General features: G+C 38.6%; 2 protein-coding genes and 1 pseudogene across 7 annotated transcripts; all 3 read right to left on the bottom strand.

The window, feature by feature from the left end:
- Positions 1-130,446: 130,446 nt before the first annotated feature.
- LOC121453452 (nucleolar protein 4) lies at positions 130,447-480,652 on the bottom strand. 6 transcript variants are annotated; one of them, XM_041660248.1, is made up of 11 exons: positions 480,052-480,652; positions 384,523-384,672; positions 383,559-383,621; positions 354,645-354,756; positions 353,616-353,728; positions 340,460-340,592; positions 256,439-256,722; positions 210,761-210,940; positions 191,992-192,105; positions 158,385-158,565; positions 130,447-132,441 (listed from the first exon to the last, which is right to left on the bottom strand). In XM_041660248.1, the coding sequence occupies exons 1-11, from the start codon at positions 480,313-480,315 to the stop codon at positions 132,248-132,250; spliced, it is 1,788 nt and encodes a 595-aa protein (XP_041516182.1). In that variant the 5' UTR covers positions 480,316-480,652; the 3' UTR covers positions 130,447-132,247. The 6 variants fall into 6 exon arrangements, with proteins under 6 accessions (XP_041516182.1, XP_041516177.1, XP_041516179.1 ...); XM_041660243.1 differs by lacking the exon at positions 383,559-383,621 and adding an exon at positions 209,842-210,033 and having other exon boundaries at positions 480,052-480,651; XM_041660245.1 differs by lacking the exons at positions 383,559-383,621; positions 480,052-480,652 and adding exons at positions 209,842-210,033; positions 478,876-478,987.
- LOC121453455 lies at positions 434,707-435,247 on the bottom strand (annotated as a pseudogene).
- On the bottom strand, positions 462,306-463,132 carry LOC121453454 (TLC domain-containing protein 4-like). Its single transcript, XM_041660249.1, has one exon. The coding sequence runs from the start codon at positions 463,122-463,124 to the stop codon at positions 462,333-462,335; it is 792 nt and encodes a 263-aa protein (XP_041516183.1). The 5' UTR covers positions 463,125-463,132; the 3' UTR covers positions 462,306-462,332.
- Positions 480,653-495,581: the final 14,929 nt, after the last annotated feature.

Below are 495,581 nucleotides of genomic sequence, written 5' to 3'. Positions count from 1 at the left end.
GCTATTCCAGCGTCAGATACTGTCCACACCAGCAGATTCTGAACTACAGCATCAGTACCTGACACCTGTTAAAGAAACCCAAGTCTACGAAGCCTTTGCACTCTGAACGAGAGGGACAGTTGAGGCTGAGAGGATGCTGGGCTCATTGTCAGTTGCACCTTTGTTGAATACTGCCTGCCAATTGCTTCCTGGGAATAAAGAAAAGTGTCCTTCTGTATGTTTGGATTTTTCACATAGCAAGTTTGGCAATTCAAATGTTGATAGTGCATGGATTCTGTCGCCCAGGTCCAAAGAGCATAACTTTTCTAGAATCTTCCTCTTTTCTGCCCCAGTTCAAACCCTCAATGTTCTCATATTGTTTATTTTCCTGAGACATTATCTTTGGAATGAGTACAGTAATGAAATTCAGAAGCAAAATGTCGGCTAGGTGTTTCATAGGAATGCATTTCACGTTTATAGAAAAGCCAGCATATTCGAATTAGGCGAGCAGCTTCCCAGCTTCCTGATTCTACATGTTTCTGCGTGTGTGCAACTCGACAATGCTACTTACTATGCTGTTATGGTGATGTAATGTGCAAACTTCACATGTGTGTTTTCCTGATCATTGGACACAATTAGTCCCCTATCAGGAACAGAACTTGCACATGTAACATGTATTTATTTTTAATCACAAAGGATGTATTTCTCAAAATAGCACTTTTGGAGCAGGGGAGGGAAGGAGACTGCCATGCCCTAATCCCTCCTTGTGATATGCATATGCCTGAGGTGTATAAAACATTTAGCTAGTGAATGGGCATGTTAATAAAAGCATTCTGATGCAAATTCATTTTCAAAATGAAAATATTGTTCCTTCCCCAAAGTGAGAATGCAAAATACAGTGATCAGAGCACCATGGTTATGTAGAATATTTCCCTGTGAAGGCCTAGTGGTAAGAAACAAACTTGAAAAACCTATGAGGCTGAGCCAGGTTGCTAGAAAGACTTCATGGCAGGATCTGTTTTCTGGGGTGAGCTGGAGAGGCATTGATGACTTCTGGACCTTGGATATTCTTACTCAGTTCCAAATAAGCATAGAGAAATCAGCCGGTGCCCGTGGTGCTTCCTAATGTAGTCAAAAATATTGTCCTTTAAAGTACATGATGCTGCAAGCGATACCTTTACAAACACTCGCACAATTTCAAAAGAAGGACTTGCTGTGGCCAGTCTCCCTGCTCCTCTGGGTGGGATGTGATGAAGGCTAGGTGGGAGATGCTGAAGCCGAGCTTCACTGCTGCCTGGTCCTAGACTAGTGTGGAAGCCCAGCATCCTAATAGCTGCCTGGGGTTACCTTCCCCATCGAATACACAGAGCTCAGACTCAAGGTTCATCTGTGTTCCCCATGAGCAATGTGAAGAGTCCTGGGACAGAACTCATCAACTGTCAGGGGCCTATGTAGCCAAAACATCACTGTAAGAATTGTGTCGCCTCCTGTCCTCATGTTTGTCACTGTAAAGCAAACAAAAGGCATTTTTACTATAATTTAAAGGAGCTGCTTTTTTTAATAGCATACACTATTTAGCTTCGAACTATATTTTGTAGTCACAGAATATTCTAGACTGTAGAGGGACTTGGTTGTGTTTGTGCTGTCCACGAATGTTCCAGAAAAGTGCTTTACCTGGTTCCCCCCACTCCCCGACTCTGCTGTACTCCCTCCTTGCTTCGCAGAAATCCGATCTCGTTCATGTTTTCAATACCATTTTTTAATGTGTTTATGTGTACTGTTCTTTCTTTGGGTCAGTATTCTAAATGTTTACATCTGCTTCACGTTAGCAGTGTAATGCCTCTTTTTTGTTCAAAGGCGGAATTTTCTCCTCTACTAAAACAGCAAAATGTGAAGTCAACCCGAACACAGCATGCATGGTACACACAGACTGGGGGCCCGGGCCCTGATTGTACACAGACATTTCCTATCAGCATACAGAAGAGTGAAACCCTCCTTCAGTCCTCTACCAAAGAATATATTATTCCCACAGGAAAAACTCAGAAAGGTGTGTAAAACCCTCAGGAGGAGGAGCAGTTAATCTATGAGACTGCTACAATTGAATAATGTTATGCTTGCTTTGACACCTAACTCAATGTGACTGGCTGTGACAAGCATTAAGAAGGTCCTAGGCAGTGTTTTCTTTAGAATTCAGGGATCATGCATTCTTTAATGGTGCTGTTTTTTTTTGTTTTTATTTCTTCTTTTCTACAAAGAATAAAAAGTGTTGCCTACAAAAGTAACTGCTCATGATAATGTAAGTTAAATGGAACGTCTGTCTCTCTATGTTTTTATGTTTTTCCTTTTCTCCAAGTAAGACTTTGGTTTCAGTATCAAAATATTCTGGAGAAAAAAATAAAGAAATGAAAACATGAAATCTTTGTCATTTTAATTTATTAATGTCATGAGATTTGAACATTTCATTCAGGAAAATATAAAGAAAAAGCATATACCATTAAATTATCTCTTATTTTTGGTGTGAGGAACGTGTGATTGTAAGCATTGGTAACACTAAAAACTAAAATTTATGGTGCTGGCTATACGTATAATGCTTCATATTAATTTATATCAAAAGTATTCATGTAAAATAAATTGTTACTGCTAGAATAATTTTATATTACAAAACGAAAATAATCTTTTAAAGAGAATCGTCCTGGCTAGTATTTTGCACTAGCTGAGCTACTGTAGCTGTAGTTACTTGTATACAGTGTTATGAACCATTAGGACAAATATTGGCCCAGTCATGTTTATCTAGGTTAAGGAAATACGCACATCTTTCTGATACGATGAATCAGAAACCATTAAACATAATTGGCTCTTAACGCAGCTGTGCATTGTGCACATGGAAACATTGTCTTTGACCACCAGATGGCGAAAGAGGATGTTTGCTTTCAGAGCCTGGGTCTAAACTACACTATCCTTTTTTCATTAACTGTTTACCAGTTAGCAACATAGTTCATTTTATTTACACTCACAGGCTTGTGTACATGCTTATGTTGCTTTATTCCACAGACCTAATCTAGTCCAAAATCCACTATATCGAATTAAGCAAACTATGGGGCTGGAAGATAGCTCAGCAGTAAGAGTTCTTACTCTTGTAGAGGACTACCACCTTCACCTCTCAGTACCAGCTCGGGTGACTAACAAACACTTGTACTTCAAATTTCAGCATATCCAATATGTTGTTCTTCTGGTCTCCAAGGGTGTACCTGCGTGTGAGCCCCCCCCCACACACACACAATTTATTAGAAAGAAATTGAACAGCATCATTTCATTTCTTAGGTTGATATTTATTTACAATGATTTGAATGCTTTATGTTTTCATTTATTCATTCTCATGCAATGTATATGGATTCAGAGTTTTGCATAAAAAGATTCCTTTTATTCTCATTATTCATAGGACCTGTCTTGAGTAACTTTCTTTGGATGTAAATTAGTTATTTGTGTCTGGATTTCACACTCCCTTAGTTCTAACCTGCCTGTCTTGCTCTAATCACAAGTAATTAAGACTCTTAGAAACATACTCTCAGGGCTAGAGAAGCTTCTCAGTGTCTTGGAATAAGCCTTGCTCTGCAGAGGACCCTGACTGATTACCAGGGCAAACAACAGCTTAAAACCATGTATACTTAGAACCAGGGGCTCTGACACCCTCTATGCTACCTGGAGGTACTGCACTCGTGTGGTATACAGACATGCATGCATGCCAAACTAGAAATATATTAATAAATGTATTATTAAAAATAATTTAGAAATAAAACAATAAATTCATATTGAACAAAATAATTTAGAAACAAAAATAAATTAGAAGCAACCTCATTAGGGAAGTGACTAACAACATTTTGTGAGCTTTCTACTCTGTAAGACAACTGGGTAGAAATCCTAGTAGAATATTTCTCAGTCCGTAAAAGTAAATGCAGCCTTTTTGCTCTAGATCACTTAGACCTGAGATATCCACTGCTGAGCACGAAGTTATCCAGAGTGATAAGAAAAATGAAATGTTGGGCTCATCAAATGTCATAGCTAATACAGAAATTCAAGTGAGCAATGACTGTTAGTCCCATAAAACACTTCGATCTGAGTCATGGAGTTCAATGCCATTGGTGCTCACTGGTCTGACCCATGGGTAGGTACTCTTGCCACTTTACTTCCAATAAAGTTTTGTAGCTCTATTAAGTGATACCCATCATAGTGCCTGTTCATAAGGATATCTGATGGTAAAAGTAGGAATTGATCAATCCTAGGAGGTTCTCAATAAACCAAAGGATGTCTCTGACAGCAAACCTGTGGGATTGGCTGGGATTTGTGTAGATGAAGCTGCTCTCTGCATCCACACTTCTCAGTGAGGAAGGCTTATGCAATGTGCATTGAGTGCCTTCAAGGGAAGTTGATTTCCCTGGTACGATTTTAAGCAGAAATTATCATTTCCAATCTCACATCACAGATCTCCCTCACACACAACACACATGTGAGAGAGGTACATTTGTGTGTGGTATGTATGTGTGCATATGATTTTTTCCTCATGCATGTGGTCGTATATGTATGCATGAATACATGTGTGTACATGTGCACGCAGATACCCAAATGTTTACATAGGTGCTGAGGAATAGATTCAGGTCCTCGCTTGCAGAGTGAGCATGCGACTTGCTGAGCCAACTCCTCTGCCCTCACAGTCTTTTGAAGGAAATTATTTCTGGGTGGTTCAAAGTAAGCTTCCCCCATACATAATGGAATATCTGAGAATTCCTCTTTGGGCTTTTTCTAAGTAGATTTGTGGACACTCCTCATAAGGATGAGAATAATGGCCACTTTCAAAGAACATCACAGACACATGAAAGTTACACACAGTTTTTATTGTTCATCTTTATCACAAGCTTCTAGGTTGAAAATAGACTTCACTTCTGATCCAGCTATGCATCTCCAATCCCACATCACAGTCTCACTTCAGGAAAGCAGGTGTGCTGACTTCCCATTCTTCAATAATCAATGAACATGTGGATTCAGAGGTATGCAGGAGCAAGGCTCTATTAAGACTCGGCTTAATTAACTGTTTGCTATCCATTTCTCCTTCCAGACCTAAGAAAGCAGAGTTACTTCAGTAATGAGGAAGCAGGAATGTCTGAGTGTCCTCACCACACAGAACTTGCAATGACCGTGTGTTTCCAACTAGGCAGATGTTCTACATATTGTAATGTAAAATCCTGCCTATCATTTCAAATCTCAAAATAATTTGAAAGGCCTGGGGAGAGGCCCCAAGATAGCTTCTAGGGGAAGCTACTAAGATATTTCATACCCTTTCTTCCTTTACACTGTAGACTCCAGCATTTTTCTGTTTGTTTTCAGTGTTACATATTTTCTTATAAAATCTTTATCAAAAGATAAAGTTACAAGAAATCAGTTGATATCTTGAAATAGTCAACATTTTAAAAGAAACTTGGAAATTTTTCTTCAAATTAGAGGGCTATTTGCATGATAGGCCCTCTTATGGCACACCAGGGAAACATCAGGAAGACAGCAAGGGGTCCAGTGTAGAGTAGAGGCTCAGTCCCTAAAGCTCTTGCCTTGCAAATCTGAAGATCTCAGATCCCCAGAAGTCTTGCTTTTAAAGGGCCAACATGGGAATGCCCTTGTAACCCCAGTGCTGCCAAGGCAGAGAGAGATCTCTGGATGCTCACTGACCAGCTAATCGAACATACTTGGTAAATTCTGGGCTAGTGAGATACCCAGCTTCCAGCTTCTCTTTGCGTGCCTCCCTCTCTCCTTCACCCATCCTCATCTCCTCCCCCTTCTTTTTCCTTCTCATATGTCTTTTATTGATCTCTCGGTGGAGGATAGATGCTTTTGTGCAAACTTTTCTTTACAAAAGCTTCACTTCAAAAGAACCTGGACTGATCAAGACTCTGGTTCTCCAGGCAACTGAGTGAAAATGGAAGCAGGAAACATGGTCCCCCAGGAATAGCACAGCAATTCGTCATCCAGTGCCTAATGGTCATTGCTGAAAACTTACATACGGGAAACATTTTATGGATATGATTGTATATACATATGTATATGTATATACATATATATGTGTGTGTATACAAATATACATATGGGTGCAATAACAATTGATTTTTTAAAAGAAACTAAATTTGATAAAAGAAGCTATGACTGAAGTAGAGCAAGGGGGTATATGGGAGGGCTTGGGGAGAACAAAGGGAACAGAGAACTATTGTAATTTAAATACAATCTCAAATATAAAAAGAATCCTGTTCTCCACTTTTCTTTGTATCAATTTTTACAGTTTTAACAGCATACATACTCTACCAAACACAGTAATTTCTGAGGATTTTTTTTACAGTGCAGACTTCATTTTATTTTTTTCGGGGGGGAATAATTTTAATGCCCTTACAAATAAAATTATAGAAACCCAAACTTCAGGCTAATCTGAAAGCAAACTATGTAGAACTTTTATGTTTTACATTAAGAAGAGCATCAGAGTTGCCGGCACTCGGTGTGCCCTGACTAGGCACCACGGAAGCACTCTGTGTGTGTGGCTGCATTAGCGCAGCAGCCTTGTGGGAAAAGATGCTCTGTGTGATATTGCTTCAAATGAATGAACTAAAGACACAAATTAAATTGCTAAAGCTACTTGAAATCCATACCTTTAGTGAGCAGTGCTAAATAAGTATTACCTTTCGGTGGAAATATTGAGAACAGACAATTCATTTTAAATTTCAAGAGAGTGGCATTGGAATGTTCTTCTGAATTACTCTGCTGGCTCCGACCCTGGTATGTACAGAATATAGGAATATCTCATCACAGACTGAAATTTAGAAGGCTTTGCAAGTTCAGGGCCAGAGGGAGAAAGAACACTTTACCTCCAAGGTAGGTCCTTGCTCCTTGTGTTCTTTCTTTCTTTATTTATTTCTCCCTTCCTTCCTTCCTTCCTTCCTGCCTTCTTTCCTTTCTTTCTTTTTCTTATTATTTTAAAAAAAAGAAGTGGTGGATGTTAGAACGGGCCAATTTATAGCCTTAGATTTTTCCAGGTAGAGATGGTTGGTCAACCTGCTAACTTTCTCTCATAGTCACTGTGCTGCTCCAGCACAGCCTAGGCTAGTTTGCCCAGTGTAGCAGGCAGCAAAGAGCTGGACCAGTTCTCCTGTTCTCAGGTGCTCAGATCCAGCCCACTAGCACTCACACCACCAGGTGCTGACGCTCTATTGTTTTGCCCAGACAAGATGTAAGGCCCTCTCTCCTGACTACTAAAGAGGGTATGGGGAAGGGGGCAGTCAGCTTTCCTGCCCTCATATGCTCAGGGCTAGCTTACCTGCTAGCTCACTCCAGACAACAGGGTCAGCTCTAGTGTGCTGTCCAGGTGGGGTGCAGGGCCTGCTCTCCTGTGTGCTGCAACTATTGAGGAGCAGGCCTTGCCTTCTTACCCCCAGAACCCTGGATCAGCTCTCTTGGCTGCTGCAGATAGAAATGAGGGGAGGGGGAAGGCAACTTTCTCTCACCCATGCCACCACATGACAGATGGAAGTTGGGGTCAGCTCTGCAACCATCATGCTCCGAGGCTGATTTACCTGTGTCCCTGACAATGGGTTGAGCTCTTGTGTAGTACCCAGATGGGGTTCAGAGCTCACTCTCATGTGTGCAACAGCTGGGGAGTGGCAGGACCACTTTCATGACCCTGGGATCAGACCTCTCACCTGATGCAGGTGACAGTGCATGAGCTGGGGGAGATCCTTCTCTCACCCATGCAGCCACATGGCAGGGGAGTGGCAGCTCTCCTGCTCTCATGCCCTCAGAGTTGGCTCACCTGCATCTATCACCTGTGTGCTGCCCTGGCGAGTTGCACACCCACGGTGAGGGGTGGAGCCATCTTTTCCAAGTTCATGGTGGGGGCTGGGAGTCAGCTCTCCCCTGAGAGCCTGGGTCAGCTCTTCTGCCACACTATCTAGTAGTATCCAGTGAAGGGCCAGGCCATCTATCCCAAGGTCAATGAAGGGAGGGGCTAGCTTAGCCCAGCCTACAGATTTCCACATGTATGGTTCCTAAGACCCCCTATGCTAATACCAACCATGGACATCATCACAGACCCCAACTGAATACAGACCCATACCTTGTCCTCAGCAGCCGGTTGGACACAGACATCACCATGGCCCTGGTATTAACACAGGCCATGCAGATCAGTAAGACTCTGGTGGCTATATGGTCCTCAGACCCCAACATGGTCCCAAGTGGCTGATTACAGCCTGGGCATCCTCAGAGCTTTTAATAGTAACTGGAGCCATGAACATCCCTCCAGACCCAAGCTGCTGCTGGGCCATGCACCGAGACATGGCCTTAGGCAATGAACTGGGACTGGATGTCTCCCCAGGTGGCAGAATAGGTCATCCAGATCAATATGACCCCTGCAGCAGCATGGCCCTTGGACATGGAGGTGGTCTCAGGAGACTGGCCAGGCACCCATCATCTGCGTGGCCCTCAATGGTAACAGGAGCCATGGACATCAACTCAGATCCTGGATGCTATAGGACCAAAGACACAAAAATGACCCTCAGTGGCAGCCCTGGCCAAGATGACAGCATGGCCCCAGGGTGAGAGTACAGGTCAGTCTGAACAGCATGGCCCTGACAACAGCACGGTCCTCAGATGCCCAGTTGGCCATGGGCTGTGGCCCAGACCCTGGGTATCCATGTGGTCTTTGGTGGCCTCATGGGCCACAGACATCAATACTGACTCCAGGTGTGATAGGACTTTGGACACAGGCATGATCCTAGGCAGTAGCCTGGGGTCTGAAGTCACCATGGTCCCGGGTAGAAGTGTAGACCACCCGGATTGGCATGGCTCCCCATGGCAGTGTGGACTTTTAATACCAACATGGCCCCACGTGGAAGCTCAGACAGGATGACCTTCAATGGTATCAGGAGCCACAGACATCAACGCAGACCCTGGCTACAGCAGGGTCAAAGACCCAGACATGACCCTTGGCAGCAGCCATGGCCTGGATGACATTGTGACCCCAGATGACAGTGCTGGCAACTCAAATCAGCATGGGCCCAGTGGTGCCTCAGCCCCTGGACACCAGTATGGTCACAGGCTGTGTCTTAGGCCCCAGGCATCTGTATGACCTTTGGTGGCCACATGGGCCACTGGATATCAGCATAGACCCTTTCTGTGGCAGGACCATAGACCCAGACATGATCCTCAACAGCATTCCAGGCCCAGATGTCACCATGGCCCCAGGTGTCAGAACAGGCCTTCTAAATTGGCATGGTCCCCCACAGCAGTGTGGCCCTCAAATACCATCATGGCCTGAAGTGGCAGCCCAAAATACAGGCCTCTGCACTGTCTTCATTGATGACAGAAACCACAGACTTCAACCCTGTGCTCCTCAGCTGCTTCAGGGCCTAGAAGCAAAACTTGACTCCTGGCAATACCTCAGACCTGGGCTTCACCCTGAACTCAGGTGACAAGCAGGTCATTCACATCAGCTGGTTCCTCACTACCCTCATCTCTTCTGCTCTGCCTCTCCTCTCAGCTAATTACCAGTTCTCTCTCTCTCTCTCTCTCTCTCTCTCTCTCTCTCCCATTTCCCCACCCTGTACTGGCTCAACACAGTGGTCCCATAATGCCTAATGGGTTCCTAATTGAGTCTCAGCTGGCACTTGGTTGAGTCCTGCCCACCCCAGCCACAAGGCATGGCAAGGAGTTGCTGCTGTTCATCTCTTCTGTACCCAAGGCCTAGAAACCACAGCCTTGCTATGATAGTGATGACTGCCCAGCCCCAAAGGCTCATGATAGTTGTACCCTCCCCCGCCCCAGACCATGCGGTGTGTGAGGGAACCATCTGTGCACTCTGCTGCTCAGGCCTGCGAAACACACCGTTCAGGTCCTGGATAGTTGACAATTTAAAATTTTAAATTTTTTTACTTATATTCTTCTTCTCCAAGTCCTTCCAGATCGTCTTCTCCTCCTAAGCCATCTAACTTCAAGTTCTTTCTCAAAAAAAAAGAAGAAAGAAAGAAAGAAAGAAAGAGGGAGGAAGGGAGGGAAGGAGGGAGGGGGGAGGGAGGGAGGGAGGGAGGGAGGGGAAGGGAAAGGGAGGGAAGGAGGGAGGGGGGAGGGAGGGAGGGAGGGGGGAGGGAGGGAGGGAGGGGAAGGGAGGGAAGGAGGGAGGGGGGAGGGAGGGAGGGAGGGGGGAGGGAGGGAGGGAGGGAGGGGAAGGGAGGGAAGGAGGGAGGGGGGAGGGAGGGAGGGAGGGAGGGGAAGGGAAAGGGAGGGGAGGGGAAGGGAGGGAAGGAGGGAGGGGGGAGGGAGGGAGGGAGGGAGGGGGGAGGGAGGGAGGGAGGGGAGGGGAAGGGAGGGGAGGGGAAGGGAGGGGAGGGGAAGGGAGGGGAGGGGAAGGGAGGGGAGGGGAAGGGAGGGGAGGGGAAGGGAGGGAAGGGGAGAAAAAGTACAGCAAAACTCCCAAAAGCAAGAAAACAAAATAAAAACAACACACACAGGTTTACCAAAACAACAACAACAAACAAACAAAAAACAAAACAAAAATTTATAGCTAAATAAAAGCACACACCAAACACTGTGGAGTCCATCTTGGGCACTCCTGAACATGCCACCTGCCCTGGGGTGGTTGATGTACCCAGTGCTATTCCCCTGAAGAAAACAGATTTCCCCCTCCCAGCAGATAGAATTGACAGTTCAGTTGCTAACGTTTACTGGGATGACTAGGTTTTCTTTCTTTCATTCATTTATTAATTTTTTTAAAAATAACAAAATATAACATAATAAAATAAAACAAAGGCTAACATAGAGATTAGACAGGACAAACCAACCAAAGGAAAAGAGCCCAAGAGAAGGCACAAGTATCAGAGACCCACTTTTCCACTCACTCGGGAATCCCACAAGAACATCAGACTGGAAGCCAGAGAACCTGGTGCAGACCCATGCAGGCCCTATGTGTGCTGCCTCAGTCTCTGAGTTCCTATGAGCTGTAATCATGTTAATCTACAGGGCCTTGTTTCTTGGTGTCTTCCATGCCCTCTGGCCCTTATCTTCTTTTAACCTCTTTTTTTCTAGGGTTCCCTACCCACTTGGGAGAGGAGTTTGATGAGAACATCCCATTAAGTCTAAGTGTTACAAAGTCTCTCACTCTGCATAATACCTCACTGTGGGTCTCTGTATTTGTTCCCATCTGGTGCAGGAAGAAGCTTTTCTGATAATGGCTGAAACGATGCTCTGATTGTTAGAAATCATTTGCCACTACATCTTTTTTCTGCTTTTAAATCAAGATTGTTTGGTCTTACCCTAGGTCCCTGGATAGATCCGTAGACCCGTAGTCTCAAGTTCTTGGTTACTCAAGCAATGTTGGGTATGGGTTCCATCTCATAGAGGGCACTATAAAGGCAAATCAGACATCGGGTGGTTATTCCCACAGCTTTGGTTCTCCTTTGCCCTAGCATATCATGCAGACAGGATATATTGTAGGTCAAAGTTTTTGTGGCTAGGGTGGTGCTTAGTTTTCTCTTTGGTATCTCTCAGGGTGCCTTTCTGTACAAAAAAACACTAAAGCAGAGGGCTTGAGGCTCTGTGTAGGCTTCAAAGTGACTTCTCCATGTCCAGTGGGTTGTGTGTTTTATCTTTAGCAACCAGCTCTTGCCATGAGTTTGTGGAGAGCAACCTATTGTCTTGGCAACAGCTGGATTGTTTGAGAACTCCTATGGGGCACCTTTGGCCAACAACTCGATTAGATATAACCAAATCCTGGAACTAGAAGGATTGTTTGGTGATAAGAGATGGCCAGATGGGATTCTGTCTCCCTATTATTTAGCAATTTCATTTAGATCACCTTTATATATGTATTTAATTAAGAAGTTTCAATATTATGCTTCAAATTCCCCTTAATTTTAGCAGTCTTTTCAGTATCTATTTCCTCCTACAGCCCCCTCTCCCACCTTCTTACCTTTTTATCCTGGCATTCCAGGCTCCCCTCTCCCCAGTCCATCTGCAATTTTCTATTCTGTTTCCCTTTTCTAATGAGATATATCTATTTCCTCTGGTCTCTTACTCTATACCTATCCTCTGTGGTTCTATGATTGTAACTTGGATTAACAGCTAATGTGCACACATAAGCAAATACAAACCATATTTGTCTTTTTGGGTTTGGGATACCTCTCTCACACATAATTCTCCTCGTTCCATCTATTTACCTGCATATTTCATGATGTCATTCTTTAGTAATGACTGGGTGTTTTATTTAGGGTTTCTATTGCTGTGAAAAGACAATTTCATCTTTGTTGGCTATAACATACTGTTTTCTCTCGGACTGGCTCTACTCCCTGTTAGCAGTGTTCTGTGGCAGGTATCCCAGAGCTCTGACAGCTCCAACATTTTGAGGTCTCCAAGGGAATCCAGGCTTCACCTTCACAGCTTCACACACTGGGCTCTCTAGGTGTCCATACAGGGAAACCCAGACACACACTCAGCAGCTTTCTTTAGCAGCAGGGGGAGACTACATAGCCCCTTTTATCTCTCCTTGATGCTAACGCCAGAAGCACTTGACCAACGCTGCCAAGTTCTGCTGCTTTCTGGGGCTGGGACATGCACTCCTCATCCAATTACATGTTCATCTGCTTTCTGTTTTTGATATTTTCCTTCATTGCCTAAGCCTGGCGGTCTGGAACTCAGAGATCCACTTACCCATCTTCTGAATGCTGGGAATTAAAAGAGTGGACCACAACTCCTGGACCTAAACTGTTCCTTAATTCCTCTTCACAGTTTGGAAGCTTAGCTGGGTGGGGTCTTGCTCTGAGGTCATCACTCCCTTTATTGCACTTAGCACCAGGCTTTTCTTTAATCTGTTTACCATTTTGTATTTTTCCTTGCTCAGCTTGTCCCTTTTCATTATAGATCTGCATAAGACTGGCCACTAATAACAACATAAAACAATCAATGCTAGGTTGTTTAGAAATCTCTTCTGTCAAAGCTGTTAATCCATAACTGTTTAATTTAGCCATAGGCAGATTTTTTTCGGGGCAAGTACAGAAAGCAGCCATATTTCTTTGCCAAAATATCAGAACAGTCTCTAGTCCACATATTAAAATTCTTCTCCTCTGAAACCTGAAATCTCTTGAGTCCTGCACCTACATTTCCAATCAGCCTTAGCACACTATGAACAAATCAACCATATTCATAGTAGGATGTCCCTCCCATTAAGTTCCACTTAAAAAATTCAACTGCTTTTCTAACTCAAAATTCCAACTTCCACATTCCCCCAAACAAAACCATGGTCTGGCCTATCACAACAATAGCGTCATTCCTGCCTGGTACCAACTTCAGTTTTAGTTAGGATTTTGATTGCTATAAAGAGACATTGTGACCACTGCAACTCTTATAAAGAGTTGGGAATTAAATTTAATTGAATGGTTTACAATTCAGAGCTTTGGTCCGTTGGCATCATGGAAGGAAGCATGGTGGCATGTAGGCAGACATGGTGCTAGAGAGGTAGCTGAGAGTTCTACATCTAAATCTGCAAGCAACAGAAGATACAGTGAGCCACTAGCCCTGACTTGAGCTTCTGAAATCTCAAAGCCCACACCCCTAACACACTTCCTCAAACAAGGCCATACCTACACCAAAAGAGCCATGATTCCTAATAGTGCCACTCTCTATAAGCCGTTGGGAAACATTTTTGTTTAAACAACTACACTGTGTAATACTCCCATTGTATAAAAGAACCACATTTTGTTTACCCATTTTCTGTTGAGGGATATCTAGGTTGTTTTCAGTTTCTGGCTATTATGAATAAGGTCACAATGAACATGGTTAAACAGGTGTCCTTGTAGTAGGACCGAGCATCTTTGGGTATGCCCCCAAGAGTGGTATAGCTAGGTCTTGAGGAAGATCTGTTCCTTTCTTTCTGAGAAACTACCACGTTGGGTTCTTTAGTTACTGTACATACAAGTTTTGCATTCCCACCAACAATGAAGGAGTGCTATACTTGCTCCAAATCTTTGCAAAGGTGAGCTGTGCCAGGAGATTTTTAGATTCAACATTTTCTTTCACAGATGTATTCCTTTTTTTCTATCATGTCCTCAACTCCTGAGATTATTTCTTCTATTTCTTGTATTCTGTTAGTGAAGCCTGCCAAAGTGGTTTCTGCTTGAGCTCATAAAGTTTTTATTTTCAGAATCCCTTCAGTGTGGGTTTCTTTCCTGATACTCTTTCCACTTTCAGGTCTTGAATGATTTCAACCTTTCTCTTCCACCATTTTTGTTTTCATAGTTTTTTCCCAAGGGCTCCATTCTTTTCCTCTTTAAAGACCTCTATTATAATCATAAATGTTGGTTTCAATTTTTTCTTGTGCTTCAGCTATGTTGGAATATTCAGGACCCCTGTGGTAGAGTTACTGAGCTTTACTGGAGGCGAACTATCCTGACTGTTTTGGTTGTGTTTTTATGCCGGTTTCTAGGAGCATCAGGAATTAAAAAGATTTTAATTTTGGTTGCTGATATATGGTCTTATATTCATTGAGAGTGTGTTGTTCCTGGATTTCTGTTTCCTCAATGGTTCTTAGGAAGGTGTGGTGTCTGTATGTTGCCTGGGAGGAAAATTTCCTATAGTCCTGATAGGTATGGGCACTGGAGGCTCCACGTAAAATGTGGTTTTGAGCATTGGCACCTGACACTTAGGATTGGACGTGGCTGAGGAGTGGTTGAGGGGCTTCACAAGAGGAAGGAAATCAGGTGTTTCACCAGAATCTCCTTAGTCACCTGGGGATAGGGGAGCAATGAGTGGAGTCTACAGCAGAAGGTCAGTTACAGAGCTGGGGACTGGACTTGGAGGCATGGAGGGATAGATGAGCCCTCTCAGGTTTTTAAGTGGATTTAGTTCATCACATTGGAGCACCACTCTGAAGTAATAAGAGTGGCGGGCTGTGTCACGCCACCCAGCCGCCCGCATGGCTAGTTTTACTGGAAATAATTACATGGAAACTGTATTCTTTTAAACACTGCCTGGCCCATTAGTTCCAGCCTCTTATTGGCTAGCTCTTACATATTGATCTAACCCATTTCTAATAATCTGTGTAGCCCACGAGGTGGCTTACCAGGAAAGATCTTAACCTGCATCTGTCTGGGGTGGAAGAATCATGGCAACTCACTGACTCAGCTTTCTTTCTCTCAGCATTCTGTTCTGTTTACTCCACCCACCTAAGGGTTGGCCTCTCAAATGGGCCTAGGCAGTTTCTGTATTAATTAACCAATGAAAGCAACAGATTAGAAAGAAATCACTCCCACATCACTGCTGGCTTCCCTGGTTTTAGTGCCTTGCACATTCCCAGGGAGTGCCCACTTCTGCTAAGGGATGGGGCAAAGCAATGGGTTACACTGAAGATGAGAGAACGATGGATGGAAGAAAGGTGGCAGTGGATGTTCTGTTGGAGACTAAGTGATCAGATTTGGAGAAGCAGGAGAATATCTGCAGTCAACCAACCTGTTTTCCTGCCTGAAGTAGTGTGTGTTTGCAGGTAGTCAACTGTACTTTATTTTTAAAAACAAAATTATGAAATGGTGACTGACATTCTTTGTACCAAGTGTAAAGGATTATTTAAATTGCTGCAGGATCCCCAGTGGCTGCAACAGACAGTCGGTCATGAGGCCACACCACAGGTCCCTGAGCAGGGGCAGGAAGTGGGCAGGGGGTCCCAAGAGCAGCCAGTCCCAGGCAGGGATGGCACACAAGACCACGAGGAGAGACAGACAGATGTGCACGCTACGAGACGACACCAGCCTCCGAAGGCAGCTGGTCCTGGGCAGGGAGACACGCGGCAGTGGGAGAGAGACAGAGACATGGATAGGCATGCCATGAAAAGTGAGGTTTGATATTTATTTAGTGGATTATGGAGGGGGAAAGGAGAAGGAGAGAAGAACAGAGAGGGAGAGAGAGAGAGAGAGAGAGAGAGAGAGAGAGAGAGAGAGAGAAGAGAGAGAGAGAAAAGGGAGAGAGAAAGGGAGAGACAGAAGCTGCCTCTTCAAGAGGGAGATGGAAAAGGAAGAGAACTCAGGCTGCAAGCAGAAAGAAAGATCTGCCTGCCTCTGCAGAGGGGAGAGGGAGTGGGCATGGCTTGTCTCTTAAAGGGACAGAACAGATCATTACATTCCCATCTCTTTTTTATAATAAAAATGTGGGAGGTTAGGCACCACAGGTTAAAGGAATTGGGGCGACAGGTTCTCAAGACTGGTTCCTGCTTATTTTTGGGCATCATCTTTGGGGGGGATCTGAGAAGGCTGGGTGTTGGTCACATCTTTGCATAGTTGGTCTGTTTGTTCCTGTCTGGTTATTGTGGTATGAAAATGTATGGTGTCTCTTACACCTGTTTAAGGCATTGGCAGAACAGAGGACAAAGTTAAAGGAAAGAATTTTTAGGACCAAGGAATTGAGGGTGCTGTATCTGACCTGTTTAAGGTGGATCCTTCAATTTGGCTTCTTGGAACTCACAAGAATTTTGGGGGGTTTGTGAAAGAAGAAATTTTAGATGTATACATTGTATAAACAGTAGTATACTTATGTCATAATGACTGTGACAGATATTTTTGCACAATGAAAAGTATTTTTAAGACTATGGAAGGCAGTGTGAGAGAGAAATTTGATAACTTGTATTTGTTCTCACACCTTTATAACTTGCAGGTCTTATATTTGTAACTTATTGAAATTTGTTTGATGAGGTTGTCCTTTTAAACTGACAAAACCTCTCATTTGTCAAACTGCTTCAGAGATCATTGAGAAAGATGAAATTTTACCTGAGTTATTGATTTAAAAACAACAGGGAACTTACTGGATGGCACCTAGAGCTACTCCTCGGGGTCCCGAAGGTCGTATTTGCCTTGTGCTGTTTAGCACAGGGCTTGACAGGCTCCAGAAAATCCTGTGGGCTAAGATATCTGTAGGAAGACAAGCCTACCTTGACCTGAGCAGTGATTCTGTCTATGTCTGGGGATCTTCAGTTTAAATGAAAGGCAGCTTTTCCCAGTGGTCAGCACTTGGAAGTTGAAGCGAATTGTGGATAGACATTGTTCTGTGCCCATTTGTCTTCTGTCTTCTTTTGGAGGAAGTAGAGTGCTGGTAGGAGCCTAGCTGTCTCTTTTTGTAATGAAAAGTTTTTTTTAATAATTAAATATTTAAATGTTATATTCCTTAGATCTCTGAGCAGTTGAGGGCTGTTTATCAGGTGTAACTGCATTATAGAGTCTGCCTGGAGAGCCAATTTTGAGCTTGACTATACTGACTCCTAACAGGTAAGATTTACACTCATATAAAGACAAACAGAAGAAAAACTGCTTGCAATCGAAGGTTGACAGCAGAACTGACATTAGTAGAGAACATCTTAATATATTTTAAATGAGGGTTGGATTAAATACAAAGTATCTCTGTAAGATACTTAAAAGTACTCTCTTTAAGATACTTAAAAGTACATACCAGTTTAAAACATGGGATTTATTGCTTTTGTAGTCTGAAATGAGATGCAATGAACAGACAATTATAACATTTAACAGTAAACATAGTTGCATTTAAGTTACATGTATGAGCATACACACAGAGTGAACAGGAATTGGGTGAAGTGGATGTACTTGGTGGGACCTGACCTGGCTATTAGTTAAGATGGTGGTAAGGTCACCTGACCTCAGTAAAAATGACAGCAGTCACATGTTGTATGGAAAAGCTGTAGGGAATTTAAGGTTAGTGGTAAGAGAGACCTAGAGGCATGATCTGCTCTGTTGCTGAGCAGCCATGCCACAAGCCACAGCAGGGAGCAAAAGGCTGGAATTGAAATAAGCTGCCTTATGGATCCGACCAATTTTGTTGGCAGCAGTAGCAGTGGAACGGACAGTTTGAGGAAACTCCTTCCATTTGCCTATGCGCTGACAGCAGTTAGAAAGCTCCCATAAAAGTAGAGCCAGCAAGACACTGGCAGAGTGAGGGTAGGAGCTGAAGAAGTAGGGTACTAAGGCCTGTGGTTTTAGGGTCTCTAAAAGGCATCCATCCCAAGGGGGACAGACATGGATGGCTTGCTACCCATAGCTGAAACTGTGAAAACTGCAAAAACAGCAACAGCACAAGGCCTATATCGAGATGTCTCCCCCATAAGCAGGGTGTAAATAAGTACAAACACCACAAGACCCATGAGAAAGTGTTCTCTGCCCCTGGGTAGAGTGCTGCAGCCTGACTGGATTTAGTCAGGTTGATTTGGAAGCCAGAGAAGCCAGAGGCTGCTCTGAGCGGCATTTTACAGTGGAGGGAAAAAAAAGAAAGAATATCTGAGGGACCCTGGGCCCCCAGTCAAGTGCACCACACAGAGTGTGGTGTGCTAGCATAGGAGGACTGAACCTGAGTCAGTACAGTCACAATTTTAACTAAGGGAAGCAATCCACAGATGAATGTCAGTGAAAGGCTCAACCATCCATGGTTGGGGGCTATCCCCCCCGTTTCTAGGAACACCAGAATATTGCCAGGGGCTCACCTATCAATTCCTTGAGTTCAAAGAAATGGTTAAACTGACCAGAATGGGGGAAACTCACCAATTGAAGCCTGTGTTGTGTGGAGAAATCGCTCTCAGGCATATAGAACACATGGTTGTTGCGGAAAAAAATACCTGGTTCCAGATCCCGATCCTGGGAGAGGGGCTCAGTGCAGGAGAGCCTCCCCAATATCAAAGCACCAGTGTAATGGATTAAATTAAAAAATGCTGCAGGATCTCAGTGGCTATAGGAGGCAGCAGGCCATGAAACCATGCCACAGGTCTCCAAGTGGCAGAAGGCAGTGGGTCATGTGGCAGTAGGCAGTGGGCAGGGGTTCCCAAGAGCAGCCAGTCCCTGGAAGGGATGGCACACGAGACCACAAGGATAGACAGACAGATGGGCACACCACGAGACCATGCTGCAGGTCTCAAAAAGTGACTTGTCCGGGACAGGGAGAAATATGCTTAAGCTATTGGCCAAACAGTATTGCAAATAATATAGTTTCAGTGTGATTATTTCGAGTCTGAGTGGCTGGAACAAACGAACAGCCTCTGTTTACAGATTGGTCCCCAACGTGGGGCTAGCTAAATCCACATAAAACCTGAGAGAGCTTAGAAAGGAATTCTAGACAAAACAGCAGGCAAGAGACAGAGACATAATAGGCACACCATGAAGAGTGAGGTTTGATATTTATTTAGTGAGTCATGGAGGGATAAAGGAGAATGAGAGAAGAGCAGAGAAACAGAAGAGGGGAGAAGGGAGAGACAGAAGCTGCCTCTTCAAGAGTGAGATGGAAAAGGAAGAGATTCAGACTGCAAGCAGGAAGGAAGATCTGCCTGCCTCAGTGGATGGGGTAGGGAGTGGCTTGTCTCTTAAAGGGACAGAACAGATCATTATACCAAGTGTTGGGAAGTACATATTTATCATACTTGTCCCTACAAATGTGATGTAAAACAGTGTTTTTAAACATTTTTTTTAACAAAGACTTAGGGACTGACAGAACATTCCACAGTGCTGTGGGGCTCAAAGGCTTTTCAGGGACCAAAGCCCAGTTTTTTACTTGCTCCCAGTCTCCATGGGTACTATACAGGTTCTGGCAGTTTCTATGGATTCTAAGTAAATCTAAAAGTCTGTAATCATAAAAGCTCAACATGTTAGTGAGGTGATAATAAAATTATTTTAATTTTATTTTATAAATAATGTGTATCCAGTGAGCTTTAGAAAAAGAAGAAAGCAAATGTGTGAGTCCTTTTCAGCTTACCCTTGAAGGGCATGAGCCCCACAGCTGATGGGTTGGATGGGCGGTCCCATGAATATTGGTGATGTATTCTCTGTCAGCTTCCAAACCACAACCCTTGATCATTGATCATACAGCAATCTTCCCTTAAGGGTTAAGAGCTTTGCATAGACCAGAGCTCTTTCCATAAATGTTTTTCCATAAATATATAAAATTTTTCTATGAAATTAGAGTTGTAATTGAGCATTTGAGTACCTATTTAGCATGAGGAAGGCCCTGAGTTCAATCCCTAGCACCACAAATTTATTATACCTATTATTTTAATATACTGCTATAATATTAAATTACTATAATTTTATAGCAATATATTATTATGTGATGTGTTATTATGTGAATTATGTTTTATTATTGAAATGTAATAATATAGAAGGAGAAAAAGAAGAATTGACTTTGTAAACATTAACTATAATAAAATGATGTTCATGGCAGATCTTTGAGTTCAAGGCCAGCCTGATCTATAGAGTGAGTTCAGGACAGCCATGGGTACAGAGTAAGCTTGTACTGAGAAAAGAAAGAAAGAAAGAAAGAAAGAAAGAAAGAGAAAGAAAGAAAGAAATTCTGATAAGAACTGAAATGTTCACCACTGGGGTTGCCTACCATGGTGCTCCCAGAGACAAATGGATACGAAGAGTCCTGATCAATTTATGAACCAATTCCCCAGTGAGTTCAGAGTATGACAGCATTATTTTAAACTGTTGAAAGATAGGAGGTATAGTGGTATATTATGTGTGTTTTTATAAATAAATCTTGCCTGAAGACCAGAGGCAAAGCTAAACCAGTAGAAGTCAGGCAGTGGTGGCACATACCTTTAATCCCAGGATTTGGGAGACAGAAATGGATGGGTCTCTATGAGTTCAAGACTACCCTGGGCTACACAGATCAATGCAGAAACAACTTCAGACGGTAGTGACACACACCTTTAATCCCAGTTTTAGGGAGTCATAGATTTTAATCTCAGCACTAGAGGAGATATAAATTTAGAGAAGAGAGATACTTAGCCTGCTTAGTCTGCAGCTGCCCAGCCTTGGTATAGGTAAGACTTCTCTAGTGGATGACTGCCTTGCTTTTCTGGTTTATGGGTTGAACCCTAATTTCTCTCTCTGGAGGAGGTCTGGGCTACTTTGTGGGAATGAGTCACTGAGGGTGTGTCCTTTGTACTGTATTTTGCCTTGCCCCCTTCCTGTGTTCCCTGTTTCTCTGCTTCCCACCCACCAAGGTTGATGGCCTCCACCAGTTACCACTGCCATGATGTCTTCCCAAGCACTAAGTAGTCACAATCTAAACTCACTGATGCTGTGAGATAACCAAATCTTCTCTTGGGGCTTTCTCTCTGGTGCTCTGTTAATGGAGATAAAGACAACTACTATAAAGAACCTGCTTTGAAGTTACAATTTAATTTCCAGGTTCAAAGCAAAAGTAGCAATATAGGCCAGACGCACAGAGGCGCAGCTGCGGTGGCGCCAGACGCGGCTGAGCAGCGGCCAGACCCAAGCAGCTGGGACAGGCGTGCAATAAGGAGAGCAGATCGCCCTACTACAATTGAATCAAAGAGGTAGGCCTTTGGTTGGCCAGGTCACTGGCACAAGGGGAGCCTGGTCCTGTCCTGAAGATCCTTCGGAGGGGTGAGAGGGTTCTTGGCCTGCAGCAGGAACCACAAAAGAGAGTGAGGGCATTTTGTAAGCAGAGCCCTTGGCCAGCAGGGAAACCTGATCCGGTTTCTAAAGGATCCATTGGATAGGATCAATAGGAGGAGATGGGCAGGCGCCAAGGCAAGAACTCACCCAATAATCCGAAAAACAACATGAAAACATCAGAACCCAATGATCTTACAACAGAAGTATTTGAACAACCTAACACAGAAGAAGTGGAAAAAATCGACTTTATGAAGATAATAGAGTCCCTTAAACAACATGTAAAAAATGCCCTTATAGAAATGGATGAGAAGTATAACAAAAAGTTTGAAGAAATGAGTAAATACGTACATGATACCCTGGGAAACCAAGAAAAAACCATCAAACAGGTAATGGAAACAGTTCAAGAATTGAAAACTGAAATGAAGGCAAAGAAGAAAATACAAACTGAGGACCAGCTGGATATGGAAAATCTAGGCCAACGAGCAGAGTCTACAGAAACAAGCATAATCAATAGAATACAAGAGCTAGAAGAAAGACTCTCAGATGCTGAGGACACCATAGAGAAAATAAACGAACAGATCAAAGAAAACAGCAAAGCCAACAAATTCTCAACACAAAACATCCAGGAACTATGGGACACAATAAAAAAACCAAACCTAAGAATAATAGGAATAGAAGAAGGAGAAGAGTCACAGCTCAAAGGCTCAGAAAATATTTTCAACAAAATTATGGAAGAAAACTTTCCCAACTTAAAGAAAGATATTCATTTAAATATTCAAGAAGCATACAGAACACCAAACAGACTGGATCAAAGAAAAACATCTCCTCGCCATATAATAATCAAAACACAAAATATACAGGTTAAAGACAGAATATTAAGAGCTGCAAAAGAAAAAGGGCAAGTAACTTATAAAGGTAAACCGATCAGACTTACACCTGACTTCTCGATGGAAACTATGAAAGCCAGAAGGTCCTGGGTAGAGGTTCTGCAGAAGCTAAGAGACCATGGATGCAAACCCAAACTACTATACCCAGCTAAGCTATCGTTCACTATCAACGGAGAAAACAAGACATTCCAGGATAAGAACAAATTTAAACAATACGTAGCCACAAATCCAGCCCTACAGAAAGTAATAGAAGGAAAATCGCAACCCAAGGAATCCAACACTGCCAACACTGCCTACAATAACCCAGGCATCTAATGACCCTTCACGAGCACATCTCAAAGAAAGGAGACACACAATCTCTACTACCAAAAGCAATAAGAATAACCGGAGTAAAAAACCACTGGTCATTAATATCACTTAATATTAATGGGCTCAATTCACCTATAAAAAGGCACAGGCTAAAAGATTGGATACGAAAACAGGATCCAACATTCTGCTGTTTGCAAGAAACACATCTCAACCACAAAGACAGGCACTTACTCAGAGTAAAGGGTTGGGAAAAGGTGTTTCAAGCAAATGGTCCTAAGAAAAAAGCAGGTGTGGCCATACTAATTTCTAACAAAACTGACTTCAAACTAAAATCAATCAGAAGAGACCGAGACGGTCACTTTATACTCATAACAGGAACAATTCATCAGGAGGACGTCTCAATCCTGAATATATACGCCCCCAATATAAAAGCACCTACCTATGTAAAAGAAATATTACTAGAACTCAAGGCAGACATCAAACCACACACACTAGTAGTAGGAGACTTCAACACACCTCTCTCTCCAAGGGACAGGTAAATCAGACAGAAACCTAATAGAGAATTAAGAGAATTATTGGAGGTAATGAAGCAAATGGACTTAACAGACATCTATAGAACATTCCACCCAAATAGGAAAGAATATACCTTCTTCTCTGCAGCTCATGGAACCTTCTCAAAAATTGACCACATACTCGGAAACAAAGGAAACCTCCACAGATACAAAAAAATATCAGTGTCCACCTGTGTCTTATCAGATCATCACGGATTAAAGTTAGAAGGCAACAACCACGCTGCCCCCAAAAAACCGAAAAACTCATGGAAACTGAACAGTCAACTACTGAACCACACCTGGGTCAAGGAAGAAATCAAGAAAGAAATTAATTCTTCCTTGAATTTAATGAAAATAAAGGGACAACATACTCAAACCTATGGGACACAATGAAAGCAGTGCTAAGAGGAAAGTTCATAGCACTAAGTGCCCACTTAAAGAAAACGGAGAATGCATACATTGGGGACTTAAAAACACACCTGAAAGCTCTAGAAAAAAAAGAAGCAGACGCGCCCAGGAGAAGTAGAAGACTGGAAATAATAAAACTGAGGGCTGAAATCAACAAAATAGAAACACAGAAAACAGTCCAAAGAATCAATGAAACAAAAAGCTGGTTCTTGGAGAAAATCAACAAGATCGACAAACCCCTATCCAAACTAATTAAACGACAGAGAGAGAACACGCAAATAAATAAGATCAGAAATGAAAAGGGGGACATAACCACAGACACAGAGGAAATTCAGAGAATCATTAGATCTTACTACAAAAGCCTGTATGCCACAAAACTGGAAAATACAAAAGAAATGGACATTTTTTTAAATAAGTTTCATATACCAAAGCTAAACCAAGACCTGGTGAATGATCTAAATAGACCGGTTTCTCTCGAAGAAATAGAAATGGTTATCAAAAATCTCCCTTCGAAAAAAAGCCCAGGACCAGATGGTTTCAATGCAGAATTCTACCAGAACTTCCAAGAAGAATTAATACCTATACTCCTTAAGGTATTTCACAATATAGAATCAGAAGAGTCATTGCCAAATTCCTTTTATGAAGCTACAGTTACCCTGATACCAAAACCACAAAAAGACCCAACCAAGAAAGAGAATTACAGACCGATCTCACTCATGAACATCGACGCAAAAATCTTCAATAAAATACTGGCAAACCGAATCCAAGAACACATAAGAAAAATTATCCATTATGATCAAGTAGGCTTCATCCCAGAGATGCAGGGCTGGTTCAACATACGCAAATCTATCAATGTAATCCACCATATAAATAAACTGAAAGAAAAAAACCATATGATCATTTCACTAGATGCGGAAAAAGCATTCGACAAAATTCAACACCCCTTTATGATAAAGGTCTTGGAGAGAATAGGGTTACAAGGGTCCTACCTAAATATAATAAAAGCTATTTACAGCAAGCCAACAGCTAACATTAAATTAAACGGAGAAAAACTCAAAGCCATCCCACTAAAATCAGGAACACGACAAGGATGTCCACTCTCGCCATACCTCTTCAATATAGTGCTTGAAATTCTAGCAATAGCAATAAGACAACATAAGGAGATCAAGGGGATTCGTATTGGAAAGGAAGAAGTTAAGCTTTCGTTATTTGCAGATGATATGATAGTGTACATAAGCGACCCCAAAAATTCTACCAAAGAACTCCTACAGCTGATAAACAGCTTTAGTAACGTGGCAGGATACAAGATCAACTCCAAAAAATCAGTTGCCTTCCTATACACCAAGGATAAGGAAGCAGAGAGGGAAATCAGAGAAGCATCACCTTTCACGATAGCCACAAATAGCATAAAATACCTTGGGGTAACCCTGACCAAGGAAGTGAAAGATCTACTTGACAAGAACTATAAGTCTTTGAAGAAAGAAATTGAAGAAGACACCAGAAAATGGAAAGACCTCCCTTGCTCTTGGATTGGGAGGACCAACATAGTAAAAATGGCAATTCTACCAAAAGCAATCTATAGATTCAATGCAATCCCCATCAAAATCCCATCAAAATTCTTCACAGATCTGGAGAAGACAATAATCAACTTTATATGGAAAAACAAAAAACCCAGGATAGCCAAAACAATCTTATACAATAAAGGTTTGTCTGGAGGCATTACCATCCCTGACTTCAAACTCTATTACAGAGCTACAGTATTGAAAACAGCTTGGTATTGGCATAAAAACAGAGAAGTCGACCAATGGAATCGAATAGAAGACCCTGACATTAACCCACAAACCTATGAACACCTGATCTTCGATAAAGGAGCTAAAAGTATACAATGGAAAAAAGAGAGCATCTTCAACAAATGGTGCTGGCAAAACTGGATGTCAATCTGTAGAAGAATGAAAATAGATCCATATCTATCACCATGCACAAAACTCAAATCCAAATGGATTAAAGACCTCAATATCAGTCCGAACACACTGAACCTGATAGAAGAGAAAGTGGGAAGTACTCTTCAGCACATGGGCACAGGAGACCACTTCCTATGTATAACCCCAGCAGCACAGACACTAAGGGCATCATTGAATAAATGGGACTTCCTGAGGCTGAGAAGCTTCTGTAAAGCAAAGGAAACTGTCACTAAGACAAAAAGACAACCCACTGACTGGGAGAAGATCTTCACCAACCCTGCAACTGACAAAGGTTTGATCTCCAAAATATATAAAGAACTCAAGAAACTAGACCGTAAAAGGCTAATCAACCCAATTATAAAATGGGGCACTGATCTGAACAGAGAATTCTCAACAGAAGAACTTCAAATGGCCAAAAGACACTTAAGGTCATGCTCAACTTCCTTAGCAATCAGGGAAATGCAAATCAAGACAACTTTAAGATACCACCTTACACCTGTCAGAATGGCTAAAATAAAAAACACCAATGATAGCCTTTGCTGGAGAGGTTGTGGAGAAAGGGTACACTCACCCATTGCTGGTGGGAATGCAAACTTGTGCAACCACTCTGGAAAGCAGTGTTTCGGTTTCTCAGGAAATTCGGGATCAACCTACCCCTGGATCCAGCAATACCACTCTTGGGAATATAACCAAGAGAGGCCCTATCATACAACAAAAGTATATGCTCAACTATGTTCATGGCAGCATTGTTTGTAATAGCCAGAACCTGGAAACAACCTAGATGCCCTTCAACGGAAGAATGGATGAAGAAAGTATGGAATATATACATATTAGAGTATTACTCAGCAGTAAAAAACAAGGACTTCTTGAATTTTGCATACAAATGGATGGAAATAGAAAACACTATCCTGAGTGAGGTAAGCCAGACCCAAAAAGAGGAACATGGGATGTACTCACTCATATTTGGTTTCTAGCCATAAATAAAGGACATTGAGCCTATAATTCATGTTCCTAGAGAAGCTAAATAAGGTGAATCCAAAGACAAACACATAGGCATCCTCAGGAATATTAACCTTCATCAGGCGATGAAAGGAGACAGAGACAGAGACCCACACGGGAGCACCGGACAGAAATCTCAAGGTCCAAATCAGGAGCAGAAGGAGACGGAGCACGAGCAAGGAACTCAGGACCACGAGGGGTGCACCCACACACTAAGACAATGGGGATGTTCTATTGGGATCTCACCAAGGCCAGCTGGCCTAGGTCTGAAAAAGCATGGGATAAATCCGGACTAGCTGAACATAGTGGACAATGAGGAATACTGAGAATTCAAGAACAATTGCAGTGGGTTTTTGATCCTACTGCACGTACTGGCTTTGCGGGAGCCTAGGCAGTTTGAATGCTCACCTTACGAGACCTGGATAGAGGTGGGCAGTCCTTGGGCTTCCCACAGGTCAGGGAACCCTGATTGCTCTTCTAGCAGATGAGGGGGGGGGACTTGATCGGGGGAGGGGGAGGGAAATGGGAAGCGGTTGTGGGGATGAGGCAGAAATCCTTAATAAATAAATAAATTAAAAAAATAAAAATAAAAAAAAATAAAAAAAAAGAGTAAAAAAAAAGTAGCAATATAGTATAAGCAAGAAAAACATCTGCAGTATCTAATTTGGGGAGTTATTCTCTTTTCGTTAAAAAATGGAAAAATAGAAAGAGAGAAACCCATTGTGTGCAGAGAATGGTTTTGTCATCTCTTTCAATCCATCTGGAGCGAACAGCACAGATGGCCAAGCGTGCTTCAGGACTGGGGTTTCATGCCATGCATGATGCAGCACCAGAGAAGGTAAATCAGCACCTGCTCATTTTATTTTGTGTTCACTATTGTGCTTGCAGGCAGCAGTGTGCATTAGCTCTCTTTTGTTGCAAGACCCCGAGAAGAAAATTAATGTTATTTTCTAAATAAAGATGTTCTTTTTCTATAATTTTCCATTCAAATTAACAAGGTGGTGCTAATAAAACCTAAAAACAAGCAAAAAAAACATTATAGGCTTAATTAAATGTGATGCATTTTGACTTAGAAATCTCTGTGGCCAAGACTTAGTAAATATTTTTTGAAATACTTATCAAACTGAGATATCAGAAAGGAAAAAGAGGACTGGGTAAGTGATTGTTCTTAGCAAGGTTCTGTATTAACATACTGTCAGAGGGCTGATGCTGTTCACCTCACATCTGCGAGGATTGATGTTTAAAATATATTTCAAGATAAAGATTTATTCTAGTTTCCTGATTTGAAATTGGCTTGCATAAATATTGCCATTAGTGTGCAATAATTCTAACAATGGACACTCTGATTTCCTTGCCTGTAGTTAGTTCAACAAATAGATTTCTGCTAATCTGATGAGGTTTGTATGGGAAGCCTCTCTGGAATGTGCATAATAGAGACCTCTGTTTTCTCTGTGATCATCCCCTGAGTCACATCTTATTGTTTTAGAGATCTACCATTTATTTACAGTGACCCTTGAATTTCAGTGGACAGAAAGAACCTAGGAATAGTCCTGGAATCTCATCTAATTTGACTCAGCTGTGACAAAGTCAGCCTTACTGCACACAGTAAATACTGATATCAAAAATGCCATGGATATTGCAATGAACCATAAAAACCCCGAGTTTCTACATTACTAAAGAAGATGAGGAAACCAATGAGTGTTTTATTAAATTCATAATATAGGTACTGTTTATGATAATGTTCTTGTGTGGAAGGATGCTTAAAAGAAATCCCACACTAGCTCAGAATAGAGAAATAAATGGTTATTCATTTAGGGGTAAACTCACAAATCAGAATCCTCTGCTTGAATGGAGAACAGAAACCAAATCCAGTAACCAGAAAGAGCAGCTGGAAAAGAGGCCGATGCCAACTCTACATCAGCATATATAGTGTAAGAGGCCACGCTCCAGTGGGTGGGAAACCACTAGTTGTAAGACTTCCTACAGCACCTCCCCCTTTTGTTTAAATAAGAGAGTTCTAAGCCTAATACAAAATTATATACAATAAAAACAAATATATTCAACAATTATCCTATTTTAACTAGTTTAATTATTGTATAATAAATAACTTGGCCAAGTCATGAGAGAAAAGTAACTACAACTTTCTAGTCTTCAACCCCACTGAAGATTCAAGAAGGGAAATAATATTACTTGAGTAAGCAAGAAGCTCAATCAAGCAACTTCCAAAATATGCAACAAATGATAGAGACAACAGACTACCTGGGCAATCACTCAAAGTCTCATTTGCAACATTGAAGCAGCAAACTTTTGCTAAGGGCTAGAATAACTGACAGACCATTTTCAAAGGGAGGAAATTTTTTCAACACTGTCTTACCTTGTCTTGGCAAGATTTGACAATCCGGATTCTCCATTTCTGGATACTAATATCTTGTCTGTGGTTGAGGCATGGGCATTTCTTTGCCCAAAGGCCAGTTTTACCAAGAAGAAAACAAACTCTAAGTGGAGTGTTATCAATGCTCAATATTCTCTCAGGAATAGATCAATGCTGCCAGGAGCAATCGTGTCTCATTTCAACAGAACCCTAAATTATTAAAATGTCATTTTCTGCAGCTCTTTGAAGTAGTTGAGGATTACCTATCTATGCAGAATATAATCTCAATGTATCTAAAAAACCTGATTAGCCTAACTATAAGTATGAAAAACATAGATGACTATTGATCTATAATTCTTAATACCTAATTATATATATAACTTAAAGACTAAAACCTCATATTAGAATATTATACAATAAACAACTGTGAAACAAATGAGAACAATGACCTCAAAATCTAAACAATGTATAAGTGTCTTGATCAGAGGTAGAAATGTACATTGCAATATGATAAATATAAATCAATATATAAAAGTGTTTTAAGTAGAGGTATAAGCATGCATGCATACAATATTCAATATAATTTAACTTTGTATCAATATACAAGAATCTATACTAATGTAATTGCCTATAAATAATAACTCACAAGTATCCACTCTATTACTCACTATTATTATTAATGTGAGTAATCTCATACTAATCTATTATCCCATCCAATTTTTTCCTTTTTTTCCCCAAAGATATCCCTAAGCCTATAAAATTCTCCCCAACCCCCAATCCTATAGCAATTATAATCAACCCCTAAATGATGTCCCTAACGCTGAGGACAAACTTTGTTGGGAAAGGGGACGTTGTCTTCTATAATTACTTTCAGCTGACATGGGGGCGATGTTCTTTCTATGGGATCCTGTGAAAGCAAAATGATGGTTAAGTTCCAAGAATAATGTCTGGTATGATTACAAATAGACACTGAACATTTGATGGAGGTCTGGCCAGAATGTTGTAAAAACAGTGCACCATTTCAGCTATCCAAGTTGGAACCATCATGAGCAGCTAGTACCCAAATCAGATCTTATAGTAGCACTATCAGCATCATGACATCATATCAACCAAGTAGAGTTGTTGTTGTTGTGGGTCTTCATCTATTCTTGAAAACTTCAAAGATTGCTGCAGGAAAATTCATTGTTCATTATGAAAAACTTAAACATTATTTATATAGACATATACAGACATATATATTCAATGAAAGATATGATATATGAAGAAAAGTAAATTTTTTTCTAAATTTTATTTTCTTTCTGTCCCATATCATATGGCTCTTGACATGAGACAAAAACTCTGAAATTTTCTTTTAAAAACATGCTTGGATTTAGAGAAGGACAGAGCCATTGTCCAACTCCAAAATCAGCTCTATATATTCATATATATATATATATATATATATATATATATATATATAATGTTTAACACCTGTACTTACAATTCATATTCATTTTTCTTGATGATCCTTATTGGATAAGTATTTTTCCTTCTTTCAGCATCCAAACATTCAGGGTCTCTTGAATTGTTGAGGATGATTATTGTCCTGCAGAGACAAGAACAGAACCCTGCCCCAACCCTATATGCTTTCCTTACCACCTATGTGATTGTCATCATTGTGGCTGAGCTGTCATTTCTCTTTTTCAAGAGGTTTCTTCTTTTCAAACTGAATCTTTATTAATTTTGATGGTATCCATAGTTTTTCTTCTCCCGTGGAAACAAGAGCAAAACCTCTTCCCCAATGTAGCTCCTGGCTTCTATTGTGAGGTCAGCACCTCCTTGAAATAAACCGGTTGGTTTAATTCAGAAGACTTTTTTATTATCCAATGTCTCACTGCTGCTCTTGTCCCTTTCTCATTAGTGTTAAGAAAATTCAAATTTAATCAAGTATTATGCAATCTATTTCTGGGGGCATTTTCCACCTCTTTCTGTTTGTTTAACATATCTTTTATAGTTCGATTTGAACTTTCTATAACTGCTTGACCTGTAGGATTGTGTGGTATACCTGTGATATGTTTAATATTATAATAAGCAAAAAAAACTGTTTCATTTTCCTAGAGACATAAGCTGGACCATTATCTGTCTTTATTTGTGTAGGTATAACCATGATGGCCATAGCTTCTAATAAATATGCAATTACTGAATCAGCCTTTTCTGAGCTTAAAGCAGTTGTCCACAGAAAACTTGAATACGTGTCAATGGTGTGTTGTACATCTTTTAATTTTCCAAATTCTGCAAAGTGGAACACATCCATCTGCCAGATTTCATTCTTTTGAGTACCCTTTGGGTTAGTGCCTGCAAGTAGCAGTGTTTGTTTATAAAAAGAGCAAGTAGGGCATCTCTTTATAATCTCCTTAGCTTGTCGCCATGTAATAGAAAACTCTTTCTTTAAACCTTTGCTACTGACATTCTGTTTTTATGAAATTCTGAAGCCTGCAACATGCTTTCAATCAATAATTGATCAATTTCTGCATTACCTTGTGCTAAAGGACCTGGCAGACCAGTATGGGATTGGATGTGTGTTATGTATATAGGACAAGGCTTATTCCTGGGTATACCTTGAAACTGGATTAATAATGAAATCAATTATGTATCATCTGGTATACATTCAGCAGTTTCAATATGCAAAATAACTCTTTCTGCAATCAGTAACTATATTAAGAGGTTCTTTAAAATCCCTTAGCACCAGGAGAATAGCATATAATTCTGCCTTCTGGACAGAATTATAAGGGCTTTGTTCCACCTTCAGTAACTATATTAAGAGGTTCTTTAAAATCCCTTAGCACCATGAGAATAGCATATAATTCTGCCTTCTGGACAGAATTATAAGGACTTTGTTCCACCTTACTTAATTCTTCTGATTTGTATCCTGCCTTCACTGCTTTGTTTGCACCAGCATAAAAGGTACGGGATTCAATTATTGTAGCATTACATACAATTCAGAGAACTTCTCTTATAAGGTTAAGCCTATCACTTTGGGATATGTGCTATTAATTTCTCTCAAAAATTAGCACAAGCTCTTTGCCATGGTTCATTGTCTTCTCATAACTTTTTTATTTCATCAGTAGTGAAAGGCACTATAATCTCTGCTGGGTCTATACGTGCTAATTGACGAAGTCTCAATTTAGCCTTTTATAATTAATTAAGAGACTTTTTTCTTAAAAGTTTTTAATTTTTTTACTTGGTTTATTTGGTAAAAAGATCCATTCTAAGATAATATCATTCCTCTGCATTAATATTTCTGAAGGAGAAATTCTAGAAGTCAATATGATTAGAATACAAATGAGATTTGGATTTACCCTGTCCAGATGTGCCTCCTGTAATTTTCTCTCAACAATTGTCAATTCCCTTTCTGTTTCAACTGTTAATTCTCTGGAACTATTCAAATAATTATCACCATCTTTGGTTTTGTTTAAATGAATTATTAGATCATGTGTTATCACAACAGCTAGTCATAGACTGGAAATGTATCCTAACAATCTTTGAAAATCATTAAGAATCTGCAACCAGTCTCTCCTAATTTGTACCTTTTGTGTCCTATTTTCTGCAAGCCTATTTTATAACTTAGGTAATTGACAGAATCTTCTCTCTGTGTTTTTTTCAGGAGCAATTTGTAATTCCCATTTTGGCAAAACTTTCTTTACTTCCTCAAACATTCATTCTGAAGTATTCATGTTTGAATCAGATAGCAAAATGTCATCCATGTAATGGACTTAGAAAATTTTTTATGTATCATTTCCAATGGCTGACTTACAAAGTATTGACACAATGTGCGTCTATTGAGCATTCCCTGTGGGAGGATAGTCCATTGACATCTCCTAGTAGGCTGAGAATTATTATAAATAGGCACTGTGAAGGCAAATTTTTCTCTATCCTTTTCTTGTAAAGGTATAGTGAAGAAACAGTCTTTCAAATCAATAAGTATAAGAGGCCATCCTTTTGGTAAAAGAGATTAGAGAGGGATTCCAGATTGTAGAGGGCTCATAGGTTGACAGCTATTCGATCTGTCACCATTTTCTGATGGAGGAAGGTCATTGGTTAAATAAAAAGAAACTGCTTGGCTCTCATTGGTTAGAGATAGGTGGGAGGAGTAAACAGAACAGAACGCTGGGAGGAAAAGGAAGTGAGCTCAGACTCCACAGCTCTCCTCTCGGGAGCAGACGCCTCAGAGAGATGCCATGCTCTGCTCTCCTGGGCAGATGCGATTCAGCTCCGACCCAGGATGGACCTAGAATCTTCCCGGTAAGACCGGTGCTCACAGATTATTAGAGATGGGTTGATCGGGATATCAGAATTAGCCAGTAAGGGCTAGAGCTAAAGGGCCAAGCAGTGTTTAAATGAATACAGTTTGTGTGTTGTTATTTCGGGTAAAGCTAGCCGTGCGGGCAGCTGGGGTGCTGGGGACGCAGCCCCACCGCCCATATTTCAACAATTTTCCAATTACCAGATTTCTTTTTTACAACAAATACAGGAGAATTCCAAGTGCTGGTTGATTCTTCAATATAGTGTACATCTAGTTGCTCTTGTACTAGCTGTTCTAAAGCCTGAAACTTATCTTCAGCTAGAGGCCCCTGATTAACCTCTATTGGTTTCTCAATTAATCATTTTAAAGGTAGGACTGTTGGCACCTCTAAAGGTTTGCTAATTGCTTTATGTTCTTGTAAGGCCTGAATGGCTGGTGACATTTGTGTATGGTATCTTATAATATCCTTCCCAGAATTATGAGTTCCTGGGACTGCAGGAATATTAATCTGGGTATTCCATTGCTGTCATAGGTCATGGGCCTATAAATTTACTGCAATATTAGCTACATATGGCCTCCGATTCCCTCTTTGACCTTCTAGCCCAATACAATCAACCTATCTTGTTCTTTGTTTAACTTGAGATATGGTTCCAATTCCTAGTAATTGAACAGTGGCAGATCATACCTGCCAAGGGATGATCGCATATCCAGAAAACAGGTGCCACCAGGATAGGACAGACAAACTGGGGCCGAGTACAGATATGTGGAGATAAGGCTGCGGCAGAGTAGGCTGTGGAGAGAGAGGCAGGTGTGTGGCACAGGAGCCTACATACGATCCTGTGAGTGCATTACAGAACTTGGTACAGTCTCCTGAGAGTCTGGTTGCTGTGGAAGAAAGCTCCAAGTGACAAAAGTAAGCAGAGAAAGGTATCTGGAAGAATTTTTCTTGAAGCAGGAAATATAAGACTGTTTTCCAGTCACTTTCTTCTGTACTGCATTTTGTAGAATGTTTGGGTGCCATTCTGTTAGTATAGGCTGCTCATTTGTTCCTGGCCAATCAGATCTGAAACAGTCACAAAGAAATCTGTGTTAATTGTAATACTGTTTAACCAATAGCTTAAGCGTATTTCTAACTGGCTCTTACATATAATTCAACCCATCTCTATTAAGCTGTATATCACCAGGTGGTTGTGGCCTACCAGCAAGGTTCTCTGTCTGTCTCCTCTGGCAGCAGCTACATGGTGTCTCCCTGAATTCTTCTTTCATCCTCTATCTGCTTGAAATTCCTGCCTTGCTCTCTTCTGCTAAGCCACTGTTCAAAACAGTTTTTTCCATCAACCAATAAAAGCAACACATATATAGAAGGACCTCCCACACCAGATATCTTTAGCTGTAAAAAATTATGAGCTGCTTTATCACAATTGGGACCACACTGTTTCTGTGTCTGAAATCATTTATATAAATGAACTGTATAAGTATCCTCTACTCTTAATTAACGTTAAGATTGCAATCAAATCACCAAATGTACCTGTTGTTTTCAGTTGACATCTCCCTTAAATATCAATTGAAAATATAATAAGTTTTTGTAAAATTTTACTCATTATGAGGAGCTACTAAAAACAAAACAAGCAAAAAGAGTGGTGGAGGGGAACAGATCAAAACTGAAGGACACGTTTTTCCCAGCAGATGCATAAGATGCAGCAAAGAAACATAAATAGTGTGAGACAAGCCAGTGCAAAACTCCACAGTCTCAAGGTCCCTCAATTCTAGAAACAGTATACCCTAAAAAAGCTGAAAGCAGATGAAGATTGCAGACACTACCTTTAAAGGATCAATGACCACGTAGTGTATTCAGAAGAGCAGGTGGAGGAAGGAAGGAAATCAATTTAGTATCTAATAGAGGAAGTTGCATAGTGGATGATTTCAGTGATTTGGAACAGAAATATTAAAATGTTAAGGAAAAATTCAATAAGGAAATTGAAAAAGAACAAAACAGAAATGCTAGAAATGAGAGTCAATCAAATAAATCAAAACCACAGTAGCAATCATCATCAACGGACAAGTTCAATCAGAAGAATAAAATTCAGGTTGGAGAATAAGGCCCATAATGATATTTTCATGTGTATATAGAAAAAAAACAAATATCAGCAAACATGCTCCAAACTTACAACTTTGTAGTACTTCAAGATCAAATCTTATTTTAAAAATACATAACAGCATAGAAAAGCTAGTCATTAAAATTATAGTAGAAAAAAATTCCAAACCTGAAGAAAGAAGTAGACATCCAAATCCAAGAAGAATTTAGAAGAAAACAGTGTTATTTTGACATACAAACTGGAAGAAAATCAGTAAAATCATAAAACTACAGACCAATATGTTGAGATGTAAAATTTCTCAACAAAATACTTACAAATGCTTTTCTGAGGTCACAGAAACCTCATTAAAAAGTTGTTTTCATCCAAACATGAGAGGTAGTTTCAACATACAGTAAAAAATAAATGTAATACAACATATAGTTAGAATTTAGGACAGAAATCATATGGTCATCTCAGGAGGTGCAAAACCTATATATGACAAAGTTTTAAATGCCCTCTTGATTAAAGTCCAGAAAAATTAAGACTTTTATAGTCAACATACTAATGAATGAAAAAATGAGAACACTTACTTCCAAACCAGCTTTAGAGGCTGAAGTGTGCCTTCTACCTCCACTTTTGTTCAGTGTAGTCGTTGAAATTGTGTCCAAAGCAATAAAACAAAAGAAGGAAATAGGAAGGATTCCAAATGTAAAAAGGAGAAATCAGTTTATCCATGTATGAACATGACATAATCCTATACATAATAGAATCCAAAGATTCTACCAGGAAACTCTTAGATTTGTAATTTCAGTGTAATACCAGGACACAACATCAGCACACAGTTTTCAGTGGCTTGCCTGTGTACAAATGGCATGTGCCTGCAAAATAAAGAAAGAAATAAGAAAAAATCTGTTTATAAAAGTTTCAAAAAACAAAATATTTTGAAATAAATGTAACTGAGTCAGTAAGGAAACTCTACAAATTTTAAAACACTAAAGAAATTGAAGCTGTGACAGACAATGGAGATAACATTCATTCTTGAGGCTCTACATAATCAATATTGTGAAAATGGCTCAATTACCAAAAGTAATGTAGTGAATTTTGCCTTAGTTCCGAAAATCTGATGCCCTTTTCTGACTCGGAAAGCACTTGCATGTGTAGAGAGGCCATCTACACATTCTGGTACACACACACACACACACATATACATATAATAAAACAAATGAATCTTTTAAAAGAAAAGAAAAACGTGGCACACACACATACACAGTGAATTTTGTTTGGTTGTCAAACAAAATGAGACCATGCTATCTATGTTCAGGGAATTTAGAACTCAAGAGCATCATATTAAGCAAAATCATTCAGAGTCAGAAAAATACATCCCTCATCTATTCATTGATACATAAATGCATATCAAAAACTTTAATATCTATTAAATGATGTATTTGACACAATTAATGTAAAATTAATAAGTAATATGTACAACATATTAAAATCTAACTGTGTCAACATAATACTTTACTATATATTAAATTAAAATTTAATATAAATATTAAATGACCCCATACATATATATGGGCAAGATTCCAAGGGGTCATGGAACTGGGAAGAGTATCATGAGAAGGGAAAGTATTTTAAGGTGAAATTATTAGAAAATAAAGAACAAAGAACGTCTGTGTCTTGAAAGCAGAAGGAGGGATTAAGGGAAAGAAGTGGACCAACAAGTTGAAAGGTGAGTTGGAGGGGACTGGAGAAAAGGAACAATGATATGAAAGTGTATATAAAATGCTAAGTTAAAACACCAATTTCAAAATTTAGAAATGAATTATTCATAAATGCTAGCATCTCTTTGACATAACCCTGGCTTCAAGATACATCATCATCGAATAAAATAAGCTGAGATAATGTGAATATACACATTTTCCTACATTCGTGCATTCCTTCTTATTATGACTGCTGAGTTCCTCTAACTACATAAAATTATTCAGCATAATATTGGCTTTGAAACTTCATTGCATTGCAATAGCCCAGGCAGCTTGTTAAGATTCAGAATCCTAGACCACAGGGTGTGACATAGAACCACTCTTAGTGATTCTAAGCAGAATGTGGCCACCAGAAAGGTCCAAAATCACTCTAACGTAGACATATAAATCTGCCAGTTATCATTGGAGCACTAAACATCACCAGTTACCTGCCCTTCAAAATCAATGCTTTTCTGTAAGTCAATATTTGAAAAACTGACAAATATTTAGCAAAAGGGAATTAGTTATTTAAATTTATTTAGCTGCATGAGGATATAATTTGTAATATATTAATGCAAAAACAAGTTATGTAAGAGTAACCTTAATCATTACACAGTGAACATGACAATATCTAATGAAGAAAATGATTATTGATATTTAAAACTAAATTTATATACGTTAAATAATTTTACCCTGTTCTCTCTGAATTTTCCAGTATTTACTCTCTAAATATGCATGAATTTTGTGAACAAAATATAAAATAATTGAAATCTTTAAAAGCTAGGAATTAATGTTTGTTCAACTCTTCAGTCATTTCAAGAGGTATTAACATTTATACTGTATTCACAGAAGATTGAGTTGTATAGTTTATTGTTTCTAATGCTTGTTTTTTCTCAAACCTGAGTATCCTGTTTACATCATAGCAATAAATCCCATGACCACTATCTATCAAAGAATACTTTGATGGCAATAAGACTGTCATTTGATGTGCTAAGCAAACAAAGACTGAGGCAGTAAAAATTATACTCGTGCAATGTATTTATCAAATTTCTGCTGCCACCCAGTGGCAGCTCCCTCTGTTTTACAGACTGTTCATTCAGCTAAATGACAAACTGCTGCTCCTGGGAAGCTGCACTCGAAGGCAGAAACGGGCTGCAAAGGCTGAGGTTCTGTGGGTCTCAAATGACCCGTCAAAACTCGCTCTTAAGCGATCCTAAGCAGGAAGATTCTGCTAAGAGGATTACAGACATCTGGGTTCTTTCCTATGTAGATATGCAAATTTACCACTTTATATATGGAGACTGAACACCACCTCCAGCTAACCAAGAGGACTGGCTTGGAAGCCCAAGTGTAACTGTGGGATATATTGATTCTGAAGGAAGAAAGTGAGCTTGGGGTGCACCTAGAGAGGACAGCAAAGGATAAGATGGGTTTCCCATGTCCATATTGTCCTTTTTACATCATTCTTTGGATCAAGTAGCCACTTGACTTATAAATTTTTATTTCTTTGATTACAAAGTTTTTAATCAGATTTTAGCTTTGGAAGAAAGAGTGTAACTCTCAGAGGAAGTGGAGAGAGTCTCCGTTGTTTCTCTCTTGTGGAATCAGCTACATTCAAAATTAGAGGAAGTAAATGTTTAATTCCCCTCTACTGACATATTCAGAGATGTGTGATTTTTATGGTGTTAAATTAAGAAGGCATAAACCACCCTAGTTTATGTTCATCCTTATTTATGTTTGCTTATGAATTATGATTTTGGATTGTATTAAATCAAGTAATCAAGATTTCATTTTGTAGTTCTAGATCGGTAACACTTCATTCAGATTTACTTATGGCACTACTAATTTTGTGTAAACAGATCAGGAGATGTGTTGAGCAACAGGAGTATTGGCTTCTCTGTCTTGTAAGGATTTGCTAATCCTTGCATGCAAGGGGCTTCCTCATTCCTTTATATCTGTTCCCTTTATCCCCTTTACTTTTATTCAGGGAATTATCATCATTAAAGAAAAAGCTTGGAGAATGGCTTGAGGGTGAGAATAAAAACACAACAATTGCCTAGATATTGCTAACACAGTGTTTCATATTTTTATCTCGAATTCAGTACCAGACAGATGTTTTGAAAGTAGAGAGAGAAAATAATTGCAAACAAACTATTTTCAACTCTACTAACATCCACTTGAAATTGATCCAATACTGCTAAGTGCTTTATTTATATTATGATACAGGTTTTAGACATTTTTTATTTAATTTTGTAAGTAAACAAATTCAGGTGTCATCTCATTATGCCTTGTTCTAAGTTTTACATTCAATAATTGCATATCTTTTAAAGAAGATTTATTTATTTTTATTTTATGTGTATAAATGTTTTGCGATCATGTGCATATGGTTCCTATAGGGCCCAAAGAGGACATCATATCCCGCTGAATGAGGAGTTACAGATGGTTTCGAGCTGCAACATGGGAGCTGAGAACTGAGTGCAGATCCTCTTCTAGAGAAGCAAATACTCTTAACTACTGAGCTGTGTCTCCAATCTCAGTAACTCTATATCTTACACTATAATTAACCATCTTGGTCTGAATCAGACTTTCTATAGCGTGCTGAGGTTCACTTTGGGGGATCCTAAGTTCCGGCCATCAGAAACAGAACATGAGGAATGGGACTCAAGAAACTATGTGCGTTATAGGCAGCTCCAGTGGTTCGGACACACATGGTGTAGAGAATAAGAGAATGTGCGTATCATGGCCGCCCCTCATCCTAATGTGACTTAAGTCTCAGCCACCGACAATCTGGAGAACAGGAGGTTGGGAAGCTGCTTTGTGAGCACCTATGGACAGGCAAGCTTGCACAGAGGGTAGAAGGTGTGTGGTGCGGTGTCTGGTGTGTGGGAAGGGATGTGCCCTGGGTCTCTGGAAACCCATAGGTGTAGTTCAGGTCGCAGGTTCTCATACAGGTCGTTGATTGATGTTTCCCCTTCTCTTACCTTTTAACTCATTGCCAGCTCCCAGGTTCTTTCTTTTCCATTTTACCTTTTCAGTCTATTCAGATCCTCTCCACAGGAGCTGTTGGAGTAAGGGGATAAAAGCAAGGTTTTGGTGAATTAAAATCAACCTATGAATGTTAATGTACTTAATAATTATTTTCTGTTAGGATTTTTACTAAGAGCATCTGACTTAAAAAGAAAATGTTTCCTACTGGTTAAAAGTGAAGCTTTTGGGCTTTAATTTATTTTCCATTTTGTTACTTTCCCTTAATCTGAGTCAACTAGGGAAGTTATGCTTTTTTATTTTTTGCTTATTGTAGATGGCGGGAATGTATATTTCTTCAGCCAAAGCCTCATCATGGAACCAGTTTTCTTTATTAAACATTGTTAGTTTATTTAATTCCATACAGTGGAGTCACATGCTACATGTTTGTGTGGAATTAGCATTATCACATTTGACTTGGTTAATATGTTCTTTCCCTTTAGACACATTTCTTAGTTTTTAGCTAATTGCTAAAGGCTCCTGGTTTTACAACACTTTTGGCCCCAAGTATTTTAACTAATTTATAATTCAGCAATACTCAGCTTTTCTTCCTCTATTTTTCTTGTGTTTTGAAATGAAAACAGATGCTTAGTGTGGAAAAGTTCACGCCTTTAGTCTCCACACTCGGGAGGCAGAGGCAGGCGGATCTCTGTGAGGTCGATCGAGACCAGCCTGGTTCACATTGTAAGTATCAGGTCAGCCCAGGCCAAGTCTGAATGCTAGCCTCAGTGTCCCCTTCAGGGTTCAGAAGACTCACAGCAAGTGTGGGACTTAGATCTGAGGGTGACAAGGAACTCTCCACTGCTTACTTCTCTGCGTCAGTTTCTTTGTTCTTCTGCTGTTCCCTCATTCTGGAAAATTTCCAGTGTTTATACACACACAAAACAATGGCAAGTCTCGGAACTTGGACGTCCCTTTATCTTTGAAGGTCCCAAATGTGACTGACATGAAAGCCTCCTTTCCTGACTATATGCCCTGCCAAATGGAAGATAGTTGCAGGGAGATGGTGACCCAATATACCAGTACAAGGGAAAGAATTTGCCCACTAATACATACTCTGCTGAATCTTGCACCAAGGAGGAGTGCATATGGCTTAACAAGAGATCCACTGTGGGAATTAGTCAATATACAAAAGGTGGTGGGCCCAGCGCCTTGTGAACTGGGTTTATCTCCATCAGAATGCATTCATCCTGGTGAGTCAGCTTTCAGCCTCATCAGCTGAAATCTCCCTGTATGATTCCTGTGGACCACAGCATATATGTTCATGCCTTTAATCTCCACACTTGGGAAGCAAAGACAGGCAGATCTCTGTGAGGTTCTTCAAGGCCAGCCTGGTCCACATTGCAAGTATCAGGTAAGCCTAGAGCTATACAGTGAACCTGTATCTCACACAGAAGACAAAAAAAAAAAGAAAAGAAGAAAGGAAGGAAGGAAGGAAGGAAGGAGAGAAGGGAGGAAGGAAAAGGGAGAGGGAGGCTGGAAGGGAGGAGGCTCTTAGGAATACAGTTTTTGAAAGAGTACTTTGAGATACTAGATAATGATCTGCCACACTGTTAAAGATGGGCTATTTTAAATGAACTAGTCTCATCCTCCTTATCTCTGCATTAAGAATTAACAGTGGCCATAATAAATTAGAGCACTTAGGTGGTAATTAAGTTTTTTGTCCACATCTACCAGAATGCTCTGGACAAAGGTCATAAAAGACAAACCAATAGTTATTTTGATGTGGGTAATTGAATCTGGTTTTTATTTCATCCTTCTATATAATTTTTCTGAGCTACTGAGAAGAGATTTGGCTCATCTCCCCATTTATACAGAAATATTTACGCTATGTTCATACTGCTTGTGCTCATCTCACAGCTGTGTAGAATCCTGTGATTGGGGTCTAAATGTGTCAGAGAGTCTGAAATTTGTTATTTCAGGTGCTTAAATGAGTGTGCCACGAGTGTCCAGTAGCTTGCATGGAATTCAGAGTTTTACATTGTGTTCAACTTCCTGCAGCACAGAGAGGACATGGTCAGCCTCCTACAGTACAGAGATGCTTAGCCTCCTACAGTATAGAGTGGACATGCTCTGCCTTCTACAGCACAGATGGACATGGTCAGCCTCCAATAGCACAGAGAAGACATGGTCAGCCTCCTACAGTACATAGTGGACATGGTCAGTCTCCTATAGCACAGAGTGAGCATCGTTTGCCTCCCATAGCACAGAGAAGACATGGTCAGCCTCCTACAGTACATAGTGGACATGGTCAGTCTCCTATAGAACAGAGTGGATATGGTCAGCCTCCTATAGCACAGATGGACATGCCAGCCTCCTACAGTACATAGTGGACATGGTCAGCCTCCTACAGTACATAGTGGACATGGTCAGCCTCCTATAGAACAGAGTGGACATGGTCAGCCTCCTATAGCACAGAGTGGACATGGTCTGCCTCCTACAGCACAGAGCGGACATGGTCAGCCTCCTACAGTACATAGTGGACATGGTCAGTCTCCTATAGCACAGAGTGGACATGGTCAGCTTCCTATAGCACCGAGAGGACCAACATTCTGGTACCTGGGATTTGAGCTTTACTACTCCCTGTGTGACTCTTATTTCTGTATGTATGTGGACAGTTTACATACACTGTACAAGGTACTGAAGTGCAGTGAAAGTGAGTATCTATGTTCAAGCTGGGGAGAGCTAGCTAGAGGGGAATTCAAATATTAAATTTAGTCAAATATGATGTAGTATCTTGAAGCTAGTTCTAATGTGACACCTTTTATAATAATAACCTTCATATTTTATAGTTTTACAACTAAAGCTATCTCCTTTTATTGCTAAAGATACTGTTACACACACTATGCATTCTGTGTAGAAAAATAAGAATGAAAGATGAGCATGTTGGTGAACAGATGGAATGATGGAATGCTATCTCACCCCTCAGAGGCAGCCATATCAAGTGCGCTGGTGTGGGGAATATTTGCTCAGGCACAAAGGGCCTAGGGACTAACAGGCCCTTGCTGGCCTGAACCGGAACTAAATCAGCTATCTGAGCATGCAGTATGTAACTTCTCCAAATTTAGCCAATCTAGGTCTGCCAAGGGAGCCGCCAGCAACAGCTGACATGCCATGAGACAAGACAACCTGAACCAGTCTCTAGCCTTCATGAGAGACCATGATGCCAATGCTGCTGTTTCTTCCCCTTCCCCAGACAGGTGGTGGGGGGGGGGTGTAAGGCTTTCTTCTTCCTAAAATAAACTGATATTGCTACACCCAGCCTGTCTTCCGAAGTCCCAGGCATTGATCTTGTGCCTGCTTGCCCCCTCCCCCAAGAGGAAGTTCAGTGAGACAAAGCACAGATCAAGGCAACATACTGGAGGAGAAATTTCCTGATATTTCACATGATTGTATATTTAAAACAAACAAGTGCATATTAAACTTTAAATTAAGGAAATAGTCAAAAGATCTCTCACACACCTGGTACTGTTCCCTGTCACTAGCATCCATTATGACTGAGGTATTTGTTGTAATTAGTAAAGTAGCACAGGCCCACTAGTAACTAAGACCCTAGTGTGCTCAGATATGTCTAACATGATCTACTGTTCTTTTCTGTTCCAGGAACCTACATAGGTCACGCTTTTCCTGTGGTTTCCTGGGGTCCCTTGTTGACTCCTGTTGATTTTGCAGCTTTCGCAGTTCTCCTGGGTTTTGATGACTGTCATGATTTTGAGGAGTATCTTTGTTATTCATCAGCATAAATTACGGCTGGAGTTTGTGTGATGTCTCTTTGATGACTAGGTGGTGATATAGGAAGGAAGAGGAGAGCTGAAGTACCATTCTCATGTAGTGACATTTCACTTGTATTTTAATAATAAAGCTTGTCTGAAGATCAGAGAGTAAAGCAACTGCAATGATCAGCCTTACAGACCAGGCAGTGGTGACACACACCTTTATTCGCAGTAGCCACACTGGTTTGCCACAGAACCGGGCAGTAGTGGTGCAGGCCGTTAATCCCAGCACTAGAGAGGAGTATAAGATGGGAGGAGACAGGTTTCAGACTCAGTCTCATTCTGATTGCTGAAGGCAGGATCACCATTTTGGGACAGAGGTAGAGATAAGTGCCTGGGCTGGCTGCATTGTTTTCTGGCCTTCAGGTTGAACCCTAATATCTGTCTCTGAGTTTTGATTAATCATGCTACATTCTCATCCTATCTGCTATGATGTTATTAACACTGACATTATCCTTCTTGAAGTTGTATTTGTAAAATTTTTCTGCTAAAATCTTACTCCATAATTTCCCTCCCTTCCCACCTCGCACTCCCTATGGATATTGTCATAGTGTGCAACAGAGGTTGACTGCCCTCTTCAGTATATAAGAAATACATGAGTCAACTCCCCTCTACCATGTGTAATAAACGCATGGGACTAACTCCCCTCTACAGTGTGCAAGTGATACATGGGTTAACTCCCCTCTACAGTGTGAATCAAAGTCATGGGGTTAATATGCCTCTCCCTTATTTTCCCAGGCTCCTCTAACAAAATTCCAAAGACAGTGGTTTCCACAAGCAGGATTTCTTTTCACATTTGTATAAACCAGAAATATAAAAGTAAAGGATAATTGATGTGGGAGTGTCATATCAATCTGTTGCTTTCGTTGGTTAATTAATAAAGAAACTTCTTGGCCTGACAGGTTAGAACATAGGTGGGTGGAGTAAACAGAACAGAATGCTGGGAGGAAGAGGAAGTGAGCTCAGACTCCATAGCTCTCCTCTCTGAGGTAGATGCAATGAGGCTCCGACCCAAGATGGACTAGAATTCTAGTAGGCTAGAATCTCCCTGGTAAGTCATCACCTCGTGGTGCTACACACATTAATAGAAATGGGCCAAGCAGTGTTTATATGAATACAATTTGTATGTTCTTATTTTGGGGCATAAGCTAGCCAGGCGGACGGGAGCCAGGTGGCAAGAACACAGCCTGCAGCTCCTTTCAACAAATAATCTCTAAAAATCTCTAAATTTTTTAAATTATATTTTGGTGTATCTTTCAGTTTCCAGTGGATCCAGATATTTCTTGGCTTCTGGTTTCTGCTGCTGTCTCCACTGGGCCTTCTTCTCTCTGTCACATCCTCTACTTAGAAGTACACTTGGTGACTAGCACCCAGCTCCCCAAACCCACAGCACACTCTCCCAGTCCATACCTGCAGCAGAAACCCCTGTTGTACACGGGCAATGCTGGCAACAGATCCCCAGGTAAACTCCCCTCTCTTGGACCACCAACATTCCATTAGAACTCGCCCCGTCTAATCCCAACAGCCCCTCCTCTTCTCATCATTCTATCCTACCCACATGCTTGGTGGAAGCCCGTGCTGCATCAGAGGCCACACCAGCACCCAGAACCCCAGAGGTTCCCTGGCTAGACCAGAAGCCACTCTGGGTGCCAGATCTCTAGGCTCCAATTTGAGGGAAATTCCATGCTTACCCAGAGGCTATTCCAGCAAGAAGACCAGAGAAGAAACAGAAACCAAGGAAAAAACACCCATCCAACAAAGACAAACTCAGAAATCAGTGCCTAGACCTATTATCACTCTCGAACCCGGATGCCTAAATGCCAGCATAAGAGCACAATCAACAACAGCCAGGGCAGTATGTCACCACCAGAGCACAGCCACCCTACTACAGAAATCCCTGAATATTCCAACACAGCTGGAGTGCAAACAAAAGACTTTAAAATCAACTTTATAAAGATGATAGAAGCACTTAGAGAGGAAATGAATAAATTCCTTGAAGAAATCCAGGAAAACACAGTCAAACAAACAAGTAGAAGAAATGAATAGACCCCTTAAAGAAAGTCAAGGAAAAAAAAGCAGTTGAAGAAAGGAATAAAACTGTTCAAAACCTGAAAATGGAAATAAAAGCAACAAAGAAAACACAAAATAAAGGAATTCCGGAAATCGAAAATCTAGGTAAGTAAATAGGAGCTACAGATAAGTATTACCAACAGAATACAAGAGATGGAAGAGAGAATCTCAGGCATTGAAGATGGAATAAATAAATACAATGGTCAAATGAAATGTTAAATCAAAAAAGTATCCCTGACATAAAACATCCAGGAAATTTGGGACATAATGAAAAGGCAAAAGAAGAATAATAGAAATGCAAAAATAAAATAATTCCAACTCAAAAGTCCAGAAAATATCTTTAATAAAATCATAGAAGAAAATTTTCCTAAACTAAAGAAGGAGATACCTATAAAGGTATAAGAAGTTTTTAGAATATCAAATAGTTTGGACCAGAAAAGAAAGTTCCCATGCCACATAATAATCAAAACACTATGCATATAGAATTAAGAAAGAATACTGAAAGCTCTAAAGAAATAAGACCAAGTAACATATGAAGGCAGAACTAACAGAACTAATGACACATGACTTCTCAATGGAGACTCTAAAACCCAGAAGGTCCTAGACAGATGTCCTGCATTCTTTAAGAGAACACATGCCAGTCCAGACTATTATACCCAGCAAAGATTTAGGTCACCATAGATGGACAAAACAATATATTCCATGATAAAATCAAATTTAAACAATATCTGTGCACAATTCCAGCCTTATACAGGTACTAGAAGGAAAATTCCAACAAAAAGAGGTGAATTACCCCCACAAAAATACAGAAAATAAATAATCTCACACTAGCAAACCCCTAAAAATGGAACACACACACACACACACACACACACCGCCACCACTAACAACAACAACAAAAACCAGGAATTTGCAATCATTGGTCATTGTTATCTCTCAATATCAATAGACCCAATTACCCAATAAAAAGACACAGTCTGAACAGAATGAATGTGAAAACAGGATCCATCCTTCTACTGCATACAAGAAACACACGACAACATCAAAGATAAATATTACCTCATAGTAAAAAATTGGAAAAATCTTCTACACAAATGGACCTAAGAAACAGACTGGTATAGCCATTTTAATATCTAACAAAATGACCTCAAACCAAAGTTAACCAAAAGAGACAGGGAAGGAAACTTCATACTCATCAAAGAAAAAATTAACCAAGATAATTTTCAATCCTTAATATCTATGCTCTAAACCCAAGGGCATCCATGTTTATAAGGGAAACACTTATAAATCTTAAATCATATATTGACCCTTGAATATTGATAGGGGGAGACATCAATATCCTGGTCTCACAAATGGAGAGATCATCCAGACAAAAACTAAGAAATAATGGAGCTAACAGGCATTGTCACTCAAATGGTCCTAACAGATATCTACAGAGCATTTCACCCAAACACAAAAGAATATACTTTCATCTCAGCACCTCATGGAACATTCTCCAAAACTGACTTCATACTCAGTCCAATCAAGTCTCAGGTGATACAAGACAATTGAAATAACCCTGAACCAGGCTTTTTATTTTGAGCAACGAGCTCCCAAATCATGACACAGAGATTTATTATTAGTTTTGAATGCTTGATCTAGCTTAAGCATGTTTCTGGCTAGCTCTTTTAACTTAAATTAGCATGTTTCTTTTTATCTACCTTTTGCTTTGGAACTTATTACCACTCTTACTTGTGTATATCTTACTTTTGCTGCTTCTCTATGTCTGGCTGGCATTTGCCTGACTTCTTGCCCTGGGTGTCTCCCTTATTCTCCTCCCCGCTTTCTAGTTCCTTTTCTCTTCTCCCAAGCCTAAGTTTCTCTTCCTATTTATTCTCTTTGTCCAACAGCCCCACCTTTCCCTCTCCTGCCTAGCTATTGGCCATTCATCTTTTTATTAGATTAACTAGGTGCTGCAGGCAGGCAAGGTGAAACAGATGCAACATATCTTTACATAATTAAACACACATCCTCATATCATTAAACAAATTCAGCATAAACAAAAGCAACACACTTTTACACAGTTAAAGTAATTTGCAACAAAAACAAATGTCTTTACCTAGTTAAAACAATATTCCACAACATAACCCCCTGCATCCTATCAGGCCACCGTGGATAAAGCTAGATTTCAACAGCAATAGAAACAATGGAAAGTCTACAAACTCATGGAAATCGAACCACTCTCTACTGAATGAATACTGTGTTAATGAAGAAATAGAAAGAAATTAAAGACTTCCTAGAATTCATTGATAATGAATCCAAAACCTACCCAAACTTATGGAACACAATGAAAGCAGTGCTAAGAAAAAAAGTTTATATCCTTCAAGAAGAAATTGTTGAGATCCCATACTAGCAACTCAACAGCACACCTTTTATCTCTAGAACAAAAAGAACACACCCGAAAGGAATAGTTGGCAAGAAATAATCAAACTGAGGGCTGAAATCAATGAACTAGAAACAAGGAGAACAATAAAAAGAATAAATGAAACAAAGAATTGGTTCTTTGAGAACATTAACAAGATAGACAAAATCTGTTCCAAACTAAAAAAAAAGACACACAGAAAGAATATTCAAATGAACAAATCATAAATGAAAAGGGAGATATAACAACAGACACCAAGAAATCAGAAGAATCATTATATAATATTTTAAAGACCTATACTCCACAAATTACAACACTAAAACAAATGAATAGTTTTCTGGATACATACCACTTACCAAAATTAAATCAAGATCAGATAAACAACTTAAATAGACCCATAACTCTCCAAAGGAAATAAAAGCAGTCCTTCAAAATTTCCCAAACAAAAAAAGCCTAGTACCAGATGGTTTTAGCACAGAATCATACCAGACTTTCAAAGAAGAGTTAATGCCAATTCTCATCAAATTATCCCACAACATAGAAATAGAAGGAACACTGCCACATTCATTTTATCAGGCTGCAGTTACTCCAATACTCAAACCACAAAAAGAATCTACAATAAAAAAATTACAGACCAATTTCTCTCATGAACATGGATGCAAAAATAAAATGCTGGTAAATCAAGTCTCAGAACACATCAAAAAGATTGTCCATCATGATCAAGTACCTTCATTCCAGAGATACAGAAATGGTTCAACATATGAAAATTTATCAATATAACCCACCATATAAACAAACTTAAAAAAAGAAAACACACATGAGCATTTCATTAGAGGCTGAAAAGCCTTTGACAAAATCCAACCTCCCTTCATGATAAAAGTCTTGGAGAGATCAGAGATAAAAGGGGCATACCTAAACATAATAAAGTAAATTTACAAGAAGCCAGCATAAGATTAACTGGAAAGAAATTCAAAACAATTCTACTAAAACCAAGAACAAGACAAGACTGTCCACTCTCTCCGTATGTATTCAATGCAGTATTTGAAATCCTAACTAGAACAATAAGACAGCCAAAAAAGATCAAAGGGATGCAAATTAAAAAGGAAGAAGTAAAAGGAAAAGGAAAAAGAAAAGGAAAAGAAGCATATGATATGATACTATACACAATCAACCCCAAAAATCCTACCAGAAAAGTCCTAGAACTGATTAAAAAACACAAAAATTAAACAAAAAACCCTTCAGCAAAGTGGCTATATAAAAGATTAGCTCAAAAAAAAAAATCAGTACCCTTCCTATATGTAAAGGACAAATGGACTGAGAAAGAAAATGAAAATATAACACCTTTCACAATGGCTCCAAACAATAATAAAAAAAAATCTTAAGGTAACTCTAACTAAACAAGTGAAAGACCTCTATGAGAATAACTTTAAGTTTTTGAAGAAAGATATTGAAGAAGATATCAGAAGATAGAAGGATCTTCCATGATCATGGATTGGGTAGGATTAACATAGTGAAAATAGCCATATTATCAAAAGCAATCTACAGATTCAATGACATCCCCATCAAAATTCCAAAACAATTCTTTACAAATTTTGAAAGAACAATATTTAACTTCATATGGAAAAACCAAAAAGAAAAATAGCCCCTGATAGGTAAAACAATCCTGGACAATAAATAGACTTTTGGAAGTATCACCATCTCTGATTTCAATCTGTCCTGCAGAACGATAGCAATAAAATCCACATGGTATTGGCATAAAAACAGCCTGGTTGATCCATAGAATCTAAGACTCAGACATATAACAACATAACTATGTACACCTGAATTTTGATAAAGAAGTCAGAAATACACAATGAAAAAAAAATAAAACATCAATGTGGTCCACCGGACTGAGCTCCCAAGGTCCAAATGAGGAGCAGAGGGAGGGAGAACATGGGCAAGGAAGTCAGGACAGCAAGGGGTGCACCCACCCACTGTGACAGTGGGGCTGATCTATTGGGAGCTCACCAAGGCCAGCTGGACTGTAACTGAAAAAGCATGGGATAAAACCGGACTCTCTGAACATGGAGGACAATGAAGGCTGATGAGAAGCCAAGGACAATGGCACTAGGTTTCCATCCTACTGCATGAACTGGCTTTGTGGGAGCCTAGCCTGTTTGGATGCTCACCTTCCTGGACCTGGATAGAAGTGGGAGGACCTTGGACTTCCCACAGGGCAGGGAACCCTGACTGCTCTTTGGACTGGAGTGGGAGGGGGAAAGAAGTGGGGGGAGGGGGAGAGGAGTGGGGGGAGGGGGAGAGGAGTGGGAGGGAAATGGGAGGCGGGGAGGAGGCAGAATTTTTTTTCAACAAAAAAAATAAAACATCTTCAACAAATGGTGCTAGTCTAATTGGATGAAGGTATGTGGAAGAATGAAGAGAGATTCATATCTATCACCCTACATAAAACTCAAGTCCAAGTGGATCAAAGACATCAACAAAAAGATCAGATATATTGAACTTGATAGAATAAAAAGTCAGGAATAGCCTTGAATGCAATGTCACAGGAGACGACTTCATGAACAGAACACTAATAGTGTAGGCACGAAGACTAACAATTAATAAGTGGAAACTCCTGAAACTGAAAAGCAAAAGTAAGGCAAAGGACACATCAAAGGGACAAAATGGAAGCCTACAAAAATGAAAGATTTTCACTAAACCCACATCTAACAAAAGCCTAATATCTAAAATATATAAAGAATTCAAGAAACTAAAGATCTGAAAACGAAATAGTCTAATTAAATAATGGGGTACAGATCTAAACAAGAAATTCTCTACAAGGGGATCTCAGATGACTTATTTGAGATATAGAACATAAAGAAATGTTCAACATCCTTAGCCATCAGGGGAATGCAACCCCAAATGACTTTGAGATTCCATATTATACCTGTCAGAAAGTCCAAAAACACAAGTGACAGCACATGCTGCTGAGGATAGGGAAAAAGGAAAGCACTCCATTATTGCTGTGGGAGTGCAAACTGTACAACCACGTTGGAAAGCAATATAGAGATTCCTTAGAAAACTGGGAATCAATCTACCTCAAGACCCCCCCAAATCAGGTATATCCTGGGCATATACCCAAAGGATGCTCCATCATACCAACAGGACACTTGCTCAACTATGTTCATAGCAACCTTTTCCATAATAGCCAGAAACTGGAAACAACCTAAATGTCCCTCAATCAAAGAATGGACAAAGAAAATGTGATACATTTATACAATGGAATATTACTAAGCTGTTTAAAATATCATGCAACTTGCATACAAATGGATGAAATTAGAAAAAAATCATCTTGAGTGAGGCAACCCAGAACCACAAAGACAAACATGGTATGTACTCACTCATAAGTGGCTTTAGACATAAAGTAAAGGATAACCATGCTGCAATTCACAGACCCAGAGAGGTTCAGTAACAAAGACGGTCCAAGGGTATACACCTGTGTCTCCCTGGAAAGGCAACATAGAACAGTCTTGAAGGTGGAGTGGGGACAGGTAGGGATGAGAACAGTATGGAGTTGATGAAGGTAATAGAGGGAAGAGTGCAGGGAGATTACTGAAATTGGGAATTGTTTTCGAAAAAGGTGGAAACCTAATGCAATGGAACCTCCCTGAAATCCACAAAGGTGACTCTAGTGAAGATCCTAATGTGGATATTACACCTAGAAAGTTTTTTTTTCAAAATAAAACACATTAGGAGATTCTGGAAGAGACATAGTTTGACATAGCCAGCATTCAGCTCTGTGCAGCTTCCTTAGAACAGTTCCTACATAAATAATATCTAGAAATACTTTTCTTTTTCTCTTTCAAATATTCATTAGCTTAAATATTTATTTGTATCACCATGAGCTTATTGATTAGAGTAAACAAACACATATACACAAATATATACATACATAGGTAGTATGTATATATACATACATATAAATGTATATACAAATATATGTATGTGTAGTTTTCCCATAGGCTCATATGTTTGCACACTTCTTTAGCTAGTGCTGCTTTTTCCCCAAGGTTACAGCACTTTAAGATCCTTGTTGGAGGAAGTGCATCAGCCTCCTGCTTCTGCCTCTATGTTTTCCCTGATCATTGTAATATTTTCCCATTGTGATGTGCTAAGTCCCTTTCTGTAACTGGAAGACTAGAGGTATCATTTCTCCCCTAAATTGGTTTTTGATAAGGTATTCTGAAACCACCATGGAAAGCCACAACAACAGAAAAGAAATACACACACACACACACACACACACACACACATACACACACACACACACAGACACACATGTTAAGGGGGGAAGGCAGAGAAAGGAAGGGGCCGAGGAAAGAGGGAGGTAGGGAGAAAGAGGTTATAATTACCTCTAGGTGCTTTCAGCTAAAAGATCAAGAAACGCTCATGGACATATTCGGTCATGTGCATAAATTCTATGTAAATACCTATATATGCATATATGTGCATATATAAGTATATGTGTATATATGTATATTATATATGTGTGTATATATTGCTTTGACGGTTTTATTGTATTTTGATCATATTCACCCTCTCCCAGCTCTTCTAGATTCTCCTTCATTTCTGTAGGGATCAACCTACTCTCCTCCCGCTACGTAACTACGGTCTAACTCCACAGTTGAGAGCTAGCTCTCACCATCTACATCAGCTGTCTAATTTTTCAGCTCCATTTTACATACAGCATAGCAGCGGAAGTGTTAACCCTCCTCATTCCGGGGAATGCTTAGTCAGCTGGAATCTGCAGCACAGGTGAAGCTTTGAAGGCATTTAGTTCAGCATTTCATCCACTTTCCAGATGGTTTAAGTCAGCATATAATCCCCACCCTGAGGTTACTGCACAGATGTGCGCCTGGTCAGATCTCTTAAATGTTCTTCTTATTTAATTGCTACATTTTTCTAAAAAAAAAAAATAAAACAAAAACTAGGACAAAGTAAAAAAAAAACTCTTAACATCAATTTTTATTATCAATTTCTACAGGTTTTGACAAATGAAGATCATGAAGTACCTGTTAGTAGAGTGTCATGAAAAATAATTTCATTGCCCTACATATTATGATTTATCTATTAAATTATTTCTCCTTCCCCCAATTTTTTAGAAATTACAGCTTTTTGCTGACTCCATATTTTTTTTTAGTTTTTATTTTGTTTTGATCTTTATTTTTGTGTTTGAAAGTACAGCCTGATATGTAGCTCATGACTCATAATCAGTAGATAGAATAGGTCAGACTAGCCACAAATTGTTTTCTTATTTCATTACTGTCCCAAGTACTGGAGATTATGAGCATACCCCTAACCTGGCTCCAGCCATATGTCTTTCTGAGACTTCTATGGACTCAGAATCATGTAGTATGCATTCTTCCCAGAATTCTTCGCTCTGCAAAGCAAGATGCAATACCATCCTCTTATTTTCCTGCAGTTATACTCTCTTTTTAAACATTTTTTTTGATAATATGCCTTTGATCTGATGTATGAAAGCTGAAGGACATTAGTTACAAAGTTTTTATGTAAGTAAGCATTAAAGTGAGTTGGATACATGCCATAAGTTGTAATTGCTATACTGAATAAGACTGTGTCTGCCCTTATTAGAAACTGCCAAACTGTCTTCCAAAATGGCTTGTGTGCTTGGGTTTCCATCCACAAAGATGAGAAGGCCTGTATCCTTGTCTCCTCATTAACATTGCCATTGTCATCCATCTAAAGTTGGCCATCTATGTGTAGTGGTACCTTATTGCTGTCTTAATTTTCAGCTCTTGAAAAGGCAGTTGATGTTGGTTCTTCTGTTTCTTTGCCATCTGACTCTGTGAGTTTTCTGGAGATCTTTGTTCTAGTTTTGCACAACTGTTTTCCTATTGTTGGAGCTAAGAGTGGATTTTAGGCTTGGGATAATTTTATCAGTAACGTGCTTTCTCGGCAAGTCTGAGGACTTGCGTTCAGACCCCAGAATACAGAGAAACACCAGTAGCATCGAGGATTGCAACGGCCAGATTCCATCAGGCACAGTCCTTTGACTTGTGAACAGTGATTAAGACAGAAATTCACAACTGGTCAGTGCAGAGAATAAATGAACGTGGAGTACTTAGTCACAAATGGGACATCTGTATCACATATTTGGCATCCAGGGCTTAGAGCCCATCTCAGGAGAGGGAGTGGAAAGATTGTAAGAGGCAGCCAGATTTCTAGCATAGAGAAAAGAGATATTCATGAGTCCCTGACAATTGTGCAGCCCATCAGGGAATACTTCCTCTGGTGGGCTGACAACTGAGTTATATAAGCTGTATGTCATGACCCACAGTAGCTCATGACAATGGCTCCTGACTAGCCTCCGCCCTTAGCTGAGGAACTATTGACAGCTGATGGTTGCTGAGAGATGGAGAGGCAGTTTTATTTACAAGTGTGGCCCCTCGTGGGTCAGCGATGCTCTAGTGTTTGGCCCGACATCCACGAGTACCAGGGTGGCACCACCGGGACTCTCACTGGTTTATGTGGTGGGGAGAGGTGAGGGGAAGGGCATGAAGCCGAAAGGGGAGAGGTGGAGGAGAGGGAGTTCTATACGTGCTGAACACGTTGTACACAGGCATGACATTCTCGAATTTTTTAAGATGTTATTTAAAGAGATTATCTTTTTCAAAATTAAGATAAACAAATGTAAAGCCAACCAACAAAAATGAAAACCTGGTGATGTAGGTGTTGCTTTCATTGGTTAATTAATAAAGAAACTGCCTTGGCCCTGATAGGACAGAAAATTAGTTAGGTGGAGTAGACAGAACAGAATGCTGGGAGAAAAAAGCCCAGTCAGTCAGTTGCCATGATTCTCCCACTCCAGACACAGACGCAGGTTAAGATCTTCCCTGGTAAGCCACCTCGTGGTGCTACACAAAATATTAAAAATAGGTTAGATCAATATGTAAGAACTAGCCAATTAGAGACTGGAACTAATGGGCCAGGCAGTGTTTAAAAGAATACAGTTTCCGTGTAATTATTTCAGGGCATAAGCTAGCCATGCGGGAGCTGGGGTGGCCAAAATGCAGCCCACTGCTAAACACAACAACCTGGATATAGTGGTGTTTGCTTGTAGACCTAGCCTGAGGGGCAGAGACAAGCAGATCCTTGGAGCTTGCTGGCCACACAATCTACGGTAATCAGAAAGTTCCAGGCCAGGGAATAAACCCATTTAACAAAACATGGATGGTGGATGGTACCTAACAAAAATGCTCAAGGTTTGTGTCTAGCACGCGCGCACACACACACACACACACACACACACACACACACTTGCATGTATACATACAAAAGAGCTGGTTTTGTATTTTGGAAACATACAATTTATACATTTTCATCTTGTATGGATTTTTCTCCAAAACTTTTGCTCGTATTTTACAGCTCTCATTGTATATTTTTGCAGAGTACAAATTTGCTCATAGTTGCGTTTGACTTGTTTTTCATTTCATGGATAGTGTTATTGCTGATGTTTCTGGAGCCTCTGGATTCACTTCTAGGTAAGCTTGGTAAAATTCTGTAATTTTAGCACTTTCAATTTTTATGCTAAGGTATTTCATCGATTATGAGTTAACTTTTATGAGAGACAAAGGTCTGTGTCTAGTTTGCTTCTCATACACTCAATCGCTCTAACACCCTTTGTCAGGGGATCATTCCCCATCGACGCGCTTCAGTAAGCTGTCAAAGGTCAGTTGATTTTATTGTGTGGGTCTATTTTTGTACTTCCTACTTTGTTCTATTGGTCAAAATGTCTATTCTCTTTCTAATACCATACTGTCTTTATTATTAATTTTACAAAATGCCTTCAGGTCAGATAATGCGTGTTTTGTGTTTCTGCTCTTCACCAGTGCTATATTGGCTCTGCTGGGTCATCCAAGTCTCCATATAAACTTTCAATAAGTTTGTCAATACCTACAAATCAGTATTTTGGGATCTTGATTGGATTTGAATTGAACCTATACACCAAGCTGGCAAGAACTGACAAAAATATTAAATGTCCAGTCCATGAACATGGAACATATCTCCACTTACATCTGTTTAGATATTTTTAAAACTGAGTTGTGGGATTTTGTGGCTAAATATCCTGCTCGTATTTTGTTAGACCGACATTGTACTTTTAGTTCTAAATTCCAATTGCTCGTTGGCGGTGTGTAGGTAGGCAGCTGCCTTGTATAATAACCTGGCATGGTGGTTTGAATAGAAAATTCCCCAGTGGGCTCATATATTTAGACTCTTAGTTCTCAGGTAATGATGCAGTTTTTGAATGTTATGAACACTTTGGTATGCAGAGTCTTGAGAAGGAAATATGTCTCTGATGCAAGCTTAGAAGTTTCATAGATTGCTTCTATGTCCTGTCCCCTACCCACCCCCTCCTTTCTGTGTGTGGAGAAAATGTTATTTCTCTGCTGACTACCAACTGGGCTCTTGCTCCTGACGCCATGCCTTCTTTGACGCTATGAGCTGTGTCCCTCTGTAGCTACTGTAAGTGGTAATAACTGTTTCTTCCCTAAGTTGCTTTCGGTCATGGTATTTTATCATACCAATTGGAAAGTATGATTTTAGTTGTGGATTACCTGGAGAAGCTGGGTTAACTTGAAAAAACCCTTTTCTTCTTAGTGTGTTAAAAAATTTTATCACAAATGAGCACTAGATTTTTGTCAAATTTTTCCTGTGCCAATTTATATGATTGTATGCTATTTTCTTTTATTCTTATGAAATGGACTACCATAATTATTATTGGATGCTAAATCAATTTTTTAACATAGACTAAATTTTACTTGTTTAACAAGCAAGACTCTTTATTCTCCTGTTGGGTTATAGTTGCTAACTCCTCACTTTGGAATTTGGTACCTACAGCAATGAAAAATATCAGTTTCTATTTTGCTTTGTTATAAAGTCTTTGTGTTTGGCATTGGGTAAAGCCACTCTTAGAGAACTAGGTAGGAAGAAAGTCCACAGATTGCACATTTAGAAAGATAATGTAGATACTAGAAAACATATCTTTTTGTTTTAATTATTGGTAGAATTAACCATCTTTTAAGTAAAAGTGTGAGTGAGCGTTTTGGATGAATGTGGCTTAGTTCAACTGAACTGAAATTTTTCCTACAGTTCTACTTATCAATGCCTTGAAAACTTCCTAATCCTGCTGTGTTTTTAAAAATACATTAATTCTTTTTTTTATGTACCTGAATGTTTCGCTGGTATGTATGTGTTGTACCCACGATGGCCAGAAGAGGGCGCCAGATCCCCAGGAATGAGAGCTACATATGGTTGCAAGGCACAATGTGGTACCCACGGAGGCCAGAAGAAGTCGCCAGATCCCCAGGAATGGGAGTTACAGATGGTTGCCAGGCACAGTATGGGTTCTGGGAACTGATTACAGGTTGTCTCAAGAGCAGCACGTACTCTTAACCACGGTGCTGTCTCTCCAGCCCCCTATTCCCACTGTTCAGTCTCCCAAGGAACTACCTAAATGTCATGGGTGCTTCAACTAGAACATTATTTTGTTAAATCCTAGTTGGCATGACTAAGGAGCCCTGTAGGTCAACAGTCTATATAACTAATGAATAAACTGTTTTACTTAAGTAGGCTTGAGATCTTGTATTATAATGTGCTTAACCATTTTTGAGACTGCATATCCTCCTGCTCTCTTTCTTAGCTTTTATAATACTCAGGTATCTGGAATTTGACATGGCTGGAAGGCAAAGAAATGGCTCACACTGGCTCCCGTGTTTGAACACTTGGTCTCAAGGTAGAGACGCTGTGCTGAGAGGTTGTGGAGCCGTAATCAGGGAGGGCTTAGCCAGAGGAAGGTTATGTGGGCTTAGGCCCTGAGGGTCAAATAGTCGCCCTGCTCCACACCTGGACATCACAGACTGTCGTGGACCCGGGCACCTCAGCCACCCCAGTCACCACACCTTCCCAGCTGCCATCCAAACTACAGCTGCGCCCCTTGACTGCTTCTGCTAGGTATTTTGTCGCAGTAACAGAAAGACAACTAATTCCAAGATTCTAAACAGAAAGCCAACTCCGTCTAAGATAACCCCCTGGGAAAGTCTTCCGGTCTTTTGTGGACAGGAACCTTTATTATTGACAATGTGCAGAGACTCCAGGCAGTGGAGGCACACACCTTTAATCCCAGTACTCGGGAAGAAGAAGCAGGCAAATCTCTGAGAGTTTGAGGCCAGCCTGGTCTACGCAGTGATTTCTAGGGCAGCGGGAGCCACACAGAGAAATCCTGTTTTTTTTTTTTTTGTTTGTTTTTGTTTTTTGAGAAATCCTGTTTTGAAAAATAATAATAAAAAAATAATGTATAGAGACCATTTTAAAATTTTCCCTTTTTGATATACACAGGAGATGAATTTTCCTTGGCTGCTTACTCTGAGAGTCTGCTCCATAGTAAGGACGAAGCTCAATGGTGTGCACTTATGAATATGTGTGCGGTAGCATATACCGGGCTGAGGGTGTGAGCCCCAGCACTGAGAAATAAGTAAATACGTAAATAAAGAAAGAATGAATGAAAGAATAGATTCATTTGTGTAAAACTTATGAATGTGTGCATTCCCCCAAGACTGAGCCTTCTGGGAATTTCTCATGTGCACACTCACCCAACACTCAGCACCCAGGCTGGCTAAAATTGTCATTTCCGTATTCCCACCAGCTCTGGTGCCTGTGAATATCCCTAACTGCTCAATGGGAAAACTCTCTCTGGTTTCAGTGTCTTTAGAACTTTACCTCAAAGGAATCAATCGTGACAACCTTGTGTCCCCACCAACCTCTAAACTTCATTTCTTTATCTCAGGAACTTCTTTGGACCAAGCATGATGGACTGTTCTTGCTGGCCCCTTTTTGCCATGGTTTTACCTGACTGTGCTTTCTTCTCTCCAGTATTTCATTTACCTTTTATAGAGGTTATGATGACAAAGAGTTGGCAGATATGACTGAATTTTGGGAATAAAATGTCTAAGTTTAATATATTTAATGGTTCTCATAATCTGAAGTTTGTGCATTAGTACTCATCTCATGGTTCTTTCAAGATTTGGAAACTATTTGTAAATCATTTGAAAAATCTTATTCATTATATAAAAGCAAATTTTATTATTATTTTGCTCTCACTATTATAGTGGAAGCACAAATTGATAGTATCATACTTTTTTTTGACCTGAGATTCTCTTGCCTCAGCCTCCTTAGTAGTTAGGAGTATAGGTATGTACTAGCATATATAACTTTAAAAAGAAATGGGAGGGGGGCAAATGTTTATCAAAGAAGCTAGAATCTCAATTGTAAGTTGGCTAATTTGATTTTTTAAAAAAAGGAGGGTGATAAATATTAGAGAATCGTTTCGGCATTATTTTAATCTATGCCTAACTAGAAGGCTTTTTGTTTTCTCTCCAAACATTACTTAAGACAACCCAAAATACTATTGGGTAAAGAAGCTGAAGACCCAACAGGAAACTCCCAAAACAATAGATGAAGACACAGTGACGACAGAGGCACAGAGACTCATCATGCAGGTCAGACACTGGTAAGTTGTGTTTTAGGTATCAGACAAGGTGGCTTAGATAATAGCACTTGCCACCAAGCCTAATGACCTGTCCTATGACAGACATGTTCCACACTGCACAAACCAGGTAAGTAATGGAAAAACAAAAAAGTCTTAGAAAAAAGCCGTATAGACTCTGTTTCTTTCTTTCTTTCTTTCTTTATTTATTTTTGGTGGGGCAGGGTCTATTTTAGCTTATACTTCCAGGTAATGGCCCTTTACTGAGAGAAGTCAGGGCAGGCAGGAACTCACACAGGGTGGGATCCTGGAGGCAGGCGCCGTCACAGTGAATATGAAAGAGCGCTGGTTATTGGCTGGATCCTCATGGCTTGCTCAGCCTGCTTCCTTATATAAACCAACCCAGGGATGTCAGCACCCACAATGGACTACGCCACCCCCTATTAATTGCTAATTAAGAAAATACAACCAGATCTTACAGATGCATCTCAACTGAGAAAGTTGAGATTCCTTTCAGGTAACTCTAGCTTGTGTCAAGTTGACCTAAAACTAATCAGCCCAGCTGACCCTGCCAACTTGACTCACAAACACATCAGTCAGTTTAGAACCTTTCCTTTTCCATTTATCCCCAAGATGACTTGCTAATATCAATAGCACAATAAAACACATAACTTAAAAAGTTAATCAATCTTTACAAACAAATCCCCACATATTGTTTCTTGATTGATTTGAACTTGTCTAAGCATATAAAGCGAGGATAAATATCCTAAGAAGAGGAGAGGGGAATCTACGTGAACATGGCACAGACAGGAACTGCCAGGCAGTCGACAGCTGCAGAAGCATAAAGCAGAAGCAGGTGGCAGAAGGACTAGATGAACCAGGATCCCAACACAGGAACAATGTGAGCCCTTGCCCTCAGCAACACTGAACATTCGAGGTATTTTGGCAGCAATGCCTTATGTTTTGTAGAGAATATCTTGATGTCACAATCTAGAACAAAGAAAGTCAGGCAAGAAATATACAATAGGCAGAATAACCTTCAAGGAGATGATGGCAAATCTCTTGGAGACCTAATCTAACTGCAGATATGATGTAGACAGGGTCAAGAGAGGTCTGTGTACATACATAAATATATTTGGAGGGGTGTTCTCTCTCTCTCTCTCTCTCTCTCTCTCTCTCTCTCTCTCTCTCTTTCTCTCTCTCCGTGTGTGTGTGTGTGTGTGTGTGTGCGCGCGCGCGTGGTTAGGCAAAAAGAAATGAGATTAGGATAACCCTGAATTTTCAATGTTATGCTTATAACAACACCAATACCTAAAAGCATCACACAAAGGAGACAACTACCATGGGGGAATGGTGTGAAATTTTGTTTGAATCATTGAGTTTGGCATGTCCATGGGAGATCTAAATCAGAACCATAGGCAACAAATGAACAAATGATTCTGAAAGTTTGGGAAAATATGAGAGCTGAAGATAAATATTGCAATGCCATTGGCTTATCAATGATTCAGACCATTGAAACTCATGAGAGTGTACCTGGGCAGTATATCACATGAGCAAACTGAGGGGTGAGGACGGAATTCTGGGAAACCTGTATGTTAGTCAAGTAGAATGGATGAATGTGAGCAAAGGTGAAAGAGAAGGAATGGCCCAAGAAGGAAAGTCAGATGACATGTCCCAGCAGGCAATAGTATCTAAAGGTATTGCTTAGGATGCAAGGGTACCTATAGGTCTGAAGTTGTGCATCTCAGAATTGCAGTTTGTCATTCATGAGAAAATAAAGTTCTTCAGTTCAACAGTTTTTGACAGGACTGGATCCACAAACAATTGAGGTGCAGCTAACAAAGCCAGGGGCTGAACAGTACACATATGTAGAAGACTGGGAAGTTGGAAGCAAGGACAGTTAGGGGGACCTTGAGTGGTTTTGTGCTGATGGTTTTCATTTGGAATAGTGATTTTCATCATGCTTTCAGATTGAGTGTTTTTTTAACCAGGGTGGAGATAATGTTGAGGACACAGGAAAATGAACACAAACAGGGGAGGTGGATGGAGAGGAGGGAAGAACCAAAGACAAAGGTGATAGCCAGAGAGCAGGGACACTTGTTGCTGCCGGGTCTGTATGATAGGGACTGAAGTTAGGGGCCGCATTATGGACAGAACACCAGGCAGGACTGAATGAGCCAGTTTTCCCTTTTGGGCAGAACCTGGGCAGCTGAGAGTAAAGCAGAGGGTGCTGAGCTGAGGTGAAACACTCATAAATCTTGCTGGGTACAGATTGCCTATTAAACTACGTAATTAGCACCACTACTGAATCGATGCTTCATTGCTCTGAGGCTTTGTGTTCTCCTAGATAGCCAGAATTAAAGCCTTTTATCTGCATTATCAGGCAGAAATAGAACAAGCAGTCACATATTGACTTTCCTTCTGATTAGCAGGCCATAGCCCTTTAAAAGGAGAAAGAAGCACACCCCTGTGTTAGAGAACTCTGCAAATTGTGACTCGGGCTATCTGGAGCCATCTGTTTACTCCTTGGGTTCTGCAGGAGGCAGGGTGATGTGCGACCACCTGTGCTTCTGACTGAGAAACACCCATCCTTCTCATCTGAAAACTGAATGCCTCAAATGATTTCATATCTCCGAGGGCTAATGCTTACATTTACAGACTCTGGTTAACAAATCTATGGGTGTGGTGTGTGACAGACACCAGCATCCCAGTGTAATTGTGGGTGACAATTGTAATGAGACACTACAGTCCATTTTCTCCCTTTTTTCTCTCTCTGTCTCTAACTGTTCCTCCCTCGCTTGCTCCCTACCTCTTCCTTCTCTTTGCTGATTGATTGGTTAAATAAATAAATGAGCAGTTGAATTAAAGAAGTTCTACATCACTTAGTATTCTGTAACTTAAAATAAAATTTACATATGAAACCAAGTGCAATATACAATGATTATACAACAATAAAATAAGAATGAAAGAGAAAATGCAAAGGAATAAAGGAAGTCCTAATGAGAACCACAGAAACTGATTTGTTTATGGAAATTTCTCGACAGAGGTCTTCAGTAACCTGATAATCTCACAATGCCTTAGGCAATCGAGTGTAGTGCTATCATTTTCTCTTGTTCAATATGCTATATCAGAAAGGATATCAATATAGCTATTAAAAGTTAATCCTACCTATTTCATTTCTTCTAAAATTGTATAAATAAAAAGTATAATATGAAGAAGTGAAACAGCTGGTCTATAAGAGTATCACTAGGTAATATGATTATATGTTTTCCTTTTGAATTTTGTGATTGGTTTCACAAGTATGGGTGATCACCAAACTCACAGACTTCACGACTTAGAGGTGATGGAGCTAACTGCTTTGTTGGAGAAGTCCCACAGACACTGTAAGCAGGACTCCGAAAGGAAACATTGCAATCTAGCTTCATGACAACTGCTGCACCTGGAGTCTCAGGCAATTAGGTTAAAGAGGGGAGTTGGAGCAGAGAGGGAGTCCTTCCTGTGACAATAGGAAGTGCTGAGCCCTACTTAGAGGGAACAGATTAACTCAAGTGTGATTCTGCATTTCCACGGTTACAGATGGTTTACCTGTTTAATCACTATGTACAGACAATATCAGTCAGTAATAGTGTGGTCAGTCTTGGGGGCGTAGCTACTGTGTTTCTGAACACAGAATGAGACAGTGGGGGCGGGAGGAGGGTATCATGGCATTTGCCTGTGTGTAGATTTGCATTTGATGGAAGTGACAGACTGGGTTTCAGTATTCTTTCTTCTTACTAAAGAATCTTGGTAGAGGGTTGCCTTTGTGTCTTAGCGACAGTGTCCTTTGCTTTACAGAAGCTTCTCAGTCTCAGGAGGTCCCATTTATTCAATGAGGTCCTTAATGTCTGTGCTGCTGGGGTTGTATGTAAGAAGTGGTCTCCTGTGCCCATGTGTTGTAGAGTACTTCCCACTTTCTCTTCTATCAGGTTTAGTGTGTTCAGACTGATATTGAGGTCTTTAATCCATTTGGACTTGAGTTTTGTGCATGGTGATATATCTTCACCAACCCCGCAACTGACAAAGGTCTGATCTCCAAAATATATAAACAACTCAAGAAACTAGACTGTAAAAGGCTAACCAACCCAATTATAAAATGGGGCATTGAGCTGAACAGAGAATTCTCAACAGAAGAACTTCAAATGGCCAAAAGACACTTAAGGTCATGCTCAACTTCCTTAGCAATCAGGGAAATGCAAATCAAGACAACTTTAAGATACCATCTTACACCTGTCAGAATGGCGAAAATCAAAAACACCAATGATAGCCTTTGCTGGAGAGGTTGTGGAGAAAGGGGTACACTCATCCATTGCTGGTGGGAATGCAAACTTGTGCAACCACTTTGGAAAGCAGTGTGGCAGTTTATCAGGAAATTCGGGATCAACTTACCCCTGGACCCCGCAATACCACTCTTGGGAATATACCCAAGAGAGGCCTTATCATACAACAAAAGTATATGCTCTACTATGTTCATAGCAGCATTGTTTGTCATAGCCAGAACCTGGAAACAACCTAGATGCCCTTCAATGGAAGAATGGATGAAGAAAGTATGGAATATATACATATTAGAGTATTACTCAGCAGTAAGAAACAAGGACTTCTTGAATTTTGCATACAAATGGATGGAAATAGAAAACACTATCCTGAGTGAGGTAAGCCAGACACAAAAAGAGGAACATGGGATGTACTCACTCATATTTGGTTTCTAGCCATAAACCAAGGACATTGAGCCTATAATTAGTGATCCTAGAGAAGCTAAATAAGGAGAACCCAAAGAAAAACATATAGGCATCCTCCTGAATATTAACCTTCAGTAAGCGATGAAAGGAGACAGAGACAGAGACCCACATTGGAGCACAGGACTGAATTCTCAAGGTCCAAATCAGGAGCAGGAGAGAGCACGAGCAAGGGACTCAGAACCATGAGGGGTGCACCCACACACTGAGACAATGGGGATGTTCTACTGGGAACTCACCAAGACCAGCTGGCCTGGGTCTGGAAAAGCCTGGGATAAAACCGGACTCTCTGAACATAGCGGACAATGAGGACTACTGAGAACTCAAGAACAATGGCACTGGGTTTCTGATCCTACTGCACGTACTGGCTTTGTGGGAGCCTAGGCAGTTTGGATGCTCAACTTACTAGACCTGGATGGAGGTGGGGGGTTCCTTGGACTTCCCACAGGACAGGGAACCCTGATTGCTTTTCGGGCTGAGGGGGGGGGACTTAATTAGGGGAGGGGGAGGGAAATGGGAGGCGGTGGCTGGGAAGAGACAGAAATCTTTAATAAATAAATAAATTTTTTAAAAAAAAAGAAAAAAAAAGAAAAAAAAAAGAAATTGCCTTCCTTTAGTTAAAAATAAAATCTGTGTTGGAGCAGCAAAAACACACACACACACACACAAAAGAAGAATAAAATAGCCTTCTGCAAAAAAAAAAAAAGAATCTTGGTAGACCTTTCACCTCCCCCACTTTGTGTGGGAGGGGGAGGTGTTAGTGCTGGGGGTGTGGGTATATTCTTACGTGAGTTCTTACATGTGCACATCTGTGTGCACATCATATGTGTGCAGTGCCTTAGCCTATGCTTGGTTGACATCACAGATGTCTTCCTTTATCACCCTCTACCTTGTTTTCTGAGACAGGTTTCTCACTGACCCTTGAGCTCTCTGGTTTCAGGGACCTGATAAGCTCAGGCATCCTCCTGTCTCCATATCCCCAAACTGGGGTTATAGCTGTGTGTCGCAGTACCTGGCTGTTCCTATGGGTTGTCAAAATCTAAACTCTGGCGCTTATACCTGCACACCATGCATTTTACCCACAGAGCCATCTTCCCAGCCACTGCTAGCTTCTTTCTTTTCTTTCCAGTGTTCTGGCTCAGCTCTGTGATCCCTTCAACTGCTTATCAGTCAGAATGGGCTGAGACCAGCAGGAGGGAACTTGCAACTTTGTCCTTGCTCAGAGGTCCCCACTCCATTCAGGCCTGGCATATGCATTTGAAAACCAGGCATTTCCATAGGAGACCGAACTGACTAATCTAATGTGACTTCTTTACTTAAGAGGGGCTTGCTTGTGAGTTACTTGGTCTCCTGAACATCTGTGTTAATGTTGTGTAGTATTGGAAGGTTCTAATGCCAGCCAACCCATTCCCTCGTCAGTATGTCTCTATGCAAACAGTTGTAGCAATAAATGTTTGAACAGATGTGGTTCTGCCAGAAAATGATTCTGGATGTAGAGACAATGTGTTGGAGGATGAGCACAGGATAGAAGTGGTTTGATTTTAGCGTTCTCTACCTTGATCGAATCATTCAATATGCAACAGAGATAGTCCTCATTGTTTAGTGTTTGATATCTGCACAGAAAAAAGTGTGCACAGAATGACATCATTTACTTAGTCACTTACCAAAAAGTTGAATAATACGCTTCTGAACCTACTGTTCATAATGTATTTGACTTATGTCAGCTATGCTTATTCTATGTGGTCCTGTTCATGATTAAATAATGATAATATCATATTTTAGCCATACTTTCTTCTTGTTGAGGTTCACCACTTTAGAAAAGAGTTCATTAAGCTAGAACTCATCTATTTTATATTTAATTATACTCACATTTTGGAGGGCATAGAAACAGTAACTGACAAGCCTGTGTGAATGACCCCAAGGTGGAAGACACAAAAGCTAAGCCCTTTGATGTAGTCGGTGTTAAGTTGGGAGCTTAACCCCCAGTCCCCAGGCCTGAGAGTCGTATTAGTCTGAACTCCCAATCCCAGCATGCCAGGTCCCGACTCCCTTTTAGAACTTGCCCAGTTGCCTGTACAGCTATTAAACCTATACTTCTTTCCTTTTTAAAATTTTATTAACCTTATTATAAAAATGCCACAGAAATGAATAAAAATCTCACACACAAAATTAACCAGACCCAAAGTCTATATAACTTAATGAACTTCTATACAGTGAGAATTGGCATTCAGAATGAAATCTGTAGACTACTCATTAGATTGTACACTTTTAGCATTAAATATGTTTAATTTACTTGCATGACTACTAAAACCAAAGAATAATCCACAACAGAATTAGAACTAGAAAAACAACTTTATAGACCCTTCCATAGCTTCTATCTATTACCAGCATTCAGCCCTCCCTTGTCCCTGAATGGTCAGCCTTTCCTGTTCTCTTTTCTTATACTGTAACCACATGTACATTTGTTTATATAGATACACATATACTATTTGCTAGATTTTTCATTCGAGATACTCTAAGATATTTCATGCCTTAAAACTCATTCTTTTAAAATGTTTAAAGATATGATTATAAAATCTTTACTGTACCAAAAAGGGAAGCAAACTAAATGTCTACCAGTGCAGGACGGTTGGTAAAAATAAAATCTGCCCATGGAACAATATTCTCCAGAACAACAACAAAGAATGAGTCCATGTATTTCATTTGGAAAACACTGAAAAGTGATACGGGCTATTTTACTCTGTTTTTAAAATAAAAATACAGGCATAATATGACCATGCTTATAAATGTAGCAAATTTCCAATGCTAAACTATCTTTAATTATATCTGTAAAATATAAATAGTGACTATCTTCATCATTTGAAGTTAAAAATCATTTTTCCTAAAATGATTAAAATATCTAAAAAAGAGGAATGGATTATGATTGTTGTAGTCTGTTTTGCTCTGAATAAACTTGGAGGAATCTTATTATCTTTCCTATCACAAAATCATTTGTCCCTGCTGGGTAAAGACACTGTTTGAGTCATATCTTTAGCTGTTTGCACTGAAACAAGAAACCACCAGGTAACAACTCAACAACAACAGCAAAACTGGCTCACATTGTTTCAAGTTAACAAATAGTTGTGAAAAGAAAGAGCCTTAAAAGACAGGTCAAGACAGATGAGTCTCCTGCTTGAGTGAGAGACAGCTGATGTTTTCATACTTGATAATGAACACTGAGGGTGGTGGCAGGAAAAATTCCAGTAGAGGGTCTTACCCAGTAGAGGCTAGGACCTTTGCCTTGACCAAGGAGAAAGCAGTCACATTGCAAATGGCCCAGGCACCCTGGGTTTGACTTTACAGAGGCCTCCAAAGATGGCTCTGTCAGCTAATTCCCTGACAGGAGGATCTGATGAGAAAGAACTGGAAAAGAGGTTGGAGAATAGGAATGCAGAGCCCTCACCCATAGCTACCTCCTTGTAACCTGCATTCCTCCAGTCCTGTGGCCTCATGTCTCCTTATACCTGCAGCTTTGATGTCTGCAGTCTTGTGATCTGGTCACAGGATCTGAATGTTGGAAGAAGACTCACTCGACTTCTAACTTGGAAATCATCAAGTAAAAAAATCTTATCATATCAGTTCAGCTTTCGATGAGCATAGATATAGTGGTTCTGGGGCAGGAGAAGTGGGTCTTTAGAGAAGAGAGACCTCACATAAACTCATGATGTTCTAACTTCAAGGTTTTCACAGAGGAGTGAAAGTCACAGTGGCCATGCTACCTTGAACCCCTGGCTGAAATCACCCTAACTTATCTTAGCTACCAAACACTGACATGGTGTTCTTTTGTGTTTATTTTTTTCAAATAGTGTTTTTGACATGTTCTTTGTATTTTTGTGTGCACATGTAAGTGTTTGGGAGACTAGAGACCAAACTCAGTAGATATAGTTCAGGGCATTCATTTTGGTGCTTATGAGTTGGGGCTTGTGTGGCCTGAGGTTCACCAATTAAGTCAGGTCTATGAGCCACTGAGTCTCAGAAACCCTGTCCGCAACAGGAGGATGGAAAACACTTGACACCTCTCCTAGCTTTGTGGCAGGTGCTGGAGCTCAAATTCAGGTCTTTGTGCTTATATGGAAAGCATGCTAGTAACTCAGCCATCTTCCTAGATCATGAAACATTTTATATGTTTCAAAAAGGAAGAAAATACTAGACACACACACACACATTTTGTCAATACAGTATTCAAAACATAACTAAAATATTAAAGGACACTCGAAACAGCAAAATAACTTACAGTTAAGGCCATAAATTTGTGTTAAAATGCAAACACACAGATGTTAGAGATGGGAAATATTAAATAAAAAAATTTAAAACAGTCACAGTGAAACATGAAATACGGATATATACATAATAATGCTAGATACAATAGCATAGAGACCTACAGAAAAGTAAGAATGTGGTAGGTAAAGAGGTGGAGAATTTTAGAAAATTATTTGAAGGATTTAAAAGAACCTAATGGAGTCCAAGGCCAAAAATAGGATTTTTGTAATAGCACTTCCAGGACAAGAAGAATGTTCAATATTCATCATGGACATTGAAAAGGGGTCATTGTCAGTCAGGCCAATAGGAATCAAAGAGAGTGAAACTTAAAGGTGAGAACATAGTTTTCACAGATAATAGGCATCACTTTACCATTAATTTAAGTGGGTCATCAAAGAAGAGAAGAAAGAAATAAAAAAGAAGAACATTTGAAAAAAAAACCCTTTGATTAAAATGTCCAGCTTTGATTTCAAGAGAAAGGTGCAATGGATGTTTTCAGTCAGGGTTCTCTAGTGGAACTGAACTGATAAAATAAATAAATATGTATATTAGTGATTTCCACCGTTAGATCTGCTCAGGAAGTCAGTAGCTGAGAGCATAAGGGTGGCTCTCGGCTGTCCCAGTGTGGTACGGGAGGCCTGGAGAACTCCTCTGTTGGTCTTCAGTGTATGCTGGAAACCTAGAGCTCACTCCCAGTATCAGCAAAAGAATCCAGCCATGGTAACAGCAGGAATAAGCATGGCAGTGAGATTGAAGGAAGGGAAGCTTCAAGGACATGCTTCTTTCTTCCATTTTTATCTGGAACTCCCCAGAAGGATGCTGCTCACCTCTTCTTACCACTTCACAAAGAAAATCCCTCTTAGGATTGCCCAGGTGTTTGTTTTTGAGTTGACTCTAGATCCAGTCAAGTTGACAACTGATACTAAATCAGGGCTTCTCAACATGTGGGTCTCGACCCCTTTAGCAAACCTTTATTTCTAAAAATATTTACATTTCACAACAGTTATGAAATTACAGTTATGAAGTAGCAATGCAGATAATTTTTTGGTTGGAGGATCACCACATGAGGAACCTTATCGAAGGACTGTGGCATTAGGAAGGTTGAGAAACACTGTATTAAGTCTCTGTATGTATTCAGAATAAACACAAAGAAAAGCATTGGTAGGTACATTTTCTTTATACTTCTGTAAAGCAATGTAGAGATGAATCTTAAAAATATCCAGATGAAAAAAATCACCAATGTGTGTATAAGAATAAGAATGAGATTTGATTTCTTACCAAGAGCAACGAATGCCAGGAGATGATGTAATGGCATTGTTAAAGTGTCAACAGTTATGAGAAAATCTCTATACTTACAGAAGGACTATTTCTGGGGATATGGGTAAAGTTAGAAACAAGCTCTATACAGATCAGACGGACTTTTCTGTTGGATATGGGTAAAGTTAGAAGTTCTATATATATATATATATATATCAGACGGATTGTTTCTGTTGGATAGGGATAAAGTTAGAAACAAAGAGTTTGGATCTGCTTGTGAGCCCACTTTTCTCCATAAATAAAACATTGACAAAAGGCCCAAGGAAATGTCTGTCCTGCTACTTGACATGCTGAAGCAAACAGGATCTCTGTTAAAGGGGTATGATATTCACAAGCATGTTTCTTTTCATTCTTAATGATGGAACAGAAGTTTTATAATGGGTTATGTGTGGGTAGGGAGTTGCGGCCAGTGCTGACACCCTGGGACATACAGCTGGGGAATGGCACAGATGTTGACTGGTCTCTAGGAAGATGGACTCTCCTGGATCCAGACTTACATTTTAAACATAGAGAGGAGCCCTGAAAAGGCCTCTTCTATGGCACTGGGATGGTAGAAGATGCCTATGAATAGAACATAGTGATGCCTGAGGAAGATGCTGCCATCCCTGAACACATGACTTAACCTGGCCATTTAAATTTCTTCAGTGTTTTGACATAAATTTCAGGGTCAATTTTTTGGTACCTATTTTCATTTTGAAATAGACTCTCCCATAGCTCAGCTAGTCTCAAACTTACTTAGCAAAGGCTGTCCTTGAACTTCTGATCCTTTTGCCTTTACCTTGTGACCTTTTGTCTGCTAAAATTATCACCACACTAGCCTGATGTTTATATATAGGTGTGTGTGTGTGTGTGTGTGTGTGTGTGTGTGTGTGTGTACGTGTGCGCGCGCGCACGCGCGTGTAAACATGAGTTTCTCTCAGAGGCCAGAGGTTTTAGGTCTTCTAGGAGATAGAGTTTTAGAATGTTGTTGGCTACTCCTTAAAGGTGCTGGGAACCAAAGTTTGGTGAAAAACAAGTGTTCTCATCCATGGAGTCATCTCTCCATCTCTAGACTCAGAAGTCTGAAAAGTATTACATTCAATCTGTAGGAGGACTTGCTGAGAAAGTGTTGGAGGAACAAGTCAAATATGATATCTTTTACTCAATATGTCTTCCTTGAAAGTTTGTGTAGGTGTTTGGTATTTTTAAACTTTGTACTTGATGGATTTTAATTTCTATATTGCTATAATGTAGAGACCCAGTGGACTTTTTTTACTTAGTTTAGTTTAGTTTTTAGTTTTTGCTTTCCCTCCCTCTACTCCTTCCAGTTCTACTCCCTTTCTGTGCCTTATTAGGAAACAAACTTCTATGATAATACAATATGTTAAAACAAAAACTAACACACGTGAACTGTACAAAAATAATAGAAGTAAAAGAGCCCAAGAGAAGGAAAAAGAAACAAAGACCCACTTATTTGTATGCACAGGAAACCCACATAAAGTACTAAACTGGAAACAGTCACACGTCTGCAGAGAACCTGAAGCAACCCATGCGAGTGCTGTGCTTGTTGCCCCCGTCTCTGTGAGCTCATAGCATCTCTACTCATTTGATTTAGAAAGCCTTGCTTCTTTGATGTCATCCATCCACTATGGCTTTTACACTCTTTCTGCTTCCTCTTTCCAAGGGGCTCCCTGAGCCTTGCGAGGCTGGGTGTTCTAAGGTCTTCCACTCTCTGCTTGATGCCTGGCTGTGGGTCTTTGTATTTGTTACCTGCAGGAGGATGCTTCCTTGAAGCTTTTACTTGGTTTCCATACTAACCTTTAAATTCTCTTTAATCTTAGGACATTTCCTCATTGTTCCCTCTCTAACTTGATCCTTCCATATTGTCTTGACCCACCTCTTTCATTCATAACTATTTATTCTATTTCCCTTTTCTAGGGAGACCTATCTGTCCTTTGAACTAGTTCCTTACTCTGTACCCAAGATTTATGCTTCTACTGATTATCGCTTAATTTTCATTGACTTAGCAGTAAGTATTCACATATAAGCAAATATATAATTGCCTTTCTGAGTCTGGAATATCTCACTCATGATGATTTATTTCTACTTACATTCATTTATCTTTGAATTTCATGAATTCATTTTTAATGGCTGAATAATACTTTATTGTGTAAATGTACTGCATTTTCTTTATCCATTCTTCTGTCCAGAGTCATCTAGGATGTTTCCAGTTAGTGGCTATTATGAATAGAGCCACAATGGAATGGTTGAGCATATTTCTTTTTAGTAGGATGAAGCGTCCTTTGGGTATATGATATGCTTCTCAGTCATTTGAGTTTTCTTTATTGAAAATTATGTTTTGTTCTGTATTCCATTTTTAACTGGATTGTTTTCTGGATATCTATTTCTAGCATTCTTTATATATTTTGGGTATTAGATCTCTACCACATATGTAATAGAGAAAAATCACTTTTCATTATGTAGGCTGCTGCTTTGCCCAAATGATGGTATCTTTTGCATAAGCTTTTCGACTTCATGAGATTCCATTTATTACCTGTTGATTTTAGTGCCGCCCTTTCAGGAAGTCTTTTCCTAAGCCAATGAATACAAGGCTATTCCCCACTTTACCTTTTATCAATTTTACTGTTTCTGGTCTTGTGTTGAGGTCTTTGATCAATTTGGAATTTAGTTTTGTGCAGGATGATAGCTTTGGATCTATTTGCATTCTTCTACATACCGCCAATCAGTTTGGCCAGCACCATTTGTTGAGATGCTACCTTTTCTCCAATGTGTATTTCTGACTTCTTTGAAAGAAATCAGGTGTCTGGGTCTTTAATTCCACTGATTAACATATTTGTTTTGTGTCAATACCATGTGTGTTTTAATTAACGTAGATTTGTAGTAAAATTTGAAATCAGGAATGGTGATACCTCTAGAATTTCTTTTATTATACAGTATTGTTTTAGTTATCCGTTTTTTTTTTTTTTGCGGTTGTTAACATGTGAAGTTAAGAACTATTCTTTCAAGATCTGTGAAGAATTAGATTGAAATTTTGATGGGGATTGCTTGAATCTGTAGATTGATTTTGATAGGATGACCATTTTTACTGTGTTAATCCTACAGATAATAAGCATGGGAGATCTTCTGTTCTGATACTTTCTTCACTTTCTGTTTTCAAGCACTTAAAATTTTTTATCACACAAAACTCTCATTTGCTTAGTTAGAGTTACCCCCAAATATTTAGTGTTTGAGACTACTTTCACAGTCTGTTTGTCATTTACATCTATTAGAAATACTGAATTTTAAGTTAATTTTATATTAGTCTACTTTGCTGAAAGTATTATTATCATGGTGAAATTTTTAGGGTCACTTATTTATATATCGTATCATCTTCAAACAATGATGCTCTGACTTCCTCATTTCCAATTTGTATCCCCTTCATCTCCTTGAGTTGTCTTATTGCTCTAGTTAAGATTTCAAATAATATATTTAATAAGGATAGCAGGAAAAAACAACTTTGTCATGTTCTTGATTTTAGTGGAATTGTTTTGAATTTCTCTCCATTTAATTTGATGTTGACTGTGAACTTTCTGTAACCTGACTTTATTATGCTTAGGTTTGTCCCTTGTATCCCAATCTCTCCAAGATTTTTTTCCTGAACTGGTGTTGAATTTTATCAGAGGCCTTTTCTTCATCAGATGAAATGACCATGTGTTTGTTTGTTTTTTTCTTTCAGTTTATACAGAGCTGGAACTGAGACTGTAGTATTGGACTTGGAGAAATAGAGAAAGAGGTGAAGATTTGCTTCCCTGGTCAGAGTTGTGCCAGTGGATTTTGTATACTGATATTTTAACCTACAACTTTACTAAACTCACTTATTAGTGCAAAGGATGTTCTATAGTTCCCACTGGGAATCCATTGCTTTGGAGGTGGCTGGTGGCATCTTTTTGAATTAAACTTTCTTCTTCAGATGGTGTTGATCACAGGACATTGGAAAGCCAGAGATGCTCTCAGAACCAGGGCAGAAAAGCACATTGCAACAGTAATAAAATACTCTGTGTGACCATGGCTGCATCACCATCTACTGACCAAACTACACCATTCTTGCTGTTGATCAGAAGTCCTTTCCTTAGGAAGGGCCCTGGAGAATGTAGCTGTCAAAGACAGTGAGGCCTGACTTACTCCACTGCTTTGTTTTTCAGTTTCCCTGTGTTCTCTTCTCTAAATATTGATATTCCCATATAGACGTGTGGAAACTTAATATTTCCATTTAACAAGATTAAGTTACGTTGTTGAGAGTCATCCTTTAGTCCACACGTCTTGTTAACTGTTTTCAAGTGGCAGTCACTTCCAATGATAATGTCTAATAACCACATTATCATCAAGATAAGAGTGGCATGTTTTCTGAATGTCAGAATACCCAGAATTCTGTGGGTTCCACATTCACATGTCACTTATCAACTGCTGAAAATGACAGCTGGCCCAGTCATGTCAATAACTAAGCGTCAAGTGGCGAGGGGCATGTTGTTTCACTAGTGTGTGTGTGTGTGTGTACAGTTATGATTGAAGTCACTGATATGTTAATCCAAAATAGTTCATACCATTCTCCAACATTCTCCTGATCTCTTCACAAGTTGTTCTCAATTTACATATGGGATACTAAGTAGTATGTTTCACTACACAGGATTCACATGTAGTGGGTAACATCACTTCTGCTTATTTTGGATTTTATTTATATCACAAAAATCTACCATCCTTTCCACAATGCAATATTGCCTCTGGAATCCCTTCTTACATCTTCTTTTTCAGTTAATAAACTTACTCTTTAACTAAAACTATGCTGATATGTTGTAATTTTAGATACTAATAATTTCATCAGAAGGCAAAAACAGCAACTATATATAAAACCAATTATCTGTTGTATTCTGCAAGAATTTACAAAAGCCTAATATTATTTACTGCACCATGAGAACTGTATTAGCACTTTAAAGGAATTTTATTTATTTATTTATATATTTATTTATTTATTTATTAGCTGAGTGTGTATGCCGTCATTGCCATTGTGCATCTGTAGAGGTCAAAGAACAATTTGTTGGTGTTGGCTCTCTCCTTCAACAATGAAAGGCCCAGAGATAAAACTCAGGTTGTCAGCCTTGGAAGCAAATGTCTTTATTTTCTGAGCCTTCTTGCCAGCCTAGCTCTTTCCAATAGAATGGGCCACCCTATGCATCATAGATTCTAGAATAGGAGAGTCATTCTGATGCAGGCAGATTCAGAGATTGGTCATATAAACATGCAGTGTAGCTTAGACAAATTTCAAAGTTCACTTTTGTTGCATATTTTCTAAGTATATGTAAGTACAAGTTTATAATGGAGCATCTATACTAACTCGATTAACAATTTGAGGTTATTGCATCAAGTTATTGCTGTTATTAGCACTTGACTATGTTGGCATTTGGAGTACCTAAGAATCCATTTTAATTGCAAAAGCTACCAACTGTCTAAAGTCTGAAATGCTTCCCTTTTGCTTGAACACAGTAATTCTCATCAGTTCATGAGTTTCTTTCTGAGGATTTATGGGGTTGTGGCGAAGGGCCATTCCTCATGGGAACAAGAACTTCTCTTCCAATAAGGATCTGTGAGCTTGTGTGTTGACTTGGTTCTAGAAACCAGGTAAAAAACAGATTTCACTGCAATAAATAATGCTGTATTCGGGGCTTTGAAGATGGCTCAGTTGGTCAAGTTCTTGCTGTACAAGCATGAGAACGTGAGTTCAGATCCTCTACATCACTGTTGACTGGGGTGCCACATGACTGTAACCCCAGTGCTGGGAAAGAGGATATAAGAGAATCCTTGGAATTTGGTGGCTAGCCAGTCTAGCTCAATTAGCAAATTCCAGTAAATAAAGATATCATGTCTCTTTAAAAAATGTGGAAAGCAATTGTAGGCATATCTCTCCAGGTCTCCTTCAGGGAATTTAATAACAATAACTTGATGTAACAATTTCAAATTGTTAATCAGGTTAGCCTCCATGCTTTCCTTTAAACATTTATACTTACGTATATACAGAAGAATACAACAAAAGTCACAGTACATAAAACAGGATCAAATACTTAAAATTTATAAGCTTCAGGGGCTCTTTAATCTTGATATATAATGCATTACTTGAGAATTTAGACATCTACTTTCCTTTGTAATGTTGCTGCAGGCATTAAAAACATGGTAAGGGGATAGGTCAAAATGATATTTTCATGTTTTGGGTTATTTAAGTCTCAGTTATGTTTATTTAATGGGTAACACACTAAGCATCTCAGAAATCTTTCTATACATCAGGTGTTTAAAACCCTTGTTAAACCTTTCATTTCTGGACTTGAGCATGGATCTTTGCTCCACCAATTATATGATTTTCCTATTTTAGTGCATTCTGAAGTTCTTCCTGTGAAGAAAACTAAACCCAGCCCATGCCTCTATGAAAGCCAGTCTCTTTGTCAAAAGGGTTTGTCTTAGTTAGGGTTTCTATGGTTGTCAACAGGTACCAAGACCGTGCAACACTTATAAGAAAAGCATTTAATTGGGTTGGTTGCTTACCATTTCAGAGGTTCAGTTCATTATCATCATGGTGGAAAGCATGGTGGTGTGTAGGCAGACATGGTGCTGAAGGAGTAGCTGAGAAGCCAGGCAGTGGTGTCACACGCCTTTAATTCCAGCACTCAGGGCGGTAGAGGCAGGCAGATCTCTGTGAGTTCGAGACCAGCCTGGTCTAGAGAGTGGGTTCCAGGACAGCCTGAGATACAGAGAGAAAGCTGAGAATCCTACATCTTGTAGGCAACTAGAAGTCAAATAAGACACTGGGTGGTATCCAGAGCCTAGGACACCTCCAAGCCAGCCCCACAGTGACACACTTACACACCTCCTAATAGTGCCAGTCCCTATGGAGATTAATCACAGTCTAATGACCACAGGTGCAGTACACTTTTTTTATATGACCAAACTGAGAAAAAAAATCTCTCCACTCACTCGATGCCACAGTTCAAGAATTTTTTTTTTGATAAAAGTGATAAGCCAATCAGCACTAGTATGCAGTGACATTACCCTCCTCATAGAGGAGATTAACATGGTAAAACTGCTGTTTTTGTGCTTTATAGCACTGCATATTTGTAATCTTGACTAGAACCAGTTTTGTTTTTAGAAATTCGACATTGTGAATGTAATAAGCCCCTATAAGATTATGAATAAATCTGTGATCTGTGAGTATAATATTACATAAAAGGAAGAACTTCCAGAGGTATCACCATCCCTGGTTTCATGATGTACTACAAAACTATAGTACTAAAAACCACATGGTATGGAATAAAAACAGACAGTTGATCAATGGAACCAAATTTCATATTCAGATATAAATCAGCATAACAATGTACTCCTAAATATAGAAGCCAGAAATAAACAGTGGAAAAAAAGGAAGCATCTTCAAAAAATGGTGCTGGTCTTCCTGGATGCCAGCATGTAGAAGAATGCAAATAGACCCATATCTATCACTCTATGCAAAACCCAATCTAAGTGGATCAAAGACCTCCACATAAAACCAGATACACTTAACCCAACAGAAGAGAAAGTGGGGAATAACCTGAATGCATTGACACAGGAGACAACGACCTGAACAGAACACCAAGAGTACAAACACTAAGACCAACAATTAATAAATGGGACCTCCTGAAACTGAAAGACTTCCATAAGGCAAAGGACTCAGTCAAAGGACAAATCATCAGACTACAAATGGAAAAAAAAATCTTCACCAACCCCACATCTGACAGAGGACTGATTTAGAAAATATATAAACAACTCAAGAAAGTAGATGTGAACAAACCAAATAATCCAATTGAAAAAAATGCAGTGCAGATCTGAATAGATAATTCTCAACAGAGAAATCTCAAATGGCCAAGAAACACCTAAAGAAATGTTCAACATCCTTAACCGCCAGGAAAATGCAAATCAAAATGCTTCGGAGAGTCCACCTTACACCTGTCAGAATGGCTAAGATTAAAAACATAAGGACACCATGGGAAAATATACGACCTCAACTGATCTGGGCTCATGGGGGCTCACAGAGACTAAATTGCCAACCAGAGAGAACTTGTGTGGGACTGATCTCAGCTCTCAGCTCATGTGCTGCTGTTGTTTGGCTTGGTTTTGTTGTGGGACTCCTGGCAGAGGGAGCAGCATCTGTCTCTGACTCTTTTGCCTGATCATTCTCTCAAGGCTCAGTTTACACCGTTTTACATTTTTCTTGTTAACAGGATACTTTTGATAAAGCAAAGACCTTAACATTGAAAATTTCTTAGTTAACAACCAGTTCCAAAGAGGGTTGTTTGGGGGAGAAAGCTGCAGGCTGATAGCTCAGTTAGTATCCAATACCTTTGGAGACTTGCTGAATTAGTCCCTGTATGTTTTCCTTCCCTGTCCCTAAGACGTCATAGGCATGCATGCTTTTTCCCCTAAAACGCAGGCCTGCTTCTAGGAACATATAGAAACTTGTAAGATGTGGTCCGGGAAAGATTCTCCATTGCGCCTGGATTCTCCATTTTTCTATTGTTACTCAAAACCTGAGCTAAGCTTCTCGTGGGCCTCTTGCTAGGAATCTCAGCTCAGTGGACACACTTGTGTGGAGAATGCTGGACTATTCTTATTCTGTGGAAGGCTGAGTTAAATGTGATATCATTTCCACCTGGTTTCTCATTGTGAGCTTGATGGTCCTCTTTGCAGTAAGGAGAAAATGGAACAAACATCCAAAACAATGACTTTATAATTAAAATTTAAAATCCTATATTTCTGTTGCAGTTTTTTATAATCTTGTTATTTGCGGAAGACAAAAGTTTGAGTCTGCTCTACTTTGGACCTTCAAAAAGGTGTTGCCAACTCAGAAGAAGTCATTACGTTAAAAAAGCCAAGAGGAGAAAAGAGGAGAAGCTTAAAAGCAGTAACCGATGAGGGAGGGGGACTTGATCGGGGGAGGGGGAGGGAAATGGGAGGCGGTGGAGGGGAGGAGGCAGAAATCTTTAATAAATAAATTAATTAATTTAAAAAAAGCAGTAACCATGAGACAAATTAATTATACATATTTTTAATGAAGAGACTTGAACTCAATCCTGTCAGGAGGCAACAATGGGGCCGACATCCCATATGTGAGGCAGAGAATCAATACTGTCAGGCAGCTGCTAATCTCCCAGGCAATTTATATTAGGAAAGGCTCAATTACCTGGATTTACCTGCTTGGTCAACATTATGGTCAAGATTTTGTTCCAGCAGGTGCAGAAACCTGTTGTTTACTTAGCAATGTTGGTGGTCACAGCTGCTGCCGGGCCTGTTTCAAAGCAATTAAAGAGCAAGGGGTTTATTTGCAGGTTACCAGGTGCTGACTGTCCTGCATGCAGCGATGGGGGTGGGGACATCTCATGAAAACATCTGCCAGGCTTCAGCGAAGGCTGTGCTAACTGGCTACTATGTACATAGCCTTTAGTCTTCGGTAGATTTAGCTGACAGGGCAGGAAGTACAGCTATGCCCACCCAACCCCCACCACCAAGGGCTTCCCAGCCAGGACATATAAAACATTTCTGTTTGCCCCTGCTGAGAAACCAATTTCAGTTTTCATGAGGATATTTATGACTTGATATTTATCAGCTGAGTTTGAAGACCATTTTAAAAATACCCCAAATATATGAGCTGTTGTCTAGAGATAAGATATACTATTCTATACTATTCTTTTTTTATTTTATTTTGCAACTTTTAAACGATTGAATTTAAAAAAAAATTTCTGTATGTGTATACCCACTTGAGTTCATCCTTGCCACATATGAATGATCTCATGAATGAGCATGAGATCACCTGGAACTGGAGTTATAGGCTGTGAGCCATCTGATGGCTTTGTCCTGATAAACTCGCCAATTGGAATATTACAAGTTAAAAAATGTAGTTAGTGGAACTAACCTACCAGACTTTATAGCCTAACCTACCATCGCCATCGCGTGCTGAGAATCATTACCTTAACTGATGGGTCGGGCTTGCACCCCATTCAGGCTGTCCATGTTTGTTTTGTTTTATTTATTTATTTATTTATTTATTTATTTTTTCTGAATTCATACTGCATTCACCGTCACAATGTCAAAGGACACAAGTCAAACCATTACATTTTCATCATTATGTAACCCAGGCTGGCCTTGAACTAGTGGCCCCCTTGCCTCTTAACCCTTGCTCTGACATCCACCAATCTGTCTCCTCTTCCATTTTTATTTAATTTAATTTATTTATTTATTTACTTTTCCATTCAAAAATTTACACTTCCTCCCCTCCTCCCATTCTCTTCCTGCTCCCCCACTCACCCTCCTCTCTCCCCCTCCCTCCTTAAGAGAGGGCAGGGAACTCTGCCCTGTGGGAAGTCCAAGGCCCTCCCCTCTACATCCAGATTTAGGAAACTTTGCATCCAAATAGACTAGGGTCCCAGAAAGCCAGTACTTGCAGTAGAAACAAGTCCCAGTACCTTTATCAATGGCTTCTCAGTCAGTCTCCATTGTCAGCCACATTCAGAGAGTCCGGTTTGATTGCCTGCTCATTCAGTTCCAGTCCAGCTGGATTTGGTGAGCTCCCATTAGAACAGGCACACTGTCTCAGAATCCAGCGAACATACAACAGGAAGACTTGAACATCTTCTTCCATTTTGTGACTGTATCTGTGACCTGAGATCTTCGGTGCATTTCGCACAAGTGGAGGGAAGCTTCTATGTAATAAATAAGAATCTCCATGTAATAAATACGAATCTCAGTGTCTTCAAAAAAATCAGTCCACAGCTTTTCTCTTTGGTGAACCATGCAGATGAACAGGGAAGACATGTGAACATCCTTTCAAAGCATGCTTGATAAGTCTTAGCTACTATCATAAAAAGTTTTCCCACTAATTACAGGCTTGTTGGAAGACAAGCAGTCTATAAAGGGGTCTAATGACGGAACTACAGAGCGCTGCCTCTTGCCTTATGAGTGCACTGTTCAGACCACCACCAGTGTTCTGCCTATAGATAGGGGAACCTCACAGAGCTGATGATTTTATATATCTCCAGTTTATACCTAAATGCTCCCCTTTCTTCATCTACCCCCTCTAGTAAGTTTAAAACCCTACACAGACTAAAATGACTGGTACAAACATTTGGTCGGCTAGCTCTAAAGCACTGGCATTTTAGGGGGAAATAATAAATGCTATGTGGTGGTCTTCTTTGTCTTCAGGCCCCACTGGCCATCAGTCCACGAAGACAAAGGGTCAGAAGTGATGATAGGGATCCTTCTATGGCTTGCGAACATGATGGAGACAGCCCTCCAGGGGACAGACTTCGGTGAATCAGCTCAACTTTCTTTTATATATAGGAAGTATATAGGAATGGGAGCCTGGGAAAAACCAAATTTCCATTAAGGGGTAGGCTCCTGGCACAGTCTTAGTTGCAATACGTGCAGAAGGGGAGCCTTCTAGCAGGAATCTCTGCTAAGGATCTAGCTAAAGATAAATCAGGCGTCTTGCTTAGAGACAGTTTCCAGACAAGGTTAGTCCTTCAGGTCCAGGAGCATTCTCCAGATAAGGGCATGGTGTTGGAAGTTTCGCTATGGAGGGAGTCTCCATCTTGGTGAGCTTTGGAAAAAATCTGCCAGGTCATGATAGAATGCCACCTCTAACCAGCCAGCAAGGCCTTCCAAGAATGCTGGCCAAAGGTAAATAACCTGCTTCTGAAATGTGAAGGGCAGTGGAGACAAGGGGCCTATGGGAAGCAAAACACCCCTAATGTACATGTACAAGCGTCATGCCGGCACCAGTGAAACCGAGCCATAAGGTGTCAGGAGCCAATTTCCTCCTAAAATCATTGCAGGAAAAATCACCCTGGGGAGTCTGCAGAGAACCCCACACCCTTAATTGTGTTAGGAATAGTTCTATTGACAGAGCCTACCCCACACCCAAATTGGCTGTTAATGAGAGCTATCTGTTAGCGGAACCCACCCCACATTCCAAACTATCTAGGGATCTAGGTGTGTCAACTCGCGACTTCCTGACCTACAGTGACCTGACCGAAGACAACCTCCTGCCTACGTGACCAACTCGGACCATGTGACCAACGTGAACCACGCGGCAAGAGCCCAGGCCCCTGTGCCCACCCCCCAACTCTTTACCCTATAAAAGTTGTACCCCGTCTCTAATAAACTGAGGCTTTGACAAGAATTCTCGCTTAGCCTCATTCCGCTTTCCTAGCCCATATCTTCCAGGTAGTGCCTCTCCGTGACCCTGGAATAACTGACTGCCAGGTGGGTTACTAACCCTAGACTGAGTAGCCCACCAAGGCAATCAACAATAAGGAACTGCTGTCAATGTTCCGTGGAATAGCTATGCATCTCAGATAGCAGTGAGTAAAATCCCAAATCAAGCACTTGCGAACTCAGCCAGTGTTCCTTGCCTCTGCTCGCTCATCCACGAAATGGAGACAATGTCAACTCCTAACAGAAGTATTATAAGAATTAAAACGCAAGAATGGGGAATGAAAACACCCATGATAGCACTACTCACAAATCACATCCTGCAAGGAATCTGTTTTCTTCCTTGTAGCGCCTGCCCTACGGGATGGTATGCGAGCCAGGTACTAGGCTGGAAATTTAAAAACATACACACAGAGACAGAGACACAGGTACACGGGTCATCCTTGATACAAGAATGCCAACTTTATTGTGCTCCAGGGAAGCTTATATGTATAGGGATCCTTAACTGAAACCATGCCCCAGCTCTTAAAAACCACTCTAAAACCCACCAGAATTCACTCTCCTGCCATCAGAAACTCATGAGGGTCTCGTTCTCAGAGCAGCTGCAGGCACAGGAAAACAAGTTACTTACTCTGTTCACTCCAGCAGGCAAAGAAAGTCAAAGGGCCAGGGGTCTGCAGCCTCCAACAGTTCCTTTGGTTGATTTTGAACCTAACTGGGGTTTTTCCAGGCTGCAAAGTCCAGGATAAGAGCCCTCTTGCTGCGTGAGTCACTGGAGTGGAAATGTCACTCACTACCATGGCATGTTGGAGCCCATTCAGCATATGATACATTTCTTTCTGTGGGAAAGATGTTGGCCTTCACTGTCTTGTGTGCTCTCTTCATCTTTCAGATAAATAGTTCATACCCCATGAATTTACTGTTCAGAGATCTCATCAAGCCACGGACTTCCCATTTGCTTGGCCACACACTCTCATTAATGTTCACCAGTATAACTTAGGTAGCATTTAAATACTGGCACTAAACAATCCGGAGGTTATTGTGCTTGACACAAACTGAGCAGCCGTTTCCAAGGTTCTCCTAAGAACCCAGCTTGTCTGTCAAACGTTCTTGCACCCCATGGGGAGAAGCCGATTTCCTTAATCACAAAAAATGCCAGGTGGGAAGTATGTGCTTTATATGAAACAGAGCAGACCTTTGTCCCTGCTGGGCACAGAAGGAGAAGGATGAAAGGCTGTGGGGGGAAAAGCAGGTCAAATTCACCAAGAAAAAAGTTTTCTCCTGTGATAGTATAAAGTACCACACGGTTATGAAGTGGAAATCAGACAGAGCTGACTTAATGAAAAAGTAAGGTTGTGTTTTTATAGGAAACAATAGAATAGAAATAAGAGCCATTTTCATTTTATAAAGAACTTTTATACAATATATTTTGATCATATTCTTTCCTCTCTCTCTTTTCCTCGCTATCAACACAGAAAACAAAAATCAAAACAAAAACCATCACCAAACAACAAAAAATGAAAATCAAAACAAATTAAAAATAACCAATAGGAGAAAATAAGTAAATAAAAATAAAAAGCAAAACAAAATAGTGCCCCCCCCCCGCCCCCAGACACATACACTCCCAGAGTCTATTCTGTGTTGGCCAACTACTTCTGAGCATGAGGCCAGGCCTGGAGTATGACAGGCCCAGAGGCCCACAGAAACACGTAAGAAGGTGTCACAAGGTAAATTGACAGTGAACTATTTGGAGAATGAAAACATAACAAAGAAAATACAAAACATGCATTCCAAAGAGAAAGGTAAACATTTAGAAAATTGCCAGGATGCTACTTATAAATACTAGAGAAGGAATAAAGGGCAAGTATTCTTTTCACTGTAGATTCAAGATAGCCAATGACTAGGTTTGGCATATGTGTTTCTGATGTTGACCTTATAGCTGAGTGTTTTTTTTTTGTTGTTGTTGTTCTTTTGTTTTCCTTGTGGTTTTGCTGGTACCTGTGGTACATTTACAGAGAGATCCTGGTTGTGCTAGGAACTGCTGTAGATGGCACAGGAGGATGCTCTGATTAAAATAGTCTACACGGTGGCCTGGAGAAATGGCTCTGTAGTAACGAGCACTTGTTGCTCACTCATGAGCAACATCAGCATTACGTAGGCCACAAACACCTATAACCCCAGTCCAAGGGATTTGACAGTTTTTCCAGGTCCCTATGGACACATGCACACATGTGCCACATGCGCACACATACAAATATGTGGCAAGCACGCATGCACAAGCATGCACATACACACAATAAAAGTAAAATAGCAAATGACCTTGGAATTACATTGAACCTTCCTTGACTTTGTACTTCACTTACTCTGAGCCTAGGATCACCACATAAATATGATTACTTTAACCTTCCATCTTTAGACTGAAATGTCAAGGAATTGTCAAATAACACGTTTTCCTCCAAAGTTGAAAAATATTTATGTGACCTGTAGTTTATTTTAGTTTTAACAACCCTAGATCAAAGTCCTTTACAAATATATATATATATATATATATATATATATATATATATATATATAGTCAGTCAAGTCTATTTCAACCATGGAAAGAATCCTCTACCCTTCTAAGCAAATCCAAAATGTAAAGAAGATGCCCTTAGAAAAGAAGTGATTGCTGGGAGGTCCATTATGTGTGTGCCTTGATGAATTTATTTATGTATCTTTGAATTTATGTTGGGAGATGTGTTTTTGAGTCTTTTGAGAAGTCTATGTTTTTTTCCTAATGCTATGATTTTTTTATAATTATTTTTAAGATTTATTTATTTATCATGTATACAATGTTCTGCCTGCATGTGTCCCTGCAGCCCAGAAGTTGGAACCAGATCTTATTACAGGTGGTTGTTAGCCACCATGTGGTTGCTGGGAATTGAACTCAGGATCTCTGGAAGAACAATCAGTGCTCTTAATCTCTGAGCCATCTCTCCATCCCCATGTTATGATTTTTTTGAAAATTCTGTGGGACCCCTGGCAGCAGCAGACAGCAGAAATGCTGTAGGTCCCCAAATGGTGGTAGCAGGCCATGTGGCAGCAGGTGGCAGGCCCTGGGTGCAGCCAGTCCCAGGCAGAGATGGCTTCCAGTCCCTGAGCAGTGGCTGGGCCCAGGCAGGGAGACACATGGTGGGCAGGCTGGTCCCAGCTAGACCAGCAATGTGAGCAGGTGGCAGGTAGGAGGCACATAGACAGACACATTGTACAGAATAGAATTGGATATTTATTACTTAGAGGAGAGAGGTGAGGGAGAAGGAGAAGAGGACAGAGAGAGAGAAAGGGGGGAGGAGAAGTGGGGAGAGAGGCAGAAGCAAAGCTGCCTCTCTGAGAGGAAGATGGAAAAGAGAGCGAGCTCAGGCCAGAAGCTGAAGATCAGCCTGCCTCAGCAGATGGGAGAGGGAGTGGAAATGGCTTGTACAAACTATCATAACACGTAACTCTTGTAATTTCCTAAAATGATCTTTAAAACCAAAATTCTTTATATTTTTAATTTTTATTTTGATAGCGAAATTTGAAAATTTCTAGGGAATTCTCATGGATCCTTCAGTTTCCCCAAATGTTAGTATCTTTAGTAATAATATAACATTAATATAAAAACTAAATATATCACTGACTAAACTACAGTTTTAATTTGTACTTACCAGCTTCTTCAGGAATATTGTCTATCTTTTCCAGTCTTCCACCGAGAAAAACTAACTAGAAAAATCAATTCATTTTCCAGCTGGGAAAACTATTATTAAATGTTAGTTTGTGGGGAGAATGATCCACGATAGTTGTGCTCTCAGTTTTGAATACCTGAGTTTGCCAAGTAGAGTGCGGAGGGTGGGAGTAAAGGACAGAAGCGCCAGTAACAGAAGCAATGGAGCATCAGAGGTCACAAGCTGCCCCCTCTGTCCTCCAAAGACAAGCAAGTAATCATGCCTCACAGGCTTCTCAAGGCACCCTTTAAGGTGGATAAACATGGTTTAGGTTTGCTTTGCAAGGTGTTCTCTCTCTAGCAATTCCCTTCTTTTCCGTTGCCAAATACAAGATATTTCACCCCTGGGCTATTTTGTGGTTTCTTCCCCCTTCTCACAGATCCACTAGCATCTTCGAATCTCTAAAACAAACAAACTTGAGTTGGAGTTGATGAGGGGACAACCCTCATTTCTAGAGCTAGCTTCCTGTGAATTAAATAGCACATTAGAATTTACTAAAACAACATTATAACAGATATACTTATTAAACATATTAATTTCCTCTGATCTGGGACAGATCCTCTACTTTTTCCTGGTGATTGCTTGTTTTTTGAACATAGGCAAGGATAAGTAAGGCATATTTTTAGTAGCATTGACTTCAATTTGAGTTTATCTGATAAATTCTAGGCATCAGACCAAGGTTGTGCAGTTTTAGCAGGAATCCATTGAAATGATTGACTTTCGGCAGTGCTTCATCCCTTGACAGCTTGTGAGATTGACATGTCTTTCCAATAATGATACTACCTTGACTAAATCAAAGGCATCTCTCATGTTTCTCACATCCCAGTTTGTTAATATGCAAATACCCTTTTCTTTCCTCAGGCTGTTATACTATCAACCCATCTTGTTTCTTTGCCAGTTAGGATCCATGGCCTGGGTATTAGAAGATGGCAATGCAGTAGAACACTTCTGTGTCTACTAGTGATCACTAAAACAAAGTTTAATTTCTGTTTCCATGAGTTCGTGCTCTGCTAGTATAGACTTTAACTTCAGAAGCAAGGCTGCTTCCACTGAAACATGACTTCATGGAATCAGAAAAGAAGAATTGCACTTGGGTGTTCAAGATTCCTTGCTCCTCTCACTGGGATGGAGTGATAGTGCTGGCTCAGGTAACTGGTCCATCACCAAGGTGAAGTTGGTCAAATACTTTACAATGGAGGTAATGAAGGGGGTGTTTGGAAGACAAGGGATCTCCGAGGGCATTGATTATTTTTGGCATGCAATGGAAAACAACCCAGGCCAATCCAAGGAAAGGAAGAAAGGAAAATTAGTGGCACAATCCTTTCAGGGATAAAAATGTCCCTCTCCCCACAAGGTGAAGAACCACAACCATCTAAGATACTTGATAAAGGCAAAAAAATCACACAATAAGAAGTGAAAGAAGGTGGTCATACCAGCTGCTAGCCTACGAGTAGGATCATCACAATCTTGAATACCTCTTCCATATCTGCTGTGAATAGATGTTTGTTCTGGTGTGGGTGAATATGCCTAGATAGATACATACAGAGAAAACGCACTTTCTTTCTTCTCTTATTCTCTATGCATGCAACATCAAACATATTGACTTCAGAAAATACTTAAGTTTTGTTCATTGCATGTGATAATATTTAAGTTACAGGATATGAAGAAGAGCAACTATCTCCCAAGGATACACTTTCTCTCCTGGAAAGAGCTAGTACACTCCCTGTTAAACAAAGACAGTTGTATTATGGTAGGAGAAACTATAACTTTGCTATTGGTTAATTATAGGACTAATCATGGTTTACAGAGATATTGTTTGTATTCCAGTTTGTTGTTTTTTTTTTTATTATCTAACACAATTTAGAGTTATCTGGGAAGAGAACCCTCAACTGAGGATAACACTCCATCAGATTGCCTGTAGGCAAGTCTGTAGGATATTTTCTTGATTAATGATTAGTGTGGGAGGATTCAGCTCATTAGTTGTAGGGCCAATTCTGAGCAGGTGCTCCTGGGTGGTATAAGGAAATAGAACTAGCAAGCCATGGGAAGCAATCCAATAACTCACATTCCTCCATGGCCTCTGCTTCAGTTCCTGACCCCAGGCTCCTCCTTGAATTTCTGCCCAAACTTGCATCAGTAATGAACTGTGATATGGAAGTGTAAGTCCAAAACCCCATTCCTCTCCAAGTTGTTATTGATCATGATATTTTATTATAGAAATACAAATCTTAGCTAAGACAATATGGATGTCAAGTTCCCACCTGTAATGAATGACTGTGTGTGCCAACTTGATTTGGTTGCCCCAAGGCTACCGGATAGCTGAGAAACATTTTTTTTCTTTGATACATCTATGATACTGTTTCTAGGTGAGATTGACACTTAAGTCCATAGACATAGAGAAGCAGATGGTGTTTCTCACTGTGGTGGCATCGTCATCCAATCTGTTGAGTGCCTGAATAGAACAGAATTGGATACTGGACTCAGTCAAGACAGCTCACTTATCGTGCCTGTGGACTGGAACCTGTATTTTTGGCTTTTCTGGTTTTTAGGACTCTGTACTTGGAAGCACTGCTCTCCTGGGTATATGTAGGAAAGGTTTCATTTCTCTGGGGAACCATAACTGATACTTGAGCCCTACCTTCACCTTACCTAAGGCCAGGTGCCTTCGGATCCTTCCAGTAAGTATGTGCATGCTACATCATCTGAGGACAGATTTGCTGAGTGTTCTGAGTCAAAAATAGAGAGTACTTGGACATCTGAGACCACGATGATTTCTGTCCCCCATCAAGGCTACAGAAAAGGCTCAAGACCCAATAAAGGACAGGCTGTAAAAGGAAGATAAGTGAAAACACTGACGGAACCATTTCCACCTCAAGTCTCTTACCAAGCAAGGTTGTAATGTTTTTATCCATTCCTTACCTTCTTTTCATTTCTTTTCTTTTCAACATCTGGCCATTTATTTGCTATTAAGATTTTTATTTATCATTCATGTTAGACTAGATTCTTAGGGGCTCTTGAGAATAGCCTATGTCTCTTGGCAGTTGGTTCCTGGCAGTTTTCTTTGGCTTCCTCCATTCTCTTGGCCAAAAGTTTAGCTTATTCTGCAGTCTTCCACTTGGCTTTTGTGTGTTGTTTCTTCAGATCAGTACATCCGTGATTGTCCTGAAGGGCACATGGAATAGCAGCAGGATGCTGATTCCTGTTTCTGGGCTTCTCACCATTTTTGCTTAGGACAACCTATTAGAGGGCTTTGCCTTCTTTAGAGAGAAGGAACAGTTTGCAGATTCTGCTAGTTTCTTTGGGCTCCAACCACCGAGGAACAATAGCATCTGTCATTCCAGGAATATCCTTCTTTTTTTCTCTTTTATAACACTAATCAAGTTGAGAACATTTAGATTGTCAGGTTGGCATCCACAACACATCTCTGAACAGACTTGTGTTTTCTCTCTCCAGTTTTCCTTGGTCTATATCAAGCATTCCTCTTACTTAACAGTATACAGACTCCATCAAGGGAAAAGAAACCTTGCTTGTTGGGAAATTCTTGTTTGTCCAGACCATATAACCCTCCCTTGCTTCACTCAAAGCATCAACAGAACTTTGGCTGTGCACTTCTTAGCAAGAACAAAGCTTGTGTCCATTGTCCACTTCAGTAAATTTCAGACAGTCAGTGAACTGGAAGGAGGTATTCAGCTTCATGTTAAGACAGCCAACTGCCTAGGAGGGTCCATAAAAAAAAGAGCCTGCCTTCTTTGCTATAAAGAAAGATATATCAAGGTGCTCAGTGGGTCATGAACAAAAACAAATTTCGAGCATTGAAAGATTTATCATTCAAATAACTGGTTATGTTTCCGAAGTGATGAGCAAATGACGTGATTGAAATACTGTAAGAATAGGTTCTGATGAACAGTAAGTCATTTATCCTTCTTAAATGTTAATCAATGCTAAGAATACATTCAGTCTGGCAACAACAGCTCAGCTTGAAAATACGTAAATTTCAACCTATTCTCTTTGGTTTGTGTCAGAATGCTATTTTTCTTAGCAGTCTACTTCCCAATCACCACTGGAGATAAGAAAAAGGCTGATACTTTTTTGTAAGAAGGAATGAATGGAATTGATGTGTACAAGATCAAGAAAATACATGCTCACTTTTGTGTGTGTGTGTGTGCATTTTCAATACATCCCAACAGCTAATTCCTCTCCCTCTATGCTTCCTAGTGCCACCATCATCGCTCTCCCCCAAATTGATTCCTCCTATTTCTCTTCAGAAAAGAGCACCCTTCCAAGGGATATCCAGTGAACATGGCACAACAAGGTCAGATAAGACTAGGCACAAACCCTCAAATCAGGGCTATATAAGGCACCTAGTAGAAAGAAAAGGTTCTTAAGAGTAGATGAAAGGGTAGAGACATCTCCACTCCCACTATGAGGAGTCCCACAAAAACATCAGGCTAACAACCATACATATATGCAGAGAACTTAATGCAGACCCATATAGACTCTGTGATTGTTGCTTCAGTCTCCATGCGTCCCTATGAGCACTGATTAGCTGTAAAAGGAGTGGCAGGCCACTTCCCGCTGCCCGGGAGGGCTCCCTGCCACTGGCTAGCTTTACCCAAAATAATTACACAGAAACTGTATTCTTTTAAACACTGCTTGGCCCGTTAGCTCTAGCCTCTTACTGGATAACTCTCACATCTTGATTTAACCCATATTTAGGAATCTGTTTAGCACCACAAGGTGGTGGCTTACGAGGAAGGATCTTAGCCTACATCCATCTCAAGTCGGAGAATCATGGCGACTGCCTTATTGCCTTCCTCCCAGCATTCTGTTCTGTCTACTCCACCCACCTAATTTTATGTCCTATCAAAGGGCCAACGCAGTTTCTTTATTAACCAATGAAAGTAACACAGACACATGACCCTCCTCCATCACTTAGTTGATTCCGTGGACTGTATTCTCCTGGTGTCCTAGACCACTCTGGCTCCTATAATTCTTCCTTCCCCTCTTCTCTTAGAGGTTCCCCAAATTCCAAGTGGAGGGACCCAATGGAGATCTCCAATTTGGGCTGTCTTTCCACGTAATGTTTAGCTGTGGGCCTGCATTTGCTTCCATCAGCTTCTGGCTGAAACCTCTTTGATGACAATTGGGCTAGGCCCTGATCTATGATTATGCAAGGATATCTTTAGGAATTATTTTATTGATATATATCAACATATTCTATCATTGGTCTCAGGGATATCCAGCCTCCAGTTCCTGGTCATCCTGGCAGTGAGGGCATGGACTCCCTTTCATGGCATGAGCCTCAAATTAAACCACTCATTTGTTGTTTCTCCCCACAGGTTCTCCATTGCCCAAGCACATCTTGCAGGTGGGATAGACCATAGGTAGAAGGTTTTGTGGCTGGGTTGGTGTCCCTGAAAATTTTGCCTTGTTTACAGGGGTTCCAAATCCAGTTCAGGTTACAAATCTTCCATTACTTTCATTACTCTGGTCATCCTTTTAGAATGTGGGAGTTTCTACTACACTAGGTTTCCACAACAGTACCACCACCCATGTCATTCAATGTCAGTTCTCTCCAATACTCTCTCCCTCCATCCCTATCCCCCGATCTGTTCCTATTTTCACCTACTCCTAGAATGTAATCTATTTCACCTTCCCAAGGAGATTCATGCTTCCCTTAGAGTTTTCCTTGCTAGTTAGTCTTTCTGGGTATGTGGATTGTAGCATGATTATCACTTTCTTTACAGTTGATATCCATTTACAAGTGAGTATATACCATGACTGTCTTTCTCAATCTGGGTTACCTCACTCAGGATGAGTTTTTTTTTCTAGTCACATTTATTTGTCTGCAAACATCATGCCATTTTTAAAACAGCAGAGTAATATTTTGTTGAGAAAATGTATAACATCATCTTTATCTATTCTTCAGTTGAGGGATGTGTAGGATGCTTGAAGTTTCTGGCTATTGAGAATAAAGCAACTATGAATTCCACTGAGCAAGTGTGCTTGTGGTAGGATGGAGCAGCTTGGGTATATGTCTGAGAGTGGCCTACCTGGGTTTTGAGGTAGAGTGATTTCCACTTTCTTGAGGAACTGTGGTATTGATTTCCATAGTGTGTGTACAAGTTTGCACTTACACCAGTAATGGAGGGATGTTCCCCTTGCTTCACATCCTCACCAGCATGAGCTATCTCTTGGATTATTGATCTTAACCATTCTGACAGCTGTAAGATGGACTGTCAAAGTAGTTTTGATTTGTATTTTCCTGATGGCTAAGGACTTTGAACATTTCTTTAAGTGTTTTTCAGTTGAGTTTCCTCTCTTTAGAACTCTGCTTAGATCTGTACCCTAATTTTTAATTGGATTATTTGGTTTATTGACATCTAATTTCTTGAGTTCTTCATATATTTGAGATATTAGCCCTTTGTAGGTTGTGGAGTTGGTGAAATCTTTTCCTATTCTGTAGGAATATCATTTTGTCCTATTGCTGCTATATTTTTCATTAAAGAAGCTTTTCACTTTCATGAGGTCCCATTCGTTAATTGTTGATCATGCTGCCTGTGTTATTAGTGTTCTGTTCAGAAAGCTGTCTCCTGTTCCAAAGTATTCAAGGCTATTCCCCACTTTTGCTTCTATCAGGGTCAGGATATCAGGTTTCATGTTGAGAACTTCCATTCACTTAGACTTGAGTTTTGTGCAGTGTGATAAATATGAATCTATTTTAATTCTTCTATATGCAGATATTTACTTAGATCAGCATCATTTGTTGAAGATTCTTTCCTCTTTTTCTGCCAGTGTGTATTTCTGACTTTTTTTTTGGTAAAAACCAAGGTGTCCATATGGTTTGAATTTAATGCCATTGATCAATGTGTCCGTTTTTATGCCAATATCATGCAGTCTTTATTACTATAGCTCTGTAATAAAGCTTGAAATTAGGAATGGTGATACCTCCACATGTTTATTTATTATTCAGGATTATATCAGCTATCCTGGGATTTTTCGTATTGTTGTTGATTTAATATAAAGTTTAGTATTGTCTTTTTAAGGACTGTAAAGAATTGTGTTGGAATTTTGATATGAATTGCATTGAATCAGTAGATTGCTTTTGGTAAGATAGCCATTTTTACTATTTTGATACTACTGATCCTTGCGCATGGGAAATCTTGCTCTGCTTCTGGTATCTTCTTCAAATTTTTCTTCAAACACTTAAAGTTTTTTTTTTTCTTATAAGTCTTTTGTTTGTTTAATTGGAGTTACCCCAAGATATTTTATATTATTTATGGCTATTGTGAAGGGTGTAGTTTCCCTGATTTTTTTCTCAGTCTGTTTTTCAATAGGAGAGCTACAGATTTTTTTTTTTTTTTTTTTTTTGCTAACCTTGTATTCAGCTACTTTGCTGAAGGTGTTTGTCAGCTGTAGGAGTTCCCAGGCAGAATTTTTTTTGTGGTTGTTTACATATACTATCATATCTGCAAATAGCTAGGAAACTTGACTTCTTCCTTTCCAATTGGCTCCCCTTTTATTTTCTTCAATTGTCTAATTGTTCTAGCTAGAAATTAAAAAAAAATAGGTATGAAGAGAACGGACAACCTTGTCTTGTTCTTAATTTTAGTGGAATTGCCTTATGCATCTTTCCTTTAAGTTGATGTTGTTTATGGGCTCTGTGTAACCTGCATTTATTATGTTAAGTAATGCCCATGTATACTTAATCTCTCAAGGCTTTTATCATGAAGGAGTGTTAGATTTTGTCAAAGCCTTTTTCTGCATCCAGTGAGATGACAATTGGTCTGTTCTTTTTCCATTTTGTTTATGTGGTGGATTATATTGATTAATTTTTTTATACTGAACCTTCTCTGCATCCCTGGAATGAAATCTACTTGGTCATGATGAAAAAACCTTTGCGTTGTGTTCTTGGATTTATTTTGCCAGTATTCTATTGAGTATTTTTTAAATCTATATTAATAAGGGGAATTGGTCTTTAATTCTCTTTCTTTGTTGAATTTTTGTGTGGTTTAGGTATCAGCATGACTATGGCCTCATAAAATGAATTTGAAAATGTTTCTTATGTTTCTACAGAGATCTGTGGAATAATTTAGGAGAATTGGCTCTTCTTTGCAAGTCTGGTATAATTTTATGCTAAAACCATCTCACCTTGGACTTTTTGATTGGGAGACTTTTAATGATTGCTTCTGTTTCCTTGGAAGTTACAGGTCTATTTAAGTTGTTTATCTGATCTTGACTTAACTTTGGTAATTGGTATGTATCAGAAAATTATTCATTTCTATTAATCCACAAAGTCATATGTCAAAATATAGATTAGTACAAATGGTTTAATTTAAGTTAATTTAAGTTGTAAGAGCTAGTTAATAAAAAGCCAAATAAATAATAGGCTAAATATTGTGTAATTATTTTTTGTGATTATTTGGAACTGGGCTGTCGAGACCCCCCCAATAAAGGTTCTGCCTCCATTTGCAGTGGTGACCTGATTGGATGAATGGGGGGTGGATATTTCAATTTTATTTTATCTGTTATCCTGTGCTTTGAGACTGAGTATGTGATCAGTTTTCAAGAAAGTTCCATGAGGTGCTGAAATGATATATCATTTGTGTTTGGTTAAAATGTTCAGTAGATATCTAATAGACCTAGGGTTTGGTTTTTTTTTTTTTTTTTTTTTTCTTCTGCTAGCTCCCGTACTTCTCTGTTTTAGTTGTGGTTGGATGACCTGTCTGTTAGTGAAATTAGGGATTAGGGTATTTAGGGTATTAAAGTTTCCCATTATCAATTTGTGATTTAAGTTTCAGTAATGTTTCTTTTACAAACGTGGATGCCTTCTCATTTGGGCATAGATTTTAAGAACCGAAACACCAGCTTGTCTTGGTGGACTTTTCCTTTGAGAAGTAAGAAGTGTCCTTTCCTATCTCTTTTGATTAGTTTTGGTTTGAAACCTATTTTATTATATCTTAGAATGACTACACAAGCTTGCTTCATAGGTCCATTTGCTTGGAAAATCTTTTTCAAACCTGTTACTTTGAGGTAATGTCTGTATTTGATGTTAAGGTATGTTTCGTGTATGCAGGAGAAGGTTGGGTTCTATTTTCACCTTTATTTTGTTAGCCTGTGCCCTTCTATTGAGGATTTGAGTCCATTGATATGGAGTGGACAGCCACTCTGTGGGTCAAACCTCCTATCATATCCTTGAGGAAGCAGGAATAGGCTTGACTTCTCTGACCTTTGGTCAAGGTGGAATGGATCCATTTCTGTGGAGTCCTACATGCCAGTCAAGTCTACCATATGCAGCAAAATCTTTAAGCACCATAGATGTAGATAAAAGATATTTCAGTGTAAAATTAAATTTAAAGAATATTTATCTATAAATCCAGTACTCCATGAAAACACAAGAAATAATCACAGACCACCAAAATCAAAAGAAGGGAAACACACTCACACCACACATACACCACCACCACCACCACAACCACTACCACCAGAACATAGCAACACTATCAGCTCTACCACAAGTACCACTAAAATATCCAGAATCTATAATCACTGGTCATTTATATCTATCAATATCTCTAGTCTCGATATCACTCGCCCAAAAGGATACAAACTACAGAATGGGTATGAAAATAGGATCCATGTTTTTACTGCATCCATGAAATATACTTCAACATCAAAGATAGACATTACCTTCGGGTAAAGGGTTGGAAAAATGTATTCCAAGCAAATGTACCTAAAAAACAAGCTGGTATAACAATTTTAATATCTAGGAAAATAGACTTCACTCAAAAAACTAATCAGAAGAGATAGGAAAGGGTACTCATCAAAGGAAAGAAACCCCACCAAGAAGATATTTCAATTCATAACATTTTGCCTTAAAACAAAAAGGCACCCACATTTTTAAAAGAAATACAACTACAGTTTAAATCACATATTGACCCTAACTCACTGATAGCAGGAGACTTCAAAGCCCCACTGTCACCAAAATACAGGTCATCCAGTAAAATATTAAAGAGATAAATAATAGAGCTAACAAAAATTATACACCAAGTGTACCTAACAGATTTCTACAGAACATTAAACACAAAAGAATATGCCTTCTTCTCAGCACTCCATGGAACTTTAACCAAGAACTGACCACATACTCAGAGACAAAACAAATCTCAACAGATTCAAAAAAATTGAAGTATCTCTCAGACCACCACAGATTAAAGCTGTGTATTAACAGAAACAGAAATAAAAGAAAGATTATAAACTCATGGAAATGGAGGAACTCTCTACTAAATGAAAAAGGGGTCAAGATAGGGATTCAGAAAGAAATTAACAACTTTCTAGAATTGAATGAAAATTAATGTACATTGTACATAAACTCATGGGTCACAATGGGAAGAGTTCTAAAAGGCAAGATGGTAGGATTAAGTCCCTACACAAAGTAATTAAGGGGAGTCTCAAAATAGCAATTTCACAGCACAGATTATGGCAACACAAACCCAACACACATGAATACACATGAAATCTCTAGAACATAAGGAAGAAATCACACACAGAAGGAGCAGACAATAATTGAAGAAGATATCAGAAGATGGGAAGATCTCCCATTCTCATGCATAGGTAGGGTTAACAGTAAAAAATGACCATCCTGCCAAAAGCAATCTACAGATATAATGCAATCCCTAACAGCAAATCAATAAAAATTTTGCAGATCTTGAAAAGGCAAGTTTCAACTTCATATGTAAATACAAAAACTCCAGGATAGCAAAAACAAATTTGAACAGCAAAAGATTTGCAGGAAATATCACCATTTCTGATCTCAAGTTATACATTACTATATAAAATACAGTACTAACATAATAAAATATGTTGATCAATGGAATTGAATTGAAGACAGAGACATAAATCCATACAGCTGATTTTTGATAAAGAAGCAAGAAGTTCACATTGGAAAAAGACAGGTGGTGCTGGTCAAACTGGATGGTTACATGTAGAAAGCAAATAGACCCATACCTGTAGTGAGCCGGACAGGATCGCCATTACAAGATGGCGCCGACATCCTGTCTTGTTGGTTATAAACAACTCCATATTTGGCTATGGCTTTGAGAGCTGCGCGTCCCTGCTTCCTGCATGCCCGGTGGATGAGGTTCCTTGAGCCTATCCCGATGCGGTCTGGTGTCAGCTGTTGGTGGCAGCCAATCACAGGGCGACCCGTGTGCCAATTCCCTATTTAAGCAGCTGCCTAAGTGCCCTTGGTCCCTTCGCTTCCTGCTGCCTCTCCCCATTGCTCCCTGCCCCTTCGCTCCCTGTCCCTCGTTTTCCCGCCCTCTCGTTCCCTGCTCCCCATCAATCAAGGGCACTCCAGTAAAAGCGTGTTCCGAGTGGAATCCTGATGTGGTGGTCGTTCTTCATCGCCGGTCGAGAAGTCCGCCACACATACCTATCACCACACACAAAACTCATCTCCAAGTGAATTAAAGCCCTCACTTTAAAATAGATACACTGAACTTGATAGAAGACTGCTAGATAGCCTTGAACTCATTGGCAAAGGAGGCAACTTTCTGAACAGAAAACCAGCAATGCAGACACTAAGATCAACAATTAACAAGTGGGGCTTTATAAAACTGAAAAGCTTCTGTAAGGCCAAGGGCACCATTATTTTAGGCAAAGCTATCAGCCCAAAGAATGGGTCAAGATTTTATCAACTACACATCCAATAGAAGGCTATTATCCAAAATGCATATAGACCTCAAGAAACTACATGTAAAAAACCAACCAAACAAACAAAAAAATCAATAAATGATCCAATTAAAAAATTAGGTATGCTCTAAACAGAATTCTCAGTAGAGGAAGCTCAAATGAATAAGAAATATTTAGAGACATCTTTAACATCCTTAGTTATCAGGGAAATGCAACTCAGAACTACGTTGAGTGTGTACCTTACATCTGACAGAATGGCTAAGATCAATTACACAGTGACAGCTCATGCTGGTGGGGATGTGGAGAAAGGCAAAAACTCCTCCAATGCTGGTAGAAGTACAATTTCTAGTCAGTATAGAAATTACTATGGTGGTTCCTTTGAAATTTGGGAATTGATCTACCTCAAGACCCAGCTATACCTCTCTTAGACATACATCCAGAGGATGTTCTTTCTTACCACAAGGACACTTGCATAATTATCTTCATAGCACCTTTATTCATAATAGCCAGAAATTGAAAGCAATCTAAGTGTTCTTCAATAGAAAACGGACAAAAATGTTGGTACATTTATGCAATAGAATATTACTCAGCTCTTTGAAAAAAATATCATGAAATTTGCAAGAAAATAAATGGAAGTAAAAAAAAATCATCCTCTATGAGGTAAATCAGACCCAAAAAGATAAAGATGGTATTTTCTTATATTTAGATATTAGTTTAAATAAATGATAACCAAGCTATAATTTATATACCCAGAGAGCATAGCCATTTAAAAAAAAAGATTACATTGGATACATGAATCTCCCTGAGTGAGGGAAATAGAATAGATTTTACAGTTGGGACAGAGTGGAGTTAGGAGATAAAAATATGAATATTAGGAAGGAGAAGGGAGAGTGAATTAAGGAATGGAATGAAGGAAGAGACAAAAGTTTAGGACATTGAGGGGTGGTATGGATACCTAATGCAGTGGAAAGGATCAATGACATGACTCCAAATGACATTCTGCTATACCCATAGATTGGTGCTTTATTCAGTCACCATCAGAGGTTTCCTAGACATTACACACACACACACACACACACACACACACACACACACACACAGTGAGAAAGGGAGGGAGGAGAGAGAAAAAGAGAGAGAGAGAGACCTTGAAACATACACCTCTAAATGAGATATTTTATCAAATCCCTCTCCGAAGAGCTTAGGGAACCCCGAGGAATAGGAAGCAAAAGGAAAGGTGTGGGAGTAGCAGGTATTGGGGACACCAGGTGAACAAGGCCATCTGAATCTACTAAGCATGGACATATGAATTCACAGAGCCTGAAACGACATGCATAGGGCCTCCAGGGGTTTCCACCAGTTTCCCTGTGTATATATTATAGCTATTACCTTAGTATTTTTTGTGGGGGGACTCCTGACTGTGAGAACAAGCAGGTCTTTCAATCTTTTGCCTACTCTGGGGGACATATTTCCTCCTGTTGAATTGTATTGTTTAACTTTGACACAATGGTTTTTGCTCCATCTTATTATATTTTAATCTGTCATGCTTGGTTGTTATCTCCTAGAAGCCTGTTCTTTTCTAATGAAATTCATAAAAGGAATGGGTCAGGATGCGAAAGGAGGTAGAGAGGAACTGGGAGGAGTGATGTGGGATGTCTTTCTGTATATGTGTTGCTTTTATTGGTTGGTGAATATAGCTGTTTTGGACAACTGCTTAGCAGAGTAAAGTCAGATGGGAAATCTGAACAGAGATATAGAGAGAGAGTAGGCAGAGTCAGGGAGATGCCACGTAGCTGCTGAAGGAGAAAGATGCAGGAACCTTATTGGTAGGCCACAGCCTTGTAGTGATACACAGATTAATAGAAATGGGTTAATTTAAGATGTAAGAGCTAAACCGGGTGGTGGTGGCACATGCCTTTAATCCCAGCACTCGGGAGGCAGAGACAGGCAGATCTCTGTGAGTTCGAGGCCAGCCTAGTCTACAAGAGCTAGTTCCAGGAGAGGAACCAAAAGCTACGGAGAAACCCTGTCTCGGAAAATCAAAAAAAAAAAAAAAAAGATGTAAAAGTTAGTTAGGAATATGTCTAAGCTATTGGCCAAACAGTGCTGTAATTAATATAATTTCTGTGTGATTATTTGGGTCTGGGTGGCCTCAAAAAGAAAGTACAGCCTCCTTTTACAAAATGGTGCCCAATGTTCGGCAATGTACATCCACATAAAGCCTAAGAAATCTTTAAAAAAAAAAAAAAAACAGTTTCCAGACTCATAAAAATGGGAGCCAAATGCAACTTATTGGTAGCAGCCTTTTCTTGCAGACAGGCTGTTTGCTGGCTGTAGGTAGAGGCATAGCTCTTTTAAGAAAGAGCTTCCTGGTTCATACTGGCAGTATGGCTCTGGCTCTTTCAAGCTATATCCATTAACAAATAAAAGCAACACAACTACATAAGGACATCCCACAAAAGAGGAGTAGGAGGAGAGGAAACTGTATTTAGATTATATTGTATGAGAAAATAATCTATATTCAATAAATGGGGGGAAAAGAAATTGCATCCAAAGAAAATGAATACAAGGTGATTCAAAGAAAAAAGAAAAGAAAAAATGGGAAGAAAAAAAAAGTAGCTCAAGGCCTGGGGAGACAGCATAGCAAGTAAAAGGTAGTTGTTATTCGAGCATGAGGACATGAGCTCAAATCCTAGCAAACCATTTAAAAAGTCAGCCATAGTTGTACATACATGTTACCCCAGAACTCGGGGGCAGTCAGAGACAGAATTTTGGGGGCTTTCTAGCTGACAGCCTACTTCAAAGTTCAGTGAGAGACTCTGTTTCATGGAGAAATAAAATAGAGAATGATATAGAGCAGGAGGGTGGGAGCATATAGACTCTCTCTCACACACACATATACCTCTCTCTCTCTCTCTCTCTCTCTCTCTCTCTCTCTCTCTCACACACACACACACACACACACACACACTAAAACATAGGAATGTATATAAAACGATGACAAAGCCTAAGTGACTTTATTTCTCCCTTAGTGTGGTTCAAAGACAACAAGGCAAACAAAGTGTATAAGATCATCAGGGATAAATGCCATTTGGTTCATTCTGAGGGAAAGGGGTAATTCCAATACTATTTCCTAACTGAACACTTAAAATTGTATTGATTCATTTATTTTTATAACTCTGTTCTGTTTCCAAGAGTTTAAAGTTATTTGCAAAGGATTAGCTGGTTTAGAATGATACCCATCCCCCCCCCCCAAAAAAAATGGAGAAAATAGTCAATGAAAAGCAAATTGTTTCTTCGGAAGCATCACCTCAGCTCCCTTGGCATCCCTTTATACAAAAAGTCTGGAATATTTAGCTGGAGGCTTCACTCCAGCTCTTGGCATAAGCTCTCTCCCCTAGGAGTTGCCTCAGTCCAAACTCCACCTCTGAGAAAACCCGCCAAACAGTGACTCCTCTCCAGGGAGGGTCAAGACCACTCCAACAGGCTATTTAAACTACCTGCAGAGAATGAACACGTGGTCCCCAGTTTACCCGTGGTCTCCCCTTCTCTCTCTTCCTCTCTCCATGTTTTTCCAGGGCCACCTGGGAGTACTGTCATCTTTTAAACATGGGCATCTTTTAATTTGGTTTGATTGGGATTTATTTGCATCAGCAGAGAGGTTTGTTGGCTGTGAAAGAAAATACTTAACATAAATGAAACAGGGCAAGCAAGAATTGAAATGAGGTGAATTGATGCTGGCATTGGTGAGGGCCTCTAGGGCGGAGCATAAAGTGACGCCTGTTGAAAATGCAAATAAGGAAATATCTCTGTGTTCACGGATTACAGGAGTCTTTAACTCATGTTTTATATTATTTATAGACACAGATGTGAGTTTAAGGTCAGCCTGGGCTACATTAGATGTTGTCTTAAAACAACAAAAAAGTCCTTTCTGTCAGCATGACTATCCTATGTTATGAGCACATTCATTAACATGTGGATCATGTCTGTTTTTTTTTCTGTCAAAGATCTTTATTAATTATAGATTATAGATTAATTGATCAACAATTAACACTTGATCAATGCTTCCCAAAAAACATCCCGGTTCTGTCAAGTCCTGAGGATTTTGTGGTTAGAACCTCTAACTAATTTGATGCTAAGGGTTGATGCAGGCTTTGTACATGCTAAACATGCTCTCCTCTGAGCTGCATCCCCAGCTCCTGCCTTCCTTTTGAAATTCGAAGCACTTCCTAGAGACTAATTGGAGAACTGTAGAAATAATCACCATGCTGCCTCCCAAGCATTCCCTTCCCAGCAATTAAACATCCACAAAACCACAGAGACATCATGTCCAGGTGCTAAACACAACATTTGTTCCTTTTTTTTTTTTTTGCTTTAAAGCTTAAGTATTGAGGTCACTAGTCTATTTTAAGATTTATTCCCATTTTTCCCCCACAGAGAATTGTAAACATCTTTGGGAAACAGGTGGACTTCTTCTGAACAACTAGCCCTCTGTAATTGTTAGATCACTATGTCAGAAACAAAAATGAAGAATGTGTTTGGTTTGTGTTTCCACAATGTGAGAACTCACTGTATAGCAAATCTTCTTGCCTATGCAAAAGAATTTCAGTTTCCCTTGACATCTGGCATTGGCAAACACAAGTTCCTTCATTCGTATTTTACTTATTAATATCACCTCTCTGACCGCACATCACACAGTAATTTCATCTCTCTATGTATGCAGAGGTTACAGAAGGACTGCAAAGAGTTGAAGAGACCACACTACAGTGTTCAAGAAATTCAACGATGTTCTACTGCAGGTATCAACAACAGGTTCATAGAGATGTAAATATAGTCATAGTGATATGAGATTTATATAAGGAAGCCTGTTGGAGAGATGCTGGAGACCTGCCACCACAGAACCACTTCACAGGGTCCCAGGTTAGAACTGAGAGTAAGCATTGAGTTGAGCTGCAGAGGCAAGGTATAGGAACATGGAAACCATAATGGTGAGGTACAGAAACAGGCCCAGCAGACTAACAGGAGGATGGAGAATGGCAATTAGAGTTAGCAACATCCACAGTGGGGACGGTGCTGAGTTGGAGCTGCTGGGAAAGTCAGGAGTTCTCTGTCTATCTCTTGGTGCACATACAAACTGATAAAGTGACAAACTAATAGGAATGTTATCTAAATAGTTTCAGATGTGCTCCTTTTTGTGAAGTCAAGTTGCAGATGTTGCCACCTTCTTCAGGCCTGCTTGAAATGTTCTCTGGCCTAGTTTTTTCTGATATGATTTTAATACATAGATGTGCCCATATGATCCCAGCCTACTTTGTGACATTTATAGTTTGGCACCAATTTTACTTTTAGGAGTAATCGTCAACCTGTTTCTCATGGGTGGTGATTCATAGGATGTGTTATCCTCCTTCCAACAAGTTTGAACATAATTAATATGAAATCTGTTCTTCCTGTGGAAGGCAGAGCAGGAAGACAAACAAACACAAGAGTCCCACTGTTTTTCATCATAAGAAGAGGCGCTGACAGTACAGAGTGCCTGCTCTCAACAATCCCCAATTCCCTGTTGTTGCTAGAACGGCACTGGGAAATTAGGTTTCAATTTATTCCAGACTGAAGGCCAGTAGGCTACCAATGTCATCTCCCTTAAATGGAAATTCTCCAGACTCAGACTCTCAGTTACTGGGATTACAGAAAAGATGGCTACTACTGACTTCGCCCCCACTGCCCTCTTTTGGCGCGTGGCATCGCCCAGCCCAGCCTATCTGGGCGCTGGGTCCGAGTACCCGGGGCTCCCGGGCAGGCAGCAGTTCCTTTGTTTCTGTGGCCTTCCTGCACCAAGCGGGGTAGGTGCTTTGTTTGCGAGCTGCCCAACCAGCACGGAGGCCTGATCTTTCCGCGCCAGGAGACCCAGCATTGGGAGAGCCAACATTGGGGAGAGACAGCGTTTGGTAGGCAAGGAGACCTGATCCGGTAAAAGAAGATCCATAGGGAGCATTTGGAAGAAGAGATGGGCCGACGTCAAGGCAAGAATTCGCCCAACAAGCTGAAAAGCAACATGAAGCTACCAGAAACAAGCAACCTCACAACGGGAGGACAAGAACCCCTTAATCAAGAGGAAGGAGAAAAGATTGACTTCATGAAAGTGATTGACACCCTTAAACAGCATGTAAAAAACGCCCTTATAGAAATGGATGAGAAATATAACAGAAAGTTTGAAGAATTGAATAAATCAGTGAATGATACCCTAGAAAACCAAGGAAAAACAATCAAACAGATAATGGAAACAGTTCAAGACCTGAAAACTGAAATGGAGGCAAAGAAGAAAACACAAACAGAGGGCCGGCTGGACATGGAAAATCTAGGTAAACGAATAGAGACTACAGAAACAAGCATAACCAGCAGAATACAAGAGATAGAAGAAAGACTCTCGGATTCTGAAGATACCATAGAGAAAATAAACACACTGATCAAAGAAAACAGCAAGTCCAACAAACTCTCATCACAAAACATTCAGGAAATATGGGACACAATAAAAAGACCAAACCTAAGAATAATAGGAGTAGAAGAAGGAGAAGAAGGGCAGCTCAATGGTCCAGAAAAATATATTTAATAAAATTATAGAAGAAAACTTTCCCAACCTAAAGAAAGATTTTCCTATGAAGGTGCAAGAGGCATACAGAACACCGAATAGGCTGGATCAAAAAAAAAAACATCCCCTCGCCATATAATTATCAAAACACAAAGCATACAGAATAAGGAAAGAATATTAAGAGCTGCAAAGGAAAAAGGCCAAATTACTTATAAAGGTAAACCTATCAGACTTACACCTGACTTCTCCATGGAAACCATGAAAGCCAGAAGGTCCTGGATAGATGTACTGCAGAAACTGAGAGTCCATGGGTGCAAGCCCAGATTACTATACCCAGCCAAGCTTTCATTCACTATAAATGGAGAAAATAAAATTTTCCAGGATAAAAACAAATTTAAACAATACGCAGCCACAAATCCAGCCTTACAGAAAGTAATTGAAGGAAAATCACTAACCAAGGAGTCCAACAATGACCACAATAACTCAGACATCTAGAGACCCTTCACCAACACAAAACAAAGAAGGGAAACACACAAACTCTACGACTAAAAAAAAATGACCGGAGTTAACAACCACTGGTCATTAATATCACTTAATGTCAATGGACTCAACTCACCTATAAAAAGGCACAGGCTAAGAGATTGGATAAGAAAACAGGATCCAACATTCTGCTGTTTACAAGAAACACACCTCAACCACAAAGACAGGCACCTACTCAGAGTAAAGGGCTGGGAAAAGGCCTATCAAGCAAATGGACCTAAGAAACAGGCAGGTGTGGCCATACTAATCTCTATCAAAGTAGACTTTATACTTAAATCAATCAGAAGAGATGGAGAGGGGCATTTTATACTCATAACAGGAACAGTTCATCAGGATGAAGTCTCAATCCTGAACATCTATGCCCCTAATATAAAAGCACCCACGTACATAAAAGAAACATTGCTGAAATTCAAGGCAGCCATCAAACCGCACACACTAATAGTAGGAGACTTCAACACTCCTCTCTCACCAATGGACAGGTCAATCAGACAGAAACCTAACAGAGAAATAAGAGAATTAATGGAGGTAATGAATCAAATGGACTTAACAGACATCTATAGAATATTCCATCCAAATAGGAAAGAATATACCTTCTTCTCTGCATCTCATGGAACCTTCTCGAAAATCGACCACATAGTCGGTAACAAAGCAAACATCCACAGTTACAAAAAAATATTAGGAACCACCTGTGTCTTATCAGATCACCATGGATTAAAGTTAGAATTCAACAATAATGCTACCCCCAGAAACCATACAAAGTCATGGAAACTGAACAGTCAACTATTGAACCATACCTGGATTAAGGAAGAAATAAAGAAAGAAATTAAAGTCTTCCTGGAATTCAATGAAAATAAAGAAACAACATACTCAAACTTATGGGACACTATGAAAGCAGTCCTAAGAGGAAAGTTCATAGCACTAAGTGCCCAGTTAAAGAAACCAGAGAAAGCTCACATTGGAGACTTAACAGCCCACTTGAAAGCTCTAGAAAAAAAAGAAGCAGACTCACCTAGGAGGAGTAGAAGACTGGAAATAATCAAAATGAGGGCTGAAATCAACAAAATAGAAACACAGAAAACAATACAAAAAATCAATGAAACAAAAAGCTGGTTCCTGGAGAAAATCAACAAGATTGACAAACCACTATCCAAGCTAATCAAACGGCAGAGAGAGAATTTGCAAATTAATAAGATCAGAAATGAAAAGGGGGACATAACCACAGACACAGAGGAAATTCAGAGAATCATTAGATCTTACTACAAAAGCCTATATGCCACAAAATTGGAAAATGTAAAGGAAATGGATACTTTTTTAGATAAATATCATATACCAAAGTTAAATCAGGACCTGGTGAACAATCTAAATAGACCTGTTAGTCGCGAAGAATTAGAAGAGGTTATCAAAAATCTCCCTACCAAAAAAAGCCCAGGACCAGATGGTTTCAATGCGGAATTCTACCAGATCTTCCAAGAAGATCTAATACCTATACTCCTTAATGTATTCCACAAGATAGAAACAGAAGGGTCATTACCAAACTCCTTTTATGAAGCCACAATTACTCTGATACCAAAACCACTCAAAGACTCAACCAGGAAATAGAACTACAGGCCAATCTCACTCATGAATATTGACGCAAAAATCCTCAACAAAATACTGGCAAATCGAATCCAAGAACACATCCGAAAAATTATCCATTATGATCAAGTAGGCTTCATTCCTGAGATGCAGGGCTGGTTCAACATACGAAATCTATCAATGTAATCCAGCATATAAATAAACTGAAAGAAAAAAACCATATGATCATTTCATTAGATGCTGAAAAAGCATTTGACAAAATTCAACATCCATTTATGTTAAAAGTGTTGGAGAGATTAGGGATACAAGGGTCATACCTAAATATAATAAAAGCTATATACAGCAAGCCGACAGCTAACATCAAATTAAACGGAGAGAAACTCAAAGCCATCCCACTTAACTCAGGAACACGACAAGGCTGTCCACTCTCGGCATACCTCTTCAATATAGTGCTTGAAGTTCTAGCAATAGCAATAAGACAACATAATGGAATCAAGGGGATTCGAATTGGAAAGGAAGAAGTTAAACTTTCGTTATTTGCAGATGATATGATAGTGTACATAAGCGACCCCAAAAACTCCACTAAAGAACTTTTACAGCTGATAAACAGCTTTAGTAATGTGGCAGGATACAAGATCAACTCCAAAAAATCAGTCGCCCTCTTATACACAAAGGATATGGAAGCAGAGAGGGAAATCAGAGAAGCTTCACCATTCACAATAGCCAAAAACAGCATAAAATATCTTGGGGTAAATCTAACCAAGGAAGTGAAAGATCTATTTGACAAGAACTTTAAGGCATTGAAGAAAGAAATTGAAGAGGATACCAAAAAATGGATGGACCTCCCTTGCTCTTGAATTGGGAGGATCAACATAGTAAAAATGGCAATTCTACCAAAGGCAATTTATAGATTCAATGCAATCCCCATCAAGATCCCATCAAAATTCTTCACAGATCTGGAGAGGACAATAATCAACTTTATATGGAAAAACAAAAAACCCAGGATAGCCAAAACAATCCTATACAATAAAGGATCTTCTGGAGGCCTTACCATCCCTGACTTCAAACTCTATTACAGAGCTACAGTAATGAAAACAGTGTGGTACTGGCATAAAAACAGAGAAGTCGACCAATGGAATCGTATAGAAGACCCGGATTTTATCCCACAAACCTATGAACACCTCATTTTTGATAAAGGAGCTAAAAGTATACAATGGAAGAAAGAAAGCATCTTCAACAAATGGTGCTGGCACAACTGGATGTCATCCTGTAGAAGAATGAAAATAGACCCTTATCTATCACCGTGCACAAAACTCAAGTCCAAATGGATTAAAGACCTCAATATCAGCCCGAACACCCTGAACCTGATAGAAGAGAAAGTGGGAAGTACCCTAGAGGAGATGGGCACAGGAGATCACTTCCTATGTATAACCCCAGAAGCACAAACATTAAGGGCAACATTGAATAAATGGGACCTACTTAAACTGAGAAGCTTCTGTAAAGCAAAGGACATAGTCACTAAGACACAAAGGCAACCTACTGACTGGGAGAAGATCTTCACCAACCCCACAACAGACAAAGGTCTGATCTCCAAAATATATAAAGAACTCAAGAAACTAGACTTTAAAATGCTAATTAACCCAATTAAAAAATGGGGCACTGAACTGAACAGAGAATTCTCAGCAGAGGAAGTTCAAATGGCCAAAAGACACTTAAAGTCGTGCTCAACTTCCTTAGCAATCAGGGAAATGCAAATCAAAACAACTTTGAGATATCATCTTACACCTGTCAGAATGGCTAAAGTCAAAAACACCAAGGATAACCTTTGCTGGAGAGGCTGTGGAGGAAGGGGTACCCTCATCCATTGCTGGTGGGAATGCAATCTTGTGCAACCACTGTGGAAGTCAGTGTTTCGGTTTCTCAGGAAATTCGGGATCAACTTACCCCTGGACCCAGCAATACCACTCCTGGTAATATACCCAAGAGATGCTCTATCATATGACAAAAGCATTTGTTCAACTATGTTCATAGCAGTATTATTTGTAATAGCCAGAACCTGGAAACAACCTAGATGCCCTTCAATGGAAGAATGGATGAAGAAAGTATGGAATATATACACGCTAGAGTACTATGCTGCGGTAAAAAACAATGACTTCTCGAATTTTGCATGCAAATGGATGGAAATAGAAAACACTATCCTGAGTGAGGTGTCCCAGACCCAAAAAGATGAACATGGGATGTACTCACTTATAATTGGTTTCTAGCCATAAATAAGGGCCACGGAGTCTACAATAGGTGAACCTAAAGAAGCTAGTAGGAAGGTGAACCCAAGGAAAAACATATAGTTATCCTCTTGGCTAAGGGAAGTAGACCAAATTGCCGGGGAGAAAATTAGGATCTTGGGGGTGGGGTGGGATGGGGGTAAGGGGAGATGGGGAGAGAAAAGGTAGAAGGGAAGGAGGGGGGACCTGGGAAACGGGAGAATTGGGATAAAGGAAAGGTGGATAGGGGAGCACGGAACCACAATTCTTAGTTAAGGGAACCACTTTAGTGTGAGCAAGAGATTTGACCCTAGAGGGGCTCCCAAGTGCCCAAGATGAGGTTCCCAGTTAGTTCCTTGGGCAGCTGAGGATTGGGAACCTGAAATGACCCTATCCTAGAGCAATACTGACGAATATCTTGCATATCATCATAGAACCTTCTTCTGGTGATGGATAGAGATAGAGACAGAGACCCACACATGAGCACTGGACTGAACTCCCAAGGTCCCAATGAGGAGCAGAAGGAGGGAGAACATGAGCAAAGATGTCGGGACCACGAGGCGTGCACCCACCCACTGAGACAGTGGAGCTGATCTACTGGGAGCTCACCAAGGCCAGCTGGACTGTGACCGAAAAAGCATGGGGATAAAACCGGACTCTCTGAACATGGCGAACAATGAGGGCTGATGAGACGCCAAGGACAATGGCAGGGGGTTTTGATCCTACTTAATGTGCTGGCTTTGTGGAAGCCTAGCCAGTTTGGATGTTCACCTTCCTAGATATGGACGGAGGGGGGAGGACCTAGGACTTACCACAGGGCAGGGAACCCAGACTGCTCTGTGGACTGGAGAGGGAGGGGGAGAGGAGTGGGGGGAGAGGGAGAAGGGTGGGAGGAGGGGGAGGGAAATGGGAGGCTGGGAGGAGGTGGAAACTTGTTTTTTGTTTATGTTTTTTTTTTCTTCTTTTCTTAATAAAAAAAAATTATAAAAAAAAAGATGGCTACTACTACATTCTCAACCCATGAATGTGCTTCAGAGCAAGGGATCACATGATCAATTTGGTGTTTTCAAATATAGTTTTATTAAGTAGTTAAAACCAACGGATTATAAAGTAGTATTATATGGAAAAGGAGGAGTTTTTTTTTTTGCTCTTTTGTTTTATTTTTAATTTAAATTGCTCCTGCACTGAAGAGCTAAGACCATATTCCACTGTGTGGTTTCCCAAAGCAAAGAAGCCAAATTTAAGAGCACATGACAGCAGAATATCAAGTAACTTATTTTGGAGTCGTTTGCCAAACAGGCTGAGCTCAGGTTAGCCTATTTGATTGATAACTTGAATCTTGCCCATTTCCTTGAAATGTATTAATAAAAAAGATGTCAAAGTAATTATAATAACTAAATTGAAGGAGACAGCAGAAACAGGAGTCTGGGATGGGTTTTTGAGGGTAAAGAAGCGAGCACTGAACTCTCCATCTCTGACACCAGGTGATATAGAAGCAATCTGAGTTGCATGTGTCATAAAGAAAAGTAGAAGGGAGATTGTCTAGAGGAAGAAAGGGACAGACTGGGGTGGAGAGAGGGGAGGAAAGGGAAGTGGCAGGCAATTGGATGGGAGAATATGTTCAGTGTACAATACTGATTTCTACAATTTTTCAAGTTAAAAAATTAGAATATTTAGATTTAGAGGACTATCTGAAAAAGACTAATTTTACTTGAAAAGTACCAAATAAGAGAAATATTATTAAATTTGTATTATAACCTCCAAAGGGGTGTGTATGTGTGTGTGTGTGTGAGAGAGAGAGAGAGAGAGAGAGAGAGAGAGAGAGAGAGAGACTTATAATAGGGTTTTACAAAGAAACAGAACTGGTAGAATGAGCATATATCTGTATATCTATCGATCAATCAATCAATCAATCTATCATCTATCTATATCTATCATTATCATAATTCATCTACCTATCTATATCTATATCTATCACACACACACACACACACACACACACACACACACACACGTGGATTTATTAGAAAAGTTTCCATGAAATGGACTGGCCATCTAAATCCTGGAGAGGTCATTGACTTGGTAGACCCTCACTCCCCAATGTTGGATGCCTGAGGAGTCCTAACCTAGTGCTAAAGGCTGGAGACTTCCTGGAGAGTTTCTGGTCTTTAGTCCACACTGGAAAGTCAAAGAAGCCAGGATGGCATTGTTGATAATTGGGTGGATGCACTTGCATGCCAGGAGCAAAGACAGGCAGGCAAAAACAGACCTGCTTTATGTACAGACCTATCTTGGAAGGTGCTGCCCATTCTAGTGGACTTCGTCATTCCAGAACCCACTTAGTGGTGTGTCTCTTAGTTGATTCCAGATCTAACAAAATTGACAAGCAAGAGTCTTTTTTATCTGACTTTATGTAAAATGTGGTCATTTTGTTTATTATAGATATTTACATTAGCGTTGATTCTTTGAACTGTTGGATTCATTGTTTTTGTGATTACTAAATTTAAAAAGCCTCATCTGTTTACTATGTGGCAATTTTATGGGTCTTATTTTAAGATGTACTTTATGTGTGACCTTCTTTTACTTCCATATCTGCCCTGTGAGGTAGGTAGTACTGACATCAACATTTGTAAATGAAGGAACTGAAGCAAATGTGGGAACATAGCTTGTTCAGGCTGTCACACTGAGCCAAAACCTAAACACAGGCAACCTGCGTCTGGAGTATACATTTCTAAACATACGACTTCTTTTTTGGCTTCAGTAAGAGCTACTAATAGAGAAAGATTCCCTTGTGTCCCCACCCCCCAAAAAATGTTTACAAGGTAGAATAATGCAACTGAAAAATAAAAATAATCTCATGTTAAAGAAACCATATGTCCTTTACAAGGTAAAATCCTGTAAACTGTGTCTGCCTGGGATTTAGAGGCGTCTGAGATTTATAGGGTTATGGATTGAAGGCACAAAAAATACCTCTCCTCGACTGTCTTACCAGGTTAGACGTTTCAAGCAGGACTATGAAAGAGCTTTCAGAAGTCGGCACACAGCTGCTCATTCAGCATACGCCGTGCCCATTCTCAACAGAATCCCATAACTTCAACATGTGCAGTGTCCGCTCTTAACAGAATCCCCTAAGATTATAAAGGTAAAAGTGGAAAGCCTATGTAAACTTGAGAAGTTTCATTTTGATTGGACAGGTAATTAGGGCAGCCAAAAGGAAGCTTTTGATTGCTGCACTTGAATATTTTGATAATTGAACCTTGGTCCTCAGCCTCAGAAGGAGGAAGTGGCAAAATAAGGGAATGGACCTGGGTGATTAGCTTTAGGAATGTAATATAATTTTTTTTTCATTTATTTTATTTTTTATCAAGACAGAGGGAATGAGGGAAGGGCAGGGCCTTCCAGAGCCATGTTTGCCATGCTTGGGCAGGCTAGCGTCTTTTCAATGTTTTCACATTATAGCTGGGGTTTACTGCATGAGTTAAGAACTAAGATAAATTAAGTCAAAATAAATTAAAATAAAATTAAAAGCACTACTTCTAACTTTCACTAGTTTAATTTTCAGAGGGGCAGTTTAACCTCTACAGTAGCATTATTTGAGAGCATATCAGGTCCTGGGAATTTAGAGAGTTAATTATTTTAAACACACACTTTAAAAACAGATTAACAGGGAAGTAAGATGGCATGGGGTGTGTGGGGGGAGGTGAGTGACACCAACTCTGATGCCCTGTGTTTACTCCCAGGGTCTGAATGGTTAGAGGGGAGGAGGACCCCACCTTTAAAAGCTGTGTTCTGACCTGTGTGTGTGTGTGTGTGTGTGTGTGTGTGTGCTCATGTGTCTGTGTGTCTGTGTTTAAGTAGATAAATGTAAAAAAAAATGTTTTAAAGAAGCTCAAGAGAGAAAGGATTACTCGCTCTGCAGACACCCTTTGCTGGACTACCGCCCTCACTTCCCGTGGACGTCATTTTACAGTCATTTTCCTGGTTGTAATTTATTTCCTAAGCCGAAATGAAAAGGGCGATGGGAAGCAGGTAGAGGAAGAAATTTGCTCTATGAAATAAAAATACTGTTTCAGATTTTAACTAAGGTAATTTTGTTCACCACTGCATGTCATTAGTTCTCTCCACCAGTAGGGGGCAGGATGTAGCAATCCATGAACACTTGGAAGGGACTATTGAGAAACTGTTCATTTGGTGTTGGTGGTAATTACAACCTTTTTGGTTGCACCTCCTTCCCCAGGCCTTGCAGGGCGTCATTCCATCTAAGCCCTCCAAAGAGAGACTGAAAATTTGCAAAACAGTATATTTTAAAAAACGAACAGCTTTGATTCCGGATTGCAAAGTTCAGGAAGGAATTTTTTCCGCTATTGGTAAACGAGCAAAGGCATTTTTGCTGCATGCCTTTTCCATATCAGGATGTTATGCTTTAAGACAAAAAGATACAAACGTGTCTTAGTTACGGTTTCTATTGTTGGGGAGAACCCGAGGAGGAGAGGGTGTATTTGGCTCATACTGCCACACCAAAGTCCATCTCCCCAGGGAAGTCAGGGCAGAAACTCAAGTCGGGAGGCAGGAGCTGATGCAGAGGCTGTGGAGAGGAGCCGCTTACAGAGTCTCCTTCTCCATGGCTTGCTTGGCCTGCTTTGGTCACCTCGGGGAACTAGGCCCAGCCTAATCAATCGCTACTTAGAGAAGGCACTACAGACTTGCTGACAGGCACATTTTAGGGAGCTGTTTCCTCGACAGAGAGTCCCTGCTCCCAAAAAGCTCTAGCTTGTGTGAGTTAACACAAAAGTAGCTAGCGGAGTAGAATAGTTTGACGAGTGCAGCTTTCCTCTGGGCTACTGAAGTAAGCTGAGCAAAAACTCTGTCTGCAAGGAGCTTCCCTCCTAGAAGGAGAAGAGGGAAATTCACCTTTCACGTTATTTCAGACAGCTAAAATTGCTGGAGGAGGGGTGAAGAGTGAAGGGCTACCGATCTGGTAAGACAATCATTTCAAGCCTAAGATCATCCCTAAGTTACACACAAGTTTCTTTTACACATTTTTTTAGACCCACAATTTGACCTTGAGAACTATTCTTGTTATGAATGTGACGGGATGACTCTGTCCCTAGAACAGCTCATAGAAGACACGGTCTCAGAAAACAAGACAAAACCCAAAGCCGTATTTGACTTCTGGTAGCTAAACTGCCTAGTGATCGATCTGTTAATTCCTCCACCTATGACTTTTTTTTGTCAACCTCAATATTCTGGCAGGAACAATTTCACAGTCATTGAGAACCTCAGAAAGGACAGCTGAGAATACAGTGACTGTCCTGGAACTATATCAAATGCCCATGACCTTTTGATCAACATCATTTCCAGCTGGCAGAGCACCCGTGGAGCATAGCAGTGTGCTGGTATGACTGCTGCATCCAAAAGAAACACTTCCAGAGAGAACTGACAAAGGGACAACCTACCTCGAATGTGGAGAGCACATCCTGCATGGTGGCACCTGGGTAGAATGGAAGGAGAGAAAGGAGAAGCCCACGGTGCACATGCTCTCTTCACTTCTGCCCACCACAAAGTAGGCAGCCTCTGCCACAAGCTCTTGCTACCATCCAGCCTGATATTCTGTCTCATTGGAGGCAAAGACTAATGGATGTCAGACCCAGGAGTCAAAATCAAAAATTCCCTCCAGAAGTTTGTGCCAGGGATCTTGTCACAGCAAGCAAAACTGTCGGACTAACAAAATGAGCTTCCAAACTGGAAGTTGACAGACATCTTTTGCAAAAGGCCTGGAAGTAAAAATACCTAGCTTCATGATTAATGGGAGAAAATAAATTAAAAAGGAGGACATGACTGCTCCTGGGTATGGTGGAACAGAAGGTTTATCATAGATATGAAAAAGCATAGTCAGAGACATCTGGAAGGGTCTAGAATGAACATGACCCTGATCTGGGATATAGGGGTGGAGGGGTGGAGGGGAGGAGTGGAGGGGAGAGGTGAGAGGGGATAGCCAGGAGTCAAGAGGCCAGGATGGTAACAGGGTAAAAGAAAGAAAGAGCAAAAGAAATGAAGGAAGGAAAGATGGAAAAACAGACAGAGAAGTAGAGAGAAAGTGGGGGGGGAGGGAGGGAGGGAGGGAGGAAGGAAGGAAGGAAGGAAGGAAGAAAAGATTGGCATAGCCAAAATGGCTGGATTATATGGAGGGAAAAGAACTTGGGGGAAGGGCAGCCCAGATTCTGGTCAGGAGAAGTTTAGGGCAGGGGATGCGGTAAACCAGTCACGTCTAGTAACAGGTAGGGAATGAGAGATACCAGGAGAACCTGGAGGTCAGGTCCAATTGATGTATTAAATAGGCACCTCCTCCATTACTTAGCCTGTTAGTCCACGATTTGAGACCTAACCCCTGCTACACACCTGAAACAACTACTCAAGTTTGATTGTTTCTGAGTGAAACAGCCACCAAACACATACAAAGAGCACAGCTGTGTGCTTATAAAACTTTATTTACTAAAATGCTGTTCATGATACATTTGATCTGCTGACATCAATTTGACGATTTCTATTCTAGAATCAGTAGGAACAGCTCTGCTGTGTTAATAGAAGCTTCGGGAACTAAAGTCTACAACAACTAGACCATCATCAACTGCTGCTGTCAATGCAGTGAATGACTTTTACTGTTCTGCCAGAAAGCACCCAACTATTGGCCTGTGGGGGGACACTGCCAAGCCACGTGGCTGTTTCTCATTGTAAACCAGAGACTTGGGACCATCCTTTTTCACAGCCAAACTTTATGGGATAGCATGAAGCCTGTGGAGTGAGATGGGTCATATAGAAATTCTTTATGACTCAGCTTGCTGAAAATGTTTCTCCATCCCAGGTTCTCAGCTACCACGTTCCTTTCCGTCAGACATGGTCATTTGTGTTCCATCTTTTCCTTTGCTCTGGTCTAGGTTAAAAGCACTCAAATTATTGAGTTGCATGACAAAATCATCTGAGCGAGTTCACCAGCACACTCTGTCATAGTGACCTAACTACATATTCATGTCCACTTAGCCACTCACCCTTGCTCCTGCCCTTTCCAGATTCGGAAGCTGGAATGACAATGCCCAGAAACTACCATCAACACTCCTTCAACATACCAAAGGAAGGGAAAAGAGGATGTCCTGTATGTACACTATGAGATTTTATTCAACCATAACAAAGAATGAAATTGTGTTATTTGTAGGAAAATATATGGAACTGGCGATCATGACTGATTAGGACAATAAGGCAGGCTCAGAAAGATCAATCTCACATTTTCTCTCATAAGAAGAACTGGGATTGTATGTAGGAGCCAGCTATGATAAGCTAAATATGAACAAATCACCCAAAGGAAGTTCTTTACTTCCAACCATTCTCACCTGCCAGTGTAGGACTCAGCCATCCATAAATTTAATAGAGGCCTGAGCCTCAGTAGTTTACCCTGAGGCAATACCCGGTTGCAGGAAGAACCATAAACTGAGATTACCTGAGCACCACCCAAGAACAGACCATCTAAAGGAAATGCCTAACATTCCAACCGCTGTAGATAGGATCACCTGCCAGTACATAATCACCAGGACACCCCTAGACAAATGTCAGGCAATCAGGGTCTTGAACCTCAGAAACTCCTCACCCCCATCTTTACTACTATAAAAACCCAACTCTGACGGAGCTCAGGGCTCTCTGCTTATTCCAATATGTTGAACATGCAGAGAGACCAAGTTCACAAACTTGCATAAAATAAAGGCCCTTTTGCTTTTACATACGGGACTCGGTCTCCTTGTTGGCTTTTGGGGACTTTGTAAATTTGGGCATAACATTATACATGTACATGTATATATAAATATAAATACTTGATTGTGGTGTGCTGAAAAGGGAGGGCTATTTCAGGATAGGGTAGGGATTATCCGTAAGAAAGGGAGGGGGAACAGGAAAGAGTATGACCAAGTGAAAATATCATTATGGGGTCTTAACTCTAGTCCATAAATACAAGCAGATAAGAAGCTTGTAAAATGTGTTGTGTTGTATCTGGGAGACATGGATGAGTATAAAGGTTTGACCTGGGCTCCTTTCTCTGAAAGGGCAGCAAAGAGATTGACATCTGTCTTTAGTTGTCTCTGTGGTCAAGTTGGCCACTGTGGAGATACTTTCCATCACCTTAACTGGTCAGCTGGCTACCTGGGGAAGCACACAGGTGGTGTCAGAGCTAAGGGAAGAGGCCAGACTCACAGGCAGCTCCTGGAGGGAGGGGTTGTCTCACATCAGGAGCCCCTAGAGGTTCGCTTTGTGCCTGCTGTGACTGAAGATGCAGCTTTTCTCCTGTCTGGTGAAGCAGGAATGTGCGATCAGTCACAGGAAGACGTGGAAATATCCTCACATTGAAATTTTTTGTTTTTATTCTGCTCCTTGTGTCTAACATCCAAAGTAGAAAATAAAATTTGAAAGTACTCAAAACTCATTCAGCTCACATTTCTTGAGAAACACAGCAGTACTGTTAGGGATCCGAGGCAGAAAAGCAAAACCATGTCTGCAGAACCCGCAGCACAACTTTCAGAGTTAGACAAAACAGACTAGGAGCCTGGCATAGATGTGTGTTTACATTGAGCTGGTTTTATTTTCTGATCAGAAACTGAGGCTTGGTTCACTGGTGCAGGAATATACAGAACTAAGGTCAGCCAACTTTACAGAAAGCATTGCTGAAAAAGCTAATTTTTCTTTTTGTGTTAAATCTCAAGTGTTAAATAAAGATAGCATTATCTTCTTTTTATTACCAGAAAGATGTAAAAACCGAGACCTTACTGTCATTCCCAAATCCACGAAGTCCCCCAAAAGCCAACAAGGAGACCGAGTCCCATATATAAAAGCAAAAGAGCCTTTATTTTATGCAAGTTTGCAAACTTGGTCTCTCTGAATGTCCAACGTATTGGAATAAATGGAGAGCCCCGAGATCAGTCAAAGTTGGGTTTTTATAGTAGTAAAGTGGGGGTGAGGGGCTTCTTAGGTTCAGGACCCCTGATTGTCTGACATTTATCTAGGGGTGTCCTGGTGAGTGTGTGCTGGCAGGTGGTCCTATCTACAGTGGTTGGAATATTAGGCATTTCTTTTCCTTTAGATGGTCTGTTTTTGGGTGGTGCTCAGGTAATCTCAGTTTGTGGTTCTTCCTGCAAGCAGGTGTTGCTTTCAGGGTAGACTACTGAGACTCAGGCCTCTATTAAATTTATTGATGTCTGAGTTCTACTCTGGCAAGTGAGAATGGTTGGAAGTAAAGAACTTTGTTTGGGTGATCTGTTCATAGTTAGCTTATCATGGCTGGCTCCTACACTTACCACGGAGGGTGTGAGAGATGCTCAGGAATGCTGACAGGTTATCACACTGCTCCTGCCTCGGTTTCCTCATATGTAATGTCAGGGTAGTAGCAACACGTGGACCTTTGTTCCCAAGACAGGACCAAAAACTAGCAAATAAAAAGGCCTTCGGGTCCCAGAACTTCATACGGGTTAGGTACCGGCAATATTTCTCTATAAATAGGCCAGACTAGGGGCTGATCAAGCAAAGGACTAGAAAGGACATGCAGGCAATTCCATGGCAACGCAGGGAGGGTGAAGGACACAAGGCCGAAAATGGTGCCTGCTGTGATCAGGAAGGATGTGGCTCAGTACTTTTCTGGAAAGTTCTTAATACCGAAAATAGAACTAAATACATCGGACACAAATGGGAATGGAGATTTTAAAACATATATTTTTCAAATATCACTTTTACCCAGTTGTTAAATGTTTGCAAAGTGAGCAAATGAGTTAAAAAAAATAAATCTGGATCAAGGTTTAAATGTTTTACAGTTCTTTTTTTTTGGGGGGGGGGGGTGTTCATGGAGTTCCAGTGGGAATCTCTTGTAAGTAAACTTGAGTCTATCTAGGATGGTCCTTTAATACGATCTCATGTTGCTGGGTCTGGTCTGGAGCTCTCTACATAGCTGAAAGTGAACTTGGACTTTTGATCTTCCTGTTCCTATTACCTGAGTTCTAGGGTTAAAGCTATAAACTATTGTGCCCAGTTAATTTGGTTCTGGGGCTCCCCAGGAGGGCTCTAAGCACACTGGGCCCCTGTATACCCTCTGAGCCTTATCCCCCACTGTGAACGTCATTTTGCTGCTTAGAAGGACAGGACAGCCCAGCATCTCCCCCCACAAATCTGGAGCAAACTCTTGTGTTCTTAACCTTCACTTGGTTATTTATGTCTGGGAGGAACTGTTATTTTCGAAAATTAAAATGACTGAGAGATTCGAGTGGAAATGCAGAAGAATAGCTTTCTGGGCTCTACATTTTGTTCTGGGCAAAATTGGAGCCTCCATTTTTCACATGGCCGGCCATGATTCTGTTTGGGGAAGCTCTTACTCTCATTTTACACATGGTCAAACGGATCTAGGCCAGTGGCTGTGAGCACAGGGCCCGGTGCCAGCATTCTCCCCCATGTGTTCCACATCCTCCCCAAGCACACATTAGTTCCCACTTTATCTAAATCTCCTACCTCTGATCTCAGAGCACCAGGGCTTCCGCAGGTTGGAGGCGTTTAATACATTCTGGTTGAACAACTTTTTTAATGAATTTTTAGTATGAAAAGAGAAAAAAAAACTAACCCTCAAATCTACAGGCAAAGGAAGGAGGGAAACCACACGATAGTCTGCTTTGGATGCCTTCTCTTTGCTCATATGCCAGAGGCGTGGTACTGCAATCAGTTCAGAAGCAGAGAATATGCTGTATCACAAAGAAACAGCTAATGGAAAATCAGTGTGAAATATCAGGGCAACCCAGAAAGACAAAACACAGACATTCTCCCTCATCTGCGCATCCTAGTCTATAGTGTCTTTAGGTTTATACACAAGTCTGTGCAAGTGTGGAGGAAGAAGACCAAGACAAGGCAGTGGCAGGCAGAAAGGATGCACTGGGAATGAAGAAGTAAAAAAGACCAGGGTGTGCGCAGAGGCCACAAGTGAGATGGTGTAGCAGGGATGTGGGGGAGGTCGTGTGTGTGTGTGTGTGTGTGTGTGTGTGTGTGTATGAAGCGTCACTAAAATATGCTTGGTTTGAAGATGTTACATGATATCTAACACCTTATATACTTACCTCATAACAAAAATTTTTAAAAATTCATAAAGAGGTATTATGACAGTTGATTGGTATTAAGTTTTCTCTGCACAGAAAAAAATAAGGTGAAGTAATATATTTGATAAATTTCTTGTTTCAGCCATTTCACAATATACACATTTATCAAAGCATTGCCTTGTACAATGTAAATATACAATCTCAACTGGTTATTTTAAGTTGATTTACAAAAAAAAACCCAAAATTTTTATAAGAAAGAAAACATAGGGCTTAGGTTTCAAAGAGCCTATTTCTTATCTTGATTGAAACAATTAATAGTGCTCAGACTTGTGAGCCTGAGTCTCATAAAACATCTAAAATAACTCTGTGTTTGGTATGCATAGCTTAAGTAGATGCAAGAGGGTGACGCTGCTTCTAACCACAGAGCTCTCAAAATTGTCCATTAAAACTTGCCTTTCTTTAAACATGAATATGATGAGCTGCGCTTACTTGCTATGTATACCAACATGTCCTCAGCCCCTTGTAGCCTGCTTGATATTCAGGAAGGTCTGCGAAGGTGCTTGGCAGGGCGGTACAGGGGGAGATGAAAGAGAGTCATATCGGCTTTCCAAGACAAGCTGGGCTCTGCTTCCCCAGCATCCATTACTGCCTGTGTGTTTAGGATGCCTTGAAAATGTCAGCAGAGCTGGCCTTCTCTGTCCCCACACCAGTCAGTGTTAAGATTAATGAGAAGATGCTGCTGCAGGCTAGCAGGACAGGCCCCCGAGCCTGCTGCCCTCATCGACAGCCTTCCCTTTAGAAGTGGCTAAGTCCCTGTCTTACAACGGTCTTGCCCACTTCCAGCTGTTCCTCTTTTCCTTATGGATTTCAGACTCATCCAGCATGGACAAGGGATCTGAGAGACACCCCGTCCCCTCCTCCATGGTTGAGCTTCTCTGCCACCCCCACTTCTGGGTTCTGAGATGAAGGGTGAGTTACTAAGAGCCCTTGGCCTGAGGGCTCTGCAGCAGCAAACCCACCTAGTTGCTGTGAGTATAGACAGAAAAGATTCTCTTCCTAAAATTGGCTTTGGAAAAAAAAAAAAGGACACACCAATTAAATTCAGAGGGGAGAAATTTATTTGAGAAAGAAATCCTATATGTGCCTGGTTTTGAAAGCACCAGCCAGGAGGATGACTTGTTAGTCCAAAGAGCTTATGTAAAAATCATAATTTGACCTTTGCTGTTTGCAATATCTATAGGCCAGCTGCATACTAATGAGTGGAAGGAGAATAATTGCTCAAGGTTGGGTACCAAAGTACAGTCAAATTCCTGCTGGTCTAAGATTCAGCGCTGCTCTGCTCCCTGCACGGAGCACTGTATTCAATTCCTGTCCCGTTGCTGTGATAAAACCCTGGACAGTCAACTTCTGAGGGGGCCATTTATTCTGTCTCACGGTCCATCTTGGCTGCAAGTCTTGGTGGGAAGAGCTTGAGACAGCTAGTCACATATCTCCAAAGTCAGGAATCAGAGGAAGATGAATGCTGAGCTCGGCTTACCATACTCCAAAAGTCCAACCTGGGGAATGGTGCTGCACACAGTTAAAGCAGGTCTTGCTATCTAGGTAATCCCAATCATGAATGCCCCCAAAGGCTGATCTGCTTCTGATAACTCCACAGGCGTGTTCAGAGGCTTTTCTCATATGTAATTTAGATCCTGTCAAATTGTTGATTTAACCCTTATAGATTCATAGACCATATGCGGCACACACACCTCACACTCCATTCCTACATCTTGTGACAGAAGCACAGAGTGCGTGAGGATGCTCCACTTGACGACTAAATAGTACAAACCAGGAACACACATTATAAGGTTACAGGCTCAAGGCCAAGCAAGCGGCTCACCCTTGCAGAGTCTGGAGGAGAAACTACTGAGTCCGTGTTTGCACTTCATTTCTTCGTGTTTTGCTGGAGAGCAGAAAGTGGGGACTTGGGGCTGTTCCCACTGAGATACGTGGGCTGTGGCTGCTTTCTTGTAAGATTAACATCTAACAGTGAACAGAGCTGGAGACCTCATTCTACTGAGTGAGAAATGCAGTTCTTATGTAGGGGTAAACAATTTGTTTTCAGACTTATCAATATCCAACTCTCTAGCAAGAGTCCTAGAAACTTTATTTTCCGTAGTTGTTTGAAGACAGTCTCACTATATAGCACAGGTTGCCTTCAAACTTGTGAACCTCCTGCCTCGGTCTTGTCAGTGCAAACTACAATGAGATAACTTAGCATTTTAACAAGAATGACATCCATAAAACAAAAGTTGGTGATGGTGTGCAGGAGAGGGTCCTGTATGCTGTTGGTGGGATGCAGATTTATGCACCCTCTATGAAACAGTTAAGAAGTTCCTTTAAAAAAATTAAAATAGAATAATCTTATAACCCATCTATCTTACTATTGAGTACATATTCAAATAAAGTTAAATGAGCACACGAAGGATATACCTGCACATCATATTTATTACAGTACTGCTCATAATAGTTAAAATGCAATTGGTCTGGGTCCCAGATAGCAAGCTGGTGGTGTGTGCATGCAATGAGGTATTATTCCATGTTAATGAAATCCTATTAGTTGTAGGAAAATGGATGGCACTGGGGAATGTGAATTTAATTAAAATAGACCAGTTACAGAAATAAAAGTGCCGTATATTCTCTCTAGCATGCAAAAACTGAAAGAGGTTTACATGACTATGAACTATTAGCAGCAGTTGGCAAGAGTGTAGGGTGGATATACTCTATAGGTATTTGATCAGGTGTGCTGTATGCAACTACAGAAGCATCACCTTGAACTCTGTTCTTATGCACGTGTAATAAACGTCAATCTCAGGTTTATGAAAAAGCAGCAGATCATGCGCATGATGGTCAGTGGTTGCAGGTGAGTCCTCCTTGTAGAAGGAGAGAGGGGGGCCACTCAATGCTTAGCGAAGTCTGCGTTTAATATTGGAGAAATTTTGCCTTGGCTGTCATGATCTGCCTGAGTCTTTAGCCGTCCTGTGCACTGGAGAATGCAGAAGATGGCAAGATGTGACTTCAGCCATCCTGTGCACTGGAGAATGCAGAAGATTGTAAGACCTGACTTCAGCTGTCCTGTGCACTGGAGAACACAGAAGATAGCAAATCTCGACTTCAGCTATTCTGTGCACTGGAGACACAGAAGATGGTAAGACCTGACTTCAGCTGTCCTGTGCACTGGAGAACGCAAAGGATGGCAAGATGTGACTTCAGCTGTCCTGTGCACTGCAGAACACAGAAGAAGGTAAGACCTGACTTCAGCTATCCTGTGCACTGAAGAACGCAGAAGATGGCAAGTCCTGAGAAGGGGTTCTTTCTGGATCATCACAGCAAGGGTGATGTGTAAATTTTTGAATGGTGGTGTGTAAGTTATCTCAGGCAACTCATCTGTCCTTTTATTCTTCCTTTCTCAAAACAAGGAAATTGGTAGTGGGATTTTGTTGTTTTGGTTTGCTTTAGAGATTTCTTTTGTCTTGACTTACTTTCCTAGAATCTATTTCTAAAGCATAAGTTATTCTCTTACTCTTCTTGGCTCTCAGAAAAAATTTTAATTTTATGTGTGTGAGTGTATGTCTGTATTAGTTTATAAGCTTCACAGACACAGAGGCCAGAAGGTGGTATTGGATCCCCAGGAACTGGAAATAACAGTTGGTTGAAAGTGGCCCGATATGGATGCTGGGAACTGAACTCAGGTCCTCCGAAAGGGCAGTACAGGCTCTTAACCACTGAGCCATCTCTCTAGGCCCAGCTCTTACTTATCAATGGCACATAGGTGTCTGAATGTCAGAAAGAAGAAAGCCTGCCTTTGTAGTGTGCTGCCTATTCAAAGCCCACTAATCTTTCTCTCCTCCTTGGCACTTACTTCTGGTGATGGAAAGGTCGTCCCAGGATTCAGCTAATCGTCTGCTCTGATGCATCATGCAAGCAGACCACAGGGAGCCAAGTTGCTTTCACCACTTGATTACTTTAAATATATCTGTGATCTACAGACACACTCTGGCTTCTGAGGTCATTTCAAGTCTTGGCTCTAGCTGGCATCTTACTTGTCTCTGGGAATCTCTTTGCAGTCTTTAGCGCTGTAACAACTGCTGGGGTTGAGATACAGATGGTACCACTCCACACTTTCTCTGCCCTTCTCCTGCTGCTCTCTCCTGTAATTGGAGCATCCTGAATAGATACATCTTCCTGGCTTCTCTTGTCCTTTCAAATGACACTTGAAATGGTTGCCAGGTATTCTGAACAGGTATTCTATCTTTGTGATCCCATTCTCTTCTGCCCCCATCCCAGAGCTTCAAGATCCAACTTTACCCTGGCTGGGGCCTCCCTCATCTGCCATTGCCTGTGAAATTGGTGCACTGAGTTTTGTATCAATATTACCTCTATTTCTCTCTTCTAGTAGACGCTGACTCTTTGGACAGGAACATTAATTTTTCTATATTAGAATTCAATATCCACAATATAGAAAGTGAACAGAATATGCAGTAAACAGATTAAAACGCAAATGAGTTAAGTGGCTCACATAGTTCTTGTGATTGGCTTCATGGTAGACTTCTGAATAGCCTATATCAGAGGAACTAAGATAAACTCCGTGGCGTGTACACCTGTCAGGGCTGGCTGCCGCTGCAGGAGTGCAATGAATAAGGACAAGGAATTTCTCTTGATTGCTTGGCCTATCCACCACAGTGCAAAAAATAGTATAAGAATTCAAAATTTTTCAGGAATAAAACTTTTGTGAATCCCATTCTTTAAGCAATAACATGTATTCTCAACATTCTATACTTTATATTCTTTCTTATAAAAATAGGAAGATCATTATTAATCTTGATATCATCTTTCTGCTGATAGCGGAAAATAATAAATTAGAAGAAGAGCAATTTTTATAGAAAGGTCAGACACAACAAATCCAGAGAGGAAGTGGAAGCAACAAATTTAAGTGTTTTATACACCAGTGACTGTTATAAATTCTGTAGATGGATTATGGCCAAAGTACTAGCTCTAATCTGATCAAATGTCAAATATAATTTAATTGTTCAAAGTCAATTGAACACCACTGATACTTATAATTAGAAGTCCTGCAGATGAAGTTGTATTGCTAACAGGATTTATATGTGCTTTAGAATCGCATGTAACCCACTGACCAATGAGTTAAGACCCATGTGTAAGTGCCAGAGAATTGCCTGGGCAGAAAGAGCTTCTAAGAAATCAGTGTGAAGGATTATATCAAATGTTCCGGTTTAATTTCCACTGAAATGTTTATCTGTAGTGTTTGCCACATTTGTTTGTTGTGTCTATCTGGAATGACAAATTCTAGAATAATTTCCTTAATGAGCTCTACAAGACAACACTCTATACAAAAGAGAAAGAGTATGGGCTGTAGCTGGTGACAGTTTGTAAAGGTATACCACTGAATTATATCTTTCCTGCAACTAAGGAATGAATACAATGAGAGGGTCCTGAGACATATTTAACAGCAAAAAGTAAATTAAATCAAAATGCTACGGAGGTAGAAAGATGGGGTGTAGTAATAGGGGCGGCGGGGCTGCGTCCCCAGCACCCTGGCTGCCTGCTCAGCTAGCTTATGCCCCGAAATAATTACACGGACACTGTATTCTTTTAATTACTGCTTGGCCCATTTCTATCTAGACTAATTCTCACATATTAATTTAGCCCATTTCTAATCATCTGTGTGTAGCACCCCAAGGTGCACTTACCGGGGAGATTCTAGCCTAGTCCATCCTGGGTCGGAGCTTCATCCCGGGAGCGGGGCATGTCGTCTCTCTCTGAGGCGTCTGCTCCCGAGAGAGCTGTGGAGTCTCTGAGCTCACTTCCTCTTCCTCCCAGCGTTCTGTTCTGTTTACTCCTCCCACCTATCCTCTAACCAATAAAATGGGCCAGGGCAGTTCCTTTATTAGCCAATGACCTTCCTCCATCAATGGGGCCTCTATAGAAGCCCACATCCTAATGAGAGCTCATAGACATTTTATTCCATGTCAAATGATGGAATTAATTTGTATGTTGAATTAAGATTGCTAACTATCTGACCTTGATATAGAAAGAGTATCTCGTGTTGCCCAGGTGTACATGGTATACCCAGAAGAATCTATAAATGTTTTAGAAAAAGGAGTAAAGGTCAGAAGTTGAAGTTCTGACCTGCTGTGGTTCTGGTATTAAGTATGAAGACAGGTTCAATCAAAAGCATGCAGGTGGCCTATAAAACTTGGACCAGAGAGCTGAGGTTGTACCTTAGGTAGTAGAAGGTTTGCCACGCATGCAGGGAACACCTTAGGTTCAAGGAAAACAGAGGACAAAATATTCAGGGTCATTCTCAGTTATGTAGTGAGTTTGAGGGTTGCCTGGTCCACACAAGACTCTGTCTCATGGCGGGAAGAAAAGGATCAAAAAGTTAAAAAAAAATCAGTTCTCCTCAACCTTCCCCTTCTTCCCTCCTTTTCTCCTTCACCCCTTCTTTTTCCCCCAACCCCCATGCTCCCAATTTTGTCAGGTGATTTTGTCTGTTTCCAGTTTCCATGTGGTTCCATAAATGTTTTTTCTTTGGGTTCACCTTATTACTTAGCTTATCTAGGATCATGAACTATATGCTCAATGTCCTTTGTTTATAGCTAGTATCCACTTATGAGTGAGTACATACCATATTCATCTTTTTGGGTCTGGGTTACCTCACTCAGGATAGCGTTTTCTAATTCTATCCATTTACATTCAAAATTCAAGATGTCATTTTTTTCCACCGCTGAATAGTACTTTAATGTGTAAATGTGCCACATTTTCTTTATCCATTCTTTGGTTGGAGGAAGGACAGAGATGAGAGCAAGGAAAGAGATATCTTGGTTGAGGGAGTCATTATAGGGTTAGCAGAAACCTGGCTCTGGAGAAATTCCTAGGAACCCACAAGGATGACCCCAGCTAAAACCCTAAGCAATAAAGGAGAGGGGGCCCAATCTTGACTTGCCCTGTAGTCAGACTGATGGATATTTTAAATATTTATGCTGGATATTATTTAAATATTAATACTGGATAGAGCCTTCATCCAACAACTGATGGAAACAGAGGCAGAGACCCACATCAGAACACTTGACCGAGCTCCCAAAGTCCAGTTGAAGTGTAAGAGAAATGAGAGTATGAGCAAAGAGGTCAAGACCATGATGTGTTCACCCACTGAAATAGTCTATCTGAGCTAATGGGAGCTAACCAACTCCAGTTGGACTGGGAAGGAACAAGCATAGGACCAAAGTAGTCTCTCTGAATGTGATTGACAGTTGAATGGCTGGGGCAGACTGAGGGGCACCAGGATTTATCCCTACTGTCTGTATTGGCTTTTTGGGACTCTATTCTCTTTGGATGGATACCTTGCTCATCATAGATACAGTAGGGAGGGTCTTGGACCTTCCACAGGGCAGTGTGCCTTATCTTGAGGATTGAATTGGGGTGGGGTGGGAGGATGTGTGGAGGGATTGGGAGGAGGGGAGGGAGTGGGAATTTGGATTGGTATTTTTTTTAAGACATCTAATGAATTTAAAAAGAAAAAAAAAACAGAAGCTGGAGTGGGAAGGAAGTGAAGTCTCTCGTGTTCTCTGGAGAGGAGAGACCCAAATTTTAAGGAGAGCTGGTGTCAATATGGTGACATTCCATAGATTAGCCAGTGCTTTCTAGCAAATTTGACCTTCCACAAATGTTGAAAAGATAGACAATATGTTACTGCCTGCCCTGCCTACCTGCTTTATATTCAGGTGTTCTTGATATAAACTAAACTTAAAACACTGGCCATACAAAGTTAGAAAATATTTTGAGAAATATTCATCTTTAGATGATATCTGTATCTATGGTAACAGGATTCATAACAAGGCTCCCTTTTGTGGGCTCATATAGATGGTTCCTTTGAATCATATTTTGTAAGATTCAACATTCAAATTAGGGCCATTGTAGTAGTACACATCTGTCTTCTCTGCACTCAGGAGGAAGATACCTAGATGAAGGTGAAATTCTGCTGTAAACACAAACAAACAAAGAAAAATGAAAAAAAAAGCCCACTTATTTTGGAAATTCACCCTGACATGTTACATGTATTTGATTGCCATCAGTGGTCAATTTTTCTTTTTAATGTTTTTCTGTTTGTTTGCTTGCTTTTAGTTTTATGTGCATAGGTGTTTTGTGTCACTGTATGTCTGGTATTAGGTGCATGCTTGGTGCCTACAGAAGTTAAAAGTGGCCACCAGATCCCCTTGAACTGGAGAAACAGATGGTTATTAGCTGCAATGTGAATGCTGGGAATAGAACCCATGTCGTCTGGAAGAACAAGAAACTAGGGTTCTTAATGTTTGAGTCATTTCTCCCTCTATCAGTGGTAGGCTTTGCTGCAGCTTTTTGTTTCTAGAGGTTATCACTTAAGGAAAATTCAACAATCATAGAAGCGTTCCATCAAATCGTTTAACAGGTAACTGTAATTCATCTATAAGAATAAAGCTATTAATATTTAATATGGGCACCTGGTTCTAAGGCACAGTGCAAAATGGAATTATTTAGTACTTGGCAGCAGCAGGGAAATAGCACAGCCACTTATAGTGAGAGTCACCTTCAGAAGTGACCGGGTCAAATGCTGGCTTCAGTTCTAGGGTTGCCCTCTTGGCAAGATGTGCCATTTTTAGGCTACTATATAAAATGGGGATGGACTGTGCACATCTCCAAGTGTTGTGGGATGTTTTGATCATGTTCTGACAAATAAGACTTGTTTGGACTCAGAAGGCAGTGATTAGAAGGCTAATCACTAGCCGACCAAAATTAACCCAGTGGTTTTGGAGGACTGAGGCGAGATAGGACAGGAAGTAGTAAGGCAGGGGTGGGGGTGGTGGGATGAAATCTTGGCCCCTTTGGAGGACTGGGGCGAGATAGGACAGGAAGTAGTAAGGCAGGGGTGGGGGTGGTGGGATGGAATCTTGGCCCCTTTGGAGGAAGGAATGGAGCAAGTAGGAGAGGACTGAATTTTTATCAACAAGTAATAATTAGACTAACGCTTCACCCAAGGTCACTGTGGAATGAGATAATAATTATAATAATGAGGAATAAGCACAGGGAATGAGATGGTTTTCTTTGTGTGGGAACCCACTGCATGCTGGCCATCTCTCGGTCTGATGCTTGCTCTATCCATGTCGATGCATGAGCTACATAATTCAAGAAGTTTCAGTGAACGTTCATGTTTGTATGCTTGCTGCAGTTATTTCAAGATGTGCTTTCTCATCAAGAGTATTTAAGCAATACAGTGTGTGTGTGTGTGTGTGTGTGTGTGTGTGTGTGTACACAACACACATGTGGAGGTCAAAGGATCTCCACAAATTCTCTCCTTCCACTCTATGTGCTCTGGGGACCAAACTCAGTTCCTCTGGTGTGGCGGCAGGTACCCTTATCTGTTAAATCTTTTCACCTGCCCAAATAGAGGCCAGGCTGCCTCACAGGTGTAAGTCAAAGGCAAAAAAGAAAGGAGACTGTTATTTCATTTCCGCCTCCTTAAAGAAATGAGGGGATCATGGTGTCCTATTTGTGCAGACACATGCAGAAGACACTAAGGGTTTGAGTTCTTTCCGAGCAGCCGTGGAAATGATAATGGCAGGTAAGTCAGACAGAGACAAGTGTGACTGCCTGGAGATCAGCATTGTATTTGCCAAATTCAATTTATACCAAATTCTATCCTGAGTACCGGTTTCTGACTGATGTCATAGGTCAACAATGGATGTCTTCCTCATTTCTCTACACTTTATTGAGGCAGAATCTCTCACTAAACCAGGAAATCACTGATTGGCTAGACTGTCTGGCTGGTGTTCCCAGCAGTAGGATTACCAACATTTGTTGCCCTACCTGGTTTTGTATGTGGGGGAGAGAGATGTGAACTCATGTCTTGATGCTTTTAGAACATTTTCCATTATGCACGGAGCCACCCCCTCATCCCTGGAGCACTTAGCCATCAGGAAGGCTTACAAGAGTTAGATCATACTTGAAAAACTAAAGACTAACGTGAACAAATTCATCTTTCGAGTAGATTTCTAGACTCGTTTGTAGTAGCCTCACCCTCCTGGTTCACTTCACTTCTCCAAATGAAGTTTTTAGTGGTCTGAGTGTGCCAGCTTTGGGATATTCAGGGAAAGAACATTTGAATATTGTCTTTTTCAAATGTAGGCACAAGACTACATTTCATATTTTAAACAGAAATTGCCAAAAATGAAGTACTAAAATTTATAAGCAGCCAGAACAGCCCAGTACCTGCCTGCCACGTACGGAGCCCTTGGGTTCACCCTTAGCACCTCAGAACAGCTCAGGGTTAGAGTACTCACCTGCCATGCCCAGAGCTCTGGGGTTCACCCTTAGCACCACAAAAAATAAAATGGAGTTTACAAGATTTCAAAATCATTGTTTTAACACAGAGTTCTGTTTATTAAACCAAACAAAAACAGAGAAAATTATACCAGCCCTCATTTTTTAAAATTTTCATTAAATAAGCAAACTCTAAATTCACACCTTTAAAAGATGTTTGTGCATCTATGTATTTCCAAAATACTCATATTTCAATAAGATTTTCACATTATATTCACCAACAGTATCACAAAATTTCTTTTTTTGTTGTTTTTTTGTTTTGTTTTGTTTACGTAACTGTAAGGAACAATAATTCTAGAAACACTAGAAGAAAAAAAGCATAGCAATGTCCACAGTTACAAGAAAAAGTGCACATTACCCGGTCACAATCACAGTCAGTACTTGGAAAACTATATGTAACAAGTAGGAAAGGAACACCACTGATGCCTTCAACCCATTGTCAAAAACCAAAGGACACAGATTTTACATAAAATAAGGCAAATTCAAGAATGCACAAGGAATTCATAATTCAACCAAAGCTAAACAACAGAAAGGAAAATAGTACAAGCATGAACTAAAAGTACTTCTCCTTAAATATTTTAAAAATGGGCTTGCTTCAGTGCACAGAAACCACCACTCAGTGTGTGTCTAACACTAGAAACGGAGAAAAAAGGGCAGAGCTTGGGGGGCCAGGGAGTGGGGTTGGGGGCAGTTCATTGTAAGGTACAGCTCTGTCTGCTGGGGCCTCTCAATTTTAGCACACACACACACACAAAAAAAACCCCTAAATTATACAGATCGTATCAGGAGATATAACAGCCTTTTCTGGAAACTATTTCCAAAAGAAATGAAAAGTAAACACGAGAGTGCAAATTTAGGATTGTCACCTGCAACCTCAAAACATTCAGTCATCTTCATCCAGTCGCTGCTCTGGAGGGTGACTTGTGAGAGCAGCGCTACCTGGGTGAGCAGCGCCCCCAGGGGAGAGCATCTCTAAGGAAAGCGCCATGTGCCCGCTTTCGCTTTGTTTTATAACGTTTAGAAAATTCTGGGATGAAAACTGCCGTGGTAAGCTGCCATGTCGCGTGGGTGTTTGGAGACTGGCGTTAAGTACAGAATGTAGGCATCTCTTGGAAATAGTTCCTGACAAGACGGCTTACAGAACGTAGGCAAAGGGTTTTTTTTTTTCTTCCCATCATTGAGTGTTGTTTTTCTTTTATATATATCTAGAAAGAATTTGGAAAGAGTAGAAGGCAAAAGGGATGTGGGAAGGGTACTTACAGTAGTTTCTCAAAAAACAGTTTTCTTTTAGGACCTATGAAAAAGTTACCAAAGTAAAAATGACCATTTTTGAATGAAAAACAAGTATTCTTTTTATAAAAATTACATTTTTCTTTTAAAATACAAGATCCTTTTCATTGCTGTCATATCCTGTAGCAACAAGAAATTTGGCTTTTTTTCCCCAGATTCTTCAGCTTCCGGTCCAATAAGTCAGTAGAAAACTCCACTAATATCTCAGCTGGATCTTGAACTATTTTTTATATATACCACAAGCTTCTTCGTTTTTATCCTTGAATTAAGAATATGCAGCCTTTTTTAAAAAAATTGCTTATGATATTTATGTTGACACACTTAAACAGAAAGCAAGTGGCTGGGCACATTTAAGCATCTCGAGTACTTCGAGGTCCAAGTTCCTCTGAAGCTTCTTAACACACCAGTGTACGGGCCAAGGACTACGAGGCAGGATGGAAGTGTTTCTCTTCAGAGATTGTGCTGCAAGACCAGGAGCATCTCTGCTTGGAAATCAAGTGTCATTAGTGGGAACTGCAAACTTAGAACTCGGTGGGTATGGACCTCGTTTGCTTCAGTTCTGTTGTAAAATGAGATTTTCCAGTTCATCTGCAGAGCGCAATAAAAATGCAGCCGATTCTCGGTACCCTGCGACAAGCTGTCTCACAGCGTTGATTTCTGTTGGACTCAGCTGAGGTCTGGAGTTTGAACTGCTGGAGGATCCTGAGCCAGCCGCCAGCTGCCGCTTCATGCTGAGATCCGTGGGTCCTAGACAAAAAGAATCACAAAGTAAGACAGGAATCGTGTTTATTCCAACATCTCACATATGAACACCCATCAAATTACGATTGAATTTATTCATGAATGCTGTCATGAGAAACTCATGGTCTCTATAATCAAATGCATCTGCTCCCTGCAAGACTAAAGAGTAGTATGATGCGATGTGGGTGTCTGAGGATTTTTTTTTTTCAGGTATCTTGGGCAGCATCCAGCTATCACTTCTTGTTACAGCTAAGACTCCAGCCCTTTGAACATGAGCTCTTGGCAGGATTCAATTTTCAGTCTGTCTCCCGCATGTTGCAGGCGCTTCAGTGTACCAGCACTGCAATGATGAATTGCAAATATTTTTATTTGCTGCATTTATTAACAATGATAACTCCCATCAGTTCATATTTTTAATGACTTCCTGGATAATTTTAAGCTTATTTTTTTATACATTAGAATTCATTCTTTGAGAATCTCACACGTTTATAAGATATATTTTCATCTTGTCCAGTTACCACTTCTGCCCATTCAACTCCATCCACATCTCCTTCAAAGACTTCTTCCCAACCTTATTTCCTCTTTTTAGAAAGTCCTCCTAGTCCAATTAGTACTGCCTGTCAGGAGGAGCTTGGGTGTTAGACCATCCCCTGAAGCATGGACCACCCACGCAGTCCCTGTACCCCAAGTTACCAGGAGCGTCTCAGTAACCGGCAAGGCTATATGCGTCCTTTCCTTATTGATGCTGACGTGTTGACTAACTTGCTAGTGGCAGGTCTTGTTTAAATGATTTTCCACTTGGCACAATCAAGAATGATCTGTGAAGAGGGTCTCAGTGAGGGATTGTCTAGGTTAGGATGGCCTGTGGGTGGGTATATATGTGGAGTTTGATTGCTTTAATTGCATTTTCAATCAATTTAATTTGGACCTATCCAAAGTGGGTGTCAGCACTTCGTGGAACGAGCCCTGGACTGTGTAAGAGTGGAAGAAGAGAGAGGAGTGTAGGCACACATGTGGTTGACTCCTTCACCCAGCCCGGCTCCTTGACTGTGGACATGACTATATGCTTCAAATCCCTACTGCCTTGAGCTTCCAGCCATGATGAACAGTAATTAGAAACTGTGATTCCAAGTAAACCCCTTCTCCTTTAAGGGACCCTGACAGCATTTTACCTCAGCAGCTTGCTAAGAAACTGTACAACCTCTTAAGAAATGTAGTCACTGAGGGCCGAGGGACTTTAGTTCAGTGTGTAGAGTGGACAAGCTCAAGCTGCATATTAAGGACTTGGTTTAACCTTTTCTTTCTTTTTAAAGGAGTTGGTCTAGATGTTTCTTTCTCACATCAAGGTAATGTTATCTACTAGGTGGATTAGTTTTATAATAGGTTAGAATAAACTTTTCCTTGAAATGGAGCGAGAAAGTAGTTCTTACAACAACCTGCAGAGGAACTAGATGTTTTATGTTATTAAACTGCGTCTCTATTTTCACAAAATACAGTCAGATGTTTCTAGTATTCCCTTATACCTTTAAACCAAGTCTGGCAGTTCTGGTTTTGTGCAAAATTTAGTAACTTATTCTAAAATTGAATACAAAGTTATTTAAAATCTTGAGTTCAGAAATTAGCATTATGAAGACACTTCATATGAAAATTTCATGTCTGCCTTTATAATTCAGCAAGTATTTATTAAAATTCATAAAGTTTGGAGAGAATGTCTAAATTTAGTAGTAATTGAATAAAGTATTGCTAAGCGTATCACAACATGACTCTGCAACATGAAAGTATTTTAGCAGACCCTAAATATGCAGAAGTGTTTAAAAAGGTGGGCATTTCTTTTGTGATTTAAGACAAGTATTACAATTTTCTTGCAAGTGCTTCTTGAGGCATGAGGGAGACAGGTCAAGACCCAGTCTCTCTTCCATGGATCCTCGAAGGACGTAGAGGTCTCCTGAGAGGGAAACAGCTTCCCTTGAAATTTAATTAGAGCAGACAGTAAGATCTTTCCAAAGAACTCTTGACATCCACGAGAAACACACTTCTACTTCGGTCATGGCCTTTCCAAGCTTTGATTTTTCAGGAAGGATTTATCTTCCATTTGGTCTGCTATTTACAAAATCATGTTATCGACATGACAAACGGAGAGAGTGTGGCTTGTCACATTTGTGGAAAGGAGTCGCTGAACCTGTGCTCAAACAAACAGTTAACAGTATCTCTGCAAAGTTCTCTGTGCATTCCCTTTTATTGATAGGCTTCTTTTTCTTTTTATATTTAATTTTTTTACTCATTTTATATATGAACCATAGTTTCTCCTCCCTCCCCTCCTCCTCACACCTCCTCCCATCCCACCCTTGTCTACTCTTCAGAAAGGGTAAAGCCTCCTATGGGGAATCAACAAAGTCTGGCACATCAAGTTGAGGGAACCAAGCTCCCCCTTGCCCCCTCCCCCATCAAGGCTGAGCAAGGTGTCCCATCATATGGAATTGGTTTTAAAAAGCCAGCTCACGTGCTAGGTACAGATCCTGGTCCCCCTGTCAGGGACCCCACAAACAGACCAGGCTACAATACTGTCTCCCACAAGCTCGTTCAGTCCCATGTAGTATCCCCTGTTGAGAGTCCATGATCTCCCACAAGTTGGAGTCAACTGTCTCTGTGGATTTCCCTGTCACATGATATTGGCTCATACAATCCCTCCTCCATCTCTTTGACTGAACTCCCGTAGCTTGGCCTGGTGCTTGGATGAGGTTCTCTGTATCTGCTTCTATCAGTTACTGGATAAAAGTTCTATGATGCCAGGTAGGGTAGTCACCAATCTGATTACAGGGGAAGGTCAGTCAGTTCAGGCCCCCTCTCCACTATTGCTAGGGTTCTTAGCTGGGGTCATCCTTGTGGATTCCTGAGAATTTCCCAGCATCATGCTTCTCCATAGCTCTGTAATGACTCCCTCTATCAAGATATCTTGTTCATATCTCTCCCATCCCATTTCTCCTACAACTTTACCATCCCATTCCCTCATGTTCTCATCCCTCACCCCTTCCCCTTTACCACTTCCCAACCCACCTGGCCCCCAATTTGCCCAGAAGATCTCATCTATTTCCCCTTCCCAGGTTGATCCATGTGTGTTGGGGGCTGCTGTCTGGAAAACTACGTAACTACTTCCCATACAAAATATGGCTTGAGAGCCTGGCTGCCATACCATATAGAAATATGGGCCAACCCATGTATCCCTCATAGGGTCCTCTTTGTTACCTAGCTCTTCTGGAGCTGTGGATTGTGGTCTGAATGACCATTAACTTCTGATCCTCCTGCCTCCACTTCCCAAGTGCTGGGATTACAAGCATGAACCACAAGGTCCCATTTGCCTTAAAATTCTAAACATCTTAACTTAGTGAAGACTTAATTTCTTCCATATTTATTAACACACACAATTGAGATAACTTTGTAGTCTTTGCAAGCTCATCAGCAACCCCTCTCCAAACTATAAGAAACCTTTCTGCTAAGTGTTTGTTATTCAAATTTTTAATTTCATAGGGATAAGAAGAAAAAAAATACATGTAATAGATATTTATTTAGTGATCACTCACACAGCCCTCATCCAATGTCGCTATCAATCTTTGATTTTGTCTCAAAGATTCAAAGCTATATTGAACTGATTCACCTTAACTCAAAACACAACTATTGCATAATTAAAATGTAAGTCCACTATAAATAATAGTTGAAATATGAAGATGTAGAAATTAATGAAGTCTAGGAAGTTACATTTGAAGACAAAATCACTGAGAACATAATTATCAGATAAGTCATGCCAGCAAAGAGGAAAGACAATGAGCAAGAAGACACTTAAACAGAAAATGGTCTCAGTAACACAGCTAAGGCAAATACAAAACTCCAAAAGGCCATGTTTATATAAGTATCCTGTGTTGATCAAAATGATGTGGACTTGGTTTTTTTTAATGATAATTCTGAAACGTTGAATCAAAAGTTAAAGATATGTCATGTTAACCTAGACCAAAATTAGAGCCATGATTCATTTTTAAGGCATGAGGTATATTTAAGTTATAAATAAATGACCATTTATTATTTTTAAAGTTTGAATGAAATTATACAATCATAATTATTCATTTTTATTTCTAAAATTAATCTATCAGTTGACTGTTTATGGTACATTTTTGTTTCTTGTGTTAAGATGCTTCATTTTGTTGTAGTGTTTTAGTTTCTTTTTAACTCAGATAATGTTGCTTTCAAGGACACTTTTTAAAAATGTTTTTTTAACAATGAGAACTACATTTTTGAAGACTGCGGTAACTCTTTTAAATTGTTAAAAATTATAGTGAGATGGTTGAAGAGGTTGTTCTTGCAGAGGACCTAGATTCAATTCCCAGCACCCATATCGTATCTCCGACCTTTTGTAACTCCAGTTACAGATGATCCAATGCCTTCTTCTGGCTCAGAGATATCAGGCCTGCATGTGGTGTATCATGCCTGTAGGCTAAACACCCATACATAAATAAAGTTAATCTAATATATATTCATATATGCATGGCTGGAATATGACTTGGTCAGTAAAATGTTTTCCATATGAGCATTAGAACTTGACTTCAGATTCTTAACACACACCACAAAAATCTGAGAGAGTGGACACCTGAAATCCCAATGCTAAGGAGATATAAACAGGGGCTTACTGGTCAACCAGCGTCACCTACTTAGTGAGGTCCAAGCCAGTCCCAATGGAAAGGTGGATGCATTTGAAGAACAGCACTTGTACTGGCTGGTTTTATGTCAGCTTGACACAAGCTAGAATCATCAGAGAGGAGGTGATCTCAACTGAGAAAATACCTCCATAAGATCCAGTTGTAAAGCATTTTCTTGATTGGTGATCAGTGGGAGAAGACCCAGCCCATTGTGGGTGGTGCCACCCCTGGGCTGGTGGTCCTGGCTTGGTAAGAAAGCAGGCTGAGCAAGCCATGATGAGCAAACCAGTAAGCAGCACTCCTCCATGGCTTCTGTATTAGTTCTTGGCTCCAGGCTCTTGTCCTACTCGAGTTCCTGTCCTGACTTGCTTTGATGATGTGTGATATGGAAGCATAAGCTGAACAAACTCCTTTCTCCCTGAACTGCTTTGGTCATATTGTTTCATCCCAGCAATAGGAACCCTCACTAAGGCAACACCAGAGCTGGTCTTCTGTCACACACACACATACCATTCTCACACATTCCATACAAGCATACTTCCATAACACTACACAGATTCTATTTCTGATATAATTTCACAGAATAAAGATGGTTTAATCTGCGAGAATTAAGTTTAAGCATGGCAGGGTTTCAGTGATAATTGGAAGAGTAGGATGTTTCCCAGCATGCTCTTACTATTATCTTAATAAATAGGTGTATGTTATCTGTTGCAATACGCTTTAAAAGTCTGTCCAAATAGCCCTCTGTGCCTCTCGTATCTTACTTAACTGATCCCACTTCAGACTGTACTGAGTTAATTCTTTCTCAGCTTTGAAACTGATCTTGGCAATAGCTAATCCATGTGTTATGGACACCAGTTCTTTAGTTCCTCATTTCCCTGAATACACATGGGATAAACAACAGTAACATAGCAGAAACATCCTAAGGCCTCAAAAGGCAAGGAAGCTATTTTCAGCCAGTGACTAGGGAGTTTTAAGCGACCACTGAAATTGTCAGGATCACATGTTCCACATCCCATCAGAGTAATTCATTCCATATCTCAGTAGTTTCCAAGGTTTCTTTGTTATGGACATTCACTATTGCAGTCAAACACAACCATCCAGGGGAAGTGAAGGGGCTTTGTTGGCTAGCAAGCTGTTTGGATGCTAACTTTGTCTTCAAACTAAGTTTCATTTCTCTTTTGAGTGTAGCAGATGTTCAATAGAAGTATTCACTGATGATAATTTAGTACCTTTTTGTCAAAAGGTAAAATAAATTAACCAAAAAAAAATCAATATTCTAGCTACATTGAGTAACATATAAAGCATCTGCTGTGGTGTTGGCTTAACTCACACAACTCATAAATGACCCTTCCTTCACCCGATAACTGAATATTTATCAATTGTAAACAGTATCTGAACTACCAAACTAAATAAACTAAACCAGATTCAACAGCCAATAAGTTTCATCTATATTCACAACTCGAGGAGCACCAGAATTTGCCTGTTGGGGGTATCCTTTCTGATGGGATCACTTTGACATCATAAAAATCTTGATACTTTCCATTCCCCCATCCCCCATGTTGTATTTGCTCACTTAAAACTTAGCTTATCCAGTCCTATTGTTTTTGATAAAATTATTTGTAAAACCACTGGGGTCTGATCCCTTGAGTAGGAAATTTTGTATTTGCAATACCAATTGTACTTGGTATATTCAGATTCATCTTGGAGTCCTATTTCTCTTAAAGTTAATCTTTGTAAGAGAGGCTCTTTCACTGAATGGCAGAGAAACACTCTTGTAGCCTTTCATTGCTCTTTTATTATTTTTCTATGCTCTTCTTTCTTGGTTTGTCTTCACAGGTAACTTCAAAGCCTTCTAAATGTTCAGCTTTTGGGATTGTTGGTCTTTTTATTCCTTGTTTCTTATTTAAAGTAATATTCAGACTTCTTTTCTTCTTTTCAGCATTTTCTTTGTTTCTAACTTGGGCCAAATGATTATACAAATAAATGATAAAGAGATGAGAATGCTGGTTACCTTGACCTGAATATTATATACAGCATGCTCTGTGTTTTACAAATATGTACAATTACACTATGTTAATTAAAAAAATTGGCCAGCAAGATGGCTCAGTTAGTGATTTAGTTAAAATTACTATCGCTGTGAAGAAACACTATGACCAAAGCTACTTGGGGAGGTGGGTTCTTTGGTTTAGGCTTCTGCTTCACAATCATCATTAAAGGAAGTCAGGACAGGAAATCCAACAGGGCCTGAATCTGACGATGGAATCTGGAAGCAGGAACCAAGGAGGGCTTCTTGCTAGCTTACTCCCCATGGCTCATTTAAGGGATGACCCAACATACAATGGGCTGACACCTCCCCCATTAGTCACTATTGATGAAAATATCCTGCAGGCTTATCTGCATCCTGATTTTATGGAAGCATTTTCTCAATTGAGATTGCCTCCTACTAATGACTCTAGCTTGGGTCAAGTTGATGTAAAACTAGCTGGTCTAATTGATCCCTTGTCTACTTGACATACACAAACATATCACTGTTAAATTACAAATTTTGTAATATCCATGATTATACATTACTATTGAAATTACAATATGAAACAGTGTATGAAGATGCTTGTTATAAAACTTAAAACTTGAGTTTAAGTCCTAAGACCTACAAGGTAGAAGAGAATCAAGTCCAACAAGTTGTTCTCTGACCTACACACACACATACACACAAAACACACACATGCACACACACAATGTAACAAACTTAAGAAAGCAAATAAAATAACTCTAAAATAATTAATCAATATTTTATTGTTTAAAGTGGGGGTAAAATACTAGCCCAGGTCCACTGGTAAGTTTTTATCCACTAATTATCAATACTTCTGAATGCAATGGCTACCAGCATACTAAATATTCCATAATGGTTATTGTTTACTTAAGTTGCCAATATTTGAATGACTATGCATTATTAGAAAGTTAGAGGTACGTTTCTTCATGTAACCATTAAATTTTAATTTATTTTTAACTTGTTTTTCCTTTCTATCTATTGTTTTGTATTTTATACTTTTTGGTCATGATCTTGGGTATCATTTCTTCTTTGTTATTTTGTTAAGTTTTCATCTAATAATTTATAGGTATATTCCTGGGACACATGGAATAAAAGAATTATTACTTTATGATTAACTATTTCTCTTCAGTATTACAAACTGAGTCATTAATGCCCCAATGTGTGGCCTAATCTGAGAGATCAACATTTATAGTTTTCAATAAATTTCAATATAGGATTCAAAATATCCGCTACTATAGAAGAGATCTGCGATCAAAGTATATAGGAGACCAGGATTTACCAATAAACACTGCCTGAACTTGGTGTTCAGGCTTGGTAGGAAAGCAATTAGCAGGTTGATGAGAAAGTGCCGTGGCTATACTTCACCTTTCTTTTCATTAATGTCTTAAACATCTCATGACTGTCGTGTGTGTCTTGTCTACTGTATCTTCTTAAGAAGCCAATCACAGTGTCCTTTGCTTTACAGAAGCTTCTCAGTCTCAGGAGGGCCCATTTATTCAATGAGGCCCTTAGTGTCTGTGCTGCTGGGGTTATACGTAGGAAGTGGTCTCCTGTGCCCATGTGTTGTAGAGTACTTCCCACTTTTTCTATCAGGTTCAGTGTGTTCGAACTGATATTGAGGTCTTTAATCCATTTGGACTTGAGTATTTTGCATGGTGATAGATATGGATCTATTTTCATTCTTCTACAGATTGACATCCAGTTTTGCCAGCACAATTTGTTGAAGATGCTCTCTTTTTTCCATTGTATACTTTTAGCTCCCTTATCGAAAATCAGGTGTTCATAGGTTTGTGGGTTAAAGTCAGGGTCTTCTATTCGATTCCATTGGTCGACTTCTCTGTTTTTATGCCAATACCAAGCTGTTTTCAATAGTGTAGCTCTGTAATAGAGTTTGAAGTCAGAGATGGTAATGCCTCCAGACGATCCTTTATTGTATAAGATTGTTTTGGCTATCCTGGGTTTTTTGTTTTTCCATATAAAGTTGATTATTGTCTTCTCCAGATCTGTGAAGAATTTTGATGGGATTTTGATGGGGATTGCATTGAATCTATAGATTGCTATTGGTAGAATTGCCATTTTTACTATGTTGATCCTCCCAATCCAAGAGCAAGGGAGATCCTTCCATTTTCTGGTGTCCTCTTCAATTTCTTTCTTCAAAGACTTAAAGTTCTTGTCAAATAGATCTTTCACTTCCTTGGTCAGAGTTACCCCAAGATATTTTATGCTATTTGTGGCTATTGTGAAAGGTGATGCTTCTCTGATTTCCCTCTCCGTTTCCTTATCCTTAGTGTATAGGAAGGCAACTGATTTTTTGGAGTTGATCTTGTATCCTGCCACATTACCAAAGGTGTTTATCAGCTGTAGGAGTTCTTTGGTAGAGTTTTTGGGGTCGTTTATGTATACTGTCATATCATCTGCAAATAACAAAAGCTTAACTTCTTCCTTTCCAATACGAATCCCCTTGATCCCCTTATGTTGTCTTATTGCTATTGCAAAGTTATTTCATAATTTGTAGTGTCAAAAGCCTATTCTTTGGTAACCTGGTAACCCATATTGAATAAGTAAAGAAGGGAAACATGAAGATTTAAGGAAGATTTAAATTGTAGAAACTCAGAAGAGGTGTTGATTACACTTAATTGGATTGACAGAGACTATTTTTAGTAAGCCTTTACTTACTTTCAGTATATACATACAGATACAACTTTTCTTTCCATTATTTGTATGACTATGATTTTTAAAATATTTATTTTATGCATGTATATGTGTGTGCCTATATGCAATTACATACATCACATATGTGCAGAATTCTGGGGTGATCAAAGCATAAGATCCCCTGGAACTGGATTTGCAGGCGGTTGTGAGTCACCTGATCTGGGTGCTGGGAACGAAACCTAGGTCCACTGCAAGAATGGTAAGCTCTCTCCACCCCTGAGACATCTCTCCATCCCCAAGACAATGATATTTATGGTTCTCAGTAAGACTTGATGTTTTTCCACACTTAGTGAGCAAGATTTGATTAGGAAATTATCAGAGAGTATACCTCAGTGGGACTTGTGCTTCTTCTGCAGTCTAAGACTTATTACAAGTAGTATCTGTCAATCCAGTTAATTGTAGTCAAAGACTCTTCTGACTGAGCTTCCATCACTTACATTCCTTATGTTATCAGATTTCCCATTCTACTTATTAACTATGGGGTAATCACCACCAGGTTATCAAAGTATAGGCTTTTATACCACCAATTATGAAGCAAGTTTTTGATTGACTTCTTAAGAAGATACAGAAGGCAAAACACACACCACAGTCATGAGAAGTTTACAACATTACTGACAAGAAATGTGAAGTATAGCCTCAGTACTTTGTCATCAACCAACTAATCACTTTCCTACCAAACATCAAATTTAGACAGTGTTTTTGATAGATCTAGGTCTTCTACATACTATGATCATAGATCTCCTCTATAGTAGAGAATATTTTGAATTTTGTATATTTAATGTTAATGGAAACTGTAAATACGTATCTCAACATGCTAAAAACTGATGATGATTATCTTAAAATAAACATAAATATTTTATAATGTAAATCTCCTGAACCAGCCTTGACAAAGATTCTATGCTTTTGAACTAGAGGTGTTGGCACAAACCTGTAATCTGGGCAATCTGGAGCTTGAGGTAGGAGGGTTACAAAATGAAAGGCCAATTTGAGCTACATAGTGAGACCTTGTTACTACGTGTTCTTATGTTATACTATATATTAAATTATATATTTAATATATTCAGTATTTACTATATTTACTGGTTTTAAGAATAAATGAGAATGAAACCCAGGTCTTCTGAAAAAGTAGTAAGTATCTTAACTGACATGTCAATATTTTCCTCCATTGTCTTGGTCCATTTGTACTTCATTTTAGTTTGTATCTAAACTCAGTTTAAGACATTTACCTATAGACTGAACCACAATTAATAAATCTACTAAATCTACAATGCAACCTAAGGTTCAGATAACATTGCGGAAGAGTGGCAGAGACTTTATAAAAGCCGTAGCACCAGGATGCTGTTTGTTAGATTGTGTTTCTAGAAATAAGAGGGAACTTGAAGCTGCAAACTCTCCACAATATGGTCACCTACACAAGATCGAGTGTCAATACTAGCTGATGCACCCATATAGATGGGGACAGTTTCACGGGGTCCCATGACCAGTGGTTTGGAGAAAGGTAGATTTGAATTTCCCCAAGGACAAGACCCTTGCCTGATAGGTTGCCCTATTTTAAACAATTAGCCTTGAACAGAGATGTGCATATGAGCAATGCTAAATGGCCTTAGTAGGTTGTATGTACATGTGTGTTGGTGCATGTCAGCACATTACAGTAATATTAAAGAAGAGCTCATGGATTTGAGAGTGAGTGGGAAAGGACACATGAACTAAGTAGGGGAGCAGGAGAGGTGGGAACAATGTAAATACAGTACTCACTTAATATTCTCAAAATCTTTAAGTTAAAAATTTAAATTTAAATAAAATTCAGTTAAAATATAAATAAGACTTCTGTGCATGAATATATGGGAAGCAAAACTGGACTGGTGTGGTTTAGATAAAAAGAGAGGAGAGGAAGTTGGGAGGGGTGAGGATGTAGGGGGTAGATCTAGGAGAGACTGGGGGAAGGATGGATTCAATAAGATGAAAACACATTTTATAAAATTACCAAAATCTTAATAAAATAAGGAATTAAGTATGTTAATAAAATGGAAGTTCTACCTGTGTTATAGCACTGACAAACTATGTAACAAGACCCAACTGATGAATCTGGACCTAGAATGTAATTAAACTCAAAACACAGAATACTATTTAATATGCATACAAAGATGAACAGACAGCATTAAAGTCAGCAAATGTAGACATAGGTTTGAGTTCTTCTATATAAGTTTCTCTGCTGTGTGAGGTTGATCAAATTATTCACATTCTCTGAGATTCGCCAGTAAATTATTAACAAATACTGTTTCCTTTGTTTGCTAGACTAATAAAGCAGGAAAATAGAATTAAATTATTTGTATTAAACGACCTAATAAGTAAAGTTATATTTGTGTGTGTGTGTGTGTGTGTGTGTGTGTGTGTGTGTCTCAGACAGGCAACAACCTTGCATGCTATTCCTCATAAGCTGTCCATCCTGTTGTTTGAGACAGTCTCTTTTCGGCCTTGGACTTGTTTAGACAAGACTGGTTGGCCTTTAAGCCCTTGGGATCCTCTTCTTCCACCACCCCAATTCTTAGATTAAAATTGTGTGCCACTACATCTACATTATGTTAAATGTGTGTTCTGAGAATTGGATTCAGATTCACATTCTTGCATCACAAACACATTACCAACATAGCCATTTTCAAGCTATATTAACATTATTAAAGTTTAAGGATTTATTTAAGTTGGCATGACTCTGTGTGTTATTTCTATTAATACATACTAGTTATAAACATACATCTGCGTATGTGCACATGCCTGCTGGTGTGCTTCTATGTGTGCATTTATAGAGAATAAAGCATTGATTGCGACATGCAGTTTGGAGACTCAGAAATCTCAAGATCTGCAGCCAGCAGTCTGCATCCTCAGCAAAGCCAGTACGAAGCAGAGTTGGTGATGTATTCTAGCTACAGACATGCAGGTGCAGGCCCCGTGAGAGCTAAGGCATCATTCAGTCTGAGAAAGCTCCTGCACTGTAGTTCAGTCAGTCTCGGGCAGCAGAAAGTCCCTCTTTTCGACCATTTGCTTCTTTTTGAGTGACGTCTTCAACTGGTTGAAATATTCTCACCTAATTAACAGTGAAATGTCTGGACACCCTATGGCCAATTCAAGTTGAAAAAAAAATACATTAATAACTGAATTTAAAAGTTTATTAAAGAGTTCTCCTCTGAAGGGCTGGTGATCACAGTTACCATTAAAGTTTTGAGATACTTATCTAATGTGTTATACACATAAGATGTGAAAGGAGTATCTTTCTGTATGCATACTGGCAATATGAATAACTAAGTTTCTGTATACTAAACACACACATTTATCCCATAGTGATTAGACTTGATAACTCTACAGTGCCTTAAAAAACTTAGGAAAACTAAAACCATCATAGAATCACTGAAAAATAATGAGGTAAAAAACTTGCTAATTATGGAGGATATACTTCCTTTAGAATTGAAATTATTAATAATTGACAATCAAATTGATAATAATTACATTAAAATTTTAGAGTAATATTAAAAGTTCAACATAGTTTGGTCATTAATATACTGGAAAATATTTTTAGTAAAAATTTCTCAAGATATGGTAGAGTTTTATATTTGAATCACTGGTTGATTTTGTTGTTTAATTTTTAATTGTTCATACATTCATGTGTCTGTGTTTGGGTGTGCCCACATAAGAGCAGGTTCTTGTGGAGGTCAGAAGAGGTGTGATTCTCTGCCACTGGAGTTACAGATAATTGTGAGCCCCCTGATGTTGATACAGACTGGGTACCAGTCCTCTATGAGAACAATATGCTCTCTTAGGGAATGAAACATCCATCCATCCCTCATTGGCTGTTATAAAGCACAAAATTACATGCAGTTTTTTTCTTTTATTATTTTTTCCAATATTCACATCGCTATCAATAATGTGTAGTTACATATCATATGACACATCATTTTCATTCAAGTGATTTAAATTTTTGTCAAAATGCACCATAAGGAGGTGACAGCTTTGTAGGTCATTTTATATAGTATAACATATCCATAGGATTCCATAATTTTTATATTCATTATACATACATACATACGTACACACATATGTGTGTATATATACAATATACATACATACACACATACATGTATATATATAATATATATGACCATGTAACCTGAAATTTTTCACTGTGACCCCTCTATTTCTACAACCTTCATGAATCAGTCTATATTTTACCTTTTGCCAAGGAAGACTTAGAAAGTATTAGCAAATCATATTTTAAGCTGATGCTTAACTGGTGCGTAGGATGTGTATCCACGGTCACCGTAACTCTGGTTGCCTTGGAAGTGGAGGTGAAACAGGGTACTACTTCTAGAACATTTTTTGTTGTTGCTTTCAAATTAAAATGATTTCAAGATTAGAAGAAGAAAACAGACATGAACTTTGTGAAAGGGAAAATCTTAGGCACCTAGTGCACAGACTATCATTTGGTGAGTCATCGAACTGAAACGAGGGTCAGCAAGCCTTGCTTTCCTGCACACTCAGAGATAACATTCATGTTCTGCCTACAATTATCAAAATCTGTGAAAGAAGCAGGACTCGTGCAGAATAGGGGGTTTATGCTGAAGAGGCTTCTCATTGTGTGTGTGTTTGTGCTGGAGGCTTGTGTGGAGGTCAGAGGACAACAGTGGGTGTGGGCGCAGCCATCTATCTCGTTTGAAACAGGGTCTCTTGTTCATGCTGTCTCCCAGGGTAGCTGTCCCATCAACATCTTGGGGTTACCCTCTCTCCATATAGCTGTAGGAGTGCTGGGATTTTGGATGCACTACACACTTCGCTATCTCCCAGCCCTGAGTAGCTTTTTAGCTGATTTGTCAATATGGCACAAAAGTAAAGAATAAAGATTTAAGACACGTAAAAACTTAAGTAGAGGTTTTTGGAGCTAGAGTGTGTTTACTTGCCTTCTTTCCTTGATTACTTATCAAATATTCACTTCCCTTTAGCAAGCATCAAGAGAATTGAAAGGGAAGCAGAACTGTTTTTATAAACCTATACAAAGACTTTCCCTGCAAATGACCGAGGACTGAGTTTATAGATGCCCATTAAGGTTAATGCCCTTTCCCAAGTTTTAAGCCTTTGTTATTAAATAGCTTAGAAAGCCAATTAATATTTCATAAGGAATAGAATAATCATGGGCACAGATGATAGTAGGTCAGAGCACTGGAAGAGATGTAGGTCACAGAGGAGGAAACTTATAAAAATAATTCTGCTTTGAAAATAAATATATTCTTTTGAACAAACTGTGTTCACGAATATGATTTTTGGAACAAGCATTTTATAGTATAAAACCATCCTTGTAATCATTTTATATAGTATAATGTAGTCAAAGGATTCCATAAATTTTACATTCATACACACATTTCATATATATATTTGTCATATATATATATATGACATACACTATATATGACAAATAGGACAACACAGAGTAATATATACTGCTAGACATTTTTTAAAGTTTCATTTATTTTATTTTATGTGTATGTATGTTTTGCCTGTTTGTATGCATGTGCAAGTCTGGTGCCCATGGAGGTCAGAAGAGAGCATTGGATCTCCTGGACCTGGGATTACAGACAGCAAATGAGCCATCATGTGTGTGCTAGTACTGGAACCTGAAACCTCTACAAAAGCAACAAGCATTCTTCATCACTGTGCCATCTCTCCAGCTTACTGCACACTTAGTTTTGTGATCAGTTCTGAGTTTGAGCGAGTGGCCCACACAGGCATGAAAGCCAACTTCCTGGAGTACAGCTGTGTGTCTCCACAAGTTCCTGCCCCTCTGCATAGATGGAAGGAGAGCCTCCAGGACAGACATATACATGCCACTCAAAACCAATGTCATTTAAAATTACCATGTGCCTTGAAGTAACCAAAAAGAATATTAGCATTGTAATTGAAAGTTTTAACATGAGGGCAAAGGTAAGGCAAGTAGTTCTCAGCCATTTTGGGGCGATTTAAACAGACGGAGATCTCTAGTGGAGAAAGTAGGTGGCCTGCTGCCTTACTGGGAGGTCCACCAGTATCCAAGCTCAAAGTGGAGCACAATTCATATACCTCCCTATAGAAGATAGTGGTACAGACTCCCTAGAACAGTGAAGCAAGCTGAACTCCTCCCCCATCCAGAAGCTTTTTCCAGAAGCCAGAAGCTAGAGGGAGAGGTGAAATGGAACTGGTTTGTACAAACAGATCCCCAGAGGATGTGTCAACATTCAAAGGGTACTGTGCAAGGAAGACAGCCCACACCACGTTTAATGATCTCGTATCTCCTGAAGTGGCTATGTGCAGTTTATTAGCAGGCTCAAGAAAGCAGCCCCAGAGTGCTCAGGGAGGCTTCTTACATCCGTCTCCTGCAACGCACAGCAAGGGATTCTCAAGAGGACATTTGGAGCACATACAAATCCATTTTCCTCTGCAGGAGTAAAGATCGGGCTTTGCAGAAAGAGCCCTGGGAAGAGCCTGCTCGCTGTTGAACTTTAAACCCAATTACACAGGCTGGATTGTCAGGGAAAGCCCAGGTCACTCACTTCTCTTTCAAAGCCTGTCTGAGGTCTCTGACCTACAGGAACCCAGGGAAAGCCCCGTGGTTATCAGGAAGTTGCTTCGTGGACTCTGCAGATAATTCATTTTATTTCATTGATTTTCTAACAAATTACTAGCATCATGTTTTGTCATTAAAATTTATATTAAGCATCATCTTTCCAAATCTCTAGGTGTTGAAACACAAAACTGTCTAAATAATTCACGGTCTCAGTTGACTTCTAGGTGATTGTTTTGATCCACATGGGAAAGCTGGAGAGAGAATGGGATGAAGTGCCAAGAGTGTGGTTTGGTTTCAAATACTGAGTTTGGACTTGCATCTAATCTGTTCTGCCACAGCTGAATTTTCCTAATATTTGTTCTGTTTTGAGTTTTCTAATTTTGAAGTAACTCAAGTTTATGCCAAAATGTTTTTAAACACCTATGTTCCATTAGGAATTAGCTCCACTCAAAGTTTCTAATTTAGTAGGAATTAGCTTTACACAGAACTCCCAGATGCAAGAAAGCTGTTTAAAGGGCAGGCAACTTGAGCTAGAACCACAGATTTCTTTTTAAATCTGTGTATGGAGTAACTACATTTGCATGTGTGTGCGTGCGTGCGTGTATGTGCAGGTGTATATGCACATGTTTGTGCATACTTGTGTATGTCAGGCTCACTTCTGGTGTTTTTCCTTCAACTGATCTCTGTATTTTTTGAGACAAGATCTTTAAATAATCAAAAAGTTCATGGACTGGTCTAGAATGGTTGGCCAGCAAGTTTCACGGACCCTCCTGTCTCTGCGCTCTTCCGCCAGTGCTAGGGTTCCAGGCATTGATACCGGGTTCTGGAGATCTGATCTCACATTCTTGAGCTCGTAACAGCAGGCATCTTCCCCACTGAGCCATCTCCCTGGTTCCAAAACTGTAGCTTTCTAAGAATCACCCCTGAAGTTTCTTTGTCAGACAAACTTACTTATTTCATTGAGAAAAGAATGTTACACGAGGAATCAAATCTATACGATCTGCTGTAATCAATAGAGAACACTGTTTCCACAGCAACTCAGCCACCCAGTACCAACTTAAGCATGCGAAACAGCAGGGCTGATAGAAACGCCTATGGCGGTGGCACCGCCCTTGCCCACAGCTTCTCATCAGTTCTGGCTACTGAATAGCTGAAAGGGAGCCAAATATTGGGGAGATCTGAATTCTGAACTCTATTCCATCTAGTGCATTTCAGTTTAATAATCACCTATGGCAAGTGACTGTCATACTGGATTCCACAGGTCTAGATAAAATTATATTTGAAGGAAAGAAAAGACAATGTGGATAGAACGAGTACTTTGGATCAGGAAAATGCCCTGATTAAGTAGTCAAAGGGATGCATTTTAGCAGTGATTCTCAACCTGTGGGTTGTAACCCCATTAGCAAACCTCTATCTCCAAAAATATTTACATAAGATTTATTATTATTATTATTATTATTCAAGACAGGGTTTCTCTGTAGCTTTGGAGCCAGTCTTGGAACTAGCTCTTGTAGACCAGGCTGGCCTTGAACTCTCATAGATTCACCTGCCTTTGCGCTCCCAAATGCTGGGATTAAAGGAGTGTCCCACCACTGGCCCGCTGCATTAGATTTATAACAGTAGCAAAATTATGACATAGCAATAAAAATAAAGTGATTTTATGGTTGGGGTCACCACAACATAAGGAAGTGTATTAAAGGTTTGAAACATTGGGAAGGCTGAGAATCAACCACTGTACTAGAGACATGAGCTTACTAACTGTAGACAGTTGACTGGGGAGGATGCGTACACCCGTGTATTGGTGCTTGGGAGACAGAACGATCAAGAAAGATCAGTGCCTGCAGGCTGTTTCGATACAGACTATCTCAAAGAACCAAAACAAAAAAATAGTATAAAAATGGGGTGCTGAAGAGGTGGCTCAGTAGTTAAGAGCACTAGCTACTTTTCCAAGGGACCATGATTTGGTCCCCATTGGTGACTCAGAACCATCTTTAACTCTAGTCTCAGACAATCCACTTCTGACCACCATTGGCACCAGATACACTTGTGGTATACAGATACACATGCAGACCAAACATCCATATATACAATAAATAAATAAAGTTTATGTGTGTGTGTACTTGTGTGAGTGCATGTGTATGTACACATGTGTGTATAAATACAAGTGCAACAAGTTGAATCAGTTAGTGGAAAAATTCTAATATAATGTATTGGTTTTGTTTGTGTATATATGTATGCAGATATGTTTCAACAAGTATCTTCATGCATCAGAGGCAAGAGGTTAACCTTAATTATCTTTCTTTGTCATTCTTTACCTACTTCTTTGAGACAGTCTCTCATTGAACTTGGAGCTCACTGTTTCTGACTAGCTAACTCCAGGAATTCTGTTGTCTCTGCTTCCCTAGTGTTGAGAATACAGGTATTCTGGCTTTTTGCATGCATGTTGGGTCTTCTAACTTAGATCTCATGTTTACTCACCAAATCGCCTCCCCTGCTTTAAAATATAAAACAAAATTTTGCTCTGCTTTGAAAACTCGTTGCATTTTAACAAGAAGTCCACAGAGTTAGAGTAACTGCAGGCTCCCAACTACATGGATTCTAATTTGATCACATAAGTCACCTTTTCCCCATAATATGTTATCTTGAACATCTTTCCATATGTAAAGAACCTGCCAGTGTCCTGAAGAGAGGATTATGCAGCTTCTGTGAATAAGTAGCAACACTACTCTGTAAAATTGTTATCTATAGAACTTTTGTGACAGATTCCATGTGATTCTCACACAGCAGGGCATCCAGCTGATATGTGGCAAGAGGTGAAGGCCCCTCCCTGTGTGTCAGCGTTGCTTCCTCTCATGTGACTGTCAAGCCATTACAATTTATTAAGAGTAGAAGATAAAGCCACGTGAGCACTTCCCAAGCCCCTGGATGGATAGAGCAATCAATTTTCTTAAATTATAGGCTTAAAAGCCAAGTATATTTTAAGGTAGAATTGATGCATTTCAAAATATTGCTGTGAAATATTTGAAATGAAACGTTTCTCTTCCTTCAATGTTGTACTCTTCCTGGTATTAAGAAAAAGAGGCCTATCATTAAGAAGATAACTTCAGAGCAGGTAGTATGGCTCACTTAGCAAAATGCTTGCCTTATAGCATGGAGGTTCTGACCTAGATTCCCCAGAACTCACCTGGGAAACACCAAGTGTGGTCAAGTGCATATGTAATCCCAGATCTTCAATATCCTATACAGCTAAATTCCTGGGGTTTACTGATCACCAAGCTCAGCTTATTTGCTACTTGTTGAGTTGTAGACCAGTGTGAGCACTCGGATTCAAATAAAAGCTGGATAGAGTCAGTGGTTGTTTGAATGAGATGTCCACATATTCTTGGGCATTTGAATTCTTCATACTCAGATGGTGGCACTATTGTGTAGGTTTAGTTGGCATAGTCTTGGTGCAAGCAATATGTTACTGGGGACAATTTGGTGTTTCAAAAGCTATGCACCATTCACTGTTTCCTGCTTGTAGATGGAAGATGTTCCTTATCAGTTCTGCTATCATGTCTGTCTGTCTGCCATGCTTCCCCATCTCAATGTCAAAAAACTCTTATCCCCCTGGAACCACAAGATCAAACAAAACCTTTTTTTTATCAGTTGCCTCTGTCATGGTGTTTTATCACAAGAACTGAAAAATAATACTGAACTTAAAGTATGTCACCCTAGACTGTTCTGAGTTCTTCATGTGAACATGCTCATCGGCAGACATGCACACATGCACTAACGCATACCAACACACATAAAACAGACACACACACACACGAAAAGAACAAGAAAAATATCCGCATCTTCTATCACTCCAGTGCTTAACTTGAATTAGTCAAGATGTCCAAGGAGGCACAATGTTTCACTGGGAAAATGTTTTTACATGGGCATCCGTGATTTGTGTATCCATTTAGTATTCATTGAGCCCAAATATGAGCTGACACTGATCATAAGGAAGTTAGGAACAAGCCATCTTCTGTGTCTCCAAACTAAGCTTATTCTCTATGAAAAACATTTATAACAAATCGGTGAAGACACAGGAAATCTTCATGGTGCATATGGGAACATGCAAGAGGAGAACTCAACTGGGAAGTGATGGGGAAATACCACAAGGCGTTTCGAGAAACCAAAAGGATGACATGAGTCAGGTGCAGGGGATGTTACAGGTACCCAAGATCAGCTCAGCTCCAAGACAGGCAGTGTCCTATGGAACACATAGGGAGGAAGAAGTCATTTTTCCTTTATTAGCTTAAGGTCTTTTGGGATAGCTAGACTATTCTGTCTGGTTAAAAGTTAGATATAAAATCTGTAGCTCAGAAAGAAGGATGAGGATGCAGACATTTACAGAAGAAAAGGTAGCCACTAATGAGTTTTACCTTGAGCAGTGTGCAGAACAAAACACTTCCAGAGACAAAGGGAGGAAGAGGGAAGGGAAATTGCATCATGAACAAAATGAGTAAAAAAAACATATAAAAATAGCAAATGCTTGAGAGGCAGGAAATAGAGAAGGCTGAGGACACAAGGTGATGAGAATGTTCTGTCCTAGGTATCAAGACCATGGATGTTTCAAAATTATAATCATCAAGGTATTCAAACATGTCCATAAAATCCAGAAAATTATAGGATGAAATCATCTTACATTTGACAGTTGGTGCAGTCAGTGAGAACTTATCAACTACCTATCAACTGCTACAACATGGTAGGGAGAGCTTGCTTTAGTGGGCTGAAGGAAAACTGTAAGCGACCTGTGAAAGGGGTAGGTGAATGGAACGGCTCCTTTGACTATTTCCCCCAAGAACACCTATGATAACTGAGGGGTTAAGTGGTTAGACTTAAAAGCTCCACATAAGAAATGAGGCTTCAGGCTCATATGACTACTGTGATAACCTCTAGGTACACCTATGACCAAGCCGTACCTGCCCTAGACTTAGTGACAGGCATTGGTCAAAAAGACCCTTAAAGTAGAAATCCCATCTATTCATGTCACAACAAAACAAGGAGGCTGATTGATGCAGGGATTCAGGCAGACTATGAATAACCATACACATGTTATTACGGCTCATTATTACCACAACTTGGTCTTGTTAGATTTTGGTCTGTATATCAGCCTGCTTTATATCAGAGTTAAAGAATAGATTGGAAAGACTACTCCCCATGGAGTGGGTTGAGAGGAAACAGCCAAAAGAAAATGATGCCTTTTGCACATAATTGAGACTTAAGGGGTCCAATGGGTAAGTGTGGCGAGCTGCAATTGCCTTCTGTGGATAGTGTGATGTGATCTTCCTGACAGAATGTCCCATGTCAATGGAAAGGATAATGACAGGATGACTGGCTGCTTCTTGCTCCTTTCATTTGGTTAATTTGAATACACTCTTTGTACAAATTATAGTTGCTGTCAATTTGATAATACTCCAATTTGAAAATTTGGATTGTTGGGTGCAGGCGCTTGCCAGCTCTAAACAAATGGTGGGCTGGCTAGCAGAAGATTTGAAGGGCACTCTGGCAATGGTCACAGAAATATTCTTCTCTTGCTAGGAAGTCGCCAATGTAGGCCAGATTTCCAAATTGCTATTATATTAAAAATGAAACAGGAGTTTATAAACCTCTACTAAGACCACTGTAGAACAACACGTGGATGAATCAACTGAAATCTTCCTCTTTTCTGGTTTGCTTTCTTCTTACTCGTTATTTTGTTTTTTGCTGGTTTCTGTGCTGGATCAAACGCAGGGAATCATGTGTAGTAAGCACATGCTCTACCGCAGCCTTGCAGCTCCAGCCTTTGTTTTTGCATTATATAAACCATTGTTCCCTAGCATCCAAAATACATAAATTATTGTCTTTGTACCTCTTTGTCTGGGACTTCAAAACTCTATTTAATAATATTAGTCCAATCAAGCCAATGATTAGGTACTGACTTTACTCAAAGGAACGTAATCATGGACAAGACGAAGGCTCTGTTTTCACAGAGTACACATTTTTTAGGGACAAATGTAACAAAAGTGTTCAATGAGTTAAGCAGTAGAGTAAGATAGAATTAAAAATGTTTTGACATTTCAAAATGACAATGCCTGCCTTAAAATATAATGGTTTCATTATTTCTATTGCAAGGGCTATTTCCACAGATTTTGGAAGAGGGAACTGGGTCACCAGGAGCTGAAATGACAGGTGGGTGGGAGCTGCCTGATGTGGGTGTTGGGAATTGAAACTGGGTCTTCTGTAACTCAGAATAGTTATATTCACAGAATTTATGGGGCAAGTCCCAAGATAAATGAAATTGTGTATCCAGTCAACTTAACAGTCTCTCTGCATTTGAAATAAAACTGAACAAAACCAAGACAGGAGTAAACAATACTAGTGTTAAAGGAATTCTAGATTCTTGGAGAATGAAAACCTATTTTGAGTCCCTTTCTATTACAGTTATTCATTCCCCTGGATCCCACCATCAATGGGTGCCAAAGTCCTTCTACACTTGAGCGATTTTCTTTTGTGTCAGTGTAAACAGGGCATTCCTATGTTTTAGCTGTTAAGTTGAACTAAAACTCAGTCCAAAGCCACAGCTCAAAGAGAGTTATCTAATTTGCAAAGTGTTACAAACCATAGTAGGTTAACTGTGGCAGAATATTAGTTACATTAATTTTTAGTTACATTAATGTTACATTAATTTATAATGTGGAATATTTGTTTAATGAAGTAAAGGTGTGCTGCATTCTTTTATGTTACTTTGTTTAACTCTATAAAGCTATGTTACTTTGCTTGCCTAAAACACTTGGTTGGTCAAATAAAGAGCTGAATGGCCAATAGCTAGGCAGGAAAGGGATAAATCAGAAGAAAGGATACACAGAAAGAAATCTAGACTCAGGAGCAAAAAGAAATGAGAAAAGGAGGAGAGGAAGACACTCTGGGCCAGTCACACAGCCAGCCGTGGAGTAAAAAGAAAAGAAAGGCAAAAATCCCAGAGACAAAATGTAGTTAAAGAGAAACAGGATAATTTAAGTTAGAAAACTGGCTGTAAATGAGCCCAGCTAAGGCCAGGCATTCATAAGGAAGTCATTATTTGGGAACTGGATGCCAGGCCCTCAAAGAGTGAAAAATAAAACAAAACCAAACTACAATCAACCAGTAGGTTAATCTCATGATGTGCTTTCTCAACAGCACACAGGCAGTCTTCAGGGCTTGGAAATTATTTTTTGTGGTTTTCTTAAGTCTTCTTAAGTGTCCTTTATCTCATCATACAAAAGTTAAGGAATGTATGAGCCAAACTGTCCCATAGCTACATGATTTTATCATAAGCTAGCCCCCTAATTGCCTATGCCTGCCTCTTATTTCATAGCCTTCAAGAAGCTCAGATGGGGGAAGCTATACCACATGAAAATGGAGGTGTAAGACACTGGTGGCAAAGAAGAAAGAGAAATGAAGGGCTCTTCCCAAGCCACTCTGCTCCAGACCTCATGAGGTCTGCCTTCACGCAGATACCACAGGCCAATGGGAATATTGTTATTAAAAAGTCAGAGAGATCCTGATAGGGAGAGGTTGCTGTCAAGGGATCAATTGAAGGATTTTATGGGGAAGGAGAAGAGACAAGTATCAAACAAAGTTCTCAATATAATATTGTCATATCTGCACTCAAACTATCATTTTGTGAAAGCTGCATTCCTACCACTTATGCAGCTGCATGCTTGGCTTCTTATCTAGAATTCTGATATGGCATTTGAACATCAATAATCACTGAGGGATAGACACCAAGGTGATTGTGTGTGTGTGTGTGTGTGTGTGTGTGTGTGTGTGTGTGCATGCACACACGTTCACTGTGTGATATATATATATATCAGGAGAAATTCAAGAGTTTTCTGAGGGTATACAACTACACCTAGGAGTTCTAATTCATAGACTTAAAGGGTGAGCAACAATTCACGTTAGAGAGGAAGCATCAGGTGAAAGAAACTCAGGAGGCTTGTTCTGAGGCAGGAGAGTGAAACAATGCTATTTCTTCCAACAACAGTTAAAAAAAACACACATAGGAAAATTCACTGGTTACATCATCTGTCCAGACTTGACTCTACTTTTGTTTTATTTTCTTTGTTTTTATTTGAAAGACAATGTGTTCTCTTTTGAGAATCAGATGAAATGTAAGAAAAACTTTACTGTTACAATTCTAAGGTAAAGTTCAACTACCTGACTGGCCTTGTCTCAAAACAGCAACAACAGCTACAGCAACAACATCCTTCTGAAATCCTGTGAGGTTTCCTTCTTGGTCTTTGTACACAATACAGTTCTCCCATGAGGATCTCTCTGTATTTTTAATAACAGCCTCTTAATTCAGACAAATATCATAATATAGGACAGAACTTGTGAAGTCTGGGAGCACAGTGGGCTGCTTCTCTGTCATCCATGTCTTGAGGTTCTTAATTAACTAATAGCAAGAGGCTTCATATTTTCCCTTTGTATTGTCCCATAACACAATTTAGCCATTTATGGAGCATAGATAAATGATTCTTGTTGTGTAGGAATAAAATCATCTCAGTTTATTTTAGTTTCACATGTCATTACATACTGAAGTTTTGTTTGGTTCACTTCTTTTTATTTCATTACTACTACCAAGGGATTCCAAGTTAGCATTTTCTTTTGCAGATATTATAGAAATAACTAGAATTTGGTGACATTAACTTTCAAACAAGGAACATCAATAGAGACCAAGAACAATGTTGTGAATAATAAAAGCAGAGATATCAAGCCATCGACAAGGTCACACCTCAAAGCAAAGCATTTGCACCCACAGAAAAAAATAACTCTCAGCCTTGATCAGAGGATCCTGTCCTTGCAGTGAACAATGGGGAACAAAGAGAACCATGACTGCAAGGATGCAAAGAAGAAGGCACAACTAAGGACTCAGCTCAAAACATGACTTCCTACTCCCTGCTATGGCTTAGGGGGCATTGTGATGGGGGTGCACAGCCTGAGAACCGGAAGAAGGATTGGGCGAATGCTAACCATCATTGTACAAACTGTTTTAATAGTTGCACGATATTAAACTAAGCACATTATGGTTTTAATTTTAAAGAATGTATCAATGACTTATTCACCTTTTCTAGTACAAATAACTGATAACTTTCCAGTTTGGAACATCTCCACTCAACATCATGTGGCTGGGGCGGGCAAGACTCAACTAAACTTAGCCCAGGCTTTCTAGATCTGGCCTGCAAAAAGACTCCAGAAACTTTTCTGCACCAACCAGAAGCCCACTGCCAGAGGTTATTAGGAAATCAAGAATTACTTATTTCTATATCAAATATTTTCATCTCTGATTCATTGAGAGATGCTGTGACACACAGATGCAAGGAATTCTGAAAGCATGAGCAAACAGGAGCTGGCTCGAGGCATCGCTCACTGGTGAGAGATCGTCATTGTTCCTAATCTACAGCTGAGGAGGCATGGTGGCTTTTGCTTGTTGTTTTAGTCCATGTGTTTTTAGTAAAATCGTGCACATTCCATAAAGTTCCAAATGCTTTAAATTCTCTTAAATCACAAGGCTCTATGAACTACTGAATCATTCTTGACAAACTGTACCTTATAACACCAGAGGCAGAGGGAATCGCTACTTGTGAAAAACTGCTCTTATTCTACTTGAATTTTTTGTCAATATCAAACAGCAATCATTCAACTGAACAATCCTGCTGCTGCTTACAGAAGCTGTAACAATATAGAGAGGTATCTAGGTAGAGAGACGAATGTTGTGTTTTCAAATAGCCTTGTTTTCACTGTCACTGACTAGTCCTGTCACTGACTAGTCCTTATAACAGTCTAACCATTTTCTTCTTTCAGGTTTAGAAAATAAACCAGCCCCAAAAGAACGTGCAAAATGCAATCTGCTGTGAAGACTCACCACTACTAGAAGTGTCATTCAGGTTTAGCAGTCCTCCTCCTAGCCCTCGGTAACTATGGTAACTGTAGGTCCCATTGCCATTGATGTACAATACCTCCTGTGAGCCTGGAACACTAGATGTTGAGTAGGTGGCCTGGGCTGCCTCAGGCTTGCACTGTTTGTCAGCAGGAGTAGCTTCATCCTGTAATAAAACAGCATTCCATCACTGTGACGTTTCTGTGATACTTCACCCTGCACACACTCAATTCCAGACACACAGTTGCACTAAGTAAGAAAAGTCCATACAGTGAACATTAAGTTCATGTGCATATTTTTCACCTTTGATAAACATTAATAGTAATAATAATAATGATAAAGAGCCAGGCAACAATGTGGACAGGCTATAGACAGAAAACCTGACAGTTTCCAAATAAATTAAAAATGATGGAGAATGCTTCAAGCAACAAGCACTAAGAGGGTAGAAGTCGCCTAAAGAACCACTGGCAAGTGATTGGCCAGAGAAAACAAGGGACACACACACAGTGGAATCCTATTCACCCTTGAAAAAAGGAATCCCTCACAATACTATAAACTGATGAGGCCCAGGGCCAGTTCTTAAGTGAACGAGTGGGCTGTGATAGAGTAGATGCTGCATGGGAGATGACTGAGAAGTCAAAGGCACAGATGGGTGAGGGACAATGGTGGTACCCAAGTCTGCCTGGAGTCAGGCTGGGGGAACAGGGTTTCATTGTATGGAGAAGTAGGAGCATGGACCTGGGATCTATGCTTAACATTTCTCTCCTGATACTGGGGAAGTGACTGGGAGAGAGGGTGGCTTTTAATTAATAGTAAACAACTTGAAGCCACACGCAGGACTCAAAATTCACAGAAAGATTACAGTGGAAGATTATACATATTCAACAAAATCTGATCATTTGTTTTGCTTGCTCACTTCCTCTCCTCTTCCTTCCTTACATTTTTTCCTTATTTCCTTCTCTGATTCTTCCTTTTCTCTTATTCCATTTTTATTTTATGGTTGAAAAACATCAATTTTTATTTAGTACTACCTCTGCACTAGGCCTGTTGAGTGAGTACCACCTCTACACTAGGCCTGTTGCTACCATTACAGGAGCCTGACAAAGATCTAAGTAAACACCCAGGTCCTTTAGTTTTTCGTTCTTATGTCTGCATACACATTCACCAATGTCCATGAAACTACCTTTATCCCATTGAAAATGTTGTAAGGGAATAAGAAATTAACTTTGTAATAAATGGTATATTTTAAATAACCAAATATATTGATTTTCTCTTTATGAGTTTATAAAACCTAAAATATATTCAATATGAATAGTTTAATTTCACTTGCCTTATCATCATCATCATCATCATCATTATTATTATTTGATTTTTTTCGAGACAGGGTTTTTTCTGTATACCCTTGGCTTTCCTGGAACTCACTCTGTAGATTAGGCTGGCCTCAAATTCACAGAGATTCTCCTGCCTCTCCTTCCCAAGTAGAGGGATTCAAGGCATGCACCACCACCTCCTGGCTCCGCATGTATTATTTATATTTCTTTTGATGTATTCTTCTCTTCACTCTTCCATATCAGGAATGATCTTCAGTGATCAAGACAAGGTCTTCACCACCAAGCTATATCCCTAGACTTCTTTCATTTTCAACAAGGAATATTTCTATCAATTGATTTCTATTAAATATTAGGAGTGGATTTTTCATAATCAGGAGTGTTTTGCATGGCTTTAAATTGGAGTAAAGTAGACCTTGAGTAGATCATATAACTGTCAGATCTTTTCCAGGTGCTACAAAAGGGAAATGAGGAATAACATTGTTCTCTATCTGAGCTATATTATATTGGTTGCTCGTCTTTCCTAGGATGAAACTTGGCATGATTCTGTTCCTGTGCAGGGCAATGGACTCAGCTCAAATGAATCCGTTCCACTCAGCCATAGGTAAGGGCTACATGATCTACAACTTTTATCTTTATTTACAATAACATTATAAGAGAGAATTGAAACTTTATGACTTCCCAATCTAAATGGTACTGTAATACTATTGACTGACTTTCAAAGTAAAAAATAATAGAGAAGAAATGGAAAAATATTATACAACATGAATTTTGAATTTTTACTGTTATCTATTTACTAAGTATGACTATTTTTAAAAATAATAAAATGATTCTCTGAAATTTTTCTAATGAAAACATGGATGATCTAAATTGGTATACAATTAGAATGTTGGGGTGCAACTTCAAAGTTTGCCATTTGAACTACAGAACCCATGAGAGGGTGTATTACCTTAGAATAGCATTTTTTGGAAGAAACTGTCAAGTCAAGAAAAGAGCAAGGCCAACAGCTCTGCTCTCCTGACTCTCCAGCTGGTAGTTGTAGTTTAATAATTTTAATGTTTACTAATGGAAAATCACCCAGAGAAGGTAGGTTTCAGACTCTGGCTGTCTGTAGAAAAGAATATGGGATCATGAGCCTCACCTCTGATAACTGAGAGTTTTAAATAAACCCAGGCAATTGTCTAATAACAGTGATGTTGTGAACAAGCCTCATCAATGAATCAATGTTAGGAGCATATAAGCAGTTGTCATTGGGCAAACTGGGTTTGCAGAGGGATTGAAATCATTAAGATCTTGGTGTATCTCATATTTGATTCATCAGTCCTTCTGTCTTTCCTGTGAAATGGTTTCCTGTGTAGGTGTGCTAGCATCTCTTTATGGGCATAGGACTATCTATACGCAATCTCAAATAAAAAAAAAAAAACTCCTTGAAATTCAAAACTGAGTGGCTGAGTGATGCTAACATTTTTTTTTATTTTGTGAGTGGGGACTTTGATCATTTTACATTTTTAAAAATCATTTAAGAATTTAAACATTCAATCAGTATTCTATGCAAATATTAAAAAATATCAAATACTATAAGGTCTGATACACTGGTCTAAAGAAGTTCAGACCATATATCCTCCACCTGTTCACAGTGATTCTTCCATACTAACATAAATGTGGCATATATGTCCCGAGCTTGAGCTTATTAAAGCTCACCAGAGGATCAATAGATGGATCTAAGATGTTTGCATGCTGAAGAAGTTGGTTGTTGAATTCCCAAGGATCATGGTCACCCTTCCCTGGCTATTCTTTTGTTATATGGTTCAGGATGTAAATGGCTTTATTTTGCCTTGTTTTCTCACTCCTTGTGACTCAGGCAATCCTATCATATGCCCAAAACAACATATGCACTTGAGTGCAAGCCATCCTGTCCATGTGTGAGGTAAATAATCTTATACTACCTTTGGGATTTTGTTATAAAAATGAAAATCAAGTAATACAGTCACATTAATTTTCATGCATACATCTATTTTCTCTAAAAGTATTATATTTTTAAACTGGTCTCTATGGAATTTGACTAGTGTTTAGGGAAACCATCTGAGAGTCTCCGTGAGGTTATGAGTTGTAGGATAATAGCATGGGCTATACCACATCCTTTCTTGGTAGCCTGATTAACAGCTTTATTTCACTCTGAACTCACCAAGTGACTGCATCAAAGCGTTATGGAAATGACTGCTCTAATATATTCCTTCTGCAAAGACTTATCTATTGAAGTCTCAAAGACGCTAGGATGTTCTCTGTTTTTGGGGTACCTGTGAAGGTGAGCCTCAGTTCTACCACTCATGTGGTGTAAATAATCTGGGCTTCTAGTTTTAGGGAATGTGACTGCTCTCCTGAGACAGGAAGATTCACTCACCAGAGAGGCTCTTGTTTTGTAAAAGAAGAGACATTATTTTCACACTGTTTCCTTATGCCTTCTTTGTAAGATAGAATTAATTTGTATTATTAAGTGTACTATTTTAAAATTTTGACTCTTTCTTTATTAACTGTTGTTCCAAACTGCTATAGCTGTACTGTGAAGGCATAAAATTAATTCCATTAATAAGCAAAGCCAACTTTCTAGGGATTATTTGCATTCAAACAAAGATTTGCATTGTTAGTGTTTTGGCAATCCACTAGACCTAGAGAAATAAAACATACAAATCTGCCAATAAAATATGTTCTGCAGTGTCTTTTGGACGAAAGTTTAATGAGAGTTAATTCATGTTTTTGTCTTGAGAAATAATCATTTTCAAAGAGAGAATATTTTAGTGACATTAAAGGTACATAGATGCCCTGGAGTCATGTTTTATCTTTGTCATGATCTTCAAATAATTAATATTTTAATAGTGAGTGCTCAGCACTTCCATAACTACCAGTACAGCCAGAGTGCCTATGAAGGCTGTTTTCAAAAGAGGGCCAAATTAACATGCTACAAAGGTGCATATCTACACAGTGAAATACATTTAGTTAATCTACAAGAAAAATGATTAACCCTCTTTTTTGTTAGAAATATTTCAAAACGTGTAATACATAAAAATAAGGAACAACAATTAAATGACCACAAGCAATGATCAAGACAATTCATACCCCCCTCTCCTCTCCTCTCCTCTCCTCTCCTCTCCTCTCCTCTCCTCTCCTCTCCTCTCCTCTCTTCTCTCTTTTTCACAAACACATATTTTGATTACAAATATTCAATGGAAAAAGAAGTATTTTCATTTACCTTTACCGTTAGACTCTGGCACCATCTGTTTATATCTCCCTCCTACCTTCAAGTTGAATATACATTTACATTTCATGTGCAAAATGGACTTATAAGTGGATGGGCGTTTACTTTTCCAAGGAGGGCAAGATTGGGGTGGGCTGGAGAAGGGACTTAACTATCAGCTGTCAGGCCGTGACACGTCCTTTGAACTTCTCCGTTCCACCCAGAAACTGGTCAGAGTCTTATTGAGGTATGCAGTTGTTTTAGGGTTCCTTGATGGACCACACAGACAGAGTCCTAATACCCTCAGACACATAAGGACATTTTTACTTATTACCTTCCACAGACAAATTCTCTCTTTAACTGAAAGTTAATTGATTCCTTCTAAGGGTCCAACAACAGGTTTTTCTTCTTTCTTTCTTTCTTTCTTTCTTTCTTTTTCCTTCCTTCCTTCCTTTCTTCCTTAAATAAATAAATGTGGCCTTGAAAAGGTAACATTAGATTAACTTCCTCTTTCAAGACTTCCAGAATTTTTTATTTAATTTAATGTATTTACCAAGTGTTCTTTAATTTGATGACAACTTTGTCTATAAAGACAAGCAGAATACACCAATTAGATTAGGGGTGGAGTCAGTATAAGTCACACCCCATCTATGTTTCCTTGTCACTGTTTTTATATATATCACCATGGAATTTGCAAAACTCTTCTCCTAGAACACGGAACCATATTTTTAGAACATCATGGGGTGTGTAAAGAGGAAGGCATTATTGATTCACCTTTTGTAAACAAAGAACCTTGAATTAAGCCACATATGATGTTTTTGCTACAGAGCAGTAAACTCGCAGGCATAATGCAGGCTTCACTTTTCCCCCATTTTCTATAAGCTGATTGCAGATTTCTAGTGTCCCTATATGTTCTTTGCAGTTTGCATGACAGAACATTTTTACTTAAAATACATAATTTAAATTCCTCCCTGGCTTCATGTCCAAGCCACTGGAAATACTTCTCCCTTCTAAAAGCTTCTCTCTCACAGTTGAGGGCACTCCAGAACTGTGTACATTGCAGAGTTTCCAGTGAGGTTAAGAGAGAACCAGAGCGCTACTGAAAATGTTCTGCACTGCTAATGACTAAACATGTAATAATGGAGGATGATGGGAGGCCTTTGATGACATCAACTAAGTTCAACCTTACAAACTCACCTGGCTCAAACAGGCCAATACTCCGAAATTGATGGCTTGCAAGCACTTAGAGGGATTCCATATTCTTTTCTTTAGGGCTTTAAATGGTTAAGATGCCAAGACTTCAAAATTCTCCCCACGCAACACAGACAGACACTATTGAAAGCCACATTTGGATGAACTTCATATCGTGTGATGATAAGAATTGATTATATGCAATTCTTTTTCTTTTATGTTTTTTTGTTTTGTTTTGTTTTGTTTTTTTGAGACAAGGTTGCTCTGTAACTTTGGTGCCTGTCCTGGAACTAGCTCTATAGACCAGCCTGGCCTCGAACTCACAAAGATCCGCTTGCCTCTGCTTCCCGAGTGCTGGGATTAAAGGTGTGTGTCACCACCGCCAGGCTGATTATATTTATTTCTGATCTAAGAAACCAAACTCTTTGGAGGATAGCAACATCCAGAGATTCACCAAACCTTTTGAGTTTTTTTTCTGATATTTTTTTCTATAGAGTTATTTAAACACACCTACATACATGATTTCATGAGCAATAACATATCCTGATATAAGTAGAAACTATTAACACTGCTTTAAGAAAATGGAGGTAGCATGATGGTCAGAGGGCGTATGAGGATTGGGGAGAAAAGAAACAAGGAACTGCCAATCAAAGAGTGAAACATTTCAAGTAGGAGGAGTCAGTTTTGAGATATGGCTCATATCAGGGTTTTGAGAGTCAGTATATTTTATATTTAAAGTAATTAAATTTCAATCATCTCATCATAATAAATGGTACCATTTAAGTGCTGGGATTAAAGATGTGTACCAACACCTCCCAGCTCAAAGAAATTTTAATTCTACTTCCTTAATATCTAAGGATGCCAAGCACTTTTAAAATTGTTTATCAGCCATTGTATTTCTATTTTTCTGAAAATTATTGGCCAATATGTTGAAAGGTATTTTTATATTTTAATCTTTTTTCAGTTCCTTACATATTTTAGATATTAACCTCCATAAACATAGAAAAGAAAGTACTAAAGTCAGAACACTGGGGAGCGGTCAAGGACATGGGGGGAAGGGAGGAGGATGTATCCCCAAAGTAAACATTCATGAAAATACCACATGGAAATCTATTACTTTATATACTTATTAAAATTATATGCTGTGTAGATCATGTAGTTAAGAATTTATTCTGCTTCTTATATATATGATGGGTCTGTATAAAATACACAAAACAACTTAAGAACTAAAAGTCCAAAATAATAACAATGTTTTGTGAATTGTGTGTTTGTATGTGTGTATGTGTAAAACAAAAATTTAAGACTCATTGGCTTCAAAAATACAAAATAAATATTTTAGCACAAACCTCAACCAAATTATAGTTGATGGCTGTCTCTCAGGAAGAAACTGGCAGAGTGCACAGTTGCCAAAAGGTAAGTCTCCTGCGTGCACATGAAGTTGAATTGCTAGCAGTTTCCAACACATATGTTACATTTTGCTCCTTAGTGACTGATCAAGTTTCTGCACTTAAATAAATAAATCTTGCTATGTAGGTCAGTTCTTGCTATATTGGCCAAAGTAAAGATTTTAAAGATAATTCCTTTGAGATTGAGAAAAATAGACTGCAAGTCATTTTAGCTGGTAGTTTTTTTTTGTGTCAAATGCAGAATTTCTTATCACAGAAATCTTTTGGTAACAGTGGGTATTTTTAACATTAATCCTCACTACATTTTAGGGAGAAGAGGTGATTTATCCTAGTAATACAGTAGGTTTTTTTTTCTTTATTAGAATGTACATTGTGAAAGCCTCAAAATATCGACAAAGCCATCATTTTATCTGAAGCTGGACTCTACTGATTGAAAACTACCTTTTGAACCAGGGAGATGGCTTACGAGGTAATGGTGGCTCCCAGACATGACTTATTTATGGCAGCACTCACTTAGTGTGACTCTGAGAATTCTTACTACTGACAAGAAAAACTCATTCAGTGGACAGATATGTGAAAAATGCAAAACCCAGAGATGACAGACAATGTTAATCTTTTCATTTCTTTTTCCTGAACAGGTAGGAAATCCTGACTAACGATGTTATTTGAGCTCTGATGCTGTGAAGTAATCTTTGGTAGTTTCAAAATTAGAGACAGGTGTGCCAGCATGGCTGAGTAAGCAGAACGGAACACAATCCCTCCTAATGTCACTCTACAGAATGGATCTTTTCACAGCTACCTTTGATGAACATGAGGTTCACACAATAAACATACTCCCGTGGGGAATGTGTATCTTGAAAGGACTGTGTAACTGAGATCTTAATTTCCACACATTGGAAAAAAGCTTATAGATTATTGTAATTCAAACTGGGTGTAAAAATCACCCACCCATTTTTGGCACTTCAAATACGTTAATTACGAAGCAGTCAAAGTAAGGTAATTAGAAAACCATCAATACAGTAAAGCCTGAATTACTGAGGGATAATGATTTTTATACTAATGTGAAATTCGATTTTAAAAGGAACATGTATGAGGACTCACACGATGGTCAAAAAATAAATAATCTGGTGATGAATTTAAAGCCCACTGTTTAAGCCTGAGTGTGTGTTAGGTGGACATTCAGACCTGAGCTCTTGGCTAACGTTCCTACTTTAATAAGTATTGTTTCCTCTGTTTATGTGAAACATCTGACTTAGCACATTGGTTATGAATGTAGGATGTTATGGTTTTAATGTTATAGTTAGAAGATAAACGTTACTGGTACTACATTGCTTTATATGTAAGATGCACAGTTAATAGTTTTATTTCCATTTGCAACAAACCCATTTGTCAACAATGGTCATTTATAGGAATTCTTTGTTATATTTAACATATATATATATATATATATATAACATGAAATAAATAAATCTTGAATTTAGTAAGCAGCAGTTCTCTCCATGCCCCCTTGAGATTTGGATCATATACTCTACGTCTTCTGGAATAATGAGCAACTCTCTTCCTTCCATTTTGTTTTTCTAGAAGTCTCCAATCTCTATAATGCCCTTGCCAAGTTGTATCTCTGCTTTTGTCAGTATCCACTGATTTTCAGCAAGGATCTCTAAGCCTAAGTCCGTGAGGGAGACCTTTGCTCAGGCCTACATTTTGAACTACCTGCAGGATATGGCTACATTCCGACCCCATGAATATCTGACCAGACAGTATGTCTAGGTTCCCCTTGTCTTTTCACTTTCCCATTCCCAGGCATAACTTATTCTGCTCTCTGAACTCTATTGCTTGACCACTGATACGTTCAGTTCTATCTGGTAGTCTGTTTTAGAGACCCATGTCCTATCCAATAGCATCTTTTAAGGATCTCCTATCTAGAATTAAGAGTATTTTTTTATGATATAACTTAATTTGCAACTGAAAACTTTAAGTAATGTTCTGTGAATGCCTTCCAGTTACTAGACTAAGCACTTAATTACATGCTGTGTGCCTATCAATCAGCAAGTAAAACAGACCGGCTCCCTACCTTCAGAAGACCTGTGTGAATATGGGGGAAGAAATGAAATATGTTGAGCACAGAAATTATTTCCAACAGAGAGAACATCTAATAATAAAATAAAATTGGATAAAGTGTCAAAGCAATTGAAAATGCGTGTCCAAGAGGGAATTTATTTCTAAGAATTGTACATGAATCAAAAAAACTAAAACACAATGATAAAAAAGATTAGTTTGAAGTCATAAAAGATCACTTCCATGTACATCAGTTTGTCTTCACATGTACATCAGTGTGTCTTCACATGTGTCTATGTTCACATACATGTACACACGTGTCCTCATTGGCCCAAACTACACAGAAATATATTCTACAGTAGATAGAAGACCTCCATATACAAAGACCTTTGAATATATTTTTGGTATAATTGGTTCATATAAGGATAGAATTTCAATTTAGGTTTTTTTTGTAACAATGTTTTCTGATACAATTATTTTTACCTTGCTCTTAAGTAATTTGTCCCATCCAGACAAACTCTCTGCTTTTGATTTCTGGGCACATAATCACTATGAACCTGTTCAGCTCCATATACTTGCTGACATTGGTGTCATTCACCACAAAGAGTGGAGAGGTCAGAGGTGCTCGTGCCCGAAATAGCATTCACTGCTGTCTTCTCTTGACATGCCACAGGCTGGCAGGGGCTTGTGTCTGAGATAGCATTTACTGCTTTCCTCTCTTGACATACCACAACAGGCTGGCAGATGCTGTGCTTCTGCATTGACTAGTTTGGATTCTGTCTGACAGACCCTCCCAAAGCCTCCTTTCTGTCACACTGATGCTTTCTTTTTAACTCTGCCAGCTTCACTTGCCTCTACCTGTAGAAATTTGGGCGGCAGGGCTGCTTCCCCAACACCCCAGCCGCCTGCTCGGCTAGCTTATGCCCGAAATAACAACACACAAACTGTATTCGTTTAATCTCTGCTTGGCCCATTTCTATCTAGGCTAATTCTCACATATTAATTTAGCCCATTTCTAATCATCTGTGTGTAGCACCCCAAGATGCGCTTACCGGGGAGATTCTAGCCTAGTTCATCCTGGGTCAGAGCTTCATAGCGTGCCTCTGCCCAGGAGCCAGGAGCATGGTGTCTCTCTCAAGCGTCTGCTCCCGAGAGGAGAGCTGTCGAGATTCTGAGCTCACTTCCTCTTCCTCCCAGTATCCTGTTCTGTTTTCTCCTCCCACCTATCTTCTAACCAATAAAATGGGCCAAGGCAGTTCCTTTATTAGCCAATGACCTTCCTCCATCATCTACCTGACCCTATAACTTACCCACACCTATGCACTTAGCCCCTTGCAAAGCATGCCTCAGTGATTCGTTTGGGAGATGTATTTCTGTCTTTTAAGGTTTTAGAATACCAGTGGTTTTGTTTTTGTTTTTGTTTTCTGAGTGTCAAGGCAGCCAGCAAGCAATATAGTCATGTTTATTCTAAGCTTGTGGTCCTTAGATATCATTTTTTTGTGTGTAGGAGTGTTGTTTGTGCTGTGAAGTATTATGAAAGCCTCCTAAATTCTAGTGCAAGTATAATCCCTGCAGCTTACAAATCACAAACTCAGAGAACCTAGATAACAGGGAGCACCCTAAGAGAGACATACATCATAAATGTAATCTACACGGGAAGTAGTAAAAGACAAGATCTCCTGAGTAAATTGGGAGCATGGGACCATGGGAGAGGGTAGAAGGGAAGGGGAGAGAAAGAAAGGGGAGCAGAGAAAAAAATATAGCTCAACAAAAACAATAAAAAACTCAAAGATTGCATTGTATATCACAATGATAATGTAAGTTACTGAAGTTTACAAACTGACATTCATTTCTAAATAAATGTATTTGTTTTACATCCTGACTACAGTTTTCTCATCCTTCCTCCCCTTCCAGGCTCTCCTCCCCACACCTCTTCTCTGCCCCATACCCCATTCACTACTTTTCCTTTTCTATTCATAAAGGGGCAGTCCTCCATGGATATCAACACAACATGGCATATTGGGTTACAGTAAGACTAAGAACCTCCCTTTGTAATAACAATAAGCAAGGTGACTCAATATGAGGAAGAGTGTCCCAAAAGCCAATGAAAAGGTCAGAGACAGTTCTTGCTTCCTCCTATTGTTATGAGTCCCTCATAGGAGCTCACAGAGACTAAACCAACAACAAAAGAGCCTGCACTGACCTCAGCCCTCAGCAAAAATGTGATGAACTGACACTAACGCTGGCTATCAGGGATAAACAACAGCCACTTATGGCAAAGCCACCGCACATTCTCTGTAGGAGAACCTTGCAAAGATGGAGCACAGTGACTTTCTAGACACAGACCAAAGTACTGGGCATAGCACCACACCACTATTTGGAAGACTCCCATCTAATGGGATGGAAAAGCCAAAGATTAAAGACTTGATCGATGCCATGGAAAGGTGAATCTTTGGAATGCAAATGGCAGGTCTGATCTATAAATGCCTTGGTGTGTGGATTAACAAGACAGTGAGATCAATTAGGAGAGCACTGAGTAGTTGGTGGTATTTAAACGCAACATTGAAACAAAGAAGAGAAAACAAAGTGACAAATTTGAGAGGAAGAGTGACCATTTTATCAAGGTATAATATTTTTAAGATAAAATTTAAGGTTCCACTCATTCAGTCATTTTCATAGTGTTGCAATTAAACCTAGAGTTTTGCACACACTAGAGTGGTTTAGGCAACCACTCCAGACTGAGCTACATCACCAGCTCCCCATCTTTAAAGTTTTATTAAATTTGGAGAAAGGATCTAAGTATGTTTCCCAAGCTGTTCTTTAATTAACCCTGCAACTAACTTTGCAGCCTTGGCAGGGCCTGAATTTGTTATCCTCCTGAATCACCTTTCTGAGTAGCTGTATCACTGACACACTGCAGTGTTTCAGAATATGTGTTTGACTATGCAAAGATGTGTTACATTTGTTTAATTATGTTAATATGTGTTGCTGTTTTTATCTTTCCTGCCTAGGGCACCTGATTGGCCTAATTAAAAAAAAACTGAATAGCCAATATCAAGGGAGGAGGTACAGGTGAGACTTCCAGGCAGGGAGAGTAAGTTGGACAAGGAATTTATCCTCTAGGAAGAAAGAAAAGGACACAATAGGGAGATGCCAGGGGCCAGTCAGACAGATATGGAGGAAGCAGGAAAGTAAAATATACAAAATATAAGAAAGGTAAGAAGTCCAGAGGTAAAAGGCAGATGAATTACAAAAAGTTAAATTAAGTTAAAAAAGGAGACAAGTCTAAGCTAAGTTTGAGCACGCATAGTTAAAACAAGTCTCTTTGTCTTTATCTGGGAGCTGTTCATGGTCCAAAGAAAATGCCAGCTACAGATGGTGCCCAACATGAGGTCTAAATTTTCACATAAGTCCTTAGAAAGCTGAGAAAAACAAGCAAACAAAAACAATTGCAGCTTCTTTAAGAGGCACTCCTGTGCAGCAAAGCACTGGAGCAGCTGGCAGCACACTAACTAGAAACAGCAACCTAAATAGAATACCTGCCACAGTGTGGGCACCAAACTCTTAGACATGGTGCAGATGAATGCAGCCCTTGATTAAACAAAGCTCACAGTTGAATATGTCTCTCAGATAGGCCTGCTGTGCTTAAGGGTCAGTTGTCACAGAGCTGAGGAGGGGATGGAGCCAACAGCCAGAATACCACTGCTGATGGCTTAGCGGCTACTTAACAGTTTAAGGATTAGTTCATGTGGTTAGAGAACCCTACAAGTACACAGTAATATCAGTCCAGACCAACAAACCAAACCAAAGCAAAACAAAATAACTTTAAACATGTAACAATGTGTATAGGTGCTTAAGAAAGAAAGAAAATTGGTATAGACAGTCACAGTAAAAATATAAAAATAAGTAAAGTCTTTAAAGAAAGACTAAAGTAATATAAACATAAGCCACATAAAGATGGAAAATACACAGGGAATCTGGATCATGTGTAGTGTTTTATTGATTTTAAATTTTTTGAATGCTGATGAGAAAATGTTACTAAGACACATAGGATTGTAAGATGAATTGCTGAATTAAACCAGCCTAGTTTCTTAGGAATATATTAACTTTAATATGGATTCAGAAAATATATTGTGTTTGGGAAGACATAATGCTTTTGTTTTCACAGGAAATGAAAGGCTATGGATTCCTTCAAAATTTACAGAGATTAGATTTGATTGGGGGAGAACCCCTGAAAATCTTGGCTACAGACATATAAAAATAAACCTAGAAAATGACAAAATGGTTTATGTATATTCTGATTCATCAACAAAAAACAGCTCTGAGGATGGATGACACAAAATAAATCTTGTTGGTTACAGAGTTCTCATAACTAATTATTATATGCCCTACTTATGTCACAGATAGAGGTTTGGTTATACAGTACAAACAAACTTATAAAGTTGGCAGAAGACTTTTATCTGCACAAATATTAAAAAAAGATCACCTTTGGCTGACTTGTATACAATGCATAGTCCATATTTGTGTTAATAAAGATATGTATCATATTTTTGAAAGTTTGTGTGTTTATAGAGCAAGGAGACCAGGCACCAATAAAAATGGGTAGTTTAGGTGATGCAACCTTTCAGAGTGCCTCTGGTGCAGTTTCCTCAGAGTTCTGCATTCAGAACAACTCCAAGTCTGCTACCTGAGATGGTCCAGCCTCACAAACTATTCTAATCAGGACTTCAGATAAGTTTTACATTACAGAGATGGCAAAACAAAAGCTATATCTAGTTTTCTTAGGACTTGAACATTATCTCAATTTTTTCAGGGTCTCCTGTCACCCCTAGACAAGAAGAGCAGTTAAGAGAACACAATACCTACATTCCTAAGAGGTGGTGCAGATAAGTTTTGGTCATTAAGTGGATTGTTGATATTCATCATCATTTAGTGGGGAAATAATAATATATGATAAAAAGTCAACTATTCATCTCAAATATTTTTCATTGGTATAGATTTTTGTATATTGATAGAAATTCAAGGTTATTTTTGTTGTAGCATATGTGTTTCTACTATGGTTTAAGGTATTGTATCTATGAATCTAATTTAGAACTGTAATATAAAGTTGTAGTCCTTGAAAGCTATTATTACAAACTGTTCAGGATAATTAAAATGTGGGTTATTAGTTAGTGATCTATAACAATCAAACTTGTAGTCATGTCAGGTTATGTTTTTAAGGTCATACAGGAATATATGGGTAATCTTCATATGCTTCAGAGACCTATACGATATGGCATTTAAGATGTTTAATATCTAAGGTTTTTCATAGCACTGCTCTTGGCAGCACCAATCTACTTCATAAAAGGATTATGGGTATCAAAGAACCTCCATGTGGAGTTTACTTTCACTGTGGCAAAGCTAGTCATTTTGTCATGAAACTGTACTTGCCTTGAATGCTGACAATATGCTGGACAAACTGGACAAGCAGGACACAAAGAAAAAAGACTGTTGAACTTTGCCAAGGCAAGGTAGAACAGTCCTTCAAAATTCCCACTTCACAGAAAAGTCTGTCAGATATTCTAGGCCTGTAGGCCATAGATGGATGCTCCAACATTGCCTAGGAACTTTGTGTGACTTTCCAGGCAATCAGATATCTTTGTCATTTCTATAGTTTTGGGAGTTGCTTTGCTCTGCACTTCCTGTTCACTCAGGTAATATTATACCCTTCTTGGTTCTCTGGTAGAATTGAAGATGAGACAATTATAGTGTTCCCTACTCCCAAATTCTAAAAAGAAATTTACATAAGATATGCAAATTTTATAAGGTTGAGAAGTGTAAATTGTTTATCTGAGAAAATGTTTTCAGGTCTAAAAATGTAATTTTGGGTTGGTAATACAAGTTAGAAAGTCAATTAGGCACACAACTGTGGACTCATCAAGATAGGATAGATACTGGAGTGTTTTCTCTGAATTTGCCAAATGCAAATGGACTGGATATTCTAAAGATGATTTTTACTTAGTAGCTGTTTTATTATATATAGTCTTACTATGTTAATGCTAAGATTTTTATTTAGACAAAAAGCAGGAAATGTGAAATATTTGTTTAGCTTTGCAAGGATGTGTTGCATTTGTTTAACTATGTAAAGATCAGTTGTATTTGTTTAAGTATATAAAGATGCATTGCTGTTATATAAAGATACCTTGCCTGCCTAAGGTACCTGATTGGTATAATAAAAGCTGAATGGCCAATAGCATTGGCTGAGGTATAGGGGAGACTGCCTGGCAGAGCTATTGAGTAGGAGGAGGAATTTAGTCTCCGGGAAAGAATAAAAAGAAGATGACAGAGAGATGCCAGGGGCCAGTCACCCAGACACAGAGGAAGCAGGAAAGTAGGACATAAGAATGAAAGAAAGGGAAAAAGTACAGAGGCAAAATGTAGATGAACAGAAACAGGTTATATTAAGTTAAAAGTGTGGGACAAGTCTAAGCTAAGATCGAGCATTTATAATTAGTAATATGTCTCCATGTCTTTATTTAGGAGCTGGTTGTTGGCCCAAAGAAAATGTCAACTACAGTGCAGCTGCATAGGATAAATTTAACAGGGCCAAAGCTCTAACTTTACACTAAGTTAAAGGTGCTCCATGTTTCAAAAAGTAAGGAACTTTCACATCACTGAAAAATACACTTATAACTGAATACAAAGTATACTATAGAATATATTGAACACATACTATGTGCAAGACACCATGACAACAGATGAAGAAAACAACACAGGTGGAATATCTGCTTCTAGTGAGCTTGCATGTTAGCATGGTATACAGGTAATATACACAGATAATTATAAGTAAGTGAGAGTTTAAAAAAAAAGCCAGGACATGCATAGAGGAGAGGACTTAAAGATAGATGAAAATATACATCCAGCATAGGTCATACTCACAAAACTGCAGTGCCTGGAGGGAGAGAAGTGCTCTCAGACAGTGCTTATCAAGACCTGACTGCATCAGGAACTGCTCTGACCTGCTCACTGACTCAATCCTTACAACCCTCTGAATTAGACATCACTAAGCTATGGCTTTGTGGAAGGCAAAAAGGCACGAGTGACTTGTCGTTCTGTGAGTTCAGGATCTAAGATCCAGACATGGAGTTCCTGCTCCCAATGGAGAGGCTCAGCCACAGCGTCTTCTTGTTCGATACTACAAGCATAAGAAGAACCAGTCTTTCCACCCGAGAAACACCAAGGCCATGAGAAAAAGAGAAAGCAAGCAATGATATGTTTTCATTCACTCTGTTTTGTTCCACTATGTGCTTGATAGAGTTCCAGAGTCATGACCAAAAGCTGTCAAAAGTTCTCTGCTCTTAAACACTGGATTCAGTGAGGACTAAAGATGGCCACTGAAAGGTAAATAACTAAAGTGTTCATTTTATATGATAGTGAATGATAGCATTATACATGACAAACAGGGCTAACTCTAAGGTACAGAATGTTGAAGACAAGGCTACGGAATTTAAAGGTGGACAGAAGCAGTCTATGAGGATACTTGGAGGAAGCACAGCTTAGAGTAAGCAGCAGAGAAACCAAAATTGTCAACCACAGAGGCCTATTTTCTTCAATGGGAGGAAATGAATGACTCCTCTTCACCTGGAATGCTGGAGTGAGGTGGTCAAACAACCACTGTGTTCTTTGCTGTTCTATTAGGAGCCAGGCTTCACCTGAATCCCCCAATATCCTGAGCATTGTTTAGGCCCTAATCCTGAACTTGGTCTCTCAGTAAATAGAGCACATCCATATGAAAGAGGTCCCACTGTCCATCAATACAATCTATCCTTGTGCTTATTCTCTAGGTTGCTCTGTTTGCCAGCCAATAGAATTCATTCTTATTGTAAGGTCACAGGTCCACATAACCTGCCCTGAAGTTTTGTTACTATAATTGTCATATGGAGACTTCCTCCCTTAAAGCTCTACTATGTTTAAATGTGTAAGAAAAGTAAACCATGACATCAGTCCTTGGAGGGCATGACCCGGTGCCTGCAAAGATGGCACTGTCCCATGTTTCATTCTTCACCTCTCCCTGATCGGCTTGTTGGAGTTCCTGATAGAAGCAGGGATTTGTAGATGGGAGAGTAGTGCTTAAGAAGAGGAAACAGATCCAGAGAGAACCATGACTCCCATGTCAAGAAACAGTATGGAAAGAAGAGACAGTCACAGACTGCCTTGACTGATGTCTTGATATCTGCACTGAATATGCCATCCAGGAGGGAGTATGGACAAGCCGTTGGTGGAGCGTGTGAACAGTAGGGGTACCCTCTCTACGGGGATGTCAAAGAGTTCATCTTTGACGAGAAAATGGCAAGTACTACCTTAAATGGATGCATGTTAATGTACAGAGGAGAAGATGAACTGCTTTGTGTCATGAACAGGGACAGGGTTTGGTGAAAGAATGGATAACACAGGGACCGAGAGTCTGGTTTAGTTAAAGACACTGTGGTGCTTTCAAAGAAAATGACCCCCAAAGGAAGTGGCGCTATTAGGAGGTTTGGACTTGTTGGAGTAGGCATGACCTTATTGGAGCATGTGTCTCACTGCTGGGGGTGGATTTGAGGTCTTCTATGCTCAAGCTCTGCCCAATGTCACAGTTAAAGTCCTATTTCCTGAAGATCAAGATGTAGCACTCTCAGCTCCTTCTCCAGCACCATGTCTGCCTGCATGCCATCATGTCCTCCCATGATTATAATGGACTGAACCTATGAAACTGTAAGTCACACCAATTAAGTGTTTTTCCTTTTTAAGAGTTGCCATGGTCATGGTGTCTCTTCGAAGGAATAGAACGAAGACAGACATCTACACAAAAGATGCTGGGATCCAGCAGGGCTCTAATGTGAAAGTAACAAGCTCTCACGGCTGAAGAAAATAGCTCTCCCAGGAGTGTGCCCTGGGGGAGGTGCTCTGCTTGTGCGCACACACCCTTGCTTTGCTCACATAAGTTAAGTGAGATGAAAAAGTAAAGGAAAACAGAAAAAAAGACTTTCTCAAGTTTAGAGAAAACAGACTTGCATGACTTGAGTGGCCTTTTCCCATTGCTCAACATAGAGTTGTAGTAATTGGTATAACAGATCTGATTGATCCCAAAGCCACACTCTCGCTGAAGATTACCACCTTACCACACTTGCAACTCTCCTGAGCTGTCAGGATGCAGTGGGGCCACTTCAGCTGTCTGAGATAGACTGTGGGTGGGACAGACCATAAATTTTCCAAATTCTTTGAATCCTATACTCTGCTTTGCTGATTATTGGAAGTTTATTTGGCATCTGCTTCACATTCCAGGTTCTGGAACAAATCCTCACTGAAGAGACTTTCGTACAAACCCCTTCTGTTTCCCTTCAAACCATCATCTCCTCCCATTCACACTCTTCCTTCCCACGGATGATGGGGCACTCAGGGAACTCAGAACTCAGCTCTAGCCCTAACTTCATTCGTGTCCCAAAGCGATGCCTTCCCAGAATCTTCGTTAAATTATATTGGGAATGACAAGCAGGATACATATTCAAACTCGGTGTTCAAGGCTGTCCTTCCTCCATCATGGGCAGTTGCTCATTACTGAAACACCTTTAACCAGGTCTTCTACTCTGGCAGAGACTGCCAGGAACACTGTTATGCATAATTAAGATAGGTTAAAGAAAATACTTATCTAAAGTAGACCTTATACACTAGTGTGCCTCAAATTTAAGCTAACTTTGTGACTACAAAATTAGGACACAAAGTATAAACAGAGCAATGGGACTGGGAGGTGACTTATTTGTAGCATTCATGTCTTGTATTGAGTTCAATCCCAGCATGATAGACACAGAAATCAAAACAAAATAATTAAAATTAGGGGGGGGGAAGAAGTAAAAAAAGATGGATATTTCCACTGTTTTTTTGTTGTTGTTGTTGTTATTTGTTTGTTTTGAGACATGGTTTCTCTGTTGTTTTGGAGCCTGTCCTGGGACTAGCTCTTGTAGACCAGGCTGGCCTCGAACTCAGATACGCCTACCTCTGCCTCCCAAGTACTGAAATTAAAGTTGTGTACCATCACTGCCCAGCTTTATTTCTACACCTTTAATAGGGTTTATTTTAATATAAAACAATATACTAGTGGAATTAAAAATTTAAATTTAAAAGCAGCCCCTTTTATGTTTCTTTTGTAAATAAAATAGCATAAATTGAATTAAGATTGGTTTAGGCATTCTTAGGATTACATGTATCTAGTTTTAGGTATACCTTTCATCCAATGTCTACAGAAAAAAATTTAAATTGTTCTTTTTTGTGGTTGAACTTTTAAAGTTTACTAACTGCTTTGAATGATAGCTTGAAGTTCAAATATTGCCCAAATGTTAAGGATGGGAAGATTTTATTTTACTGTAAAAAAATGGCATTTAAAACAAAATTAAAGTGCAGAATAATGAGCTGTACAAATCATATCTTTAAATTCAGCGTTGTCTTCACTTCAGAATTTGCCTTTGTTGAGATTTGTTGTTTGTTGCAACCCAGATATTTTGCTGCAGTTTTCGTTTTCCTTTTTATTCACTTTTGCTCCCAATCCCAAAAGGCGATTTATATTTTTAATTCCTCCAAGGCCAAATTATGCAAATAAGATGCAACTTCCCTTCTTCACCCTTGCATTTTGTGAACCATCTGCAAAAGGGAACTGCAGTGCACTTAGGAGTATGGACATTGCAGTGAGCTGCTGGTAAACACTCCAGTGCTTCTCAGGAGCCTGATCCGAGCAGGGTGCAAGGTTGGGCCCAGCTCCACACCTCCCTTTTTTTTTGTCCCAGGAGATTTAAGTGGTTAAAAGGCACTAGGGTATCTGCTATTCAAGATGCTATTGAATATGGCTTTAATGGTCTCTGCAGAAGTCTTGTAATAGTGTTAAGTTGCTGTGTAGACAATGTATACATTATATACAGCCAGAAAAACAAAGCAAGCATCTTGAAATGTAGCGGAAACTAATGGAAAACTAGGAGCCTTCTATAAAGCCTTCATCCTTCAGCCCTCTGTATCAAAGTCTGTGTTTCTCTAACCTGGTTATGGTGTGTGTCTGTCAGTTCCTTTGTGTGGAAGCCTGAGACTGTCTTCAGGCGTTTGTCTCAGTTGTTTCCTACCTTATTCATGGAGACATGCTCTGTCATTGAACTCAGAACTCACTGGTATGTCTAGTCTGACACTAGCCTCTGCTTTCTTAGCCCTGGAATTTCAGGGGCACCACACCCACTCTACTAGCTGTTCCCTGGATTCTTATTATCCCAGCCTTGGGCATAGCACTTGCCTGGCCAGGGCGTTACCAACAGATCCTAATCCTTGCTAATTTTTTAAAAAAAATTCCTATTTAAAAATTTCATACAGGATTATAACGTGTTTTGATAGAATCCCATTCCCCAACCCCAACATATCCACCCACCAATTTTATCCCGAATTTCATGGGGTTTTGTCTGTTTGTTTGTTTTTTAATACACCAAATGTTCTTGTGCTGCCGATTTGTGAGCCTTCTAATAGAACGTAGTTCCACCAACCGCTCTCCCAGAAGCCAGAAGCTATCAAATAAAAGCTGAGGCCAGGTACAGGCTATGTTCCTTTGAGGTCTCATTGGCTCCTGCCCCAGATGATACAGGCTATTGTCATTGCTCTTGATTACTCTCAGAATTGTACAGTAAGATCCTGTCACTGAAGACACCACACACTTGGGTCTTAGGACACCGAGAAATCAGCCTGGTACTGTTCCTACCTGCTGCATTTAAAGAGCAGTTTTGTGTGTGTCCCTTGAGACACACTTTTTAACCTGATTACCAGTGGCAGTGTAATGGGGTGCATGCACATTGGTTATACTCAATAAAGAAGAAGATCCCCCAATACCCAATGTGGCTTTAAGGGCTGTGAATTTGTTGCCACACCCAATGTTCCTTTTATGTTCTGTTTATGCTTTTCACTTTAAATGAGTTGTCTTGAGTGTGTTCTTGATTTCTATCACTTCTTTTTATTTTGAAAGAAAAGTTCATTTTTTTTGTGTGTGGGAGGACAGAAAAGGGAAGAGATATTAGACTCTTACTAGTAACATTTAAACAGTTTGTTTGAAGCACAAATGATTGCAATGACCATTCCTTTAGTCTTCACATATAAAAACTTAAAGATAATTTGCTAGTATTTTCCCTCTTGAACAGAGTTAGAAGGGATTCTATGTTTTGCATGAATCATTTCACATTAGGTATAACTTATGGACATAAACCACCTTAAGAACGTCAATAAGACCTTTCCTTTCTGTGTGCCTAATACATTTACATATATGTGAATATTTTGTACATAACTTTATGTAGTTAGCTTTGTATATAGTTTTCAGATACAGAATACACATATGTACATAAATATATATATGTACATATAATTCTGAAAGAACAAAGTAAATAAAAATGGTGTATAGACACAAGATATATTATTTTGTAGGAAGGTCTTATCTAGTTTCAAGAATGAAAATACTTTTAGCAGCTTTGTTTAAAAATGTTTTCTCTCCAATGTCTACTAGTGGTATACATGCTGCTAGTCCTTCAAGGACACAAAATCATCATTGCTTTTAAAGGGGGCACTTTCATGGAATGTGTATTTGAAGCATTTGATCAGAACTAAAGAAAAAAGATGGCTGCGATGAGGCTTCATCTCTATCCCTGTATATTGATGCTCTAATGTGCTGCATTGGGTATAGAACATGCTCCATGGCCTGCGCTTATATCAAACTGCTATATTCAGCCCGCTGCTATGACAACTATCAAGGGGCAAATGTCAGGTCAGCTCCCTGCATCTACGCCTCCCCATAATTGCTTTGTCAGAAACCTAATATCTGGCTTATTTCTCTAGCAGAGCAGTGAAAAGCAACAGGGGCCAAAAACTAAATGCTGAGGGATTCTTAGTCTACTCCGTGCTCATACCCTTGCTTCCACAATACTGTGTTTGTATTTTTCCTTATTTGTTGCTAAATTGATGTTCACTAGGCTGTGTCCTGGCATTTGAAACTGCAGCATCAATATGGATAACTGACTGGCTGCATGGTACCATTCTTGGGCTTGGGCAATGTTGATGTTTGTGCAAAGTCTCTTTTAAGACTGACTATTTGTTATGCCACATCTAGCCAACATATAATTATTATTAAATGCCTATCCTCATTCTAATATGAAACTGGGCTTCTTTGGGTCTCAGAATGATAAGTAGGCAAGGCTGTTTAATCCCAGAGAATGATAAAAATCAGAGTCAAACACTATTCCGAGATACCTGGAAGCCATTACGGTGTAGCGGGACATGTGTCAAGTTCTAAAATACATTGTGTTCAGCGTTATATAGTGAGGTGAATTCAGTGTGCGTACCAGTGCCTCATGGGGGGGGGGTACATCTTCAACAGATACACCATGAGGTGAATATATAATAAAGGCCAGGTGTGGGGCAGGGTTGTGAACGGCTGGAAAGAAAGTAGATCTGCTGATGGAAGAGTTAGTTAAGCTCATATTCAAACTCCCTCAACCCATCAATGTCACTCAGAAAGACAGAAACCAGGCACAGCCAAGAGACACTTCTATTTTACCTCTGCAACTCTGAGTTGTAAGAAACAATAGCAATACATATTACCTGTGTCTGATAAACCTAAATACAGGAATATACGTGCAAATGAACTTGAACTCTCAATTAAGTATGATGCTGTCTAATGCTCTGACTTTTCATGGGTATGGTTGGTTGGTTTGCTGGTTGATTTTGTTTTGTTTTTGTTTTAACGTTAATTGAAAACAATACTGAAAGGTAAAGACAGTAGAACTGAAGTCTGGACCCGGGCATATGAAATGTTTGACAGATGCGGCCACTAGAATATGAATAATCACTAAGTGCTATTTCACTATAAGTATAGAAAGGAACTTGCATTTTAGAAACTGACTCGAGGTGAAAGTTAAGAAAATTCACAGACAATAGGACAGTCTTAAGGATAACTTGAAAGCCTCATTGGACTTTGCAAACTGGCTTCATAGGCAGTAATTAATGGAATAATGATGCAATTGAATTAAACTAATGTGGCCTTTAGAGTTCTGCACTCATAGTAACATTCAAATTCTTGCATGCTGAGAGCTGAAATTCATGAAGCTTTCTCTATTTTTTGGAACATTACTCCCAAATCAGAAGGGGCATGAATCTTCTGCACTGGATATGTCTTTTTTTATCCTATTAAATGAAAACTATCTTTCCAGTAACATAAGCAAAAGCAATGAATGAATCTCTGACAAGGTAGGAAAAAGGGAAAGAAGAGAGGAATGAAGACAAAAAAAAAGAGAGGGTAAAGGAAGCAAAATCTAAGCTAAAAACTAACACTTTTTACAAATGTTATTTTCATAAAAATAAGTTGGTTTTAATCTATATATTATACATTTATGTTTAATGTTGTTGTTATAATTATGTTTTGTTAATGACTGAAGCATGTGTCATGATCCCTATGTGTGCCAATAGTATGCGTGATGGTGTGTGTGTGTGTGTGTGTGTGTGTGTGTGTACACAGGCCTTTGTGCCCATGGAATGTGTGATGTGTGTATATAAATGAGCACAGGTATGCATTGCCATGCTGCCTATGTGTGGCCATGGTACGTGTGATGTGTGTGTGTGTGTGAGAGAGAGAATGAGCACAGCTGTGCATGAGCCATGATGCCTGTGTGTGTCCATTGTATGTTTAATGTGTGTGTGTGTGTGTGTGTGTGTGTATGTGTATGGACAGACATGCAAATGCCATGCTGTCTTTGTGAAAGTCAGAGGACTATTTCAGGAAGCTGTGTTTTCCTTCCACTGTGCTGAGGCAGGTGCCTGGCTGCTGGGCTTCATACTCCACGTGGGCTGGCCCCTCTACCATTCAACTCCCCTTAGATGTTGTGGGATTACAGGTGTGGGCTATCATGTTCAGAGTTTTCACATGGATTCTGGGGATCACACTCAGACTGCTAAGGTTTGCAGAGCAAATGTCTCTTAAAAAAAAAAACCATAAACCTCCAAAGCCCAAAGAGCTCCTCTTTCTGGGAACATGTTAGCAACCTCTGAGTTGCATGCCCATATAGAGACTCACAGGACATCTTGAAACTCCCACCTCCTCCTATTTGATTTCTAAGGGCTTTGATCAGGTTACCTTACTCTTCTGCCTTCTCTATATGTCAGCTGAAGACAGTCTTTCTGTCCTCTTTTTTCCTATTCTCTCTTCAAATAACTAATTGGCCAAAAGAATGATGTTTTTACAGAGAAGTTTCATGTCTGGTTACTTGAATTACATGAGGATTTTCTTTTCTTGAACATATGAAGTTTTTGCTCACATTGAGATATTTTATACTTAGGTTTAACTGTAGCTCATTTTCATCTTTGACTTTCTGGTCTCTATCCAGAAATCAGAACTATCATATCTATTAAATGATGCTTAGATTTTTCATTAAGGAGTTAGAAAACACAAACGTTAGAGACAAAGAAGTATGTCAGTCCCTGCCATGTTTTTGCAGGTGCCAGAAGGACCCACCTCATTTTCTTAAATAAAAGAGCCCAGAAATTTTACAATAGGAACGGAAAATTACTCGGGAGCTGGTTGATCTACAAAAGAAATCTGACGCCTGGCCTTTTCTTCCTGCTGATGTTGCCGGTAACAATAGCAGAAAACTTCCCACAGAACCCTAACACCCTGAGCAGTGGTTTTCCACAAGTCTCCCTCCCGGAGTTTGAGTGAGGGATAATGCTGGTGCCACGCAGAAGTGTAGGAGTCACTGTGATGACTAAGGCAAGTCATTTTTTCCCCTCATAATTATTGCTGACAAGGTAGAGGGCATTGAGGGGACCATAAAGATGAGCTTCCTGATGCTGGGAACTTCAGAAGCTTATTAATGGACTAGTAAAAAGAAAAACAAAACTGCTGTACGAAGACCGTCAGCCTCCCACACCATAATGAGAAGGAGTCCATGTGAAGACCACCAACTAAAACAGACGCCTGCTTGGTACACTCTTTAGAAGATGGTGTGTTCGGTTACCTCGTCTGCAGCCCCTGAGCCTACTGCAGATGCTCCAATGGTACACAGCTGAACTAGTAACCACGAGACAACAGTACATAGAAAGACTGACAAGGAATATAATTGTTAAGTAGGACTACTCTTCAGCTCCTTTAAAGTCCAAGCAATGTCCATTCAAGTCTCAATATAAGACTGACTTCCTGTAAACTCTGTATTTCCTGAGTCTGCTAGAGTCCTTGTATATACTTCATATGTGGTGTCAAGAATAACAAAATCTCTTTCTTTGGAAAATAATATCCAATTTTCTGAGCTTTGATATCCCTTAACTTCATAACAGATGTGTGACTTCAGTACAGTTTTCCCAATATATGCAATATGGATCCTTTTCAATTACTAATGGCTCGTAAAGTATATAAATTAAGGGGAAATGATAGAACAAGGAATGGGCAAATTACAAGATAAAAATGAATTCATTTGTTGCAAACCAGATACACCAGACTCATCATTTCTCGGCAAAGCCTAAAAATAGCCGTTTTAAAACAGCATGAAAAAACCACCTTGTTCACGGAGAACGAGTCAGCTGTATGTTTTCCTGGCTTTGACAGCAAAAGCATATCAATATGCTATGCTGAATTCTGTGTCTGAATTCAACCTACCTATTCATCCTGTAGGCACCATCTACCACCTTGCAATTGATAACATCATAAGCTAAAGACAAGCCTAAAAATTAAAAGTGCAATCTTCTATTTAAATATGTGAATATTTTACATGAGTTCGGGACAAAAAGCAATAAAGTAGGCAAGTGATGGAGAAATCAAATCATCACAGAGTGGGATTTCTGTTCAGATTCCCAAAGGGTTCAGAAAGGTCACACACAATAAGCCAAGCTGCTGAGCTTCCCATTGTCCTACCTGCCCAAGAGAGAATCAGTTCATCCTACTTGTGCCTCACACTACTGTCTACAGACAGAACTATAGGGCTACATTATCCCTGAGACACATATAGATTGGTGTGTGTGAGAAAAAAGTGAATGAAATAACTTATTTATTTAAGTTAAATTTATGTAAGAAGAAAATGAGTGAAATAATGACATACTCCAAACAGAAATAAATTTACCTTCACTTCTTGAAAATGATAAAAATCATCTAATTAATTTAGTAAGACTGTAATAACTACTTTTTGATATAAAATATCTTTAAGATAGAAAGGCAATTTTGAATGTAACTATATGAACATATATTATTTGATATATTCTGAATTACCTGAGCTAGGTTGTGATAATAAATAAATGGCATTTCAATATTACTTGTGTTTATTGTGTCTATTTATCAGTGACAGACATGATCTCTATGATTATTTTGTTGCAATTGAACTTCCATAATTATTTTAGGCATATATACCAAATTGTAATTAAAATATAGCCACATCCTGGCAAAACACATCATAAGAGGCACCTCCACACTGCGAGAAACTCAGCTTCCCCAAGGTTTTATGGATGGCATCTTATTACACACCTGCTTGTGAAACTCTCCAGACATGCAAAGTCTTCTCCGTCAGCACTTCTCTCTGGCAAGCCCTTGGTGTGTGCGTTATTTTGCAGAGCACAGCAGAATCCTGCCATCCAGCTCCATGTCCTACCATTTCTTTCCAAAAATATCAAGTTGAGGTCAGAGAAATGCCTCAGTTGATGGAGTGCTTGACGCACAAGCATCTAGACCTCACTTTGATCCCTAGCATCAGTGTAAAAGCCAACTGTAGTAGCACATACCTGCATTTCTAGTGCTGGAGAGGCAGAGACAAGTGGACCCCCAGGGCTTGCTAGTCAGCCAGTCTAGCCAAGTGATGAGCTCCAGGCTCAGAGAGAGACCCTGCCTCAAAAAATAGGACGGAGAGAGTTGAGGAAGGAACCCTATGTTAGCCCCTTACCTCCACACACATGCATGTGTATTGTATATACACGTGGCACAAGTGAACACACACACACACACCCTGAGCTTCTTTTATGGAGACTATTGTTTTAGGTATCAAATGGCATCTATTGTTTGGAAATGCTCTTCATGTCAAGAATACATCTGGAAGGTTTACTGCTGTCAATATCTCCTCTTCTTAAGATCTAGCTGAAACAGTCCCTCCTCTTGAGACCCTTCCAAGTACCCAGAAAGACTTCACAGGACTCTACCTCAGTGTCTCCAACAGTCCATCTACACAGTGTACCATCTGCACCTCACCAATCTTCAATAGAACGAGAGTCTCTTAATGAAAAATGATGCCTTATATAGTTTCAATGTGAGAGTTGCAATGACAGCTTAATAGTTTTCCAGAATTAAAAATCCAATATAATAAAGCAGTTAACAAGGTCAGGAAAAGCTATGTTAATGGCTTCTTGGGAAACTTTTCCTCCTTTCTATATTGGCTAAACTTGCCTATCAGAAAATAATGCAAATTTACCAAATAAATTATTTTAGGATGAATTTAGAAAGAATTTTCATCAACCAATCCTTACTAAGTCAGATAATTTAATATTTACAGAAAGAGTAGTTCAAATAAATAGAAAAACCAGAAAGTTTTAAAAACTTCCCGTACAAAAGTTCTCAATTGTGGACACCAGCTGAACTCACTGATATTTGAGTCTAGCCATTATCAGGCTAACCCTACAGAATATTAGCGATGCAGTTAGTCTGTTTACACAATGGAAACAGCATTGCAGTCAAATATTTTTCTCTGCAAAATTTTCTCTGTTTGTCTATCAAACTGTAAGAGGTGGGAGGAAATGGGGGAAGAAGAGAGAGGGGAAAATGTGTTTGGGATGTAAAATGAATAAAAAATTTTAATTAATAAAAATTGTAAGAAGCAAGTGTGCTATAAAATGGGGAATAGAATTTTTAGTAAACATTTCCTTATTAATTTTTCAAATTGTCAAAATTCATGCTGTATGACTGAAAAATACCTTAAAAATTTTAAGTCAGTATTAACATCAAGCACAAGATGGCTATCTTAAAGAGTGAGTGTCTTCCCAAACAAGTCTAATACACTGGGAAACTTTTACAGTGTCTCTAAATATTGGTTTATCCAGGTTTATAAAATATGACAATTTCCTTGGCCATATGTCTAAGATGTCTCAGACAATGCTGTATCCTTTTATGTGTCTGCTATTAATATCCTTATTAATGAGGACATCATTGTCTGGCAACATATACTGTAACATATAGAGCCCAAAATTATCATAAAATATAAAACAAAGAATATTTTACAGTTACCATCAATGGGGCTTTGTTTTCCTTATTTAATATATTTTATCCTATACATAGAGGAGCAATGTTGAAACATATTAAATGATTTGAAAACATAAATCTTTCTCCAAAATATTGGCAGTAAGAAAGGAAAATGCTAGGAGCATACTTAAGATCCAGGAATAGTGACAAAGAGATAGGCACTGGCAAACTTAGAAAATAGGTTTCAAGTCATATCTCAGTTACTACAACAGTTTGTAGTTAAATAATAAAATTTACTGAAAATATAGCTTTCAATTCAATGTGTGGTCAAGCTTATCGTCTTAAGGAATTAAAACTGTAGACATGATGAAGAGGCTTCTTAGCTCAAAATCTGTTCCACGAGGCTAGTGACTCAGTGGGTAGAACATTTTCCTGGAAACATGAGCACCTGATTCCCAGAACCCATACAAAATCAGAGAAAGCCGAGAGCTTTTGCATCTGTACTACCAGAACTCCCAAATCAGAATAAGGGGGAGGAGACAAGAACCTCTCCCAAGTCCCATGGGACTCCTAACCTGGCATATGTGAAGGTGGATAACAAAGAGAAGTTATTCTCGAGCAAGGTAGAAGGTGAAGTTGTCCTCTGATCTCCACGCATGTGTCTTGACACAGACATAAATGCACATACATACTCATAGGCACACCATGTATACACACGGGGGTGGGGATTTTAAAAAGACAAAATTGTCTCAGTCAGTGTTTTTGATAGTTTTCAAATGTATCAAAGACAAAATAAAATGTATAAAGATTCTCTTCATGTACAGCTACAGTTTTAGTGTTTGCATCCATAATGGCATGTCTTCTACTAACAGGTCCACTCACTAGCGCCCTAGCGGAGCAAGGGAGAAATCATGAAGAAATGTAGACTTCAGTAAATGCATCATGGTTATGTTAAAAAAAAATACAATAAGGAACTGTGGACTTTATAGATATTTCTAAGCCTTGAGCCCATAAATTCAAGCAGGATATCTGACAATAATTTGTTTTAACTTAGGAGAATATCAGCATTTTATTATTCTCTTCCCTCACTTTTGATTAGATCAAAGTAATTAAGCAACAGGCCAGTCCCACCGACTGGGTTCTTGAATCGAATGACAGGTGCTACATCCCTTTCATGCATCCTTTCCCCACTTTTCTCAGTAACTGCACAAAGGGGTATCCCCCGGTGCTCACCACTTTCTCCTTCAAGGACAGGAGACTCGAGAATGCTTTGGGGTGGGGGGTAGCCCCCGACCGTTTGGTTTTAGGTGAACTCTTCTTTAGAACTATCAATGAATGCAATTCGAAGAATGGAAGCTATAAATTAAAAAAAAAACATCATTTCCAAACTCTTAATATTAATCAGTGATCAAGCATGTGGACAAAATGTGTGATACTCCTCAAAAAATCACAAAAATTTGACATAAACAAGAAATAAGCAGCCAGCTAGGATCTGGTGTCACTCTGTCCCTTTTTGCCCCAGTTTATCTTCTTAAATGCATTATAACCTAGATAACATCTAAGCGTATTTCTGGTGGGACTTGTCTATAACCCAAAATATCACCAAACAATTGGGGCCAGCCTGGGCTACAGAGTGAGACTTTGTTTTAAAGGAAAAAAAAATCGAAAAGCAAAACAGACAAACAACCAAAACCCTAAACTACAGCAGAAACTCAGAATGATAAAGAATGGAGAACAAGCAAGAGAGACATAGGAAACTCTTGTTCCAAATTTTCACTGTCAGAGATGAAAAAGTGAAGTCTGACATTGCTCGTGTATTTTTTTTCCAGTACCCAAACGAGGGAGGATTTCTTTTTAATCATGAACAAATTCCATATTTTCGTATGCAAGACAGAAACCCTGCATATATCCTGGTGTGCATAGTGATTCCCTTCAGTTCCATGAACTCTGATGTCTGATGAAGCTCTCAGTTCTGACCTTGCCACTGGCTGGCTTCAGTCCTGTGCTGCATAGATTTTATGAAATGGACATTTGAAAGAAAGAATTTAGCACATCCATAACATCTTTCATGTTCATCGATCAAACAGCTCCATAAAATCCAATTAACTCATCAAACATCATAAACGATGAAGAACATACATAATTAGAGCTCACTATGTGGCCAGCCAGTGGCAACGAAGGGTCAGGGTGAGGCTTAACACAAAAACAGAATTTGACCTTTCAGGTTTTGAAATTTTATGCTTTTACTTCAGTCAGCTGCTGATGAAAAACCTCTAAACCATGGGCAAATTCTAAGCATTGTGAGCCTGGTTACAGGTACATGAAGAAAGCATGGTTTCAATGCCAAGAGCCCATAATTAGACAAAGATTTGGATCCAACATCGGAGTGATGCTGTCAACAGAAAGGAGGGAAAAGAATGATGCCATAGAAGTCTTCGTGTGGCATCTCAGATGAGACCTACAGAACTTGTCATAAGAATAAATGGTTTAAAATTTGTGAAATGCTAATTCTATGTGTTGTCCTAGGATTCAGGGCATGTAACCAGGCTCTGGCCCTTTCTTGGGTTACCTGCATTATTTTAGGGTCACAATGACTTCAATGTGCCCTCTGAGAGCTGAGACACATAGCTGACTGCTTTCATGCAGTTTCACCTCACATCAGTCTTCATACTGTCTAGACCTGCACTTTATGTTTATGTGAATATTACTACTAGTTTAATAGGGTTTTGTATTTGTATAGTGTCTAAATGATTTACAAAAAAACTATAAAATACAATTTATTCATTCAGTTTCATGTTGGTATGTATATGAAGCAGGATATCAGAGGACGCCTTGGAAATCGTTTCCTAGTGCTAACTACTTTCCTCTTGACACAGTCTCTCACTGGTATGGAACTCACCAGGTAGGACAGACTGTGTGGCGAGAGAGTACCAGGGTCCTTTCTATCTTGCCTCTCCAGCTTTGTAGCTACCAGTACCTGCCACTATGCCCAGGGTTTTCCTGTTGCTTTGTTTGTAGGTTATAGGGATTGAAACGAGGTACTAATGCATAAAAGGCAAGTGCTTACTGTCTGAGCCATCTTCTCAACTCATAAGATGTAATTTAATACATTGGTTTCTTACTTATTACATGCATCTTAAGACTTGTAAACCTATTTAGGCAAGAATTACATCCATCTTGAGACTACTAAATGTATATATTTCTATTTCAAAGTAGTCAACTTTTCATTATACAATCACCATGTTCTAGCAAACAAAGAAAAATAGAATTGAAAATCTGAGAGCAGAGTCAAGGGGTCACTGGTACCTGCCCATCCCAGTCTAAGGAACAGTAGCAGGCAATCTCATCCCTAAATATTGCTGGTAGTTTTTCTTTAATTGGTGGGTGCTCTAAGAAAACAAGCACTAGTCTTATGTAATGACCTTTAACAGTGACAGCACAAATGTTAACAGTAAATGACTAGCGAGGTGAGTGTGGCATTTCTACCGCTCGAGATAATCAAGCATATGGTGCATAGACACTTAGCTATATAAAGACTTACCAAACCATCACAACAACTCTGAGTTCAGTATATGTCTTTATCTCTTTTACAGCTTACTACAGAGTGCAAATATATTCCAGAGTCAGTAGGTGCTGCGTGTCACTGTCCGTCAAGCAGGAAAGTCCTTTTAATTCTAGAATTTGAACATTTTAGTTTTTAGAATTAAGATCTTTTTCTCAAATGGACTTAGTCTGACAAGAGATTATTACATCAGACATTAAACTATTGGTGGTTATCTCTAGCTTCACTGCTACTGAGATAACGAAAAAGGACCTAGATAGGAGAACCTTCTAGGTCGACCTCATTGCTGCTTATTTTGCTACCAGAAAAAATGCTTAGGATGTATCATGAGTCCTCTTTTTTTAAGGTGCTTGTGTCAACTCTTGAGAATTAGGACTGTTGCAAATATTTTTTCTCATGAGGAGACTGAAGCACACAGATATGACCTAGCTGGCTGTCAATCAGTTATTGGGAGATATGAGAAGCAAAGTGAGTTTGGTTATTCTACAAATACACAAGCTAACCAGATGGCAATGTGTATAGTACTGTAGCCTACCTTATGATAAATTTCACCAATATAAAGATGATAAATCATCCAAACTGAAGAGTTGGGCATACAAATATATACTGATATCACCATTAATAATTCCAAAATTGGCATTTTCAAATAGTTTTTATCGAACATTGATACTACATTTTGTTTAGCCATAGGCTTCATTTTTTGCAATTTTGGACTATAAATACATAATATTTTATAATAATCAGTACATAAAATAATGCCATTCTGAAACATCTAAAAGATATTCTAATCTTGAAATAGAAGGCTCTTTTTGCATGCTTGAGAAAAACTATTGAACTAGCAATTTACTCTACAATCATCTCAGCTGCAGTAAGTGTGAAGGCCCCACTGTATAAAATTTAAAAAGTCAGAATAAAGCAAGCCTTTGTAGGTAGCTTATAATGTAACACAGTATAATTTAGATAATTTACTGTGGATAATTAAGAAAGGATGACAGTAGAGGAAGAGAAGTCTATTGTGTGGATAGGAAGGAAAGACAGAAAAATACAGAACTAAAAGAGCTACGAAGAAAAGCGCTGGTGAACAGTGTACCAAATATGCACCCATTGCATATTTGGTACACACTTCAAGCCTCAAGAATAGAATTCTCAGATATTTAATTAAGAAGAGTAAATTTAGGACATGGATATCCATTAGATTAGGTCCCCATTTAAGATTTTCTAATCTTTCAGAAATTATCTGTACTTCGATTATCATCAGCACAATCTATTGTCATTGGTAGTATAGTAACCCCCCCCCCCCAGCAGTGTAGAAGTATATGACAGTACAGACCAGACAGCACTGAAGGTAGGTTCATTTTCATTACAAATGAACATATTTGAGTCACGGTGATAAACGGCAAGGTAAATTTGAATAATATGATAACCAATCAGCCAGAACCTCTTAGTCAGTCATTAAATTGGTACAGGAAGCTTAATTCAGTTTTGCTATTGCCCTCTTTCCACCACAGATTTTTTGGTTTGGTATGAATGGATCAGCAGAGCATTGCATTTTTCCAATCCGAGTCTGCACTCCTCCACACTCCTCAGTACCTGGGCTTTATCCAGACGCATCCTCTTGGCAGCATTTCTACTCTCGCTTTCACAGGCTGAAGCCAAGATACTCTCTGCAACTGCTGAAGTAAGGTGGGAAGGGATAGGTCGAGACTAAAAAAGAAGAGAGAAAGAATATGAAAAATTATTAACAGTATCATTAACAGACCACATGTCAGAAGAGCTCAGAAGACCACCAACATGGGCAGGAGAATCTATTGCAGTAGAGGAAATGAAAATCGTAAAGATGGAAAATGAGAGCTAGTTAGAGGTTAGAGCTACAGCTGCTACACAGACACGCCATTCATTCCTGTGCCTCCGTGGCCACAAGTACTTATCCGGAATCATTGCCTTGGAGTATGAACAGGCAATGGCAAGACTGCTGACCATAGTTTGCAAATAAACATGCCCATTTAATCCTTTTATGAACATGACAATGCACAAAAATTGACAGAACAAAAACAGCCAACAGCGCTGTCACAAAACAAAGAAACAACAACAAAAACCTGACACCACACCATGCCAAAGAATCTGATTTTTTTAAAAAAAAGTGTGCGCACATGAGTGTGTGTGTGTGTGTGTGTGTGTGTGTGTGTGTGTGAGCATCATGTACATGGAGGCCACAGGATCACCTCAGATACTGGTCTTCATCTTCCACCTTGATTGAGAAGTTCTGTTATTATCACTGTGTTTTCCAGGCTAGCTGGTCCAGGAGCTTCCATGGTTATCTCCTGTCTATACCTCCCATCTCCTTATCAGAAAAATGTAATCATGGGTGTTTGTTACCACGCCCTGCCCGTAAGCCAAACAATTGTAATGGGGATAGCCAAACAATTGTAATGGGAATAGTGCAAATGCTTACTGAGGTTCTATTTTATGAAGAATATATATGGTTAAAACACCTAGAACATTTCCTACCTTACTTAAATACAAGATAACACAGCCAGCCACACAATGATTTCTGTCTACCCAAGGTTTTTTTTTTGTGTGAGATTATTTCCTGTATGTTTAAATCCATGTTTTCCCTTATTTTTTAAATATGAGTTTATAGTAATAATTTTATAGGCACATGTTGGAAATATATCTTCTACATAGGCTACACAGAAATTAATTAATAGCCTAACTAAGCTAATTATAAAATGTGGGCAACTCTGCAGATCATTTATTATAATCATTAAAAAGTTTTCTATTCTTCTTTCACATAATTATATGCAAAAGCATCTAAGTGAAAGATGAAATGCTTAATGATATAGCACATTTTTAATTAAGATAAGCAAATGATAGATTAAAAAACCACATGAAAATTAAGTCACAGAGATAATAATAAAATATTGGGAAATTGAAAAAATACGTATCCTGGAAGCCGAGCATGCATTTCAGCATGACTCTTCAGGGATTTCAAAGCCTCAGCACAAAATTTATATGACTACTTACTTATTTTTGGATTAAAAATATCATTGTGTATGTTGAAGCCCACGTGTGTGAGTGCCAGGAAGCACATGGAAGTCAGAAGATAACTTCCAGAAGCGGATTTTCTTATGCATTGTGGATCCAGGGATTTGAACTCAAGTCACTGGACTTGAGTATAAGTTTTTAACTACAGAACAATCTTGCTAGCCTCACATGGGTATTATTGGTTAGAAATCTCTCATATGGTTCAGACCTTTTTCACTTTGTCTACAAACGTGAACATGCCTCTATTGTATAGGTTCCATTTTATTGACTTTTCCATGTAAAATGTGCTTTAGAAAATTGAGACACAAAGCTCACATCTGAAATAGTACTCTAGAACAGCTATAGAGTCCACCGTGTTTTAACATATAGAGGAAGAAATTTCTGCGGTATTGAAATAGAACAGCTCTTATGCTGTATGACCTAGAAGGGAACTTTTGGGGTTTTTTTTTCAGCTACTTCCTTGCTGTTCCCACTTCCAGATCATACTCGCTGGGTCAGAAGGAGTGGTGGCCCCAGGGTTTCTCTTCTGATCCTTCCTGTGTGCTGTCTGGAATGTTGGCTAGACATCTGACAATAAAGAACCATAAGGTTCAAAAAGTCACTTTTCTAAAATACAGAGACGAGAGAGATCCTGAAACAGTAGGAGGCAATGATAGATGTGTTTCTGAGGAAAATTATGCCAGGCTTTTGCTTCGAGAACAGAGAGGGTCAAATGAGGCAAACCGAGACGAAAAGTTCATTACAAAACTTGTATTGTTTCATTTCACTGTCTACTTCAAGTATGGCAAACAAAATGTAGCACAGTGTCAAATATACATTGAACAATAAAATCAGTCTCCCATCAAATTATGACCACTGCCTGGCAAAACAATAGAATCTAGACCGTATGAAAACCTCATGCGTTTTGCTTCCTGCAGAATTTCCTTTGAGGTAAAGTTATAGTAGAGGGTGGAAGAAAGTGCATTCTATAATGAAAAAAAAAATAAATTATTTGGCTTGTAGCTGGTGTTATTCAATTGGGGGTTATGAGTTCACAAAGGTCTATCTGCATTATTAGACTTTTATCTGGTCCCAGGAATGGAACTGATAAACTCAGTTACATACCAGCAATCCTCCTTTTCTTAATCCAATTAGTAGCAATCACACAGGGTACAGGCTTACATACCTCTGTTCCTTGTCATCTTTAAAGTTCTCTTTGTTGGGTATCTTTATTCCAAATTGGATATAAAAAGTTACAAAATTCAGTAATTTGATTGAATTTTACTAATGAGCATTCAAGTTTCTTAAATATGAGTTATGTTTTATTTCTTGTAAAAGTTTGTTGAACAAGAACAGAAAGTACAAGAAATATTTTTATTTGAAATTATTCCATAGAAATTCTTTCTGTTCTTTAATTTAAAAGAAATTCAAAGAACTAAGCCTGAGCTGTAGCTTTCACTCTGAGAGTAAAAGCTGTATTTCATAAGAACTTACATCATGTTCTTTTGAGAAAGTCATGGGGATTGAGGGCCTTTCCCACATGTATGACTGGTCTGGTCAGGCACAAGGAAAGAGTTCTACCTGAGTGGAACAAGTTGTTCTTTTAAGGTTACCTGACAACTAAAAGTCTCAGACTTGGGGAGAAAATTAACTTCAAAATAAAAGCAATCATACTCTCTTCTAATGAGTGGAGATAGAAGCAGACCTACAGACACAAAATTGATCACAAACAAAAGATAGATTTTTTTTTATCTGCTCTACTTATGTGACAGCCATAGATGGCCTTTGGGACAAAGTCACAGGCATAGTTTGTTTTCCTCAGAAGTCCGAAGAAACTGGAAGCCAGATAGATCAATTTGCCCTAGGACAAACACCTACTTTTAAAAGTTAGGCTTCCTGGATTTCAGTTCACCATTCTTTCTTTCACATTGTATTGCAATTAGCACTTCTAAATAATTAATGGTTAATGAAATAAAAACCTTATCTGCAAACTGACGTGCTAATTCAAAAATAAGCAGATAGAAGTCAGACTAAATTTATACTATAATCCAAATTTATTCAAGATCGTTGGACAGAAGAGAAAAGTGAATTAGCAATTTGCAATGTGAGATGTTTTTTAAGATCCTCAAGTCTCAAATGTATAATCTATGTGTGTTTCTAAGCAGAATCCTATGTCATGTGAATATAATTTTGAGATTACTCTCAATAATAATTCCTACTGGGAACTTGGGATTAACATAACTTAATACAAAAAGCTTAGATTCATCGTCTAACTTTCAAGTCTTCAAGAAAATGTATTTACATTATTCATTCTTTAGAGAAAGCCAAACCAAAGCTTGGAGAGAATGCATGACTTGTCCATCTCCATTAATCACACAGATTCCCTGGGATTCAAACATGTATGATGGCAAATTGTAAATACTTTATAGTAAAGAATTATTTTCACCTGATAATTCTGGTGAGCAAATACAAACTGGAAGATACATCATTGCAGCTAACCTCATTCTGTTGCTGAACAAGGAATACATTTGGACTTCTCTAGCATCTTTATTTTGGGGTGATTTAAATCCTTTGCTTACACTTCTCCACTAATTCCTGAAGGCTACGTTCTGCCACAATCTAAAGTCACAAATTTTTAGTGTTACTGTATCCAGAGGGCCACTCAATTACTTCACATGAACCAAGCAGTTGGGCTTCATTTCATGGCTGCAGTGAAGGCTTAGGAGGCTCCTCACGAACTAATAAGCCATAGAGGCCTTTGATTCTAACATTGTTGAGACCATAGTAAAGGTCTGTATCCACTACATCGCTCAGGGATACCTCACCTAATGACAATATAGCTAAGGTAAAAACCATTGGCTTGATTTTTTCTTGATGATTTGCCTTTTATTTATTTCCCAGCTCAGTTATTCATATCAAGAAGGTGAGAAGAAAATAAATCTAATATTCTGTGGTATTACGTGAGGGCACAATGGTACCCTGAGTCCTCTCCTCCCTTCTGTCGTCAAACTTAACAGCTGAGGACAGATTCCAGTATTTCTTCTCTAGTGGTAATGTAACTTTAGAATATGCTAAGGGCTTTATTCATATTCTAACAATGGCAAAGATTAGGTTTCCCTCCCTTATTCCTAACACTGGTTATAAGTACAAATGTTTTCATGTGGTAAATGAGTCACGACCAAAGTGCAAAGACTCTAAGGAAGAATTTGTAGAAAACAGCACCTCTCCTGGTGACTGTGATTTTAGTAGACATACTATGTGGTGCATGTATCTTAAAGGAATATTCCTGGCATTGATTAAAATGTAGACAAATGTAGCTGGGCAGTGGTGGCTCACGCCTTTAACCCCAGCACTCAGGAGGCAGGTGGATCTCTGTGAGTTTGAGGCCAGCCTGGTCTACAAAAGCCAGTTCCAGGACAGGCTCTAAAGCTACAGAGAAACTCTGTCTTGAAAGACCAAAAAAAGAAAGAAAGAAAGAAAGAAAGAGAAAAAGAAGAAAAAAATTGAGACAAGACAAATGCTTCTGTGTGTGTTTGTGTGTGTGTGATTTATACCTACACCAGAAATTTGCTATTTCTCCCCCTCCATGTGAGCTAAACTCTTAGTAATTATCTCTTCATAATTAACAGTCATTCTCCACTGGATCCCGAGCTGAACTTTTCTCTGCACTGATCCTCCAGTCATAATTATCTGGGTTCAAATCAGTGGGGTTGTGTCACCCAACAGATGGCTAAATGGTCACATGGAGCTTTGGAGTTAAAAAAGTCACATTTTAATTGGAACTTAAGATGTGATTTCTGTTGGCACCATGGAGATGTATCTTCCTTTTCAGAACCAGGGGAAATGTAGCAACAAATGGTGCCAAGTTTTAGCTTTAGAAATACATATTAAACAACCTTAAGATGCACTGGTGTTTGGGTATACATTTAAGATACTGTAGAATTACACAAAAGTTTCAAAAACTCAATAATATAAATCTACTTATGGGATAATATCAGAGTGCTCTGCAAACTCTACTTCTTAAATGTACCTCAGTAAAGTATTAGACACATGGAGAAGCAGCTATGACATCCACCGAGGTTGTGAATAGAATGTGCTCCCAAGACACTTAGAAAACATGATTCAGTGATGAAAATTTAGGTAGCATCTGTGAATTAAGAGTTTTCCCTTCTCTTCTGGTTACTTAAAGAAAATCATTATTAAGGAACATGCTATTTATTTGATGTGAACACACTCTGTTTCCCCAAATGGTATATCAATGCAAAAAGGCATAATCATAAAGGCTGCATAAAAATTTAAGCTCCTAAAAGGCCCACTTTATTTGATGGGTTCTATGGTTCATAGACACTAGTATTATAGAGATAGGTTATTGACTGTATTGGACTGACCCAGGTATCATCCTTTGTTTATTTGCTTCTTTTGTTTTTTGTTTTGTCTTGTTTTTTAAGACAGGATTTCTCTGTGTATCCTTGGCTGTCCAGGAACTCAATCTGCAGATTATGCTGGCCCCGAACTCACAGAGATTTGCCTGTCTCTACCCCTGAGTGTTGGGATTAAACTTGTGAGCCACAACAGCCAAGCTAATACTACCTTCTTTTATTCAACAAATATGTTTAATGAGTGTAATTTAGAGTCAAAAAACTCTAAACTTCAGAGAGAAACATATACAACTTTAATGCTTATAACTTCTAGCTTGTACTGGTACAGCGTCTAACACATAGGTTTTAAAACATCAGTAATAGATTTATACTTTGTTTTCAGGAATTCTGAAGTATTTTTCAAAACATTGTAATAAACATATGACAAAGAGAATATTTAATGTTATTCCCAATTTCTGTGAATGTTTTGAAAGGCTAACATAGTTGTATTTACACAGTTTTCCCAGGGTGCACAGACTCTGAGTGCCATGCAATAAGCAGAGTTGCATTCCGCCATGGTCTCTGGGCTGTGTCATTTGAAACCTTAACTACAGGTAACCTGAGATTTTAAACCAAGACTTGGGAATGTGGTGAAAATCTACTTTGGCTGTCCTTAGTAGTGTCTTTAATATAGTTTTGATAAAAATGACAAGCAACAAAGCTGTACTGATTTCATCTGGCCTCCTGAGAATTGGCCAGGAAGTTATGGAAGTTCATGGATTGGTTCCCAGAATCTGGCCCAAGAGGTCAGCATTTGACTCAAATAGGTGAGGTGACTCAATGTTTTTCCGGGGGACCTGAAACTTGCAGTTAGAGGATTTCTTTTAGGCTGCAAGTTTTCAGAAGTCCTGAGCACATTTCCAGCAGATAGAAAGGAACGATCTGACAGATAAACTACTACAGAGAAACACAGCTAAGAATGGAAGGAAATCAAACATCAGCTGTGGCCAAGGGGTTTATGGGGGAAGAACTGGCATCATTATCTTGAGAAAATTACCTTGATTAATTTTAAAGGAACTGAAAACTATAGTTTAAACAAAAGTATAATGTAAAATAATTGGCATTTTGGCTTTTAATGTAAGTTTACTTTATATTGTTCATTCTGGATACATCAAAACAGTGCCTTACTATAGTGGATGCTGGCCTTGAGTTTACAATAATCCCTCTCCATGGCCCCTCAGTGCTGAGATGACTGATATGAACCACCACATATACTTCAAGCAAGAGCTTTCATTTATGAACTAATGATTCATATGTCTTGACCTTGATTTTTGAATATTATTGGTCATGAACAATGTTGTTTCATAAATAAATTGGAAATTAATGTCTTGCAGCTTCACTCATAGTAGCAGCATTTGACTAATGCCAACAGATATTAGAATTGGCCAATATGCAAGATAATGAAAATACCATGTTATCAATTCTAATCGGTTCGCCCTTCACTTTTAATCTCCACTAGGAACGTCACCTACATCTGCAAATATTTGGTTATATATTATTACACGTAACAACACAGACTTGTACATCATGGCACCTTTTCCCATCACCACTAACTACAGATTGATTCTCTTCAAAGACGGTCACTACTGTAACTACTAATTCACAATATTTACCACTTACATAAAAAAAAAAATCAATGTGCTGAAAGTCAAAGAGGAGTTAAAAATAAGTATCAGGTAAACGTCTTTAGAGGAAAAATTTAATTTTTAAATGTATGAATCTTGACATTTAGTTAGCAACAGGTTTTAGAAATTAACTCCCAAGACACTGAAGCATTGTCACACAGTAAAAGCCACTTAACTCTCACTTCCTTTCCATCACAAAGTAACAGGCTATTTAATATCTTTTCATTCATTCGCTCCTTCACTCAACAAGTTTATTCCAGATGAATGCAGTCTGTTAGCTGTCAGGAGCAAGCACTAGCACTCTGGAAGATGGTGGGGATGGCACAGATACACAAGTTCAAAAGCACAGTAGTCAGAAACTGCAGGAGCTGAGACTATATATTGGTAACGACAATAAGACAAAACTAGAGAAGATGCACAGAAAGTGAAATCTGCACGTAGAAGAAAGAGACTGGAGATTACTCTTAGAAAGGTGATTTAGCAGATGAGCACACATCTGGTCCAGTCCTATTAATTCATAAGGTAGAGACACCTAGTGGATTTATAAAAGCGGGATTTAACCTGAGGTCTAAGACATGATTTCACTCTCTCACGTGCCAGGCAGGAACTTTGGCACCTATTATTTCAAGCAATATTGGTCTTCGTCTTTATGATAAGTATTATCATTTCATTTTATCCAGTGAGGAAGCTGAGGTTCAAGGAAGAAAGACCCACAATTTGCCAAAACGTAGAATGCAAATTCACTGGAAATAAAATCAGGGTCCTCCATTAATTACTTGTCATCAGTGCTGCTAATCGCCCATTGTTTCCGGGTATATTTTTCTCCTTGCTCTGACCTTTCTTTTTGAGAAGAAATTTTAGTATTTTTATGAAGCTGGTTGCTTTTTCTATTATTTTCCTTTACTCACAATTAATGTGGAGTTTACTCAATATTAATTTGTAAGTTAAATGGAGTTTTGCTTAAAAAAAAAGAGCAAAGACTAAACTGTGGAGCATATTTTTCCTAGTAGTTTACTAAGTAGTTTACTTTACGAGCCTTTCTGACATTATGTGGGCAAGTCTTCAGTGTGATCAGTATGATGGTCTTTCTCTTCCAAATAGTTCTTTCTTCCTAGTAAATGTAAAGATTTCTTGGTGCTGCTCTTGTGTAATTGTGTTAGTATTAGGTACAAAGTTGATTTATTTGTTGGTTAGGTATGAAGCTGACTTCTTCCCTCCCCACCCAGAGGCTTCATGGTTTGATCAATTCAGAAAATTTGTCATCATGGTCCCTAAAATATTGCCCCCCCCTTTTTTTCTAATTTCTCCTTAGGATTGCTAAATAGATCTTCCTTTATTATGGCCAGGTTCTTTTCCCTCCATGTCTACCTTCTTACAAGAAGGTAATTTTCTTATTTATAGATTCTGGTTATCCCTTCTCTCCTTGACTAACATTTATATTCTATTTGACCCACCTAGTAGGGGATTAAATTCAAAGCATAAAATGCCTGGCAATTTTACTTCCAGAAGACAGAATGGAGGCTTCTTCCCCTTATTTGAAGTAGCAGCTATTTTGTGGGGAAGGTCTTCAGTTCACACACAGTTCTCAGTGTACTTTCCTGCCTGATTGTTCTGAGTTGGATGATCGCTCAGCCTCCAGTCCCAATTTTTTCTGTTCATGTTCTCTGACTCTATATTCCAGGCTGCTATCCTATTCCAGTAAATGTGTATAACTGTGGCTGTATGCTTCCTAGCTCTTTTACAAGTTTAGATATTGACTTGTGTTGCGGGAGGTCCTTCCGCTCCTCCAATTAACCAATGACCTTCCTCCAACAGACTTGTTTTTATTTTGTGGTAGATATTTTTCAATTCATATTTCATTCAGTATTTATGTCTATAATGGGAAGATGAGGGGTATAGGTAGGAGTTATTCTATAATACTTAACTTCATGTTTAAACTAAGTGATTTTATGATGAGCTATTGTGACAAATATATTTGAATTAAATAATAATTATGGTATATCTGTTAATATAATATATTATATATTATGTATATATAATATATTGCCATATAATTATTATTTAATTCAAACACATATAGAAAATAATGGGCAGAGGTTAACCATAATCCTTGAGAAAATCCACAGAACAAGAGACTAAATAATAAGGAAAGCAACAGTAATTCTCTATGATAGACTGTGGTATGAAAAAAAAACTTGACGGTGTTAGAAGAAAAAGTAAATAATTATGTGACTGTCAGTCAAACATTTACATAGATTATCACACATAATGGCCCAACGGAACGGCCATTTCATTTAGAAAACTGAGTCTCTGAAATATATTATGATCCAATTAGAGGAACTGAACTAACACAGGAATTAAACTCAGATCTCCTGGCTTCAAAAGGTTATGTTTAAGATCCGAGTTTTTTTTTTTTTACTATGTTTTAAGATGGTGAAGCTGCATACTTTGGAAGCCAAAATTGAGGAAGGTACTCTATGAGCAAAGATCCTGGGGTCATAGAGTGGGCCTCCTTAGTGCTGAGTTCCTAGAAGCAGTCAGAGGTAGGAGAAAAAGCCAGTTTCACCAGCAGCATTGATTCGCAAGTGAATCTGAAAGTGTCTATAGAGACGTCAAGAGAAATAGGTTCAGGGGTGTCAAATGTTTCCGTAGTGTATTTTCTAACTATCTACATACCCACTTTTCTTCGCATTCATTGCTTGTACTCTAGATTTTGATTTATTTTGTTTTAGTTTTGAGACAGGGTCAGTCATCTGATGGATAACAGGGTGCCCGTGAACTCTCTAAATATCAAGGAGAGCAGCCTTGAACACCTAAGCCTCCTGCTCCCACCTAGAGTGCAGAATTTACAGTTGTGCGCCACCACACCAGACTTTACTTTTTAAAACAATCAATTATTTTACTTTTATAGCTTTGAATTTTATTTTTCTTAAAAAAGACATGAAGCTGTAAAAATCTCCAGGCATCTATAACATTAATTCTGCTCCATTTAAGGAGAGTGAATACACAGACTTGTGTAAAGTACAAGCAAGGAGGCAATCTAGAATACTGTGCAGTAAGGTAGGCACAAGACATGAAGGACTGACATCGGACACTACTGTGTTTATTTGGAAATTTACCACAGAAAGAATAAACAGTATTCGGTGACCAATGGCATCTCATTCTGAATTTTTAGGCAGGGATGAAAATGACAATGGCAATGTTATCCAACATAAACCAACTAGAAAGTGGCAGGTAGCATTTTGGTAGATAAAGTAGCCATGGAGAAAATGTGTGATGAAAAGTAAGGATGCCAGTGTGCCAGCACACTAACTGATCAACATTTGAATGAAATTCCAAACCTCTACTAAGACTGTTGCTCTACTGTAGAATAGAGTACCGTGCACTGAGAAAAACTTGCAATTGTGGTTAGGGTGTCATAGAGTCCATGACCAAGTATGCATTAAAATGCCATTCCCCAAAGATAACATAGGTAAATGGGGAAGCAGGGGAGCAATAGATAAAGAGCTAGGCATTGATGTATGGAATACAACAGTGGGATTTGGTGCAAAGGAGTCGCATGTCCTTTCTAAGAATCAATCCAGTAGTAGGGAAGTAAGAGCCAGAGTCCAATTGCTATGAAAATGGTTGACGAATGCTGTAATCTGTGAGGTAGTGTGTTCTGAGGAAACTGAAGTGGTATCTATGGACAGAAGTCCTCATTTTCAGTGAAACAAACAGAGCATGTAACAGGAGGACATGGTTGATAAGCAATGTTCTGAGGAGGTGGATGAGGAGGGGAATAGGTGTGGAATGATGATTTATTCAGAGGAAATAAGGCTGAACCCTAATTCTGTAAAAAACAGTGGAACGCACAGGAAACTTTAGATAATTCCATGGTGTGTGTTTGTGTACCAGTGTGTGCACATGCCGGAGGCACCGCCCACTTTCTCTTAAGACAGGATTTCTCACAGCAGCAAGTCTGCAAAGTAAGTGGATTGCTTGATAAGTGAACCCTGGGGGCATGCACGTTGGTTTCCCCAGAGTTGGGATTATAAGCACATAGCACTGAGCCAGCAGTTTTTTCATATATTCTGGATTTAACACAGGCCGTTATGCTTGTGAAGCAGGAACTCAGCCAAGTCAGCCATCTCTTTTCCCAGTCTCAAGTGTTAATACTTCCTATGTAGGTTGTTCAAGGAAAGTTTAAGATTTAATATATGTACAATAATAAAGGCTTCGTTGACAGAAACCAAACCGTTGGAGTTGAACATGTAAGAAATCAGTGACATCAGAGGGAAGATATCAGAATTACTCTGGAGCACATCATAGTTTGCCATCAAATTCACTGTTGTGAGTGAACTACTCAGATCAAGTGAAAACAGCCCACCGTGTACTCTGTTCTATGACTGCAATAGTAGGAGCTGACAACTACAGAGAGGGAAAGGGCATAGAAAACAGTCGGAAAATTCAAACCACATGTGTTCACTAATTAGCATCTATTAAGGAATTGGTCACAAATTATATACATATGTGAATATGTGTGTTCATGTAACTAGAAAAATAATGTCAATAGTTAAAAGTATAAAGATGCGACAGAGATGTTGCTAAGAACCAGTGTGCTGGGTAAACGATATTGTTGATAGAATTTTGAGTTTAAGAATCACTTTAAGATATTTTAATTAATTAATTGTGTGTGGGGGGAAGAGAGAGACAGAGGGAGAGTGTGAGAACGAGACTGAGCGAGCAGATGCACACTGTAGAAGGTACAGGTTAAAGTCAGAGGGCGGTTTCCAGGGGTCAGTTCTCGCCTACCTTTAAGGCACAGGTTATTTGGCTCTTGTATCTGCTGTGCAGCACACACTGAACCAGTTAGACCAAGAGCTTCCATTGATTCTCCTGTCTTTGTCTAGCTTTTGGTATGTTGAAATTAGATGTGCATCCCATATCTAGATTTTTATATGAGTTCTAGGGATCAAATTCATGTCATCAGACTTGTGAGACTAGGCCTTTTCTCGCTCAACCATATCCCCAGTCTTTTGATACATGTTTGTCAACCGTGCTTGAGAGTGAAGAGGAGATACCACTGTAGCCTGTGATACGTCATCAGGGAGTGAAAGCAAGGTCTTTGCTTTGTGTGGCCTGTACCAAGAACAAGAAAAGCATAGAAACCACTACTTAAAACCCAGATTTTCTTTAACACTAAAGGATCGCTTTCTGCTAGTTTCAGAGTTCCACAGTTTCCTTGCCCCTTTAAAAATTGCTGCCTAACGCTCCCCCTAAAACAAGTATGCTAACTAAGATGGAAGTATGTACAGAGACACAGACACAGGACTGCTGAGACTTTGACGACATCTAGCTCAGACTTCCTGACAGAGGTCCAAAAATGAAGACACTACGCTAATAGCCCTGATGGTGAGGACTAAGGCAAGACTCTGCTTCTTCATAAGTGCTTCTGCCTGCATCAAACTCTAAGAGAATCTTTTGAAATGAAGTATTTTAGAATGCGTATGTAGTAATTATGTGGATTGCATCATCAGCAAAATTTTATATAAAAAAATACTTGAATAAGGCTTATTTCCACAAGCAAAGAAACTCTCATTAAACAATCAGGAATGTGATTTTTTTAAAGGAGATGAGGTCATTGAATTCAGCTGTCTATGTTACTTGGACTATATCAGTAAGGACACAATTGAGGATAGAAGAGGTTATTGCATTAAAAGCCACTTTTACTGTATTTCTACTAAACATTTTCATGTGAGCTTTACAGAAACACTTATATGTCTACACAACAAAGGTCTCCGTGCAAATATAGGAAACAAAAAGGAGAACTAGTTAGTACAAGAGGAATGTTGGTAGGCATCAATCCTGTCTTATTATAGACTTGCTCTTGTCAGTTTCTAGTATAGCTATTATTGAATTTAAGATCACAGCCCTTTGGAGAAACTGATTCATTTCCTGGAATGACTAACTCCTGTTCTTGAGAACAGTTGCTGAAGTAACTTAAGGGTCAAAGCCACACAGTAGAAATCAATAACAATTTAACACACAATATTTTTCGAAGGTTCAATTTAGTGGCTGCTTAACTCACTGAGTTTTTACAGTCTGAGAATACTGACTGGACAGTGGATCAAAATTATTAGGTTTATTTTTCATTAAACAAGCTCTATTTCTATTTCTATTTCTATTTCTATTTCTATTTCTATTCTATTCTATTCTATTCTATTCTATTCTATTCTATTCTATCTATTTTTAATGCTTAAGATGCCAGGGTTTGAGTTTGGTGATAAGGACTTGGTGGAAATTTGTGGCCAGAAAATTTTGCAGTGATTCTAATTCATGTGTTAGAAACATTATGCAGAGAAAAAAAAAAGAAACATTATGCAGAACACAACACAATGTTCTTTTTTTCTACTAAATCAATCAAAATTTACTAGGTCTGGATAATTCTAAGAAAATAAAAACTCATACATGCATATATATATATGTGTGTGTAGTTATGTACATATATTCTAATGTTTGTTTAATGTGTTTAATGAAGCTTATTAAAAGTGTTTCAGTCTTCTAAAATCCACATTTACACCCAGAGGTTAATAATGTCCTTGGCCAGAGACACTTCCTTCTGCACCAAATGACAGTTAATGTATAGACTCATAGTTGGTGAAAGTACTGAGAATAAATAACCGTTGAGTATTCAGCCCTAAATGGAACATCGATATCACCCTCTCCGTTGTTCTAAGCGCATTGTAGAAGAGGTGGCTGAAAGCATTGAAGGGACAGAGGATGGGAAAGAGTTCTGTGAAAGACGTCTTCAGGACATGACTGTTGAAGTCAGAGCATCAGTGGTTACAGGCACAAGACCTATACAAGATTGGGTCCATCAACATTCCATCATGGACAGGGAAGAGGCTAACTAGGCTATGCCCCTCATTGAGGACCTACAGTCACATCACACTTGCTGTGACAGGGACAGTCACATTCTTCAATGGTGTAGTCACTGGTAAGTTGCCCTTGCTTAAGTACATAATTGCTTAACATCTATATTCATGCAGGTAACTCTAATTAAATTCAGTGGACAACAAAAAATGACATGAATATTAAACAGGAATAGATTTTGTATAGACAGAGGCAGAAAAGGAGAGTGAACATTAAGATCCTCAATTATTTGTGTTGTGATAAAGCACAAAGTAGGAATCTCAGTTTGGATTTCATAAAGTCAACAAGAAACCCATAATCCAGAGGTTTTGGGTTTCTCTGTACTTATGTGGTCTTCTGGTCCCAGGGACCCCAAGTAAATCAAGAACTAAGCCTATTGATTGGTACCCAATCTCCTTCAAATATGCCTACACTTTATAGTAACCTTTACATGTATTTAAAAACGAGTTGATTTCCTCATTGACTTGATACATCTTATAGAACAAGGTGCACATAAAAATATACTTTTTTTGAAAATGACTAAGTTTCTTCTTTTTTGTTTTAATATTTTGAATTTTAAAATCCTGAAAGTCATCTTACATAACATTTGAAAGAGTTAAGACTGCATATTTTCGTTTGTTTTAAATGCTCTGCATTAGCCACACCTCCTCTCTTTTTTCTTTTTTTCTTTTCCCCTCTTTTTCTTTCACTATTTTTTCTTTTTTCTCTCTTTTTCTTGTAAGATGACTTTGAAAAAGAATGAAATTCTATTCAAATCCCTTATTCATAGTAAGGAAACAGGCACAGAAAGAAAAGAAACATTCAAGAGTGCCTATATAAGAGTGTGCTTCTCATTTCCGAGGAGGCGTTCCTTACTAGGGAGAATTTAGTAACAGAAAGGACAGTAATGGCTTAAGTTGCCCAGTCCATTTTCATCTACATCATTGATGTAGTTACAGCAGATCCTGCAATTCGCATTTGAGCACTTCGTGTCAGACAAGGGGTCATCTCAGTGAATCATGATCAGGAAATGGTAGACTTTCCTTAGCAACAACAAGCCGAATGTGGCACATTTCTCCCTGCTACCTTTGAAGTTCTATTTATATGAGACATGCTGAATAAACAAAAGCTGAATAGATGGAAAATATTAAAGGTTAAATATTTCTCGGTAGTGTGTTTAAGTTTAGTATGTAAAACTTATATTTTGTATTAATTAAATTTTTTCTTTCATACACAGCAGAAATTTCTACTAAATTTCTACTAATAGACACCTGTGTTAAACAAATACATGTAATCAATAAAATAACAATATTTTATATGATGCAATGTCTACAATAGATCTTAGAAAAATAAAGAATGATTAATGTAATAGTATATACCAAGAAAAAAGAATTTTACCAAAGGATAGAATCTCTAAATCTCATTGAAAGATAAGTAGTGTCAGAAACTTGTAAAAATAACATTTATAAATGCTATTTTTATGTTTTCATTTTTATTAAAAGGAGAATATATGTGTAGTATAAGCTAAACTATACTTAGCTACCAATGGGAATTTTATTTGTGAGCCTAGGCTGTGGAGGCTGAGCCAACTCTCCTTTTCAACAACTGGGTTTTTGTACCAACTGTTAAGTAGCTTAAATCCAGTATCAAAGTAAACTCTGTGATGTGAGATCACTTTGTTCCTTATCAGTCTTTGTTACGTGTAACATAATATTAGATAATCTATAACAGGGAAACTAGTTCATGTTCTTCAAGTGAGTTTCTTGTTCTCTCTTGCACTCTGCTACCTATATTATCTAAATCTGGACACTTGGCACTACCATTTTGCTTATTAAATGACTCGTGTACTGCAAACTTTCAATTTAACGTAAAAATCTTTTTTTTTGTTTTTTCGAGACAGGGTTTCTCTGTGGTTTTTGGAGCCTATCCTGGAACTAGCTCTGTAGACCAGGCTGGTCTCGAACGCACAAAGATCCGCCTGCCTCTGCCTCCCGAGTGCTGGGATTAAAGGCGTGCGCCACCACTGCTCGGCTTAACGTAAAAATCTTAAGAACCACATTTGTATTTGAAAGGCTCTAAAACTTCTGAATAAAAACATCATAAGAAACTTTTCTTGGATGATAAATCAATAAGATATGATAATGTTTTCTTGTTTCAGATTCTTTGAAGACTTACTTTGTGCCAGAAATGACTTGCAAGGATTTCTAGGAAACACTGTCTGTACTAGCAGATGGGAATGTTCCCAGAACCAGGCACTGGAATGATTGTGGTCTGAAGAGGGGGAACCTAGCACAGGCAGGAAAGACAACTTACCCAAAGCAGACAGTTGGAAGTAGTGGATGCAGAATCCCTAAATAGATGCTCAGCATGGTTCTCCAGTACAGGAGAGAGCATCTCTGCTTTGGAGAGCAATATGAAAATTGACAATAGATGGGCTTGCCTTTACTGTCTTTTATTTCATAAGAATTTACCTCCATGAAATTCCAAATATAAAGCCTTACATTGAAACCTATCTCTTCTTTAGCAACTTCAACCCATCACACTGAAACATCCAGAAGGCCAGATCACAAATACTAGTGATCTAAAGTTTTGTTTAGTCTTTTCAGGTATGAGGAGAGAAAACAAAATGATCAAAGTTTTTAAAATACTTTTAAGGCAGGAGTTATGGTGCAGCGACAGAGCATTTGCTTGCTTTGTAGTGTGCTGAGCCCTAGGCTGGAGCTTCAGTAACTGTTGAAAGAAATAAAGCAGCTAACATTTGAGAATGCACACGCACATACTTTGAAATGTGGCAAACATCAAGCATACAATGTCAATGTTCATTGGATTTGTATAGATAAAAACACAGTGGAAATTCACAATATTTTGTTCACTAGTTTCTACCCCAAAGTAAACAATGTCAGGCAAACTCATCTCCTACCGGCACAACGGAACAGGGTGGTGTACAGCCTCATTTATCACTTGAGGCTATGATACCTAGGGCAACAAGCATTTAGTTTGACACCTGAGGACTTTCATTTCCAAAGCTCGTCATTCGTTAGACAGCACATGCGTTCATTTCTTTACATTCCAAAGACAGGCGTTCTCACATGCCTACAGCAACAAGTGCACCTTCAGTTGAAGTCTCCTTAACCTCACATGCACTTGAGTAGTAACAGAAAGGAAACAAACACAGATGACATGTGACAATTGGCTTCTCCCTGATTTTCTCTCGTATTATCCTTATTTTCTATGAAATGTTTTCACATGGTTCTGTGAGCACTGGTCTCCCAAGAGAGTCCTTTTCATATAAACAAAGGGGATAAATGCTTGGGGAGGATGAAAAGGAAAGTGGGAATAAACGCAAGCAAATGAAAACCCCTTTGACCTGACATTATGGAAAAATAAACATAAAGACACTAAGATGGAAACAAAATAGTGCCATGGTTTACATGTGGGGTTTGGATGGAATCTAGGGCTGTGTTCAGTTTATAACTCACCATCTCAAAACCACTTCTTTTCATCCGCCTGCAGGACTTGAGGTAAGTACGGATACGTTTTCTGGCACGCTCTTGATACTCAGGGAATTGTCGCCTGCATGAGTCAATGATAGCCTGGATCTTTTCTTTGGGCTGCTTAGAGATTGGGACCATTCGGTCCAAGTTTTCATCTACAAACAGCCTGACAAACATCTGTTGGCAAGAGGGAGACAGAGGAGAAGGGTTTGGAGGGCTGCTCTCTTCTGTTACTAGCTTCCTGTCTTGATTACCGAGAGGAAAATTATTCTTTTTCTGGTTTATGCACTGGAGAATTTTGCAAATGGAAAGCCAGAAATTTTAAGCAAACACTCTTTTAAAGATTTTCTAAATGGCTGAATTAAGTATATAAATATATATAAAGAGAGAGAAAGAGAGAAGGATAGGGAGGTAGAGGAAGGCAGACAGACAAACAGACAGAAAAAAATGAAAAAAATATCAGGAAATAACAGTAGAACCAGGACATCTGAGCACCCATTACATCTGCTTTTAATGATAAATGGGACTGAGACATCGCCACACTGCACAGTGGACTCATCTCTGAGAATCAACAGTTGACTCTTTTGTCATGCACAATTAAGAAAACAAAGGAAATAACTGAGGACAAACAGGCATAACCATCTGAGGACTAGGTTGAGCCCCCTTTGACCTAGGCGGACCTGCATACTCATACAGCATAATTCCAGTTCTCAGCACCCATTTGGCTTTCGAATTCTAAACAAAACACAGCAATTCTGGTGTCTGCTCGTCAAAGAGTGTTTCACGTGCTTTAAAAATCCTTCTGAAAATTAAAGAAAGATGGTTCTCGAATAGTCACATTGACCAACAAGCAACGACATGAAGGTGAAGTGGTCAGAACAGCCACACAATGTGGGGGACTCACATTGAACGCTTTCAGCCTCTCGGCTTCTACACCGTCTGTCTCGGTCACCTTCTCAGCATCCTCGTGTTCATCATGCTCATCTTCATCTTCGTCTCCCCTGTTGAGTGACAGGTCCTCTGCACCCCGGTCCACACTCTCATTCTTGCCAGAGTCGTAGCTGGAGTAGCTGTGTGCTGGAGACTGAAGAGAGGATGACAACGGCACTTTTCAGTCCTCTGCCTGTATCACCGCTTTATGCTTTTGTTTACATTCCAATAGTTATATGAAAATCATGTTTATGACTTGGTAGCACTAGGTCTATGGCATTTTAAATTTTTGATCGAAGTTAATTCAAATCGATTTAAGAATTCATTTTCTCCATTACACCGCTAACATTTCAAGTGTCTATAGCTGCTGCACCAAACACTTCCACCTTTCCGGAAAAGTCTATTGAACTTAGTGCTTCAAGAGTAATTACTCTTTCTACTCAATATTTATATTAATAAAAGGAACAATCTGTAATTAATATGCAATGGAGATATTGAGTCATATTTCTGAAAGTAGATATGAACTCAGTGTGCAGCCAATATGCTGTAACAATTTTCTTTGAACACATTGGAAACTGTAGAATAAGAAGATTTAGTTAAATTGTCCAGCAAAGATTTTAAAAATATTACTGAGAATAGGGGGATTAATTTATGATACTTTAAAAATAGATTTGTAGGTTATCTATGATGTATCTTAAAATATCATCTTATTTCCATACAGTAAAAATTCATGAAGCTTCCACCTAGCTGATAAGTTTCTTGCATCTACACCTTAGCATCTATTAAGGACAGAGGAAAGTTAAAACCACATGATTTAGCGTATGCTCTGCACATTTCAGCATAATTAAAAACCTGAAAAATTAGATATTTTATAATTCATCATTATATATTACAGTTGATAAACTCTGTAGAGTCCTGTGTATCATCAGTTCAAGATCCCATGCATATGTGTGTAAATATGACCATTCTACATCAAGTAAATGGGTTTAGATTATTTGTAATTTGGAGATACTTAATTTTTATATAATCTCATATGTTTTCTTAGGATCTAGTGAATAATTTGAGAGTTAATGTGGGAGAACAGACCTGAAGGGAAATCTTTGTAGATGGTGATAAAGAGTGTAACTGAACACTAAGTAGCTAAACAACAGAGGGTTAGATGGCCCCACTGATACCAGCAGTTACTAAAGGCTATCCAGATGCTAAGCAGAGATGCAGGAGAATTTAAAGATGACCATTCTGTAACTGGTTTTTATTATTGACACGAAAATTTCCAGAGCTATCAAATACCATGAAACAAATAATGAACATCTTGAATACATGACAAAGAAAAGAATTGGTGTTTATAATTAGCCTCCTGGTTGCCGCTGTATTTACATCTATCCCACGAGGAGCTTTCATTATCCCAATTCTTCAGACAAAGGAACAGCTTCCCAAAAGCTAAACAAACATGTCACATCAAGACAACTGTAAATGCTTATTTGTACACAGCTCTACTTGAAGCCAAGAGCTGGAGAGAAAGTTTACAGTTCAATACATTCTCCCCCATCTCTTCTCCTCTCTTCCTCTTTCTGAAGGAATAACAGAAAATACTTTTTGCTTTATGTATGGTACAAGTTAATATTAAGCAAGCAAGCAAGCAAACAAAAGAGTTTGTTCAGAAACCCTCTTCCACCTAAAGAAACAATGCATTATTTCTATCTCCTTGTACAGTAATTGTCTGTAATTTAGAAATCCTTAAAAGAAGCATTACCTGTTATGCAGCTTCCATATAGAGTGTAATTAAGTGATTAAATAGTTTATTATTGCTGTACCCACTTCTTTAGTTGAATAAAGAAAAGAGATGGCAGTATCATTACTCAAAAACAATTAGGTTTTCGTTCCTAAAGCAGAGGTATTGAAGGGAATTGTAACAAGGCTATTTTTCAACTTAATGGATAATCATATTTCAGAGTAAAGTACATTTTAAGAATAAAATACATCCAAGAAAATAAATAGTTAATGAACAAAATTTTGAAATAACATGAGAGCAATAGAATAAGAAAGAACTTTTGCTTCACTTGCCAAATACTATGTGAATAATCTCTTTCCACAATTAACCTTTATCAAGAGTTCACTAAACAATTATTTAATGAGCTTTGATTTTGTGTCAGGCATCATTCTAAGCCATATGCATATAACATAATTGAATCCTGTATAAACTGATGAAGTAGTTTTCTCAGTGTTACATAACTAAAAATGAAGTTAGGATTTGAACCCAAGTAGTATCTCTGAGAATTGACTATCTTAACGATAGGTTTTTAAAAAAATTCCCCCCTTCTTACTATGAAATGACCACTTATTGCTACATTGCATATGAGAGTCAGCTCATGAAGCACTGTGTTTCAGTGTCAACTTCTAATGAGAATACCTCTTAGATGTGACAGGAAGCTCACTATATCTTTTAAAACCTATTGATAAATTTGGTTTAAGATATCAAAGTGAACATACCTTTAGAAAATCTGAGAGACAATATGTGTGTGTGTGTGTGTGTGTGTGTGTGTGTGTGTGTGTTGTGTGGGATGGAGGCGTTAAATGTTCCACATTCAAATGATGCATGGGACTTCACATTCTGCTCTAGTAGTCTGTGTGATTGAATTTCACAGGAGAACTAGCATTAACACTAGTTAATATGATATTATAAATGGCTTAATTTGGGCTCGTAAAATGGTTTGGCAGGTGACAGTGTATGCTAACAACCCTGAAAACCTGAGTTTGAGTCCCAATTACTACATGCTGTTAGACTAGAACAAGCTTCAAGTTGTCTTCTGACCTCCATAAGCACACTGTACCCCAAACATACACATACATACATTCATGCACACATACACATACTCACATAATATACAAATAATAAAGATAAGTTTTCTCTTTTCTTTTTATTTATTTATTTATTTATTCTAATTTTATTGTTGAATTTTTTAATTCATTTTACATACCACAGTTTCCCCTCCCTCTTCTCTTTCTGTTCCCTCTTGTCTGCCTCCCTTCACTCCCCCTCCCCATCTACTCCTCCTCTATCTCCATTTAGAAAGGACCACGCCTTCCATGGGTGTAAGTACAGTTGAGGAAGGACCAAACTACTCCCCTTAGCCAAAGTTTGGTGAGGTTACCTAGCATGGGTAACAGGTTCCCAAAAGACAGCTAAGTACAGCAGAGACAGGTCATGATCTCACTGTTAGGAGCTTCACAGAAAGACCAAACTACACAATTGTTGCATATGCAGAGGGCCTAGGTCAGTCCCACGAAGGCTCCCTGTTGATCCAGAGTCCATAAACTCCCATGAGTTCAGGTCACCTATCTCTGTGGGTTCCTCTGTCATGACCTTAATGCCCCTGACTCATACAATCTCTTCATGTTTTCTTCTGCATGATTACCAGAGCTCTGCCCAGTGCTTGGCTGTGAATCTCTGTATCTCCTTCCATCAGTTACTAGGTAAGATTTTTCTGATTGATGGCAATCTGATTACAGTAGATGGCTAATTCAAGCACCCTCACCACTATTGCTAGGAGTCTTAGCTGGGGTTATCTTTGTGCATTCCTAGAAGTTTTCTTTGTACCAGGTTTCTCCTTAATCCCAAAATGCCCCCCATCAAGATGTCTCTTTCATTACTCTACCCTCAGTCCCATTCTCAAGCCCCCAACTCACCTTCCACACCCAGCCTGCCAAACCCAATTCCTCATTTTCCCATCCCCTCCATTTCACCCCATCAAGTTTACTCAGGAGATCTCTTCTATTTCCTCTTCCCACTGAAATTCATGCATCCCTCTTTGGGCCCTCCTTGTTATCCAGCCTCTCTGAGGTTGCAGATTATAGGACATCAAAATATCAAATAATACATTTAAATAAACAGATACAGCTCTAAACAGAGACTTCTCAACAGAAGAATCACAAATGGCCGAAATACACTTAAATGATTGTCCAGCATCTTTAGCCATCATAGCAATTCAAATCAAAATGACTCTGAGATACCATCTTACACATGTTAGAATGACTAGATCAAAAATACTAGTGACAGTTTATATTGGAAAGGATGTGGAGTAAGGGAAATACTTCTCTCCTTCTGGTAGTAGTGCAAACTTGTATAGCCACTTTGGGAATCAGTATGGTGGTTTCTCATACAACTGGAAATCAATCTTCTTCAAGACCCAGCTATACCAATCTTGGGCATATACCCAAAGGATGCTCAACCATGCCACAAGGACACTTGCTCAACTATGTTTATAGCAGTATTATTCATAATTACCGGGACTGGGAAACAACCTAGATGCCCCTCATCTGAATAATGGATAAATAAAATGTGATACATTTTCATAATGGAGAATTACTCAGCTCTAAAAAACAATGACATCATGAAATTTATAGACAAATGGATGGAACTAATAAAAAAAATCATTCTGAGTGAGATAACCCAGACCCAGAAAGACAAACATGGTATGTACTTACTCATAAGTGAATATTAGGATTAAAATAAATTTCTTAAAACTAAATCTATAAAAATGATTGAATGCATAAAGATAATAATAAGAATAGTACATAATTCCCATATGTTTGAAGGGTAATTTCATTTATCAACTGGGTAATAAGGTGGTTGAATATTCAATTAAACATGATACATAGGTGTGCCTCTCGAGAGGTTTATTTTTGAGAATAGCATTTGAACTGGTGGACTTGATAACCTAAATTGTCCTCTCCAGAATAGGTAGGCATCATCCAATGTGTTAAAGGGACACAATAGAGAAACAGGGAGAGAAACAAAAAAAAATTCTACCCGCTGTGTCCGACTGCATGAGAGGAGGCAAAGTGAGATTCACTCTATAGGCTTTCCAAGTTATCTGACCATTAAACTCACATTGAAAACTACAAATGGCTTCCTTAACTGCTTGGTTTTCAGATGAAAAAATATGAAACCTCTTGTTTCCCATAATTCACTGACTCACATACTTATGTATCCATTTATCATCCCTGATCTCTCTCACTCATTTCTCTATCATATCTATCCTTCTATCTCTTTGTCTGTCTATCTATCTATCTATCTATCTATCTATCTATCTATCTATCTATCATCTATTCCCTTTCTGTTTCCCCAATTTTATTGAATTTTTTTCTTTCGAGAACTGCAATACAATATGTTATCCATGTTATTAGTGTTTCAGTTTTGGCTCAGGAAATTGTAGAAAGAAGTAGAAAAGTAATTAAGTCTAGGACATTTAGATATCTCTGGTAGGGTATATCTCATTACAGGAGAGAATGCTTGATTCTAAAATTAGAATGAGTTGCAAAAACAAAGAGACATATGTAAATGAGTAATCAGGGCAACTTCACAAACATATCCTACTGTCTGAGACTGCCACAGTCTCAGGTATCAGTTTCTCATTCTGATACCTTTGCCTTTCAGCAAGAGCTTCTATTCCAAAGGATGAAACTACTAACTAACACTTCATGACAAAATATCCCTTTCAAAGGCATGCATTTTCAACTTAGTCTTTACAGGAAGTGAGTTTTTTTTTTTTTTTAGCCTGGCAGTAAGAAGAATACCATGAAGTTGTGTGGCTCAGACAAAGTCTTTGTAAGATTCCTGCATCAAGTTTCAACTGTTTTTCCAATTAAGCCCTATACCCTTCTACTATGAAACATCACACATACCCCCAACCAATTAAACCACTTTTATATCTTGCTTAAACTTGAGTTTTATTAACTTAAGTCTAGAGTGGTACAGAGATCAGTCAGTGCAAGGGCAGCTTAACAGTATAGATTTCACACATGATGTTTCAATACATAGGTGGATCCTGCTAAGCATATAATAACATCATAGGAGACTGGAATAACTGTCCTCAAATCTGTTAGAAGGGTAACATCCATCTGAATGACCTCTACAATAGGGGATCATAAAGAGTCAATGATCCTCTAATTTCTTGTTCATGATGACCTATGCATGAGGTAGTGCAAAGATTAGACTAAAATATAACTGTGCCCACAGCAGAGACACACTTAAGCAAAATTACTGGCTATAATAGAGGAGGTAAGTTTTAATAATTGCTATTTTTTGCAGTTTGAATTATTAGCAAGGTGAGGTTGCCTGAAGTAATAAAAGAGACATTCAATAACTTTGCAAGATTTCCCTTTAAATGTATAAAACATGGCATATTTTAGGTTGCACTATGCAATATTTGAAAAATGTTGTAACCTATTTGCCTGAATCAGGTAATTCAGCTTTTCTACACACAATGTAAGGCAGGAAGTCTTAACTGTCTGCTATACACACTTGGAATGGGGAAGGAATTATATCACTAGTCAGACCAAATAAAGGACGCCCAACCTTTCATATCTGAGAACACACTAAGTTTAAAACTTAATGAAATACATAGTCTGGTGGCAACAAATGAATCTCAGAGAGCTCAGAATTCTATTTATGGAACTTCTCTTTGTCTTTGAGGAGGACCTATTAACTATAGCTAATCAGATTAAATTCACTGTGTCCAGAGATCTCATATTCAGTTGACTTTAGTGTTTAAAGTGTGAACTCTGACAAAGCCCCCTGAACATCTTAATTCTCACTTTCCATCAGACTAGATCAAGACAGACACAATTCCTTCTATCTTCTCTCCTTCACAGCACCTAAGATATGTTCTCATATTGGATCCCAATCTGCCAGGTACTTCTCTTTCTCCCACAGAACTATTCTGTGTTGGACGATGAGGACATGAATGAACTGGACTGACCTCACAAACTGATGCTGTAAAAATCACCATATGTCCCCAAAGAACTCAAAATGTGATAGCCATTTGATTCAGAAATTTGCTTTGCCACTATAGGAATTTTATATGATCATTGCCTTGGAAAACTTAATTTCAATAACTATGTTACTATTTCAGAGATAAATAAAGTCTAAATGAAAGCATAAAAATAAAATATATATTAAGAACTACAATTCAAGAACAAAAGGCCTACCTGGTTTTCTCAAAGCAAAGGTGTTAGTTTAAGGGATAGGACAAAGCCTTATCCTTAGGTGAAATCTATTACTTTTTCCAGAGTATCTAGCTATACTACCTGAAGGCTTTCTGAGCACATATTTTAATTTTTCCTTGGCAAGAAATTCTGTTCTCATACTACCACGAGGTTTGGACTTCGAAACATCCCCATTGTGGTGTTGGAGTTTGTTCTGTTTGCATCCTCCTACAGTCTAGAACAACTAGGACAATGCCATGGTGTTGGTGTGAGACACAACTTGATCTGAATTTTCTGACGTGTACAACCAAAGCAAATACAGAAAAAATGGTTATGTAAAGAAGAATATGAGAATTAAGTGCCAGACACCTCTAATTTCCAGGATTATGATGTGCATAACTCTGACAGAGCACTGATCATGATGCAAGTTGACAATGAGACTGTCCTAGCTGGCATTCTGTTGCTGTGAAAAACACCGGGACTAAAACAGTTTGAGAAGAAATGTTTGTTTGGGCTAGAGGTTAAAGTCCATCACTGAGGGAAGCCAAGAAAGGAGGCTCGAGGCAGGAATAGGAGGCAGGAACTGAAGTATAGGCCATGCAGGGCTCCCCTTACTTGCTTGCTCAGCCTACTTTCTTATGCAGCACAGGCCCACCTGCCTTAGAACAGCACTGCCCAAAGTGGGCCCCAAATGTGAGTAACAAACAAGAAAACAATCCAGCATCACAGACATTCCTAAGGTTTAATCTGATGGAGGCAACATTTTAGTTAACATTCTCTCTTCCAATGTAAAGCACAAAGAACAAATAAGGAACATGCTAAACCAGTGAGTAATTGCTTGCTTTTACTTTTGATTTGTACAGATAAGCTCATTTTTTTCAATATCTTTTAAAGATTATCATTACTGATCTAAAAGTTACATATTTATTACACAATGTTCTTGGACTCTCAGACTCTCTGAAAGTTACTTAAACATCACTGAAAGATATGCACCTTTGAATATGACACATAATAAGACACAAGACACCACTCAAGAAACTATGTTACCTAAGCAACTAACGATTTCACCGAGTAGACAAACAGCCTCAATTGAGAAACAATGGTTTACTAATTGTGCCTGTTGGACTAGCTGTACCAACATCTCTTGGAAAACTGTTGAGAAGAGCAAAGCGTCAGCTTCTATCCCAGTAAATGACTGAGTCATACAAGATACAAATGAACCTCGCAGTGTGTTTAAACATGACCGTTGTAGGAATGTGATGTGCAGGCCAGTTCCAGGAACATTTGCCTGCTTTCCATGTAGGAAATATGGCTGCTGATGGAATAAGTGAATGGAAACAAGAAAAAGCACAAAGAAATACAAGATAAGAGAAGGTGGTGTGTAGCATAATTAGCTTGTTCTAAAACAAATGAGAGATGATAGTGAATAAAATTGAACAGACCGTAGAGCAAATAAAGTCTGAGGCTCACTTAAATTCAATCAAGAAACATTTAACGGGGGTGAGTTTCTGGCCCCGCGGCGCCAGCCTGCGACAGGGAGCTCAGAGGTTCCTTGGCGATCCCAAAGAAGCTAAGTAAGAAGGTGAACCAAAGGAAAAACATATAGTTGTCCTCTTGGCTATGGGAAGCAGACAAAATTGCCGGGGAGAAAATTGGGATCTTGGGGGTGGGGTGGGATGGGGCTAAGGGGAGATGGGGAGAGAAAAGGGAGAAGGGGAGGATGGGGGGAACTTGGGGAAAAAGGAGGATTGGGATAAAGGAAGGTTGGATAGGGGAGCACGGAAGCACAATTCTTAGTTAAGGGAGCCACCTTAGGGTTGGCAAGAGACTTGAACCTAGAGTGGCTCCCAGGTGCCCAAGCCGAGGTCCCCAGTTAGTTCCTTGGGCAGCTGAGGATAGGGAACCTGAAATGACCCTATCCTATAGCAATACTGACGAATATCTTGCATATCATCATTGAACCTTTTTCTGGTGATGGATGGAGGTAGAGACAGAGACCCACACTGGAGCACTGGACTGAGCTCCCAACGTCCCAATGAGGAGCAGAAGGAGGGAGAACATGAGCAAAGAAGTCGGGACCACGAGGGGTGCACCCGCCCACTGAGACAGTGGAGCTGATCTATTGGGAGCTCACCAAGGCTAGCTGGACTGTGACTGAAAAAGCATGGGATAAAACTGGACTCTCTGAGCATGGCAAACAATGAGGGCTGATGAGAAGCCAAGGACAATGGCACGGGGTTTTGATCCTACTTCATGTTCTGGCTTTGTGGGAGCCTAGCCAGTTTGGATGTTCACCTTCCTAGATATGGACGGAGAGGGGAGTACCTAGGACTTACCACAGGGCAGGGAACCCTGACTGCTCTTTGGACTGGAGAGGGAGGGGGAGAGGAGTGGTGGGAGGGGGAGAAAGGTGGGAGGAGGGGGAGGGAAATGGGAGGCTGGAAGGAGGTGGAAACTTATTTGTTTTTTTTTTTCTCCTTTTCTCAATAAAAAAAAGTAAAAAAAAAGAGAAACATTTAACATTTTTTAAAAAGAAAAATGAGAGTATTTTACTAGATCAGAACCAAATTATTAGTTTTGGTGGCTGTAAAACCTTAATATTTGCATATAAAAACTGTCATGAAGAAAATTTTTGTATTGTTGGAAGTTCAGGTTGAAGTATTAAGGAGTGAAATGAAATGGGCACCTGTGTTTTGGTTTTACAATCCCGGAGTAATCATAGGAAAAAATGAAGTAAACCAATATGGAGTGTCATAATCATGTTTTTGTTGTTGTTGTTTTGGGGGGACATTAGCAACTCCTTGTATGATTCTCTTCATTTAACAACATTTTATAAATACATTTTTATTTAATGAATTGATTGTTATTTGTTGAGATATTAATCTTGACATTCATTTATTCAACAACATTTGTGAGGAGTGGTTGTGTTTCTAATTTCGCAGTATTGAATGGCTGTGAGTTTTAGGTTGTGAGAAAGTTGTACGGTTTAGAGAGGGAGACTTTGAAATGCTAGATTCTAAATGAATGCTTGATTTAGATTACAAAAAACACAACCCATTACAGCATTTAAAAAGCTTATAAGTGAAATTAACATTCAAAATTCATCTGGAAATTTATAAAGTCAGCAGCTTCCTGCACATGCTCTCATATTGCTTTTCTCTTTCCACATGACTTAGCTCTGTGCTCTTTGCTCCTTCAAAGAACAATGGATTTTTAAGATAGTCAATGGAGAAATAGAAGATGATTCAGTCTCAGTCCTGCACGCTGAAAATGTCCTTCACTGTCAATTATTTTGAAATTTTTACTGTTTTAGAATAATTCTTGATAGACCATGTAAGCACCATTGAGTTGTCACCAGCTTAGGGAATTTTTTCACGTCGGAGCCATTAAATATCCAGAATTCAATGCTTTCATTAAAGTGACTTATGAATTTTATCACTTTTTGATATCTATTTTATGATCAATTCAAAATACAATTTAAATCTTCTTGCAGTGTGGTGATACAATCCATTCTTCATTAATTATTCTATTTCTTATCAATAAGGAAATATTGTCCTATTTGGTCTGTAGCCTCTATATCAAGAAGCTTTTATATAAGAATGGTGCTTCTTGATTTCAGTTTTTATATTATTATTGATTTTAAGCACACCATTAGTATTTTCATGTCTTCAATCCTATATCGTACAAAGAAATTTAACACATTGAAAGTCTTCATGTTTTCTGAATCAGAAATCTGTATTATTTCATCTTACAGAGGATTCAATGGAATTTCAAACAACAAACATACAGATATATAGGGTTTATCTTGCTCAAAACATTAAAAATTGCATAGAAGTTTTCAAATTAACTGGTCAATTGCTGATAACAATTTGACAATTCTCCTTATTTTTTCCATGCTTGAAAAAATAATTATTGCATCAAAACAGTGATGAGCCTCTGCAAGTAATACTCCACCAAGATTTTGGAAACAAAATCACTTGCCCTTTTAAAAAAAAAAATAAGACAGACTGAAAAGAAAAAAAAAAAACAAGACAGACTGGATGAATGAAGTTAGTTCTTCCTGCATAGAGAGAAAGCACAATACTTATCAAAATAAAAACGACATAACTCCTGACACTTACATATGGTCCAGTGACCAAATGTATAGTATTTTCTTTGTTGTTGGTTTTATTTCCTCCTGTTCTCTGCTTTATTGTTATTCCTGATCTCATAATCTTCTTTAGGTTATCTTCCCCATCTGTATTCTCATGGTGGTTGCAATCGCTTCACTTACTTTCTTAATTTCTCCACTGAAATTCAAGTCTTAAGATTGAAAATCTGAAGCTTATTCCAGTTTATACTTTCTGGCTTGGGTTTATGAAATCTACTTCTTTCCCTAACTGTGTGAGTAGAATGACGGATAATTCTGAAAAATATATGCAATTAATTTAAAATTGAGAACTATATTTTATAATCACTTCTGAGTTATTTTGAACTACTTGTTGTACCCTTATATCCTATACAAAGTTACTAATAAATCTACATAAACACTCCTTGTTTGGAAAATGTATATCTATGAGTCATATCATTGAATCAATGACAGTTTTTGTATGTAATTTGTTCTGGAGTTGCCAGGGGTTAAAAGGGAAGCCTCTCTACTTGATGCAGTAGTCTAGCACAAAGTGAGATAGAGAAAATTAATAGCTAGATGTCATAGCTGCTTTTAGACCAGTTATATATTTATGTAATACAAACACAGACATTAAGAAAAAGTCTGCTTTGACGGGTTTCAAAAAAGAGAAAAGAAACAAAAAGGAAAAGAGGAGAGAAAGAAAGAAAATGTAAAAGTGACAAAACATAAATGTTTCCCTAAGTCCAGGTGTTGAAGAATTGGCCTCTAATGTAAGTAGAGACTTTTCTTCCATTTCCTGGCCCCAGACCAGAATAATTACACAAAAACTATATTAATTACAACAGTGTTCGGCCAATGGCTTAGGTGTATTTCTAGCTAGCTCTCACATCTTAAATTAACCAGTTTCTATCATTTTATAATTTATACTAGGCTCATGGTTTTTTATGTCTTGCTTCTTGGGTGACTACATGGTGTCTGTCTGACCCTGCCTTCTTTCGTCCTCTGTCTCTGCTTGGATTTCCAGCCTTGCTATATTCTGCCCCGCCATAGGTCAAATTAGCTTCTTTATTAACCAGTGGCAATAAACCATATTCACAGTATACAGAGGGGAATCCCATATTACCATATTAATCTTTAAGTAATCTTTAGGGTGCTGGAATCTTTAAGTAATAGAGCTTTGTGGGAGGAAGTTGGTGATAAAAGTCATGCTATTGAAGAGGATGTGGAGACTGCATGCACAGCCCTTCCCTTCCTGTGCTGTGCTAAGGAATTATCTTTTCCACACTACACAATTATTGTTGTGATGCACGCCATGAAATCTCTACAATCGGGATCCTAGATTTTCTTTTAGTCAATTTATTTTACAACAGCAGTAATATGCCCAATAGTAAAAATAATCTTCTCATTTTCCATATATGCTGATTTGGAGAATGCTCTATATTAAACCATGACTGCAAGAAAGTCAATCTCTGTGCTCCTATCTACATTCCCTAAAAATCACGGAACCCGGAAGAGTAGCACTGGGTCACAGTAGAAGCTGTGAAGGTAAGCACCGTGCTTGCTCAGCGATGAGGATTACCCTGGAAAGTCCTCCTGTGCAGGCATGGTTAACAGAAGCCAAAATGTACACCCAAAAATTGAGGCACCTTTTCTTCCTGGCTACACAGTCTTACAATGGTCCATTATAAGGAAAGAACATGATTGCATAAAAATAAAAGCTGGTTATTTAAACTGGTAGTAATGACACTGCAGTTCACATTCATCTGTTTTTAGGAGATATTTTCTGTTTGTAAGTTAGAGTTTCCTTTTATAAACTAATGAAACATCTACTTTTAGACAAGTGAATGACATTGAATGACCTTGGATCATCACTAGGTCTTTTGGGGTTACTGGCAATACGAATTTGGGCTTTTTTTTTTTTTTTGCTCTGATGATCTCAATCTTGATTATCCTTCTTACATATTAGTAAATATGATTGTGTTCATTCTACTAAGAGGTGTTTCTAATCTACAAATGATATGCTGAATACTACAGACATTAAACTCTTTATGAGAAATTGAGCAGAAAATGTAAAACCATTTAAGCATGTTCTGAGTTTTGAAATCATAGAACAGATATAGAAACAACTCCAGTAATTCTTCAGCAGAAATTAAATAACTTAATTAAGAAACATTGGCTTGAGTAAACATTTCTTCAAATATAACACACAAATAGGCAATGAAGATACTAAAGGCTAACACTGAAATCACAAGGAGATTTCACCGCAAACACATTAGAACTGTTTGGCTACTATGGAAATAACAAAGGTGGAAAAGTAAGCAAAGGCAAATGTTGGCAGTGAACGGAGAAGTCAGAACCCTGGAGATCCACTGGCCAGAATGTGCAACATTACAACAGCAATAAGAAACAGAGTGGTATCTCCACCAGCCATTAATAGAACTGTGTTGTGGTTCATAAATGCCTTTTCAAGGTGCATATTATAAAAAAAAATGAAATCAAGTACTAAAAGACATGATCTAACCTGAACATCTGTAAAAAGCATTATTGCAATGGCCAATATGTTAGATCAGCCCAAACATCCATGTCCATACGATGTTCATATGATGGTTCCACTCACATGATGAACCAAAAGGAAGCATATTCATAGACACTGAATTCTATGTATTGAGGGCTGGGCAAGAGGAACAAGGAAAGTTATTAAAGAAATAAACTTCCAGCTCCATAAAGTTTCTGGAGAACTTTGATATAACGATGTGAATATGCTTAGTGACACACTTTACATGGTTAGAATTGTAAATTTTACGCTTTTTTTTAAGTTACAGAGTCACATCACAAAAAGATATTTTGAAAACCTCACATTTTCTAAGAAGAGATTTGATTGGTTTATATTTTATATAGTACTGAAACATCACAATGCACCACACCAAGGGAGATAGAGTAATTAAATGGCAATGGAAACCTTTAGAATTATTTTTGTCACTGTCCTGCTTGGGTCAGGGTATGCTTGTACAGTAAAAGATTTACCACTGAAAGAATGTGACTGTCATCCATTTGTCACAGGTTTTATATTTTATTATATAAAACAGAAAAAAATACATGTGAGGCATAACAGTTAAAGTGTATTAAAATTCTAATTATCTACAATTTTAATGCTCTAAATTTTTAAGTATATCTATATCTATATCTCTCTCTATATATATGTACTTTATATATTGGTGGTTTACCTGCATGTATGTCTTTGTACCATGTGTACTCCTGGTTCCTGCAGATTCTAGCTGACTGTGTTGGATCTACTGGAACTGTCATAGCCTGTCATGTGAAAGAGTAGCTAATGCCATTCACCACAGAACCACCTACCCAGACTCACAGGGTTTTCTTAAGATTTGTTCATTCATTCATTCATTCATTCATTCATTCATTATTTGTTTGCTTGTTTTGTGTATTCACACGTGTGAAAGTGTCTGCACAAACCAGTAGAAGATACTCTGGACCTAGAGGTATAGGTGGGTATGAACTTCAAGGTATGAATACTGGGAGAAATGTCTAGCTTCTCTTCAAGAACATTAAGAATCATTCCCCCAGCATCAATTACAGTTAACATAAGATAATGAATCTGACAAGCCTTATATTTCTGAAGCTCCTAGTAATAGTTGTTACCAATGATGCTGATTTTAACACATTAGGAAGATAGAACACGCTTTATTATAGAGTAAGTGAAGACTCAATATTCAACTTAACTATCTTTTCATGGTTTTAAAGACAGTAAACTTATTTTGTTGCCACAATGAAGTAAATTTCCTGGGATGAGTGGCAAATTTATTGTAAGATGCTCTATATTAGAAGGGAAATGTTCTTTAGATGTTTATGCATTAAATGTTTGGCTCCATACTAGATACTTTGGTAAGTTCCAGAATCTCTAGCAGGTATTCATTGGGAATGGGTCTTGTCTTTGGGTCTTTTTTCTGTCTTTTTCAGTTTCTGTCCATTATTAGATTAAGAAGTTTTTCATCATGTTATTTCCCCTGGCAGGATGTTCTGTTCAAGGACATGAAGCCAAATGTCCCTATTCGTATGGTCAGAATCCTCTGAAACAGTGGAACAAATAAACCTTTTTTCCCGTAGATGGGGTAAGGTCCTTTGATCATAAGAATAAAACCAAATGGGAACATATCCTATATTCTTTTTAAAATTAAAATAATACATGGTAAATGCAGGCCTCAGATTACAAAGGGTATTTGAACACTGAGGCAAAATACATAACTCAAATCACATCTTTGCATTTGCTCTCCTGTCTCTCACTGCTCAAAGGCTGTGACAGTATCTACTTCACAGGACCTGACAGTGAAGTAGTGTGCTTAGAGTATGGGAATAAGGCAAATTGTCATCACTGTCATTTTATTATTGCCAATGATATGGCTTCAAGGCTTTTCATACTGTCAGCGTTTGTTGAAAGACTTTCTTTAACACAAGCGGTCCGGTTTTCCTTCCCTCTTCTGTGAGCTGTGTGACCTTGGATAATACATTTCACTTCTCAGGTTTAACTGGGCACAATCATGTCTGAGATGATAAATACATACTGTTCTGACTGTCAATTAAAATAATGCAGGCTAATAATAGCATCTACCAAACAGGATCATAATGATATATAAATGACTTAGTGTTTATGCACTGAAACATCGTTTCCTAGAGGCAGCGATGCTACAAAAGGTGGAGCTAATGACTAACAAGTGGGTTGTTCACAATTTATAGTTAATATAGTCAGTAATGTAAAGATTAGTTTAAAACTTCTCAAACTCTTTGAAGAATCCACCTGAACCAGTCAGCCCAGTTACGACCTCTCACGTGAGGCCACTTTGAAGGACATTTCAGAGTCCAGAAATCAGATGCCTGAAGGTGTCATGTGGACCCAGCCATACATGCTCCATAATCACCAGAAAGCAGTCTGTGCCTGGCAGGCAAAACAGGTTGGAGTGCACTGACTGAGGCCTTAACTACTGGCATTTTGACTGCATGACGTGACATCACATAGTTCGCATTTTTTTATGTTGATTTGAAATGCTCTAAGACTTATTTGATGGCAGTAATCGTTAAAAGGCAGCATTTCAGATCTTCTGGACAACTCAGCAACAGCTTATTCTGCTCACTTATGCCTGACTGCTTCATCCACTCCTTCCAGTCACTCAAAAAAATTTTCTTTTAGCCTAGCATTTAAAAATTGACATACTTAGTGTTTCTCAATATTTTTATTTTAGGGATGCACTTTGAATGGCATAATGTTGAATGAAATAAATAAAATACAAATACTTGTTTTGTAGCGAGGAATTTGTGTGCATAGATTGCTCATTATAAACTTCTAATAGTTTGTCTTTTGTATATTAGAAGAGGCATGAAGTATACAGAGACAGATTATTATGATGGATTTACAGCCTCTTTAGCCTCTCCAAAGAGATGTCCTCACAACCAGCCTGTTTGTGTCAGCAACTTCCATTTTGTAGATGAAGGAATCAGGACATTGATGTGTGGATGAACAAGCAAGCAATGGAATTGGCTGTAAACATTTGGCCAAATAAACAACTTGCCTTTATCGAAAAAGCCAAATATAAGAATAATCTCTTTTGGATTTATTCTAAAGCCACAATAAAAATAAGTAAGCCATAAAGAAAAATAAGTATAACTGACACAGAAAATTGCTCTATAACTTGTATAGATTTATATATCCTTTGTAAGTTCTATATTTTAAATATTCAGTGCATTGATTTAAAATATAGCTACTCATATTGATATAAAGTATTTTAATATTTTAGGAAAATATCAAGCAGCATCCTTTTATTTTTTAGGAGGAGACCTAAACTAATGTAATGGTGCTTGAATCATGATTTTTCAAGCAGTAATTTACTCAGTAAACTGTTGAGTTTATAGTTAAGCACTCTTTATTATTTACATGGCACAGATACTTTACATGTTCAAATAAAACATGATCTGTCCTTCAGAGTGGCCTTCTGTGAGAGAGAGGTAGTAACTGGGCAGACTGGTCTTTCAGCAGAAGAAAAAAAATTGAATATAATTTTTCCAGTTTAACTTTTATTTAATGGAAAATTTTAAAAGGAAATCCATTTAAGTATAATTGAGATCCTATGACAGTTTATAACTACAATGAATCCCATTTCTCTAAAATAATTTTGTCCACAAAGTTCTTAGGTTACATATACTATATTTTGAGTATGTCTTATGAATTGCCATTTTGGTAATTCCAAAGATTACATTAAAATCTTATTTATTCCCTAATGTCATGTTATCAAGAGGTAGAACTGGGTAGGGGTAGGGAAGCAATTTCTTTATGGGAATAAAGTTTTGAAAATGGGATCCAAGTCTTTATTTAATAAAATAAAATAAAGATTCTGCAAAGCTGCTCTGCTATATCTCCCATAAGAGGATTGGCAAGAACTCTAAATTTTCAGACAGATTCCTCATGAAATATGGAATGTATTCACACTCATGGCTTTCCCTTTCTCCAGAACTGTCAGAAATTATTGGTGGCTGGCTTATAATTTCCTCAGTTCTTTATGTTTATCTTAGAGCAGCCGAAAAGAACAGAAACAGTCACCAACCACTGCGGTTAAAGAACTAAAGACAAAATTGTTTTCATTTTTTGTTCAACTAAAGGGCATTGATCTCCACAACTTGTTTAACAAAGATTAAAACATATGAAAATTGTTGATTGTGACTGTCCACAGATCATGGTATCCCTGCTTCTTATAAAATATATACAGCTCTCCATATTATCACATGGCTTAAGTTTATATTTTGACTTCATACTGGAATTCTGATCCATTTGAGATATTTTAACATATTATTAAAACCTAATTACTTAAATATCTCAAAGAATGTAGAGCTAATCTAACACATTTATTTTATCATTTTTATTTTTATTAAAGCAAATAAAAATATTGAGAGATATGACATCTGCATTTGCAGAAAATATATGTTGGAAAAGTATGATGGGTATTTGACTTTAAGAATATATACTTAAATGTGAATATATTTTCAATAGATATAAGTATATACTCATTCTTGAGGGAGTGAAAACCCAAAGTTACCATAAATTTAGATAATATATAATAAAACGTTCAATAAGACAATCTGAAAAACGACTATGTCTAAAGAATGGACAAAATTATCTTGAAATATATAAGATTATACAATAACAAACCATATGGATAAAACATTTTAAAATCCTTTTAGGATTTAGGTTAGGTAAAATCTTCTTAGCTAAAATACTTTGTTCTATAGCTTACAAGAAAAAATAGTGATATACTGTAGCACAAATAATAAAACCCAGAGACAGATATCGGGGCTCAAGCTGAAGTTCAGAAAGGCAAAGCAGCCAAGCCACTAGAGAGCTCTTACCTCTACTCAATCTTCAGACTGAAAGAGAGCCAATTCCTGTCTCCTCCTGCCTTATATTCCTCTCTAGTGCTGGGATTAAGGGTGTGTGCTAGTCTGTGTGGCTGACTAGTGTCGCTAGCATTGCACTCTGATCTTTGGGCAAGCTTTATTTGTTAGATCATAAATAAAATATCGCTATATTAGTTTTCTCTAATATGTTTAAACTGTGTATGCTAAAAGTTGTTCATAATAAAATTTAAAGAGAAGCCATGGAACAAAAGGCAATATTAAAGATGATTCTGGGATAGACAATTTTCTCTAATGGATTGTTAATGGGTATATCAACCACACATCAAGACAGCTCCCGTGTCCAGGAAGCTGAACAACACAAAATAGACTCCAATTTTTGTGGACTTTTAGTTATGTGTTTTTATTGTTGTTTTGTTTTGTGATGTTTTTTCTTGTCTTACTAGTTTTTTGCTTGTTAAAATTTTTATTTATTTTGTTTGTGAGACAGAGAGAGAATGTGAACTAAAAATTAGTTGCCAACAAGTATTTTAAGTTTTTTTTCTTGTTTAACTATTTAATTACAAACCGAAATCTTTTTATTTTATTTTATTTATTTATCAAGGATTTCTGCCTCCTCCCCGCCACCGCCTCCCATTTCCCTCCCCCTCCCCTGATCAAGTCCCTCTCCCTCATCAGCTTGAAGAGCAATCAGGGTTCTCTGACCTGTGGGAAGTCCAAGGACCGCCCACCTCCATCCAGGTTTAGTAAGGTCAGCATCCAAACTGCCTAAACTCCCCCAAAGCCAGTACGTGCAGTAGGATCAAAAACCCATTGCCATTGTTCTTGAGTTCTCAGTAGTCCTCATTGTCCGCTATGTTCAGCAAGTCCGGTTGCCAACAAGTATTTTAAGTTTTATTGGCAGAAGAAGCTACGGTGATATCAAAAACATCCTTAGTAATTAATAGTATCATATTAAACTCAAATATACTATCACACATTTGGGCCAAAACTGACAAAACTGGCATCACCTGGAGCTAATGAGAATACAGAGCCACTGGAACTAGTTCACATTTCTAATAAGATTACAAACTCATACAGATTCGTGCACATTCAGTGTGGCAGCTCGTACACTTTCAGAATGCAACGTATGCTTACAGAAGTAAAAGGAATCTCCCCATTGAAAAGGAAATGAAACTGAGGTCTGCAAAGAAACTCTTAATATTTACAGTGATTTATTTATAAATGCTCTTTTTTCCATTGTATACTTTGGCTTCTGTAAAAGTGAAATGACGATCATTATAATGACAGCTGGTAGGTGGTCGTGAAAACCTTAGAGAATATAATAGACACAAAAGATCTGTGACCAGTGGTATTGAAAAGAAATCTTCAAAGGTTGTTTGTGGACCACAGACCACAAGAGGAGCAAGGGTTCTTAATGGGTTGGCACCAAAGAACAGCTGAGGTGTGGAGAATTCAAGATAGTCTGGTACCTAAAATATTAAAACCAGAATTCTGGTTTTATTCATGAAGGTTGAAAAAGCAGACATGCCTGACCCAAGCTACCCACATTAGTTACATGTTTTCCCACTGAAATCCAGGAAAACTCTTCACATTTCTCACGGTTTTATGAGGAGGTGAAGTACACAGGAGGAATGGAGTATTCCCTTAGCATACAGAGATTTGGGTTTTCAAATCCAAACATAAGATGCAAATATTGATTATGTCATATAAAGTGTCTCATTTGTGTGTCTTAAATTCAATTAGAAAGAGTTAGTTACTCCCAAGACCTAAGTGCCTGCTGCTATGAACCTAGCCAGTTACACATGGCAGGAGAGGCCAGGAACCCTACAGGAGAACCTACTGCTGCCACTTTCTGAAACCAGTATAATTTCAAACTGCATCCTAAATCCCCACAGATAAGTGTAGTTCTCACCCCTCATCAAAGAAGCTTGTATTTGCTACAAAGAGAGAATACTAAAGAAAGCCACAATAGGTCAAAATGCAGAGAATGACAGATCCTAGAGTCCTAGATCCCAGGACAAACCAATGCATCTACAACATAGCACTTATTCCTAAGGCTCCGGGGGCTTTGAGGAAGATGGGGAGGAAATATTGCAAATGCCAGAGGACCAGGACATCTATTTTGAGATAGCGTGCACTATTCATGTCAGGAAAGCTGTAAGCATGAAATCTCAATCATGTGGTGACCTAAACAAGACTTGCCTATTAACACCCGTTGACGTGGCAATGCAGATAGGAAATCTCACAAGGCTACAGTCATAGATAAAATGTTAAGAATCAGCCTTTTCTTTGGGGCAAGGAAAGTTTCCCATAGGCTATCCAGTTCCAGGTGGTCAACCTTAAATATAAGCAGGGCTAAATGAATTCAGTAAAAAAAATATATTTGCTGAATATATATGTATATATATATATGCATATATGTGTATATATGTAACAGCATAAATAAGAAGAGGTCAATAATTTGAGAGGAAGTTGGGAGAGAGGAGAGAGGTGGAAGAATAGAAATGATATAAATACAGTACTATTTGGGTATAAAACTCTCAAAATATTAAATATGAATGCAATAGAATAAAAATGAGTAATAACAAAAATATTAAGTAGACATCATTGTGGTTTCTGGATAAAAATATTGTTATAAAAAAGTAATTGATTATCTTTAAGGAAAATAATCCTATTTGCTAGCATAGTAAAATTAACATTTAAAATAGTATGACGTACTATCTGCTTGACGTACGCAGATACCACTAGACCTTTCCTGTCATCTCCACTGAAGTCCAAAGAAACCACAGGGTGGTTGAGAGCACCAGAGTTTTAGAGGGTGCCTGAGGCCTGAAACATTCAAGTTAAAGAAGATTCCCAAGCACCCGAAGAAAGGTACACACACACATACATATACACAAACATATATTATACATGTATATATGTGTGTGTGTATGTGCACAAACCTATACACACACACACACACACACACACACACACACACACACACACATGCATTGCCCTGATAACTTCCCAGAAGCTGGTTAGTGTGGAGCAGATCCTCTTTCATAGCAACTGTGATCACAGACATCAGATTCACTGTAAGAAGTGTACAGAATTGGAAGCTAATGAAGAAATACAATGATCTAGAGTATATTCCAGTCCAAGTTAATAAACTACTCTCAACCACATAGCTATACATGACATGGGGAAAGAAAAGAAGACAATCATGGCACATGGTACCTGTATTTTATTTAATTCAATTTCTGATCCTCTTATATCTACTTTCTCAGAGCTGAGACATGTCATTACATTTGCCAATCATACTCAGTGTAAAACCATAGCTTTATATGAAAAGGGTTGTTGCATTGCCCAATGGAGAACATTTCATTCACTTGTAGTCATTCTTTTTTAAACTTACTTATTTTAATTTGTTATTTAGCTTTCATATATTTCTACAGAATTTACAACATTTGGCCCTCCTCTTTCTCCTCCCTCCTATCCCTACCTTGACACTCCCATGCCCTGATCCCTCTCAAAGTTTCTTTAATTATTATGGTCATATGCATGAATAAATACATAATACAAGTGATTCTGCTCTTATTCAACAGATTTCTATATATGCACGCACAGGCTTCTGTGGAGACATTGAATGAGATAAAGTCTTACTTTTGCATTTTTGATACATCTGCAAGTAAAATTAATAAAATTATATTTTTGTAAAATTAGTAATGCCACATTGAATTGCAAACAACCAAATTCTTCAGGCATGTATCTGTAAGCTTTATATGGAAAATATTTGATATTACAGATTCAAAGGTTAATTCCTCATCAGCATATGCATAAATCTTCTTTAAATATTAATGGGAGACTGTTAATGACAGACACTAGATCAACCTGAGAGAGCAGTTTCTGTACTGTAAAATCTATTTTCATTACATTTCTAGTTACCAACCTTGAATCCATGCTTAAGTTTGTATAGTTTAAGTAGAAATCTACAAAATTTAAAACTACTCTTTTAAAATATAATGAGAAACCATGTCTCAAAAGATAAGTTAAAGAGTGACTGAGGAAGACAGCTGATGTTACACACACACACACAAGCACACACACACATGCATGCACATATATATTCTATGTATACACATAAATAAATTATTTTGGAGAATGAAGATTTGCAGTAAAGAGGCAAAGAATGTGTGGTGTGTATTCATATGAAACAAAGACTACAGATAAGCCCAAACTGTAAACTGTGGACACTCTGGAGTACCAAATACAACAGCTGAAAGGGAATATTGCCAGAGAAGCTCCACATTTAAGGTCACCTTGCAAAGGGGGGCATGAGACTTTCAAATGTGAAGATAGATTGATAAATGTATTAATTGAATACAGAGGTATTTGAACACAGAGAAATGAACAATATCTCAGAGAGATGAGGGCTGTAAATACACTGTTAAAGGGGAAGTATGAAAACAGGAGAGAAAGCTGAGAAAGAAGCAAAACACCTTCAAATAATAAGGCTAGAATATTTCATTTTAAGAAAGCATTGCCTTAGTATTTGGGAAACTAAAAAGCATCAACAGCATAACAGTGCTGAAGAAAAACAAGCAAAGAAAATACAGAAAAAAAAAAAAAACATCAGAAAAGTAATTCATCATTCACAACTCCCCAGTGAGTTTTTTGGCTCAGAAACAACAGAAGGTCCTGGTAATCGTGCATTGTACTTCAATGTTTGACAAAGAGAACTGGTCACTAATAAACCTATATGCAACAGCTGTTTAAAATACAATACTCCAGAACTGAAGGTAAAACCTCAGTGTTGAAGACAGATCCACTTTAGACACAGGACTTAGTGGAACTGAGCTGGACGGACCTGAGAGACCTGAGGGTTAGCTTTTCATAGTCTTCTAAGGAGCTGTGTAACCCATAGCTCCACCGAGTTGTAAAAACTGAACCGAAACAGAAACAAGACTCAAAAATATTCACAGGGACTCAAAAATATTCACAGGGCTGCAATAACCTCACCTTAATCTTGGGAGAAACCAGCAGCTATATAATTGGACTTAAGGCTCATTCACGAAGAGGAAATTCTTGCATGGCACTGCAAAGCTAGCCAAGTAGCCAGCTACCACACAGGGATAATGAGGACACTGATCTCAAGGAGAGTCCACCACTGCAATTTTCTTAAACTAATGCAACTTCTAACTATATTCTAAATACTCATCTTCATGTCCACAGAGAGATGTAACTCTCACACCTCATCACAGAGAGACTTTTACACAGATTCATACCTGGTTGCAAATGCAGAGAATAAGTGTCTGTGGAGTTTCTAAGCCCAACTGATACATCTGAAAGGTGAATCGTATGCCTAACACTTAGGGAACAATGTGGAAGAGATGGCAGAAAAATTGCAGGAACCAGAGGCCTAATTACCTGTTGGTGTCCCACAGACATTATTACGTGGGAAATGCATTCATGCTGATAATTCTCTTACCACTATGGTTGCCTAGACAAGAATTGCATAATGACAATACCAGCTGACATAGCAATGCAGATGGGGAAATTCAACCTGACTCCTCCTATAGATAAAGAGCCACTGGTGGTCAATGGCTGCTGAGATAAGATGCAGTCTTCTCCAGAGATGAGATGTCATAAATGCTGTTAGTCCTAGTAGCCAGTCCTAGATACATGTACATATATAGAATAAAACGAACTCAGAGGATAACATACACATGTGAATATACTATATATATATATATACACATATATATGGTGTGTCTGTCTGTGATGTATATATTTATATATATATGTTAAACAGGCTTGTAGCAATAATAATTAAAGACCATAACATAAATCTCCCAGGGTGGGGGTAGGAGTAATGTAGAAGCAGTGCTTGTCTAAAGTTCTCAACTAAAAGAAATGTAAGATTAATAGATATTAAAAATAAATAATGCAGTAAAGTGAGGAAAATAAAGATGTCCAGAAACACAGAAACAGATTATAATATTTTACCTATAGAACCACTTCTATAAAATTTCAAAAGGAAAATTTTTATGTTGTAAACAGTTTCAGGAATTAAATCATATCCTTACAGGCACAGAGAAAATAAATTACTACTGATTACATTATTCCAAATGAAAGTGTACATGAAAATTTATTTCCAGTCTTATGTTAAGGGATAAATATAATTGCATAAAATGTGTCATGAGTCTATAGCATATAGAAAAGCTATATACTTGTAACAAGAGCAAGAAGGAGGTTGATGAGAACCAAACTTTGAGAGAAATAAGATAGTAAAGTGCATTTCGGGGAATGAAAAAAAATCAGAAATAATTAAACTAAATAAGAAATATAACACATACATAATGGCTCCTGCTTCCTTCCTTAATATTCAGCAAAATGAATAAAGTTGTAACATGACATAATAGAAGAGTGTATAGTACACACACACACACACACACACACACACACGTATATTGTAAATATAAAAGAATAGCATCTCTGGGGAAACAGAAAGAGGGAGACATAGTGTCACTTTGTCATATTGAAGCTGAGACATTATAAATCTAAAGCTTATTCTAATATAGTATACTTAATAATAAATAATAAAATCAAAGATGAAATACCCTAAAAATGAACAGAATACTTAGTAAGTCAAAATGATGATTAAAATATTCACTCAGTGGAAAAAAAGAAGGGAAGAATAAGAAGGATAAAATCCTAGGACATATTAATGTCAAAAATGAAACAATCCAGCGTGATACTATATTCAACAAAGAGTACAAAACTTAAATCATAAAACCTGCAAAGGTGATTTTAACATATATCAGAAAATAGAATAGAATAGATTGTAGAATTTAATATTTGTAAGGTGACTGTGGTTTATAGACTCAAATTATTGTAAAAAATCTCAGCTGTACTTTATGAAAATCAACAGGATGATATAAAAATTGATGTAAAATTACAGTTCAGAACAGCCTAAACTTAATTTTAGAGAACAAAATAGGAGGATTCTTCCTTCTCAGGTGCAAAACTGACTACAAAACTCTAGTCAGCAAAACAATAAGTATATGAGTAGACAAGAGTGGAGAAATAAGTCCAAATGTCTCATCTACTGATCAGCAAAGGAAGAAAGGCCGTTCACCAGCAAGCAAAGATCTTCATCAAGGGATACTGACAATGAACAGAATCATCTTATACTGTAAACAAAAGAGGGTTAGTGATGAATACTAAGGCTGTGGATATAGCTATTCTTTGTTTCTCTGTTTTTATCAATTCTTTGTGTCCTTCACATCATGTGTCTCCATCCCATTCATTTCCCTGTCCCGTTGTATCTACCCTCTTTCCTTGCAACCCTCCCCAAAATAAAATAGAATAAAATAAAATGTAAGAAAAAGAAGAAGAAAAACTCAGTCTTGTCATGGAAGCTATAGCGACACAGTGAGTCACACAGTAAACTCTTTTATGCATGTACCTTTACTGGCGAGTGTTCATTTCAAAGAATCCTTGGTCTGGTTCAAGGCCTCTGGTTTCTGTAGCACTTTTGTTGCTGGGCCCTCACTGAAATCCTCCTGGTTATGCTGCTGTTGCCATTTGTTGTGGAGATCCTGCAGCTTTGGGTCTATAGGACCAGTCCCTTCACATTCTCCAACAGGTCACAGATGGCTGGATGTTTGGGTGGGTCAACTCATAACCCTAATTCTGGGCCTGGGTATTTGCTTAGTTGGTCAGTCCACCAGCTCTCCCTTGTCCTCACCACCGGGGTAGCTCTGTTACATAGGCCTGGTGAGTTCACCCCTTATAGTGACGAGCAAGGGGAGGAATGGGCTATTTCTGCTTTTCATGTTCTTGGGGTCAGATCTCACACCTACAACTTCAAGACCAGCTCTACTGTGTCACCCAGGGTGACACGGGGAATTAAGAGCTATGTAGTTTGGATTTCACCAAAATTGAAACCATCTGTGACTCAAGAGAGATTATCAAAGTAGGAAAAGGGCCAGACACTGAATGAAAGAATATATTGGACCATTGTGTATCCCATGATGGGATGTAAAATAGAAAAATGAATCACACAACTTAATACTAGAATAAGAAACAATCCAGTGAGAAAGATAGCAAAAAAATTGGTAGAAAACTCCCAGAAACATACATACATACAAAAAGGGGAAGACACCTGGCAGCAGACGTCGCCAGGCAATGTTTTAAAAGCCATAGGATAATTCTATTGTATGCTCAGTAAGATGACTAAAATAAGAGAGTAGTGACAACTATTTGTGAAAATATAGCTAACCCAGAACTGTCAGTGCAGGTTAAAATGCAGAATGTCACCAATACTTTAGAAAACCTGCTGGTAGAGATATAGTAATGAAAAGACCTGGCACTAGCATAAAAATAGACAGGTTGACCAATGGAATCAAATCAAAGACACAGATATTAATCCACACATCCATGAGCATCTGATTTTTGACAAAAAAGCTAAAATTATACAATGGGAAAAAAGCACCTTCAACAAATGATGCTGGCATAACTGGATGTCAATATGTAGAAGAATGCAAATAGATCCACACCTATCCCCTTGCACAAAACTCAAGTCCAAACGGATTAAAGACCTCAATATACATCTGATAGAAGAGAAAGTGGGAAGTAGCCTTTAATGCATGGGCACAGGAGACCACTTCCTAAATTCAACACCAGTAGCGCGGATACTGAGAGCAACAATAAGTAAATGGGGACCTTCTGAAACTGAGAAGGTTCTGTAAAGCAAAGGACACAGTCAATAAAACCAAAAGCCAGTCAACTAAATGGGAAAAAATCTTTACCAACCACCCACCAGAGGACTGATCTCCAAAAATATATAAAGAATTCAAAAATTAGACAACAAAATATCAAATAATCCAATTAAAAATAGGTACAAATCTAAACAGAATTCTCAACAGAAAATGAAGAATCTAAAATGACTGAAAGACACTTAAGGAAATATTCAGGGAGATATAAATCAAAACGACACCAGTCAGAATGGTTAAGGTCAAAAACACCAAAGATAGCTTATGCTGGAGAAGATGTGGAATAAGGAGAACACTTCTCCATTGCTGGTGGGAATGCAAATTTGTACAACCACTTTGTAAATCAGTATGGAGGTTTCTCAGAAAATTAGGAGTCAACCTACCTCAAGACCCAGCAATACCACTTTTGAGCATATACCCAAAGGATGCTCAATCATACTACAAGGATATTTGTTCAACTATGTTCATAGCAGCATTGTTTGTAATAGCCAGAACCTACAAATAATCTCAACTGAAGAATGGAAAAAGAAAATGTGATACATTTACACAATAGATTACCTACTCACTGGTATAAAAGAATGACATCTTAAAATTTGCATGAAAAGAAGTGGAACTAGAAAAAACATCCAGAGTTAACCCAGACCCAGAAAGATGAGCATGCTATGTTCTCATAAGTGAATATTAGCTGGAAAGCAAATGATCACGAGCCTATAGTCCATGACCCCAGAGTCCACAACCCCAGAGAAGCTAAGTATCAAGGAGAACCCTAAGAGAAACATATATAGATCCCCCTTGGAAGGGGGAAATAGACAAGATCTTCTTAGAAAATTGGGAGCATGGGGGTAGGAGAAGTTACCTTCTTCTTGAGAGAACTTGAGGGAATGGGGTAGTTTAGAAAGGAGAAGGACAGACACAGAAAACAAGAAAAGAGATATCTTGATTGAGGGAGCCATTAAGGGCTATCAAGAAACTTAACCTAGGGAAATTCCCAGGAATCCACAAAGATGACCGCAGTTAAGACCCTAAGCAATAATAGAGAGGGTGCCAGAATTTGTCTTGCCCTGTAGTCAGATTAATGACTATCTTAAACTTCACCATAGAACCTTCATCCAGCAACTGATGGAGGCAGAGAGCCACAACAGAGCGCTGGCCTGAGCTCCCATAGTCCAATCGAAGAGTGGGAAGAATGAGAATATGAACAAAGAGGTCAAGACCATGATGGAGAAACCTACTGCAACAGCTTACCTGAGCTAGTGGGAGCTTACCAACCCTTGCCAGAAAGGGAAGGAACCAACATAGGACCAAACTAGTCTCTCAGAATGTGGGTGACAACTGCATGGTTGAGGGAGACTGTGGGGGTCACTGGCAGTGGGACCAGAATTTATCCCTAGTGATTGTACTAGCTTTTTGGAACCCATTCTCTTTGGCAGGATACCTTGCTGAGTCTAAATATAGTGTGTGTGTGTGGGGGGTCTTGGTCCTTCCTGAAAGCAATGTGCCTTACCCTCTCTGAGGAATAGATAGGGGTGTGGTGGAGATGAAGGTAGAGGGAATGGGAGGAGAGGAGGAGTGGAAACTGGGATTGGTATGTAAAATGAAAAAGATAGTTTTTTTTTATAATGAAGAAATGACAGAGGCTGCAAGCAAAGGCAAGGCCACAGGTTTTCTTGTGTGAATGTCATCTACTACAATGCATAGAGGACGTGCTTGCCTTGAATTTAAAAAAAAAAATCTTGAATTGATTTGAAAGAGAACGTTATGTCAGGAGCAGAGACAAGAACATGGCTGGCAACTTTACACATTACTCCCAAACATTAAATTTAAAAAATAATGTTTTATTCATGTGCACAAATGAAAATGCATTTGGGTTTGTTGTCTCTACACGTCGAATTGTTTAGTCAATGTCCTGAATGCATAAATGAACAATGACTGCAGAGGCTGCATGGACAGGACATTTCTGCAAATTTACTGGGCTGCAGATAGGACCGAGTCTTACTCATGACACATACTTATTTTCCTCCTCAGCCTTCCGTCTGCATTTCTCATCTGAGTGTTAAGTAAAAGACATTCGTGCAGGGAAGGTACAGAAGTCTTGCTAACATGGTTTCAGAAACTCTGACACGAATTTCATACTATGGGTTTCTGTTTTGATGATGCTTACTGACATCATTTTTCATCACAAGTTGATAGGAAGAATATAACTAAATGTTCTTTCTCTCATTGTCTTGTAAAATTTAATGCCAACTCATTCTCCATTATGCTCATATGTCAGGAATAGTACTTACAACTATATCTTGAATATAACACACTGAGAAATGGCCTTTCATCAAGGCAGTTTTGAATGTGGGTATAATATACATATAGACTTGTGTGTGGACGAATAGACAAACATGTCTGAATTTTTGTAGGGGATATAAGAGTTTTTTAATCTGTGCAATTTGGACTTAAAAATGGGAGGGAAAACTCATGATAATGATTGTGGTCATGACAAGGTTAACGAAGGAAGTGTGTGAGTTCTTCAGTTCCCTTGCCTTATCCTCATGATACAATTTTTAACACTTCATTTTCAAAGTTTGTAGTATACAGAATGAAACATCACAGGAAGTCAACACTAAGTGGATGCCACTGAAACAAAAGTTAAAGTGTATATACAACATAAATAGTGTTTGTGTCACTTTGATAAATACCGGGATGAAGAAAGCAACAATCTTGATGAAAGTATAAAAGGAAATTCAAAGTATTTCTTTAAGACCCATATTTGTTCATGGAGAATGTTTCTAAGACTGGAATCGATTTGACAGTTGTGCACTTGAGAGAGAATTAAGAGTATTGCAGAAACGAGGACTCTGAGAAGCAGTGAGAGGCAGATTTAGGAATCAGAAAGGACTGAGGGGAGGGATATTGATCCAGACACTTACTCTAGTGCTTCCTGCTACCATCCACTCAGTTGCCAATGCTGGAAACTAAACCAATGGCCATCTTGGTGAGACTACTTCAAAGAGTTGAGATGACATCTTTTCCATTTGTCTCATCCAGTTCTCAACTCAACAATCACAAAAAGAAAATCTCATCACACCCTCTAATAGAAATGACGACCAAGTTCACAACAAAAGCCTGTACAGATATAGTCTCTGCATTCTTTCGAGACTCAACACTGCTACCATCTCCTCACATTTTAATTCTGCCATGATTTCTTTTCTTCCTGTCTCCTAATGGTGATTATGCCTAGAGTTAGTCATTCATCATTAGATGCAGGCTCATCGCCTGGCGCCTGCTCATTCTCCAGTTCCCTGCTGAGATAGTGTTTATTACACCAAGGTGGTCTTGACTCTCCAAATCCAAACCATTGCCACTATGCTTCTATCACAAGCTCTCTTCTCATCCCACCTCTAAATTCTCTGCCCAACCCAAACAGACTTGGGGTACCTCCAAGAAACAAGGTTGGCTAATGTTCTTTCACTATCATAATCTTTTGGTATTCCTAGTTGTTGAGGCTCAATAATATCTGTTAACATAAATAAAATATAAAAAACACAAAAATATATTTATTGTTTAATGAAAAGTTTCTATGTAAATACTAAATCAGAGTTTATAATATTCCTAAAACATATGTCTCTACTGTCAATTCAGAAATGAAGGACATGATGAGACCATTGTAAAAGCTAATCTCAGCTGCTATTCTGAGATTTCCATCAGCATTAACCCTAGTCCTTCATGCAGTCCTATTTTTCCTCTGACAAGATAAATGAAAGTACTGTGAACAAGGAAAGGTGAGCCAAATGGCACAGATGAGTGTTGTGGGAAAGTAATCGGAGAGAATGCGGTTCATAGTACACAGAGGATGATGGAGAGCTTTGGTCCTCTTTAAAGAAGCCAGGGAAAACACTATCCCTGGTATTGGAGAAGAGAGCACATGTACAAACCAAAGACCAGTGGTCTGCTCTAACAGCCCTGAAGTCCGGTAGGCTCTGGCATTGAACACCTTCACCAAGGAGTTTGTGCTGAAGCCAGGCATCTGACAGACATGCTTCCCAGTCTCTGAAGCATGGTCAGCAGCGACAATCTGACTCCAACAGGAAACCTACTGAGGCTCTGTCCACACAATATGTGGGTGGCAAAGCACCAAATGCTGCTCCAGAGGCAGAGGAAGAAAAATGGAGGAGGGAGGGAAGACAGGGCAGCAGGAGTAGAGATTCAAGATCTTGCAGATAATTAGGAGAAGGCATTTACAAAGGAAGCAAACTGAATTGAGTCAACTTTTGAAGAAGTTATTGGAGAGCTAGAATTTTATATTTTGACATCTTTTTTGTTTTATGCTATTGGATATGATAAAATTCAAGCCTTTAGTATTTTAAGTCTAAGCCACTTGGACTCTGCAGCTCTTTTCAATTTTACTTACACACAACTCATTCTCTGCACTTAAAAAAGCTGAAAAATCCTAGAATCAAGTTAGAAAAAAATGATGATAAAGTTCTTAGCCTATTTAGGAACAGAAATCGTTGTGGCATGTCAAAACTTTTATACAAACTAATCATGACCCATAGTCAAGGTTAAAACTTGTGATTATCTTTCCTAATATTGAGATTCCTTGATAATACTTATCTAAGAATGCATGAGATATTCTGAAAACAGACAGCGTCTCAATTTTAGACAGAGGGGAGTCAGGAAACTCATCACCTCATTCTCTGTTCTCATGAGGCACAGGTGTAACATTATTGTACTTTTGCTTTTACAGAATTTAGTCAATCATTGAGTTCTGAAAGTCATCCTTTCTTTGACTTTTCTAAGGACATGTGCAAGAATATATAGTCATCCTCTTGTTTTTACTGATGTTTTCCAATGGTCTGGAGCTCTTTAATGAACACAAGCATCTTCACTGTTCCATTATTTTGTTATATTCTGTTATTTATGAGATTGTGTCACTCAATCAACAAGTTTTTTTTTTTCAAGAGTAGGAATGGTATTTTATTTATCTCAGCATCTTCCTTTTCTAATATGGTAACTGGGATTTCATATCACTGTTTCTTTAGTGGGAGAAATAATATTTTTCTTATTACTTTTGAAAATTTAGTATTTTGATGATATTAATATTTGTGAGTCCAAACCACATATTCCTCAATACTGAAACCTATTCCCTTCTCTTGGAGATAAAGTCCAAACTTTCAGCACTCAGTAGAAACCGTTATTCACTGGAACCTCTGCTTCATTTTTTACTCCAGTCCTGCTTCTTCTTTTGTCCTGAATATGCATCAGCTCCCATGGTTTTCCTGATTTCACACATGTCCTCAATTCACATTATGTATAACTTGCTGCACGGCTTGCTTATTTATAGTTATAACTTAAATGGCGGTCTTTTCAGTTTTCTCTGGATCCACACTAAACACTTTAAATATATTTTTCATTTGAGCTTGAGTTTATTCATTATATTCTTAGTACTTAACTCAGGGATTTGCACACACACATGCACACACACACACCTAAATAGAATAAGATATCTAAATAGAATAAGAATATCTAAATCTAAATAGAATAAGATATCTAAATAACTTTCTTTTTCTGTTTTATTTTTGAAAAGTGTTTCTTTTAAAACCCAAATAAAAAATTTATTCTAGCAAAATATTTCCCGACAATGATAAACTCACATTTCCAAGTCTCCTCTGAAGGGGAGGCTTTTGTTTTTTACATTGTGCCTCCTTACTGATTTAATGTTGCTGCAATACCCCACTTGCCATAGAGTATGTTCAAGCCCTCTACTTTCCTTGCCCCCCCTGTAATTCAATAATGAAGCTTTGGAAGCTGGAGAGTTATCCCAGTCAGTAAAGAGTTCACCACACAAGCATGAGGTCCTGGGTTCAATCCCTAGAACTGATGTTAAAAACTGAACAGTTAGTGTGGTCCTGCATGCATGGGGAGAAGAGGACAGGCAGAATACTGAAGTTGATTGGATATTCCACTGGACCTAATCAAGAAGTTCTAAGTTTCAATCAGAAAAATTATTTCAAAAAGCAGAGTGGTTGGTTCCCAGGAACAATAACTGAAGTTGTCTTTTGGGCTTTCCAACTTGAGTAAGAACAGGCACATGTGCACCCACACACATACAAACATGTGGTTACACACACACACACACACACACACACACACAAGCAAGCAAGACTGAAGATTTGGGTCACTCTGCCAACAAAAGGACATTGAGTACTAGGAGTGTACCCTAAAAATAGTGAGTGGGGTCAAGAATAAACAGTAGAAGTAGAAAGTTGTAAGTGCCTGCTATAGGCTAGCTATGGGAATGAGATCATAACTGTCATGAGTGTTTTACTTTCTTTGGTTATAAACATGTTTGTATATATTTATGCATTAAAATGTATTTGATTACACATTTCCCTATTTATAGCATAATGTATTGATTTTATGTCAGAATTTGGTACAATTGATTTTATACCATAGCATTTAAGCTACTAAGGATAGAGCATTTCATTTCCTCTCAAGATGAGGGTTAGTCTGTTTAAAATTAAATCTAAAAGGGTTACTGTTTCATGTTATACAGAATTATGACCTGGTTATTGTCATTGTTTTTAATTTAATCATAGTGTAAAAGGAGGCAGATGGGCACTGGGTTTGACAGGAGGTCAACCTTTGACGGTTATTTTTATGAACCAACTTGACTAGAATATATGACATAAAGCCAATAAAGAATTGTTTCTGCTTACCCCCATCCCACCCCCCCCCCCCCCGGTAGAAGGGAAGGAGGGGGGACCTGGGAAACGGGAGAATTGGGATAAAGGAAAGGTGGATAGGGGAGCACGGAACCACAATTCTTAGTTAAGGGAGCCACTTTAGGGTGGGCAAGCGACTTGACCCTAGAGGGGCTCCCTAGTGCCCAAGATGAGGTTCCCAGTTAGTTCCTTGGGCAGCTGAGGATTGGGAACCTGAAATGACCCTATCCTAGAGCAATACTGACGAATATCTTGCATATCATCATAGAATCTTCATCTGGTGATGGATAGAGATAGAGACAGAGACCCACACAGGAGCACTGGACTGAGCTCCCAAGGTCCCAAGGAGGAGCAGAAGGAGGGAGAACATGAGCAAAGAATTCGGGACCACGAGGCGTGCATCCACCCACTGAGACAGAGGAGCTGATCTATTGGGAGCTCACCAAGGCCAGCTGGACTGTGACCGAAAAAGCATGGGATAAAACCGGACTCTCTGAACATGGCGAACAATGAGGGCTGATGAGACACCAAGGACAATGGCAGGGGGTTTTGATCCTACTTAATGTGCTGGCTTTGTGGGAGCCTAGCCAGTTTGGATGTTCACCTTCCTAGATATGGACGGAGAGGTCCTAGGACTTACCACAGGGCAGGGAACCCTGACTGCTCTGTGGACTGGAGAGGGAGGGGGAGAGGAGTGGGGGGAGGGGGAGAAGGGTGGGAGGAGGGGGAGAAGGGTGGGAGGAGGGGAAGGGAAATGGGAGGCTGGGAGGAGGTGGAAACTTGTTTTTTGTTTATGTTTTTTTTTCTTCTTTTCGCAACAAAAAAAAAAAAGGAAAAAAAATTCCATAGGGGAAAAAAAAAAAAGAATTGTTTCTGCATGTTGGGGCAGAGACTGGTTTTCATTTGATTGGCTGTAGAATAATAGTACATCATCAGAGTGAGAGGGTGTTATCCAATCCACTGATGGCTTGAGCAGAAGAGGGAGGGATAATGAATCTATATTTTTCAGGAGTCGGGGCACGCATCTCCTTCTGTTCTAATACACTGGTACTGTTCTCTTGGTTTTATCTTTCATATTTAGACTAGAATTTGCACCACCAGTCTCCCTCATTCCAGGCTTGTGGAGTTGGATTAGAGATATCTCACTGGTTTTCATGGATCACACTCTGTAGTTGTCACATCAGGAGCTTCCACAATTATGTGAACCATTACATATATACATATATATATGCATATATATATATATCCACCTTATATTGTATATGCTTTATTGGTTTTATATGTTCTCCTAGAAGGCATTCCCAGGAAAAATGTATTAGTTAAGGATAGTATAGAAATAAACATCATAGGTGAATATTAAGGTATTAATTTTCCATACACCAAGATGAAATCAAACTAAAGACATTTAATTTTATTTATTTTTGTCATTTAAAGCTCACAGAACTAGTATTAAGATGCTGTATTCATGATAAATCCCAGAATCCCACAGTTTGCTATAATTGTTATCCCTTTCAATCCCTCATGCTGCAAATCCATCTCATTTAAGTCACTGTGTGTGATAAAATATTCACTGAGGAATCTCTGCTCAGAAGGCAAATTGTTCCATGTCACCTGGAATAGGGCAGGCTAAGTCCAAAGACTGGTGCTGGTGAGTTTAACAAGCAAGGTGACAATGTGAAGACACTGCTGTCATGAAAAGGCAGATGGGATTAAGATCACTGTAATATAGTCCAATGTTATCGCTTGTCACTCAACAGGCATTTGACAGGGAGTGAGCCTCAGGCACACAAATCACTTCAGCATGTGAACATGCCATTGTTACACTGTAATTTTGTACCTTTTTTCATAGACCTTTCCTAGAATTTCACAAAACTCTGTTTTTTGGTGGAATTAAATCTGACTCATGGTACTGGAGAAGTAGAGTTTTAGTAGGATAGATTCCAATGGGACCAATGACTATCTTAACAAGTAGAGATCCAAGGTGTCCTAGGATCTGCTTTATAAGTACACACTATTCATAGAAACACTCTATAGGATTAATGCCTCTGGAAATAATTACGTATTTCAGTGTAATCTGTGCAATAAGTGGAACTAGAAAGAAGGATGAGAGCACAAGGGAAGAAAAAGAGAAAGTAGTATTTACCCCCTTGAAGAACTTCGCTATATGGCCAATCTCAGGAGGTGATTTATAGGTTACTGAAACTGTGTATGAAGTTGTCCCAATGAAATGCATGAGATGAGAGCATGCTTGTCATTTCTCGACAAGCTCTAAATCCTGGTGCCAGTAGGAACCATTGTGGCCACTACTGTACATGACTACAAAACATGTATCCCGTCCCATCTGGACTTTAAAGCTGCTTACAGGTTAAACATTACTATTCATAGTTAAAAAATGATGACCTGCTAAGTCATAAATAGGATAAATGTGACTTTCTGTCTAGGAGGTAAATATGAGCCATTCTGTAGTAGCTGGGGGTGTGACATCAGTCAAATGTCTTCCTGCTTGTTAGCAAGAAATGGTTTTGTTACAAGCAAAGAGGTCAAGACCATGATGGGGATAGTAGCCACTGAAACAGCTTACCTGAGCTAATCGAAGCCTTCCAACTCTGGCCTGACAGTGATGGAACCAGCATAGGACCAAATATAGGCCCTCTAAATGTGGGTGACAGTTGTATGGCTGGGGAAGACTGTGGGACCACTGGCAGTGAGACTAGGCTTTTTGGAACCCATTCTCTCTGGAGGGACACCTTGTTCAGCCTAGATACTGGGAGAAGGAACTTGGTTCTGCCTCACAGCAATGTGATAGGCATTGCTCTTAACCTCTGAGCCATCTCTCCAGCACCGAAAGATAGGTTTTTTTTTTTAATTCTTTATTGAGAAAATGAAAAAAAAAGTTTCCACCTCCTCCCAGCCTCCCATTTCCCTCCCCTTCCTCCCACCCTTCTCCCCCTCCCCCCACTCCTCTACTCCTCCCTCTTCAGTCCAAAGAGCAGTCAGGATTCCCTACTCTGTGGGAAGTCCAAGGTCCTCCCCCCTCCATCCATGTCTAGGAAGGTTAACATCCAAACTGGCTAGGCTCCCACAAAGCCAGAACATGAAGTAGGATCAAAATCCTGTGCCATTGTCCTTGGTTCCTCATGAGCCATCATTGTTCGCCATGTTCAGAGAGTCCGGTTTCCCTCCTGGCTATGGGAAGTAGATAAAAGTGCCGGGGAAAAATTGGGATCTTGGGGGTTGGGTGGGGTGGGATGGGGGTAAGGGGAGATGGGGAGAGAAAAATGAGAAGGGGAAGATGGGGGGAACTTGGGGAAACAGGATGATTGGTATAAAGGAAGGCTGGATAGGGGAGTAAGGAAGCACAAATCTTAGTTAAGGGAGCCACCTTAGGGTTGGCAAGAGACTTGAACCTAGAGTGGCTCCCAGGAGCCCAAGGCATTGTCCCCAGTTAGTTCCTTGGGCAGCTGAGGATAGGGAACCTGAAATGACCCTATCCTATAGCAATACTGACGAATATCTTACATATCACCATAGAACCTTCATCTGGTGATGGATGGAGATAGAGACAGAGACCCACACTGGAGCACCGGACTGAGCTCCCAAGGTCCCAATGAGGAGCAGAAGGAGGGAGAAGATGAGCAAGGAAGTCAGGACCACTAGGGGTGCACCCACCCACTGAGACAGTGGGGCTGATCTATTGGGAGCTCACCAAGGCCAGCTGGACTGGGACTGAAAAAGCATGGGAAAGATAGTTGTTAAAAAAAAAAGTTAAAATTTAAAATAAGAACATTGTGTGTGTGTTTTCATCACACACATCATGCTTCACTTACTCTCACCCCCACTTTCAGTCACCCCAATCCGGTAGATTTTCCTATGACTATGGGGTTGTGAGTATCTATAGGAGCCTAACAGTCTCACTTTCTGTATGCAAGTGAAATTAGTAAATGTCCTCACAGAATCTTTCAGTTGCCAGTACATCAGCAGAGAGGATTTAAGGTCCCAATGGCAACTCCTCCCCATGACTGGCTGGAGATTGGCCCAGCCTTGCACAAACCCAGGGCAGGTGCTTCCAGTGGCAGTGAAGATAATGGTCAGTAACTCCTTTCCTCATCATTGGACTCATACTCTGTTCCTTCTTCTACAAAGTTATCTTAATTTACATTGTAGTTGTAGTAGTTTAAATGTGAGCTACATTAGAGATACTTGATTTATAGAGATTTTGTTTTCCTATATGTAAAACCTAAGAAAATAAGTTTATTTCTAATGAACCATTGTGCCAATGGCATGAGACAATTCCTTAAGCAGTTCCCTATCTATCGTAATAACGCAGAACATTCTATATTCGTGATTGGTCCCTGGGACAAATTAATTAGTTCGTGTTTTTGAGCCCATTAAGTCAAGTTATCATCTTGGCATGACCAACTTCAACACCTCTCTTCCAAAAGTATAAAATACATGACAATACAGGCCTGCAATATGCCTCCATTGATAAAAGTGCTTGCCTCTCAATTTGGAGGACCTGAATTTATTCCCTGGAATTCTTGTAAAAGGAAGCAGAGAAAAAATTACACAAAGTGATCCTCTGGCCTCCACACACATGTGGCACACTCATAATTGCACATAACTCACTTGCTATCTATTATCTATTAATAATAGATCAAGTTTAAATAATTACAATAATAATAATGCCCTTTAAGTTTGTTCTTGAATGTTTAACATTAATAAGAATATAAACCCGTATATTAAGGCAGTTGGAATGAATAGGTTGTTTAATCTGGTTTTCATTTATCTTCCTTTGTTCTTTTCTGAAATTTAGGAGAGTATTTTTTCAGAGTTCTAATCACACCAGTTCTTATGAGAAATGTACAAATCACTTCAGATTGTTCAATCTAGACCATTTTATTTTTCTATATTAAACCTGTTACTGTTGCCAAGGCACCTACATAATTGAAAGATATTTTTAACCATTTGACCTTATTTCTAAGAAAGAACACAATTCATAAAGCAACACAACACACACATCACACAAACCATGATTAAAATCCCATAAGAATAATAAGCATCGTAAAGCACAAAATCATTTAAAATAAGATTTTTGTATCTATGAAATAAAAAGAAATCTAGACTGGTCGGTTTCATAACTTGGTAAAAATGCATCTTATAACTTTAGATACTTAAGTTATGAATGCAGGACAGTGGTGGCTGAGGGACACGTGGGTTGCCTATTGACCTCACTGAGCTCTTGAATGTTTAAAAAGGAACTCAGAGTGCATATTCTGTTGCATAAGCATAATTACAAATCCCATTCACCTTGCACCTTTGAGGACATGAATTATAGAAGACTCCGGTCTGTCGTATTTGTTATCCTGAGATAACGAATGTGTGATGAACTAAGTGTGCTGGTGCATGGGCATGATACCGACATAACAGCATTCTCCATCCTACTTGTTGGAGTTACATCAGAATAGTGGGAAAAAATGAGCACATGTGATGGTAAGCAGGACAACAATGCCTTCTTATGGCATCCTTTCGATTAAATGTGTGTGTGTGTGTGTGTGTGTGTGTGTGTGTGTGTCTGTGTGTGTGTGTGTGTGTGTGTGTGTGTGTGTGTGTGTGTGTGTGCTTAGGCACAGGTACAGAAGTCAGGAGACAAATGGATTGAATCAGTTTCTCCTTTGACAGATTCTTTTTTTTTTTTATTTTTTTTAACTTTTTTTTTATTGAGAAAAGAGAAAAAAAAAAACAAATTTCCTCCTCCTCCCAGCCTCCCATTTCCCTCCCCCTCCTCCCACCCTTCTCCCCCTCCCCCCACTCCTCTCCCCCTCCCTCTCCAGCCCAAAGAGCAGTCAGATTTCCCTGCCCTGTGGTAAGTCCTAGGTCTGGAGGCATTACCATCCCTGACTTCAAACTCTATTACAGAGCTACAGTGATGAAAACAGTGTGGTACTGGCATAAAAACAGAGAAGTTGACCAATGGAATCGTATAGAAGACCCGAATTTTAACCCACAAACCTATGAACACCTCATTTTTGATAAAGGAGCCAAAAGTATACAATGGAAGAAAGAAAGCATTTTTAACAAATGGTGCTGGCATAACTGGATGTCAACCTGTAGAAGAATGAAAATAGACCCATATCTATCACCATGCACAAAACTCAAGTCCAAATGGATTAAAGACCTCACTATCAGTCAGAACACAGTGAACCTGATAGAAGAGAAAGTGGTAAGTACCCTACAGGAGATGGGCACAGGAGATCGCTTCCTATGTGTAACCCCAACAGCACAGACTTTAAGGGCAACATTGAATAAATGGGACCTACTAAAACTGAGAAGCTTCTGTAAAGCAAAGGACACTGTCACCAAGACAAATAGGCAACCTACTGACTGGGAGAAGATCGACAGATTCTTAAGCTTGGCAGAGCATGCCTTTCATACTGAGCCATCTTGCCAGCTCCACAGTGACTTTTTAAACAGGTCTGGTGCTGTAGAGATGAATCAGAGGTTAACTACGCCGGCTACTCCTCCAGCAGATCCAGGCTCAGAGCCCAACACCCACACTGTGCTGTTTTCCACACTAGACTTCGTCACTTAATTGTGTAATTGACAATTAAGAGAAATTAATTACAATCTGGTTTTGATTTTCTTTCCTATAAACACAGCTGGCGATGTATACCATCTCTTCTCGCCATGACAATGCTTCGAGGTTTGACTATGTTGTTTTGTACATGAGCTCCTCCTTGTTACAGCTGACATAGTGCACCAGTAACAGACCGATACTCCCTTTACTCTGTGGCTATCAATGTAATTTAAGCCCTGTATCTCCTATGAACACATGTTTTTCTAAAGAGTTCTTGGCTATCCTTTCATCTTATCCCACATTGCTCCCTTGAGCCCTCATCATATTAGAAGTCTTCTTCGTTCTTCTTGCATCACTTAAAACTACCTTGCAGCAGAGATATCTGTGCAATCCATCCCAAAGCTCAGTCTGAGCATGCTTTCTGCCCGTCATGCAATGCCTCACCCACCCATTCCCCACCCTCCAAAGGCTCTAAAAGGACCTGGAAGTTTCCTTCAGTAAATATGCTATTCTTTCCTGAACTGTCTGTCTGTGACTCATTGCTACCTGTTCATCATCATTATCCTTCCTCAATGCTATTTTCATCTAATCCCTTTTCTTTGCAATTGTCTCTTTGTTACCAATAGATTAGCTGCTATTTAATTGGAAAAACATATAGTTATCCTCTTGGCTATGGGAAGTAGACAAAATTGCCAGGGAAAAAATTGGGATCTTGGGGGTGGGGTGGGATGGGGGTAAGGGGAGATGGGGAGAGAAAAGGGAGAAGGGGAAGATGGGGGGAACTTGAGGAAACAGGATGATTGGGATAAAGGAAGGTTGGATAGGGGAGCACGGAAGCATAATTCTTAGTTAAGGGAGCCACCTTAGGGTTGGCAAGAGACTTGAACCTAGAGTGGCTCCCAGGAGCCCAAGGTGATGTCCCCAGTTCGTTCCTTGGGCAGCTGAGGATAGGGAACCTGAAATGACCCTATCCTACAGCAATTCTGACGAATATCTTACATATCACCATAGAACCTTCATCTGGTGATGGATGGAGATAGAGACAGAGATCCACACTGGAGCACTGGACTGAGCTCCCAAGGTCCCAGTGAGGAGCAGAAGGAGGGAGAAGATGAGCAAGGAAGTCAGGACCACTAGGGGTGCACCCACCCACTGAGACAGTGGAGCTGATCTATTGGGAGCTCACCAAGGCCAGCTGGACTGGGACTGAAAAAGCATGGGATAAAACCGGACTCTTTGAACATGGAGAACAATGAGGGCTGATGAGAAGTCAAGGACAATGGCATGGGGTTTTGATCCTACTTCATGTTCTGGCTTTGTGGGAGCCTGGCCAGTTTGGATGTTCACCTTCATAGACATGGACAGAGGGGGGAGGGGGAGAAGGGTGGGAGGAGGGGGAGGGAAATGGGAGGCTGGGAGGAGGCGGAAACTTTTTTTTTCCTTTTCTCAATAAAAAAATAAATCTATGGGATAGCAAGATGATTACATAAGTAGAGATGTCTATCTATGAAATCTGGCTATTTGACTTCTATCTATTGGTCTATACATGAGACCCTTACACTCCACACAAATTGAATAAAATAAAAAATTAGAAAGAATTCATTTAAGAAATGAATAGTAGGCCCAGATGATATTCTCTTATAGATATCATTTTCCATATTTTTTTAAAAAATGTGTCTGTCATCCAGGTAAAATTGCAATTTCCTAAACTTGTTCTTTCTGACAACAAAGTATCATCCACCATCATTTCTAACCTAAACAACTACTTATCAGGACCAACATCATTACAGAGCAACAAAAAAAATGTTACTAAAAATCATCAATTTTAAACAATAATAAATTAGAACGCCCACAAACAAAGCCAATCTAATTACAAAGTCCAAGTACTACAGTTAGCATTTCAAAGATGATCTCATGCACACACAACTTAAGAGGTCATTCCTTGAATGCTTTCTTCTATTCATAGCAGAAAAAAATGCAATATCAATCTTCTTGGTAATTATAATTAATATTTCATGGTCTTTAATTTGAATGGTAACATTTCATTTTAGTGAAATGTAAATGAAACATTAATTGAAAAAATATGACAAGGAACATGTGGAGAAAAAAATATCATTAAATAAAGTAAAAACAGAACCATCCTGGGATCTGAGCCTGAAGATTATAAGCAAGATTGCCTATTAGGCACGAAACAGTAATCACAAGCCCTGCTTGATATGAGTATATTATAAATATGCTATTACATGTAACAGCAGTTATTATTGAGACATTATTCTTGTGAGATTGCATTAGAATATTTTACCATATGATGTAAAGTGTGACTAGACTCCAAAACTCAAAATTAGAAAAGTAACAATTAAATACCTACCCTTCGGCATTTCTAGAGTTCTATATTTCCCTCCATTTGAATTCTGGATTTGTTTTCAGTTCCAACAACTAATAACTTCTAGCCTGGTATAAACACTAGGCTTGTGATTTATGACCCTTTCTTCTCTATAGAGTTGGTTCCCTCAGATTTCTTCATGGGTCTTATTTTCCACAATCATTGTCATTTCTCCTCAGTTCTGAATTTTAATGTTATTAACTCGCCTCTTAAACTGTGGTTGTGAGCAAAGAAAACAAATACCATCTGAATTCTTTGGTTGCAATATATCTTGTCTTTAGATTGGTTAATGTGATTTCTCTCTGGTCTACTGAGTGAATTTGCATAATAATAAGCAATCAATTAAAAAGTATCCTCCAATTCAGGGCTGCTTTCCAAGCATCTCTATGCACTCTTCTAGCCTTTAAATGCTTTTAAATCATTTTTTGTTTGTTATTATTCTCAATAAAACTGTGAAATAGGTCAGTGTTAAACTCATAAATCTAAGCTTCTCAGTGAGTCTACATTATTAAGCTTTTAGATTGCTTCAACAAACAGAGAAATTGGTGGTTGTGTAATTACCTAAGGTTTCACTGAAATGATAGAAAGTTCCATGAAAATCTATAAGATAATGCTGATGGAACAAAGTTTGGGCCAAAATTCTTTTGGTAGTTTTAGGGTAAAATAATGCTGACCAGAGACCAGAAACCCTACAATATTCCACATGTGGACTCTACTCCAGAAAAGAAAATACAGACAAAATCCAGCACTTGCAAATGGGTCTATATACACACATGAATTCCACATACACACATGTTCAGCATTTATACACACATGAACAATACATGTACATGCACAACACACACACACACACACACACACACACAGCCCACACACTAAAAACAAAAAGAAAAAAAAACTAACGAGCTCACATTCTTTTTTACTAGGTTTTACATTCCCATTGCTTTTTGAGTCCTATATCCATTATTTTTCTTATAACTTGCTGCGATAGCTCTGTAACCAGGCTTCTGCCCCTCTTTCCTTCAGTTCCCAACTTACTAATTACAACTTACCACTACAATGTTGCCAGAATAATAAACTTCATAACAACCAAGTTAGAAGCAACTTTATCATACTTAACTGCAGTGAATATAACCCAAAATCTTAAAATGCCCTAAAGCCTTGATTAAGGGACTTTAGTCATTCTAAGTTCCTTGAAACCTCTAAGCCAAGAGTACAAGTCCTGGCATGTTTAGAACATGAAGGACACACGAATCTCAAAGATCAAAACTCCAGAGATGCATTAAGTGACATGCCTTAAAATTTAACAAATTTATTTCTGATTATGTTGGAAAAAACAGTGAAAGCTCTGTCACTGTTTATCCTTTCTGTGATTTCTTTAATAGAGAAGTAAAGCTACATTTAAGATTAATGTTAAATTAAGAGAACTTTAACTTTATGAAGATGGTTGTGGTCCTAAAATAGTTACTAACATTAAAGTAAAGTCCTAAATTTGAATGAGTTTATGAATTGAATGAGTTAAGAGCCCCCAAAATCTTAAAATTCAGTATCATCACGATGACAAGTAAACTTCTCTATTTGTATGCATATAAATATTTTATGGTTACCTAGGCTTTTTAAAGACAATATACTATAGAATGAAGAAAAATGTACCTTTCTATTCTATGTTTGCAATGCTTCAAATGTCAGTAAGTAGAAAAACACTTGCAATGTATGATCTATCTTTGAACCACCAAAGAATGTATTGATACATTTACCAGAGCAAATGGTAGTGGTCTCCCTTAGAAGAGCTTAAGTGTCTTACAATGTCAAGTGACTCACTGAAAGAGGATAATGCAACACACCCTCAGGCAAGGAGGAGACTTAAATAGAGCCAATTTCAAAAGCACAGAGCTTTTGCAAATGATAGAATTAATCCAGGTTGAGACACTCTGTTTATAGGATCTCTACTAAATGCTAGGTCTACAACTAGATGTTAAAGGCCTGCATGAATCAAGGACATCAAAATGAAGAATGTAATAAAGTTCTCTGGATTAAGATTCTAACAAGATGACTGACATCTATAGAAGAAACTGGTTCTTTAAAATGAGCACAGCAGAACGTCTAGTGTGGATGCTTTCAAAGATTAAAATGTTTTAAGAAATAAACTAAGCATAGAGATGTTGCAATTTAGTTTAATGTAAACTATCTAGAATTTAGATAATATGTCTGAAGGAGGTTTTGAATCCATGACAGCTTTCTGTACATATTTAATCTACAAATTCCAACTTGGCCACTGACATTTTACAGTTCTTGGCATCCCTAAAGCAAATTAGTAATGAAGCCCCAGGTCTCCAGAGCAAACTGGAGAATTGAATTGAAACTTTCTGCCTATTTGTCTATCCAATCTAGAGAAATGAGAAAGTGATGCCTTTGTTGTTCACAATTGTGACTTGAGACTAAACGTTTCACACTTGTACATGGCAAGTTCCCAGGGACTGATCCACAAGTAAATCACAGGAATTAAATACATTAAATCAAACAATTCCTTTATCAAGTAACACCCACAGCATCACGACATGTTCCGCTTGATTCTATTGCCCCGGCATAATGTTTTGTGAACACACACGATGCATGATTAAGAGTTTATCAGTAATTTACATGTGTGCTTCCTCTTGACATTCATGACCATGTAAAAACCATCCCGCAATCGTAATGGAATCTTACCTTGCTTCCGTTTTCTCTTGCTTCCCGTTCCATCTTGAGGTCGGAGATTAGAAGGTTCTTGTACTTGTTTTTCCCATTACTACCTTGGTCATCTATCCTGTACTCTGAAGTCAGCTGTGCAGAGAGGGGACTGTCGCTCAAGTTCAGTGGCTGGTCTTCTTGTTCCAGCCCAGTTTTGCCATCACTGCTGGAGTCCCCAGTCTCCCTGCCATGAGCCCCTCCTGAAGCGACTGAGCTGTGCCCCAGAGTCTCATTGCCATTAAAGCTCTCTGCGGCAGAGTCATCTGTTGAGAAGAGAGATGCATGGTTTAAGGAATATGCTCGATCATCTCCAACTAGCGTCGACTAAGTTCTGATAGATGTGCAGCAATATTCCTCTGATTTTATTCAGAAATGTAATTTAACTAAGTAGTAACCTTGTTTTGAAGCAGGAATTATTTTTTAATTCAATGAACACACTAAAACACAAACATGATGTCAAATAAAAGAGAAGACAGTTCAATATCAAAAGTAATTTGAAAAAAAAAGTCAATTTAACAAAAAGAATGAGATAATGACCAATTATTCTACAAAAGTATTTGACTCCTGCATTAAGAATATTCAGACTTGAAGGCAATTCACTAATAAATGGCAGGTCCTATCCAGGTATGGACATATTGCTATATGTTTCCTAGGTGTTAAGTATTACATAAAATATATTAAAAACACTCATAATCTTTGTCCCAGGATGTTTACTTTAGGGACTTTTAAGTGTAGATGGTTTAATCTTTGTGTGTAGCTCTGTGAAGTTAAAAATACATGTGTACCAATATTAATCTGAATAGCAAAATTAAAAAATAACAAAGATTTTTAAAAAGTGGATTAATAAGAGAAATAGAATATTATATACTTATCATATTTCATTTTAATATTTAGGGAAATGTGGGCTCATGAGGTAGTGATAGGAAAAGCTAGATGGGTAGCTGATTTTTGTTTCAATGTACAAAAGGAAAATACATAGATAAAATTTATTTAAAAAATTTACATTGCATTTTTCTTATCCAAATTTATCATAGACTATGAAGGGTAATGGTGAACAGATATGAGAATCTATTTCTTTAAAAGGTTATTAATGGATCTTAACTATAGTAATATAAGTGAGTAAGAGGAATAAGATGCACTGTGATTTTGCACACTACTGGATATTATGAAATCAGCATTGTTTGTAGGGTGTAAGTTAAGGTTTTTAATCAATTCCATTAATGGAAAAACACACTGAACCTCTAAAACAGGTCTGTTTACTTATTTATCCACAGACCTTTTTTAGGTTTATGACTCTGGATCCAATATGTAAATAAATACTTGGTCTATTGAGATCTGCTTTCGGTGATTCACAAATAATTAAAGGGACAGAAAAGTTATCGTAAAACAAACACATTCAGCTGCTATTCAGGTCAATAAATTAAGTCTTCTGGGACTGTGGTGGTACAAATTGAACTCCTACAATAAAAAACAGCTGCCAGGTGAACATGTTGGGAATTTTCCTCGGAGGGGACTCAGCACAAGCCAAGTCATGGACAGAAGATTATTTTGGGCAAAGGACATGTAAGAGATCACGGTAAGCACCAAACACAGACTGGGAAAAGAAGGAAGAAAGTAATAGAATAGGAAGTTACATGCTGTTGGAGGGCTGGGCCCTCATTCAGAGCCAATGTGAGCACGTTAGGTCTGTTTGACGGGGAGGTGACAGGACAACAGAAAACCTATTTTTCCCGATGTTGTTTTGAGTTCTGAGATGGTATCTCTTTACCTAGTATACACCTGACTATAAAATTCTATTTTACAGACATTACTCAGACTTTTATTAGGACAGTGGTATGAAAAGGATAAAAGGAAAATATAGAGGTGATCAGTTAAAAGAATCAGAAACCATCAAAGTTGGCATCTCCGAAGACTGAGATGGGTAGGGAGAGAAATAAGAACAGTGAGGAGCAGAAATAGGACAGCCAGGGATCCAGGATGAACACCCAGGGTCCAGGATGAACACCAGGGGTCGATGATGAACACCAGGTGTCCAGGATGGACACACGGGTTCCAGGATGAACACCAGGATTCAGGATGAACACCAGGATTCAGGATGAACACCAGGGGTCCAGAATGAACACCAGGGGTCCAGGATGGACACCAGGGATCCAGGATGAACACCAGAGGACCAAGATGGAAGGGAAATTAAAGGCAACTAATGAATTTAAATAAAATTACTTGAACAATAATTTAAAACAGTAAATCAGTTAAAACATATTTAAATGAAAAAATCATATCACATTTCACATTTTATATTTCTAATCAAAGCATATTTATGGACAGAGATGATATACTCAAGAATGTTTAAAAAAACTGTACCAAATAGCATAATGGTGGTTTCTATAGCTATTTACTTGTTAAAGCAAAACCAACTTTTTAACCATGAAATGTGTTTTGTTTTTAAACACAGAATTAGAGGGAATGATCTATTAAAAAATTGAAAAATGTGCTTTTATTCTAATTGAAGCATTTATGCTAATACACATGGGTTATTTAATTTTTGTTATTTCAGTCAAAGAGAATCTGGAGGAGAGCACTCATAAACACATGTTCTCAGTTTTGTTCACTTGCATCCTCTAAAAATATATCAAACATTCCCTGTAAGAAAGTTTTCTAATATTGAATAAATAACCTAAATATATATTACATTTGAAGCCAAATCCATACTAACATAAACCAAATTAAATTTCTAGTACAGTTAAAAATTAAACCTACTATGTTGTTTTCTTTAATCTGAGATCATGTTATATAAACATATACATAGATAAACTTATTTATATATTAGGTTGGATGATAATTACCATTTGTGAAAATCCTTTGCAACTATCATCTAATTATAATTTCACATAAAATATAAGCAATGTGAGAAATATTTTTAGACAGAGTAGTTCACTCCAGGTGTTACCAAGGTAACTAAACTCAATTGCCTTACATGTTTGATTCCTAAATAAATCATGGTTTTTCACAGAACAAATCAATAAACTATGTTTATTTGTACAAGACATGCTTAAATATCTTGTAATTTAAATGGTTAAAGGTAACATTTCATGATAAAGTTTTTAAAAAATCAAATTTAAAACAAATTTTAGAGGTTTTCATTTACATAAATCAATCTATTTCACTGAATAAACATTAAATAGTGGTCAATTTTTATTGTCTTCCCTCATTCAACTACATCTTATATCCTGTGTGTTTGCCCTAACCAACTCACAGCAATTCACTGCTCTTGAGGCTTCGTCTGACTTCTGATCCAGTGGGGTTGGCTTCATCTGTCTTGGTTGCTGATGTCAGTAACAGAATGATACACTGAGAGAAGACTGTTTTGATTTGTAGTGTCTAAGGGGAGGGCCTTCAGGTTCTCGAATCAAGGCTGATGGGTCTTCTCTCAAGGATTCAACCTAGGTACCACTCCTCTGTATGAAGTCTGAAGAAAACACAGCACTTGGCCCTTGGTTGAACAGCGATGACCAGTGCACCTAGCAACAGGTGAGAATGTGGAATGTGGTGATGCAATAGTGTGGGTTCCATGGACGTGGGGAAGGCAGGGGAATGCTTGGATTTAATGTATACTTATACATATTTTGGAGTGGATTTAATGTTGTGGATGCTTATGTGCCTCTTAGCTTTGCTCTAGTTCAAATAGAAAGGTTGTAATACCAAGTGGAAGGCTATTCATCTCATTTTTTCCCCTTTAGTCCCCATTCCAACCATCAGGCAGTAAGACTCTAGAAACACTATGGTTGCTTTAAGCACTCCCATCAATGTCATTTTAATGACAACCAACTTTAATGGCTGGCTTTCTCCCTATGAAGCTAATGAACTTTGTGTGTGTGTGTGTGTGTGACTGTGTGTATTTGACTATGCATTCTTGAGTCTGTATTTATCAGTGCTCTCTCTCTCTCTCTCTCTCTCTCTCTCTCTCTCTCTCTCTCTGTGTGTGTGTGTGTGTGTGTGTGTGTGTGTGTGAACACTCCTGAGCATCTGTCTTTTACTCACCCTCCATCGCCCTTCACCATGGCCCTTAGACCAGCTACCTTGAAAAGCAAACAGGAAAAGTGCATCCTTATTTAAAATTCCACACTTGGAAGTGATAGAGGAGGGTCATTTGTCTATCTGTTGCTTTCATTCGTTAATTAATAAAGAAACTGCTTGGCCTTTGAGAGACCAGCCCTTAGGTGGGTGGAGCAGACAGAACAGAATGCTGGGAAGAAGGGAAGTGAGCCAGACGCTATAGCTCTCCTCTCCAAGATGGACGCAGGATAAGATCCATCCTGGTAAGCCAACACCTTGTGGTGCTACACAGATTATTAGAAATGGGTTAATCAAGATGTGAGAATTAGCCAGTAAGAGGCTAGAGCTAATAGGCCAAGCAGTGTTTAAAAGAATACAGTTTCTGTGTAATTATTTCTGGTAAAACTAGCCGGGTGGCGGGACGCAGCCCGCTGTTCCTTACTACATGGAAGCTTACTCTGAAATTCAAGGTTGGATGCTTACAGCTCTAATCAGCCTTTACTTTTATTGCTTTTGTTTTAACCCTAATTTCTTCACTTATGATAAGCTATTCTTTAATGGATTTTAATTTTTTTCATATATTTTAGTATACAACAAACTTCAAATCCAAAATATAAATGTAGATAATCTTGTTCCTAAAGAGTACTTTAAACAAATAAAAATGATATTTCAAAGTTCTTTCAAAATCTATCTGCAAAGTGAGATTAGGTTCAAGTACCCTTAATATAAGTTGATGCCTTCTGTAATCTCAGTGCTCTGCAAAATTTAGACCCATGGGCATACCTGATGGGACCAGACCTCACCTCTCACTCAGAACTGTTCTTGCTCTAGAACAAGAGGCAGGTGATTCTCACTTTCATCTTTTATTACCTTACACACAAGCATTTAAAACCCAACTCCTCACACCCTGCTCGCCCATGACAGAAAACATAGCTATTAAAATGTTACAAGCAGTACCTGACCAGCTAACACAGGAAGAACATGGATTTGAAACCTGGCTATCAAATAAAACCTTGTTCCAAATAAATGAGTAAAATAAACTAAAAAAAAAACCTTCCATTTTGTTTGCATTACACACTGTTCTTTGGATTATATACTACTTGACAATATAACCTTGAATGTGTACAGAAAAATGAAGCCAAGTCTTGAAGTCAGTGTACTCACACCAAGGACACATTTCCTGTGGTAAATAAACACATATATGGCAAACACTGGAAAGGTACAGAACACTGGTTTTAAATCATAAAATTGATTTTACTGAGGGTGAGAAAATAATGCCTTCAGTTTTTTACTAAACTAATATTGAAGAAAGTGGCCTGTTGCTTTTGTTTGGTAGCCTTTAGTTCACTCTAAATATTAGGTATATTAATAATATCTATCAATGAAAGGTAATCTTGATTATTTACTTTGAAGTAAGTGTTCTTCCAGGGGCTAGAGAAGTGGCTCACTTGGTATGAACACTTGTTTCTTTTCAGAAAACCCAGAACCCACATAGTGGCTCATAAATTTCTGTAACTCCAATTCCAGGGGAGCTAAGTTCCTCTTCTGGCTTCTGTGTGCACTGTGTGCACAGAGTTTATCCAAGTGCAGGAAAATACTCACACACATAAAATAAAAACTAAAATAAACTTCTCATGGGAATTAAGTACATAAAAGTGGTGAGCATTATAACAACAGGATGGGAAAGAGAAACCAGTAAATGAAAAATAAATAAATAAACTTCTACTTCAAAGTAATTTCTATCCATAGTCACATGGATAAGATACACTATTGGGCATGGTAAACCAAAGATAGATCACATAAAACTTAAATCTTAGACTGAAGTATCTTAGGCTAAACTTTGATGTTAGGCTAAAGCCTTTGTTTATGTGGAGGCCCAGAGTTGTCCTGGTTTGCTTCTATCTTACTTACAGAGGCTGGGTGCTTAGTCAAACCCAGGGAGTCTCTACAATAAGCTTGCTCTGAGAATCCCTTTTCTCCACCTTTATTACCAGCATTTCTTCATACTCTGGGGATTTGAACTCACGTCCTCATGCTTGCATGGCAATCACATTAGTGGCTGAGTCATTTTAACAGACCCTAGGCATTTTACATTTTACATATCTTTGTGTTCCTATGTGAAACATAGTCTAACAGTTTGGTTGCCAGCTTGGGGCAAGAATTTCCACATAAAGTCTAAGAAAGCTTTAAAAATAAAAAAAAAAAGGCTTCTAGACCAACAAAAATGGGAGCCAAGCACAGCTTCTTGGTAACAGCATTTTTACAAATAGGCTCTGTTTGCAAGGGAGGTGCAGTAAAAAAAGTGTGGCTTATTAAAAAAAACAGCAGCTTTTAATTTGCCGGTACAAACAGCTCTGACTCTTTCAGGAGGTCTGGCTACAGAGCATATGAGTGGGGTTTGTGTGCAGCATGTTACAAACTACTTAATGGTGTGACATAGACTCGCTGTATTCCTGGAAATGTAACAGAGGTGGTGAACACGACTCCACCATGTTGGACTGGGCAGAGTCAAAAAGCAAAGCACCCTTAGTCCTACTCATGCTGCTTAACATTTAAAAAAGTAGTCCTGCTTAGAAAAGGGTTTCAGATACATAAGAATGACAAATTCAGATGAAAAGACCTCTAAATGGGTCACAGTGTGTTTAAATAATGTACGGAGGCTTAGGAGAGAAAAGAAAAAGAATATAGACAGCTATAAAAAGAAGTAAACAGTTTTTTTTTTTATTTTAATTTATTTATTTATTAAGAATTTCTGCCTCGTCCCCACAACCGCTTCCCATTTCCCTCCCCCTCCCCCGATCAAGTCCTCCCCCCCCTCATCTGCTCGAAGAGCAATCAGGGTTCCCTGACCTGTGGGAAGCCCAAGGACTGCCCACCTCTATCCAGGTCTCCTAAGGTGAGCATTCAAACTGCCTAGGCTCCCACAAAGCCAGTACGTGCAGTAGGATCAAAAACCCACTGCAATTGTTCTTGAGTTCTCAGTATTCCTCATTGTCCGCTATGTTCAGCTAGTCTGGATTTATCCCATGCTTTTCCGGACAGAAATCTCAAGGTCCAAATCAGGAGCAGAAGGAGACGGAGCACGAGCAAGGAACTCAGGACCACGAGGGGTGCACCCACACACTAAGACAATGGGGATGTTCTATTGGGATCTCACCAAGGCCAGCTGGCCTAGGTCTGAAAAAGCATGGGATAAATCCAGTTTTTTTTTTTAAAAAAAAAAAAGGTAAAGGCTTTACAGAGACCCACACTGGAGCACTGGACTGAGCTCCCAAAATCCCAATGAGGAACAGAAGGAGGGAGAAGATGAGCAAGGAAGTCAGGACCAAGAGGGGTGCACCCACTGACGGAGACAATGGGGCTGATCTATTGGGAGCTCACCAAGGCCAGCTGGACTGTGACTGAAAAAGCAGGGGATAAAACCGGACTCTCTGAATATGGCGGACAATGAGGGCTGCTGAGAAGCCAAGGACAATGGCACTGGGTTTTGATCCTACTTCATGTTCTGGCTTTGTGGGAGCCTAGCCAGTTTGGATGTTCACCTTCCTAGACCAGGACGGAGGGGGGAGGACTTTGGACTTTCCACAGGGCAGGGAACCCTGACTGCTCTTCAGACTTGAGAGGGATGGGGAGGGGAGTGGGGGGAGGGGGAGAGGAGTGGGAGGACGGGGAGAGGAGTGGGGGGAGGGGGGGAGGAGTGGGAGGCTGGGAGGAGGCGGAAATTTTTTTTTCTCAATAAAAAAAAATTTAAAAAAAAGACAAGACGATAAGTCAAAAAAAAAATAAAAAAGGTAAAGTCTTTAAATAGACAGAGCACAGTCATAGATTAAATAATAAGGAAAAGTAAGACATATAAAGATGGAATATACACAGAGAGTCTGTATTATGTATACTATTGTGTTTTCTTTGAATTTTTGACTGCAGAGAGACATTTGATTCTGGGGACTGCTAAGCTAAACCAATAAAGATATCTTGACTTCCAAATTTGGGTCTAAGGATTTGATGCTTTGGAAAAAAAGGTGTTTGTTTGTTTGTTTGTTTTGACAGAGGATGAGAACCCATAGATTTCTTCCATACTAATGTGGGTTGATTGACCGAGACCCCCCCCCAAAAGGTAACCGTGAACATTCCCAAAATATTACTTTGCCCCAAAAAAGCAGGACACAGTTTGAAAAGAACTATGCCGAAATTCCCAAAATTGTTTATAAATGTTTGTTTACATTTAAAGGAGGATGTGATACAGAGATCAATACTTTGCATTGGTATGGAATTTGGTCTATTGATACAAATTTTAGGTCAATTTTGTTATATGTATATTCCTGCTCCTGATTGAGATATTATGTTTGTGCAAATCATTATAAATGTAATGTATAATTAAGAAATACAGGTTAATAGTCATCTACTATAGTCAAGCTTGTAGTTATGTTAGTTAGGTTTTCTAGATATATAGAGATATATTTCAGTTAGATAGGTATCTTCAAATCTTTCAGAGACCTTCGGTATATGGCATTTAAAATGTTTTAAGAACTTACACTTTCTATGACATTGGGAGACATCTACTCCTGGCAACACTAATAACTTCAAGAGGAAGATGGGCACTGAAGAGACTCCTTATGGAGTTTGCTCGCCATTTGGGCAAGAAACTGTTCTTGCTTGGACTGCTTGATGTTATGCTGTATAAACTGAAAATGCAGGTCCTACAGAGAAATGACTGCTGAACTTGCCTAAAGGTGAGACGATCTTCAGGATTCTTGCTTCATGAAAGAATCTGCTAGACATTCTGTAGGACACAGAAGACAGTGACTGACAAACTACCAATATAGGCAGAACCTATTCTGCCTATAGGTGGCTATAGGTGAGCCACCATGTGGTTGCTGGGAATTGAACTCATGACCTTTGGAAGAGCAGGCAATGCTCTTTACCTCTGAGCTCTCTCTCCAGCCCACCACTGAACTTTCATTGTTTCTCTAGTTATCGTCTTTATATGCTAGTAAGTGATCATTTTTTCCATGGGTTCCTTCAAATATTCTGCAATAGATTTTCCAATAGATAATCAACTTTTGTGTTTCTTTTGTCTAATCTGGTGAAACAGTTGTTCTTTTAACCCTCCCCCCAAAGCAACCTTAAAGGTTATATTACAAGAGTGGAATATTTCTTTGGCCTTTGAGAAAGTCTATTGTCTCAGTTAGCTACAAATGTCACCTTGACACAGTTCAGAGATATCTGAGGGTGTCTCAATTGAGAGAATGCTTCGATCAGATTGTCTGTGGACATGTTAGTGGTATATTTTCTTGATTGTTAATTGATATAAGAAGGTCTAGTTTACTATGGGAAGAGCCACCCCTATCCATGGAGTCCTAAGAAAGCTAGCTGAACAGATGCAAGAAAGCGACGAGCCAGGGACCAGCATTCCTCCCTGGTCTCTGCCTCAGTTCCTCGCTGAGTTTGTGCTCTGACTGCCCTTAATGATGGACTGTAATTTGGAGATATAAGGCAAAATAAACACTTTCCTCACCAAATTGTTTTAGTCACATTCTTTATCGCACTAACAGAAATCAAATTAGGATACCCAGAAATAGAATGACATCATGAAGCTGATGGGATGGATGCTAAACATCCTCCCCATGAACAAACACAATGACTCAGAAAACAAAACCCATAAATTCACTAAAAATCTAGCACTCTCTTGAGGATGACCACACAGACAACCCAATCAAAGCTGGTAAGAATGTCTAAGACAACAGAACAGATATATGGCGTGAATGTTGAAGGCACTCACAACTAGCTAACAGAATACCGTCAAAACATGAGGGGTATTACAGCTGAGGAAACCATATTCAGAGACCATGAAGGGGATATAATTGGGGAGCATATTTAAAGCTTTTTATATGTTTCTTTTTACATGCAAGGGCTATAAAAATACAAAGCTTAGAAGGCATAAAGATTCAGTTTGTATACAACTGCTGGAAAAGTGTTCAGGTAAACATCAAAATGTTGAGTAAGGGCCTCGGTCTCAGAAGCATTCAAGGGTAACTATTGGGAAGAAAACTCTTTGATCTATTTTAACCCATTTTGACTGGCACAAGGCAGATATTCAATAACTCTTCATAGCCATAAACCATCACAGAGGCTCACACTTCACTGTTAGTGTCGATATAAGAACTAGGCTATGAAAAAAAAAAGAACTAGGCTATGATGCTTTCCATAACCAAATACATTTCTAAACTAGTTTTCATATGAATTAGAAACTGTGATAGTGAGAAATTAAGAGTCCTCCTATCCACTGTCCCTCACACTAATTTCCAGAACCTGCAGATATCATCAAATATTATTGCTTTGATCATGCTGTGTTATATTGTACAGCTGATCTCAGATAGAGAAATTATCAGATTGGACGTGATTAATCAATCATGCCAGCCCTTAGAATCACAGAGGTAATCCAGGAATGCAGATGCCTAGCACTCAAAGAGCTGAGAGAGGGCAATTAGGAGTTTGAAGCCAGCATAGTCCACATAAGGAGACAGTGATTAAAATATAAAACAAACAAAAATCAGATACACTACCATAGAGTATTTATCTGATTAGTACAGAGAAATAATACAACCTGAAGCACAAATGCTTTGGCCACTGCTGTCCTAAGAATCCAGAGGACAGAAACTAACAATAGCAGGGCAACCTAAGGCATTGGAAGACATCCTGCTGACAGTCAGTAAGGAAACAGGAGTCTCAGTCCCACACCCAGAGGAATTAAAGTCTGCCAGAAATCAAATAAACTCAGAAGTGGACTCTTTCCCAGCTCTCCTCACTGCAGCTTAACCAATCTAGGACCTTGATTTCCACTAGTGGTGCAGATCCAGTGCAGCCTGCCTGAACCCCTTAGCAACAGAACCAGGGGAGGTGGGCATTGCTTCAAGCTCTCATGTCTGTGACAAATTTCAAGCAGTAAATTAACATGAGTATATGAGCACATTTACAAGTATTTTTGATTATATGTTAGGATGAATAATAACAGAATTTATATATGGTAAAGGGTAGACAGGACTCAACACCCTCAAAGTTTAGTTCCTGAAGAAATTTCAGGGATGACTTTTTGAAATACATTTAGGCACTAATCATTTCTAACCCAACAAAAATCAGAACACCAGGTATTGGTTTAGTTTATCTCAGACAGGATCAGAGTTTCCGGTGTGTGATGTGTGTATATGTCATATATGTGTGTTAGCATTCATGTATGCACACCTGTGGAAGTACATATGAAGGTCAGTGTAGGGTGTTGGGGATACTATTTCAACTGTACTTCCCCTTATTGCATTTGATACTCACCAAATTGGAGCCTTGCTATTTTAGATAGGCTGGCTGGACACTGAGTTCTAGGGACCTGTCTGACCTCACACCCTAATGCTGAGGTTACAGGTGCATGCAACCTTGTTTGAATTTCTAATTTGAGTCCTCATGCTTTCAGGACAAACCATGTTACCCACTGGGCCAACTCTTCAGTCATAGAAACATTTCATATGCAAGAGTTTAAGTGCCAAATTAGAGCAATTAATAACATTTATAATTAACAACTGGCTGGTTGCATGTGCAATCACAGGGAGTAACTGTGAATAGCGTAAAATGAAACAGGATGGACGACCCAGCAAGCTATGCTCAGAAAGATTGAACCTGAAGACAGTTTAATCCCATCGATTTACCTCTGGGAACATCTCAGAAGAAATGGCCAACATCAATGTTCTTTTTACTTACCAAAACTAAGAAGGAAAATGACACCTAGCTGCAGCGGACTTACTTCGTAAAAAGAAAAAAAAATAACATGGAAAAATATTTCTCAAAAAGAGTAATGTAAACGTGAGAAGGCAAAGACCTCCCATCAGTGACATCATCCTTAACACCAGGAAGGAGAGTCAAGCGTGCAGGTTGAGAAGCAGATGTGTACTGTCCCAGGTTCCCTGTGCTGAGACACTAGTGACTTTGCTCACATGGTGAGGGGAACTATCACTCCTATGCAAATTATCTAATCTTCTAAGTCTGTCTTCTGAGGTCCCCAGGTTCCACTGAGCTCCTCTCCGCTAACTCCAAGCCATCTTATGTGCACAGAGACTTCCTGCAAGTCATTTCACAGAGGAATATATTGATGGATATAGATCAATAGAGTACTCTGTGCTGCAATTCCACCCTGGAAAAATAGTACTTCTATCATGCACCTGTAATTTAAACCTTTCGTCTCTATTTGTAGAATCAAAGACTTGTTTTTCTTGGGAATTTCTGCTATGGGAAAGGAGGTAGAGAAGTGTGCTGAATTTTGGGAGTGTGTGCAGAGAGAGACATACTTGGCTGATGGCGGACCTGTTAAGGTGCCAGGCTTTTAGAGGAAATGGAAGGTGAGCGTTTCAAATACACACCCATTAGGCTTCCTGTTAAGTCCTCCTAGCTTGACCTGAGAAATTCTCCCCTCTAAATGTGTTTTGTAAGGATTACACATTGAGGACAGGAAGAGGAAGTGAGCTCAGTCTCGACAGCTCTGCTCTCCGGAGCAGACGCCTCAGCAGAGATGCCATGCCCTGCTCCCGGGCAGACACACGCCATGAAGCTCCGACCCAGGATGGACTAGGCTAGAATCTCCCCGGTAAGCGCACCTTGGGGTGCTACACACAGATGATTAGAAATGGGTTAAATTAATATGTGAGAATTAGCCTAGAAGAGAATGGGTCAAGCAGTGTTTAAAAGAATACAGTGTCCGTGTAATTATTTCGGGGCATAAGCTAGCCAAGCAGGCGGCCGGGGTGCTGGGAACGCAGCCCCGCCACCCTTATTACTTCATATGGCACCCCACGTGATGGACTAAATCCACTTAAAAAACCTGAGAAGGCTTAAAAATAAGGGAGAGAGAGTTTAACACAGATTTTTGCTGTTTGTTGGTGGCGTGCTGTAGAGAGATTTCCTGATTCGGCAACAGTAGCAGGAAAAACGCTGTGTCATTTTAAAGCGCGACTTCCTGGGCCTGTGCTGCCATTGTGATCTCTGTCTGGCTCCTGCGGGAGACAGAGCTTTTGAATAGAGCATTAGGAGTAAAGTGTTAAGATTTGTTTGATGGCAACTAGACTCGCTGTGTTCTCAGGTCTGCTCTGCTTGTTAGAGGCAAGCAAGTGCCTTATCTTAGAGAGGCTTCCTGACTCAGCTTTAGCTGCAAAGCCTGCAGCTCATTAAGAGGTCCTGCCACGAAACACTTAAACGGTGTTGACGAAAAGCTGAACGCATGCTTTTCGGTTTTCAGCCGTAGCAGGAAAAAAGCTGCGCCGTTTAAAAATGCCGGCTTTCTGGGCTGTCCTGCCAGGACAAACTCTGACTCTTATACGCAGGCGGTTAGTGCGGTTTGCAAGCACAGGCTGCTGAAGCTCGCTTGCTGGCTACAGCCAGTACCTCAGCCATGAGGCTGGAAAACTAAGGAATGGGCTGGATCTAGCCGGCAAAGCCACGCCTTTAATCCTACTGATATTGCTTGGTAAATTAAAGACTCGTGTGGTCGGAAAAAGAGAGATATACAGTAAAGAGAGATTCAAAGAGAGAGAAAATTTCTGAATGGTTTAAAGTGTGTTAAAAATATATGCAGACTAAAAGTTGAAGTTCTTAAAGTAAAAAACAAAAAAAAAAAGGAAGAGAGTTGTGTGTGGTAGCACACGCCTTTAATCCCAGTGCCTAAAAGGCAGAGACAAACAGATCTCTGTGAGTTCAAGGTGTAGTAGCAAACACCTTTAATCCCACTGCCTGAGAGGCAGAGACAGGCGGATCTCTGAGAGTTCAAAGACAGCCTGGTCTACAGAGATATTCCAGGTCAAAGATATACGCTCAAAAAGCAAAAAGTTAACCTAGGAATGTCACAGCTTAGATTCTTAAGCGCCTAGTGATTTAAAGGCGCAAATCAAAAGTGCCCCTGGATAGTAAAAAATTGCAGATTCACAATAGGACAGATTCAGACCACTAAATGAGTCACACTGTGGATGAATGTACGTAGGCTTGGGAGAGAGAAGAAAAAGAATGTAGAGAATAAAGTTAATGGTTTAAAAAAGTAAAAGTAAAGTCTTTAAAGAGACAGAGTACAGATAGTTAAGAGATTAAAAGAAATAAAGAAAAATAAGCCACGTAAAAATGGAAAATTCACAGAGAGTCTGGATTATGTACATTGTGTTTTCTTTAAAATTTTTGACTGTGAAGGAGCTAAGTACAGAGAGACATTTCATTATATGGGCTGCCAAGTGGAACCAGAACGGATATCATGAGGGTATGATTTCAGAATTTGGATCTAAGGATATGATACTTTGGAAAAGAGATTCTTCTTTTGTTTTCACAGAGGATCAGACCTTGTGGATTGCATTTATCCCGATTTGGTATGATGGACCACCCCCTCCTGAAGGGTTGGTGTGAACGCCTTCAAAAAATTGCTTCGCTCAACTGCCAACTGAGATGAAACTAGCACACAGGTTATACCATGAAAGACCTAATTAACGACGCCCCCATTCAGCAGGAAGCAGTTTGGAGAGAAATAACTGTGCCCATATTCCCAAAAAATGTTTATAAATGTTCTTTTACATTTAAAGGGGGATATGATATAGGTATGAATAATTTGCATTAGTATAGATTTTGCTTTATTGATAGAGATTTAAGGTCAATTTTGTTATATGTATAAGTGTTTCTGATTTTGATTAAGGTATTGTGATTGTGTAGTTCATTTAAATATGTACTGTATAATTAAGAAATATAGGTTAATGGATAATCATCGATAATAGTAAAGCTTGTAGTCATGTTAGTTAGATTTTCTAGATATATAGAGATATATTTTAGATAGGCATTCTTCATGTCTTTCAAAGATTACAGAATAGGACATTTAATGTTTTAATAACTGAGGACTTTTCATGACAATGAGACACTCTGCTCCTGGCAGCACCAATCTACTTCAAGAGGAAGATGGGCATCGAAGAGGCACCTTATGGAGTTTGATAGCCATTTGGGCAAGAAACTGCTCTTGCCTGGACTATTGGCATAAACTGGACACAGAGAACCCGCAGAGAGGGGACTACTGAACTTGCCTAAGGTGAGATGATCTTTCGGGGTTCCTGATTTATGAAAGAGTCTGCGAGACATTCTGCAGGACACAACAGATAGTGACTGAACTGACTTTGAATTTTCCTGCTTTATGGAAATGTCTGCTGGATACTATGGCCCTGAAGGCTGAAGATGGATGCCCCAACGGTACAGAGGAACTTTGGGTGACTGTCCAGGCAGCGATATGTCTCTGTCATTTCTAGAGTTTTCTTATTTCTTGTTTACTTAGGTAGTATTATATCCTTCTGGAGTCTTTGATGGAGTTGAAGAATGAATAGTTATAGTTTTCCTTAGTTATGATAAAGATTATTGTAACTTTTACTTGATAACTGTTTTTTTATATGTAATTTTGCTATGTTAAAGTTAAAGCCTTTTTTTTGTTTAAATCGAAAAAGGGGAAATGATGGAGGAAGGTCATTGGCTAATAAAGGAACTGCCCTGGCCCATTTTATTGGTTAGAGGATAGGTGGGAGGAGTAAACAGAACAGAACGCTGGGAGGAAGAGGAAGTGAGCTCAGTCTCGACAGCTCTGCTCTCCGGAGCAGACGCCTCAGCAGAGACGCCATGCCCTGCTCCAGGGCAGACACACGCCATGAAGCTCCGACCCAGGATGGACTAGGCTAGAATCTCCCCAGTAAGCGCACCTTGGGGTGCTACACACAGATGATTAGAAATGGGTTAAATTAATATGTGAGAATTAGCCTAGAAGAGAATGGGTCAAGCAGTGTTTAAAAGAATACAGTGTCCGTGTAATTATTTCGGGGCATAAGCTAGCCGAGCAGGCGGCCGGGGTGCTGGGAACGCAGCCCTGCCACTCTTATTACTACAGGGCTTTCTTCTCCAGTGTTTGAGAAAGTTGGATCTTACTGTCTTTCTTTTCTTCTTCTATTTTTTAAAGACCAACAAATAAATCCTAAAATAAGTTCCCTGAAAAGCACTCATGCATTCCTTGCTCTTCTATACTGGTCACTGGCTAGACTTTAACACATCATTCTGTCTTTATACTTTGAAAATGACATTTCCTAGGTTCCATTAACTATTGAATGGTAGTGTAGTCCAGGGAATGAAAACCATGGGCAGAGATGATGACAGAACAAAGAGAAACTCACCATAGGCCTTAAGATGGAGCCGAGCTATATGTGAATCTTGAAACTCACCATAAGCCTTAAGATGGAGCCCTGCCATATGTGAACCTTGAAACATCATCTCTCAAGTTTCATGACACACACACATGAAAGGCAGTGTAGAGCTTTTGAAATGCTCAATGGGAAGAGGTCTTGCTGTGTGGCATGGGCACCCCATGTAGGTTCTCCAGAACCCTGCAAATACGGCCACATAGCTTGTATCCATATCCCATGGTCTCTAAAGTGAGAGAGGCGGTAGATAGAGCCCGGAAGCTTGTGGGACAGCTACCCCGTCTACAGAGTGACAGGAACCAAAGAGGCCCTGTCTCAGACAGGTGAAAGGTGACTGCTGCACCTGCTGTATCCTCTGACCTCCACACATTCACTGTGGAACACGTACACATGCATCCACCACCCCATTCCTCCCTATGCACCTTACATATAATGATGCTTTGTGGGTGATTGAGAATAATTTTCCAGAGTTTTAAAACACTGCGTCAGAATTGTAAGATTATGTTCTATTTATAATATTTCCTACAGCAATGCACATTTTCTACACAACCATCAGGACCCATTCGCAGTCGTAAATATGCCAACAAAATAAAGTGAACCAAGAAATTGTCTCACTTTTTTTTTTTCGCAGATAAAATCCATTTGGGCAACTGTTGCTATTTAACAGTAGATCAAATTGTGCTAAAATTGACTCCAGGCCTTAGAAAACACTTTCCTAGCTTTGATAATGAATTCTATCTTTTAGGCAAAGAAAAGGTCTAAATACAGTCCTAGCCTGCCTACACTTTTACCTTTGAAAATGGACCCTAACCAATTGTGTGTTTGAAAATCTTCCCCCACCTCTTTCTCATATGTGTGTGTTTGTGTGTGTGTGTGTGTGTGTGTGTGCATATGTGTGTATGTTTGTAAAGGCTCGAAGGTGACATTGAAAAACTTCTTCTGTTGAGTTTCCACTTTATTTGTTGAGACAGGCTCTCTATTTAGTGTACCTTGGTCCGGGTAGGTAGGGGAGGGAGCAGTATCTCATCTTGCTGTTGCTTGCTACATTCTGGGATGATACTAGACCTGGTTGGGATTTACACAAGTTTGAAGGATCAAAACTTGCATGGCAAGTGCTTTCCTCACTAGTATTACTGAATTTAGTGCAAAGAATGAAACAGGAGCCAGAAATACAGTAGAGTAAAAGACTGAACGCTTACTTCATAGTTAGAGCAAAATAAACTCTAGAGAAAGCACTCGATGTGTGTAGTAAAAGTGGCGGCGGGGCTGTGTCCCCAGCACCCCAGCCGCCTGGCTAGCTTATGCCCCGAAATAACAACACACAAACTGTATTCATTTAATCACTGCTTGGCCCATTTCTATCTAGCCCTTACTGGCTAATTCTGATATCCCGATCAACCCATTTCTAATAAACTGTAGCTCCGGTCTTACCGGGAAGATTCTAGCCTGTGTCCATCCTGGGTCGGAGCTTCATAGCATGCGTCTGCCTGGGAGTGGGGCATGGCCTCTCTCTGAGGCGTCTGCTCCTGAGAGGAGAGCTGTGGAGTCTGAGCTCACTTCCCCTTCCTCCCAGCATTTTGTTCTGTTTACTCCACCCACAGGGCCAAGCAGTTTCTTTATTGCTTAACCAATGAAATCAACAGATTGATATATGACACTCCCACATCAGATGTGTGGGTGAAATGAAAAGAGAAAAGGGGGTGGAGAAAGCTAAGGAGACATAGGCATTGCTATTCTCACTCCCAGGGCTTCTTCTGTGACCTGGATTTACAATCCACTGTACCATAGGCCACTAGCTTGCTCAAAACAAATTCTGAAATCATGAACTACAAACAAAGGACAGCATCCAAGGCCACCAACTTCTACTAGATCCTAGATACTTAACTACTTGGTTACAAGGACTGTGCTGATCTTGGCATGAATGAGTGGCTTAGCTTTGAAGACTAACATTAGCCACTAACTTCATAAACAAAGTGAACAGGAAGACTATAATTGCATACAATATATACAATGTATAAACAACATAGACGCCAGAACACTAGAAGTTCGGTGACATAATTATATCATGGCTTTGTGGGATCTTCTTATTTTGGATATTTTTCCCCGAAACAGAATAGAATGTGTCTCAGTTCTCTTAACACCCAGGCTGCTGGTTTCCCATTGGACTGAGTGGTGCAGATTTTCTGTAGTTGCATTGGACATGTAGTATTAATTAGCAGGCTGAAGGGCGCTTTGGTTTTCACTTTTGGCTAGCAGACTCCAGTGAGTCTCTAATTTACACATTTCAGCTCTGCAAACACTTGCCAACCAATATGTTAAGAGTGGCTTTTGATTTGGCAGAGGCTCCGTTTCTATATGTGTTCTGCATATGTGTTCACTGTCGCTTGTATTATTGTGCAGCTAAGTCATCACCACAATTATTGTAATAATAAATTACTAAGTAAAACTATATAGCATTTATACTCACATTTACTTTTCATTTCTATAACTGCAGAATGATACTCTTCTTACAGTTGATTAATGTTTCTATAAAGAACTGTGTGGTCAGCCCTCGTCTTCTCAAAATATTAGGTCTTTTGAAATGACAAGTCACATTAAAATAATGACAAAGGCTGTAATTGTAATTCACAGTGGATTAAGTACTTGGCACGCAAGCCTGATGACCTGAGTTCAATATCCAGAACCCACATTAAGGTGGAAGCAGAGGAATAATTCCACAAAGAAGGACTGGCCTCTTTATATCTAACATAGCATACAGACATACACAGCACACATGTACAATACACATACACACACCCATATGCATGCATGAAAATAAAAACATTAGCAGATTCAGGAAACCATTACCAAATTGTCCTTTTCATCAACAGTTCAAAATCTTGTCAAAAATTCGAACTCTTGATAATTATAGTTACAGATGGATAGCTCTTGATCTGTCTATCAGAGATTTACCAAGCTTGTCAGAAATGTCCTTGCCATGTGTCAGCGTTTATCTGCTGAGAGGACAGTGTATGTAGAGCTGAGAATCAGGGACACTTCACTGTCTTTACACACCTCTGCACTTTTACAGGAATTTTCAAGACTCTGCACCGTAAAACTGGCATTCCATTAGTAAGTTTATAATTTTTACTAACCGAAACTTGAAAGCAGTCCAAGCACAAGGCCAATTCCCAGCCCTTTAGAACAAAGGGCTGAAAAGAGCAGTGGGGACAGAGGGCTAAATTTCCAGTGCACGTAAGTGTGCATGGCTGGGTTTCTGCAGCCTCCTGCCACTTGCTGCAGATGGTGAAAACTTAGTCTTTGCTATCGTGTGGTGCAGACTTGTGCTTCCAGTTTAGGTGCTGAAAACAAAAGGAACCTTGTGAGTTCTGTAGCAGCACCAGTGTTGCAAGCAAGAACCCAAACCATCCTGTGATAAAATGGTTCTCGCAAAGTTGGTCATATGTGTATTTTATATTTTGACCAAGTGTAGATCTTTTATCATAAGAGAGTATTGAGTTTTAGAAAGGTTAGCACTGATAAAGAGAACATAATGAGTTGGTAGGTCACTCCAGAATACTTTATCTGATAAACAGGTCCCCTCCAGTACACAAAACACAAAATGAATTTCTTTGCCATTATCTAGTTTTCTCTCAAAATGTATAGCACATTTTGTTTGTAATAACTAGCTCCTCCAGAGCTAAATATTTGATATAAGAGTGTTATGAGTAATATCTCATTAGCCTCATGACTGCCATGTCCCTTAACAAGTTAAAAAATAAAATGCATGGGCTAAGAGATGACTCAGTTGTGAACAACACTTGCTACTCTTCCAGAGGGCTGAAGCTAGTCCCAGCACTCATGCTCAAGGAGGGCCCTCACAATTAACTGCCTATAACACTAGCTCCAGGGAATCTGATGCCCTTCTGGCCTCTGTGAGCATTTGCATGCATGTGTACACATACAAACATGACATATATAATAATATATAAACATAAATAAATAATACATCTTTTAAAAGAAAATCTCCCTTTTCTATCTTCTTGTCTTTCTTCCTCCTTTCAACCATCTTCCCTTTCCTAATTGCCCCACAAACTAACAAACAAAAAAAAACCCCATAATTTAATGTTATAAAAAAAATACCACTATATATGGTTGGTTGTCAAGAAACAAGCAAGGATGAGATAGATTAAATTTCTAAGTTCAAGTGAAGTCTTGGGAGATCTTGGGAGCAAATCTATGAACGTCTTTAAAGAGAAAAATGAACAAAAGAAGCAGGCTACGTCCTGCGGCCATTCCCCTCAATCGTCAGAGTGAAGAACAGTCAAAAAAGGAAATAATTGAAGGCAAAGAAAACCCCCAGTGCCCTCTGCCTGGCCAGTGTTAAGAAAGCCACATATATCCTTCATGGGAAAAGAGAATCTCTGGAGGCCTGGTTAATAAAAGTATATGAAACAAACAAAAATAGCTTTAAAAAATACATGATTTTTTCCCTTAAATTTCCCCCATGCTTAAAGTAATTTCTAGAGAGAAGACACACATATACAACATTCTCTAATTAAAGTCATGACTTCTGGGAATTTTTAATATTTTTAAGTATTCTAGAAGTATTTTGAAAGCATTATAAGTGAGTTTTATTTTCTCTTCCTTAATAATTTTTTCTAACTAGAGTAACTATTACTAGATAAATCTCTGAGTTATTGATTGTGCTGAAAAAAGTTAATTTCTTCTCCTTAAAAAAAAAAAAACCTCCCTTGGGTTTGCTCCACAAATCATTGTATAGTCATATTATAATGTAGGTAGGTTATAGCTCTTAATCTATATTATCCTTGGAATTTTGAATACTAAAGTTATTTTTATTCAAACGAATGATATAAAATAAGTCTATCACAGACAAAGTAAGATCTTTTAAAGGGCTTTCTGTTGCATGAAATTATTAATGTGATTACATTTTTTGTGAGCTGTGGCAGGAGGCTCACTCAGTGAGGTGCTTAATTTGCAAGCACAGGTCCTGAAATTGGCCCATTTGTGAAAAAAACAGCCAGGTACCGTGATGCATACTAGAATCATTGCACTGAAGAGACCAGCCATGCTCCATGGTGCATACTTGAAGCCCCAGCATTGGAGAGACCATCTAGGCACAGTATTGCATATTGCAATCCTAACACTGAAGCGACCAGCCTGGCACCATGGTGCATGCTTGCAACTCAAGCACTGGAGAGACCAGCCAGGTGCCATGGTGCATGTTTGCAATCCAAGCCCTGGAAAGCCCAGCAAGGTACCATGGTGTATACATGCAATTCAAGCCCTGGAGAGACCAGCAAGGTGCCATGGTGCATGCTTGCAATTCAAGCCCTGGAGAGACCAGCTAGGTGCCATGGTGCATGTTTGCAATCCAAGCCCTGGAGAGACCAGACAGGTGTCATTGTGCATGCTTTCAGTCCCAGCAAATGGACAGACCAGTCAGGCACAATGACACATACTTGCAATTCCAGCATTTGAGAGAACAGCCAGGTGGCATGGCCAGGCACTGTGGTACATGTTTGGAATCCCAGCAATGGATAGTGAACAACATATCCCTAGGGTTTGACAGCCAGTCATCCTAGACAACCTGGCTAGTTCCAGGCCTGTGATAGATGCCTCAAATACAAAAGTTGGACATTACTTAGGCCCTCTGCATGTGGGTCACAATTATGTACCTTGATTGGTCTGTTTGTGGGGCCCCTAGCAGTGGGATCAGGGCCTGTCCCTGGCATATGAGCTGACTTCTTGGAACCTATTTTCCATGCTGGGATGCCTCATCAAGCCTTAGCACAAGGGAAGGGGCTTGGTCCTGCCTCAACTTGATATGTTATGCTTTGTTGTCTCCCACAGAAAGCCTGCTCCTTTTTGAAAGGAGGTTGAATGGATGACTGGGGGAGGAGGGGATAAGTGGGAGGAAGGAACGGGAAGAGAGAGGAAAAGGAAATTGTGGTTGGTATGTAAAATAAAAGATTAATTAAAATAAAAGAAAAAAGTTGGATAGCAGTTGAGGAATGACACCAAAGCATTACTTCCGGTCTCCACAGGCACAGGTATAAACACGGAGACATTAATACACACATAAATACACAAGATAAAATATCAGGTTACAGTATAAAATTAGGCATGAATTCAAGAATACAATTGAGCACATTTTCATACAGTTTGTAAATTTTTTTTATATCCTGTAGTATGTTTTGATGTTTCACTCAGATTTTAATTCTTTTGGCTCCTTTTAAGTCCTGATAGCAAATAGTATCTCTCTTTCTTTTAAATTTCCTGTCTCTCATTGCAATTTGTTTAACTAAATCTATTAGCGAGGCAGATGCAGTTTACCTTTCCAATAATAGCATCTTGGGCTTCCATAAATGAAAAAATCTGGTCAGCCCTCCCATCAAGATCTTTTCTCTCTGCAAAGATACAATGTCTGAAAACCATGCTGGTCTTTTCTAAATTGAGAAGAATCATCCACCAATCCTTTCCTAATTGTTGTAAATCTGAGTGGATTTGTATGGGTGAACAGATATAGGGAAACTTGTCTATTGTTCCACATCTACCAAACTTCTGTGTAAAGAAGAGAGATAGCATGAACATCAATAGATGTGTATACTAATCAATATCGGCCACAAAAGGAACAAGAGAAAGAAACTCTAAGCATTTTCTGTCTATGAGATAAAAAATGATTCAAAATGGCTATTGTAATCAATTAAACACACTGCATACAAGTTTCTTTGTCATTTGCTCCTTTAATCTCCAGGGCAATCCCATGATGCAACTATCACCTGTGCATTTTGAATCAGAAAACTTCACATGTTGAAGCCTCCTCTGTTGCCAATCCCACACTGTTCTTTTCGTCACCACTACAAGTTACATTAGCCTTCAGCACAGAATGCTTCCCATTTACAGAACAAGAGAACTTATGTTGTGGGTAGAAGCTCTAGACTGACATTCTGAAAAGCATAGACTCAGGATCGAGACCTGCCACTCATTAGTTGTATGCTCACAATGATCTGAGTATTAAAAAGTCATTACAAAGATAAAGCAAGACACACTGAACCTCATAAAAGAAAAAGTGGAAAGTACACTTGAGCGCATTGGCACAGGGAACCACTTTCTAAATACAACCCCAGCATCACAGACACTGAGAGAAACAATTAATAAATGGGACCTCCTGAAACTGAAAAGCTTCTGTAAAGCAAAGGACATGGTCAACAAGACAAAATGACAGCCTGTAGAATGGGAAAATATCTTCACTAACTCCATATCAGACAGAGGTCTGATCTCCAAAATATACAAAGAACTCAAGAAATTAGACACTAAAAGACCACATAATCCAATAAGAAATGGAGTACAGACCTAAACAGAGAACTCTCAACAGATGAATCAAAAATGGCTGAAAGATATTTAAGGAAATATTCAACATCTTTAGTCATCAGAGAAATGCAAATCAAAACTCTGAGATTCCATCTTATACTAGTAAAAATGGCCAAGATGCTGGAGAGGTTGTGGGGTAAAGGGATCAATTCTGCATCGCTGGTGGGAATGCAAGCTGGTACATCCCCTTTGGATGTCAGTGTGGCAATTTCTTAGAAAATTAGGAAACAACCTTCCTCAACACCCAGTAATACCCCTTTTGGGTATATATTTAAAGGATGCTCAATCGTGCCACAAGGACATGTGCTCAACTATGTTCATAGCAGCTTTGTTTGTCATAGACAGAACCTGGAAACAACCTAAATGCCCCTTGACTGAAGAACTGATAAGGAAAATGTGGTACATTTACACAATGGAATACTACACAGCAGAAAAAAATGACAACAGCTTGAATTTTGCAGGAAAATGGATGGAGCTAGAAAACATTATTTTGAATGAGGTAACCCAGACACAGAAAGACAATTATCACATGTGCTCACTCATAAGTGGTTTTTAATCATAAAGCAAAGAAAGCCAGCCTACAAACTGCAATCCCAGAGAATTTGGACAACAATGGAGAAACTAAGAGAGATTTACATAGATCTAATCTATATGGGAAGTAAAAAGTATAAAAAGATAAGATCTCCTGAGTAAATTGGGAGCATGGGGACCCTGGGGTAGGATTGAAGGGGAAGGAGAGAGGCAGGAAGGGGAGCAGAGAAAAATGTAGTGCTCAATAAATATCAATAAAAAAAGAAAGAAAAAGAAAAAATTACAAAGAACAGTGGCAGCTATAATACATCATGGGATGCTTGCTATGATTAGTTCATGCTTACTGAGCATTGAGCATTGTCTCTATCAAAAAAAGGTACTAGCTTTGGGGAGATAAAGCCTTTGATGACTAAGTGGTAGCAGGAACAAGGTATGACTATAGTAAATGTTTATTAAACTAATGACAAAAGAATGAATGAATCACTAGATGGATGGGTGACTGAGTGGATGAATTCATCATTGGAGAAATAATATGAGTCTCAAGATCACATTCCAATAAATCTCTGGTTTGTCTTCATCATTTTTCCCTTCCTGAAGTGGGATGTTTTTCTGTGAAATATTGGAATTGGCAATGCTCTCCATATTCATAAAACAAGGAAGGCCCATAAATATCCAAGGCAATAACAATAAAACAATTATTTCATCATCACTTTGCCTCCATGGGGCATTCAAAATAACTTCTAGGCACCACTTGGAAGTGCTGGCTCCAGAGTGAATTTGCATAATTCTCTGCTTTTTATCTATACACCTTTACCAAACACCCACAACCTTCTAAATATCAGTGCCCTCACAAAACTAGACTGTCACGTAACTATATGTATTGGGAAGGGTTTTGCAATATGTTTATCTGTAAGATAATGTATATTAAAGGTACATTTTGTAGCAGGATGAATTAATATAAGAAGTGGTCCCTCCTTAAAATCCTCTAGTGGTCTTCCTGAGAACACATCGAACTCAATCTTTTAAGAAATGGTTTATTATTTATTTTATTTTTGAGATACAATTACATAATTTCCCCCTTCCCTTTCATCCCTCCAAATCTTACTGTATACCCCTCTTTGCTATCTTTCAAATCATGGCTTCCTTTTTTCATTAATTTTTGCTACATACATATATGTAACATTATATAGACCTCAATATTTTGATTCATAGATTGAAGACTGGACCCATCTCAACTTTTCCTATAACATAGCTCAGGAGTTTATCCTAAGAAATATTTAAGAGACATGGTATGGGAGGTCCTTCTGTCTATGTGTTGCTTTCATTGGTTAATGAATAAAGAAACTTTCTTGGCCTGTTGATAGGGAAGAATTTATGTAAGCAGGAAGACAGAACTGAATGCTGGGGAAAAGAAGGGTGGAGTCAAGAAGAAGCCATGGAGCTGCAGGAGACAGACTGGGAATTTTAACCAGTAAGCCACAGCTGCGTGGCAATATACAGATGAATTGAAATGGGTTAAATTAATAGAAGAGTCAGCCAATAAGAAGTTAGAGCTAATGGGCCTAGCAGTGTTTTCATGAATACAATTTCTGTGTGGTTATTTTGGGGCTAAGCCAGCCGGGCGGCTGGGACAAACAAGCAGGACTTCCTCCTATAGAGACAATAGCTGGTAACTCCATTTAGCTATTAAAGGGCTTCCTTCTATACAAATGTGTGATTAACTCTGTCTAGACTTTGTGATCTCTTTGCCTCACACATTCTAACAAATCATGTTCTCCTCTTTCCTTCCAGTAATTCCTCTTATGGTATGAGTGTGAAGTCCTTGTCACGGGTCTATGCTGGGAACACTTAGTCTCTAGCAGGTAACTGCTGTTTGGTAAGGCTGGGGAACCTTGGGTAGTAAAGCTGACTGCAAGCATGGGTTGCTGGTGGCATACAGTCCAGCTCCACTTGCTGTTTCTTGATTTTGTTGTCGGACTCTGGCAGTGATGTATGCAGAGCCTCAGACCCCTTTTGCCCAGAAATTCAAGCTGCTCCTACCTGTGCTGTTTCCTCCAAGATGGACTGTTCCTCTGAGACCATGATTCAAATAATTCTTTTTCCTGTCCAGATGTTTTCAGCTATTTCATAAAAGTAATGACAGAAGTAATTAACACAGTTACAGAGGCTCCCTCTTCTAGCAGGGTAAGTGAATTTCCTCAATAACTAAAACTGCTATAGATCAAATAATCACTAATTTTGACACAGTTTTTATAATTAGTAGAATTTTTAAAATTATTATTATATAAGAACTGCAGTGACAGAAAATTATGTCAATTTTTCTGAAAATGAAAAGAATCTGAGGTTTTTGTTCCTAACTGATGAATTTCTACAAATACGTTTTCTCTCTTTTTATTTTTATAATTCTAGAACCTTCTCTTTGTAATAAAATTACATTTCTCCCTTTCCTTTCCTTCCCTCAAACAGCCACATATATCTTTCCTTGCTCTTGGTCAAATTTGCAGCCTCTGTTTTCAATCATTGCTGTGTGTCTGAATGTATATGTATGTACATATAGATCCCTAAATATAATATGCTCAGTCCACATAATGTTACTTGTATGTGAGTTTTCGGGTTTGATTGTTTGGCACTGGACACAAGCTCCTCCCTGGGGAAGAGTACCTCTTCTACTCCTCAGTTGCCATAGTCCTTAGTGTGTAGGGGTGGGTGGGTGGGAGAGGTTATGCATTTCTCCCATCCACTCAGCATGACAGTCGGTTCTATCTTTGTTCAACTCACATTTTGGCAGTCATGTTGGTGAGACTTTAGGGGTGACACTACTAGGAGACACAATCTCACAGCCAACTCCCTGATCCTCTGACTCTTTCCCCAAACTTTCACTCAAATTTTAATGGAATGTATATGCATATTTCTCTTTCATATTGAATAGACTTTTGTCAAATACTGAGATCAAGAGCTAAGTATAAATGTTTCTCAGTTAAAATGATTACATTTCAAGAATGATTACAATCAAGTAATTAAAGTCAATTATTGTTTGAGAACACCAAAGGACTGTAAAGATAATGAAAAAAAAATTTAAGTTTTCACCTAGTCTAATTACTTTACAATATTAAGGTGAAAATCAAGACAAATCAAACAAATTTGAAGATCTTCTGAAGTTTTATACAACCATATGATCTCAAATTATCTATATCATATATATATGAATGAACTAGTTATAGCAATAGAGCATAGTGTAATTCATATTATACTATTATATATTATAGTATATTAATTATTTTGTCTTAATAATCAGAACTAAGAGCTCTAAAAATTAAATTTCCTGCTACCTCACTCCACAACATGTCCAAAATATACCATTTCTCAGTAATTACCTTGGGTCTAGTTTTGGTACCTGGGCATATGAGGCATGAATTTCTTTCTGTTATGTGCACAAGTCTTGGCTAAGTCTGACTTCATATCATATCATATCTGACTTCTATCCTATAACCTTCACAGGATACTATGACTTTTCTGAGTATTCAGCATGAACATTTTGTTCCCCATTTATTACTACCTGTCTTGTCACCTGCAACTTTTCAGTGGCTATGCAGTTCTTGGTTAAATAAATATGTGCACTTGAATGCATGACTAAATTATATGTTTTGCATGTGTTTCTTGTTTTCCACCTATTCAGTCCTTCCAATTCTCCGATGTGGGCTTATAGTCTAATTAGCTGCCCATTATATTCTGCATTAGTAGTCCATCCTACCCAACATTTGTAACATATATCCTCCAAGGGCATTAACCCTTTTTCTCACCCTTCTACAGATGTGTCTGGACCCCATTCATAATTAAATATTATCTATGTGTTCCAAAATTATTGTCATCTTTCTACAACTTCTATAGTCATTTTCCCACTGCTTGCTACACATTCTCCTAGAGACAATTCAAACTCACCTTTTGCATTCAAGATGTTTGTCTCAAGTCAAAGTCAAACATACAAAATGCAAAAATATGCCATTGACAACAGCACAAATGCAAAAATGTTATCACTATGTAATACTCGTCTAAGGTGACTGTTTTAATCTGATGCTATCTCATAATACTGAATTTTAATTTAATTTTAATTTAATTGTAGAAGCAAATGAAAACAATATTCACATCCCAGTACTGCCTTTTTTTTTCTTCTAAGAATTCTTCTTATAACCTCTTCGCTAATATCATATGAACCATCATCTATAATGGACATTTACAAGCTAGCATTGGTTTCCACAGTAACCAACACCTGACAAATGCTGTGCCCATATCTGGAGCATTAGGGACTTCAGAGGTCTTGGGCGATCCTGTTGGTCTCAGGGTTTTCAGTCCTCAGCTGAGCCCTAGTCTTTCCCAATGGGCTCCAAGCTCTTGACACTAGGTTAAGAGCTGGGAATTCAACTCTTTGGGCGATAAAGCAGCATGGCCCCTAAGGAATAACTGTGCATTCAAGATGATCTACTCTCCACCAGTCAGAACCTCCACAGAGCAGCAGGGGCAGAACAAACTGGCCTTGGAAAGACAGCAAATCACCAAAATGTGTCTCCAGGGCAGTTGCCACTGTGTATTTGAGAGATAGCACAAACAGGAGGGCATGAAAAATTCCAAGCAGAGCAAATGTTTTATTAAAACTTATTTTAAAATTCTAGTTAAGATAGTAAACGACCTAACTCCCACTTTAAAAAGATTTAAAGTATCATTTATTTATCTCTTTATATGAAGCATTATCATATAGTAGCACCTTTTTTTTTTCTTGATCATTCTTTTCTTTCTCCAGTATTGTTTGGTCAATTTTGAGCCTTGTATCTGTATAATGTCTGAGTTTCATAATTTTAATGTTGGTCATTGGTTGTTCTTCTATTTGCTCAGTCTATGGACACCAGCAAGTTCCTCTGTTTTGTGGGGAAAACAAAAGAAAGTAGATTTTTCTCTTTCTGTTTGTGGTTGTTAAGGATTCTAACTCTTAAAAATCCCTAAACTAAGAGATGTTGAAATAATTGGTATCACATTGCGAGGGTGGCCTTCTGGGTCTCCGTTTTCTTAGGAGACCCAGGCTGTGTAGTTATGACACAGCCACTGGTAAACAGAGCATGACCTCCACCACTCTGGGGGTCCTGCCCAGTATATGGAAATAATAACTTTATGTAACATTTTAATGCATCTGTAAGATTCAAGACCTATTGCTCATTTCAGCACTAATCAGTCTCAGAGAAGTAGAATGTACGAGTGATATTTAGTCTATTTTCTCAGCAATACCCATGTCTCTTCCATTCTGAGAAATTAAACCAGCACACACTTCAAATGGTAATTAAGAATTTTATGATAATGGCTATATTTAGCACAGACTGTCATGTGAATTGCAGCGTGTAGTACATTAGTAACCTGGCATTGTGTACATGGATAATAAACCCCGGTTTCTGAATACATTTTATAAATACATAGCCATGATCTAAACAATTGTAAACCACTATGAATGCAGTATGCTGTAATTTTCACCACCAGTATTTTAAATAAAATAAATATTCACTCAAGGCAAGACATTCTGAAAATTAGAACTAGAATTTATATTGGCAATATAGTTTGTAAAAATATATTCTTTAAAACATGAGTCTTGTTTCATATGTGCGTTAAAATGCCCTTTGAAATGATTAAATTTTTGAAAGATTAGACATCTTCAGGATAAAATTGATATCAAACATTGCAAGCTCATAGGTTTTAGAATAAAAAGTATATTACTATAGAATGAATCTTTTCAAGACAAAACAAAGAGGGAAACACTAATGCTCCCTCAGAACAAAGTCCATTTGCATCAGACAACACACAGTCCTAAAAGAGTAACATCTTGTACATGTTTTCACTAGCATGTTGAACAAAGTACCAGCAGAAAACACAATGTCTAAATCACACACTCTTCAGTAAAGAATACCTTTCCTCATATTGTAATCCCCTTAAAGATTGATGCCACTTTGGGTTTCTAAGAGCATTTTAAAAAGATATATATATATCTTTAAAAACCTCTCAAGAGTCCCCAAACCAAATTTCATCACTTTTGGTGATGAATAAACACAACTTGCTTAGGCATCCAGCTTTTTTAATGAAAGAAATAATTTCCCTCTGGAGTTTTAAATTTCAAAGCACGGGACTTGGGATAAATGCATGAAGTGCCAACGAGCAAACAATGCATTTTCTTGCTTATTTAATTTGGCCTTTTCCCCAGGATTTGCATTGGGATTCAAAAGGATCCACCTTTTGTCCCTCAAGTTTCTGATCCTGCGATCTCAATATGCTCCTTAAACTAGGAGCTCCCTTCCGAGTTCCCAGCTGCCTTTCTGCTGCTACTGCATGGGACAGTCTACAGCGAGGCTTGCAGAGCCTCGCTTGTCAGTCTTTTACTAGTAAGAAGCCCACACTTACGGTGAAATCCCGCTCTTCAACTTAAAAAACACCAGTGGCAGGCCAGTTCTAGCATTGCTGATCCAGCATCCCTCAGGCGAGGTCCAACCTTTCCCGGGAAGTGTACCCAGGGATTAGTCTGACTTCCCCTAAATTCTCTCCTCTGCACAGTAAGAGCTAATCTTTCCTGTATGAAGCAGGAGATGGTGTTGCTATGACAACAGAGCACATTCTAACAGTGGGACTACTGAGATGAGCCTTCAAAGACTTAGAAGCTTGCACTCAGTCTTCCTCCAGGGCGATGGGTTCCTTCCTTTAGGATTTAATCCCCCAACAAGTTGACTGCCAGCCCGGCGTGTTGATTATCTATGTATTTTGCTACAGGGGGATCAGTGCTGAAGAACACGGATGGATGGTGCAGGAGTTTTTTTAATAAAAGTGCCATTCTCGGCTGTATTAAATTTCTGATTGTAACTGGTCCGTAAAGCTCTCTTACCCCACTTCAATTCACCACATTCTGCTTCACTCCGGGTTTCCCCAAACAACAAAAATACACTAAGAACTGGTGCAGGGGAACCCTCATCTTTTGTGGTAGTGGTTGTTGTATATTATCACCAGTGTGTTAACTTGATGGTTAGGTACATTCTCTCTCTCTCTCTCTCTCTCTCTCTCTCTCTCTCTCTCTCTCTCACACACACACACACACACACACACACTTTCATTTTCTCTCTCCAGGATCAATGTCTAGAGGCTTCGGGTTTCAGAGTGGGGGAAGGGAGATACTAACAAAAGCAAAGAGCCGCAGCCATATTTTGCATACATGTATTAGCCAGAGAACAATCAAAGCTAGCATCAAGCATCTAGAAAAATCATTCCAATGTGAATGCCTACACAACAGCCATGGAGACCAACTGTCAGACCATGGAGAGTCTCACTTTATCTACTGTTTTCAAACAGAAATATTATCTACAATTATAGATTGTAACTAGATGATCATGCATTTTAATAGTTCAAAATGTGTACTTTTTCAACACTTATTTCCTTCAGAAAGATCACTGTAATTCAAATGCAGACATTCCTTTCGATGGAAGGAAAGATTAATGGAAACTTCTCTCTTCTTGGTAGCACAGGTTTACTCTAAAAATCAAGACAGGACTATACCCAGAGTGGCACTTTGACGCTTTCCTCATGTGCATGTATCTGCATGCAGTACTCACAAGTGCTGGTGTACATGAATGTGTGGGTCAGAGGTCAACACTCATTGCTCTTCTCAGCCACTCTCTACCTCCTGTTTTTGGGATAGTGTCACTCATTGCACTTGGATCTTGCCAGTTCAGCTGTTGCAGTGGGCTAGCATGCTCTGAGCATCACCTGTCCTTGCATCCCCAGAACAGGTGGCTGTGCCTAGCTTTTACCTGAGTGCTGAGCATCTGACCTCAAATTCTTGTGCTTGCATGACTGAGCCACCTCCCCAGTGCCACCCTTGCTGGCTGACAGTTCATTTTCCCGTTATCTTCCCATTTCTTAATCCTTTATTTCCGGAATAGCTGCTTTTAATGAACAGTCGTGTTATTTCCACCAGCTTCCACTGGGCTCATTTTTGGCTACACCAAAAATCTACAACACTGCCTTCCTCTTGCAGGGCTCCTGCAGAACGGGACTGTAATGTTGTTATTAACCAGAAGTGAAAGGAACCCTAGGGAAGATGATGTCAATGTACCATTGATTGCTTGGAAAAATCCTTGTTCTTGGCCTCTCACGCTAATGTGTTTGGAAAGTTTTAAGTATTAGATAGATTTCAATATTGAGCTTAAGGTATGTGTTTTCATCTAATGGCTCACATAAAGTGAACGTGGCATTTTAAAGCTCTTTCTGATTTGTGCTCTTGGTTTCTATTCCAGTGAAAAGTATGAGTTATCATTGTCTGATGTGTGCCTTGGCCTGCTTCCACTTTAGGATGGATGGGACTCATCCCCTCCCCCATCGGGACATTCGTTTCTAGGGATTATCTGAAGATTTCGTCCCATAATTCAAAAAGTTACAGCACCTGCTTTCATTATGTTTGTTATTATCTAATTAGTAAAAGGATTTTATTAATTTTTCCTCTCCTCTTCAGGGAAACTGGATCAATGCCAAAACAAGTAAACAACATATGGCTTGCTTTCAAAACCAACCAACCAGGATCATTTATTCCTAAAGAAATTTTTAGCTTTAAAAATGTGTTGAAATAACTTCCTGCATTAATAGTAATGTTTACCATCTGCTACTCCTTTTAGAATGACTACCTGGGGAACAATTGCATTCAGTATTTCTAGTTCCCTGTCCCCTTAAGAAGAAAATGCTATTTATACAGTTTTTAAGGAAGTCATGATGTGGTACCCCTCACACTTGAGTTTTAAAAATGAGTTGTAACCAAGTAAGAACATGCGTAAGTCACTCTTATTCTAAGAAATCTAAGATGAAAATTTTTTATCAGGTATTATTTATATGAACTTCTATTTTTCAACATAATAATCACTATGTCAAATAAATTACAATATTATGTTTACTTAGAGGAAACAGAGAGAGGAAACTTCATATTTCTCAGAAATGAGTTATAAAGGTCACAACAGTTTCAATTTTGAGTGGGTCAAAGACTTTGTCTACAGAGCAGCAATACTGGGAGATAAGAGCAGCAGGGTTGTTTTAAAAGGGTTTTCAGGAATCCATGTGTCTCCTTTTATCATTGCTTCACATGGCTATGTGACCAGTATGAGATAGAGCCCATAGGGCAGTCCTTAGGTTACTAGTCATGTGCCTGCCCTTTAAGGATGGCCAGCCCCCTGCTTCTCTTACTGCTTTTGCTGGAGATGTGAATATTTGGTTCCTGCCTGTGCTACCAGCATCATGTGCTGCCACTCTCTGCCTTCCCAAAATGAGAAACCTAGCTAATCTTAACATACCTCAGTTTCCTAAAAAATCAAAGTAAGGGAAATAATAACATATCTCAGTATAGGAATTTAAGTTACGTTTATACATAAACATTTTTTCATGATGTCTGGCATAGTGTGTAAATAATAGAGATTACATATAATGGAAAATATAAAAAGTAAATATTCTTTGTTTCTGTTCTCGCTCTCTTCCTCCTCCTTCTCTCCCTTTTTCTTTTTCAAGACATAGTTTATCCATGTAACAAGCCTGTCTGTCCTGGAACTCACTAAGTAGACCAGGCTGGCCTCGAACTCACAGAGATCTGCCTGCTTCCTGTCTCTTGCACCACCATACCCAGCCTTGTTTCTGTTTGAATATATTGTCCACAGAAAAGCATGCATGTAATACAATTTATGAAAAATTTTGCATGTCATCCATATTATTTGAATACCTAATAGTGAATTAATAATATCTTAGCATTCTAAACATGACAGAGAAAAATAGAAACTTATTTATGTAACAAGTAAGTATGGTTTAATAATAGTAATAAATTTGTAAATAGAATTTCAGTGACTAAAGTCAATTTAAACATGTTTCTGTCATGCATGAACTATATCTTAGGTAGTTGATTTGACACTTCCTTATAGATAGTATGGTAGGCACTAGGATACTTAGTGTTATATCACTGGGCTATAGAGAGTTACAAAAAAGGATCATGGGAACTATGAAGCCGCATGGTTGATGAACAGTCTCAAGGGACTCTGGGAAGGCTTCATAGAAGGAATGATCACATTTTAGTTAGCAAATATAAAAGTAAATATTCAAATATTTTTACTTTTATAGCAGACAGTAATATTCCATGACATCTCTAAAATTTTCAGACTTGGTAAACAAAATAAATACATAAAAATTAAGGGGAATACCATTGAGATATATGAATAAAATTAATGGTCATGATATATTTGCAACATTAAATATATTGGTATCAACAAAAGCAATATTCTTACAAAGTAAATATGTTACTACACAATAGAAGTAGAACCTTATTTTTGATACTTTCTTCTTTTTTGACATTAAAAATTAACCACAGAAGCGTAATTAAACCATGCTTTAAATTGTACAACAAAATATATTCCAAATGAGTAAAAGGCTTAAATTTTTTAAGAATTTATTAAAATATTGGAAAAATTAAGAGGGAATTTTAAAGACATATACCTGGAGGTAAAAAAATGAAAAAAAGTAGTACCTGGTTCCCAACTATATTAATTTATTCTCACATTTTTAAAGTACTCATTGGGTAGCCACAAGTACATGTAGGTGGTAGAAATATATGCAAGAGAGTTTTTAAATTGTAAACATTTGGTATCTAGCCACAAGCAAAAGCAAAACACTTTACCATTCAAAGTGCTAATTATTTTCATATAATTATACACATAATACTATAACAAGAGGTAGAGGAGCCCTCCTATGTCTGTCCTGCTACAAGAAAATGGGCACACAAGTCATCTAGTGGACAGGTAGGTTAAGCTAGAATGTAATAGTCTACCTATCTGGCTAAAAATCAAATAAAAGCTAAGTTTTAAAATATATGCTTGAAATATATTTCTAGGCATTCGATAGCCAAAGAGCAAATGAGTTGAGTCTCCAAGGCCTCTGAGAGAAAACTCAAAAAAATTCTTAAGAGAGAAATGTGAACACACTTTCTATGCTGCCCTCCAACCCCCATAGGGAGAATTACCAACTTTTGTGCAAAGAGTATTCAAAGACTGAGACTTTGAAATCATGGAAAGAGAGAGAGAGAGAGAGAGAGAGAGAGAGAGAGAGAGAAGACCTTCTGGAAAACTCATAATAGTAGGTAAAAAACAGGTAGCCTATTAAAAATGGCAGACAGGATGTTAAGTAGTCAAGAGTGCAGAGAAGTAGACTCCTGTTTCATACCAAGTATTCTTCCATTTCACATGGGAGAAAAGGCAAAGAAGAAGAGCAGAAAATGACCAGATTGTACTTTAAAAGTACCTAGTACTGCCAGAGACAGGAGCTCACTGTGAGAATAGAAACCCGATATCAAATAAGTTTATCATTTGTTCTGACTCAAATGGTCTTGCCCACCTGGAAAAAAATCTCTGAAATAGGTAATTTCCCCCAAGATTTCCAACTGCTTTTTTTCATATATAATATTCTGAGTTTAAAATTTAAAATATTTGAAAAGATTCTAAAATTATGGCTAAGAAGATAAAAAGAGCTAATTTTTACAATGCTAATGGAAAGAGATGCCCAGATGTTAGAACATCTGAAGCTGCAGTGAAACAATGGTGACCATGATATCTAAAGGGAAAGATGGGAACAGGGGCCATTTACCCAAACTGGAACATGTAATGAGAATTAAATGTGGTTCCCCAAACATAAAATGTAAGATAATTAAAATTAGGCATCTGTATGGGTGGTAGCAGACAGAAAGGTGGGCATAAGTAGAGGATTGGAACATGGCTTACTGAATCAAATTGCTGGAAAGATTAATAGGAACCTTCGAGAAACAGGACATTGATGATATCAGTGTGGTTTCAAAAGTAGATCTCAAAATTGGATGATACACCATATATTTCAATGATAAAACTTGATAAATTTGACCTTTACAAACAATAAAAAAATGTAATGGTTTATTATAAATTCCATGGAGCTCATTGATTCAAAGTACAACTGTTGATTTTAGCAGAACTGTCATATTTTTTGGCAACATATGACTGTAACTGTCAATCAAACATGCTTCTGAATGGATGCTGGTTCTGGTTTAAACTGTTAAATACTGCAAGAATATAATGTTGAAAATGAATGTTGGAAATGTGTGTGCCAGTAATAGTAATATAAGTGAATTATTTATGGAATCCAGTACCTTTTCAAGTCCAGGTCCAATTGTGATTTATGTGTAAGTGTCATATTTTTTTGATGAACTGAACCTTCGTGGTTGTATAATGTCCATCTCTGCATTTGCAGATGCTTGTTTTAGTGTGTGTTCTGTCTGATACAAGTCCAGCCACCGCTGCTTTATTGTTACATAACGTCCATCTCTGCATTTGCAGATGTCTGTTTTAGTGTTTGTTTTGCCTGATTCCAGCCCAGCAGGGAACATCTGCATCCCTCATTTAGTCAAGAGGCAACTGGCAAAAGGAGAAAAAAAAAAGAAGGGACTGGCATGGCGGTGCACGCATAAATCTCAGCACTGAGCGGCTGAGGTTGGGAAATGTCATAGTTTGAGGCCATGTTGATCTTCATAAGTTTCAGAAGAATCAGGATTACACTGTAACTTGTATAAAATTTTAGAAAACAAAGATGTTTAAAAAAATATTTAAATATGATCTGTATGCAAGTTCCAGAAAATGTCCTTTGAATCTGTTTTTAGTTTTTAATTCATTTTGTTGGTGTTCCTTTACTGAAGACTTCAAAGATTATTTTTAATATTTAAGAAAGTTTGAATTATGAGCATGTATGTGTGCTGTGTGTCATTATGTAGATAAGAGTACTGTTCCCATGGAGGCCAAAGAAAGGCCTTGAATCTTATGGACCTGAGTTAGCAGCATTTGCAAATTGCCTGGCTTAGGAGCTGGGAAGTGACCTGGACCCAATGCTGGAGCAGTATATGCTCCTAACCACTAAAACATCTTGTTAGCTGCTTTTCAATCAATTACCTACGTAGGGGAGAACACACTTCTGCCTGGTTAAACTTGCTTCTGTGTGTTGTTTAGCTCTTTGTCCTTCTGCCATTCTCTTTCCTCTTTGTGCTTCCTCACTTCTGTTACAGTGGCTTAGACTTCCTCCTCTTGTCCTTCCGTTTAGGACCCTGACATTTGCTTTGCATTTACTACCTCATTTCATGGAACACCTTAAAACTAGAACATTTCTGTCTAACAACACCTTAGCTTTAAAAACATATAAAACCTCTGTTCTTTATATTGTTTACTGTACCATGACACATCTTTTATATGCTGTATACACATTAATACTGATTTTTAGACTTTTGTGTTTGTCATTTCAATTTCATATTCAGTAAAAGTGGCCAAAATTAAAACAGGACGGTTTACTATATTTTGCATCTACCTAATTTTATTATACAGTTTGTATATTTGTGTTGCATTATAATGCAGAATAATCAATCCACCTCCAGTTTAAGCTTACAAGTCACTTTATAGAGGCAGGTTTCTTGCTAACTCAATAATGTCTTCCTCAATCAAGATATCTTTTTTCTTGCTATCATCTGGTTCTAGAGAAATTCCCAGGAATCCACAAGGATGACCCCAGCTAAGATCCTAAGCAATAGAGGAGAGGAAGCTTGAACTTGCCTTGCCCAGTAGTCAGACTGATGGACATTTTAAATATCACCATAGAACCTTCATCCACCAGGTGATGGAAACAAAGTCAGAGACCTGCATCGGAGCACTGGACTGAGCTCCCAAAATCCATCTGAAGAATGGGAGGAATGAGAATATGAACAAAGAGGTCAAGACCATGATGAGTTCACCCACTGAAACAGTCAACCTAAGCGAATGGGAGCTCACCAACACTAGCCAGACTGGAAAGGACCAAGCAAAGGTCCAAACGAGTCCCTCTGAATGTGGGTGACAGTTGCTTGGCTGGGGCAGACTGAGAGGCCACTGGCAGTGGCACCAGGATTTATCCCTACTGCATATACTGGCTTTGGGGGAACCTATTCTCTTTGGATAAATTCCTAGCTCAGCTTAGATATAGTAGGGAGGGCCTTGGGCCTTCCCCAAAGCAGTGTGCCTTACCCTCTCGGAGAAGTGGATAGGGGTGGGGTGGGAGGGAATATGGAGGGAAGGGAAGGAGGGGAGGAAGTGGGAACTGGGATTGGTATGTATAATGAAAAAAAGACAGTTTGTTTTCTTTTTTAAAAAAGGAGAAAAAGAAAGAAAAATATCACCTTATAGTAAAAACAAAGCTCATGCCTGTTTATAACTAAATCTCTGTTTTTCAAGGATTAGACTGTGACCCACCTGTATCCTTAGCTACGATTGCTTCTGTGCTGCCAGGAATGGCAATCATGTCTTTGTTTCAAAAACTTAATAACCATCTTAAACCCTGTCTTTGTTTCAAAAGGGTTGTTAGGACTACCTTGTTATGACTAGCTTTTGTTCGGACTAATGAGCAATCATGTCTTTATTTCAGGAGGTCCTTAGGACTAACCTGCTATATTTATGTTCTGTTCCTCTAACCCTGCCTTTTTGCTCCTCCAAATCCCCCATTTGGAAACCTTCTACCTACCTCTGAGCTATAACACCCTTTATCTTCCTCATGTCTAATGCTAATGTCTTGAACCTGCCTTACAGGGAGGCAGCCCGTGTATGTGAATAAAAGAATCCTATAATTAATTTGGCCATAATGATCTGGGCTGGTGGTGTTTTTCTCCCACCTTTCAGATTAGTCACACTTTTTTTTGTCATGTAAATCTGAAGAACTTTTCACATTTTTTAAGGCAGACTGAAGGAAACAAACTCAGTTTTCATTGTGTGGCACAATTCTTAATTTGCCCTCCCTTGTTTTACTGAACTTGGTATCTTGGTCAGCGTTTTTCTTCTGAGAACTTTGAAGATATCATTCAGCTGCCGTTGGTCTGCCAGGGTTCTGCTGAAGTCCACTGGTGACCTTCCGGTAGCTCCCACAGACAGGACGAGTCTCTTTTCTCCTCTGTTTTCACTACTCTTTCTGTCAGAGGTTTGACTGTATTGTCTCACTAATGGTCTCTGAAGTTATCCTAGTTAGAGTTGACCAGATCTGGACATTTGTTTATTTGTTTAAGTGACTTTCCTGTCCACTTGTTTTCTCTTATTGTTCTTAAATTTCAATCTTTTGCATATTGGTCTGCTTGACTATGCCTATTATGTTCCTTAAATTCTTTGTCCTAATCTTCATTCATGCCATGTCATTTCATTCAATGACAGTTATATGACCTGTCTCCAAGTTCACTGTTCCTTCTCTCTGGTTGAATCTGATACTAAACATTTCAAGAGAAAAATTTCAATTTAGTCACTGTATTTTTGGAGTCCTGCATTTCTTTTGGTCATTCTTGCCACCTGTATGTTTCACAAAGATTCCCATTTTTATGATAAACTCATTTCAGGATGTTCATGCAGTTGTCTATCTGAATTTGCTTTAAGCTCAAAATTCATCTTTTATATCAGTGTTCCAAGCCTTCTTTCAGAAACTTCACTGATATGATTTTCTTCATTTGATCAAATCACACGTTCTCTTCTCATTGTATGCCTTTCTGTGTTGTTGTTGTTGTTATAACTGTCATCCTTGTTTGGTAAATTTAAAAATCATTGTTGGTTTTTCCAGTATCACTCTGCATGTTTCATTTTTACTGAAATGTCTGTAATGTCTGTAATGTTGCAAACTCATAACTTGGGAATAGACGTTGAAAAGGTTTGGGCACAATGCAATATTCCTTTTGGTCAGATCTATTTGGTGTCATTCATCTCAAGGCATTGAGGTGGTTTCTAGGTCCTGATTAACACTGACAGATATTGCTCAAAAGTTTAGAAGCAGGCAGTTATAAAAGCATTCTTGGGTCTGGTTGTTCCCCAATAAAAAAGATTGGTATTGTTGCGAGTTCTGACAACTCTTATGAAATTTAGCCTCCTGTATACATGCCCATATATACATTCCCTCTTGCTCCAAATTTCAAACATTATGCATATATATATGTATATATATACATATATATAGTCACAAAATTGAAAAATGGAATATTATTTTATTAATTATGCTCAGGTTTTAAGAAAAGATAATAAAACCTATGTCTACACAATATATAAATAAATAAACCAACCAACCAAACAAACAAACAAAACTACATCTCTTTTGGGATTTTAAAGTCAATTATAGATGAAACCAAAAGTCCTGCCCCTTCTGAACCTGCCAATTTTTTTTTGAACTGGTTCAGCCTTCAATTAGATCTGCTGCTCAGAATAAAACTAGACCTGTGGGTAAATGGCCCATGGATGGCATCTGTCCTACCCTAAAATATTTTAAGCTATACTTATTTATAATAATAGTAATAAGCAACAAAAGTAATATTAGCTGTACTATATTCCAAATAATTTTAAAATCGAAATGATTATATGATTGGGTGTCCATGAAACACACCATGGAGGAAATTGTACTTGAATGTTTCTTTAGTGTAACAATCATGCCTTCTACATCTCAGTTCTAATTGCACATTGCCATGGAGACAGCAAGTGGATATAAAATACCACTCATAAAAATCAGTATTAATTACAATAGTGTGAGTTATTAGTAGCTTTACATACTTTCCGTTATCTGAAATTCCATGCATACTTTAAAAAAGGCAGAGCACAAATTCAGAAGTTGTGCGTGGCTGATGTGCTATTGACTTTGGCTCCCGAAAAACAAAATTTTCAGTATGATCAGCCCCATCCCCCTGCTATTTATACTGTGCTCTGGCCACATTGACACTGTTTTACCGGGCTCTACTTCTTCCTAGGAGGCTCCACACCCATATCCATATTCATATTCACATTAATCCAGCGACCTGTGTCTCATTTCTCCATTGTTCTTCCTGCTTTGTCCTACATAATAGGCCTTCATCTCTTAAGGATTATCTGACACTCTCCTGCATACAGCAACCTTCACTGGAACCCTCCAGTATGTTTCTGTTTGGGTAAAATGACACTTTATATTTTTTATTTGTCGCGTCGTTAATTATCTTTGGGATAGAAACCATCATAACTAAACTGAACAGACTGAGTGCAAAAAAATGCCTTTCACTACTGGGTATCAGAGTTTATTGTAGTGCCTACAATCAGAAATCCTTAAAATTATAAACACTGTGATAATGAGTAAATCGTTAAATGAATGGGTAACTAGTGTTATAAAGAATAAAATTAAACAATGTCTGCTCAGACAATAATTACTGCATTTTTATTCCCACAGCCTCTGCCTTCCGACATCATTTCTTTCTGACCTAGAAAACGCAGTAATAGATTCTGCCCTTCTCGCCTCTACCTTCCTAATCAATTCTCTGGACTCTGCTTAAAAGAGACTTTATCAGATGCCAATTCTGTCCCTCATCAAATTCCCATCCATTTTAGGTTGAATATAAAACCTTTATCACGGCAAGAATTAGTGTTGGGTATCACTAGAGATGTAAGTGAGACACACTGATAGGCACTTTGTGCACACAGAGCTGTCATTTGCAGGTAACTCTGGCAGGTGCACATGCTGGACACTCAGTATAGCTTAAGCCTCATGGCAAACTGAAATATTGTCCCATTCTGTGACACATGCCTTGTTCAAAGCCCCGCCTTCCTTCTGCTCTGGCTTTTTTGTTTAGTTTGTGCCAAGGAACCATTGACATTCTTATTAAAGTCAGTAGACTATTTCCGTACGTAATTTATGTTCTTTCGGTTTCAGGGTCTATGTATTTTGTGTTCTTAATGCAGGTACTTTCTCTTCTTCCCTCCCTCCTCTCCACCCTGTCTCCCTCTCTTGTCCTGATTCTCTTCTTCTTTTTCTGGCTACTCCTGATTATTCTTTCAAGGCAGAGGTTCTCAACCTGTGTGGTCTCAACCTCTTTGGGGTTGAACAACCCTTTTACAGGAATCACTTATCAGACGCCCTACATAGCAAATATTTACCTCATGACTAATAACAATAAAACAATTAGTTATGAAGTAGCAACAAAATGATTTTATGGTGGAGTCACCACAACGTCAGGAACTGTATTAAAGGGTCACAGCATTAGGAAGGTTGAAAACCACTGCTTTGGGATCTAGTTCGGGGGCCTCTTGTTTTTAGCAGCCACTTTTGTGCAATTTGACATTGCTTCCTGGGATTCCTCTTTAAAAACAGACAAACAAACAAACAGACAACTGTCAGTGAGTTAGCTCTGTTCCCCATAGTCTTCTCTTCCTGAAATATCTCTCCGGGATTGGGTTTTCCTGGGTCTTCTCTAATCAGTGACTTGTAGACAGATGAACCCCTGGAAACTCAGAGCTGAGCTTTGAAGAAAAGCCATCATTTTTCTTAGTTTCCTCCTTTTCTCTAGGTGGATCCAAGGCTAAGAAACCTGTGTCCTAAAGAAATGATGGAGAAGGGGCCCATTAGCCAGAAGAAATGAGCCTGCCAACACCTGCCCAGCAAGACATTGTGGGAGTCAGTCTTGCCTGCCCTACCAAGTCAGTCCCACAGATGCAGGTTTGGCACTGTCAGCTAACCTCCGTCAATCACAAAGTTGCATAAGACATAAAGTACTTACTTTTCAAACATTTGTGCTTTGGAACTGTGTGCATTTTGTAACCAAAATATTCAATCCTTGGTCAATGGCCAGCTCCAAGGGGATATACCTTCTTCCCACTCTGTTCTCACAACTCCTTTAAGAGCACATTCTATGGAGTGGTGGTTCATAAATGCTTATTAAATTAAATGAATGAATTCAATTCTCATCAATATGAATTAAATACAAAATATCCCTGACTTCATACTTTAGATTTTATCAAATTTTTGTTTATGGTGGTGGTGTGTGTGTGTGTGTGTATGTGTGTGTTTGTACATGCGTTTGGAGGTCAATGGCTTATTGCAGATATCTTTCTCAATTTCTCACATTTGGTTTTGTATAGGGATGTTTATCACAGAACCCAGAGCTTTCCAGTTTCACTAGCTGAACTAGCCATCAGGCATACTCAGTGTTTTTGTAGTTCTGGAAATCCAAACCCAGGTTACATCATTTGTGTGGCAAATGCTGTGTCTACTGAGTCAGGATTCTAGTCTTTTAAAGTAATTTTAATAGTAGTTTCTTTTTATCAATGAGAACTTAGTAAATCATTTGACATGCATGACCCTGTTCACATATTTAAAGACACAAACTGAGTTCCCTCACTATCTTTATATGGTAATTTTTTAAAAATATGTTTAATTAATTCATAGTATTTATTTTATGCTCCTTCCATCCCTCAAAAAATGTAAGTTAATTAAAGTCTTAGGTAATGAGAGAAAAGTTTTACTATTTTTTTTTTCAATTTGGATTCTTGATTTATCTCAAGTTCCCAAAATGGTACCTAGTATTGATGCTTGTTGGTTGGATTTTCATTATTTTTAGACACAAAAGACACATATGGGCTTTGGATGAGAAAGGCTTCCATAGGCTCATATTTGAATAGTTGGTCAAAAGTTGGTGGAACTGCTTGGGAAGGATTAGGAGGCCTTGGAGGAGTTGTGTCATTGTGAGCAAAGTTTGAGATTTGAAAAGACTGATATCCTATGTTTCCCTCTGTGTCATGCCCTTTTGAACCAAAATGTGAGGTCCTAAATATTACTCCAGCACTATGTCTTCCAGCCTGCTGCCATACTCCCCCATGATAGCCATGGACTATGAGCTCCACAACTATGAGCCTCAATTCTTTTATTAGTTGCATTGGTCATGGTGTTTTGCCACAGTAAAAAAGTAACCAAAAGCATCCTGTGGAGAAATTGACATGGTTAGTGACTACATAACCCTAGACAAAAATAGTCTCTCTCCGAGTTGGGCCAAACTCTACAGAAGGAATCTGTAAAAATGAGATGAAGAATTTGAAAAAACCTTACCTCCTTAAAATAAAGATGCTATCTATGCAGAAATTCCATTTTTTACCTGCTACATTATAACCATAGCCACAAAAATATTTTTCCAATATTCAGTCTTCCTCTGTTATCTCCAGAATATGTAACTTCAAATAAATGTGAAGGATTTAATAAAGATGATGTGCCCTAACTAAGCTGAGTGCCTCTGAGAGGGAAATCTGAAGTAGCAAAACCAGAAAATAAGGCTGTTGTAGTATTTTGAGGTTTTTTTAAATGTTAAAAAATTAAAAAAAAAACCACAGAGAACATGATGAATTGTAAGTATTTAGTTGACTCATTGTTTATATGAGAAATCTGAAATATTTGCTGAATTAGAAGAGTATGTTTATCTTAATGGTGCTCTTGACATATGGTGGGTGGAAAACTATTTTGGCATCCCAATCCTGAAAATCCACTTGTGTAGAGAAAGAAGAACATCATGAGCCTGTATAATGTTCACTGATGCATCTGTAAGTGAAGCCAACTCTTGAACTCCTTGGAACAATAATTTGCATGAGGTGTCCTTCAGAATTGTGGCTGCTGCACTACTCTTCCAAAACATCACTCTTAAGTTACATGTTCAGCATTGCTGGTGTCAAACTGAGTTTCCTGCAAACTGGCTTAAGGATGACAAGATCGTTCTTATTCATTCCATACTCATGGAGTCATAATTTATAAAAGCCATGAGCATATGAAAAGTAACTGCTTTTTACAATAGCAAATATTTATTGTGTTTATAGTTAGAATAACATTCTACTACTAATATCATATAGTTATTGACCTAGAGATCATATTCTAAGTACTGTTGCACTTAGAAGAAACTGAAGCAATGTTTAGAAAACCTGAAAAGCCATTACAAAGTCAGCAATAAGATGTTTACTGCACTAACCTGAAGGTATAAGGACAGTTATAGATCATTAACAGGGATTATGAGCTGAACAAGAATGATAGCGATAGACATGCCAGACTTGTCATGGAAAAGTTGGTGAGACCTCATACTTCTATAAACAACTACAAGCAACTGAGGAAAGATGGAGGGGGAAAAGTGGTTTTTCCCAGGGAAGAGCACATCAGTTGACTGTTCACTGTCAAATGGTCAGCCCTGAAAACATACAGACAAGTGACATACATCCATACATACATACAAGTGACTGAGCAGGTTATTCTTATAATATTTGAATAGAGACATATGCATGCATGCCTGCATTGTGAAGAATTGAATAAAAGGCCACAAGAATTAAGTAAAAGGCCTCAAGTTTCAGGGAGAGCAAGGAAAGCAGGGAGAGGAATATGGGAGGGTTCAGAGGGAGGAAAGGAAAGGAAGCAGCACTGTAATTAGACTAACGTCTCAAAAATAAACTAAGCTAAAACTAAAAATAGTTGCTGTAACTTCTCTGGTTATGTTATATTGGAAAATGCTTTGATTATCGTGGGAAATAATTATTCAATATGTGGAATTGTGTATTCTCAAAGAAACATCAGTTCTATCAAGACAGAAAAAATAAAGATAAAGAAGCAACAGGGAAACACGCAATAAGGATAAAAGAGATAAGGGAAATGACAAAAAGGAGGGGGTGAAGAACTACGATTGGATGTTGTAAACATCAAAGCCTGTGAAATTAACAATTAACGAGATGGCTTAGATGGAGGAAGAGAAGACTACAGAAGTCTGATTGAAGAGAAACAATGAAAGAGATGAAACACTTTTAAGAACTGTCGAAACTGATCCCTGGGTGCTGAACCTCAGATCTCAACTGTCCATCATCTGAGGATCGAGGAAGAGAGTGGTGGTTCTCAATAAATGAGCCCTTCCTTATGAATTTTAACATACTCTACTGCAATATTATAAATGAGTTAAAATGCTTGAATATTTCCCAATAAATTTATAAAAAATGACTGAGGAAGCAACTGCTATTTCTAAATTATCCCCTCTTTGAAATTTGTGAAATTTCCAACAGACATATTTAATCTGATTAGTATGCCAAGTATCAAAAGAGAGATCTGATTTTCTAAAAAGGTTAAAACAGGTTATGTTTCACTCAAATATTCTGCACACTTTTATATATTAAAATTCAAATAGGCAGAGAGGAAGATATGTCAGTAAGTATTATGCTGTGAAGGAATTCACTTGGATTTTGATAGTATATATTCACAGAAATATTATCAGTATCCAGAGATAAATGTTTTCAATATTGGAAAAAAGGTCAATATAATACTAAAATTTAATACTATACATAATAAGGTGTGCCACATACACTGCTGTCCGTCATTCAATCAATTTCATGGCAGAGAAGCACAGGGACATCACTGCTTTTTGTACTGATAGTGATTCTCTTTCAAAAGAATAAGTTTCTTCCTTAGCCACTCACCGCTCACAATGCTGCATGAGTGTAGTTGTTTGGTATTGCAATGTCTCCTCAAAAGGTCCATGTGTGGAATGCCTGTTCTGCAGATGGTAGTACCGCTTTGGGAAGCTCTGGAAGTTTCCAGAAGTAGAGAGGTTCTAGATGGAGCAAGATGTTCGTTCACTGCCTACAGGTTTTTATCAGATATATTTTGATCACAGTTTAAAAAAATATATAAACAGGTGGCTGGAGAGATGGCTCAGTACTTAAGAGCATTGCCTGCTTTTCCAAAGGTCCTGAGTTCAATTCCCAGCAACCACATGGTGGTTCACAACCATCTTTAATGAGGTCTGGTGCCCTCTTCTGGCCTGCAGGCATACATGTAGACAGAATATTGTATACATAATGAGTAAATAAATAAATATTTTTTTTAAAAAAAATTAGCCTCTAAATTTAAATACTCACACACACAGCAATAGCAACAAAAACTAGCAAGTGGACACAGGCTAAACCCCCATCTGAATTAAATAAAAGGTAAAGAAAATAATTGCCCTGCCTGATTATGGGCTAAGTCAGAGAAATATTTTGTGTTAGCTAATTTTATGTCCATTTAACACAAGGTAGAGTCATCTGAGAGGAGGGAAGCCCAAATGAGAAAATTCTTCTATACAATCAGGCAGTAGGGAATTTTCTGAACTAGTGATTGATGTGAGAAGTCCCAACCCACAGTTGTCAGGCTTCCCCCTGGAATGGTGATCCTGGTTTTATAACAAAGCAGGCTGAGCAAGCCATCATGAGCATTAAACATCATCCCTCTGTGGACTCTCATCAGCTCCTGCCTCCAAGGTCCTGCCATGTGTGAGTTCCTGTCCTGACTTCCTTCAATGATGAGCCTGAGGTAGAAGCATAAGTTTTAGCATGGTTTTTCATCACAGAAGGAGTGTCCCTAACTAAAAGCAGCCTTTCTCTTATAAATTAATTATCTCAGTTATTTCAATGTAGTGACAGAAAGATGACTAACAGATTAACTCATGTTAGTAAACCGATAAGCAAATATTTTGCTTTCCTAAGTTTAATCAAATGTCACCTCTAATCTGTAGAGCACTTTATCAATCATCATCCCAGTACACACATGATGGGTATCTATTTACTCCTATTTGCAATTTACTCTTATCCCTAGAATATATGTCTAAGGTATATACCAAAAAGTATCTAAGTAAAATTTGCATTCCTTTATTAACAATAGAAACTGTGTTATCAAAGAAAAGATTGGTGTTAGAAGGGTGCAACCTATGGGTTTGCCTTTCACTTATAAATCAACTGCTATTGGAAGCAGTTGATTTTTTTTTAATTCCGTAACTATTAAATCAAGACATTTGATAGATGTCTTCATATTTATTAACTGGGCATATCGAATTCTTCCCTCTCATCCTGCAAGTGTTATGTCATACCCCAGCAAAATGCCTCTGTTTTGTGAAATCCACAATACCATGAAAACTTGTAAAAACTGTTATTGTATTGATGAACAAATTAATAGTTCATCGTTGAATATTATATATTAGTCTTTATCCTTCATGGTGGGGTATCTTTCTTTCAAAATATCATTTTAGCTTTTCTACAAGGGACAACACGACATTAACACTGATGTATGAGGAACAGTTTCATTTCTGCAGTGGCGGCTGGCATATCTTTTTCCTTGAAACACACTGTAGTGGCAATTTATTTGTATTTTAATAAATAAAGCTTGTCTGAAAAAGTAAAACAGTCATACTAACCAGCCTTATATACCAGGAAGCAATAACACACACCATAGAAACCAGGTAATAGTGATGCACACTTTTAATCCCAGAAATAGAAAGAATTATAAAATGGGAGGAGACATCTCTCATCTCATTCTGAGATTCCTCTAGGCAGGATCACCATTTCAGACTGAGGTAGACATAAGAGACAGTGACTGGCTGTTTTGCTTTTCTGGTCTGTAGGTTGAACCCCAAATTCTGTCTCTGAGTTTTCATTAATAGTGTTTTTAAAGAATGACCACTTATGAATAATATAGATCATAGAAAGACCAGCATAACTTAAATGATAAAATCAGAACACTGTCACTTAGGAAGCATGACACGGTACAAGTAAAGCATTGTTGAAGGACCAGATAAGCCCAAGGAAAGTAACTTTGGGATCTGATTTGTTTAATTCCAATGGAGCAAGTCAGGGGCACAGGAAAGTGATGTCTACATAAAGGGTTTGCACTAATACCGTGTACAAATAGCTTTTCTAATTATTTGCCTGTTTTGTGGATCTGAGTATAGCCCAGGTGTATGCCCTTTACAACATTCTACATATAGTACAATATAATAAATATATTGACCCTACTATTTCTGAACTTCTTCTGAAGTGTCAGTAATAACAAAATATGGCATAGGACTCTTCACAATTGAAATTTTACATATAAGGATAACATTCTAGAATACAATTCATCCTAGTAGATTAGCAGGCAGGCCAAGTTATAAAATATCTGTTTCATGTTCTTGGACCACCTTGTTAAGAAAAATACCCTTTGGAATTCTCAAAGTCTAAAAGTCTAAGTAATTTCACAGCAATATGGATAATAGTGGGAATACAGCGCACACTTTACTTCTGAACTGTAAAATGTTCAACAAAATAAATAATAACGATATAAGTCAACCAGTATATGTTCCCATGGTTTGTCTTTAAGCCTCATCATTTTCTCCAAAATCAGAGAACTTGATTTAACTCTCATAAATTGTTGAAATATAATCCATTTTTTCTCCCAACAGTCTTACTAAAATTACTCTAAAACATTAAACTTTGCAAAAAAAATCATATTTATTCCATCATGTTATTTTAACTTATATGTATTAGATCATTTTTAAAACATAATATGCTAAATTTATTGAGTAATAAAATACAATTTATCGAGTCACTGAATTTGATTAAATTTACTCAATTAATGTCAGGTGATCAATTAGAAAAGAATATCCACAAAATAGTATGCTATTATATTCTTATAAAAAATAGAATAAATAAATAATAGAAACCAGTACTGCAGCTTAGAACAGATACAATTTTAGGAAGTATGACAATGGCTGTCATGCCTAGAAGAAAATGCATACACTTACTCTAATTCATTTGAATATGTAACCATAATCATATTAATTTTGGAGGTTAAAACATTTAATTAAGAACTATGAGTTTTTTTAGCCTGCACATAAACTGGTGTCTATTGTTCTTTAATTAAAGACACCTTATCTACTTTCCCACTGAAGTTGAAGTGATGTTACAATGCATTATAAAGTTGAGATTAAAACTATAAAACTTTAGGTACTCTAAAAGTGAATGTTTAATATAGATTCATCAAAAGGAATGAGAGATTTTTAGGCTAAAATTCATGAGCTTTTATCATATGTGCTACTAATAAGAATTTTAGCATGCAAATAAGCTCCATGCAAAAATCCTCAATGGGTTGCTACACACTGTGAAGAGCAATGAAACTGTAATGAACAAGTTCCTCTTAAAATAGAATACATACTCACATCTGCTCACTACAGTAAAGCAGAATAATTCTCCAAAATTTGAAAAACATCAGCTAAATAAAGCCTAACAATAGGTACAAAAACTGTCATACACACGTGTGTTTAGAAGTACTGGCCTATAGGTGCTTACAGGTGTGCAGGGAAGAAGTAGACATTGGCTTTCTTCCTTAATATATAACCACTTTATTTATGAGACACAGTTTCTCACTGAACCTGGAACTGACTCCTTTGACTAGGTAGCCAGATCAGTGATGTCCTCAAGATCTACCTCTCTCTGATTCTGTCCTTCACCTCATCAATCCTGGGCTCCAAAAGGTTACTAACACCCTAAACCTTTAAGTGGGTATTGTAGATCTGAGTCAGGTGTGTTTTTACATGAGTGCTGAGAACAAAACTTACAGTCACATGTTTGCAAACACAGTTAGCACCTTACCCACTAAGCCATTTCCCCAGGTCTCATAAACACATCTGATAGATGAATCACCAAATTACAGGATTTTCAAGAATATTTGTTCTTTTGATTAAATTGAGGATAAGGACATTGGTTGAATATCAGAAGAAATGTCAATATATTACCAAAAGAAAGTTGAAATGTCAAATCTCTGACATTAAGTAACACAGTTATTAAACTTGAAACAATCTTAAATATTCATTTGTATTTTTAAAATGCAATATCTAAGTGTTTGATCTAAGCATTCTACCTCTATAAGTAGAATCAAACTTTACAGGATAAATTTAGTTCCATGGGCATTTTAAACATGGAGATACCATTGTGAAATCACAGGTACAATATATCACCTGTGACTCCTAATGACATTCGGCTATCATGAGACCTTGCTCAGCCATCATCTGAGAAGCTTCTTCCTGAAGCAGATGGACACAACTACAGAGGGTCAGAGACAGGCATTACACAGAAAATGAGAGACCTTGGAACACTCTGCCCTAAATGGGGTGTCTCCATCAAAGCCCTCCCCTCAGGGCTCAGGAAGTCCCAAGGAAGGAGGAGGAAGAGTGTAAAAGTCAGAGACACTGAATGACACTAAGTAAACAAGACCCTCTACATCAACATGATAAAAGCCTTTATGAGCTCACAGAAACAGAGGACCTACGCACAGGTCCTGCACCAGATGTATATATTATGGCTTCCAGTTTAGTGTTCTCATGGGATTCCCTAGTGTATCTACAAGTCAGTTTCTCGTGCCTTCTCTTGGGCTCTTTTCCTTCTAATTTTTTGTCCAATTTCAATGTATTACTTTTGTTTTTTCTCGCCTTCTTTTATTATATTAGTATCACTTAAAAGCCTGTTTGTTTTCTAATCAAAGAAAGACGGGGAGTGGATCTGGATATAAGGGAAGGTGGAGGGAAACTAGTAGAAAGAAGGAAATATAATCAGGATATATTATATGAAAAAAATTACTTTCAATAAAAGGAAAAAGTATGATAATTATGAAAAACTAGCCAACTTATAGTGTGAATTGGGATATACAGGATATACCTTTTCTTTATTAAGGAGTCATTGTGGAGGTCCAAAACTGCAAGCATATTTCCACCTCAACCAAAGTTGGAACCTACCTCTATTCCTTCAAGGTTATTGTGTTTCTACCTCAAACAAAGGTGCCAACTAGATTCAGGTTAAGCTCTCTCAAGGTTATTGTCAACAGGTGTGGCTATATCCAGACCTTGTATTTCAGGAATAGAGAATTAGATATGTTTCTACCTCAAACAAAAGTCTAAGGATGAACTAAGTTTCCAGTTCCCTTAAGGAGATAACAATGGATTCCACCCAGGGAGTGGTTTGCGGACAGAATGTTTTTGTCTGGGGTGTGAAGGTAACTTGTTTTGTTCTAGCAACAGAATGTCTAACTGTGAATGTAGCCCACGACCTTCAACTTGTTTGTTCTGTTCACTTCCTTGTATTTTTTTTTTTAATCTTACTCCTACCTCTTGGGGTCGAGGTATTTTACACAATTAGAAATTAAATGTGGGTGATTTCAGTATTTATTGGAATTCCATCCTGGTACTATTCTATGTTTTTCTGTTTTATTATTATTATTATTATTGCATCTTTGTATTCCTTACTTATTTTCCTAATCCCCATTCCCCTACCCTGGCAAGCAGTATTTTTGTGGAGGCTGATCCCTGACATATATGCCCAATATGGTGCCATAACGTGGGGGTGACAGGTGTATCCTGAAACATACAGAAGGGTGGTCCGGGTCTACAAAGGAGTATGTGAGGGACCCCACATGAAGAAATTTCAGTGCAGGTGTAAAGGCAAGTAATGAGTGCTCAGAAATAAATAATAGATAATAGAAAAGGAAAGAGAAAGGCAGGGCAAAAAAATCAGGAATGAAACTGTAAAGATTTGTAAATATGTCACAAGGAAATAGTGTTCACCTATCTGTATAGTCACTTAGATGTATTTTGATAGCTAGGGGAGCTAAAATGGAGCAGAAACAAAGGCAGAGATTTTTAGAGTTTGTAAATATTATATTCCCACCCTCGTTTTGATGATGCCAGGCCACCTTTGCACTGCTTGAGGACTTGGAGAGGCCAAAGCTCAGCCCCATAGGCATCCCGGCAAAGGTGGTGCTGTGATTATGGAGCCCTGGTTTCTGCTGCTACTGAGCAGGTGGGAACAGTGAAGGGAGTGTGGTGCATGGCCCAGAAATGACCTAGGTTACCACTGAGACTGTGGCGGTCTACACACATGCACTGTGGCTAGCTGAGTCAGACCTAGGCTATGTGTTGGAATTTAGAAAGGCAGGAGACAGGAAAGTTTGAGGGGCTTTACCACCTACAATCAGCCCAGAGCTGGTCAGTGGAATTGCCTAGAGGCTGGTTGAGCCATGAGCCAAGAAGTCTATAATGAAAAAATCTATGGCTTTTAACAGAGAGGATTTAGGAATTCTCCCAATTTTGTGATTATAAGATTTAAAATAAAAAGGCAGAGGTAATAAACATCGATATGGCTATACCCGCCTAAACTTATGGACACAGCAGTCTCAAAGCTGCTGCAATGGTGGACACCTGAGAACCTGAGCTAAAGTTGTCAGCCACTTCTAATGTTGATCTCTTGCAGGACTGCTGAATGTGGCCTGTGCCCTGCCCAGGCAGAGCAGACAATGAGGGAGCAGTCTCCTGGTCCCAAGAACCCAAGCAGGATGGCCAAGCAACAGAGCCAGCATGGCTTGTGCCCCACTGTGAAATCCAGCTTCAGCTGCGAGATCCAGGTTCCCAGACTGACAGGAAAGCTACAACATGGCGAACAATGAGGGCTGATGAGACGCCAAGGACAATGGCACGGGGTTTTGATCCTACTTAATGTGCTGGCTTTGTGGGAGCCTAGCCAGTTTGGATGTTCACCTTCCTAAATATGGACCAATGGGGGAGGACCTAGGACGTACCACAGGGCAGGGAACCTGGACTGCTCTTTGGACTGGAGAGGGAGGGGGAGAGGAGTGGGGGGAGGGGGAGAAGGGTAGGAGGAGGGGGAGAAGGGTGGGAGGAGGGGGAGGGAAATAGGAGGCTGGGAGGAGGTGGAAACTTGTTGTTTTTTTTTTCTCTCCTTTTCTCAATAAAAAAAAAATCATTCTTAAAAAAAAAAAGTAGTCTCAGGGAACTGCAGCTTCAGGCCAGTCAAATGTCTGTAAAAATGTAAATGAGCGAGTTAAGCCTGTCAGCTAGGGAAACTTGCAACTTGGATTAGAAAGAGTTTACAAACTTTTAATAAAACATCTAAATACTAAAATAAGGCTGAGATCTTATTCAAAACATTCTATGGGATACCTTGAGCCACTAAGTGAAATTCTTAAAGAGGGCAGTGATCCATGTAATGACTGTTCTGTCTCTTTAAGAGACAAGCCACACCCACTCCCTCCCCCATCAGGCTGAGGCAGGCAGGCCTTCCTTCCTGCTTGCAGCCTTAGTCTCCCTCTCTTTTCTGGCTCCCTCTCGGGGAGAGAGAACTTTGGTCTTTCCGCTCTTCTCTCTCTCTCTCTCTCTCTCTCTCTCTCTCTCTCTCTCTCTCTCTCTGCCTCTCTGTTCTTCTCTCCTTCTCCCTTCCCTTCCATAGCTACTACATAAATATCCAACTTCATTCTGCATTGTGTGCCTATCTGTCTGTCTCTCGCTTGCTGCCATACCTCTGGGGACCAGCCACCTTCGCACACCTGCCACGTGGTCTCATGTGCAGTCCCTGCCTAGGACTGGCTACTCTCAGGACCACTTGCCCACTGCCTGCTGCCACAGGGGATCCTGCAGCAATTTTTAATAATCTATTACACTCCAAATTCCACTAGAGAGATTACAGAAGCTGCCAGACAGGTACTTACCCAGGTAGAATATGCTATACAGAAACAAGTACATTAATTATGATCAGCCTTGGCAAATATGTATATTACCCACAAAACTTACTCCTATAGGAGTATTATGAAAAAACAGTCTGCTTTTATGGTACACCTTCCCATTTCACCACTTAAGGAATGAAACCCTTATTTTGAATCAGTAGCTTGCTTAGCACAAAGAAGAGAATGTAATCTAAGAGTTATTTTGGCAGAGAACTTGCTATGATCAGTGTTCCTTATACTAAGCAACAGATTAATAGGTTATTTCAAAACAGTGATTCTTGGACAATTGCATTTGTTCAATTTGAAGGCCAGATTAATAATCTTTTCCCAGCTGATCCATTGCTACAGTTTGCAGAACTATTTTCCTTTATTTTTTCTAAAGTTGTAGCAAAAGATCCCTTAAAGAGTGTTATGCTAATGTTTATGGATGGTTCTTCCAATGAAAGAACTGCATATATTGTTAATGGTGAAGGACATGTAGTGCAAACAGAATCAGCCTCAGCTCAAATAGTTGGGCTGTGATCTATTACTATAGCGTTTTACCTTTTTGTAAATAAGGCATTTAGTGTATATACAGCCAATATATATTTAATTCTCCTCAAGTCCTAGAAACCATTTCATGTATTGGGACTAGCAATAAGCAAGTTAACATGCTATTCCAGCAAATTCAAAATGCCATATAAGAAAGTTGCCATGATTTGTACAGTATATCAGAGAACATTCAAATATCCCTGGTCCATTAGCTGATAAGCTTACAAAAATCATTGTTTTATCTCAGGTTGAACTTGCTCAGTGATCACAAGCTCTGCATTACCAAAATAGTATAAATTTAAGAAAACAATTTAGATTAACAAGAGAAGCTGCTTGCCAAATTGTTGAGCAATGTGATATATGCCCACAGTATTTACCTGTTCCCATCTGGGAGTAAATCCCTGAGGATTACTTCTTAATCATTTATGGCAAACAGATGTCCTCATATTGAAGAATTTGGCAAATTAAGATATGTGCATATGATAATTAATATATATTCGGGACTCTTGATGGCCACTACATAAACTGGAGAAGCCACTAAGCATGTAATAACACATTTAATTCTCTACATGGGAACACCAAAATCATAAAGATTGATAATGTGTTCACATACGTAGTAAAGCTTTTCAGCAATTTTGTTCCCAATGGAATATTAAACATAAGACAGGTATTCCTTATAAGTCAAATGGTAAAGCATTCATTATTTGATATGAATGATTCAGTTCTAAGAATTATCAGAACATTTCTCAAAAGATTTTAACATTGTAGCACATATAAAGATGTTTATTTCCTTTCATTTTAATGAGTAATTAGACTTAATTTTTCTGTTTTACAATTATTTTAGTTTCTACCTGATTAAAATGTAGTTTCTAATTATAGGTGTCATTAAGATTTCAAAACCTTAAAGTTATTGATTTTTTTAGAAGTTTGGTTCAAGAATACTAACATATCTTCATATAATTTACATGTCCAAACTTTTATTTTTATCATAACATTGATTCTCAATGTTTAAAAGCATCCTGTCTTTGCTGGTGATGAGTTTTCATACAGAATCATTACTAAGGTTCTCTAGTGCTGTCAATTATGCAAATATTCTAGTTCCTTTTTTGAAAAGAACTTTAATATTGAAAAGCACTTTGAAAAGCATAGTATTAATATATGCTTCTTTTCCCAAGATAACATTAAACTCTTTCTCAAGAATATTACGTTTGCATCTACTATCCCATCTACATGTATAACTGAAAATTGTAATATAAAATTATAGAAGCTTTGACAAGTTCAAGAAGTCAAAATATCTTTTGTTTAGAGTATGATTATGTAAAAGTTTAAGCTTGCAACATGAATCTAATAGATCAGCACTAGCATATTAACATGTTTCAAAAAGATCACATGATAAAGACATTATTCTATGGATGCAGAATAAACATGAATAATACAGTCAACATCTCTCCTACCTACTTATATTCTGATGGTACATGAAAGAAAACATATAAAATACAAATCTAAACTACAAGAACAAGTACTATGTCGATAAGACAAGTACTATATGAAAAATAAAACTGAGTACATATGTAGGCTTTTTGGGCGGAGGTCCTCTTACAGACAATTAAATGGACTTTGTGAACAGAGTGCTACCAGTTGCTTAATCGAGACATAGACCAGCTGCATCCCTGGAGTTGGGGTGGTAAGCATGGCTTACAGAGGCAGTGAACATACCTCCATCTGTTGGACAGGGTAAAGCCAACAGGCGACATCACACCATTAGTCCTAGCCATGTCTGCTTAGCATTTAAAAAAAAAAAAAAAACCTCATTGTCAGAAAAAGATTTTAGATGCACAGTAAAGGCAGGCTCAGCAAAAAAGGCCTCTAAATGGGCCATAGTATGTCTGATAAATGTGCATGGGCTTAAGACAGAGAGGATAAAAGATAGAGCTATACATAAAAAATAAAGAATATTAAGCTGGGGTTTTTAAAGGAAAAATAGAATAAAAAGTCATAAAAAGCCATGAAAACATGGAAAATACATAAAGAATCTAAATGATGTATATTATTGTATTTTCTTGGAATTTTTTTGACTGTTGAGAGATATTTGATTCTGGGTACTGCTAAGCTAAACCAACATACATTTTTAATGGTATCTTGAATTCAAAATTTGAGTCTAAGGATATGTTGCTTTGGAAAAGAGGTTATTATTTTGTTTCCACAGAGGATGGAAACTTGTTAATTCCTTCCAGGCTAATGTGTTCTGATGGAACAAGAACCCCCAAAATGTCTCTTTGAACCCTCCAAATACTTCACCCAACAAATAGCAGGAAGCATTTCAGGAACAACTACACCCAAATTCTCAAAATGATTGTTCATGAATGCTTTATTTCATTAAAAAGTGGTTGGATATAAATGGTTAATGGTTACAGTCAATTTCTTTCTAAAAAAAACAGAATATAATATAGAAATGAATACATTGGTATGGACTTCAGTTTATTGATACAAATTTAAGGCCAACTTGGTTATATATTTATTTCTGCTCTTGTTTAAAGTATTATGCTTATACAGGTCATTGAAAATTTATTGTATAATTTAAAATTACAGGTTAATAGACAGTCATTTATAATAGTCAAACTTCTACTCATGTTTATTAGGTTTTCCAGCTATACAGAGATATATTTCAGCTAGACTGATAATCTTCAACACTTCAAAGAGATATGGAATATGGTATTTAAAAGGTTTTAAGAACTTAGACTTTTCTCAACAGTGAGACATTGCTGCTTCTGGAAGCACCAATTTATTCAGAGAGGTTGATGGACATTAAAGAAACTCATTATGTAATTTGTCTTCATTGTGACAAGGCTAGCTATTTGATCAAGAAACTGTTCTTGTTTGAACTGCTTGATGGTATGATGTATGAACTGGACATACAGGACCCACAGAAAAGTGATTGCTGAATATTCCAAACTCCTTCAGGGTTCCTGCTTCACAGAAGGAAATGCCAGACATTCTAAGAACACAGGAGAAAGAACCCAGTGAACTTTGCCATTAAAAAGCAGAACAAATATTTAAATTTCCTGCTTCACTGAAAAGTTTACAGGATATTATTGGCCTGTAGTCTGAAGATGGATGCTCCAATGTTACAGAAGAACTTTGAGTGACTGTCTAGGTAACGAGATGTCTCTGTCAACTCTTGAGTTTTAGAAGTTGATTACAATGCACTTCTTGCTTACTAACGTAATATTATATCCTTCTAGGTTCTTTGATGGAGTTGAAGAGTAAATAGTTATAGTTTTCCTCAATTATGATAGAAGATAAATTAGATATGATAGTTTAGACTCACTAAGATGGGATACGTGATATTTTCCTTAATTTGCCAAATGTAAATGGATTAAATAGGGTAACTATAATTCTTTCTTGATAACTATTTAGTTTGAGTGTTAAAAGTTAAAACTTTTGCCAGACGGTGGTGGCACATGCCTTTAATCTCAGCATTTGGGAGTCAGAGGGAGGTGGATTTCTATGAGTTTGAGACCAGCCTGATCTACAAGATCTAGTTCTATGACAGGCTCCAAAAGTTAAAGAGAAACCCAGTCTTGAAAAAACAAACAAAAAAAATTTAAAACTTCTTTTTAAAATTATACAGGAAAGGGGACATGATGTGGGATGGCCTTCTGTATATGTGTTACTTTTATTGTTTGATAAATAAAGCTCTTTCAGCCAGTGGCTTACTTGAGTAAAGATAGGTGGGAAATGCAAACAGAGACAAAAAGAAATAGAGTAGGCACTGTCAAAGAGAGACTCCATGTAGCCACCAAAGGAGAAAGATGCCAGAACATTACCCATTACCAGTTCTCCATTCAGAGGGAGGTCATATTCAAACAAACCATTGAAGAAAATTGTGGGATTGGATATACCGAGAAGAGAATTTTTGACAAAAGTCATACTAACCATGAATAACTCTGAAATCTCTGTACTTCTGGCATGATTGAAAAGTGGTAAGAAAATCGTATTAGTTATGGTGTTTGTTGATTTTGTATTTTATTATGAGAGGTGTAGAAGCAACTAAAGGGGTCAGCAAAAGAGCTACATGTGCTGATTCTATTTTCAAGGGATTATCCTGACTGAGAATGTGTTGTAGGGTGGAGCTAGAGCCAGAATTGCCAGCAATGAACACAGATGGAAACCTTAATTACCAGGACCAATTATGACAGTGTTTTGTGCTAGGAGGTATGTACAGATATGAAGAGGACTGCTCAGATTTTGACAGACTCTAAAGGGAGGATGAATAACAACCAGAATTTTCCTGTAGACAAAATAATGGATATTAGAAAATGAAGGAAACAATGGACCACAGCCTAGAGTGACTGGAACAGCAGAGATGAGCTTGATCTGTTAAAGTTTGCAGGCACAGCAGATTTAATTTAATTATCACTTTGTAAAGGCAAACTCAGTTAATATGAATTAAATATTTTATTTTGTGTCTATATAAAAATGCAAAACTGGCAGTTGGGCATGTAATACTACTCCATGAAATGATAAAATAATCAAGATGGGGGTACTACTTGGCATTCAGATCATCATCTTTTAATCAGACATATTTTAAAAGTTATCTTGGATCAAGAATTTCTGGAGTTTTGTGAAATACATATTACCCTCCAATTCTTCCAACAAAATTGTATTATAACCCAATTTTAGGCATTATCATAATAAGAAAATAGGTTACAAAAAAGTTATCTCTGCTAAGCTTTGCAAGCTGAAACTGTTCAAAATTCTACAGATACAAGAGGATTTCACTGCAGATTATTTTAGTTCTTCAGATGTCACCTGGAGTCCACTGCAGGAAGACACAGCTGTGATTTCTACACACACTGAGTGCCTTCTGTGCACCAGAGTTCAAAGACAGAACCCTTCATTTGTTTCACAGAGATTTGAACTAAGACAGTTTTACATGAAAGAATAGAAAGTGAAAGTTGTATCATATAGCATAGTGCCATTTAATGTTTTCAGTATTCTAAGAGGTGGCTAAGGTAGCACGTACTGCCCATAATCAAATGGAAATTATTTATTTTTAGCCACATCACTGAGTATAATGTAGGTCCCTGAATGGTCACCTCTCAGCTTATATTTAATTTGCATGAATGTCTGAAAACTCCCTGAAGGGTCATTCACAAATTGGAATAGAAAGATGTATTGCTAGGTAGTGAGTACACTCTCTAAGAGAAAATGGAATTTACATAGCCTACTTAACAAATACTTATTTCTCTTTAGTGGATATATTTGCACATATAAATACTAATTTTATGCATGAATACTACACACATATATAAATACATTAAACATGTATGTAATTAAACCTAAGGGCTACTCAACCATTAACAGTTAAATTTTCCTAATATCAATAGTCACAATTCAGCATCTAAACATATAAGTGAAATAAAACAGAAAAAAATCATATAAACAAACAGAAAGGAAAAAGAACACAGGATAATCTCATTAAATGCGGAAAAACCTTTAACAAGATCTAACAGCCCTTCATGATAAAAGTCTTGGAGAAATCAGAAATATAAGAGACATACCTAAGCATAATAAAAGCAATATACAGCAAGACAATAGCCAACATCAAATTAAATGGAGAGAAACTCAAAAGCAATCCAACTAAAATCAGGAAGAAGACATGGCTGCCTACTTTCTCCATATCTATTCAATGTAGTGCTTGAAGTTCTAGCTAGAGCATTAACACAACTAAATGAGATTAAGGGGTATCGGATTTTTTTTTTTTTGAGACAGGGTTTCTCTGTGGTTTTGGAGCCTGTCCTGGAACTAGCTCTTGTAGACCAGGCTGGTCTCGAACTCACAGAGATCCGCCTGTCTCTGCCTCCCAAGTGCTGGGATTAAAGGCGTGCGCCACCACCGCCCGGCTGGGGTATCGGATTTTTAACAGAGAACATGAAATTATACAATGGGAAAAAGAAAGCATCTGCAACAAATAGTGGTGGTCTAACTGGATGTCAACATGCAAAAGAATTCAAATAGATCCGTATCTATCATCCTAGAAACTCAAGTTCAAGTGGATGAAAGGCCTCAAGATAAATCCAGTTACACTGAACCTGATAGAAGAGAATGTGGAAAATAGCCTTGAATGCATTGGCACAGGAGACAACTTCTTGAAAAGAACACCACTATCACAGACATTGAGACCAACAGCTAATAAATTAGACTGTAGTGGGTGTTCACCCTGCACATACCTCTCCCTCCATTGGACTTCATGAAACTAAAGGGCTTCTGTAATGAAAAAGACATCATCAATAGGACAAAATGGCCACCTAGAGAATGGGAAAAGATCTTAACCTACACCACACCTGACAGAAGACCGATTCACAAAATATATAAAGAATTCAAGAAACTAGACACCAAAAAAACAAAAGTCCAATTAAAAAATGGGGTACAGATCTAAACAGACAATTCTCAACAGAAGAATTTCAAATGATAAACACTTAAAGAGATGTTTAACATCTTTGCCCATCAGGGAAATGCAAATCAAAGTGACTCTGAGATTTCGTCTTACACCTGTAAGTATGGCTAAGATCAAAAACACAAGTGACAGCTCATGCTGGAGAGGCTGTGGTGCAAGGGGAACACTTTTCCCTTGGTGGTAGGAGTGCAAACGTTTATAGCTACTTTGGAAATTAATATGGTGGTTTCTTAGAAAATGGGAATCAATCTTCCTCAAGACCCAGCTACTCCACTCTTGGACATATACTCAAATAATGCTCTATCCTACCACAAGGACACTTGAACAACTATTCTCATAACAGCTTTATTCATAATAGCCAGAAATTGGAAACAACCTAGATGTACCTCAACCGAGAAATAGATAAAGAAAATGTGGTACATTTACATAATGGAGCATTATTACTCAGTGGTTAAAAACAATGGCATCGTGAAATTTGAAGGTGAATGGCTGGAACTAGAGAAAATCATCATGAGTGATGTATCCCAGATCCAGAAAGACACACATGGTATTTATTCCCTCAAAAGTGGATATTAACTGTTAAATAAATGATAAGCAAGCTACAATCCACTGAATGAGAGGGGCTAGTTAACCAGAAGGGTACAAAGAGGATGCTTGGATTTCCCAGGGAAGGGGGAATAGTAGGTTTCGTGGGTAGCCTGCATGCAGGTGTGGTTGAGAACATGAGAGATCAGGTAGGAGGGTGGACAGAGAGAGTACTGAAAGGGGCAGGGGCATTTGGGATGAGGTAGAAACCTGGTGCAAGGGAAACTGACAGGAATCATTAAGGATGATCCCAGCTAAGGCTCCTAGCATAAGGGATACGTTGCCTCAACTGTCCATCTCCTGCGGCCAGGCAAGACTTCCAGTGGAGGAATTAAGACACCAACCCAGCCATATAACCTTCAACTTACAGTCTTTCTTGACTATGGGATATGCTGGGGGTAATGTTGGCACAGAGATTGTGGGAGTGGTCAAACAATAAATAGTCCAGTCTCAGACTCATGCCAGGAGAGTGTCCACCCCTGACACTGCCTTCAGTACAAGAACCCAGAGGCTGGATTGTGTGGAGACCGAAGGTAGAATCAAACACGACTGGAGAAAAAAAAAAAGAGCCAATGATATTCTGCTATCCTTATAGATTGGTGTCTATCCCAACACTCATCAGAGAGGCTTCATATAACATGCGAAAAAAACACATGTAGATACCCACAGCCAAAGATTAGACAGAGCTCGGAGAATCCTGCTGAAGAGAGGGCAGATGGATTGTAGGAGCCAGAGGGGTCAAGGGCTCCACAGGAAAACCCACAGAAGCAACTCACCTAAGCTCATAGGGGCTCACAGGGACTGAAGTGACAACCAGGAAGCCTGCATGGGACTGACATACAGCCTCTGCATATATGTGACAGTTGTGTAGCTTGGTCCTCCTGTGAGACTCCTACCAGTTAGAGCAGGGGCTGTCTCTGACTCAATTGCTGGCTTATGTGACATATTCCTTATATTGGGTTGCATGGCTCAGACTTAACACAAGGGCAGGTGCTTAGTTTTACTGCAACCTGATATGCCATGTATTGCTGATATACATAGGGGTTCTGCCTCTTTTCTGAATGGAGATGGAAGAGGAGTGGATTGGGAGGAAATGGGGAGGTTGGGGAAGGACTGGGAGGAGCAGGGAGTAGGAAAACTGTGGTAGGAACATAAATTAATAATTTTTTTAAAAAAAGCAAATGGAATTCACAAAGTATACTGAACAAACATTAAGTAAAGCTAACTTTTTAATGGATATATTTACACATATAAATACCAATTTTACATATGAATACATGCATACAAATATCAATATATTAAATATGCATATTAGTGAACCTAAGGGCTCCTCAACCATTAGCAGTTAAATTTTCTTAAAAGCAATAGTCACAATTCAGCATTTACACATATGAGGGAAAGAAACAGAAAAATCCATCAGTTACTCGGCATGCTACCCAGGGGTAGAATTAAAGTCCCCAAAATAAATGATAATGGGGCTAAAAAGAGGAAAGTTTACCTTCATTCATTTGAGCTAGCTAATTTAAAACAATGCAGCAGTCAAGAAAAAAAAAAATCTCACAGAAATGTTCAACGTGTAGACCTCTAGTGGTGATCTGAGTAGCTGGCAAATTTCCTGTTCTTTCCTGTCTAACCCAGTGCAGTATTTAAAGATTCCAGAATATTCCTTTCCTTGGACATAATACAGTACTGTTTCTATCTTGGAAAAAAAAAACAACTAAATTCCTAAGTAGTTGACGAAAAGCCATCAAATAAAATGATGCCATTTTTACTCTTAAAAACATTTCAAGTCTGCAGATTTTCATTTACTATTTATAAATATTCATTTATTCTTTCTTCTCATCTCAGGTTATTTGAAATCTGTTGATGTTTTACTGATCTGAAAACGTTTTATCCAACATTAAAACATGTAAGCAACAAATACATAATTTCCCTTGCAGATGAGATTAATGTCTGTTTGTTTTTAAATTGAAAAGAACTGAAGATTGCTTTGGGAGGAGGGTGTCATAACCCCATCAACACAGACATAGCTACAGACACTCATAATAGTGGACATAAACTGGGTTTTCATTAATAGCAAAGTATCTCAGGTAAGGGTAGTTCTGTCTTTTCACATGTATGCTCTTCCTATCAAGGATGTTTCTGTGCCCTGTGAACTTCAGTCAGTCTCATTTCTGAAGAGAAACTATATCTTGTAGACACTGAAGTTGGTTTGTCCCGAGTAATTAGATCAGCAGAGAAATAAGCTGTGTAAGTGACAGAAGCTGAGTTTGGTCAACGGAACCTATGTAATATAGCCCGACGGGCGACACATGTATGTGATCCCGGCACTCCTACAACAGGCAAATAGCAAAGGAGACCGTGTCTCAAACACGTTGGAAGGTGAGGACAGACACTAAGAGTCGTGTTCTGACTTGACCACCGCAGGCAAGCTGTGGCACCATGTTCCCATATCCACATGTGTGAAAGTTCCCTTTCTCAGACTGCATACACACACACACACACACACACACACACACACACTCCAGACACAAAAATTACAACATAAAATGGGTCTTGTGGAACAATGTGCTTCCTAAATTCGTTTCAGTAGATTAGTTATTTGTCGCAAACCACAGTCTGTTCCTCTTTTACATATCAGTAAGACATTTGAAAGGCAGCCATGTAAGAAGATGAAACGTGAACTATTTAATTAATCATGTTTAAGATAACACACACATATATGTGTACAATTATGTACTGCCTGACTAATTTTCAGCCGAGCAAAGGACCACAATTCATGCCCATCATCCAAAAGAGCTGTATTAGCAATGCTACTCTATTCAGCTTCATTGTGTAAGTATATTCCACGATATGTGTAGAGACAAAATTGCCTAATTATGTATTGTTCAAAATGCATCTTTGTTGTTTGATAATGCACAACTGTGTAAAGACAAGTCAATATAAAAAGCAATGATGAAATAATTGTTTAGGTGATAACAAAAATTAGAAAAACTAGTTTAAATCATTGGTCTGGCCTAGTGGAGAATTTTTGAAATATGTAGGGATTACTTACAAAACAACAAAGGTGTGCAGTAATAAACATAATGTTCAAACAGCTACAGGGAATCAAAAGGAAAAACAATGACTGTGCTGATTATCTGTAGGAAACTGTGAAACTTGAGAAGTGGCCATTTCAGTCCCCTGCTACACGTCAGTGATGCTCATTGCTGACAGCTACACTAAATGCGTGGAGTGTACAACATCCACGAAGCTTCCCTACCGTACAGGAAAGGAGATTCTTTTCTTTTAAATAGAAATTTATTTTATCCATACTTCTGTTCTGGAAAAAAATACTAAAGGTCATTTAGTAATTTGCAGCTCAGACTGCATATTCCACAGCATTAGAACCACCATCATCTCCTCCCTGGGTCCCTCTTTCACAGGAACTGATGGCAAGGTGATTCCTGGGAAAGGTGACAGGCAGACTTAAAGGGGACCAATGTATTTTGCTCTTACTTCTATCTAAGGAACAAGGACTCTCCCATAAGAAGTCTGCCCTTGTCAAAGTGCTCTTGATGACTCCTCAGTTTCTCAGTAGGCTCAGCCCAGTCAAACAATCAGTCAGCACCCTTGAGACCATTCCATTTGTCCCTGTTAGCCAGCCCCACACTGCTTGTGCATCTGTAAGACTCTTTCTTGGATAAAGCATAAATTTCCAAGTACATTTGGCTCATGCTCTTGGGCGTGATTCCTTAGGACACAATTCTGGACATGTCAGAATGAAGCCATGGGAGGCTCCCTGTCATCCTAACCAGAGAGTGAGTCATGGTGCACACAGCCTTGCACAGATCTCATTCCCTCGGGTCAGCTTTCTATTCTGTTAGAGGCTACTCAGCTCTTTCCAGAGAACTTGGCATGTCTTCTCGCTCCAAGCAGTTTGCTTGTACTGTGATTCATTTATTAAATGCTTTCTATAAAGATGAAAATATACTCAGAAAATGGCCCACTCTTTTCTATAATTTGTTCTCTAAGCTGTTTAGACTTTTGTTCACGATTAAAGTACATGTATATATGCTTTAACTCAAAAGTAATCATTTAAACACTTCAAGCCATGTATTTGATTCTTTTTGCTACACCAAGCTTAGCCTGATGACAGTTCATCTGAAAAGTCCCAATTTCTGTATAAAAGAGCTGTGGTGAGAAGAAAAGGAATTGAAAGCCACACAGTGCAGCTGACATCAAACATTGACCCACTGTAATAGCTTAGCTGCTTCCTGGGGACAAGACCTTGACACATTGCTTCTGCCTGTGCTACTCTGAGAGTTGTCGCTTGTCTCTTCTCACATGTGAGCTGTCATCCAGCCTCTAGATCTCGGCCACTTCCTTTGAGAGGTATCTTTCTCTTTTTTTGTTCCTTTATTTCCAGTAAGACTGGGGCTCTACTCAGAAGGTTCTCTTCCTTCAAAATTGTGGTTCCTATTTTTTTCTGTCTTTTATGATTGTTGTCTACATCATCTCTACTAAGCTGCATTGGCACCTTAATAGTGAAGGCTGCTTCTATTTTGCAGCACCTCACACAGTCATGATACACAGAAAGCAGCTAATGTGTTGTAAATGACTATGTAATCTATTTGGTTCCTTTCATAGATTCTGTGATGTGGCTGAGGCAAATACTTCTTTAGCCTCACATGGTATCTTCTTAGTTGACCTTACCACAGGGCACACAGGTGAAGTCACAGAACTGGGAGCTGAGCTCATTTCTCATGGTCCCATGGCCCGCACCCATCATTACTTTAAAAACACGTTGGGATCTTCTGCACAAAGAACTCTTAGGAGAAATTCATGAATATAACAAGACTTTATATTTTAACAGCAAATCATCCCAACATGGTTTAATTGGGGAAAATAAGCAGCTTATTTTATAAAATGAAAAGGAATCATAACACAAGAGACTATTTTGAAAATTATGCTATTCTCAGGGAATTGGATGGATTCATTATGTTGAGCGAAATTAGCCAGTCTCAGAAAGATGAGTATTGCATAATTTTTCTCCCACATGTAGAAGCTAGATTTATCATATATTTATATATATGATATGAAAACATAAGGTGACATACTTGATAGAGGAGGGAACTGTGAGGAGTAGGAGACGTGATGAGTGATGGGATGAAAATGAACGAAGTACAATGATTATGTATGACAATGACATTGCAACCAATTATCTTATGTGATAACTACAAACAATTGAAAAATAAAAATAGACAATTCTGGTTTGTTAAATTTCTTACCTTGTATTAGGATATCTACCCTCCATGGGTGAAAAAAAAACATTTTCAGAGGAAAGGACAAAATATCTACTTTGTAAAACGTTTCTTGAATAGAGTGACTCCTTTCTTTTTATCATAAGAATTAGGAGCTGCTCAGTTACCCAAAGATACGAGATGCAGGAACTGTCCTGTTTACAGATTGGCAGCTGGCAAGCTTTGTAACACAGGGAGGGACAGATACTGCATAAAACAATCGGAGGAAAATATGTGGTAACTAGTAAGTAGTGACTACAATTAGTAATGAGGTAACTAACTTCTCAACTCACCAAATACATCCCCCCAAACCTATGTCTTGTAAGCACTTAATGAAGTTTACTGAACAGTTGTTTCCTGTTCACAGTTACAATTAACCTCAATTTGTTTCTGCTGAAATGTGTTGCTTTGTATTATTTTCACAGTTTGCTTTAGGATCGAGTATCTTATTATCATCCAGGTCTACTCAGATGGATACATTATACTTTAGACAATTTCTACTTTCAATACAATTTAAAAATCTTTTTAAGTATGTTTATTATTTCTAAGGGCCATTATAGTTATATTTATCTTAGGGTATGGTATTTTCTTGGCTGATATTTCAAACAGCTCATTTTCTTTGATTCTTTATGTAGGAAAATGGCACTATTCAAAAACTATATTTCATTGTTATTTTTATGTGAGGCAAAGCTCAAAACTGTTAAAAGTAAAAGACTTATGAAAAAATGTTAATCACATTTAGCATGAGTAGATAGTCATGAATGAAAGTGTTTTTACTCTACTTTCCGCCAAAGCCTGGTCTCATTATTTAGAATAAAGCATAGTAAAATGGAACGAGAAAATTCAAACCAATAAAGGCAATAGAGGGAACCAACACAATTTCTTATTGTCCTTTCTACACAAGGGGAGAATACAGAAGGATGAACGAATTGTCAGAAGTCAATTACACTTTCAACAGATAAATGAAATAGGAATTTTAAACACAGAGTAATTATTGCCAAGAGATGTTGTTGAAATAAACAGAATTCAAAGTTTGCTTATGCTTTGGAAAACTATCCAGAACCATTAGATTTTGATGGCTAGGAATAACATTGAGTGACCTCTACTGTGGAATAAAATAAAGAACAATGCAGTCAAAAACTGGAAGGATATGCAAATCTTTCAAAGGAGTTATTATACAGGTGGATTCAAACGCATATACGCTGCCTGAAGATATTGGACCATTAATTATACGTTCAGGTGAATGAGGGCGGTGCCATGACTTACAGACTACAGAGCGTGATGACTGGAGTAGTTACAGAGGAGGGCATTAGGAACTCGTGAAACTCATCTGATGTGAACTTAGAAACTCACATCTGATGCCAAGTTCTCCATAAGCTGAATGTGTGTACTCTAATCATGCTTCTACCGTTCCAAGTTATGGAGATAATAGTTTAATGAATGAATGTGCATTTCCTCATCTGTATCAAGAAAATAACAGCCTCTTTGTACATATATAACAAACTTACCAAGTTAACTCTATAGCCATATGTGACAGATAATATATAATCAAGAGAAGTGAGCTTCCATCATCATCTATGCTCATATTTTGTTAGGAATACTTTAAAAATATCTGACTTTATAGTTATACTATAAGAGAGTTTAGATATATTCTTCTGACTGAAAGATTTGTGCACATGGAAGTTTAGAAGAAAAAACTACCTATAGTATTGGCATGGATTACAAGATTGTGTACACGTTCGCAGACTACAACAAAACACTAGGCTAAGCATTCAGTGTACCAACTCTGCTGAATGAAAAATTACAGTCACATTTCCATGGCTTGTCATATATTGGATAAAGACAAGGTCAAGTCTTGATGAGTTGAGCTCCTTATTCTGTGTAATGCTAAGAGCTATTCCAAGCTTTTATAATCTCAAAGTAATAATACGTTATTAAAAAAAAATCTCTATGCTGAGAGACTAGTTGAAGATATTCAATTTAAAACAACTTCAAAATTCTGGAAGCTATCTCAATATTTCAGGTAATCAAATACATAGTGAAGACATTTTAAAAAGTACAAAAAATGGTAAAGAATGAAAAATTTTTTTTAGAAAAGTTAAAAGTAACAGTTATTGTGGAACCATCTCTCTTCTCAACTGACTTTCTCAGTCCACTGCTTTCCTCCTCGGTGCCTTTCTCTTTTCTTCCTCTGATTTCTGCTCTTTCCTGCTTCTGCTCCTACTTTTTCCTGTCATCCTCCCTCCCTCTGCTCTCTCTCCTCTCATTACTCACTGCACACACTTGTGCTCCTTCCTGATGCTTTATCTTGACTGTCAACTGTACAAATCAAGAGATGCCTGTGAGTTTAGTAAGTGCACCACTGGCATGTTTGTGGGGGACACTTCCAGAGCTGATCCATTCATGAGGATTTTGTTCTACTGAATGAATGAATCCCTAGGATAAGTCATAATAGAAGGGTATTTGGGGATGACATGGTAGCATGTCCCTTGACCTTTCCTGTATTCTCTTACTTTGCATTCTGTCCATCACAGAATGAGTAGCCTCAGCCATTGGTTCCTTCTAACATGATTTTTCTGCCTAACTGGGAGCTCATAATCAATAGAGTTAATGATTGTGGTCTTATTTCTGTGAAGTAAGAGTCCAAATAAATTGTTTGATTTAGGTTTTTATCTTATTTGGTCAGAGATAAAAAGTTAACTAACATGCATGTTTATCTACTTTCAAGAGCCGAATAGGTAAGTGTATTCATAAAGAGGAAGGAAAGTTTTCCCTCAATAACATTCTTGAGATAACTGTGAGGTTTCATACTGCCTATGGATTTTGACCACATTTATCTTTTCACCAACGCATGGTAGATGAAAGGGAAAGAATGTAGGGAGTCCTCAATCGTGTTTACAGGAATAAACTCAGCCTGTTCCTTCATCAATCTCCCTGCTTTCTGAGCACTCTTCGTGTGTGCAATAAAGATATTCAGATGGCTAAGAGAAGGCTAGTGATGAGCCTTCCATCATCCCATAACCCTTTAGTCCATGTTTACCAACCAAAGAGTATTAAACTCATTTGAAGATACAAAGAAAATAATTCTCACATACATTAGACTGCAAATGTTACTGGGAGAGTAGGCACAAGCCCATGCAGTCTCACTTCAAGTTTCTTTTTCTTTAATTGTTTTGTTAGTTTCATAATAAATTTATGATGGATATAGTACAATGTTTGTAAACACTAATGTGAATAGCTAATTTGTTAAGAGTAATATTTCATAAAATACCACTAATAAATTATTTGATTTAACAGTTTCTTCAAACTGTCTTCTTGAGCTCAGTTAAGATCATACACTACTGTTTCATTGTTCAGAGGTGGATCTGGAAGATAAACACAGAAAGCACACATCACTAAACTCTTAGTCAAAGACACTGAATAAAAATGGATTATATCTTACTACAGAGATGAGCAGACAGGGAAGAAACACCAGAACACAGTTTTAGTGCAGATATGAGTTTAGTTTTCAGGCTGTCTCACCCTGAAGGAGTGTACAATGATGGATAAGATAGGATTATTTCTTGGCTCTAAAGCACACCCAGTCAAATGGAGACATGAGGACTGATAAGAAAACAATTATCCTGCAATTTTATAATAAATACAATAAACTATCCTTCCAGTCCCTTTCTTCAATATCCTCCAGCTGTCCTTTCTCTTTATCAACCCACAATCTTACTATGATTCTTATCAACCCAGTAAATAAAGATTTTTATGGTCAATTTACCTCTGTGCTGAGGTTGATTAATCTGTTTGCCCAGCTGTCATACAACTCTAGCTTCAAAGCCTTATTCAACACTAAACTTATTGAGTTGCTGAATTGCCTAAGGAGTAAAGTTGTTTGTCTTTCTTCTTTTCTTTAATAGCAGCTGGCTGACTCAAAGGAGCACAAGAGAATAGTAAAGAAATGCACCATTAATTTGTCTTCCTATGAAATTTTATAAAATATAGTTGTGTGGTATTAACACCAAAGAACTAGAAATTAGAGAAAAGGAAACTGATGCTCAAGACAATCACGTAAGAGAAACCTAGGTGGTTCTCATGTTGCAATAAGATTCAGAAAATGGCTTACAGATAGGTTCACAATGTGTTTGAGCAAGTGAAGCATGCTGGTTCATGCCTAGTTACAGCAACTGGCATACTGAGATGAGAGAATCACCTCTAGTTTGAGAGTAACCTGGGCTATCTAGAAAGGTACAGGCTAGTCAATGATCCATAGCCAGAACCTATCTCAAGACACAAACATACACACACACACGCATGCACACACACACACAGGCACACACAGCCCTGAATAAAAGCACAGAATATGTCTTCTCTAAGAGTCATGAGAACTTTTTACCTGTACAATGGGAGACACACATGACTTAATATTCTGACTGAACATGTCTTGAATCTGCTTCTCAGTTTTAGCAGGAGTCTATTATCTCTCAGGGTACTGATTTATGCAGTCATTCACAGACTAGAAAATGTCAACAAACCTCAAATACAGTATCACTAAATAACTTGGTGGGAAGCAAAATTCCCAAGTCATAACATACTTTGTTGACCTAAGCAGGTGTGTCAAAGCAAGTCTGGTAAACGTCATCCCCTGAATTAATGGAGTGTGATCTAGCTAAGAAGGCTAGCCTGTAGGGTTAAGCCAGCCCCTTAGGGGGCAGGCTTGCCTTGGGCAAGTGTTTACTTATAAATCTGGTGTGCAGGAGCTGGCGCATCTCTTCTGCTTCCTGTTTCTCCGCAGGAACTGTGGTACTGTAAGTCTATTTCTACATTAAAGCTGTATATATTTTTTACAATCTGCCTGCATTCATTTTATGTCAGTACACTTGGCACCCAACATGGGGCTTTGCAGATAATCCGCCCCGAATCAGAGCCTCCTCGGGGCGACCGCTGGGAGCCAGGGGCAACCCCCCTCCGGAGGCCTCCCTCTGCGCACAGATTGTACCCTCTCAGCACTGCTCCTTGCCGGTTTGCTTCTGCCCGAATACGGCTGCAGAAGCAGCTGAGATTCTGAGTGACTCGATTTTTCCTGGCGCCTGCTAGAAAGTCGCCAAATGGGACGGGAGACTTAGCCCCTGCGGTTTGGAATCGGCCAAGTCTGTGCGCCCCGCCCTGTCTGACAGTGGTACAAGCACCTCTGCAACAGCGTGATCAGTACACAGCGCATCCCCTCTCTGCAGGTGGCTTAGTTCAGCCTTGGCCTTCCCTCCCAATTGCTATTTATCAGTCTGGCGTCAGCTCCAACTTTCGGTTTTGAGTCAATTCTTTCAGATTTAGGCCACGTGGACTCAAATGGACTCTTTTGTCACCACTGGCAGGAACCGGTCATTGCAGGTAAAAGTTTTTTTTTTCTTTTATAAATAAAATGTCTAAAAATGTTACAATTCGAGACTTTAACAGCCTTTTTGAGTGTACCATGTGGGAGATTTTACAAGAGGTGTCTATCACTCCACATCTATGGATATTTCTGGAATTCTTAGTTTTCCTTGGCACTATATGGTTTGACAATAGAAATATGATAAAGTCTTTAAGAGACAAATCCAGGATTCTTAAGGCAGAGGTTGAACATTTAAAAACTATTGAGAATGACAACAATCTTCTCAAGAATCAGTTTGAAGTTCTCCAGGAAGAGAACAGATCTTTGTTTAACATGACTCAGTTAACTGAGCAAAATTTAGAAAAGGTACAGACTGATGTTAAGGAAAAATTCATTACTATGGAAGAAGGAACAGCTGATTTGGATCATAAGCTTCTGCAGTCCCTTTCTATAGAAACTAAAACATTAACTGAAAGAATCAAAACTGCTAAATGTGACAATCAAATTTTGTCTAAAGCTTATGACAGATTGGCAAAAAGATTGTCAATACAAAAAGACACGGTTTATGCCATAAAAATTATGTCCAAAGATGAAAAGTTATCTCTAATGGACAAACTTCATACTTTAAAATCCTCAATAAAAGCTTTAAAACATAATTCTGGACAGGAGATACAGACATTACAAAAGGCAATGATAAATAAAATTGAAAAAATTGAGAAACTTCTAAATTCTGATAAAAAAAGAGCAAGGGTAAAAAGACAAATTTTAACTACAACTGTGAGTAAATCCCTCCAGGACAATTTCCGCAAAGCTCTACCTACAGCTCTACCTGCCTTTCCAATAATAACAACAGAGAAGGTGATTGGTTCCAGAAACCCTAGGGTCATCAAGGAAGATACATGGGAGCCTAGTTGGTTTAGGGTTGAGGGGATGGGAAGATATTTTATGGAATTAGGGGTATATTAAAAAAAAGGGGGGATTAACTGGTTTGATGGGATGATTGGTATTTGTGAATTACTGTTTTTAGAAAATTATATTGGTACTGTTTCCTGTATATTGATATATTAAATATTGAATGTGAGTGTTCCTACCTCTATTTTTGTATAAGAGTATGCTTATATTGTATTGATACATCTACCATATCACAATGTACATTTCTACCTCTGATACATTTGATATGTAATGACATTGTTTACAGGTGAAGATCATTTTCTTCATATATTGCACAGTTGTTTATTCTCTCAGTCTTCAAGTTAGATAGGTATTGAGAATTATATGTTTGTCATATTTATTTTTAGGTTAATCAGGTCTTTTAGATACATAGAGATGATATTTAGTATAGATAGTATAATCTTCAGCCTCTTCAAAGAGCTGTAGAAAATGGCCTTTAATCTAACCTAGAATTCTATGCCAACGAGACACAATTACTTACTCCTGGCAACGCCACTCTACTCCCAAGAGAACGTTGAGCACCAAAGACACTCCACTGGGAGCTTGTGTTCTTGGCAGAACTGGCCTTTGGGTTAAGAAAAGCCCATACCTCAACTACTGACAAAGATATAAAACAGGATTGTCTTATCTTGCCAAGACAGGGTAGGATAATTCTAAAAAAGTTCCTTACATTTATTAATGGTATGTCAGTTATGTTAGGCCTTAGCCAAAGTTGGTTGACTCAACATTGCAAACAAGACTTTGGGTGATTGCCCAGGTAGTCAGTTGTCTCTGTCATTTGTTGCACATTTTGGATATCTCTCATTTGTTAAGTAATATTTACTCCCTTCTCAGATCTTTGACAGAGTTGAAGATTATATCATTGTAGTTACCCTCTACATTATTTAGACTCCTTGAGATAGAATGTCTAGCAAATCTTTTGTTCTCAATATTGTCTGTTATATTTATTATTTGTTATTATTGTTTATAGTTGTATTTGGTTTAGTTCTGTCTTATTTAGACAAAAGGGGGAAATGTAGGATTAAGCAAGCCCCTTAGGGGGCGGGCTTGCCTTGGGCAAATGTTTACTTATAAATCGGGCGCGCAGGAGCCCGGGAACCATGGTACTGTAAGTCTATTTCTACATTAAAGCTGTATATATTTTTTACAATCTGCCTGCATTCATTTTACGTCAGTACACTATCCTTTGAGGCATGGCATGATCCTAGATTCAGATGGGAATACAAGGTATTTCTTTAAGTACTCATTAACATGGCAACCATATACATAATATGAAAGAGATGCTAAGAGGCAGAGCTTTAACTTGGGGAAAAATAGCAGACTTACCAACACAGCCTTACAAGAAAGACAAATGTAATAACCTTGAAAACTCATTTTAAGTAAATGCAGAATTAAGTAAATATGAGCTATTTTTAATATTTAGGATTTAGATATAAGGCAAATTTTTCTTCCGTCTGCTTTTAGAAACATAATCATCACTTACAAGGAATTTTAAATGATAAAATGTACATGTGCATGCAAGTGCACACACACAAATATAGCTAAAGGATTTAATAATCAAAATTGGTTAGAATTCATAGTAAATTACCTTCTAATTGCCTGCTCTTTTTTATATTACTCATATTTTGTATCTATTGCTGAAAATTATGATCTAATTATTTATAGAGCAATTTCCATTAAAAGTACATTCTAAAAGCTTCATTAGTTAAACTACCTTTACTCAAAAAATAATTAAATAAAATCATCAAGCAAATAATTTAATTTGGTATTAAAGAAACTTGATGAGAATAAAATGACAGCTTTGTCGTATTTTCAGGTATTTTAAATACAGAAATGTTTGGGATTTAAACATGGAGAACAAAACCACGTTTACAAACAGGCTTAATTTTAAAGCTAATTTTATTACATTTTTGTTTGAAAAAAAAAACTTTTAGTCCACACAAAACTTCCAGAAAAATCTTAAAACTGCTAAGTAACAGATTTTAAAATGCAGAAGAACAATCTGACTTACATCAACAGGAGAATCTCTAGGGAATTTGACATTCAGACTAAAAACACTTTTAATAGGTTTTCTAATTAAAACTCAACATCATAAAAAAATTAACCACTAAATTTAATTTCCCACCAAGTATAGTTGTACATCATTCTTATTAAAACCATGTTTTATTAGATTTCCTAACTAAATTAAATGTTGATCAGTAGATGCATTTAATACGGTTTATATGCCTTAAAATTCACAAAACTACCGTATTTAGCCAAATTGGATGCAGTTTTAGTCAGGAGCCTATTTTACTGAAATGTCTCTTTCAAACCCATTGAGCAATAGAAGAGGATTGCACATAAACACTGCATAGCTATATGTCATCTCCATAAGTGTGTGTTCTCAATTTACATCCAGTGTGTCCAATTTTCAGCAAATAGTCCCAAATGGACTGAATATTTCCTAGTATTAGAGAGGCATTTTCATAAATTATAAAAGAACCCATGGCAACTGCCACAAGGAAGGACAGAGCTGAACCCTACACAACCTCTCCTTCTGAAAGAAATTTAGACAGTGTTGGGTGGAACAGCGTTTGTGCAGGAGACTTTGCACTTGCAGTGGCTGCCATTGTGGAACTCTGGGGTAGCCCTGGAGAGCTGGAGAGAAGTAGGTTGGCAGCACCGGCTCCTACATGTCCATCTAGTTTGATAGGTCTCAAAAAACCTACACAGAAGCTCAACAGGCTCTAAATTTTACGATAAATTTTAATGCAGGAGATTTATGCTGTGAGTTAAGCACACAGTCTAAACTGGGATAGAAGAAAATGTAGGACCCGATTTCCTCTCTCTCTATTTTCTGATTCATCATGCAAGCAGAACATTCTATTTTTAATCCACACCATTCACACTTCCCCAGGGCTATTGTCATTCTACTTGTATAGGTATTGCTACTAACTGAAATGGAAATGCACGGAATTTCAAGTACTATTTAATTTGCTATTCTTAAAGGTCGGGCTACTCTAGAGCTTTAGAATGGACCAATTGTAGTAATATGAATGGCAGGGCTGCGTTCCCAGCACCCCGGCCACCTGCCCGGCTAGCTTATGCCCAAAATAACAACACACAAACTGTATTCATTTAAACACTGCTTGGCCCTTTAGCTCTAGCCCTTACTGGCTAATTCTGATATCCCGATCAACCCATCTCTAATAATCTGTGAGCACCGGTCTTACCGGGAAGATTCTAGGTCCATCCTGGGTCGGAGCTGAATCGCGTCTGCCCGGGAGAGAAGAGCATGGTGTCTCTCTGGGGTGTCTGCTCCCGAGAGGAGAGCTGTGGAGTCTGAGCTCATTTCCTCTTCCTCCCAGCGTTCTGTTCTGTTTACTCCTCCCACCTATCTTCTAACCAATGAGGGCCAAGCAGTTTCTTTTTATTTAACCAATGACCTTCCTCCATCAACCAATGGAATGGGACAATTTCATATAGTTCTGACACCTTATGTTTATTTTTATATTATCTAACCACTCCAGTATTCAATTCACATGTGGAATGGATGGGGATGATTAACTCCTTGTCCCTTACTCTTGTCCACAATCCACTTAAGGACCAAACAAACAGTTCCTTTTTAGAATTATACCTCTGAATAGTTTATTTCCTTTTTTTTTTTTTTGACTACCCAACACTAAAGTACTTGTACTATTTAGGATGTATTTTATGAAATGTATGTATTTGAGAGAGGCCGAAATCCCCAATAAGGAAGCAAATTGACTCAAAGAAGCTGTTTATTATAGAAAAGAAAAAAGCTGAAAACAATATAAAATATTTAAATAGTTTTCTTAAGAACATATTTTAGGGCTACTATTCTACATTATTATTTGGGGGTAATGTTCTCTTATTAGTGTGTTACTATAGGAAGTACTCATGTAATGCCAAATAGCAATTCCAGTCCTCTAAGAGAGACTTGTTGAGATGTGCTCATCTAACAAGGCCATACAGTGCTTAGTGGACTTTGACCGGATTAATTTTTCCAGAGGGTGTTTATAAGAGATGCTGAAATCTCAGAAACTGTCCATTTACACATGAGCTCAGTCTTATAAGCAAACTCTGTCTTCTATTCAGAAGGAAGGAATTAGAAACACTAGATTCCAAAAGTTACTCAGATGTTTTATTCCCATAATAACCTGGGCATAAGTAACACAAGATATAATGGTTAATCTTCATGGCTAACTTGACTAAGTTTAGAATAACCACATAGACAGACCTGTGTGTGTCACTGGGGGTATTTCCAGAAAAGTTTAACTTAAAAAGGAAGAACATTTCTGCATGTGAGCAACACTACCCTGTGGGCTGGAATCTCTGATTATACAGGAAAAGGGAACTGAGCATAGAAAGTCATCTTTCTCCGATCAGCTGCCTTCTGCCACATACCTACCCCACTAAGATAGACTAATTCCATTCTACAATCTTAGGAGATAATACAATGTGGCCAGTTTATCATGTGATAATGTTACTGCAATGAGAAACTAACTACTTCAATGAAGAATAAAGCTGATTTTATCTATTTTTTTATATATATATTCTAGGGGCTAAGATTTCATTATGTAGCCGGGACGGGTCTTAACTCTATATTCTCTATTCTTAATATTTTGCATGCTGAGCAGCAGATTTATGCCACCACTCCTCACATAATATATTTTATACTATCATTTAACTATTTTTTCTGAAGTTAATATTCCTAATTACATCTTCTTAGTAGAGACTTAGATAATAAGTCACATTACAATTTATTATATATAATTAACCACGATTGTTGTAAGATCACATATATGCATATATAATTACATATGTGCTTTACAGTATAGTGCTTGTATTTGAATTAACCACTAAAATCCAATGTAATGTTTTTGAATAGAAAATAACCTGACCAGTTTGAATATATCAAAAGCATTTTTATAAAGCACATATTATGATGAAATATGAAATTTTAACTCTAGTCAATGAGTCACACATTTCTAAATGCTAACAGAATTATCAAATGTATTATTGAACAAAAATTATGGAATATAAATATTTTACATGTTTTAAAATCTAATTTTGGGTGGAAGTTGAGGTGACTGTTGAAAATGAAACTGCATGTTTTTTTTCTTTTTCTAGACATTTATACACACACAGATACTGTTAAAAAGTTGTTGATCCAATAATGAAATAGTCATGAGTGACATAACCTTCAGTAGATGGAAGAGCATGTATGTGATGGTGTTCCCATAACATCACATCCTTCAGGGACATCATAGCTGCCTTCATTTATGGAAGCACACCAATGTTCACGCAATGGTACAGTCACTAGTGACATATTTCTGTGGATGTGTCCCTGCATGACTACATCAAACCCAATACCAAACCCAATTTGCCAAAAACAAAACAAACAAACAAAAAAACCAAAGAACAACAACAAACCCCCTACTTTGCTACATTGGTTCAGACATAGCACAGTCACAGCACATAAGGACACTGTGTTCATAAAGTTACTGTCCAATAATAGGAGGTGTTAAGAGCAGAAATACAGATTTTCTGTTGTAAACCTTCAGTTTTAAAGCCGATTAATATGAAAAGCGGACAATTATAGGGATTACCTCAACTTTTTTTAACATCCTTTTTAGTGTTTTTTAAGGAGAAATAAGTGAAAAAAAGCAACAACTCACCGTGACTACAAAAAGAAAAATCTGTTGTAAAAATTTTGAGTTAAATCGGGTACAAATATCCACTTACAAAAAAATATATCAGAAGTAGTTCACAGTACAGTCTTTAATTTAGGAAACCAAGAAGATTGCTTTGACCCTACCAACGAGAATCAGATGCATCATTAAACCGAAGCTTCAAGACTGCTCCCAGGGCAGCTACTCTCGTCAGCTATCCTGTACCAGGCACCCTCAGAAAGCAAGTGTCAGACACTTTAGGCAAAATAACAGCCCAGAGGAGGAAAGGTAGTTTGCTGTTGCTCAAGGAATCATAGAGTCTGAGATGTAAAGGTGAGGAACTCACAGGGTGGCATTTTTACCTGGGATCTGTTTAAATGGCTTCCATAGGATAAAAGTAACAAACAGGCAGTCTCAGAATCCAGGAGGGAGTGTATGTTAGCTCTGGAGATGTTTCCTGAAACTCTGAACCACAGCCATTGCAAGCCCAAGCTGTATCCCTGGCCTACAGAGCAACTCTGAGGACCACACGCTTCCTCAATTTAAGCAAACTCAAATGTAAACAAAGTCTTTAGGTGAATTTAACCCAAAAATATTTTTTAAGCCTATTAAACTATTTAAACATGGAAACATGATTTCTTTAAACGAGAAATAGGGGTAAAATGTTTCCTATGCAAAGGCCATGATTTTCACATATTTCTTATAGTTTTTTTTAAATCAGAGTCTATGTATTTTGTCTTTACTAAGTGAGGGAAGCAACATGGCCTGCAAATGAGCCAAAGAAACTATTCTACACTGATCATGAAATAAGTCTCTCATAAATTCTTCATTCAGTGTCTGTTTTCTTGAACTTTGCTGAATTATCTGACCCAGTGCAAGACATTTTCCTGCCTGTCTTCCCTCTCTCCAATATATCAGAATTTGATGACTAGATTGCAAATCTTCCATAAACAGAGAAATTAAAACAAAATAGAAAGGTGTTAATTTTCAGTCTTCATTTTATATGATGCTCAAAAAAGACATTATGTAAACCTGCTCATGTTACAATTTCTGGAATTTCAAAAAGCCACAGCATACTACTTCAGTCTCTTCAGCAAAGATTCTCAACTTGATGCTAAAGGAAACGAACAGTTTGCTCTAATTTTTAATATTGTTGTTTGTTCAGATTTTAAAAATGACCTTGGTTAGGTTTTAGTGGATAGTGAGGCTGAAACAGGAGGACCAGAAATGTGAGGCTAGCCTGGACTACATGGAATCCTGTTAAAATGAAATAACACGCAGAAAATACAAGGACAATAAAAGATTTTAGATCCAGTAAAATGAAAGTTTTAGCCAATTATTAAATAGGAGTTTATATCACTATTTCTCCCAACATTTTTACACATCTGATTTATGGGTACAGACAAAGGAGCTCTCTGCAACAATACAAGAGTATCCTTCACTGTCTGACACCACGTGCAGTTATTTAAATTTAAATTATATGCTATTCATATTGAAATGCTCCCCACTCAGACTAGCCGTCTGTTGAGTCCACAATATGGACTGTGACCGCCATATGGAGCAGCACAGTCCTAGAATATTCCCATCCTCAGAGATGCCCACTGTGTCACACTTTTTACTCTTTTTTCAAACTTTTCTTTAAAACATCTCCCCGTGCTTTCTCCTCAGCAGCAAGATTCTGCTTTGCACAGAATCTAGCTGTTTGTACCTGTAGAACTGTTTGAACTCTAGCCACAAAGGATGTCTTTGTCATATCTGGAGAAGTCACACTTGTCTCTAGGGGGAAACATGTGACAAACATGTAGTCAGTAGCTGTATGGAGCCTGCTAGAAATCTGCCCAGTGAGTCAGGGATCAGCAGTGTGGAGGCTGAGAAGCTCTGCCCTATAAACTCTACACTGGACTCACAATGGGATGCTCGCCCAAAATTAGATTAGCTACAACACAAAGACAATCCAAAGACTAATATACACTATCCACAAGAAAGTAATATATCCCAAACAAACCTAGACTTAGGACCTAAAACATACAGTAACTTTAAAAAGACACATATTTTAAAATGTTATCACTATAAATTCTTATTTTTAAAGAGCAAAATGGTTTCTCATACAAGCTAGATAGATCATTTTCACTTCTTCATATTATATCTTACATGAAAGTTGGGGCTATGACTTTTAAATATTTATTTATTTGCTTACCATTATACACAAAGATACACACACATGTATGTTGGCACACACAATATTTTATAGACACATTCCAATGCACACACATATACAAATATATAATCTTGTAAAAGAAGGATAATTAGGTATGAATGACATAAGATAAAGAGCATACTATAATTATAAAATACGATAAAATAGTACAAGTATATGTAAGTGTGTGTTTGTGTGCACATACACATGCATATAGGGGTATAAGTAATTACACAGTGTGGTGGTAGCATGAATTACTTAGGAGAATTCCATCATCGGGAAAAAGATATGGAAATATCTAAATTTCATTTTGCAAACCATAATTATGCTAGAAAGCTACACCTTAATTATTTAAATGATGGAACATGTAAGAACTATCTGAAATGGAGCACATGACAGGAAACTCAGTATGAGAAGACTTATGAATTAATAATTCTTGCAAAACAGAAGAGAAAGGGTAATAAATGAGAAAGTAATGTAGTTTCATATGGTAATGAGTTCTTTGAAGAATATTAACAATTAGGGGATAGACAGAGGGAGGTGGACCTTAGGCAGATGTCTTTTTATAGACAGCAGGTCTTGAAAAAGAAAACTGAGGATTCGTGTGGGTGCAAATGTTATTGGAAGTAACATTAGTAGATTCCCTTTCCCAAGTGGTGAGTATGAGGACAGAGTTAAGGAATACACCCATCATCTGTGAGCAGAAAGTGGCCAGGAGCTCACAGAGATGACAGGAAAGCAAAGGTCTCATTATCTTGCTTTCAGGTCAAGATCCTAATGATGTATGAGGAAGGGGGAAACCTCTCATGTTCTAGAAGGAGAGATGACCCCAAGGAAAACTCAATGGGTAGTGTGAGCCAGAGCACTTAATATCTAAGAGGAGGGTTGGAAGGAGGTCAGTGAAGATCAACCAAGGTTCATATGCAGCAGGCATCAACACACAGCAGTGTTTTCCCCAGAAATAACACTGGATGTTGTTCCATGCATCTTATTAAATCAGTATAGGTTTTCATCACAGGAATTGTGTCCTAGCAAAAGATCTACAACTGGCAATTCCAATTAAGAAAGCAATGACTTTTTGTAATTATGTATACAACTTTCTGCTTCCATTAATACCCATACGCCAGAGGAGGGTGCCAGATCTCATTACAGATGGTTTGGAGCCACCATGTGGTTGCTGGGAATTGAACTCCAGACCTCTGGAAGAGCAGACACTGCTCTTAACCACTGAGCCATTTCTCCAGCCCCCGACTTTTTGTAATTAGAGGCATCTCCCTGAAATGTACATTCTCTAAAATTATATATAAAAATGAGAACATAAACAGGTAAATTGCATTTATTACAGTATACATATATAATAACTGATATATGCACATGTGATGCTGGCATCATTGAATATCTATTTATTTTAGAACAAAGTGACAAGAATTTCTTTATAGTTTTTTCAAATGAAAGCCCTTTTTCTTAACAGCTCCTCTACTGTATAGCAAGTCAGACATAATCTTGAAGTCACTGACAACAGTCTCTTTCTTTTAATCATGATGATGTGATTTCCACCCCACTTATACACTTCTAAAATGAGGGAAAGAGAACTCCATGTTGGGGACATTTGCATATTTAACACAAGGGATATCTTAAGTCTTTCTGATGTCGATTAAATTTGAAATCATCCTGAAACTCTGGGAACTTTTAAAGATATGTTTTAATAACAAGTTTCATCAAAAACAAAAAAATCAACATAAAAAAATCAAGAAAAGATTTTTTCCTAATTACTGATATAGTGAAAAAACTTACCAGTCGAAAGAGTCATGTAAACATAGACTGAACTAATAAAACAATTAAATTATCCAGTTTCTGTTTACACAATTTCATTTTACACCAGCTATTATATTTACTTGTATCAAATTTGATATTTACAATGACAGAAATCAGAGTTTTTGAAGTTTTTAGAGCCTAAAGCACTGACTTTCAGTTGAATTTTCTATAATATTCAGATTTGTTTCCAGATCAACAGTGGGAAGAGTTAGGAATCTTCCTGAGATTCTGGGATAAAAAATGACAGTCTTCACTTCCTTCCCTTTAGTCAGGAGCTCAGAATCAAAGCAAAGTAAATTTTCCCTACAGTATCACTATCATGAGATTGTCTTTTAATATATGGTCCGTTATACCTTTATATTTAGGACTAGGTTGTTAGGTCAAAGAAAGTTTAATCATCTTTAAACTCTTGATTTACTCAAAAGTAAATGGTAATATAAGAAACCATCATGATAGACATCCAACTACTCTCCTGCAGCACATTCTATATTTGAGAAGCAAAACAGGAATGTGCTTGGATTTCATAACATCTTTTTATAAATCAGTCTAACACTTTAATTTTGAAAAGAGTACTTAAATCTAAAAATAATAAAGTGGATGACATAACCCGAGTGCCCAGAAAAAGTCTCCATAGAAACAGATTTTTTTAAAAAAATGGACACAAGAATGAAGAGGTGGTTCTGATTTTAATAGATTCTTACTCATTGCTAGGCTTCAATGCTTTGTTTATTCATTTGTTCGGTATGAAAGGCTTACCATCTTGCTGGCCATGGAGAGTCTGGGGACTTTGCATTCTTTCTTCCAGATTCGAGCTAAGGTCAGAGTTCACGGCTGACATCCTTGTTGAATCACTCATATCAAATTCATCACTTTCTATAGAACTTTCATCCTGAAATGGTTTGAAAATATAGTTAGGCACCAAAACATGTAACTGTGTGCCAATAATTATTCTGTCTGTGTGCTCAATGAGAGGCTTGATGGGAAACCTCCTTTAGCCAATGGCCTTTGAGAGGCTGGACTAGGTTGAAGAGTGACTTTGGGATACCAAAAATTGCAGTCCTGCCTACTCGTCCCTCCTCTTTTCCTGTGCTTCACACCTAATTGTTGGACCCCCATTTCTGTTCCGTGAGTTCCTTTTTTTTTAAAATATTTATTTATTTATTTATTTATTTATTTATTTATTTATTTATTATGTATACAATATTCTTTCTGTGTGTATGCCTGAAGGCCAGAAGAGGGCACGAGACCTCATTTCAGATGGTTGTGAGCCACCATGTGGTTGCTGGGAATTGAACTCAGGACCTTTGGAAGAGCAGGCAACGCTCTTAATCACTGAGCCATCTCTCCAGCCCCTTTTTAAAGAAAGAAAAACCTCAGTATACTCTATTTGGATTAGCTTGGAATTGACTTGTGTTCCCCCCATTTGACATGTTCTGTGTCAGAGGTTACCCAGTCAGTAATCATCAAGTTCTAAATGTGGTTCTCACTGATAAATGTTTGGAACAGTAAATGATGAAATCATTTCTCCCTTTAAGACTTGTCAAGGATTTTGAATACATAAACACAGCATTATGCACGGTACCATTGTAAAGGTAGAATAACGTGTTAAGAGAAGAAGCAATTTAGGAATTAAGCCTGAACATGAAAATAAAAATGTTCTTAATGAATTTGTCTTAAAAGAGGTGACCATAAAACATGATGGAAAAGAAAATGTAAGTTTTACTATAAACAAAATGACTCAGTAAAAATTATAAGCACTGATCATATAATGCAGTGATAATTTTTCATTAGCAAACAGAATGGACTCCAATAATAAACCATATGTATAGATTCAATGTATTTGATACAGAGAAGGAATTTTTAACATCTTTTACAAATGAGTATAATAGATGATTTATAGATGATAGAATGATAGATAGATAGATAGATAGATAGATAGATAGATAGATAATTATTGAGGGTACATAGATGATAGATATGTGGGATACATCATGGATAGGTTGGTAGATACCAAATAAATAAATCATATGGTTATAGATGATAGATAAATAGATAAGATTATATATGGATAATAGGTGGTCCATAGAGGAGAGGTAAATGATTTATGTAGCTAAATAATACAAAGCTATCTTATAATCAGAGAGAACACTGAAATCACAAAAGGCATTCTAAATAACATGGTATAAAACTCTTTCACTAAAAACCAGGTCACAAAAATGTCTACCATATGGATAAGTCAGAAAAAATGTTAAGTATGAACAGTTAATGAACTGAGATAGGTATACTTTATTATTTTTGAGGATATCAGGTAATTACAACATTGCTCTATACTCTTTCTTCCCTCCAAACCCTCACATACACCTCTCATTGCTCTGTTTCAAATTCATGACCTCTTTTCCCTTCTTTTGTTATATGCATATATGTATGAGTATACACATGCAAGTTCTTAAGTGTCACCCACTTGTTCTGTATAATGTTAATTAGATGAATGTTTTCAGGATCTGATCACTTGGTATTGAGTAACCAATTGGTGTGTTCTTTTTTAGGGAAGACTATTTTCCCAAATCTCCACATTCTTGTAGTTTTTGTTTAGGATTGAAGTCTTGCAAGCTTCCAAAGGAGGGGTCAACCAACAGTCCTATCCTGCTATGACACCTATGAGCAAATCAACTATCAGCATGACATGGTGCTGTAGGAAGTCTTACAACCAGTGGTAACCCACCCACTGGGGTGTGGCTTCTTATACTATCTAAGCCATTGTAGAGCATGTGTTTGCCCTCTTTCTGGTTGCTAGATTTGGGTTCTGTTCTCCGTTCAAGCAAAGGATTCTGATTTATGAGTTTACCCCTAAATAAATAACCAACTATTTCTCAGTTCTGAGCTAGAGTGGTATTTCTTTTAAGCATCCTTTCACATTTGGCACCCAACGTGGGGCACAAATCCATGACACTGAGATTAATAGTCTCATGTTCTACCGACTGAGTTAGAATATTGTATGCATGCATGCTTCTGCCTCTGTTTAAAACATTTTTATATGTTAATATATTTATCATATTGCAATGTACATTTCCAACTCTGATCAAGATATATATGCATTTTTTGCAGTTTGAGGTCATTGTCCTCACTTGATGCACATTTGTTTATTGTATAATATTCTAATATGAGGTCTTAGTCTATAAGTTATATAGGTATTAAGAATTATTGATCAATAGTCATCTGTCATACTTAAAGTTAGACTAATCAGGTTTCTTAGATACATAAAAGATTATATTCTGCATAGATAGGTAATCTTCAACCACTTGAAAGAGCTGAAGAATATGGCATTTAAATAACTTAGGTTTTTGTTGAAGTGAGACACGATTGTTCCTGGCAGCACCGATCTATTCCTGAGAGAATGTTGAACACCGAAGACACACCACTTGGAGCTTGTTTTCTTCTTGACAAAACTGGCTTTTGGGCAAGGAAGTGCCTATGCCTCAACCACTGACAAGATACATAGTTTCCAGAAATGGATAAGCAGGACTGTCAAATATTGCCAAGGCAGGGTAAGACAGTTTTGAAAATTTTCCTGCCTCTGAAAATGGTCTGTCAGTTATTCTAGGCCTTAGCCAAAGTTGGTTACTTCAACATTGCAAATGACACTTTGGGTGATCTCCCAGGTAGCCAGTTGTCTCTGTCATTTGTTGCACATTTGGAAAGTTGCTTGATTGCACTTCCTGCTTACTTAAGTAATATTATTTCCCTTCTTGGATCTTCAATAGGGTTGAAGACTAGATAGTTGTAGATACTTTCCTCTCATGACTTGGCCAATTTATTTATTAGACTAGTTAGGATAGAATAATTATTGAATATATTTGTTCTTATTGTACATAATTTTGCATTAGGCTTAGAACGCTCTTATTTAAACAAAAGGAAGAGGTGCTATAGGAAGTCTTACAGCCAGTGGTTACCTGCCCACTGGGCTGTGGCCTCTTATACTGTATAAGCATGCCATGCATCAGCTCTCTTTCCAGTTGCTGGATTCAGTTTCTGTTCTCCCTTCAATCAGAGGATTGTGATTTTTGAGTTTACCCCTAAATAAATAACCATATATTTCTCAATTCTGAGCTAGTGTGGGATTTCTTTTAAGCATCCTTCCCCAATGCAGTCAGTATGTAGTAGTGGCATACATACTAGCACACTAATGAACAGCTCCTAATTGGACTTAGAATCTACTTATCAAAAGGAAAAAAACACGCCTGGTACTGGAACCCAAGCTAATTACTCAGTGATACTGAAGGCACACATATTGGTAGGGGATCTATACTCACTAATTTACTAAACCAGCAGAATTCCTAACAATAAGTATAAACATTTGTCCTTAAACTACAGATAAGCATAGCCATCACCACCCATCAAGAAAAGTTCTCTTAGACAGTAGGATGCTCAGCTCCAGTTTCACTGAAGCAAAGAGCTTGTCCTTATACTTCAAAGTAATTTCTTTGCTGATTACAAGATGCTGTTGGTTTTATGTAGTTTCAAAAAGGAAATTAAGAACTTTTCCTATTCAAAGAAGCTATTTCTTCAACCTTGGGATACTTCAGATTTCATGGTTACAAGGCAAGTATTTTACCCATTGAGCAACTTTTCCAACTTTAATAGATGTCTTTATAAGTAAATATTTTAAATATTCAGCATTTATTATTTTTGCTGGGGGCCACCATTGTACACCCAGAAGATAGTTAGCATGAACCCTTTGCCTCCTTCCATCATGGGCGTCTGTCCTGAGGATTGAACTCAGATCATCAAGATTGGCAGTCAACACCTTATACCTGCTGAACTATTGTGCCAGATTAAGTATTTCTTATATATAACACAAATAGCTAATGAGATAAAACTATTTCTATAGGATTTATGGACATGTAAAATGTGTGCGTGTGTTTGTATAAAGAAGGGCAAGATGCAAAGTCTTAATCGTGTTCCCTGTTCTGTGAAATGACTACAAAAAATGCTAAGCATTGTAGGTAATCAGTATAAATTTATCATCATTAAATGATACTTATCAGCATATTTTTTTAGAAGTTTGGACGAAAGATTAACAAACTTTCTTGTTAAATGTACTATTTCTTAATGTGGCTTCAATTGTTGTGAATAAAGACCATGAAGAAAAGCAAGTTGTGAAATGAAAGGATATGTTTAGCTCACATATCTCAAGTCACAGCCCACTGAGGAAAGTCAAGGCAGGAACCTGGAGGCAGGAAATGAAACAAAGACCATAAGAAACAATGCTTACTTGTTTGTCCCCCATGAAATCTTAGTTTGTTTTTTTTTTCCCTATATGAGTCCACAGTGGGCTGATCCCTCTCACATCAGCCATTAATCAAGAAAATGCCCCACAGGCTTGCCTACAAGTAATCTGATGAAGGCATTTACTAAATTGAGATTTCTCTTCCCAGACATGTCTAAGTTTGTGTCAAATTGACAAAAAAAAAAAAAACTATCAGCACATTTGCCACACAGTTTTGCTCTTTAAAAATACTAATTTTAAAGTATTTGTTATCATTAGTAAATTAACAATAGGAAAATTTGTAATTTTCTTTAACATTACCTTATGAAGTATAAGTGGTTTATCATAAGTCTTGTTGTCAAATACCAGTTTTACATACTTATACAACCTGAATAAATACGTAATTATACAGCCTAAGCTAAAAGCATGCACTCATTCTATAATTGTATTCCAATTACTTTCCAATTCTTAACTAAATTATTCTTTTTAATAAAATAAAATTTATAGAATTTAAAGAATTAAGATTTATAGAATCTAAATTATTTTTGTCAGCATGGAAATAAATTAAACTATAATCAGAGAAAAACAAACGATTTCTAAGTGTTAAATTTTTAAAAGAAGCTTTTCTGAGACTACAAAGTGTGATTGTTATTATTATGCAGTTGTTTCTCCAGGATCATTTTTAAACCACTTGTGTGAGACTTTCTACACAAGCCTCTGCTTGGTGTTGTAATAAAACCGGGGGCAATCATTCAGGGAAGTCCATTACATATATTATGGATTACATATATTATCTACCTAAATATACTTGAAAATTCATCTCCACATTTCTGAACATGCCTTTTCCCTACTCACAAATTCCAGGCCAATGTCTACACCATAATAAATAAACAACCCAATTGCTACCATACAGGGCAGTGAAAATTTCATAATCTTTCATCATTAGTTTTGGAAATTTATCCAGTCATTCACTATCAGCAATAGTATGTTAAATATCCTAATGTTCAAACTTCTTCCTGTATTGCATCCCTGAAACTTTCTAATCAAAGCAAAGAAATGTCTTCTAAAGATTTTTGATTATTATTATTTTCTACTCTGTCTTCTATACCCATAATTTGGAGGTTAGATCTTTTTATGCTATCATAAAATTTCCTCATATTCTGTTAATTTTAAAATTTACCTATCTTAAGAGAGACATGCTTTGAGTGTGTCTAGGTTAGCTAGATTTGTAGAGGGAGGTCACCAAAAAAGAGTCAGCCACACAGTCCTAGGTAGGCTGCCTAGGCTCCAGTGAATGACCTTACATTGTTGCACATAGTGGCATCACTAACTGAACTCAGTGGGTTTAAAAAGAGGACGTGAAATTGGGAGTGTGTTTGGTTTGAATATATGTGGCCTTTATAGACTCATTTGCCTGAATGGTTGGCCCAGATGGAGTGGCATTATTAGGAGTAGGTGTGGCCTTGTTGGAGGAAGTGAGCTCCTGTGGAGGCAGACTTTGAGGTCTCACATATGTTCAAGCCATGACCAATGTCTTAGTCTTCTTCTGCTGCCTTTGGATCAAAATGTAGAATTCTCAGCTCCTTCTCCAGCACCATGTCTGCCAGCATGATGCAAAGTCCCTTCACGATGATAATGGACTGAATCTCTGAAACTGTAAGCCAGCCCCAGTTAAATGTTTTCCTTTGTAAACTGGCCTTGTCTCATAGTCACACTGATAAATATCTCGAATATCACCATAGAACCTTCGTCCAGTGATGGATGGAGATAGAGACAGAGACCCACATTGGAGCACTGGACTGAGCTCCCAAAATCCAGTTGAAGAGCAGAAGGAAGGAGAAAGTGAGCAAGGAAGTCAGGACTGAAGGGGTTGGTCCACCCACTGAGACAATGTGCCTGAGCCAATGGGAGCTCACCAAATCCAGATGGACTGGGACTGAACGAGCATGTGATCAAATTGGACTCTCTGAATGTGGCTGACAGTGGGGGCTGACTGAGAAGCCATTGATAATGGCACTGGGACTTGTTTCTATTCCATGTACTGGCTTTTTGGGACCCTAGTCTATTTGGCTGCAAAGCTTCCTAGGCCTGGATGAAGGGGGAGGGCCTTGGACGTCCCACAGGGCCGGGTGTTCTGCCCTCATACAGGGAAGGGGAGGGAGGAAGAATGTAGGGGAGCAGGAGGGGAATGGAAGAGGGGGAGGAAGTGGAAATTTTTAAATGGAAAAATAAAAAATAAATAAAAATAAAAAGAGTTTTCTTTATAAGAGTCTTGGTGTCTCTTCACAACAATAAAAACCCTAAGAGAGAGGGAAACAAAGGAATACCTGAGGGGAATTGTGAGGCAAAGGGGACAAACATAGTCAAAATGCTTAGCATGTTTATATAAAATGTTCTAATAATAAACCCTTTTAAAATGATTACAAGAGAGAATCATCATGGAGCTATGCATTTCTCTTTTTATTTTTAAGAATTATGAGTTAATCTTATTTTCATTGACCTAGATATTAAATGAAATGTTCTCATACCATCCGGACTATTGAATCTGCTGAGATAGTGTAATTGAATGTCATTGAGTAACAGAAAGCATTTCCATAGAAGTTCATTCTGAATTTTTCATCCATGGAATAATAAGAAGTAATAATTTATGGCAATCCACTAACTTTTAAGGATTATATATACTAAATATGTACCTTAAATCTACTTACCTTATTCCTCTCTAGGCTAGATCATATCTTATATCAACTATTTTAAATCAATAACAATAATTAAAATGCATGTGTTATGAATGAGCCAGACATTGAGCTCTAATATCAGATAAATTCTGATTTAAGCAACTTATCTGTTTTGTTAGGAAAAACCCTGGATTTTTCTAGATGGTAATGGAACATGAGTCAGTTGTAACTATTAAACCAGACAGTACAGATGAAAGCTATAGAACAGGTTCCCTGTTATACCTCATGCAATGCATTCATTTTAAATGTATGGATCCATTTATAAAACATTTTAACAAAACCATAGCAAAGGACACTACCCTCGACCCGGGGCAACTACACTTCTGTCTGCAACTCAGCCCCTTTTTTTGACTCTTTTTAAAACTTCATCACACACTAAGAGCTCATGCAGAGCCCATGGCTATTTCACTTACTTGATCTTTACTTTCAAGATGGCTCCTCCAATGATCTAACTTCCCAGTCTTTAAAGCCAGGTTGCTCCCATAATCATTTATTGTACATTCATCACCAACAACTACAAATGTATAATCTCTTTTTTTGAAATGTTATTGATTAATTTGGTTGATCAACAGCTTCATATATGTATATAATATATTCTGATTATTTTCTGCTTGTCCACACCCTCTGTTATCCCCTTGCCATCCTTATAAGCCCCTTCCCTTCATCACATCCTTTTCCATCTCCAGTGACCAGGGTTTGCAGAACATGGTTGATGCCATTGTATATGACCACATCTTTTATAATACTTAAGTGACTGGTTTCAGTTTTCCCTCCACTATTCGTGAAATGAACACAATCGTAAGCATTCATTTAAATTACCTATATAATGTATCTGGTCATGAATCAAATGTCCTCACTGTTCACCATCTAAATTTCAACTTCTCCATTTTTTTTCTTAAACTTCTGACAACTTCTCCAACAATCTTACTCTTGCATCCTTTATCACTAAAGAACTTGGAGTAAATAGAGAAATATTTCACCAGACTCCATCACCACTCACCTACCACTATCTGATACCTCCTGTCTTTGGTCCGTTCTAAAGAAAAATCTCCCAGAGCAAGAAGAAAGATATGTGCAGGAAGCAAAGCTGGAAGACCGGGCCATTCACATCCTCTAACATTGGAGATGGAGCTACAGGATTTAATATATTTCCTGCTATGTTCCAGTTCTGCTTTGGTCCAGTTTTCCAGCACTATGTGCAGATTCCTCCCTTCTGGTAATAACTATTCTGTATCATTGTATGTCGGCAGTATGTAATTAGCTTTTTTTATTTTATAGAAGCTTACAATTAAGAGATTGCCTTGAGTCTCAGAACAGACTTTGGGCTTTTAAACAGTCTTGAGACTAAAATACTTTGTGAAATTTTGATGTTAGACTAGAAGCATTCTATATTAGTATATGAATGAACATGAGCCTATGGGCCAAGAACCAGATTATGTTGGTTTGAATCAGAAAGTTTGAATACATAGCTCCCATTTGGTGGTACTGGCCACGTAGACTTAGGACGTATAATTTAGCTAGTGGAAGTAAGTAATTGGTGGCAACATTTTAGGTTTCAAAGCTACATGCCATTCCTACTGCACTCTGCTTGGAGCTTACAGTTAAAGAAGGAAGCCCTCAACATACTGCCTACTCCTTGACTCACTCAGCCATCATAGATTCTGAAACTATAAGCCAGAAAGAGCTTTCTATAAGTTGCCTTGGCCATGATGTCTATGACAGCAATATATTATAACTAACAACACATGTCATTTCTTTCAATTTTGCTCAAATGATGCAATCTCTTTATTCATTTGATCATTCATTTTTTTCACTTTTAGGGTACTTGTCATTGAACCCAGGACCTCAAAAACAGGAGGAGATGAGTTCTGTACTACTGATTTGCATTCTGAATGGATTTCTTTTTGAGCTTCCTTTCTTCTTTCTTCTTTTACAGTTTAAACATCTTTTTACTTGCCTAGTCTTACTGTTTATTTTCCTTATTGTCTTTCCCTCTCACTGGAAGACATGCTTCATAAATACAAAATTTTTGTTCATTGATTTCTAAGAGTACCTAAAAGGTACTCAGTAAATACAGGTAAAATTAATGGATTAATTCTTATTAAAATTTAAAAACAGATTACAATCAAGATTACCTTGTTTGAGTTTCAGTTCAGTATGGCTTGCTTATCTTATTCAATTTCTCAAATCTGTGGTAGTTATAGTTTTCTAAAATTTGGTAAATACTCTAATAACAAGTAATTTCTTTGACTATTTTAAAACAGTATGCATTCAAGTTAATAATATCAAACTGTGATAAGGATAATTTCCCTAATTATAATTTAAATGCTCTGCTTTTTAGTTCAAACATGTATTATGCTTTAGAGTCAGAAGGACTCAGAATATGTGGGCTGAGGTTGGCACAAAGCTGATCATAATTGGAGCACAGAAATAAGCTTATTGACCTCCATATTAGTTTCCTACAAATAATTTGGCAACTGTAGCATTTCTATGAAACGTTATTTTTTTCAATTCTGTAATGATCATGGTGTCAGTTGTTTCATTCTTAGTAACAGACATAAGAGACACATTTTGAAAATCTGACTTTGAGGTCTTTAGTATAATGGCATTATTATGGTTAACTCAATCATTTATTTTTGGCCACTTGGTAATATTTAATGCAATATGTCAACTACAGAGATATTCTTAGAGAGTGAATCACAACTATATGGAGGAAAAAGAATGCTGTAGTTTCAAAAAAAACTTTGTCAAGTACAGTGAAAAACAAAAAGACAGATTAAATTTTATGAATAAAAGAGCCCAAAAGTAATTATAGTAGACTTTGGTCTTATTTTACAAATAATCTAGTATTTTTAAAGTAAATATTTAACCACATTTCCTTTTACAGGGAATGTTCAAGGAGGGAACTTATTAGCCTGAAGGTCTGTTTCCAACATAGACAATCTGAATGTTTCTTCTTGTCAGTAGTGATGACTAGTTGGTGTAGGAGGTCCTTCTGCTTGTGTATTTGCTTATATTGGTTAATGAATAAAGAAACTGCCTTGGCCTAGATGATAGGGTGGAACTTAGGTAGGCAGAGAAAATAGAACTGAATGCTGGGAGGAAGAAGGGAAGAGAAGAGACACAATGGATCTGCCAAAGACCAGTTAGACTCTTTCCCTGGTAAGCCACTGCCACATGGCGATATACAGATTAATAGAAATGGGTTAAATCAAGATGTGAGAGTTAGCCAATAAGAAGTTAGAGCTAATGGCCAAGTAGTGTTTTAATTAATACAATTTCTGTGTGGTTATTTCGGGTATAAGCTAGCCGGCTGGCCAGGACAAACAAGTGGTCCTCCCCTTACAACAACTAGTTAATGCGGATTAACTAAATTCATACAGTGTGCTGATTGCCTTTACTTGTTTATGAAAAATACAAGTAGCTTACACACACACTCATACATAGATACACAGACAAACACACATACATTCATACACAGGCACACACAAAGACATACCCAGACAAACATGCAAACTCAAAAACACAGAGATATACACACAAACTCATAAACACACATGTACATATATACAAACATACACAGAACACACATGCACTCCCCCCTCCACAAACACAAATTCTTTTATCAAAATAAGGACTAGAATTCTAGAGACTACCAATAAATACAAATTTGGAGTCAGATATATGACAGTACATTGCTAGATTCAAATGGAATATAATAATCTGATGTGGGTGTGTCATATATCAATCTGTTGATTTAATTGGTTAAGCAATAAAGAAACTGCTTGGCCCTCATAGGTTAAAACATAGGTGGGAGGAGTAAACAGAACAGAATGCTGGGAGGAAGAGGAAGTGAGCTCAGAGGCCATGCTCCCCTCTCCCAGGCAGATGCCATGAAGCAAGCTGCCAGGCCAGACATGCTAAATCTTTCCCGGTAAGACTGATGCTACACAGATTATTAGAGATGGGTTGATCAGGATATGAGAATTAGCCTTTAAGGGCTAGAGTTAATGGGCCAAGCAGTAGTTAAATGAATACAGTTTGTGTGTTGTTATTTCGGGACATAGCTATCAGGCAGCTGGGGTGCCAGGGACGCAGCCCCGCCGCTCTTATTACAACAGAATGGTGCCCTAATTAACGACGCCCCCATTCAGCAGGAAGCAGTTTGGAGAGAAATAACTGCGCCCATATTCCCAAATATTGTTTATAAATGTTCTTTTACATTTAAAGGGGGATATGATATAGGTATAAATAATTTGCATTAGCATAGATTTTGCTTAGTGATTTAAATTTAATGTCAATTTTGTTATATGTATATGTATTTCTGATCTTGATTAAGGTATTGTGATTATGTAGTTCACTTAAAAATGTAATGTATATAGGTTGTTAATGGATAATCAATAATAGTCAAGCTTGTAGTCATGTTAGTTAAGATTTTCTAGATGAACATAGATATATTTTAGATATTCTTCATATTTTTAAAAGATTATAGAATATGGCATTTTAAATGTTTTAATAACTTAGGACTTTTCATGACAATGAGACACTCTGCTCCTGGCAGCACCAATCTACTTCAAGAGGACAATGGGCATCGAAGAGGATCCTTATGGAGTTTGATAGTCATTTGGGCAAGAAATTGCTCTTGCCTGGACTATTGCATAAATTGGACACAGAGAACCCACAGAGAGAGGACTACTGAACTTGCCTAAAGGTGAGATGATCTTTCGGGGTTCCTGATTCATGAAAGAGTCTTCAAGACATTCTTCAGGACAAGAAGATAGTGACTGCCTTTGAAATTTCCTGCTTCATGGAAATGTCTGCTGGAAACTATGGGACTGTAGACCGAAGATGGATGCCCCAACAGTGCAGAGAAACTTTGGGTGACTGTCCAGGCAGAAAGATGTCTCTGTCATTTCTAGAGTTTGAAAGTTGCTTATTTTTTGTTTGCTTAGGTAATATTGTATCTTTCTGGAGTCTTTAATGCAGTTGAAGAAAAGATAGATAGTTATAGTTGTTTTCCTTTGTTATGATAAAAGATAAAATAGATATAAATATTGTAACTGTAATTCTTGCTTGATAACTGTTTTGTTATATGTAATTTTGCTCTGTTAAAGTTAAAGCCTTCTTTTTTTGTTTAAACAGAAAAAGGGGAAATGATGTGGGAGTGTCATATATCAATCTGTTGATTTAATTGGTTAAGCAATAAAGAAACTGCTTGGCCCTCATAGGTTAAAACATAGGTCGGAGGAGTAAATAGAACAGAATGCTGGGAGGAAGAGGAAGTGAGCTCAGAGGCCATGCTCCCCTCTCCCAGGCAGATGCCATGAAGCAAGCTGCCAGGCCAGACATGCTGAATCTTTCCCAGTAAGACTGATGCTACACAGTTTATTAGAGATGGGTTGATTGAGATTACAACAATAATCTGAAACATGAAAATATCTGTAATAAAAAGAATTGTGACAATTTCTCTCTGAAAAATGCAGATGTTTAAACACAATATTATTAAATAATAATTCATAGGAAAAATGACCTATAGAGATGTGGCTGAGAGGGACATGATTGAATTGGAAATGATCTTAAATTGATTTTTCAGTTTCTCACAGAAGACAGGTTCAAAGGTTCTCTGTCCTTGGCTGCTTTCTGGGTAAGGATACTCAGGATTTGTCACTCTTTGCCAAGACCGCCTCAGTGGTGATTTAGTAAGAAAAAGGAATCTATCTCACACAGCACTAAGGAAGATGGACTCATCCAGGGATACTGCGTCCTGGATGGGGCACCTTTATACCCTTTTGAAATCAGTGAGGCACTGGTGACATTTCTTTTCATTAACAATATAAATTACAGCCTTCACGTGGCACCATGCTCAAACCCATAGTGATAGGTGATGCAGTCACAGGTGTTTCTGGTTTACCTCATCTTGTTGTGAGTTTAGCAGCTGCAGCTTCATGTGCTTCATGTACGCCATGGTGATTGGCATGTTGTAGTCAATCATGCTGGTCACCAATGTAGGAGGCTTCCCATTATCTGCAACAGAACATTTTAAGTCCATGATGAATGTGACACTGTGTTCCAGCTGCAACTTCAGGGTGAATAAGTGCATCTAATTAAAATATAGTCCTCAGTAATTAATGATTAAAAAACTCAAAAGCACTATAGATGAATGGTACAAAATATAACATGCAAATTTCTACAAACTATGTTGGCCCAAATCAACAGACTGAACAAATCCACTATTCCTTACTGTAGAGTAACTTTAAATATCCTGAATAACAATAAATAAAACTAACATGCTGGTTAAGTGCTTAAAAAAGTATTTCAGTGAATAGTTGTGTGTGTGTGTGTGTGTGTGTGTGTGTGTGTATGTTTATGTGTGTGTGTGTATTACTGGGATACAAAAGAAATTTGCTTTTTATTTTTTTCTTTCATTTAGGAGTTAGGCTATCTTCTACCACATGGAAGGATCTTAAATGTGCCTATAAGATTAATCTGGATATTGAGAAATATTTTAATGCTTAACAAAATTATCTATATAATTCAATAAATAGAAAAGTCAAGTTATGTTTATATAAAAATTTTAATTGAAGGCATTTTATGTAGTCTATAATTTTTTTCAAAAAAGGTATTCTATAGACTGGAAAAGTTATTTATAGTATTGAACTTTCTTGCTGAATATATCTAAAATACCAAAAAGTAGTACCATCGTAGAAATTAAAACAGTGTTACAAAAATAATACTTGTACTGTTGAAATTTCATTCTAGGAGTGGATCCTGGATTATTTTGTAAGTAGGTACACAGGATCCACTGCTCACAACTTGAAGAAATGAGATGTTATGACTTGTTGAAATGTTTCGTTCTTCCCCCTTTTTATAAAACGTAAGGCATAAATTGATCATATGAAGAAAAATGACTTCAAATCTCACTATTGGGCACTGTGGCTACCTTTGTGGTCGGTTCCATCTGGGTTCAAGTGCATTCTTTTTTGACACTCGGAACAGCTCATTAGAAATCTTGTCACCGCTTCTCTTGGTAGGAAGGCGTAGCTCTCTGAAATCTGAAATGATTCATAAAACATCAGTGTTATTGTAGGAGCTGACTGAGCAAGAGTCCCCAGACATAATCACTGTCTTTCCCAATAAGACGCGTTATTCCATAATGGCGGTAAGCACAATGAAGGCATGCACGGCAAACCATGCATCATTTCAAGAAATATCTTTCCAGCTTGATCAGGTGACTCTTAACAACAGCCAGAAATGTCACGTGAATGACAAAGCATTGGCTGCATCTGGGTAGATAAGTGCTTTTTGTTTCTTCATTTCTTTTCGGAAAATAATTGTAATATGCAGAGATTCTTGTGGATTTACAGCATTATTGAATATTGCTCTTTAAACTCATGCATAGCAAGATTAAATTTGGGCTCATTTCATCCATACATTTTAAAATTTAGCCCCAATGAGAGGCAATGAACTTTGGATTCTGCATACTGATCATTTCCGCATTATTGCTTTAAAATATTTTAAGAGAATAAGCATAAAATTCATATATATACTATAGCAGTTGATTATCCTCTCCACAAAAAATGACACACTTGGGAATGAGCTTGGGCCACCTAGCTTATTTATTTGATGTAACTTTCATAATTTATGTCTAGAATAGCTCATATTGCCAGAGTAGTATTTCCTATACTCTATACAAACCTTATGTTTAGAACTATGATCTTATTTTAAGGCAGCAATTGATACTCCTGTTATGATGACTTGCTTAACATTAAGTTTTTTATGAAAGTTTTTCTCTCACCAAAGCAGACAACTCTGTGATGTAAAAATGTAGATTCTAGGCCTTTCTCTATGAAAGCTAGTGCTGACTCACAGTGCTACTGGAAGTCTGATGCCAGCAACTCGTTTTTTTCGCAAGAGTTCTACAAAACAAATGAATGTTCTACAAAACAGATGATGATGTCAGTAGAAGGAACAACTGAGCTATAAATTTGATGCATACCTTTGGGATCATTTCTTATGTGTATGCTTGACTATTACAAACACTGATGTATTTCAAGTTAGTATAAAGGAGAAGGAAATGTGTAGCCAATCTATCATTGAAAGAACGTGTGTGCCTATTCGCTTGCTCACACAGAGGTGAGTTTTGTTGCTCCATGCCACAGAAGGAGCACATCATGGAAGAAGCAGCACACGTTAAAACCCAATACTGCCAAGCTCATGCTTTTGATTTGATGCCTTAATCAGTAGTCCCCATTGACCCTTACAAAAAAAAAAAAAAACAAAAAAAAAACATGAAACAGCTCTCTAAGACTTGCTCAACAAGAAAGAAATTGTGCCTGATACTGGAAACCTAACTAACTACTCAATGCTAGTGAAGTCATGGCTACTGAGGAAAATTTACAGCCACTAACTTACTACACCTGCACAATCCTGACAACAATTTAAACATTTATCCTTATACCCACAGATAAATGTAGTCTGAACTCTTCATCAAGGAAACTTCTTTTTTCAACACATGGAATCTACTACAAAAACCCACAACCCATCAAAATGCAAAGTTGTGAATCCCAGTTCCAATAAATATATCTACAGAATACTCCTAAGACAACATTGAGGGAAAGGAGGTGGAAAGACTATACTAGTCAGAAAATCAGGACTTTGTTGTGAGATTGTATCTCCTCCAGTAACATCAGAAGCTATACTCATTAAGTCTCACCAACATGACTGCCCAAACATGGGCTGAACAAGATAACACCAATGAACATGCTAAACTATATGGAGAACATACCAGGAGGCCTGTACCCTACATGAATAACTATAGACAATTGAAGAAAACTGGGCACAGGATAGGTGGCCCCCCAGGAAAAAACACACAGACCACAAAAGCTGCTCAGGCATATGAAGTGAAGACCCATGGAAGGTTTCACATCTTTTATTTCTTAAACACCTACCATCGCTACTCCTTTCCTGATCTCTTCCAAACCAAGCCCCCCCCCGCCAGGATTTTTAACAGAGATATCACCAAGGAAGAGAAAGAAGAGCGCCCAGAATCATCTCATCATGGAAAACTATACTTGTTTAAACAAGAGGCCGCCATTCAAGACTACTGCACTAACATAAGAGAGTACTACATGGATGGGACACAGAAATAGGAAGAACACTCAATGGGGAAGGTAGGAACAGCAATTTCATGCTGCCGTGTTACAACTATTCCTCAAATCCATGTATCAGAAATTAGCAAAGGAGATCCTATGCATAGCTGAAGGAGAGGAAAGTAATCATGTGACCTCAGTTTAGAACTGGACCTCAATGGCCATCTTACCCTCACACTCCAGAATACATTGTTTTACATGTGACCAAAATTGAGTTGTAATTAACTTAAAATAGCATAACTTTGAAATATTCTGTGTAAGCTGCTTAGGAACAAAAAAAATCCCATAGCAAATAGACAGTTTATAAGATCCAAGACTTGATTGACTTCAAAAGTTATCAAGTCATAAATGAAGATGGTTTATGAGGAAGGATCTTTATATTATATGACAGTTGGAAACAAATAAAAAATCCAGAGTAAATCCTTACTCATAAAGAATTATTCTAAATTGAAATGGACTAAGTTCTCCAACCAAAAACCACAGAGGGCTGAATGGTAAAAATAAAGATAAAATCCATATATAAGCCATCTATCCATGAAAGATTTCTATAAAGAATAAAATGAATGCATGCAGAAAATGAATATGTCTAAAATATGCAACTGATAAGCAAAAAAGGTATGTGGCATTATCTGTATTATACATAATAGTATTGCCACAAAAATCAATATAACATTATAAAGGAATTAATTATCAAAATGATATAATGACTTTAAGTATACACACGTTCAACACAGTACCTAAAGATTTAAAGGAAGTAGTAATATAGCTAAAGAGAATGGCAGACAGCAATAGATTTGATGGAGACTTGAGGTCTAGGTCCCTAATGGGTACCAGACGTATAGGAGTTCAGGTCACTAATGTGAAATCCTTCCAAATGCTTTAAATCACCTATAAGTTACTGGCACTGCTTTATACAGTTTAATTGTTAGGCAGATTGGGAGTGGGTGGTGCATGTTTTGGGGAGAAGATGTAGGCATATCTCTGTGAGTTCAAGGCCAGCCTGGTCTACATAGTAAGGTCCAGGCCAGTCAAGGGTACATAGTAAGACTATCTCAAAACATAGTCCATCCTTTTCTGAAAAGAAATGGAGGAGGAGAAGATGGGGCTGGGGCAAGATGTGTGAAAGGGAGGGCATGAAAGGAGAGGAGGAAAGAGAAACTGTGATCGGCATGTAAAACAAACAAAACACAAAATAAAGATAAAAGCTAAATGCTTCACAAACCATTGTCCATGAATTTGGTTCAAACGTAAAATTTTACATGTTTTTTTATCTATTGTTGTTCAATCTATGAATGCAAAACTTGAATAAGTGGTGGGCTTACCATGGAATAGCAATGGAGGAATTCAGAACCTTCTTAAGTGGTGGGCTAACTATGACATCATAATGGAGGAATTCGGAACCTTTATAAGTGGGAGAGTGACAATGACATAATGGAGGACCTCAGTACCTTCATAAGGGGTAGACTGACTATGACATAACAGTGCAGGAACTCGGCACCTTCATAAGTGCAGGGATGACTATGAAATAGCAATTGAGGAATTCAGTCCCTTTCTTTCAACCATGAACAAAGTGAAGAAACACCAGACTTGAGTGACGCTTTAGGTCATTGAACCACCATGACAACAGAATGTTCATCCTTCGTAAGAACACACAACAGCCGCCAGGAAGGAACATGTGTGTGACAATGAAACAAGACTCAGACCCTACAAAACTTTTTCTCTGAATGCTCATGTGAAATTAGACATTATTGAAAGGAAGGCTAAAGAGATAGCTCAGTGGGTAAACATGCTTGCTGCTCTCACACAATGCTGGAGTCCATGTCCAAGCCCTTACATTAGGCAGCTAGCAACAGCCTGCCACTCCAGCTCCAAGGGAACCCATGCCTTCCCCTTGCCTCTGAAAGCACAGGAATACACAAATAAAAATGAAACACAATCTCTTTTAAAAAGGAAAGGAAAGTGTCAAAGGCAAAAGATGAAATAAATCTTTTTTAAAAAAGCAATTATGTAAAAGGAGAGTTGAAATATTCACAAATGCATGAAAACTAGTTAAAAAATTTCTAAGCAATGAATGGGTAAATAAATTTAAAACAGAAAATACCTTGAAACAGGTGAAATGGAAGAACAAGTCAAATGGTTGGCATACAAGACAAAGGGCTCTAAAAGAAAAGGTGTTAGTGACAAACACCTACATTATGATATAAAAGGAAAGTTTTCAAGTAAACAGCTTTACAGCTGAATAATATAGAAAAATGTGCAAACATTTAAACCATGGTTAAAGGAGAAAGAAAGCTTCCATGCTATAAAAAGACTATATAAATTCAAGTCTACCAAATCACTCCTAAGAGAATACTAAATATGATCATTTGGATTAAAGAGAAAAATGAACACAAATGAGAGGCCCCAAAAAGGACTACAAATTTGAAAGGAAAATGCAAAATTGTCTCTGTTTATGGATGGCATGATTTTTACATTTACAGAAAACTGTAAAATCCAGCAAGAGCTGTTAGTTAACAAATTCAGGAAGGAGACAAGATAAAAGATACCAAGAGAACAGTTGCATTTCTACATATAGTAAACTATCCTTCAATTTATAAATCCAATTTAAGCAGTGGCAACAATGAGATAAATGGTATATTTAATAGAGTATTTTAAAGTTCCAAGCATTAAAAACTAAAAAATGCTTTTATTTATGATACAGTGTCCTTCTCTCCAGCTCAAGCTTGACTGTAACTCACTTAGCCTGGATTTGCATCTAATTCATGAAAGTCCTCTTGCCTCTGACCCCCAAATGCTGAGAATACAGGCATCTGATGGAGGAACGTCATTGGTTAAATAAAAAGAAACTGCTTGGCCCTCATTGGTTAGAAGATAGGTGGGAGGAGTAAACAGAACAGAATGCTGGGAGGAAGAGGAAGTGAGCTCAGACTCCACAGCTCTCCTCCCGGGAGCAGATGCCTCAGAGAGACGCCATGCTCCCAGCTCCCAGGCAGATGCACGCAATGAAGCTCCGACCCAGGATGGACATAGGCTAGAATCTTCCCGGTAAGCACACCTAGGGGTGCTACACAGATGATTAGAAATGGGCTAAATTAATATGTGAGAATTAGCCTAGAAGAGGCTAGATAGAAATGGGCCAAGCAGTGATTAAATAAATACAGTTTGTGTGTTGTTATTTCGGGCATAAGCTAGCCAGGCAGCCGGGGTGCTGGGGACGCAGCCCCGCTGCCCTTATTACTACAGGCATCAACTACCATACACAGGTAAAGCAGCAATTGATGAAAAAATTGAAGATATCAGTAAATGGGAGAATTCCATATATTTATGACTGAAAGAATAAATATTATTAAAGTGTCCTTACAACTCAAAATGATCCATAGTTTAAATATAACTCCTATAAAATCCCTATAATTCATATAGGCATTAAAAACTTAAATTCATTTGGAACCACAAGAGGCTGTTTACATATCAATGCAATTGAGCAAGACATGAACTACTTAATTTCAAAGTATCCTCAAAGGCTACAATAATCAAAACTGTCTGATAGTGACAAAAATACACAGCTAAATCAATGGAACAAGATATACTGAACATAAATCATGGATTGTGATAAACTGGTCTTAAACAAATGTGCCAAGAATGTATGTGAGGAAGAGATGATCATTTTAATAAGAAGTAAATAGAAAATCAGACACATAAATACAAAACAAAGGTTAGAGCACTCCTATGTTAAAACAGCAACTCTACATGAGTGAAAGAATAAATGACCTGAAATTTTTGTCATATTGAAAGGAAATATAGGTAAAATCTTGACAATGAGTAATGGCTTTCTAGATATGATCTCAAAAACAAAAACAAAATCAAAACAAAAAATGAGATTGCAACTGGTAAACCCAGATATCCACCTGTAGAAGTATGAATACACATCTCTCACCTTGAACAATAATCAATTAAAAGTCTATCAAATTTTGGTACATTAATATGTGAAATGCTGAAACCACCATAGGAAAACACTTCCAGATAGAGGCTTATGTAATGACCCTCTGAAAACAAGGCTCCAGTAGCAGAGGATATCATGTCAAGAAGTGACTAATCAGGTTCCATTAAATGACAAAGATTCACAGATAACGAAATAAATAGAATGAAAACACAGACAAACTATGAAATGAAAAAAAAATCCCAACTACACTTCAGACAGGGTGTTAGAACCTGAAATGAGAAAATAAGCATAAAACTTAAGCATAAAAAAGTATAAAACCTCCCATCAACTAATGAGTCAATAGATTAAATAGAGAGTTTTCAAAAGAATAAACATCGATGATCAGTATATATTGTTAAGAGTGTTTTATGCCCTGAGATGGGCAAATGGGAGTTAAAACTCACTCTAGTCAGAATGTGAGATGATGTGGGAAATGAAGAACTCCGGACATCAGTGTGGAAGTTCTAAAAAGAAAAAGGATAGAACTACCATATGACAGAGATGGGCAAATGGGAGTTAAAACTCACTCTAGTCAGAATGTGAGATGATGTGAGAAATGAAGAACTCATGGACATCAGTGTGGAAGTTCTAAAATGAAAAAGGATAGAACTACCATATGACAAGGTACCACCATTGGGCACATACCCAAAGGGCTCTATGTCCTATCAGAGTGTTACTTGCATATCCATTTTCACTGCTACACTCTTCCTAGTAGCAATAAAATGGAATGATAGTAGATACTCATCAAGAGAGAGATGGATACTAACTCTCTGAAACATACATATGAAGGATTTTTATTAAGTCATAAAGAAAAATGAAAATATGAAATTTCCATAAGATGAATAGATCTGGAAATTACTACACTCAGTGAGGTAACAAATATTCAGAAAGATGAATGTTGCATATATATTTAAAAATTCTAGCTTTGACCATGACATATGGGTACATACTTAAATGCATTGGTACAAACCAAGATACTAGAAAGGCTACCCTTACTGTGGAGAAAAGATTTTGAGGAAGTGAGGGAGGAGTAATACATACTTGTATTCAGGAAGTACAAAAGAGACTACTACCAGGGTTGGAAGAGTTTAAGGGACGGAAAATAGACAGAAGAAGGCAAGGATCAACCATGACAAAGTATTATGAAAACACCAAAATGAAACGTATTACTTTGTATGTTAACTAAAAACCAAACAAAACCCACAAACTCTGAGGCAACATTCAAAACTTATGTTCACAAAACATATCTTTATAAATAAACTTTAAGGCTCTTAAATTGCCTTTATTTGGAAAAAATAAATTTAACAGTCTGGAGACAAAATACTGTCACTTGATCCTGTGGATATCATTCTTCAGTATTATGTACAATCATATTAAAAGATTGTTAAGAAGCTCCCCTTGTATATGAGGTATATGGTAAGGACCCTTATGGCCATGCCAATGAAAGCACCATTTGCATTGGTCAATATGGAAGGAGGAAAGCCTCAACACCCTTCATGTGATAAACAACAACAGTTCTAAGCAAATCTATAACATTGTTGGTGAAATGGATCAGTAAAATTCTTGCCCGACAAGTATGAGAACCTGACCTCATATACCCAGAGTTCATGTAGAACACTGGGTGTCAGTGCACACTTAGACTTCTACCCCTGGGAAGTTATAGGTAGCAAGAACCCTGGAGTTTGCTCCGTAGCCAGCAACTTGTGAGCAGGAGGTTCAGTAAGAGATGATGTTTCATAAAGTAGGATATACAATGGTGAGGTCAAAGAAAGTGTCAATTTCTGGCCTCTACATACAGGTACACATGCCCCTGCACATACGTTCATACACATACACACACACACACACACACACATACACACACACACACACACACACACACATGCACGCACGCACACACACAATTTTAAACATGAAAAACTTATAAATACAAAAAAGCAAAAATATTAGAGGTTGGGTGTCCGCCTTGACAGTAAAGCAACTGTGTCACAAATGTGAGGTCTGGGGCCCATTCGAAAATAAGTCCTACAAAGAAAAATCTAAAATTGAAAATCTATCTCTTCAGCCCCCAAATTGGATGACAGCATTTTTTTTTTAATGAATTGAAGAATAAAAGCGTAAAAAGCACAAAGTAACTGGCTCCAAGATTCTGTGAGACCAAAGAAAGAGACAGCCATATTCGGGACAGGAGCTTGGTCCTGGGTGGCAATGTTAATGAACTCCCACAATTTGGAGAGAATGTAGAACTACATGTACTCATCAAGACAAAAGTGACTTTAATCAAGCCAGGATGTACCTTTGGTTCATCTGAAGATAGTGGAGCACAGTCACGTCCATTTTTAGCACTGAAGCCTAGTATAACTCCACCCAATCAGATTTCTAGGTTTAGTATTTGTGGAAACCATGTAAGGGAAATTGCCCAGGACTGCTCAGGGACAATCACAGCAGGTATGACTCAAGATGACTATAACTGTGTCAAATTGAATTCACGGAACTAATTTGGAAAAATAGTAGCAAACTGATTCACCTGCATGACAAGATCAATGATCAAGCTGTAAAGGGGTCAATTCTGCTTTTCCCTATGGATGTTTAAAAACAACTACAAAAATATCCCTAACCATTAAGAATGTATTTTTGAGAAATCCATTGACAAGTATTATAACTGAAAGAAAAAGGGCACTCTGTCTGGCCAATCAATGTCCCATTGTTGGGAAGAAAAGATGACCAGTGTTTAAAAGTCACAAGTCACCCCTTCAGACTCCAAATGTTATTGACCACCCATCCAACATAGTAAAATGCAGGGGGACAAAAGTCAGGTACCAAAAAGCATTGAAATAAAGAAATCAACTGTAAGTAAACCAACTTGCAGATCTCATCCTGCAAACTCAACAGCAAAGTTATTAAATCCTTTTTATAGGATAAAATTGATGTTACTATTCAAAGCTAACTTAAAATAAAATTTGATCAATGGAAAACAGAAAAAAAAACTCAACAGCAAAGAATATCGAAAGATTTTTCTTTTTTACATAAAGCCATGTTAATGTGATTGCCTGTAGGTAGGTCAGAGGTCCACACTAGGAATCTTCCTCAGTCATTGCCCAAGTTATTTTTTTGAGACAGGTCTATGATGGAACCTCTAGCCTATCCATTTGATGACCCAGAAAGTCTCAGGGCTCCCCTGACCCCACATTTTCCAGTGATGGCATTATAAGCAAGCATCCCCACATGCAGCTTTGACATCAGTGCACAAAACTCTGGTGTTCCTGCTTATGGGCAATCACTTTACCCACTGAGACATGCCCATTACACACACTTTTTAAATGCGAAAATTTTGCATTTAAATGATGAATTTTTATTCCAACTTGGATCTGAATATGTAAGTGTAATGGTTAATCTGTTATGAGAATCATTTAATAACAAGTAGTTGTCTTGCTCAATTTTTCACTTTGTAGCTCATGGCTGTATAATTCATCTTTATTTCATTAATCAAAACACAAAGTACTGAAATCTGAGAGCAAAACTTATACCAGGGAATCTGAAATGTGATTATTTGTCCCATGATTTCATTCTCAGCACCAGTCATCTTTCTCTAATGTCAAATGAATTACATGTATCCCTTCAGCAGAAAGTATTCAACTTGTACAGAAATGCATAATTCTCAGGTCTGTGACTAGGGAAGTATAAACCATTCTCATGGTTAATTCATGCAGATTGTACGATACCATGACCTGGTTCAGACGTGTTACAGAGGAAATCTTTACCAATCCATCAATATAAGGTCCTATTTCCTGTTTAACCCTCACAATAGTCCTGCAAACAGTTCTCTATTCTCCTGTGATGATTCTTCTGAAAAATGAAGAGTCTGCACGTCAGAACGATGTGTGTTTTGCAATCAAGTGCAAGACAAAATTTGACAATGTGGTTTTGGGTCTGTCTCTTGGGTCACTCTAAATTTCTAAATTATATGCACCTCTGTCAACTGTAACTTGAATGAAACAGAAAACACAGTGTTAAAAGAGTAATCTTACAGTGTAGGGTAAGTATTCTAATACATTTACAGTGTCTGCTGACATGACGTTCTGTATTCATATAAAGTATTCTAACTTATTTGGGCTCAGTATTCTAAACAGAGGGTACAATAACTCTAACCTGGTCTCGGTTTACAAAATTTCATGAGAAAGACATCCAAATACACAGTAAAAATGCATAATTCTACTTGAAAGAAAGTAACTGACTATTTGACATATTCCAGGAGACCTGGCAGCTAAAATTGTGGCTTCTCAGCTAAGCCATATTATTCGAAGAGTGAGGACTTCTGATATTAATGCAATGAATTAGAGGAATGAAGTCATTTTCTTGTCTAAAGGAATAAGATTTCATCTCTACATTGGGCATTTACATTTCTTCTTTCCACCTGGTTTATTTGATTAACCAGGGACAGACATAATAAAACTTCATTGAAATACTATTTCATCCAGTCAGATTGGCTGTCATTCAAAATGGAGGTCCGTGCCCGTAATCTAACACTCGGGAGACTGAGGCAAGAGAATTTCTCTGAAGCCAGCATGCAAAAAATAGAGAATTGCAAATAAACCTAGCTCTAAGGGAAAACCTCATCACAAAACAGGAAGGAAGGGTGGAAGGAAGGAAGGAAGGAAGGAAGGAAGGAAGGAGAAACCTCATCACAAAACAAAAAGCAAGGAAGGAAGGAGAGAGAGGGAGGGAGGGTGAGACAGAAAAGGGAAAAGGCACAAAAATGACAGAAAATACTGTTAAGATGAAGGTCAAAGGCGGTGGCAGCAGGGATCAGGGAACTCATGTTCCTCATCCCTCCTCCACTTCCTGGTCATCCTGCAGGGGCTATACTGCCCGATACCTCCTCTCTCTTCCTATCCCACCCAGCTTACATCCAGAACCCCCTACCCCCTGTCTCCCTCCCTCCCTCCTTCCCTCCCTCCCTCCCTCCCTCCCCTCTTTGGCGGCATAGCACCTCCCAGCTCAGCCTGCTCGAGCACTGGGACCGAACCCGAATCGGGAGGGCAAAAGGGAGGGCGGTAGTTCCTTTGTCTCCATAGCCTGCCTGCAGCAAGCAGGGTGGGCCCTTTGTTTGCGAGCTACCCAAGCACCACGGAGATCCGATCTGGACAACAGGAGAACCATCACTAGGGAGTGACATCAGTGGGCAAGAAAACCTGATCCTGTAAAAGAAGATCCATAGGGGAGTATTGGGAGGAAGAGATGGGCAGGTGCCAATTCAAGAATTCACTCAACAATCTGAAAAACAACATGAAAGCACCAGAACCCAGCGACTTCACAACAGGAGGACATGAACACCTTAATCAAGAAGAAGTAGAAAAAACTGACTTTATGAAAGTGATAGAGGCCCTTAAACAGCATATAAAAAACACCCATATAGAAATGGATGAGAAGTATAAAAGAAAGTTTGAGGAATTGAATAAATCAGTGAATGATACCCTAGGAAACCAAGGAAAAACAATCAAGCAGATAATGGAAACAGTTCAAGACTTGAAAACTGAAATGGAGGCAAAGAAGAAAACACAAACAGAGGGCTGGCTGGACATGGAAAATCTAGGTAAATGAATAGAAACTACAGAAACAAGCATAACCAGCAGAATACAAGAGATAGAAGAAAGAATCTCAGATTCTGAAGATAACATAGAGAAAATAAATGCACCGATCAAAGAAAACAGCAAGTCAAACAAACTCTCATCACAAAACATTCAGGAAATATGGGACACAATAAAAAGACCAAACCTAAGAATAATTGGAGTAGAAGAAGGAGAAGAAGTGCAGCTCAACGGTCCAGAAAATATACTTAATAAAATTATAGAAGAAAACTTTCCCAACCTGAAGAAAGATGTACCTATGAAGGTTCAAGAAGCATACAGAACACCGAAAAGGCTGGATCAAAAAAAACCCATCCCCTTGCCATATAATAATCAAAACACAAAGCATACAGAATAAAGAAAGAATATTAAGAGCCGCAAAGGAAAAAGGCCAAGTTACTTATAAAGGTAAACCTATCAGACTTACACCTGACTTCTCTATGGAAACCATGAAAGCCAGAAGGTCCTGGATAGATGTACTGCAAAAACTAAGAGACCATGGATGCAAGCCCAAACTATTATACCCAGCCAAGCTTTTGTTCACTATAAATGGAGAAAACAAAATTTTCCAGGATAAAAACAAATTTAAACAATACGTAGCCACAAATCCAGCCTTACAGAAAATAATAGAAGGAAAATCACTAACCAAGGAGTCCAACAGTGACCACAATAACTCAGACATCTAGAGACCCTTCACCAGCAAAACTCAAAGAAGGGAAACACACAAACCCTACTACTAAAAACGTGACCGGAGTTAACAACCACTGGTCATTAACACTTAATGTCAATGGGCTCAACAAACCTATAAAAAGGCACAGGCTTAGAGATTGGATACGAAAACAGGATCCAACATTCTGCTGTTTACAAGAAACACACCTCAACCACAAAGACAGGCACCTACTCAGAGTAAAGGGCTGGGAAAAGGCTTATCAAGCAAATGGACCTAAGAAACAAGCAGGTGTGGCCATACTAATTTCTAACAAAGTTGACTTCAAACTTAAATCAATCAGAAGAGATGGAGAGGGACATTTTATACTCATAACAGGAACAATTCATCAGGATGAAGTCTCAATCCTGAATATCTATGCCCCTAATATAAAAGCACCCACGTACGTAAAAGAAACATTACTAAAACTCAAGGCAGCCATCAAACCGCACACACTAATAGTAGGAGACTTCAACACTCCTCTCTCATCAATGGACAGGTCAATCAGACAGAAACCTAACAGAGAAATTAGAGAATTAATGGAGGTAATGAAGCAAATGTACTTAACAGACATCTATAGATTATTCCACCCAAAGAGGAAAGAATATACCTTCTTCTCTGCAGCTCATGGAACCTTCTCGAAAATTGACCACATACTCGGTAACAAAGCTAACTTACACAGTTACAAAAAAAAAATATTAGTAACCACCTGTGTCTTATCAGATCGCCATGGATTAAAGTTAGAATTCAACAGCAATGCTACCCCCAGAAAGCCTACAAACTCATGGAAACTAAACAGTCAACTACTGAACCATACCTGGATTAAGGAAGAAATAAAGAAAAAATTAAAGTCTTCCTTGAATTCAATGAAAATAAAGAAACAACATACGCGAACTTATGGGACACTATGAAAGCAGTCCTGAGAGGAAAGTTCATAGCACTAAGTGCCCACTTAAAGAAAACAGAGAAAGCACATATTGGAGACTTAACAGCCCACCTGAAAGCTCTTGAAAAAAAGAAGCAGACTCACCTAGGAGGAGTAGAAGACTGGAAATAATCAAACTGAGGGCTGAAATCAACAAAGCAGAAACACAGAAAACAATCCAAAGAATCAATGAAACAAAAAGCTGGTTCCTGGAGAAAATCAACAAGATTGATAAACCCCTATCCAAACTAATCAAAGGTCAGAGAGAGAATATGCAAATTAATAAGATCAGAAATGAAAAGGGGGACATAACCACAGACAATGAGGAAATTCAGAGAATAATTAGATCTTACTACAAAAGCCTGTATACCACAAAACTGGAAAATGTAAAAGAAATGGACACTTTTTTAGATAAATACCATATACCAAAGTTAAACCAGGACCAGGTGAACAATCTAAACAGACCTCTTAGTCGCGAAGAATTAGAAGCTGTTATCAAAAACCTCCCTACCAAAAAAAGCCCAGGACCAGATGGTTTCAATGCGGAATTCTACCAGAACTTCCAAGAAGACCTAATACCTATACTTCTTAATGTATTCCACAATATAGAAACAGAAGGGTCATTACCAAATTCATTTTATGAAGCTACAGTTTCTCTGATACCAAAACCACACAAAGACTCAACCAGGAAAGTGAATTACAGACCAATCTCACTCATGAACATCGACGCAAAAATCCTCAACAAAATACTGGCAAACCGAATCCAAGAACACATCCGAAAAATTATCCATTATGATCAAGTAGGCTTCATCCCAGAGATGCAGGGCTGGTTCAACATATGAAAATCTATCAATGTAATCCATCATATAAATAAACTGAAAGAAAAAAACCATATGATCATTTCATTAGATGCTGAAAAAGCATTTGACAAAATTCAACATCCCTTTATGATAAAAGTATTGGAGCGATTAGGGATACAAGGGTCATACCTAAATATAATAAAAGCTATATACAGCAAACCGACAGCTAACTTCAAATTAAACGGAGAGAAACTCAAAGCCATCCCACTAAACTCAGGAACACGACAAGGCTGTCCACTGTCGCCATGCCTCTTTAATATAGTGCTTGAAGTTCTAGCAATAGCAATAAGACAACATAATGGGATCAAGGGGATTCGAATTGGAAAGGAAGAAGTTTAACTTTCGTTATTTGCAGATGATATGATAGTGTACATAAGCGACCCCCAAAACTCCACCAAAGAACTTTTACAGCTGATAAACAGCTTTAGTAATGTGGCAGGATACAAGATCAACTCCAAAAAATCAGTTGCCCTCTTATACACACAGGATATGGAAGCAGAGAGGGAAATCAGAGAAGCTTCACCTTTCACGATAGCCACAAACAGCATAAAATATCTTGGCGTAAATCTAACCAAGGAAGTGAAAGATCTATTTGACAAGAACTATAAGGCATTGAAGAAAGAAATTGAAGAGGATACCAGAAAATGGAAGGACCTCCCTTGCTCTTGGATTGGGAGGATCAACATAGTAAAAATGACAATTCTACCAAAGGCAATTTATAGATTCAATGCAATCCTCATCCACTACTGACTATTTTTCTGAAGTAATCAAACTCATCATAGCATGGACATGCTTGCCCTATTTACTGCAATATTATTAAAAATAGCCAACATAGGGAACCAAGCTGAGGCCTAGTAACAGATGAATGGATAAGAAAAATATATATAGCCACAGAGAAGAAGAAAATTGTGTCTTTTGCAGGAAAATGGCAAGCAAAATAGACTCAGACAAATATGTGTGTCTTTTTATACTTACAAACTAAATATGTGTTCATACTTACATGGGCATATACATGGAATGTAAACAGAAGGGGAACTAGTTGAGAAAGAAATGTATTAATGGAAAAAAGAGGTGAGAGGAAGGGAGAGCCAATGTGTTGAGAAATAGAACCCATGTGTATTTTTTTCTATAATTGTATATATTTTTATACAATTTTAAATAAACTCTTGTGTCATTTTATTTGACTTCGACGCAGAAAAGGAGAGTATTTGGGGGCAGAAAGGGAACAGCAGGAGAGAGGAGAGGCCAATAAGAGATGAAAAAGTTAATAGTGTGTGTGTGTGTGTGTGTGTGTGTATGCACATGCGCTAATATATATGAAACTGTCATACAGAAACCTACTATTTTGGACATCAACTCAAAATGATACTAATTTTAAAAGTTAACAAGAAGCAGAATAAAGACTTCTACTGATTAGATACCAATTTTAACCCAAGATTTAAAACTAATGCAAGAGCTGAAATGGTGCTAAATCATGGTGTGTTGTGAGCATGGACCATTATTTCCTAGAACAACAAACAGAACTCAACAAAACATAAGATTTTGTATTCAATATTGTACCATGTTCAGCCCAGTATACCAGTGACTACCCACCACTTCGAAAAGAGCAATCTTACAGTCACTCATACAGGAAGATGGCTTTGTTTGTCTGCAGTACTAATGGCCAAATCAAGGGCTTCAGGCATGGTAGGCAGGCTCTCTGTTGCTGAGCTACATCAATGACAAGGAAGTGGCATGATATGTGGGTAGAATGCGACTCTTTTCAGATTCTGAGCTAGAGAGCAAGGAAAAGTTCATATTGTCGCCATAATTATAAAAAATCTCTCTATATTAATTTACATAATAAGAATTAACACATGAAAATCACAACTTTTCCCCAATATTGCACAGCATGTTCTTGTGAAACTTTGCCCCTTAATGGTCAAACCACTGTAATTATTTTTATGAAACCTTATTCATAATAGGTGAAGAATAAATTACATAATCATCTTCTAGTGAAATTTTTTCTCTGTCTTTGGGAAAATATCCAAAATAAACTGCCTGCAACACATATAACATGATATGCAGCTGATAAAAAATATTTTTAAATTAATTAAGTTAAATAGAATTGAAAAGAATTTTAAAATCTAAATACAAATCTTATTCAAAGCTGTAAAGTCACATACAGTGGTATACAGAAAGAGTTGTGTCTAAAGAGAGACCTAGGCTCTGGGCAGCACAGCCAATTAAATAAGCCTCTCAACCTTTATATAGCTTGTGAATTATATAGAAACGACTTAAGACTAGAAAAGCCTACAGTACTCTCACATTTGGCCAAGAGTGAAATTTTCTGTGATGCCTGACATACATCCACATACCTAACATACTGCAGATAAGATGTTACAAAACAAAGATATGAAGGAAAGAAGAGCTGTACATACAACTGTGCTACTGCAGAAGAAATCATTTGCAAGGCCTGTAAGGAATACAATAATAAGAGATTTCTCAGCTAAGACACATCTTGTTGTTCTGCATCTTATTGAATGGGTAATCACTGTAATTATTAGCTAATGTTGCTAGATAAGGTTCTAGGAACTAACGTGATCAAACAGGCCAAATTATTTGAATCATCTATTGGTAATTACTTGATTAATTTTGCAGTTATTTTCGAAAGCTGTTTTGATGAATATTCAACATTTAATATCTGCTAAGTGAGAAGTATAGAAATAGCCACAGTCAAGTCAATAAGGCCAGCAGTCAGGCATGCCAACCTTCCAATCAAAATGTGTTCACTGGGGACCTTGAACTTAGCTTCAACACTCTTTTGAAATGGCTGTACTATGTTGTATCTATATGTTCTATAAATCTGTGCTAATGACCAACAGAATTTCTGTCTCTTCGTGATATTTACGATGTCAATACCAGGTAGACCTGCCTATGAGCCAAGCCCACTGCTGCTAACCTGTGGAGTGCTCTCTCACTTGGTTGGGTTCCTCTCATTCCTATAGTACTACTGGCTTTGCTTCTCCTGGCTTGACACTATTATTTCTCCAGTTTGCCATTTTCAGCCTGTTTTATTTTTTCTTTCTTTAATCACTTTCTACATTTAATCTTGTCACCTTTTCACTAGTTCTGAAGGCTGTTTGTACTCAGCTGAGGCAGGGAAAGATGACTTATTCCAACCAGAGATATGTAGGGTTAATTTTTATTTTTTATTCATGTGCATATGTGTCTTTGTGTATCTATGTCATGTGAGGATGGGTAAACTCATTAGATCTCCTAGAGCTGTAGTTACAAGTTGTTGTGAGCCAGTTGATGTGGGTTCTGGGGCCAAAATCAGGTCACATGGAAGAAGAGCAATCTCTTCAGACTCAGGATGTTAAACAAAACTAAGATTGCTAGACAAAACATAAGTAATCCAATGTCATTTGATATGTGAGAATATGGGTTTGCATCTGAAGGTTATTGTTGTTCCAAATTTAAAACAAAATATTTGGTCAGGAACATCTGAGAATATGAGAATGAAAACGCAAATCCAGGAGTGCAGAAGGAATAAGGAAATGGCCTGTAGGCAATCTTGTTACCACATTGATCTGAAACAATGTTTTCCAACTTTAAATCATATACTTCACACTATCAACCGTCCTATCCACACATCCATGATGTTGGTTGATTGATTGATGGTTTCTACTCCTTATGATGTTTTTGATATTGCAGCCCACCACATGGTCTGGATAACTCCCAGGGGGATGCACCAGACAATGGAGAAGCACTGGGGAAAAAACACAGGCATGCGTCCGTCTAGCCACAAGATTCTGTGTAGTGCTGAGAAGGTGGTAGTAAGTGGCCATATTTATAATGAAAGCTGGCAAAGCCAACAGAGGACTAAAGTGAGTGGGAATATTTCTAGACAGTTCAGGTCATTTTTTTTTCAGACAGCTAAAAGCAATTTGAAGAATTGAGGCAAATGCTTCAAATGTGGTGTGGAATGTAAGAAATAATGGAATGTGGTACAGGGGCAAAAATGTCCACTTTCCACAGAGACATGAAGACACATAAAGTCACTGCAGGTCTGCAAGAGCCTAACAGAAGAAAACACACAGAGGAAATGTCCCAGAGCCAAGGCAGAGGAATCTCAGACTATATCATCCTCCCCAGAAGAGCAACGATAAGGAAGTAAAATGTGGTTAAAGTTAAATGAGAGGATTTTTGTTATTGGAAATAACTTCACTTCATTAATTATATTCTAATTTAGATACATTGCATTATAAGGAAAATATCTATTTGTATGTGCAGGTGCATGTGTGCAGATTTACATGCAAATATACAGAGGCCAGAAGACAACATGAGGTGTCATTCAGTTCTTTCAGAGACAGATTTCTTCTCTGGCCGGGAATTCACCTAGTAGTTTACTGGATTACTGGCAGAAGGCCTGGGAATCATTCAGTGCCTGCACCCCAATTCCGAGTGTGCAAACCTGAGCCACTGCATAAACCCATCTGTGCCTGCACTCCAAGTCCAAGTGTGCAAACCTGAGCCAGTGCACAAACTCATCTGTGTTTGCACCCCAACTCTGGGAGTCCAAGCCTTGGCTACTGTTCTGGTTTTTGGTTTCTCAAGACAGGGTTCCTCTATATAACAGCCCTGGCTATTTTGAAATTCACTCTGTAAATCAGGCTGACCTCAAACTCACAGAGATCAGCCTATTTCTGTCTCTGAGTGTAGGGATTAAAAGTATGCATCACCACTGCTCAGCCTTTTCTTTTTTTTAAAGAAAAAATTAGGGGTTTTAGAGATCAAACTCAGGTTATCATACTTGGCAGACGTCTACCTTACTGACCCAAGAGCTTTCTTTTCCTTTTCCTTTCTTATAATAATGGACTTTATTTTACAATAATTAAAATAATCAATTAAGTGTAAGCATATCATAATTCAGATAAACCAAAGGTTAACAGTCCCATTTTTGTGTCAGTTCTTATTGAGGACTACTGGGCTTCTAGGAACAGATTGTTGGAAAAGAGAATTCTGACACTAGATGAATAAAATATGAACAGATGGGCCCTGGAAAAGGTTTCACTCACACATGTTTCCTAATAGTAAAAAGAAAGAATCCCTAAATATTGAGTGAAAATAGGACTCAGCAAAGCCAGTGTTTATAGAATTCCCAGCAGCCTGGAGAACTGCACTGAAACACATAATTGTTTACGTAAGAGTAGAAAACATACCTCTACTTCTCCTTAGGAGCGAGTAGAACATGGTGTAGTCGTGCATCTGCTGGGGCTAGGGACAATGACAAACTCTTCCTGGTCTAGTGTTCTGTCACAGTCCTGACCTCCTGCCTTTGCTCCCCTCTATGTCTTGCCCTTCCTGTGTGCTGCAAGTCCAGGAGCATCAGCAGTTTCCTGGGTGCATGCATGCCAAGTATACAGTTGTTGCAGACACCTAGCATGGGCAAATTAGCCTTCTTATGGTAATGGGTTGGAGATACTGTCCAGTAGTTAAGTGTAGCAACAGGCTGCTTGTTGGTTTCTGGCTGCTTAGCCTTGAAATAATCACACAAAACTGTATTATTTAAATCATTGCTTGGCCCATTAGCTCTAGCTTCTTATTGGCTAACTCCTACATCTTAATTTAACCCATCTCCATCAATCTGTATCGCCACATGACAGTGGCTTAGCAGCAAAGTTTCGGCATGTCTGTCTCTGGCCATGGCTACATGGCTTCACCCTGACTCCACCTTTCTTTCTTCCAGCATTCACTTTAGTTTTACCCACCTAGCTCTTTCTGCCCTGCTATAGGTCCAAAGCAGGTTTTTTATTCATTAATGGTAATCACAGCACACAGAGGGGACTCCCACATCAGTTAGGAGTGCTCAGACCACTGGCAGAGGACAATTCAGGTCCCAGTACCCTCAAAAGATGGCTCACAGTCACTTGTATGTCGATTTCCAGGGACATCCAATGCCTCTGGTTTGCCCTAGCACCTGTGCTAATATGCACACACCTACACACAGACACATGCATAATGAAAAATAAAAATTAAGTTATTAAAAAAGATGTGGTTTAGATTTCAGACTCTAGGAGGTAGAGATAGGGTTCCACAATTAGGAGCAGTTGCTGCTCTTGCAGAGATCCTGGGTTTGATTCCCAGCACCCAAATGACAGCTCACTCTCTCTCATCTGTAACTCTAGCTCCATGAGATTTGATGCCCTCTTCTGACCGCTGTGGCCCCCAGATACACATGCTGCATGCATACATGCAGGCAAATCACTCATACACATTAGATATGAACAAATAAAGCTTTGGCTTTGAGACTCTGCTAATGAGTTTGGTCCTTTCTTGCCACCCCTGTTTACTTAGACAGGTGAGGTTCAGGGGCTGATGGGAGTGACAGGAAGATATTGTAACAAGGAGGAAAAATTAGTTATCTGAATTTTAAAAATTGCTCAACATCTGAAAAATTAGGTTTTAGAGGCACTACATAAAGAACTTATCACACCGTTCCCTTGAAAAATGTCACATCTGGGATACTCACTATGATCATGGGTGAGTTTTCCAAGCAATGAACAGACGGTTTTGATTTCCTTCATGACTAGGGGCTATGCTGCTGAAAGCATAATCTTGAGGAAGAATCTTTTAAGGGCCTGAAGTACTTACAAAAATGCCACCTGTCTATCCCAACCTCTCTGACCTCTTCTTGGAAGATATGCTTTATAATTCATAGCATAAAACTTTTTAATATTTAAACACCTACTGGATGTATCTGGCAATAGCTATGTTGTTTACATGTTCTATACTAATATGGAAGAAAAGGAAATACTAGGTATAAATTTCAAATTCTCAGAAGCATCTAAATCACCATCTTAGCTTCTTTACAGACAGTCTTACTAATCATGACAGTGTCTGAGTGATGCTCAGGTCCACTGTGGTACCCGCTGACCATGGGGACAGTGTCTGAGTGATGCACAGGTACACCCGTGGTGCCCAATGACCATGGGGACAGTGTCTGAGTGATGCTCAGGTCCACTGTGGTGCCTGCTGACCATGGGGACAGTGTCTGAGTGATGCTCAGGTCCACTGTGGCCCGCTGACCATGGGGACAGTGTCTGAGTGATGCTCAGGTCCACTGTGGTGCCCACTGACCATGGTGACAGTGTCTGAGTGATGCCCAGGTCCACTGTGGTGCCTGCTGACCATGGGAAGAATGTCCTGAGGAGAGAGAGCTGAGTGAGGAATAGCACAGAAAAAAATAGGAATAAAAACTTATTTATTTTTATTCATTATGAAATGAAAATAACTGATTTTCATAATTCTGGTGAAAGCCATTCTCAGTTCAGTGAGATGCATGCCTAAATGCCTAGGGGGGGGGGGTGATGTCTGTAGGTCACTGTGAAGCACCCAAAACAAAATAGACTTTTTATCACATACTTAAATAGAAAATATCTATTTCTCTCATTTCTTCCCACATAAATAATTCTTCATTTTTTAAAACAAAAATATCCATTTCACTTTAACAATTACTACAGTATTTGAAGCAAGCACTGTGTTAAAAAACCTTTACATATACGATTTAAGAACATCCAAACAGCAGATTCAAAGTAACCACAATGCCAAGATAACAGCACAGAATTTCCACTCTCAGGATGCAGACTCATATTTGCCTGGCATCACAGCGGGTACGTTCTCTTTCTAATAACTCACTCAAACCCTCTATAACTTGCTAGTTTCTGCAGTTGTACCCTATACCAATTTAATACCTAGATAACCGTTTAGGCATATGCACATATTTTCTTGATAAATTCAGGATATTATTCACTGCAACACGATGGTATCCAGAAAAGCAAAAGCCTCTGAAGTGAGTGGGAATCCCATCCAGTATTAACTGTTCCTGGTACTTTACATGGCTGCAGTATCTCACTTTCACCACTAAGGTGCACTGACGTTGCAATTTACTGGGTAGACGCAGCCTAATGGAAATGCTCTCAGGGGTTGATTTCCTTCCAGAAAAGCTGATTTGGACATGATTGTTTAATAAGAAATTCATTTAGGACATCTAATTTGATGTTAGTCAATGACAAAATTTCTTCTGTAAGTTCTACATCTTTTGACTGTCTCCACAGCCAACAAAAATAACTTCAGTGTTTCAAAGATCTGTGTGACATCTCTGCCACTATCATAGATAACACTACGCCAACTTTGATAAGGGAAGCATACTGACCTTCTGATTTAGGGTTCCTAGAAGATGAGTTAAATGGTCAAGTCATTGATTCCTTTTTAGTTGTTCCCCTCCCCCATGCTTGTCCACATATGTTTTATTAGGTTGAATAAATAATAGGTTGCAGCTGTCCCTAACATAAAAAATGAATACAACATTATGTGTGTGACTTTTAAATTTAAGCTTTTTCCAATATGCAGAATAAAATGGGTAACATGTCAGTGTGCACTTGGGTGTATACTGGCATGTAGTGAGCGTGTGTGTGTGTGTGTGTGTGTGTGTGTGTGTGTGCCTGTGTGTGCCTGTGTGTCTGTGTGCATGCAGGTAACTAAATTACATATGTGGATGCACTGAAAGTCATAGCTGACTGGACTCTCCTCAGAAGTGGCAGCATTATATAATGTGCACAGCTGGAATGAACCAGTCAGTGCAAGGGATAGTCACAGCACCTCCAGTATTAAGTGGAGAATCAAAGCTTCCCCAGAGTCACACAAAGAAAAATCCCCACCCTATATTTTTTTTACTTATATGGTGCTCCAAAATTGTGTGAGGGGAGGGGCACTGTTCACTCAAGCTGTCAATTATCCCACACCCATGTTCACAGCAGTTGGTTGTAGGCAGAAAATTACTCCTTCGTTACTGTTTTATCCAAACTATTCATGCTATTTGGTCAAGTAGGCAAAATCTTCATAGATTATAGTTTCTCCTTTCTGCATTTATTAAGCATGCGATATGAGCCTAGTATTGCATAGCAGTATCAGAGAAATATGGGTTTTCCAACTTAGCCATTTACAAAAATGAAGAAAATAACCTCACATAATTTTTGTAAGCTATTTATAATGGAACAATATTTACCTTTAAACTCTTCAAGGAACTATGAAAATATTCTTCAGATATTCATTTACTATATGTAATGTTACTGATTAATTAGAATAGTACACTTCTTGCCTATCTCAGATATACAGAATTGTTATTTAAGGCAGTAGAATCTCTAAGTGAAATAAATAATGCTTTGTGTATAAAGGAAGCAGAATGTTTATTTGTTTGTCATTGAATGTTGATTTACTTTTCACAAGCCAAGGAACATGGCTTACAGATAAGAGCTTAGCTGAGACTCACAGAATATCTCCTGTGTCCTTTTTGTAATCGGTAATCGGCAGAAAACTATTATTATATTGGATCTATGGCAAAAGATGAAAAAATAGCAAGAAAGGTTAGAAATATCTTTCTCACACAGAGACACACTCACTCATACACACTCCCACATACACACTCACACATACACACTCTCTCACACACACAACGTGTTTTCTATTATATTAGTGTGTCACACCTACAAAGAACCCTTTCTGAGGAATGTATTTAATTTTCCTGATTTTTAATCTAATGCTTTCATATCAAATTATTTTGAGATACTCAAATCCCTTAAAAATGTTTCCTCAAGGGATGGGTTTCTCAAATGTTTGAACGCTAATGTAAAGGCTTTCTAACATCGTATAGGAGACTAAATTCTCCACTTGAGTCAAAGGCCAGTATTTCCTCACAGCATCCAGAGAGGGCATGCACCCACGGTGAGGACAGCAGCTTCACCCATGCTTTGCCTTGGACTCCCTTGCTGGACCTGTGCTTAACTCAAGCACATCGAGCAGCCTAAGTTATTCTCAACCTCTGTTTGCCTGAGAATACAGAACTCTCATATAAACAGTGGAAGTCAATGGTCCAACTCAAATGCATTAAGTTCTAAAGACTAAATTTGGGATACTGCAATAAAAAAGAAAATATTCATGGAACATGTAATCATAGATCTCAGTTTACAACTTGGCGAGAATTAGAAACAACTGGGAGATGGGACTATGGGCATGAACACCTTTCAGAGATTATCTTGTATAGGTTAGGTGAAGTGAGAAGATTTGCCTACTCTGGGTGGCACAATTCCCTAGGCTGGGATCCTGGACTGTATAAAAAAGAGGAAGTGAGCTAAACACAACAGCATCCATAGATACCCGTGTCTAGGCTGCCCATGGGATGTGAGCAGTTCCTTCAAGATGCTGATGCCTTAGCTCCCATACTATGATGGACTGTATCCTTGAACTGTAAGCTGAAGTAAAAGCTTCCTCCTTTGAAATGTTTTTGTTTTGTTTGTGAAATTTTGTCAAAGCAACAGGAAAAGAAACTGAGACAAGACCAAAGTTTTCCTGGCACTAATCCCAGAATTGTATAGATCATGTCTTATTTGATCAGTAAAATATCCAAATAGTCCTGCTTCACTGAGTTGTTGCACTAAATTGCCAACACAGAAGTATACAATCTCCGATGTGTTTAGAGCAAAGATGCAAACAAAAACAGATGACGAAGAAGTGCAATCTACAGGATGGTCATCATTTTCAGGACAGAAAAAAAGGGCCACGGAAGTTCCCTGATGTCTGTTGCTCTGGAATTTAAACCTACTTAGGGAGATGTGTACATGTAATGCCAGTATAATCCTGAAAACTTGTTTGAAAAAGTGGAGGAAAACATGGACAATCTGTGGACATAGATATTTTAGGTCTTTCTTCTTTGACTGCTATTTTAAAATCATACAACCGTGAAAAGCACATTACATTCCCATTTTATCATCACTGTCATCATCACCATCACCATCCCTGTAGAACAGCACAGCAAAACTTTTCTACCTCTGAATGATGCTTGTCAGCCAATCTGCTTTTATGAAAGCTGAGATCATCCCATGTACTCTGTCCTGACTTCTGTACACCTGTTTGCTCACTGTGTTGAGTATTTCCATTTTTTGTTCCAAGGGTAGCAATGGCCTCACATATTACCAATACATTGTAAACTATTTGAAAGATAAGTAGAATAAGTCCTGCCATGTTATATACATGAGTCTGCAGCTTCTTGAGTCAAAAAGATTTTGAATAAATGGTTAGGATTTATTATGTTTTAGCTAAGTTTTGTTTCTCCACACCAAAAGGTGTGTCATTCATCATGAGTTCACAAAAACTCTGAGAGTTTTTAATAACAAACTAGTAGAATTAAATGTAGATTAAAAATATCCATTTTAAAGCTAGATCCACAGAAACAGTAGATATTTATCCAAAGCACAGGGCAAAACTGATGCGAACAAAAGCTTGAAAGTCATGTGTTCTAGACACTACACAGCATTGTTTTCCCTGAAAATGCCGTAGAAAGATGAAGTCCTGCATAAATATGCTATTTCTAGACTGTTTCTCTAAAACAAAACCTTCCATGTCTATTGAAAGGGAGGCTTTAAAGAGCAGGCTTTATGACTGATGAGGAAGGGAGAGACTAGCAATGTAGCTAAGGATAAAGTGCATGTGTTCCTGTAAATAAACTTTCTCACAAGCTCTTGTGAGCAACACAGATGAAACTCATTGGATCATCAGAAATAAAGAATACTAAAGTAGATGTGGTACTCAGGGGGAAGAGGAAGGGAACAAGAGAGAATGATGGGTGAGAAAGCATGATTGAAATACATTATGCAAATACATAAAAATGTTATAATGAACCCCATTGTTAGCTGTCACTAATATATGCTAATAAAATATATTAAATTTTTATATTTTATTAAGTTCAATATTTTATTAAAAATTATATTTTAAAATATTAAAAAGTCAGTTTTAATATTTTTCAGAAGATTAAGATGATAAGTTCCCAGGAAAAATTAATAAGCAAAAATTAATCTTTGAAATATGAAAATTTGCTATCTTGAGACCTAAACTTTAGAACCAGCAAATCAAAGGAAAATCCTTTGTCTAGAGAGCTAAGTTAGCCCCCTGTCCTGCACACTCTTAAACTAGGATCCCAGGGATTAATTGGGTAGAGAAAAGCATAACACTCATCACAAAACCAGTATGTGTCAAGCCATTTATTTATATATATATAAAGCCATTTGCCCCACCATGCCGATCAGTACCTCTTCGTAAAGGCAGGAAAAAAAATGAAATTAATTGCCTACCGCACTGAAGATAGCAAAGAAATGCTAACTCTGAAAATTAGAACTATAGCTGTCTGGCTTCCAACATTTATTTTTCATTTTTTACTCTAACATATGCTCTCTACCATTAATTAAATAAATGTCATTATGGATATATATATATATATATATATAGAGAGAGAGAGAGAGAGAGAGAGAAAGAGAGAGAGGGAGGGAGGGAGGGAGAGAAAGAGTAGTGGTTGTACATTAATTATTTCATACATAATTTATGTATGTGCGTGAAAACATACACATGGAGAATTTCTCACACTGATGACATTGTCTTTCTAGTAGTCCCTAACTTAAAACCTGTTTCTGAAAGAACAGCCTGTGATGAAGGGGGAGGAGTGACAAGAGGCACCTAGAGAACAGCAGTGTGCTCACTAAGGAATCATTTAGGCCAAAGTTAATTATTGTTAAGGACTGAAGCACAGGACAATATTCTAAATAATAAATGTAAACTATTATTGTATCATTAATTCTGAAGAGACAGTACATATCACTAAAATGTATTTCGACATTCAAGTTTTCATACAAAGATATATTTCAACTTCAAGCACAGTGCTAATTAAATTGTCTATTATGTTAAAGTGGATAATTTATAAGTAAAATATAGCCAAATACATTACAGGAAACACAGCCAATGTTATCGTAACCGTTAATAATAATTTTATTTGAATATAAGAACAACCTATAAAATAATAACTCCTAAATGATTAGGAAAGACTTTATATATTCCAAAAATGTGTCATTTTTGTGGATTTTCAACGCTCATGAGTTATACTATATACCTTACAAATTTTTCTGTGGCCAAATTAGATCAAAATAAACTGTAATTGATATAATGCCTAGATATTTCAAGGAATGATATACTGCAGATAGAAAACCAAATAGCATTCAATAGTTAATTCGATATTAAAAGACCACCATTTCCTGCAGAGTGGAAGCAGAATATTTGCAAAAAGGCAAAGTAAATAAAATGAACACTAAATCTATTGATAATACTGTTAAGACATGGTATGCTTTTAAGATTAGTTGTACAAGTATAGTTTCTTGGCCATGTAGAAAGGGGAGAGAACGGTAATAAACATAACCAGGCATGCTCTATTTGTTAGGAGTACGAGAAAAGCTGAAGTCTAGTTGGAACTGTTATCACTGCAGAAGAATCCTAGCTAATGAAGCCGATTGGTACCATTGAGAACTAAGTTCTGGCCCCACAGCCTTTGACTCCAACAACACAGCCATTCCATTTTAGCTGCGCTTTCGTATTAGGCTCCATTAATTGCACATTTGCATTAGCGTTTAGCATTACATCCCATTCATCATATAGTCATGTGCACAGTTTCACTGATACTGCAGAGTTTTCCCCATATTGAGTTACAGCTGTATAAAATGGAAATGTTTCCTAATTAAATTTCATTTGAGAGCTAGACCTAGGAAGAGCTTAAGTTACAAGGAACTTTCCTGATATTAGGACAAGGAGAAAAGCTTTAACATGGAAATAAGAATTAACTTGAGGAAGGAGTACATCTTCTAATAAGACATTCCCAGGAGGAATTACAAGTTTCAGGTGCTGCTTAAGCTTTTGAAACTGTTTCCCCAACCTCAAAATGCAGGAAGGGGTTTCATGAAATGTAGATAACAGAATTCCATGTGTTGGAAACATAGTAACAAATTCACTGCAAATGTTTAGCAGTGAGTAATGGCTGTAAACTAGATTATCCACAGTCACCTAAGGAAACATGAGGTGACAGTTTGGATCTGGTGTTGTTGGCTCATGCCTCTGCTTAAATTTACAATATTTGATTAATTCATTTTAAAAGTTAAATAATATCAAGTTTCTTTTGGTACCACACCCCCAACAATAAAGGCCACTCCCCATATTTTCATTTTATTTTTTCTTTGATTTTCATTTAATATGATAGAATTATGTATTCCTGTCACACACAGTCCTGTCAAGTGCACATAGCTGGTTCATGAGAATACATTCCCCTAAGAGTCCACAGTTAGTGATATTAGTAGATCAATATATAATTTTTCTAGTACTATCCAGAGGAATAACCCTGGTTTAGGAGACAGGAGGAATGAGTATGTTCAGTGATATTAGTCTACATACAAACATCCCAAGATGCTAGGTCACTTTCATTAGTCATGATAAGAAAGCCTCTTTGGGTGCATAAATCAAAAGGAAGTTTATGTGGCAGAATTACGTAAGGAAACTTACACTAGTACCTGCCCACAAACCATGCAATTTAGGAACAGCCAAGAAACAAAACCGTATAGAAGGAGGGATAAATAACAACATTGTATTAAGGGTTATTATGCAGCTACAAGGATTCAATATGACCCTGGCGATATAGCAAAAAATAGTTATGAAAAGAAGCTATTTCTTATGCTCAGAGCTAATTTTCAAACGTATGTACCTGTATTTGAAACTTTGAGCATTTCACACATTTTTCTGTATCTGAAAAAAAAATGGATCCAGACTGATATTGTGTATCAAGTAGCTGAAAACAGTTCATATCAAGCTAGCCAAAAGCGAAGCTCAGTAAGAATTCATAAAAAGAACATTATCCCCACTGCTGAGAAAGCTTTTATAATGTACACTTTGCTCATATTGGCAAAAAGGAATTTACCCTTCAGTTTTGCTAGAAAGGGTAAAATATCTATAGTAATATGGTTTTATAAAATTTTAATTAAATAAAATGTAGATTAAAATGTGTATATCAGGCTTAGGTATAATTAGTAACTTCAAAAACTGAAATATAACTCCATTTTGAAAATGTATATTCCACAATAAAAGAGTTAATTAAATTTGCTTTTCACATAATTTACAATAAAATAGTATATTTCAATTTTTAATTGCTCAAAAGAATTGGTACTATGAAAATAACATACTTTAATATTTTGTTCAGGAAAATTAAGACATATAAAATAACATAAAAATAATGTATAATTTTCTTTCTATGTTGTTATAAGATGGAACAGGAAATATGTAAATACATTCATATGACTTAAAATGGAAGAAATTTGAATGATTATACAGATGTTATTATCTCACAGTACATAATTCAAATATCATGACACATTGAATATACATTTCAAATGTGTCTTCCTGTTTATAGGTGTTTGACTGGGAATATTATACTTTATATATATTTAAAGAAAATAATAAAAGAATTATAGAAACAGGTTTAAACTTAAGAAGTAGACTTGCGAGCCTATGACTAAAACAAAAAAGAGTAAATTATGGCTTAAGTACTGAGTTGCATTGTGACATGATCTAATCTGTGTTCAGTACCAGACACTATTATTACACTTGCGTTAACATCAAGCATAGCAACAGAACTCAGAATACATGCTTTCTCTCTCTTCTCTCCCACTTACTGCTTTGTAAGTTCTCTTCTGCCCAGCATGTTTCCGAATTTGTTCTCCATTCGGCCCTGTTTCCACATGCATGGAATAGATGATGTCAAAGAAATCTTCAACCACAGCCACTCGCCTTAAGGATAGCTTCTCATCCACTCCAACGCCATCCTGGAAATGAAACAAGAACAACAAAAAAGCACATTAGATGGATGAAATTAGTTGCATTTATCAGATGAAGTTGATTAAACCAAAATATTTTGATAAAATTAACCAAATCATCTCCAAGAAAAGTTGGATAATTTGATGGCGATCTTTCTTCTTTCAAAACAAGATTTTTCTATGTAGTCCAGGCTGGCCTCAATCTCCCAGTCCTGCTGCCTCAGATACCACAACACACAACAGTCCCACAAATCTGTAAACTACCCATGCTAAATTATAAAATGTTCATAAAACCATGGTTGCCGGGCAGTGGTGGCACACGCCTTTAATCCCAGCACTCAGGAGGCAGAGGCAGGCGGATCTCTGGGAGTCGAGGGCAGCCTGGTCTACAAGAGCTAGTTCCAGGACAGGCACCAAAGCTACAGAGAAACCCTGTCTCGAAAAACCAAAAAAAAAAAAAAAGGTTAATATGAAGTAAATCATATTTACCCATCTCTTTCATCATTTGAGTTCTTAGCCATCCTCAATTGCAAACTATATTTGAGTTGTTGGGTCATGACTTTTGTATTTAGTAAATAAGAGATAAGGATCAAATGTACACCTTCTACCTCCAAACATCATAACTTAAGATAACAACAGGCATCTCTCTCCAACTGGAGACTGAGTGGCAGATGCAGTAGGAGTTAGAAAGACACTCTCTAAGGCAGTGGTTCTCAACCTGCGGATCAAGGGCCCTTTGGGGATCAAATGACCCTTTCACAGAGATTGTATATCAGATAACCTGCAAATCAGGTTTTTACATTACATGTAATTTACATTAAAATTCATGACAGTAGCAAAATTACAGTAATAAAGTAGCAACAAAAGTAGTTTTTTATTTTATTCTTTTAAAACAATCTTTTTTTATTTTACATATCAATACCAGCTCCTTTCCCCCTTCCTTCTGCTACCCCAACTTTCCTCCCACCCACCCTTATTCACTCCTCAGAGAGGGTGAGACCTCCCATGGGGAGTCAACAAAGTCTGTCACATCATTGAGGAAGGACCAAGGCCTGTATCTAGGTACCCCTCCATAGGAAATGGGCTTCAAAAAGTCAGTTCATGCAGTAGGGATAAATACTGGTTCCATTGCCAGTAGCTCCAGAAACTGCCCAAGCCACACAACTGCCACCCACATTCATTCAGAGAATCTAGTTCAGTCCTATGCAGGTTCCCCAGCTTTGAGTTCAGAGTCAGTGAACTAGCTTAGGTCAGCTATTTCTGTGGGTTTTTCCATCTTAGTTTGACCCCTTTGCCCATATTATCACTCCTTCCTCTCTACAACTGGACTCCAGGAGTGCAGCCCTGTGCTTAGCTGTGAATCTCTGCATCTGCTCCCATCAGTTACTGGATGAAGGTTCTATGATGACAATTAAGGTAGTAATCAATCTGATTACAGGGGAAGGGCAGTTTAGGTACCCTCTCTCAGTATTATTTAGATTCATAACTAGGGTCATCCTCGTGGTTTTCTGGGAGTTTCCCTAGTGCCTGGTTTCTTGCTAACCCCATAATGACTCCCTCTATCAAGATATCTCTACTCAGCACTAAAAAATAATAACATCTTGAAATTTGCAGACAAATGTATGGAACAGGGAAATAAATTAAAAAAAAATCTTGAGTGAGGTAACCGAGACCCAGAAACACAAACACAGTATGTACTCACTCATTAGTGGATATTAGACATAAAGCAAAGGATAACTAGCCTACAGTTCACAACCCCAGAGAAGCCAGGAAACAAGGAGGACCCAAAGAGAGACATACATGGATCCCCTTAGGAGGGGGAAATAGACACAATCTCCAGGGTAAATTGGGAGAGATTGGGAGGGTGTAAGGGAGTGGAAAGGAGACAAGAGGAGGGGAAAGAAGAACATGAGGAATTTGAAAGGTTGAGTTGGGAAAGGACAGAAAGGGAGAGCAAGAAAATAAAAATAATTTTATGGTTGGGGTCAGCACACCATAAAAATCTGTATTAAAGGGTGACAGCAATAAGGAGGTTGAGAATCACTGCTTTAAGGAATACCTAGTGTGTGAAAAATGGATCTCCCAAATAAAACTACATATTGAGCAAAGTGCTTCTGCGTGTCTGAATTCAAGTTTTCACAGCTGTAAAATGGGGACAATAGAAGCTGTTTCACAGGAGCATTGTGAGCACTAAGGGAAATCAGGTATGTAAAGCATGTGACCCAATCCGTTAAGCTATAAACCTTCAACTAATGTTGGCAGCACCTGCCATTTTAATAATCATATTACAATATAATTAAGGTCCTGTAGGGGTGCCAAGGACCACCATGTTATCTCCTGTTCAGGAAACTCCTTAGAGGAAATATAACTTGACATATAGGGAGGTTTTTATGTTTCAGCAGAGCAATGTCCAACCAAAAATAAAGAGTTGAAATGGATACTAAATCGTATTCAATGGGAGGCTTGAGACATTAATAAAAGATTAATATTCCATGAAAAAGTTGATCTATGTGACTGCAGCATAAAATCAATTTCTATTTGCAAAACCGATCTACACCCACATTCACATGCATACACACGCTCGCACACATACATATATGTATATAAACACATGTACATAGTGTTCCTGAAAAATAACCTGGTGTAATGATCTTGCCATTGTTGCTTGAAAACACTGTGAATAGTCTTCTCCAGGGAAAAGCACATCAGATGATTATCCAATAGTCAATGATCAGCTCTGATAATATATATATATAATCAATAAGTAACCTAATACAGAGTGTATACATACATACAGTTAGCAATTTTTTTAAAAAAGAAGCCATGAATTTCAAAGAAAATAAGGGTGGGTACAATGGAGAATTTGGGGGAAGGAGAAAAAAGGGGGAATGATGTAATTTAATATCAATTTGTTTTGAGATATTTGATAACATCATGTAAAAATATACCACTATGATCAGTTTAATAAAAAGCTAAAAGCTAAAAAATCCATAGCTTGGCTGGAGGTATAGCAGGTTCTTCTGGTCAGAGACAACTCTGGGAAGAAGAGAAATAGAGTCACCAGCTAGACATACAGGGAGCAAGCATACAGGAGGAGAGGTAAAAGCCACAAGTCATGTGGCAACCTACAGATGAACAGAAATGGGTTAATGTAAGTTGTAAGAGTGACTGGAACAAGCCTAAGCTATAGGCTGAACTTTTATAATTAATAATAAGTCTTCGTGTCATGTTTTGCGAGCTGGTGGCCTGAAGAAAAATTCATCTTCATCAACTTTTTAGTTAATAATAATGCTATGAAAGGGGACTTACTTAAAGTAAGTTTTAGGCAGTCAAGGACTGAAAAGCAAGATTGTCTTCCAATAGCAACACTAAGAGGCTGAAACAAAAATGAAGTCAACATCTATTTTTCTTACACCTCACTTTCACTTGTGCATTTGCAATTTGCAGTAGGCTCTGTATGTAGAAGAGCCTGGAGCAGCACGCTCATATAATGTCATAGATGAGATTTCATAGTTGGTTCACCTATCAGGTCTTTTACCACCACTCAGTTTGAAGTGTTTGTTCCCTCACACATCACGTGTGATACTGATAATTTCTAGTTTGGCTTCAGATCTTTCTCATCTCTCTTTTTTAAAGTCTAGAGTCACCTCTTCTATATGGGAATCCCCAGAATAGCACCACTATGCCTTGTGACACAAGATTAGTACTTAGCATGGACTACACAGAACTCAACAGTGAACCACCTGGAAAGACACAGCTTAAAGGCCAGTGTGCAAGAAAGCACAACTTGTCCCAGAGGTACCACACTAGCCTGCGTTTCCTGTCTTCAGACAACATCCATTCTCCTAAGTGTCAATCTAAATTCTGACTCTGTCCACCAGTAAATTCATCCAGGAAACTTTATCTGCTTTTCTCCGCGTCATAACATTTGTACAGTATCTACTCCTGTTTGTTTGCTGAAAAATCAAATACACAATTTGTAAAATCTTATGAATGGAGGTAATTTATTTTTTTCAGAGATTCATTTGAAACTTACCCATTTACCTTCTTAAGTCTAAAATCATAACCTATTTATCCATTTTATCAAGTATCTGAAGATACTAAATATTGGCAAGCCTGTGTTAGTTACTAGAATTATCAAGATATGTATACGCATACACATATATGTGCATATATACATGTAAATATTTTTCATATATATATATAACATATCATATATATATATATATCATATAATATATAATTGAAGACTTGATGATACCCACTGTCTAGTACAGGAAAGGGAAATTAAATAATTTCTGGGTGATAAATTTTTGTTACTCTACATACTCTACATAACAGTTTGCTTAACAAAACAGAAACTGATTTTTTTTTTATAGTATGAGAAGTCAGAAGTCCAAAGTCAAGTGCCAACCAAGTTCCATTCCATCTGGAATCCCTAGAGGAAAACAAATCACTCCTCCTGGGTTTTTGGCTGCTAACCTTCTATGGTTGGGCATTCAAAACACCGCCTTCTCAGCCGGGGGGTGGTGACACACACCTTTAATCCCAGCACTCAGGAGGCAGAGGCAGGCGGATCTCTGGGAGTTAGAGGCCAGCCTGGTCTACAGGAGCTAGTTCCGGGACAGGCACCAAAGCTACAGAGAAACTCTGTCTCAAAACAAACAAACAAACAAACAAACAGCAACCCGCCTTCTCTTCCATATGCCTCTCTTATACCTATCTTTCTTTTTTTTTAAATTTATTTATTTATTAAGGATTTCTGCCTCCTCCCCGCAACCGCTTCCCATTTCCCTCCCCCTCCCTCATCTGCTCGAAGAGCAATCAGGGTTCCCTGACCTGTGGGAAGCCCAAGGACCGCCCACCTCTTTCCAGGTCTCCTAAGGTGAGCATCCAAACTGCCTAGGCTCCCCCAAAGCCATAAAACCCAGTAAGTAGGAACTGAGGAGATGGCTTGAAAAGACACAAAACCTTGTAAAGCCAGGCAGGGTGGTACACCCCTGTAATCTCAGTATTCTTTTGGTGAGATGAAAGACAGAGACAGGGCAAATCCCATCATGGAGAGGGGAGGTTGGCATCAAATTCCACCTCTAGCCAAGGAGTTACTGGTAACTGAGAGCTGTTGGGAGAGGGGGAGTCAGCTTTCTTTAAGAGGGCACTTTCCTAGCACTATAATGAGCACATTACAGTGGATGGTTATACCCCAGGAGCACATAGACAGCTTGAGCACATTACAGTGGATAGTTATACCCCAGGAGCACATAGACAGCTTGAGCATATTATAGTGGATAGTTATACCCCAGAAGCATGTAGACAGCACAAGTTGAAATAGATAGGTTTTACAAAGAAATAAATTGGACAAAAAGCTGTGTGGGAAGTAATGAGAGCACAGTTTTGGGAGGAGCCAGGGGCGGGTGACTAAATATGATTGAAATATATGATGTGAAATTGTCAGATAATTAATACAAATATCAAAGTTGGAAATAACTATGGTGATGATTTTTTTAAAGATGCTGCTCAAAAAGCAAGTGAACATAAAGATGGAGAGAAGTGTAAATCAGAAGATTACTAAGACACAATTTCACATTCCCTGACTTTTCCAGAACTAGAAGATGTGTTGAGGATTCAGAGACATTAGAACCCTCATACAAACTGACTAAAATGCTAAACTGTACAGTGACTCCAAAGACAATTCGCAGTAACTCAGCATTTATTAAGATAGATTTTCCAGATTACTTAACTGGTCTCCATTAATATATATTCAAGAGGAATGATAAACCAAGTCCATTCAATATTTGAACAAATATCAATAACAGCATTTATTTGCTTTCTCTGAGGCATTTTATTATAGCAACATAAAATAATTAGTATATTATAAATTTATTGCAAAAATGTTGAGTAAAAATATTGCAGAGAATACTAATAACTTACACTTTCTTCGTGTAAGTCAACAACTGATAAACAGCTGTATTCCCTAGATCATCCAAGGCTTTCTATCTTTGTATCTCAAGTTCCTCGGGTTAGTTGTGTGTACTTTCTTCTCCTTTGTTAATTTTATCTAACACAAAAATCTCTCTCATACTTACTCACTTTGGCTGTGTATCTATTCTCTTTGTCTCACTCCCCTCTACAGCCCATGGCTGAACCTTCATGATATACATTTGGTCATCAGGAAGCGTTTATTTTGTTTTTCTTTTATTAATGATAGTTTTTATTTATAGTATATCTGGATCACAGTATCCTCCCTACCCACTCCTGTCTGTATCCATTCCCCTTTTATCTCTCTTTAGAAAAATAGGTTTCTAAGGAATTAATGTACTACATAATATAATATAAGGATAGCACAAAAATAAACACTTAAAAATAGACAAACAGCAACAGCAATAACCAGAAGGAAAAGAGCCCAAGTAAAAGCACAGGAAACAGACTACAAACTAAGAGACCCACTTATTATCACACTTAAAATCACATAAAACACAAAACAAAAAGTCATAATATATACACAAATGGCTTGTAGGGTTAAAGATGGAGAGAGAAAAAAATTAAAATAAAAAGACAAAATTTAAGAAAATAAAAAGCCCTGACATAATATCTTGTCACCAAATGAAGCTTCCAGTACTTGCAATGGGTTACACCTAATAGACAAGTTGGTAAAAGGGTTCCTGTGTTACTCAGGCTGTTACCAAGACTATATGTTGTTCTTTACAAATTGACAGGGAGAGTCCATGGCTGAAGATAACACCTTCACAACTACTTAAAAATGGAGAAGTCAAGCTGGTGCCTACATACAGCCTTCATGCCTATGGGCTAGTGTGTGTGGTGCCTGAAGATACTCTGCTTGCTACCAACACAGCTACTAACTTTTCAATATACCATGGAGACTGACTGTAAGATATGCTAGGGCAATGGTGGAACAAAGCTTGTGGGAGTAAACAATCAATATTTGAATTGAATTAATACCTACTTCTTGAGATGGAACCCATACTGAATGTGGCTGGGTAACAAAGAATCTGAAACTAGACAGCACAGGGGTTTAGAGTAAAGCCAAATATTGCTGTTCTACCAAACGATTTTCACAATAAATGACTCTTAATGATATTCAGCTATACTCAGTGATTAATGTCTTACTGAGCCATCATCAAAGAAGATTCCTCCTGCAGCAGGTAGGAAAAATACAAAGACCCACAGTCAAACAATATGCAGAAAGTTAAAGACCTTGGAATACTCAGTCCTAAATGGGATATCTCCATCAAATCTCTCTCCTCACGGATCAGGAAACGCTGCAGAAGAGGAGGTAGAAAGGGCATATGGGCAGCAGGGATGGAGGACTCCGAGGAAGCAAGGCTGTCTAAACACAAGAGTACAGACATATGTATCGACTCACAGAGACTCTACTGCATGCACAGGGGCTGCGTGGGTCTGTACCAGATTGGACCATAGGTCTGAGAGGAGAAATGGACACATACCCCCATCCCTAACCCAGAGCTATTTTCAATTGATAACAACTTGCAAATGAAAATTTAGCTTTTTCCGAGGGAGTTTCACTGGGGAAACAAACTAGGCTGCATATCCAGCAGATGGTGGCCAATAGAAAATGAACTCAACATCACATTTGAGTTCTTGAAGTTTCTTGCCTCATAAAACCAGCACCTTTAATATCTAAATGTAGAATTCTAAAGTTCTTTGAAATAAAAGGTGTGTGCATGTGGCATTACCATATAAGTGAATAGTCTTCTTTCAAACAAAGGATGAAGCATTGGTCACGATAAGCCGTGAATGAGCATGGGAGATACTGAGTAAGAGAAAGGAGACACAGAAGACCATGCATTGCATGGTTCAGTTCATATGAAGGACCTGACATAGCAACATTAAGGCAAACATAAATTTGACCAATTTAACTCTAGAAAAGGAGAATAAAGATTTAATACTAGTGTTTAATGTCTTTTAAGAAGAATAAAATTATTCTAAATTTTGATAAGAGTGATTGTTGTATAACCCTCTGAACTTATTGAAAACACCGAATTTTACCTTTAAATGATGACTAATATGGTATATGAATTATTTTCAACTGCACTATTAAAATACAGTATCTAATAATTTGGGATGTTGAGCACAAGGATATGTGGGAAGAAAGTAAGATGAGGGGGATGAGATATTACATAGATCAGAGGCAAAGAACTGGCCTCATGTGCTTGAGGCCATGTGCTTTATCCCCAACAGTACGAAATGAGAAAACTCAATTAATATACAATCAAACTGTCCACCTAAATGCTAATGTTGAACAGTGTTGCTGAGTGGCTCAGACTAAACTGTAACAGAATCAGATGTGGGGTGGACCACAAGACAATGGTCTCACAAAAGAAGGAACCAAGTGCATAAGATTATAAACTTTACTGGACTAAGAAGTGGGTGGCTTATAATTTTACATAATAAAAAAATATATTTTCATAATAAATTCTATGTAGGAGACTAATTCTCACAGGATGTTTTCATGGACTTCTGTGTTTAGCTGACCTATGGCTTTGGTCGGTTTATGAGATGACAAATAAAATTTTATCTAAATCACCCCTATTTTCTCAATACTTTTGTACATTAATATGGTGTTTGATTAACTGTTATATATTTTCTCACCCATGTACAGATTTTGATCATCAAACTGAAAATTCAAACTCTATGCTATGCAAATAGATAAAAGAATAAGTCAAAGTTTATGGGTTTTCCAGTTTTTGTGATGAACATTTCCACCATAGCTGTTTCAAACTGCCACAATGTAATCACTGAACACAGAACTGGGAGGACACAATAACAAGGTTATATTAAGTGGTGTTTTAATCCTGACATTACATACTAGAATAACCTTTAAAAAGTATAGAAATAACTACACTATGAAAAAGTTTGGAATTGACAAATTCTGAGTATGTTTTATTGTAGTTTAAGTTACTTAACAGTTCAGTTAATTTAATTTTTGGTAATGGTCACATTTCTAAAACTATTGATTTTTTTTAAAAAAAAATAGCATTAACTTTCGAGGTTTCAAAGGCTAGGCCATCGTACCAGTGTTTTGTATCAATTAAAATGAGTAAATGGCATATTTACTGAATTTGGTGACTATTTATGGAATAAATTCTAAACTGAAGGTGTGCAAAGAGAATAAGAATTCAAGAAACTAATTCATCTAGCATGACACTTCAAGTCCTATGAAAATCTTTGGTATTATTGAAAAACTTGATATCTAAGCCAATTTAAGAAAGCCAAGCAAATATGTGAGTAGTATCTAGGACACAAGTCTCTGCTTAATTTCACGCTCCTTTCCCACATCTAATTCATTGAGTATAATTAACTAAGGCCTATATGTCATGATGTAGGAGTCAGAGGATGAACATATTTACAACCCTCCTCTCCTCAGTTAAGCTGTTATCTGACAGGTGTCCTGACTGGTAAAACATCACTGCAATCATATAGTAGCTGTTGTTGTTGACAATTATAGTGGAATATTTAGATTCAAAAGCAGAAGCAAGAGCTGCGAATGTAGAAACAGCTATAGCAATTATATGAGAGGATAGGGCTAGATAAAGATAGATAGATAGATAGATAGATAGATAGATAGATAGATAGATAGATAGATAGATGGGATAAAAACACAAATATAATGTCTCAGCTTTCAAAACAAATCAAATAACTCAAAAAGACCACCAGCAAACAATCCAATCTTTGAAGTCACCTTTGAGATTCTGTTTATAGTGAAAGGTATCATTTATTCAAGTAGAATAAGCAAATATTAAAGTGAACATGACAGGCTCCAAACTGCCCTTTTTTGCCATAAAGATTTTGTCATTTGACCTACAAGGCTTCAGTTCACAAAATATCTATAAAAAAAACAAAGCATCTAACTGACTAAGTGATTTATAAGACAGTTTCAACATTTGAGTTTTATGTATTGATCAGTACAGCTATTCACTAATTTCATGTAAATTATATGCTTATAAATCAAACTGTGAATTTGAATATGCATTATTATTTCCCTTAGCTCCTTCCATGTGTATATGCGGTGCACTTTTTCTTAGCTCCTTCCATGTGTTGAAGCTACTGGCAATATTTTTTAAAGAGAAACAAATACAGAGCGGGCATAATTTTAACCAGATGATATTTCAGGGAAAGAAAAGCAGCTCAAGATAAAAACTACATAAAGAGAAAAGAGAGGTTTCTTTAATCTACCAAAAAAAGTCTGTCAAAAGCAACTCTATGCAAAATTTATTAACTTTTTGTTAGCTATTCATTTGCAAAGATACAGAAAAAAATCCCGTTTATTCGAAAATTGACAATTTACCCATGAAAACAGCACTGCATTCCAAGTTTATGTTTCATCAATGAGAAGATAATTACAATTATTTACATGGAATATTCACTCTCTTTTCAGCACAAACAAAAGGCCATGTTACCAGGAGGTCCAGGCTTGCCAGCAGAGGGAACAGTAGGAAACAGCTTCGCCAAGGTCTCAGCCTATCAGACACAGTCTTACACCCCAGTTCTCAATGCTCCCTGAAGCATGCTGTTTCTGCCCTCCCTTGAAGCATTGGGTTTTACTTGAGTATCAGTTGAATTTTGCGTGGAATTTAAGAAGCACTCAACAATTCTTAATTCCTTTATTTAGATAATATGACATTTTTAAATATCTGAGATTGTCATATAAAGATGTAGAGTGTTGAAGATATAATGAAAAAAACAAACACAGGCACCAAAAATATCCAATATAATACAAAAGCTAAAGCTTTGTATAGCGGACTTCAAGACTCACAGAAAAACCTGTTTATTGTAATCAAGCCAGTCTGACATTGGCAAAAAAAAAAAAAAATAGAGCCATAGATCAATAGTGTGGAGTAGAGGATCCATAGTACATGTATATATACATCCTCCAAAATTAACTGAAATGGCATCATAAGTAAAACTAAAACAATATATGAAAAACTACAGATGATTGTGAGCATGAATAAAACACTTTGGATATTGCATCAAAGGCAAGATCCATGAAAGAACTATGCAACAAGCTAGATTTCCCTAGCAACTAGGGAAATGCAAATCAAAACAACTTTCAGATTTTATCTTACTCCAGTCAGACAGAACAACCAACAACAAATGCTGGAGGAAGTTAAGAAAAGAGGGAGTTTGGAAAAAGTAACCCTCATTCACTATTGACTGAATTACAAACTTGTGAAGCTAGTATGAAAATTAGTGTGAAAAACTATTAAAAAATTAAAAATAAATCTATCATAAGACCAAGGTGTACTGCTCCTTGGCACATGGCCAAAGGTTTCCACATCTTACACCACAAGTACTGGCTCAGCCATGTTCTTTGCTGGTCTAGTCACAATGCTAGAAAATAAATCAACCTAAATATTCTACAACCAATGAATAGATAATGAAATATACTACATATACACTATGGAATACTATTCAACTATAAAGAAAATGAAATCATGAATTTTCAGGTAAATGGATAGAAATAGAAACATCATAATCAGTGAGGTGTAGCCCAGATCCAGGAAGTCAAATGTTGCATGTTCTATCTCATGGGAGCTTTTAGGTGGAAATCTTCACATATGAACACAAAGCCTGTAGTAACTATAGAAGTCAGAAAAATAAAACGGGACAATTTACAGGGTGGGGGTTGGGGAGCAATAGAGAGGAGAATGGCAGGAAAGTGGAAAAAGGGCAGATCTGCAGGGAAGGGGAGGGAGGTAAATACAGAATCAGGTGAGAGGAGAGTAAAGGGAAGTAGCAACATCCAAGCGATCTGATGGGAAAATGGAAAAAATAAAGGGGGCTTTTTAGGGAAAAGAGATGGAAAAACACAGAAGGAGGAAGGTAGGTAAATCCAAGGAGTTCTGAAAAGCCACAAGGAATCATATATCTGTTTATCAAAGCTGGAATACATGTATTTCCACATATAAATATATAATATATTATATATTAATATAGTTTTAGAGATTTACTTAACTACTACCACAACAAAATACCAGACATGAGAATCTTTTGTCTTGTTGGCCAGGGCTGTCTAACAGATTCCCAAAGCAGCCAGCCTATTGTTGCTGCCCGTCGTTAACCCCAGAGGTGCAAGGTAACTTCCTAATGCTGAAGACACCCACACACTTCATAAATGGGACCCAGAGGTCCCTGAGCTACAACTGATAAGAGCCTCCCCTTGCTGAGGACTAGCTTTCATAGTACTAAAGTCGTTATGCAAGGTTCCATAGGAAGGAGACAACCAACAGTTCTACCCACTTATGATTCCTATGAACCAGATCAATGACCATCATGCCATGACAGCCCCAAGGGTGCAATAGTGGCATGCTTATTTTGGCAGTAACCTACAAGTCTCTAATTGTACTTACAACCTATTCAACAACAGGAATGCCATGTCTGGCACAGAAAATATGCCACACTATGCCTTGCTAGTGAAGTAACAGTTAAAGAAGGAGAATCTACAGCCATTAGTTTACTTAACTATCATTATTCCTAAGAACAACCTATACACACATTGGCCCTTCTACCCAGAGATACGTGTAGTCTACACCATCATCAAGGAAACTTTTCTATGCAACATATGGAGACCATTACAGAAAATACAACTGAACAAAAAGTTATCTCAGTCCCAATGGATTAATCTAAAATACACTCCTGAACCTAAGGCTCAGGAAATGTTTCAGAAGAAGGGACAGAAAGAGACTAAGAGTCAGAAGATCATGAAGTTGGCTGTGAAATGGTGTCTCCTAGCAACATCAGAAGCTACACCCTAGTGTCTCATCATTATGACCACTGAAATGTGAGCTTTACTGGGATGATGCCAAAGAACATTCCAGACTAGACAGAGAAACGCTTAAGGGGCCTGAGCCATACACAAAGAGTTGAAGGCAGCTAGGAGAGAGAAAAGTGGCTTTCCTCAGGGAAGAGTTCACTAATAGACTGTCCATTAACAACTGGTCAGCCCTGAAAACAAACATACAAATGTGATATGGACTGAACAGGTTATTTTTAGGGATATAATATGTATATGCATTGTTATTGTAAAAAACCAAGGCAATGAGTTTGAAGGAGAATGATGACAGGTATATGGAAGGGTTTGGAGGAAAGAAAGGGAAAGAAGAAATGTAATTAATTCATAAGTAATAAATAAATAAATAAATGTTACAAAGAAACTCCACAAAAATCATTTTCTAAAAATGAATCACAGACTGTAGTGTATGTGTATATGAACAAAAAATATTAACAATGTTAAAGAAAATTGTTATTCACAATATACAAAAAGACCACAAACCTTAACAAAAAGAAAAGCAGACTGGCCCATTTAAGCTCCAGCAGCCAGTTAACAGCCAGCTAACAGCACCAATTGGAAGAAGTAAGTGACTGATCTCCCAGTTAAACTGCCACAATTGCTAGACCCTAAGCCCCAGGTCACATTCTGTGCTTTTCCCCCTCCCATCTCAGCCCCAGCAGCCAGCTACCAGGTAAGAGACCTGCACCAATTAGAAGAAGTGAGTGACGGATCTCCCAGCTAAACTGCCACAATCACTAGGCCCCAAGTCACATTCTGTGTTTCCCCCCTCCCATCTCAGCTCCAGCAGCCAGCTAGCAAGCAGGTAAGAGTCCTGCTGACAGGCTGCTCCACCTTGCCCACCCATTGGGCACTGTAACCTACAAGACCACTCTGGTGCCCAAACCCACTGAACTCTTCAACCTTCCCCTGGCCAAACATTTCCCACAAGATAAGCAGTCCCTAGAGACACAAGCACTACCTGCACAGATTAGGAAAAGAAATGACGCTATAAGAACACATTAAACAACACAAACTACAGAAAACCTACAAACTCATGAAACTGAACAATTCTCATCTGAATTACCATTGAGTCAAGGAAGAAATAAAGATTAAAGACTTCCTAAATTTCAATGAAAATGAAACATAACATCCCCACACCTGTGGGAAACAATGAAAGCAGTGCCATGAGGAAAGTTCATAATATCTCTTAGTGCCCGTATAAAGAATTTGGAGAAATATCTCACTAGTGACTTAACAGTGACAAAAAGAAGCAAATTCAACCAGGAAGAGTAACTGCAGGAAATAATCAAACTCAGGACTAAAATCAATAGAATAGAAACAAAAAGAACAATATAGAGAATCAATGAAACAAAAAGTTGGTTCTTTTAGAAAATCAACAATATTGAAAACCTTTATCCAAACTAACTAAAAGGAAGAGACAGAATGTCTAAATTAGCAAAATCAGAAATGTAAAGGGGGGCATAACGACAGACACTGAGGAAGTCCAAAGAATCATCAGGTCATACTTCAAAAACCTATAATCCACAAAATTGGAAAAACTAAAGAAGTGGACAATTCTCTGGATAGGCATCACATACCAAAATTAAATCAAGACCAGATAAACAATTTAAATATATCTATCACCTTAAGGAAATAGGTAAAGCAGCTACACTGACCAGCCTTACAGACCAGGCAGCAATGACACATACCTTTAATCCAAACTAGTAACCACACTAGCTTGCCATTGAAACCAGGTAGTAGGGTGCACACTCTTAATTTCAGAACTAGAGAGGATTATAAAATGGGAAGAGACAGCTCTCAGTCTCATTCTGAGGTTTCCCGGAGGAGGAATAACCATTTTCAGACTAAGGTCGATATCAGACTAAGAGTCAGTGCTGACTCTTTTGCTTTTCTGGTCTTCAGGCAAGCTTTATTTATTAAAATACAAATAAAATGAGACTACACGAAACAACCATTAAAAAACTCCCAATTAAAAAAATGAAAAGCAGGGCCAGGTGGTTACAGGACAGAATTCTACCAGAATGTCAAAGAAGAGCTAATACCAATAGTTCTCAAATTGTTCCACACAATAAAAATGGAAGGAACATTGCCAAAATGTTTATGAGGCTACAACTACCTTGAGACCAAAACCACAAAAGATGCAGAGAGAGAGAGAGAGAGAGAGAGAGAGAGAGAGAGAGAGAGAGAATTATAGACCAATCTTGGTCATGAACATTCATTCAAAAAAAATGTTCAATAAAATACTGGCAAACTGAATCCAAAAACACATATTAAAAGATTGAGAGTGTGGGAGTCACGAGAGAGGGTAGAAGGGGACAGAGTAAGAAGAGAAGAGAGGAGAGAAAATATGTCTCAATAAAAACAATTTTAAAAGAAAGAAAAAACATTCACCATGACAAATAGGCTTCATCCCAGAGATACAGGGTTGGTTCAAAATATAAAAATCTGTCAGTTAATTCACTATATAAACAAACTGCAAGAAAAATGGTCATTTCATTAGCTGCTCAAAGGCCTTTGAGAAAATCTAACACTCCTTTATACAAAGAACATATCTAAATACAATAAAAGCAATATATAGCATGCTGACAGTCAACATCAAATTAAATGGAGAGAAAATCAATGTGATTCCACTAAAATTAAGAACAAGACATGGCTGTCCACTCTCTCCATATTTATACAATACAGTACTGGAAGTTCTAGCTAGAGCAATAAGACAACAAAAAGAGATCAGGAATAAAAACTGAAGAGGAAGAAGTAAAACTTTTCTCTATTTGCAGATGATAAGATAGTATATATAAGCTACCCCAAAAATTCCACAAGTGAACCCCTACAGATTCAGTAATGTAGCAAGATTAATTAAAAAATATCATTAGTCGTCCTATATACAGATGACAAACAGAACAAAATCAGAGAAATTACACCCTTTACAATAGCCATAAAAATATTAACGATATTGAGGTAATGCTAACCAAAAAGTGAAAGACCTGTATAACAATAACTTTAAGACTTTAAAGAAAGAAATTCAAGATGTCAGAAAATAAAAAGATCTCACACGTTCATGGATAGATAGGATTAACATACTATAAATGGAAAATTTACCAAAAGTGATCTGCAGATTCAATGCAAGCCCACCCAAATTCCCAACACAGACATCAAAAGAACAACACTCAATTTCATATGGAAAAACAAAAAACCGAGGATAGCCCAAACAAACCTGTACAATACAGGAACTTCTAGAGCCATCACCACCCTGACTTCAAGCTCTACTATAGAGCTAAAGTAATAAAAACAAACATGTGGATCAATGGAATTGGATCAAAGACCCTGACATAAACTCACATACCTATGAAAACCTGATTTTTGACAAAGAAGCCAAAATTATACAATGGAAAAAGAAAGCTTCTTTAACAAATGATGCTGGCAAAAATGGGTTTTGACATGCAAAATAATGCAAATAGATCCCTATCTATAGCCCTGCACAAAATTCAAGTCCAAAGACCTCAAAATAAATTCAATTACACTGAAGCTGATAGAAGAGAAAGTGGGAAGTAGCCTTGAATTCATTGACACAGGAGATATATATGGTGATATATATGGTGATATATTTCCTGAATATATCACCAGTAGCACAGACACTGGGAGCAACAACTAATAAATGGGACCCTCTGCAAAGCTTCTCTAAGTCAAAGGACACAATCAATAAGACAAAACATCAGCTTATAGAGTAAGAAAAGATCCCCACCAGCCCCACATCTGACTGAGGCCTGATCTCCAAAATATATAAAGAACTCAAGAAGCTAACCATCAAAATATCAACTCATCCAAAAGATGGGATACGGATCTCAACAAAGAAATCTCAACAGAAGAATCTCAAATTGCCAAAAGATACTTAATTGCTCAGCATCCTTAGTCATCAATGAAATGAAAATCAAAATGACTCTGAGATTCAAAATGGCTAAGATTAAAAACACTGATGATAGCTTATGTTCGAGAGAATGTGGAGTAAGGGGAACACTCCTCCACTACAGGAAATTGATATGTCAATTTTTTAGAAAATTAGTAATTAATCTATGTCAAGACTTAGCTATACCAATTTTAGGCATATATTCAAAGGATGCACAATCATACCACAAGGACACTTGCTCAACTATGTTCATAGCAGCAGCATTATTCATAATATCTAAAACCTAGATGCTCCTCAACCAAAGAATGGATAAGGAAAATGTGGTACATTTACATAATGGAGTATTATTCAGATGTAAAAAAATGTTGACCTCATGAAATTTGTAGGCAAATGGATGAAACCAGAAAAAAAAATCAATCTGAGTGAGGCAGACCCAGAAAAACAATCAATGGTATGTACTCACACATAGGTGGTTATTAGGAGTAAAGTGTAGGATAATCAACAGCCCAGGGAGACGAGATAACATGAGGTCCCAAAGAGGGATGCTTAGATTTCCCTGGGAAGAGAAAGTAGAAAATATCTCTTGGGCAAACTGGAGGCAGAGTTTGGGGATATGGAGGGAAAGGAACTAGAGGGAGTGGGTTGGTCAGGCTGGATATGGGAAGCAGGTTGGAGGCAGGATAAAGGGGGAGAACAACAAAAGAGATGTATTGATGTGGGGGGTGGGGCTTTTGAAGTTAGGGAGAAACCTGGTGCCAGGGACACTCCCAGGAAACCACAAAGATGACCCCAAACTTCCAGCAATAGTGGAGAAGGTGCCTTAATTTGCCATCTACTGTAAGCAGGTTGGTGACTTCCCTAATTGCCATCAGAGATAGTCTATTCAGTAATTGATGGAAGCAGAGGCAGAGATAAACAGACAAGCACCGTGCAGAACTCGAAGTCTTGTGAAAGAAAGGGAGAAGGAACTGTACCAGCCAGGAGGGTCATAATGGGGAACCCACAGAGGCAGCTTAACTGATCTCGTTGGAGCTCTTGGATGCTGGGCTGAGTCAAGAAGCTTCCTGGAATCAACCTAGGCCCTCTGCATATGCATGATAATCATTTAACTTGATCTCACTGTAAGGAGTCTAAGAGTGATCACGATCAGGACTTCTCCATAGTGCTTAGCTGGCTTTTGATAACCTGTTCCCCATGCTGGGCCCAGCTTCGATGTAAGGGGATGAGCTTGGTCCTGCCTCAACTTGATGTGCCATACTTTGTGCAAGCCCATAGAAGGCCTGCCCCCTTCTGAATGGAGATGTAAGAGGAGTCGATGGGGAAGGAGGAAGATGGGAAAGGGGAGGCAATGAGAGGAGAGGAGGGAAGGGAAACTGGCTGGTATGTGAAATACATGAAAAAAATGTGAAATAAATAAAAAAGAAAAATAGTATCTCTATTGACTAAGACTATAGAGTAGGCAAATGAGTGTCTAAAAGAAAGTTCTACACCATTTGCCAATTGGAAATTGCAGATTAACCAGAAATCCCACTACCCGCCTATTGAAAGGAATAAAAGTCCACCCAAAGCTTTCAAAACCACTTAATTTTCAACCATTACCCATGGGCATAAAAACATACATCAACTATAAAAGACAAGTTAACAGTTTCTTTTAAAAATATTGGGCATACTCTTAACATATAAGTCAGTATTCACAGTATTTGGTATTTATCACAGGAAGTTAAAGTTTTGCACACACACAAAGATCTACACATGGATACTTATATCAGCTTTGTTTACAGTGGCTATCACTTTGAAACAGGCAAAATGACTTTCAGTAAATGTGTAGATTATATGACAACCAGAGAATAGGATATTATCTACCACCAAAAAGAAATGATCAATCCACTCAAGAAAAGATAAAGAGGGATCTAACGTGTAAACTTTTAAATCAAAGGCATGATTCTAAAAAGAATGAGACAGTAAAGAACTGGTAGGTGCTGGGTTGTGGGAGGAGAGGTTTTTAGAACAGTTGGATTATGCTGGATGCTACTATAATGGTGAATACATATGCCATCTGCCATTTTGGAGATAATGGTTTATCAGTGGCTTGCTGGTGGTAAAAATTCTTGATGGCATTGGCCTGGATAAGTCTATGGGGATGGTGCATACTTAGAATGCTGTAGTTTTACTTAATGTGTCTCTGTAAATGTAAAATCTCTTGGTGTAGGAGTGAGTTGAAAAATAGGGTACAGAGACCCATTGAGAGCAAGACCACCACTCCCCTGAATGGCAATGAAAAACACCCTACTCAAGTTCACCGAAAGCCAGCTCAGGGAATTTTATAAACTAAACCTATTCAATCAAAAATGTTGAAAACTTATAGAAAACTAAAACACACCAGTAAAACGTTTATATACCTTTCAGTATGTGTATCTCTAAATGTGTTTTCTTGATTTTTAAAAAAAAACATCATTTATGCATGGCAGCATGTATCTTTGAACCCTAGAAAGCAAAAGCAAAAAAAAAAAACTGAGTTTGAGACCAACCTGGGAAAAATGTCAATATTACATCTCAAAAACAACAACAAAAATATGGTTGAAAGAAAAAGCAATGTTTTCCAGGGATAAAAACATTTACTCCCTTCAGTATTCTTTTAGCAAAGAAAATTTCCCCAAGAAATAACAGCCAAGTCTGAACAGCAAGGAGGTTTAAACTGCTGAGCTCTATAAGTCAGCAAATGCCCAGGGTTGTGTGAGCAATGGGGCACTAGACATGAATAGAACCTGCACATTAAAACAGGACAGTTACAGGCCAAGGTCTACCTGCAGGGACACTGAGGACTAGAAAAATATCAGATCTGTTCTCCTGCAAAGAAGCAGGGCAAGGTGACACATTTTGCTTTCCTTTGCTCTTTCTTGAAGAATAAGAATTTCTGTTTTGAAGGGAAAAGGAAGGAAATTTGAGAGATACAGATCTCAGAGTTCAGAACCACAATAAATCTTTAACCAGGACAATATCATCTTAAGAATCTCCCCTTGAATAAGCAGCAGGAGAACTGCATATAGCCACCGAATGACTATATTTAAAGCAGCTAGACAGAGATGACAGATCAGCTTCACAGAATAGCAGGTCGTCTGTCAACAAACGTCTCCATCCACAGTCAGAAGGCATTGGAATAGCATGCCAGGACTCTGAGTGAGTGTATACTGACGGATGCTTGTATGAACAGGCAATTATGGTGGAAAAATGAGCATTTCCAGGCAAACAAACTTCAAAAGCTGTATCACCTTATTATAGAACTTAGGAAGTCCTGTAGACTGAGAATTGCTATAAGAGTCTAGAAGGGAATGCTCAAATTCTAAGTCAGATTTATTTGTATCATCTTAGAGATCTTTAGACTTTCTCCCATTCTGTAACAGATATGCCCATTTGTACGGACTTGCCTAGCAGAGATTATTTTTGCCAGTGTTATTCAGGAAATGAAACTGCACTTTGAAGACTAAATAGCTAAAGTTAAAAACAAGTTTTGTTCCTCTCTGTGGAAAATAACTCTCTCTTCTGTCTGTGTTTATTCAAACAATGGTGCCGTTAGATGTTTTGTGAAGTTAGTGTGTGCATGTGCTAATTACAGATATAGAAATAGGATAGTTGTTACAGATTTTAATGTTGTTCTTCTCAGACCATTTTGAATACTATAAAATAACCGTAAGTTTATTAAAGGCCAGAAATTATAAAACAAGATGAGTGGCTCTTTTGCTTAACTGATTTTGTTTTCAATTATCTGTATATTTTGCACATTAGTGCAGTGTCTGTAGAGGCCTGAAGAGGGTGTTAGATCTCATGTAGTAGGATTTACACATAGCTGTGAACCATTTGACATTGGTATTGGGGATCAAACTTGGATCCTCTGGCAGGGCAGCCAGTGTACTAGACTAACTGACCACCCCTCCTACCCCAAAGTTCATTTGCTCCTCAGTTTTATATCATTGATTATTAAAACTTTCAGATTGTTGACTATGATAAACTCTCACATGTATTATCAGTCTCAACTCTTCATAATAACTGTCTAGTTCCAATTTACCTTAGGAATGCTGAAGCTCAGAGAAATGAATGTCACCCCAGGCGACATATCTACAAAACAGCAATAGATAGGCTAACAGGTACAGTGTAGCCTGGATCACTTCAGTAACCTAGGGCATCTCAGAAAAAGATATATGAGCTTAACCATCTACCCAAAGATGACGCGCACTGCGGCCCGGTCTGTGCTCTATGCGCTAGACCCCAGTTTGTGAGCTTCAGGCAAGGGGCTGGAGGTTGAGAATACACACGCAGAGACAGACCGACATGTAGACCTTTTAACACTGATACCAAAAACCCCTCTTTATTAGCACCATGTGGGCGTAAATACACTGCAGTCAATGACCAACAGGTGAAAATCTCATCCTCTGATCCTCTAAAGCTAGGCATAGCTTCTAGTAACTTTAATTAGAAGGTTCTAGGAGGGAAGAACAGCTGAAGGCCAGGACTCCTTAATCCCAACATTCAGCTGAAGGCCAGGACTCATTAGTCCCAACACAAAGATATGTGTGAATCATGGTGTTTAGGATGTACTTAGTGTTTTTAGACAGAGACTATATTATAGTGAAAAAAACTCAAAATATTTTAATTGAAAGAAAATAGAAATTGTTTGTTCTCTGTAGCATGGCAGGTCTGTCACCTGGAACACATACTTTCCAGACTTTTTCAAGACACTGATATCTTCCAGCATGGAAGAAATGGAAGAGAAGACAGTAATGAGCAAAGCCCACCGATCCTACTGTTCACCATACCCTGAATGCCATCTCACAACCCATAGAGAAGCAAAGCTAAAAAGAGCAGCTGGGTGTTCCATGGACTGGGTTATAGCTTAGCCAATTAAATAGTTGCTTTGCAACTACAAGGGCCCAGACTTGACTCTTAGAATTTGTTTTCAAAAATGGACATGATGGCCCAGGCTTGCATTCTGAGGACCAAGGAGATAAAGAAGGTGGAGTCCTGAGGAACACTGGTCAACTAGCTTGACTACTTGGCAAACTCTGGGTCAATGGGAGATTCTTTTTCAAAAATGAATAATGTGGAGAACTCCTGAATAACTATATCCAAGGTTATCTTAAGAAGTCCGTGTGGATACATGCGTGTACACACACTTAGAGATGATGGGCAACAGGCAGCCATGTGCCCTGCTGAAATGCAAAATGCTGTTGCTCAAAAGGATGAAAAGAATTGAAGATGGAAGACATTTTGGAAGTCTGCCCACATTTACCATAAAATATATTAGAAATGCAAGATACACACAAAGATGGGAGAGTACATGATAAGACAAAAAATCAGGTTGAAATCCAATGGGGGACAGTCAAATTCTTAGGTAAAGAAAACTGTTTAATAAAATAATTAGGGATCTCCTCTTAATAAAATAATTAAATAACACATAGAGAAAATACAAGGCCAGCTGGCCTGGGTCTGAAAAAGCATGGGATAAAACCGGACTTGCTGAACATAGCGGACAATGAGGACTACTGAGAACTCAAGAACAATGGCAATGGGTTTTTGATCCTACTGCACGTATTGGCTTTGGGGGAGCCTAGGAAGTTTGGATGCTCACCTTACTAAACCTGGATGGAGGTGGGCAGTCCTTGGACTTCCTACAGGTCAGGGAACCCTGATTGCTCTTCGAGCTGATGAGGGAGGGGGACTTGATCGGGGGAGGGGGAGGGAAACGGGAGGCATGGGGGGGAGGCAGAAATCCTAAATAAATAAATAAATAAATAAATAAATAAAATACTTACTATGAAAAAAATAAAATAAAAAATTACATGAAAAAAAAGAAAATACAAAAAATTTAAGTGTATTGAATGATGTGAGTTTATGCAAGGTGAGTGCACCCTGCAGGGGGCACTCAGGCCAGTTAACAATAAATGTCTTCACGAGCTTCCTTGTGGCTATGCCTGATCATAGCCCATGCTTGCCTACCCAAAGACAACCACTACACCTCACTGCTCAACACAGACTGGCCATGTCCCACTGTTGCATCATGTATTGTGGCATGTCCCAGTTTTATTAAATTATCTGCCATAATCTACTCTTTGATCTCAAGGTGAGCATTGGAGAGGCCTCTTATTTTCAGCTGTCAGAAATAATCCTATTGCAACATTTTTGTCTGCCTCTTACCTATTGCTTTGGACTATTACTCTAGCTAGGATTACTGTTCTATAATGAAACACCATGACCGAAAGCAAGTTGGGGAGGAAATTTTTTTTTTTTACTTATATGTCTACATTATAGTCCACCAGAAGCTAGAATAGGAGCCTGGAGGTGGAGCCTGATGCAGCGGCCATGGATGGGAGTCATGTACTGTCTTGCTCTTCAAGGATTGCTCAGCCTGCTTTACATAAAGAACTCAGAACCAGCAGCCCAGAGGTATTCCCACCCACAAGGGGCTGGGCTCTCCCACACTGTTCCCTACTCTAGAAAATGTCTTATATGCGTATGTGCTTACAGCCAAATGTCTAGAGGCATTTTCTCATCAAGGTTCCCTGCTCTCAGATATAACTATAGCTTGTGTCTAGTGGAAATGAAAGTAACCAGCACCAATGCCCAGTCGAGTAGGATAGTTTCTTCAAAATGTATGTATGTGTATTTAGCTTTTTAAAAGACTTTTCCAGTAACTTTTCTTCATCTTTCCTTTAATTGAAAATAGATTTTTTTTCTCACGTTAAGGTATACTGATTACAGTGTCTCCTTCCTCTAGTCCTCTCAGTTCCTTCCCACCCCCACTTCCATCTGGATCACCTCCCTTTCTCTATATCATTACAAAGCAAACAGAATTCTAAGGGACAATAGTAAAATATAATAAAATATAGAAAGATAAAACAAAACTAAGAGATCAGAGTGGGACAAGACAAATAAACAGAAAGAAGAGAGCCCAAGAGAAGACAGAAGAATCAGAGACTGATTCATTTACACACTCGGGATCCCATAAAAACATGAAAGTGAAAGACTACACACACAAGGGACCTGGTGCAGACCCCTGCAGGCCCTGTGTATGCTGCTATAGTCTCTGTGAATTCATATGAGCTTTGATCATGTTGATTAGAGGGCCTTGTGTTCTGGTTTTTTTCATCCCCTCTTATTCATAATAAATCTTCCAAAGATTATTTTTAATGTGTATGAGTGTGTGCCTGTGTGAGTTTATGCATAGCACATGCCTGCAGGAGAACGTGGAGGCCAGACGAGAATACCCAATCCCCTGGAACTTGAGTTATAGGCAGTTGTGTGCTGCTACGTGGATACTGGGAACTGGATCCAGGTCCTTTGTAAGAGTAACAAGTACTTTTAACTCCTGAGCATCTCTCAGCCCTGTATTTAACTTTTATACATGATGTTGAGGAGTTTGTTCAAGTAGCCGTATCAGTTTACTGTCCCTGTAACAGTAATTGTACATCCTCCTTGTTCAACATTCCCATCAACACCTGGGATGTCAATCATTCTGCCATTCTCCAATGAGAACGATACTGTCATTCAACCATTCTGTCATTCTCCAGTGCAATGGTGTTGACTTCACCTTGCCTTCTCTGATAAGTTGAAGTTGAGGTGAAGATCGGCAATTATCTGTACAATTGGCACAGACCTTGCCTTCCAATTCCTCCTTGTCTGTTGCCAGTTTTTAATTGATCGTTTCCTTATTTGCATGAATTCTTTAAAGCAATTGCATGTTAATGCTGTGCCAGCTTTTAACTTTATGAATAATATTTTAATTTTGTTTGAAAGATGGTAAGAATAGCTTTATATTGGAGATTCTTTATATCCAATCTTCCCTAAATATCACACAGATGGGCCAACCTCAGTGGCACAGGTCCATATCACCACCACATGGTGAGCTCCTCTCAAGCCTGGGTTATACAGGGACAAAAATACACAAAATCTGAATGGAATTACATTTAAATCGATAATATGTGTGTGTATGTGTGCGTGTATGCACAGGCACGCATGCATGAGTGATGTGTATATATATAATATATATACTCATTGGGGAAAATCAATGAAAAAATATTTAGATATAAAGTAATAATCATTTTTAAAGATAAAGCTTTATTAAGGATTAATTCACTGATTTATTCAGTTGATACAGACAAGCCTTGATAACTGAATGTAAAATGAGAGATTCCTTGACTAGAACAGCAGGCTGTCAGATGTCAGGACAGAAAATGAAGAACTGCAGCTTCATTGTGAATTAGCAGAACACGAAGACCACCACAAAGCACATGGCCAGGGTTTCCTTGTTTTATTATTATTATTTGTCATTTTATCTTCCCTTCATGACTGAAAATTCCTTCTCCATTTTCTTTTCTATCACTAACAGGAAAATAATCTCAAAGAAACAAAAATTAGGGAATAGAAAATGTTTTCTTAAACAAAAAATTCACGAGGGCGGAAACTTTGAAGACAACGCTCCCACCCCCCAATCTAGGCATGGCTCTCCCCTTACTCGGATTCTGCGTGTTGATGGTAAGTTGGGTGTAGACATCGGAGCCCCTTCCAGGTGGTCATACTGCTATGTTTGCTAGAGGGTTACCCTGGAGTACTCTGTCATTCCAATCACCACGATTGTCTGCTAACATAGGTGGCACGTGTCAGGAATGAGTCGAGGCTGTTTAATTCTGGAACCCATATTCTTCACTGTTGTCCTCTACTGCGTTTTCCATGTTGTATACATTGTGTGATTACCATTGAGAGAGCCCTAAGAGATTAGAAATTATAACCATTCGATTCTGTGGCAGGGATCTGGGATGTAGAAAACTCCATATGGCACAGAGTCCTCTAAGGACAGAAATGAGATGAGGACACACCAGTGGGTGACAAGGAAGAAAGATCACTGAAAATACCACCTGTCTGTTCCTCACCGCCCCCTCCACGTCCCTCTCTGACATCCATGGAAAAGCTCCATCATACTTCACTTCTCCATGTCCAAATTCTCACCTTTCTCAATCTCCACCCTAAAGCCAGATGCTCTTTGAAAAGGCTGGAACAATTCCCACGACCCTTCTTAGAAACATCCTCTGCCTCCCCATTGCACATCAGAAGAAATCCAAAATTGTTGAGATCCACAAAGTCCTCAAAAGTCATCCCTTGTCCATTTCCTCCCCTACCACACCCACTTCCTCTTCTCACTTCTTTAGTTCTCTCCTTTAGAGCTACCCCACCTTTCCCTATGCACAATGCCTTGATAGAATGCCTCCAAAGGTGAGATATTTACCAATGGGCATTGAGAGGGATGAGGTCAGTGGGACTCTTTTGCTTTAAATATAATTACATTTTCTTCTCATGAAACTTTTCATAGGTCAACAATCCTTCTCTGCATTCCATTCTGCCTACCACATGATAACACAGTGTCCTCTCCCTCCAGAGGACACACAGCCCTTACCAGACACAAAATACCAGCACTGTGATAGTAGATTTTCAACTTACAAAAAGCGAGAATTTGTTTTTATTTTATTTTTCAAACATCCAGCCTATGGAATTCTCTCATAGGAGCATGAGTGGACTAAGGTACCTCCATGAGATTTTTGTCATTACTGCCACCTCTACCTGATGGTTCTTTTTCCAACAACTGATATGTTTGAATTATTCTCATCCTCACCCCAACACATAAACATGTTGTTGTGTCTAAAACATTCCTCCCAAACTTATTTTTAACACATGCTGTGCAGTTCACTTCTCCTTTAGGCTTTAGAAAAGCTGTAACTTAAACACATAGCTATAAATGTATCGCTTCCTCTGCTGCTTGAGTAAGAATTCAAAACATTGTTTTCCTCTTGCCTGCAAAATATCAACAGGAAAATCTGATAAGATCAAACAAGTGGACAAATAGTTTCACATAGCTAATATTAGATGACTACTAGTACTTCCTGAGATCCTTAAGTGAGACACAAAACAGAGTAGAAACAGCCACTTTCTACACAGACAGAGCTGAGCTATGGGCACGTTGACCTTGAGCTGTATATGGGAAAGATAAAATACTTCCAAACAGGGAGTCTGAAGTCAGGAAAGGTTGCAAAAGATAGCACAGATTAAGTAGAAAAATAATAAGATGGCAGATGAAGAAGGAAGTCTAGCATAACATTCATAATGAAAACATAAAACCAGGAGAAAATTAAGATGCAACATAGAGATAAGGAAAGGGCACAGACAAGATGGTGGATCAGAAATATATACTGGCTTCTCTGCCCCTCGGAAGTGAAACCATCAGAAAACAGCTTCTCAGCAAAGTGACTGATACATAGAACATGCAGACATTTAGAACAGGATACACATGGCCTCCAAGAGTCCCAGCATAGAAATGAATGTACCAGCCAAGAAGTGGAGACAGAACACAGAAGGGTGAACAGAAAGGTGAAAAGGGAGAGAGAGATAATTACTTAAAATCTTATTCAATAAAATATAAGCATTTTTTAAAACTATGTGTACACACAGGGTGGGACGGGTATGCTCCTGCAAGTGCAGGTGCTCATGGAGGGAAAAAGAAGGTGTTAGATCCCCAGAGCTGGAGTTATTGGCAGTTGTGAGCTGCCTAACAGAATGCTGAAAACCAAACTCAGTATGTACTTTTATTCACTGGTACACCTCTCTGGTCCCAGAACTAGAAATTGTAGCTAGTGAGATAAGGCAAGAAAAAATAAGTAAAACGCATACAAATGAGTAATGAAGAAGTTAATTTACCTAAACAACACGAGCCTATCCAACTGCAAGATACTAAAAATACCACCAAAATATTTTTAGATCTGCTAAAGAAATTCTACCAAGTTATCATCAAAATGAATAAATAAAAATCAACAGTTTCTTAACAAACAAAAATGAAGGCTGCACTGAGAATCACTTGGGTATATATCCAAGGAAATGAAAGTCATCCTTTAACAGAGATACCTTTATACACATTCATATTGCATCACAACAGCAGGGTCATGGAAATTTTAGGAAAATGGAAGACTGGGTAAATAAATTATGTTATATGGTCACATGTAGGATTATTCAGTCATAAATAACAGTGAAACCATGTCATTTGCAGAAGAATGAAGAGAAATCACCACGTTTGGTGATAAAAGCCTGGGTCAGACCAGGACTGCATACTTTCTCTCACATGTAGAATCCAGCAGGAAAAAGGACATGAATGTAGAAGCCAAACCATTAGCAAGAATGAAGCTGAACTGGGAAGGGAGGAGGAGAGAAGTGATGAAGGGAGGTGAATGTGACGAAAGGCTCACATCTCTCTAAGTGCCGCAGTGATCCACTATTTTTCACTATTAATTTGTGCTAATAAAGTATGTGGTGGAAAAAAGGAGACCTCTCAATTACACAGAAATACCTGCGTATTGGCTTTCCTATAAATCACTCTAGACTCCCCTTTTCCTTCATGTTTTTTTTTGTTGTTGTTTTGTTTTATGTTTTTTGAGACAGGATTTCTCTGTAGCTTTGGGACCTTGTCCTGGAACTAGCTCTAACCCAGGCTGACCTCGAATTCACAGAGATCCCTGCCTCTGCCTCCTGAGTGCTGGGATTAAAGGCATGCACCACCATCGCCCGGCTTTATTAATGGTTTTTGAGGTTATAGGCTATCTATAACCTATCTATAACCTATCTTGGTTATAGGCTGGTAAGCCAATATTATGATGGAAAGAAGGAAGATAGGGATGCTGGGAAGGGAAAGGGGCAAAGTGACCCGCCCAGCAGGTCCTAAGTTATTCCAGGGTCTGAAGAGGCACTATCTGAAAGACATGGGGGGAGAGAGAAACGGACGCCAAATACGGATGCCAAGCAGTATTCTTTGTCAAGGCATCCCCTTTATTGAAGCAAGTTTTACATCTTATATACTCCTCAGTGAGGAGCTCGGGCAGGGGGGAACTGAGGAAAGGGGAAAGGGGGGAAGGAAAAGAGGGGCCCCGTAGCTAGGCAGCTAAGCCGGGCAGTTGCAGGGTCAGTGGCTAGAGCACCTGCTGTTAGTGATAAGCAGCAAAAAAAGAAGACACTCTGAGGTGCTGTCTGAAGCTTGAATCTCCAAGGTCAGCATACAATGTTTCAGTTAACTAAGTTTTTCTGTCTCAAGATTTCCACCTCAAGGCCCTGTGAGACATGAGAAAGGAGAAGCCTGAAATGGCTCCTGACAGCAAAGCCTCAGTTTAATGGGTACCAAAAAAAGGGTGAGAGGTTTCCAAGGAAATTTAAAGTTTGTATCGACGAAGTTTAAATCTTAGGATTAAGAAGGTTGGCAAAGGGGGCATTTGTTTTGTTTTTCTTCAGGAAACTCTCGGTACATTTTGAACGAAAAGAGGGTCAAAGCCACTTCAAGTAAATCAATTCATAGTTTCACCTTGGGCTTGGACTGTATTCAGATATTTCAGTAGCTTCAAGACCCTCATGACAGAAAGTGTGTCCAAACAAAGTGACTAAGAACCCCAACTGAAAGAAAATCCTCCATTCTTCCAAAGAGTAACTATGAAAGCCAAGGTGAAAACACTGGTCTATTCAAAGTTGTGGATCTGTGCAAGAAACTCGTAATTATCAGAACCTGAAGGTGCTTGGTGCTTTCACAAAATGAAAGCTGTCTGCACACATTGTTAGCATTCAGGCATCTGCCCTGGCCTGCCCTTACTTAGGCTTAGGTCTTCACTGCAGATACTAAGAGCAGCTCCTGTGCACATTTGCTACATTCCCTTTTAAAAAGGTGGGCTTGCCTACCTCCTCTTTCCCTCGTTGTACTAGTTCTATTCCTCTCTCTCTCTCTCTCTCTCTCTCTCTCTCTCTCTCTCTCTGTGTGTGTGTGTGTGTGTGTGTGTGTGTGCTTCTTTCTATTTCTCTCCTCCACCACTCTTGTCCCAAGGGACTGGTATCTGTCCCCTGTGTGCCCACTTTTCTAACCTTTCTCTCTTATCTTCCAATAAATGTCCTATGTGAGCCTTGTTGTATGGCATGACTTCTCTTCACGGCATTTTTTAAATTACAACATTGGTTCCCTGACCAGGAAAGGCTCTCCTGGTGCTTTCTCCTGCTCACCGGCAGTTTGGGTCAACACTGGTACCTGGACCACATATGACAGCCTCAGTTCTCCAACTAATGGATGACTGGGTTCCTCCATCTAACACAGGCATGATTGGTCAGTCCACTCTTCTCCCCTGCTGGCCATTTCCCACAGGTGAGAACTCATCTCTCAAGCTTGATTTCTTGCCTTTTAGCTTTGTCAAGTCCTGGTACCAGGCAACCTCTACTCTCTTGGGCTAGTCTTTGGATTTTCTTTATCTTCCTATGCCTCATCCTGAGAAACTGTGTTATACACCTCCTCATTCATTTTGGGAATCGGGGTGCCTTTTGAGACCCACTGATCACTCCTTTTAAACCAAATCTGGTCTCAGTATTTCTTGGACCAGACAGTTGGGGAACAGAGAAACAATTCTGCACTTTCTTTTTCATTGCTTCAAAACCTGTTTTCTGCTTGATTAGGTACCTCTATGGAAGTGGACGCTTTCCTTCCTGATCCTTCTCCTTGCTCTCGTATCTTTAACAATCACACCTTGCTTCAGCAGGTTCTTTTCTATGCATTTCCAACAATACATTTGAACATCTCTGATCAAACAACCAATCAGCTATTGTTACAGGACTATCACTTGTTAGCCACCGAGCTAGAGGTCCAAGACCACTAAACATATCAAGGTGCTGAAAACCAAGAACAGCCCAGAGGTATCCACGTCCCCCCAGAATCAGAAAAGCCTAACAGGACAGATTTTAATGTAGCTCTTTTCCCTTTATTTAAAAGGTACTAATGCTCCAATGACTGCCCTCAGTAATCAACCAGCTGTGTTTCCTGGAAAATTGGATAGAAAGAGGGTGCCCAAATGATGCTGTGATGGTGGGAAAGGATTGGGTGTTTTAAGACACAGAAGTCAACTTGGATCCCCCTCAAACAGAATTTTAGCAGGTCCAAGTGGCATCTGATGGTTCCACAGAGCCTGGACAGTGACATGAAATGGCCAGGTACCCCAGAATATGGGCAGAACCCCAGCTTTCTCAGCCCCCCCAAGATTGGAATGCCTCCAGGTAAGCATGAAGCAGTCTCAAGAACACAGAATCCTCATTTTCACCTCACCTGCTACCCCTTTCTAACTCCTCCCCTTTTTATAATAAACAAAAGGGAGGAATGTTAGTATTCAGGCATCCATACTGCCCTGCCCTTGTGGTCCTGATACATCATCAGCTGCAGCCACTAAGAGCGCCTCCTGTGCGCATTTGCCAAGTTCCCTTTTTAAAGTTTGGCTTTGCCAACCTCCTGTCTCTTTCTTTTTCTCTTTTTCTCTCTCTCCCTCTCACTCCCTCTCTTTCTTTTCTACTCTTTCCCCAGGCACCAGTCTCTGTCCCCCTCCCTGCTCCCTTCTCTGTCCCTTCTCTCTCCTCTTCCAATAAACGTCCTATATGAGCACCATTTCATGGCGTGACTTCTCTGTGGCATTTTCTAATTTACAAATTACAGGAAAGTAATCTGAAAAGCCAAGGGTTCTCACCAAGGCAGTTCACAGCCTGCCAGGCTTAGGCTGGCAACTGAAGATCATAGATGTGATGATATTTTGTTTGTGCTATAACAAATAAAGCTTGCCTGAAGATCAGAATGCAGAGCTAGCCACAAGAGTTAGCTATAGGGGTCAGGCAGTGGTGGCACACACCTTTAATCCTGGCACTTGAAAGACAGAGGCAGACAGAGCTCTGTGAGTTCAAGGCCACCTTGGGCTACAGGAAATTGATCAGTCTAAAAGAGAAATAAAACCAGATGGTGGTGGCTCACATGTTTAATATCAGCACTTGGGAGTCACACACCTTTAATTCCAGCCTTAGGGAGGTGGAGACAGGAAGGAATGTGCCTGGACAGAAAAGAGGAATGGACGCTGGTGGAGATGGGAGCTCATTGCATTCAGTCTGAGGATTCATGGAGATCGAATCTTGCCTCTTCCAGTCTAAGAATTGCTTAGAGGTAAGAACTCTAGTGGCTGACTGCTCTGCTTCTCTGACCTTTCAGCTTTCACCCCCTAACATTGGACTCTGGGTCTTTATTATTAAGACTGATTAGCACTTGTGCTACCCACAGATGGTTCTGCATGTTCTCAGTAGACCCCTTTCACTGAGAGTATCCAACTTTTAATGGGTAGAGATGCACGAGATCTGGCACTAGAGCTGACTGTGGTCAGTCTGGACTGTTTAATCCAAAGGCAGAGTCCTCTGAGCCTTATTGCTACCCTAAACAACTGAAAATGTCAAAAGCAGTCCCAATCAGAGAAGAAAGTCTACAAAAGAGAGGTTATGGCACTACATTTAGTGTGGAGTTAGAAGTAAGACAGCAAAGGAACTTTTAAAAATCCCACTCTTCCCTGTGGGTAGAGGGAGGGGGAGGGGAGTGGGGTGTGGGGAGTGGGGGGAGGGGGAGGGAAAAAGGAGGCTGGGTGGAGGCAGAAATTTTTAATAAAAGAAATAAATAATAAATATTAAAATGTTAAAAAAAGAATAAAGTCACACTTAAGTCAGTGAAAGTTAAAAAAAAAATCCCACTCTTTATTTTCCAGGAACCTCCCATATTCTGACACAAAACAGAGCCAAATATTTTTCAGGAAAAAAAAAAAAAACCTTTAACTGGTGCATAGGGACAGGACAGTTCTATACATTTAATCCATTTTGATTAATGAACCTGCATTTTTCCTGTATATGCTGTAATGAAGGAAGGAGGAAGACAGGAATGGGGGGAGACTAAATAAGGGGGAGAGAAGGAAGGACAGAGGGCGGAAGAGAGGAGTATTGTTAAAATGAGATCTTGATGATTGATCCAACACATGGGATTAAACGCAGCATATTAATGGGAAGAATGTAGCAGGCAGAATAAAAGGAACCGCGTTATTTTCCCCTTTAAACTTTATCATAAAAGATGACAAGGTATGAAATTCAAAATGGAAAGCCGAATAAAGAAAGGTGTGGAGGAGGGCCCTGCCGGTACTGGACTTCTGCCTCTCACTTCCTGCCTGTGGGAGGACTGTCTGTAGCAGCTGCTGGGTTTGAGTTCCTGGAAGAGGCGCTGAGGCAAAAGAGAGCTCAGGTTGTTTCTTCTTGAGCGGCTCTGGCTCCTGCAGCTGGTACTGGTGAGGTTGCCCTGGCGGTCTCCATGGCAACAAGGGAGGGGGCTGGGAGGACCAAAGCCAGCACCGGTAGGCCAGACCTCGCCTCTGTGGGTCTCCAGGGCGTGCTTGGTACTAGGCATTCCGCCAGGGGGAGCTGCGTTGCAGCTCAGGGTCCAGCAGCCTCAAACAGAGAGGTTGCCATAGCAATAGCTGGGCGGGGGAAGGCCTAGACTCTTCTGCAGGTTTTAGTACACAGTGTCCTAGGTGCCCAGGCATGGATGAGATCACAACCCCCTTTAAGCGCTGCTGGGCCTTTGGGGCTCTCAGTGTTTCAAGGCACGCTAAAGCCTGACCAGGCTGCTGCTGAATCTAGCTTCTCAGCAACCCCACTATCTCCAGTAGCCTTCTACTCCTTACCTACAGAGCCTGCTGGCACAATTTCAGTGTGGCATAAGTACACACCACCAGGCCCTGCCACTACAGAAATGTGCCCCCACCCCCACCCAAGCTGACTCTAGTTCGGTAAGGCCAAGGCCACCACCTGTGAGACAACACAGAATTACTGGGGTCTCTCTACCTCTTGGGCCAGCTGAATCCAACCCCTTCACTCCCTCGTAGTGTTTGTTAACACCAAGATACCCCCAAATCTCCCCTTTGCCTGTTTTTTTTTAAGAATCTGAGGAGTGAAGGATCAAAGAGTGAGGGGTGCACACTGGACCCTGCAGGCCTTGTTGGTGCGGCTCACCACCCCAACCCCCCTCCTCAGGTCTGCAGGTTAACTAGTCCCAGCCTCCTAGCTGCTTAGGTCCCAGGACCTTGCCTACCACCCCTGGACTGTTAAATCAAATACCTAGTAGAAACATCACTAAAGGACAAATCAAATTTCCATACAGAAGGGCTGGGTTGTAACTCAGGGGTGAAGTACCTACCCCTCGGGCATCACACTTATGGCTGAAATACAAACAGAAACTAACATTGCTTAGGGCCTAAACAGTTTTAAATACGCATTCCTGTTTAAATACCACAACCTGTTCAGGTAGCTACATCCGTGGAGAAACATATTCCTTGCTTTCAAAATCAACAGATGTTACCAGGAGTTGGGAATAATGGCTCCAACCATAACTAACCTTGGAGCTTGAGAGACGGAGTCTAGAAGGAATGCTAAGACGTCACGCGGTGAGTTTCAGGCTAGCCCAAGTTACTCCGTCTACATCCCAACTCCCCCAAACTACAAGGATTGGAAGGAAACAAACACTATTGGGCAGGCGCGGCGTGCGCGTGCGCGCACGCACACCCCTCAAATAAGTAGTATAAAATTCTCTGTTTAAGCTGGGTGGTGGTGGTGCAGGCCTTCAATCCCAGCACTCAGGAGGCAGAAGCAGACAGATCTCTGTGAGTTCAAGGTCATCTAGGTCTACAAAATGAGTTCCAGGACAGGCTCCTAAGATACCTGTCTTGAAAAAAAAAATCTATTTGAAATCTTTGAGAAAAGTTTTTTTATAGTACACAATGTGGAACTGCCCTTTACTAGAAAAACAGCTAACCATTTCTTATTGTAACCTGGGTTATTCATAGTAAAAGTTTCTGCAATCTTTTAATGCAATGCTCAAAAAATTGAAATTATTAAATTTGTAAGAAATAAGCATCTCTGAATGCACACTGCACAAATGGTTTTCTAGGTATTCATGAAAATTCTTGACAAATCAGTGTCTGATTAAATAATGGCTTCTTATCTAGTACCTAGAACAAAGTCCATCACTATCTGGAGAAAGGCACAGACAGACAAAAATACTCAAGAGGTGGAATTAAGTATAATAGTTTGCTGCTTAAGAAATGGAAGTGGTTTCACACTAGCACACAGAAAGAGAGAGAGAGAGAGAGAGAGAGAGAGAGAGAGAGAGAGAGATAGGCAAGCATTTGGAGACTAAACCCTAAACTATCTTTGAAGTAGATTTTTAAGCTTTGAGTCTTGTATGTTCCTTAAATCACAAAATGATTGTTAATATGGATATTTGCTGTATTTGTTCTGAAATACAGTTTTATAAAGTGATCAATTTCTAGATTCTTCTAAAAGTTTTACCTTAGAAATTAACAAAGAATATGTACCTTAAATCATTTTTCAAACTGCCTAATTATTTTCATACTGGCAGAAGTCTTCTTACTTCCTTTTCAGTGATATCACCTCTGCTCTCAATTGCCGAGTTTGCTGTTTTGCCCCTAGTGGGGAAACATGAGTTTGTTTTCTCCTCTGAGAGGAGTCTGTGGATAAGCCACAGACTGTGTGACTATTGACACTGACAGCATCGTCTGATGTCCCCAGGGTCTCACAGAGAATCTCAAACAATTAGAGAGTCTCCTGCTCCAGCATGTAGAGGTCTCACAGAATGAGAAGGTAAATGGAAAAGGTCTCAGCCTTTTGGGGCTTCCTGTGACATTTCAAAGCTTTCCTGAACATTCTGCTCTTCAGTTCTACTCTTGGTGTGTTTCCCTTGTTCAGAACTTTCCAGCAGCCTGGCATGCTTTCAGACAGGCCCTGGGTGTTTGTGTCTATAACTACTGTTTGTTCCTGGAGACACAAACAGGTGAATATGATTCATGTGTAAAGTTGTATGACTGTAATTCTACCATACAGGACCCTGGGGCAGTAGGAGTTCACATGCAGCCTAATCTGAATTACTTAATGATTCATTGTCTCAAGCAAAACTGAACAAGACATACTTGTCTACCCTGTGTGTATAGCAAAGCACAAATTCTCATAAAAGTTCTCAAAATAAGTTATCGAACATGTGTATCATAATTGAAGAGATTGAAAAAAAGGAAGGTAAAAATTGTTAATCTAGTAGCGGATACAAAATACTCATTACCTAATTTTTATTACTACCAGGCACCTGTCAGTAATCACAAGTGGTATTCTTTTTATCTTTACTTTTCAAGAAATCTACAGAGAGCAGGTATTTGGATAATTATAATTAAATATATACCTTTTTACCACTTGATATTTATGCTTTTAAAAGCAAATTATAAACTTCTTTATTTTAACATATAGTGATTTATGTAAGAATAAGTTGTACTCCATATCACAAAAAAGATAATTGGATGAAAATTTACCAAATACATATCTGTAGGAGTTTAGAACCTTTTATTGATTCTTGAAAACTAATTCAAACCAGAGTAATTTATGTAAGCCTCTAATTTATGTGATAAAATATGCTAGTAATGAAGCTATTACATGTCTAAAATCCACAAATAGCATTATAAAATTTTCAAACATCTGAATTTTAATCTAATGGAAAGCTTTCAGGCTTATTCACTGCTGTTTCAGAACATGTTCACACTACAATTTATCTGCATCAATGGGTGCCAGTAAATTTTTAAGTCGAAGCTAAAGTATTCCATTAAAAGATAACAATAAAAAGAATACAAAATAAAAATAGCCAATTTTTAATTCCTGCTGCAGTACCAATTGCTTGGCTGGAATTAAAGAGACATCGAGAGGAAAGTAAAAGAAAGCTGATTATCTTGGGATTTTCCCAGCATTCCTTGAATTGCTGTCTTTTATATTTTTAAGTGTTTTATCACTGGCCCGTATCCTTAACACTCTTCTTTATCTTTCCAGCTTATCTTTGCAATTTCTTTTCCATTGGTTGTGCTTCCTACAAGAGCTACCTTCCTGACTCCCTCTCAGAGGAACCCATGCTGTTTCATTGAACCCATATTAAAATCTGAAGATAATAGCTTTATCTCAAGATATAAAACTTGCCCATGTCTTTAGAGTCTGTTTTTTTTCACATTGGATAAAATTCGGATATCTTTGATGGTGGAGAATTAAGTATTTTAAACATACATAAAAGCCATATATGTTTTCTCTGACAAAGACTGTACAATCAGTAGAACTAACATTGAAATTATAAAATGGTGGGCCTGGAGTTAGCTCAGTAGATAAAGTGCTCGCTGCTCAAATACGAGGACCTCAGTATGGATCACTATTACTCACGTAAAAAGCAAGAGACACGGAATCAGGCCTGCAATCCAGGGCTGGGGAGGCAGAGGTTAGAGGAGTTGGGGCTTTACTGCCTAATCCATCTAGTCATTCTGTGAACTCCAATCCTGTCACAGAAGGGTAAGACGGAGAACAAATGAGTGAGACACCTATGTTGATATCAAACCTTCGTGTATATGCATACAAAGGAGCATATAGCCATTCACAGACCAAATAGTCACAGAAAGATTTTTGGCATTTGAGAAAGAAAATTCTCAAAAGTCAATAATTATCTAATCTGTATTTTATAGTACTTCCTTACATCCTCTTCCTTCTTCCAGCAAAGGCTTCAGATTATTGATGAATATAAAATAAATAGTCTACATTTTGCCTGTTATTTTCGGTTAATATATTACTTCTGATTCCATTTTGCTTCAGGTATATAATTTTTCTCTCGTAATCATCATTAGAAACTTCCCGAGACAGTAAGCTTAATTTAATGCCTCAAATTTTCCATTATAAGAGTTTACTTGTACATAAATTTATATGTGCTTTGGTTATTTTTCCCCCAAGGGGTATTATTAAGGAAAAAGAATGTAGTTCCCTCTGTCGAACCATTTAGTAGACTGACTTGGTGAAGAAAACAGTACAACTGATAAGGCTTCATCTTGACATAGAGAAGTGATTTGCAGTTAGTTCATTGGCATGAACCAGGTGAGAACCCAAGTGACAGCTGTCCCACCAGTCTCTGATGTTACCAAAAAACTTCAAGTAGGAACAAACAAAATAGAAGAGGGTTTCTAGATGATTCTCTGTGCTCTCCTCTAAGCATTGATAGCCAAATCCCTGGCAGACCACAGTCTAGACTGTTAATTGCAATTTAATTAACAGAGGAAACTAGAACAGATGACAGTGGGATCTAGAATGAAGGGGAGGCTATCATTCCTTTAGTACAGCCTCTATCTCCTTGGTGAAGTGAAGGTATTCTAATTTACAGGTGTTGGAATATAGCTGCTTAAGAAAAGTCAGAAACAATAGGTATGAGTCAACAATGCAAATTCTACTGTAACCACCCATTCCTGAAGTAAGACTTAAAACTATACACAAATCTTAATCAGAATTATTCTTTCCACCATAAACAGCAAGAAAGTTTTAGGTATTTTCAAATATTAAGTCATTTGGTTAAAAAAAAAAACAAAACCAGAAGGACAGCCTGACGCCTAGAATAAGATGTTTTGCCGTAAACACATGAACTTTGAAAGCAGTAGTTACTCTTTGTTCACACTTATGTTCTCTATGTGTACCCACTCTGACTTTTGTGAAAATGAACTAAGCATTTTGGTCACTCTGCTGTGGTTACCATTAGCCTCCTGATTAATATAAAATATAAGCATCTATTCACTTATACATACTTCAATCCCATCATACAAACGTGCCATGGTATCCACTCTCTTGCTCCTTCCATATCCTGATGAGTATGCTTCAGGGAACATTGGATTGCATGGCTCTCTCTTCAGAACTAGTTTTAATTCCTTTGGATGTGTAGAAATGAGATTCTTGAGGTGCATTTGTCTCGGGAGACTGCACATTCTTCTCCATGATGGATATGAATTTCGTTGCATGCACATAAAAGCATTGTACAGTGTTTACGTATAGAGTGGATCATGTTGTGTATTTTTTGCTTATTATTTTGCATAAATAAATAAAATAGCATAAAAACCAGATTTTCCTTGTATATATCAAATAAATGTTGAGAGAACATGTTAAGAATAATGTTAAGACTAACACACCATGATGCTCCCAATTTCTTGATGTGTCCTAGCCTATGTCAGTATGACATGGATTCCCAAATAACATGCCTTTGACACACTCAAGTCTGCAGATGAGTGAATATTGATCCTTTATATTGCCTTGTATTACATGAAGGTGCTGTTTTTTTGTTTGTTTGTTTTTTTACTAAGGAAAGCATCCTTTCAGTAAATGGTATACTCGTCCTTTTCGATGTGGATGATAATGCCCACTGCTACTTCAATTATAATTACTCATAACCAGGCTGGGGGGGCAGTGGCACACACCTTTCATTCCAACACTGAGGAGGCAGAGACAGGCAGGTCTTTGTGCGTTCAAGGACAGTCTGGTCTACAAGAGCTCGTTCCAGGATAGCTAGGGCTATTACAAAGAGAAACTTGAAAAACCAACAAAAAAATTAAATGCAAACTTGGCAAAAGTAGGCCTGAGGCAAGGAACTCCACCTTGGGCTGGAGTGGGCCTGAGGCAACAAATTCCACAGGAGTGGGACCAGCTAGCTACCTAGGCCAGAGTGGGCCTGAGAAAGCAAGCTTCATGGGAGCCAATCCAGTCTCAGGACAATTGCAGATCAGGATTGAGCCAGCGACCTGGTCTAGAGCAGACCTGAGATATCGATCTCCACAGGAACAGGTACAGGGGAGTAACCACTGAGCGAGTGAGCCAGAGCCAGAGACCTCTGAGGGTCTGGGTATGAATCTGGTCCCTTCAAGGGAGTAGACTTAAGCCAGGAGCCCTGTGGGTCTGGGTGAGAGTCTAGGACCTCCAAGGAACTAGGCCTGAGCCAGGACCTCTGACAGGGTGTGAATCTGGGATATCCGAGGGAGTAGGCAGGAACCAGAGATCTCTGTGGGGCCAGACATGAGTCTGGGACCTCAGAGGGAATAGGCCTGAGCCAGGACCTCTGTGGGTTCAGGAATTGGTCTGGGACATCAAAGGAAATAGACAGGAACCAGAAACCTCTGCAGGTCTGAGCATGAGGCTGGGTCTTCTGAGGGAGCAAGCATGACCCAGGTCCTCTGCAGGTTTGAGCTCACCCAAGCCTGGGAACTCTGAGGGAGTAGACCAGAGCCAGAGACCTTTGCAGGACCAACTCCAAGCCAGGGACCTCTGCAGTAGGGGAGCCAGACCAGGATTTACAGAAACAGATAAAAGTCAGTAACTTAGGCCAATGTAGGCCTGAGACAGTGAACTCCAAGGGACTGGAGCAAAGACTGGGAGTGCTAAGCGATCTCCAGGAATAAAGAGTGACCAAAGGGGTAACTAGAATCATGGCACTGACTGTAGCACAAGAAACAACCATTTGAGCTTTGGATTCACTGGTACCTAGAAGATTAATCAACAGAATCACAGAGAGTCCCAACCACAACTATTAGAGGAAAAGATGAGTAGAAAAGGTAAGAACACATGTAACACCACAAAGAGCAACATGACACCAGTAAAACCTAAAGACCCTACAACAGCAACACTTGAACAACCAAATATAGATGAAGCAGAAGAAAACGACATTAAAAACAACTTCAGGAGAATGTTTGAAACTCTTAAAGAGGAAATGAGAAATTCTATCAAAGAAATGGAGAAAAAGACAAAAAAAAAAGGAAGACATCAGCAAATCACTTAAAGAAAACCAAGAAAAAGCAATCAAACATGAAAAAAACTATTCAGGACTTGAAAACTGAAATAGACACAATAAAGAAAACACACTTGAGGGAATTATTGTAACAGGAGGATAGGGGGCCTGCTTTTGGTCCCGGCCACCCAGCTAGCTTACACCCAAAATAATCACACAGAAATTGTATTAATTAAATCACTGCTTGGCCCATTAGCTCTAGCCTCTTATTGGCTAACTCTCACATGTGATTAACCCATTTCTATTAAATATGTGTATCAACACGTGACTGTGGATTACCAGAAAGATTTTAACCTACGTTCATCTCAGGCAGAAGATTCAGGATGTCTGCCACACTGCCCTTCTTCCCAGCATTCTGTTCTGTCTACTTCACCTATCTAAGTTCTGCCCTATCAAAAGGCCAAGGCAGTTTCTTTATTCAATCAATGAAAGAAACACATAGACAGATAAACCTCCTACACCATTTCCCCTTTTCCTGTTTAAACAAAAAGGAAGGCTTTAACTTTAACATAGTAAAATTACATATAACAAAACAGTTATCAAGCAAGAATTACAGCTACAATATTTATATCTATTTTATCTTTTATCATAACAAAGAAAAACTAACTATTCATTCTTCAACTTCATCAAAGAATCCAGAAGGATATAATATTACCTAAGTAATCAAGAATTGCATTGTAAGCAACTTCCAAAACTCTAGAAACTACAGAGATAGATATCTCGATGCCTGTACAGGTTATTCAAAGTTTTTCTGTACTGTTGGAACATTCATCTTCAGCCCTCAGGCCCATAGTATCCAGCATACTTTTCCATGAAGCAGGAGATTTTAAAGACAGTTCAGTGACTTTCTTCTATGTCCTGCAGAATGTCTCACAGACTCTTTCATGAAACAGGAACCCTGAAGGATCATCTCACCTTTTGGCAAGTTCAGCAGTCATCTCTCTGTGGGTTCTTCATATCCAGTTTATGCAACAGTACAGGCAAGAGCAGTTTCTTGCCCAAATGGTTAACCAACTCCATAAGGAGCCTCTTCGATGCCCATCTTCTTCTTGAAGTAGCTGGTGCTAGCAGGAGCAGACGTGTCTCATTGTCATGAAAAACACTAAGTTATTAAAACATTTTAAATGCCATATTCTGTAGTCATTTAAAGAAATGAAGAATGCCTATCTGAAATATATTTCTATATATCAAAAAAAATCTAACTAACATGATTACAAGCTTGACTATTATCAATGATTATCCATTGACCTACATTTTCTAATTATACATTACATTTTTAAATGAACTATACAATCACAATACTTTAATCAAGAGCAGAAATATACATATAACAAGATTGACCTTAAACTTGTATCAATAAATCAAGATTTATACCAATGCAAATTATTCATATCTATATCATATCCCCCTTTAAATGTAAAAGAACACTTACAAACAATATTTGGGAATATGGATATAGTTATTTCTCTCCAAACTTATTCCTGCTGTATGGGGCACTGTTAATCAGGTCTTTCATGGTGTATCCTGTATTCTAGGTTCATCTCATTGACAGTTGAGCAAAGTAAGTTTTTGAGAGTGTTTATGGCAACCATTCAAAAGGGCCTGGTCTATCACACCATATTAGTCTAGAAGCAATCCACAGGGTCTCATCCTCAGTGAAAACAAAAGAAGAACCTCTTTTCCAAAGCATCGTATCCTTAGACCCAAATTCTAAAGTCAAGATAACTTTATAATCTACATGCTGATTTAGCTTTGCAGCCCATATAATAAAATGTTCTCTGTATTTAGCTCCTTCACAGTCAAAAAATTAAAAAAAAAACAATAATACACAGAATCCAGACTCTGTGTGAATTTTCCATTTTTACATGACTTACTTTTTCTTTATTTTTTTAATCTATGACTATCTGTACTCTGTCTCTTTAAAGACTTTATCCTTTTTTAAAGTATTAACTTTATTTTATGACTTTCTATACTCTTTTCCTTTTTCTCTCCCAAACCTATGTACTTTATCTAACCCATTTAGAGGCCTTTTATATCTGAATCTGTCCTATTGTATTGCCTTTAATTCTCTACTGTCTTGGAGAACTTTTAAAATTCAAAGCTCTTAAGATTCTAAGCTCCAACAATCCCAGGTCACATACAGGTAATGCCTGATTGCCCCGCGCAGTCCAACATGGCAAAGCCATTTATGATTCTGAGCTGTGTGCACAGCACTGCTAGCACGGCAGAGCTGCTTGTGTCTCTAGCCATGGCATGCAATGCCCCCCTTCTAGGCACATGATAGCACTTTACTCACAAACCACATCTAAATGCTCTGTCTCCCACAAGAGACAGAGGTCACTCTAGCAGCATAGCCCAGAAAGCCGGCATTTTAAAACTGTGTGGCTTTTTTTTTCTTTTCTTTTCTTTTTTTTTGTTGCTACAGCTGAATCAGGAAAATCTCTCTTAAAGCAGCTGCAGCAAGCCACCAGCAAACAGCAAGAAGCTGTGTTAAACTCTGTATACTTTTTGAAGCTCTCTCAGATTGTATATGGAGTCAGTTTGCCACGTCAGAGTGCCAATCTATAACAGGAGGAGAGGAGGGCTGCTTTTGGTTCCAGCTGCCCAGCTAGCTGACACCCATAATAACACACAGAAATTATATTAATTAAATCACTGCCTGTCCCATTAGCTCTAGCCTCTCACATCTTGATTAACCCATTTCTAATAAATCTGTGTATCATGATTGTGGCTTACCAGCAAGATTCTAAACTACATTCATCTCAGGCAGGAGATTCATGGCATCTGCCACACTGCCCTTCTTCCCAGCATTCTGTTCTGTCTACTCCGCCTATCTAAGTTCTGCCCTATCAAAAGGCCAAGGCAGTTTCTTTATTCAACCAATGAAAGCAACGCATGGATAGAAGAACCTCCTACACTAAATTATAGTAACAGAAATCATGAGAAAATGATCAGGAACCACAAACTCAAGCATGAACAGTAGAATACAAGAGATGGAAGAGAGAATCTCAAGTGCTGAAGATACAATAAAGGAAATAGACTCATCAGTCAAAGAAAACATTTAATGTAGCAAAAGCTTATTCCAAAATATCCAGGAAATATGGGACACCATGAAAAGGACAAACCTAAGACTAATAGATAAGAAGGAGAAGTTAAACTCAAAAGCACAGAAAATATATTTAACAAATCATAGAAGAAAACTTTCCCAACCTAAAGAAAAATATGCCTATGAAGATATAAGGAGGTTACAGAACACCATATAGACTGGATCTAAAAAAAAAAGCCCCCACCCCACATAATAATTAAAACACTAAACATACAGAGAAAAGAAGAATATTAAGAGCTTCAAACATATAAAACATATAAAGGCAGACCTATCAGAATTAAACCTGAGTTCTCATTGGAGACAATGAAAGGTTGTGGTCAAGCATTATGTAGACATTAAGAGACCACAGATGCCAGCCCGGACTACTATACCCAACAAAATTTCCATCACCATAGAAGGACAAAACAAGATATTCTATGACAAAACTAGATTTCATCAATACATAGCCACAAACCCAGCCCTAAACAAAATACTAGAAGGAAAACTCCAACCAAATGATATTGACTATACCAACAAAAACACAGACAATTGATGTTCTCCTAGCAGCAAATCCCAAAGAAGGGATAAGCACACAAATTAACATCACTGACATTGAAAACTAACTTAACAGGAGATAGAAATCACTGGCCATTAATATCCATTAATATAAATGGACTCAACTCACCTATAAAAATGCTAACAGACTGGATATGAAAACAGAATCCATTCTTCTTCTGCATACAAGAAACACAACTCAACCTCAAAGCAGACATCATCTCAGAGAAAAGGGTTGGGAAAAAATATTCCAATCAAATGGACCTAAGAAAAAAATAGGTGTAGCTATTTTAATATCTAACAAAATAGTCTTCAAACTAAAATCAATCAAAAGAGACGAAAAGGATATGTCATAATAGATGCAGGAAAAATCCATCAACAGGAAATATCAGTACTGAACATCTATGCCCCAAATACAAGGGCAAACTCATATGTAAAAGAAACACTTCTAAAGATTAAATCATAGATTAAACCCCACACACTAATAGTGGGAGACTTCAACACTTCCCTCTCACCACTGGACAGGTCAGTCAGACAAAAAATGAAAAGAGAAATAAGAGAATTAACAGATGTTATGACTCAAATGGACTTAACAGACATATATAGAATATTCCATCCAAACAGAAAATATATCTTCTTCTTAGCTCCTCGTGGATCCTTCTCTAAAATTTACCACATACTCTGTAACAAAACAAACCTCAACAAATACAAAAAAAATTGCAATAACCCAATGTATCTTATCAGATTACCATGGTTTAAAACTAGAAATCAACAGCAATACTAATTTCAGAAAGCTCAAAAACACATGGAAATTAAACAGTGCTCACCTGAATCATCAATGGGTCAAGGAAGAAATAAAGGGAGAAATTAAAGACTTTCTAAAATTTAATGAAAATGACCACACAATATACTCAAATTTATGGGACACAATGAAAGCAGTGTTAAGAGGAAAGTTCATAACACTAAATACCTACATAAGGAAGCTGGAAAATCGCACACTAGTGAATTAACAAAATATTTGAAAGCTTTAGAACAAAAAGAAGCAAACTCACCCAAGAGAACTAGACAGCAGGAAATAATCAAATTGAGAGCTGAAATCAACAAATTAGAAACAAAAAATTACAAAGAATCAATGAGACAAAGAGTTGATTCTTCTAGAAAATCAACAACATAGATGAACCTTTATCCAAACTAACCAAAAGGCAGAGAGAAAATGTCCAAATTAACAAAATCAGAAATGAAAAGGGGGACAGACACAGAGCCAATACAGAGAATCATAAGGTTATATTTCGAAAACTTGTACTCTACAAAATTGGAAAACTTAAAGGAAATGGACAACTTTCTGGATAAATACCACTTGCCAAAATTAAATCAAGACCGGATAAGCAAATTAAAAAGACCTATAACAGCTGAAGAAATAGAAACAGTCATCAAAAGTCTCCCAATCAAAAAAAAAAAAGAAAGAAAGAAAGAAAAGAAAAGAAAAGCCCAGGACCAGATGGATTCAATCACAATTCTACAAGATTTTCAAAGAAGAACTAATACCAATACTCCTCAAATTATTCCACACAATAGAAACAGAAGGAACATTGCCAAACTCTTTTTATGAGGCTAAAATTACCCTGAACCCAAACCACAAAAAGACATTACTAAGAAAGAGAATTACAGACCAATCTCACTCATGAACATTGATGCAAAAATACCCAATAAAATACTGGCAAATCAAATCCAAGAACACATCAGAACCATCATCCGTCATGATCAAGTAGGCTTCATTCCAGAGATGCAGGGATGGTTCAACATACAAAAATCTGTCAATGTAACCCACCATATAAACAAACTGAAAATAAAACCACATGATCATCTCATTAGATACCAAAAAAGCTTTTTATGAAATAAAATATCCCTTCATGATAAAGGTCTCAGAGAGAGCAGAGATACAAAGAACATATCTAAACATAACAAAGGCAATATACAGCAAGCCAATATCCAACATCAAACTAAATGGAGAGAAGCTCCTAGTGATCCCACTGAAATCAGGAACAAGACAAGGTTTTCCACTATCTCCATATATTCAATATAGTTCTTGAAGTCCTAGCCAAAGCAATAAGACACCATAAGGATATCAAGTGAATACAAATCAGAAAAGAAGTCAAACTCTCATTGTTTGCTGAGGATATGATAGTTTACATAAGCAACCCCAAAAATTCTACCAAGGAACTTCTACAACTCATAAACACTTTCAATAATGTAGCAGGATACAATATTAACTCAAAACAATCAGTATCCCTCCTGTACACAGATGATAAAAGGGCTGGGAAAGAAATCAGAGAAGCAACAGCCTTCACAATAGCCACAAAGCGTAAAATATCTCAGAGTAACTCTAACCAAGCAAGTGAAAGACTTGTATCACAAGAACTTTAAATCTTTGAAGAAAGAAATTGAAGAAGACACCAGAAAATAGAAAAATCGTCCATGCTCTTGGGTAGGTAAAATTAACATAGTAAAATGGCAATCTTACCAAAAGCAATCTACAGATTCAATGCAATGCCTATCAAAATTCAGCAAAATTCTTTATAGACCTCAAAAGAACAGTATTCAACTTCATATAAAAAAGCAAAAAAGGGGATTCGTATTGGAAAGGAAGAAGTTAAGCTTTCGTTATTTGCAGATGATATGATAGTATACATAAGCGACCCCAAAAACTCTACCAAAGAACTCCTACAGCTGATAAGCACCTTTAGTAATGTGGCAGGATACAAGATCAACTCCAAAAAATCAGTTGCCTTCCTATAGACTAAGGATAAGGAAACAGAGAGGGAAATCAGAGAAGCATCACCTTTCACGATAGCCACAAATAGCATAAAATATCTTGGGGTAACTCTGATCAAGGAAGTGAAAGATCTATTTGACAAGAACTTTAAGTCGTTGAAGAAAGAAATTGAAGAGGACACCAGAAAATGGAAGGATCTCCCTTGCTCTTGGATTGGGAGGATCAACATAGTAAAAATGGCAATTCTACCAAAAGGAATCTATAGATTCAATGCAATCCCCATCAAAATTCTTCACAGATCTGAAGAAGACAATAATCAACTTTATATGGAAAAACAAAAAACCCAGGATAGCCAAAACAATCTTATACAATAAAGGATTGTCTGGAGGCATTACCATCCCTGACTTCAAACTCTATTACAGAGCTACAGTATTGAAAACAGCTTGGTATTGGCATAAAAACAGAGAAGTTGAACAATGGAATCAAATAGAAGACCCTGACTTTAACCCACAAACCTATGAACACCTCATTTTCGATAAAGGAGCTAAAAGTATACAATGGAAAAAAAGAGAGCATCTTCATCAAATTGTGCTGGCAAAACTGGATGTCAATCTGTAGAAGAATGAAAATAGATCCATATCTATCACCATTCACAAAACTCAAGTCCAAATGGATTGAAGACCTCAATATCAGTCTGAACACACTGAACCTGATAGAAGAGAAAGTGGGAAGTACTCTACAACACATGGGCACAGGAGACCATTTCCTACGTATAACCCCAGCAGCACAGACATTAAGGGCCTCATTGAATAAAAGGGACCTCCTGAGACTGAGAAGCTTCTGTAAAACAAAGGACACTGTTACTAAGACAAAAAGGCAACCCACTGACTGGGAGAAGATCTTCACCAGTCCCACATCTGACAAAGGTCTTATCTCCAAAATATATAACGAACTCAAGAAACTAGACCATAAAAGGCTAATCAACCCAATTATAAAATGGGGCACTGAGCTAAACAGAGAATTCTCAACAGAAGAAATTCAAATGGCCAAAAGACACTTAAGGTCATGCTCAACTTCCTTAGCGATCAGGGAAATGCAAGTCAAGACAACTTTAAGATACCATCTTACACCTGTCAGAATGGGTAAAATAAAAACACCAATGATAGCCTTTGCTGGAGAGGTTGTGGAGAAAGGGGTACACTCATCCATTGCTGGTGGGAATGCAAACTTGTACAACCACTTTGGAAAGCAGTGTGGCGGTTTCTCAGGAAATTCGGGATCAACCTACCCCTGGATCCAGCAATACCACTCTTGGGAATATACCCAAGAGAGGCCTTATCATACAACCATAGTATATGCTCTACTATGTTCATAGCAGCATTGTTTGTAATTGCCAGAACCTGGAAATAACCTAGATGCCCTTCAAAGGAAGAATGGATGAAGAAAGTAAGGAATATATACATATTAGAGTACTGGTCAGCAGTAAAAAACAATGACTTCTTGAATTTTGCATGCAAATGGATGGAAATAGAAAACACTATCCTGAGTGAGGTAAGCCAGACCCAAAAAGAAGAACATGGGATGTACTCACTCATATTTGGTTTCTAGCCATAAAGAAGGACATTGAGCTTATAATTAGTGATCCTAGAGAAGCTAAATAAGAAGGAGAACCCATAGAAAAACATATAGGCATCCTCCTGAATATTAACCTTCATCAGGCAATGAAAGGTGACAGAGACAGAGACCCACATTGGAGCACCGGACAGAAATCTCAATGTCCAAATCAGGAGCAGAAGGAGAGAGAGCACGAGCAAGGAACTCAGGACCGCGAGGGGTGCACCCACACACTGAGACAATGGGGATTTTCTATCGGAAACTCACCAAGGCCAGCTGGCCCGGGTCTGAAAAAGCATCGGATAATACCGGACTTGCTGAACATAGCGGACAATGAGGACTACTGAGACCTTAAGAACAATGGCAATGGGTTTTTGATCCTACTGCACATACTGGCTTTGTGGGAGCCTAGGCAGTTTGGATGCTCACCTTACTAGATCTGGATGGAGGTGGGTGGTCCTTGGACTTCCCACAGGGCAGGGAACCCTGATTGCTCTTTGGGCTGAGGAGGGAGGGGACTTTATTGGGGGAGGGGGAGGGAAATGGGAGGCGGTGGCGGGCAAGAGACAGAAATCTTTAATAAATAAATAAATTTCAAAAAAGAAAAACAAACAAACAAAAAACAAAAAACAGGATAGCCAAAGCAATCCTGTACCATAAAAGAACTTCTGGAGGTATCACAATCCCTGACTTAAAACTCTGCTACAGAGCTACAGTACTGAAAACAGCCTGGTTTGGCATAAGAACAGACAGGAGGACCAATGGAACCAAATTGAAGACCCAGATATTAATCCACATACTTTCGACCACCTGATTTTTGACAAAGAAGCAAAAAATATCAAATGGAAAAAAAGAAAGAATATATAAAAATGGTGCTGGCATAATTGGATATCAACATGCAGAAGAATGAAAATAGACACATATCTATCATCATGCACAAAACCCAACTCCAAATGGATCAAATACCTCAGCATAAAGCCAGCCACATTGAATATTATAGAAGAGAAAGTGTAAAGTACATTTGAATGCATTGGCACAGGAGACCACTTACTAAATATAACTCCAGCAGCAAAGACACTGAGAAAAACAATTAAGAAATTGGACCTCCTGAAACTGAAAAGCTTCTGTAAAGCAAAGAACACAGTCAACAAGAAAAACAATAGCCTACAGAATGCGAAAAGATCTTCACCAACTCCACATCAGACAGAGGTCTGATTTCCAAAATATACAAAGAATTCAAGGAATTGGTCATCAAAAGAACAAATAATCCAATAAAAATGGAGTGTAGACCTAAACAGAGAACTCTCAACAGAGAAATCTAAAATGGCTGAAAGACACTTAAGGAAATGTTCAACATCCTTAGTCATCAGAGAAATGCAAATCAAAACAACTCTGAGATTCCATCTTACACCTGTAAGAATGGCCAAGATCAAAAACACTTATGACAACTTATGCTGGAGAGGTTGTGGGGTAAAGGGAACACTTCTCCATTGCTGTTGGGAGTGCAAGCTGGTACAGCCCCTTTGGATGTCAGTGTGGTGATTTCTCAGAAAATTAGGAAACACCCTTCCTCAAGACCCATTTATACCACTTTTAGGTATATATCCTAAGGATGCTCAGTTGTGCCACAAAAACATGTGCTCAATTATATTCATAGCGGCATTGTTTGTCATAGCCAGAACCTTTTTTTTTTGCTATGTAAATGTTTTATTTTAATGTCCAGAGTCTGGAATGAAGGGCTGGCTCCCTCCTGGCCTGTTTCACAGGTTCTCAATGGGCTGATGAGGCCAGTACAGGTACTTCTTCTTGTCCAGCTTGGTTTCTGGGAAGATCTCATTCAAGTCATCAATGGTCATCTGATCAAAGGGGATGATGTTCTTCATCTTCTCCAGCTGTTTCTCATACTCCTGGATCCTGACCTGGGACTCAGACACAAACGCAGCCCAGTTCTTCACTTCCTCCTTCTCCTTACTGTCCACCAGGGCTGTGTACTTATCCTCGGGCACCGGGATCTTTAAGGCATTATACTTCTTTTCAAAATCATCCACCAAGCCAGCCTTGGCCACATTGGCCTTGTAATAAGCCCAGTCAATCGCTGGTGGTTTCTCAGACAGACTCGCCAACCTGGTGTGGAGGGTCTCGTTCCAGGACTTCAGGGAGTTTGCAATTGCCTTTTGGTTTCAGGGTATGTTCTCCACAAAAGACACCCAGTCAATGGTTTTTAGAGCAAGTTTACGCCCGGCCATCTTGGGATCCTTCACCGACCACGGCGCTGCGCCATCTCCAGCAGCCAGAACCTTTAAACAACCTAAATGCCCCTCGACCAAAGAATGGATAAGAAAAATGTAGTACATGTATACAATGGCATACCACACAGCAGAAAAAAATAATGGCATCTTGAATTTTGCAGGAAAATGGATGGGGCTAGAAAACATCATTTTGAGCAAGGTAACCCAGACACAGAAGAACAAGTAGCACATGTACTCACTCATAGGTGGTTTTTAAACATAAGGCAAAGAAAACCAGCCCACAAGTCACAATCCCAGAAAATTTAGACAACAATGAGGATCCTAAAAGAGACATACATAGATTTAATCTACATGGACAGTAGAAAAACACAAGATCTCCTGAGTAAATTGGGAACATCGGGACCTTGGGAGAGGTTTGAAGGGGGAGGGGAGAGGTAGGAAGTATATAAATATAAATCAATAAAATACTCAAAAAACAAAAAAATAATTGCAACTACTTTGTGATCATTCCTTCAATGTCAGTTCTGAGACAGAGACATGAGCTACTGAATACAACATCATACAGCAGTTGGGAGAGAGGATTCTGGCTAGCAAGCTGTATCTCATCATTCACTTAGCACATCCTGTTGTGTAGCTGGCCCCTCCAGTGAACTTGACAGTGAAAGATCTGGACAGATTTTGTCAATTGTAAGATGATGTTCAGGGCCAGCAGGGACAGTTCAGTGGTTAAAGTTGCTTACCACGAAGCCTGACAATTTGAGTTTGAGTCTCAGAAACCCTAGGGTTCAAACAGCAGTTCATGAAAAAAAAAAAAAAAAAAAAAAAAAAAAAGCTGGTAAGAATAGGGAAACCATTGGTTGAACTTGCCCTTGTTCCATCTGCTGTTCTGTAGCTCTGCAGAAGCCTTTAAAAATGAACACCCGCATTCCTATGCAGCCTTGCAAACAAAAACGAACTCTCAACTTTTAGGACGCCTCAGCCCCGAGGTTGTGGTGTGCTGTTTTCCCAGCCTGCTGGTGCCCTGGAAGCATACCTAAAAGGCCACCTGCTGTTTAGCAGACTCAGAACTCATCCATGGGGAACACTGCCTCCTTTAGTGCCATTTGTGGAAACACACTGCGAGAGACACCTGCGAGAAACACTTTTCCTCCTTGCCATTGCCTGAGGTAGTGGGTAACATTTGGGTTAACAGCAGACAAAATAGAAGTCTTGACAGGAAAAACTAAAGAATGGTGTATCCATGCTGTCATAGTCCAGTTTGTTGTTTGCTTGTTTCTGATGAATGTAGGGGGCCACAGGTGCAAAGATGTGTGTGTGTGTGTGCTCAGCTAATAATGGAGGCACTGAGATCCTGTCTCTGACTGACCTTAAGGCGCAGCACAAACAGCCACCTTAGGGGAGGGTTGGTAACCCCCTGACTGCCTGTAGGATGACTGTGCTTATGGACACCAAAGTCTTTGACAATGATAAGGAAGTCCACTGGTTTCTCACCTCTAAACAAAGCTGTAGGTGATTATTGATGGCTGGGAGAAGCAGAATTAGTGAATCTCAAGGATAAGCCCCCTTACGGGTTGTTCAATGTGGAATACAGAGGGGTTAGCCTTGAAGCTATAGACACACAAACGACTCAGCATGATTACGTGGGGGGGGGTGGGCATGTGCACCCATGTGTGCGTGTGCAAGCATATGTGACAAATATAATCAAAGAAGGAGAGGCTAGCAACTTGAGAGCTGGGAGCATGAACGGGTTCAAGGGAGGAGACTAGGAGAGGCTGGAGGAAGAGAAGGTTGAAGGGAAATGATGTAATTCTATTTCAATTAAAAACATTTTTAAAATGGGAAACAGAAGCAAAGGGAAGGGAACAGAAGAGGAAAGAAGATGAGGGGCTCCTGGATTGTTAATGACAAATAATTCATACATCAAAAATAGTAATTCATAAAATTTACTGAACAATTGTTAAGCACAGGCATTTCTACACTGACTATGAGGTTATTTTACAGTAAAATTATCAGCCAAAAATACCATAAGTTTAAATATGTTTAATACAAAAAAAGGTAAATAGCGAGTGTTGGCAAGGGTTTTGAAAAATAAGACTGTTCATCCACTGCCATGGAAATCTAACAGTGTAAACAATAAATACGGCAGCTCTGAGAACAGCCTGGAAACTCCTTAAAAGGTAAAGTATAAAGTCACTCTAGTGACTACAACAACTATGCCTTGGCTTTATGTCCAGGAGATCGGAAGTCCACAGAAATACCCATCACAATTGTTATGTCATTACTTTTGGGATAACCCAAAGTGGAAACTACAGAAGTTTCCATCAGTTATGTAGACATGAAATTTGACATGTAAATAGAACGGACTTTTCATCTAAAACAATGATGCACTGGGGCATGCTAAAACACAGCTGAAGTTTGAAACACCATTTTCATACTTTAAATCATACCACATATGGAACACATCCAAAATAGATAGCTGATTTGATGTACGGTTGACTACTTGCTGGGACAGGATTAAAAAATGAGTATAAAGGATGAGAATGCCATTGTGGGATGGCGGAAAAAGTCTGGAATGATCTGGTGAGAGCTGCAAAGACCTATGGGTACTCTTACTAGTGTTCAACTGAGTGCTTTAGTATGATAAGTTTTATAGTATCTAAGCTTGGTCCATAAAAATTAATGCATTAATACATTGTGAGTGGTTTACTATTTTTGCTGATTTATTATAAATTGAGTACAGGAAGAATGGACTCTAGAAACAAATGTACTAAAATGTCTTGAGTGATTATTATTTTTGGTATTGGGCTGAAGGGAAATATTTAAAATTAACCTCCCTCTCTCATTTTTTTAGATTAGAATATAATTACAACTTTTTTCCTTTCCTTTCTTCCCTAAAACCTCCAATATAGCTTTCTCCACTCGCCTGCAAATTTAACGCCTCTTTTGCTTACTAATTGTTTTTGTGTGCATGTGTGTGTGCGCGCATGTGTGCATAAATCTTCCTAAATATAACCTGTCAGTCTATATAATGAGCTTGGGTGTTTATTTTCAGGGTTGAAAATTTGACACTGGATGACAAATGTAAGTACCCTAACTTTATAACACAAAATTAGCTAGATTAATTTAATTGATAAAAGATATAAAATGAAAATAAATTTGATAGTATTAAGTAGACACCCATTTACCATGACACAAATGAAATTTGACCCAGACTTTATGTCACATCAACTCAATATGGTCCGTAGACTAAAAGTGAAACCTGAACTATGATTTATTTCACACACATGGTACATAGAAAGATATGTCTCAGGTTGGTTTAAATGAAGAGTCCTTCAGTATGTGTGATGGTCAGTTTACAATTTAAGCGTGACTCAATTAAGAAGCACATAGTGGTAAAGGAAGCCCCTGGGAGAAGGTGAAGATTTGTCCAGAAAAGATGCACTGGCAGGGAAGATCTTCCCTGGGTGTGAGTACGCTATCCTATGGAGTCTAGGTACGACTGAAGGGAAAGGATAGGGAGAAAGCCAGCAAGCTTTCCTCCTTCTCTGCTTCCCGAGTCAACGATATTAGCAAGCAGCTTCCTGCTGCTGGCCTTTTCTGCTATGATGGGCTATATCCTTTCTCCATAGCCAAGCAATAAACCTTCCATTCCTAACGCTGCTTCTTCAGGTATCTGGTCACATTTAAAAATGACTTACACAGTCTGCACAATAATAAGCAAGACAGTTTAATAAGCACGTTCATAGATACGCCTTGTCACACCCATGTGAAGCACTAAGTGGCTGTTCCTAACGAGAGAGGATAAAGGAGCCGAGGAGGGCTGAAGTGTTTTTTATTAAACTTATGGGGATAGATACATGACCAAGCATTTGTCAAAACTAATAAAACTACATTACAAGGAGAAACTGAGGTTATGTAAATAAATATTTTAATATAAGAGTAAGAAAGCTCAATAAAGAATATACTAAAAATAAGAACAGAAATAAATTTGATAATATGTGAAAAGAGTTGAGTAAATATAACTGGGCAAGTGAGTCATTGCCACAGCCTGCATGATCACGCTCTTACATCCACACACATGGGGCCTAGAGAAGACTGTTAGTAAAACACTGGGTGCTTTGCCTCTGCAGTGAGCACAAAGCTTTAGCTAGTTCCTATAAATAGAGGCTACTGCTGAATTTGGGTAAGTGCTAAGTTACTTCATATAAGAAAATTATCTGTATCATTATTGCCATAATAATGTCATGTGATGTAACATAAACACATGCGTGCATATGTAACATGGTATAGTGTCCCCAAGGAAAGTGTGTCATCAGCAGTCAGTATTATAAAGGAAGAGTCCATGTGAGAAGATGCCAAAGGACATTTTCACTGAAAAACTTGATGCAGTCAGGGGCCAGGAGGCCACAAGGACAGAGAACAATTTCAAGGAAGGCACAGAGTGCCATGTTCATGAGGTATCACAACAGAAGAGGTGAAGGGACAGAGCAAAGTGCAAGAATTCTACAAAGGCAAGCTCAAAGTCAAAGGTGGATTTAATTTTTAAACTTTTAATCTTCCGAATGAAGGCACAAGTCAGTCTCCCTGAGCTGTGAAGAGACTGAGCTCCTGCGAACATATGGGACAAATAACGAAAACAAACCTCAAGCAAGGCTGTAGATCAACTGTAAGCTTTTATCTAGCATAGCAAGGGCCTGGGATTCAATATGCAAATCTTTATTATTATTATTATTTTTTTTTGGATTTTTCGAGACAGGGTTTCTCCGTAGCTTTTGGTTCCTGTCCTGGAACTAGCTCTTGTAGACCAGGCTGGCCTCAAACTCACAGAGATCCGCCTGCCTCTGCCTCCCGAGTGCTGGGATTAAAGGCGTGCACCACCACCGCCCGGCAATCGTTATTATTTTTAAGTATATAAAAAGCAGGTGTGGTAGTACATGTCTATAATCCCAGCACTCAGGAGGCAAAAGCAGATGAATCTCTGTGAGTTAGAGGCCAGCCTGGTCTACAGAACAAGGACCAGCACAGCCAGGACACAGAGAGAGAGAGATGCTGTCTCAAAATACAAAACAAAAAACAAACAAAACCCAAACAAACAAAACTAAAAAAGAAAGTGCATGGACGAGTCCCAGAATTAATAATTTAGGAGAAATTACAATTTAGAAAACAGAAGTTAGATTCAGAAATAACGTGCAGAATCTCCGTTATAGTTGTTACAGTGTGCGTTTTATAAGTCAAACAGTATTCTAGGCCAGGACTGAAATCGCCCTTATCTCTCATTCCACTTTCTCTCACTTGAGGTTTATCTTCTTTCTTCTAGTTTATCCCTAGTTAAATGCTGATGATATTTTCCCAAGTTTTTCCAATGATTAGTCTACTTTTAATTTTTTATTTTTAATTATGTATCTGTATCTGTCTGAGGAGGGATGTGTGTGTGTGTGTGTGTGTGTGTGTGTGTGTGTGTGTGTGTGTGTACATATGTGTTCAGGTGCCCATAGAGGCCAGAAGAAGACATCAGTTCTCATGGGACTAAGTTTGCAGGTTGCTGTAAGGGATCTGATACGGGTTCTTGGAAGTGAACTTAAATTTTCATCAAGAATAATGCATTCTCTTACCCACTGAGTTATCTCTCCAGCTCCTATCAGCCAACTCTAATGGTCATATTTATGTCTGAATAATTCTGCCAAGTATGCACAGATACGTGGTGACATGTGTGGCTGCAGAGGAACCCAAACTCTTATCTGTAGGGAGGTAATTTTTATAAAGATGAGCAGTCAACAAGCCAGCCTTTGCTCTGAAGAGAGAAGCTATCTGTGACCTGACAGCCGCGATCAGACAAGCCCAGTATTATCCTTGAGAAGACATCAGTTTCTCTGCTCACAAGACATAAAGATGTTGTGGAGAACCACAGAAACTGCCTGCTGGGAATCCTCCAATCTCTTTTCCTGGTCGTGGGCCAAATAAGAAAGTTATTAAATCACACTCAGGACTTCTTGCCAGAAAATTTCATATGGCTTTCACAGATAATTGCCATTATTGTTTTTATCTTTTGGCAACAGTAGATGTGTCAGAATGCTCATATCTGATTCACAGAGAATCACCTCCACCAAAAATCTATAGTGAGTGACCTCAGTAATAGATATTACATAACTACTACTAATCAGATGAAAGTCCCCTTTCTGAGTTTGAAATTGAGAGATGAGGCTACAAAAAAAAAAAAAACAAAAAAAAAAATGATGCTTCCAAAAGTCAACTTGTGTAAGCAAGGGCATGGTCGATAACTGGCAATGTAATTCTCAGAGAAAGGAATGGACCGTTTCTGCAGCAGGAAGCATTCCAAGCCTCCTATAGTATCCTACATCCAGGAGAAAACACTCTCCCAGACCCCAACACTTCTCCCCACACTGTGTTCCATGAGAATTTATTTTGTACAAAGTTCTCTTCAAGTCTTCAAGTAAGTTTACATCTTCCTAAACTCATCAAACTTTGTTGTCTGCTTAAATAGCATTCATCTTCAAGGAACATGATTAAATGCTTGAGTTGTGCCCTCGTTCCCACTTCACTGAGAAGTTAAGGTCAAAGAGTCCTCTTCCTCTGCTTCATTAGATCACAACACCCTCTTTCTACCCAGAGCAGAGCTAGGCTAATTTTTACATTGTCTGTCTAATCCATGGCAGTGAACAGTTCTTTTGTAGAGGGCAATGTTCTTTAAGTTTAAAATCAGGTTTTTCAAATTTATGAGAAATAAACATACATATTTGTAAAATAGTTTCACTGCTGAAAAATGTCACTTTGTTTTGAAATGTTCCTAGCCTTTGATGCAAGATAATCTGTTTTATCACGGGAAGTGTTATTTTACTCTTGCTTTGAAATATAGCTCTGATTGCTTTGCCAAGACATGGCTGCACTTTCAGTTCTGCAAAAAATTTAAGCAATGCCAGGCAACTGTAACATAGTTTCATAATTGCTAATGTACAAGAAAAAAATAAGTAAATGCTCAGGCAAATAAAATGGAGTTTTCCCCACATACCTGTAATCATGTTTCCTGTTTATCCTAACTTAGGAAACCAGAACGCTTAACAGAAAGGTTAGACTGGTGAATCTCTTGGTCCTGAATATGTACCGTTTTCCCCACTACTGCACTTTTTCTGTAAGCTATGTTATGTTTATACTTCAACACGTTTTTCTGTTTCCCTCTTCTGCATTTGTAAATTCAGAACATGGTGCAGCAACAGAGAAGGAGCCAACTTCACATGCAGGTTTCACAATAGGAGCAATGAGGGATGCCTGTATCCACCCTCACCTGTGCCCCACTTACTGAATGCAAAATGCATTAGTTACTTTCCTTGCTTTTCTCGTTGCTGTGGCCAAGGACCTAACAAAATCAACTTAAGGAAGAAAGGGTTCTTTTGATTTAAGGCTACAATCCATTGTGGAAAGAAAGTCATGACAATGGATCATACCACGGCTGGTCACATTGCGTCATCGTGACGTGGGATTTCCCTTTGTATGCTGCAATTACCATTAATGGAAAAAAGAAATTGCTTCAGACCTATAACAGGGAAGAACTTAGGAAGGCAGGGAAAACTAAACTGAATGCTGGGAGAAAGAAGAACAGAGTCAGGGAGAAGCCATTTAACCCCTGCCAGAGACGGATGGCAAAACTTTAGCCAGTAAGCCACAGTCACGTGGCAACACACAGATTAATAAAAAATGGGTTAAATTCAGATGTAAGAATTAGCCAATAAGATGCTAGTACTAATGAGCCAAGTAGTGATTTAATTAATACAGTATCTGTGTGGTTATTTCGTGGCTAAGTGGCCGGAAACTAACTAGCGGCCTCCTGACTACATCATGGCAATCAGGAATCATAGAATGCATACTGGTGCTCAGCTTGCCCTTTCTTTTTTATTCAGTTCAGGATGCAGCGCATGGTGTTGTGCCAACTACATTCAAGTCGTGTCTACCCTCCTCAGTTAAGCTTTCAGGAAATACCCTTGAAAAGAAACCCTGAGGCGCATTTACATGGTGATCCACTCAAGTTAACAAAGAATTAATTTCTACCGCTACCAAGACAAAATGGTCAGTCCATCTATCACTTTTCTTGATAAACTAGGGTCATAAGAGTCACAGGCCATTGTGAAGAAGGTGATGATGAGCAAGAGATGGCTGAGGAGTTAAGAGCGCTTGTTCCTACAGATTGCTCACTCATCTGTGACTCTAGTTCCAGGGGATGTGACAACCTCTTCTGACATCTGAGGGCACCAGGTGTGCACATGGGCATGTGCACATGCACACACTCATACACACATATATAGATATAGATATATACAGGTAAAATGCTCACTCATACAGAATATAATCTAAAATTAAAGTTTTTTAAAAAATTAAAAGGTAGTGACATCTCTGTTGGCATTGGACTAAATCTTTTAGATCTTATTAAATATATACATACAAATATTTCAGTTTTTCCTCTAAAACAGTTTAAGTGCCTGTGGATCATTAGATAGCTGGTCAAGTTATACAAGTTATACAGTGCATTGAGTAGCACTCAAAAGCTGTTAACTATGGACAGACATATTTCCAAATACTCCTTTGGCTATCAGACACCTGGCCTGGCCACAAATTAACATACCCAATAAAATGACTCAGTCCCAAAATATAAGTATATTTTAAGAGTTCCTTTCCTTAGGAGATATAAAGGAGGGAAAGATGAGGAAAGGAAGGAATATGAAGAGGGACAATTAACACTAAAGGTCTTTTGAGAAATCACTGGACGCCTACTGCTGTAGAAGCTTCCTAAAATACACACAGATAAAAGGGATTGAAATTAAGTCACCCAACAACGTGAAGACAGTGTCCCAACTAGACATATTCTGCCATGAAGTCAACCTTCAGGGCTGGGTATGCATTGTGTCTTTTCGAGTCACTGATCAAACAGACCCCGTGGGAGCCCACAAATATCACAGGTTTCTCTTCATGATATGATGGTAAGGTCCTATTGCTGAAGAGCTTACCATATGTCATGGACCACAAGTCACATTGTGAAACATCGCCACTACAGATTATTGGCCATGGCACTGGATGCTACAGGAGGAGAATGGTAAAAATCCATATATAATAATAACTCCCTGTTACAATTCCTGTGACATGCAGCAGTGACCTCTCTTCAAGACATACTGGTACAGTAGTGGCACAAATTTTATGGGAGTGAATAACAAACCATAATTTTTATTGGATTTAAGGCCCTCTAGATGAGATGGAACCCATACCTTAAACTGCTAACTTGGCCAAGAACCTGAGAGTAGATAGGTCACGTGCATAGGGGAAAACTTGATACCATTATTATGCTAAATGAAAATGCCTCCTGATGACATTCTGCTATACCCATAGGTCAGTGCCTCACTCAGCCATCATCAAAGAAGCTTCTTCTTGCAGCAGAAGGGACTAAAGGTTAAGACCCACAACTGGACACGGTGCAGAGAGAGTTTGGAACACTCAGTGCCAAATGAAATATCTTCATCAAAGTGCTCACCCCAGGGCTCAGGGAGCTCTGTGGAAGAGGAAGTGGTAAGGTTCTAAGAGACAGAGGTGATGGATGAACCCAAGAAAACAGTGTCCTCTAAACGCATCAGGACTCATGCATATATAAACTCTTAAACTGTGAGAGAATGCACAGGGCTTCTACAGGTTCAAGCCACAAAAGTCCCATTAATGAAAGCAGGAAGCAGACACAGGACTTCTATCTCTGAGCAAGAAGCTATCTCCAATTGATAACCCACTGGCAAATGAAAAATCAGTTTTCTCCAATGGAGTCTCATTGGGGATATTAATCACACTTAAGGGTAGGCTCCAGGCACACACAAAACAAACTCACTAGTTTTTTTGTGGGCTCTTTGTCTCATTTGCTTTATTTGAACATTTTTGTCTTATCTTTTTTTTCTTGTTTACTGATAACCAATTTTGTACTTATGTGGGGGTTTTGTATTTCTTTGCTTTTTGTTTGTTTGTTTTTAAAAGAGAAGAAAAGAAGGTCATAAAGTTGAACAGGTAGGAAAGTGGAGAGATGACATGAGGAACTGAAAGAAGGGAAAACATGATAACATTTATTGTATAATTTTTTAAAAGAAAGTTAATAATAATTCTTTTCTTCCATCTCCTTAATACCATACCAAGAAGGTGATTCTGTGAAGAATTCACTGCTTGTCCACTTTGGCTTGTCAGTATTTCTAAACCTTTACTGAGACTCCCCTGTTAGAAAATTTTCATTAAGTGTGATAAAAAGTGTTTCACTATGTACACAGTAAATGTATTGCTATGCACTCGATTAAATTTATTCTGTTTATTTTTGTTGGTGTCTGCTGCTTGTTTCTGAGACAGGGTCTCTGAACACAGACACAGTATTTGTAGCCGAGGCTGGCCTTGAACTTCTCCAGACCTTGTTTCCACCTTCACACCTGAGTGATGGAACTACAGGCATGTGCCACCAGAGCTACCTGTCCCTGATCTTTGCTATTTCTGTACTGACACCCCAAGCCGAATGCAGCAACATTGTCTACATTTTTCCTTATCTATTGTTGAGAGGAAAGCTCTAATATTCTCTTAAAAGCCTACCTGTTTATTTTGTCTATTTGCAAATAGAGAATGGGCTCAGTTTAAGATCCAACACTGTCCAAAACAGCAAAGTAAAACAGTTCAAATAGTAACCCAAAACTTGGTTCCTTACACTGTGGAACGTAATCTTTAAAGACCAGTCTCTTGTGCACTGGGACAACAGATTGTCTTTTCAAACACAGTTCTGTCAATCTACTTTTCATTTCCAGTACAACTGGCCCTTTCTGAGGTTTTTACTACCAATGAGTGTTCTACATAGTTAACAATCTTCATTTGTTCATAATCCATTCTGCTAGCTCCACCGAACCAGCCTAAAAGCATAGCATACCTTTCATTCGCCAACAGCAACAAAAAAGAGATGTGGAGATGATTCAATGGATAAAAAAGAACTGAGTACAAATCTCTAGCACACATACCAGAGGACCCTCAAAGCTGCACAAATGCCTATGTACAAACCCTGTGGAGGTATGGGGACAGAGACAGGAAATCAATGAAGATTGTTGGCGTTCAACTGTAGGCTCAGCAAAAGACCCTCTCACACAGGAATTAGCATTATAGAACAAGACAGCAGACATGCTTTCTGACCTTAGTGTATACATATGTGCACACACACACACACACACACACACACACACACATTTCCAGTAGTATAAAGTCTAAAGTTCTCAATTATCATTTGAGTACCTTGTATAATTATTATTAAAACATAAAAACAATAGAAATATATCAGGTCTAAAAATTAGGTGATTGAGCAAACATCCATCATCAGTAGTATTTACCTCTAAACCTCCATCTTTATCTGCAGACTGATAACCAAACCACATTGGAGCTATGACACTACACAGGTCTTTTTCAAAATCTTCATTCCTGCTTCCTTAGCATGTACTCTTGGCTTCCTAATCCAAGGCTATCATGTGGTATTCCAACCAAAAACATTTTACAAATAACACGACTGCTAAAGCTTTAGTTACTGCCCCTTCTCTCGGCAGTCGATATTTTTTCTAGGAAAATATTTGCCGCACAGCATTTTTGTACCTTTCCTAGGACTCTTCCCAACCAGAACTACTACCTGTCTTCTGTAAATTTCTCTAAAACTAAAATTTTATTTCTCTTGGTTTTCTGCAAAATGTTGTCCTTGATACTCTTTAAAAAAAATGAACAATCAAAAAATTACTGTTCAAAGTAGACATAGATTGTGACTGTTATGTATTGATAAATAGTTACTGTCACAGTATGACACAAAATAATTTCTGTGGCCTAAAAATTCCTGTAACTTCCTATTCAGGTCTCCCATTTTAACCTTTGGTTCCAAGTTATACTGTTTTTATTTTCTCTAGAAGTCTCTTTATATTTGGAAGCATATAGTTTATAGCCTCCAAAATTGGTTTCATCATCATCATCATCATCATCATCATCATCATCATCATTATTATTATTATTCTCTAATACATTATATCCAGGCCACAGTTTCCCCTCTCTCCATTCCTCTGTCATTCTACCCACATCTGCCTCCCTCCCCAGATCCACTCCTCCGGTTCCCTTAAAATAAATTTTAAAAAAAGATCAGGCCTTACTTGGATATCCAACAAATATAGCCTAACAAATTAATAAGAACAGGCACAAGCTCTTATATCGAGGCTGGAAGAGGCAACGCAGTAGGAGGAAAGTGATCCCAAGCACAGGCAACACTTCTCTTTTAGGAGTCCCACAAGAACACCAAGCTACACAACCATAAGATACATTTAAAGGACCTAAGACCCATACAGGGTTCATGTTTGTAGATTCAGTCTGTGTTAGCCCTGTGAGCCCTGTGTGTCCTGCTTGGGAGATTCTGTGGGTTGTGGTTTAGTGGTAGCTCCTACAATCCTTCCTCCACTGTTCAGTGTGATTCTCCTGGCTTAGCCTAGTATTTGGCTATGCATCTGCTCCCATTAGTTGCTGAATGATGTTCCTCTGATGACAATTGGACTAGGCACCAATCTCTGAGTATAGCAGAGTATCCTTAGGAATTGACTTTTGCTTTACAGTCATGTTTGTGTCTCTGGACTATCCTGCTTCTGGTTCTTATCCATCCAAGTAATCTCACAATTATTTCATTAGATAGATACTGTAAAAAGCTCTTGACAAACTGATTACTTTTACTTAATAGGGTGTGTTTACCATAACCTTTGCTTTTTTCACAGCTTAATAGCCCATTTCCTCTTATTGCTGAAAAATATTTCTATGGATGTACTAATTTATTTATCCATTTACCTGCTAAAGGATGCCTTTGAGGTGCCAAAATTTCATTATTTTTTTAATAAAGGTGAAATAAGGATTCACAGAAAGATTTTTATGTGAATTTAAGTTTTAGCACATTCCAGTAAATAGCAAAGATTGTGGTATGGTAAATGTTTGTTTAGTCTTTTTAGAAACTACAAAACTCTCTTGTACAGTAGATGAACTGTGTTGCCTTCCCTCCAGCATGGCTGGGAATTCTTGTTGCTCCACACACCCACCATCATCTATACTGGATTCTTCAGATTTCTATACTTCTAATAGGTAGCATCTCCATTTAATAATGGCATCTCATCCTGTTTATTTGTAATCTTAATGGCATATGGTGGTGATTACATTAGCTATTCTATACACAATGTATTTCTTTTTTAATTGTAGACTTTAAATGATGTTTTATTCCTAGGTATATGAGTATTTTACATGCACATATGTACACCACATGCATGTCTAGTGCTCAGGGAAGTCAGAAGAGGATATCAGATTCCCTAAAGCTGGAGTTACAGATATCTGTGAGCCACCAGGTGGGAGCTGGGAATAGAATTTGGCCAGTATAGAAGAGTAGCCGCAAGACTAAAAAAAAAAAAATTAAAGAAAGAAAGTTCACCTCTGATGATTAGAAGGAAAATTCAGCTTTAAGTTTTAAGTTACAATGACATATTTATCCATTGTTGACTTGTATTCATTTTATATACTGGGAAAACGTATAACTGCCTACTAGTTCAATGCAGATAAATATTTCCCATGTACAGAATTTATGTATGAGCTCAAAACGCATGATCTTGATGTAATGTCGTGCAGTTTGATGTTTGCATAGATTAATGGATAAAGCAAATGAGAAAATCATATTCCTTAGACATTAATACAAAGGAAGGTTGTAGCAAATCTTGAGCAATGTCATTTGGACTTTAACCTGGACTTGATCAGCAAACTGTAAGCATCTACAATATAAAAAGCATGATCTTAGAACATTAGAGATATTTCTATTAACAACAATCATTAATGCTTATCAAAATATATACTGAACTTTCCTCTTATTTTTGATCATATACTGTAATTGGTAGAGATTATGACTTTCAAGGTAATAAAGGCCGGATGAGAAGAACAGTAGGAACACAATGAAAGAAGAGCAATCAAAACTTTTTACACTAAAACCTGGTCTAGGAGAATGAAGGCCATTTCCAATATTTTATTAACTGTAGTGCTGGGAGTTATGCCAAGAGAAGATACACAACAGAAAACTAAAAGAAATCCAAATTGAGAAGGAAGTCAAACTATCTTTGCTGGTAATGACATGATCTCATGGCCCAAGGAAACACTACCAAAATATTGTTGTAACTAATATACTACTTAGTAACACTTCATGACAAAAAGGAAACCAACAGGAGCATTTCTCAGGCATGATAGATAGGGAGTTAACTGAGGAAGCCAAGAGAACAAACTTATTTTCAACAGCTACAAAAATAACAACACCAGGAAAAATTTAACCTTCAAGATGAAAAGTGTCCATAATGAAATCTAGAGGTCAATGAAAGCAACTTAAAGTGACACAAGTAGCCGGGCGGTGGTGGCGCACAACTTTAATCCCAGCACTCGGGAGGCAGAGGCAGGTGGATCTCTGTGAGTTCGAGGCCAGCCTGGTCTACAAGAGCTAGTGCCAGAACAGGCTACAAAGCTACAGAGAAACCCTGTCTCGGAAAAACTAAAAAAAAAAAAAAAAAGTGACACAAGTAAATAGAATCCTCTCTGTGATCATGGGCTCAAAGAACTAATATCGTTAAAGCTTCATATAATACCTAAAGTGATCAATGAAATCTCCTTCAAAATGCCAATGTCTGTCTCAACAAAATGAGAAGAAAACAAAACAAAACATTTGAAATCTGCCAGAAGCCTGCCAGTATTTTTAAATTAATGTACATATGTGTGTGTGCATATACCTGTGTGTATAGAAGGAGACAGAATATATATTCATACACAAAAAAATTCAGAAATTTGCTTAAATGTGAGTATAGCTATGGTTTTGCTAGTCCAACAATGGTTATGGACCAACAGAAGTTCAAAGAAGCCAGTAGTTGTTCAATCTACAAGGCTGCATGTCTCAGCTGAACTTCAGTAGATGTGGGAATACTGAAGATATAGGCTCTACTACCTGTGAAGGAACGGACTTGCCAGAGAGAGTGAGAGTAAGCTTCCTTCTTCAGTGCCCTTCATCCAGGCTCCCAGCAGAAGGTATACCCAAATCAAAGGTAGATCTTTCCACCTCAAATATCTGGATTAAAAGTGAGTCTTCCTACTTCAAATGATTTAATTAAGAAAGAAATGCCACACAAGTATACCCAGCCACTTGGGTTTTATTCCAGATGTAGTCAAGTTGACAATCAAGAAAACACATCACTCACCACAGTCTTTCTTTAAAAAAAAATCATATAAAAATAGATAACAGTAAAATACTTTAAACTAAGTTCAAAATATTTATTTCTATGCCTCACTCAAACTTTATTTTTCAAATGTCAAAAGGACTATGATATAACTGAATGCAGGAGACACATTAGAGTTACAACTCAAAAAATACAAGATTATATTTATATGTGTATCAGATCAATTATATAGAGATAGATCCAAATACATTTCAACATCTCTTGTTTTGGTAATAACTCTTATTTATTAACACCAGCTTCCATTGTGAATCAAGTTCTCTACAAACAGATGGATTGACCGTCATTCACCATAATTACTAGAGTTGAGAGTGGTTATCTTTTGATAAGGATGGCAAAAAGCCATCTTAAGATAACACATGAAAATTGGATGTAGATTTGAATAGTCTCTTATAGTTCAGCAATGTAACAAAACAATTGAGAATATGATTTTATGTATCTCTTAAATGCTCTACAAATAATCATTAAATAATGACTATAAATTCTAGAGCACTAGATTAGGTTTATATATACAAGATTTGTGTAAGTTACTGTACAGTGATTATTTATGTAAAGACATTAAAGTTGAAATTCAGCATGAGATATAAAAACCTTAAGTCCTACTGAGATTGTGGCAAGAAATCTAACAAATTATCAGATCACAAGTTAAACAAAGTAATAGGTATTAGTGTTGTAGTTATCACACAAATTAGTCCCATGTTAATTACATCATTATGGATAAAACAGTTGCTATACAAACATAAGACATGATTGTAAACTTGTATGCTACCAATAATATTGTTGGGAACAGACAAAAAACTCCTTGTCCTAAGTATTGCGATTCTTAACTCAGACTCCATTTTTACCTGTAGGGTGAAACAAAGTTCAGGTTCCCAAGCCCTAAAGGAGCTGAGAACTTCAGTAGCTGCTTCACCTCCTCCTTAAACCAAAGAAATGGTCATTATGCAGCTATAGTTCTCTAGAAACAAGACTGTTACTAACAACAGAAGGAACAAATGAATCTGATTGGTCAGACTAAAAGCTTACATTCTATATCAGTTGGCGAAGACAGAATACATACGGAAAGTCTAGTCCTTTAATCCTGATGGGTGGGAAAATCAGCTCTAACTCGGCACAAAACTTTGTGGGTTTTCTACTTAAATACTTGCTGAAATGAACTGAACTGAACTGAACATTCACGGTCACAGTTCAACTCCCGAGGTGCTCTGTGAGTTGTTCATTTCTGATCAATCTTGTTGTTGTTGATGTTATTATTGTTATTATTACTGCTCTGTATTAAAGCTTGCTTTGCAGAAACTTCTCATGTATAATTGGGTTGATTTAGAGCCTTGGACTACAACATTACAACTTTAATTATATAAAACAAATCTTTACAGAATCATACCAAATAGTTGACAGATACACCATAGGGATAGGAAGCCAATTAAAAATCTTTGAATTAAGTCTTCCCTAATTTTGCCACATTTTACTATAGAAATACAATACTAAATATAACATTAAACAAGCAATCCAATAAGCAAATATTTAGCCTGAATCTCATTACTATATAATTACCACAGTCCTTGAGAACATATGAACTGTTTATTAAAATTATACATATATTATACTATAAAAATTCAGTAAATTTCTAAGAGTCTCATTCATATCTTCCTGATCAAATTTGATTAATTTTAAGCTAAAAAGAAAAGTGAATTATTTAATAATAAACTTGAAGCAGAAAATAATAAATAACAAAGATATTTTATATTAGAATATTCACCATGTAGACAAATTGATCTTTGAAACACTTTTTCAGTATAAAGAAGACAGAGAATCAGTGAGATGTGTTACTTCAGAAGTCAAAAAAGAAAAAGTGAATAGTTAAAACCAGAGAGAGAAAGAGAGAAGCTGAGTGTGGTTGCACACACCTTTGATATCAGCAATTCAGAGGCATAGTTCCAACAGATCTCTGTGAGTTCAACGCTGTTCTAGTCTAAGTTTCAGAACAACCAGAGTACCATAGTGACACTCTGGAGAGACAAATGATAGATAGATAGATAGATAGATAGATAGATAGATAGATAGATACGAGAATATAAAAGAACAAATTAACCATCACAGAACATTGGGGTATTATGTTTCTCCCCAAAACAGAAATTACCCATTGCAGGACATTAGGGTATCATGTTTCTCCCTGATTTCTGGTCTCTATGATGAGAAGTCCCCAACTACCCCAGTTACCATACTGTATGCACCATGTGGCCTTTCCTCTCATGACTTCAAGATCTGATTTTTAATGTTGGGTTTCCAGCAGTTATACAATTCTATACCTTATTAAGCCCTGCTAATTTTTAACCCTCATTTTTCACTGATCATGTTCTTGGCTTGTATATGTGTGTGTGTGTGTGTGTGTGTGTGTGTGTGTGTGTGTGTGTATATATATATACATATATATATATGTTAAAGACATATATATATATGTCTTTAACTAGTTATTTAGAGTGTATCTTTTTCCATCTATTTTCTCTGTGTTTCTCTGTTGCAGCTTATAATCCACCTATGAAAGAAGTTCTGATGGTATTCCATAAGTCTCAGAAGTTACCATTTTTCAATCCATTTCTTCATTTTTCACATTTCTGTTGACATATGTTTATTTTCTTTTATTCGTTTTGCAAATGTGTGTGGCACCAAGGGCATTGTAGCTGTCAACAATATCCCAACTTTTACATTTTTTAAGATTAGGGTTTTGCCACATTTTCATTTCTGGTCTTGACTTGTGAAACTTCTGCTTCAACTTCTTGGATCACTGAGATTGCAGATCTGAACCACCATGCTTGCCTTTCATATTATGCATCCAATCTAAGATCAACACACTTTTAATGACCTTAGAGACTGTTCATTTTTTATTGTGTCACTTCATAATGCATGTGCCAGTGTAGTTAGTTATCTCCTATAAGCAACCATGGAACAAGTGTCTGTCATTTTATTTACTTTTAAATATTGTTTCTAATTTTTAAGTGTGTGAGTGTTTTAAGCTGTATATATGTGCACTTCATGTGTGTTAGGTGCCTATGTAGGCCACAAGGGAGTTTCATATCCCTTTGACTTAGAAATTAGAGATGGTTGTGTGTTGTCATGTAGGTACTAGGACTTGAAGCTAGGTACTCACTCTCCAAGAGCAGAAAGTGCTATTAACTTCTGAGTCATTTCCCCAGTCCTTTTGTTCTTGCTTTCAATTGCACACTTTGATGCAATTCATTGAATTTATTTTGTTAAATTATATATCCTTTATATATATTTTGTCTTCTCCCAACTCTCTCTTTTCTCTCTCTTCCTCCCTTCCTCCCTCCCTTCCTCCCTCCCTCCCTCCCTTTCCCTCTCTCTCTCTCGATCTTACATTTAACTTTTTTGTCTAAGAAACCAAAGTTTCTTCTTGTTTTAGTGGTTAAAATCACTGTCTAATATTAGCATGAATAAAGCCTAAAATAAATCACATCTCACCTCTAATTGCTTTTAAAGTCTATCAGTAAACTTCTACTTAAAAGTCCATTTTTGGCTTCCCATGTGGAGTCAACAAAGTCTGAGACATCACTTCGAGGCAGGACCATGGCCCTTCCCTCTATATCTAGGCTGAGTAAGGTATCCCTCCAAAGAGAATGTGCTCCAAGATGCCAGTTCAAGCACTAGGGATAAATCCTGAGTGGGAAATGGAAGGTGGGGTGAAAGGAGGGGAGGGAGTGGGAAAGGAGATAGATATGTAAAATGAGAGAATATTGTAATTTTTAAAAAGTTTACTTTTGTCCAAAATGCTGCCACCACCTTGTTTTGTAGTTCCTGGCTATTTTTCTGATGCCCGTGCTCAGAATTTCTTCAGACATCCTCACTATCCCTGCTGGCATACACACGAGTCCCACAATCACTGCAATATAGTAGAGCAAAGGCTATTTATCTGTGGATAAACTCACAGAAAGAGTAGCAATCTACAGTCCTCTGCAAGTACTGGAAACTGGAATTGAATCCAGCAGCTAAGGATCATGTGGGATTCCGATCTGTATGCTACGAATATGTTTTATTACCATTGGTTAATAAAGAAGCTCTTTCAGCCAATGGCTTAGCAGGGTAAAACCAGGTGGGAAATATGAGCAGAGATAGAGAAAGTAGGCAGAGTCAAGGAGATGCTATGTAGCTACCGAAGGAGGAAAACACTATAACTTGTACTGGTAGGTCACAGCCTCATGGTGATACACAGAATAATAGAAGTGGGTTAATTTAAGATGTTAGAGCTATCTAGGAATACATATAAGCTATTGGCCAAACAGTGTTATAAATAATTTAGTTTCTGTGTGATTATTCAGGTCTGGGCGGCCGGGAAGTGAAAGAGCAGTATTCAGTTACAATTCTTTTTTAAAAAATATTTATTTATTTATTATATATAGATAATATTCTGTCTACATGTATGCCTGCAGGCCAGAAGAGGGCACCAAACCTCATTACAGATGGTTGTGAGCCACCATGTAGTTGTTGGGAATTGAACTCAGGACCTTTGGAAGAGCAGGCAATGTTCTTAACCACTGAGCCATCTCTCCAGCCCTACAGTTACAATTCTTTTGGGGGTCTCTGGATTCATTGTATTTATGATACACCCCTAGCAATTTTTTGGTGACTCTATATTAATAGTAGAGATTTTCAAATTTCAAATAATAATGTCTCATTATGCCCTGTGATTTTGAGTCAAGCCTTTGATGCTGTGTCTTTTATGTTACTATTTTTAAAAAGTAAGTCACCTGTGTGCTTAAATGATCTAAAATGGTATGATTTTTCTCCTTTGAGTGTTTTAAACATTATATTCTTTCTTTAGAATTCTCTGGTGCACCACTACCATGAACCTGGTAAAGATATCTTTTCAGATATCTTGTATTTTCCAACTTCGCAGATTCATTTTTGCTAAAAGATTGTTGGTATTTTGTAAAACTTGTGCTTCACACTGGACTTGTCCAATCTATTGAAATGTATGTTTTATCTCTTTTATTCTCTTGCCCTAACTGATTTCCTATTTTGAATCACTTTGTCTATCACTAAAATCAAGACATTTCTCTAGCTCACCTTTTACCTCGGAAATTAATTAATTTTGTGAATACACTGTTTATCATAACCACAGACTCTGAAATAAGATCATTAGAAATATGCTGTCATAGAAGAGCAATGGTTACCAGTAATCAGGTGAGAGGGTGGGATTCTTCCCACGTAGCACTCAGAACAAGGGTCAATACTTCCAACATATTGGTTTTAACTCCAGCCTACAGAAACATGAGACCATAAATTCCTACTATTCCCAGGGTATTTTCATGGTGGCTTCCTTGAAAGAGTACACATTTCTATTATTTTGATGCTTTCTTTTTTATTTCTATGAGTGCCTGACTTAAAAAAAAATTCTCTGTGTTTTTAAATAAACATCTGAGCTTTTGGTTCCCATGATCCCATTGCTATTGAGCATGGGAGGCTGAAGCCACCATACACTAAGGAGGCAATGCTAAATTTGCTGGAAATGCTCATTGTCGATGTCAAAGACAAGTGCCTCTTTCCGGCATATTCACATTTCTGTATACAAACAAGAACAGCGTTGTCTCGACTTCAGCCCTGACACCCTCTTCAGAACCTCATCACCACAGTCAGTAGGAGGGTTGACAAGAACAGAACGTGTTCCTGCATCACAGGGGAAAAGCAGAGTGGGAACTCAGGGTGAGTCACTGTTGCTACGGTTACTTGTGTGGTCATCAGCTGAACCGCAAGCCTCACAACTCCCACCCCACTTCATCGGCTTTTCTCCCGTAATTAATATATCCTCAGACACAAGACTAAATACATGAGCCATTGAGAAAGGGGACTATCCCAGTTCTCACTCTCTGAGGAAAGATGAATGCAAGCAAGGTGAAGTCCTGTTATGCTGAATTCTCCATCTGCCAAGTTCTTCTCACACCAGCATCAAGTCCTTCCTGGTTGCTTTCTCTGCCTGTGCTATGCAGAGTTGTTATTTTTGCTAGACATAGACGTGAAAGATGACAATATAGTTCTGGTGTTTTTATTTCTGTATATTAAAGTTCAAACATGTTTAGGTTTTATATTTAATTCTTTTTTCATTGTTGCCTACCTCTTACCATATGGAACCCGTGATATTCATACCAGCAATACGGTTTTGGCTTTGGTCCTATGAACACATCAATTTTCCTGTACTGATAGCAAATTCTGGCTCCTCATGAGCACCGCAACTAGGCACTGTCCAGATTTAGCTGTATACTGAATAAATCCTCACAATTTGATAGTCTCCCTCAGCAACATTTCTAAGTAGGTATAAAATAGCATGCTTGTCATTCACAATTTCTTTCACAATTCATTCTTTTGGCCCAGTCAAATCCACACTGATCCACTGGTGCAGGAGAATTGTCTTTAATCTGTCAATCACGTTTTAAATAAACGCTGATTGGCCAGGCAGGAAGTAAAAGTGGCAAAACCAGACAGGAAGTAGAAATGATGCAATGAGAACAGGAGAATTATGTGAAGGAAGAAGTTGATTCCTCCCACTCACTCCTGCCCAGACTCTGAAGAATCAGGATGTGACTTGCCAGCTAAAAAAGGTACTGAGCCATATGGCAAAAATACATCAGAATAATGGGTTAATAAAAGCTACAAGAGCTGATAAGAGGCCTGACCTAATGGGCCAATCAGCTTTTAACTTACAGAGTCCCCTGTGTGATTTTCTTTGGGGCTTGCCGGCTGTGGGGTACCAGGCAGGACAGAAACTCCAACAAAGAAGCCAGCCCTCATTTTACAATCCATAACCACAACATTTCAGAGTTCAGCAACAAACACATGCAAGTTCTTAGTTACATAAGATGCACTTGGAATTTTTATAATATCTTTCTAGGCAAGAATTACATTATAAAATACCTGAAATTTTTTTCACTTCAATCTATGAATAAAACAGTAGTATTAAGAAATTATCATATTAAAGTCCCCCCAAAACTAATAACCTATTATTCATGTTTAAGTAAATAATTTACCCCTCTTTCTTCTAGATCTATATTTGTTCCATATGCAAATATTTATTAATCTATGTTTCTGTAGAAATTTATGAAAAATAAATTTTTTATTCTACTTTTTGAAAATTAAATTATTAGTTAAAACAAACAATCCTGCTAAATTGTACTAGGTCTGATGTAGGAGTTCCTTCTGTTTGTGTGTTGCTTTCATTGGTTAATGAATAAAGAAACTGCCTTGGCCTAGTTGATAGGGCAGAACTTAGGTAGACAGAGAAAACAGAACTGAATGCTGGGAGGAAGAAGGGCAGAGTGAGAGAAACCACGGATCCTCTGACGGAGATGGACACCCATTAGAATCTCAGGTAAACCATGTGGCGATACACAGATTAATGAAGATGGGTTAAACTGAAATGTAAGAGTTAACCAATAAGAAGTTAGAGCCGATGGCCAAACAGTGTTTTAATTAATACAGTTCCTGTGTGGTTATTTCAGGTGTAAGCTAGCCAGGCAGCTGGGACAAACAAGGGGCCCTGCTCTTCCAACATTGGTCTAAGCCTGGAAAGCAGCTAGATAGTGAAGATCAATGAAGCTGATTTTACTCATCTTGATCTAAATAAAATCAACTGAAGTCTAACATGCTGAGATTTATTAAATGTTTTTAAATACTTATTTGAGTTAGAATTCATATAGTAAGCTGGGAACTTGCATTGGTTATTCTTTTTTGCAAACTTGATTGAATTTATAATCTATGAGAAGACATACTGTTTTTTAATTATTTTTATATTTATTCTTTGTGTCTTTCACATCATGCCTCTCCGTCCACTTTTCCCTATTCCTTTATATCTACCCTCTGCCCTTGCAACCTTTTCTCAATATAAAATAAAATAAAATTTAAGAGAAAGTAAAGAAAGAAAAATCTATCTCATCATGGAAGCTGTAGTTACACAGTAAACCCTTTTATCCATACATCTTTACTTGCAAGTGTTCATTTCAAAGAGTCATTGGTCTAGTCCGAGGCCTCTGGTTTCTGCTACACTATCAATGCTGGGCCCTCACTGGAACTCCTCTTGGTTATCCTGCTGTTGGCCTCTGACATGAAGATCCTGCAGCGTTGGGTCTGCAGGACCAGTCCCTTTACATGCTCCAGCAGATCACAAATGAGGTGGATATCGGGGTGGGCCAACACATATCACTGGTTCTGGACCTGGGTAGTTGCAGGGTTGGTCAGCTGGCCAGCTCTTCCTTGCCACACCACCAAGGTGAGCTCTCCTGAATTGTTTTGGCTAGTTTACCCCTCACAGCAATGATCCATGGGCAGGGCTTGTTTCCAGTCCTGCTTTCAAGTCCTCAGGGTTGGTTCTGTCACACCCACATCTTCAGATCAAGCTGTATTGTGTTGCCCAGTCATGTGAAGGGGCTGCTCTCCCAATTGCTGCAGCTGATGAGGGACAGAAGCAGTTCTTCCACTCTTCTGACCTCAGAGCCATGTCTCTCTCACCTGCCATATCTCAGGCATTGATGGGGGGGGGTCATCTCTCCCCTGTCAATGCCATCATCACATGATAGATGAGTATTGAAGACAGAAATTCTATGCTCACAATTTTTGGAGTTGGTTCACCCACACCTCTGCCAACAGGATTGTCTCTATTGTGTTTTCCAGGTGAGGTGCAGGACCTGCTCTCCTGAGTGTTGCAGTTGGGAGGGGACAGGAGCAATCCTCCTGCCCTTATGACCCAGGGCCAGCTCTCCTACCAGACTCAGGTGTTGATGGGTGGGGGTGGAGTAGAGTAGGGGATGGCATTTCCCCCCGTGCGCATGCCACCACCTGACCAATGAGTGAGTAATGGGAACAGCTCTCCCATGCTCACAACTTTGGGACTGGTTCACGGACACTTATGCCAGTGGAGTTATCTCTAATGGACTACCCTGGCAAAGTAAGAAGACACACTTTTATGAGTACCTGAGAGAGTTTCTCCAGGAAAGTTTAAGGAATGGGGGAGGATTCCCCCTGCCCCTTTGAACATGGGCGAAATTAATCCCATGGGCTAGTGAGTCAGACTGAAGAAAAACAGAAGAAGTGGGCAGCCTGAAAAGTTCTGCATTTTCCTTCTGCTTCCTGTTCCACCCAGATGGGAAGAACAGTCTTCTTCCAAAACAGAGATGTGTTCTTGACACCATGCCTCCCCTACTGTGACAAACTGTACCCTCAAACCTCAAACCCATGAACTTGCTCTAAAGTGATGGCAACAGCAGCTAAAGCAGAATCCTCTGTATTCTAAGATGACTAACATCAGTTTTGCTGTTGAGAGACCTGTTTTTAAGAGACACATTTTAGCACATGCTGTTTAGTCCACCAGAATGATATTATTTCCTAAAAATTGCATGTCTATAAAATTTACCATGATCTATTTTTGTCACTTCAATATCTTTTCTGTAAAGTTAAAAATCTAATCTGAAGGGGAATACTCCTCCACTGCTGGTGGGAGTACAAACTTGTAGAGCCACCATTTGGAAATTGTTATGGAAGTTTCTCCAATAATTGGGACTCGATCTACTTCAAGACCCAGTGATACCACTCTTGAGCATATACCCAAAGGATGCTCAACCATATCACACGGATACTTGCTCAACTATGCTCGTATCAGCATTATTCGTAATAGAACCTGGAAACAACCTAAAAGTCCCTCAACCGAAGGATGAATAAGTAAAAAGTATGTCTACACAATGGAGCATTACTCAGATGTAAAAATATGATGATCTCCTGAAATTTTCAGACAAATGGATGTAACTAGAAAAAAAAATCACACTGAATGTGGTAACCCAGACCCAGAAAACCAAGAAAGACAAACACAGTATGTACTCATTTATAAATGAATATTAGATGTAAAGCAAAGGATAACCAGGCTACAACCCACAGCCCCAGAGAAGCTAGGTAACAAGGAAGACTCTAAGAAGGATGTATGGATATCCCAGGGAAGAGGAAATAGATGAGATGTCCTGGGTGAACTGGGGGGAGGGGAAGGGCGATAGGAACATGAAAAATCAAGATGGTAGAGTTGGGCATGGAATGAGGAGGAGAGTAATGAAAGAGATCTTGATGGAGAGGGCTATTATGAGGTGAGGGAGAAACCTGGTACCAGGAAAATTCCCAGGAACCCACAAGGATGATCCCAGATAAGTCTCCTAACAGTATTAGAGAGGATGTCTGAACTGGCCTTCCCCTGTAATCAGATTGGTGACTACCATAATTGTCATGATAGACCCTTCATCCAGTAACTGATGGAAGCAGATACAGAAATCCACAGCCAAGCCTTGGGCTTAGCTCTTGGAGTTCAGATGAAGAGAGGGTAGAGGATTCTATGAGCAGGGGTTGGGGATTAAGATCATGACTGTAAAACCATCAGAGACAGCTGACCTGAATTTATGGGAGCTCATGCACTCTGGACAGACAGCTAGGGATCTGGCATGGGATCAACCTAGGCCCTCTGCACTGGGTCAAGTTAGTTATGCAGTTTGGACTTTCATTGAGCCCCTAGCAGTGGGACCAGGACCTGTCCCTGACGCATGAGCTGGCTCTTTAAAACCTATTCCTTATGCTAAGAAACCTTGTTCAGTCTTGAAGCAGGAGGGAGGAGCTTGGTCCTTCCTCAACTTGATGTGCCATGCTTAGTTGATTCTCAAGAGAGACCTTACCCCATCTCAGTGGAGATGGAGGAGGAGTGGATGGGGGTAGGAGAGGTCAGGAAAGGAACTGGAGGAAAGGAGGGAGGGGAACTGTCATTGGTATGTAAAGTAAAATAAAAAAATCTAATCTGATCATTCATTTTTCATACAATATTAGCATTGAAATTGTTTGTATTTAAAGCTCCCATTTAACAAATATATTCATCCGTCTACATATGCATTCCTATTAAATATTCTAATCTTGATTGCAGAAATTGATGTAATTTGTCACTCTAACAAATATCTGTGATAACCAACTTATAAACTGAAGACATTTATTCTGCCTCACAACTCTGCAGGTACCAATCTGTGAGTGGTTGGCCCTGTTGTTCTGAACCTGTGATAGACTATTATAGCAGAAGAATGGCCAGGAAACAAATGAGCAAAAAAAGAAGTGACTGGGGTCCCACTGTCCCCTTCAAGGGCAAGATACAAATGACCCAAGAATCTTAGAGTGGTCTCTATCTCTTAAAGCTTCTAGTGCTTACTAGTAGTACCACAGAGTGGGAATCAAACATTTAACTCAGGGGTCTTTGGCAGACATTTCCAAAACCAACAGGAAGGGTACACAAATTCCCCAAAGGAAGTGGAGCAAAGCCTTATTAGGAAACAGCTACTGATTAGGGATGAAATAAATTAGTTATATATTCTCCAAAATAAAAATTGATAAGATATTAAAATGATACCTGCAAAGGCATAAGTGTGTACTGGCAGCTATCCTCAAACATAAATAAAGTAATGACTCACAAAAGAGAAGTTATGACTGTCATTCTGTTGTCATTGACATGAACATTAACATCATATTATAAACTAGATAGGGCAGGCTAATGGTATCATATATACATTGCTGGTAGCAAATTAAAACAGGGAAGACAATGAAAATCATTTGGCAGCTGAGTAAACTAAACTTGCAATCACCTGTGACACAGTGACTGCGTTCTTAGATATCATTCAAGAGATGTGAAAACTTAGGTTCACAGAAAACCTGAACAAGAATTTTTTTTTTTTTGATGAAGCACGCCTTTAATCAAGTTTTCCGTTCTGAAGGCTACTCTTGGCTTCTTCTTGTCTGATGAGAGAGATGACCTTGATGCATCCTTTTGTAATTTTGATCATCCACATGACATTCATCACATCCAAAATAAGACAGGTAGTGATCCAGGTACACTGGACCACAAATCCGAGCCTCATGTAGGCTTCTGTTCCGTACACGGAGTACATGAAGAAATACAAAGGAGGTATCGCGAGGATCCGCACTACAAAAAAGACCATTGTCATGAGAACTCCATTGAGGACGTTGGCTTTGGAAAACTTGGGGTACTTTAGGGCCTCAAAGAACCACCTCTGGTTCACGAAGGGGTTGGAAAGCTCGGCAATCAGGCAGAAGTTGGCAATGTACGCTAGCATTCCATCTTTCAGTACAAAGTAGTATGCAGCTAGCGCCGTACAATGGTGAATTACAAAAATCTTGTCGCCCATCACTTTCCAATTCAAAAGGATAATCAATAAATCAGAAATGAGGTAGCCTGAAGCAGTTGCAGTATTCAATTTCACAAGCATTGGATCACCCCAGAGTGGATCAGCTATAGTAGGCTCATCAAATAAGAAGAGGTATAAGCCAAAAATCCCAACCCGCAAAGAGTGGCACGTAGATACTACCCTTGAGTTCCATTCGATCTTCTTGTCGATGCTAAGACTATTATAACCTGTAGAAACTTTGGCTGAAAACCAGTAACTTACAAAATGGAAAAGAACCTGGAAGAGGAGGAAGCTGCTACAAAGCGTGCCGATGACCAATTTGGTGTTGGCATCCATAGCTCTTCCACCTGCTGATTCAGCCTCCAGTGTGGAACCGGTCGTCAAGCAAAGTGATGTGGTTTTAGTTCTTGTTTTGTTCTTTCCTGCTGAGAACTGGCTGTCCAGGAACTCACTTGAACAAGAATATTTATAGCAGCTTTGCATCCTCTTTCTCTAAGGATCCTCTCCATCCTCTAACTTTCAGGATTCCAGGAAAACGAAGACATAGGACTTGATGGATTCCCAAGATTTCCAATGGAGCAATTTTATGTCTTTCAATTATGTATTCTGTGCCCATCGTGGCTTGTGAACCTTAAAAATAACTGAATGCTAGTAAATGTTGTCATGGCATAGTCTCTCAGCCTCCCACAAGTGTCTTCACCTGATGACATCAAAATGATCCCAAACCATCGGGGGGGGGCACCAAATGTGCATATTACTTATATTCGCCAAGTACATCATGAGGCCAAACTGTAGGATAGGAGCAGAGTATAGAGAAGAGGTGTAGCTATGCAGATTCCTTGGAATCCAAGACCTGGTTAGCTCCACATACAGAGACTAAAAACATTGTATAACATTTTTAAAATGGAGATTTCAAATGTAATGAAATTATTGAGAACTAACTAAATGTGAGAAATATGATGAATACACCTGAAGCCAAGACTTTCCACCTGAACTCAGTTCCCAAGACCTGTGTCACTAAAGGAAATTGACTCCTGACAGTTGTCACACAACTGGCATGTGTGTGCATATGTATCCTGCCCCTCTCCTTCCTTCCTGTCTCTCTCTCCTCTCTCCCTCTCTTCCTTTTCATTCTCTCCCTCTCTCTAATAAGTGTTTTAAAAATTAATAAAAATTTAATTCATTTTATCGGGTTTTGTCTGCTCCTCTTTTTCTCACTCTTCAAACAGGCACCTGGATTATTGATTTAAGACATTCCCTCTCTTGTCAGATTAGTGTTTACTGGAGTAAATATTCCTCAAATCTTCTTTATCCACAGATTATTTAAAAGTATGGTTTCTAATCTTTAAATACTTGGGGAATTTCCAGGTTTCCTTATCTTCTGATTTATAGCTAAAATCTTTTATGGCCAAAGAATAAGCTCACATGCAAATTGAGTCATCCATATTATACATGCAAATGGGAAAAACCTAGCACACAATGCAATAATTTTGTTTTTTCAGAAATCATGCATATTTGAAAGGCTTTGTGTGATGAAAAATTATTAATATCTATTATTGTTCTTGTTATAATAATGAACTTCTAAATACTTTCCTGGAATCATTTTTCCTCATCCTGAAAACTATTTAGCATTTATTGTATCCTAGTTGCAGTAATTCATTGTTTCTCTTCATATGAGAATATTTCTAAATACTGTCTTTTTTCCTGAATAATGGCATATGATGACATCAAGACACACCTGGAGAAACATCTAGGATAACCCTAAGCTTGCACACTTTCTCTGTGTTCAAGAATTAGTGTGGGAAGTCTTTCTGTATATGTGTTACTTTTATTGGTTATTGAATAAAGAAGCTTCTTTGGCCAGCGGCAGGGCAGAATAGAGCTAGATGGGGAAAATTAAACTGAATTCTGGGAGAGAGAAGGCAGAGTCAGTGAGATGCCATGTAGCCACAGGGGACAGCTAGCCAGAACCTTACCAGTGGGCCATAAACCTCGTGGTAAAATATAAAATAATAGAAATGGCTTAATTTAAGATGTAAGAGTTAGCAAGAAATATGCATAAGCTAATAGGCCAAGCAGTATTGTAATTAACATCGTTTCTGAGTGATTATTTTGGGTCTGTGTGGCTGGGAAATAGACGAGCGGTCTCCACCAACAATGAACAAATATATCTAGTGAATTAAAGCTGACATGAGTTGTTCATTTCTTCTCCTTGAGCACTTGAGGAAGACTCAATTAAATTTTCTTACGGCTCCATGGTTGTGATGTGGAGCTTGCAGTAACGGTTATTATTGTTTACCAACTTATAATGTGTCATCTGTCAATTTGTCATGGCAGTTTCTGATAGAGCTTTCTTGCATTGGTTTCTTTATGATATGTTTGGGAATAGTTTTCTTGAGTTTATCATGATTTTCTGTGAACAGCTTAAATTCCCTATCAAATCTGAGAAACTTCCAAGCACCGTTTTTCTTTTTCTCTTAACCAATTACTTTTTTCCTTGTCTATGATTCCAGCAGCCACAAACATACAATTCCTCAGATAATCCAAAAAATTTTTGAACCAATATATATTTAATTTTTCTACTGTGTTATGATTTAAATATAAACTAGCTATGATGGCTATGCCTGTGATCTGTTACTTAGGAAACAAAAGCAGGAAAGCTTCCATTAGTAGCTCAAGTCCTTCCTCTACTTCATAAAACCTTTGACTCAAAGATGAAAAATGTTTGCCATAGATTCATGGTTTGAATGTTTGATCCTCAAATGGTAGCATTGCTTAAGCAGTTGGCTAAACTAGAGGCAGTAGGTGGGCTACTCTGGGTAGGAGCAGAGAAGCCCTAGGGAATCACAGTGTACCTGGCTGCTTCTTTACCCATAGTCAGTCATGAATTGAACAGCTTGTCCAACGACATCCCTCCAGTTCATTAATGGGACTCTTACATCCACTCTTTTGTCCTTTTATCATGTTCCTTTGGCTAAAGAAACAAAATTTCCACGTGGGTTTTCCTTCCCTCTGTTGGTGCTGCCACTACCACAGCAGTCATGTGACCCCAGGACCTGCATTTGCAAATCTGATAGACTGTGAATAAAAAAAAAAATAGAAGGAGAAAGTGGGGGGAGGAAAAGGAGAAGGAAATTCCTAGTCCTTCTCTTGTAGCGGTAGTCCAATTTCCTTTCTCTCTGGGACAAAGAGCATATTGTTTATGTGGTCTCTTACTGGTGGATCCATAGCTAAGTCTAGTTTCTGCTGTAACTCCAAGAGATGAAAAGGGATGAAACAGCCCTTGCCATGCATATGTGTGGTTGACTTCCCTCTGCACTCTTCTTGCCAATGATTTCTTGGGAGCGGGGCTTCCTACTGTTTTCAGAATCTTTAGTGTCATCCTTAGAATAGAATCATCTTAACATATCTAGTCACCCTGGGAAAATGGCATGCACATTTTACACAAACCAACATTTTGGCTGACTGATAAGCACCTAAAAAGAAGTCATCCAGTTTCCAAAACTCACTTTTAATCCACAAACAAAAGTCTCCCAAAGGCCCTGGTGTTAAATGTTTGGTTCTCATTCACATATATTTTAAAATAAGTAACCACTGTAATTATGTAAGAAGGAAGGCTTCAAAGGAAATAAATAAAATAGTACATTACCTGGAAATGGGAGAGAAAATGTTAGGGAGTTGATTATTTGTGGAGCCATATAATTATTGAGATGATGTACTTGCATATTGAAAATGTTAGTGATAATAATTTAAAATCAGAGAGCTGAATCAAAAGTTACATTAAATCATCACATCATTATACCTAAAAAAAATGTACTAGGTACCATGCTTTAGAAAATAATCTATTAGGCAGACAGCAGATGAAGAGAGACTGGCTAAACAGATGGCACAGTTCCAAGAAATTCGGGCAACAGTGAACTCCATTTGGTTCCCTCTCTAAGAGTCATTGTTCCTGTTCCTGCCTTGCAGTGGGATTTTGGAGATGTACATAAGTTAATTAAATGTAGATATTTCAGACTCAACAAAAAAAAACTCACAAAATATTGAAATCTTTAGAGAACTGATTATTTATTTATACTGAGAAATACAGCAGATGTTTCCACCACTGGCAATAGTCCAACCATCATGTGCTTTCTCCTTGGACAATCAAGTAGGGCACAAAATAATAGGGTTTTGTTAAGTATGAGCTTAAAGAAGATGAAATAGTAGGCACTGATTAAATTATGGCACCAGGCACATCAGTAGGAAAGCTTCCCTCACTATAGTGATAAGCCTTCAGGAAACACAAAACTGAGCCATCGTGGTGATGGATCATCGTACGGGCACTCTCATAGTTGGGTTTTTACCTTCAATTCATGCATTCATGGTGAGCCAAATGCCTCTTATCACCTTTTCTCTTCTGTTTCTCTCTGCTCCTTTTTCTGACTTCCTTTCTTCCTTTTTCCAGAGTATGCATACTCATTCCCAAGAACTCAATTTTAGGGAGGATGGCAACAATTTCTCTCACCAGTGATGTTCTCGACAGAGCACTCTCATCCTTCCCAATAGGCAACAGTCTAGGGCTTCCTTGCAGTACTTTGCAATGATATTGGCTGCCAGTCACGACTGAATGTCTTGATTTTAAAGTTTAGAACTTAGAATGTGATTTTGCTGTCATAGTCTGAAAATCCTAGGATATACCAATAATTATACATCTTGCAAAGTGAACAAAATATGCCAATGAGCTGAAGGATACCTGTTCCTAACACCTGATTTATTAAATAGAGAGGCATTTATGGTGAAATAAACATCCCAATTGTTTATTTCTACCCAAAGATGGTTGAAGAAAGATTTTCTCATGCTGAGAATTCTCTTTGTTATCTTCAATATAAATTTGTAAAAATTATAAAATACTTTCTTAATATGATGTTCAAACTAAATGTTACCCTATCCTTGTTCAAGTTGCTGATAGTTCTAAATTAACATATTCCAAATTAAGGAGACAAACAAATAAATTAATAGTTTATTTATTAAAGATAAATAAATATTAAGAATAGTTTTTATAAAGAAAGAATGTGCTAAACAAACAACAAATCTCCTGTCTTGACCTCAGCAAACACCAATAGGCAAATAAGCACGAAGGCCCTAGAGAACAGTGACCCATATCTGATATTCAAACAAACTTTAGACGGCATATTTGAAAATCTCATCTAATTAGGTCAATTGTGGAGAGCATGCTGTGGTTATGATCAAGTAAGACATTAGATCCCCATATGGGCCATTCAGCTTTGTCCTGTGTCCCAGTGTTAAACCCTTAAAATCCTCCATCCATCTGGCAGTGAGAACCAACAGAGAGGCCTCATGTGTCTCACCCAGGCATGGGACAGCCTCACTTTGCCACTGCCCACTCGAAAAATGGAAAAGCAAACAAATTAAAAGATGGTACTACAAACGATTTCCACAACTACCATTTTATATACAACAATAAAAATCAATTGAAAACATAACTAAAGGGAAAAAATTGTCAGAACAGAAAGATTAGCTTTCTGCCTGTAAGTCAGGTTTATCCTTGGTATCCACATCAAGGCTCCATCTTCCTGAACTTACACTCTGAATCTTCCTCAGCCTCCCAGTTTTCTAATGGTTACAAAACACATGAAAAATCTATAACTATGGAGATAATGACATTACATGAACACTTGATTAAAATTAGAAAGAAAGGAACACTTGAGGGAACTCCAGACAGTGAGAAAGGGAGGAAATAAAAAAAAAACTTAACAGAAAGAGAAAACCATATTTTCCATCTCTCTGCATAGCTTACATGATACTGCTATCTTCTATCCTATTTCGCAAGTAGTAGGCAGGTCATTTTAAAAGGAATTACCTTTTATTGAAATATTATTTCTAAATTATGTTACACAATAGCTGTCTAATTATCAAAATTTACATTTTGCTGAAACTTGTTGAAACATCTTCAATACAAATTATAATTTTGTTAATAATAATTTACTTTTACTCATGTAATTCTCTGTCTCCCTCTTCCTGTGGAAAACAGTATGCCACTGCATTTTAGTGGGACAGATCTAGTACAACCAAAGAATTTTCTAATTAAATTCAATAGAAATATAAATGTAGATACATGCATGGATACTATATATTCATGTATGTATAGTAAATATATGAGAATACTAACAATATACATATATATCTGCATGTGTGTGCATATGTAGACATATGTATATATGCCTTAATGTCATTGATTGGCAATAAATGTGTCAATGCTTTATATAACAAGTTACTTGTTTTTTGAAATTGTAGATTATCTTGTTATACACCACCATTTCACCAAAACCACAAAATTATCATAAATTGTGTCTTAGAGCAAATAATCATTTAACGTGTTTCTAACTGCTTCTTCAATGGTTAATAATCATAATCTTACTTAGCCTGTTTTAATTGCATTAATCCCTTGGGAAACTTTACATGAAAGGTGTATGTATCTTTTACTGAATAACAAGTTACTACCAAAATGTTGCTGGAAAGGTCTGCTACATTATCTAGTGTTTGTGGGTCAGAAAGCCAGCATGCTTTAACTGGCTCTTCTGCTTGTTTCTCATGATGCTGAATTGGTCTCTCTCATGGGGAAGCTCCCTTAGGGAAAGACTCACATCCAAACAGACTTTGGCTCGCTAGCAGAACCTATTTCTTTGTAATTGTGCTATTTCAGTCCCCAGGATTTTGTCAGATGTTGACCAAGTATGCTTTCAAAGTGTTGAGATGCCTTCTGCTCTTTTAATTTTGTTGACTTGGCAGATGAAAATGTATTTATTATATGGGATACAGTATATAAATATGCATGTATAATAAAAGGAAGTACGCGTGCACTATAGAATGGCTGAATTCAGCTAATAAGTTCACTGCACAGCTTTTTCAAGAATACATCAGGCTTCATGACTATTGTAGCTTGCAGAATAAATAGATCTCTTGATCTCATCCTTCCTCTTTATCTGTGGCTACCTATCTCCAAACAACATCTCACTTTCACTCACCCATGAGTAATTCAAACCTCTGGTAAACACTGCTTTCCTAACTACTTCCATAAAGTCAATATTTTTTTTATCAGTTCTATGTATGAGTAAGATCGTTCAGTGATTCTCTTTTTTTTGCCTATCTCATTTTTTTTTTTAGCATCCCAACTTCTGGGTTTAGGTATGTTGTCACAAATGCCTGTTCATGACTAAATAGCATTTGTCTTATATAAAAATGGAATCAAAATTAATCAAAGGTTTAAATGCAAAACTTGAAACTTCAAAGTACTGGAAGAAGAAAATGAAAAAAAAAATACTCTCCACAAAATTTATCTGAGTGATGGCACTTTTTTAGGTATGACCTCAAAGCATTAGTAACAAAAGCAAATATAGAATTCTGTGATGTCACATCAAGCTTCTATATAATAAAATACATACAAAGCACAAAGACAACCTGCAGGGTATAAAAGAATGTTGGAAAACTAAATATCTGACACAAGATAAGGTCTAAAATATATAACAAACCCAAACAATTGAACAGAATGCACATAAATATCCAAAATTAAAAATTGGACCACATAACTGAACAAATATTTCTGAAAGGATGATATACAAGTAGCCAACAGATGGGGAGGCTATACATCTCTCTATATAACAAATGATACAGAGGGTATCTAAAATATTAAAAATGGCATTCCTCAAGTTGATGCATAGGCAAAGGAGATAAAACCAGAATGTCAAATGGATGTATGCACTCTTGTGTGTACTGTAAAATCAGTTCTAGTGGCCAAGACATGGAACTACCCTAAGAGCTAATAGCTCTCAGCAGCCTGTCCCCTCCTTCTCTGCAGAGAGGGTCACTATGGTATTGAGTATATTCCAGGCTTTCTTTTTCTTCCTTTGTTTTATAACCTGTTTGATTTTTAAAACATTTTTATTTGCTATTATAGTTTTATTAAACAATTTTTTAATTATTTTTTTTTGATTTTTGAGACAGGGTTTCTCCGTAGCTTTTGGTTCCTGTCCTGGCACTAGCTCTTGTAGACCAGGCTGGCCTCGAACTCACAGAGATCCGCCTGCCTCTGCCTCCCGAGCACTGGGATTAAAGGCATGTGCCACCACCACCCGGCCACAATTTTTTTAATTTTAAATATACATATTCTTCCCTTCCCCCATGTTCTTCAGATTCTCTCTCCCTACTGACCCACCCTACTTGAAGTTTTTCTCAAAATGAAAAATAAATGAATAAGTAAAAAACAAATCAACACCCCAATCAAGAAAGCAAAAGAAAACAATGCCCAAAGTAAAATAAAGAATGAAACATCAAAGCAAAACCAAATAAAAGCACACAAAAACTGTGGAGTCCATTATATGTTGGCCAACTACTTCTGAACTTAAAGTCAGTCCTGGAAAGGCTGATATACCCAAGGTCACTCCATCGAGAAAACTGATTTCTTCCTCCCATCAGGTATAAATGACAGTTCAGGTATTAACCTTTACTCAAGTGGCTAGGTTTTCATTCATTCATACTTTCATTCATTCTAAAAAATATAGCAACATAAAATATATATAAGTATGCGTAGGTTCTGCCTTGCCCACATTCAAGGGGATGAGATTACACAAGGGTGGGCATATTTGGGAATTGTCTTAAATTTTTCCTGTCAGAATTCACAAAAATTGGCGACCCATAGGACTTTCCATTGCATGGACAGAATAATAAGAAATCAAGATAAGCAAAAAAAGCTCAGGAACTTACTTAAATTGTTGCCTGAAAGCCCAAACTCCATGTTTAAGAGATAGATGAGGCTATTTTTCTAACATCTGCCATCAACAGATAATTTTCAAGTCAAAATTTCTATGTATCACAAACTGACTTGACACAATCTGTTTTTTATAAGTTAAATGGATTTCTATTTTAAATATTTTATTAGAATTAATAACTATCTGATATATGTATAACCAGGCTCAATTACTCAGCAACAAGAAGCTATTGAATTGTATTGATGTGAAACCTAATAATTATTTCATTACCTATAATGTTATTTCAAACAGTATGTTGAAATGTGTGACTTTAATGTTTTCCTCATTTGATTTATATTATTAATGCTCATATAAACCATGAAAAACATCCAAATCTACTTGAGTGCTGGCATTCCTGCTGTAACCTTTTGGGCAGCCATCATTCCTTGCAGAATAAAATCTAAATTAATGTAAGCACTAGAAGGCCTCCTAGTCTCACGCCAGCTGATGTTTATGGCATCAGCTCTACTGTAGCCTACTGTTTAGGTGTTTGAGATTGTGTGGCATCCCTTAAAAACACCCTGAAGTTATTTCTCCAATGATGTAGCCATCAAGTGTGCACTAGTGTTTTATGTATGCCCTGAATCTGCAAGACTGTGGTTAATACTCTAATTTTTAAGTACAGAGGCACCCATTATACAGCAGAAGGGCAAAGTATGAACCACAGTGTTCAATGGTGAGGTAATTATAGACTAAGGATCAGAATAACAGGTATATGTAAAAACTGGCACGTGTGTGTCTAAGGCAGTGTGAGAGGTAATTTGTAAGGAATAAAATACTGAAACTTAAAAGTGTACAGACAGACAGACAGACAGACTAAAACTCATCTCTATATATTTATGTTTTAGTAAATTTTACAATGTGTTAAATATTAGTATAGGATATTAATCTACAATCACTAGTGTTGGAGGAATATTCTAGATTTTTAGCTATTGGATTGTCTTAATTAAATATTTATCTTAATATTTAAATACACATCTTAATTCAAGGATTGTGGAACCTACAACTGAGTGATTCTGACAAATCCATCTTAATTTAAACCTTAATTTAATAAGAAAGTGGTAGCACCATGGACTACTGTGAAGATTAAAAGTGACATTCCATTTAAATAAATTTTTCAATAACTTACCCAAAGAACTTTATAAGCATAAAGTATCAATATAGTATTATCATCAATCACATTAAAAATGGTATATGATCTCTGAAACTTTTTGAAGATATTTTTATTTCTGTGCAAATGTGTAAGTGGGGGAGGGATGCATATAAGTTCAGTTCCTCCAGAGGCTAGAGGCCAGAAGAGGACTTGTGATCCCTTGGGTCTGGTGTTACAGGTGCTTTTGAGCTGCCCATGGTGGGGCTAGGAACCGAATCCAGGTCCTCTGCAAAAACAGTGTATGCTTCTTTTACTGATCATCTCTCTAGCCCCAACACTGAAGAACTCTTGAGAGAAAATAAAGTCAACAGTTGGCCATTCTTTAAGATAGCCTTAAAGAGTGCTCATATTTGTGACTATAGATTAGACTGAAAAAGGCTATGACTGACACTGAAAATAGTTGCTAGTAACCCAAAAGTAATAATAATAACATAACTGATAGATGATCCCACAGTCAAATATCTTCATATTTATTTTAAAATTTGTTTCTTTAATATTCGGGTATTACAATTTTATATCAGTGGTATTCACAATAACCAAGAAATGGGAGCAGCCAGCATAGTCATTAGAATCATGCTTAAACAAAACATGGTTGTACACCTTCAATGGAATATTATTCAAGCATGAAAAGAAAGAAATTACTGTACTATATTGCAGCATGGGTGAATCCTGAATACCTTGTCTTAAGCACAATGAGTCAGTTACAAAAAGACAAATTTAGGAGTTAGAGGGGAAATGAAAGGGAAATGAATATAGAGTATATAAGAAATGTTTCAAACACACACACACATACACACAAATGTGAATATAGTTAATGGTAATTATCATACAATTAAAATGATAAATACTTTCAATTTCAGTTGGGCAGTGGTGGCGCATGCCTTTAATCCCACCACTAGAAAGGCAGAGGCAGGCAGATCTCTATGAATTTGGGGCCAGCCTGGTCTAAAAGAGCGAGTTTCAGGACAGGCTCCAAAGCTACAGAGAAACCCTGTCTAGAAAAAACAAAACAAAGAAGACTTTCAATTTCATATATTTTAATAATTAGTTGAGTAGATGGGCAGATAGACAAACATATAAGTATAGAGAAAGGAGAAAAGATTCCTTTCATACGGACATAAATAGGAATGTCTGGCCACACAACTACCAGACAAGGTTTATTCCTTTCGTAATGAGCACAAACCAAATACCACATTAGTCAGGTTATGGTCGAGTTTGAATCTCTATCTTCAAAACAGTCTTTGAAGAAATGACCAAATCACCAAACAACTGGACCATCCTATGGTGCATACGGCTGGTGAGAATCTGAGAGCTACAAGACCTAGGAGTCAGTGGCAGGAATGGAACACGATTCTCAAGAACTGATTATAAGACAAAAGGAAGCAAACCCACCATGCCACACAGACTTTTAGTTTATATGAAAAAGTGAACTGTGTTTCTATACATGGGGGAAAATGAGAATTTAAAGAGAGAATCCAGTTTATAGAAACTAGAATGGGGCAGGATATGAAGAAAAATGTCATCTTGTGTATTTTCAACTGTCATGCTTTGAAATATTTTGGTGGAAATACACAGTAGAAAATATAACACAGGGATTTTCAAAAAACTCAGACAATGCATGAGTGTGATCACCTATAAAAATATAGAGAAATAGAGTTCAAACACATCTTAGAGAAATGATTTAATTCCAGTGATGAAGAAGCATACAACTTATGAAACTGGGAACAAATATTTTCCTCATAAGAAGACACAAGAGATATCTGCAAAGTTCCAATGGAAAACTAGAAAATCTATTATTAAATTGTTATCTAGGTGTAGAGGCCAAGAAAGAATATTTCCAATTAGCACAAGCCTTAAAGAACACACCACACAAGCTATTCAATAAGGAAAGAATGGTAGGTAGATTTAAGAAAAATCAGTGATAAAGAAAACTAGGTAAAAATGCATGAGATAGTTTTAGACATAAGCAAAGAAAAACATTGTGAGAGCCAAGTCATATAACATAAATATGAAAACCTTGAGGTCACAACACAACTACACTATATAATAAATATTTTATATGAAACACATAATAACTCTAACCTAATAAATGTAGTATAAACCAGGAGCCAAGTGACAAGGAGCTAAGAGGAAAGGAAAATCTGCCTGCCTTTTATAATTGGAGAAAGTTTATAATGACATAGTCAATTGTAATTTTCACATAAAGAACAAAGTAATTCAACCACTTGGTTTTTCTTATTTTTTCTCTTAATTTTTGTTTATTAGCATTTTTTTTATTTCATACATTTTGTTATATTTTGGTAACATTGTATATTTTACTTGAATAAGCATAACATTGCAAACCCAGTTTGGTGATATTATGTCTGTCTGTCTTTATACAACTATTAACCAGTATATCTAAACTGCTTTTGCTATATGCATTCTTAGAGACAACAAAGTAATTAGCTGATGGTGATGGTTGCCTAGAAGGGACAACCCTGCTTCCTGCAACTAGTTTCCATTGTTTTTATATTGTCATACTGAGATTTTGAAAAGAGAATGGACCTAAACCCCAGTGGATTGATTCATCTTGATCATTCTTATTTAGACAATGCTAGTAGAAGTCTTAACAAACACAATAGCACTGGAGGAAATATCTATGTGATCCTGACACAAAACTGAAGGTCTTGAGAGTTCTGCTGCATATCCCAGGTTCCACTTCCTCACCTTTCTCCATCTTGTGTAGTGAGTCTACAAAATAAAATCCTGAAGCAAAGTATTCAGATGGCAGAGGAAGAAAGAGGTAATTACTACTGTTGACAGCCCTCCCATTGTATTTACTATTAAGATGATCAAGAATGGATGTAAAAGTTAAGAGTTATTTTCTTAGGGTCCTCATCTGGGATAGTCTTCACATAGTCCTTATACGCAGAGGTGTTTAGATCTAAGTGTCCTGCCATTTGACACTCACACAAGTGGCCTTCACTGAAGGTCCCCAGTGTCTTAGAGCTTACACTGACACTGAACAAGAAAGATCATAGGTGGTTGTTTCTCACGACAATGCCACAAGGAACTACTGAGGATGTTCCATAAGCAGCATTGCTGGCATTATTTCTGGACCCTGCTTCATTCCCAGAATTGATGTTGTAGATATGATATGTTGTTATTTTGTTGGCTGTGTCAGAGGAACCTGGTTCTATCTAAGAATAGATTAACAAAAACATGACCACCTTGATGACTTATGTCTCTTATAGGCACAAAATATAATGGATTGTGAGCACGGTTTCTCCTCTCTGAGATCTGTAGCAAATTCCAGATGATGGTCTAATACATGAGATGTTTCCGATTTTCCGAACGCATGCTGTTAGAAGAGGAGGAAGTAGGTGAAGATTCTTTGAAGTTATTATTTCTCTTACCCCGGTTAGAATAAAGGATTTGTGATGTACACCATAGTCAGAGACCTAACAAAATGTTAACTGTTTATGATCTTGTCCATGAATATTCATTGTCCTCACTTTGCACTCATCAATTAGTAGTAAGAACAACGTGAACTCTGAGGCTACAGATTGCAGGACGGAATAAATCATCATTTTTAAATTGCATCACTAAAGACACTGCATATTCCTTTGTGGAAGAAATTTCATTTTATGCTCCACAGTAAAGTAAATATAGATTAGAGTATAGGGAAGCAAAGCTTACACCTTGGTTTCTTTCCCTACAAACATAGGTCAAGGAAATAGTCTTTGATTTGATTATAGAGTATTCACTAATTTAAAGCTAAAAGAAGGATTGCACACATGGAATTACTAAATTTCTCATTAATGTTTTATACAACGTAATGAGGATTTTTTAAAGTACAAGACAGTGCATTAGTCATAATGCAGAAAGAAAGATTATTTTTTATTATTTTTATCTTACCATCCATACTATCAATTAGAGGAAAATATTGTGGTAATTCAGACTGTGACTGTGTTTCAATTAATTGTTGTCAAAAAACAATGTGTCAATCAGAATCAAAAGCGTCTAAAGAACTATCAAAGTAGTAAAGATAGCAGTCATACTCCTGCTTATTTGATATTGTCTCTGACTGAGTTTGCTACGATCACCGGCAGATATTTGCTGAGTCTTTTTTTTTTTTTGACAGAGCTTTTAATTTTAAAAATGTACTAAGAGCAGTAGCATGAAATCAAACAAAAAATAAGCAGATGGGATGTTAAGCAAACTGCATAAGCATACACATCCAGGTCCCCGTCCAGACCTAAGATGGCTGAGTTGCAGGATGGGGTTGCTTGGTGACCAACTAGTGTTGTTTCAGCCACTGAGTTATCTAAACATCAGAGACGGAAAGGTCCCCTGGCCAGGAAAAGTATTGAAGGATATACTTATCCTTTCCAGTTGTTGACAGTTTTTATTTTGAATCCATTTTTGCACTCCCAGTTTTCAGTTTTGGGGTTTCGGGGGGCAAGAGCCCCTGCAAAGCGGTGTCTATTCTCTAGATAAAGTAAGAGGTAAACCCAGCTCCTCTAACTATGGGATTGACAGATTGCCTTGTTGCAATTAAGTCTATGTAGTGTGTCTAGTCTGTTCTTATGTACCCTCCCAATTGCTATTTGTCTCTCTTTCATTAAATAAAAGTAGTTAATTAGCCCAGGCCTGTCCTCTCCTCTTTCTCTTTTCCTTTTGGCTGCAATAATGACGTCTAATTATCAGCAGCAGTGGATTGACGCAGCATCAGGAGCAAAGCATATCTCACTAAAAGGAAAGCTACCCAATGTCCCTCAGACCTCAAGGAGCTCAGAGTGACTCTCCATCTGCTCAAAAGTACCATTCATGGGCAGTTTTTCATTTCAACCAACGTGTGCAATATACACGCTTTGAATGAAAAGAAAACATATTTCTGTCTTTTTGGATCCGTGTCATGATGATGGCAAATGAGTGTGTGTGTGTGTGTGTGTGTGTGTGTGTGTGTGTGTATGTGTTTAGGGGAAAATGCATTCAGACATTGGGAAAGAAGATAAAAAGGATATTTTATTTATTTTCTTAACTGGTTGAAACTGTGATTGGCTGCCTCTCAGAGAAGGTGGAGCCTATAATTCTGTGTCAGGAGCAGCAGAAAATTTTTCATAAAGAACAGTAGAAGAGCTCATGAATTAAAATCCTATTCAACATTTCAAAATAAGCTTGAATGGAACACAGAGTGCTTTAAATACTGCACGGAAGTCATTTAACAATATAACCTGGCAGATCGCATTGTCTCCCATTAATATATGGAATCTTTACTGAAAAGAGAAACACGTGCTACGTTATTATCCCCCTGCAGCTGTCACTCTCCATTAGGTGTCTTAGCAGTAATTCTCTAACAACTCCACGTTTATTTTTTTGACATGAAAATATGAGTGTCACAGCATGTGAATGCTGGTTTGAATAACTCTCACCCACGATTATCTAGGTGCCTGTATAACCTTTATACAACTTGTGTTATTTGGAATTTTAATTAGTCTTTAAAGGGACACATATTCTAACACATATATCGGCTATAATCAAAACCATACAAGCATGAACTCACTTGGACCCAAACAGAGAATCTAAATTTAAGACAGAAAGAATGAAAAACTGAAAAAAACTTTCTGGCTAGCCATGATATATAATATAATCTATAATATTGATATATGACCATGTTAAATAGTACTTTAAAAAGATATAACAACATTTTCGTCACTCGGCTAGAATTATAATTCACTCTGCTTAACAATAAATTATTTTTTTCTGTCCACTCTTAGCATTAGTCCCCTTCCAAGTGAAACAAAGCAATTCGTCTCTGTTACACACTTCTGGCTCATGCAGATGTAAAGAAACCTTACTCTAAATGATGCCAAACTGGTCCTTTTCATTCAGCAAGGCAAGCCAGTGCCTCAGCATTGTCTTTAGCAGCGCTCTGCGCTACAGGAGAAAGCAAAAGAATCGTTGATATCTATCTCCTGCAAATCTTTCAACAACTGAACCTCAAGAAGAAGGGGTAAAAAAACTTTTCTGTGTTTCCAGTCCACCCTTGTTTTCAAATTTTCCAGATAAATTCCAAAAGAAACCTCCATCATCCAAGCAACCATTCCCAAATAATCTTGGGTGAACCAAAAGCTTCTTTTCAAACCTGAGTGAGTCCTCCAGACGGAGCTTGAAAGTGTCTTTCATTCTCCTGAGAGAAAGCACAGCCTTCTCCTCCAGAAGCCTTCCTTCTAAGATCCTCAGGGAGCTGTGCACTGGGAAATAGTCACCAGTTAAAAAAAGGGGGGGGGGATTGGGAGGAAGGAGCAAAGCTCAACGAATCCCCAAGCGAGACAAAAATACAAAGGGTGCCAGATAGCTGCTCCACCCCCACTCTAGGTGAGTACCCATCATGAGGCAGCTAGGTGTTGTACATCTGACCTGAGATCTTACTTGTAGACCCCTGTTCCCATCTTCTTGCAAAGGAAGCAGATGCTGCTGAAGCCTCCCAGCCCCACAGGCATCTACGTTTTAGGATGAAATATACCGGTCTCACAGCCGGTTCCTCTTTCACTACAGCTTTGTGGATAAAAGACTAGAACCAACCCAGAAAGAAGAACAAACACACCATTTAATCGCGCCCAAACCCATCTCTTTGTTGTGCATTGCCTAGCTGGAAGCTTCAGTGGTGCGAGTGAAGAAGGGAATGGGGGCGGGGAGGAGGAATATCCAGGATCTTATCTGCCAACCAAACAATCGTGGCTAGGATCTCAGGGGGCTACTAAGGCGCGCAGACTGTCCTGTGTCTCCCCGCTGGCGTTCTCACAACAAAACTCAATAGTGTCCTGGGGAAAGCCCCAAATACACCTCAACCGCCGCATTCGTGCTTTGTGCCAATAAAGAGACACAGTAGCCTATCCATCAGCCTCGTTATCAGAGCGTGTGACTCGGCTTCCAGCCTGGCCTTTAGGTGCCCTGGCGGAAGTAGGACACGCGCCAGGCGCCTAGCGAAGGGCATGGGACAATGGCCTGGCCAGGGAAACACCAGGCATCACCAAACACGGTGAAGGCAAGCTTCAACCCCTGTCCCGCAGCGCAGCCCCAAGGCAGGCAGGGCCGCCAGCTCTGCGGGTTCGCTGTTGCTTTAAAATAAAGGACCACAAAGACTTTCTAGAAGGGAAATCACGCCCGGCCACTGCGTCTGTGTAGGACTTGGAGAGGGGGTTGAAGGGGGGGGGGGGGCAAGGAGCCAACACTGGCTCCAGCATCTCCCTGCCTTCCCCTCTCTCCGCCCTCCCTTCCGGGCTGCTCCAGCAGACAAATAACAGAGAAGGCGGCTCACCGTAGTCTTGACCCGCACGAAGAGCACTTGCTTGGCGCCGCCGCCACCCGCGCGGACCTCATCCGGCTGGCCCAGCTGGAAACCCTTCGATTTGACCCAGAATTTAAATTTGGCATTGTCGGTAGAGCTTGACTCGGAGCCGTTGAGGAGCTGGACGATCCGTTCGTATTTCTTACGGGTCACCGTCTTGGTCTTGCCCGAGTCCCCATAAGTCCTAAGGCACCAGTCCTGGAACTGGCGGTACATGTCGCGCTCGCTCTCCATGTTCCCACTGCGCTGCCGTGGGCCGGATGCTCCCAGAGCACTTCGCACCTGTTCACCCCGGGCTCATGAAATACGCAGCCCAGGCCACGATGCAAGGACGCGAGGTCCTGGCCGAGCCGCGGGAGGCTGCCTCCGGTGAGGTGGGGGGGTAGGACCAGAGAGAGAGGAGGAGGGTCCGGATGGGCACCAGCAATCAATGCCCTGTGCTACCAAGTCTGGTTCTTTCCTAATTGCAAAGGATGTCTCGGACTCTTTTTCTGGTGCCCTTAAGGGAGGGTCCGTTTAATACTGTGTGATCAGCACCATCCCAACAGCAGCTGGCCCAGAGGAGCTGGGTTTCTGAATAATTAAAATCCCTTTCCTTGGTTTATTAAAAATCCCAATATTGACTTGAGGTGGTCCCTAGATGCCTCGCCCCAGGGATGTGTCCAGGGCAGGGCAGGCAGAGCGCAAGACAATCTCCAGGCGCGCGCCCCAGAAGCTTCCTCAGTGGATGGTCCAGGAGCCAGGGCTGCGCCTCTAGCGAAAGCAGCCCTTAGTTGGTGAGCCTCGAAGGGCACAGGGGTCCCTGGATTCTCCTCCTTGCTGGGTCCTGCTCTGCCTTGGCCTTCTCAGTGACAGGACTAGAGAAACAGAAAGTTCTTACCTGTCATGTTGGTCAGCCTATCAGATCCCGTTTTACAGGAATTTAAAAGAACACGAAGGTATCCCAAAAATGACTCAACATGCCTTTTCTTCAGATGTATTGGGCTAAATTCTAGCTCGCAGGTAGGTTGTAAGAGTTAGTTTTCAGAAATTGGCCCAGTATTCATAGACACCTGACCATAGTTGTCTAGGACGGATGGAGTACCCCAAAAAGGAATCCGGTCCTGGGAATGTGGGAGCAGGAAGGCAGGCCGCTGGCTGGGGCTCTCCGGGATAATGACGGTGTCCCCAAGATAAGACCCTCTGGGTTCTGCTGAAGTGGGTACAAGACATGGAAATAAGTTTACCGCACAGAACCTTTTGCGTGAAATTAAAATGCAGAGAGCAGTCGTTCCCCCTCCCTGGGTTATAGTTTGCTGTTCACGCGGGAGGTTTCGGTTGTCTATTTTCCCACTGCCACGTCATGGAACCCCCTCCGCTGCTCAGAGGAGCCAAATCGGAGTTGCTCCAGACGATTTTCCCAAGCAAACGAAGTCAGCGATCCCTCCATCAGGATTTCCACCCTCGTGTCACGGCTGCTCAGTAACCAGGGGAGTTCCAGTCCTGCTCGTTGCGGCCGCTCCTCTTTATTACACTCCCTGCCTATGCCCCCGCGGGTCGCAGGGATCCTCTCAGCCAGCCCGATGGCCCGACCCGCGCCGCCTTTCTTGAGGGGTCCGAGCCCACCCTGGCGACTGCTTCGGTCTCCCAGGCGAAAGCCCCGGTGGGAATGCAGCTCAGTCCTCCGCCCGCAGCCGGTCCCGCTGCTCTCAGGCTGCTCAGTGGCTCCCGCGCGGCCAGGCTGAGCGTGTGCGTATGTGTGGTCGAGCGAGGGTGTGCGGGGCGGGGGGTGCGGGGGTGCGCGTCTCTGGGAAGGTCTAGCGGCGGCCCCAGCCGGGACTGACAGCCGGGGCGCTGCGCGAGCAGCTCCACACACTAAACCTCTCGCCTCTCCCCTCACCCCCACCCCTCCCACTCCCCTCTCCTCCCACCCCCCACCCCTAGGCCCCTTCCAAGCTCTCTGATTGGCCAATGGGACAAAAGTTTCTGTGGAGACGGCTGGGCGCTGACGTCACGGGCAGAATTGTCCCATTTAGGGATCCCGGGGGCAGTGCGCATGCTGCAGGCTGCAGGTTAGAGGCAGGAGGAGGTAGCAGCGGGCCGGGCGGCAGCCAGGTGGCAGAAAGGAGCTGGAGGCATCCAGGTGGGGGGACGAGTCCAGCAGGGTTTCCATGGAGATTTCCTCTGGGTCTAGCCTAAAAACAGCAGATCAGCTGACACCATTAGCTCAGGACCTAATTACTGCTTATTGGAGCAACAAATGAGGGACAGGGCCAGCTGCAGAGGAAGAGGTTTGCCCCCGCCCCCCTGTCTCCTCCTTTCTCTCCCTCTCCATCGCTCTTGAGTCCTGGGTGAATTCTCATTAACTTGCAGGATTCCTATAAGGGCTCTGCTTCTCGAGAGGCCACCCTTACTGCTTTATTCTTTTTAGTTCTCCTTTTTGCATCAAAGAATAATACAATAAATGGGTTGTCCTGAGTCCTTGAATTTTTGCTCAATAAAGAGGGTTCAGTAGAACTCCGAGACGCTACTGCCAAAGAGTAGTCACAAATCTACCACCTCTCAGGGAGAGGATGTCACTTTGAATTGATGGATTTTACTGTTTGCCTTTAGATCGCTCGCGCGGCGCTGTTTTAAAAATACCTGAGTGTCTTAAATATACCAACATACGGAATGAACAAATGAAGGACTGTTTTTTTAATTGCCCTTCTATGTGTGGTGTGTTTGTCAAGAACAGCTCTGAAAGTTTTGTTTCTGTTTTTCTAGATAGGGAATGATTCCAAGCAGAGAGATATAGGTTTGCTATATATCGTCCATTTGTTTCCCAGAATTTCTGAACGGGTATTCGGTTCTGGGTACTCATCTACTCAAACGAAAGCTAGTTCTATGAAGCTGACTTCGTCATCAGATATGTTGGTCCATAGTTACGTGTTCTTTTTGATGTGTCTCTATTCGGATAGATCTTTCTGATATTTGAGAGGTCTTTAAGTACTTTTGGGACCAAGAAGCACCCTTCCTGGAATATTCAAATTAAAATATTGTTTCCTGCCAAAAGCCTCTTAATAATGACTTTTATATTAAGATATATACCTTACTTTGGCATACAGTACTTGTAAAGATCCCTGCTTCAAAAATTAAGAATAATAAAACAAAATTTATAATGTACACTGGTATTTATTATTTTTCTTAATTATTTTACTTTGTGTAGTATCAATAAAATTTTGTGTGCTTTTTTTGACCCAGCAGAGGGTGACAGCAACTTAGAATTGGAGAATATTCTGTTGGGTCATGAAAATCCGAGTGTGCCTGGTGCTGTGTTTACACACTTATACGACTATGTCCCCCATGTTCAAGGAGAAATTTGATTGTATGACCCTTGAAAAGTCATATTCTCTTGCTTTCTAAAATAACCCTGACCTGATGGATAAATCATGTAACAAGTGATTAAGAAATGGGTATGGAAGCTGAGAGTGGTACTCAGTCCTTTCCTCCTGGCGCTCAGGAGGCAGAGGCATAAAGATTGATGTCAGGGTGAGCCCAGTCTGGGCTATATAGTGAGTTCCAGATAATCAGAGCTACATACTGGGTTCATGACAAAGGAGGGGTAGAAAGAGAGGGAGCAGAGGAGGAGAAGGGGAGGGGAATGAAGAAGCATCTATTTCTAATGACTTTTGCTGAATAATGTTTGAGTGAATTTTATCCTCATTTAGCAGATCTCAAGGATCTGAATTGTATTTATAAGTTCCCTGTCAACATAGTGTACGGACTTAGGAGCACCTCAACCTAAGTTAGTGACAGGACACAAACACAGCATTAACCTTCATTTCCATTAACTAAATGAGATACAGAAACGAAAAGCCCCCATGTGCTAAAGTAGACTATATAACATCTACATTTCTTCATGGAAAGAAGTAAATAATTATGGAAAGACTATTCAAACTGGAACAAAGGAATTTCAGGGCCAGTCTTCCAAAAGTTTGTGATTGTATTTTTGGCACTGGAACTGTTTTTGGCTCTGCGTTTGTTTGCATTATTGGCTGGGAAAACTGGGCAAAAAGCTTTGGGTTATCCCTCCTACCTTGGGTGCAATCCCTAACAATTGAAACCTTTCTTCAGTGATTCACTCCGGTTTTATCTTAAGTTCTCAGAGTTAGGTCTTCCCAGGTCTGCTGTGAGTGTTATATTGAACCTCTTCTTTATATATAAAGAAGATCTAAACCAGTTGCCTTGAATTTAATGGGTGATGCCCTTCAGAATTGCTATACAGCTTACCTCCCCAAACAGTGGTTCTATACTTCATATACAGCATACAGCACCAACCCTCAAATTGAGCCTAACCTAGGACCTAGTAGGCTGAGGGGAAAAGTAGATAATGAAAAGGATAAACATGATTGTAGGAAAAATATTTTTAAGTTTATAATGCCCAAAATTTTAGCCATAATATGCCAAAATTAATATGACTTTGTCACAGAAGTTAAATTTCTTTCAATCCTGTGGTCAATTTATATTTCATAAATAAACCCTTGCACTTAATATATCAACCGGAACTATTAATGAATCTCTAGGCTCATCAACAAATTATGGCAAGCACAGATATATAGGATCATATGTCAAAATAAAAATGCTTTGTTGAATGCATTTGACTCACACGTATACTCAACAAATAATCATGAGCAACCAGTTCATTTGCTTAAGATGAATATGCATGCAGGCTCTTCATCACACAGAACTTAAGTACTCCAATGGAAAACGGAGAGAAACAATGGTGATACAGGAGGTGGACAGTGCTGAACAGGAGGACTGGACAAGTGTAATGCGTATTTTTCTGAGTGGGTAGCACCTCATTGGGATATGCCATGATACACAGTAACCAACTACAACAAGAAACTGGAAGAGGGATCACAGAGCACACATATGCCAAAATAAAAGAGTTATTGACATATTCCAGGAAACCAGGAAAGAGAGAAGCAGAGTGTGATACTGAAGTCATCTTTGGCAGTCAGCTCTTGCAGGACAGTGCTTGTTATGACTGAGATGTGTGTTTTTTTATTGTTGGCCCAGGGGAAGACCAAAAGAAAGAATGTTTAAAGCAGTACATTCACATGATGTGGAATTTTGTGAGTTTCACTGGCTCCTCGAAAGACAAAGGGGTTAAAAGGGCACGTGCGTGAAAACAGAGAGCCAGAAAGGAAATTTCTAGATGCTGAAGCAGCTTACATGAAAATCATGGTGATGTATTCTCATGATAACAAGAAGGAAGAAGGAAAGAAGTGATGGGTTAAAGATATTTTAGATGTAGAACAGGTCTTAAATAGGAATATAATGAATGTTTGTGTCCTTCTTACAATTCACATGTAAAAATTTTAATCTTCAATGTGATAACATCTGAAGATACTAAATTGAAGAAGGATGCTAAAAGAAACCCCACACTAGCTCAGAATTGCACTATAAATAAACGGTTATTTATTTAGGGGTACACTCACAGATCACAGTCCTCTGCAGGAACAGGGAAACAGGAACTGAATCCAGCAATAGCAAGAGACAGGAAGCATTCACTTTACATTGGCATTTATAGTATGTAAATGGGTTGGTAACTTAAAGGCTACTAGCTGAAGAAGTTCCTACAGCAGATACATTGGGGGAAAAAAATCAATGATGGGAACTCTCCTAGTTTGCTTTTCCTTTGCTGTAATATAAACACTGGCCAAAAGCAACCTGGGAAAAAATGGTTTCATTAGGTCTACATGTTCCAAACATGGTCTACCACTGAAGAGAGTGAAGACAAAACCTCAATGCAGGACTTCAAAGAAGAAGCCATGTAGGAAACCTGCTTACTAGCCTGCTAAAATGTCTATTTAGTTTTTATTTTTCCATTCAAAAATTTACACTTCCTCCCTTCCTCCCAATCCCCTCCTGCTCCCCCACTCACCCTCCTCCCTCCCTCTCCCTGCTTGAGAGAGGGTAGGGAACCCTGCCCTGTGGGAAGTTTAAGGCCCTCCCCACTACATCCAGGCCCAGGAAGCTATGCATCCATATAGACTAGGGTCCCAAAAAGCCAGAACATGCCATAAACCCTGAGGTGGCATGTTCTACAGTGGGCTGAACTCTCCTACATTAATTGCTAACTAAGAAAACCTTCCACAGACCAATCTGATGCAGAGTTCAGCTAAGCTCCACTCTTCCCAAGTGACTCCAGCGTGTTTCAAGTTGACAAAAAAAATGATCATGGAGATGGAACTTTGTGTCCTAAGACATTTATCATGTGAAAATTGAACATAAAGTTAGACACTGAATCTTCCAGCATGCTGATCTTCAACTTAATTCCCAGAACTGTAAGAAAGAAACAAATTCATTGTTTAAGAGATCCCTAGCATGTGGTATTTTGATATAGCAAAGCAGGTCAGCTAATGCAATGGCGGGTTTTATATGCAGCAAAGGGGTTGAGTTGTAGAAGGCTGTCTGGTTCCCGGCTTGGGTAGTGAGCCTAATGAAGGCATTGGCTTACAGAGAGGAGTTTAAAGCAGGAACAGATTGGGAGTTGGAGGCTGAGGGAGGAGCAGAAGCAGGTTGGGGTGGAAAGGCAGGAAGAAAGAATTTAATTTCAGAGGAGTTAAATTTGAAATACCAGGAGAGTTTTTCTTGCAGGCATTTGAATTTAGAAGCTTGAACTACAGTGAAAAGTCTGGGCTCGGGATATAAATACAGGAAATTTAAAGCCAGAGGAATGAATGACATCACCTCTACCCACATCCCCCTACAGAAGGGAAACCTCCATCGTGTGATATTGATTTTCGATACCAGTCCACCATGACTGAAATAGATAGTCATTCACTGAGTAGCAAAAGTTGGCTCCTATGAATAGAATACAGGTAGTGGGAAATGCCTGAGAAAAACAGTGGAGCAATTTGGATGGATCTTGTACTAGATCAAGATTGTTTAATGAATTCCAAAATTTACATGGTCTTAAAATCACGGGAAACTTAAATAGTAAAGATTTAGATGCTTTTCCGTTAGTCTTCTCCCAGATTTGCTTAGGACCTGCAGCTAGGCTAAAACTGGAATCCTAAAGGGGTTAGGTAGAAACTGTCTGCTGAGCTGTGTCGGTGAGAGAATCTGAGTCATTACACTAAACTAGAAATCATGATGGGTAGACCTGCTGCTTTGAAACAGGGAAGTTCTGAGCATCATGGCCAATCCTGGTGTTAAAGAGTCTATTAAAGGACTTCACAAAGGAAAGGATGGTGAGGAAGAAAGCCTATCCAACTCAGCTGTCTGATCTCTCTCAAAGTCAAACACAACAAGTCCAGTTAAACCAGAAACTCATAAGGACAGGAAAAAAATTAAGATCGTTTATATGAAATAGTTAAAAATCTGATCCTATTACTTAACTTCTTCTCTTTGAATACTCTCAAGAAATTGTGAAAATATCTTGTTTGGCATGTTATAGATCTCCAATGAGAAAATTTGCTATGCCAGCTATTGGGTCTCATGTCCGTAATGGGGAGGATTACTATGGGTTTAAAGCTAGCCTGGGTTACAGAGCAGTCTCAAGTGATATTCTGACACTCAAGACTGTCATTCATAAAACTCAGAAAAACACGCTGTTATTTACAGGCTATGTTATCAATATCTGTATTCTATCCCCTCTCAAAAAAAGAAAAATGATCTTATATTTACTGTTTGGCCTTTGTACTTTTATTATTTATATCTAGTGAAACCATAATTAAATATTGTACACTGGTCAGTATATGATTTCTATTTGACTACTTACGTGCACAAACCAGAAAATCATCAGATTTGGTCATCTAGTTGATCCGCTGAATTTGTCTATAATTCCTACATAATTTACATACCTCTGTAAGCAAGCTCCTGCTATAGCCAAATATGGATTCATTCAAAATTTATCCCCATGACATTTCATCTTGCTTCTATAACTCTAAATTCCAAAGTTAACAGTCTGGTATTCATGTCCCTGTAACAGAGAAAAAATTACTTTTTTTCTGGTCCCAAATATTGCTGTTTTTCTCTAGCCATATGGTTTATCATATATATCTTTTAATAGTAATCCACATATTCATCTTCAACTCAATGGACAGTATTATTGCTGGATTTTTAGTTTATTCTAAGAATATTTTGTTATGGACAAAAGAAGAGTCAGGTTTAGAATAACATACTTTTTGTCTTCATCCCAATCTATTTGTCATTGTTTTTCATTCCCAGCCTGACTGTCACTGAATGAACCAAGTCATGCCTTCCTGCCATCCTCCAGCCTTTATGTGTTATTTATAATGATGATAAATCATTTTAGGACATTTGTCCTAAAACTTGCAGAATAAAAATGACAAGAATGGCACAGAGATTTCTTGACTAAAACCACAGACTCCTGAAATAGTTTTTACAAGGGAGACATCTGAGCTCAGACATCTGAAATCTCTAAAAGATCAGCAACAATACAGACATAGGTATAAAGGGAACTATGGGAACCACTCTGCCATGCACCTCAGATCACACCAGTCAGACTGAAGAGCAAGGTATTTCAGATTTCCCTTCCTTTAATTCTCTATTTTTCAGTCTTTGGGAAAGAGTTTAACTAACTTTTTTTGTTTAAAAACAAAACAAGCAAGCAAACAAAAACCAAACCGTAAGAATTTAGACCCCACATTTTAAGGTCTCATTGTTTATATAAAATTTTTAAAATGACAGATAAATTAAAAAAAATTCTTTTCTGCAAAAATATTTCTTAGGTAATTCTTTTTAAACCATTTCCTTCCTCCTTCTGCTAACCAGATGAAACAGAAACACCAGAGGAATGCCTCAGTCTCCTCTCACTTGAGGAAATACTACTTTTATATTAAACTGAACACAAGAGCCAACTTACATACCATTGCTCAAGGTGTACAAATTTTGTCATCCAGATAACGTAATAGCAAGCCCAATCAGAACAACAAGCTATGAACTCATTAGAGTTGTGAAAGTAGTTTAATTTAACAATTTTAACCCAGTATGGCTATGGAAATAAACCCCCAACAAAATGAGAAGATAGAACAACTTATTTTCATCCACAATGGAGCATGGGTGATGAAGAAAGTTTTGTTTCAGAGAATATTCACATGTGTGTTCCTTTTGAAAACAAATACACATGATTTGTTTATTAGCAGAGATCCTTGAAAACTCAAAAATTCCTTGAATGGGGTGGAGCAATGACTAGGCAGTTAAGAGCACTTCCTGCTCTTGCAGAGGTCCTGAATTCGGTTCCCAGCCGGTGTGTGCATGCACACACACACACACACACACACACACACACACACACACACACAGAGAGAGAGAGAGGGGGGGGAGAGGGAGAGGGAGAGGGAGGGTGTCATAATTGTCTGTAATTTCAGCTCTAGGTGATCCAGTTTCCTCTTCTGATCTCCTCAGGCACCAGGACACACACATGTGTTATAGATATATACATTCAGGCAAACACTCTTACACATAAAATAAAAATAAATACATGTTTTAAAGAAAAGAATTCCTTGAATAAAAAGTGTTCTCAGTATGTCATTTCATCAGAGTGTTGAATTGACCCTCAAGTAAACGGAAATGATTTCATGCCTTATCCCTCTGAACTTTTTCAAAATGTCCATGTGGCCATTACTTTCTAAAAATCAGAAAGGCTATCATTTATAAATACTGTTCAGCTGGTTAAGGAACCTGTAGTGCTGAAGTCGGTGCATGTTCTTGCAGAAGCAGTCAAGGTAGAAGCATAATATTGATTTATATATTTTAAGAATAAATCGATATGAACTCTCCGAGTGCTATAGCTGCCTGAAGGCTGGAAGGGGCCCTTCTGCAGGAAAATAAATTGAGGCTGCTCAGTGCTTAGTTTTAATCATGTACAGAGATCAGGGACTATGAAACACACACACACATACACAAATACGTGTTCATACATTCTCTCTCTCTCTCTCTCTCACACACACACACACATGCGCACATATATGAAAACTAATCAGCCGACAGTCCACACACCCAGTTTAAATGATTCTAGAGCAGTGTCAATATCAACTTTTTAAATGATGTTTTATTCTTTAAAAGTTTCATACGTTTTTATAGTGCATATCATTCATATCCATCTACCGGTACTGCCTACAATTTCACCTAAAGCCCTAAGCCATTTCCCTTCCTCCTTCAAGTCCTCTTTTTCATTTTTTTTTAAATTTGTGTTATTAATAACCGCAAGGCTTATCGTGTTTCCCATAAGTACATTGTGTGTGGTCATCCGCTGGGGTGTGAGCAATCTACAGGCCGCCACATTCATAAAGGAAAGTAACGTCCCTCCTTCACAGCAATCCTTTGCTAATATTTCCTCCAATAAGAGTGCTGCCTTCGGGTTCCTCCACAATCCTTGCTGGAATTTTGACTGGTTTTATGCAAAACTACAACTGCTATGAGACAAAGTATGCAACAGCCATGTTGTGTCCAGAAGTCACCATTTTACAGCTCTCTTCCCTCTCAGTTGACTCTTCAATTTTTCTGTCTCTTCTCACTCAAAGATACCTGAGTCTTGATTGATAGAGGACGGACACATGATGGAGTGACCTACGATCAGTTCAGTACTCAGAATTAATTTATTTGTGGCACTCTGACCAGTTATGAGTCTCTGCATTACTACGACCCACTTCGACACGGAACATCTCTGGCCAAAGTTCAAAGCAGTACAAATACATAGGGCCTAAACATAAATATGTAGAATGCACTTTGGCTACATGACCATTTAGCAAAACAAAAAAAAAAAAATAGAATCCTCCTATGATCTCCCAGCCATGAGTGTTGATTAGGCCACAGTACTAGGCATAAAACTTCTCCTGTGGGGCACAATTCATATCCAGGCAAAAAGTAATTGGTTCAGTCTTTACCTCTCATGCCAGTATTACACCAGTGAGCACACTTTGATAGACAGGTCTAGATTGCGGTGGCGAGGGTTCAGTGCTGTATAATATTGTTGATACATTCATTTTCTTCCCCAGCAGCCTACACTGTGCGTTATGATGCTAGATGAGCCATCCAGCAAGGAATGGTTTTCCTGGTCAGTCTAGCTTGATTTTTCTATATCCTACATCCTCATCTGGTTACGGCCACCAGGCAAGTGCAATGGCAGTAACATGGGCTAATTTGGGTGCTTCTGAAGCCGTGACAAATAACTCTTAGGGATGTATCCTATGTTGGGTACTCAGATTTTTAATGAATAATTCTGGTTTATGGGGAGCAGTATTTTGCACCCATGGCCTAATATCAATTTTGAAGTCAGGATACTTTGACCCAGAGCAACAGCAGAGTATTGGAGATGTGACTGAAAAACCCTGTTTTGAACTAAGTCCTTGAAGCTAAAACAGTCATGACACTGGCCTTACCATGTACCTACCTCTTGGAAAGAACCAACCTGATGTTCTATGCAGAGGGAAGCACCCACAATTTAAGTCATCTACTTTTTTTCATATTTAGATAGACTGTCTTTAAACATATCACCAGAGAACATGAAACACATGAAAATAACCAACTATGATTTACATGCAGGACAACTAAGAAATAAGATTAAGCTACAAGGATGATTTTTAATGTCAAAACTGGAGTACGGTCCACACAGTGGTCACTGTTGTGTGACTGGTAAAGGGAAGCTGTGCTTCCTAACCAAGGTTGCAATGACACACGTGGCTCACTCCGTGAAAACCCATTAGGTTCCATCCTTATTATCAGCATGACTTTTCCCATATCTGTCAACCTTCAATTTAAAGATTTACTTTAAATAAACAGGAAACTCTAGGGTTATTATTAACCGAATCTTAAAGGTACAATGATGTGCTAAAAGAGGAGATTAAAAATGGAATCATACAAAATGAGTAATTCAAATTAGAAGCAAAGAAATAGAGAGGAGGAAAGAACGCCAGAAAAAAATAATAATGGCACAAAAATACAACTATGAAAAATATTGAACCAGCTGTATTGATTAATCTCTTTAAGTGTGACTTGTTTAAATACACAAAATCAAAGATAGAGATAGTTATGAGAGAGATAAGATTAAGAGCCAGTTGTGTGCAGGCTACATGAAACTCAACTAAAATAATAAGAATTCACATATGTTAAAATAAAGATTCAAGAAAATATAAGCTATGTAAAAAGTACCAGAATAAAGTTGGACAATTAAATTGTTCTTTAAAAAATATGTAAACAAAGTATTTTCAGAATTACCGTGGGTCATCCTTCATGCTATAAACAATACTTTTTAAAGCATGTGTCCTTCAATCATAGGACCTAGTGAGAGCATTAAAAAATATCAGTAAAACAATAAAAATGTGCAAATTGATAAACTAAGTCACTGTGAAAGTGAGAACTTCAGCATCCCTGTCAGTACCTGAGAAATAAAGTAGCAAAGAAATCAAATGCTCTGAGCAACTCTGTAAGCCAACTGGACACAAGTGATATTTATGGAGTGCCTGCTCCAACCACAGCCAGAAACACATCCATTTCACCAGTACATGGAACATTGTTCAAGGCACAACGTATTCTAGATTGGAGAACAAAACTTGATCTCCCAAGGTCCCAATGAGGAGCAGAAGGAGGGAGAAGATGAGCAAGGAAGTCAAGACCACGAGGAGTGCACCCACCCATTGAGACAGTGGGGCTGATCTATTGGGAGCTCACCAAGGTCAGCAGGACTGTGATTGAAAAAGCATGGGATAAAACTGGACTCTCTAAACATGGCGAACAATGAGGGCTGATGAGAAGCCAAGGACAATGGCTCAGGGTTTTGATCCTACTACATGTTCTGGCTTTGAGGGAGCCTAGCCAGTTTGGATGTTCACCTTCCTAGACATGGATGGAGGGGGGAGGACCTTGGACTTTCCACAGGGCAGGGAACCCTGACTGCTCGTTGGACTGGAGAGGGAAGGGGAGAGGAGTGGGGGTAGGGGGAGAAGGGTGGGAGGAGGGAGAGGAAATGGGAGGCTGGGGGGAGGCAGAAACTTTTTTCTTTTTCCTTTTCTCAATAAAAAAAAATACCAAACTGCATTAAATTAAGTTATAAATCAGTAATAAAGGAACTGGGGAGATGAGTCAGTTGGCAAAATGCCAGTCACACACACACCTCACACACACACACAAAGCATGAGGACCAGAATACAGATCTCCCAAGCCCGTGTGAAAGCCTAGAAGTGCACACCCCTCTCCCCAGGCTTATAGAAAGACAGGTCTCTGAATCTCACTGGCTAAGTCCAAACTTATGAGTTCTATTTCAGCAACAGGCAAAAACATATAAACAAACAAATAATAAAAAGGAGCTGAGAACTAGAGAGAGCACTGATGGTTCTTCTAGAGGGCCCAGGTTCAATTCTCAGCACCCACACTGTGGCTCACAACCATGGTTCTTCTAGAGGGCCCAGGTTCAATTCTCAGCACCCATACTGTGCCTCACAACCATCTGTAATGCTAGTTCCAAGGGATCTGATGTCCTCTTCTGGTCTCCTGATACCAGGCAAGTGGTACACAGATGTACAGATGGGTGGACATTCCTACACATTTTAAAAATTTGGATAATGACTAGAGACAGATACCCCAAACTGACTTCCTGTTTCAATGTGGGGCACACCATACTACACACACACACACACACACACACACACACAAACACACACACAAATTCATTTTTTCAACTGACTGAAAATGCATCTCAAAAAATTTAAGACGAAAGAAATGCTGACTAAACACACACATCTATAGCTATATCAAAAATATACATGTAACTAACATGCCTGACTATACACACACATATATATTATATATAAATATGTGTGTGTATAATGCCTGCCTTTTAAAAAATCTAAAAGAAGTAAACTTCTGCCTTAGAAACAAAGGGAGAATTATAAAATAAACCCAAATCAATATAAAAAGTCCTATAATAAAATTTTAACAGAAGCAAATGAAACCAAATAAAACAGCAAATAAAGAAAATTAAAAATATGAAAGTGATTCTTTGAAATTTCATCTGGACCCAAGCAAAAGAGTATCTAGTAAACCGATCAAGAGAGAAGATAAAAGAAGTATTAATTAAAAACTGAACCAGAAGACATCATTGGCCAGAGCAAGGACATGAAGGGAAGCTAAGGACAAATTATATAATCTTATGCTCACACATTTGATGGTTAAGATGGAACACTTTCTTGAAAAATAAAATTTATCAAAGCCCAGGTAGTCATGGCAGATACCTGTTATCCAAATACTCAGAAAACTGAGGCAGGAGCTTTGTTAGGAGTTGGAGCCCTACCAGAATTGTATAGTTCTAGGCTATGCTGTGCTACAGAGTAGGAATGGTTCCAAAGAACCAAAGAAAAGCAGCTAATTCTTTTTTTATTATTTATTTATTTTTATTTTTTATTTTAATTTTTTTTATTGAGAAAAGAAGAAAAAAAACATAAACAAAAAACAAGTTTCCCCCTCCTCCCAGCCTCCCATTTCCCTCCCCCTCCTCCCACCCTTCTCCCCCTACCCCCACTCCTCTCCCCCTCCCTCTCCAGTCCACAGAGCAGTCAGATTTCCCTGCCCTGTGGTAAGTCCTAGGTCCTCCCCCCTCCGTCCATATCTAGGAAGGTGAACATCCAAACTGGCTAGGCTCCCACAAAGCCAGCACATTAAGTAGGATCAAAACCCCCTGCCATTGTCCTTGGCTTCTCATCAGCCCTCATTGTTCGCCATGTTCAGAGAGTCCGGTTTTATCCCATGCTTTTTCGGTCACAGTCCAGCTGGCCTTGGTGAGCTCCCAGTAGATCAGCTCCACTGTCTCAGTGGGTGGGTGCACGCCTCGTGGTCCCGACTTCTTTGCTCATGTTCTCCCTCCTTCTGCTCCTCATTGGGACCTTGGGAGCTCAGTCCAGTGCTCCTGTGTGGGTCTCTGTCTCTATCTCTATCCATCACCAGATGAAGGTTCTATGATGATATGCAAGATATTCTTCAGTATTGCTCTAGGATAGGGTCATTTCAGGTTCCCAATCCTCAGCTGCCAAAGGAACTAACTGGGAACCTCATCTTGGGCACCTGGGAGCCCCTCTAGGGTCAAGTCTCTTGCCCACCCTAAAGAGGCTCCCTTAACTAAGAATTGTGGTTCCGTGCTCCCCTATCCACCTATCCTTTATCCCAATTCTCCTGTTTCCCCAAGTCCCCCCTTCTTCCTTTCTACCTTTTCTCTCCCCATCTCCCCTTACCCCCATCCCACCCCACCCCAAGATCCCAATTTTCTCCCCGGCAATTTGGTCTACTTCCCTTAGCCAAGAGGATATCTATGTTTTTCCTTGGGTTCACCTTCTTACTTAGCTTCTTTAGGTTCACCTATTGTAGACTCCGTGACCCTTATTTAAGGCTAGAAACCAATTATGAGCGAGTACATCCCATGTTCATCTTTTTGGGTCTGGGACACCTCACTCAGGATAGTGTTTTCTATTTCCATCCATTTGCATGCAAAATTCGAGAAGTCATTGTTTTTTACCGCA

The sequence above is a fragment of the Microtus oregoni genome, unplaced genomic scaffold, assembly GCF_018167655.1.
Source record: "Microtus oregoni isolate MIOR12 unplaced genomic scaffold, Mior012 000011F_ref0000422, whole genome shotgun sequence".
In the NCBI taxonomy this organism is placed as follows: Eukaryota; Metazoa; Chordata; class Mammalia; order Rodentia; family Cricetidae; genus Microtus; species Microtus oregoni.
The sequence above is the reverse complement of the archived record's forward strand: the minus strand, read 5'-3'. Positions and strand labels throughout refer to the sequence as shown.

Excerpts from the sequence above, each read along its gene's own strand:
- LOC121453454 (XM_041660249.1), bottom strand. The coding sequence starts at position 463,124 with ATGGATGCCAACACCAAATTGGTCATCGGCACGCTTTGTAGCAGCTTC.
- LOC121453452 (XM_041660243.1), bottom strand. The coding sequence starts at position 480,315 with ATGGAGAGCGAGCGCGACATGTACCGCCAGTTCCAGGACTGGTGCCTT. Across the intron at positions 354,757-384,522 it reads AGAAGAGAACTTACAAAGCA|ATTTCAGAGAGCTACGCCTT; the intron begins GTAAGTGGGAGA and ends GAATCATTTCAG. Across the intron at positions 192,106-209,841 it reads AAAGAAGTGGTTTTGAGATG|TCTCGACCTATCCCTTCCCA; the intron begins GTGAGTTATAAA and ends CTTCTTTTTTAG.